This window comes from Citrus sinensis, chromosome 2 (genome assembly GCF_022201045.2).
Source record: "Citrus sinensis cultivar Valencia sweet orange chromosome 2, DVS_A1.0, whole genome shotgun sequence".
In the NCBI taxonomy this organism is placed as follows: domain Eukaryota; kingdom Viridiplantae; phylum Streptophyta; class Magnoliopsida; order Sapindales; family Rutaceae; genus Citrus; species Citrus sinensis.
Window position 1 is genome coordinate 20352490 of NC_068557.1, and position 545397 is coordinate 20897886.

Sequence of the window (545397 nt, forward strand, 5' to 3'; positions counted from 1 at the left end):
TTTTTCAAATCCAAACTCATTTAATTCTCATCGAATTGGATCGAATAAATAAATCATAACCCAGATTATCATCCCTATCTTCAAGTGATGGTGCGAGGAGAAAGCTTTTTTTTTCCTTCCCCATAGCCCCGCCCCAGCATCTAACACCACCGCTGCCCCGCCCCCGGTTACTCTCAGTTTCTCATCTACAGTTATCTCAAAATAAATCTTAATTCCAAATAAAAGAAATTCAATCCTACAAGATGAATGTCATAACATTTAGCCAAACGTATTCAACAAAAATTAAACCATAAAAAGTTTCATTGGAAAAAAAAAAGAGAGAAAGAAAACTAAGGAAAAAAATGTCTTAGAATAATAAATGTATTATTTCAACAGTTATGTTGATGTAGAACGTTTAAATCAGTTTAATGTAATATTGTAACGGTAGAGATTAAAATATCAAACTGTTAGGGTGTCGTTGATTTTAGGCTTAGGTGTTGTTTGTTTTTTGGTCTGAAATCTACGTTTAACTTTTTTTTTCAAACATTTGTTTATTTTACTTTTTTTTTTTAACTTATCACTTATTTTCAGAAAATTCTATCTAAATAGAAAAAGTAGAAAAAATCCACTTGTATATGAAATCTGAAGTCTAAATAGAAAATTTTAATTTCAAATCTCAAAATACCCTTAACAATTCATGTATTTCCAATATTATGTCAAACTACTAGCTTGTAAGTTTTTCTCTTCAGATTTTGAAAAAGAAAAAAAATATATCATTCAGACATTTTCATTCAAACCTATTCAGACTTCAGATAAATTCAAATATGTTTAGATTTCAGATAAAAGAACAAACGCAACCTTAATCTTAGAGATATCAATGCAAAAATTCCTTTAGATATTAATATAATAATATTTATTTTATTATTGAGCTGACCTTTTTACTAACCTTTTAGAAAGATATAATTTGTAGTTATTAGATGAGAATATAAAACTAATTAAATATTAACCGTATATTACTATATATTTACATGTTACAAAAGATTGTGAAGAATTGAATACAGGTCAGCTCAGCACTGAATTCAGATGCTTAATTAAAATCACAAAGCAAGAAACCGATTTCTTTAGGTAATTTTTTATAACTCATCACATGAATTTTAAACGAAGTCCAAGTACTTAACTAGTTATTATATTTTATTTAAATGAATAATACTTAAGGATATGTAATTTAGTAGTATAGCGTAAAGGTTACTGCATATAAATGAAATATTCGTATATAGTTCATATGATTTTATCACTGACAAAATTTGTTATTGAGGTCAACCGTTCAATTTCAAGAGAATACAATTAATTTAAGAAAAATTCTATAGTGGCGTGATTTTAGAATGATGATGGATATAATTTATCTAGATATTTCACGCTTTATTTTATATTTTTTAGTTTTTTTATTTTTTATTTTTAATTAATTAAAATTATTTTATTAAATAAGAAATTAATTAGAGATTATGAATAAAAAAATGAAAAAGCTCAATTTACAAAGCATTAAAAAATAATTGATATTGGGAGCAACTAAGCATACATGCATGCGAATTTAAGCTGAGGAAACCGAAGCCAATTAATTAATTCATCCATACACATGCAGATAAAGAGGATTAAATGATTTTAGTTTTATAAAGTGGCCAGCTCCTGAGGATGAGCAACTAATGGCTTAATTTGGCTTCGTAGACGTGGGCGGACACTTTGGCTATATATAACTAGAAAATATAACCGCATTTCACGCGGCTGTAAAAAAATAATTTAGTATTATCCTTTTTTCTTACTTTACACTTGATGAAACTGATAAAAAATATGAATTGATTTTTTTTAAGATGAGGTAGCCTTATAAAAAACAAAAAAAAAACTATTAGCCAGCAATACAAATAAAGAAGCAATGCAAGATAAAGAATAAAATGAGAGAATATATTATAAAGTGATTTTATTCATTCCAATTGTGTGTGTACAAAACAAAAAGATGAGCTCTCCTTTTATAGTTACATAATCACTCCATGAAATTAATGAAAAACTATGGATCATAATTTCTTGTGAGATAGTGAAAGTTATAGGGAAGTTAAAGGTTACTAATGAGAGATTGTGGGGAGACTAAAAGATATATGTTATGAACATCTACATTTATTTTAATAAATTCATAACACTCCCCCTTAGATATTCATTATAAAGAATATGTCTCATTAAAATCTTTACATAATTGTTATTGTATAATAACAATCAAATTAATTATGAGAAGATGAAAAATTAAACCTAAAAGAAAATTTCTCTATTTATTAGATAGTAGAGAATATATAAAGATGAGAAATGATGATGCCACATCACCTCCTCAAGTCCCAACTTTATATAAGATAAACATAATTGTTAATGTATACTAACAATCAAATTAATTATGAGAAGATGAAAAGCCAAATCTAAAAGAAAATTTCTCTATTTATTAGATAATAGAGAATATACAAATATGAGAAATGGTGATGCCACATCACCTCCTCAAGTCCCAACTTTATATAAGATAAAGAATAAAATGAGAGACTATATTATAGAGTGATTTTATTCATTCCAATTGTGTGTGTACAAAACAAAAAGATTAGCTCTCCTTTTATAGTTACATAATCACTCCATGAAATTAATAAAAAATTATGGATCATAATTCCTTGTGAGATAGTGGGAGTTATAGGGAAACTAAAGGTTACTAATGGGAGATAGTGGGGAGACTAAGAGATATATATTATGAACATCTACATTTATTTAATAAATTCATAACACCCCCCCTTGGATGTTCATTACAAAGAATATGCCTCATTAAAATATTTACATAATTGTTATTGTATAATAACAATCAAATTAATTATGAGAAGATGAAAAGCAAAATCTAAAAAAAAATTTCTTTATTTATTAGATAATAGAGAATATACAAATATGAGAAATGGTGATGCCACATCACCTCCTCAAGTCCCAACTTTATATAAGATAAAGAATAAAATGAGAAAATATATTATAGAGTGATTTTATTCATTCCAATTGTGTGTGTACAAAACAAAAAGATTAGCTCTCCTTTTATAGTTACATAATCACTCCATGAAATTAATGAAAACTTATGGATCATAATTTCTTGTGAGATAGTGGGAGTTATAGGGAAGTTAAAGGTTGCTAATGAGAGATTGTGGGGAGACTAAGAGATATATGTTATGAACATCTACATTTATTTTAATAAATTCATAACACTCCCCCTTAGATATTCATTATAAAGAATATGCCTCATTAAAATCTTTACATAATTGTTATTGTATAATAACAATCAAATTAATTATGAGAAGATGAAAAATCAAACCTAAAAGAAAATTTCTCTATTTATTAGATAGTAGAGAATATATAAAGATGAGAAATGATGATGCCACATCACCTCCTCAAGTCCCAACTTTATATAAGATAAACATAATTGTTAATGTATAATAACAATCAAATTAATTATGAGAAGATGAAAAGCCAAATCTAAAAGAAAATTTCTCTATTTATTAGATAATAGAGAATATACAAATATGAGAAATGGTGATGCCACATCACCTCCTCAAGTCCCAACTTTATATAAGATAAAGAATAAAATGAGAGACTATATTATAGAGTGATTTTATTCATTCCAATTGTGTGTGTACAAAACAAAAAGATTAGCTCTCCTTTTATAGTTACATAATCACTCCATGAAATTAATAAAAAATTATGGATTATAATTCCTTGTGAGATAGTGGGAGTTATAGGAAAACTAAAGGTTACTAATGGGAGATAGTGGGGAGACTAAGAGATATATATTATGAACATCTACATTTATTTAATAAATTCATAACACTCCCCCTTGGATGTTCATTACAAAGAATATGCCTCATTAAAATATTTACATAATTGTTATTGTATAATAACAATCAAATTAATTATGAGAAGATGAAAAGCCAAATCTAAAAGAAAATTTCTCTATTTATTAGATAATAGAGAATATACAAAGATGAGAAATGGTGATGCCACATCACCTCCTCAAGTCCCAACTTTATATAAGATAAAGAATAAAATGAGAGAATATATTATAGAGTAATTTTATTCATTCTAATTGTGTGTTTACAAAACAAAAAAGATGAGCTCTCCTTTTATAGTTACATAATCACTCCATTAAATTAATAAAAAATTATAGATCATAATTCCTTGTAAGATAGTGGGAGTTATAGGGAAGCTAAACGTTGCTAATAGGAGATAGTGGGTAGACTAAGAAATATATGTTATGAACATCTACATTTATTATAAATTCATAACACTCCCCCTTGGATGTTTATTACAAAGAATATGCCTCATTAAAATCTTTACATAATTGTTATTGTATAATAAAAATCAAATTAATTATGAGAAGATGAAAAGCCAAATCTAAAAGAAATTTTTTCTATTTATTAGATAATAAAGAATATACAAAGATGAGAAATAGTGATGCCACATCACCTCCTCAAGTCCCAACTTTATATAAGATAAAGAATAAAATAAGAGAATATATTATAGAGTGATTTTATTCATTCCAATTGTGTGTGTACAAAACAAAAAGATGAGCTCTCCTTTTATAGTTACATAATCACTCCATGAAATTAATAAAAAATTATAGATCATAATTCCTTGTGAGATATTGGGAGTTATAGGGAAGCTAAAGGTTGCTAATGGGAGATAGTGGGGAGACTAAGAGATATATGTTATGAACATCTATATTTATTTTAATAAATTCATAACACTTCCCCTTAGATGTTCATTACAAAGAATATGCCTCATTAAAATCTTTACATAATTATGAGAAGATGAAAAGCCAAATCTAAAAGAAAATTTTTCTATTTATTAGATAATAGAGAATATACAAAGATGAGAAATGGTGATGCCACATCACCTCCTCAAGTCTCAACTTTATATAAGATAAAGAATAAAATGAGAGAATATATTATAGAGTGATTTTATTCATTCCAATTGTGTGTGTACAAAACAAAAAGATGAGCTCTCCTTTTATAGTTACATAATCACTCCATGAAATTAATAAAAAATTATAGATCATAATTCCTTGTGAGATAGTGGGAGTTATAGGGAAGCTAAAGGTTGCTAATGGGAGATAGTGGGGAGACTAAGAGATATATGTTATGAACATCTATATTTATTTTAATAAATTCATAACACTTCCCCTTAGATGTTCATTACAAAGAATATGCCTCATTAAAATCTTTACATAATTGTTATTGTATAATAAAAATCAAATTAATTATGAGAAGATGAAAAGCCAAATCTAAAAGAAAATTTTTCTATTTATTAGATAATAGAGAATATACAAAGATGAGAAATGGTGATGCCACATCACCTCCTCAAGTCTCAACTTTATATAAGATAAAGAATAAAATGAGAGAATATATTATAGAGTGATTTTATTCATTCCAATTGTGTGTGTACAAAACAAAAAGATGAGCTCTCCTTTTATAGTTACATAATCACTCCATGAAATTAATAAAAAATTATAGATCATAATTCCTTGTGAGATAGTGGGAGTTATAGGGAAGCTAAAGGTTGCTAATGGGAGATAGTGGGGAGACAGTGGGGAGACTAAGAGATATATGTTATGAACATCTACATTTATTTTAATAAATTCATAACACTCCCCCTTGGATGTTCATTACAAAGAATATGCCTCATTAAAATCTTTACACAATTGTTATTGTATAATAACAATCAAATTAATTATGAGAAGATGAAAAGCCAAATCTAAAAGAAAATTTCTCTATTTATTAGATAAAAGAGAATATACAAAAATGAGAAATTGAGATGCCACATCACCTCCTCAAGTCCCAACTTTATATATATATATATAGATTGGCGGCCAAGCAACTTAATTCTAGAAGGATTCGGCCAAGCATTATGTAAAGGAAGCTTTTAGCTTTTGAAAGGGGAGAGTCGCCAGAAGGACAAGAGGGAGATGTACAGAAGACAGAGAGAAGAATTAAGAGTCCCAAGCTGCATGATGCGTTCTATTGGCTTTATCGTTCTCAATCTGCCTATGTCCATCTAAATCTTTTATACTAGGGTTAACTTCAAAATAAATAATTTTTTATTTAATTAATTTCTTTTATGCGTGCTTTAAAGTTTATGGTTCTTCTTTCACATATTTAGTTGAATATTATAAAATTTTTCCACTAATTTTGTCATGTATTATTAATTGTTAGGATAACATTTGACTAAACCTAAGTTTGGATTTATAAAGTTTAATTATATATGATTATCTTTGATTTTGTGTCTTTCATTATATTGTTTACACAAAATGCTTAGGAAAACTTTGACTCTTTATTATTCAATATTGTTTATATGGATGTTTAGATATCATACTATTAAGCAGAAAAAGAATATACACAAGATTAATTTTAATTGAGCTTAATTGTTATATTCATAAGTAGACATAAATTGATTTTGAGTTGTCGCTATAAAATTAGAAATTGATTGATAATTAGATAATTGTTAAGTTAAATTGTGGTAAATTCTAAAACCTTGGTAGCTTCAACCTCTTGAATTCTTGTGTTAAATTACTCGTTTTAATTTTAATTGCGTCTTTAATTTTAATTTCTTTAAACAAAATATTTACTTTTCTAACTAGTGTAGAGTTATAATTAGCTTAAATTAAATTTTACTTTTCTAAAAATTGATAGTCTCTATGGGTTTAACCTCATTATTCATATTCTGTGTTTCAATAGACTCGTGTGCTTACAAGTACATTAAAATTTGCACAACAAATGACCCACTTAGCTTAATTAGACTGACATGTATAGTATATATACACGCAAAACCCAAATCGCAACTAATCCATTATCGATTAATAGTTATTGGAAAATGCTATCCAAGATCTCTTGTGACTTACTAAAATATACTCAAAGGAAAAAATGAAAAATTAAGATGAACAATTGAAAAGTCAATTATAGAAGCAATTTGAAAACTAGAAAACTCTCAAACAACTTTGTATACTTGAGGGTATAGTTTGCGCATCCATTTTTGGCTAAACGTCTCTCTCCCTCCAGCTTATAAATTTTGAGAAGAAGACCCATATTATCTCACCCTTCAAAAATTAATTTACTTACTGATACAGTAAGTAGCTTTTCTACTTGGTTAACATCACGGGCTCAAAGTCTCTGCTCCTTTTAGTGACAGTGAACTAAAGATAAATTGAACTTTTATTTTTAAAGTAGACAAACAGTAGGTAAAAATAAGAGTAAAAGATAAGCTTTCTAGAGGATTATAACGGGATACAGAAAATTTATCATCCAATGTCTTGTAAGAGATAAAAGGTTCGATAACTCACCATTATAAAGAATCCACATAAAAGATGCAGAGTTGAATGAAAGATCTCTAGACAAGAGATCTCTTCTAAGTTACATATTCAAAATCACACATGCTCCCAACCTTGTTATAGATAATGTGGTACATATCTTAGCTATAAATAGTTGGAAGAAAATAAAGCAGGGCATGTTTTGAATTCTAAGTCAGGTTCAATAGTGAATTTGAGAAGTTAACATTCATTTAGTCACATCTTAATATAGAAAACTTCAAATAAAACATTGTAGAAGTTTTTAAAATTCATGACTCATAGAGTTTCTAGTGATGTGTAGCTTGTTAATTAAATCTTCGTGCATTGATTTCAATAAATTCAGACTTTTCAACCTTGTGCAGAATTTCTTACAGTTGTGATATTTGTTGACTAAAGTTTGAAAACGCTCCTTTGTCATTTCGTTCTTTTAGTAGCCGTAGTTGCTCTCATCTCTTCGGAAGTGCCGCCTAGAGAACTGGCTAAAGCTTCCTACTAGAAAGAAAAATTGTGAGAGTATTGAGTGATTACTTGCCCATTCTATAAAATTTAATACATACTCATGATTTCATAAATATAAGCATGTATTTTTAGGATTTTTTAAAGCTATTACATCAATATATCGATATGGAAATATTATTTCATAAGATCGATAAAATAATATATAGTAATTTGGTAGTTGATGAATGAATTAGTGTTCTAACTAAAAAGTTACCCTACTGCTGTAGACTTTTATAGGAATAAAATTAAATAACGAATATTATAGTTGAAAATCCATTTAAAATGTTCTAATACAAGTGTAGCTAAAGTGGCTATGATAGCAAATGGTGGATACTAATACACTCACAAAGATCAAATCGGTAAGGATGCATACCAAAGCTATTCTGAAAAGTATAAAGAAAATGAGAAAGTAAAAAAGGGCGAAGATGATGATGTTGAGAAAGGGAAGAAATATGAGAATGGCCAGGAAACACTACAAGAAAAAGTACCTATTATGACAGTCTTTTGTGTGACAATTTTTGGTCTGGAGGCCTACGACAATAAAATCGTGATAGATTTATTTTTGGTCATACACTTATGACATAGTTGTGATAGAAATATCGTTTATCAACAGATTATGATATATTGGTGATATAAATATCATATATCAAGAAACTATGATAGACTAGTGATAAATTATTTAGCTATCAAGAATGAAATACGGATTTTTTATGTTGACTTCAATTACGCGAGTTTGACTTAATTTTTAAAAATATTATATTACTAAAAAAAAGTGAAACAATTTCGTCTCTGTTAAAGTAACAAATTTAAATTAAAAAAAATTGTGTTTTACAAGTGTTTGAGAAAAACCAGAAATGTAAATAACAAAAAAAATTAATAAAACGTTGCATTTTGTAATGGGGGGAAACATTTTTGTGAGAAAAGAGGCAAATGTTTTTCTAAGTGTTCAGAAAATTTTCAAGTGTCATTGTGGAATCTCAAAATCGATTAGCACACTTGCAGCAAACCCTCAAAGGCCGGCCATAGCAAACTAACGACACTCAAACACCCATCATTTCAAAATCGTTCTGGTTGTTTCATTGAATCGTCTCTCTTTGCTGCGGTTGTCACTGAATCGTCTCTCTTTGCTAGGACAAAGTCAATGCTAATCGAAACCCAAATTGGAATGAGAACAACAACCAAAATACTTTTATTGACTGAAAGAAACCCAATCGCTTACCGTGAAAGAAGACCCAAATCATTATTTCCGAAGTTAAAACCCTAGCCTTGACGGTGAATTGAAGCTTCACACCCACTGGTGAGTCATTGATGTATTTGCATGCATTTAATTTTGACTATTCATTCAACTTTTGTGTAAAGTAGTAAATAATTTGTAAAAAATTTAAATGTATTTGCATGTATTGCATATACTTCGGTAATAAATTTACTAAATAATTTCCCAAGAAGATAGTCTTTAAAAATATTTTGTGTTCTATTTTGAGTTGTAATCGTGCATTGCATAATGTTGTTAATTTTGTTTTTATTCTAGGTAATTCTGATTAATATTCATGTGTCTGTGTGTGAATTTTTTTTTTTTCTAGCTAATTCTGATATTGAAGATTCGTAAAGTTAGATGAGTGTTAGTGTATGAAGATGGTGATAATCTAAAACTTATATATCTTTATGTTCTGATAGCTGATTCTTTAAATATTGGCCTAAAATGTCTATAACAAAGCATGAGGAGGGATTCTTAGTAGCTGATTCTTTTATGTAAAATTGAGGGATTCTCACCTCTCATTGTCATCTACCTATTCATTTGGTGTTGTAGCTATTTTGCATCTGCTGGTGTTATTGTTGTTACTGTTGTTTTCTTTAGTCATAACATTTGCGTGTCAAATATAAATAGTTGTGATTGCTGCATAAACGTGACAGTTCAATGTTCTTGATTTGTTAAAAGCATTATATTAAGGTACTTGAAGCTTTTCTTTGTGTTTGCTTTCATTTTCGTTCTACTGATGTATATTATTTGAAGTTGTAGTTTATTATTTCTTCTTAGGCTTACTCATATGATTAATGTAATTTCTTTGTACCTTTTTAGCCCTCTTGAATCCAAGTTTTGGAATTCTATCAACTGATCATTCAAAATATATTTCAGTAATAAATATTGTTGCTGGATTTATACCTGGAATTGGATATAGCAGCAAATTGTTGTGTTTAATCTAGTAAGTTTCATTTCTTATCCTCTATTATTTGACTTTTTGAAGTTGTTATACACTTGCTTAAAATTTACATATCTTTAAATTTCTAATTATGATACTATGTAACGTGTTTGTTGTGGAGTCTGTCTTATTCATTATATTGATAGTATAATAGGAGAGTGAACTTTTGAAAAGTATGAATTTCAATTTATCAGCTTTCTTGGTAGCTATATTTGTAATTTTTAAATTTGTTTCTGGACCATGAACATACTTTTCCGTAAAGTGGATTGTTTCTTTAATATAAAAAAGAAAACTATATGGGCCAAATTGTGTTTAATTTGAATGGCCTCACGTAGGTTTAACTTTGTTTATTTCACATGGTGCTGTAACATTAGACAAATATTCTAAGTATGTACATTCTTTTTTTGTTTTATGTATATGTCAGGAACATTAATTGTTAAGCCAGAAAAGGATAAATTTTGGATTCAATGTAATCAACTGTCGACAGAATATAAAGAGGGTGTCGAGAAATTTATAAATTTTGCTATAAAAAATGCTGGAGGCAGTAGTGTCATTAGGTGTCCATACCTTGATTGTGGGAATTTATCATTTGAAATACCTACAACTGTAAAAGATAATTTATATATGCATGGTTTTGATGTGAAATACGACAATTGATTTTAGCATAGGGAAGAGATTCGTAAGAGTCATTCTCCTCAAAGAGAAAACCATTTTCAACAACAAAATATAGAGTTTGACAATAGTAATGAGTTAGAAATGGTTAATGATGCTTATAAGGGTTGTTGTGAGGACCCTAAGGTATTTAAAGAGTTGCTAGAACAAGCTGAGAAACCCTTATACCTAGGATACACAAAATTTACTAAGTTATCATTTTAGTGAAATTGTTCAACGTGAAGGGTAGATTTGGGTGTCTAACAGTAGCTTTTCTGCATTATTGAGTGTTTTAGCAGATGTTTTCCCTGAAAATAATGAAATTCTAACCTCTATGTATGAGGCTAAAAAGACAATGTTAGCTTTGGGCTTAGAATATGTTAAAATTCATGCTTGCCCAAACGATTGCATACTCTCATAAAAGAGTATGAAAGTCTTTTTGAATGTCTTACTTGTGGGTTATGTAGATGGAAGAAAAATGATGGTATTGTAGACCAATATAGGAAAGGGGTTCTTATAAAAATTTTATGATATTTTCCTCCTATACTTAGGTTTAAGCGCATGTTTCAGTCATTAGAAACTGATAGGGACTTGACTTGGCATGCAAATGAGAGGATGGTTGATGGTAAACTCCGACATCCGGGTGACTCACCATCTTGGAAGTTAGTAGATGAGAAATGGCCAATCTTTGCTTTAAATCTTAGAAACCTTTGCCTATCTCTATCAGTTGATGGAATCAATCCACATAATTCTCTTAGTAGTACATATAACTGCTGGCCAATAATTCTTATTACTTATAATCTTCCACCATGGTTGTGCATGAAACGAAAATTCATGATGTTGTCCCTTTTGATTTCTGGTCCTCAACAATCGGGTAATGACATTGATATGTATTTACAACTTTTTATTGAGGATTTGAAAACTTTATGGGATGTTGGGGTGGAGGCATATGATGCCTATAAAAATGAGTACTTTAATTTGCGGGCTGTATTACTATGGACAATAAATGACTTCCCGGTATACGAAAATTTAGCGGGATGTAATGTTAAAAGATAATATGTCTACTGTTGTGCAAATTTTAATGTACTCGCAAGCGTACGAATCTATTGTAGTATAGACTAATGGTGACGAGTGTCGATCCCACAAGGAGGTGGATTTTAATTATATATAGAATTAATTTTGTAAATGGGTAGTTGGATTTATGGTGGAAATGATTTGGAATATGCTAATAATTAAATTAAAATGGCGAGAATAAATTCTAAAATTGGAATTGCAATTGAAATGGCGAGAATAAATTGAAGAGAATTCTATTGAAATGACGTACTTGGGTATCTGGATCCGTATCAACATGCATCATGGGCTAAATAATCCGTATTAATGCCAATTAAATCATGAAAGGGGAATCCACACCTCATGAACCACGCTCTAATCAATATGGTGCTAAGGGCTTACCGTGCCAAATAATAATAACCTTATACTAGAGAGCCGGTGTAACCAAGGCGGTACTAGACAAGATTAGTATTATTTGTCGACGAGAAGTCAAAACATCCACAAAAACTAGAGGGGAAGAGAAAATAAATTTACCAAATTAAGCCCATGACACATGTGGAGACTTCACCTTCAACCCAAGCTTGAAAGAAAATTAGCCACTCATAATTGAACTAGGGGCAAAATGGGAATTTATTAAAATACGAAGAAAATACAAGATGGAGAGGGAATTACAGAAAATGGATCCTAAAAATGGATTCAGAGATATCAAATTAGGGGGGGGAGGCCCCCTTTTTATAGATACATGGAGTAAATCATGGCCATCGGATTAAAAACAGTTTGGACGCTTAGGATTGCGCCACGTCATCAGTCAACAGTCCACGGTTTGACCACGCGGATGAACAGTAACACGGTTTGACCCGACTTTGAACAGTAACGCGGTTTGACCTGGATGAACAGTAACGCGGTTTGGTTGAAAATAATCTTGTGTGATGCATGCACCGTATGCGAGATTTTTCGTCCACTGATATGCTGCCACGTCACCATCAACAGTATATAAGAATTTTAGTCCAACAGGATCGTGACACCTCATCAGTCAATGCCACGTCATCGATCCGTCTATGTGAACAGTGTCGTGAACAGTAACGTATACAGTACCGTACACGTGAATAGTACCGTACAAGTGAACAGTGCCATTTTTCCTTTTATGCTCCTCCTAAGGTTTTCGACCGTCCTGAGTTCAAAAGTGATGTTCGTTTTGCCATCTGATTTCTCGTTTATTGTAAAATGACTATGATGCCCCTAAAATACATAAAATACTTAATTAAAATAAAACACATGTAATTAAATAACAAGAAGGTTAAATACATAAAAGTAAGGGTTGTTAGTAAGACTTGAAATGTAAAATGACGGTTTTCTCCTTTATAAATATGCATTTTCTAACACTCAACATCTACCCATATTGTAGTGTAGAAATACCAAAATGTAGACTTAAACACAATGGAAAAAATGTATACATTAGGCATCGACTTTAGCTTCCTTATGGTTATAAATTTTGGTTCCAAACAAAAGCCTTTGACAATAATGTGTGATGAAACCCCTCCAAAACTATTCACCGGGGAGGAAATTTTCTAGCTGGTCTACTCTATTGATAATAAATAGGGGAAAAGTAATAGTAAAAAGAGTAAAAGTAAGAACAATGATGATCTTGTGTGGTGGAAGAAGAAATCCATATTTTATAATTTAGAGTATTGGAAGCACTTGCTTGTGCGGTATCAATTAGATGTTATACACATTGAAAAGAATTAGTGTGAGAACATCTATGGTATACTGCTGCATATTCCTGGAAAGTCCAAAAATGGACTGAAATTGAGGATGGATCTCTTGAAAATGAAAATTAGGCCAAATTAACACCATAAGTTAAAGGAAACAACAATCGTGCATAGCTTCCTCATGCTTGTCACACCTTAACTAAGGAGGAAAAAGCAAGATTCTATGCAGCTTTGAAAAGGATCAAGGTTTCTACTAGATACTCTTCAAATATTAGGAATCTTGTGCCAAAAAAGAATTTTAAACTCCAGGGTCTTAAGTCCTATGACTGTCATGTTATTATGCAACAACTTTTGCCAATTGCCATAAAGTGTGTGCTGCCCAAACATGTTAAAGAAGCTATCATTAGGTTATGTTTCTTCTTTAATTCGTTGTGTGAGACTGTGATTGATGTGACAATGCTAGATGAATTGGAGAAAAACCTTGTAAAGACTTTGTGCTTGCTTGAAAAATATTTTCCCCCTTCTTTTTTTAACATAATGGTCCATCTTACTATTCACTTAGTGAGTGAAGTTAGACAATGTGGCCCCGTATATTTTCGATGGATGTATCCTTTTGAGCGATACATGAAAACTCTAAAAGGTTATATTCGAAATCGTAACTGTCCTGAGGGTTGCATAGCGGAGAGTTATATTGCCGAGGAAGCATTAGAATTTTGTGTAGAATACTTGGAAAACATGCCCACAATTGGGGTTCCATCTGGACATGTGCAGAATTTAGAAATTGATAAGCCCATGAGTTTGATCGAACTTCGTTAGATCAAGCACACTTGTATGTTTTGCATAACACTAAGAAAGTTCAGCCTTATATAAGGTGATGTTATCTAACTTGTGTTATTTTAGCTTTATGCTTGTCAAGTTTTGGTAGTTTAGGAACCTGAAAAGTTTGTCTTTGTAATTGATTTTTAAAGAGCATATGGATTGGTTACAACTTTGGCATCCACGAAAAAATGAGAAGTGGTTCAAGATGAACACAACCGAACATTTGCAGATTGGCTAACAGATAAAGTTTTGATAACATTAGTATAATTAATTCAATTTTTCCTTTCCGTTTCGGTTTGTGCTTGTTTAACATTATATTCATGTCGATTAATAATAGGTAAATATGTTGATAGAGAACGATCACGTTGTTACTCAAACAATCCGTTGGTTATCCCAAGGGCCTCGTCTTTATGTTTTCCAACATCCTGGTTATGACATAAATGATTTTCACTTTGTTACAAGAGATCGAGACTTAAATAGAGTTACTCAAAATAGTGGAGTGTCATTGGTTACACAAACAATTTCAGTTCCAAGTTTAAAAGATAAAAATCATGTCACTTCTAACATCACATACTATGGAGTGATTGGAGAGATTTGCGATCTAGATTATGTTATCTTTAGAATTCCAATAATGAAGTGTGACTAGGTACATACCAGAGGTGGTGTTATGAAGGATAGACTTAGATTTACTTTAGTAGACTTGCAACGAATGAGTCATAAATCTGATCCATTTATTTTAGCTTCTCAAGACAACTAAGTTTTTTATTTACCTGGTCAGCTTGATAAGAAGTGGTCAGTTGTATGCCAAATGCCTAGAAGAGGTAAACCCACACAAAGAAGTGAAGATGCAGTGGAATACCCTTCATTGACTACTGAATTTCCAAGTACTGATAACATAAACTCTATTGACGATGATGCTGCAATGTGCGCACGAGCCAGTAAGGAGGGAATTTGGATTGGACCTTGAATATCGTTTCTGTGTTTGTTTGCATGAGCTATTTGTTGAGTCCTTCTCAAAATGATATATGTTAAGGTTAATACAAGAAGTATTTTATGCTATTTGTTATTATTCTATTTTGTATTTTTTGGCAGTTTTTATGTGGTAATATATTATTATTATTATTTGATTTTGTTCTACAATTGTGATATTCATTATGGATAAAGGAAAAAATGTCCCTGAGATTTCTTCGCCTGAGCAATCTAATGCCCATTTCGATGAGTTTTTAGATTAACAAAATGATGGATCTGTTGGTGAGGAATCAGAGTACCATGAGGCACTTATCCGCGAAGGATATGATCCTGAAACCCCCCTGGCCGATCATGTCCTTAATCTTGATGAGTTTGGAAATGGTAACGAATTCATCATGGATAAGGGAAAAAATGTCCCTGAGATTTCTTCGTCTGAGCAATCTAATGCCCATTTCGATGAGTTTTTAGATGAATAAAATGACGGATCTGTTGATGAGGAATCAGAGTACCATGAGGCACTTATCCGCGAAGGATATGATCCTGGAACGCCCCTGGCCGATCATGTCCCTGATCTTGATGAGTTTGGAGATGGTAACGAGGATGAACCTGAGAGCAGTAAGCAAAGCAGAAGTGACACTGTTGGGTCAGAACAAAACAAGAAGAGGAAAAGAAGTGGAAAGTTTGTGGTTAAATACAACAGCCTTGGTGTTCCAGTTGGTGAAAAAGTCATTGAGCTAGCTACGTATATTGGTGTTTTGGCTCGTACATCAATTCCAATCCTCTACAACGATTAGCGTAGAGTTCCAGATGATACAAAGGAGCGTCTATGGGAGTCTGTTAAGGTATAAAATAAGAAATTAAGATGATTACTCTAGTTTTATTATTTCTGGAAAAATCTAAAATTAGAAATAAACTTTATTTCATGACTGTAAATATCCTCATTCTCACATTTTGAGAATGAAAATTGAAGGTGTACTTCGTTGTTCATCCTCCAAGTAGGAAGCAAGTACTACAAGCCATAAGAATAACTTTAATTATTTAATTAATTGACTAAACTTTTAATCATTATTAATTGAAAAATTAAATAAAAAAATTATTAGAAAAAGTAGGAGAATTCTCATAATAGGAGGTTTCACTCTTTGTTTTTTTACAAAATAACTATTATATAATCCAATAAATAAATGTAAAATCAGTTAGAATAAAAATATTAGGATCACGGCATTGTTGTTTACAAAATTGTAACAAAATTGTTTTCTAAATGATGCGTGGCAACCGATCCAATCAACTAAAACTAATTAACAACCACAAAAGGAAGCGTCACTACATCCCATTAATAGAGGAATTTCTACCTCCAAAGCATGTGTGAGGGAATTAAATCCTTTGATCTCATAATTCCATAAGAAGAGAAGAAAACCAGAAAGGTTATCTCCTAGGAAATGAAAGTATTTAACTTTAGAGTAACATCACATTATTAATAAATTTTTGTAGAAACTTAATTTCATCATGTTAATATATTAATAAAAAACAATTAATTATCTCACGTGCGATCCCGCCCCTAATCAACAAGAATACATTTGTTTTGATTTCTTTTTCTTATTGGATGTTGACTCCTTATGGCATCCAAATAAGTAGAATTCTACATGGGATCCAATTGACACAACCGGTAAACCTTTTGGAGTAGCAAGAGAGATAGAGATAAAACCGTATTCATACAGATGAAGAAAACAATGATGGAAACATTCCTGTTGTTTTAAGAAACATGTATTTTTCTTCATGTTTCAAATCCTTTGATATATGTGTATATAATATTAATTAACTAAAAATTTAGATCTTATTTGTACTTATCTTTTAATAATCTTACACCACGACTTGCATTTATAATAATGTCTTGATACTCTTGTCTGTGCCAGATGATAAGCTTCGGAGTTCATTTGCCAGTTGCCAACACTAAATTGTACAATTTAGTAGAAGCAGGGTAAGCTGTCACCTTCTCTTTTATACTCCTGAGCATCAAGAAGCGGTGCAAGGTACCATCAACACAACCTGCCATGCATGCATGCATGCTCACAAGTTGCAAGTTTCAGTATCCAAAATAGCACGTGTCATATATGTCTCAGCTCAAACAAATCCAAATGGCGTTCCTCAAATTTGATTTCTGTCATGGGGAAAGAGGTAAGTCTTTCCAAGTTCCTACACTACGACTAGGTGCCAAAATCTTCATCAGCCAGCTAAGATGTTGTACATGGAAGATTTTTAAGAGGGGGGAAAAAAACTGTATTACTCTCACTTTTCTTCTAACCGCTCACTTTCCTCTTAGTGACCAGTATGTGTTGCTGCTTCGGCACTATAAATAATGGCTAAAGCAGCCCGGGTGCTCATATCATTTTTAGAAGCTCTCTCTGTTAAGACTTAGCGGTTATCTTAATTTGCAAGCAAAATGAAGACCAAGGCTATTACTCTCTTAGCTCTTCTGTTTGCACTAGTTGTTCTCATCCCCCTGCTTAGTTGCAGAATGTTAGTATCTTTATGTATTAAGCGGATATATATATATATATATATATGATTTTATCTGTATTCATTTTTAACACTAGATGTATTTGACATTCTCGATCAAATAATAATTTTCTATTTTGCTTTAAGGTCAAAAGTTGACGTAATTATATATATAGAATAGTTACATTTTTTTAGCATTCCTTTAAACTCCCTTGTTCTGCCGAGGTATACATATTAAAAAAGAAACTACAAATTACATTTTTGTAAAGCCCTTCCCTTAAAGTACAAATTTTATTGCATGCAATATTCGATGCATCCAATTTAAAGTTTGAATGTCTGAGAACGCTTATACATTTTTTTTTTTTAAATTGAACTTCCGTGCAGTAGATACAGCAAAGGAGACGAAACAAGAAGATGAAGAAAAGGCCAATTACCCATAGATACCGAAACTACGACAGAAAATTGTTAGTGGTCATCACTCCATTTTCTTTTATTTTTAGTTTGTCCTGCTATGATTAATATAATTAAAATGGTTAGCAAAGGTCCGTTGATTCACTCGAAGAAAATTTACAAGCTCGTTTTCATTGTACAGCGGAGGCAGCCTATGAACAAGCAGATCAACAAGGAGGTTGACAAGGGGGAGGCCACGGCGGTGGCGGACAAGGAGGCGGGCAAGGAGGCCGCGGTGGTGGCGGACAGGGAGGAGGACAAGGAGGTCGTGGTGGAGGTGGACAAGGAGGAGGTAAAGGTGAAGGCCGTGGAGGAGGTCCAGGAGGCCACGGTGGAGGTGGCGGACAGGGAGGAGGTCGAGGAGGTCGAGGAAGAGGCGGTGGTGGCCAAGGTGGAGGAGGACAAGGAGGCCGCGGTGGAGGTGGCGGACAGGGAGGAGGTAAAGGAGGTCGAGGAGGTGGTGGTGGCGGTCAAGGCGGACGCCGCGGAGGAGGTGGAGGTCAAGGAGGCGGCGGTAGAGGCGGTGGTGGAGGTGGCGGCGGTATGTAAAGTTAGGCAAAGGGAAAGCCTCGCCATATGTCCTAGCCATAAATCTCGATCTAAAGTTGTAAACTACACAAAGCGTATTAAGTGTTAGTAGGATATATATATTTACGGTAATGCTAAGTACGTACTTTGACGATATTAAGAATAAAATTGCCAGCACAGGGACATGCCCCATCCAAGCATGACTTGGCTAGGGTTCTAACATGTGGTGTGGACAATATTCTATCTACATCGTATGTACTTATAACTGGTGTTCAAATTTCTGGTGTGTTTGTTCTATTATAGGATATATATTTATCGATGCCGAGTATCAACTTCTTCATATTTAATCGGGGGTTAAATTTTTCGTCCGATTTAACGAAGTACGAGAAACTCCTTGACCGGGACAAACTTGGGGTCCTGTTGGTTCCAAAGATTACGATGGTGTACTGTTTGAAAGTTGAATCGTGACGGTAAAAGTTGTTTGGGAGCTAAGAAAATGATAATAAGATTTTCTTGGAAACTATTGACTTTTATTGAATCTCACGTTATTGCTTACAAATACAATCACAACCATATTTATACTAACTCACATATCTCAACAGAATTAAATCTTTACTAACAACTGAAGAACAGAATGTAAAACATGATTAACAGATTTGCTGAGCTGACTTCTTTGCTCAACTAACTGCTAACTCATCATTGATACACACGTGCTCAATATACAACTCCCTTTTGTACATTGTGAGCTTCCTTAATAGTCCCCCTCAAACTTAAAGGGTATGGCTGCACATTAAGTTTTCTCCTGAGATAATTGAATTGAGTGAATGTGAGAGGCTTGGTCAGGATGTCTGCAATCTGTTCTTCACTCGGAATGTAATTGATTTCCAGCTCTCTTGCTAACACTTTGTCTCTTATAAAGTGCATGTCCAATTCAATGTGTTTGGTTCTCAAGTGGTAGACAGGATTTTTGGCCAGCTCAGTTGCACTTATATTATCACACCAGATTGTGGGCACTGAAATACATTCAATCTTGAGTTCTTTGAACAATGACTATAACCATGTAATTTCTGCACTTGCAGAAGCAAGAGCTCTGTACTCACTCTCTGCACTTGACCTTGTAACTATGGATTGCTTCTTGGATGACCAAGATATCAAGTTATTTCCCAAGTAAATACAGTATGCACTTGTTGATTTCCTATCATCAATATCACATGTCCAATCTGCACCTGGGAAACCTGTTAACTTTATTTCTCCATCAACTGCAAACTTTAATCCATAGTCTTCTGTTTCTTTCAAATATCTAAGCATTCTCTTACAGGCTAGGATATGTTGTAATGTAGGTGCAAAAACATATTGGCTTAACTTGTTCACTGCAAAAGCTATCTCTGGCCTGGTCAGAACGAAATACTGCAGCCCTCTAATTAAACTTCTATAACTTGTTGCATCTTCAACATGCTGACCCAAAGATCCCTTAGCTTCCTTTTGAAGTTTTGTCCCTGTAACCATTGGTGTATCACATCCTTTGCAGTGAAGCATATCAGCTTTGCTCAGCAGGTCTCTAACATATTTTCTTTGGGATAAGTAAATGTTGTTCTTAGCATAAAATACTTCTATACCCAGAAAATATGAGAGTCTTCCCAAATCTTTCAATGCAAACACTTTGCTGAAGTCTGAGATAAACTTTTCAAGTTCATCACTGTTAGGCCCTGTTATCAGTATGTCATCAACATAGATCAAGAATAATATCATTGAATCTTGTTTTCCTTTAAAGAACAGTGAAGTATCAGCTCTGGAATTTTGAAATCCCCAGTTTACAACCAAACAACCTTTTCGTTTATCAAACCAAGCTCTGGGAGCTTGTTTCAAACCATATAAAGCCTTCTTCAACTTACATACATAACATGATCTCTTCTCATCAACAAAACCCTCAGGCTGATACATGTAGACATCTTCCGTTAAGTCACTATTCAGAAAAGCATTATTGACATCTACATGTCTGATCATCCAACTATGCATTGTAGCCAAGCTTAATATAACCCTCACTGTGGAAGCCTTTATAACAGGGCAAAAAGTTTCGAAATAATCAATCCCTTCAGTTTGTTGGAAACCTTTAGCAACCAATCTAGCTTTGTACTTTGCTATACTGCCATCACTATTTTGTTTAACCGTGAACACCCATTTGTTTCCAACTATTTTGTATTCAGCTGGAGGTGGTACAAGAGACCAAGTCTCATTCCTGATCAAAGTTTTATATTCCTCTTTCATGGCCTTATACCAATTTTTATCATTCAGAGCTTCTTGAATTGTGTTAGGTTCTTTGTTGATCAAGGTGGCTGTATACAACTTAGGCTTCAATATTCCAGACTTTGATCTGGTAATCATTTTATGTGTAGGTTGTGAGATCTGAATTCTGTTTGGATTATATTCAGAGTGTTGTTGATTGCTTATTTGTGGTTCAAGTTGTGTTTGAGTAGATTCAGGGATTTGAGGGATAACTTGTGATATTGATAGTTCTGATAAAGAATAACTAGATGGTTCTTGTTGATTCAAATTATTTGTATGCTCAGGCAAAACAGGAGTCTGTTCATCACTTGGTACACCTGCTAAGTAAGTATCTTCAAAGCTGCTGTTGAATAAGGGTAGAGTTGAAAGATGATAGACTTGCTGTTTAGAGAAATTTAACACTGGTGTTTCTGAGTTGGCAACATTTTCAGATGATGAAGAAACAAAGATTATTGTATATTAAAATACACTTTCATCAAAAACAACATGTCTAAGGATATGAACTCGACCTGAACTTGTAAGACATTTATATCCCTTATGAGATGAGCTATAACCAATAAAGATGCATTTGCTGGTATGAAAGTCAAATTTATGTTTGTTAAAATCTCTCAAGTATGGATAACAAAGACAACCAAAACATTTAAGGAAGTTGTAATCTGGTTTATGCTTAAAAAGCTTCTCATATGGAGATAAGAGTTTCAATATAGGTGTTGGTAATCTGTTTATGTGTTACACTGCTATATGAACAGCTTCCCACCAGAATTTAAAAGGAAGATTAGCTTGAGCTAAGAAAGTCAAAGCTAACTCAATTATATGTCTATGTTTTCTTTCTACTAGACCATTTTGATGATGTTTGTAAGGGCATGAATGTCTGAAAATGATCTCATTCTGGTTTAAGAAGTCAGTAAAAACTCTATATTCTCCCTCCCAGTCAGATTGCAGCATCTTGACTTTGGTATTGAACCGATTCTCTACTTGAATTTTGAATAATTTGAAGACTTCAAAAGCTTTTGATTTGAGTTTGAGTGGGTAAATCCAGGTATACCTACTATAATCATCTACAAAGCTAATGTAGTATTTGAAACCATTTCTAGATGTAGTAGGTGAAGGCCCCCATAGATGAGTATGTATCAGTTCTAATACTTGAGTTGTTTTGGTTTCGGTTGTAGAAAAATATTGCTTGTGAGCTTTTCCTAATTGACATGCTTCACACATAGAATGCTCATGAGATAAAATTGATTTTTGAGAGACTTTAACTTGTTTACAAGTCTTAAGCAAATGCATCAATACTGTTGAGCTTGGATGACCAAACTTTATGTGTAACATAGTAAGTTCATCATGTTTCTAGTTACACTTATTTGAAACTGAGCTTAAACAAGTCTTATCAAAGGAATTACAATGATAAGAAATAGAAGACACATTTGAGCATGACAACATGGATATTGGTTTATGTGACTAAAGTTGAGAAAGATGAAAGGCAGGTGATGTGTGATAAGCAGAAGATGACATGGAAGAAGATTTCATCAACAGCTTGTAAAGACCTTTCTCAGCAAGGCCCTGCAGAAGAACTTGCCCCTTCATGTCCTTAACATAACAAACATTTTCACAAAATTCAACAAAGAGTGAATTATCAAATGTAAGTTTGGAGATGCTTAGTAAATTCTTAGTGATTGTAGAAATAAGCAACATATCTTTAAGTGCTATAGTGGAGGCATGTATGTAAGGATGTTTTGAAGCTATAAATGATAAAAATGCATGACCAATATGAGAAATTGACAGACCTTGACCATTTCCAATAATGAGTTGATCAGTACCTTTGTAGTCTTCCTTAAAATGCAAGTTCTTCATGTTGTTGGTCAAGTGATGAGTTGCCCCACTATCCAAATACCAGCCATCATCAGCAAAGCTTTCAAAATTAGCCACATAAGCTTTTGCAGGTTCATAGTTATCAATTCCAGAATAGCAGCTTGCCTCAGATGCAGGATGATTATCATAGTTATCATAACCTTGATATGGATATGTAAAGCCATCAAAATTAGCAATATATGCTGATCTTGGTCCTTTTCCTCTGCCTAGACTCCTTGAAGAAGGGACATAATCCTCCACAAATCGATGCCAGCAAATATCAACAGTGTGACCAGGCTTAAAGCAAATCTGGCAAACCAATTCTTCTGCATTGCTTGGAATTCCTTGAGGTCCATTCATATTAGTAACTCTAGTCTGAGTAAATTGTATTGGATTCCTAGGTGCATGAAAGGAGTTAACATTATTTGGGCCAAATGAGTGTCCTCTTACATATTCACCTCTGTGATTGCCATTAAACATCCTTGGAGACTGAAAAATATTTCCTCTTCCAGCAGTATGATTTCTACCAGTATTGCCAAACTGAGCACCAGCATATCCTCCTCTTCTAAAATTATTTCTTGATTGAGCATAGAATGCCCTTGGATAATAGGCATTTGTATAAGCATAATTTGCATTAAACATGCTTTTATCATTCTGCTCTAGTTCAAGCCTGGTTTCAAGAGCTAATATAATGCATAAGCATCATCATAGTCCATTTTTTAATCAATTATAAAGGTAGCAATATCACGATAGCCTGCTCCTAAGCTATTAAGAATTGTCAGCATGAGATCTTTCACTGTTATAGGACTTCCAGCACTAGCAAGTTTATCTGCTACAATTTTCATTTTGATGCAGTAATCTTCAATACTCATTGATTCCTTCCTAAGAGTATTTAACTCATATCTAAGTTGAAGAACCATGGCTTCAAATTGCACACCAAATTTCTTTTCTAAAGTTCTCCAAACATCAAAAATCCTCTCCGAGGCCTTAACTTGATCCACAGTCGATCGCCATTTCTTTTCTGTAGCTTGGCTAATGGCTAGCCCCCTCTCTCCACTCTTCTTCTTTTGGGTTCTATTCATCATTGCTTGAAAATCTCTACTGTAAATTAATTTGCTTGCTCTTCGCACTCTTCTTGTCTCTAGATTGATAAGTAGTGATCAGTGCATCAAAGGAATATGAAGATATGTACAGCTTCACAGCTTCAATTTTTAAAGGAAAGACATTGTATCAGTAGAGCTTTTTATAAGGCACATGAATAGAACTGTAAGAGGTCACAAGATGACCCAGAATTTTAAATGGCGTACAAGAAAGAATAAGATGTATAGTAGAGCATCAAAAGTTTTTCGGATAGCGACGGAGAAAAGCGTTGCAGTGATGCTCGATTGAGAGCTATTGAATTACAGTGACAATTAAGTACATGTTGAGGAAGCTCACAGTGTACAAAAGGGAGTTGCATATTGACCACGTGTGTGTCAATGATGAGTCAGCAGTTAGTTAAGCAAAGAAGCCAGCTCAGCAAATCTGTTAATCATGTTTTACGTTCTGTTATTCAATTGTTAGTAAAGATTTAATTCTGTTGAGATATGTAAGTTAGTATAAATATGGTTGTGATTGTATTTGTAAGTAATAATGTGAGATTCAATAAAAGTCAATAGTTTCCAAGCAAATCTTATTATTATTTTCTTAGCTCCCAAACAACTTTTACAGTCACGATTCAACTTTCAAACATAGTATCAGAGCCAGTAAGAGCAAGCTCTAGTACTCAGCAAACAAATCAACAAAGTCAAATAAATTTTTCTTTCAACACTCCAATTAAACTAGATCGATCGAACTATCTACTTTGGCGTTTTCAAGTTTTAGCTTCCATAAGAGACAATCGATTGGAAGGCTACATCACTGGAAAAAAACTAACACCTGAAGAACAGTTCACTCAAGTTGGAGCTGATGGATCTATTCAGAAAATTGATAATCCAGAATATCAAAATTGGAGATCACAAGATCAAACATTGCTTCGATGGATGCTATCATCAATAAGTGAGGGTACTCTAAATCTTGTCATAAATTGTGGTAAATGCTGCTTGGTTCCAAAACTGGGCGTTTGTAGAGTAAGGAATTGCAGAAAGACGGGGGCGTTCTGAAAGCCAATTATTGTTACGGAAGCACCGGTTAAGCAATTACCAAGGTCACTACAACTTTTGATGAAATATAAACGTGATAAATAAATGTAAAGAAAAATATGACACAATAATTTACGTGATTTGACATAAAGCCTACATCTAAAGGTAAAAATTGGAAGATAATTTTACTAATGAATGGGAATTTACAAAATTGGAAAAAACTCTCAAAATTCAATACCCAATACACCCAAATGGATCTCTTTAACACCCAATGAAATACTCTCTCTACACTCTTGAAGAGCTCACTTACCATACTCTTAGATCTCACAATTTTTTTTTGATGGTCTACTTCTCTATTTATAAATGAAGCTTACAATATGAATGCATTGAAAAATCTTACCCATTTTTCAATTTTAATGGCTTCAGTGTGACTTTGGTGAAGAGTAAGAAATTTAATGCTAGCACATGCAATTGCAGTCAAAAAGTTGCTAGCCATATGCATGTGGTCAACAAAAGTTGGATTTGGTGCTAAATTTTTACCAATTCTCAACCTCGGCGAAAATTTATGCAAATATGAGTTGAATACTAAACTCCCTATATATCAAATCATCCTCCAATCTCTACTTTTCTCACTATTTTAAACTTGCAGGATATTGATCAACTTTAGACAATGTTGAAATTTGATCGTTGTCACCACCTTGGTCAACATATTTGTGGGATTCTTTTCAGTCTTGATTTTTTGAAGAAGAATCTTTCACTCATCAACAATTTCTTGCACAAAGTGAAATCGTACATCGATATACTTCGTGCGTGCATGATAAACTTGGTTCTTTACTAAGTGAATAGCATTTTGACTGTCGTTGATTGTCGCAATATACATTAATGTGCTCCTGTACCAATCCCAAGTTTTCAAGAAAGTCTTGAAACCAAATAACCTCTTTAACAACCTCTGTAATATCCATGTACTTGGCCTCTGTGGTTGACGGTGCAACTGTAGATTGTAGTGTAGACTTCTAACTAATTGGCCCTCTAGCAAAAGTAAAAACATATACGGTTGTTGACCTTCGTTTTTCTAAATCACCAGCATAATCAGAGTTGACATACCTAATCACACCTTGACCAAGTGTATCATCTTGCTTAAATAGTAAACTAACATCCACGATCTTCTAAATGTACCGTAGAATCTATTTCACAGCTTGTCAATGTCCTTTACCAGGATTATGCATATATCTACTCACTATACCAACTGCATGTGAAATGTGAGGTCTTGTACACACCATTGCATACATCAAGCTACCCACTGCATTTGAATATGGAACTTGTAACATCTATTCTCATTATGCATTTGTCGAAGGAGATTGTTGTGCCGAAAGCTTAAAATAAGAAGCCAATGGGGTGTCACAGGTTTTATCTGCTCTGTCATGCTAAATTGTTGTAGTACCTTATTCAAATATTACTTCTGAGATAAGCTAACTTTGCCACGAGCTCCATCTCTGCATATCTCCATGCCAAGAATTTTCTTAACTTTACCCAGACCTTTCATCTCAAATTCTTAATTGAGTTGAGTCTTTAACTTCTCAATCTCATCTTTTCTCTTGGATGCTATTAGCATATCATATAAAATATTCTTCTTGTAACTTGTGAAAATACACACAATAGTCAAATTTATTTCTTGTGTACCTTTATCCTTTCATAAACTGATCAAATCGCTTGTATCATTGCTTCAGAGATTGTTTTAAGAATTGTTTCAACTCATAAAGTGACTTTATCAATTTGCAAACCCAATTTTCTTTTCTAGTAATATTGAATCCATTTGGTTGAGTCATATAGATTTTCTCTTCCAAATCACCATGTAAAAATACAATTTTTACATTAAGCAGAACTAGTTTAAGATTAAATTGCGCAACCATGGCTAGCAAAATTCAAATATATGAGTGTTTCACAACTGGAGAAAATACTTCATTTTAGTCTATTCCTTCTTTCTAAGCGTAACCCTTCGCTACCAATATAACCTTGTATCGAATTTCATTCTTATAAGGAAATTCTTCCTTCTTTAGATATACCCATTTGCACCCATTTTCACTCAATTGCCTTCTTTTCCTTGGGCAGTGTAACTAACCCCTAAGTTCTATTTTTATGAAGAGACTGCATTTCCTCATCCATTACTAGCTTCCACAATACACTTTCAAGGCTACTTATTGCTTCTCTGTAAGTGGAAGAAACATTACCATCTACAACTGAAATTGCATAGGTCACTGACACGTCTCAAAAGTGTTATTACTCTCAAGTATAAGAGTGTCTAGTTGTAATATAACATGGTGAGTCCGGGGTCGAACCATAAGAAATTTAAAATCTAGTTGTTAATTTAAAACAAAGAAAATTAATTGCGAGTAAAAAATAACTAGAAATCAATTTAAAAATATGTTAACGTTACGGGATCCACTCTCAGTTACTCAAACTATAATTTTAATACTCTCTCATTTTTACATTTTGCCTCACTTTTACCAGTTAATTATTATATCATTTAATTCTTAACTAGCTATGTGTGTGTATAAATATGAAATCAAGTACCTAATGTCCCACACTATATTAATGTGTCGGCATTATGTCAAAATACCATATAGATCTAAAGAAATTTATAAATTAACATGACATAAAAATAACCAAAAAAGAATAAAATAAACTTAAAACTCACTTGAGAAAGTAATTAATTTTATGATTTGAAACTTCGAGCTTCACCCTTCACTTCAGCTTAGTAAAATTAGTCACTTATATTGAAAGAAAATAAAAAAAAATTTTTATTTGACAAACTTTTGAAATATATTACAAAGAAGTTGATTGCACAACAAAAGAAAAAAAAGACACAATTCCTCAACTTCGCTCTCTTATCTCACGTCTCGACTCAGCTCTCTCCATTGGCTTTTTTTCCTCTTCGTTGGCTTTTATAGGCAACAATTGCCTCCACTTCATTCTTTTTATTCTTATTTAATTTTTTTATTCAATTATTTTATTTTTATAATATAAATGAATGTTGAGAAGTGTGATGGTCAGGAACACATGATTGCCCACTTATTTTTTAATTATTTTTTATTTTTATTTTAATATTTGTTAATTACATCTCCTCAATAATACATTTTAAGTGGCTCAAGTAATTCTTCTTTGTTTCTGCTTTTAGGTTCAACTCCATTTCTATTCTTGAAAAACATTTACAAGATAAAATTAACATATTGCGAATTAATTTAACACAAAAATTTATTTGGGGAGCATTCATATAATTTATAAGTTATGAGCGCATTAATCAACACTTTTAGTGAAAACTAATAATTTTATCCTTATTACACGTACACTTTTTAGTGTTAATCAACCACCATATCAACAAAGCGTGTAAGTTTGCGAATCTCTCTTCACGGCCTTCTATATGCAAATGAATCTTGTTGTTGTGAAGGTTCCTAAGTCAAAACCTCTTTATCATCTTCGGTCAATGGAGAATCACTATCTGTCTCCTCAACACCGACTGGATTATCTTTAACCTTCAAACTCCACTTGCGGCTCTTGTCATCCTCTTGAGAATCTTTTAATTTCAATATGGTTGATTCATCAAAAGTCACATCTCTACTAAAAATAATCATCTTCATAACAGGACTCCAGAGACGATATCTTTTTACTCCACCAGTTATACCTATGAACAATGATTTCTTTACTCTTGGGCCTAACTTAGATTCTTTTAAATAATAATAGGTAAAACATATAAAGAATCATAATCATTATCAAGTTTACCAGTCCACATCTCCATGGGTTTTTACCCTCAATTGCAGATAATGACAAACTATTGATCAGATGGCACACATATACAACTGCCTCAGCCCAAAACTCTTTGCCCAGTCCAGCATTGGACAATATACACCGAACTTTCTCTAGTATAGTTTGGTTCATGGGTTCTGCAACCCCATTTTACTGTGGTGTATCTCGAACAGTAAAGTGTCGCACAATGCCCTCATCTCGGCACATTGTATAAATGGATCATTCTTATACTTACCACCATTATCTGAGCGAAGTCTTTTGGCCTTTCAATCAATTTAAGTCTCGACTATTTTCTTCCATTTAGAAATGTGCCTAAGACTTCATTCTTGTTCTTAATCAAATACACCCATACTTTTCTTGAATAATCATCAACAAAAGTAACAAAATAGTGCATACCTCTCAAAGAAGCTGTTTTGGTAAGTCCTCACACATCACGGTGAACACAGTCAAGAATTCCTTGCGTATCGTGAATTGTTGAACTAAACTTTACCTTTGTCTGCTTGCTCAAAACACAATATTTAAAAATTTTCAATTTGGAAGAATTTGCACATTTCAATAAACCTTACTTTATCAAAGTCTGCAAAACTTTTTCACCAGCATGTCCCAGCATATACGCCACAACTTGGTTGCTTCTAAATCTGCATCTTTTCCAAAACTGTTGATGTTGATTCAATAATTGTACTTCCTTGGAAATACTACAAGTTATTTCTTCTTGTGTTTTTTATCACCGTCAGTGCACCAGCTATTACTTTTAAAAATCCATCTCTCAGAGTGATTGAAAGCCCTTTAGATTCTAGGATTCCTCATGAGATGAGATTTTTCTTCAAATTTGGTATGTAGCAAATATCTATCAAGACTTGGATTGAGCCGTCATGATTCTTCAATTGGATTGTACCTATTCCCATGATTTTACAGGCATTGTCATCACCCATAAAGACAACTCCACCATCCAGCTCTTTGAAGCTAAAAAACCAGCCCTTATTAGGACACATATGATAAGTATAACCCAAATCCAAAATCCATTCATCTGAGTGACATGTCAACGCCATGCCTACCAAACTAAAGTTTATGTTCCGCTACACATGTATCAGAAATAACCTTGCCTTTTTTTAACTTAAGATAATTATTTTTCCAATGTCGTTTCTCGCGATAAAAAAAAAATCATCTTTGGCAAATCTCCCTTTAGACTTGTGATAACTCTAGGAAATGAGAGTTATTACATCAATTCTAGACTTGAATCAAGGTCATTTAGAGAACAAATAAGGTGTTTTTGTTACATTTTGGGTACCTTTTGTATAAACATTCATTTTAGTTGAGTTTTAATAAGTTTTGATTAAATCATAGTAATTTGTGCTAAAAACAGGTTTTAAATTCATGAGAAGATGTTGAGGAATTAGAAGAGCAAGAGAAAGAAGGAAGATGGCCATAAAAGAAGTAAAGCACAATCGGGAATAAAACAGTGTTGTATCGGCTATTAGAGCAACCAGTGCTGTAGCAATTTGGGAGCAGTGCGGGAGAAAATTTAGGCGCGAGTCAGCCATAAAGTCGCGATCTGCATGTTTCCTAATTTAAACACATGCACGCTCATGGGCTTTGGTTTTAACCTAATTTGCATTATAAAAAGGAGGCGTGCACCACATAGAAGGGCGGCAAGGAATTATCATTAGAGTAATTAGAATTAACGAAGGAGAAGAAGATCATAATTGAAGAGTGTTGTTTCGGCAACATTGGACAATTGTGCAGAATTACTTGACTTTGATTTTCATTGTGCTCAACTTATATTTATCTTTTTCCTTTAATTGATTTGATGTATTCCGAGACCAATATATTTGTGTTTATTTTTCTCATCCAGATTATGAACTAAATTTACTTGTGGTTGAGTGACAAATAATCCAATGGGTTCTTGACTGTTCTTTTATGTTGTTATGGTATTGTTGTAGCATTATACTCTATTAGTTTTTATGAATACAATTGTTATTTCGGTTGACCACCCATTTAATAGTTTCAGTTAAGACAGAGCAGCAAAAGGGCATGTCTTAGCGGGCATTATTAGAGTATTACTTGTTCTTAAGTCGAGTTTCCTGAATTAGGTTATCTTGAATCCCATAAGGGCAATACTTGAAGTTAAGATTTGTGACACTCTAAACATAGATGTTCACCTTATAGGGTAGAGAGATTAAAGGTTATAATGTCATACTATAAATATATGAGCAACTGGTCATTGTTAGTAGATTTAAAGGTATGAAATTTCCAACATGCGATAGCTGCGGATGAAAATTTATTCTACCCATTACTGCAGCACTTATTGTAACAACTAGCATTAATTTGGTAAACAACAGTCATCCCATTAGGAGAGTTTGATCATTCAACTACTATATTCTCAATTGAATCTTAGACACATTCAACTCAGTTTATTTCATTACAGTATTGTTTTATTTTCATCTCTCACAATTATTAGTTACATAGAATTATTCGACAATTGTTTGTTTCGGTCCTTAATTGATTTGCATTATTGTGATTTGCTTTAGCATTTTGAGTAACATCAATCCCTGTGGAGACGATCTTAAATACTCATCACTTTATTACTTGTTGTGTATACTTGCACATTGGCATTGATAATAATTGCTTATAGAAATTAACCAACAACTTGCTCCTTTTTTCAAGTTTGTAGCTTTATGAATGACCCCTCGCTGTCAATGCTTCTGCAACTGTATCTCAGTAATCCTTTCTGTCTTTCTTTCTGATCTCAGTGTTGTAAAACGCACTACATACAGTATCGAATATGACATTGTCCTTCCTATGAAACAAAGTGGTGGTGAAATGCTCATATTCATCAGGAAGGGAATTCAACAACAATAATGTCTTATCTTCATCTTTAAATTTCTCATCCAAATTTAGCAAACCCGCTAATATCTTGTTGAATGAGTTCACATGGTCATTCATCGACACATTAGGTGCATATGTGAATTGATAGAGTTTTTTCTTCATATAAAGCTTATTTTCAAAGCTTTTCTTGATGTACCTTTCTTCAAGCGTCTCCTACAATTTTTTTGCTGATGTCTCCCTCGTGACATAGTACTTCTGATCTTTAGCCAGACATAAACAAATAGTACCACATGATTGTCTATTGATCTTTTTCCACTCCTTGTCATCCATCTTGTCAGGCTTTTCTTCAAAAGCGACGTCAAATTCTTGCTGACATAAGACATCCAATACCTCACATTGCCACATACCAAAATTACTGGTACAATTGAATGTTTCCACTTCAAACTTCGCATTAGTCACAGTAGTCTTCGCTGATGAGGACAACGACGATGCCTCTGCCATCCTTCTTAATCCAAATGACCAATGTCTTCAACAACTATTTACACTTAGAAAACAGCCTCCATTATATTAATTTCGTGTGAATAAATGCACCAGAAAAGTTCTCAGGAGAATAGAGGGGTCATAACGGTCCCACTTAAACCCATATTCTTTAGGCACTTATCGCCTTATTGATAGAACTTTCCTAGACATGCATAAATACACACTACTTACAATAAGTTGTCTCCCAAGTAAAAATTGCCATCTCCACTGTATGCACGAACAGTATCATATACGTCAACAGTATCGTATATATAAATAGTGTCGTATACCCAAGCACGAACCTCCAGCTCTAATACCAATTGTTGCGGAAGCACGGGTTAAGCAATTACCAATACTATAGTGATTGTTGACTTCTGGTGAAATATAAACATGACAAATAAATGCAAAGAAAAATAAGGCACAATAATTTACATGGTTCAGCATAAAGCCTACGTCTACGGGCGAAGACTGGAAGATAATTTTACTAATGGATGGGAATTTTAAAAAATTAGGAAAAACTCTCAAAACCCAATACACTCAAATGGATCCCCTTAGCACCCAAGGAAATACTCTATCTACACTCTTGAAGAGCTCATTTGTTATGCTCTTAGATCTCACAATTTTTTTTGGATGGTTTGCTTCTCTATTTATAAGTGAAGCTTACAATATGAATGCATGGAAAAATCTTATCCATTTTTCAATTTTAATGGCTTCAGTGTGAATTTGGTGAACAGTAAGAAATTTCATGCTAGCACATGCAATTGCAGTGAAAAATTTGCTAGCCATATGCATGTGCTCAATAAAAGTTAGATTCAGTGCTAACTTTTGAACAATTATATGATGCTTTAAAGCTTGATTTCAGCAATATTGTTGAACAAGAAAATAAAGCATCAAATGCTAAGTTAATGGAATTGAACTAAGCTTCCTCAGGAAAATAAAGACCTTAGACATAATGATATTGTGGCAGAGGGCCCTATTTCAGAACAGAGCAAAAACCAAGCTTCAAGTGAATGCAAATACTCAACTATGTTGATATTGCCCTTTTCTTTTTCTTCTCTTTTCACTGGCTCTTTTTTCTCTTCACACCCATCAATGAATTGGGTTCAATTTTCTGATTCGAGCAATATTATTGCTCTAATTGTCAAAGGAGAAAAGATAAAAGCATATGGAACCATATAATAGATTCTCAAAGTTTAACAAAACTAATTTCATAACTAAAAGACGAGAGAGAGAGAGAGAGAGAGAGAGAGAGAGAGAGAGAGAGAGAGAGAGAGAGAGAGAGAGAGAGAGAGAGAAAGAAGAAAAAGAAAAAGAAGATGGGAGTTGGGGAAAAGATATTCTGGTGAGAGAGAAAGAGGAAGAAAATGAGAGTTGGAGGTGGGATGTGGTGGGAGTGAAGAAGAAGATGATAGAAAAATATATTTTACTTAATATGCTTTCGAGAACACCTAGCATATTGTTTTATCATTTATTTTATAGTTGTTTTTATATATACTGACGTATTACAATTGGAGTTTTTTACTGGTATTTACAATCATATCTGAATGCATGGAGACAGATAGTCCCTACTAGCAAGAAGGTTCGAATCTTGTCATAGTTGGGATTCGAACCCATGCACATAGGTTGCCAATGAACTATGAGAAAATGTGTATAACTTATTTTAATTTTATTATTGTCAAAATTTGTGTATTTTATAATTTGTAGTCTACAGAAAACATGTATAACTTATTTTAGCTTTATTTTTATCAAAAACATTTTATTTTGTGCATTTTATAATTTGTTTTTAGGTTCAAAGTTCAAACCAACCGAATATGCATTACACCTGTAGTCCCAACATAAAATTGGAAACAAGGGCTGCAAAATGACATCTGTACTCACAAAATGAAAACATAGGCTACAAAATTAACCAAGATCGTTCATGACTAAATCAAATCTGACAGTGATAATTTCTGAAATTTGGAAAATTAGTAGACATTAAAACCATTAGAAGTTTTAAGGTAAAATTTGATGGAGAAAAATACTTACATCGATTGAGAATAATTATAGAGCTAATAATATAAATTTAATACAATTCTCAACTTTTAAGTTTGTATCTTAGTATAAGGCTTGACAAAGAATCAAACAATATTAATAAAAACTAAACAATAAATCAAATATGAGTGATTGCTACATCTAGGTTATTGATTAAGGAATATCACCTCTTTGGCTGTGGCAGCAGCTGATGCACGGATTCAAGTTACAAAGATCGTTTTCAGACTCTGTATCTATAGACTTATTCCAATAAAGGAAACAAATGCTATCTTAATATCATTTTCAAACAACACTATATATAGACGATGGTTGAAAAAAATCGTGTATTTAATTGTTACAAGATGGTGATAAAATAGTCTCCCAAAATTCACGAACTTTCAAAAAAGAAATATTTAGAGAATTAAAGTCTGATAAAATACTGACATAAACACATTCAAAATAATGTTGTTTTAGATTTAAATAATAAAAAAATAAACTCACCCAAAGCTACGTTGTTTTGAGTGTGTTTCTATTAATTTTTTGACAGACTTTATTTCAAATAGCAACATTTACTTATAAATTTATAACATTTGTTCACTTATTATAATTAAATATTAATCATTTGATTTATTAACCTGGCTCGTGCTCAATTGGGGTTGGCGAGAGATTTAATTTTCATTTATGTAACATATAAAAAAAATCAATAAATAACTCCAGAAATTATTTAATTATATATGAAAAAAAATTCTCACTCTCGGGAAAAGTTCATGGAGCCACCAAAATATTTTAAAATAGATTCAACTTACTCTTAAGTTGGATATTTAGACCAGACCATCATAGAGCTGATCATTTAGAAAGTTTCACTAGATTTTTAATTGTAAATGTATATTTGGGCTAAAGGCATCATTATAAATACGTAGTTTAATTGTATGTCAAGTAATGTGGCATGTGAGTTCATTAATAGATTTGAAGGGCTTCTACCCATAAAAAAAGATAGAATTTCCGAAGTTATTCAGCTATGTATGAAACTGGAGTGAACGCTGGTTGTTAAGCGTGGCAGAAAGTTGGGATCCGATATAACAGACGAGGGAAAAATACAATTACCTGCTGAATGGGTTCTCATCTATTTTTTTCGTTGAAATTTTCATGAAATGAAACAAAACAAAATTTTGGTGCGGCTGTAGCGTTATTAAGAGTCCAAGTGTATTCGACGCGTGGCTTCAGAGTAGCACCACTTTCTGTCACTCCTCAGCTCAAATACGTCCACGTACGTAGTAGCTTTGTTCATTTTTGACTTTTGTCAAAGAAAAGGAGATAGGCTTTGAAAGTCTACAGAAGGAGCTAATTCTTCAACAGACAACTAGTAAACGGCGCCGTATATGGCTAATGGTTTTTGTTTCGTTCCAGCTCTATAAATACTTGCTAAGGAAGCCCCCATATTCTCATCCTTCTTAAAATCTATTTCTAGTACTTAGTATTTGTCTTCGTAAGGCAAATGAATATGAGGAGTGTTAATTTGCTTTTGCTTGTTCTTCTTTTCGCCGTTGTCCTTCCCATCCCTTCCATCTTGGCTGCCGCGACATCCAAAGGTGAAAGCAAATAAAAGAAAAGAATTTTCTTTTCTTTTCTTTTCAATTATCTTTCTCATAAACTTTTAAACTAAATGTACTCTTTTGAAATAAAAATACAGAATGCGTTCAAGGTAATACCACTGACATGTCCACCAAAATCAAATTGAAAAGACTAGGAATATTTACCCATTTATTTTGGCGTTCAATTTTGAGATATGTTTTAATTATTTGATCCTCGTAAATTCCTAGTTTCAGAAGTAATATTTAATGACTTGCCAAAATGAGTTTCTTCAATCTGATTCCACGGCTTACTATCGTGTATACATTTGTGTAGAGCTACATGAAATAAATAGACACGTGTCATATTATGAAATAAGGAGACATGCATGCATGCATCCAATTTAAAAAGCTTTGATTAAGTTTTGAACTCATTTACGAAAACTTTTTAATTAATCCGTGCAGAAGTGGATGCAGCAAAGGAAACGAATCGCAACCCTTATGAGACTAACGCTAATGCCATGCCCGAAAATTGTTAGTAGACCCATCAATATTCGTTTTCTTTAATTCTTTCCAATTTCATTTTATATATCAAATATATGTGGATATATTATCCGCTCAATTACAGGGTTAACAAAAAATATGGTACGTAACTCAAGTTAATGCGTGTTGATTGTGCATGCGCAGTGGAGGCAGCAGATAAACAATCAAACTCACAAGTAGGTGATGAAAAGTATGGCGGTGGAGGACACTGGGGAGGAGGAGGAGGAGGCCATGGTGGTGGAGGACATTGGGGAGGAGGAGGAGGAGGCCACGGTGGTGGAGGACATTGGGGAGGAGGGGGAGGAGGCCACGGTGGTGGAGGACATTGGGGAGGAGGAGGAGGCCAAGGCCGTGGCGGCGGTGGCGGTGGCAAGTGAAGCCGACCAAGCCTCACAACACCTAAAAGCATAGACTAAGTGATACTATTAAGTAAGCTGAAAGTAATAAGAAGAATAAAACTGTGTGAATGGGTTACGTACGTGTACCCTATGCAAGCAAGAGAGAGCATCATCAAGGGTTACGCTCCATGAAGTTGAGCTGTTGAGGACAATAGTCCATGTAAATGTAACTCTTGTGTCCTTGTAAATCTTGTGCAGTTGTGCTTCATGCAATAAAGTATCAGTTTCTTATTTTTATAATGGAAAAATTGTCGACGGTATCATGACGTGATCAATAGGCCTTTCAAAAGTTCAGAAAGCCTCAAATTTTTTTTTTTGGTTTAAATCATCCGATTTCCGGCGACCGCATTGGGCCCTGACTAATTCGGATTCGGAGTGTAGTCACAGTTAAGGCTCTTTACCCCTCCCAAATGGTGTGTTTAGTGAGGATCGAATCCGAAAGCTCTTCCCACTTACCCAGGCTGCGCCGCCAACTGAGCCACAACCGTTTGGTAGAAAGCCTCACATTTAGTTATAAGCATTCTTGTATGTTAGGCATAAAATTCAGTAGTTTCCAAATTTATAACGCTAGCAATTTCCTCTAGTCTTGTTGGTTGTTGATACGCAAAACTTCTCCTTTCCCGGATCAAAAGGTTAAAATGGCAACAGTTAGAAACTTGAAAAAAAAAACGAGCACATGCAAACGCATAATGAAGGAATTGCATTCATATGAGAAAGAAGTTGAGAGAGAAGCTGCTAAAACTGCTGATATGAAGGAGAAAGGAGCTGACCCTTATGACCTCAAGCAACAGGAAAATGTGCTAGCCGAGTCAAGAATGATGATTCCTGATTGCCGGAAGCGCCTAGAGTCTGCATTAGCTGAGCTAAACGCAACTCTGACTGAGTTGGAGGAGGAAAACCAAGAAGGCCAGGAGATTGAGGATGCTCGAAGCACTATTGCAGACGTCGAAAAGTTGTTTCAAACAACTGAGGCTTAGTATCCTGGCTTTTATTAATGGTTGTAACGTAAAGTGCTTGAGAGATATGCTTATTTCTATTGCTTTATGAACCCTGTCACAATCTGAGGACATGAACTTGAATTATTTTCGGAGATATCATTTCTAGTTGGCTCCTTGACATTAAAAAAAAAAAAAAAAAAAAAAGTTCCTCTAGTCTTGTTCATATTCACATTTCTCATGTTCTTATTTGCTCGTAATCGACTAATCGTGTAGCTCTAACAGCTGTCAGTTCAAATTTGTATTGGAGAGTTATCAGTTATTCATGAACGCAACCCAAATCTAATTCTATAATATAGCTAGAAACCAGGGCCGGCTCCACCGTTAGGCCAAACAGGCACCCGCCTAAGAGCCCAAAAATAGGAAGGCCCAATTTTCACAATTAGTTAATATAATTATATTTCTAATAAAATTAAGAAGATTTAATTTTCACAATTAATTATTTAATACAATTATCTTTGACATCCCAAACGGTAACTAATTATTTAATACAAATGGTAATTAAATATTTCAATTATCTTTCCAATAAAACTTTCAATATTCCTTTTACAATTAAACACCTTAAAAGCAACACCCAAATCCTTTGCCTTTTCAATTCTCTCTTCCTCAGCAAGAAAGTCTAGAATATTCATTCTCAATTCCATAATTCAAGCTTCATCTAATCATCTCATCTCCTTTCAGTGATCAAATTCGAAATTATTGGATTCTAATTATTTGCTCCCATTGATTGAATTCGGCATCTCATCTGCTCCAATCACAAAATATGTGATTTTGTGACAGGGATGGAGTTTTCAGGATATTTCCCATTTTCCTGCTACAGTTTGAATTCCCAGGAGGCAATAGCATTCATATTGTCAGTTTTTAAAGCTGTTAATTTACATGCATTCTTTTGATTTGAGGGCTTGTTGTTGGTGTTGAAAGTGTTGATCAACTGGTGCTTGTATTATGAAACTTGTAAAACTAAATGTGATTTTATTTGTAATATAAATGAAATGTCTTTCTTATGTTTCATTAAAATAAAATAATGGGATTATTTTATGGTTTTAATAATTGTTGTTTTTAAATAGAGAAAGGCCCTATGCAAAAATTTCACCTAAGGCCACTAATGTGCTAGAGCCAGCCTTGCTAGAAACATTCAGTTTGTTATTTGAAAATAATCAATCTAAACTCCCATAAATTTGAAAGATCCTTTGTGAAAGAATATTGTAGTAACTATGTTTGGCAAGCAAGAAACTAAAGGAAAATGAAAGAAAATGTTTAGATTCTCAATTCATTAACTAGAAATGTCAATCAATTATGTGTATATATAGTACTGAATTCTATAAGATTTTAATTTTGTTGATGACACGTATGCTATGCTCAATACAACCTCGACCTAATAACTAATTTTTGCCACATCAACTTAGTAGCATAATTTGCTGCTGTCAGCTACATTGTAACCACAGGCTCTACACTCAAGTGATATTTGATTCACTAACAGTCTCCCTCAAGCTGAAATGTCCAAGATGAACATTTAGTTTGCTACACAAGTAATGAAATTATTTAAAGGTGAACACCTTGGTTAACGCATTAGTAGTTTGATCTGCACTTAGCATAAAGCAAACTTGTATATGTTTAGCTGCAACTTTGTCTCTAATAAAATGAATGTCAGGCTCAACATGTTTTGTCTTAGCATAATAGACAAGATTATATGCTAGTGCAATTGCTCATTGATTATCACAACACAACATAGTCATGGTGCTAAGTTGGATGTGCGATTCTCCAAACAAAGATTGTATCCATATCACCTCTGATGTAGCATGAATTAAAGCTTTGTACTCTACCTTAGTGCTTGATCCAAACACTAGTGATTGTTTCTTTGATGACCATGAAACCAAATTGGGACCTAAAAAAAGTGCAAAACCAGCAACTAACTTTCTATCATCCCTATCTGAAGACCAATCAGAATATGTAAAACAATTCAATTATATAGCTCTATAATACTAAAAATGTAATCCAAAATGCATAGTACCCTTCAAATATCTCAACAATCTTTTGCATGCTTCCCAATAATGATTCCTTAGACATGACAAAAATTAACTTAATTTGTTTACTGAGAAGGCTATTTCAAGTCTTGTAAGAGTGACTTGTAATAAAGCTCCAATAATGCTTCTGTATTGAGATGCATTACCAATTTCATCACTTGAGTCTTTGGAAAGATAGTGACCTGTTAACATAGGTATAAGAACAGGACTGAAGCTAGCGATGTCATGCCTTGTTAAAATATCTGTAATATATTTTGCTTGTGACAAATAAACTCCATTTTGAAGCTTTGTGACTTCAATACCCAAAAAATAGTGTAATTCACCTAAATCCTTCAAAGTAAAAGCGTGATTCACATCATTAATGACCTATTAAATCATAACAGAACTAGAACCAATTATGGTAATGTCATCAACATACACCAAAACCAGAAGTATATGACATCTATCCCACTTGAAAAATGGAGAATTATCAAACTTTAAGTTCTGAAAATGCCACTGAGATATCATAGTTGTCTTGAACCTATCAAACCAAGCTCTAAGAGCTTGTTTCAATCTATACAAGGTCTTTTTGAGCTTGCAAATATGTTGAGGTTTGCTTGGATCCACAAAACCATCAAGTTGAGCCATATATCCATCCTCAGTAATTATGCCATTTAGAAAGGCATTATTGACATCTACATGTCCCAATTCCTATTGATTAATTACTACCAAGCTCAAAATAACTCTGACTGTAAAAGCTTTGATTGCTAGACTAAAAGTCTCAGAATAGTCAACCCCATGTATTTGATGAGAACTCTTTGCAACAAGCCTTACTTTGTAACCCGAGATGGATCCATCTGAGTTATACTTAATCTTGAAAACTCATTTATTGCCTACTACTTTGAAAGAAACATTTGGCAAAACCAGATCCCAAGTTTTATTTATTTGAAGAGCTTGAAACTCATCTTACATTGTTTTAAACCACATAGGATCAGAAAGTGCTTGTGAAGCAGATGTAAGGTCTGTTTGTTGGGCAAGTAAGGCTAACAGATAAGATTTTAGCTTATAAATGCCTACTTTGGACCTGGTGGTCATGGGATGACCAACTAGTAGAGGTGGAGGCAAGATATAGGGGGGTGAGTTATGTGGAGAAGAATGATGAGAGGAGGAGTAAGTGGATTGTAAAGGAAATGATGAAGTTGTGTCAGAATAAACAGAAAAATTATGTGAGGAGGAGACAGAAACATCAAGGATAATTACTAAAGGTGCTGCTGAAGGAACTGGTATTTGAACAAGAGGAGACATAGAAGAAGAAACAAACTCAGACACAGATTCACTGGGTGAATAAGATGAACAACTATCTAAGACTGAAGAAAAGTCAACACCAGAAATATAAGGAAAATAAAACTCATCAAAAGTAATATGGTTTGAAATGCAAACATTTCTTGAAGAGTATAAATATTGATACCCTTTATGATGACTACTATAGCCAATGAAAAGACATCTGCCAATTCTAAAGTCAAACTTATGTTTGTTATATGGCTAAAGAATTGGATAACATGCACAACCAAGAGTTTTTAGTATTGAATGATTGAATGATCTAGTTTTTTATGAAGCAAATTTTGAAAAAGATAAATATTGTTCAAAACTAGCGTTGGAAGTCGATTGATGAGGAAAACAACAATATGAAATGCATTGCACCAAAACTTTAAAGGTAAATGGGCCTATGCTAGTAATGTCAAACCAATATCAACTATATGTCGATGTTTTCCTTTAATTTTCCCATTTTGATGATGTATATGAGGACAATGATGCCTAAAATGAATGCCTGAGACAGTAAGCAAGGAAGAAAAGTTTCTAAATTCCCATCCTCAATCTATTTGAACTATTTTGATAGTAAGTTGTAAATGTTTCTCAATATAGTGTTTAAAATTAATGAACACTTCAAGGGCGTCGGATATAGCACTCAATGGAAAAATCCAAGCGAAATTGTTGTAATCATCTAAGATGGATAGATGATTGGTGTAACCTTGAATAGAAGAAATGTGTGAAAGTCTCCAAAGATCAGCATAGATCAATTGTAAAGTTGTTGTTGTTTTGGTAGCAACTGAATCAAAATTTAACATATGATGTTTGCCAAATTAACATGCATTACAGAAGTGCAAAGTATCAGTTTTATTGAAATTATCAAAGTTGTTGCAAGCTTTAAGTATAGTTTTAAGAGTATAAATTGTTAGATGTCCTAGTCTTCTATGAAGAAGATTAACATCAACCGATTTTATTGTTGAGATAAACAAACATGACTTCTTATTTTGGTTGGAAAAACTTATAACAGCTGACTCTTGAGAAGAAAAAATAGAACAACAAGCAAAAAGTGACTTTGGACTATTTAGAGGAACAAAACTGAGAAAAGTTGAATTTGTTGCACCAAATTGAGATGAAAAACTTTTGACTCTATATAGTCCTCTTGTAGCAACTCCCTCAAGCAATGTAATCTCTATGCTCCTTGTCTTAATAAAGCACAAGTTTCCAACAAATTCAACAATACCGCTCAATCAACGACTTCTTCGGAATGCTAAAAAAAAGATTACTTTATTTCTTTTCATAACAGGATTGTTAGCTAGAAGTTTTAAAATGCTAAGCAAATTTTTAGTGATATATGGTACATGTGAGACATGATTAATGTGTAAAGGTTCAGAATTAGTGGTGGCAAGTAGAATTGATCCAATGTGTTTAATGAGCAATGCATTTCCGTTACCAACAAACAACCTTTCATCACTAGTATAAAGTTGAAAATTGAAGAGCTTACCTAAATCATTAGTGATATGATTGGTGGCTCCACTATAAATGTACTAAAAGGGATCTTTAATAAGTTCAGGAGTTGGAATTGAAGTTTCTGAAGTAGAGAATCAAAGGTATTGAAGCCATGAGATCCATCTCCAATAGCAAACACAGAAGAAGGTGAACTAGGAATAAAAAAATAGTATATAGAACTAGCACCAGATATGTTATCATAATACACCATATGTCCTTGAAAACCAGAATTTCTTGATGAATAGTTATTGACAAAGTTAAGTCTAAGACCTCCGAAATTGAGTCCAAAACCTCTGCCAGCACCATTGAATGATCTTCCTAGACAATTTTAACCTTGGCTTTGTCTAAAATCACCATTAAAATTTCCTCTGCCATAATTTCTTTGAGGCAAAAAGGATGAATTATATATGTTCTTGCATCTATTAGCACTATACCCTGGAATAAAGCATATCTAACAAATAATATCTATAGAGTTATCACCACCATTAAGACCTCCATTAAAACTTCCAAAACCTGAATTGTTTCCCCTTCCAAAGTTACCTCCAGCATTCTTTTGAAAAGCATCGTTATTTTTTCCAAAATATAAGTTTCTCTGAGCAACATTTGCAAATATATTATGCATAACATCACTAGCAATTCTTCCTCTCTTTTATTCAATTCTATTTTCATGACTCAAAGGCAAGGAATACAATTCATCTAAAGTAAGCTTTTCACCTCAAGCTAACACAACAGCTACTAAAGACTCATAATCAGAAGAGTCAAGTTCAGTCAACACATAAATGACAAAATCATTCAGCTCAACTGGCTTTCCCGCTAAAGCTAAGTTTTCTGTTATGCGCTTGATTTTAGCAAAATAATCAGTCATGTTCATAGATCCTTTTTTAATATTTTTAATCTGCACCCCAAGAGTTTAAATTCGGGCTTGAGATTGAGAGATAAACATACTGGTAAGTGATTCTTAAAGCTACCTTAAGGTTGACAGTCAATCATGGTTGAACTCTGGATTTATATATCTAGATTCAATCGAAGCTCCAGCTTTATTGTTATTTGAATCTTCAGCTCCATTACTGTTTTCAGAAGAGATAAATTGCTCTGGACATTCACGTTCTCCAATAATAAAGCTTTTTAGGTCATTGCCTTTGATTGATACCAAAACTTATGAACGCCATAAGATAAAATTGTTCTGATCAAGCTTAATAGGAGTAACAAAGCCATAAGAAGGACTATTTTGATTAATGCTTGCCGTTGCAAGCTCTGATACCATGACAGAATATTGAAGTAACTATGTTTGGCAAGCAAGAAACTAAAGGAAAATGAAAGAAAATGTTTAGAAGAAGCTTGTAGAAGATTCTCAATTCATTAACTAGAAATGTCAATCAATTACGTATATATATAGTATTGAATTCTATAAGATTCTAATTATGTTATTCACACGTGTGCCATGCTCAATACAAGTTGGACCTAGTAACTAATTTTTGGCACATTAGCTCAGGAGCATAATCTAATGTTGTTTGCTACACTGTAACCATAAGCTCTACACTCAAGTGATATTTGATTCACTAAAACTTTGACAAGTGGATATTTTATGACTCGTGCATGTTCAAATTTTATTTATTTTTTCTCTTTTTTGTTCTATTAGTTGTTAATAACTTTGATAAATATAGCTGGATGGTATAGATAACTCCCCTTCAAATCCTTCCATATATGTGTATACATTAGTAGGGTTTGATTTTCTTCCTAATGTTTTTAGATAGATTAAGCTTGGTTTGATCATCTCATATATTCATATTATGTCACCATATAGATGATTTATATATATATATAAGTCATTTTATAGTGACAACATATCGATTTTACTACAAAAAATTATATATTTCAATACATTAGAGAATATATTTTTTATTTGTTAGTGTATTAAAATTTATATTTTTTTATTATTATTTTATGACATCCTTACTTTATTAGAATAAGAATGTCGCTATTAGATCGAGAACAATTCATACATTCGTAATTTATATCTTAAGTCATGTTACATATCCTTTAAGATATATGTGTTAGTTTTTCAGTATGGTTAAAGCTTTAAAGAAACATCTTCGTCCCATAAAAGCATCTTCTATTTGAGATCAGAAAGCATATGTCAACTTACAATTAAATGTTCCATTAATCTTAATGTAGAGATATTTAAAGGGTCGGCCCATTCTTGATTGTGCAGTCCTCTCTATTGACAGAGGGAGCGACACAAAAGCATCGCCATGAGTGATTTGTCAAATAGTCTTTCGATAACGTTAGCAGAACATTGCTAGTGCCTAGTCTTATCTTAATTAGATGCCCTAGACAAGGACAAGATTCCATTCAACTACTCTCCCTTTTCTGAGGCACGATTTTTACTCACTCGATGCTCACTTAAATTTGTTTTTAATTTCAATTTCAATTTTTCAAACAAACATAAAAAGTCAAAGGAATTGGGTGACAATTTCACCACATTATATTAAGTTAGGTCAATTTACTAATAGATTAACTGATCCCATCCCTGAAGCTGAAACCCGCCTCTGCCGGTCAAAAATCTTTGTTCCTGTAATAGGTTACTGTTGCCTTATTTGGGGGGAAGGTGTTGTCGGGTTTCTTACCTCTTCACGACAAGTCTCCTTGTTAATCATGCAGAGTTTATGAACCTAATTCCTATACATGACACAATTGCTCCATCCATGCATCTAAATCTTTAGCTTATATTTGGTTACAAAAAATAGGATGATCGATTGTTAATTTCAATTTTAATGTTTAGTTTCACATAAAATTATTTTTTCTTCAACTTTTTTTTTTGTATTTTTTCTCATTTTCTTTCATTTTTTCAAATTAAATATGCCGATAAATTAATAAGCTAACTTCTCTCATGGTGAGGAAACAAAAAAAGGAAAACAGCTTAACTTCTCCTCTTTGAAAGATTTATATTCGCTTTGAAGATATCAATTTAACAACCTATCTATATTCATTATATTATTACTATTATTGCTCTAAATTCTTCCTTTGCACATTTGAGTCAAGTTCAAACTCCAAATTTCTTGTATCGTCATAAAAAATTTTACCCATTGAGCCAACCAACACCTACAACAACCAGGCTAATTTGCTTTTATTGTCCATGACTACATTGAGAGGCGGGGGGAAAAAAAAAAAAAGGTCATTGGTGGTCTCCTCCGAACTACACTTTTCCCAGTGTAAATACAACTTGTTAATTAATTAAAAAAAAAAATTGAATCAATAACAAGTTCAAACGTATGAGGGCAACAATAACAAAAAACGAAGATCTTAATTTGAAAAATTAATGAGGAGCATAACCTTATGCATAAATTATACATGTCTATAGTAATTAACTAATTGGTAGTAGCTCGCATATAGTAATAGAGAATCATGACGTACTTGAAAATTGTTTTAGGCAAAAGAAATGTTTATAGACTAAAGTAATATTTTCATTGTAAAAGCAAAATGTTGAAATATTTGAAGTCTATTGAGGATTGACTTTGTAGGAATATTTTTATTCATTCGACAACTTAATGAAATGGCATTTTTTGTTTTAACAAACATTAATGAAACTAAAAATTGTTAAAATAACGTCTTCTTTCCCGGAACACTTTTTGCAACAAGACATAACACTTGTATATTCTTAATTTTGAGCGAAAGATATTTCAGAAAATGTTGCGGGCCACAGCTCCAACCCCTTCAAAGACTTCAAGAAGTAACAACAAAAATCATTTATCGGCAGAAATTGACAAATTGATGGCTTGTTTGACCACCAATTTCCAGGGAAAAAGTTAAATTACTATTGATTTATTTTGAACAAGGATTTAGTTTTGATCTGATTTTTATGCTTACATTGAAAAAAAAAAAACTATAACCTAATTAATTGACGAGAGCATCACCATCGTCCAAACAGCTAGCATAAAATCAACCAAACTTTTTGATCTTGTCAATAAACCATTCCAAACGAGAAAACTGTTGAACATTGCCATAATTTCTGCTCTTAAATCGAAGAAAAAGATTAGATCAACATCAATTTATATCATCAAACCATCAGACAGGCGTCACATTAATTTCTTTAAAATAACAATAATAATTAATGAGAAAACAAAATACTCAAAGCTTCCTCGAATCATTAACTTGGAAATTTAAATTGATGTTTCCCGAAATCAAGGCCAGGTTTGTTGAAAAGAAATCGAAACACACAGAAAGTCATTTAATTTAATTAATGAATTAAAAAGTGGGAAGACAAAGAGAAGCAACCCAACGTGCGAAACAAAATGGCCTGTTCTTGGCCCACTTTTATAATTTGAAAACAAAACATTAGCAAGAGACTCGTCATCTTCTCTCTCTCACAACCCTTATTATAATGATCCTCATGACTTCATCTCTTAATTTTCCATTGAATCTTTGAACATTTCCAAAAGCGTTTTTTTTTCTTTTTCATTTTGCTTTCTTGGGTTTCATTTTTCTTTTGTTTTTAGGATGATAAAGAAGAAGAAAAAGAAGAAGAAGAAGAAGAAATATGATCTTGGGTGAGCTTTTTGAAGCACCATTACTATGTTTATTGTTATATGTATTTATGGAGTTGATGATATACGATTTGCAAAGAGAAGTCTTGTTTCAGGTGAAACAATATTCACCGGACGGCAACGGCGTACATGGGAAAGCCAGGCATTATTTGATCTTCTTATGTTCTTCTTCTTGTCTTTGTTTTTCTTTTTCTTTTTTTCCGGAGGGGGGAAGTAGAGGGAAATAGTTTACGAAAAGTGTATGTAGAATGTTTAAAGAATGTTAAGGAAAGAGATTAAATAGCAAAGAAATAAGATGATGGAGGTACTTTTAATTAGATCGCCAAATTAAATCATAGAATCACAAAGTTCATTCTATGTTTATTAATTTATTCATCCTTTTTTTTAATTGAAATTAAGCGCTTTCAAAGATAACTCAAATTTTGCATAATTGATCGTATAAGGCCTCTCTGCTATGATGAACACGTTCTAAGAAATTTAATAATAATAATAATAATAACAAAAAGCATCCTATTTTTTTCTTTTTTTTTTTTGTCTATTTTGGCAAATTGGCTCATGTTGTCAATACAAGGTGCGTGTATAATTTGGTTGGTACAGAGTTAAAATCAAATTCCAATTATAAAAACATTTGGTACATTTCATCAGCATCATACTTTTTGGTTGCATAATTAAAAGTCTAAACAGTAATTAGTCAAATTATAAAAATGACTGAAATGCAGAAAAACAACTCTTTTGTTTTTCTTATTTGTTCTTTTTCGGTTCTTTTCTCAATCAGATGTAGGTTCACAAAAATATTGATTATCAACCGATATATGCTTTAATTATATATGGTTTCTCTAAATTGTGTTGTGGTAATTCTCTTTTGATTTATGTATAAAAGAGTGAAGGGGAGCCTTCACCTAACCCTTGATATTGACATGCATCAAAATTGTTATTTTGACACATTATTTTGTCCTTAATCTAAATTTCGTTTTTTTTTCCTCTATTTGCCCAACATGTGTCTTTACCTGAAGGATATATACCGTATGTACATAATTTTATGTGTATAATACGGCACTGTGCAAAATAATTTCAAATAAATAATTTATAATTAGGTGTGTCTAATTAAAACTTTTTATTCTGAACCCAAATGACAATTATTTAATTACAAATATAAAATCAAAATGACCCAATTTTTTTAAAGAAAGTATTAAAAACAAAAAGAACCCAAATGAAATATGCAAACATCAATCATTCTCAAAGCACAACTAATTATTATTTTTTATATCATAAATTATCTACGTTCCCATACTGCGTATTTGATTACTTGTATATTAGTGAAAAAGCCTTAATGATGAATCTTGATGAAAAGTGATATTTTCACTCATACATTTATTTATTAATCGATATTTCTCCTTCATATTATATATATCTTTTGTGTGTGTGTGGAAGGAGGTTCATTTTTAAAATATCTATTGTGATAATAATAAATGCATCGTGATAATTAAGTATTGGGAATATATATATATACACACACGCTAGTAATTGTTTTCGGTAGGGCGTGTCGGAAGGAAGAAACTTTGAAAAGTATACGGCTAGCATTACGCCCGAGGGTAACTTGTTTGTTTGTTTGACTCTTCTTGCTAATTAGTAATTAATTTGTTTAAAGGCTTTGGGTTTACTTATGAGTTATGAATGACTTATAGTTACCTAAAATTCTAGGTGAGCTCGCTAGCTTCCTCCAATACATTTGATTATTATGGGGAAATGGAAGGGGACATCGAATTAATCTTCAACGACAAGTCTGCCTCGGAATTTAGTACTTCTAATAAATCTAAAGAATAATATTGCTTAATCAAATTAATTTCTTTATCCAACTTGTTCATATTTATATATATATGTATGACATTTACACATATAAAATATCCCCTTCACACGTGAATCAACATTTCTTCTCTGTGGAGGATGGTGGCCATTGGAAATGGATGCCTAAATATACCCATGAATTAGTTGAAGTATGAGTCCAGTTCATTCCACTTTGGCTTGTTCATTCATTTCAAGAGTGGGACTCATCAAATTGATCCTATTATTTGATTAAGACAAAATGATTAAAATAGGATTAAGAAAAAAAAACGCTCCTCCAAATATCTCTTAAAACTCATTTCCTTTATTAATCCTATTTTAATACGGTTATTTGAATTTATCAAATTATTTATTGTACTCACTTTAAAAATAATTTTTAAATCTTGACACTAAAATGTAGTTATACTAAAAAAAAAAAAGAATTTTTACTCTTTTAAAGACATGTTTACATTCAACTTTATGTTATTTTTCTTAAACCCTAAACTAATATTTTTTATTTAGTACCCTAGGCGCTAGCTTCTCATCAAAATTAAACCTCCCCGGAGAAAACAAAGGTGAAATGAAGGAACTACTGCAGACTTTTTCCCAAAATTAAGTAGTGGTACCATGACGAAGGGCTCTCACTTTTACCATTATTAGCTGCTCTAGCCGTTTTGGTTTGGCCTTTGCTCGCTACACTTAGAATTTTTGCGCCAAAATATATAGTTAAGAGTATTTTTAATTTATTTCTGTTTAGTTTTCAATCTAATAAAGCTAAGCATTTACTAAGGGTTTTTTAAATGAATTTAATTGGTTTAATCAGTAAAAATATATTATTATTATTATAATAGTTGGGTTCAGTAAGAGTTTATTAGATGTTTTGATGAGTTTGTTAAGTAGAATTTAAAATTTAAAAATTTAAAAATAAGTTTATTTAATAAATAAATTTAATGAGTAATTTAGTAATTTCAAATTATCAAGTAGCTCCATCTTCAAAAATAATATAAAATTGTTTTAACACATATGCTCAATTAAAACTTATTCGTATAACCCCACTCTGCAACTTGTATTTATTTATTTTTTATTATTGTTAATCCCCATTTCAACGGGATTTCTTTTGTTGACAGCCAATTTTATTTTTTTTTCCTGATTCTGAGTTTCAGCCATCGCGCTTTTAAATAGATTAATTAAGTGGGTGATCGGGGTGCGTTTAGAATAATATGAGGTACGATAATAAAATAAAACAACCCATTTGAAATTTTGAATACGGGTAAAAGCTTATTGGACTTATCAAAGCATGGGCGAGGCCTGAATGTGCAATTTGCCCACATCATTAGCAACGCCATTTGAGAAAAGTAACTCAAGCATTAGATTAGATTATATTAAGGTCAAAAGACGCAAAACTCAGAAGAACAAACATGCTCCAAGTCTCAAGTCTCCTTTGAATGATTTACTAATTCTACTATAGTAAATAATTAGACAAGTTAATTCATTATAAATTTTTATTACAAGTAAGGATTAAAATATGGGCAATAAAATATATGCACATGATATCAGAGAAGAGACTCGAGCTCCATTTTTTTTAATTTCATCACATAATTATTGAGAAGACAAGCAATGTACAATTGAATCTAGAGAACATGCGGCAAGCTACCACGACTCTTCCAATAACTGCTAACTTCTTTACACTAAAATAAATCTAAGCATGCGCCCATTACAAACTTTTGCTCACGACTCGACCACAATCAGTCAATCATTAAACGTTTCTAATGAAAATAACGGGATTGATTACATTAATCATCCATAATTTTAGGTCAGTAAATGTAAACATTTCTTATTTGAAGACAATGAAACTTTAATGGTTTTTGAGCGGTTGAACAACTTTGATTTGCTTTTGACCAACAAAATTTTAACAAGCATGCATGCATGTCTTTGCTATTAATTTAATTAATTCAAAAAGCATGCTTCCTACAACTCAAATGAGCTGTAGCTAGGGTCGCGGGGTCATGAGTTCACGTAGCCTACAGAAAAATAAATAAATCAACTATATGTGATTCATTAGCTATGTCAAAACCAATTTATTCAAACTTATGTGCCGCTGGCATACACTTGCTCACGTTAGGTTTATGACTTACGAATAAGATAACGAAATTTTCTAAGAGACGTTGCTGACAAATTAATTAATTTGGTCATAGCCATTGCACATCCGCTATTAGTCAAATTCGTTCAAAATTATGTTTAACATTTATGCATTCAAGAAATTTTCAATACTGAAATAAAAAATGGGGTCATTAGTAGCTCATTCAGTACCGAATTCTTATCTCTAAAAATATATATAATAAATACATATGTGGAAATATATGTATTTTATGTGTCATATATATAGTTTATAGGGCTAACTTCATGAACTCAATACAATAATGGGAATAATATTATTATTTCAATTTTGCTCTACGAATTTCCCAAGGGATGGTCAAGTCTTCATGCTAAAGATTTGTTGATGGCACCACCATGGGGGGGAAAAGTTATATTGTACTATTAAAGGGACAAGGATGAATTTCCATTGAGTTTGAAGGGGCCCTTCAATCAAAGGATCTTGGACCTTAAGTTACTAGTCTTCCTCTCATGTCATTGTGATTTTTTCTGTCACGAAAAAGTTTAGAATTGCTTCTAGCATGAACTTATCTCGAAACCTCTAAAACCAATTTATACCGGCAGAATTTAATTATTGAATTATACTTTGCGAATGACATACTATCGTAGATGTGTTTTTTTTTCATATTTTAAATATTTTTTAATAAAAAAATTTAAATGTATTTTAGGGGTTTATAAATTTTATTTTTCATTTTTATCTAATATCTAGAAGTAAAAGATTAAATAAAATAAAATAAGATAAGATAAATAAAAAATTCATTCTATGTTAAAGTATTCTAATGAACAAACAAGTAAATTTTGGATTACCTTAGACAATCTTTAAAATACTATTCAAATTTTTGTAAACATCAAAATTTTTTTTAGGAGAACTATTACTCATGATATTTACATCATACAAATTATTGAAACTAGTTTACATCAATTCTGAAATGGCACCGCTCAGATTTTTTAATCTTTTCAAATATTCGAGGGATGCCCAACTCCTATCCTGAGAGAAAAACTGCCTTCACTCAAGCTCTGAAACTCTAAGGAAAGAAATTTAAATTAAACATCTGCAATGCGTCTGCGGGGTTCCAACCACTTCTCTCACATTTGTAAACATCAATTTACTCATTAAAATTGGTGAAATTTTTTATTTTCTTAATTAATAAAAATGAGTGGTAAGTTGAGGTTTATAGTAATTTAGATTGTCATTTCTTAGAGGAGTAAACCAAAATTAACCCATAACAATATAAAGGTTCTCTCAAATTCATCTTAACAAGCCTTTAAGATTATAAAAACTCTTTGAACTCTTCAAGCACGTTTCTTTTGAAGCAAACCTTGTCCCAAGACTAGATTTGGTCGTAGGCTCATAGCTGCTCAGTTTGAACACTCGACATACGTTCCTTTCAAGCAACAAACTCCATTAGATGATTAAATAAATTAATTTATTAAAAATCATCAATGTGAAATGATAATTAATCTAAATCATGGGATCAAGTATCCCTAATTAATTAATATAAATCATTGCAATTACCTTTCCTTTTTTTTTTTTTTTTTTTGTTCATTTTCAATATATCGTTTTCTTAAGAAGACAGCATATACATGAAGTGTCATGCATGAGACCCACCAAGCTTATGAAGACAGTGGAACCTGCAACTAGCTACTTCAGTATTCCAGAGTGAGGGGACCTACTTAATCAATTTTTATCCAATGTTCTCAATACAATTATTTTTCGTATAAAATATCTAATATCTTCTCAAGACCCAAATGATGAAAATAGGTCCATATATATAAGAAGATGTATCAATTATATCTTTGAATAGCATTATCATTTGCACATACTTAACTAGCTAATACATTTGTCCACATCTATATAGTGATTAACTTATAGATTACTCAAAAGAAAGGAAGGGCGAAAATAAAAAATAATGGATGAAGTGATTACTTACAAAATTAATTTATTCTCGTATGGTGATTTATGTATGAAAAATTACACTTGCGTGATTATTACATCAATTAAAATACAAAATGTTATTATAATAATACTGATACTAGAGAGTAAGAATTTGAATAAAAGATTTATCAGTTACAAGTGAATTATATAAACTCAAATGTTTGCAATTTGATTAATAAAAGATGTAAAATCAATATTTAAGAAATAAAAAAAAATCCTCAATCTTAACTTATTCTTAAACAATTAATAAGATTACTGCTAACGTTTAGAGTAATTGACATGATACTTAGGTCGTTATTATATAAAAAATAAGGTTATTTTCACTTAAATAATTCCATTAATAATAAATATAGAAGTCAACAATCACTTCACACACGACAACTATAAAAAATGTGGCGTCATTTTGGTCCAACTTTTTTTTTTTTTTTTGGATTTAATTTTGGTACAACTTTATATGAGAAACATTATTATTTTTCATATAAAAAAATCTAGACTATTTTAAGTAAGTGATCTACAAATCCAGGAAAAGATTTTTTTATATAAACAAATTGGTTTCTCTCTATGGGGCCCACACTTTGACCGGCCCATTTTCTTGTTATGCAAGCCGGCCCATAATAAAAAAAACATTACACATATTTGTGTCACTTTGTGGCTTTGTGATTTGTGAATAAAATTACAAACGATTAAAATGAAGAATTGCGAGATGAACGACAATAGACGAACAGTGTTTCTTTGAAACGCTGCAGTAGCGGCACACGTGTGGAAACCTCTAACGCTTCTCTTGTCTTTGTTATGGGCAGTAAGAAGACAGACACCTGACACGTGGGATCTCAAGATGCTCCCACGTGATACCATTCGCGCGATCAGAGTGGGAGGCCCACTGGGACGAGGAGGCCCCACACGCGCCAGCTCGCTACAACTTAAGGCAATCATGCTGCGGGCCAGTCTGCTGTGCCATCCAATTTAGTTTACTGTTATTTTTTATGCCATTGCCGCTCTCTCTCTCTCTCTCTCTCTCTATAGAGCCAAAACGCGTCTGAATCTTTTAGAATGACGAAATTAGCCTCCAAAGTCAGAATTGCACTGATTCATTACTTTTGGAATATTAGTGCTAATCCACTTTAAGATCTTATACTTTATTAAAATTTAAAAAATTATTAAATTATATGACTTAATAGTATAATATTATTATATTAAATTATGTGATTTAAAAATTTTCATGGTCAATATATTATTAAATTATACGATTTAATGATTTCTCAAATATTAACAAAGTATAGTATTCTAAATTGAAATATTTCTATGTTATACATATATTTTATCATATAAAGTAACACTTTCTTAAAATATATCTATCATTATTTACTTACGTATATCTATTAATCCATCATGAAAAGAGTTTATAGTTATTTATTTTAACTCATAATGTGAAAAATTATTTTCTATGCTTACAAAGCAAGACCAAATATTTCAAGAGATAAGCAATATGATTATGACGTTAGAGGAAAGTGTTTATGATTAGATCATTTAATCAGATAATTTATATAAAAATTATTTTTATGAAATTATTTTTAAAGGAGCTCAGAAATGCTTTTAGTGTATTTGAATATAAATAGTATTTTTTACAATAGCATTCAAAAATCGCAGTTAAATTTTAAGTTGAAATGTAGGTACTACTAACTTCAGTTTGTAAGATATTTTAGGGATGGTTTGGTATAAAAATTTCAGGTTCAAAAATTGCATATATCAATATTACTAGGGTTGATTGGTTTAATTTTCATTTATGTAATATTAAAAAAAAAATGTGAAAGGCAAATATTGAAAGTCACAAAACGATCACATTTCCATTATAAGGGTAACTTAGTCATTCAAAAATATATTTTTACCAACAGCAACAGGTCCTAATCCTATGCCAACATCAACGTCTCTTTCTGAATGCTATTCCAAAATTTCTAAAATAAAACGTTCCAAATATATTCTTACTGCAAATACTTTGAGCTATTTTCAAATTAACCCCGAAAAAATCTAAGTTACTTTCAATCTAGTCCCCGATCAGGTTTATCAAATATTCCTCACAAGTCACAAGAGAGGAAGCTATCTCTAGCCATAGCCACCTATTTTTCCGCTGTGTCCTTGCTTGAATTCTCCCTCAAAATTCGGGCCTTTTTCAATACTTTGAACCTCTTATTTTACTCTTCCTTGCTTCTTCTATTTTATTTTCTGGATTAGCATAGCAGGAAGATTTTTTTCTGGGCTTTTGCTTTTGTTTTCTCTCCCCTCTTTTTTAATAAAAAATTTCCTTTTCTTTTCTGCGTTTCTGTTGTTTTCAATAAAAATCCATTTCATCCTCAAACAACCTTCTTGGAAATGAAAAGTTTTTAATTTAATTGAATAATTGTCTCTTTTTTATTTTTTAATATCAGTATAGTGAAAAATCCAACTTTTAATGGCACTTTGGTGTCCATATAAGAAATGCAAAGCTTTTTGAAATGTACCTTGTTTGTAACTCCTCTGCATCCAAATTTTGAAATACCCATTTGAAGTCTCTCTCTTTGTTTCACTTTTAAAATTAAGGGCTGCATGAATTGACCATTTCATGGTTTCAAGACTGTAAAGTTTCCTAATTTTGACTATACCTTCTTGATCTTTGCAATCAAGAACCAATCTCTTTCTCTTGATCCATCACAAAAAAGAGGAGAAATGTATGGTACACAAAGCAAAAGGGACTTGGCCTTAGAATTGCAAGCCCAAATTCCATTCTTGAGACCAAGCATTCATGCACGAAGAGCAAACATCACAGTCAAATTTCAAGACCTTTATGGGTTCACTGTTGAAGGCAATGTTGATGATGTTAATGTGCTAAATGAGGTGAGAGAGAAAGTGAGAGAACAAGGGCGTGTTTGGTGGGCTTTAGAGGCCAGCAAAGGTGCTAATTGGTATTTGCAGCCTCAGATTGCTTCAATATCTGAAGGGATTGCCCTCAAATCATCACTAAAGTTGTCATCTTTGGCTAATGCTATAACATTGAAGAAGCTTATAAGGAAGGGAATTCCTCCTGTGCTTAGGCCTAAGGTTTGGTTTTCGCTTTCGGGTGCAGCCAAAAAGAAGTCGACGGTGCCTGAGAGTTATTACAATGATTTGACAAAGGCTGTTGAAGGGAAGGTCACGCCTGCTACCAAGCAGATTGATCATGTGAGTGCCTTTCAATGATTTCCTTTGCAAATGATTCTGTATATGAACAATTCTGAGGTTCGCTTTATTTTGGAAGATATGTGGTTTGCATTATGAATTTGTTTTGGAAATGATTGGTTGTTTTTCTATGTTCTTTGGATAAGAGAGGTCCAAAGCATTATTTGCTATTGTAATTTTGAAGAATATGTTTCGTGGGATGAATTATAGGCACCAAATGGTTCAGGATTCGTGTTCTTGTTTAGTTGTTACAAATTCTATCATCTGGGCTTTTGAGGACATTAGATCACAAACATTGAATTATTGATACCAAAATGTGATGTTCATATTTTGGTTACAGCACCATGCTTTTTTAGGAAGTGAACGTAGACGTAGACCTTCACCTTGATCTCTCCTCTCTTATTTCAAGCATGACCATCGTTATCTATCCATATTCTTATTGTATAAATACAAAGTCACTAAATGACCTGTGTGTTAGGCGTGCCACTGCTCAGCTTTGATCTGAACTAGTTCAATTGGGAAGGGAGAAACTTTTAGTGTCTTAAGATTTGTAGATTTTTTAGCTTCAGAGAGTCGTGATTCTAAAACAGCTTGCAGAATTGTCATCTGTAGCATTATGATATATGAGCATCACAATTGAGAAAGTTATGTTATGGAGGACGATTTTTTAAGGGTGAGTGGGAGACTTAGTAGTCCTTGCTTTCTCTTTATTGTTGTGTCTTCTTTTAAAGTGGGTTAATTTCTGTTTTTTTTTCGTATTCTAAGTTTATTTTTTCTTTTTTTTTTCCCAAGAGATATTGGTTGTATCGCCATCATAATTGCTCCTTACTTTTGCTTTTCTTCTTTCTGTATGTGTGTAGGATCTACCGCGGACCTTCCCAGGTCACCCGTGGCTGGATACTCCTGATGGTCATGCCACTCTCAGGCGTGTTCTTGTTGGGTATTCTTTCCGTGATTCTGATGTTGGCTACTGTCAGGTGTGTTCATTTGCCCTCAGCTCTAGATTAAATGACACTCATAGATGAAAAATATCTCACCAGCTTATACATTTTTCTTTCTAACTTATCAATAACAGTCATAATTTTATTGCACTGCCTTACCTTATTAAGATACTCATTCATGTTTTGTGTCTGTAAGTTTGCAGCTTGAATTTGTAACTATAAATTCTAGCCCCCTGACTTTAGAATTAACATTTGGGGGCAGTGGCAGCATAAGTTCTGTTCCACGATTCTGCTAAATGGCTGTGATACTTGTTTACAAGTTTAACTTATCTGAAGTTGCAGTTTGTTCCATCTTATTGCCAGTCTTATTGCTGGTTGAACCATATTGTATCCACAGGACATCTTGCTCCTGTGATTGTTGGGTACCAGATATCATAGCTTTCGTAGAATATGATTGATATGGTAGACAGAGTCACTATGATCATGTGCCCTGAATTATAGCATGCTTTACTTGTTCCCCAGTGATAATTATTGTTTTGCCAAAGTTTTCCAACTGCATCATTAATTGCACCCCTTATGCTGAGTGATCAATTTCTAAAGCACATTATCTCACTTCGTGACTATTTTCTAAAGTACAAGTGATCTTTAACTCCTCATAAATAAGCCAATTTTCATAGCTCAGAGTTGAAATATTATTGTGCAGGGCTTGAATTATGTTGCAGCATTGTTGTTGCTTGTGATGAAAACAGAGGAAGATGCCTTTTGGATGCTTGCTGTCCTTCTAGAGAATGTCTTAGTTAATGACTGCTACACAAATAATTTATCAGGATGCCACGTTGAGCAAAGGGTTTTCAAAGATTTGCTTGTTAAACAGTGCCCTAGGTATGCACTCGTTTATGAAGAATTTCTTGATATTTATGTTTAATTTGTTGGTATCTATTAAAAAATCAGAAGAAAAACGCAGGATTGCCTCTCATTTGGAAGCATTGGACTTTGATGTATCCCTTGTTGCCACTGAGTGGTTCTTATGCCTCTTTTCTAAAAGTTTGCCTTCAGAGGTGAGACAAATTCTGATTACCTATCATTTGGTCTTTATCTCAATTGCTTGTACCAAATACACTGAATTAGCTGGAGGTTGTACTGTTACTGAGAAATCTGTCCTTTGCTTGCACCAATTTTCAGACAACTCTGCGAGTGTGGGATGTCCTATTCTACGAAGGAGCAAAGGTTCTATTTCATGTAGCGTTGGCTATCTTTAAGGTGCGGTTTCTTCTGACATTAAACTCTTGACTATACTTAAGTTTGCCTAAATCAAGTTTGTAAGCTTACTGAATGCCCCTTACTCAAAAATATCCATTATCTCAGACAATAATGTATTGAATTGAAGCTAATTATTGCAGATGAGGGAAGACGAGTTGCTTGTAACCCATCATGTTGGTGATGTAATTAACATTTTACAGAGAACCACCCATCACCTTTTTGATCCTGATGAATTATTGACGGTTAGGCAAAATCTTCCTCTCTTCTACTTTTCTGTCTTTTGAATCTATGAGTGCGAGATCATTCAGGGTAAATCAGAAGAGAAAAAGCATTATCAATCCCTCTTACTTCATTACAATATTTTGAGGGCTAGTAACCAGGATTAACAACAATTGTAGTAGTTCAGGTTGCTAACATTAACAGAATAAAACAAACTGAGGTTGCTAACATGAACAGAATAAAACAAGCTTATTTACACAAGTTAAAAGCTATGTAGATGAATTTTTTTTTTCATGTTCTGGCCGGCCATGCACCACAATAGCATGTTGACTATATCCTTTCCTCATCCTCGTTTAGTTACTTTTATTGTTTCTGGGGTGACCACAAAGTTTTCAATATGTATCATTGTTAATGAAAATTGGCAGGTTGCATTCGATAAAATTGGCTCAATGACAACCAACACAATATCAAAGCAAAGGAAAAAGCAAGAACCAGCAGTCATGGCAGAACTTGATCAGAGGTTGAGAAGACTGAACTCCCTTAAAATGGATGACAAATAGCATCTTTGGATCAAAACCTAGGAATGTGTCAGATATCCAAGTAGGGGCATGTTGCCCCTCTGGAGAATGGGATATTAAATGGACGTCTTCTTTTGTTTCCGTCTTAAATTTGTTCCTCTTTGCAAAATTTGGAAGACCCATAGTGAAGAGAAATGTCTGTTGATTTTCGGTATGGGGTAGCTAGTAAATGTAAATTATAAACCGATACAATCTATATGCAGTTGAATCAGGGCACTACCTGCATCATTGTATTGCCCTTTGAGGTTTTTAACCTTGGTTTCAGATATGAAATGACCCTTCACTTTGCTTCTTAGCATTTGATTGCCTCGAACTGTTGAATTATTTGCTCTTGCTTTAAGCTTTTTGCACCTCATAAATGACATCATCTACACCAACCTACATATATTGAGTAAGATGTCACTGCATTAATATAAACATGAATAAATAATTTATTTACAATTCAACGAGCGTACATTTTAATCAACTAAAAATGTATTATATTTTATTAATCTAGCCAATAAAATATGAATTATTGCGCATTAAATTTATCCAGAAAACAATTTAAAATTATTATAACTTGAGAATTCAATCCCACAACTTCGAAAAACCATTAGTGCCTGCCACTGATCCACCATTGTGTTCAACAAACCAGGTAAATGGGTTTCATTCTTGAAGACCCTTTAACCAAACCATTAAATCTATCAATACGAAACCAATCTGGCATAGGCTATAAGTAAAAAGTTATGAGTAATCGTACAGCCACAAACTCTTATATAAATTTATCTTGTATAAATTAATGTGGCATAATAAAATTGGTTAAATTAAATATCTCTTGTCTCACATGATTTATTTTTGTTATTTCGTATTTGAGTGATGATACAGCCACAAACTCTTATACAAACTGATGTGATATTAATTCATTGGTTGAATAAAAATATAAAATAATATAACTAAATCATGTGAGTCAAGAGATATTTAATTCAACTAATTTTATCATGGCACATCAATTTGTACAAAATAAATTTGTACAAGAGTTTGTGACTATATTATTACTCTTTGTATTTTCATTCAACCAATAAATTAATGCTACATCAGTTTGTAAAAGATAAATTTGTACAATAGTTTATGTAATTAAAGTGTCAATAGAAACAATGAGATATTTTTGTATCTTTAATGGGGTTTATTTAGAAGAGGGATTTCAGGAGGATAATAAAGGAGTGCTAATTAAAATAATTTGAGTTGTACTTTTGGCACTTTTAACATTTAAAAACTTGTTAGATATAAAATTTGAAAACTGTTTTCAAATTTTAAAAACTGTAAAATCCTGTTTGATATAATACCATAATATATAAAATAATAAAGAGAATTATTTGAATACCTTTGGTAATTAAGCTAATATATATATTTTAAAAAAACCTAAGATTAACCTAATATATAGAGCACGCTTAGTGGAATTTACAGGATCATATATCATCTAATGGTAATGTTTTATACATAAGTAACCATCCCTGTAAGTGAAGGTTAAGTAGATTTTTCTTCTGTAGTAATAATTTTGATGAGATCCATAGCTAAGGAACAGTGCACTTGAACGTGACTGAAAAAGAATCTGCACATTCAAAACTTAAAACTTCGGTAATTTGATTACGAACATTTGTGCTTAATAATGATGAGGCTCCAAAAAACGTACAAATTGACTACGATTTAGCCACATTGAAGACACAAAAGGATGTGAAGGGCAAACTCCATAATATTTTTTTTAAAGATAGAGCACCATAAGATGCACAACTACAGGCACCTGATCACTTCCTTACAAAAATAATTACATCTAAGTTTTAGAGATAAACTGTGGCACCAGAACATTTTGTACATTCTTTTTACTCTCAATGCCTCTATTCTTCCACAGTTATATGGCCACGCCCTAATGCTATTTTCTTGTGACTAGCTGTCCAATCTGCACGACTCCAAAGATAGAGTGGTGGTGGTTTGCAATTCCATTGCTCCAACTGATTGTCATGCACGTCCAGTGACCCCGGTAGGTAAAATGACTTAAAAAGTAAATAAAATATTACAAGTAAGTCACTCAACAGAATCATCGTCTTGATAATCTAATTAGATTCAAGAAGGTGGTGAATGATAAAATACCTTGCCAGAGAGAACTTCATTATCCTCCCAAATTAAATTATACGAAGCTTTTTGATCAAGTCTGGTAAAGAAGCAAACAAATGCAGAACCCGCAGTGAAAGAGAGCAAATATAAGTCTTATATTGGAGATAAGACAAGTAATTACCTTCTGGTTTCTTGTGGAACGATAAGAACGATAAGCTTAGGTTTAAACTTCAGAGCCTGGCTAATGAACTTGTTAGCAAGAGATGCTTTAACCCCAAAGGGGGGATTCAGCCCCATGATCTACATAGCCAAACAATTAAGAAAAAGAACATTAGAATATGCACTAGTTAAAATCTTTAAACATCTTGCCAAGTCTTTTTCTCATCTCTTACAAGTTGAGAACCATCAGGCAATTCTTCTGGTCTGACAGTCATCCAATCTCTCTTCTCGAAACTGAAATCATTCTGCATCAAAAGGATCAATAAGGCACCCAAAAAGAAGGAAATACGAAAATGACTACGGGAAACTTATGATATTTCAGAGGTTACAGGGGGTCATTATCATCATGATTACCTTGTTGAGCAGAAGTACATTTCAACTATAAGTCATAGCCGACCTTTTGGGTTTTATGCAGAAAAGAGGTAAATCAAGATGGTGATCAAGAATTAGATCAGCAATTGCACTTTGACAGAAATAACCTATCTCAACATGAAGCGAAGTAACAATCTCTTGCGAAAGGAGTTCAAATAATGAAATGATCTCAACCCTCAACAAAGGGACTCGTACCATTTGGGGAATATGAACAATTCTGTCTTCTATATTTTCCTATCTCAAACTAAACCTTTATACTGATTCAGGGAAAAAAATTAAATTAAATTTAACAAATTGAACAGAGTTTGCAGATCCAAAATCAACAACACAGGGTAACAACATATATCAAGCGAGTATCCAACTACCTTGGGTTGGATAAGATCATAATTTCTGAATGAGCATGACTTTCCCATTTGTTCAAGTTTTACTTTCATCATACAGCTGAAATCATTAGCACCACTGCAGAAGTCAACAATCTGTTCAAGAGGAAATCTAGTGTGAGTAAGAAGGCAACATTATCATTCGCAAAATAGGACGAGCAAAAAGCACTCCAAAGTCTCAACTACATGATCTTGTTGAACAATCCAAGGACTTGGGGATAGTCTTAACACAACGATTCCAATGTTCAGGAAATCTTATTTGCAACCTATTCAAAATTCTAATGGACCATTGTCTTAACAGCCAGAATCAAAAGGTGAATTGCTTTCTAACTCCAACTACCTGAACCCTATTTCAGAAATGCCTAATCACACTTTGATTTCAATCTTCCTTTTAGGATAAAAATGCATGAGGAAGTCATGAAGCGATTGTAGGCATATTAGCTTCTTACTGCTTCAATTGAGTATGCAAAACAAGATTTGAAATGATTAATGGCAGATGTAAGGGGCAATGAAGAAAGGGCCATGTCTTTTGAACTATTAAACTTCACACCTAAAGAGACCAATAACCAACCCAAAAAAAAAAAAATTAATAATAATAATAATAATAATAATAATAAAGGATTAAAAAAAAAAAAAACTATGACAGAATGTTTCACCGGATAATAATAAGACATCGATTGAGGAAATGACACAATTAGGTAACCAGAAACAACAGAACAATATAACAAATCTAAATATACAAATAGGGCATATAAATTCTTACTGTGTCTCCGCTTCGGACATACCAATGGAGCCTATCAACGATCTGTAGAATTAAACAAACAGCGTTATGCTACTGAAGCATGTAAAGAGTTGAACAACAACATAGTTATATCATATATCAATCATTAGTCATAGTGCTTTGAAGAAGCATCCAATTGCTCAAACTCTATTTTCTTTATGAGATGTTTTGACTATTTTGGATTCCCTCCCACAAGATTCTCAAGCAGAACCTCAATAGGATTCTCAAAAGACTACAAGAAATTAAGCTATCAAAACTTGGAACTATAAGAAATAATAAGATACAATTGTATGACATCTGATCTAATTTCCATGCAATGGTGTGCTCCAGTCAGGCCTCACACCTCTACCAGTGGCATATCATTTCCTGATTATAGTTATGACCCAAAGGTGACATTTCTAGCTTTTGAGCTGACTAACAGACAGCAGATGTGATCCTCATAGTGATGCTTGTCAAAAGGAAAAGCTTCAACCATGAAGAGATTCTATCAATGAAGACAATTCTCAATACAGGACAACTGAAAAATAAACAAATATCATTACCTCCTTAAGCTTCTCTACTTTGGTGAAATGGCGACCGAAAGAAGTATAGCGCATACCATGGAGGAAAGGTGCAAGATAAACATCAAGCTTCCTCTACAGAATGTGAGAAAGTAATCAGCTTTCATATTCAAGTACCCTAGTCATTGCTTTAAAATCTACTGTAAAATCTTTAGCCATAATAAACATGTTAAAATTGGTTTCTCAGTACATCAAATTTAAATTAGACCAAAAGAAAAACATAGCCTTGTCAACTTGCCAGTACAAAAGACAAAATGGGAAGCTATATTGTTATGCAATTGCGTACACTGAAATGCAGTTGAGATTCATCATTTTGTCTCACGAGAAACAATCTTGCTGCAACCTTCAAATAGTGTCTATTTTCTTTTCTTTTCATTTCAAAAAAAAAGAAAAAGAAAAAGAAAAACACCAAGATTGACCTAATATATAGAGCAAACTTGTTGGAATTTTGAAAGATTTCAGAAATATCATCTGATGCAAATGTTTCACACATATAAATAGCAGGTTGCCCTTTAGCTTCAATTACAAATTATTTAGGTAAATTCTCCTTAATATCTGCCTTCCCTGTAAGTTTAGGCTATGTAGATTTTTCTTTTTCAATAATAATTTTAATGAGATCCATAGGTATGGAACAATGTACTTGAACATGACTGAGAAGGAATCCACACATTCAAAACTTAAAATTTTTGTAATTTGATTATGAACACTTGTGCTTAATAATGATAAGGCTAAAAAAATGTAGAAACAAGATATTATGCAAGAGGTGCTAAAATTACGAGATTCAAACATGCCAATATATATTAGTTCACTTGAAGAGGGAAATCAATTATAATGCACAAACAATAAGAGTCACTTCTTACTAGCTTATACTTCTTTCCCACAGATACTTCATCACTGAAAACCAAGAAGTAGTCTTCCATAAGATCATATCAAAGCTAACATGACTGTATGGAAGATACCCACCGAAACTCAACCATTTAAAATTGCAAGTAAAATAATAGCTAAGAAGCAAAATACTACACAAAGTAAAAGTTCTACTATTAATATCTCTAAATTTGTGGGGGCAGGGGGGTGGTGGGGTTGTGGAGGATCAAACCTTCCACTGAAAAATTTGACACAGAATTTCTGGTGGACAAACCGCTTTAGCATCCTCAATATCACATCCTCCATCTAACATCTCCAAAGCTGCTCGAACGGCCTGCAAACATGTTGAAAGAAATAGCTAGTTATCAGGCAATAAGTATCAAAAGCAGCACATTTGATGTTTAATTATTTAAATTTACCTTCACAGAACCCTCCACTAATCCTAAGGTAATAGATTTCTCCAATAAATGTTTTGAGTGATGTGCATGTGTAATTGGAACTATATGGCTCTTCATGAACTCTTCCTCATTAAAAGATGAGGTGGAATCTTTAATTAAAGCCAAAAGTCTGTACATAGGGGGAAAAAAAGCCAAATATTACAAAATGACCATGAGAATTTTTGTTAACTCTAAAGGAAAAACGAAATAAATATTTGCATTTGTACCCTCCATAAGAAAAGAAACTTACTCCTTTTCCATTTCTGCATCGACTGAAGGTTGTGAAATGTTCACTTTTTTCATCCTACGCCTATCAGAAATGGAATTCTTCATTTTACTGCCATCAATATTCCTATGCCCAGGCTTAACTACAAATGATCTGGACTTCAACAATGTGCTATCCTTTCTTGGTGATGGCTTGCTTTTGTCAGCTATATCTTTCAAAGACTTTCTCCCTGTGTCAGTAATATTTGGTTTCTTGAGGGAATGCACGTCTTGTCTAGGCCATCTTTTCTTGATCTCTGAATTAGACATACCAACATCGGCTCCGCTATACACCTCTGCCAATTTCAGCTTCTTCACTACAGTTTTATCTGCAACAAAACTTTCAGAAACAATATTTCTCTTCGAAGCCACATCCTTCTCTTCAGTCAATAGCAGCCCCAAATCCTCTTTCTTTCTTTTTCCTTCAACACCAGGAAACTTTAAGTGGTCCCTAGCTGGGGTCTTAAGTTCACTAATGATCTTATGCTCCCTGGTTAATGTGTTTAGCAACCATTAGGTGTCTGATGGATAACATATGGGTAAAAGAACAGTTATTAGAATAAAAATAATACTTAAATGACCAATTACAAGCAATATATTAGAATCCGATTATTTGGCAGAAGATCCACCCAAGCCCTTTGAAAATTGTTTTCATCAGCATCACTAAATGTAATCTCCCTGAACAGAAAACCAAAGCAGCTTTCAGAACTTCTACTCATGAAATAAAATCAGATTCTTTGCAGATGGAACTTCGTGAAAAGCTGTATACACATATATGATGTGAAAACAAGGACATACCTGGGTAAGCATTTTCGGTGGTAAGCCTTAGGGCAACGTCTACAAATGGCCAACTGCAAGTCTTCAACATTCATATCTTCACTTTGCTGGCAAAAAAACATTTATGGACAGGACAGGTAAATGATTCTCCTGCAGCAATTCTTTCTCGAAGTTCTTCTGCTAGAGATTCATTATCAGGGTGAAGCAGCTTTGAGACACATTCTGGATGATAGAACTGGCCGCATGTAGCAGAAACACAGGGGAAGACCTTGAAGACATAAAGAACAAAAGTTGCAACATGGGTTTTATTTTAAGAAGACATCCAATATGTGATATCAAGAGGATGAGTTGAGATTACATGGGTTATAACTGAAATGGATATAGACATGCAAGTGAAATAACCAATAGAGACTACAAAATAAATGATGGACCATGAGCTAAGCAGGTGGTAAAGATAAAAATTGAGTGGCCAATATGATTGATGAGAAAACCATATTCTGTAACATCGTGGCAGCTCTTGCATTGTGGGTATAGCATCATTCGCTCTGCACTTTGCAATCATCCCAAGCTGATCATTCTTTCAACTTAACAAAAACTGCTATATCCTGATCAATATCAATCGACAAGGTACAAAGCAAGCACATATGTAAACCCCCCCCACCTAGCATGTAAAGACCTACAAGTTTCATATAGCATGGATCTTTTAGATGTCAAGGTTGTAGTCCCCAGCACACTCGAGATTCAAATATGAATAAAAAATTTAAATAATTTCAGGTTTTAGACAGATCATGTGAACTATCAGAAATTTTTCAGTAACAGAGTTGAACCCAAATTCTCAATGCATAACTTTGATATCAGTCCAACATAGGAAGTTTTTTTATGCTCTACAAAGAAAAGGAAAATACACAAATCACATGGTCAAGGCCTTAAAGTGTCAAAAAATTATACCTCTTGACTAGAAGATTTATCCGAAGAGCCTAACATGCCACAAGCAAAACACTGATGCTCCTGATATAGACAATTTTGACACAAAAAGTTTGGCACTGCCTGCATACATACCGAGCAACTGTTCAAGGCCAGAAAAGAACAAGAAAAGAACAAGAATGTTAAATATATGGAAACAAAGTGATCCATACATCAATTTGTGCTTGAGTATAACCAAGGGATTGACATAAAGCATTTTTCCCAGCAGTGATGGTTGCATGAAAAGACCTCAAGCACCTCCCATCACAACTGCATCATTTCAAGACAAATTAACCAAAACAAACAAAAAGATCAAGCAAAACTATCCAATTTGTTAATTCTTGGCTAAGCAAAGAGATACAAATAGTACCGACCTTCTAATTGTAGGATCGTAAACAAGACATAAAGATAAAAAGGGTAAAAGAAATGACCAGCTTAGCGAACTCAGTCAAGTCAACCAAGCTTCCAGCACAAGACAAACGGGTAGTTAGCAATATCTATATTGCACCACTCACTACACCAAAAACAATAGCATCTATTACATCTTGCAGAATAATGTCCTTTTCCACCTGATCTATCCACATTTCTTATCGTACTCTTGTTTCAAGCGCTCCTTGAGACCAGCACATTCTTAGATCCTCTCTGCACATTTCCCAAGCATTTAAATAAATTTTCTCCTATTTCGTCATCTGGTGGGGATTCTCTTTGAAGCAAAACCACTTCAACACCCAAGTTTATTTAAAATAGCATAGCTGGTCCTAGCATAACCTCTTCATGGATAAACAATGCAAGTGAAAAATATCACTTTTTAGGCATCGTTATTTCACCATTTGCAAAGTATTGGGAAAAAGATTAGAAATTAGAGACTTCTACATTGATTTAGCCACAATAACGGGAGTATGACGCAAAACAATAAATAAATAAGTAAATAAAAGCAATGAGAAGATATCCATGCCAAGATGGCAAACATAAACAAGAGAAACAAATAGAAATGTTAAACGAATATAAAACAAGACATACAACGTAACATCGCCACCATCATCGCAAATAGCACAAACAGCAAAGTAATTCTCATCTTTATCAACTTTTTCACTGTCCTCGTCTTCATTCCAATCAACGATGACCTTTGGTTTCTCTGTTGTTCGAACATCCTGTGTAATCAACCAGATTCAGATCTTTAATAGAAGAATGAGAAGAAAAACAAGTTGTAAAGAGAACTTAATGAAGGAAAGGAGATAATGTACAAGCAAGATTGAAATCAGTTTTGAGTACTCAAACCTCATGGAAAGTATTTGTCTCGGGGTGGTTTGCCATAAAAGATAGCAAGAACTGTTCAAAAAACTAATTGTCAAGACAATGTTCCATCTAAAGGATTAAATATACATTCATATCTATTTATGCATGGAACAGAAGTTGACAAATCTCCATTACAAAGAACAGTATATACCTACATGCTATAGGCAAATTGTAAACTTGATCAACTAAGATGATTCTGGTGTAACCACATAATCAGACACAGTACTGAACCCAGTCATTCCAACAGGAAACACATAGAGATAGTTAAAAACTATAGTAGCAATTAGATTTCCACAAATTAGTTGCACCAAACACTACCTGTTGTTTATTTTAAAATTTTATTCACAAAACAATTCCAATAAGCAGCAGAATTTCTCCTTTAAGTATGTGTCATTTGTTACAACTTTACAAAAACTTTTGGATGCTCAAACAAAACGGAAAATTCTAATGTTGAAATAATTAACATTAATCCAATGAAAAACTATCAATCTTTTATGAAGAAAATTCTAAAGAATACAACAAGATGATATTAAGCATGATTTATTTCACAGTCATACAAAAAAAGGTAAAAAAAGCATTCGAAGATTAAGCTTCTTTCCTAGGGTCATATATCTTTAGACACTAAGATACTGTCTTTAAGGGTGTGAAAACACCAGAAGCTGCACAAACCTTAGAATTTGCTAAATCTTTATCCTTTTCTGCAGCTTCTCTGATTATTGGCATGTGATCCAACAGGTCATTCTCAGAAGGTTCAACCTCATAGGAGCTGCAAAATAGATAGCCAATCATGCACAATTGATGTCGTAGAAACAGAAATCATCAAAGAAACATATACCAGAAGACTTTCAACATCTGCTCCCTTATGTATTTCCTAGATGCCTCAGGATTCTGTTTCACGCAATAAAGCCAATGAACCGTGATCAAAATCGTCCTGACGATGTTTTTAAAACTCTTCTTTGGACTTTGTAGCATTATCCAGTTGTTTTGTTTGGAGAGCACCCAAATTTCAGGCTGTGCATAGGAGAGTTCGAACTTCCATGCTATAACCTGCTCATTGAAATTCCAGGGCCCATCACCAATATTTCCGTGTAAGAACACTTGCATTTCCGAACTACCAACAATATCGCACCCATCCCATTGAAGAGGCAAAACAGAAAATGAAATTGACTCCTCATTTTGATCAAGAAACTCATAATCTGAGACATAGAGAGTTAAAGTATCATCATCCTCTTCCGAGTATCCCATGAGTTATCTGCACCATAATTGCATTAAAAGAAGTCATAAAAAATATCACAGGACGCTACTTCTATGTTGGAAACTACAAAAAACATCAAATAAATCTAACTTATTTCTATTTCACAAAAACAATACAACCAAATATCCTATTGCTGAAGAACAAAAATAGAAACCTATACAATTAACTGGAGAGCAACTCTGTGGCTGCTAAGTAACAAACAGCACATGTCAAGTTCCACATTGTTCAGCGACCAAACAAAACTATTTCACAAGATATTCATTTAAATAATAATCCTTGCTGGAAACAATTCGTTAAACTTGTTATTATACAACTGAATGTAGATAGCCACTGCAATTTTTCAACATTAATTCTTTTTTAAAAAAATTAAACCAAGCGAACAGGAAAATAAAAAGAGATTTAGAGACAAAACATACCAGATTTAAACGCTGGGGAACGAGTAGAGTAAATAGACGAATTGCTTTTGTTTTTTTTTTTTTTTTTTTTTTTTTGAAATAAAAGAAGTACACAAAATTAATGAGGGTAGATAGGGTAAGTCGAGGGTTTTAAAAGTAACGAAGATGATTTGAACTAGTTAACTCATGAGTGGTGCAACCAGAAATTTATTTTAAAACTAAATGAATGTTATGCATCGACATAGCCGATGGGCAGGATGGTACGTACGGCACGGATACGGTACGTGTTTGTATAATACGGCACACGATTACGTTTTAGCGGAGCAGCCAGCACAGTATGGCACGCACGTGGGTTAAGTTAAGCTTATAATTTTAGGCACGTGAGTCTTAAAAGTACAGTACAGTTAAAAATATGTTAAGAATGACATGATGAAAAAGCCTGTAATAAGTACGTTTCATTTTTTAATTAAAGTAAATTTAAAATTTTATAATTTTATAAATAACTTATAATTAAATTTTAAATTCATTTAATTCTTAGTTTCAAAAAAATGCTATAACTAATTTATATTTATAATTTATTAAATAAATATTTGATATCATGATTTTATAAATATGCATTAATATCATTGTGAACTATGATTTATGACTTTATGTAAGTCCAAGTTAACAATTAAGTTAACCCTTAAGAAAAATTTATTATTATTGTTGTTATCAAGTACTAAAAAAATTCTAATAATATAAAATCAAATTTAATAATTAATATTACGTTCACTTACTATTATTGTTTATTATTGTTGAATATGAATTTAAGTTTTAAATTTTACATTCTATTAAATTTGAATAAAAGTATAAACTTAAAAAAATTACATAAACTTGAAAAAAATACACCAACAACTTGGTATGCGTTCTTAAAAAATAAAAAAAAAATTAAACACGGCACGAAACACATAGTGGACAAAGCATGGCACAGGCATGAGTAGGCATGGGCCTTACTTTGATGCCGGCCCGACCCATTGGCCATATCTAGTTATGGATTTTTTTGTTTTAGTAAATTTAGGGATAGTAAAATTATTCGTAAATCCGCCTAAACCCATCCACAAAAGTCTGATTGCTGTGGTTAATTTTGTAGATTACGAACTGTTTTGGAATAAATTTAAACTTATGAATTATCAACCGACTTATATTTTTTAATTATTTATACTTTTAATTTTAATCATAAAATTAAATTAAAAAATTTAATCAAAAAATTACTTGTGACTTAATTTTCCTAATTCCTCTTTTTTTTTTCTTTCAGACATATTTTTAAGCCATGGGATTTAATGAATTCATATTTTAATATTGTTAAACAACAAGGTTTATAGTGTATCAAAAATTAACCGCATGGCTTAACAGTGTGTGCATATTAAAAAAAATGAGGGCTATCGCACCTGAAAATGAGGGCTATAGGCTATATATATATATATAAACTTAATTTGATTAATTTTGTTTGTCTTGCTTTAATGACTTTAACTACTAATTATTTTCTAAAGTTGAGTTTTTATTTGTTTAATTGATTGTTAATGATTGTTGACACGATTTAAAAGTGTTGATTACTCTTAAGTGTAAAAGTGTCTTATTATAATATAAACCCATGAGTCTGGAGTCAAATCACAAGAAATCTAAAATTTAGTAGTCAATTATTAATTAAAATTAATTGTAGAAAAAGAAATTATTCATTTAAAATAAAAGTGCTAAGGTTATGGGATCCACTCTTGGCATTCGAATTGCAGTCATATTATTCTCTCATAATTATATTTTAACAATTTTAATTATTATATGATTTAATTATTAATTAATCACTTATGGATAAATATGGAGATAAAGTACATAATGTGTCAAAGCTATGTTGGTGTATCATCATTATATCTAAATATCATATGGATTCAAAGTGGATCTAAATCTACAAATTAAAATGAAATGAAAATAATTAGTAAAAAATATAACTTGTAAATATATAATTGAGTAATAAACTATAAACTTACTTAAGAAAATAATTACTTCCATAATTTAAGTCATTAAGCTTCACATTTCACCTTAACTTAAAAAATTAGCTACTTATATTGACAAACAAAACACATTTTTTTAACAAAATTCTGAAATATATTACAAAAAAAGAGAAATAGTTATTTTCTAAGCTTTTTCCTTCCATTCCTCTCTCAATTCTCTTATTCTCCTCTTCTCTGCCTTTGAACTCTTCCCTTTTATAGGCACACCAGCAACTTCATCTTATTTTATCATTATCTATTTATTATTGTTTGTTTATTTACATAAAAAAAAAAAAGAAGCGATAGTCAAAAGTAGAGAGTACCACTTGACCATCACTTTATTATTTTTTAACAATACATTCTAAATGGCTCTACTTTTTTATTTAACAATACAAACCATCTTTTTGTCTCTCACTTTCGGTTTTGATTTTCTCTTTATTTCTAAAATATATCTATAATATAAAATTAAGATAAAATTAGTTTACTACAAGTTAATTTAACATAAAATTTTATTAGAGAAGCATTAAGATAATTTATAAGTTATGAGCACATTAATAAACATTGTAAGTGAAAAAATAATAATTCTAACCTTATTAAATATACATTTTCTAATACTAATCAGGAGTTGTTTAAAATTTACTTGTTAATATGGTTAACAATACTTGTATATTAATAAAAAAAAATGGAGCAAAGCATTAATCTTAGTGATTGTGATTTGACAACAACAGAAAGATTTTGTGATAGATTGATATATTTTATGTACTCGTTGTACTATTGAAATTTTAATTTCTCATTTACATTAAAAAAATATAGAATTGAATATTTTATGCAAAATTTTTACGCTACTATTATAATTTATAGTTTGAATAATATAAATTAAAATTTTGGTTATTATTTAATTTTTTTTATTTGTAATTTTAAATGTCAAAACCTACAAAAAATCTACTACAGATTGTGGGGTTTTAGTAATTGTTAAAACTCGCAGCATGTGATTCTTATTGTCATCTCTAAAAGAATTACATTAATCTTAAATGATACAACCAAGCAAAAGAGAGATAACTATTATCATGTGTATGATAGTCCAATGAGATTGAGGTATTAAGTCTGGCTCTTTGGGATGTGCGCTTGACCCATATTGGTTTTTCTCAATGTAAAAGCCAAAACTCCAGTGGCTCAACAATCTAAGTCCAAGTCGATATTGTTTGCTTTTATCGGTTTCACTAAGTTGATATTGTTTGCCTTTTTTTTTTTTTTGGTTTCACTATTGGTTTTTTAATCAATTATCCTTCAATATTTTTAAAATTATTTAAGTACCTTCCATTTATTGGTTTATATGAATACACTAAGAAAATGTGAGTAAAATCTAAAATACCCTTAGCAAAGATATCAAATGCACTACTTTTTCTCACTTTCTTATTACACTCAAATAATCCTTTAAAACCTCTCAACCAAAAAAACTACTTATTCGTATATTTAACACCTATAAGTTTTTAATAAAAAGAATGTGCATTACTCATTAAGTAACCAAAGAAGGTATGTTAATATTATTAGATCTATAAGTTTTACATTTTGCCTAGAAAAAATACATATATGATATTTTTCATATAACACAATGTTATGTTTTTTTATTTTTCTCCCCATATGTTGTCAAAATGAACACAATCTATTGTGTTTAATTACTTTTTTTTAGCAAGATGCAGATGCTAAATAAATGTTAAAGGTGAAAATATTATGAATTATACATAAAGTTATGTATTAATTTTGAAATAGTGTAATATATGGAATGTGGTACCATGATGATTACATGACTTAAATGACTAGTCTTGTAGGTTGCGCATGTCATGTAGTCATGTAGGTCATTTAAATTATGTAAGTCATGTTAGTTGTGTAGTTATTTATATATAAATTTGATATTATTGTTTTTGTATCGACATTTGTGGTTTTGGTACATATGACTATTCTCTTCAATGGTTAATGGATTAAAAAAGAAAATAAGTATAGGTTCAAAGGTTCTAAGGCTAGAGGACAATAATACCATGATCGACAAGGTATATCAATTTTGCAATGAATTCAAGCTTAAGATATTTAATCATATGCCACCTATTGCAATTAAAACCAATGAAGATGTGGATTTCAAGACTTTGTTTTTCATTATAAAGTCGTATATTACAAGAAGTCATGTATTACACAACTGAAAGTCGTGTATCTCATTCTTCATGGCCGAAAAATAGTATATATGTATCAAGAAATGAAAGATATATCAAATGATAATTGATAAATAATCAAACCATTGAGTTTTTACTGTTTCCATTAAAAAAATTGTTAAATACTTTGTATTTCATTGTACAATAACACCCCAGCCCAAACTTCGAGGGCAAATCTGACCACAACTCACATATGAATTTAAATAACTTTTTACGACCAATAACAATTCAATCCTTAAGTATATTTAAGAATTTGGTCAAACCATCTACCATCCTCAATTGAAGTCCTTCTTCTCACTCATTGCAAATTAATCCCGACTTCTGAAAAATAAATCACAATAAACTATAATGAATACAAAATTCAGAAAGTAAACTAGTTTTTCTTATACCAAAATACATACATACTTATACATAATGCAAATTGATGATAGCTATGATCTTTTCAAAATACAGTGAAACAAATTCATCAAAACCTTTTCTTTTTTTTTTGTGCTTTCAAACTTTCATATTTTCTTTCAATAAAATACATATCCTGCAATGTGACACTTTACGTTGTGCGTGACACTTTTCACCATGCATGACACTTCGCGGCACGTCGAGCCTCGGAGGTGGCCACCACATAGTCTCATGAAGTGGCCCCCACACAACTTTAAGAGGTGGCCCCCAATGCAAAATCTGATAAAGCAAAAATTCTATTTGTTAAAATCTATTTTCTCATTCATAGAAAACTTATTGTATTTTCGTGCTTATGCCAATGAAATTTCACACATACATTTGCCCATGTCCATAAATACACAACACATAACAACACATCATATCAACACATCATAAAAACACATGGACAGAACATATAATTCCATATTTGTATATATACCAAAATAGGTTTTTCAAACATGTCAAACATATACATATTGTTTATTATGATTCATTTAGAAATCTAGTTTACTTACTTCTTGACTCCTCATGTAACAAATGTGTATTGATATCATCGACCTAAAAATCATAATAACATTCTCATAAGGAAAATGATGTTTGTCCCGGGTCAAACCCCGAAAATAACTTAAACGGCGTCGTTTTGATTATCTTTTTTTTCTTTTGGAATTCTTCAAAATGACGACGTTTCTGATGATATTTTGAGAAGAATAAAATCTATCTTCCTCTTCGTTTTCGTTTCTTCGTTTCACTTGTGAAAGCAACAGAGCAACAGAGATCCCAACTTGGTCTTGTTCCGTTTGACTGTAAATCTCTTCATTTCTTCGTTTCTTCGTTTCTTCAAAAAATTCGTTACTTTCCTTCCTCTCCCGAGGTCCAGGCATTCGGGATCCACGACGACCGACTCACAGCCACGGTCATCGTCAACGTTGGTAACGATGGTAGTCGAAGATTGTTCGGGAAATTGAAATCACGAAGCGGCAAAGTTCACAGCCTGAGGTAATGCTTCGTTTTTTCCTCTTTAGGTTATGGCAAAATGGTTGATCTAGGTTAGGCTGCCCTATTGAATTTAATTTCATTGCTCAGCAAGTGCTAAATTTTGTTCCTCTTTGATTTAATTTCATTGCTCTGCAAGTGCTAAATTTTGTTCCTCTTTAATTTAATTTAATTTTTGAAGATCACACTTTTAGAATCTTCCTCATTTGGAGCTTTGTTGAGTTCTAGTTAGTTAACCGAGTGATGAGATTGTGTGCATTTTGGTATATAGATTGTGTGCATTTTGGCTTGGGTTCTTTGATAGCCTTTCTGGCATGTTGCTGGTTGCTGGCTGGTTGCTTGTAGGATTTATTGGTTACTTTGTTGAACTTTTTGAATTTGGGTCAGCTACGGGAGACATATGTAGCCTTTCTGGCATATTGGTTATCGCATTAGCTGTTGGGTGGTTGCTGGATAGTTGCTTGTAGAATTTAGTTGTAATTTCTTTTCAGGCAGTAATCATGCTGTTCATATGTTCCACGGTTCCAGTTTTCAGTTTTCATGTTCCAGTTGTCATGCAGTTCATATTCCAGTTTTCTTTTCTTTTAAGTCTAACTAACTGTAATTGTAATTAAAATTTGATTTGGGTAATTTCTTTGGCATTATTAACTGTAATTGTTTCCCTTTTTGGGCAGTTTATTCCCAAGGGACTATTAACCACAAACAATGTCATCCGAGCTAAGTGAGAATCGAAGCTCATTGCAAATGTGTAATAAATGCGGTAATCATATAGAGTTGTTAACGTCACACACAATAAAAAATCCAAATCGGAAATTTTGGATTTGTAGAGGATGTAAGAACTTTCAATGGGCAGAAGATCGTAAACCTATCGAAGAGAAAACAGATTTGTTAGTGGATGAAGTTAGGCTTAGAGATAGAGTGTTTGTCCGTTAAATTTTAATTATTGCATAAAGAACTTGAGCATATGCGAGAACGTGAAGTGCATAAGCGATTGTTGGACGACGAACCTCGAAAGAGAGAGGCACCACGATATGATTTTATTAAAATACTGATGATTGTTGTATTATGTTTTCTCTTAAAGTATTATTTTAAAGTTGTTTCAAGTTAAAGATTTGTAGACATATGTAATAGCATTTTCATGTTAAATATAAGTTTCCGAGTAGTTTGACTCTCTGGATTTAATTCACAGTATTATAAAATTATAATTTGGCCCGAATCATTCTAATATTTTCCAAATTAATCCAATTCTAGAATTTTGACTTTTACTTATTAATTCACAGTATTATGAAATTATAATTTGGCCCCAAAAATTATTCTTAAAATTATACTAAAGCCCAAATTATTCTAATATTTTCGAAACTAATCCAATTCTAAACTTTTGAAAATAAACTTATTAATTCACAGTATTATGAAATTATAATTTGGCCCCAAAAATTATTCTCAAAATTATACTATGGCCCAAATCATTCTAATATTTTCCAAATTAATCCATTTCTAGAATTTTGAAAATAGACTTATGAACTCCAAAATTTAAAAAATGTCGAAATACACATACACCAAATTACATTAGTTCATTAGTTGAATAATACATAAAACATAAGCATAAGCTAACTTCAATTACAAGCTTGGTTCATTAGTTGAAAACTCCCCTTGATTGACCTCCTCAAAATTTTGTTGCGGTGCATGTTGCAAGTGTACATGATGAGCTGGACCGTAATTCATCCAATACTGATAGTAAGGGGGGAAAAATGCATGTTGTGGGGGTGCTTGTTGTGGTTGTTGTTGTACCAAAAAAAAAAAAGTTAAACACAAATTATCAAACATATGACAATGAAAGGAAATAGCAAATAAAAAAATATTACCATAGCCATATTGCTCTCTTGTGTTGGGATTGTAGTAGCCACCTGAGAAGACAAATCATGTATCTCCGCGTCCTAGGAGTGCAGTCAACACACATTTAAAGTATATATTAAATTAATTTAAAATGAATGTATTAAAGTATTAAATTAATCTAAAGTATATACAATTACCTCTATAGTTGTGTTTATCGAAACGTTGTTCGATTTCTGTTTTGACCGCTTAAATTGCTTTTGCTTTCTTTGACTAGGTGGACGACCTTTACGCCGACTTACCACTGGATCTTGTATATTACTACTGGATCCACCATCAATGGTTGTATCGTCGCCGTCACATCGAACATTTAGAGAAACATCCTTCATAGCTTTCTCAATCCAACCCATAATGTTTTTATGGCTTTCTTCATTTTTAGAAGCTACCTCAGCAACATCATAAAAAGCCATGCACTCCTCTCTATGTCGCTGATGTTCAATGCTCGAACTCCGTGCATCATAACTGACTTTGACTTTACTAGAAAATCTCTGCACATCTTTCCTTCATCTTCATAGGATATACTTTTCAAGCAGTAATTGCACACAGTTACGTGATAACACTGCGATAGCGTGTTTGCAAAGAATGCCCTTGTATTCAAACATTGAGCACACACAACGAATTTCACCTTCATCTTTTTCAAAAATGACTCTAAAAATCTTTTCTCTACTCTTTTCATCATTTTCAATAACTTCATATTCTGACCCCCCACAACTGAAAACCTCATAATATATCTTATTCACCAGCTCTTGCTGAAATTCCTGAAACTTAGAAATAGTGTACACTTCTTCAACTTGCTTTTCCATGGCAAAACTGGTACGGCATGGATGCCTAGTGTACCTTCCCAACTTCTCAGGCACCTTTTTTCAATATATGCCACAAACACCATCGATGCCTAGTGTCTAGAAAAACAATCTGAATTGCCTTTTTCATCGTTTTATCTTGATCTGTAATGATTCCAAGGGGAGGACACCCACCCAGACATACATGATAGCCATGTGTCAAATAACCACGTAAATATTTTCGTGTCCTCATGTGAAATCAACCTACATCCTAACAAAATTGATTGACCATGATGATTAACTCCTACAAAAGGAGCAAATAGCATGTCATACTTGTTTGTTAGGTATGTGGTATCAAATGTGCCAACATCCCCAAAGTCCTTATAGGCTGCCCTGTTCCTTAGATCTGCCCAAAATACATTTTTTAACTGACCTTCCTTATCTAAGTCAATACTGAAGTAAAACCCATCATTTTCTGTTTGCATTTTCTGAAAATACCTCTGAATTGCAATAGCATCTCCTTCTCCGAGTCTTAATCGCCTCACATTGTTAACATGATTTCTAGCATCTCTTTCTAAAAATGACACACTTTTAAAGCCACCAGCCTCGACAACAATCGACTTAAAACTTTGAGCCATTTTAATTCCAGCTTTTTCATTTATTTCAAGCTGCTTTTTAACAAAAAGACTAATGGAACGGTTGCATCGATAATACCTACTCTTGCTCGGACTCACGGCATAGTTGTGTTCAAGGATCAAATTTCCAATTACCCATTTTCCACTAACAATATCCAAACATCCTCCAATTTTAGCATTGCATCCAATTTTTTAGTTTGGTTGAAGCCGCAAAACATTAGTGGCTTTGGCTTTTGACTTGCCGTTTCTCCCACAAGTAAATGTCACATATCTCAAACTCCCATCATCCACTTTCCTACAAGATCTCCGCATCACTGGAAACCCCTCTTATAGGCCATAAGTTTTATAATATTCAAACATTTCATCAGGACTATCAAAAAACATCCCAACCGTAGGCTCAACAACATTTTCCACCACCAATTCCTCATTGTTTTCTTCCAATCAGCCCCCTGTAAATCTTGCAATTCCCCAACTTCATCAACCTCCTCCACTTGTTCGAAATTATCCATTAACTACTGCAAATTAAAATAATTCAATATCTTATTAGTTATTTATCGCAAATTCATTAAATTTAAAAACAAAATTTAAAAAGCAAAATGAAACAACTCAGATGGTAATTACATCTTCTCACATTGCTTTTTCTGTAGCCCCTGTATTAATTGCAGAAGAAGAAACACAATAATATGATCAACTAGTCTTGAAATAAATTGAGCCATGTATGTAGAAACTCAAATCGATTGATACTGATCATAATTCCTTTCTTCAGAACAATAATATTAATTCTCTTACCTTTAACAAAACAATTCGATTATACCCAATTTAATTACATACATAATTATAAAAAAGCAGAGCCCATGTCATCACTCTACCTCTCTTCGTTCACAATTTTTTAAATTGATTTTGAATCCTACGAAGCTACAACCAGTTTAATAAACAACATCATTTCTACATTAAAAATAGATTAACATCACCATCAATTTAGCTTTAAACAACTTTGCTTTTTTTTCTTAGTGATGCTAACAGCTAATTTATGGAAATTGTTACAATGTTACTGAAGAAATAAATTCAAGAATATGAGAACTGAAGAAATAAATTCAATGTTACAATGTTACAATGTTGTAAAAACACAGGGAAAAATTTAAAATAAAATTTAAAAACAAAATGCTACAAAGAAGACAGTACCAAAAAAAAAAAAAATTCAAGCTTTCAGGCACAATGTTAATCTTGCTATGCCAAAACTTTGCAGCTGCTGTTGGTCTTGAGTAGCCGAAACTCAGCTTAGTAGCCGAAACTAATCTTGCTCGCAGCCGAAACTCAGCTGCTGTTGGTCTTGTTCTTCACTAAATGCAAGGGCTGTGGATCTCGTTCAGCTTAAGACGAAGAGAATGGAGCTTTCATTAGTAGATGCCAAAACTAATCATGCCGAAACTAATCTTGCTCGCAGCCGAAACTCAGCCGAAATTAGTAGATCCCGTTTTGCTGTCAACTCAAGGGTTGTGGATCTCGGTCGAGGATGGAAGAAACGAAAAAGAAATGAAGAAAGGATGGAAGAAACGAAAGAAATGAAGACAGGCTGGAAGAAACGAAAGAAATGAAGAAAGGCTGGAAGAAACGAAAAAGAAATGAAGAAACGAAAAAGAAAAAATAAAGAAAACGACGCAAATAACAAACCACGAAGCAAAAAAAAATTAAAAACAAAACGACGACGTTTTGTATTTTTCGGGGTTTGACCCGGGCAAACATCAACACTCTTCTCATAATATATAATCAAGTCTCAATCATAAACTCTAATGTCCTCAAATATCTCATTTTAAATAACTCCTGAACTTAACCTTAAACGCCCTCAGTATTTAGTCCTCAAAACAGAATAGTCCATATTCTCCGATTTTTAATAAATTATTGTTTTATTAGAAAATTCTCAAATTTTACAAAGCATATTGTCACTGGATGAGTGTTTTGCGCAACAAACCCGTACGACTTTTAGACAACTCTTGTCGAAAATTGTTCAGTAAACCTTTAAGCTTCTCGACTAATTAAGCCTGAAGGTTTTCGAAATAGTTAGAGAAAAGAGAGTAATTGAGCTGAAAGAGGAAAATTGTATTACTCGCAAAGCGTTTACAAGAGAACTTACAATAGTGTTTGAGTTGCTTGCTCAAAGCTTGATACTCAAATACTAAATGTCATACCCTATTTGTAGGGATGTTTGCCAAGCTCTAGAGTTCTAGAAAATTATACCAACTTGTCTAAATATCTAGATATTTACATGTGCTAGAGATGTGTAGAAAATTCTAAATATGTGAGAAGCTTGAGATGTGCTAAAGTTTACTAGAAAATTCTAGAATCGGGCCAAGCTAGCACTCTTGGCCTATATTTGGGTTCCTAGCCTGAATTCTTGGGCACTTGAGCTAGAAACTTGGGTGGTCCGTAACAATATGCTGACATATTAGGAATTCATTGGTAAAAATTTCATAGCTTAATTCCTTCAAAAGTTATTGAAAATAATTTACGTTTCAGGCATCATCAATTTTATCAAACAGTTTTCTATTCCGGACATGCTTACTATAAAAATACAAAACAATTTATTGTTTTAACATAAAATCATGAAAAATCACTGGTCCAAATTTATTATTGTTTCTAAAATCACAATAAACATATATAAAAATCATTGGTCCAAATTTCATAATTTTTGAAGAAGTCTAGCTATGGTAAAATAATTTCGTAATTTATGTTCCTCACTAAAATAAAAAATTTTCAAGTTTTCATACTTGACTTTGAAAAATTATAATTAATTAAAATCTCATCTGATCAGCTTGAAACAACTTTTAAAACATTCTAGAAAATGTCTAGTTTAACATATCCAAAGTTCATAATCAAAATCAATTTGTACAAATTACTATGATTTTCGAAATAACACACTGTTAGCATATTTTTTGCAAAATCTTAGGGCCTGTTTGGTATTGTTTCTGAATTTGTATTTTCTGAGAACAAAAATAAGAATGAAAATAGTGTTTTGCAGTTGTTGTATTTTCTGAGAAAATACTGTTAGCATATTTTCTTCAACTTTTACAATGAGAAGACATCAAATCCGATGAAAGGTATGATGGAACAACAAGTAATTTCATAAATCTTGCAATTGATTATCGAATTAATGAGAATTGGAATCAAAACATGGGAATATTACTTCATTAAAAAAAATTATAATCCATATAGATTTCATATGTATATATAACATGCTCAAAAACATGATTTCCTTCGTTTGAAAAAAAAAAAGTTTATTATGTATGATTTATATTTACTTGCATATATCAAAACAAAAATATACAAAATTTATGTTAAAAATCTTATTTTAAAAAACAGAGGGGTCATTTGTAATCTAAAAGTTACTTTAAATACTCTATTACTTCATACACTTATATACTCACTTTAATTAATTAACTTTATTCACTTAAAACACCAAAACTATTATATACACTGAATTTCAAGAGATTTAACAAATACTTACAATAATATAATTCAGGCAAGTTGTAAATAAATTATTTAACATAATCCTAGTTATTAAATTTTTATTTATTTATTTATTTTTAATATTAGATTTTACACTCAAAATAACTTACAATGGAATGTAATTAAAAAAATTCCATAAATACCTCAAAAAATGGAGAAGATGACAAAGAAGAAGAGCTCGAGAAAAAAAAAATAACAAAAAAAGATGTTTTACAATACTTTTGTATATCACATATTTGAAAAAGTAAAAAGCATTACACATATTTGTAGTCAATTTTTTTATATAAAAAAAATTCATTTCATGATTATTAATCTAAATATTGATTAGATTTAATATGTTAGAAATAAAAGTTTTATTGTTTTAGGAATTGAAAAATGAGAATTGTCCATTAAATAACGAATGTGTGTTATTAGTGTTCAGAAATATTATATTATCTTATAATAAATTATTCTCAATAATAATTCACATAATAAAATTTTTATTAAAATAAGAATATTTAAAATTATTTTTATATTACAAATAGCCCTATTCTTTAGAAAAACAAACGTAAATACAAAAATAAACTCACCATACGGTGAACACAGAACACCTAAAGATATAGTTAAATTATAAGATCCTTCAAACATCGATCATTAGAAAATTAAAAAAAAAAAATGAAATTAAAAAAACAAATGAAGAGAGTACGACCAATGTCGTCATTTGCGGGAAAATCCATTTCCCCATAAATACCCAGCTTACATAAACCGAAATCTCCCTCCACCACCTACAAATTATCACTCTCTGCCTCTCTCCTCTGTGTTCCTGATCTTCCTAATCCACACACAATTTTCACAAAACCCCGAAACACCAGGAATTGCAAATGCCCCTTCTCTTAAACCCTTATTTACTAAACCCCACCCAATCATGAACAAAACTAAACACCCGCTAAACTTCAAATTATTACCAAAATGCCGTCAAACCGTCAATCAACTATCGACGCGGAGCTTGACGAGATCGACCTCGACGCCTCCGACTTCAGCTCATCCGTACCGCTGAAGAAAGTCCCCAACGGCGACGTATTCGAGGCGTCACGTGCCGGTGACGTCGACCGGCTTAGGTACCTTCTTGAATCCGGAGTCAACGTCAACGCGCGTGACCAGTGGGACTCCGTGGCGCTCTACTACGCCTGCCTCGCCGGACACCTTGATGCCGCCAGGATGTTACTGGAGAGCGGCGCGATTTGTTCCGAGCACACTTTCGATGGCGACAGGTGTCACTACGCCGCGCTTAATTTGAAGGTGAGGAAGCTTTTGAAGGCGTATGAAGCTAGGCCGCCGCCGTTAGGACCGTTGCAGGCGGCGTTGAGAGACACCTTCTTAGGCTGTGGAGCTAATCGGCAGTTTCTTGAGGAGGCTGAGGTCGTTTTGGGGATTTCAGGTGATACATATTTTTCTTTTTGTTAGCAAGCTTTTTGGTTCGATCTTCAATTCTCATTTGGTAAATTGGTTTGCTTTGCTCGGTCACCATAGAAAAATATCTCTCTCTTTTTAAAAAATAAAAAAATAATAAAAGAAAGAAAAAGAAGGAAATTTTTTTATGTGTTCTGTTTTCACTTGTTTGCTTTTAGTGTTTAAAGTTTATGCTGAAATGTTTACCCGCACATGTTGTGAGCAAAGTCAAAAACAAGTGATTAAGTATTTGTATAAACCCTAAACCCAAAGAATAGGAAGTGATATGCCGACCAAAGTAATTCATAAAGAGTATGTTTGTAACTTATATGCTTTTTGCTTAAAATATTTGGTATGCTTGCTTTTACAGTTTAGTTAGCAACTAATGTTTACTAGCTACCCACTTACTTGATACTTGTTGCTAGTAGTTCCATCATCAGAAATTGGATGTGCTCTTGTTCATTTAATTGTTTTTTCTTGTTTTGGTAAAAATCTGACATCTGGTACTATGAGTAGGTGTCACATCCAATGGGGCATCGAATTCCGATTCATTCCCCCCTGATGTGGTATTTTATGTGCAAGGTAGACCCATTGAAGCTCACAGAGTCATTCTAAGTGCTCGGTCTGTATTTTTTAGAAGAAAGTTTGAAACTGATTGGAGATACCGTAATGAAATAAGATTTTCTGGAGAAAAGTTGTCTTATCCTGCCCTCTACGGCCTCATCCACTTCTTTTATTCTGATAGACTAGAGATTGCAGTGGATGACATGGAGGATCTTGTGAAAATTTGCAAGGTGTGCAAGTGTGAATCTTTGCAGAGGATTATTGAGAAAGAATTGATTCATCAAAAATATGCAGAGTATAAGGCACTGAGAGATGTAGACAACTCTCAAAAACGGTTCATCTTACAAGGCTCAGCACTACCTGAAGAGGACCGGCTTCCTGCTGCCTTGTCTCGGATCCTTCAAATTTCCTTAGCAAGGTCCAACATGGATCACAATATTGATAATGGCATTTGTAAATTATCATCTAGTGTTGAGGCAATGCATGTCAGTGACCATGTGGATGATCTTGCTGATGTTTGCGTAAGAGTTGATAAAAAGATTTTCCGTTGCCATCAAGTAGTTTTAGCATCAAGGTCGGAATACTTTAAAGCAAGATTGTCTCGTATGAAGGACTTTTATGAAGGGAAAGAAGGGTTACCTGGTGACATCCTTCCATGCATTGAAGAGCATGATTTGAGCAAGGAAACATTTGAGAAGATGATCGAGTATATGTAAGTGTTTTATTGGTTACGTTTGCAAAAGCTTGAGCTTAATGTAAACATTTGTCTATGGTCTTGATTTGACTTCTGGATTGCAACATTATGGATATCAGTTATCCCCAACTATGCTGCCTCTATTAGCATTTCACTCATACTCTGCATTGCATAATCAACTAATATGGCTTCTGGGACACTTTAAATCTGATATTCTTTTAATTAAACTATTCTGTTATGGTACTTATTCACTTTATTGATTGGTTCAGGTACACTGATGGTTTAAAGGATATAGACCCCGATCAGGTATGCTGTAATTCAGTCAACATGGCTTGTAGCTTTAGGATCAAATCTGCCTAACTTTGTTCCTTTTGATGAGCAGGCAGAGGAAATGTTTGATGCTGCTTCTAGATATTTACTCTTTCCTCTAAAGCGAGCTGTGGCTGATGTACTGTTGCAGCACCTGGAAATGGTCTCACCTGCAGAATTGTGCCATTGGCTTATTTTGTCAGACATGTATGCTGCCATTGTTTGTTCTTCTTTGTCAATTCTCTTGGTTTTTCTTTTTTCAATCTTTTATGGCGTTTTAAAACAAATTTGTCTGACCTTAGGAAAACTTTTAATAAACCTGTGGGTTGTGGACCACATATTTTTGCGATTACTGTCTCCCACATCCCAAAATCCTTCCTCCAAATTTAAGCATAGATATGCAATAGGTTTGTTAACGCTCAAATAAGACATTTTATCTTAGAACTTCGACTGTTGATTAACACTGATTATTATGTTACTTATATTTTATTTTTGAAATTGTAGGATTCTTTTCTTCTATCATTACCCAGAGTCCGTATGGGAATACCAAATATTAGTTGGCTGATTAGTTTCTCCTAGGGGAACCTATTTAAATTATTTTCCATGGTAGTCTTGATTTTGTTCATATTATCTTTCATATTCCGCCTTACTAGGCATAAGGATAAAGCTGGGGAAGCAGCTTTCGTTTTCCTTCACCTTTCAACGTGCATTCATGCATGTGACCACATACTTTTGTATCTCCTTGTATTTTAGATCATTTTTATCCAAATTGTTGCAGTATCCTTGTTCCCTGTAATTGATACATATGTAATTATGGACTCAGTTGTGACTACAGACCTTTTTAACATGGAAATTGCTTCTGTAGGTACGGGGTTTTTAAGGTAAGAGAGTACTGTTTGGAGGTGATAGCCTGTAATTTTGAGACATTTGCTGATTCACGTGAGTTCCGAGCAATGCTTTTGACGCTGCCTCCACCATCCGGAGATTCTTCATTTCGTACAACTGTTCCAAGTGCTCCTGGAGCTATAATCAATGTTGACCAAGGAAATCTTCTTGATGATTTGAGAGAAAAATGGCTTGAAGCTGAGGCTGCTGAGCTTGACAAGAGAGACGAGAGTGCATTGATGTTTGATAAACGCCTCGAGATGCTTATGCAAGTTGCAAAGGATGAAAAATCTGAACCGATCCCTGTTGATGGTGAAGACCACCAGACATGAATTTCACGAATCTCTATTTCCTCTTCTTACCTCCAAATGAACTAGAAAACACTCAAAATGTAAGTTATAGACATTCTTTTTCCAGATATATAAATAAGGGACTGTTTTGTAGTATGCCAAATTTATAACCGCACACAGAACTTAAAATGTGTAAGACTCGGAGTGCTTTAGTTGAGTTTTTGTAACTTGAGTTGCTCGATGCCAGGTTGATTTATTTTGAGGAAATTTTTTAGTTTAAATGACATGAGTTTTCCAGTTCTCATCAAGATGTTTTAGTTATTCATGCTGGATCTACTGTGTGTCCTTTTGTTAGAGACAAACGGCATTACAATTGTTGGACTAGTTAGCTTGTATCTGTACAATTTAAATGATGCAAATATCAAATGGCACCTGAAGAGAGCAGAGTTACAAGCTAAATTATCTGACTCAGAAAATAGTTAAAAGTATTCTCTACAAGTAGGATAGAGAAACGCCACTTTCAAAAGGACAGGGGCTCTATGTATTGCAAAAAATCTGATTCCATGTGAAGGATGAAGTATTAAAAACTTTCTCCATGCCCTTCACCCCATGTCATGCTATTCAGTGTAATCAATGTAAATTTTTTTCCCCTTGAAAGAATAAACCTAGGCATGGCAAATTCTAATTACAGAAGCAAAATTTACAGGACCTGTGTTGTTTACAAGCCTATAAGAATGAGCACTTTGCATGGGGAGCAGTGTGAGTATTTGCCAAATGAAATGAGATCTTCATTCCCTTTCTGTTGAAAATGGTATAATATGGGCAAAAATTAATAAGGTGAAATATGGGTTCATTCTTTATCGGGGTCATTCTTCAACCTCAGCCTGTGAAGAGACGCTAGGATTAGGATCTGAAGCGGTTTCATTGATAGCCAAATTGGAAATGTCACCAGACAGGGTTCTTTCAATCTCGCCATCCCCCGATGCTGCTGATGAGGCATCGATGCCACTGTCGTCGGACTCATCTGATTGCTGTTGAAGACTCCAATACATAATACTGGCAGTTAAAATAAGGATCATCTTCTGGTTTACCTGGCAATACAGTGCACATAATTCAGGTTAGAAGTCAATTCAAGTTTTGCATAAACTCATTTGAATTATAAGTTGCATTGATTAAATCCAGTTCAGCTAGTCATCAAGTAAATCAGCAAAAACTTGCATTGGGAAAAAGACATGGTGAGGATAAAATCTACAAGCACCTATAAAACTGAATTACTATATATTTGGAACTTTCTGACTGGCAGCTAATCAGTTCATAATATAAATGAGATTGTGGTTGTGGTTTTCATAACGTAGACATAAATAAACCTACCTCCATAATGTCCTCAGGTAACAGGAAAATGGAGCACCCAAGCTTTCGCGCAACACTTATTATATAGGTTGCATTCAACTTCTTGTCCTCCTCTGCAACATCAATCAAATCGAACATTAGATTTTTCCTCTGTGATGTAGGTATAGAGCGTATTCATGCATCTCTATTACAGTCTAATGCTTGCTAGAGTGCAAAAGGTGGGACAGGCCTGGCAGGTTTTCCATTTCACGCTCAAGGGTAGCACAGCTTCAACCTCGAGGTCTACAGTCAATATCAAAACTAACTCTGTACAAAAATTTTAAGATAATGGCATACCGGTTTCTCCTTTTGTTACAAGACTCCAGTTAACCACCCTCGGCTCCACCGCACTAAGAAGCTCAAGGAAGAAAATCCCATTTGACAGGTTCTTATCCTAAAATTAGAATGTCCATATCAAAAGGCAAACAACCAATCAATCAATCATGGAATAGAGGTAGAATCCAATCATAAATAAGGTCATTAGTCACTTGGTTACCTTGAAGCTCTCAATCTGAGAGGTTCTATTAGCCTTCTTCACCTTTCTGTTTGCCCAGTTTAGAATATCGGTGTCAGTAATCTCTTTGCCCTGGGAGTGAGTTCTCAGGTTTTTCAGGAGTTGGAGCATGGTAAACCTCATCAGTTGCCATAAAAATGCTGAGGAAGAAAAATGAAGATTCAAACATTTTTCGGTATTCATTTAACACAGTAGTCTCAGCAAATAATTTTGGAAGAAGAAGTAAACAGCCAATTATTTTTTTCATGGAGAGCGCCATTTTCCAATGGAACGTATAAGTGGAAGACTTACCTAGTATTAACTTCTTGTTTCCTTGCACTATATCATTCCCAGCAACATTCACAAGGGAGAAATTTAGCTCCTTCCCGATTTTCACGACTTGGTTACAATTCTCAACTTTTCTGAATGGCATCTTTATGGGAGGCTTAGTTGCCTGCTTCCAGCTAACTGATCCGGGTGAAACTTTGTCAAGAACCTCTAAAAGAACCCATCTGCATGCAGAAGTTGTAAACTTCAACAAATTTCAACAGAATATTAAACTATTGAGAAAGTAAAGAGAATCCTCACCCATTTCTCACATCCTCAAATACATTATTGACATATGTAGCAGTTCCAAGACTGTTAATCCACAGTCGGAAGCATCTCTCTTCCCGAGAAGTTTGAGCATCATCTGTCATCATCTCAGCAAAGGAAATCTTGTTGCTATCCATTGATAACCCATTCCTGCAAGGGTAACACATGCTTTTAACACAGACTGCAGAAACTATAATTAAACAGCAAGCCGCAGTTTGCATTTTCACACATGAAAGCAGCTTTTAGTATTATACCATGAGAAAACTACTGCAGCCAAATATCAGCTATCACTAGGAAGCTTGGGAAAATCAATGCAAATGAACAGTGGGAAGCTAACAAGAACCATATGATTGAACATTTTAACTCTTAATTACTCGTGCACAAAATTTGAAATCGAAACAAAGGTAAAGAACAAATGAACTGGAATGCCTTCAAGTATAAGCTACATGAAAACATTATTGCTCGCAGCTCACCTGTGCTGGAATATGTGGGCAACAAAAGCAAGATTAAGATTGGGTGAACCCTCAACAATATCCTTTGGAGTGAGATATCTCTTGCAGTCCATTTTTTCTGCCTGCTCAATGACCTTGCTTGCCCTTTCCGTAGGATCTTTTGTATCAAAGGTGGCAGGGCTACAATGTTCTGGTGCAAGGGCATTAAGCAGGTGAGCATAAGCCTCCCCATCCTGCAAAAGTTTAAGATTATGTCACAAGCAGAGCAAAAGAATGTTGCAATTCAAAAGCAATATCCCATGCATTTGACTTCTTGCTGAGTAATAAGGACTCCTATCTTTCATCCTTGACGCTACTATTGCTTAGAATATTGATGCCTCATAACAAAATACAAAACTACTTTTATAGGTTTTCTGTTCATATGTTAGGTATTTAGGGCACGGAACTAAAGGATGTTTCCGTCTATGATGATAATTTAATAAGTGAGATCATAATTTTATGGTTTTCTTGACAAAAAGAATACGTGAATCCTTGGTTCATCACCAAATCTAGCCCAGCAATGAAATTAATACCGCAATTAAGTATACTTTATAAGAGTGAATTTTCGTAAATAAATTACTTATTTACCTTCAAATCAGAAGAAAAATTTGTAACTTGCTTTTCATAACCAGCTTTCTTAAGATGAAAATTCATCCATTTCAGCAGAACTTTTTCAGGTGGCAAACCCAAAAGCTCCTCAACATCCTGCCAGGTTTATAAAGATCGTTGGCAAAAAAAAATATCACATCTTTGCTGAATCCAACAGCATAACTAGAAGCCACCCATAAGTTCAAATTATTGGAAGTAGAAAACCAAGGAAAATGTCATTACATTGTTGTCATCTACCAATTCCACTAGTTGAGGAGTTTTCTTCAGATTGAGATCGGCTAATAGTTGAATCTGATTTCGGCACCATATGAAAATGCAACACCATCAATAATTGCAGTCACTGATAACCTGACTTATACTCTCACAACTCAAAACAAGATTCTATCATAATTTTTAGTGTTCCATAGAATTAAATGGGCATATATAAAGGAAGAAGTTGAAGTCGAATACCTTAATTATTTGCGAAATCAATCCAAGTAATAGATGGGGCTACAAAATATAAAGAGATCAAAGTACAAAATCAAAATCTTGAGGAAAGTTCAAACCAAATGGAAAATATGATAACCAGATCCCTATAATAGCTGGAACAAGCTCAACTTACTCTTCCTTCAACTAGGTCCTGTGTGCCAATATTAACCACTGTGCAGCCAATAGCCTTTGCAGAATTGAGGCAAAGGGTATGGTTCTCATTCCTCTCCCATGGGTTAAGGACTCGTTTTGTGTTAATAGCTCGCTCATCAATGGTCCCAGGGACAGCTACATTGATAAGCTTACTGCATGCAATAATAAAAAATAATTAATAAGCATAAAAAATATATTACCACTCATAAGTAAAGAAATAATCTGGTGGGTTCAGTGCATCTACCAAAGCAGAACTCCATCTTTAGCAAGATCAAATAAAGCATTCGTGGAAGGATCAATGGGAAGATACTTCGACAAGAATGGATCTTCACCGAGGAAGCTATTAATGTGGGCAACATAGGAAGCCTTTTCAGACTCATTAATAGCATGGTGAACAGTAGTAGTTGCAGCCTTCAGAAATGAAGAAGAATTCTTTGAACCTCCTGATTTTGATGCTGCTCGGGCTTGCAAATTCAAATATGCCTGCCAATGAGCAAAATCCCACATATAGCTTACATCCTTTCATTTCATTATAACCAGAACCGCACCAGCCAACTATGAGAAACATCCAAAACGTAAATAAACCCGTGTAACATTGTGACACTCATATAAAATTCAAAAAGACTCTCTAACCAAAATGTATCTCACTAGAAACATCTTGATTTTCCAATCTTGCAAAGCTATAACTCATCAAACAAAAAAGAGAGAAAAATCTAAGTTATTACATAAATGTAAACCAAACTGCTCCCCAACTTGGTGATGTTTTACGAGTTGAATCAACCAGCATCCACATTCATTAAATTTTAGCACCGAGAAACTAGAATCCAAACACCATATAATCCAAAAGAAGACGCAAAATGTTAGTTAATTCCTCATTAGAATGAATAAAGACTCACCCGAAGGTAAGATTCAAAATCAACTTCATCCTCCATTTTGGTATGTGACTCTCCCATAATAGCCTTAATCTCGTCCTCCTTAAACATTTCGGAGAAAGCCTTTAACTTTGCAAAAAGAGGCGGCAAATCACCAACTGTGACACGACCCGACTGACTTCTGGTAGAAATAAACTACAAAAGCATTTGAAAAAAAAAAAACATTTTGTCAATAAACATTCACAAAAAATAAACAATTACAACCCTACAAAAAACGAAAAAAGTCACCTTGGATTTGAGAGTGCGTAGCTCCACTTGAGTGAACTGGCTCTGAAGCCATGGATCAGATACAAGTACGCCCACAAAACCGGCCATTTTGGCCTTGTTTTGTCTAAATTCCTATCGACCTATAAGAAAACTGAATGCTAGTATCAAAAAGAACATCAACATAGATACATAAGAAAGACCAAAAAATAAACTAATGCATGCAGAAACCAAAAAAATGATCACCATTTTGTTTCCTTATCATCTTTATATGGACAATTCAATAAAGAAACAAAAGCAAAAACAAAAATGTGAAAACAAACGATACCCATTTGAGCAAAACAATAACTCGATCAAGATTTGAAGGAAACATAACTAACCTCGGTGAAACAAACGTGCACGCACAAGAGCTAAGATGATCAAATGACGCTCTCATTCAATTCCATTCATTTTTTTTTTTAATTTGAGTGAAAGAAAGAGAAAGAGAGAAATATTTTTAGGGAGTTGAATGTTTAATGGAAATGAAAAATTGAGTGATTGAATGAAGGAGAGAAAAGCGTGTTGGTCCGAGGACCCGCGCGAAGACGCAGGAAGTGAAATAGAAAAAAATGCACGTACAAAGAAAGAAAGCCTCTCTGTTTTCTTGTTTTACATCGTCGAATGTCTCTCCTTACATGTTTAATGCAACTTCTTATTTTTATTATTATTGGTTATTTACTATTTTGAGGATCTATTTTAAAAGACAATTTTATTTGTAATTTTTCCAAAAAAATAAATCTTTAGGGTTATAAAAATTGGATGAAATCAAAAATTTTAACCAAATACACACGGTCTATTAAACATTTAAATGATTTAGCAAATTCGAGCATGTTGTTATTAGTTAAGGTGTTTTTTTCATGAATTTTCTCAAGTTTAATGCTCTTTTATCACATTATAAATCTTCGTATCCCAAAATTCATAACTTATATTATGGGCTTAAGTTTTTAGGTACAGAAAATTTTATAACATTATAAATAGATTAAAGTAATAATAAGCTACTCGGACATATTTTTAATGATAATATCAATTAAAAAAAAAAAGAAAGAAAGAAAAAAGACGGCTGAACTTTACAATTCCTTTTTTTTTTTTCTTTTAAAGAACATTTTTTTATGAATTTAGACAACTTTAGTGCATAAAATATGATTTGATTGATTAAAAATTTGATTAATGGTTTTGGTAGTAAAGAGAGCCGGCAGGAGTCGGCGGTGGGCGGTGTATGTCAATTGTCAAATTCATTTATGTGATTCATTAAGAAAAGAGCCATTTCTTTTATTGACCTTCATACTTCTCATACAAAGTTATAGTAGACATGGTTGACATTTTGCGACGAGTTCTTTAAATTAGGAAATAAATAGGAACTATTAATCATAATTACACACACGCTCCATTTAGGCGGTTAATAGATTCTTGAATAGCATGAAAACAAAGCAAAAATGGAGGCAAGAGAAGAGATTACAAAAAACTGGATTTACAAGATCAATTAAATATTAAGGCCGTTTACAGGCTCAATTGTGGGGTACAAAAATTGATTTTGGCCCATGCAGGTCTCGAACCTGCGACCTTCGCGTTATTAGCACGACGCTCTAACCAACTGAGCTAATAGGCCGGCTGCCAGTTTCTTGCAAATTTTCCTACTTAACAAATGGATTTAACGAAAGATTACAATTACCAGGCGGCCTCATCTAATCATTAAAAATTCGGATGGTGAACTATTGCCAAACTCCTGAAAACATTTGTTATGTGGGTGTGGCTAAGTGGCTCAGTGGCTCAGTAGATGGTCCATGTTATGAGTAGTTTTGATGATTACTGGAAGGTGACTCCCTAATGATGCCCTAATGCTTCAAACTTTTAATAGCATTTCCTTCATCTCATAGCATTTGTTTTCTTTCTGCATCATTCATAGCATTTCCTTCATCTCTCCGCATTCAAATTTTAAACTTCCCTCAAATGTTTTAGCTTGTTCACTAACTTGCCACATGAGTTTTGCTTGCCTCGGTGTTTAAAGCTGTTTCGTATGATTTGCACGTCCTTTTCCTGCCAAGTTTCTTGGGAAATTGCACTTAATTTTGTTTGTTAAATAGATGAATGGATTATGGAACACTCTTTTTGAGTCATTGCCAATTGCCAAGTGCTTTTCCCACTTTCATATGTTGGATTGTCCCTTTTAAAGGGATCATTTATCTTGAGTCTTTTGAAGCATAATCAATATTATCATTAAAAGCTTGTAAAAGCTCCACTAATCAAAACCCGCCAGGGCAGGAAAGATTAAACACCAAAAAAAAAAAGGTTGCGTACATAAGAGTTTGTTCCAAGTATAAATCAAAAGAGCTCATACAGATGACAATTAATTTGAATAATGAAGAAATAGTAACACAATAACTCACATTCTGATACATAGTTTCAATCACATTATGTAATAAAAAAATTGTTTAAAAATCAAAGCAAATGAACCACATCCAGATATATCCTTGTGACATAAGTTAGAGACTCCATAGAAATCCTCTTTTCTCTTACAAGAACAAGACCATCAAACCTGAGACCGCCAAAACCAGCTGACTGCAAATACCCCAGTTGATGTTCCTGTGAGAAGAATTTGTTCCTGGTGAAGATTTTGGAGAAGCAGAGCCACCGTCACTTACTTCAGATGGAGCGTCAGCAGGCGGTGCGACATCAGGAGCCGGTGCCGGTGCAGGCATTGGGGGAATGTCGGTACCAAAGATTGCTTCTGGGAGAAGGACTTTATCAACTTGGTACAAGGCAACAGGGTCAGTTGAATGCACGCTGCTGCTAACTTTAGTTCTAGACCATCCTGAATCGATATGGACAGCCCCCGAAACATCAGTGAAGTTCAATTTGTAATCTCCACCAGCATATGTGCGAACAGGGCTCATTTGGCTAAGGTTCTTGAAATCAGCAAATGAGTAGTAATGTGGCAAGGCATGGAATAGACAAAGCTGCTTAAGCTGATCCTGTGTGAGATTGGCTAAAGAAGGTTTCTTGAGAGACTTGAAGGCATCATCTTTTGGCACAAAGATGGTAATGCCTTCGTCAGTATTGTTGGCTTGGTTTTGGAAGGTCTCAAGCACTTTAGTGGACTCAAGGTAATTGAGGAACGTGTGGAATGGGCCAGCTACAGAGAGTAAATCAGTGAGGTTCACATGTTCAGGCGCCGGTGCTGGGGCCGGAGTTGGACTGAATGTGGGAGGGCTAGCAGCTTTCTGAGCATTAGCTGAAGAGAACAAAAGCAATAGTGCACTAATCATCAAAGCCATGGAAACTTCCATTTTTTCCATGAAGTTTTATGTTGCTTTCTAAGTTGACCAAACTCTCCAAATTCCTGCAAAAACCAGAATCAATCAACTGCTAGATCTTAGCCTATCAGCACAAGAGCCTGTGATCAAATCTTATTGAACCACAATGTAAGTGTGTGTCAAATTTTAACACCTAAAATCTAAAATCTAAAAGCCCCAATGTCTAGAAAGACAATAAAAATCTTACTGTTTTACAAAATCCACACACCGTAACCCACAAACAAGTTTCTGAAAAACCCAGCTCACCAAACGTCTACAAAGATATAACAGAAAGTTAGATCTTGAACAACTCATCCCACTGAAACAGACGCTGCAAGAAAGTGAAACTGACATGTGGAGACCACGCAAGCATTTGAAGCACATGCAAAAGCAGATATACGATTCCAAACAGAACAAATCACCAAAAGATCAAAACTTTACTCCAAAACTCAGATCAAAATCAAATTTCGAGCCACAAATTTTATCATGTCTTATCAAACCCAAGGGAAAAATCACACAATGTACATCAAGAATGGGGCACAAGAACAGATCTAGAATCCCAGATCAACCAAGCAAAACAAACCCAGAAAAGCTAAACAATTCTGAGCTGCATGAAGTGCAAAATCATAAATTGGAACCCAAAGTGAAGCAAAACAATTACAATGAGAGCAGACACTGACCTGACTAAGTGGAATTCAGAGACAGAGGCAGGGAGAGAGAGAGAGTGAGAAATGGTGATGTTAGTGCAGCTGCAAAAAAAATGAAATGTCTTGACACTATATAAAGATTTGATTTTTTACATTTACTAGTAAAATAATAATACTACATAGTCCTGAACTCCTGATTGGGGATGGCACCAGCTGGTGGTGGGGGAGCTGTGAGATGAAGGTTAAAAGGTAAGTAAGAGACAGTGAAAAGAGTAGGTGGTTTACAATTACTGTACAAAATTACACAGTCCTAACATAAAATTTAGTGGTAGCGTCTTAAATCTGTCACATGGAAGATGACAAAGAAAAGTTTCCAATCTTGGGAATTTACTTGCTTAGGGCAAACACATAAAACATTTTAAGGGTTTCTTTAGTGGAATTGCTTTGAAGAAAAGTGGTCCATGTGGGGTGGCCTTTCTTAATCACTCGTCAACAAATTAGTTTTTTAAAATCTCTGAGACACCAACCCATGCACAGTGGCAATCCATAACATCATTGTCGAATTTCTACTCAATTTATCATGATAAATTTGGCCATACCATGATAAGTGCTAACATGCCCGCGTGATACATTTACGGCTTGCTAAAACTACCTAATCATGGAAATGTCATTCTTTAAGATAAGAATAATCCCACTTCAATTTATCATAATAAATTTTGTCATACCGATAGGGTGTACGTTGCGCTCGTGCTAATGTGTGCCCATGGAATTTTACAGCTTACTAAATCGAACTGATCTTAGAAATTTTTTATTTTATAAAGTAAGGACATTTATTTATTAAAAAAAGTGAAAAAAAATAAAGTTATGATTACAAAATTTGAGATACAAAATTTATCTTCCCACTAATATGACAAGTAACGCTCGTATTATTAGTTATGTCTCTACCTCCTTTCCTTTTTTATAAAAAAGTAAATAAATAAATTCACTAAAGCCAAAATATAAATGTTAAAAACAAAATATTATGAAAATAATTAAATTCACTCGGAACATAATATTACAAAGGGTAAAGACAAAATATCATGAAAATATCGTAGGCCGATAATTTGAGTAGAAGTGGGCCAAAATGGGGCCGACCATGATGTTTGGGCCAACAAGCATTGCCTGTGACCTGTGTGTACCCCACAAAAAGCCGATGCCACCTGTTGTTCTCCAATGCTGCGGCGCCCAACGTGTGCACCCGCCACCTCAAAATCGCGTACTTTAGCAATCACGGTAAACGACATCGTTTCCTTGTGTGTTACTCCCGCCGACAGCCCGACACTAACTTTACCAAATCCCTTGGTTATGTTTATGGTTATGGATAATTCATGAATTATATTATTATAAGATGCGATTTAAGAATTTTGATAATTAAAACAATTCTTTTAAATTTATTTTTCTCTTTTTGGCTTGATAATAATCAAATCACCTTTATATCTTGATTTAATAGATTTTATACACTAAATCAAGTTTCATGTTGATTTGGTGGGAATCCTAACTCTTCATTCATTTAATTCAGTGCACATAGAATGTGAAAGTGACAAACAAAAATCATTTTAGTATAAATTCATCGATTCTAATCCCTTTGCTACGCTCGCAAACAATTTCTTTTTATGGAAATTAAGCTTAAACAATTAAGTAAGAGTCTAATAATACACTTAAAGATAACTTTTGACAAATTAAAGTTGGTTGTTGTGAGTGGTTAGGCACTCTTACGTCAGGGGTTCAAGTCCCGTTTTCGTATGGAGTCATCACTTTGGCCAGCACTTTACTCCTTACGGACCGATTCGGTGCGAGCGAGAATTAGTCTGAGTTGTAGTACGGACTTAAAAGTGCCTCACACAGTTAACAATATATATATATATATATATATATATATATATATATATATATATACCTTTTGACATGTTTCTCAGGTAAAACTTAGTTTAAGGAGACAAAATAAAATTAAAATCAATAAATTATTGAATCAAACATAACATGTGGACCAAATTTAATATAATTTGTGGAGATTGAACACAAAACTTAACTTTAATTCTATATTAAAAATATTCGTATCATTTATTTTAAAACTTAAACTATTACGTAAGAATCTAATGATAGTGTTAAAAGACAAACTTACTTCAAACTATCCAGCCACCTAGTTCGAAAGATGAAAAAAAAAATTTATATATATATATATCATGCATTAGGAATACATTATTCTCAATTTGGTAATATTTTAATAATATTTGGAGGCTTGGAGCCACTGAAGCTTTCCCCTTCACATAAATGCAGTGACCAAAAGCCAAATTTCATAAAAGCTGCACGTGAAGTTCAATGGAGTATGCGGTCAAATTAAGTTAAGATTACATTTATTAATTACATAACTTCACTAACATTGATTTGGGGAGGTGAGATTTGTCATTTAGGCATGGGAAGGTGCAATGGCAATATCATCAAATACGATGGATTTGGTGGTTAAGATTGGGCATTTTGTCATATGAACCTTGTTTAAATTAATCAACAAGAAGTCAATTTATTTTGCTAGGGATGATGTTTTCTTAATAAAACAGATTAATCACTTGTGTCGGGTGGGTTTGAGTGTCTCTTCACGTTAGTCAACGTCCACTTCGTTGTTATTAAAGGGCTAATCATGGTTAAAACAGTAAATTAAAGATTTAATCTAACATGGGTCAAGCCAAGTTTTACATATTGTTTATTTTCTGTTCTAAATATTTTGAAATTTCTCCATGAAACCAGTAACAAGGGCAATGCATCGTTAGTCATTTTATACTAATAAATATATATTATATATAAGTGTCACGTTATAGGTTACAGAAAACATTTTAGCTGCGTTATTAATGTAACGCCACAATGATATAAAGATAGAGGCTGAAGAGAAGGTTCTATGATGTGTTTCTCTGCACATATCAATATAAAGCAACAGGAAATAAAATGGGTTGAGTAAGATGAGAGATTACTGTTACTATCAAGCGAGGCTTGCAGCTGCCTTTGTCCTTCCAAGCTGATAATTTCATTACCTATTTAATTTGTTGGGTCTTATTATAGTCTCTTGACTCCTCAAACTTGTATGAGCTCATGTTGAAGACTGGGTTCTTTTCATCTCTTGGGCTATCCAAGGTTTTAATGGCAGCAATTTTGTGGTCATAGTCCAAGAATTTTAAAAGTTTGTTGCATTTGGGATTATTTGACGACCAAAACAAAAACAAAAGAAAAAAAGAAAAAAAAAACACCCGCAAGCAACAGGCCTTAGCAACATGGTATTTATTAATATCGACTTGTGCTCAACATAGCTCTGAAGAAACTTAAGCTCATAATTGAAAATGTTTGCAGAAAAGAAATTTAATAGAAAACTTTTAGCATAGCTGCTAAAACAATCGTAAAAAGCAGGTCCAATTACTTGAAACAAAAGAAAACTCATGAACTGAACTGCTTTCTAACTTCTTAATAAATCCTAGATTAAAAGCAATAGTTTACAGTCTTCTCAATGAATGAAGAAATGAAAGTTAGAAACAAGCATCCAACAGTGAGGCGAGGCATGCATCCCTGGAATCAAAGGCATATTTCCGTTGTCAAGGGAATTTGCCGCGAGTAGGGTGAAGTGATTAATTTAGCTGCAAAAGCATTAATTTAATAGGCTTGAATTGAAATATCTTGAGCTAATAATAATGGTATAAGAAAAAATAACTAGTGGATGATGAAGCCATGCGAAGCTCTCCCTTCAAACAGCAGCCCATTCTTTTCTGATGTCGAAGGAGTAGTTGATCTCCAAGTAGCACTTGTTATCATCATCAAGAAACTGCAAAAAATTGGGACCCAAAAAAAAAAAATTTACAGTAAGTATTGCACACTAGTTTGCATTGGGCATGCTATGTCAGCAGTTTGCTTGGAAACTAAACAAGTTAGTTGTACATTACAGAACAAAGACAAAAATCAGAAAACTAGCAAACTTGAGTCTTCATCAGGCAATAAAACATACAAGGCAAACAGCAAAATGGTCCCCAAGTCATGGCCAAACAACAATATGTGCAACGAATGAATTGGTGGGTCGCACTTCACATGTAACATACAAGATAACAGATAAGAGATGATAGAACTCGTCTCTCGTGTGATGCCAGGAGTCACAATCTCATAAATTGCGCCTCATTCACGTCTTCTGGGAAAGCTAATTCAATTTGATTAAGCAGCTTTAAAGCAAGAATAGATCACGGTAGATACTTTCAAAAGTGAAATTTCCGAATCATGTATCAATTAAGCAACTTCAGTTAATCTACATATGAATCCTAAAGTGAAACTTTCTAGGAAACTGCATGTGACTATTCTAACAACTTGTTACATAAAGAAAAATATCAAATGATCCATAAAGAATAGTACTTGCAGAAAACAAGAACTTGACCGTTTGATCTAACCTTTGTTCTTGCAGAATACGATCCTCTAGCAAACATGCCCGAAGGGGTTGTCTCCTCGGGCATCTCATGTATGTAAGGCTCTGGCTGAGGACTAAAGGTTCCAAGCATCTGTTTTGCGCTGTCCACTGAAATAAAACTTGTAGTGAGCAAAACATACGAGTGAATGACATTCAAAATGTTAGCATGAGTTCGAGCATAGGTGGTTTGCTTACCCTTGATACCGGCTTTCCAAACGGTGTTGGTGTACTTAAGGCCAGATACGATGTTATTGCTGACTTCGAATGTGAATTTCAAGCTGTATTTACTACCTTCTTTCAATGTAAACCAATTTCCTGCGGGTTTTCCATCCTCTGGAACAGCAAGGACAATGTCATTTCTCCCGGGCGCAACAATTGAGAGGCTAAGGATCCTCACTTCAGGTTCAAGAGTTTCTGCATCAAGTCAAGGGAAAACCAAAAGCACATTAAATGGGCTGATAGCAGTGAGGTTGGTTAAGCTTTAGTTTCTTAGAGAGAAAGCAATAGAACAAGTTAAGTTCAATGGATATAATTCATACAAATGAGATTGATTACAGAACAGAAAAAACGCAAGAGATGCACATATCCCCCCATCTAATGACATGTCTTCTAATGTGACCTAAAATGAAGCAATGAACTTATTGAACAAAGGTTAGGACAGTCCTCAATTGCTCAAAGGATTAAGATTTATTGTCAGCAAACAAACCAAAGAGATTAATATTATCTAGTATAAAGAAAGCCTTGAACTTTCACATCTTTTAGCACCCCTGGATAGATACCATTAGTGTTATAGACAGTCAACATGAAAATGAAAATATATATATATATATATCAAAAGAAATTAAAAAACAAAAACAAATTCTAACAAAAAAGGATACAAAACATAACCAAAAGAACATTAATACCTCCAATGTTGTCAAAATCAACGCTTCCGAGGAGCTGCTCCTTCCACTTCCTCAAGCTCTCATCATCCTATATACGAACTCATGAAGCTCATCAACAAAATTTGTACGTAGCAAAAAGATGTAAAATGTTAAGTAAAACAAACCTTATCCTTTTCAATCTGCTCTTTGAGAGTGTACTGAGGACCCAACTGGATGTCCTGCTCCCTGTCGTCGTCATCCTCTTCGTCAGTTTCACTCACAGTCACATATCTGCTGGTCCTCTGTTCTTCTTGAAGATTTGCTGGTTCTGCTGCTCCCACGGCAACATTACTATTCTCACCTTCCTCCCTCTTCTCATCAACCATGTTATTGGAACTTGACACAGCTCCAACAGCCAAAGACATCAACAATTCATCAACTCTTTGAACGCCCCCCCAAAACTCACCAAAATTTCTTTATTGAAAAAAGAAAATGAAAACACAAAAAACAAAACAGACCCAGCAAACGAAAAATGTTACCAATTTAGTGCCCCTTTATCCTTTATGTTAATGAATGAACAAAAAAGAAAGAAAAAAAAAATTTTTATATCTATGAAACGAATTGAGCACTGAGTGTCAAAAAAAGGCAAGAATTGTTCTTTTGTCCAAACAAAAGAGAGCAAAAAGACAGGAAAAAGAAAAAGAAAAAGAAAATTAAAAAAAAAAAGGAACAGGGTGTTTTGAATTTGAATTTTCGTTGGTAGCTTTTTTGTGGTGGGTCGTTGAAGTGTTGAATAGATCATAGAGTAGGGGCCGGGTTGGTTAGTTAATTGGTTAGTCAGTTATGCCGGGAGAATCTCTAATAGGCTAAAAGTGAGAAAATGAGTGTGTGGTGACGCGCAATATAAGAGAAGCGAATGGAATGGAGAAGAAAACGCGAAGGTCACCAATGGAATTTTTGGCGACAACCAAGCCTGAGATTGTGGGGGGAGGAATAGGAATTTTAGGAAGGTAGTTAGTTCTGTCTGTTTGTGCACGTTGCAGTGTTGTTGACGCACTCCTCGTAAAAGTTTTCGCTTAATGTTTACACGTAGACGGCGATCGGTTTGACATTTGCAAATTGGTCCTTTCATTAGTTTATGGATTTTGCTATGTTACATTGAATGTACCATACACAACTAATAAGAACCACATAATTATGTGGGTTCCATAATTTGTGTGGTTCTTGTGAGTTGTGTATGGTACATTTAATGTAACATAGGGGCTTTAGTTTATTTGCTTCTTCTTCTTCTTCTTATTATTTTTGAAGTTTATTGTGCATTATTGTGCATTGGATTATATGCTAATTTTGGACCGTGGAGGGTTCTTTTATGCGGAAGATTTGGTGGGTTGAAAATTAGGAATTATATTGTGTGTATTAATAATATCGCTTAGTTTAGTTGGTAAAGATATGGAGTTCAACCTCCTTCACATAAATAAAAATTGAATTTAATTATCACTTTGTGTTATGTTTTTTTTTAAAAAAAATTAAGGAATTTTGTCGCCTTTGTGTTCACACTATCACCACATTGTGTGGTTTATATATGTGCACTCTCACTCTCTTTTTTATCTTTCATTTGTTTTGCCATCATAAAATTCAACCGAACTTGTTAAATTTCAATGTCATTCAATAAAACGATCAATCTTCTACTCTAATCTAGAATTAGGATCGCTAAATGAGAAACTGTAGAAGCATTAAAAAGGAGAGTTAGAGTTTATTGGGATAATAATAGAGCGAATGACATGACTCAAAGGTGTTATTACTCCCAAATATAAGAGTGTCCAATTATAATATAACTCGGTGAGTTTGGAGTTGAACCAGAGGGAATTTAAAATCTAATAATCAATTTGTTAAACAAAGAAAATTAAATATGGGAAAAAAATTATTAGAAATCAATTTAAAAATACACTAGGGTTACGAGATCTACTCTCAATATTGAAATTATAGTTTAAATATTCTCTCATTTTTATATTTTTCCTCACTTTTATCAGTTAATTATTATGTCATTTAATTTTAACTAACTATGTGTTTCGATAAATATAAAATCAAGTCTATATTAATGTATCGACATTATGTCAAAATACCATACAAATCCAAGGAAATTTATAAATTAACATGACATAAAAATAATCTGAAAATAATAAAATAAACTTAAAACTCACTTGAGAGAGAAATTAATTTAATACTTTGAAATCTTAAGCTTTACCCTTCACCTTAGCTTAGTAAAATTAGTCACTCATATTAAAAGAAAACAAAACATTTTTTTTATTTGACAAACTTTTGAAATATATTACAAGGGAATTGATTACACCAGAAAACAAGAAAATAAATAAATAAATAAATAAAATTTTCAGCTTCAATCCGTACCCTCCTTTCTGGCTCCTCTCTACCTCCTCGCTTGCATCTCCTTACCTTTGGATGCATCGTTCCTTCTTTTAATTATTATTTTATATTATATTAAATATATATATTAATTGAAAGGTGTAACCACTTGACCATCACGAGCAACCAAAACATGGTTGCTCCTTTTTATTCTTTTTTTTTTGAAATATATTTTTATTAATTATATCTCTTCAATAATGCATTTCAAAAGGTTTTAGTAATTCTTCTTTGTTCTTGGATCTAGTTCCAACTCCTCTTTATTCTTAAAATATATCTACAATATAAAATTAAAATAAAATTAACATATCACAAAATTACAATTTAATTTAACATAAAAATATATTTGGAGAGTCTTGAGATAATTTAAGAATAATGAGCACATTAATTAACACTTTAAATAAAAAACTAATAAAATTATTCTTATTACATGTACACTTTTAAGTGTTAATTAGTGAAAATATTAGCATTCCACTAAACAGCTCGTAAAAACCCTTCTCTCAACTAATCCTAATAAAGTATTAAAACATATTATACAATGTTTATAACACCCCACTTATTTATTTTTTAAAAAATTTCATATCTATCGTTAAAACCCCAATAATTACGTCATGGTGATGAAATTGTTACTGCTCATTCTCTTTGTAGCCAAGCCATTTTTATAAAAAAAAATTTCAACCCAGCATAAACTAAAAGTCTTAGTATTTAGATTTTATTAGTATGTGGATGTTCGGTTTTCCCTATTTCTGTGATTTGAAAATCTCTCAAGTCCTATTAATTTCTTCCGTGCGTTAAATAGACTTTGATTTAAGTTTTGAAGACATACAAAGGTGTAAAGAGTTTTCATTATAAGTGAGTTTTTATTAATTATAATTGTCTTTTTAAGTAATATCAGTTACAGGTAAAAGTATAAATATATAGCAAGAGTTTGAATAGATTTTATCAGTACTTCAACTCATAATAATAAATGAGAAATAATATAACTATAAATTCTTATACAAACTTTTTTTTGTACAAATTGATATGACATGGTTAAGTTGGTTCACATGATTTATTTTTATTATTTTGTATTTTATTCAACTAACGAGTTAATATCAAATCAGTTTGTATAAAATAAGTTTGTACAAGAGTTTGTGACTATATCATCACTCATAATAAATTCAAGCATTAGAATCCATGATAAAATGGGCTAGATATTTGAAAAATTTACAAAAATAGCCAAAAAAATTTAGGGTCTTTTAGAATTAGTCAATTTAACTTTTTCTACCTTATATAGCCAATTTCAACATTTTTGGACAACAATACCCTTGTCATTCCAAAACCTAAAAAACTTAACATTTCTTCTCTCTCAAATCCACCAGCACAGTCTTAACTTTTCTGGCAATAATTGATGATAGTTGGATGGGCGTTTGACGGCAGTTTCATCTCCGACATCACCTGTCTGTATTTCCAACACTTAGACGGCAGTTGGATGGGCGATTGACAGCAGCTTCATCTCCTAAATCAAGTTTTTTTTTTTGTTTCACTAAGATTAGACCATCATTTGAATGTAATTGAGTGTATACTTTATGATAGATGAGTATTATGGTTAATTTACTATGAATTTTGAAAAGAATTAAACGAGATTATGATTTGAGAAAAATGGCATATGAGATGTTTGTTGAAGTGCCTATTAGACTTCATTATCTTATTTGTGATAGATTGTGTTGTGGGTTTATTGTGGCTTGCTATGAATTCGTGTTCAACAAAGCAGAGCAAGTGATTTTAGTGCAATGAGTGTTGCTTTGATTTAGTGTGACGGAAGCCTAGAGCACAGGCGACCTGCACCCTTCTCATGAAATCACAACAAGTATGTTAATGTAATTTTAAGTGACAAGCACTTGTTTTCAGGGCGATAACGCCCACCACTCAAAATCAAAGCAAGCGTATTGCTATGATTTTGAGCAACATGCACTATCTCCCAAGCCATAGGTGCCTATTGCACAAAATCACAACAAACATATTAATGTAATTTTGACTGACAGACACCTGTCTCCCAGGCGACAAGCACTTGTTGCTCAAAATCAAAGTAAGCATGTTGCTATGCTTTGCCAAGCACGGATTCGCCCACGACATAATCTATCAAAAATGAGATAACAAAGTTTAATAGGCATCTCAACAAACACCTCATATGCCATTTTTCTCAAACTATAATCTCATTAAATATTTTTCAAAATTCATAAAAAATTAACCTAATACTCATCTATCATGAAATATACACTTAATTACATTCAAATACAGTATAATCTTAATGAAACGAAAAAAAAACTTGCTTTTGGAGATGAAGCTTGCATCAACCTCCCATCCAGCTGTCGTCTAAGTGTCGGAAATACAACCACATAATGTCAGAGAAAAAGCTTCTGTCAAACGCCCATCAACTGTCGTTGATTGTTGTTGGAAAAGTCACGATCGTGCTACTGGATTTAGGAGTGACGAGAATGTTCTTTTTTTTTTTTTTTTTTTTGTGGAGTGACAATGGTATTTGTTGTCCAAAAATGTTGAAATTGGCTACATAGGGTAGAAAAAGTTTAATTGGCTAATTCTAAAAGACCCTAAAATTTTTGGGCTAATTTTGTAAATTTCCCTAGATATTTTGCTTCAAAACATACTCTGTTGTCTGTAACAAGCGAGGTATGAGTAAGAGCAATAATATTCAACACCACATATTACCTTAAAAGACCCTACTTTCTTTTATACCCCATTAATTTTCAAAATTATCCTCTTATCTCACCAGACCCTTTTTTTTTTTTTTTTGATTCATCATCTACTTCCAAATTTTCTTATGTTCTGTCATAACTATCATTTTTGTTTTTTAAATAATTGTATCAACACACTTAGATGCAAGTCTATCATCCATTATTTCATTTTTTGAAAAAAAAAATGATCATCTATTTTGTAAGTGTCTATTAGAGAATCTTTTAGACACATAAATTTCTAAAATTCAATATTTTAGAATGAAAAAGAAATAAAAAATAAAAAAGCTAACATTGTGTTATACTACTCATCAAATCACTATAGAATGAATGGAATATTTTGCTTCAAAAAATTAAAAAACATTTGACTGCTATGACATGCAAGTAAAAATATAGAAGAGAAGAGCTGCTGGGTTATTGAGTTTGATTGAAAAAGAAATAGAGCACAATTTCTTTCTGTCCTTTAGGATAATTTTTAATATTAGACGGGGTCACATGAGATGAAATGCGGGGCCGAATAATAACACTCCATGAGTAAATGAGCACGTATGCACGACCTCGTTTCTTTATCGGGCTTGTAATAATTTGGGCTAAACCCAGCTTTCCATAGCCACAAAATCCCATGAAGCTCAAAACAAATAAGGGTGGTTATGTTACAAGATGCCTGTTTGCTCATAAGAGTCGCTTGAAATTTAAATCCACACGAGGAGCTCTCCAAGCTACCCAAATATCATCAATAATCATTCAAATCATTGAAAAAATATGGAAAGTGCCAAGAGAGATCAGACGATAAGCCATTGACGTTACCACGAATCGTATAATCCCTCCACTCTGTCAAAACAGCAATCATGATGCGTCAAGTGAGCCCCCTTCCTCCTTTTTACATCCAATTAGCCAATCAAATCCAAAACTCAATTACGTGGTCGGTGATCTACTTGCCCACGTGACACTGCTTTAATGGTAAAAATTAATTATGGGTCCTACAATTGTAGGCCCCTCCACCGCCCGCCCTATTGTCTTTTGGCCTTTTCGGGATCTGCCTAAACATAGAAGCCAGGTTCGTGGCCTTTTTATTTTACCTCTGCCTCGTGTCCCAAAAATCAAAGATGAATTGAGAATTTGAATTTGAGTAGAACGACACGTCGGACGTCATCCGATATCTTAGACGCCGCAAATACCACAAACCTCGAGGCATTATCGAGTGTTTGCTACCGTACGAAGTCTTCAGTTTAGAGTTGTGCTTTACAGCCCTAGGGATTCATGATTGTTCAAAAGCGCAGTAACGTGACGGGTTGCATATTTGTTGGCAATGAATACTAATATATTTTTCTGTCTAATTTATGGTAACTTCAAGCTAAAAAAATCTGATTTTTTTTTTTAAGGAAAGATTCAACGCTAATATTGAAGAATTTTTCAATAATAACAACAACAACAACAATGTCTATAAAATTTTGATAACAAAGTGCGCACACGAAGGTCTAACATTTCTTGTTTTTACTGCAAAAAAACCAAACAAGCCAATTTATTATTTCATATTTGTTGAATTGGACATAATAAAAATATTTAAGATAAATTAGACAGGTTTAAATTATAATGATAGTTGGAATTGTATGTTGGAAAACAAGTCTTGTGTGTGAAGTCATGTTTCTCTCTCTCTCTCTCTCTCTCTCTTTCTTGGCCTAAAAAGATATATGCACAAACCTATTAATTTAAACTCCGCGTGTGTGTATGTATATATAATAATTATTAGGTATGAATGTTCGTATTTTTTTTAATGCGAACACATTATTAAATCATGTTGTTTAAAAGAAATTAATTTTTGAATAAACTATAAAATCATACGGTTTTAGAGAGTTAAAAATTAAGATTGCATTTGTTTTTTTATCTGAAATTTGAATAGGTCTGAATTTTACTGAAGTCTGAATAGGTATGAATGAAAATACCTGAATGATATGTTTGTTTTCTCTTTTTTTACGTCTGAAGAGAAAGATTTAAAAACTAGTAGTTTGACATAAATATCCTTTTATTGGTGCATATATTTGTTTTTCACAATTTATAATTTCCATATGTTGATTAGTTTAGTAGTATTAAATAAAAAATACTATCATTGTTGATCTTAATTTAATTTTGTAATAAAAGATGTAATTATAACATCAAATGTTATTATAAAGTCAACATTGTTGATTTTATTTTTGATTAATCACAATTGACATAATTTGATTTGTTCAATATTTCAGTTTAGTTAATGTTATCGTGTGAATAAAAATTTAAAGTAATTAAAAAAATCAAGAATAATACAAAAATATTAGGCTTATAGATAATATGGGAAATATATAATTGTTAAGGGTATTTTTGAGATTTGAAATTAAAATTTTCCATTTAGACTTCAGACTTCAGATAAAAGTATATTTTTTCTATTCAGATAAAATTATCTGATAATAAGTGATAAATTAAAAAAACAAACAACTTAAAATAAATAAATGTATAAAAAAAATTAAATTCAAACTTCAGACTAAAAAACAAACAACACCTAACTCTCTTAAATCCTACGATTTAAAAATATATCTACATAAAAAAAATAATAAAGACGCATGTTGCCTGCACTAGAAAATGACTAATATATATTTACAATTATTTATTTCATCAATTTTGTGTACGTGCATATACCCTTAAATAATTAACATGCCTAATGATTCATTGCATTTGCCTACACAGTAACATCAACGTTCGATGTCGATGATGATGAAACAGAGTGGGTCCTGAGTCAGCATGGTCAACATCTGTTCCCTTGGTGTACCCACTGGGTCCACATTCTTTCATACCTGATTCGCTGGAACAGGGGGCGAAGAAGTCATGGAGCATGCTTGCCACGTCAGAATTTTATTCGTTTCTTCCACGTAAATTAATCCTATTGGTCCCGTGGGGACCCACCGGCTGACGCCGCCCCATGCTCTTTACGGTTGAGGCCCGTTTGCTGATTTGGTTGGCTGATGTGGATAGCCTATTTTTCTTTTGGTCCCGCTTCCGAAATAAGAGTGTAACCAAAATGTGATAAATCAAATTATAAATTGATGGGTTGATAAGTTTTGGAAATTATTTAAAACGTCTGCTTTTCAATATGAAATTGCCATGGCTTCATTACGATATTACCTAGTTTAAATCCACATTTTCAATTGTGCAACTGTTATTTTTAGAGAATAGTTACCAGTATATTAATCAATGTAAATTCTTGAAAAAAGAACATTCCAAATTAGTTTAATATATATATTGCATACAGCACTGCTGGTCCGTGGCTTCATGTGACTGTCAGAAATATCATTCACAGTGAGATTAAATTATTGAGGGTTTGCCACAGTTAAAAGTAATAGATATTCGATCAAGAACGTGAGGTGAATGATTGTCAAGGACGCCTAAACAGCCGACTGTACAGAGCACACACTACAAAGGAAGATGATAGCTCAGCGGAAAATTTGCGACCATTGTTTGGCAATTGGCATTCCCCAATCAAACTCGAAAGGGTACAAACTATTATGTATTAAAAATAGCAAAACCCCATCTCAGAAACTTTCTTCTCGCATAATTACCAAACATGCTCGCTCATGCCCTTGGAAGTCAGTGTGGTGAGGTGTCAAATCCCAAGATTCTTCAATCAAGGACCCCACTCAGCCACCCCCCTCCTCCTTTTCTCTCATCAACTTGAGGCTCCTTTTCACTAGTCACTACTATATAAAGCAGCCTCATCACTCACACTCTGATCATCTCAAACACTCAAGCGCATTGTCAATTTCTTTGCTTTCTTATATTTATATACTTGTTTTCTTTGTAGTTTTCTAGCTGTTGAAATTGCAATATGGCCACAGTTGAGGTGAAACTCAACTTCTAGTAATCAAGTTCTTATGCATGCATATTGGCGTTATGGTAATAATAGGCGAATTAATTAATTTGATTGTTCGTATGCAGGTTGTGTCAGCAAAGACTGCTCTTTCCGAGGAGATCAAAGCTGAGGAGCCAGTCAAGGCTGAAGAAACTAAAACAGCTGAGGAGCCAGTCAAGGCTGAAGAAACTAAAACAGCTGATGAACCAGTCAAGACTGAAGAAACTAAAACAGAGGAGGTAGTTGCTTCAGCTTCTGCAGCACCTGTGGCACCAGAACCCGTTGCTGAAGAGCCACCAGCAGCAAAGGAAGCAGAAGCTGTTGCTGTAACTGAAGAAGCAGCGGTGGTTACTCCAGAAGCTGAAGCCCCAGCTGAAGTTGAGACAAAGGAGGTGGTAGCCGAAGATCAGCCAGCAGCAGCGGAGAAGACTACCGCAGAGAAAACTGAAGAAGTGGAAACTACTCCAACGGAGACACCAGAGCCAGCTGCTGAGAAAGAGGCCAAGGAAGAAGAGAAGAAGCCAGAGGCAGAAGTTGAAGCTGCAAAGGAGGAAGTGAAAGATGAAGAGAAACCTGCAGTTGAGAAGCCAGCTGAAGCTGAGAAGAAAGCTGACACTGATGAAGCCCCAGCTGAGAAGACTGAGTAATAATATTGTAAGAACTAATGATGGCCAATTTGCACGTCCAAGTTAATTTAGTTCAGTGGTTTCAAATATTTTAGTATTCGGTAACAATAAGGGATTTTGTTTGAGTCTTGGTATCTGCAAACGACCCCACTTTTGGATCTACCATTAATTGCAACTCCACATAGCTGATCATCATGACATCCATGATCAGTGAATTGATTCAAAGAAAAAGCATGGTCTGAGCTTAATGGTGAAATTTCGGTACGTGCTATGAGGAATTGGGTTGTTGGTGCCAAGTGGTGGGTTCTTGAAATTTGTGTATTATGTACTGTTTGCTTGTATGTTATAAATAGAAGCTCAAGTATGTTGTTGGCTACTTGGCTTGGTGAATCAGTAATAATAATATATATCAGTTGTTTTGCTTAATAATAAAATTATATATATGTAGTGTGTCATAACATATATTTTGTTCCAAAATGGTGTTATATGATCGTGATGATCGATGCCAATTAACAAAATATGGCTGTATAACCAAGGGTTGGTCTTTCAAGCTAATATTGGAAAATAGTTTAGTATTAATTAATTAGTTTGTCTTTTTTATCCGAGCAAAAAAACAATAAGGATGATGGGTCGTACTTATTGATCGATATTTGTGAAGAACATAAGCACTAATGGAAACACTTTTTTATATATATTTTCTATAATGTTTTTGCCCCTTCTGTTTTAAGAATTTCATTCTGTTAGTCTTTAAGCTATGATGAATGCAGTGAGACTGTTAGTGCGTTTGGACCAGCTGCGGTACCACCGCGCAGCTGCTCTCCGTACCATATTCTTAGGGAATATTTTCTAAAATATAGGGTGGAAACTCGCTGCGCTGCTATAGCGCAGTTGTCCCAAACACTCTCCTATGCCATCGAGAGTGCAAGTTGCAGTGACTCCAATATATATACACACACACACACTTATAGGTTAATAAATTAACACAAGAAATCCAATTTAACTCCACCAATCTGGTGATTCAACTCCAACAATCTCATTCTTATCTAATAGTTTACGTATATGATTAACTATGTATAATCAAAAACCAAGATGCCTGAAAAATGAACTCAAATAAGCGGTATCTTAAGAGATGATGAGGGTTAATATTGTAAAAGTTAAATGTCGTTTTATACAGCTGGATTTAAAGGATCAGGATTCTCTCCTGATCTAATCTTCTTTTGACTTTTTTATATATTTTGTGCAACTTGTATATTAGTGCTACTACTACTGTACTAGTGTATGATTAAAATTTAATTATTTTTATTTTTTCATTTATGAACCTTTGGTCAATTCATAAAATTTGCTCAGAAAAAAATCATATTAAGAGAGAGTTTTAGTTCGAATTTAAATTACATCACCCGATGTTGGTGAAATTGCACTTTTGATCTGAGTGAGAATGATGGTACAGTCTAATTTTTTTTTAATGCCTCGAATATTTTAACAAATATTATTTGAACAAAATAAAAAAATGGTGGAAAGGACAAGGACCTTATATATATATATATATAATCGATTTCTTTATACATTACACATGTTATTCACTTTATAATGGCCAGAGATTGAATCTCTCATCAGTTTTGTGCTTCACATGATACGAGAAATAGTGCTGAATTAAATTTCATAAAAAGCAATTTAAATTACTTGGTTAACTTTTAAAAAATTTTAATGGTTACACACAGTTCGATTGAACCAAGACGGCCTATTAGGCACATAAAACTTGATATTTATCATTATACATTCGCTGGTTTTAAAAAGGACGATAGCCGGAAAGCAGAGACGGTCTCTGCTTAGGTGCTTTTGGTTATTTACTTCTTGTGCCTGTGGAGGGTGAGAGTGAAGACGTTAACAGGGAGGGAAAGAGGCCTAGATACTACAATGCTGAGAAAATGTGGGGGATTTGCTATATATGTCATCGAATTTCATTATTGATTATTGATCCAATACACCATATTTTATATCAAAATACAAAGAGTGTAAATCAAAGCTTTAAATGCCACTACAATAGAATTCAAATCAAAGAGTATTACAAAGAATGTATATCAAAGTTTTAAATGCTACTGCAATAAGATTCAATCACGACTATTTTTAGAGATAGCGAAGGTCAAATTTATTTTTTTAAAATAAAATAAATTTTATATTACAATGGTATACTTTGATTAAATTACTATTAAATACATGAGATTTATTAATATTTATAATCTAAATAAAATTAGTCTCTCATTCAAATTGAAACTTTAGAATTTAAAGGCTAGTTCTTTTTGATAAATAGTTCTTTGGAATCTACCAAAATTAAAAAACTAAAGTATCAATTGATTTTTTTCCTGCAAAGGCCAAGTTTGTCAACAGTAGAAAATAGTTTATGGTTGGCAAGGAAGATGGAGAAAAAGGAGTCGGTTCTAGTTAATGTGGAAGAACATTACAAGCAAGTTTAAATTGAAAATTAGAGATTTATAATAAATTAAAGAATAATTTAGGAAACATCTGAGTAAAATGTGAAAATACTATTTTCGTATTGAATGTAAGGATTAAATAGATTTAATAAGTAATTTGATGAGTTCAAATAGTTTCACTCTTGAATTAATTTACATTTAGTATCCTCCAATATCTTAACATTATTGGCATAAAAAAATACGAACAACTTATTAGTGAAGGTAAAATAAAATAAAATAAAAATTGGCAAAGGAGGGTCGGAATACAAATATTTTTTTTATGTTTTCATCGATTTATTTCATACATTACACATGTTAGAGATATTTTACGATGGGCACATTGTGAGCGATTGAACTTCTCATTTTGTGCTTCATGAAAGAAATATTCATGACATGAGTAGTAAGTTAAATAAATTTCATAAAAAGAAATTTAAATTATTTGGGTTAATTTATAACAAATTTTAATGGGTTACACAGTTTAGTATGAGTGGACCAAGAGGGGCTATAAGGCCCATTCAAACGAATACTCGCTGCGCTGATCATAATTTTATCGCTACAGTATCCTTTCCGGTATTTAACTACTTTTTAACGGTTCTGTTTTGAACGAAAAGCACAAATGGCTTCTGTATTTGCAAATTCGGCAGCAGCAACAAGAGGCAGAGATGAAGTGTACGTGGCAGCAGTGCCATTAAGAGCCACAAAAGGACCTGCCCAGTTGCTTATGTCTTCAGCCTACACCCTCAATGTATGGGATTTGCAGCACTTCATGGTCGTCATCAAACCCTTTTCTCCTCCTACCCACTCCCAGGTCACTTCAATTTAATTATTTTATATATATTTTTTAAATTGATCGTTTTGTTAAATTAAGTAATTAACCATTTATTAATCACTGTAAATGTTAGCTTTTTGCAGGTCTTTGTTTGTGATTTTCAACCGAAAGATCCTGAAAATATTTATACGGCCCTTGAAGTTCTATCTGGTAGATCAGTACCCGGTAAGAACACAGAAGTTCCAACATATTAACCCTCAATTATGAATCATCTTTAGCTATCTTATGTAGAATGTCTTTTCGTGTGTGACTTTAAAGGAACGGAAACCGTATTGTTTGTCTGGGATTGGCTTTTTGAATTGGGCATCCGATGTTTCATTGATTGATATTATGGGTTATTTTCTCTTAATCGTTACACGTTAGGCACCTAAACCTTGGAACTTCTTTAGGTTCCGTGCTGGTGAGGAAATTGACAAAACTGCCAAGAAATAAATGTTGGTTCGTTGGATCTTCCAAATTGGACGCGGTTGATGTTGCAATCAACTTCAATAAGAGCTGGGAAACTCATTTGAGGATCGGCCAACATGATTGTCGGGACTACACTAATGGTAATAGGCTCTCTATGTTCCTTCAAATACACTCAACTTACACGTACATACATTCGCACATCCATCCACACACCGTTTTTAAACATTTGCAATAAATTTGAGAGTCGCTTGGGAGTGAATAATTCATCTATATTTTGTTCGGAAGGATTGGTTGAGCGTCTCACCGGAAGAAAGCTTGTGTTAGAGCACCTAAGAAGTGTTGCTGGCCAGAGTTAAAGCCATCTATTCAATGTTCTCATTGTGACCATAAGTATCTCTTTTGTTATTTTTATTAGCAAATATATGAATGAGCAACATTCTTTACATAAATCAGTAAAAGAATACTTTGTATCCGTATGTTGTACAAGCAATTTGACCTTACACGTCCAAGCTACCTGGCTTGTTAATTTTCAACGTATTGTTGTGTTCTTTAACGAGCATTATGCTCTATTTCCGTGCTCCAGAAAATCATATATCTTCATTCATACCATGTAACTTTGTTCTTTCACAATGAACAATTGAATCCTTAAAAGAGTAGGCGGTTTGTGTGATTTAATCACCCCCAAATAATAAGTATACGCAGAGCAAGAGCTCTTGAAGTCTACTCACAAAAAAACTATGGAGAAATTTGTATGAGCGTTGAAATAAAAGAAAATAGTGATGCCTGCTTGATCTGTGTTCTGGCTTAAGTGTTTTGCTTTCTTTGTGACAAGCCTTGTAAACCGAAACAGTACTTTAAGTCAAAACTCAAAAGTCTTGCTTTGATTCTTCACTCTTTGTTTACACACACACACGCAACCATACCATCCCATAAGCGAGATGCAAGGTATTGCACACAAGATTTTAGTCTTTAGACTTTGGAAAAAAGCATGGTAGGTTAAACATTCATGCTTGCAGAGAGATAAAGGGGGACTGGGATAAGTCATGATGAGATGCTGAATGAAAGATGTTCGATTGTTTCTTTTTTATCAGTCGATTTAATAAAGATGAAAGTTCTGCAACGTGTGAAGCTCTCTAGTTGAGAACTTTACTAGGGTTAGATTAGCAACAGGAAAATGGGGATAAAAGAGTGGGAAAGCATCTGTTCTTGACGAGCCGTTATTTCTTGAAGTAAGAAACATAGTGGCAGTAGGCAATCATCGTATACAGTGCAAGCTCAATATTAAAATGACGGTTTTTTTGTTCAGTTTGCAACTCTTTCAAGAGAACAAGATTAAATAAATCGGCCTCTAGGCATAGAGTCTCTTTTGGTGGCTGACTTTTAAGAAAACTTCCACAATCGTTTGGTGGGAAAGCATGATGAGCGGCTCTTTTGGACTTTGCCTTCAGTTTTATTTATGGAGCCGGCTAAGTTACGTTAAACGTAACTTACGCCAGGCACAGCAACAGTGACAAGTCCCATCACTAGCACTGTTGCTGTATCTGGCGTAAGTTACGTTTAACGTAACTTAGCCAAAGCCTTTATATAATATTAGTCCTTGCGGTGGCAGTTTTGCAGCCCAAGAGAGACCTCTAGAACTGGGGGCGGATAATCTTAGGTCCCTGTAGCTTCAGGATGAAAAGGTATCAGCAGTGGCACCTAGAAGCAAGTAATAGAAATAGAATTAGAAATTGTAGTACATGACTTCATAATTTCAGCTAGACATAGGCAATGAATCATTGGCGACTGGTAGAGATCTTCAAAAAACAATACTGATCAAGAAATCCATCAATCGAGTTAGTGACCAACTCATTTCATCTTCAAAAAGCAATTTATGAGGACACAGTGAGTCGTTTAGAAACTAGTTCAGAGTGCAGTAACCTGAAGAAGTCCATAATAGAATTAGGATGTGATCTCATGCCAAGGTATACTTTTGAAATGAAGATTACAAATTGCTTCACTAGGACAGTAAGTTTATACAGAAATTTTACACAGAAGTAAGGCATTATTTCATTTCCACTAATCTTTAATTTGTCTCTTTACATAGCCAGATACTTCAAAAAAAATTTGCAAACACTAACAGCATGTGTGTAACATTAACAATAAGGCTTCATAGCAAGTCATAACTTGTTATAAGACAATACAAAAGAAATTTTGTAACATAATTTTATTTCAGTAGGGTATAAACTCACAGGAAGAGAAGCAGCGCTTGTGAATACCTTTCTTCTGCAGTTTACAAATCATGTGGTGTATCAATCCAATTGAAACTTCCCTGATGTACAATCGTTTGAAACCAATTTGGTGTCCCCTTAAATACAAACTCGTTAAATGTTCTGCACTTCGGATCATAAGAAACCAGAACTCTGCTCTTGTACTCCAACAAGATCTCACCTTTCTCCAGAATGCATACAACTCGAACAACTCTTCCATTCAAAGAATTCTTCCAGATCTTCAAAGGTCTGTCCAGACTTTGTTTTAGTCCCTTAGGGATATAGGCTCCAATGTTTAATTCCTTAGCCCAAGATTCCTTCACATTATAATCTTTCATAACCCAAATCTCCAGTTTCCCATAATTGCCATAAACTGCTACAGAAAGACAACCACTTAGAACTGTCAGATGATAGTTACACCTATTCAGACCACCACAATCAGGTTTAGGGACCTCGCGGAATTGCTCATCTGCTATGTCAAACGACACGATTCCACGAACAGGACTATATCTCCGAGGTCTCGTCACCCAATGAAGCCTCCCCTTCACCAATGCCTCCGATGGCCTCCGGACAAACTGGTATGCTAATTTCCCCTTACTCCTCCAGGCAGGGCTTCCTACAGTATAGACTTGAACATCTGATCTGGGATAAATGACCCTACGGGTACGTTGGAAACTACTATTACTACAAGATTTCCTATAATAAACTATCTTAATCACCTTGTACTCTTTACTAACAGGATGGAATCCAAATCCAAATACAACTTCTTGATCAGGATACTGCATAGATTTGGGCAGCTCAATATAATCTCTAGTAAAAGGATTATATATGCAGATTGCATCATTAAATAATGAATCAGACAGGCAAAGCAAACCGTTACATGAACCTACAGCATCAAACTCGGGCATCTTAGCTTGGAAAGGCATGTTAAATTTCCTTACCTTGTCTTGGTTATCTGAAAAATCAATAAAGCAGAGCTGGTTTCTGATGGGAAAGTCACAGTGAAGGATGAGGCACGGATTCTTTTCAGCTTTGCTTGTACTTGTAGTATTATGCAGATTAGCAAGAAGAGGGTCTTGCGCCAAGGCTCTCCAAGCTCTGCACACAAACTTGAACTGTACCAAAGATGTGATCGGGAGCCTCAGCAATATATGGAGCACGATCTCTCGAGGTAGAGTTTCCATCCCGGTTGCTTGTTGATGATCATCTTCAAGCTTGCTTCTTTTGTTCACCTTTTGCTTAACATCCAACTCCATGGCTTGGGCCTGGTAGCTTTGGTAGCTCGTTAAATGAATAAATTGAGTTAAAAGCAAAGGGGTTAGGTGATGAAAAATTAAAAGGGGTTGAAGATAAACATGTAGACTTTGATGAGATCAAAATAAAATTATAATAATAATAAATAAAAAAAGAGGAGAGAGACGAAAAGAACAAGAAGAATCCACCTTTGAATAATTCTCTTGAAAATAAGAAAAAAAAAAAGATGTTTAGTTTTGGTTTCTTTCTTGATGGACCTAACAATCAGCACCGTTCATAATGTGAGTGCATAAACCGCAAAATTTTTATGAAATGAATCCAATTCCATGTTAAATGGATGGCTGTCCCTACTGATAGTGACTAGGCAGCATTGAAAGTATTTTTTAGCAACAAAAGATTGATCAATAATGCTGTAAATATATATAATGAAAATTTTCAAAAGGTTGAAGCTTTGTTATTATTATTATTATTATTTTCTCTCCTTTTCTTTTCTTTTCTTTTCTTTGAGTTGCGTCCACAGTGCACCCAGTGCAGCATTTTCCAAACTCCGTTAATAATCACGGGGTTGAAAGTTTCTGTACAAAAGGGGGGCCCATGACGTTATAAAAAAGTCTAAAAGCTAAACAAAATAAAAAAGTCTGGTAGCCCGGTGATACTTACAAAGAGAAGAAGAAACCAAACACTAAGCAAAATGACAGAGGGACTGATGCCTCCTTCTGGCTACCTGCCAATTGAAAATTGAAACTCAGCCCGAAAGTTCCTGATGATTTTCTGCGTTTGATGCATCACCTAGCGCCTTGCAAGTTGGCCAGATTAAAAATATTTTTATTTTTTTTTTGCTTAAAATAAGTGGTGGGTACGAGACAAATCTCACCGAGAGCAACGTATGATTTGTTTTGTTTTTTTTTTCTTTCTTTCTTTTTGAGAATCCTTTAATTTCAAATATCACAAACAGTTTTTTCAAAAAAAGCTCCGGATAGTTAAAAATGGAATTTCACTGTAGGCTAGCTCCACGTCCGCCGGCTGCTGGCCTACAGTCATCTACCAGGAAAACCCAGTAACAGCTCCGGTGTGTTAAATCATGTCAATGACTACCAATACGTGGAAGTGATAAAAGAAGAGAGGTAAAAATTTAACACTGTCAAAATATATGGGAAAAAATTTATTGACAGTTAAACCAATGGGAACTAAAAGATTGAAAAATAAAGATATTGGGTTCGAAGTCTTAAAAAAAGAAGAAGGGATATCACTGAGTAAAGTATCACAAACTAAAACTATCAGCAGCGTTTCATAAATATATCTATTTTATAAGTTTAAATTATAAATAAAAATAAAACTGTTTGTGGGTTGAGAGTCCGAACTGACCCAACTCGACGCTTATGTAATTCCATTCTAATGGTTCGCTTGCTTTCTAGATAAAAGAATCAGAATCTAGAATGAGAATAACCGAAGATGGTTACTTGTTAAAATAGTAATATGAATGAGAATAAAATATGTGGGACTTATATATTTTTGGAATTGAGAAATGAGAACTTAATTTCCATCCCCGTATGAATCAAATTCTCATTTCTTAAACTACTCATTTTATCCTATCTAAATTCCATAATTTCATTTTTGCCCTCAATTAAAATACTACTATGTCATTATTATTCTTATTATTCTTATTTTTTAATTGTTGTTAATAATAAGAATAATAATTATTATTAATTATTTTGAATAATAATAATAATTACTATTATTATAATAAATATTGCAATAATCAACTAAGATCATTTAGTAACTTATAACAATTCATTTCAATTTCAAAACAAAATAAACACATCAACAGTAAACTAATTCTAATTCTTACATTTGAGATAAACAATTTATTCTGATTCTCATTTCCCATTAAGATTCCAACTCATTCCAATTACAAATTAATAAATATACGATAAATGTTCGTGTCTTATTTGTATTTTTTAACACAAAAGAGCATTTGCACGGAAGAAATACCGTGTATTTTCAAATGATGTTATGCATAAATAAAGTTGAAACGTTAAATTTGTATCTTAATAATATAACATATTTATAATAAATAATCACGTATTCATTAATGATTTATCTTATCATTTTGCTGTCACACGATGATTTAATCGACGATTACGTATTTATTACATGAATTAGATTATTATAATGAGAGATTATTGTTTAAGTGCGGCAGTAATAATGTATTTTGCTGTTGTGATTAAAAAAAAAAAACCATCATCATGATGTCATCTCCTGCCGGTATATAATCACGATCTAACTAGCAGATGCACGTTTTTTAAATGATTTTTTTAGAGTGGGTGAGTCGCTAGTCTAAATTTTCAATGGTGCGAATAGTCCACGTGCTTGCAGATAACTCGCAGTAGCGGCTCTTCCGAATTAAAAAAAATTGACATAATTGTAAGCAAATTGTTAAATACGTTTTGGTAAATTGAAATAATAAATCAGTTTAATTTGTATTATTCGATTTTTTAAAAAAAAATTATTTCTGTCCTAATAAATTGACAATTCAATATAATAAATTAGAGACTTCCAGAGGAAACTCTTTTAGCCAAATAGTAAACGACTGATTTGACAAATCTAACTTGAAAATTTTGTGAAAATTTTGTTCTTTGGGTTTCAAATTAAGTCAAGCACAAAATAATGAGAACTTAATCCACATTAAGAAAAATTAACTTTTAGATATTTTGTTCAAATTCCAAACTAAACAGCATAGATTTCCTAAATAATTTCAATTTTTGTTAATTTTGTCACTTTTTTTTAATTGTTATGGTTACGTTTATTATAATACTAATATAGTTTGAAATCATACATTTATATGCTAAGAAATATTCTCACACTTATCTTATCTCACTAATATTCGAGAAAATATTAATCTCGATAGAGAACTTTTGTTGAATCCCTTAAGGTAGCGTTTACTTTTTGGATTGGATTGGGAATTCTGGGGAGTGGGAATCCTAGGATTGGGAGTGTGGAGTGGGAGTGTGAGTAGGTTGTTTACTTACACTGGAATGGAAGCATGGAATGGAGATCAGAATCCAATTTATGTGTTTACTTTGTCTTGGATTGAAAGTAAATAGTTTCAAATTACAATTTTATCCTTATTTAAAGAATTATAGTTTTTAATTACAAAACTAATAAAAAATATATTTAATGAATAATATTTATTTTATTATATTTGTAAATTTATTATAATTATTAATATTCTTAATTATGAACAATAAATTATTAATTGTAATTTTAATATAAACACATATGGTAAAAGATTATGAAAAGTTGAATATAAATAAACTCAAAACTGGATCTAAATCCAATAACAAGATTCAAACTAGTGCCCTCAATTTTGGAGTGAGCAATTGCCATTGGCCAATGCCGGCTTAGTGGAGTTAATTTGGTCATGTCTTACTGGTTTGATAAAGAAATGTATAAGTTATTCACTAATTTCATACATGACATCTTTTTGTTTTTTATCAATCATTCTACAAATGTCAGCAATTCAAGGAAAATCAAAATCACATACAAGAATGGTCGCAAATATTTAAGGTAAATGAAGGTCATGAGGGCCGATAAATTGAAGCTGAACAGCTAGTTCTCAGCCTATTTGATTCTTTATAATATTAAAAAAAATGAAAATTTACACTTGTCCACTTATTTATTTTGTCTTTTTCAAAAATACACAAACACTTTTTTTTTTTAGCGCGCCACCTGAAGTTTACTTTTTGTTGCATTCGTCCACTTCCGTCTAATTTCCGTTAGTGAATTTAACGGAATGTTAACGAAATGACCTTTTTACCCCTCAAAATTACAATTTAACCCAAAATAAATGGAAATTGGAGATAAATTGGATGGATTTAATTTTTTTTCAAAGGTGGATGCTAGAAATTGGACGAAAATAGTGTTTGTTGCTTGCTAAATTTAGAAAATTTGTATTTATTTTTTTGAAAGAGAAAAAATAAATACAAATTTTCTAAATCTAGCAAGCAACAAACACTATTTTCGTCCAAAAAAATAAATACAAATTTTCTAAATTTAGTAACAAACATTATTTTCCTCCAATTTCTAGCATCCACCTTTAAAAAAATTTAAATTCATCCAATTTATTTCCAATTTCTATTTATTTTGGGTTAAATTGTAATTTTGAGGGGTAAAAAGGTCATTCCGTTAAATTCGCTAGCGGAAATTAGACGGAAGTGGACGAATGCAACAAAAAGCAAACTTCAGGTGGCGCGCTGGAAAAAAAAAGTGTTTGTGTATTTTTAAAAAAGGCAAAACAAACAGGTGGACGGTTATAAATTTCCCTAAAAAAAAAGAATAAAAGTTGAGAAAAGAAGCATTAGGTATCGGTGAGATTTTTAATCCGACTAAGGGTTCCTTGGTGAACATACTCTTCAAACCGATTAGGTATTCGAAGGAACAAAAGATCCTTAAATGTTCCATTTCTTGGGTTATAAGACACCGGAGACTTGTATCCGTACTGCAACAGTATCTCCAGAAGGCACATGACTCGAAGCAATGTGCTATTCCACAACTTTTGAGTCCCTGAAAGATCCAATCACATCTCTTTTGAGTCATTGTGGTACTTGAATTTCAATGCTGTATTCCTTGATCCAAGACTCCTTCACCTTATAATCTTTCGTAACCCAAATATTGTATGTCCCATTATTGCAAGGGACACCTACATCAAAGCAACCCCTTAGATTCACCAAATCAAAATTGCACCTGAATAATCCTTTCCCTTCAAGTCTCGGGACCGCCCGGAGTTGTTCATCTTCGATGTCAAGGGGAGACAAGCAAGCGGCATGAACCACGTAGCCAAGTACACCAATGAAAGCAATGAAGTCTTCCGTTGACTAAAACTTGTGATGGCCCCTGGATCAAATAGTAATGTTCTCTCCCTAAACTTCTCCAGGCTTGGCTACTTATTGTGAGAAATTGAAACTCTGATTTCCAATAACCATAAGTGGCAATTTCATTTCTCCTCGGGTATTTTATAATAGGCGATCTTGACAACCTTGTACTCGTTTGATGTTGGATGGAGACCAAATCCGAACACCACATGTTGAATATTGAAATCTAAATCTGGGGTTTGGGCAGCTTTAAGTAGTCCATAGTAAATGGATTGTATATTGTTGGGAAAATATACTCTTTAAAAGTATATATGTTTAGTTAATAGTAATAAACAATTTTTCTGATTAATAAAATAAATGAGGTATTTTATTCAAGTATCTTAATTGCATTAATATTTTAAGTAAAGTCAATTTAGTCATATTATATGTATTTATGTGATCACTATGTCGATTCACAGAAAATATAAATAAAAGTTATCTTATAATTAAATAAATTAAGTTCGCAATTGATAAATAAAGTTGGGCACTTTATCAAGGTATAGACTGTAATAAATTCATTGAATGATTTGTCTTAATCATGTATGTTGATGTAGTACGACTATATTAAACATGATCACATATGAGATTTAATTAACTTTGTAATAATTATCAGATTTATTAAATCTCATAGGCATTGATTTTACTGTAATCTTAATATTGAGTTAGTTATGATTTCATGATTGTAATTGTTATTCCATTTGAGTAACTAATGGGCACGACACACACTTTTAGTCAAGATTACTCGGTATTTTGGTAGAAGCAATTATGAGTATTAGACTTATAGATTAATACTATAGAATTTGTACAACACATCTCTTGATGAGTTTTTGGTACTTGATCATAGAATTCTCTGGTCAGAGTGTGTCAACATACTAAACTCAACATATTTAGTATGTTGAAAATGATCATTAGAGAAAACCAATAAGTATCAAGAAACAAAATGTAATTAAATTGATTGGACAATTGAGATATCAATTTAATTAACGATGTGATACAAATGATTATACAGTAAAGAAATAAATGTGACATGGGTCGAATTATTATTCGAAAACACTATCCTAGATAGCATACAATTATGGAGGTCAATTCCAATCTTTTAGTGGAGTAGATTTGGAATTAAATAATTGAACTAGTTTAATTATAGGCCTAATTATTGTAGTCACTATTGTATGTACCCATATGATCTACGAGTTACCTCATTTAATTGATTGCGCTGCTACTGGATTAATAAGTAAGATAACTAGCTATTTGGGTTAAAAACCTAAATATATTATTTAGTGGGAGGCTCCATAAAATATACTTGTGTGTAGGGGTCTTATATTATTTTACAAGGTGGGCCTCTATAACAAAAAGAAATAACGTTACTTTTGGTTTTATAACTTTTAAATTTAAATCAAATGTGATTTAATAGCATTAAAAATTAATAAATATGGAGCCTATGGTTTCCACTAAATAAATATATAAAAGGCTAGTTTTCTCCCCTTACGGGCCGACCTGATGCGAGCGGGGATTAGTCTAGGTTTTGGTACGAGTTTAAAGGTCCCTCCCATAATTGGGGCCCACTCAGGACCACCTCGTGGTTCAGATAAAAAAAAAAGGTTTGTTTTCTCCCAAAAAGAAGTAGCAGCCACATTATACAGATCAAAGAAATAGATTTTCTCTCTCTAATTTTGAGAGGAATATTTTCTCTTACTAGTTGCTTTTAGTGGTGATAAAGGCGCCCACACGTCAAGTGCAGATTAAACTTGCGTCAAAACTTGGAAGATCATTGGTGACATATCGTGATCTAACAAGATTGGTGGTGATTGATCGCGATATAACAAGAGTGGTGGTGACAAATCGTGATTTGAGAGCCTAGATTAATTCAGCGAAAAAGCCAAATCAGATTGTCAATATATGATTTTCTAGATTATGAATTCCTATGTATTGTATGAGATCGGTCCTAAAAGTTTTTATAAAAATTTTAAAAATCGATTTTTCTCCAACATATACACACAGTTCATTTTTCATAGATGAATCACATAAACACAGAAAGCCCTTGCATGTTCCTAGCGCATCAAATTCAGGCAAAGTGAACCAACAGGCATGTAAATTAGCTGATATGTGGTTGTTTTATCTTTACTAAGATTATCAGTTCGAGACTTGGGAATGTAACTATATTAAATATTTGTTGGGAGAATTTTACCACCCTAATGGTCCTACCAGCTCGAAATTGAATTAGTCGGGGCCCAATATAATTTTCGAATACCAAATAATTTAATACACCGAAAATAAAAATTTTGTCAAAGTGGGAACACGAATTTTGTTCACCTTCTGATTTTCTTCCTCGCGAGATGATAGCTCCGAAGAATAAAGCTGTTGTCGGCTGGGATTTTCACAATTTAAAATGAGGCATGGGTCATCTTTGCCGGTGTTGGCAAAATGCATACTAGCAAGCAGAGGGTTTTGTGCTGTGTGGAGCCAGGCTTTGCATACTAGCTTGAATTGCAGTATTGGTATCACGGGGAGCCTTGATAGTATGTCTAGGACAATCTCTTGTGGAAGATAATTCATTATGCTTGTTGGTTTATGAATGTTTTTGCTCTTATTGGTTGCTATAATGCCGTGTTTTTGAAAATACATGAGATCTCAGTAATCATTGAATTATGAAGATATAAGAAAACAAAGTGGGAGTATGATTGATTGGGGGAAATTAATATAAAAGGTGACGGCACAAGCAAGGAAGATTGCTTTTCTGGATCGATCCATATGCTGATGCTCATGTAGATGGTCTTTGATAAGAACGAACGTTTGACTATTTGCTGCAAAAGGTTGAGACCGGTCAGTCACCCAAACTCTGTGTAAGTTTTTTTTTTTTTTTTTTTTTTTTTTTAAGTCTGTTATATACAGATATTACTGACATTACATCAGACATTACAATTAATATTTACAATCATACTATATAACTGGGACCACCATCATACATTGACACACTGAAGTATATGCCCAGATATTTTAAACCCTCTCTAATATTCGAGGGGTGCCTGCTCTACTCACATTTCGTAAGGGAGAGACTGTCTCCACTCAATTAATTGATAATTGAGGAAGAACTGAAACTAACCTCCATAATGCTCTTATGGAGGCTCGAACCCTTGCACTCAACATTGTAAGTGCAAGGCTTCTCCCATTGGACCAAAGGCCTATTGGTAAACTCTGTGTAAGTTGGACATGTGTCCACTGCTCTTTTTTTTTCTTTAAATCACATTAAACAGCTTTTGCCTCGTTGTCAATAAAATATTTAGTTATATTATTTACCCACTAGTTTCAGTGAAATTACATTCAAAATGGCACCGGCTTCATTTTTTTTTTTGTAACTTAATTACCCATTAAAGAGAAGCTTCTCTCTCTCTAAATAAAAGATTTTGAAAAATCATATATAGCAAATGAACACCTGCACTTCAACAAGTCAACAGAAACAATTTCAGTTTACTAACTTCATTGTATGTAAAAAAAACTCAATGTTTATAATATAAATAGAAAATAAATATAAAAATTTTTGCTACATTAAATGATCAATATTAATTAACAAAAACAAAAGACACCAAATTTGTATAGAAAAAAATGACAGCAGCATTTCTTATTTTAAATAATTATAGGGAATTATCAGTTATCTATCTTAAATTTGTCCCATTATTAAAAAAATACTGCAAAATTTTGAATCTGTTTTATTTTTCACTATAAATTTACAATTTATAAAACCATCCACAAAAAAAGATATAATTACTCTCATAAAATAATTACTACCACAATATGTATTTAATTTTATTTTGTCATTTGAATAAAAGTAATTATGTCCTTTTGGTAGATCAGGATGGGAAATTAAATAAATTCAAATTTTTATAATATTTTTTTATAACATGATAAACTTAAAGTGAATGAATAATAATTTTTCTAATAATAAAAAAAACCTAATGTAATTTAAATTACATTATAAAAAGATATTTTATAAAGGAAATGTAAAAGGGATTTACTAAAAAGACTTGTAACTTCTCCAAACAATTAATTCCTTGTTGGTGGCTGTTGAGATGATAATTTCAAAATAAAATTTTCATCTAAAAATGCCCTGCAACTTTTGTGCTTTTGAAGGTGGGAACCAGGTGGAATCCAGTATTTGGTATTTTTGGAAAAATTAAGGGCAATTAAATAACAAAATAAAGAAGTAACGTGGCATTTTGAATGCAATTTCATTGAAAAAGGTTGGTAAACAATTTAACTAAATATTTTATTGAGAACGAGATAAAAGTTACTTTATATGATTTAAAGAAAGAAAGAGAAATGGACACATGTCCAACATACAAATGGCTCGTGTGTCAGTTGCCCGTTTGGGCGACCGACCTTATCACTGCTCCAAGGTTAACGGGAGTGACAAATATGTCACTTTCCCTTTTTTCCTTTTCCCTTAATTTATTTCAAATTATAGGTACCAAACGTCTATTAAGGGAGCATCTTCAACCAGGTGTTGGATTTAAATATTAATTTAACAACAACAAATAAGAAAGATATTAACATGGAAATTATCAATAATGATAAGAAACGTTGTAACAGACAGTATTAATACAATTTAAAATAATATAATACAATTTATCAAACACAACTTGAGTTCCTAAATTGCAAATTTAATAGTGTTTCCTTGATCAAATCAGCTTTCTTGTTTCATAAAAAAAAATTTAACCAAATTTATTTAAATAATTCAATGTTCTGAAAATCTACACGACACGTCACAAAAACTCCATAAACCGTTAGAATCATACTCTTTTTTATTAATCCATAAAGAGCAAACTCACTGAGAATATAAGCATTAGCTTAGATTATATGCTTATAAATCATTATCACTGAAAGAGTCGATCCAACTGAGGCTGCCCTCATGAACACTAGCTTCGAACAAGTTTGGCATCCCATGTAGCAAAAGATCCTTAAACATTTCATTTCTTGGGTTGTAAGAAACCAAAGCTCTACATTTATACTCCAACAAGATTTCTCCATTTTTCAGAAGGCACAAGACTCGAACGAAGCTTCTGTTCCTAAAGAACTTTGAGTCCCTGAAAGATGGAATCAAATCTTGTTCCAATCCTCTTGGCACATGAATTCCAATGTTGTATTCCTTGATCCAAGACTCCTTCACATCATACTCTTTCATAACCCAAATCTCTTTCCCAGAACTGCAAGGGACGGCGGCAGAAAGGCAACCACCTAAATTCACCAAGTCATAGTGGATCCTGTGTAGCTCATCAGGTTTCTCGACTACCCGGAATTGTTCATCTGCAATGTCAAAGGAGATTAGCAAGCGACTTGGACCACGGTATCGTGGCCAGGTACACCAATGAAGTCTTCCATTGACCAAAACTTGTGATGGCGCCTCCAACATGTGGTAATTTACTTGCCCAAGACTTCTCCATTCTTGGCTGCCTAAAGTGAGAATCTGAACCTCTGATTTTCCATAACCGCGGTAATAGCGGTGGTTTCCGTGTGTTTTCCTACAGTAATCAATCTTGACAACCTTGTACTTGTTAGTTGTTGGATGGAAACCAAATCCAAACACCACACCTTGATTCTGGAACTCTGTTGATTTGGGCAGCTCTACATAGTTCCTAGTAAAAGGATTATACACGTACAGTCGATTTTTTGTTGATGAATCGCATAAGCACAGCAAGCCCTTGCATGATCCTACCACATCGAATTCAGGCAAGGCAGGTACCCGGATTTGGTGAACCGTTTGGTTATCTTCATCACGAGATGAGAGCTCAAAGGAGTAGAGCTGGTTTCGGATGGGGTAGTCACAGTGCAAGATAAGACATGGATCATTCTTGGCCATGCGGGAAAATTGCAAACTAGGAAGCAGAGGGTTTTGTGCAGTGTTGAGCCAGGCTTTGCATACAAGCTTGAAGTGCAGTAGTGACGTTACGGGCAGCCTTGATAATATGTCAAGGACAATCTCCTGCGGGAGATATTCCATTGTGCTTGCTTGGTTTATGAGTGCTTCTTAAGATTTGTTGTTTCCTCACTTGCTATGTCTCTGGCAATACATGAGTCCTGCCGGCCAGAGAATCAGGAGGACAGGTCTTAAAATGAAAATGAAGGGGAAAGTAAACGAAGTGGAACAATGATAACATCAAATTAATATAAAACGGAGACGGAGTCTACGACGAGGATCGTTTTTCTGGATTAATACATTTGATAATTATCATGAAGGTTGATGTTTGATACGGACCAAATTAAATTGGACTCTTTTGTAAATGATTGATACAAGAGGTATAATTTATTCAAAAAACAGCTGTACGTCGAATGTCTAATAGAGAGCTTGTTAAACCAGGGACAATCTCCTTATCTTTTTGTCATCTATGCTGAAGATGACAAAAAGATATCTCGATCATAAAAGAGCATTGCTGGTAACGCAGCTGGCCAAACACTTAAAAAAAAATCCCCGACTGTGGTAATGTGTTCTTAAGCTGTTGATACGGCAGCGGGGCCACAAGAAATTTGTTAATCTGTTATAATTTTGAGAGAATTCTAAATTTATTTCTTTGTGATATTGAGAGTCCATAAAGATTTTGATCAAATTAATTGATGCTTCTGTAGCTGCTTAAACATTATCTAGTAAATCGTCAATTTCAAACTCTGAAAGTAAGAAATGAATGCTGAAAAACGGGAACTAGGTATCAACATTGAACCAAACATTTTTATTTAATAAAGAGCAAACTCACTAAGGAAAGAAGCATTGGCTTACATTTTATATGCCATTATCAATTAAAACTGTCAATCCAACTCAGGCTCCCTCGTGAACACTAGCTTCAAACCAAATAGGCATTCCGGGGAGCAATAGATCCTTAGATATTCCATCTCTTGGTGCATTTATACCCCAGCAAGATATCTCCATTTTTAAGAAGGTAAGAGACATGAAACAAATGAGATATTCCTGTACAACTTTGAATCCCTGAAGGATTGACTCAAATCTTGTTCCAATCCGCTTGGCACGTGAATTCCAATGCTAAATTGCTTGATCCAAGACTCCTTCGCATCATAATCCTTCATAGCCCAGATCTCAAATATTCTAAATTTGCAATGTGCAACAGCAGACAAGTAACCCCTAAATTCACCAAGTCAAAATAACACCTCTCTAAGCCACCACAATCAGGTTTTGGGACAACTCGAAATCGCTCATCTGCTAGGTCAAGGGAGATGAGCAATCGACATGGACCATATTTTTGGGGCCAAGTACACCAATGAAGCATTCCGCTGACCAAAACCGGTGATGGGCTCTGAAGAAAATGGTAAGGTCCAAGCCTTCCCCACGCTGGGCTGCCCAAGGTGAAGACCTGAACCTCAGGTGTTGGTGGAATGATTCTGCTAAGATAGTGGTGATGTCTACGCGGATCCCTCTAATAAAGAACCTTGACAACCTTGTACTTAATTGATATTGTATCAAAACCAAATCCAAACACCACATATTGATAATTGAAATCTATGGATTTGGGAAGCTCTACGTAGTCCAGGTGAGGGATTATATTCATGTAGTGTAAACTTTTTGTTGTTTTGGCCTTTACATGATCCGACTATAGAAAACTCTGGCAACGTAGAAAATCTGATTTTATATACCTTTGATTGTCTTCATTGTAAGATGGGAGCTCCAAAGAATAAAGCTGGTTTCGAACTGTATAGTCACAGTGTAAGATGAGACATGGGTCATTTTCGCCCATGCGCGAAAATTGCATTGTAACAAGAAGAGTGTTGTGTGTTAACTTGTTCTAGGCTTTGCATACAAGCATGAATTGCAGTATAGATGTTACTGGCAGCCTTGATAATATGTCAAGGAAATCTCCGCCGGAAGATGCTCCATTGTGCTTATAGGTCTATGGAAGTTTTTTGAGCTGATACTGGATGAGTATTAGGAATCAAGATGCAATTAAAATGGAACTATGATCACATCATAGTTTTATGAAAACATTTGAACTCACGATGAAGCTTGTTTTCTCGGATTGATTCCTTCGATAATTCCTATGGAAAATGGTATTTTCGCTTTTCTGTTTGGTATGTACCAATTAACAAGGACAAATTTTGACAGTATTGATCCATTTTTCCCTGCCGAACGTTAACTAAAAGTTTGTTAAATCAGGTGTACCACACTCAAATTGATCTATTTCAAGCATTACTTCCATTTCTGAGTTTCATATCACCATAATTCTTCATAACCCAAAATCTCTAATTTCCCATATTTGCAAGGGATTGCAGCAGAAAGGCAGTCCACTAAATTCACCGGCTTGGACTATTTTTCTGGCTGAGTAAACCAATTTATTCCTCCAATTAACCAAAAACCTGTGATGGCTCCTGGAAAAATATCGGAAGGTGTTCGCCATAAACTTCTCCGGGCAGGGCTGCCGGCTGTGGAAACATGAACATCTGATCTTACAGGAATCATGTCATAAAAAATGCGATGGATTCTACTTGGTATCCTGTAATAGACAACCTTGAAAACCTGGTACTCCTTTGAATCCAAAACCAAACATCACATCTTGATTCTGGAATTGTACTGATCTGGGCAGTTCTATGTAGTCCCCGGAGAATGGATTATATATGTAGATAGTTTATTGTTAGTGAATCACACAATCATATCAAACTCCTGAAAGACGTGAGAAATGCGTGGAAACAAGAAGAGGGTCTTGTTCTAAGCAGAGCCAGGCTTAGCAAACAAGATTGATTATTTGATTGTAGTATAGATGTTATGGGCAGCCTTGATTGAATGTCAGGGATAATCTCCCAGGAAGAGGCTCCGTTGTGCTTATCGGTCCGTATTTTGTGAGCTAATTAATGAGCCGGCCGCTGCTTCTCCTACTCTGTTTCCCATAAAATAAGATATCAACTTGGCAGAGATTTGCGGCAACAAGTCTTAAATTAAAAACGCCGATGATTAAACAAGCAAAGTGGGATTTTGATGATACAAATTGATGTGAAAAGAGAGGGAGAGCATGATGAAATTTTCGGTTTTATGGATCCATCGTTCAAATATTCTTTCGGAATGCTAATTCCTTACAAATAAATAAATAAATTAATTAATAATGTTCTAAAAACAATAAACCTGTAATGACATTTGTAAGTAGAAAACCTTGATTAGGATCAGAGCATCTGTGAGCTTTCGTTCATTGCAGCTTTTTTGATTGAAACAAGACTAGGAATGTAAGGAATCGCTTGGTAGTTTGTCTGAACGCCGAAAACTTTTGGTCTTCTGATGCTTTTGCTTCTTACATTGTAAGCAAGCAGAGCTTCTGAACCAAATAACATTTGCAGTTCAGTTCCTTCGGTTGCTTCCTTGTTCATATTCTCTCTGTAATTCAGAATTTGCAACGATCCATATAACCTTTGCAACTTGGAGACTACTGAGTTGACTATAACAAACTCCTTAGTCCAAGATTCCTTCACCCCATACTTCTTCATTATCCAAATATCAAGATTAGGTTCCAAGAAACCATCACATAAATACAGAAACCCTCCTGAAACTCCCACAGAAATGCTGTTAATGGGCCTACATTTGTCATATTCTCGAGTTGGGGGACCTGGAAATTGTCGAAATTGCTCATCTCCAAGGTCAAAAGAACACATAAACGCCGTTCTCTTATCATGTGAATGAGCGTACCAATGAAGAGCACCGTTCAGAAAAACTCCATAATATGGTTGATTAAGTACATACGGAAGGTCTCCAATGTTTCTCCACGTATTCGTACCAATTGTATGTACTTCAACCTGAAGCTTACTGGAGGAAATCGCTGCTTGATCTTTGTAACTGAGAATTTGAATCACCTTGTATTGATTAGTACTCTGATTGTAGCCGAAGCCACGTATTCTTGTAGCAACACTTTTCCTTTTAGGTTGTGGAAGGACCAAGTGATCGCCAAGAATTGGATTCCACACAGAAATGACATCTTGCTTGTAAGAAAACTCATGCAAGCAAATCAAGCCATTGCATGAAGATAGCAAAGACAGCCTCTCCTTGTCACCTTGGTTCAATGTAAACAAGGGCACTAGGGAATTTGTGTAGATCCTCTTACAGAACTTCTCGAGAATCATTATTGAAAATGGTGCTCTTGCAAGATGTATTTTGGCGAAATAAGGATCCGAGCATAAGCTGTGCCAGGATTTACAAACACACTTGATTTGAAGAATGGTCTTGATTGGGAGCCTGGAGAAAATATCAACAAGAATTGGCAAAGGAAGATCTTCCATGGACACATTATAATTAGTTGCCAATACACCATCTTCTTCTTTAGCAGCTTCTTTGGCTTGGAATTTACTTCTTGTAATACAAGATTTCATTTTCAGAAAGCGAGAAATGGCCATGAACTAATCAGGAACCTTTATATATGGAGAATGTTCCAAGTTATGGCGTACAAGGCAAGTTATTGAAAAACAATAAGGTTGCTTTTGGATCAATTATTGGTTTTAGTTAAATACTGTAAATTCCATAAGCTGCATGAAAGTTCCATCATGTTGCCTCGTCTGCGATAGAGCCGCATGTGACCATTATTTATTTCGTGTCCTGGAGAAGTATGAGAGAATGAATATTCAATTCTATTGGTGGGGCTAACCAGTGACTTTGAATTTGCAATTGCTGGGGAATATTTAATCCGTAGCTAAAAATGAATCCAAGGTAAACGAAGGAATAGTTTCTATAAATGAATCCGCAGTAAATGGAGGAGTAGTTGATGGATTTCATAGCGGAGTATCACAAATTTTTATTTTTATTTTTTGAAGTTGATAAATTGTAACATCAACTCTCAAATAAAGGGATGTGTTTATTAAATTATTAACTTTCAGATTAAGTTAAGCTCAAGCACACTAGTTCCAAGCGTTTACACTTCAGGTTGAAACTTTCAAAGATTGGTGTATGCTTGGACACGTCAAGAGTAAACGGGGTAGAATTTCCGTGGAAGAAATGTCTTCTAGAAAAGAAGACGGGTCCAAATTTGTCAGAGAGGTTGCAATCTGGAAGAGTTTTTTAATCATTTTGTATTTATTTGCAAGTCCTCCGTCTGATAAATTGACAATTGATTACATAATAAAAGTCCAATTTTGCTTTGTTGTTGACTTCTTTCTTCTTTGACGTCTTTGAAAATTGGAACGCCATTTAAATCCGATGGACAGCACAGTCTTCACATCAGCCCAAGGCTCGGCCCAATGAATTTAATTTCTCACCAAAATTTTGTGGCCCGCTCATTGAAGTGAATCGGCCCGGTCCTTTATTTGCCATCTCATTGATGAATGATGATTGTACGAGCACAGTGCCACAGTTTGGTTTTTATTATTAATAAAATAATAAAATGCTGGGGCCCATCAACTAAGATTAATTTTAAAAGAAAAATGCTAAAGAAAGAAAAAGACCAGAGAAAGTGTATTGAAAATGAAGAGAGAGAAAGTGGGCTGGGTAGAGAGAGAGAGTAAAATTTTTTCATTTTCTCTCGTCTTTCTCTCATTTTTCTCATCTCTTTAGCATTGCTCATTTTAAAATGATGGATCTCGTTAATTTAGGTGCCAGCAGGTACGAAGTTCAAACTTTTTTCACAAAGGTACAATGAAAATTGGGTTACACCATTATGCTAACTTAAAAAGAAAAAAAAAGGAAAAAGAAAGAATAATAATATGCTCTACGAGATATGAATTTTTCTTAAAAAAATAAAAAATAAAAGAGGATGTTATATTTTATTATTGTTGTTGTTTGTCTTTGCCATATAGATATGGCTTATTATTTCCCTATAATCAGATGCACTCTTATTTTAATTAATAAAACTTCTCTTCTATTATCAAAGTTTATAACATACATACATACATATACATGTATATGTATAAAACCATTAATAATGTAATTATAACTCATCCTTTGATACCAATTATTATGATCTCACGGTTGACGCTTTCTGCTTTAGTATATGACTTGCTAATGAGATTGGTTTATCTCTGCTATTGGTAGAGTCAAATTCATTATGTGTGTTAATGACTTAATTTTGGGTGAAGTTTTCTATTTGTATTGAGTTGTTTTACATTCTTGTTGATATTCAACGTTTGTTTATGCTAAAATAAGATTCTTAAACTTATGAGGCGCAGAGAATATCAAAACAAGAAGAGGTAATTTAATAATTTAACAGTTGAAGGTAATCAACAGATGATATAAAGTGTTTTTGTTTTAACTTAATTTCATTAATCCTTAATTTGTTCAAGTTGAATGGCTTACATGGAAATTTGGTGAGCTGACACAGCTTGCTGCAAAAAGAAGAAAGAAGTGGCCGCGATCATTATAATATACGGACAAATAATTAGTTGGGAATAAGTGAAACATTTAATTAACATCGGCCTCGCTAACCCTTGGTTTAAATCAAAGCAATCGAATGCTGAGACGCGAAGCAACTTGTGCCAAATGTTAAAGTTAAGATGTATTTCGTAAATCAATTCATTTCACCAACAAATAGTGCAGAGGAAAACTTGGCACTTTTTAGCCAAAGATAAAAGGGCAATTCAACGATACAGGATGTGCCCTAATTCAATTATATGTAGATTGTATCAGTCTATACTTCACATTTACCAACTACCCCATCCGAGAGAAATCATGTCTGCCCACACGGTCTTCACATCAGGCCAAGGCCCGGCCCAATGGATTCAATTTCTCATGAAATTTGTGGTCCGCTCAGTGATGTGGATCGGCCCGCCCCTTTATTTGCCATTTCATTTATTTATGATGAATGGGCAATCGCAATTTGGTTTTTAGAAGAAAAATGATAAAGAAACAAAAAGATGACAAAATCACGACAAATAATTTATCTTCTAATAAATCTATGAATGTTTCTTTAATGATTTCACTTTTTTTTTTCTTTTTAAATATAATTCTCAAATACTATTAGTGAGATTAGTTTATTTTCATTAGTAGTAGAGTCGAATTCATTAAACGTTGTTAAATTAGTTACGGGTCAAACTTTTACTTGTACCTAATTATTTTATTTTATAGTTGACATTCAACACTTGCTAACTTCAAATTAAGGTTTTCAAATTTATCATGTCTCAATGATTTGCAATCAAGTAGTAAATTCTTTAACGAAATTTACTTTATAGTATTGAGATTCATTTGTATGGATAGAAGATTATCCATCTCATTTAATTATTGTAATCTTTGAGAGCTTATGATACAACGATGATAGTAGTTTCTTAATTCGAAAATAATGATTATGACCGCAGCTCATTGATAGAACATACCTTCAACAAAACCGGTGCTGACCAAGAACTCTCCTACATATTAATATTATATTTGTTCCGAACCAAAGTAGAATTTAGAGTCGTAATAGAGACGAACAGACAGCATCATGAGTTTCATTATGATGAAACCAAGAAACATATTTTTATTTGGATTTTGATTCTTAACTATCATATATACCAACCTAACTTCTTTACGTTCTTCTTCTATCACCAAAGAATGTTCTTGGGACCCCAAAAAAAAAAAAAAAAAAAAAAAAAAAAATCTCCCCAACAAATGAGGATCTATACATCTCAGATTGATTTTCTCTTTGCCTACTTAATCCATGGCACCATCACTAGCACCTAATTCATTGCATCCATATTCCTACAAATCTTTAACATTATCAGCTGGTAGGTCCAGAAGAATTAATGTTGGTATATATGGGTATAACCTTCCATTATCTCTTAAGTAAAAAAAATTAATTAATGGGCCGCTTTATTTTCTACGTAATTGACCATTGAATCTGAATCACAAACAAAGATTGGAACAATGTTATGTGACATCACAGAACCTAACCCTTGCAAGCGTGTCTCATCCAATAACACACCAATACTCGGAGAAAGATATTTATCCCTTTACAGATTACAGGAATACCCATATACATACATACATACATACATACATACATACATACTATATATATATGTATATATATATAGAGTATGTATATATATATAGAGTATGTATGTACATATGCAGTATGAATGAGTTCTTTCTCATTTGCAAATAGATTCAGTACTTCTCTTCTGCATACATTCACACGTTATATTAGGATTTTATAAAATCGTACTCAAGAATATTTTTACTTGAAGGATATAAAATTCATACTTATTTGATGATTTTTTAAAATTAATTATTAACCCTTTTCTTATAAGATACTTATTGACTTGGCTAGGAGACCGATGACTTTGACTTGTAATCGCTTGTCAACCAATAGCACCTAAGGCTATTGGAAGATTAATTTTATATATCCATTATAGCAATATGAATTAACAAAATGTATATGTTGATACTTGGTAGAATATATAATCGACTTTTTTCTTGTAGGGTTTGATGCTAATCATGTGGTCTCTGGAGGGTAAAGGTGGTGCACTAATGACTCTAGTGTTATAAAATTCATACTTATTTGATGATTTTTTAAAATTAATTATTAACCCTTTTCTTATAAGATACTTATTGACTTGGCTAGGAGACCGATGACTTTGACTTGTAATCGCTTGTCAACCAATAGCACCTAAGGCTATTGGAAGATTAATTTTATATATCCATTATAGCAATATGAATTAACAAAATGTATATGTTGATACTTGGTAGAATATATAATCGACTTTTTTCTTGTAGGGTTTGATGCTAATCATGTGGTCTCTGGAGGGTAAAGGTGGTGCACTAATGACTCTAGTGTGTTCCTATAAGCCACGAACATATTACATTATATAATTGATGAAGATAATGTAGACAAATGAATGCAGCATTATAAAAGAAAATTAATTAAAAGTCATTTTCCGTTTCAGTGAAGGTTTTAAAATAAATTTCCCGTCTTACATAAATGGAGGTTTCAAACAAACGAAAAAAAAAAGTGCATAATTTGTATCAAGTGTATTAGCATTATTGAATGAATCCATTTCAACATGTTTTATTTTTTTTTTTTATTATTTTAAATGTCCACCTTTTTGGACATCAATGGCTTTGTTGTATATTTATTCCAAAAATTATTTATATATCCATTTATATTGAACCTTAGTATATAGTGTTTCTTAATAATGGAATAACATGTGGGCTTAAAATAAAACCAGAGGCGACAATGAAAATGACAACTAAAATATGGTTCATGATCATCATCAGTCATATATCATCATTCTCATTCTTTTTTTTTTATTTTTTTCCATAAATGTAAATAAAATTATTCAATTACCTGTTTATTGGCATGCATATGCAACTTGCTTCAAGCACTATTAGTGGAGCAATACTTGTAATGATACCATAGACATACAGGTCTCTTTCACAATCATATTGCACGTATTATTCTCCCCTTGGAGACTAATAAAAGTAGGACCTTAGAAAGGGAGACTACAAAAATAATTTGTCCAGTTAAAATGAAATTGATATATATATTTAAAACATTTTAAGTATAGATTTCTGTATGCTTTAAAAAGTAATTTTGTGCTATACAATGATATTTTAACTATAATTTAATATTATAAAGTAAGATTGTTGTCTAACTCAAATTTCTATTTTAAAACGTACAAATGTTCATGTCGAACAATGTCAATTAAATAAATATTCTACATTTCATTACAGAATAGCTGGAAAAAATTTAACGCATGATAAGCAAAATTTAGCCAGCAATTGGTCATCTAAAATTGATATCCAAAGATTACTCAGGTGCACTTTTTGTCTTAAGCTTCATGAACTGTTAGGTCTCTCTTAAAAAATTTTTCTTTGCATTTGCCAAATGAAGTGATTTTAATTTTGAAAACTTCTTTTGAATAATTAGGCAACTTTGTCGGCAAATTGGGCAAGAACGACCCCACGATTTGATAGAAAGAATAAAAAAAATGATAATATGAGTGAAGGGGTCCTTTAAAAGAGACCCATAACATTTTGTGATTAACACAAGCACTATCAACAGCACTACCAACTAGCCATTATCATCAAAAGCCAAAAAGATCCCCTCCCTCTCTATATACAAATTAGGTGGTCCTCGCAACCATTTTCTCTTCACAATACAAGGAGCAGCAGCAACCAACAGACTCTAAAATTTTCCATAGAGAAAAAAAAAATGTGGCGCATGTTGAGGCCAAGAAAGAGCCCGCGGGTGGCGGATGAGACGATGCTGAATGGAGCTCATCCGCTGCCAATGTTTGTGCATGGAATGAACAGAAGATCAAGAAGGGACGCATTGAATCTTGCTTTCTCAATCATCTACACAGTCGTCCGGGTGCCGGTCGAGGTCTTCAGTTGCTTCTCACAGCCTCATGTTAATGGTGCTGCTGATGGCTCTTGGGTGTCCGGTGAGTTCACTCAAATATCAGAAATGAATCATTTGATGGTCAGTGACAGCTTGCGCTATGCAATCTTGATGTAAATTAGCTACATATACATATAGCAATAGTTATTACAACTATTGGGGGGTTGGTTAATTAATTAATTAGGGCAATTTAAGGATCAAGTACTGGGGGGGGGGGGGGGGGGAAATTTTATCTGGATTTTGGATCTTTATATAGAATTGGGGTACTTTTTATTTGCATGGATTTTACATAGAATGGTCTTTTTTAAGATTGTGTACCATGTAAATTTTTGTTTAATTTTCTGAATCAAATCACTTGTGTTAGCGAAGAAAGTACACAAATAAATCCATATATGATAAATGGAATTTTGCCAGCCATGAATAAAGCAGTTTCTTTTCTTTTCTGGTTCATTTTTTTTCTTTTTTCTGTTTCTCAATGTTATGTGGAAATTACATCTGCAGAATGATCATCGGAATAGATCTTTAATCAAGTTTTAAATTAAAACAACCATATGCATTATTCTAAGTGTAATTAATAATTAATTAAGGATAAAGTAATAGTACTATTGAAAAGAAAAAAAAAAGGAAAATTAAACTAGTGGTGGTTCTATTTTTTTCTTTTGTATGATGAAGCAGGCTGCTGGCTGCAGCGGAGGCCGGGGGAGGATATAAAAATTAGAAAATTATTTTAAAAAAAAAAAAGAAAGAAAGGTGGATACAACATATTATTAAATTATTAATACATAATCAATTAAAGTTTCAATATGTTTTTGATGAGTTGGAAGAAAGGCAGTCTTTGTGTAAAAATTAACTGAATTTAAATGACCACAGAGATGAATGCGCACTCTATTAACCCTGCTTCTGCCTTTAAGTTCTGTCATCAAAAAAAAGAAAATTAAAAAGCAAGATACTCAAGCAGTATAGCCTAATAACCTTAATTTTTCTTCAAAAAAAAGGAAGATAATCATAATCAAAGATATGGAATAAATTCTAACAGGTACTAATCTACAAGCCTATACTTTATCAGACACACCAGCTATCGCTTACTAACACATCATGGATTCCATTAGAACAAGCATATCAAATAATAGCTACTTTTATAATATGTTTGTAAAAGAGACTTTTTGGCTTGATAATAATCTAAATAAATTAACATATAAATTTATTTTATATATATTCTCTTAAATTTTTGCTATCAAAAGTCTCAATGATATATATGCATATAGCAAGCAGGAATATTATTCACAACAACTTGAAATCCAATTCAATTGGTATCAAATTTGAACTTTTTCAATTAGTAATCATCAGAAGGTTTATGGAATATTCTTGGTGTACGAATGAGAGCGAAGCGTGAGAAAAATGGCAATGATGTGGTTGGTTTTATGTCCATATTTAGTGCAAAAGGAAAAATGAGTAAATGAGTCAACTATTAATTCCAATTAATTAACTTTGTATTGCTTACCATCATTATATTTTTGTGAACTAGATCTAGTGGTATTGAGTGCCACACATACCATGAATTAATTTGACAGATTTCCCACTCAATTTTATTGATAACACTTTGGTCATTTAGTCTATTAGATAATTATTAAGGGGAAAAAAAAAATCGTTCATAACATTCTAGAACAATTAATCCATTATCTGCAAAGTCTGCAATGTGGATATCAAGCGTGAATATTACGATTACGTGCAAGACTCTTTCACCTAAAGTAATAATGCATTGCATTATTTAAAATTTGTATTTTAAAAAAAAAGTGAACATCCTTAGCTCTCTTATAATTTTATGATTAGTAATTTATATGTTTAATCGTATATATATAGTTATTCTCTAATGAGGACATCCTCACTTTATTAAAAGTTAGGATATCAGTAAAATATAAAAAAAAAATTATAAAATTCAATATATTAGAGACTGTGGTTGATGTTTATTAATAGCATCTTCATTTTGTTAAAATAAAGATAATTCACTAGAAAATTATTATTATTATTATTATTATTATATATTCACTTTTTTGACTTTGTTGATATTGCCTCTCCCTGTCTAGCCTGTATGCATGGCAAACTTTATATTTATATGCTCGAGCTAAAATTATTCTATTTTTTAATAAAATATTTCTTTTGTTTTTTTGACAAGAAGGTCGATATTATATTAAAAAAAATAACAATAAGAATCACACATTCGTTTTAGCCACCAAAACATTAAAAGGGAAGGCCAAATGGAAGTACTATATTGAAGAAACATTCGCAAATAATTAAACCCAAATAAGATAGGAATTTATGACACAATATATATTAGATGTGATATAACTACAACACAATGTTAAGTTATAACCAGATACGATTGTAGCCTCAAATTTTAATATTCAACTGTACAGATGTGGCACCAGAGAGCTACTGATAAATTTGAGTGGAAGAGAAAATTGACAAAACTTATAATGAATAAGGGAAAAATATACTGTTAGAAATTAAGAAAAAGTTTTGCAAGATTTTTTAAGCTTTAAATCCCAAGCTTTTCTTCGTTTTCTCTTCTAGGCAATCATAACTATAATGTAGCTAGTGGAATAAAAAAGTTGTAGTAACCAATAATAATTCTGAAAGTACCAATGAAAGAAAGATACCATATCAAACAAATCTCTAAAGAAAAAATAGAATGCATTAATAATAAAGTACCTTTCTGGAACTCCTTTCAACTTTCACTTAATATGTTGTTTTGCTTAACCAACAAGGCTTGGAATTTGCTAAGCTTTAATTCCCACAACACTTCTTTTTCGCACATTTTAGAATAAAGCTGAAAATGACAAGCAAATTAAAGTAAATTTTCATTGAGTATTGAAAATGACTGACCAATAACTCATCGAAGAGTACAATTATATGTAAATGTAATCATATAATAATTACATTTTCCAAATATTGGTGCTGATAATAGCTTTATTTTTTTAATGTGTTACGTTAGTCCACGCAGACATACAAGAAAGTCATTTAATCCAAGAACAAAATTAAAATCTATTCAATCATTATTACAAGCATATGCATACATATATATTTATATATAGAGAGAGAGAGAGAGAGAGAGCTGATCTGGTCAGGATTTTAAATTTTATTGAAGTTTCAAAAAATTATTAAACTATATAATTTAATAATATAATGTTATTACACTATTAAACTATATGGTTTAATAATTTTTTTGGACATTAATGAATCTAGGATTTTAGATTGGGATATATATATATATATATATATATATATATATATATATACCAGAAGGAAATAGGATTGAATGATGGATGTGTTTTCGTCAAAACTCTTTATTGTTTACTTTTAAAGAAATAATTGAATCGCGGTTGGTTTATTTTAAAGAAGCTTTACCAGGTTTGATTATGGAGTTCTTTGGATCATACAGTGATCAAACAAATTTGAACGCGGTTGGTCAAATTTTTAATAACTAATTGGTACGTGGCGTTGTTAAACCAGATCGATGCTACACAAAGTGAAGCCTTTGGACCCAGATCTGACTTAGAACAGATCAATAGTCCGCACGTTCGGGTTTCCAGCCGATATACCAAATCAGTTTTATTTTACCAAATAAAGTTAAGTTGCTTTAAACGTGGTTGATTCTTTTTATTGGGTTACTATCATATTTAGATTAGGTTCTTTTAGAGGTTTGGGTACATACACAGTACCAGATCCGGAATCCCGGAAATGGTGCTCTGAAGGAATGGAGGGAGAAGAGAAGATTTACAACTGAGGATCGAGATCCGGTCTCTTTGCCTCAGAGGAACGTAGAAATTTTATGGCAAATCTGATAAAAACCAGTCTGCAAGCATGCTTTGATTGTTGGGAACTTCCAAAAATTTCTAAGTAAGCGCCTTAAGTGGTATCAGAGCCAGCCAGGGTTCGAAACTCGGGGGGGAGGAATGGGCTTAATATATTATCCCAGTACTGGAACTGGGGCCCGCACCCTTGTGGTGACTCCTGTAAGGCCGATGTGGGGTCACGATGTCGTGGCATAATGTGGAGACGTTACCTGGTTTGGTCCGGGTGGCGCTTAAGTATAAAGTAGCGCCTTCTCCTAACAGCTTAAGCTTTTAGGACGAGTGGTAAGCGCCTTAAGTTTTATATATATATATATATATATATATATATATGTATGTATGTATGTATCAATCTGCTGACTCTCTCTCACGTAAAGTCAATAGCTCACCCATCTTGAATTTTTTCCCACTCTGTATATTGTGTGTTTTTTTTTTAAATTTAATTATGACATCTGATGTCAAAAAATTTAACCTGATAGAGAATTTTGTAACCAAATGATAATAACATCCACATGCATATCTATTTTCAAAATGTTCGGACTCTTATAGATGATGACCATTGCTTGCATACGCATTAAAAATGTACTAAAATTAACACAGACAACAAAATAACAACCACTGAAAGTTGATTTACCTCTACAAGAAGCAAATCCTCTCTGGAAGACAGAGATCTTCATGAGGTAGGAAGCAGCCCTTGAAGTACGACCAATGGCCGGTTTTATGAATCAATCTTAGTATTTCCTGTATATTCTAACGGAAAATTCTGTAATGCTTTGATTAAAATTATAGCATCAATGTTGTGATAAATATAAATTTTATAAATTATACATAAAATTAAAAAAAAAGGTAAAATAAGTAAAATAACATAAGAGTAGTAAAATAGTGTTTTAAAATTATAAATAAAAAAAAAACACTTACAAAAATAACATAAAACTTCTAAAGTAACATTAATCTTTAATTAAATAAAAAAATTTATTCATTTAATTTAATTATAAAAATTATTCATCAATTGCAAACAAAAAGGAATTATGTATGACAAAGAAAAAGACCAAATCTTTCCATAAATAGCTACTCACTAACAATAAAAGCTTCATAGTCAACCCATCGAAGTCAACAAAATCGATGGATACTAAGCATTGAAATGTTTACAAACGAAGACAGATGGAATCCTTTGGCCGACTCTTATGACTCTTAGTTGCATGCAACTTGAAGGTTCATAGTAATTAAGTTTTATCATTTTTTTTTTGTAAATAATGTGGCATTATTTGATTGGATTAAGTGATAATTAATAATTAAATTTTATTATTTTTTATTTAAATGATGAAATTTTATTATTAGCGACACATCAGTTGAGATCTAAAATAAGTATTTCAACTAAGGAGAAATTCTAAAATATATCCGAGATTCCATGTTATAATTTGATGTGGAACTACCAACAAATTATAAGACATGTGACGATATATGTTAAGAAAATTATAGAACAAAAGTTTTAAATTTTCCTCTTCTCATTATCCTTTAATATTTTAAAAGTTAAAAAAAAAGTAAGAGATAAAACATTAATGTTACTCTCTCTCTCTTACCTTATTCGCATTCGAAGTCTTTTCTCCCTGTTCAATTTTTATCTTTGTTTTGTGCCTGCCTTTTTTTAAACCTAGTAAAGAAGAATAATATTTTTGATGATCAAGATGATGTTGGCCCCCTTCACACATAAAGGCTAAAGCAAGAATGGTTTTGTGAAAGATGAAACATCTGTGGCTGCCATTGTTTATTTATTTATTTTTTATAGTGGCTGTCATAAGTTTTCTTTATTTTACTTTTTGGTTAGCCAATTATTTATTGACATTAAGAAATAATTTATTTTAATAAGCATCTATAAATTAATTTGAGGAGATTTCTCTTTCAATAATAGTGTGGCTTTTGAATTGGTACATATTTTTTTTAATGGTGAATTAGTACGATCTAAAGTACCTTTAACAATTCTACCAAGGTTTGGAACATATCGGTAAATCTTTATTCAATTTGTTCTATATCCTCGATACCATCAAGTCTTTATATTTTGTTAAGTAGCGATAAAATTCAATCACTCAAAAAGGATTTTCAAGAGTATACTATATACAAAGATGACACAACATAATCAATGCAAAATTGGCACTGAAAATAGATCCATTAATTTTAAATAGCATAATAAAAAATGTCCTCTTAGTAAAAATAAAACTAATGCCTTAATCACACAAAACTGATAGAAGGAGTATATTATACTAATGTAATCAATAAATCATATGTGAAATTTTAGAGAAAGGTTAAATCGACGGTAAACTGAACAAGCCTAATTAAACTGACCATTACATGATATAACATCTTTAACTCTAATGGAGAGAAAATATTGACAACAATCAAAAAAAAAAATTCATCTTTTTTCTTTGGTGGGCAAGTTCATGTCCCAGTAGATTTGGCTATTGATTCCCCTCTCTCATGGCCATACTTTAATCTATGATGACTTGAAATAGCATTTTACTGGGAGTTTAAATCTTTGATTCAAACACTGATGTTAAGTAAATAAAAGCACCAGGTCGGCCATGCTACTATTTCCGCCCCGGCATGGATCACCTCAGCCAAGTGGTATGAGCAGAACACGGGGATAAACATGAGCCAACTAGAGACGAGTACCGGCCAGGGTAATATACCGACCAGAGTCATATACTGAGCCGATACCAATTCCCCAAAAAGCGGGAACACGATCCCATAAAATCACGGTAGTTGCGCTTTTCTCAGAACCGTTGCGGGAGACGCGAGATCCCACGTTTGCCCACAATGTAGCAGTTAAAGTCCCATGATGGGCTGCCACTATCCGAAAAAGGGGGGATGAAGGGTAAATGGAAACGTGGGACAACGGCTATAAAAGAAGAAGAAATCGATGAAGAAGGAGACAGAAAAAACGGAGAGAAGGAAAATGATGCCAAATTGCAACCAGGTAATTTTCTTACAAACTTTGAATAAACTAGAAACCATTCTTAAAACCAAATTGTATTGTTTTCCTGTAAACACCTTGTGCTAACTTAGGCATCGGAGGGTTTACGCCGGCAAAACCACCGGTGTCTCTGATCCGTTTTTGGTGAACGCATGTCTAGTAAGAGAAAGGAGGGTGATTTCAACCCCAGTGGTTCGAGCAACAGTTGATAACATAAACGTTGGTGAAAGAATCTGGTCGGTCAAAGGGCGAGCAGATTTCAGCATCAACATTTTGGCGCCGTCTGTGGGGAGCTGGATAAAAAGCTACCACCGAATTAGTAGTTACCGGAGAAACAACGAACGATTAGACATGGATGTGCCAAGGAAGGACGCTTTGAGGGAGGATAACGAAGCTGGGGAGACAATCACTCTTCGGGAAATTACAAATGAAGCCCGGGAGAGGATGATGCAAGATCGATTGGAGCGGATGGAGAAACAAATGGAGACTCTCGCGACCATACTGTACGAGCTGAGGGATGAGCGGAGAAGGGATTGTGAAACCCTCGTGGGGAGAGATGATGTTGGAGCAGAACCCAGCCTCCGGAGGCATAGAGTCGAGGAAATCCCTCCGCCGGCAGACCAACCTAACGGGGTGCATCCCCACAGAAGCATTGGTCGGGTTCCAGGAGAACGAGTAGATGAATGGAGGGACCAACCTCTCCCCGGACGGGTACTGGAAGTCAATGGCCGAGGGGCCAGTGTTGATGAAGGAGAGCTCAGACAGCGGTTGCACAATGCCGAGCTGGAACGAGACCAGATAGCTGCACGTGATCCTGACCGTGCCGTAGAATTGGAAGGGGAGGTGCACAGATTGGCGCAGGTGATGGAGGAGATACAGAGCAAGAATGCTGGATGAAGAATCTTCGTTATCAACCGAGATCATGGGTACAGTAATCCCAAGAGATTTCCGCTTCCCCGACCTCAAATACTCCAGTTGAAGTGACCATCTGGTGTATATTGAGCGTTTCAACGACATGACCGGGGTGCAGGGGTTGACACCAGCTCAAAGGTGCAGGGTGTTCCCGTTGACACTCGAGGGGCGAGCCCGAGAATGGTACCGCAAGCTGCCCCGAGGAGGTATAAAATGGTACGAGCAGATGTGCCAAGAGTTGGCCGAACAGTTCCAATGGGCAGTAGCCCCAGAGGACGACATGATGGAACTGATGGGGATGAAACAAGAGGAGCATGAGTCCCTTCAGGATTTTGTAAAGCAATATCACCGGGCCGTGCTAGATTTGGGAGCTTTTAATCACCCACAGGCGTTAAGGGGATTAAAAGAAGGTGTAAAAATCGGTCGATTGTGGTATAACTTAAGAAGCCCCCTAGTGCAGAATTATTCAGCGGGGTATGAACAGGCGAGGCGAGATAGATTGAAATTGAAGAGGAGAAATCGGTAAGGATAAAGAGTGAACAGCTGGAAGAGCTGAGGCGAAAAGAACGGAGAGCCCCGAACAGGAGCAGATCGGGAAAGCGAGCTAGGGAATCCTCAGTTATGGGCTGAATATCAGCTCGGTCCTGCCCTTACCTCATAGCTCAGAGACCACAACAGTTCCAACATAGCCGGGCCCAACCTTCGCGCACCCTGTTCCCAGAGCGGTAACGAGAATTCAAGCAGATGGCTGCCCACCCTTATCACAACACTCCTAGAGCGTTACATGCAACTAGTTCCAGGGCTGGACGACCAGATCAGCTAGCGATTATACCAGCCCGAGATGACATTTATGATAGCCGAGCAGTTCAACTGGTAGACTAGAGCTTGGCATATAGACAGTACACTCCATTAAAGATCTCCATGGAGGAATTGTATGAGAGGATCGAGGGATAAGGCATGTTGTACCCTCCAGCCCCTATAACAAAACCGGCTCACCGACGGGATAAGAGCAGATTCTGTAAATTTCACGACACCCACGGTCACACTATCAGCCAATGTCGTGACCTGAAGATTCAGGTAGAGGATTTAGTGAGAAATCGATACTTGGATGAGTATGTAGATGGAGTGTCCCCTGTCATTGAATCACAGTACACGTGGGATGAAGGAGTTGAGAAGAGTCTGAAACGTGAAAAGCCGACCATCCGTGTGATAGCAGGAGGGTCAACATTGGCCGGGGATTCGAACAGAGCACGGAAGAACTATGGGAGATACGCCATGACTGGCAAAGAGGTGCTTCTCAATTTGCCAGCAGCCAAGAGAGTAAAAGTGTGGCAAGTTCCCATTATGTGGACGGAGGATAACGAAGAGGATATTTTGTATCCTCATGAGGATGCACTGGTAATTAAAGCATTGGTGGCTAGTACAGAATTGCGGCGAATACTGGTAGACACGGACAGCTCAGTCGATATTCTGTTTAAGTCGGCCCTAGATGATATGGGGATTTCAGATCTAAAGCTGGAGCGGACGAATACATCCTTGAAGGGATTTGGAGGAGGACGGTTAACTCCCATGGGGATCATTGAACTCCCGATTACTGTGGGGACAAAGTCGTTTGAAAGAACGATGATACTGGACTTTGTCGTGATAGAGGAAAGAAGCCCTTACCAAATGATATTAGGGAGACCGTTCATGAGGATAAGCCAATGCGTTATATCAACGCATTACTTGGCACTGGAATACAGAGTAAATGGAGTGGTTGGCGTAGTAAAATGCGACCAGAGGATGGCAAGGAGCTGTTATGCTACAGCAGCCAAGGAGACACTACAGGTTACTTCTCTAGATAATGCTGGAGATTCTAAAAAGGGTCGCCAAGAACCTATTGAGAAGCTAAAAGAGATTGTGGTAAGTAAAAGCAACCCGAGCAGAGTGATTAAGATCGGATCAGGATTGGTCGGGACAGTAAAAGGCGAGCTGGTAAAGTGCCTACAGTCCCATGCAGATATATTCGTCTGGTCTCACGAGGACATGCCAGGAATTGATAGCAGGGTAACTTGCCACAAGTTGGCAATCAAGAAGGGGGCGAGGCCGGTGATATAGAAAAGGAGATGCTTTAACCAGGAAAGGTGTGATGCCATAAACACCGAAGTGGAGAAGCTGTTGAAAGCAGGATTTATAAGGGAAAACAAGTATCCGGAATGGATTTCCAATGTAGTACTGGTAAAAAAAGCCAACGAGAAGTGGAGAATGTGTGTGGACTTCACAGACCTCAATAAGGCATGCCCGAAGGACAGCTTTCCCCTACCTAAAATAGATCAGCTGGTGGACTCAACAGCAGGTCACAGTCTGCTCAGTTTCATGGATGCCTTTTCTGGATACAACCAGATACCCATGGACGAGCAGGATGAGGAAAGCACCACTTTTATAACTAACATGGGTTTGTTTTGCTATATGGTAATGTCTTTCGACCTAAAAAATGCATGAGCCACCTATCAAAGGTTGGTAAACAGGATCTTCAAACCGTTGATTGGACACACTATGGAGGTGTATGTGGATGATATGATTACAAAGTCCAAAGAGCCAAGGGATCATGTGAAGCATCTAGAAGAGACCTTTGAATTGCTGAGGAAGTACGAAATGAAGCTGAACTCAGACAAATGTGCATTCGGGGTCAGCTCAGGCAAGTTCTTGGGATTCCTGGTAAGCCATTGAGGCCAACCCAGAAAAAATACGGGCGGTGACAGAAATGAGGTCCCCACGGACAGTTAAGGAGGTGCAGAGCCTTACATGGAAGTTGGCAGCATTCAACCGATTTATCTCGCGGGCCACAGATAAATGCCACTCTTTCTTCCAAACCATAAAGAAAGGGAGAAAGATGGAATGGACATCAGAGTGCGAGAAAGCATTTGAGCAGCTGAAGGAATATCTGACCCGCGCCCCGTTACTATCGACTCCGAGAGAGGGTGACCAGCTGTTTCTGTACTTGGCAATCTCTAAATGGGCTACCAGCTTGGTATTAGTCAGGGAAGAAGAAGGAAAGCAACACCCGGTATACTACACAAGTAAGGTCCTGGTAGACGCAGAAACTAGATATCCATTGATAGAGAGGTGGGCACTGGGTCTAATAACGGCAGCACGAAAACTCCGACCATATTTTCAGGCCCACCAGATTGTTGTGATGACTGACCAGCCCCTTTGGCAAACACTTCAAAAACCAGATGCATCTAGTCGGTTAGTAAAATGGTCCGTGCAGCTAAGTGAATTTGACCTCTCCTATAGGCCCCGAGGAGTAATCAAAGCCCAAGCTTTGGCAGAATTTATGGTTGACCGAGCTGAGCTAGGGGAAGAAATTCGGGAGGAGCAACCAATAGAGCAGGAGAAAACAGAGGGGGTGTAGTTGGTAATGGTTGACGGATCATGTAGTGAGCAAGGATCCAGAGCGGGAGTTGTAATACGGAGCCCAGAAGGAACCGAAATAACGTATACAGTGAAGTTCGAATTCCAGCTCACAAACAACCAAGCTGAATATGAAGCCTTTATCACCGGGCTCGGACTTGCACACGCTTTAAGAGTAGAGAAGGTAGAAATTCGATCAGATTCCCAATTGGTATGTAATCAGCTCAATGATCAGTTCCAAGCAAGGGGAGAGAGGATGGGTCTTTATTTGAAGAAGGCGAAGCATATGGTCGGGCTTTTCCAAGAGGTGGAGGTAAAGCAGATATCCCGAAATGAGAATTACTGAGCGGATATGTTGGCTAGGATGGCTGCAATTGCAGATCCGAAATTACCTAAGTCGGTTCCATTAGAGGTAAGGACCTCGCCAAGTATAAGGGAGGAAGTAGAGGTGATGAGAGTAAGCACTGGTGAATCCTGGATGGACCCGATTCGCGCATATGTGCGCGATGGAGTTTTACCAGAAGACAAAAGGCAAGCAAGAAAATTAAAATGCCGAGCAGCGAGGTACACGCTACTAGATGGAATGCTGTACCGCCGAGGGTTCACCTTGTCCCTTTTGAGATGTTTGGATGACGAGGAGACAGATTATGTACTAAGGGAGATCCATAAAGGAATATGCGACAATCACTCGGGAGCAAGAACTTTAGCCTTCAAGGCACTCCAGTAAGGATACTTCTGGCCGACCATGCACCAGGATGCGAAAAAGATGGCAAAGAACTGTAAAACCTCCCAAAGCTTCTCTGAGATTCCTGCACAACCCCCAGAAAAGCTGACCACTATGACATCCCCGTGGCCTTTCGCTCAATGGGGAATCGACTTGATTGGTTCGTTACCTAAGGGCCGAGGAGCGGCGACACATGCAATTGTGGCAATAGACTACTTCACCAAGTAGGTAGTAGTGGGAGTCCTCAGCCAAATCACGGAGAGAAAGACAACGGATTTTATTTGGAAGAATATCATCTGCAGATACGGGATCCCCTATGTCGTCATTACAAACAATGGGAGGCAATTTGACAACAGTAACTTCAGGGAATTTTACCGAAATTTGTGGGTGGACCTGAAGTTCTGCACCCCCGCACACCCCTAGGCAAATGGACAAGTGGAGGCAGCCAACAAAGTGATAAAAAAACTCTTGAAAATTAGATTGGGAGAGAAGAAGGGAGCTTGGGTTGACGAACTACCAGGAGTATTATGGGCCTACCGGATAACTCACAAAACCGCCACAGGGGAAACCCCCTTCGCTTTAACTTTTGGTCATGAGGCGGTAGTCCCAGCAAAAATTGGAGTGGGGACACATTGAACGGAATATTTCACTGAGGAGCAAAACGACGAGCAAATCTGCTTAAGCCTGGACCTGCTTGAGGAGAAAAGGGAAGGGGTCTCGAAGAAAGTGGCCCAGTGTCAGCAAAAGGTCATGCGTTATTACAACAAGAACGTACGCGTGAGGCAGTTCCGAGCAGGAGATTGGGTACTTAGGAAGGTGAACCAAAACACCAGGGATCCTAACCATGGCGCTCTTGGCCCGAAATGGGAATGCCCATACAGGGTGATACGAGCCACTGGACCAAGAGCTTATAAGTGAGCATACCAAGATGGACGAGACGTGAAGAGGTCGTGGAACGCCAAGCACTTAAAGAAGTATTTTCAGTAAGCAAAGTGCTCTACTAAATCCTCATTTTGATAGGTTATTTTTATTAACTGCATGATGGCTTGTTGCGCATGTATATATTATGTATTTTTGTAATACATTCAAATTTCAAATAAAGATGAATTCAGCATGAAATCCCCCTGCTAGCAAGCCCAATAAAAATTTTGCTAAGGTAAGTAAGTGCCTGCTTCTGCTCGGTCAACGAAAGACCAGCAGCTAATTTTACGAGAATTTTACTAAGGCAAGTAAGTGCATGTTTCTGCTCGGTCAACGAAAGACCAGCAGCTAATTTTACGAGAATTTTACTAAGGCAAGTAAGTGTCTGCTTCTGCTCGGTCAACGAAAGACCAGCAACTAATTTCACGAAATTTTTACTAAGGCAAATAAATGCCTGTTTCTGCTCGGTCAACGAAAGACCAGCAGCTAATTTTATGAGAATTTTACTAAGGCAAGCAAGTGCCTATTTTTGCTCGGTCAACGAAAGACCAGCAACTAAATTTACGAGAATTTTACTAAGGCAAGTAAGTGCAGTCTTCTACTCGGTCAACGAAAGATCAGCAACTAATTTCACGAAAATTTTACTAAGGCAAATAAGTGTCTGTTTCTGCTCGGTCAACGAAAGACCAGCAGCTAATTTTACGAGAATTTTACTAAGGCAAGCAAGTGCCTGTTTCTGCTCGGTCAATGAAAGACCAGCAGCTAAATTTACGAGAATTTTACTAAGGCAAGTAAGTGCATGTTTCTGCTCGGTCAACGAAAGACCAGCACCTAATTTTACGAGAATTTTACTAAGGCAAGTAAGTGTTTGTTTCTGCTCGGTCAACGAAAGACCAACAACTAATTTTACGAAAATTTTACTAAGGCAAGAAAGTGTATGCGTCTGCTCGGTCAACGAAAGACCAGCAGCTAATTCGACGAAAATTTTACTAAGGCAAGTAAATGCCTACTCCTGCTCGGTCCACTAAGGAACCAGCAGGCAAACCAGATAAGTTGTCCAATTATTTTGTAGAAACAATCTATGAGCAAAAAACCAGACAAGAAAGCCAATAGAGAGCATCTAAAAATTTATAAATGTTCAATTGTTTACAAAACAAATACGAGTTTATACAAAAAATAGACTTAAAGATTAAAAGAGTCAACGGCTCCAGCAGCTGAAGGATCAGCAATCTCGGGAGGTGAAGGATCAGCAGTCTCAGGAGGTGGGAGATCAGCAATACCAGAAGGAGGAGGCACGAACCCTTGACCCACTTCGAAAGCACGTCCCCCAGCTTCCCCCTCCTACACCCCATCCAAAGGAGCCTCCACCTGCTCCTGCTCACCCTGCTCCTTATCTCCCTGGCCGGCCTCAGCCATATATCTCTCCACTTCAGCCTCCTGCTTGCTCATGTCCAGCTCGGGGTATTCTTCCTTAAGCACAGACATGATGCACTTATAGCTGAAAGCAACCCCGGAGTTATACTCGGCATCCAGCAGATTTGCCTTTCTCCTCAGCCAGCTGTTCACTCAGGGATTTGATCTCTCCCTCAAGGGCGGTCCTCAGAGTATCTCTTTCACTTTGAGTAGCCTGAAGATTGGACTTCAGGTCACCCAACTCACCCTCAAATTTGGAAGAAGTGGACTCAGCAACCGCAACTTTCTCCTCTAGCTCCGTAATCTGCCTGTTCAGCTCGGCTAGCTTCTCTTTCGAGCGATCAGCAGACTCAACCCTCTTCTTCAAGTCCTGGTTCTCAGCTTGGAGCTTCCTCTCCTGGCGCGTGATCCTATTCTTGTAACAAGAGACTATGGTGGCCAACTTGAAGGAGACCCTTTGGACAGAACCAGCTAGTTTATTGATATTCATGCTCTCAATGTCCTGAACCATCTTCGGTCCCACTGACTTCCCATAGTCCCTCTGATACGGGGTCAGGTAATCACCCTGATCACGAGCTGGAAGATGGGAGGATCGGTCCCCAGAGCGTGTGCTGACCTCAGAACTCTTGTCAGTAGTTTTCTCCCTGACACTCTTATAAGGTGGAGGAGGGGGCAGAGCAGGAACAGAAGCCTTAGAAGGGCCAACACTGACTTTCTTCAGAGGCGGAGGAGGGTTGCTGGAGCTGCTCGGAGCCCGACCACGCTTTTTGGTCATCGCACTGAGGATCTTGTTATCCATTCCAGCTGTTATGTCCACTAAACCAGAACCGACCAGGCTTGTTGGTGACAGGAGGTCTTGACAGGTAGACGCGTTCACCAGAGCAGTCTCCACCTGAAGCAAAGGTCGGTTCTCAAGCCCCCCGATCAAACCCCACGACTCTGAAATAGCAAAAAAGGTTAAAGAACCCAATAAGTTGTAATTTGATTAAGAATTTAGGCAAAAAATGAACGAACTGGGGTGACAAAATGTGTTGGAAGGTAAATATCACCACCCAACGAATGAGGTGCAGGACACCAACTTCCCCTAGCGAAGAAGAATTTGTTCTTCTAATTTTAGCACGAAAAGGGGAAGCCGGTGATTGGTTTTCTCTTCGCAGAGCTCGACATGAAATAATACCAGCCTGCTTCTTTCGGGCTGCTCCTCAGCTGGTATAGATACTTCACTTCAACAAGGGAAGGCTCCTCTGATCTACACCTCTCCCACAGCACATACATAGCTGAGAGAACCCTCCATCCGTTGGGATGTTGCTGACCTGGGGTCAGGTGCATACCACCCAGTATCTTAGCAAAATAGCGTTGAAGGGGCAGCCGAGCTCCTAATCTGAAACTCTCCAGGTGCATCGTCACATACTCCCGCGGAGGCCGACTAGGAACATCACCTTTCCCAGGAACCACCAGGAGAACCTCCTCAGGAATGTTGTAAAGGTTCCTAAGCTTGAACAAATCAGTTTGGGTGGTGGCACAAGTTATGCAGTCAATAGGATAAGAATCTGCCTCTACCCTATGACAAAGGTTCCTTCTCCGAGGGGGTCCGCTCGGTCCGGAACTGCTCCCCTCACCATCACCAACTCCTTCAGGGACCCCAACCCCACCGAAGCTATGGTTCTCACCAGAGCCCGACGCAGGTCCACCTCTATTCCCTACAAGCTCTAGTTCGGGGGAGGGAGAAACAGCCAAGGGACATGGGTACTCAAGGGTATCCCTACCATGGGAGGGGCCTACACTACTAGAGGGGCGTAAAAAATCAGTGGGTATTGACAAGTTAAGGTTTGAATCCCCTACTTCTTCGTCACTCTCATCAGCAATTAACTTCCTCTTCCGATTTGACATACCGGAATCCCAAAAGAAAACAAAGAAAACAAAGAAAACTCGAGTATACGGATACAAAAGGGGGCAACACAGAACCCAATCAACAAGAACCAGAGAAGAAATTAAAAGCAATACCTGGATTGAACTGGTACTGATAGCGCGGCCGTGATAGAAGAAAAACCCAGCAAGTAGATACTTCGGACACGAGAAGTATAAGCAAAGTTCAAAGAGGGGGTTGGTTAACGACAGAGAGACGAATAACAAAACGATGAAGATTTAAGTCTAGGGATTTGAAACGAAAAGGGAAAAATGAAAGCATTTAAGTGATGGGGATGCTAGCTCACTCACCAAATATCGAGGTCAGATAGCCCGTCGTTTCAAATTTCAAATACGAAGAGTCTGGAGATGCCACGTCACTAACCGTTACAAGAGGCCAGGATAGATGTAAGCCCAGATATGCAATGGACATGCTCATTTAGGCCCATGCTCAGGTCGGAATCTCCCCAGAAGAAAAATGGTACCTCAGCCCGTCCCAGTAAACAGAAGATCAGATGAGAAGCTCCCCGGGTTGGTGAGATTTGACTATCAGTTTATACTATTAACTCATTTCACTCGCAAGACCAGAAACTGGGGGACTGGTGTTAAGTAAATAAAAGCACCAGGTCGGCCATGCTAATATTTCCGCCCCGGCATGGATCACCTCAGCCAAGTGGTATGAGCAGAACACAGGGATAAACATGAGCCAACCAGAGACGAGTACCGACCAGGATAATATACCGACTAGAGTCATATACCGAGCCGATACCAATTCCCCAAAAAGCGGGAACACGATCCCAAAGAATCACGGTAGTTGCGCTTTTCCCAGAACCGTTGCTGGAGACGCGAGATCCCACGTTTGCCCACAATGTAGCAGTTAAAGTCCCATGGGGGGCTGCCACTACCCGAAAAAGGGGGGATGAAGGGTAAATGGAAACGTGGGACAGCGGCTATAAAAGAAGAAGAAATCGATGAAGAATGAGACAAAAAAAACGGAGAGAGGGAAAACGCTGCCAAATTGCAACCAGGCTATTTTCTTACAAACTTCGAATAAACTAGAAATCATTCTTGAATCCAAATTGCACTGTTTTCCCGTAAACACCTTGTGCTAACTTAGGCATCGGAGGGTTTACGCCGGCAAAACCACCGGCGTCTCTGATCCGTTTTTTGTGAACGCAGGTCTAGTAAGAGAAAGGAGAGTGATTCCAACCCCAGCGGTTCGAGCAACAGTTGATAACATAAACGTTGGTAAAAGAATCTGGTCGGTCAAAGGGCGAGCAAATTTCAGCATCAACAACCGATATGGATTGTTATACCGCATTTAATATTGGCAACAAGGCAAAGCAATGGGTGCAGTATTCCCAATAAAGATGCAAATTGAAACAATGGAGCACATTTTATTGGTTTTATCGGGAGAAAAATCATCTTCATCATGAAAAAAAAAAATCTTATTCGTCTTCATTAGTTTTCAAAAATGGCAGTCACCAAAGCAAATATGAAGAGAGAGAGTAGCATTAATGTTGTATCTCTTACTTTATTGAAATTCCAAAATATTCAAAAATAATATATAGAGGCATAATGAAAAGAGGGAAATTTATAATTTTTGTTTTAAAATTTATTCAATATGTATCGCCATGTGTCCAACTATAATTAATTGGTGGTTTCATATCAAATTATGACATGGAGTCTTAGATGTATTATAGAATTTATCCCCAATTAATTATAACATTACTCTTCATTTAATATTGTTATTCTCCAAGAGATAACATACTTTTTTTTTCCCTTAATAGGAGAATAAACAAAGTCAAAATCAATTTTCTAATTTCCTACGTTCCTAAGACTCAAAATCGGATAATTAGCCAAATAATATTGTTCGAAAACCACCTGGTCGAGCACCCATGGGTCCCAACTTAGGATATCTGTTAAAATTAAGCTTTTGATCCCAAGTTTGCTCCAAAGTTGCTATTTGTCGTCCACATTGAGTTCAGTCTTCTCTGTCTTTGCTCAAGTTCAGCCATGCTGGTTCTTGCTTTTTCGTTTCCTTTGATATAGTGTTGGTCCTCATGGAGCCAATTTTATCGAATGTGACCGGCCGAATTTTAATAACAATGATTCATATAAAACTTGTGGTGGCCCCAGAAGCAGTAAAAGCGACTAAACAAGGATGAGAAAAGTAGGGGAGAACAACGGGAGATTGCCTTAACAGTCAATAATTCATCGGGATCAAAGAGGTGTGAGTGGTTCTTCCGTCTCTAGTAATTAGCTCCCAAATTAATACGTTATTGTCTGAGATGATGGGGATTTGAGTAACAGCATTCAGTGAAATTATAAACTTGCTTATAAACAATGTAATGAAGATTGTTGACTCATGCTTGATCAATTTCTGCCACTAGATCAAACTGGATTGATCCAATTGCCGACGATCAACATCCGCATAATTTTACAAGTGTGGAATTATGCGCAAGAGAAGCACTATGTGCACTCATACACACACATGCATATGAGTTAGGTTCCACTAAAGAATCTTGTACTTCAACTCAATTACAGAATCCAATGGTTTAATGGAACCTAACTCTGTAAATATATATACAATAAACCTTTAATGAATTAATAATATTGACACTATGAAAAGTTTATAAATTTAGTGAATATTAATATATCAATAAATTAATTATTCACTTGTGATAAAAAATTTTATTTCTAGAAAATATTATCACATTTATAATTTTTTTCTTTAATTTAGTATTTATTGTGTTTTATTTAATAGTAGTTAATTGTCTTACACCAGTAGTAATCAAATTATTGTAGAGCTAGAAATGATATTGACTTCTAAATTAATTTCAAGAAGCGACTAACAATACTGAGAACATATTTTACAAAAGTCACTTGACATATTATGTAAATTTAGTTTCAAAATTAGTAATTATTACCTTATATAGTAGGTAAGTCTTACAAGAAAATAGGATTTAAAAAAATCATTATTTTATAATTTATCAAATTATTAATTTATCACATTGACCTATCCCGAGTCACAAACAACAAAAATTATTATTTAATTGAAGTTGTCAATTTAGCAAGTGCTGCTATCATTGTTGTTGTTACGCTAAAAAAAAAAAGACTCAAAATGTAATTTTTGATTCATCAATTCCCAAAAACCTAACAGCTATACTCGTTGATTTATATTTAAAAACCTTGGACAAACTCTGGTTAAGATTTAAAAAAAAAATCCATTAATTGAGTGTTAAGCAAAACTTATCTCCACACTTAATACTAATCTGATAGATGCATATGCAGAAAAAGAGGGAGAGAAAAAAAAAAGGTGTGTAATATTGTGACTAGCCAACATTTTCTTTTTAAAAAACTAACTAATGTTTGTTCTTTACCAATTCATCTTGTGCAGGAAATATTTGCGGAAGATTAAAAAAAAAAAAGAATAAACACTAAAAATAGGAAATAAATTGAGCCACTGAGTTACGACAATAAGGAAAGGGGGCATAAAATTAGCTAAAGATTTGGTTGAAAATTTTTGTGGCATGAGCTTCCCTGAGTGCACTATAAAATGTTATCAGGAAGAAGCAAGATTTCATGCAATTCATCCAAAATCTCAAGTTAATTAAGAAATTAAATAAGTGCAGCTGAAACTAGAACATGGCGAAATCGAATATCCTGGCTTTGTTCCTATCATTACTGATGTTATCGGCTGCTGCAGCTTTGGACGTCGATGTGACAAAACACGGTGCAAAGCAAAATGCAGATATAAGCCAGGTAATAACTGAGCCTTAATTTGATGATTTGTGAGATTGAATATCCCCACTAGCTATGATTTTTTGATTTTTTTTTCTTTTTTAAAATTTAGCATTTATAAATAATGTTCTAGTCATCTTAATCAAATAATGTTTGTTGCTTCTTGTCTTAATTAGGCTTTAAGGGATGCTTGGAAAGAAGCCTGTGCAGCAACAACACCAAGCAAAGTGTTGATCCCGCAAGGGACGTATCAATTAAGTCCAGTGACCATGGAAGGCCCATGCAAGGCTGCTATTGAGCTTCAGGTTAAAGGCACCCTTAAAGCCCTAACAGATCCTGCAAATGTCAAGGACGCTGGCAGTTGGGTTTCATTCAATAAAATCGAACATCTGACGGTATCCGGCGGTGGAACTTTTGATGGCCAAGGAGCCGTCGCTCCTTCTGAATGTGAAAAGGATGATTATTGCAAGAAACGTCCCATTGTAAGTGTGTGTTTTCAATCCTGACAGGCTCAGCTTTATTTCTTTTACATTTATGTGCGTGTAGCATTTTAATTCACCATAGCTAGCTAACCAGAATGTACGTAATTAACTTTGTCAGAATTTGAGTTTCAACGCCATCACAAACTCGGTGGTACAAGACGTGACTTCACTGAACAGCAAACAGTTTCATATTAACGTAATTGGCGCCAAGAACTTCACCTTCCAGAGAGTTACCGTGACAGCACCTGAGGAGAGTCTGAACACGGATGGAATTCACGTCGGACGATCCAGTGGAGTGACGATTACGGATTCGAAAATCGGAACAGGGGACGATTGTATCTCGATTGGCGACGGCACCCAGCAAATGGAAATCAACAAGATTGATTGCGGACCCGGTCATGGAATCAGTGTAGGAAGTCTAGGAAAGTACCAAAATGAACAGCCTGTAGTTGGAATCAGGGTCAGGGAATGCAACATTAGCAACACCTCGAATGGCGTGAGAATCAAAACCTGGCCAGCTTCATATCCAGGCACTGCATCTGACTTGCATTTCGAAGACATTAAAATGAATAATGTCAGTAATCCTATCCTCTTGGATCAAGTGTACTGCCCCCACAATCAGTGCAATGCCAAGGTACATACGTAATACCTATTATGTACATGTTCTTTAATTAATCAGTTAATTAATTAAATTTAATGAGATTATTATTAATTATTTTCTTCAGGTCCCATCGCGTGTTAAGCTGGACAGGGTAAGCTTCAAGAACATACGAGGCACCTCAGCGACGGCGGTGGCTATAAAGCTGGCTTGTAGCGGTGGCGTGCCATGCGAGGGCGTGGAGCTTGCTGACATTAGTCTTACATATACAGGACCCGAAGGACCTATTAAATCCGAATGCACAAATATTCAACCCAAGACTTCTGGCAAAATGAACCCGCCTCCCTGCATCGCCAGCGCCACTCCCTCTGGCTCCGCCATCCCTGGTCGCCGCCGTCTTTCTTTTAATTTCTGATGCTGCAAGAAGGAGCAATATTCTTCTACGACCCCTTCATGTCTGGGTGCATGATGAGTGGTGGTGCGTGAAGTTTTTAATTTGCACTAGATCTAGTTTAACTGTTTAAGTTGATGACGGTTTCTCGCAATTTTATTTCAGAATAAGCTTGAATTAATTTTTCCAAGGGAATAGACATATTGTTTTATTTATTTCCTTTTATTCTTTAAAATTTTTCAATTTATTTATTTCTCGAACATTTTATATATCCGTTAAGACTTTTGCATTTTTACAATTCAACATATTATTAGGGTCTTTAGTGATAAAAATGAATTTTGAAAGAAATGAAAGTACCATTTACCCGATATTAATTCTCAATCCTACTTCAAAATCATTTAAATTTTTTTTACAAAAATTATTTTTCTAATATTGATTAGGATAGCTGAGTATTTGTTGAGAATACACCTAATATATTTTAGTATCTTCACACTTCTCATTGCACATGATTTCATCACTCATCCTCAGAGCAGAGTACATATATATATATATGATAAATATTTGTATGAATGTGGTTCATGTAAAGGAGTAAATATATAATAATTATCTAGAGAGGGCATCCTCATTTTAACAAAGTGAAAATGTCACTCATAAATTTAAAAAAAAAAAAACCCAGATTTTAATACACTAACAAGAACTCAAGTAGGGACTCAAATTTAAGGATCTCTAGCATTATTGCTATAGGTTAAGTAAAAGACTTCCTTATTATAAAATTACTCCTAACGACAATAATTTCAATTTATTTAATAAATATATAATTGAAATATTTTATAAAATGATTCTCCAACTCTAACTAAAAACAAAAAACAAATTGAATTGGGGACATAGGTGAAAATTTAAAAAATATATTCTTTTATGAAAAATTAAGGGGTATAAGCTAAATTTTCTTAAGGCGTTTGCAACCAAATTATTAAATATCTCACCCTTGAAGAAGTAATAGGTTAAAAAAATTAAATTCTTGGAATTAAATACAATTATTATTGTTAATTTACACAATTATAATTTAGGGTAACAAAATCCAAGTTATTGAATTTGAAGAAAGATTAAGAAAAAGAAGAAAAAAGATTACTTCAGCAATAATTTGTTCTCTAATTTGCATTAAGTTTGAAAACAGAAAAAATAAATAAATAAAGGGTCCAGTTATGTTGCAATTGGTCTAAGGTAGAACATGTCTTCAAAACTACACGATCAAAGTTATAACGTATTTTTTATTATTTATCACTTTGCGTGTGTGACCGTGATTTTTGTTCTACCTTAGAGCAGCTTCGAGATAGTCATTGCCCATAATTAAATCTTTGGCCAATATTGTGTAACATATCATTAATAGTTTCTGACATAAATTACATGTCGTACATGTTTATGATATATGTATGAATAATTGTTATATATTTAGATAAAATGTGACATGTCATACAAATTTAATTCCAAAGTAAAATTTATATGTCGTGTCTTTTTTCCCCCTCTCTCTTTCATAAGGTCTGTCATGTCATTTTAAGATAATTATATAGATGAAATCGCGTACAGTTACAGAAGTGGTATGACATAAACTTTACTCCCTCCAGATAAAATTTGTATGTGTTGTTTATAAATTCATTATAGAGATGACAAATTGAAATTTTTTTATGGATATTGTATGACTAGTCGTTTAATTTAATTAATTATTAAAATCAATTTTCATTTAATTAAATACTAATTTAAGTTTAATTATTATTTACTTATAAAAAATTTATTTGTATGGTATTATTTAATATTCAGATTATTAGCTAGATAATAAAGTAATCAAATATCTAAATTTTAATTTAAAATAATGAAATCATAAGTATATGTGTTCGGGGGGAAAATAGATGAAAATGTATGGATGCAACCTATCATTACGAACAAGGAGCGGTTGAGTATTAGGGGGAGCTCGGTTACCCCAATTATGCCAAGGATAAGTGAAATATTATAAGAAATACAGAACAGTAATATAAAGTCTTGGTTATAAAACCATGACCAGAGGAGCAGTCAAAACATCACTTTAGATATTATGACCAGAGCTGAAAATGCCCATAAAACCATGATGGCCTTGATCAAGCCTGGAGCTTCAAAGATGGTTAAATACTTTGGGTGGAAACCTCCTCCTGAAAATGTCTTCAAATTGAATACTGATGGGGCCTGCAAGAAGATGAACATGGCAGCTGCAGGGGGCTTGATAAGAAATGCAAATGGGAACTGGATTGCTGGATTCTGTGCGAACATTGGAATTAGTTCGGTTACAAATGCTGAGCTTTGGGGTCTATTCTATGGTCTTGACCTGGCTTGGAAGATGGGAATTCGGTCTTTGTTGGTTGAAGTTGACAGCAAGTGCATCACTGAGCTTCTTGCAGACACGAACAATAACCCAAGCAAATTTTCTTCTGTGATTCAAAGTATCCGAAGGCTCATAAATAGAGAATGGCATGTGTGCATTAGCCACATTTACCGCGAAGCAAACTTTGCAGCGGATTTTCTTGCAAATTTCGCAATGAGGCAACCTCTTGGTTTTCATGTCCTCCACAACCCTCCTAATGGTATTGTTAATTGTTTAACTTATGACATGTACGGGAATGCTTTCCCACGTTTTGTTTCGGTTTAGCCTTGTTTGGCTCCCTTTTATATATAAAAAAAAGTCTTGGTTATAAGTGCAATGTAAAAAGAAAATTAGATTATTCAGGATCACGTGAGAGGTTGTTATCACCTAAAGAGAATATTGTCTCTCTAGCTAAAAATGGGGAACTAATGAGTAAACAGACTGCCAAAAGGTTTGGAGGCAATAAAGGTCTACCATGTCAACAACTATAGGGCTGCTCTCACAGAGCTGCCGGGTTCTCTTACAAATTACATTAATAATGAGCAAAATTATTCTTCAAGTATGCTCCCTCCCAGGGTTTAAATGTTTGTAAGTATAAAAGGACAAGAACATCCTTGGCTAGAGAGGAAAAGTGCCATAAAAAACAACATTAGGTGGCATGGTGATCATAGGAATACCCCAAGCGCACTGCGTATATAGAAAATCATGTTTTCTCTCTAACTAAGCAACAATCATACACTAGAAAAGGTGGGGGCTAAGGCTCGTCTTCAACCTTGAGCTCACTTCATTATTGATGGTTGGCTAATTAACACGAAGGCGTAGTTAACAGAAATGGCGTCGCACTAGCCAAGAATGTGGTATTAACAAAATGGACTAGACTAGTTACAGCTTCAATGAAGTGCCGTAGCAGAGACATTGATATCACATTCTAGATATTTTCAAATAAAGAACTATGTCTCTGTTGTTTCTTGTTTCTGTAACAATACATTGACTCTGCATAAAAAAAAATACAGAATCAAATACACAATTCACCAATCACCATCACTCATTATGCAAGTATGCACGAAGGGACGCTTGGACAGTTTTTTTCTAGCATGAATATGAATAATATCTTGGACTACTACTTGGTCAGCATCTGAGGAAGCTCATGTATTCTTGAAGCAAGCACGCGGAACCACTCTGCCGGAAACTACAGGCCTGACGTTGGTACATTCTGAGAAGGCAGTGCCTTGTGGGGTATATGTCAAGTGAATGTTACCAATATGTACGTTCCTGCATTGTATGCCTGCACTACAAGCAAGCTTCACCTGCTAGATGAGTCACCGATGTTCCACTAATGTTGTTGAAGTTCACGTTGCTGATCCTAACACGAGAGGGTGCCTAGATACAGGATAGAATTTATCAATTCAATAACTTAATATGATTTTTCTCTTAATGCAATTTTAATCAAGGAGTTATTTAAGTATCTTAGCTTTGCATTCACCATAAGGGCAGTATTTTTGGTCTATTAGAATAGGATTGCTAACATTGTCCATGATGATGTCCTCAAAAGTCATTTCTGACGCAACACCACTAGGCGAATCTGGCCAAGTCTTGACTCTAACACCATTCATTGTGTTTTTGAGAGTGCAATTTCTCACTGTAACTCCATTAACGGGTTGCTCATCATGGTATCTCCCAAGGGTATCAACACTGATGCCATGGCCAGGGCCACAGGTCACTTTTTCAATGCTTATTTGTTGGCTTCCATCGCCAAGTGAAACACAATCATCCCCAGTTTTAATGTCTGCATCAGTGATGTGGACCCCGTTTGATCGACCAATGTGGATCCCAGCAGTGTTTAGGCTGTTTGCTGGTGCATTGATGCTAATATGCTGAAGGCTCAAGTTCTTGCAATTCAAAATGTTAATGTGAAACAGCTTGCTGTTAAGTGAAGTTACGTCTTGCATCTTCGAATTGGTGACTGAAGAAAATCTCAAGTTCTGTTTTCAAATAAAAAAACCATAGTCATAACTCATTGCATTAGCATTAACATGAGTTAAAAAAAAAAAAAATCCGGAAGCAATGTGTGTGATAGTGGCAAATACTTACTATTGGTAAAGAACTGCATTTTCCAGTTTTCCGGCAATCATTTTTAGCCCAAGCAGCTGATCCTTGACCGTCAAATGTTCCTCCTCCAGAGACTTGTAACCCATCAATGTCCTGGAAAACGATCCATCCGTCCTGTGAACTGAGCCTTTCTAATTCTACTGGGGCCTTCAGTTTTCCTTCAATATGAAGAGTTATAGGAGATTTGCAGGGTCCTTTGAACGTTACTGAACCAACCATGTAGTTTCCTTTCGAAATTACAACAGTGCTCAGATTTTCAGATGTGCATGCCTCTTTCCAGGCACTTGCAATAGCCTAAAGAAAGAAAAACAATCGGACAAACCAAGAAAACTTATTTGAAATTACTCAGAATTATAGAAATGTTTACACCTTACTATCATCTGAGTTGCCATCGGCCTTTGCTCCATACTTAAAACATAAAAAACTGCACCTTGTGATCGCGCGGCATCTGGTTCAGGTTGTCTGACAACAGTTAAAACCTTTTGAGGCCTCTGCTTCTGAGGCCTGTGCTTCAGGTTTTTGGAAATCCAAATTTGCTCCTTGTGACTCTATGACTAATGTCAGCCAGCACAAAAGCAATGCACCCACTACTTTCATCTTGGAAACTCTTTTTAATCCGTTCGTTTTTTTTTTTTTTTTTTTCAAATAAGGCCTTTTGAGCTTGGATTATCTTTTTTATTAAGACGAGATAATCTCTCAAAAAATGTTCATTTATAGTGAGATTAAGGGAACTTTACACTACAAACCTCCACCTAATTTTAGGTGGCTCAGGGTCAAATATTTGAAGAACCAAAAATGTTGACGGGAGATTCAGCTTTCCTGGAGGACATTAAACTCTAATTAGGGTAAATAATAATAAATACTAAACGTATTTGCTCACTGAGCAATTTTAGCTCGAACGCTCCATTCATTCACCTGGACGTGCAAGCTATTTAAAAGTAAACATTTCAGTCGTTCAGTGAAAGCTTTTTAGACGACTCCACAAAATATGAAAAATTCGAATTAATGCTGGTTTCAAATCAATGCTATATCAGAAAATATCATGTGAACAAAAGGACCCAAACCATGTGAACAAAAGAATCCAAATTTCAGACCGTGTGAACCTACAAAAGAAATGCTTCAACAATCACAGAAAAGGAAAAATGAAAAGGGATATCTTGTTGTTCCGAAATATAAATAAATTTAAATTATGCCGCAATCAAACTTTGACTTGATATAAGCAATTTCTGTTACAACCTCGACAGACATTTTCTTTGATAAACAGATATTTATTTGCTTATTAGGAAAAATAGAAACTAAAATTATTGTACACAGGCTACAACCATAAATTAGAAATATTTAGTTTCTCAAGTAGATAAATTTACGAGTAAAAAAATGTCGCTATCTAATGAAAATCGTATGTATTCAAATCCCTGTAAAAATATCATGTCTAAGAATTTCAAAGAACTTTACATTGTAGTTCTGTTTTCAGTGGCAGACTTGATTCTGCTGATAAAATCATCAACTTTCATGGTCCCAAGCTCTCCACCAAACCTAGATCTGACTGTAACAGTTTGTGCATCAACTTCCTTAGCTCCAACGACTGCCATTAATGGAATTTTCTGTTTCTCTGCATTTCTAATGAGCTTAGGCAGGCGCTCACCATGGCAAATTTCAGCTCGTATACCATTAGTTTTCAGTTTTTTTATCACCTCATTACAGTACTCAAGCTGGATAAATGCATCCAATTAGTTATTTTATAGCAAAGATTATATAAATCTTAAGTCACTTGCAAAACCGTAAATAGATTCATAACAATGGAAATCTGAGGTTCATAACAGAAGTAGCCATGTATACCTGTGTGTCTGTAACTGGTAAAACACGAGCTTGGATTGGAGAAAGCCACAAAGGAAAATCCCCAGCATAATGCTCTATTAGAACTCCAAAGAAACGTTCCAAGGATCCAAGCACTGCTCTGTGGATCATGATGGGACGCTTCTTTTCTGAGTTTGAGTCAACATACACAATGTCAAATCGCTGTGGTAAATTGAAATCAACCTGCTTACATTGAGAAATAAAATGTCACTCAATCAAACAGTTTTGCCATGGAAATAAATGAATGAAATCAATATGCCTTGATATGAATGAATGAAATCGATATGAATTGATATGAAGTTTTTTCAGAATCACTACAGCATAGAGAGAGAGAGAGAGAGAGAGAGACGAGGGCTTGTTACGAATGTAAGGAAACAGGACATGAGCTATAATGCAAATATTATAGCAGACATATTCTTACTTACCCAGTGAGAATCCATGTCAAAATTAGATATGGTATTTAAAGATATTAGGACTTGCCTGTATGGTTGAGCACTGCCACTTCCTTCCAAGAGCATCCTCAATCTTAAGATCAATCTTTGGACCATAAAACGCACCACCACCTTCATCAATTTGGTAATCCCATCCCTTATCATCCAAAGCGTCTCTAAGGGCAGATGTTGCCTTCTCCCATATATCATTACCTCCAACAGCTTTCTCTGGTTTAGTTGAGAGGTTCACTTCATATTTGTTGAAACCAAATTGTAGTAATATCTCTTCTGTAAGATCTAAAACAGCCCTAATTTCATCTTTTATTTGATCCTCTAAACAAAATATGTGAGCATCATCCTGCAAGAGCAAAAAGGGTGAATTTCATTCTGCTTACCTTGATTCAAGAACTATAAATATAGTGAACAATATACTAAAACATGTAGAATCATATACACACAAAGCTACCCTTAGTGTCAGACAAATGATGCAAAATTATAAGGCAAACCATTTCTACCTTGTCTCATAGCTAAGAATGTGTATAAACTTACCTGGGTGAAACCTCTTACACGGAAAAGGCCATGTAAGCTTCCAGACAACTCGTATCTATATACTGTTCCCAGCTCAGCAACCCGGATTGGAAAATCACGATATGACTGAAGCTTCCTCTGGTAAACCAAAATATGGTAAGGGCAATTCATGGGACGGAGCTGATAAAGTTCGTCTTCAATGTTCATCTGATCATACATATTCTCTCTGTAGAAGTCCAGATGACCACTAATCTTCCAGAGGTCCGCCTTGGCCACATGGGGAGTATATAGCAAATCATAACCATGTTCTATATGTGATTTCTTCCAAAAATCCTCAATGATGTGCCGAACAATTGAACCCTTTGGATGCCAAAATACTAAACCTCCACCAGCTTCATCCTTCACAAAATCATATCCGTTATATACAGTTATAGTATGCAATATAGCAATTATCAGTTTTGAAAGAAAGCAACCTGTATTGAAAATAAATCAAGATCTTGGCCAAGGCGCCTGTGATCCCTGCGTTTGGCCTCTTCTTTAAAGTGAAGGTAAGCTTTTAACTGTTCTTCATTCTCCCATGCTGTTCCGTAGATCCTCTGCAGCATTGGTTTTTTCTCATCTCCTCTCCAGTATGCCCCCGCAACAGACTCAAGTTCAACAGCTTTCTTGTTTATTTTACCAGTAGTTTCGACATGAGGTCCAGCACAAAGGTCCCACCATTCCTCACCTTAGGAGAACAAACAAAATTAAAATTTTTGTAAATTTGAATTCCCCTCAAAATCATTCCACTTTATTACCCTGGTCACCTAGGATGGAACACTATATAAACAATAAAAGAGAATCAGCCTGTAGCAGCATTGTTAGAACGACTTTAAACTAGCACAAATATTAACGACTAAGCAAATATGAAACCATAAATCAATATCTATAATCACAACCTAGACTTTACAATGTAGTTCGCATAGAAAAAATTCCAAAATGCAGAACCAAATCACAGAAGAATCTAACAGCTATATTAATGATGGTAATAACAAAATAGAGTAATAAATCTAATAATAGAGCTAGAAAATACCAATATGATAGATAGTGATAGGATCCTCTATGATACTTTCCAAAATCTCCATTTTGTAAGGTTCTTTAATAGCCATTATCCTGCTTTTAGCTTCATCTCTGGAGACTTCTTCTCTCACAAGTGGTAAATTTCGACCAATGATGCGATCCTACAGATGATGTAAGAAATAAATTCTGTACCCTGAAATCATAGGCCAATAAGCATTTTCCCAATCTCATGACCTTCCCCTACACTCGAAATCTACAACAACATTACTACTGAAGGACCAAGTGTACTCACCATCTCTTTCTTGATCCTCTTCAGATCCTTATCAGTCAAAGGCTCCATATCAAAATCATAGTAGAACCCATTTTCTATCCAAGGCCCTATTGTCACTTTTGCATCTGGGTATAGCTTTTGAACAGCCATGGCCATCACATGAGCACACTAGACCAGAAACAACATCACTTAGCCAGAAAAAAAGCAAAATTGAGTACATAAAAATTTTTCAGTTCATACACCAAAAGAAGCTCCTCAAAGTAATTTAAAGAATTCAATGAAATGATAAAAAATTAAATTGCAAGACTAATAAGAGCATTTATGTAGCTTCCCTGCGGCTTAATTTTGAAACACAGCAGATAAAGTAATACCTGAACACTCATTTTACTTGATAGCTAATGCTTATTAAACAGAAACAGCTAAACCCAACAGCTAATGATTTCATTTTACACCAGCTATGGATTAAAAGTAACAACAATTCAACCCCAACAACCAAGCTACAGGATCATATACGATATTAAAATTTCAAATTAAATCTCCTTTTTCTTCACAAATACCAAAACTCACCGTGTGGCGAATTCTCAAGAGCTGCTCATTGGACTCATTAGTGGGAAGCACGACTTTTTCAGTCTCAGAAGTCATCTGGGCCTGCTCCACCTTGCCGTTTTGAGTCACGGATGGTGTCTCAGCTGGCTCAGTGGCCACTGAAGTAGCAGAGACCACCGCCCCATATCTTTGCCTGAACTGGGCTGAGCTCGAAACGAATTGCTTTACAGGCAAGTGAAAAAAGAGTGAGGATGGTGACGGAGGCTTGGAGATGAAGAAAGAAGATGACAAGAGAGAAGCTGTGGCCATTCTCTGGACAATGAACCACATGGTTGCCGGCGCCTCACGGCCTCTTAACCAAACAACAGATGTTGTCTTGCTTTGTTATGTGGATGAGGTCGTTTGTTCTTAATTCGGGTGGGTTTTTTCTACCCGAATTTCATTGAGTTTGGATTCGGCCCATTTTGGGAAATACATTCCCGATCCAATACAGTTGAAATCTTTTTTACAGCCCATAACATTGTATCCGCATTGAAATTTGAAATCTTTCGTGAAGCATATCGCGTAGCTTTATTCGAGTTACAAATAGGGTTGGTAATTGAAGGGCTTGTGCCTGAGCTAAAGTGTAAGGACAAGGGTTTGGGTCAGGTTAACTGCATGCTTGGATTGAACTTGTTTTACTTATTTTTTTAAATTTTTTTTTAAATTGTTGTAAACTTTAAATGAGTTAATAATAATCAAGTTTAGGGATGGCAATAGATTGGATTTGATCTAATATCCACGTGATCCAAATCCAATCAGATCGAATTTATGTCAGTTTAAAATGAATTTGGATCGAATTTGGATATTGATGTGCGGATATAAGACGGATCTTGAGTAAGTCTGGATATATCTTAATATCTAAATCCATATCCATATCCACCCATATGTTTATTGTATTTTATTTATTTTAAAAGTTTCTTAACAATTGTGGAATTATAATGATAATAAATTTTATTCATAGCATATTAGTGGTATTTATCATTCATTTAAATTCTTAAAACTTAAAGGTTAGTTTTGTAAATTTAAAGGTCAGTCAGCCCCAAAGCATGTACATGCAATATTCAAATTGCGAGCCAAGTAATACAGCCTAGCAATTTATTTTATTATATTGACCAAATAATTTTTAAGGAATATAATTATTCATATATTTAGTCAAATATGGTCATAATAAAAATAATAAAGCATTGAATATAAATTATATTTAATTTATATGTCATTATCTAATGTTGTAGGAATGAGACTGGGTGTGCTGTGGATATTATAATGATAAAGAAGACAATAAAATATTAGATTGATCTTACTCCTGCAATTACTTTTGAATGATATTTTATTATTTTTCTTATTTGTTGTTTTGGTATAAAAGTATAAACTACAATATTTATTATATTTTTGAGAAAAATTATATAATTTATTTGTTATCAATACATTTTAACCTTCATTTTTTATTCTAAAAAATTATTACTTTTTATTGCTGAGTTTTAGAATTAATGATGGATCTAGAACATATTTGAATTTTAATTTCTTTTTGGATTTGGAGCATATATAGATATATATATTTTTTAGATTTGGATATGGAACGAAAAATATAGATTCATGACAGATCTGGAGCGGATACGGATTTTGATTTTTATTGTGGATCTGGATCTGGAGTAGGGTAGATCCAACCCATATATGCCCCATTGCTATCCCTAATCAAGTTGTTATAATTAACAATGAATTAAAGAAAATAAATATTTCAAAAATAAAATAATAAATAAATAAAATGAAATAAATAAAAGTTTAGAAATTTATTTTCTTTTTACTGAATTCTCTAATTCATGAATTCTCTAATTCACGAACTCTCTTAATTAATTAATATTTAAAAAAAAGTTTTGTATTACAATTTTAAGTATTTTGATTCATTATTGATATATAAATTAGGAATTAAAGCTTTCTTTTATATTTTTCCAGTATTTTTCATATTTGAATTTATTATTCTAATTTATAAATTTATTTTTTTTTTAATTAGAGGGCTTGGGGGCTCGGGTTTTTTTTTTCCTAAACTATTGTCCAGGCCCTCATGCGAAAGGCCCGAGCCAAAGCCCGTAGGAATGAATAAGACCAGCCCAGTCTTTTTTGCTATTCCTAATTACAAACATAACTTTTCATTACCAAAAAAAAAAAAATGGTCGTTGTTAAGGAAAGAAATAAAATAAAACAAAAATATTTTAAATAATAATCTTCTAAATAAACTCATGGTAGTTATTTATAAATAACAATAATTAAGAATATTAAAATAAAATTTTAGTTATCATTGATTGAACAAACTTGATTTGTGTAATTTGTTTAGCCGTATCAGGATTTATTTCATCAATCAAATAAAAATTGATTCAAATGTGGAACTAAATATGGCATCAAATAAAAATATTCAATAAAATTATACAGCAGTTAAAGAAGTATTAGGATTTAAGAAGAAAGATTTCTCTCTCCAATTTTTCTCTCTGAAAAAATTTCTCAGCAGACTCTCTCTTAAAACATTCATTTCTACTAACTCTCTCTTAAAACATTCATTTCTACTAACTTAAATTATAATATAAAATAGAAAGCCAAAAAAAAAAAAAAGAGAAAAGGCATTATATATAGATTGCATGTGATAAGAAATTATAGAGTAATTGATGTATCGTGGCAGTTTATATCAATTAAGTGTAGGTGTAGCCTCCATTCCGATTGGCTTTTGATATTTTTTTTTTTAAGAGGGATTTTGGATTAAAAAAGAAATATTTTAAAAAAAATCTAATTCCCATGGAGTAAAAGAAAAATTGTTGATAATTGAAGTTGTGCATTTATAAGAAAAACTAAACAAGGAAAATATTTGAATCCAAAAATAAATAAATAAAAAAGCAAAAAGCAAAACTTTCAAATGGTTTACAATATAAAAAGAGAGAGATTATTTAATTTGGTTAAAAAAGATTTTTTTAAAAAGGACGTAAACATAATTTATCTTAATATTTATAAACAAATTATAAATTAGAAATAGTACAAGGTTCCAAATGACATTTACCAATAGAAAACAAATTTTGGTGGACGGTACCCAGGTGGACCCTCTCATCCAGTATGGGTAACCTTCAGGATTTCAGGCATTCATAAAAGAAGAATAAAAAATAAAAAGCAAATATTTTTATTTTTTCAGCTGCAAAAAAAATAAAAAAATTCAGGTATTTTGACTCAATTTTCTACCATTAAATGAGGAAATTCGCCATTGCAAAAAAATATAACAATCAATTTAAAGATATCAAGATCCCGAATTCCAGATTTTAACGATAAGAATTTGAATAGAATTTTCAAAGTTCTGAAAATCTGGTATTTAGGGAAAAAGAACCAAAAAGTGGAATTTTCTTTTATTTTATTCTAAAGAGAAATTTTACCTAAAATAAAATCTTATAATAACACGTGTCAACCAGCCGATTGAGTTAAAATAAATAGTTATTGTCCTCGTTTGTTTATTGACTGTAAACCAACCACAAATACGAACTCATTTGAGGTTAAAACTCAAATTTTGACCGCTGTGTTACGCGCTCTCAAATCAGAAGAAACCGCCTCTGAAATCACGCTGACGTGTCTCCATTCAACAGAGAGTATACTACACGCGCAGAAGGATGAGAGTGGTAAAATAATCCTCTCTATTTATAACCAATCATCATGCTGTATGGGAGCAGCGAGCTTCTGTTGTTGTTTCATGGTTTTTGCATGAAACTGCAATTCTTCTTCTCCATGATCCCATTTTGCGGATTGGGTTCTGAAGTTTCTCCTCTTCTAAAACCCTAATACATAATCCAATCCTGAAGAAGAAATAGAAATAGTTAAAAAAAAAAAAAAAGAATTTATTAATTAAAGAGATGAAGAAAAGAAAATAAATTTTAAAAAATTATTGTTTTGGAGGTCTGCATTTTGGAAGAAGAAAATGAAAGGCCTGTTCAAGCCCAAGCCAAAGACGCCCGTCGAGCTCGTCAAACTCACTCGCGAGCTTCTTCTTTACGCCAACCGTACCACCGAGACCCGCGAGAAGAAGCGCGAAGAAAAGGTTCATTTTTATCATTATTTTTAAAAAAATATTTTTTCTTTTTGAAAAAAATTAATGGCTTATGTTTGTAATATTGATATGGTGATCATAAGGAGGGACATGCTTGGAAATTTTTTTTTGTTGGTATTTTCAATTTGTTGTTTTTATTTGGTTTAAAATAAATTGATTTTTCCCCCCTCTTGTTGGTGCAACAAACCTTACGCATGCAATGTAAATGACTGCAAATTTTAGAACTTGCTATAAGTTATTTCTATTGATAAATATTAAAATTTTAAATAAAATACAATGGATTTTTTTTTTTTTGGGCTCCTTTTTCCCTAGAGCTGCTATGGATACTAATGCGAGAAAGTTTTAATTTTGTATTTATTGTTTAACTTATATAGAAAATATGTATTTAGTTTGGAATTTGTGGTACAGATGTCTGAGCTAAGTAAACTATTATTGGAGATGAGGACAGTTCTTTTTGGCTCTGATCAGTCGGAGCCAAATGCAGATGCTTGTGAACAATTGACCCGTGAATTCTTCAAAGAAGATACTCTCCGTCTTCTCATAGCTTCTCTTCCAAAATTAGCAATGGGGGTAAGCTCTAAATGAACTAATCGGGATGGTTTTATATCTAATCTCCTATTAACAATTCACTGATTGATGTCTAAAGTCAATCTATTTCTCTAATTAGTATCATGTGGGTTTTTTGTGGTTTGATGTCATGATCATGAGCATTTTTCGCTTGCAGCCTCGACGAGATGCGACTCATGTGGTTGCAAATTTGCAGAGGCAAAGGGTTGACACAAAGTTGATTGCCTGTACGTATTTAGAAGCAAACTTCGATATTATGGATACTTTGATTCTTGAGTAAGTTTTCTTCCTTTAAGTATGTTCAATGAATAGTGTTATATTGCTCATGAGACATAGGATTTTGGATGAGTAATTTACAGTTTTTCTTCATCAGTTATGAAGATGGGGATGTTGCTTTGACTTACGGTGCTATTGCAAGGGAGTGCATTCGTCATCAAAGTGTTGCAAGGTAAGCAACTTAGTTCAGTTTGAGTTGTTAAATGTTATCTTAACCAGTATTGAAAATCTTTCTTGAATGAATATTTCACAAACCATAAGTTAATCAACAGGAATTCGATTCTTTTATGATTGTTGGAAAATGATTCTTGGTCTAGTGTACACTATTCACGCTCTTGTCTACGAATGTTAATGCTCATTTGATGAGCTACTGAAGGTTAAGGACTTGCTAGACACGGACTTATTCCTTGTCACTTGTCGACATTTTGTTGTTAATTAAATTTGTTTGATTTGACAGATATGTGCTGGAATCTGAGCATATGAAGAAGTTCTTCAGCTTCCTACAGATTCCAAATTTTGACATAGCCTCAGATGCCCAAGCAACTTTTAAAGTTAGTAGCACTGACTTAAAACAACTTTATTCTTAGTATTCTTTTTCAAACTCAATTCTTTAAGACAGATATAATTTTTTTTAATTTTCTTTTGTACTTTATATGAAAGTATAGGAGAGAACAATGTACTTTCCTGAACCTTTATGAACTGTTCATATCATGCTTATGCTATGCTTTTTTTTTTTTTTACCCTCCTATTTTGATACAACTACTACAAGCATGAATTCTGATAGCACGAAGATTTACACAGGAGCTTTTGACAAGGCATAAATCAACTGTTGCTGAATTTTTGTCTAAGAATTATGACTGGGTAAGCATTGGAGTAATTGTCTATTTCTGTTGTGTTATGCTGATGTTCATCTTTGGTGATAACTAATTCTGGTAATAAATGCATATTGGGCTGATGATTGTACAATTTTTTTATTTTTTAATAAATGATTATTACATTCCATTTTAGCATGTTGATTCAAAATTCAACAATTCCTGAGGCCATGGTTGAGTGACAGATATCTTCATGCTATTCATATCTGGAAATTGATCTCGTAAATATCATTCATGATTGATTGATCCATGGGAACTTTATGCTAAAGTTTGCATTTCTTTAGGACTTGTTGCTGGCACAGCAATGGCCCCTACTCGCTTTCAAGTTTCTTGCTAGAGAAAGAACTTAGATTTTTAGATGACTCAAAAGTCTCGAACACTGCCCCTTTTGGTACTTGTTAGAGATTCCTGATCTTTATCTGAAGCCTTTTAATTTGTTTTTTGGTTCCAGTTTTTTCAAGAATACAATTCACAATTGCTGGAATCTTCTAGTTATATCACCAAGCGGCACGCTGTCAAGGTATAGAACAACAATGCTCTGTCTTTGATAAAAGGAACTACTTACCTCTAAAAGTTTCCATTGACAACATCACATTTAGTTGTTCAATCATTTTAGGTGTTCTAATCAGCATGCATTTGTTTTCTTTGTAGCAGAAGAATCCCATCATGAACTCTGCAGTTTTGCATTTTGTTTCGAATGTCAATATGGAATGTTTCACCTCACTGATTCATTTCTCTTTTTTATCAAAAAAAAATGAAAAAGAAAACATTTCTCTTTAAATTTTAACCACCTCAATCTATCAGCCCAAACCAAAAGGAATCAATTAATTTATAAAAAGAAAACATTTGTAGTACTAATTTTGCTGACATTCTACTATACGTCTTAGCTGCTGGGAGATATTTTGCTAGATCGTTCAAATTCTGCTGTTATGGTTAAGTATGTGAGCTCATTGGATAACATGAGGATCCTTATGAATCTTCTGAGGGTATTATCTCTCTCTCCCTGTTTGTTTTGGGATGATTTTTGTGCAATTTTTTCATTATAAGTCATCCAGTTCACCAATTTGCAGGACTCGAACAAAAATATACAGTTTGAAAGCTTTCATGTCTTCAAGGTATAGTACATAACCGTGACCTATCTGGATATTGCAAAATGCAAAATATTGCCTTTGATCTAATGTGGAGAAACTTTCATTCTCTCCTTTTTATTATTGATAGCTGTTCGTTGCAAATCAAAATAAACCTCCCGAGATCATCAGTGTCCTGATTGCAAATAGGAGCAAGTTACTCCGTTTCTTTAGTGACTTCAATATTGATAAAGGTAGATGACATTTGTTTACGAATATGAAATTCTTAGAACTTTTTCCTTTGAATTGTGATTGTGTTACTAAATTATGTTTTGCTACAGTGAACGAACAATTCGAAGCAGACAAATCACTGGTTATCAGAGAGATTGCTACTTTGGATCTAAATGAGACCCCATCCACCTATGGGGATGACGATGATGGCGAGACTAGTCCAAGTTAATTCTTATATGCTTATTTATTTTGTCCATTATTGTATAATACCTAAATGCTTTTTTTTTTCAGTGTATGTTTAGGAAAGTGTAAAAGAATACGGGCATAATTTTTCTGTGTAAATAAAGTTCATAGACCGCATTGGATTTGATATGGATTGCCAGAGCTTTTCCAAACAACTGCTTCAGGATATGCTGTTGTTATTTGTCAATGTTTATAAAAAACTAGACATTTTCTTAACATTCACATCAAGTTTTACTGGGATATAATAATAGTCAAGAAGAAACAAGAAGAAAGTAAATTTAAACGCTGTCCATAAGTGTGTATACATAAAAAAAAATTACAACCTAGCTATGCCAAAATATAGCAGTCTCCTCACAAATATCTAAGTATGAGTAACAACACAACAAAAAATAAAATACTCTCGCCGATGACATATAGGACTGAAAAGAATAAATGGTATAACACAATAGCAGAAATCCTAGAAAGTATAGTATACACAAACTAAGCCCCCTGCTGTGTTCTGGCACCATAGCCATTGGCTCCGTTAGCTCCATTAATGCTGTGATGGTGTTTCACAGAATTGCCATTTTTCCTCTTTAAAACAATAACCCAAGTTATGGCTTCCAACAGAGCAGCAACAGCGCCCAGGAATATGAGAATGCCAATGTATGCCCTCTTCCATTTCTTTTCAGGATCCAAGATATCGAAGCCTTCAAAGATGTTGATAATGCTCAGGACTATGACACTGTAACCCAGGCTCCAGTGATAGATGTTCCAATATAGTCTGTATTTGTGATCAGGTTTTGGCCTCAAAAGCATTGCAAACATCTGCATATCAAGCAGGCAAAATTGTCACAAAACTATATTGACAGAAGCCTTGAGGCAGAGGTAACTTGACATTCCTAGCAAGTATTAGGCTATTTGGGCAAATGGGTAAATTACTCTGCCCAAAACAGAGTTGGTGAAGAAAAGTTGATGATTCTAGAATGTGCACATAGATCTTGACTTTGGCACAATAATTGTTGAATGTTTTTTTTATGCTTCGCCTCATAAATATTAAAGTTGACCAGCACAAATAATTGACCGAGATTCACGTTGTCCAATTGTCAAGTTTCAACAACATATAAATAATTCAACAACGATAATGAGAAGACAAGTTAGGTAATGATTACGAGAGCGGGGAAAAAGAAAGAAAGAATAGTTACCTGAAGTGTTCCAATGGCAAAGAGGGCAATGCCAATGTTCCTGTGTTTATTATACTTAATTCCAGGACTATCATTTCCAAGCTTGATACCAGTTCCCCATCCTGCAACGCCAACAATATAGCCAGAAGCTTGGCAAGCAACATGGAGATAAAACCATGCTGGATTTGCAGTCTTGAACACCTTAAGGTACCTAGCTATCATGGCTCCCATTGGCATGAGAACTCCCCAACTCACTGCGTTTAGTACTCCATGAGTCTGCAAAATCAATGCAATCACATTTAAAACCCAATCTAGGAATAGATATGTAGCCAATACGGTTATCAAGATTGAGCTTGCTTAATAGAAAGATGCCGATCTACTTGCTTCGCTGTGTGTGTATACATAGATAGATGGAAAGATAGATAGATATATACATATTTTTTTTTCAACCATGGGATAGATTTCCCATTTCTAGAAAAGCACAAATACATCAAAACTACTAGTCAAGATATTAGAATGAAAAACCGTATTTGTCTCAAGCCAGCTGCCTGCATGAAGTTTTCAAACCTAATTGAAATTTCAAAATTATGCAGCACATGCCAATCATAAAAATCCGACCAACCCTATAAGTTGAGATGAAGATGATATTGATGGTGATGAACATATGTAAATGAATATGTATAAGAATTAAGGGCTCTGTACATGTAACCAGTGAATTGATCAATTGAAATATGTTTGAATCCAGCACTTACATTCCTCCTCCTTCTCCTGGAGTCGGAGCTTCCACCACCTGCTGTGGTCTGTCCGGTTCTAAAATCAATGGTACCAACTGATCTTGCATTATCACCGCTCATGGCATGGGCGCCAGGAGTATCACCGTTCATTGGACCTTCTTGCCAAACTTGGTTAGTTGACAACAAATTGTTAGTAAGCTGCAAAGTTGCAAAAATAGTCCATTGATTTCCCTCAAGAGTGGCTGAAATATTTGGCACTTGGAAGCTCAAACTACCCGGTTGCAGCGTCGGCGAGCCAGAACCAATAGGAGTAGTATAAGCCACGGGACGCCCAGTTGAGTTTTGAAAGGCCACAAGACACTGTGAGCCTGCCATTCTTTGGCCTGATGGGTTCAGTGCCCATGCCACCCATCGGGATGAGCTCGTGGTCGTGTGCCGGAAGGCGAGATCGACGGTGTTTGTTGACTGATCATAATTCCAGTGGAGAAATGAATTCAGCACGGGAAGATCTGTGCATGTACTGTATACTTTGTTGTTGTTGAAAGCCTGGCGTCCGCAAGTTTGTTGTGCATATGATGAAGCAAAAAGAGCAGCAACGAAACTAAAGAACAAAGCACATGCTATAGCTTTGTTCACCATGTTGATCTAGAGGAAGCAGATCAAATCCTTGAAATGAAAACAAGTTCCCGAAAGCACTGGAAGTGTTTTCCCAAGGCAAAATGTTTCCAAATGAAGAGTCTGCGGTTTGTGTAACACAGATGTTAGAATTTATAGAAGTTATATTTCTTTTTTCTTTTTTCTTTTATGGGTTCAAAAGGCTTTGTCATTGTTGACTTATTCCTCTAACAACTCTGTAATGGAAGCATGCAAGAAAGTCCAGATGATGGGTGAATCTTTTTCCAAGTCTTTGTTTAGTTATTTTTCTTAACTTTTGAAAGATCAAGCTGAGTCTCCATTTTCCAACTCTTCTCTTTGTTCACACTTGCTTTTTTTTATTTATAATTTTTTCTTTTTCTTGGTCATCAATCAAATTTCCAAAAAAAAATTGGTCTGTATTCCCATGACCACCTGCACACACGTCATGATAAGAAGAAGGTTGGCATAATTGGTGAACGCATGTACGAAATTTTCAACTAACAATACACCTAATTTAATTCTGAAATTTGGAAATTTATTTGGTACAACTAAAGAATAAGATATTGCCCTGATTAAAAATATTGTTACGTGAATTGCTAGCATATGATTTTTAAAATTCAATAGTGTGACATGTCACGTAAGTAAATATGTTTTGTATTTTTCTTCAGTCATAGTTACCTTTTGACCAGAACTCTAGACAGAATTATTGTATAGTTTCTTAAATTCATCTTGATGCATAATCGTGCTGCCTAAATTCTTCATTGACCGAAGCTTTGGTCTCACTATTTTTTGACCAAGCTATAAAATAGTATTCACTAGTTATCAAATGAAGGATGAAATTAAAAAGAAAAAAGAAATGGTATAAATTTAAAAAATGTGAGAACGTGTCTTCCTCAGGCCCTCAGCCGGGTCAATATTGCTCACTCGAGGAGTTAGTTTTTTTTAAGAAAAGAATTTTGAAAAAGAATTTATTTTTAAGTTATTTCTTCTTGTCTTCTCTTTTTTGGTTTAAGGTATGGAAAATTTTTTGGGGAAAATTTTGAGAAATAATCGGACCCAGTAATTTTTTTTACCTTTTCTTAATTTTTTTATGCCTCTTGAGGAATATAAGATAAATTGAATTTGCATTTTCTCTTTATGTGAGATTATCAAATCTATATTTAGCGTGAAAGAAAAGTAAATAATTAAAGAATATGGGAGAGCCCTTCCAATAACTGTGCATTTTTTTTCTTTTTTACATTGAGATTACAATAAGATTATAATTCATATTTCATGAGATTTATACTGATATTTATTATTAGACTATTACTGAGATTAGTTTTCATTATTACTATTGATATTTACAATCAAACTATTATTGGTACTAATTTACATTAAATCTGTCCAAATTTTTTACCTTACTAATATTCGAGAGACATCTATTTCATTCACATTTTATAAAGAGGAAACTACCTCTATTTAAGTATACAAAATAATTAAGAAAAGAATTAACCTTCACAACGCATTTGTAGGCGCTCTAACTACAGACCCCACATTGTGGGGGTAGAAGCTCTGAGCAAGATCAAGTGACTGACAATAATTCTGCGATAAAATTGATGATACCAAAGTGGCTTTTCAATACACTTTCTCTCGTCTTTGATGATGATACCAAAGTGGCTGTAATTTGATGATGATTACAAATTTTTTACTTTCATTAATATTCGAAGACATCTACTTTATTTATATTTCGTAAGGGAGGAAATTACATCTATTTAACTCTGTAATATAATTAAGGAAAGAATTATCCTCCACAATGTATTTGTGAGGGGTTTAACTGAGTCCCCCGCATTATGCGGGTAGCAGCTCTGACCAAGGGCAAGTGACTTTCAATAACTCTGCATTAAAATTAATAGTTGGAAACTAGAATACCGTAGAGATAATTTTCCATTTGTATAAAATATTCCATAGTTTATGTTCAAATGACTAATTTACCCAAGTAATCTTGTGTTTTAACCATCACAATTTCAAGAAGGGAATATTTTAGTATAGGGTCACTGGGTCGGGGACGCAGTTGATATAAATCGACATAGTATATCCTAATTTGGTAATTTCATTTAAAAAAGCACCACATATGCTGCAATACAAAACTTGTAGATGTGAAAGCATTTTCACTTTTCACTAAGAATTTAAGAAGCCAAGCGAAACTCAAACTAAAATTCAGGCTTAAAGGAGTTACCATCACCAAAACTTAATCCAAGCTCTAAATTAAAGAATGAGGAGGAAGAAATTTACTGAAAAGAATGAAATACAAATACACTTTGACAACGGTGTCTTGCATCTTTATTTGCAGTGAAGAATTTCAATCTCCAGCAACACTCCTCTCCTCACAAACTGAAACTTCTATTACAATTTACACATTAAACTACACCTCTGGCTCTAGCCGTACTGTCCTGGCAGCATGACCATTTGCTTCATTTACTCCATTGGTTCTCTGATTTTGCTTCTCTTCATTTGCCTTCTTCCTCTTTACAACAATTGTCCATGTAATTGCTTCCAAAGCAGCTGAGATGATGCCCGATGATATGGCAGTGACAATGTATGCATGCCACCATTGAATCTCAGGATCCAAAAGGCTTAAACCCTTCAACACATTAAACACACTCGTAACAATTATAGCATAGCCAAACAGCCCAATGGTAGACATTCCAATACAGTCTGTACTTGTGATCTGGCTTTGGCCTCAAAAGCAATGCAAACACCTGCAAATAATATAAGAAGCTTAGCAAACAAGTAAATAACTGAATATGCTAAACGAAAAGTGAGTTATTAGTATCCACCTGAACTGTCGCAAGGAAGAATAGGGCAATGCCAATGTTTCTATGTATATAATCGCGATTCAGTGAACTAATTCCGCTGCTAAGATCGATGCCAGTTGCCCATCCTGCAACACCAATGATGTAGGCCGAAACTTGGCAAGCAACATGAAGGTAAAACCATGCTGGGTTTCCAAACCTGAACACTTTAAGGTATCTGGCCATCATAGCCCCCATTGGCATTAGAATGCTTCAACTCAACGCATTTAGAACCCCATGAACCTTAAAAATTGGTGAAACTTGCAGCTTAAGCAAGGCATGCGAAATGTAATCATCATCAAATAAAAATTCAAAAACTCTGTCAATCAAGCACTCACATTTCTTTTCCTTTGTCTGGAGTCGAAATCTCCGGCATTTGATGCAATCTGTCCTGTCCGAAAATCAATGGTTCCAACTGATCTCGCGCTGTCTCCAGTAATAGGATGCCTGCTGCCAGGAATGTTTCCATTCATTGGACCTTCCTGTCAAACTTGGTTGGTTGATAACAAATCACTATAGAGATGCAAACTGGCAAAAATAGTCCACTCATTTCCCACCAAAGTGGCTGTAATGTTTGTAACTCTAAAGCTCAAAGAACCCTCTTGCAGCGTGGGTGTCCCAGAACCAATGGGAGAGGTATAAGCACGAATGGCTTCGGTTGAATTCCGAAATGCCACGTGACACTTTGAGCCAGCCATTCTTTGGCCGGAAGGGTTCAGGGCCCATGCTACCCATTGAGATGATGGGGTGCTGCGGCGGAAAGCAAGATCAACAACGTTTGTTGATGGATCATAAGTCCAGTGGAGAAATGAACTCAATAATACAGGTTTGTTGTGCAAGTGACGATGATGCAACAAAAAGGGTAGCTAAAACCCAAGCGGTAAAAACTGATATAAAATATTTATCCATAGTGGTCATCAATTTCTTGATATTTTAATTGTGAACTGGTGCTTGTGTTTTGGACTTTAAAAAAAAAAAAAAAATTATGTTTGTTTTATATGAGGAATTCTAGAACATATCAAAGAATACATCAGAGCTACAGCAAAGTTGAGAAAGTAAAATGGGAGTGGTCAAGAAGAGTGGTTTGAAGAGTTTGAGGAGTTGACTGTATAGACAAATTATAAAGTGAGGTGCTTTGTAAATAATTAAATTCAGCAAAATGATCAAATTTTTTTTTTTTTTTTAATAATTCAGACTTTAGCATGTGTTGATGCTCCGTGTCCACTACGAAATTGATTATTCTGCAGCTTGGAAGGAAACTGCTTCTATACATTTGTTTAATAAAATAAACGAAACTGATTTACATTCTGTGAGTCTACACATTTGTTTAATAAAATTACAGGTTCGGTTTCAAACTAATTTCAATTTTTTTTCTTGCAAAGTGTTATTATAATTAATATTATGGACAAAACTATCTTGCCCTGATTGTGCCTTACCCCAGTTATATTCTGAAAATAATAATGATTATGGGTTTCCGAAGTTCAACATATAAACCCTAATTTAAAATTTATTTTCTGTCTCTTCTTGTCCACTCCCCTCCTGCTCTCCAAATTTTTTTTTTTTTGGCTCTTTTTCAATCTCGTTTCTTATTTCTTCTCATTCTCCATCTTTTTCTAAAAGGAAGAGTGGGAGAAAAATTGTACCATAGATGTAGTGATAAATTCATAATTACTTTATATAAAATAAATTGATGTGGTATAAAAAGATTAGTTATATAAAATCATGATAGCCCATAATTTATGGGTTTATATAATTAAAAAAATAATTATTAGTATTTTTCATGTCATTCTAATCAACATGCAAATTTTATACAAAAATGATTCTAACTCTATCTCCATTGCAAATGCAATGGTGGGAATAGAATCTTCCTTTGACCGAAACCTTTTACGTATGAAAACGACGTTGCATCGGATCCAGTGGGGTCCATCTCTTGCCGTGTCTGCTCTGCCATCTTAAACTCAACCACACGCATAAGTCATAAAAAAAAAAACAAGAAGCAAACTCAAACCACACGTCCTCCTCCCACAACAAAAGGTCCACCCATGTTTCTTCTCGAAAAATCTCTTTTATCTTTCTCAAATATGGCCAAAAAAAAAAAAAAAAAAAGTTTCAATATTTACTGATTTAATAGAAGGCAATTATGCCCATCACTACAAATCTACCGTATTCATTCAATAATATTATTGGGAGGGAATATACATTCCTTCCAGGAATATTCAAAGCTGGAAAAAGTCAATTATGAGGCCTGATTTCATGGGGATCCGGCATATATTAAAGAATTATAAATTGGTATAAAATACCTACCCCTATAAAAAGATTTTTCTTTTCTTTTCTTTTTTTCTACTATGCATGCAACAAGCCAACCATCCGTCTTGTTTACTGGGAAAATATGTAACATCGTCGTACTTACCGGTTTAGTTAAAAGTCAAGACGACCAATGGCAATGAACGATCCCTTCTTTCACAAACAACACGGTTTCATCTTCATGCTAGCAGGGCTTGACCTTCATCACCCCATTTTCCTTCCTTAAAAGCACTGATCAGATGGGCAATCGATTATTAAATTTGATTGCATGCAATGATGAAGCAAAGAAAACTGACGGTGCTGATTGAAAGTATGTTGACAGACTGACCCCTTCTTCAAAAAGGGTTTTTAAAAGTAATCATTTAGCAGTATCAAGATTTGAGACGGCATCAGGCCACAAATTAATTAATTTCACTTCTCAAAAGATCCCCCCCCACTCGGCCAATCTATATTAGGACCAAATGGCAGGTTGCCAAACTCTAATTATGTTAATTTCGCTTGTGGTGGCGGCTTTAATTATGTTATAGCCCGGATTAAGTTTAAATGTAGTTGTGATTTGGCTACTTAACAACAAACCTGAATTCTCTCTCATTCGCCACTTTAGACACTTTTGTTGTAGAAACCATTTTTTGTTTAAATTAATTCCACTTAATATTATTTATCTTAAAAGCACACACACACACCGAGAACAAAAATAAGATCCGTCCGTCAACTTTCCCCGAATTTAGACAATAAAATTTTACTGTCAAGAGCTTTTCTACATTTCTCTTACTCTCCATTAAATCTTCAGAACCTACTACAAAGCCAAAACACCAAGTGACCAAGTCCAAAATTTTAAGTTTGTGCATCTGTTTAGGGCACGAGCAGTCTTCGTAGACCTTTCATTGTCTAAACCAACCATTATAAAAAGTACAATGCTTTCTCTGCAATACATGGAGTACAGAATAGTCTTCAAAACTTATTAGAAAGATTCAAACATACCCACCAAATTTCTCTGAACCTATAACTATAAGCCACCTAAACTGAAGGACAGAAACATTTGACTTAATACTTTCCATATGATACAAGAAAGATAATCAATCACTTAGATAATACACGTTAATCCTATTATGTCGTTTAATCACGCTAAAAGAAAACGTGTTCCAGAGGGAATCAATAAATTCCTTGTCAAATAAGAAAAGTTTCTGTTTCTTTTATTGGGTAAAATATCTCTCTTTTCTTTTTTCTTTTTTCTTTTTTTCTGGGGAAAACTAATGGCTTTACTGACGATATTCTGGGATGGTTCAAACCAAGAGACAACACATGCTTCAGCAGCTTTTAAACCTCCATAATTTCTTCTTCAACTAGTGTTTATTAGTTGGTTCATCTGCTGATGACTACTTCCTAAACTCTAACCAGTCACTTATATAAAGTTAGAATAGAAGTTGTTAGTCAGTAGGAGAAAAACAGAACCAAACAAATCATCATGAACCAAAAAAATTGGGGAAAACTTTCATGACTAATCTATCATGAACCAGGAAATAAAAAATGGAGAAACTTTTGTGACTAATCTATCACGATCCATTCAGCCAATAATACGATTGCAGTAATCTGGAGTGGCAGCCATCACTTCTCTATAAAAAGCCCCATTATTACTCTCTAATTTACAGACGATTGAATTCACACTCCTAAAAATCATCCCTTCAAAATTAAGCCTGAATCAAAAAAAGATAGAATCCACTTAGAAATACTCTACCGCTCTCCATTGTCACCCTCTGCTCAACTACTCATTTTCTAACTTTTTAAATCTAACAGTTTCATTTATATAGGCCCAAAAGCCCAAGCTTCGAGTGCAACCAGGCTCAGTTTGCAGATTCTGGGAACATTGTGAAAATTCAGGTTCTCGACAAGGAACTCTTAACGCTTCTGCTCTGTTTCATTCTGTAAACATCAGTTTTGACCTTTCATTGCCCCACAAAATCTTCAAATCGTTCAAATATCTCCATACATAGGCATCAGTAACCCTTCATATATCCAGTATTAAATGGAAGTAACCTCAGAAACTATCTTCACAATCAGCATTATTCTATCTTTATTCCTCGTTTCCTCAGCTCAAAGCTGCAAAAACTATACCTTTGCAAGTAAACAAGTCTTCACTTCTTGCAGTGAACTTCCTGTGCTACAGGCCAATCTCCACTGGAACTACATTCCAGAAACAAAAAGTGTTCATATAGCATACAGAGCCAACCAAACACCTACAGAATGGGTAGCATGGGCAATCAACCCAACTGGAACAGGCATGGTTGGGTCACAAGCTATAGTTGCTTTCAGATATTCTAATGGGACAGTGGCTGTTTATACCACACCAATAGACAGCTACAACCCTTTAATGCAACCTGGAAATTTAAGCTTTCCGGTTTCCAATGTATCTGCCACATATACCAACAACGAGATGACGATATTCGCTGTTGTAGGTCCGTTAGTTAATGGAACTACTTTCAATCATGCCTGGCAAGCAGGTCCAGTTTCAAATGAAAATCCTCAGATTCATTCAACCTCAGGGCCGAATGTCGAATCAACGGGCACATTGGATTTGTTGTCATAGGAACAAACCTGTGAGAAAAATGTTTAGAATGTGTCCAAACTTGCCTCCCTATGTCCCAAATCCTTTACATTCACGCATGAGTTCAGTTATTACTCTTGTAATTGTTGTGTCATCATTGTAATCATTATGCATCATCATTGCCACTCACCAGAATGATTAAGTGGTTGTTTAAGTAAGCCTTGCAGATACCAGAACAGCTACAGCAATATTTTGTTCACTGTATTCTCCAAATGGCGGAGAGATAAATTGCAGACATGTTTGGCCTTAAAATACAAAAGAATATCAAGATAATAATAAAATAGCAACAGTAATGTGTCTCCATGGGTTATGAGTTCTGGTAGTACATTGTATCCCTTAAGACGAAAGGCTGAATTACCAGCAGTTCTGTGGTGTACAAATAACATATGGGATACAACAAGATGAATAAGGTCAACAAATAACACAGCCCACACAACCTCAGCTTCTCATCATAAACACAGAACAACCATGGGGGAGTTTCTTTTAGGGCAATAAATAAAAACAAGTAGCTTTGTTAGGATTATGGATGTCGAACCACGTTAGCAGTTAAAACAAGCAGCTCCTCTCGCTTGGCATTTTCCACTGGCAATTCCAAAGTCACCTGAGAATACATCCCATTAAAATCGAATAAAATTGAAAAAATAAAATAAAATATGAGACAAGCTACCTGACACTGACGTAAACGAGCTCTTCCAATATGAAAGTTTACTAAGTGTTATTCAACTAATTTGAACTTCCCTTGCTCTAGGACATAATTTACAAGCTGTCCACTGCCTGTACTAATTATACCCCACTGAGTTTTATCAGTTAATTGAATCAGACAGTAATTAAGCAGTCACAAACGCTTATAGTTAAAATTTCATAATGGACTCCAAGGTAAAGATATTGGGAGGAGGAATTAACCAACAGAAGCATGTGCACTAATACTCTTGATGAATGTAACTACATCTTCTGATGGTTAAAGACGTAGTTTGCTCACCTCTTTGAAGATTTCACTATAGGAAATATCTTCGAAGCCCTACACCAACCATAAATATTAGTCAATACAATCTTGATATACACACACAGCCACATAAATATAGAGAGATTGAGAGAGACCAATTTTTGAAATAAGCGAAGAGATGCTCCATTTGATTCTCCAATCTTAGCACGGAAGACGTGGATACCAAAATTCTCAACTGCATAGGCCATCATCATCAAGACAGCATCCTTTGCAAGTCCTTTACCACGGCTAAGCTAGCAAGAACAAAACAACAAATCAGACTGAAAAGCAAACCAATATCTCTCATAAATTCAGGCATTTCTCAACTTGTCTATGAAAACTGATCAAAGGAGTCTGTTCAGCATCTGTCCTATACTAATCCAACATATCTCTGAGCACAATGCTAATACAATATGGACAGTAACAACAATAACAGAATATCCCGCGCCAACAGAAGAATCTTAATGACAAATAATAAGAAATAGCCTCTACAATCAGTAGATGCTGCTTTTCATGAACTGATAGTAAATAAATAAGCCTTTTTTTCATCAGAATTCCCTGTTTCAAAAAGCAAATCCAAAACTTATTCAAAGAAGCACAGGGCTTTTTATAAACACGCACAAGCACAACAAATACAAGAAGTAACTTCTCCAGCTAACGTGTTCGTTATTAGAGAAGAAGAAACGAAGGTACCTTTTGGGTTCAGCAATCATTATCTCAACCTCCGCTAACTCCAAATTATCCAAGTCATTCATGTAAATATTCACATCACCAACCATGGCTGCAAAAGAACTCACCATTACTTTTTCATGAATGATAAATAATACAACACAACACATTAAGCGAAACCTCATACGACTGAAATTACAAGTATCCCAAACTACTATCTCTCCAGCAGTTTCAACAGCTGAAGTGTGCAGATAAAAAAGGGGCAAAATGCAAAAATTTGAACTGACCTTCCACGTGGGGATCTCCATGAACAAACGTTCCCTCTACCAAATCCTTGTCCAAAACAATGAAAGTTTTCTCTGAAAAAAAAATACAAAAAATAAAATTGATTAATAAAAAATAATACGAGTTAAAAATTAAGCACAAGCAAAACCCAGTTGAGAGAGGGAGGGTCGGAAGAGCGAGAGAGAACTGAGGGGGTCTTGGCACCAGGAGAGATGCATTTGGTACTCTTGCTCGAGGGTGAGAGGCTCGGACGCCGTCGTTTCAAGGAGAAAAGGGTCTTGCATCCACTGGTGGTACTTTGGCACGTGTTCTTTCATGTAAGGTACAAGTATCACCTTCTCTCCCTCCAAGCTCACTCCCACCATTCTTCACACTGCTTCTTTAATATGTATTTTCGACTGGGAGACGAAAAGAACACAGAGCTTCCGTTCGATGGCTGACAGAAGCAAAGAACAGGCGTCCGTCTGGTTAAAATGAATAAATAAATAACTCAAAATTAAATAAGAGAATCAATTATAGTGGTCCTTTATGTAATTTTCTTTAAGGTTAAAATAGTCAATACAACAGTGGGGTTTCGAGAGAGTTATTGAGGGGTGCCGATAGCTCAACTCAAAGGTAAATAACTAAATAAATAACAAATTAAAAAAAAAATTGAAAAGCTTGACATAAACGCAATTATTTATATTTGAATGTGGCGTCCGTTTATTACACCCAAAGAAACAAATGTGGCGGCAAAAAATTTTCCCGGTAAGAACTGGGAACTCTGACTTTAAATATTTTTCTTATTTTCTTCTTTGGAATTTCTTTGTTTTTTTTTTTTTTTTTGTAGATGATAATTCGTTTTATTTTTTTCTTTTCATTTTGCCGGGATCTTATGCGCTTTCAGGGAGATGAAGATTCTGATCAAAGCATTTCTGGTAATTTGATTGACATTTCATACAGGGTTGCCGTTATTTTTGAAATACTCTTATGTTATGTATACACTAAACACTGTACGCGTTTTAAGCATGTCTCTGTTTTTAAAATTTTTTGATTCGCAGATGAGGAAGATTTTAACGTCGATTTACGAGATAATTGTGTTTCGTTGGGTGGGCCATCGGAGAAAGCGGTCAGTTTTTAATTTACCAGTTTAATTGTCATTCGATTTAATTGTTCAATAAATTTTTATTAAAATTTACTCAAATGTTTATCCATCACGTAATTGATGTGATGACGTTGATTTTGTAAATTTAGAGGCAATTGTTTTACTTATTCATGCTATGATTTTTGTAAATTGATAGGAAGTGGTACAACTTCAATCGCGGCTAGACATACTGAAAGGTGCACTCTGAAACCGTAGTATTATTTTGTAATAAAATGTTTTTTCACGTTAATGTGGTTGTTTATGGTGTTCATCGAATATTCATGTTTAGTTTCCAAAGCACAGATTTGGTTTCTGACATACAGGTACTGATGGAGAAACTTGTGGAAGGATTGCTGGCAGTTTATCACCAAAGGCAAGTGATTGAATTTGAATAGAATTTTCAATTTCCGACCAGTTTTCTTAGGAGAAACTGACATTTGCGTATGTCGCTGTAACAGAAGCAAGTAAGTGTCTTTGTGGAAGATGAGGTTGAAATGCCTGAATTTCCTGATGAGGTTGGTTTTATCTTCTCGCCAAGGAAGGCATCAACATGTACCTCAGATGAAGAAGCAATCTCTGCTAATGAGGTATTATATCCAATAAGGTTTAGGATTAGCTATTATGTGTTGACTGCGTCTCTGTAGCTATCTGCGTCTATCTTTTCATGGATGCGCTGCTTCCAAGTAAATTTTTGTCCTTGTTACTTGACACAAGAATTATTTACGAGTTTCTTTTTATTTAGAAGGCCAATGCACTCCCAGAATTTTCACGCACTCCATTCCACAAAGATGGATTTCATGATTTTGGAAGTGCAAGGCTAGATGGGGAGAACACGTGGTCTGTAGTAAGTAAAGAAGCTAAGGCACTTGTCCACTTAAATGAAAATGCTTTATGCTCATCATCATCACAGCCCACCTGCAAAGCAAACAAATCTGGTAAAGGTACTCTATGATTCTTTAATGGTGTCTTGATAATGTTTTTCCTTTATAGTTTCTGTACATTTCTATCTAAAAAATTGTCGTGCCACTTGTTAAACCAATAAACCTATTTAAATATAGTAGTTTGCTGACATTTGAATTGTCTCTAAATATATGTAATGTTTTAGTTCTTTAATGTTTGTATGTAAATTGTATATCTCAATGCAATCCATGCCAGATGCTCAAAAAAGCCGCAGTCCCAAACTAATTGCCGTCAGCTGCAAGAATGTCTACATATGGAAGTTGGATTTCACCTTCTGAGTTGGAGCTTATTCTCAAAAAATTGCTAAAATAAAAGCTAAAGTGAAAAATGAATAAGACACAGAACAGTTAATGTGCTTTGAGCTATGTGATGCTCTGTTGTTCACACATATGTGCTCCACCATTTGTGAAATACTAATGTAATTGTTCTTTATTGGATGAATAATGTCCAGATGTTAATCCAAAGAGATATCTTATGCATGAAATCACTCGGGTATTTAATTTGTATTGCTGGAGTTCATTCATGTGGCTGTGGAAAGGACAATCAATTATTTCTTGCCTGGTTCTTTATGCTCTGCACTCTGCAGGTATCCAAAGCAAATCCAAGCCAAAATTTTCATTCCGCTTTCAGCCACGCAGGGAAGGACTCTTTTCTCCTGTTTCTAAGAATGATAATAGTATTCCATGCAAAGTTGATGAATTATCTGAAAGGATGGAAACTGTTGATTGCGAAAAACATTCAATTACTGGGCTTCTCGGCGGCTTCCCTGGAAAGAAGGCAACGCAATCAGAAATGGTGCCTGATGAAGTAGAAGATCCTCACTGGTGTGATGATCATTCAGTGGCGGAGCATTTGGATAGCCTTCGGGATAGCTCTAGCTTGCTGAGAAGAAACTCGAAGATGGTAGCTTTCTTCTTTGATCAATGCCTCTTTCCCTGTACTGCTCTCTATACCCAGTCTAATCAAATGTCTAGTGCAGAATAGCAGAACAAGAGGGAAAAGGATGCAAGTTTTTTCAAGGAGAAGTATTTCACAACTGGGAGACAGAACTGTTGACTGTGAAGACCTTGAACCTGTGGGGAGTGGATCATCAAGTGATAATGAGGTACTACCTGATTTCAATAGCTTTATTATGGTGTATCTTGCTGAATTCCTTAATTTTGTGTAATCTTATCTGCATGAGCACTTAGGCCAATTATCAAAACCCAAAACCTGCTATCCCAGAAGTGAAGAGGCAAACAATTGTGGATAGGTTTCAGGAAGCCTTGGGTACTACCTCAAGAGATGAAGCCGCCTTTGTTGCTGTACCTAGATCATTTGGGTAAATGACAAGACTAGATTCTTCCTTCAACCCATGCCTTAGATGATTGTTAAAGTAAATCTTTAACGAGTAACTATATACCAAATGTGCTTTCTCAAACCACAGTGTTGGGTTATTTGGGAAGTTGCAGCAGGTTATGCAGAGTGAAAAAGAGACAGATTTGGAATTTTTGAAGTTACAGACCAAGGCCAGCCCAAATAGTAAGACCCTGCAGTTGTTAATATTTCTTTTTCTCTTTTGTAGAAAACATGCCTGCTCATGGAAATGGAATTGCGGTGACTCACAGACTATTTTGTTGTGCAAGACAAAAAAGTTTGTGCTTGTTTACCATTGCTTATTCCTAGTGTTTTCTTCATATGTTTCCTCAGATGAACCAACCTGCCTCAATGTAAAAATCCTTTCAAGATACTTGGATGCAAAGTTGATAGTTTGTCACGTTTCTCCTAGCAAGGACACTGAGGTCAAGTTTGAACCCATATCAAGTTGCACTTGCACTAACAGTTTGGAAATTTTTCTGTGATATTTTTCACATACACACACTCTTTCTGTTTGTAAGTGGATGTTTTGGAGAGAAGATTCCAATCAGGATCTAACAGCATCTGTTTATTAACTGCAAAAGCACTTCTGTTCATGTACCAACTAAAGGAAAAATGAAGGTGCATTCTGCTTCTACAGGAGCCCCAGTGGCCTCAAAGTAACCAAAAAAGGGGGAATGGAGGAAGAGAGAGGACAATTATTTTCAATCCAAGAGTTTGCTGTGATGTTGACCTTGAAGTTGGAAGTTCAATTCGTATTCACCCCCCCTGGTACGCACATCAAAGTTGAAATCTTGTTTTAGTAATTCGTCTAAATATAACAAGTATACTCGTGCTTGAATAAGTGATCTTAAAGAACCATCTGGTGAATTAGTTAGAAAATCACTAGTTGTCTTCTGGGCTATTTAATGGAAGTAATCTAGTTCAATAATATGTTCTTTCCGGTAAACTTTTCTGGGCAGGAAAGAGGTTCAGGTGGGGGGGAATGGTGAGAGCATTATTTTATCTACGTATTTCTCCCAAATTTCAACATGATCAGTTGGGTTTCTTTCTGGAGCAGAGGAGCAATTACTCAATTCCCTGAACAAGTGTTACTTGGTGAATTGGGATTGCACCACTTGATCAATAATTGTTTATATAATATATATAGTCGGGAGGTTGTGAATACTTATGATGATTGTATCTTCCAAAATTACGAGATTAGGACACGACACAGACTGATACCTAGTGGATGTTTCAATGAGAGTTTGTTTGATTCTTGTCACTAAGTTATGTTTACAGTAAAATTTAAGAAATGGATTTTTGGTCATGTGATGATTTACATTCGTTTGCTTCTTGTTACTAATTTCTGTTTATAGTAAAATTTAAGAAATGGATTTTGGTCATGTAATGATTCACAATTGAGCACACCTTCCATTGTTTACACCCCCAAGATTTCACTGTTGCAACTTAGCTTAAAAGCCAAGCCCCACTTCAGCTTCCCCACTCAAACACTCTTCCATTTTCCAATAGGAAAAGGCCAACACAGATAAGAAAATTGTTTAATTAAAGCAAATGGTCCATACATATCTCCTACGAGATCATGCGCCCACTGTTTAAAAACAATTACAGGTTTAATTCACTTATTCACATCTACCAAACAAAGACATCATGTTATCTTGCCTTCAAAGCCAAGCACAAGCACAATTTTCTTACAAATGCACAATGGCAATCATTACCCATCATTTTCTTTTGCATAAAAAAGAAACATTATTATCAAACACATAAATGTTAACAAAAGCATGCCACTTCTTTGAACCCTAACCAATTCCTCTCCTTTCTTCTTTCACCCCCAATATGTCTCTCCTATTCTTCTTCTTTCTCTACACTTCCCATCTACGCGTTGTACTTTCATCACATTGCTCTACCATTACTGCCACAAAAACTTTTCAAAAATGCATGACACTTCCCACGCAACAAGCCTCACTAGCTTGGACCTTCCATGCCCACAATGCCACCTTAGACCTTTGCTTCTTTGGCACTTTCATTTCACCCTCCGGTTGGGTCGGTTGGGGCATAAACCCCAGCTCCCCCGAAATGACCGGGACACGAGCCCTAGTCGCCTTCCCAGATCCAAACTCCGGCCAATTGGTCCTTCTTCCTTATATTTTAGACCCAACTGTTAAGCTCCAAAAGTCTCCTCTTCTCTCAAGACCTCTCGACATCAACCTCATTTCGTCCTCAGCTACCCTTTATGGGGGTAAAATGGCAACTATACACAATGGTGCCTCAGTCCAAATATTTGCCACGTTAAAACTTTCACCCAACAAAACCAAAATCCACCATGTATGGAACCGTGGCCTATATGTCCAAGGCTACTCCCCAACTATTCATCCCACGACATCTAACGATCTTTCATCAATTGCCACCATTGATGTCATGTCTGGCTCAACTGCAGCGCAACACAGCAACATCAAAACATTAAGAATGGTTCATGGAATCATAAACGCCGTTGCATGGGGAGTTTTGCTTCCCATTGGAGCTGTCACCGCACGTTACTTGCGGCACATTCAAGCACTAGGGCCATCATGGTTTTATGCTCACTCGGGGATCCAACTCCCGGCATTTTTTCTGGGAACAGTTGGTTTTGGCATTGGAATTAGGCTAGGGGACCTGTCACCAGGGGTTGTTTACGGACTGCACCGTAAGCTCGGGTTCACGGCATTTTGCTTGGGGGCACTGCAGACACTGGCATTGCTGTTTAGGCCGAAGACTACGAACAAGTTCAGGAAGTATTGGAAATCATATCACCATTTTGTCGGGTATGCTTGTGTGGTGCTCGGAGTCGTGAATGTGTTTCAAGGATTTGAGGTGATGGGAGAAGGCAGGTCTTATGCTAAGTTGGCTTACTGTTTGTGTTTGTCAACATTGATTGGTGTTTGTATAGCTTTGGAGGTGAATTCTTGGGTGATTTTTTGTAGAAAATCTAAGGAAGAGAAGCTTAGAAGAGAAGGATTGATTGGCGGGTCTGATAAAGGAAGTGGAAACCACAGTTTTGTAAGTTATAACTAAAAAGTCTGAATTGCTTCTGTAATAGGTAATCAAGGAATGAACATTTTGTGTCAAATGTATCAAGTGCTTTATTTTTATCTGCTTTTTATCGCTGATTACTGGAAAGCCAGCAAATTCTTTTGTTGAAATGGGATATGGTTTTTTCTGTAATCCAATCATTTCTTTGTTTTTGTCCAATATGAAAGCATTATTTAGAAATTAGAAAAATAAAATCAGGTTATGTCAAGAATGGGATTCGAACCCATGCCCTTTCGGACCAGTACCTGAAACTGGCGCCTTAGACCAACTCGGCCATCTTGACTTTGTTGTCGATGTGCTGCAGAGAATTATTTTGAAGAAAAAAAGCACAACGGCTTTAACGTACGACCTTAACGTACGTGCATGCAGCCATGAATATACAATTTCCAATTTACGCGAAATCTCTTAACTGGCATAGGCATGGTGTGAGTGTCAGCCCTTTCTCCTACGACGGACATGTCAGTGCTCTTGCTCAGGAAAAACAAGAAGCTAGCGGTAATCCTCGTACTTCTATATAGTATGTAAGTGTGTGGACATATATGTTGTTCGTTGCCGACATCCGATAATGGCTTGAAGCACTGCCGCCTTGAAGGGTTTCGCAGACACTCCAACTCCGCAAGATTTGACATAACCTAGGCTTGTCTGTTGTCACGTGAATAAAAAAGTATGTCTATTTAGTAAAATATAATTTCGGAATGAAAATAAAATATGTGGATTCCACATAATTTAAAAATAAAAAATAGAAATCACATTCTCACAGGGGGTTGGGAATGAGGATTCTCATTCCCTGTACTGACTTTTGTATCTTTATAATTTTTTCATATTTCCTGAATTAACATCGTTTAAATCACAATTAATTTTATTATTTTAAATATCATTATTATTACTATTAAATTTTATTAACTTTATTATTTTAATTATTATTAATTATTTTTATTAATATTATCACTATTAACATTTATTATTATTATTAATTTTATTTTTTATTTAATATCATTTTTATAATAATATTTATACATGTATTTAGTTAATGAAAATTATATTATTTATACTATGGATATTTTGGTAAATTGATTCTTATTCTCATTTCTCATTCCCATTTATTTTACCAAGTAAATACATCAATGGCATTGCAGCACATTTTCATTTCATTTATTTTTGCCAAATAAACATTGAAATCTCATTCTCATTCCAGCATATTCTCATTCTCAGCCCATTCTCATTCCACCTTATTTCCATTTTATGAAGTAAACGCACCATAAAGTGTTGGGTAAACGTTAACTGCTCTAGTTTGAAAGCTATATTAATATAATTTTTCACCTATATAATATAAAAATTGTTATTTCTTTAATAATTTTGTCAAAATTATTATTTAAAATTTATATTTACTACATATTATTAATTTTGATTTCATAGTTACAATTTTTTTTTCACAACAGATGTATCTTAAAAAGTATAACACCTCAATACCAAATAGGACCTTAATTTGACAACTGGCGAAAACATTCTGAAATTCACTCTATATTTTCCAATTTTTTTAAATTTGAAGAATCGTTGTGGCACTTTGTGTCGTGGTTGCGCATGATCGTTCTTCTAGGTCAAAATTCAAGCAACTAATTGTTGATTGATAAATGGAATATAAAGATAACTAAATCTTAACCATAAACTATAATTAAAAGACACATGACATAAAATAATGGGAAATTTACACCAATAACCATAAAACTTTTGGTTTTTTCCATCTTAACCCCCCTAAACAAACTTCTATCAACATTAGCCATAAAAAAAATCTTTGAGACCAAAATACCCCTCTCTCTCATCTCTCCCCCAACAATCTCTCTTTCACCCATCTCTCCCAAACCGAAGAAACTCCCATCGTCGACGGCAACATCAGCCTTCGTCGGCGGCGGTTCCATCCCTCATCGGCGTCCGATCTACCATCTACAACCTTCAACAAAACCTAGGTTAGCCATTTTATTTATTTTCATTTATTTAAAATGAAATTTTAGAATAATAGTGGTCGTAGTTTGAGAATAATGGTGGTGGTGGTGGTGGTGTTTGTGGTGGTTGTTGTTATTTTAGGAGTGTGTTGTTTTGGGAATGTAGAACCGCTGCCCAGCAAAGGGCGTTAGAGCGCGCGCACCGCTCGCCCAATCAACGGGCACTAGCTCGCACCCGTCGCTGTGCTGTCGTACCAATTTTTAGAGCGACAGCCAATTGGTGCGACAGGCTGCCTGTCGCACCTAATTACAATGGGTTTAATATTTTTTTTCTATCAAGTCAATTTATTTTATTTTTGTTGTAAATGGAATGTAATAATGTTATAAATATTACAGATACATGGCGAAATCAGAATTATCGGATATCGAAGTAGGCATGATGTATTTTCGTTATGCCAATCACTTTCCGGGTCGAATTTCGAGCATGTGTAATTTATCTTCGGTCGTAAAAGCCATCGAGGAAAAATTAACAAAGCGGGAGTTGAATTTGTTCAAAAAGGATATATTTGGGCATTTCTTGGAGTGCCGAAGCTTTCCATTTAGTGGGGTAATTTTGCACAATCTTTTACTGAGACAAGTGGCCCATGAAGAAGATAACTGTGAGGATCAGTTATGGTTTTAAATTGGTGAGCATTTGATTCGTTTGTCAATTGTAGAATGGTGTCTGGTTACTGGACTTTCATATGGTGTTGATACCGAACTAAGAAATAACCAAACGATGCATAGGCTACGGAATACGTATTTTGATGGTGTGCATCACAAGATCAATCTTAAGGAATTCGATGCATTATTTAAGAAGTTGAAATTCGAGGCAATGGACGATATAGACGCATTAAAGATTGCGCTCTTTTATTTTGCGGACAGAGTACTAAATGTAAGAAAAAATCATTGTCAAATCAATTTCGATTGGCTTAACGAAGTTGATGATATACAGTACTTCCGAAACCGTCCATGGGGTCTTTTGTCGTGGAAAATGATATACGAGAGTCTTGACGATGCATTGTTCGAGAAATACCATAAATTTAAGACGACTTGGTTGAAAAACCCAGATCATAACATTGAAAAGTACAATCTTTACGGCTTTACGTCCGAGGTTCAGGTGCGTTGTTTTTTTGTTTATTAATAAGTTTTATAGTATTAAATATTTGATAGTTGTTTTAATAGGTTTTTCACTTTGGTTGTTGCAGGCTTGGATTTACGAATCGATCGGAGGTTTGCCGTCAACATGGGTCGTGAAAACGAAGAAGAAGATTCTCCGCATCGTTCAATGGAAGCCCATGGCGTCTTCGAGCATCAACTTTGTTGAGGTTTATTTGTTCTTCAACGACGAATCTCATCTTGTAAGTAATATTTATTAGTTATTTTTTTAACTTTACTTAATTTAAGTTATGTATACTAACTTAAAATTTTGGATTGAATTTATGGCAGGGAGACATTTTACAAACCCTTTAGCCGAATTCAAAGAAGAGTAGCAGAAAATATTGGCTCACTGTGAATGATTACATGCCAAGCATTCCAGACTGGATTCATAAGGTCGGTATCCTTTAAGTACTATAAATTTTTTAATCGAAATTTTTGACTTTTCATTTACTAATTTTAAATGATACTTTATACAGCATCAACCCTTAATCAACGCGATGTTGTCTGTTACAAGGCAATCAGACGAGCATGACGACATACCAAACCCAACACCAGAGCAGCGTTATGACACTTCTGAGGATGAGGTGGCTGTTGATGACCAGCAGGAGCAGACAAACAACTCTGATGACTCACATGATTATGAGATTATAAATAATATACGATATTCTTCATTTATAAATCATTATTGTTTTACTATTATTCTAAAGTTTTACTTATTTTCTTTTGTAATAGTCGAGGACAAAGCAGTTTAATGATTACATGCGATGACGGCTAGATAAGATTGATCGTAACGTTTATGAATTGAAGTCAGAATTAAAAGATTTTAAAGAAATCGCGGTTGGATTTATCGACACATTTTCTAAACGTCCAAATAAGGATTCTCCCACTGGACGCTCGTATGCGGTGAGCAAATTTAAATTTAATAATTATGTTCGTTTAATTTTTAATTTGATAGTTGTTTAATATGTTTATCTTAGCGAATGGACAGGCTCCGAATGACTATGTAGTGTATACTGACGTGAGAAATCAAAATTTTTCTATGCCCATGTCATTGTATAGTTTCTACGGGGATGTTAGTGGGGAGAGCGTGCAGGCATTCACTGAGGTGCCTCCGGGCGTTAATAAGTTTGGCCACGCATACATACCATCGTATGTTTATAACAGTCCTTACATGATTCCTCCACTCAGGCGAGGAAAGAACGTTCGGCCTTTAGCTCGACCCCAAATCATGGACCATGAGATTGACATGAATACGAGTATAGATATAAATCTACTAAGAGGATTGGAGGATTCTAGTCTGTTTGCTGAGTTTGATCGATGGTTTGCTGGTGATATGACAGTGGATCGGAGAGTCCAGCACCTGTGGTCATTCTTTCAAATAATTTTGGGTTTAGCTTCGATGGGATGGCTAGACGATGAGGTAATTATATTTTCGAAGTTCTTTGAGTGTTGTGGATTTGTGTATAAATTTTTTCTTTTAAATCGTAATGTTTCTGCTCCTCCATAGCATATTCACGAGTATTTTCGCTTGATTAGTGAGAAACAACGGCAGTATCCGAATGCCTTAGTTCAACGTGTCACACATAATGACACATTTTTTTGGGTAACGTGCTAACAAAACTTATAAATACATTTTATGTTTTTTTTATTATCGCCTTTAAGTTTTGTTAATTTATGCATTTATTGGTTATCTATGTACTAGGTGTTCTTAAATCAGTTATGGAACAATGGGGATTATGCGGTCAATTCATTAGTATTCGACGACTGCTTGAATTGCTATCTTTGTGGGCGACAACACACAATGTCCAAATCAATGACGGATGTCGATATGGTATGTATTTTATTGCATTTCACATACTCCATAATGAAAATATACAAGTTGTCGCTTTTTCTTGGTTGTTTTTCAATTTCATATATAACGAACATGTTTTTCAATTTTTACATACAGTTACTCATCCATGTTAACTTGGACGGGGCGCATTAAGTACTAGCACAGGTAGACTTTCGTAAAAAAAAAAGTCTTAATTTATGATTCATTACTCACATTTCGCGACGACAAAAGATACAAGTTGAAATTCAAACCACTTGAAGTTATCTTCCCCCGATGGTTGGAATATGTTGGCTTCTACAACATCCGACCTGAGTTGCGGAGTGCTGACTCCTGAAAAGTTATCGCAGTTAAGAGCGCGCCGCAACAAGAACCCGGAACTGGCCATTATAATGACGTATTTAATGTTCGGGCTTAGATTAGAATTTAACGCTAGTCATGTCAAGTACTTTAGAAAGAAGATTACAATTGACATATTTAATGACGATATTGTATTGTAAACCGTTGTAGTAATTCGAATGTTAAAACTTGAATTTTTATTCTAATTTGCGCACTTAAGTTTATATAATTTTTTTGCTCACATTTTAATATTAAAAATAAAATAAAATAAAATTTCATGACATATAAGTGTACAATACACAAAAAACAATAACAGTTTTAACCAACGAATCATTGAAACAATATAACTAACTTTGAGTCGACGCAATGAGATTCTTACATCGCTTACGATTAGGCCCAGTTCATGACATCGCCCGCATTTTACAGTCCACCGGTTAACGTCCTCGCCAGCCGATGGTATTCTGAGCTCTTTACGACGGCCAGGTGGTGGTGTCTTAACTAGTGGGTATACTTGCATCTATTGAATTTCATCTGGAACTTCCCAATTAGCCACGTCGCCAACTGGCTCCACTGGTTGTGCATAAGTCATCGCCAACGATTCTGTAGTGTAAAAGTCCGACCAAAGGTTAATAAAATCCACCTGGCGTGTTAGACACGCCGCAATTGCATGAGAACATATAAGCTGATCAAGTTGAAACACTCTGCAGAAGTAAGTTTTCTTTTTCAAGTCAACCAAACATTCCTTAAGCCCACCACCTATAACTTGAAATCGATGCGGAGATACCGGCCGAACTATCATTCTTTCAGCTATAGTTCTCCTCTCAGTGACTATTTCATCCGCCCATGTTATTAGTCGAGTACTCATTGATTCAACCACAATTTTTCTATCATAAAACCATTGCTGTAATGTTTTCCTAAAGTGATCAACAAGATGAGTAACAGAAAATTTCCGCGGTTCCCTCATGAAAGAATTAACACTCTCTGCGATATTGGTGGTAAGTATGTTGTACCTCCTACCTTCAAACTGAGACCTTGCCCAATTACACGTACCGACATTATTTTCTAAGTAATCAGCCGCACCCAAGTGGATCATCCACAACCCTTCAAGTTGTCTTTTAAATTTCTTGTGGCCATATGCTTTTGCTGCATTAATAAAGGCAGGCTCAAATTCATCTCAAAGAGCTTTGGACATTCTAAACTGACTTAATGTTACCTTTCAAATGGTAAAAACAAACGCCATGAGTTGCATTGTGAAATACTTTAAGAACGGCTCTCCTTATGGCAGTGCATCGATCAGAGATAATTACCAACTCAGGTCTATCGCCAATCACTTTGTGTAACTTCATCATAAACAATTCTCAAGCATCATTATTTTCTAAATCCATGACCCCAATGGCTAACGAATACAATTGATTGTTACCATCAAGACATGTTGTCACGAACATGCTTCCGCGATATAGCCCCTTGAGATGAGTACCATCTACAGCAATGACAGGCCGAATGTACTGCATAAAATCCTTGATGGAAGATCCGAGTGCTACAAAATAGTACAAGAAATTATCATCTCCATCCTACTCGAGGTGAGTGACTGTACCCTCATTCGTTGTAGTTAGTACGTGAGAGTATTTAGAGAGCAAGTTGTATAACTTTGCAGGGTTGCCTCAAACTATTTCAAGACCAATTTCTCTCTCCCGATATGCCTGCTGGTATGTTAACTGAACACCGTATTCATGTTGCATATCTGCTCTTATGTCATTCAGAGTATAAATCCTCTTGTCTTGAATATATTTTTCTACGATAATATAATTGACAACCCAACTCCTTACTTGATGACATCCATAAACCAATACATCATTATGATAAGTGTGTACATTGTCAATTCTCCGCACCACCTAAGGAACATTTTGCTCGTTCAAACTTCTAGTTGCTCGAATACGTCATTTACATGATTCCGAACAACAGTGAGCCTCGAAACGTGTCGTTGTAGACCGTGCAATCTTGAAATCAAACTTATCCCTAAAGGCAACCTTGCGTAGTTGTAATATAAACTCATTCTTCTCAGCAAATAGCTTACCCACACTGATATCATTTGAGTCACAACTGCTAACAAAGCTTGGAGCAACTATGTTCGAAGGTAAAATTAGAGCAAGACTTGTGAGGGGGTCAATTCTCCTTCTCGATCGAACCATAGGAGGAATATATCCATTGCCTCTGTTATTCACAGGAGTATTATTTTCACACTCATTCTCATGCTAAAACGACGGAATATTCGAAGGACCGACTCCTCCATCATCACCATCATTATTGAAATGAGTGCCCCCCCATACTATTAGAAGGTTCTGCACAAACATTATCCCCCTCTGTCTCATCATGAAGATCATCATTGTCCCGAAAATCATTGTTGTGATACGGAGAATATCGTTGCTCCAACGACGTCATTATTGGAAATACCGTTGCTCCAACATCCTGTAATGTAATGCCGTTATCATCAATGTTGTCATAATTGTTGTGGATTAGCGAGTAATATTGCTGCAACGATATTGTCCTTGGCAATACCTCTTCTTCATTATCGGGGCCAGATATATTTGCTCTAAACGAAGTTTCTGTATCGACATGTGGCTCAATACCTTCGCTCGGAACTCGAGGTGATGTAGTCACGAATATAGGAATGCATCTAAAATTAGCTACATCAGATGCCACATGCAACACAACCCTCACCATTTCATTATCAAATAAATCCATGGGCAGTGCACATATACGATATAATGTGTTACTAGACCTTAAAGTTGTTTTCATTGTGATACTATATTCATTAGGGTTTATTTGTAACACCTCGTATACTCTTGCCAATAATTGATCAAACAGACAATTTTTCCCAACCAAAAAATCTCTATTTTTACCATTCACATACTCCATACGACCATCCTCTAATGTCTCCCACCAACCATCGTAACACAATTCAAGTACAACTGAATCCATTAAGCCTGAAATTATAAAAAAAATAAATTATTTGAGCCCTATCAAATTAATAGTCAGTTGCAATGAATCTGCCTCTTCGTGCGACAGGCAACATGTCGCTAGATTTACCCACGACTCGTAGTTCACTGAAACTCTCGAGCAAGTTCAGAAAATAACTCATACCACTATGTGATGCCGATTAGTGTTGGATCCGAATAGATTATGATCGGCTTTCACTTTTATCGTTACCTTTTGCTGTCGCCGTTGGTTGATAATTCAAGAGTGGAAAGCTGCCTTTGTTTTGACGAAAGGAGAGAAAGAAAGTTACTTTTAGTTTGTAAAGAAGGGTAATTTGGAGAGAAAAATATGTGTTTGACTAATGTTGATAGAAAAAAATTGAGAGAGTTAATTGTAAAAATAACAAAAGTTTTATGATTATTTTTGTAAATTTCCCTAAAATAATATGCTCTGTTAGAGCTCAAGAGATCTCGAATAAATATATTTGGCCCGTGCCACAACTGAACTGATACGAAAATAGGTTCCAAATCTGCACCCAGAAGTTTTAGAGAGTAGGAAAAGTGTTGTGTCGCCCCTTGCAACGTTCGCATTAATCATGTGTTTCTCACGGTCAACACAAACAGCCTGTAAAGGTTGAAACTTGAATGTAAGTTGATACATCTCATCAACCACACAGAGAATCAGAAAGCAAACAAAATGGAGCACGTTCCACACCACCCCCCTTTATCTACTGCTTTATTTTCTTAGTTGTTGTGCTTCGATAGTCTACTAGTCTCTCCTCTTCCAATCCCCATCCGAAAACAAAGCTAATGAATACAGCAGACAAATTGGTCTCACTTTAAGCTGTCTCTATATACACATCATGAGCCTTTTTCATTACAATTATCTATATAGGGAAGGGAGCTAACCTCCTTGCTGTACTGAACTTTCACTCTCTCTTTTTTTCCCTGTTCATGACTTCAATAATCGTCGACGTGTACAGAGTCTTTTAACACCTTAAATTTGTAGCAAAATTATTTGTAACTGATGAAATAGAAAAGAGATTAAATACCAACATAAATGCTTCATCCAAAATTTATAGGGTCCTTACCCGTAAGAGTTATCTATCAATCGACTGCTGAGAGAAAAACAGTCCAACACAAGTAATTGTAATATAACAAAAGAAATTTGCCTGAAGAATAGCTAGCTCAGGCTCTTAAAGGGGAAAAAAAAAACATGATTTCAAGTTTTAAATCATTGTGACAATAGCGTTGTGGCAGCACATTGAAAAGAAAGAAGAAGCATTAAATCAAAATTGAAAAGAAAGGAAAAAGCATTAAATGGAAAATGGAAAATCCATTCAAGTAGAGTCTATTTCACAAACAAATGAAGTTTCTACTTGTTGCATAAAATATTCCAAGGGAAAAAAGAATCAGAATATGGGGAACTTATTGAGAGGGACCCTAGATGGGTATCCCCTTTAATGTTTCACACTAGTAATTCAATAAGAACCTCAGGTACAATCTGCTGAAAAACAAACCCAGATATTGGGATGATGAAAAAACAAAGCATACCTGACAAGAACCCACAATATTTTGCCAGAGCCGTTACAGGACATAAAAATCTAAAAAAGAAAAAGGAAAAAAGGAAAAATAATAATAGTCTATATCGTTACGTATTGCTGCCTCACCGGAGATGCATAATACATTTTTTGACTATATGCCGCAATCTGATTTTACATCTCACTCAAATACCAAAAACTAAAAACCTAAAATTGTAACTCAATACTCAAGCCTCAACAGAAAATCCCTTTCAACTTCTATCAACTCAAAACTCAAGCCTTACACAAAATCCCTTGTAACATCTATCCCTAAGTTTAATTCTTCAAAAGAGGCACCCCAGTTAGCTCTAGATGAACAATTTTCTTCTAACTGAAACATATTTATGAAGTGGATGTGGGAAATTCACAGTTCACCTGCTTCACATGATTATCTTCACCTATAGTGTTGTGATGACGTAATCAATCCTCCTAGGTAGCAATTCCTGAAAAGGGAGACAAATATAAGTATCAAAATTAGATCCATAGTTACAGAATTTTTCATGACATTTCAAATATAAAATATGTCAGTGATGTGCAACAGCCAAAAAATACAAGGAATTAAGGTGGGACAAACAACTTCAAGCCAAATCAGTAATAGTAGTAACAGCATCACACCTAAGATTCCGCTTACAATTAAGCACATAAAGTCATTTACCTTCTGCTGATACTAAATATACAGGGCAATCATAGAGAATTAACACATGCTTTTACATGCCAAAAACAAGGATACTGAACAAAAGGTAATTTAATTAGCCAACACATTGGTATTCTAGCAAAACTTAAGAAAAATCTGAACAGACTGCAAAAGAAGCCATTAAGATGAATCCTACATGAATCAGCAACATAACAAGATTTAAAAAATGTGATTGCATAAAATACTAATAGGCAGAAAGACAGGTTTATCCCTTTATCCAAAACCAGGCACCTCCAATATCTTCATTTTTTATTCATAAAGAACTAACATATAACAATTGTTTAATGAGGCAAGCCCTTTTATTCCTGGTCTTAGAGAAAAACATTAGAATTGCAGCAAGATGGGTAAAAGACCAGACCCATGAATTATGGATTTGATAGGAGGAACAAGTGTCTGTGAGTTTTACTCAAATACAAAATTCTCAGTCTCACTACTCATTTAGTATTCTCCCATAATCTTAGTTGCAGGATCCTGACCAAATATCTATGAGATTGAGCTTTTCCAGCATGGGCCAGTGCCCACATAATTAGATGTTTTCTTGCCAATACCTCGAGCATGGTAAGTGAAATAAATAATAACAACAAATCTTAAATTTTTATGACCTCAGAGCCAGCCAACCCCATGACACACTGTAACAACCTGCGCAAAAGCCAGGAAGCAACATGTGAAAACAAATCCCTAGGGTAAATCTAAAGTTAAGAATGATCCTCCATTCATACTTCTTCAAATTTAATGAACCCAACATCTTCCCTTCTCTATGCATTTTGTTTCTTATATTTTCAGGGAAGCATCCATGCCCAAAATAAGCAGACACATTTTTAGAGTAGAACTAAATCCTACTTAATGCAATCACTTACACGACCACAGAAATAGGAATTTGGAGACGAGACAGTGCTTTGTAGTTATGACTTAATGATACTGAGATTGCATTGAGTCCTTCATCATGGCACCCAAAACAGATGAAAGACACTAAGTCTAAGAAGAAGAAGAAGAATTCTATCTTTCGTTATGATAATTATTTTCTTCACTTTATTGCTGAAACATTCTCCAGAGCAACGGCTGTAATTTTAATCTTGAAATTTTATATGATCACAATCAGTTCAATAAAATTTGACCACTGAACCAATAATGAATCGAAGGGTTATTTTAAAATTCAATCAAACTAGAAATATTTCATATAAATAATCGTCTTTCAGTAAACATATCTGTTCTATTATCATGGCAAGTAGAAATTCTCAGTTTAACGGAGCATCATTAAAAGAAGACAGAGATAAAGGATAATGCACTATCAGAGATACAAATCTAAATAAGACAATGTTAAGCAATAGGAAATAACTGCCAACTCGGAGATAGAGGTTCAAAGAGGCAGAGCTTCACGAATACTTAAAAAGTCCACAAGGCAGGACCAAGAAACACATTAAGGAATTCGTTGCATCAGAATCATGTCTCGCCTAATGCAGAAGAGGTTCTCAGCTGCAACTATGAGCTACACAAGTAGGATAATATTATCATTAAATTATATTTAACAGGACCAATCATCAACTGACCTAGACACTTGACAACAACTCTTGGTAGGATGATAAAATAAAAACTTAAAAGAATTCTTGGAATCAAGATCACGATTTATCTTCATATAAGTCATCAATCCACTCAAATTTTTCATAGAGAGACAGTCATCTCAAACTAGTGAGCAAAAATGGAAAGTGCAAACTGAAAACAATATAATGAAACATAATAATAAGAAAAATTGCCAAGTTTTTTAATGTTCTCCGACAAAAGCATAATTTTCTCAAAGATTCATAATGTTCTAAAAACTACACTATCTCAACTAAAGTTTCCTACATTGATAAAGTTCTGGGAGGCACTAAAAGGAAAAGGAACAAGCAAATGCAGGAAGATGATAAACAGAAACCCTTACCTCTATTTGACTGTCTCTTATTAACACTATAACCACCAACAAAACCAGGAGAATTTTTAGCTGAAACATCGGCAGTGCCACTACTGAGTCCATAACCAAAAGAACCTGAACCATCTCGTTCAGATGATGATGATCTCCATGTTGGATCCCCATAAACAGAACCGCTACCGCCGCCAGTGCCATATAGGTCTGCAAAGACTCCATCATAACCACCATTTGAAGCTGCAAATGATGATGATTGAGCCAAAGTAGTTCCAGGATTTCTTCCATATCCTCCGGCCCCCAAGCCAAAACTGTTATCTCCACTTCCATACCCAAAATTAGCATTACTGTTAGAAACATTATTACCTCCACCTTGAGCAGAAATTGCTGAAGAACCCCAATTGACTCCAGTATTGCCAAAGGTGTTTCCTCCAATGGTCCCACTTCCCGATCCCATATATGCATTGGAACTAGCACTGTTCGAGTTATAGTTAAGGCCCCCATTTCCCCACAAATTTCTGGTGACTGAGCTGAAAAAGGAAGTGTTTCCTCCATTACCTCCATCATAACCAAGAGGACTACCATACCTATTCGGATTCCCAATATAATAAGGACTCAAACCCCTTCCATAGCTGAGATTGCTGTTAAAATTTGCATTAGCTCCAAAACTTGGGTTCAATCCTGGCTCAATCATACCCATTCCATAACCGGAACCAAACGGAGGAAACCCACTTCGTCCACCAGCAACTGGACTGAATCTACCATCCATTCTAAGTCCATAGCCCCCAACTGTGCTAGGAGTATATCCCTGAGTGTAACCATTAAGGAAACTATTGACCCTACTTAGACCATAGTGATATCCTCCAAGCGGGCTGCGAGTGGGACCGGGTGATAGCTCTTTGGGAACTGCTCTCTTAACCTCAACCATTTTTCCATTCAATTCATGAAAAGTCTTAAGCAATACCTTGTCCACTGCCTCCTCTGAATCATAAGTAATGAAACCAAAGCCTCTTGGCCTCTGGGTGTTGTGGTCGTACATCACCACAACATCTGTGATAGTCCCAAACTGATCAAAGTACTTCTTAAAGTCACTTTCCGTGACGGTGGATGCTAAACCTCCTACAAAAATCTTTCGTGTGCGGCCTGGACCAGGAGAACCATGAATGCTGCCACTGCTTCTATTGAGCACAATCTGGTCATCCCTAGGAACAGCCTTTTTTGCCTCAACCTGGTGGCAAAGAATTCACATGAAAACCAAGCTCAAATAACAAGAGATCATCAAACTCTCGGAATCAACCTAAATGAATAAATTAAAAAATCCATCAATTAAGAACATAATTGATGTCATTTTAAAAATAAATGAATAAATGCATAAGAGGAGAAGGCATGACTTTTACTCTTGGCTGAATTTGAAATTTAGTTGAACACAGAACCAGAATTAAACGAATGCCTGCAATTACAATATCGGATTCATAACTCCTATAGGAAATGAATTCCATCCTACATGAGATAATGATCAAAGATGATGACATAGTAAAAAATTTAAAGGTCTGCTCAGAAATTAATAACTTACCATTCTCCCATCAATGTTGTGCTTTTCCTGAATGACAATCTCAGCAACAGCAGGATCAGCAAAGACAACAAAGCCAAATCCACGGGCACGCCCTGTGTTCCGATCCTTCATGATCACCGCCTCCACCACCTCACCATAAGTACTAAAGTACTCCTTGAGACGCTCCTCATTGGTGTCCCAAGATATTCCACCAATAAATAACTTTCCATTATCAGATTGCATTTTGTTTCTGCACTCAAAATGATTAAAAACACTCCATCAATACAAAATCTAGCAAGTGCAAATCATAGTAATACTGAATTCATTATAAAAACAGACTTTTTGATACAATCAATCTCCTGCTTCATATTTTACACTGGATCCAATCAGAAACTCACAATTCTATCACAATTTGATCAAACAATGGAAATGATAAATCAGAAGTAGAGAAAAGGAGGTGTAATGCTAATGTGCAATCAATCAAGTAAATAAAAACAATACCTTATTGAATGAACAACCTGAAACACACAATTTATATTGAGTTACAATACAGATATCTTCTGATTCAATTTACAGTGAACAGATCCTTCATCGATCAATCAACAGACTCAGAATTAAGCACCAGCCTGGAATTACATCAATCAAAAGAAAATTAAAAGCAAATAAGAACAAAAGCCCGGAAACAAATTCATTTGCAGCATTAAAAAAAAATGACAATTAATCAAAGATCGAAACTTGAACCGAGATTCACAATAACCCACCAATCAAAGCAAACCCAGATGCCCAAATCTTGCAAAAAACTAAGATCTGATAAGAGGAGGCATGTTCATCCTCCTCTGAGAAGCCACCCAAACAATCTCAAAGTTCAATTGTGTTTGATTTTTATTTTTAAAAAAAATTTTGGATTCAAAACAGATGCAAATTCATTCACCAAACAATTTGCAATCCAAATATAAGTATCTAAATTGATGATGTATTGGTTTTTAGAGAGAGAAAGAGAGAGACATGTGACAGATAGAGAGAGAAGGTTAGACAAGCTTTGGTGTTGAGAATATATAGAGAGACTCATTTATTTTATTTATTTTAATTTTTTTGTACAATGTGTTTTTTTTTTATTATAGAGTTTTATGGAAATTCATAATTTTGAAGCGAAATGCTTTTAAAAAGTTAAAAATGGAAATTGATTTTCTTTTTTTCTTTTTTTTTTTCTTTTGGATGTGGTTGATAAATTGGAAAGTAGTTGTTTAGCTTTGTTCTCTCATTTTGTTACTTTTTTATACTTCATTGGGATAAAAATAAATACGACGCAATGCATGCATGCATAGAGCTTCAGGTTGCATGCAACTAAGAATTAGCCATTGGATTCCATCTATCTTTGATTGTAAACTTTTCAATGCTTGTTGTCCATTGATTTTGTTGACTTTGAGGGGTTGACTATGAGCCTTTTGTCGTTGGTGAGTAGCTATTTATGAAAAGATTTGGTCTTTTTCTTTGTTATAATTCCTTTATGAAAATTTCATTTGAAACAAATAACAGCAGATTTGAGCCTTGCTCATTTGGTAGGGTTAAAAAGGGTTTAAGGTTAAAAGGGGCTAAACGGCTAAACCCCACATTTATTAATTGTTAATTTTCCACTGTTTTCTTTTTCCCCCTTTTATTTAAAAAAAAAAAAGTTTTGGCAAAATGATTCTCACTTGATGCCATAAAAGGTTTCAATAGTTCAAATATGGTCAAATTTCAAATTTTCTTAAAGATTACGGATTTGGTTTTACAATAATACCTTGTCTAAATTTTATGATGTATATCTAGTGGTAACATTATAAATTATTATTTGTCAAGCAATGTGTGAATATTTGTTACATTATTTTAGGTACACATAATAATATATATGAGAGTCACGTGTATATCACATCAGTTGAAATTTGAAGATTAAATTTTCACTTGGTAAATGTATTATTATCCAATGCTCAACTCTTCAATGTATGCTTAAGCATTTATACAAGATTATTATTGCAAGCTACCCTTAAAGCCTAAACACTTTGGATTTGTTTTTGATCTATCATGGGCCATGGCACATTTTATATTATCACCGAGCCATGTGTTTCATTGTAGAGGTCTACATGATAGTCATAGATTATTTTAAAACAAATGTTGTTTTTGTTTTATATTATGTTGCCCTTTTCCCAATTTACTTACCTATCTGCACCATATATATATATATATATATATATATATATATATATATATATATATATATGAGCAAAGATACACCATTTGAAGTCACACAATCGAGATTATTTTTTTAAATTGATAAATTCCTAGCAATGAATGTAGAGCTAAAAGTTCAATTAATTAGATTATAACTCAGTTAATATTTTTTATTTAAAAAAAAAAACTTGTATGCTTTTAAAATTTACAATTTTTATCAATCTATTTTTTCATGCTACTTATTTAGTATCATCATGTTTTTCATGTAAATTTCGGTTATACTGAAAAAGGTAACAAATGAAATGTAGGAAGTTTAATAGTATGTCAAATAATATTTTTCACATATCCACAATGGGGACCACAATCTTTGAGTGAGCATCATTTACAATAATATTGATTACTAATAGGTGTCAAAATGCAAAAATAATTATAATTTTAAGATCAAATTGTAAAATAATAATTTGTCATTTTTTATATTAATATCTTTTTTTAAGAGCAATGTTGATCATATTACAGTAATATGTGAAGTTGTAATAATTAGTTTACAGGATCATAAATAATTGTCACAAGATTTTGTGCAAGGCCGACTTTAGAGTATTTGGGGCCTTAGGCGCGCTTTTTATTTTATTTTATAAAACCTCTTTTTATTCTGCAATTTCAATATTAAAAGAAAGATAAAGGGCTCAAAAGTAACTTCATCTTTAATTCTTAAATTTCAACAATAATAAAAAATCCTAAAAGTTTCAAAAATAAAATTTCAAAAAATAGTCAAGAAATGAAGAGGAAAAGGAAATCCTACGGGTTGGATTGCTCGTGTGTCCACGGGACAAAATCCTATTTGAAATGGATGGTGTGAGTTTGTCAAATGCTCGACAAGCCGCTACATTAGCGGCGCATAAACCATGTTCGTGAACAGGAAAAGGAAATCCTACGGGTTGGATTGCTCGTGTGTCCACGGGACAAAATCCTATTTGAAATGGATGGTGTGAGTTTGTCAAATGCTCGACAAGCCGCTACATTAGCGGCGCATAAACCATGTTCGTGAACTAAGTTTGTTCAGTGGTTGTAACATAAATGGGATTGAGATACTCCCAAGCTCCACCAGCAAGCAGCACCGGAGTGAATCGTAACCTTTCGATCTGTTTATAAGGGGTCAGTACTCGTCAAGAGACGAGACGTGTATATATATATATATAACAAACAAGTAAACAAGAAAAATATTATTTTTAAATAAAATATTTAGATTGGTAGTATAGAGAAAGTTGAGATAATAAATTGATGATAAGATAATAGAAATGAACTTGTATTTTAAGAAATTAATTTTTTTTAAATGAACCAATAAATGTAATAACTTTTCTTTGTACGGAAGTGAGTAAGAAATTTTTTCATCCACTAATTTTTGAGATTATAAGGTTTTAAATAGAAATTGAAAGGAATACTAAAAGTCAAAGATTCTAACGTTAAATAATTAAGTTTTCTTATAAAACTGAAAAGGTAAAGAATTTAATTTTTTTTCTTAGAAAGATCAATAATGAATAAATCTATGGTTGTTTATTAATTATAGAATTATTAATCATTCTTAAAATTTGAAACTTTAAGCCACTGAGTTGTTTACTTATATTTAAAGCCACCTTTGATTATGTGAAGTTGAAATTGAGTTTGAGATAGATTACAAAAATAAAATTTAAGCTCAAAAACAAAAATTCATAATAATAAAAAATAGATGCTATCAAACACATGAGAATATTATTGCAGCAATGCAAGCTAATGGGGATCGTGCAATCCACGAAAGGCACTTTGGTCTTTCCACTAGATAGCTGTCTTAAGATCCTCCAGCTATATCCTTTCATTTTCCCATTTTCTAAATTTACATTATCCAAAAAACCCTTATACAAATCATGATCACACGACTAACCCAAGGTTAATTTTGTCATTTCGAATTGATAGCTACAAATGCTTAGGTTATTTTGGACATTTTATTTATTATCATCCTCTGGCTTAGGTTAGTGGGTTGGCCTCCAGCCTACCATTAGTCGTGATCGGCCATCGAAGAATTGGGCTCTTATCACATGCAAATGCGACACACGTTCATTAAATTAAAATGCGAAGGGAAATGCTTTTGTGTCCCCTTGATTCTCATCGTGCAATTATATGATTGCTTTAAGTTTACTTTTGGTATCTGATCGGATGGCACACGTACTTTGATGAATGTCTATGCTTTCTAATTTCAACTTGTGATTGCTAGAAACAGGAAGTCATCTTGTGGTTTTGTACTACGTGTGTTGGGTATTTTTGTCATCCTAGTTATACACTCTCTGTCTTTAATATTAAAAAGTGATTTTTATATTATTAAATAATATTTTATTTATTTATTATATTATTATAGAGAAAATTTTTGACTACATTATTGAAAAAAATGAAGGTAATTAAATTTGGTAAAAAAATTTAATTAAAATAATATAAGCTTATTTTTATTTGAAAAATATTTTAGGAAACAACTTATTTTTTCACTCTTCCTTTTGTGATATAGGTAACTAAGTAAATAAGTATTTAGATAGTAAAATTAGATGAGTTTTTTGATGATGCATTAATTATATAATATTTACTAGCAAATTTCACATAACACAACAAACCCGTTAACCCAAAAACCAAATTGTTGACTTTTACAAATATGTTTACATTTTTTTTAATAAGAATAGTTGTTATTCAAATAAATTTAAATTAATTTAGAGAAATCTAATTAGGTATATATTGTCATTGAACATTATTGTCTGCAATAGACCACGTGTTATGAATTTATTGGCTACATCCTAAAGCGCAAATAATGAAATCTTGACATGTGCGGAATGACATGCACCTAATCACAATTTCATATATGTATAAAATATAAATTATGTATAAAAAGACTTATTTATTTAATTTGGCTCCCAATAAATTATTGGCCATCTCCAAGGTTTCTAAACATGCGAAGAGTGAATGATGAACTCATCATATTTGGCAAATGACAAGACATGGCACTTGAGAGAAGTGACAAAATATTGTTCAATAATTAAAAAAAAAATCATAACAATGGCTTCATTCATCGATAAATGTAAATAAAGTGCCTTTTTATGCATATAAATGCATCTAATTGAGCACGTAGGTTATTGCTAATAAAATGAACTAACATATATATAATATTACACGCAATTTCCAAAAAGGGAAAAATCTTTAATTTAAAAGCATGCGTGGGCTTATCGACTTCTGATCCTTGAAGCCCATGCATTTAAAATACGTGTCTCAAAACGACGTCGCAGTTTATGTGCCGTCTCTTACGCTCCCTCCAATTAAAACAAAATTTATGTTCCCTCCAAAGTTTAAAACCAATCAAATTCAAACGCCCCGCTCGCTCTGAATACAAGAACAAAGCTTACGCGACACTCTTTTAGAATCTCCTATTTAAATCAAACTTCAACGACTCCTTCAAAATCAACCATCTCCACTTCTCTTCGCTATTCAATTCTCTCCCTTCTCGTGACCCCGACACGACAGCGTCGTTCGCATCAGCATGGCGGCCTCCAACCTCAAGCCCGCAGCAGTTACCACGAATCAGGTCAATAGTGGCCGCGACCGTGTGGGACTGCCCCACCGTAATTCCGGGGAGATCCACGTCATCATGGGTCCCATGTTTGCCGGAAAAACCACGGCGCTCCTCCGTCGTATCAGATCCGAAAGCGACAATGGCAGGTTCGCCATTTTAAATTGTTAATTATATATTTTCTTTGTGAGTTCTGAGTTGATTTTCTTTTTTCTTTTATTTTCTTTTCAATAAATCGGTTGTGTGCAGAAATATTGCGATGATAAAATCGAGCAAGGACACGAGATACGCGATTGACTCGGTGGTGACTCATGATGGGGCTAAGCTTCCGTGTTGGGCTCTACCGGAACTGACGTCGTTCCGACAGAAACTCGGAGATGATGCTTACGCGAAGGTCATTTTAAAGATTTTATATTAAAAAATTTATTCACTACTTTTTTTTAATTGTATTGCTGGATCTGATTAATTTTATGATTATTTGAGTATTAAAAAAAAATTAACAAGAGTGTTTTTGCCACTCACTTGGTTATGTTATTGTGTTTGATTTCCCTTTAAAATTGTCTATGGAATTTTCGAATAAAATAGTTTTAGTTTGAGTTTAGTGATGTTCAATTCTCCGCTTATTTTATAATGCTGGTGATTTTTTAAAACCGAATCTGAATTGGATTGTTGGTACTGGGTTATAAATGCCCTGTTTTTTATAATCTTCTGGGCAATTCATTATTCATTAGATAGCGGTTTAAAAATCTGGATTCTCTCCGGAATTTGACATAAAATGGATGTTTCTCTTGTTTTGGATGTGGACAGCTTGATGTGATTGGCATTGACGAAGCTCAATTTTTCGAAGACCTATATGAATTCTGCTGTAATGCCGCAGATCATGATGGGAAAACTGTAGTAGTTGCTGGCCTTGATGGTGATTATTTGAGGTGCAGTTTAATATTGATGATAAAGTTTCCAATTTCAGTTCTTAGCAGCCTTTTGGTTCGTTTGTTAACGGAAACCCACACTTGCATTTTGCAGAAGGAGCTTTGGTTCAGTTCTTGATATAATACCCCTTGCTGATACCGTAACCAAGTTGACCGCTCGCTGTGAACTCTGCGGCAAACGGGCATTCTTTACTTTGCGAAAGACAGAGGAAACAGAGACTGAAATTATTGGTGGAGCTGATGTCTACATGCCTGTTTGCCGCCAGCACTACGTCAATGGCCAAGTGGTCATTGGAGCTGCTAGGAATGTCCTGGAATTTCATAAGGTTCAGAGCAAATCCTGTGTTGAGGCAGCAGCTGCAGCTATCTAACGAGATCAGTTGTAGCTTATTTACAGCTTTACTATATGAAGTTTGGACTTGCTTGTAGTGTCAGTAGTATCCGCAGTAATTATTACTTTTCCAACATGCTTAATTTGAATATTTCATGTTATGGTTTTTTTTTTTTTAATTTAATTTGTAGTTTCTTTTCAGTGTAATACTTCTCATATATGTATATAGCATGAATGAAGCTTGTTTCAAAAGATTGGCTTAGTCAAAGGAAGGAGTACATTTAGATGTAAGGGTATAATTGTAATCGCGGTACTTATTTAAGTTTTTTTGCAGTTATAATCCACTTTTTTTCAAAAAAAAATTCATAATTCACAATTTTAAAGTCCGGCGTAGGAAGGATATAAAATAGAATAAATCATGAATTCTTATTTTATTAAGTTTATTTAACATTTGCTTCCGTGTTACATGAAGTGTGTTAGAGCTTTTCCTTGTACCAAGTAGTAGAGCTTTCTTAACACCAACCAACCATCCTCCATACACAAAATCCTTCCTCCACCCTCCATTAAATCCACCAAGCGAAAAAAAAAAAAAAAGGTAAAAGCTCGTTTAGTCTCTATATTTTAAAGTTAGTGTCCGTTTAGTCCCTATATTTTTAAAAATACTTCAAACTATTCCTATCATTAAATTATTGACAGTTTTGTCATTATCTTTTGTTCCTTTTAACTTATTTTTATAATATTGCCCTATTATAATAATTTTTTAGACATTATTAAAAAGAAAAAATAACCCTATTATAATAATTTTTTTAGACATTATTAAAAAGAAAAAAATAAATTACCAGTTTAACACCAAAAAATAAAATAAAATAAAATATATATATTAATTTTTGTGGAACACACTCTTGAGTTAAAATATTAATTTTTCTAAAAAAATTGATAATGTAATTTTTTACGATATTAATTTTTTAGACATACGTGAGCTTCTACAAAAATTAATATATACTTTTTTTGTTTTTATTTTATTTTTGAGTTTAATTTGATAATTTAGTTTTTTATTAATATCCAAAAAAAAATATTATTGTAAAAATATAATATTGTAAAAATAAGTTAAAAATAATAAAAAATAATGGCATAAGTGTCAATATTTAGTAGCAGGGATATTTTAAGGTGTTTTTAAAAATACAGAAATTAAATAGACACTAACCTCATAATATGGAGACTAAATAAATTTTTACCCAAAAAAAAACAAAAACTCGTTGACTGCTGCCACAAACAGCTGTCACTGCCACTATTCTTCTTTTACCGTAGCAGCCTAAACACTACCCAAATAGCCGTTAAACCACCACCAGGAACACTGCTCAATTTGCTACCCTCTGCCATGATTCATTAATGTTCGCCACCACCAAATTACTTCCCATCATTAGACTTTTCTTTCCAACTAAGATCCGCTCTGCTTCACTGTTGTTGGAAACGAAACCAAGACCAACCACAATTTTTTATTCAATTTTTCGATCAATTCATAAGTCAAGCCATCACCACCACCATCACACTTTAGCACCATCAAATCTTCCAGATCTACCCTCGCCCCTTTTTCCAACCACCGTCATCGGCAACACCATCTTTTACTTAATTATAATTTTACCCAATACTTTCTTTAGTTTCATTATTGCCCTCTAAGTTTTCTTTTCTTATAAAAACCCCTAAAAAACCAAAACAAAAAAGAAATAGAGAGAAAATTAAAATTAAAAAAAAAGTGGTACAATGAGATATAGAGAAGATGATGATGATCTTTTCTATTACGATGGATTTATTAATGCTGAGGATATTTTTTATTGGATCTTCAAAATTGAAGATATTCTTGAAATGTTTGTCCACAGGGTAAACATGTCAAATATGTGCCCTTTAAATTAATGGGTCATCCATCATAATGGTGGGCAAACTTACAAGCAACACGAATTTGACATAAAGAGACAAGATTCGAACTTGGTATGGTATGAAAAGCAAGATAAATGCTTATTTTATTCTTCCTTAACATTTTCAGACAATCCATTGTAAGTTTGAAAAGTGTGAACAAGGTACAAATTCTGTTCAATTCTATGAATCTTAACTTCAAAATTATCGTTGTTGTGTGCATATTTCTGAAGATGATGAAGATACAATTTCAAAATTTGTGAAAGGATTAAGTGCTGATATTAAGAAACAAGTTTTATTACAAATTGTTGCCACTCATGAATATTAGAATGTGATTAAAGTTGCTTTAAAAGTTAAAATGCAAATGAAGAGACACAAAGAGAGAAAACAAGCACTAAAGAGATTTGAACGAGTGTAAGAGCATCATAAAAGTCAAAGAAGAAAAGATCGGTAGTCTAATAGATTCATTCTACCAAAATTATAGCATGAGAGTTCAAAATCAAAGCAAGATCCCATCAAGGACTTCTCCTTGCAGAATAATTTTAATATCTAAAAGCGACCGTTTGATGCCAATAAAGATCATAACTCACCATTTGGAAGAAGATACTATACTGGATTCTAAAGTTATCGAAGATGTTTTGATTGTTTATGATTCAACCGTTACACTCCCCAGTGACAAATAATTTATCCAAGATTCTGAAGTTCAAGATTTTAGCATGGAAAAACAATTTTTACTAGTTTCATCATGAGAAGAAAAGAATGTCATGAAAGCCTCTTTTGAAGAGATTTCAAATGAGCCTAATATTTCCAATAAATAAGTGCAATATATTCTTGACTTGAGTTTTATATCTAACAAGATAGTTAAAATTGTCAAGAAGATCGAGGTGAAAAGGCACTAATTGTTTTTAAAGATGGTAAAGTTGATATGATTTTACCAATTATTCATGAAACTGAGCAAATCATTCTTACAGATCTTTAGATAGTTGATATGATTATGCCTATCTATATGAAAGATAAACAAGTTGTACTTGAAGAACACCTAGCTCAAAAGGAGAAATTGAATGTAAAATACATAAAGTAAGATGAGGAAAAAGTTAAAAGAGAACTTCTAATAATTTGTTTGTACAAATCTACAATTTTTTTAGAAGAGTCATACTTAAAAGTTAAAAGCAAAAAGAAATTAAAGTTTTAGTACTTTCGAATTTCAAAAAACGTTAATACAAAGTGCTACATGTTCGCATTTCAAGATCAATTAATCATTCACTATAAGTTTCATCCTCGAATTATCTATTGTTTTTAGCAAAACTCAAGTATATTTTTTTTTAAAGAGGAAGAGATTGATGTAGGAAGCATGTAAAGTAGAATAAATTAAGAACTCTAGATTTTGAGTTAATTTGGTATTTAATATTTTATTAGAATTTATCTTATTTTATTAAACTTACTTGAATCATATTTGTGATTTTAGTTTAATTAGGATTTTAGATTATTATCTTATTTGAGAAGGATTATGATTAAGCAGCTATTAGTATATATAGATTTGTTATTCATAGTTTATGGTAATATGTTTAAGATTTTCATTAATAATATTTTGGATTATTCTCATTTGGGTTTATCTTCGTCGTTAATTCGACGTTTTCTCTCTTTGAAAGTTATTTTTTCTTGAGTTTTCAAATCATACACTAGACGACATCTAATATCATTTTTACGCTGCATTAAAGTTAACTTTGCTTTTGTTTTAAAATAAATTATTGTATGTACCATAACTTAGAGGCACAAAACTACGCCAAGTGTAAAAAAAAAAGAAAGAACTTGTTAGCCTATATGGCTATAGATATTGATTTAGATGATAACAAACCACATGTATTGATTAAACAAAGATTTATGAATTGTGCTTTTTAAGAAAACGATGTTATGGAATGAAAGTATTTTGGACTAACATGAAAGTATTTTAAAACCTTTGATCTTGTTTTAAAATTACGGAATTGGACCTATTTGAAACTATTTAAATATTTTGGGTCATTTTATAATTTCACATAATTTGGGTGAAATCATAATTTCAAAAAGTTTTGGGATTGACAAAAATTTATTTAGAAATTCTGAAATTGGGTTTATTTGAAAGTTTTCATAACGTTTTGGGCCATACTATAGTTTTATAAAGTTTTGAGCTCAAACTATAAATTTAAAAAATATTTCACTGCAGCAGTCACTCTAGCAAGCGGCTTACCGGATATGGTAAACGGCAAACTGGATTTTGGGCAGTAAGCTTCTAGAGCATAAACGGCTTACCAGATTTCGCAAGCGGCAATCCAGATTTCAAAAGCGGCTTGCCGGATATGAAAAGCGGCATGCCGAATATTCTGAAATTCAAATTTTTGCCTTAACGGTAACATAAAAGCGGCTTACAGGATTCCTAAACGGCAAGCCGGTTACGACCAAAATGTGCATAACGGCTAGTTTTTGAGCTCGTACTATAAAAACTCAAATCCAATTCATTTTCAAGCTCTCCAACAAGCAAAAACAAAAAGCACACGGGATATCTTGAGCTTTCAATTTGTAAATCACAAAACATTGAATCATTTCTTGTTCTTCATTTTTGAATATCTACTCTTTGAGTGAGTTTTATTATAATTCATTTTTTCATCTTAATTATAAGAGTTTGAGTGTGTGACACTTGAGTGAAGAGATTGGGAGATAATCTCTTTGTTGTAAAGGTTCATTAACACTTTGAAGTCAATTGTAAACGGTTGAAGCCTTGGAAAGGCTTGGATAGTGAAATCATCAAGCTTGGATTGCTTGGAGGCAGGGATTGCCGAACCACGTAAAATTTTGTGTGTTTGTTTCTCTTCTTCCTTATTCATTAGTTATTGTGCTTTTATTGAACTTATTGCTTTCAATTTTTATTAAGACATTAGATTGCTTGTTGTGTGGATTTGCTAGGATAATTTTTAAAATTCCAATTCACCTCCCCTCTTGGGTTGCACACTTATATTTTAAAATTATCCCAAAAAATCAAATAAGTAAATAAATTATATTCAATCTATTTCGGAGAAAGTAACAATGGAACAAAATTCCCCTGAGACTTACGATAATAACTAAGAGTAAAAAATGATTCTAATTCGGGGATTCCGGAGCCTGAGGGAACCACACCCAAGATCATAGGAGTAGGGAAGCACATAGGCACAGAATAAATGACGTAGGTCCAGAATAAATATATTTATTTCCCTATGAATAAGTTCACGTCCACGTGTGCAATAATAGTTGGTGGCACGTGTCATCAAGGAGAGAGACCAAGGCAAAGCCCTAGACATGTCATTCATCAACTATAAATAGAGACCATCTCACCAAAAAAAGGGGGATCTCTCCTAAGCCAAAAAAAAAACTCTAATCTTGTTTATTGTTCTTACTTCCATTAGACTTTAAAATCAAACACTGACTTGGGCGTCAAAGTGCCTTTTTCAGGTACCCACCACGCCGGATTCAAGTTCAACACGTGTTACAAGTTCTCCACAAATCAAAAATACGTGTGAATGTAAATTTGTGCTCCTTCAATTACGATATTGATGGCTATGTGAAAATTTAAAATAGAGTAAAATTTCAATAAAAATAATGTTGTAATAGTCCGAATAATATTATTTTAACAAGGTTATCTATTTATTAATGAATTAATAATTTATTAATTTATCAATAAATGTATTTTTATTAATTTAAGATGAGTTTTATATTTTAATTACTCGTATCACCTTAGTACATATGCTATTTCTTTTACTAATATTTAAGAATTTCAAAAGTTATCATATATATATATATATATATATATATATATATATATTATGAACGCATATGTAGAAATCTAAAAATGAATGTAAGTATAATGCACAAACACCGCGTTTGTGATTGATATTGAAACTCAATAAGTTAGTTATTTCATAATTTTCTTCATTTTAACAGTTGTCATCAGCATTTAAAAGCATGTAGGGGTTGCTTTTCATAAATAGTTTATTGAATAAGTTACCACACCTTTTTAAATTTCTTATTATAAACTTAATATTTGAAAAAATAATTATGTGTTATTTTTCCATACACCCTAATATATAAACCATTAGATATTATATTACCACCACAATCAAATTACCAACACAACTACTATATATTCTCTCCAGTATCAAAGTATTAATCTAATAAATATTTTTTATATTTTACTTTACTTTAGTATTATAAGATTAAAAAAGATTGACATATAGTTATGTGCTTTTTTTTTTAATTACGAATAATTTCACATGAAAATTAACCATAACTTTTATAACCGATTTCATAACCCTGGCTTTTAATGTTTGATCTATTTATATTTTTTCTATTGTCATGATGTTTACTGTAACAAGTTTAATGTGAATTTAATATATATTACTTTTTTATTTTATTTACATTATGTATTAGGATGAATTTTTTTCATATTTTATATAACAAATTATGAAGTTCATTAGATTTTATTTAGTTGAGTTTTTTTGTCAATTTATGTAATTTTATGTGATTTAAAAAAAAGGACATGTCTGAGCATTATTAAATATACTAAAAAAACAATTTAAACTTATATCTATTTTGGTCATTATATAATAAAACAAAAATTTTGTAATCAAATTAACCAAACACATATACATTAATTTTCAAACTCACAGCAACTGCAACAATATAGTCTACCAAACATCCATCTATTTTTCTAATCAACAATTTATTGCATCCACACAGCAGAAGCAACTTATAATTGTAATCCCAAACTGGCCCATAGATATAAAATTGATGTACATGCTTTTTAGACTTAATGCCATATAAGATAAAGTGTTTCAAATGCTTAAGTATACAAAATAAAAACTCTACAAATACATTGGTCATTAATTTTATTTTTAGTCTCAAATCATTAGATGCATACTTTAAAAAGTGTTAAATTTAGAAAATTGAAATCATTAAGAAAAACTCCTTAATATTATAAATTTTATGAATTATTTGTTATTAGTACTTTTTGTACTTGATTAATTATTAATTTTGTATTTTCTTTGTTGCCAAAGGAAAAAAAAATTATTATCTTATGCATTTAGCAAGATTATTAATTCATTACATTGGCTTAAGTTGGAACCGAAAATTTTCTTATTTCATCAAGGTTATTCATTTACCAAACATTCATTTATGAAGTGTTTATGGTAGTTGTTAGTTAAATATTTTTAATATGTTTACATTAAATAATTATGTGCTTTGGAAATGCATATTTAAGACTTGTTTGAGGTTGTTTTCAAGAGACTCAGACATAATTTTGAAAAGTTAAAAGTTAATTTTATTGTTTTAATAATTTTTTAAAAAACTGACTTTCGGCAAAATTAACTCATCCTCCAACAAATTTTAGAAAGTAAGAAAATAATATCTTTTCAAAATTTAATTTTGGGATCAAGTTTGTACTTAATACAATCTATAGATATCCTTATATGTATTATGAAAATCTAAAGCTATCCTCATACAATTACAAAATCAAATCAATAAATGGAAAGAGATTAGTCTCATTATTAATTATATTAGGATAGGTGAAAAAGCGTAGATCGACATGCCCCACACCCACAAGCTTTGATCTGACCTTCCATATGAGGGTTTGAAAAAGAGCTTAAGAGGGAAAAAAAAACGAGGCCAGGCGTGACCTTTTTATTTGGAAATTTTTTTTTTACAAATTAGAATTTGAATAAAAACTTAATTCCTAATTTATAAATCAAGAATGATTCAAAGTATCTAAAACTACTGTGCTAAACTCTTACTTAAACACTAATTAATAAAGAGGCTGCCAGAATAGAGAATCCAATATTAGAAAATTAGATCTCTAAATTTTTATTTCCTTCATTTTCTTTATTTATTATTTTATTTTGAAATATTCATCTTCTTTAATTTATTGTTGATTATAACAACTTTTTGATTATTAACTCATTGTAAGTTTACAATTAAAAATATGGTAAATGCTTGTTTAATCTTTATACTTTGAGTTAAACATATGTTTAGTCCTTATATTTTGAAAAATATCTCAAGATACCTTACTATTAAATATGTTATACTCTTATCCTTATTTTTTTTCTTTCTTTTTACAATAATACTCTTACAACAATATTCTTAGGGATATTAGTGAAAAGAAAAAAAATGATAATTTTTCAATATTAATTTTAAAAATAACATAAAAACTTTCACAAACTTTTATATGATTATTTTACTTTGAGGATTGATTTGGTAAAGTAATTTTTTATAAAATAATTATAAGTAAAATTGTTGTAAGGATATTAAACGTTACTTTAAATTGGCTAATATTAATTTGTTTATAATTTTTTTTAAATGATTGTTGGCTAGGTATAAAAAATATTAGTTATTTTGAACTGTTATTTATTGGTTAATTTGGTAATTTATTTTTTACACATAAGTCCATTAATGTCAAAAATATTGTTGGAAGGGTATTATTGTAAAAGGAAGGAAAAAATAAGAGTAACAATGTAATATATTTAATTACAAGAATGTTTTGAACTATTTTTTAAAATATAAATATTAAACGGACACTTTTAAGAAATATAAAGACTTAAGGAGCATTTACTCCTTAAAAATATAAGTGAAAGCCTAGGTCTGCATTGGGCCTGACCCTTACTTCTCCCAAAATGAGCTTGGATTTTGTCTTGAAAAAACCCAACCCAACTCACATTTTGTCATCCTTAAATTATATTGAGATAACAAAATTTAAAAAATAAAATTAATAAAATAAAATAATTTATTTTGGTTATTAGTTTTTATAAATACATAATAAAAAATATTTATATAAATATTTTTTAATTTTATATAACATCATTTCCATTTTACTTATTTATGATTTTACAGTAATTTAATAATAAGATTTACTGAACACATAACTGCTTTTAAAATTCACAAAACTTTTAAAAATAAATTTTACTAAATATGTAACCGATTCTTTTTTGCAACTAATTATTTTTACAGCTCTTTTAATAGTAATTATTTTTGTATTTTAAAAACTACACCACTACGAAACTGACCATAGCATCCTTTTTGTTTAATGGGGGAAGAATATTATAATATATAAATCTTAGTGGGTATTTAAGTGCAGTAATGTTATAATCTCCGTTTAATATTCACTAACAAAAGAGTTTGGAATGTTCATTTTTTTCAAAACAATAGGAATCTCCTGGATGTCCATCGAAGCAAAATCTTGAGAATCTCTGATTCGTACCTTTGGCGAAAGGAAGGGGTCTAAAAGGCCCATTCCTAACTTTGAATTGAAAGAAAGCCCATTAATAATTTTATCTAATTGGGCCGATACAAAGGTCTTAGCCCAATCTCTTAGATAACGCCACGTACGCCGGGTAGTTTTACAAAATGGGGATTAGGTTTTCCCCATCTACGCTTCCTATTGACCCCAAAACTCATCGTTTATCATTATCTCTAACGACGCATTCTTCGTCGTTTTGAGGGTTTTCAGATTCAAGCTAATTTTCTCACACTTCACCGCAAGGACGCGCAATTTCAGTGCTCTCCGTCGTCGTTTTGATTAAAATCCTCTTATTCAGGTTAGTTAATTTTATTCCTCTCATTCGTTCTCCCCTCCTTCTCCGTCGTCGTTTCATCTTAAATTAACTCTGATCTTCGAACTCCCTCGCAAAATAAAGCACACAACATTATTAAAACTTAAAACCGAAAATTTTCCTTCCGTTTCCTTCATTTTCCTCGGCTTTCTTGGCAACCAAACAGAGAGATTACTAAAAGTTTTACTGGACTTGAGCTTCTTTGTCCGAGTAAACTCGCTCTAACTAACTTGCATTGGTTTTGGATCAGCGGTGATAATCAGTCCCCATTAATGGATACTTCAACGACCAATCCTGGACCACTTGATCCTTCTGTGCTTTATGATCAAGAGAAGCATGTTTCCTCTGCTGTTTGGGAGGGCCAGGTTCATTTGATGTAAATTTTTGAATTGAATTATTAATAATGCTACATTTTATGATATGATTTAAATTTTGAATAGTTTTATTAATTTGTCTAGGAGCGGGGCGCCCTTAGATGTCATGAACACACTTCAAAGTTAGGAGAATGGAAGTTGACACCGAAACAAATTGAGTTAGTTGAAAGAGCTGGATTTGGTTATTTAAGAAAGATTCCGGCAATAAGTTTAGACAATCCGCTGATATCAGCATTGGTTGAGCGATGGAGGAGAGAGACGAATACATTTCATTTCACGGTGGGTGAAATGACTGTGACTTTACAAGACGTGGCGTTATTGTTAGGATTGGCAATTGATGGCAAGCCTGTGATTGGAACGACACACACTACTTGTCATTCTGTTTGTCTTAAGTATTTAGGGAGTTCGCCGGAGGCAAAGTATGCGAGTGGCGGGATGGTGAAATTGAGTTGGTTGAAGGAATTTTTTTCAAATTGTCCCCTGGATGCTTCAGTTGAAGTGATTGAGAGATACACTAGAGCTTACTTGTTGTATCTTGTCGGAAGTACGATATTTTCTACTACTACGGGGAATAAGGTGCCTGTCATGTATCTTCCGTTGTTTGAGGATTTTGATGAAGCTGGGAGGTATGCTTGGGGTGCTGCTGCTTTGGCCTTTTTATATAGGGCACTCGGGAATGCCTCTGTGAAATCGCAAAGTACAATATGTGGTTGTTTGACATTACTACAGGTTATTCACGTTTCCCCTTGTTTATTTTATTCTGTTTTGTTCTTTCCTACCAGGAAGGTAATATTAATTTGTGAAGCTTTTGTTAGAATACTGGAATGATAAGTCGTATATTTTGTTGTAGTGTTGGAGCTATTATCATCTCGATGTAGGCAAGCCCAAGCTTAATAAGGATCCAATGCATTGCCATTTTCCATTTGTACTGTCATGGAAGGGAAAACAAAGTGGCCCAACAACTAACCGGGATGTAGTTTTTTACCGTAAGGCGTTGGACTCCCTGAAACCATCTGATGTAAGCTTTAGTATGTGTCTTCATTTTCTATTCCTTTTAATTTTCTAGAAAACTACAATATGGTTTATATTGCTTGACATATAGGTTCAGTGGGTTCCTTACACAATTAAGGACGAAACAGAAATACCATTGAATATCAGAAATACTCTGATTCTGGGAAGATCAAGAACAATGTTGATATGCTTTGACAAGGCAGAAAGACACCTTCCCGATCGCTGCCTAAGGCAATACAAAATGCTTCAAGGAATTCCAGAAGATGTACCACGATGGGTGAGAAAGAGTCGTGGAGTTGATGGTGGGGTGGATTTGGCAACAAAAATGGAGTCAGAGCTTAATGAATGGGCAGACCGTAGACTTCAGATTGTCGAAGAAGATGATGATGCAGATGAAAGTGAATACATGCATTGGTACCTAAGAATTACCCGTAGAGTTGTTGGAAGACCTATATCCCTCTCATCTGAGTTTCAGAGAACGGTGGGACTAAATTTAACATGTTATTTGACATTTCTTAGCCATGGCATTTTACAAATAAATTTAACATATTTATCATTTCTTACCGTTACAGATTTCAGGTTTAAGGGATATTGCATACTTAGCAGATACATTCTCAGACAAAGGTTTGGATGCTCAACAATTTGAGTCAATTTCTAGGATAAGGTGCATTGCTCAGGAATGTTTGAGAGACCAAGTTGAAAGTCCAGTTATGGTATCGGTGACCCCACAAACTGAACTTGGGAAACGGGCCAGGGGGAAGGAAAGAATAAGAAGAAAGGGTTCTGGAAAAAGGAAGCGGGACAATGATTTTGTGGAAGGTCCGGTAGCCAGTGAGGATGAATCTCAATTTGGTGGAGCAGTTGTTGAGGTTCATCAGATGTTACGTCAAGCTGATGGGGAGGCAGAACATTTACAGTTAATTCATGCAGTTGGTAGTAGTGATGATGCACGCCTGGGTCTTGCTGATGCTATTGACAAGGTTGATGACACAGAGTTCTGCGATGCAACTAATGAGGTTGATGAATCTCAGCTCTATACTTCTGAGGTCAATGGATCTCATCTCTGTGATGCACCTTATGAGGCCCATGACTCCCAGCTCTCTCATGTTGCTGCAAAGAGTGACCTCCAGTCAGTCAAAGGTTCAGTGGAGGTTGTCACACAGGCATCTCAGCTACATGATGCTACTAATGAAGCCAATGCTTCAAAAGTTCGCCATGCAACTGATGAGATCAAGGTCTCGCAAATGTCTGATGCAGCTGATGAGGTCAAGTATGCTCAGATTCCTGATGCAACTGATGTGGTCAATGACGCACAAACTTGTGATCAACCTGCACATGTCAATGACACGGAAATGTATGATACAACCGTCGAAGTCAGTTACCCACAGCCTGAACATGTTGCTGGTGAGAATGATGCTCTTACTGCCAAAGAGGAGGAAGAGGTTATTCCACAGTCATCTCTAGAAACTGTTGAGGATATAGGAAAGCAGGGTGATAACAGCATTGTAGCTTAGAATTAACGCATCGTTGTCCATTCTTACAAAGGTAATATTTTTATAGTTATAATTTGTACAATGGATTCAATTTCTTCGAGATGCTAGCCTTGCGTTTCCTTATTGTGCTTAAATTCAGTTTCCCATTTTGTCATGACAGGCAGCAGAAGACTAACTTAATGAGTCTTTATATGTGGCGGAGGCAATCAAGCTGCCTGAAAAAATTTTTTGTATAATGTTTTGAGGATCCAAGCCTGGTCGTTTTCGTGAGATCCTCTTTGGTTTATGGATGTGGCGTTTTGCGATGTAGAGACAATTGAAAGTTTCCTTGTAAAGATATTGAAATTGACATGTTAGCCACTTAGTAACTGCTGTTGCTGCCATGTTGATATTAATCTTACAGAATGTACCAGTGTATACATGTAGGAAGTATATAAATATCTGCATATTTAATTTTTTGCTTCCTTTGTCATAGACTATGATATCTCTCCCACGCCCCCGTGGCATCAGATTAGCAAAAGATTCGTTAGTCTTGTACGCAAGTTTCTGAATTTGATTTCTATTTAGAGGAGAAAAAGAAATGATTCCTGATATGAGCTCATTTAAGTTTTTGACTCCCATGTGATTGTGTTAGAAGTGTGACTTCAGACGGCAAACCCACCTAATAAAATGTGCAGTGAAGTAATTGTAGCACCTTTACGGTGGTTGAATATTAGGATAAATTAGTTAAAACGTGTTTATTATGAACGAAATGAACCAAGTTAACCCTCTGTTATGGAAATTATTTTGGAGAAAAATTGGTGGTTAACTGAAGTGACAAGATGCTCTCCTTGAATACTTGAAGCTTATCTCATGTATGACTAAATATTTTGCCTCTGTATCAGTCAGCAACCCTTTGTCAGAACTCTGCACTTGTGAACCAAAAATTTAGGACCTCCCAATACATCATTCTTATTTTGTTCAGTTTTTGGTAAATATTTTTCTGTTTCCTTCACTTTAATACACACTGCTTGGAAAATATTTGGATTTTCGTTTACAATGCATAAGATTTTGCACATCTTTGAAGGGATTCTGCGTGATCTGCAAATTTTTGGGGCCTATACTTATTCTTCTAGATTGATTTGGCCCATTCACCAGACGCACCTGACTTTCTCTTTGATTTTCTGCTTCCAAAAATGGAAATCCGACGAAAGACCTTCAATAGCTTCCTAGCGTATTTTCTCTGCGAAGCAAAATTCACAGAGCCAATGCAGCCAGTCACTTGTCCAAGTGGGTTTCTCTTCTTGCTCAATGATCGACTTTCGCGACCATAGAATTTCATATTCTGTTGTTTGGTTGAAACCGATTCTGTTTTCTTTGAAATGTTCTGTACAACACTTCTCTTCAGGGACATGAGCTCTTGTTCCAGATTCTGAATCCTGAAGCTGGTGGACTCATAATCCGTTCTTGAAAGCTCACAACTTTTCATTGCTAGGTCTTTCGTTGGTAAGAAGCTAAAAGGTCTGCTGCCAGGTTCTGCTTCATCTGTAAATGAGCTTTCACTCTGATTCAGGCTTTTGGAGTTTGGACACCTTCTGCTTGGTAAGCTGCCAGAGAACTCTCCACGATGCATGTACCTAAATGACTCAGAGCAATCTTTGAAAGCCTGATGTGTGTTCAGCTGCTGAACAAACAGAGCCTGGACAATTAAGCGTAGTGGCATCAACTCATTTTGAACTGCTTCAATGCATGCCTCTTGTGACAGTTTTTGGCAGTCAAGGTATTTACATACTGACCCTTTCTCTTCTTGGGATAGATGCCTGTGTGCCTGGGGAATATCAATAGAACAAAAACCTTAAGCTTAATGTGTAATTGGCCTAAGTTTTAGTGGTCCAAACTAGTCTTTAATCAATTGGAATCGAGTCCTAAAAACAAGCAAAATTAACTTTCACTGAACTTCAGGGTTTTCTTTTTTCATTTAATTGATAAGCTTTATTTTCTTGGATTGACTAACTGAAAGCTGAGAAAGATGAGATAAAGCTTGGTTGGTGAGATAACCAAGAAAAATTTATCTATGATTAAAGGGGTTAATTTTTGTTTCCTAACTCTGTTTATTTTATTCTGTTATTTAACTGGATGGCTAAAGCTTGAACTGAGTTCCTAGAATAAGGTTTGGACTGCTAGGTTACAAGGGAAATGAATTGGTTTGATGCTTAAGTTGACCTTTATATATTTTGCATATTTGAGTTATGATGAAGTTAATGAAGCTTACCTTGAGGAAGATAATCATTGCTCTATAGAGTTGATCATGGCTCTGTCTCCAAGAAACTGGAACAGTTTCAACAAGTTCCATGAATCTTTTGGGCTCCATTTTCGGGTCAGAAGTTATATGGCAGAGAAATGTGTCCCATAACTCTGCAACAATTGAGTTGCTTGCTGAAGGAGTATGGTTGGTGTCCATATTAAAGGAAACATATTTTGAAAATATGCTCTCCATTATAATCAACTCTAAGCTGGAAGAAATTGATTGTGTCCCAGTTGCTGGAAAAAGAAAATCCTCCACTTGAGCAAAGTGCAAAAGAGACGCAATTTGTTCTTGCAACTTTGCCCTACTGTCACTTCTCAAACCAACCTCTAGGGATCTAGAAAGCAATGCAAAGTAGAATCCAACAGGAATCACTCTGCTTGCCTTCTCTTGCAAAGGAAGTAAATCAAGAATTCCTTGCAAAATCTCTGAACACTTGCTATTTGTGTCCTTGTCACCACTTTTGTCATCAGAGTTTTCCCAGAATTGGCGTGTCTTCTTGTATAATAGCCATTTGTTTGCATAGAAAACGATGATGGGATTTACATACTTTTCTTTCATTCCTTGCCTTCTCAAGGATCCTATTATCCTTCTGAAGAATCCAAATGGTAGAGCTAAGAGATCTTTGATCCACAGCTCCTGGCTCACTATCCCCTTCACTCTTTCACAGCACCAGGCTTGGCTAGTCAATGCCTCCAATGTGACAACTGGTTTCTCCCGTCTCCTTTCCGGATCAAGAATCTCCATACAAGCCATGAAAGCAAGGGATTCAATGCAGCGGCTGACAATTAACAGCTCTTCAGTCGAGGGCAGCAAGGTTTGGCATCTTTGTAGAACAATCAGAGTATCATCCCAACTTTGGAACACTACTTGGTTTAAATATAGATCAAAGCGCTCACAGAGATTGCCAGAGCAGTATTCTTCTGTCATTTCAAGAAATTCTGCTGCACATCGAAGGGCTGTTACATTAAAAGGGTCAATCAATGTGGAGGAGCCATAGATGAACAACACAATCATCTCAAAGGTTTCTGGCCCTCCCGGAAAATGTTGTGGTAGCTCATATTCATTTGATTCATTCAATCTCTTCTTGAAGTATCCACTCTTTGAAAACAGTGGGAACTGCAAAACAGCAAAGAAACTCAGTTACAGTGGGCTTACTGATAAAAACAGTTTCATCTTCTCTGAAGAGTAATTTTTCTATCTTGTTTGCAGATTGCAGGCACGTATTCTGTTGTGGAAATTCTACTTTCTGCAACAAGTTGGTCTGGAAGATCTCGTAAGTCATTCATCTCATTCATACCTTGTGCAAGTTGAAAGTTATGTTGCCAACTCGAACACGAATGGAAACAGGCAAACCAGTCTCTTGGCTCCTGAGACAATGATCTCAGTTAACATCAATTGAAATAATTGCGAGATAAGATATGAAACAAAAATAAAAACCTTAACCAATCATCTTACCATGAAACAATCTTAATCTTCAGCAGCGCACTTATGTTAGGTGAAGAGAAAGGACTGGAAGCCACTGAACTATCTTTTGAGCTGACAACATCCATGATCAAAGCTCATGAAAAATGGCTTCAAGAAAGAAGCAAATAACGCAAGTGAAACTCGAGAAAGCAATCAAAGATAAGTAAGTGAAGTTGATTCTGTTGCAAGAATAGAAATTGCTTCTCATTTCATTGCCCGACTTTAAATGATTATAAATGCTTTGGAGCTCGTCCCAAGATTGCAGTAAAAGGTCAGTATTAGTTATTAGAGCATCTAGAATCTTGAAAACCAGCGGGAATGAAACCGATTGAAAGAGATAAAAAAGAGGTAGTTTAATCAGTTTGTCCAGATTATACTCGTGCATAGAAGTTTATTAGTCAAAGTCAAATGCACACGAGTGCTTAACTGAAAATCCAACTTTTAAGGCTTCAAAAACGTTCCTCGAGTCTAGCGAAGTTGAATTCTTGTGCTACTACTTGCCTTCCCACTGGCAAGTTGAGTTTATTTCTTCCTAATCCTTATCCATTATGGCAGAATAAGTAGCACAAGCACACTACTAATGATCGCTCCTCCTGATCTCACCGTCATGAATTGAACATCAATTGATATTTTTGTTATTTTGATTGGTTAATTTTGTCCATCTATAACTTCATTTATAGAAAATAAGGTCTTGGTAGATGTGGGTCTCGGTGGTCAAATGCGTTAGAAGTATATTGCTTCTCGTAGAAGGTATATAATTATATAGGAGATGTTATGGAGAAACGAGAAATGGGTGTGTTTGAGAAATTTAGAAAATAATTGAAAAGCAAATATAATATGATAAAGTTAGAGATGAAGTGCGGATGAAGTTTTCTGTGCTTTGTGGCTAATAGTAATACCAACACCCAAAACGGCACGGCTTCTGAAATTTCGGGTTGCTTTGAATGAAGAGGCTTTTGCTCGCTTTCTACCAGCACACTTCAATCCCCAGGATCACATCCTGATTATTTTCAATTAATGAATTTGCACAGATAAATATGCCAAGAAAAAACAAATACAAATACATAAATCACTTTCTGGTGTGTCCAATTACTAAAGGGCGCATAAGAAAAATTCTCTAAACTATGAGCTGTGTACATTTAGTGTGCAGGTACCATACAGAGTACAGCTTATATCCTTACAACTCAAGCAATACATTCCCTTTAAGCTGTAGAGACTTGTATTTTATTTTCACACATCAAGAGAAGTAATGCTTTGATTCTAAGTAAAAGTTTCATTTGCTCCAACGATTCACTAGATCTGCAGTGATTAGTGAATACAAAGAAAATTCTCTCTTTCAAATTTAAATAAATAAATAAGATCCCCACCATTCATTTTATAAATCAACAAACTATACTGGGATTCTAAATAGTTTCTCAAAGAAAACAGCCTCTAGGAGTAAACTCGTATAACCCACAGATTCTTTGTACAGAAATTTCCTCATGGTTGCCACACAAATTTTGTCTTGCAATCTGCATTAAAAATGTGTAATTTATTTTTTGATCCTTCAACACTACCAGCAATTGTCTCCCAAAGATTTTAAAGGTCCTCAAGAACAATTGAAAGAAGGACAAAATATCATGTAGGAAACAAATGACTTACATTTGAATCCAATCAACCATAATGGCAGATCAACTGCAGTAAACAGATGATACTAACAATGTGCTATTTATTTACACTATAAATGTTGGTACGAAATATCAAGTAGTGCGAAAGAGTTAAAGAGGCATACTGCTACGTGGAAATTGCCTATAAGTCTTATAGTTTCAGGAAAGAGAGTTACTGGGCTAGCTTTAGGAAAATGCTTCACTTGAAAATTCATCAAGGAGAAGGTTCACTGTCATCATCATTGAGTTCAGAGAAGAATGGGTCCTTGAGAAGTTCGGAAGCTGAAGGTCTGGCCCTCGGCTGTGCTATGCACTTCTCTATGAATGCCTTCACTTCCGGATCTTTCACTTTGTTCAAGGCTTGGGGTTTAACTCCACCTGTGACCTTCTTGTATATCTTGGCAACACTGTCACATTCGCTGTAAGGTATCTCCATAGTCACCATCTCAAGCAAGCACAATCCAAAAGAGTATATGTCCACCATCTCAGTGTAATCCTCTTCGTACAGCTCTGGTGCCATATACTCTGGTGTGCCAATGATTGAATGGGCTGCATGACTCCTACCCACTATTGCTGCAAAGCCTAGATCCCCTATCTTCACCTTCACAGGTGTTATAATGTCAATGTCATCACCAGGTCTTAGAACTTTCAGTTAAGAAAATATCAGCCAATTCGGAATTCTCAATCTTATGAATTAAATAATGCAGTATTCGTGGGTTATATGAATTCGGATAGTAAATTTTTCTGCTAGATTTTCAATTCTTATACTTAAAAATGCCGGGTCAGGTTATAAGCTAGGAACAGAATGGATCCAGGAACAGGTACTACATAACAAGCAATGGTAATCAGTAGTGTAACACAGAGTAGTAATGTTTCTTTGCTACTGAATTCTTCTGAGATTAGATTGCAGACTCTTCAAGAAATAAATGAGGCACATCATTTCCAGCTTTGTCTTTACATTTTGTGATAATTCTTCAACCAAATCCCAATTGCAGTACCTCATATTTTGCCGTGAGTACATTATATATCTAGATTAATTTTTACTAATCAATACTATATAAAAGCACCCCGATTTTTCTTCTATAAACTAAATGAAGCTTAAATCATAACTACAGCAACAATTACACATCTGCTTAATTATCTTATGACTCCCCAAAGTCGACTAGCAATTATGTTATTGAAATACTCCAACAGAAAATTAGGAATATTAATTACCTGACCAATGTTTCCATTGATAAAGATATTACTGCAATTGAGATCTCGGTGAATAATGCAAGGTTCATGCGTGTGTAGATACTCCAATCCCTCAAGCACCTGCTTTGACCACTTCTTTAAGGCCTTAATAGACACATGTCGATGCTTCTTCCTGTAAGTTCTCAGGTTTCCTGACGTGCACACCTCAGTGATAAAGTTCAGTGTGTTATGCTGGTCATCCAACCATACACTATAACACACAATGATATACTTGTTCTTCAACGTTCTCAGCAACTGAACTTCTGAATGAAGCCTATTCACGAGCACAGGATCTTCACTGAAATGACTCAATCTCACCTGATTCCATGCCACCTCTATACCTTCCTCCTGATCAAATGCCCTATAAACTTTCTTCACGGCACCAGAACCGAGCAGATCACTGTATCGCCCAAACCGACCAGAAGGATCAACCTCGACAAAGGGTTCTCCATCTCTATCAGACATATTGGAATTTGCAGCTGGCATCTTCAAGATTAAAACAATTAGATATTAGGTACTAATACAACATAGCGATCACCAAACACAAATCCGAATGTGAAACAACAATTTCATACATGTTTGATATTAGACATAAAATCTGAATTTTGATCCAATTAATTAACACGTTTCATTTTAAAAGAACAAATCATCAATATCTGATTGAAAGAACAAAAATCAAACAGAAATGATATAGATAAAACTAAAAATTCTCTTTAATGAAATTACAGACTCTTATAGATAAAATAAAAGCTACACATAGACTTAAACGAAATAAACAAACGATCAATAAAACTAACTCTAATCGACTCAAATCACGATAAGGCTTCTAATTATGCGTCTTCTTTCATTCAATTCACAAACAGAATGCTCGATTAAGCCAAAATTTAAAATCCGAAGTACCTAAAACATGAGAAGTTGAGAAGTCACTATCATTACTCGGATTCTATGATTCAAAAATCAAATTCCTCTAACAAAGAATTACCAAAGAGGATGCAGTTCCAAGCTCGTTCATAAACAAGGCTAAACGACGCAGTTTCACGTTAAAATTTCCTACGTTATTAACAGAGAGAGAAAGAGCAACAGAGAGTACCTTCAAATTATGAAACGACGATTGCAAGAACACGGAACGGAGCGTTTTACTCCGTACTCTTTTCTTCTTCGAGAAGTTTCCTAGTTGAATTGAATTCTGATGAAGCTGGGAAGAAACAAGAGTTTTGATTTGAGAAACGAAAATAAGAAGGCGAGCGACGAGTCGGATGTTATTTATGCGTGCCGCGAAACGGGAGTTTGTTCATTAAACGTCGCCGTTTGGGACTTTGAATTTTTAAGCCCATGCACCACGTCACGGGTGATATGTACAGGTTGTTACTTTGCCGCGGAAAATCCTCTACAATTGAGGAAGAGTGTGCGCATGTGGTATGTACGCGGACACCTTTCTGTTGCATTTTGTTTTTACTTAAAAGCAACTATTCCCTTTCAAGAAGGCAAAGGTTAAAAAAAAAAAAGAAAAAAAAGGGGCTTAAAAGCCATTATTCTTACTTTTTGTAAAAAGAAAATGTTAGTAAATTAAATTTTAATCGTATGTAAATAAATAGTTAAAAATTAAAAATCATACAATCCACTCAGAATTAGTTTTGGGAAGGTCAGGACGAGTATCTGGGGGGGCTAATGCGAAGATTTCTAATGAATGTGAAACCCGTGGGGTTGTTAAATAAAAAGGCATCAGATTCAGCTGAGCTGCCTGAATTTAATGCTTAATTTCAACTTCACATCCGTGATAAAGGGAGAGTCTTCGTACATCGGTGTTAAAAATCTTCTCAGGTACACTACCAGACATTCATGGGAAACCCGTGCCTGAATCAGATTTGGGATCACTGAATCTCAATCTGCCGCCATCATCATACCAGAAATGGAATGCCCTAAGATCTAAGATTGTCAAGTTGTCACGAACGATGCTTAGTGTCAATTGAATGCTGGCAAGATACATTACCTCCAGCCTGCCCCTTCAAAAAGGTCAGATAAAATAGATGTCTAGGGCAAATAGATGTCTGTAGCGTTTATAATGTTTATGTATGTATTGTATCATCCTTAATGAGAACAGTTCACATGATCTTAGTCTGATCTAGAAATGAGAGACAATTGAACTTATGAATTGATGAAGATCAAAATAAAAGTTCTCATGAACTTTGCTTTCCAGCTATATACATAGTTTTTACAGGTACACACAAACACAATCATCTGTCATCCCTTTGTTAATGTTCCATTCGCTCAATGCAAATGGAGAAAATATACACAGTTGTAAGAAAACAAAAAAAGAAAAAGAATTTGATCAAACATTTACAGCATGAAAAACTACACCTAGCAGCTACTTCTTCAGATCACATATAACCTTCCATTTCATATTTCCATATGACAGTAGAAACACACACTGTTTTGCATGCAAACTTGGGTGTTGTTATATCAGTCTCAAAAAGTCCAGCTACAGGAAACATGATAAAAATAAGTGAATGTCATGTAAGGAATACATCCACTCTTGACAGCCCAGAACAGTGTGCCCTCAACAAACAAACAAAAGGATCATTTGATCATGTAAGGAATACATTGGTACAAACATTCCAAAAGTTTAAATGGAAAACATCCATTACTGACTTCTCAAGCATATTTAATTAGTTTCCTAAGCAAGGAAACACAGTTATTCTCACAAGCCTAAAACATAAAAGGCAGTGCAAAATGTAAAAGAACAACCTCTAGCCAACAATATATTAAAATCACCTTACCTACTTCTCCAAAGAAGATGGGGAAAATAAGAGGGCATTCAATCAAAAGTATTAAGCAAAAACATAACATCACCAGAGAATTAGAAATTATGCATCTCAAAAAGGCATTGGGAATGATTTATATTTTGTGCTATTCATTAGCCTGAACTTATGAACACAGCAGATACATTTGTCTGCATATTTTGGTACAAGCAAGACTAGGTACAATAAACACAACCTTCAAGTTGTAAACTTAATAATAACATCACCAGAAATAAAAAACAAAGCAGATTACCAAGGGGGATTGGAACCCTCCCTAACAGATGGTGACCTGGAACTCAAGCTCACATCTCTTCCAAGCCTCGACACACTCCTTCCACCTTTTGGAGTGCCAGTCACAGGGCTTGAACCTCGGTAACTGGCACGAAGGGCATCATCAACAGAAGATGAAGACTTGGCCATTGCATTCCTCATAAACTTCTGTGCAGCAGGAGAAAGCAACTTTCCGCTTGGACTAGCACTTCCTGCTCTATATGGTGATGGCAGTGGCGGCTTCTGAAACATCTTTGACCTCTCCTTCAACTTCCTTGAGGCCTCCCTTGACAGCTCATGAGCCATCACATCTCTCGTGGGTGCACTAGGAATCTTAAAATGAGGACCATCACCACTGCCACCAATATCAATTGGCGTATCCTCAGTTTCCAACCTCAATGGCGTCCCTTCAATCTCACCCCATGTAATAAATGGGGATTCATCAGCTCCAGGGGCAGGCGACGGAGTCTTCACAAAACTATACCCATTCTCAGCTTTCTTCCCTGACTCCACATAAAACCTATTCGGGGTTTTCCTCATATCCTCCAAATCGTACTTCTTCATCTTATCCCCATCTCTATCAAACACTGGCCCTGGAGTGGTCCCAGCAACAGGGGTATAAAGCACTTCAACAGTGCCATCATCATTTGGCCTAGAGTCCATAATTTTACCATGAAAACGAGTATTTGTTTTATTAATTTCCTTAGTTAAACCTTTCAGTCTCACAGCCTGTTCCTCCTCTGTCAATGGAGCCTCACCACAATCAGCCGGATGATACATCAATAAATTCTTAGCAGTGTATTTCCACCCTTCTAAAGTACTGGGTGGCTGGTACGAGGTACCATAACCATCTGTAATTCTATCCTTTTTAACATCCTCAATCAAATTATTATTATCCCTCTTTTCGCCTTCTAATAAAAACTGATACCTCTCTTTTCTCTTCCTATTAACTTTCTCTAAAATCTTCGAAAAACTATCATTATCTTCACTCGTATGTTTTCTCAAAAACTCATCTAAACGCATCGACACATCAACCTCATCAGTACCATCTCTACAGACACCCTCACCAGATAATTCCACCCCCACTTTCGGAGTTGTAATATTAACATCAAATTCATCGAAAGGAGTAAAATTTCTTGCAAAAGTAGAACCAGGGGTTTCAGTTTGGGTCCGAATTTTTCCATCAGAGTTGAGACTGATTACCTTTTTGCCACGACGTTCCATGATCTTCAACTGGGCATCTCGAATCTGAACCGGGTCACCAGTTCGGGTCGCCTGGAGCCATTCATACCGATCACGGAGCTTGGATAAATCAGGGAAGTAATCGCGTTCGATGATGCTCTCGATCGCGGATACATACGTGTCCTCATCGAGTACTTTGGCTCGTTTCTTTGGCGGAACTTTTTGTGTGGCTGAAGCGGAATTATTGACATTTGTAAGGTAGCTTTCGGGGAACGAAGATTGCGATGGTGACGGTGATGGAGAAGCAAGGTGGCGAGGAGAATTGCCCGGAGAGAGAAGCATTGCTGCGTTTGTTTGATGAAATTAGGGTTTCGGATTAGGGTTTGATCGGCGGAGAAATTGATTGGGCGCAACTTCCAGCGAACAGTGAAAAGGAAAGTTGTTTAAACCTTCGTCAATTTAGGTAGCAATCTTACGACGTCGGTTTACCTTTATCATGACATTTGTGCGAGTCCCGAATCGGTATGTGCTTAGGAATCCTAAAGTTCCAAGAAGTTGCAGCGGTGCCCCTGGGGAGTAGGGTATAGTTTTATTTCCTCTTTTACCCTTTTAGTGTTTAGGAACTTTTTCAATGAACATAGTTGACCCAACAGCCCAATAATTCGGGATTTTTAATGATCTCATACCAGGCCCAAGCTCGAGCTCGGATCGACGTCACGTTTTTATTACCGTCATATATTTTATCTAACGGCTGCAAAAGAGAATAAATCACACGGGAAAGATCCAATCACACGCCCACACAACAAGAGAACACAGATGCTTCCCTGCTCCCCCTCACAACAAATCATTTCATCCCCAGCCTCTCTTCTTCTTCAAGTCCGTTTATGGATTAGACTTTCTATCTTGTAACATCAAAGCTCACCCCGCTCTCTCTCCCCTCCTCTGTTCTCTTCTCCTCTCTCACACACTCTAAAATTAACTAATCAACCTCTGTAGGGTTGACTCAACGCTCGAGTCTCGAGCCGCCGAGATCCGCTGCTGTGATCGAATCAAAAGTCAACGGTTGTACGTGAAATTGTAGCACGTGATTATGACCGTGTTGCTAGGGCTTGCTTGTCTGGTGCCTTGAACTCGACAACGAAGCTGGTACTTTTAATAGATACTATTCTTTATTCTTATTATTATTTTGTAAATTGCTTTCATTAATTAGTTATTTGAATTATGTAGTTACGCATCTTAATTGACGTAAATTTACTGTTTACTGATGAAATTGTGTTTAAAATAAAAATTGGGAGCTTCGCTAGGCCCTGTTTGATTGCTGGGAAAAGTGTCGGAAAATCATGCAATTTGCAAGTTTAGAGCTGTGTTTCTCGGAACTTTCATTTTCACGGGGAAATTTTGTTATTATATTATACAGAAACAATTTTTATTTTTTTTGGGGGGTGGGGTGGGGGGGGGGGGGGTGAATAAGTTCATTTTTTAAAGTAATTTATTTAATTGGTAGATGTTTGAAAAAATTTGATGCACAAGTCAATTGCCTGCTGAGAGCAGGTTGAATCTTTGACAAAAATTATTAGCCTTCATAGTTAACACTTTTCATCTATTACTCTGCAGCTGCTGTATGCATACTCTTTGATTTTTTGGTGAATTTATTATTAAATTTATATATCCTGAGCAGATTGAACATGTACGTGTACTGTAAGGAAGGAATTCAAATGTAATGCTTCATTGGAAGTGTGGAGATTTTATTGAGCTGCTATTGGCTCAACTGCTCTAGTTCAATTACCTTGACCTATTAAGAATGAGTAATGAAGCTTTGCCCTATAGAATAACGTTTTCTTATTCGTGTTGCTTTTTTCAGGTTTGGGTCACCAGCACTTCACCTTTATTTTCAGCCAAGGCGAATTCAGTGATGACTAACTTGAGCTTGAGTTGATCTGAACTGTTCTCTTATTGACAAAAAAATCTCCAAGTCGATATGGTTTCTTCTGGGGAAGATGGATTGGATGAAGTTGCTTCCGATAAATTGCAGCATGAACCAGGCCCTGTTAGTGAAACTCATGCATTGCAATCTGATCAAGGGTTCAGCACTCCAATACTATCAAGGAAAAGTCTAATGCTACCTGATACTGGTCACTTGCTGCCATCGGATCAAGAAAGAAGCATTTCTTCTATAACATCCGAGAAAGCATCACAGACTACTGACATCATCCCTGCATTACAAACTGGTCAGGAAGTGAGCACTCCTACAATACGTGAGAAAGTATCAGAGGATGGATATAACTGGCGAAAGTATGGGCAAAAACTTGTTAGAGGGAATGAATTTGTACGAAGCTATTACAAATGTACGCATCCAAGATGCCTAGCTAAAAAGCAACTGGATTGTACCCATGAAGGGCAGATTGTAGATACTATTTACTCTGGCGATCATTGTCATCCGAAGGTTCCAAATGTCCCACTAGCTGTTGGAATTGTTGTGTCTGTTGTTGAAGAGAAACCAGAAGTCTCTTCTATAAGTAGTGCCAAAGGTAAGAAAGACAGATAATTATTATTACATGGTTTAGCCATTTATTAATGACTTGATCTATTTCTTGTCTTCTCATGTTTGAAGACAAATCGTCCGACACACATGGGCAGACACCTCGTCAGACTGAACCAAATGACAACTCTCGACTTTCAGTTGCTGCAGCGAGTGATGGTATGAAAGATCCTTTGATATCAAATAGGATGAAAGATGAGGTTGATAATGATGATAGACCGGGATCAAAACGCCGGTATGTTAGTTCACTAGCTGTTTGAATTTCCGGTGTATTTATAGATGCTTGAGCTGATTTTTCATCAATTATCAATAATTTATGAACAGGAAAAAGGACCATTTTAATGCTAATGCATCTCCGGTGGAAAAACTGACCGGTGAACATCGTGTTGTTCAGACTTTGAGTGAGGTTGATTTTGTGAATGATGGGTACCGCTGGCGTAAATATGGGCAGAAATTAGTGAAAGGCAATCCCAATCCGAGGTTTGCATCAATTTGATATTCTATGCATGGCTAATGGCAGTTCTCTGTGAATTTTTGTGTTATATTGCTTCCCTAAATATTGGTTATGGATATCTGTATGCTGTTGAAAGTTGTAAGAAGAGATATATCCTTAACTCTTTTATGGAGACTGCAATTGTTGCATATGTATCCATATCTGATAGCCGGGTACTCTAGCTCATATTATTTTGTTGTCGAGTTTATGCTAAGTCGCTAACTGTATATATGTTCTCAAATTATGTAGGAATTACTATAGGTGCTCTAATTCTGGATGCCCAGCCAAGAAACATGTTGAAAGGGCATCTCATGACCCAAAATTGGTTATTACAACTTATGAGGGACGACATGACCATGATATGCCACCATCACGAACTGTTACTCCGAATGTAGCAGGCACAAAAAATTCTAAAACAGCTCATAATGGTGAGTCTGCAAAATTAGAAGAAATTGATGCTGTCTGCTCTGATACCGATGTCCATCGCAGTTCAGATACCCTGAGTAAGTCAACTGAGGGGAAAAATGGTGAGCCAAAAACTAAATCTGAAGCAACCGCAACTGCTAGTGTTGGCCTGGTCAAGTCTGAGCAATCTGCCGTACATCCTGAAAGCAAGTCAAGTGAGCCACAAAATGGCAATTCGAGGACCATTGAAGGAAGTGATGTTGCCCATGGTCGCTCGTGTCACAAGGGTATTTCAAATGACCAATCGAATTGCGAGTCAGAGACTAAATCAGAACAGAATGGTACTGCTTGCCGTGATAAAGTTATTCAGGCTACTTCATTGCCTGACGCTAATTATGGCGAGCAAGAACAAACACCAAAAGCCGAAGCTGTTCGAAGCTGAACTCATGTAGGTGGTTTGAATAATATAGTCAGTTATGTACCCGAAAGATGATTCCTATTAATGTAAGTACATTGTATGAGATAAGGATGCTCGGGGTACTTCAGTGTGTAAAACTATTGAAGCGTGTCGGATGGCTCAAAAATTTAAAGATGTAGAGTGTTCGAATTTCTTAGTAGAAGTATTTAATATACCACAGCTATTTACGGTAATTTTCCTTTTTCTCAGATGCTTCATGCTTTGATTCCTTTTAAGGGTCGAATTGACAGATTGATGAACATTGGAGAGAGTTGCAACAAAAGCAACACACGATGCATGACTTCTTTTTTTTTCCCAAGCTCAGTTGCTATTCGAAGGATTTGATCTGCTTGGAGGGGTGCATAAAATTTGATCAAGTCAATTTTATATCCGTTTTTAACTTCAGAGCGTTTTTTCAGTAATCATAATGGCCAGAGTATTGTTCTTCCAAACTTGCATTTAACTTTCTATTTTTGCGCCAAACTACTTGATTAGCACAACTTTCCAAGGATAAAGCACGCAATCACAGTCAAGAATTTGGCTCCTGTTGTGAACGTGACAGAAACAAAGATGTCAAAACATTGAAATGTTCTTGAAGAAACAGCCTAACTTTGATAATATAAGTACACAATTGATGGCAATTTCATAAGAAAGCCATTAGCAGCAAAAACGGAAGCATAGAAGAATCTGAGCTGCGCCTCAGCCGCTCCCAGGTCCCCAAATGATTCCGGTTATCATCTCCAAGCACAGGATGCAACCAAATCTCTATTCATCCAGCCAAGAAACAAAGCCCCATCTCTCTCTTGAAGTCTATATCTATTACAGTAGTTCTCTAGCAGTGTTTTGATTGTGGCATTAACTACGGAACTCAAAGGATATGGCCTAAACCCTGCCATTGTGAATCGGGACCTCCATTTGCCAAGAAGCTCATGACGTTCTATCCTCTCAGGTCCTTCACAAGCTATTATGTTAACAACATCCCTCGCTAGGCAATGCTGCTCAATGTTGATCCGCTCCTTATGATCCCTAGCAAGGTTCACATCAATTGATTCAAACATTGCCGTATAATAATTCAGTGCCTCGAGGAATCGTGGGTAGAATGCAGCAGTATTTGTGTTAGATTCCTGCTCAACAAGGGTCACCACTTTTGGTGACAACCTCTTAACTAGCATCAATAGTCGGTCACGATAGTTTTCAGTGCTGACACTCTCATCAGGCACATGATGCAGCATAAATGCGAAGTTCACAGCCACAGCCTCCCCTGGTTGCACCCCGAGATTCTCCAGCTGGACATCATAACCAGACATGTTCGCAGCATGGAAGTCAAATGGCACCCTAAATTGCTCTGCAAGCTTAGACAGCCGCTTCCCCACTATACCAAGTCCTCCTCCACGGGCATAAGCCGACATAGAATCATCGATACCTGTAATCCGTATGTGGGGTGGGCCACCAGGTCTAGCTGCAAATGCCTGGATAAGAGTGATCCATTGACTTCCCTGACCTATTTGGAAATCAATTATGTGAACTCTGTCTTCATCCTTCATAGCCTCTGCAATGGCTCCATTTGCAGACATGTACCCGAATTTGAAGTAGGGGCAAACCTCGTATAGAATGTGCATGTACGAAAGGAGATCAGAACTTGCTGGTTCTTTGCATCTCAAACTTTTGCAGATTGAGCTCCCAGAGGAATTTAGCCGGGCGACAAGCCCTTCCAACATGTATGCTCCCAGCCTCTGAATCGGCTCACCAGAAACTGACACCATTTGACGTAATTCATACATCAACCAATTTGCCAGCAACAACTCATTCTCTGATACTGCTTTTGCACAGGCAATGAGCACATGTTTCAAATCTCCTTTGGCAATAGCCCCAATAATTTGTCTCCCGCTGTCCATCTCTGGTGAGCCTTTGTTGGTCCCACTCTGATAGGTACTATCAATTCCATCGATAATATCAGAATCTGGTCCCAACATTACAGATTCCAGTTCTCTCAGCTTGTGCTTCAGGTCACTTGCATCATTGGTTATGCAGGAGGCGCTCATAGGAGAGCCATAGGCATTGTCAGGGGAATGGTGCAGATCAGGAGGGTATGACTGAGACTCCTGCTGTGACATTGGGCTTCCATTGGGAGAGAAAGTGACAGTTGACGGAGAATTATATATGGTGTAGCTACCATTTGCTGAAGACGATTCCAGAGTACAGTACTGTTCATAAGAATTCTGAAGAGAGAGATGGGCTCCTTTGCCACCGTCATTGTACTGCAGATGATGATCCACAGTTTGGAACTGTGGCAAGCAGTATGGCTCGATTTCTTGTATTGGTTGATAGTACAATCTGCCTGACATGCTCGAATTTATATGTTGCTATGATTCTTGCATTACACAGAAGTCATGATCTCTACTATCCTCTGCAGGAAACTTCTGGAGGATTTCCACAGCACAACGATAACCAACAATCTGGAATGAAGAGCCACTAGATCAGTGAAAGTGAAATCCTAGTAACAAGCATACAATAAAGGAATAATTTTCAAAATACAGAGGAAATTTCATATAAAAATCATAAAATTATAAATCAGTGGACACAACGGAGGACTTCTTGTCCATTTAGAATAGAAACAACATCAACCATAAGCCAAATTCCAGTCAATATTAATGATAACTCTTGCCTACAAAGATTCAACAAATGACATAGCATTCACAATCGTAATGAACAATGGTGGAGTAGTTTTCATAGCTATCCAACATATAAAAGTTTTTTTTGGAAAAATAACAATAAAAATAGGGCTCATTTCGGTGATCAGATCATCAGCGCCAGTATTCTTACAAAAAACAAAGGGCCTGTTGCTACATGGAAAAAGGAACGGGCTAATTTATTAATGAACTATCACAATACTAGAATGTAAATTATTTGCATAACCAGTCATAATCTCCAAAGGGAGAAAAACCCCAGCTCGCAAATACAAAGATTCAACAGCTGGAAAGCAAAACATCTGTAATTTTAACTGATCTCCAGAAATGGGAATCAAACATCAACCAGAAGCAAAGCAAAGCAAAGGAACATTGACATTCCTTCCACAAGAAAGCCATTAGCCACTACCCATTTGGAACCAAAATTCAATATTTCTAAACTTCGCATCACATGCAAGAATTATTCAAGGAACCAACAGAAACAAAAAACAAAAGGGAATCTCAAATCAAACAACTTTCACTGATTCATCATGAACACGTTTTCAATAAAATTAAGTCATGCATGATGAGCACAGAAGCAGGACCTCGTTCGTATTAGTTAAAAATAATAACATCTCTATCAACATCAAAGTCATTAGTTCTTTTACTTACCAAGACTTGTTTAAGGAATCTCAATTTTCGTTAAGTTCACTCCAAAAGACCAAAGCAAAAGCCTTTGTAAGTTGAAATAGGAAGAGAGAGAGAGAGTGGGGAAGAGAGCGAAGCATAGATAGATAGATAGATAGGAATCAGGAACTGGGAAGCAGAGCTCGTCTGAAGAAACTCTCAAAGTGTAACGTGGGTTATAATAATGTACTTGACTTGCAAAAGCCCTGTAATTACTCTGAAACTACACATCTGCCACTACTTTTAAATTTTCATTTTATACTAATTATTAATGTTGGCATCTTAATTTTTCGGTTGGATGGATTTAGTTTATTGACACGTGGTCGAATGGATCCACAATGAACGACTAATACTCGTACAATGGCACAGCACATTTATTGTTTTTGCGACAAAAAATAACACATACATTCTTTTGTGGGGTTAAACAAAAAATTTGATCGTAAATTAAATGAAGTAATTGGTTGGTTTGATGAGTACGAGCATTTTAATTCTCTCGGCATATGCATATTTGTTAAGAGTCTCATCAATTATATTTTCATTTTAGTTAATCAATTATAAGGTTATAATGCTTGTTAGGATGATCAGATGTCTGGAAAAAAAAAACTTGTAAAATATATAATATGGTAATTTTTCCTTTTGTTTTAATACTGATATTATCATGTAAAATCATAATGGCAAACATGTAAAACAATCGAAATTGAAGTGCAAATGTGAAGAACAGAGCCGATGGGGGATGGGGGGATCCACACGGATGATGCAGAGCCGTAGAAACACCAATGTTAAAAAGGTTAATTAATGACGTGGGAAGTAGTGCCTTCCACTTCAGCTAACATGGCATTTACATTTTTTAATCTCTTTTTTTTTTTTCCTTTTTCCTTTTTCCTTTTTTTTTAAATTTCAATTTTGCCTTAATATTCTCTCCCTAAAGTGCCCCCCTTTTATGATCTAATCAAAGCTTCTATTCCCATCACGCTCGCAATATAACATGTAATCATGTGTTATCTAGGTGAATTATCTTTATGTTAATCCCCTTGTTTCTCTTTTGGCACTTACGGCCCCCCTCCCCTCATTTTGATGATATCTTCTTTGTAAAATTGTTGATATTTTATTAGCTTTTCCTTGTCTTGTATTGAGTTCATTGAACCTTCTTTAATTATGTATCACTCCATATCTAATGAATGCTATAATTAATTGTTTTTAGTAAGTAAATCGGTGGTGAATGATGATTTAAATATTTTTAGTGGTAAATCCATGATGTAATGATAATATTTAGTTTAATCTTGTGAGTGTTGATTAATTTAATCAGTCAAATTTTTGAGGTAATACTAAAATTTTATATATATATATTACTTATGTTGATTGAGAAGAAGATAGTGTAACGATAAAAGACAGATGAATAATATGAATAATAATAAACTTAAATTCTTTAATTTTAAATATATAAAAATAAATAAATAAGGAAAGTAAATGATATATTCAAAAAAAAAATCTTTCTTGATCTTATCAAAGAAATGATGAGAGATTATAGGGTACAAAAAGTATTTTTAACAAACCAAAATTTAGGATGGGGTTAGTGAAATGAAAGGGGATTAAGACAGCCTCTAGATTATGCAAAATCCTAGTGATTCTCACTAACATGCTTTAGAATCAAATTGCCTAAATACATTTCTAAAAAAAGGGTATCTTGTTTTTCTCTGTCTCCTTCAAAGTGTGTGTACATGATGGCCCCACATTCTTATCTTCAGTTAACCTTTATTGATGCCTCTGTTTGGCATTTTGTGCTTGATATTTGGACCTTTTTCGAGTTGATGTAGCTTTAAGCCTAAGTTAATAGGCAATTAAATTGGTGACATGGTTTTTGTAAAAATCTAAGGGAAATCACCATCATCACCTCTTTTACTTTTCTATGGCTTATATCATCAATTGTGACATCTTGAAAGCAACAATCACTACAAGTAGAACCCCAAAATTTGATCACCAATTAACAGAAAGAGAACTCACAACCCCACAATTCATCATCCTGATCCTGAAGAAGAGAATATGAAGTTGGAGTTGGAGCGCAAGAAAGAACATTAATTTATTCTCTCTCGTGCTTGGCATCAATTCTTGATATGATTCTATGATAATATAATATCATACTTCGTCTACAAACATTGTTTTGGTATCCCATGCAAACTTTTACACGCAAAATTTAACTCATTGGAACATAATAAACAGTGATTGCCAAGACAAAGTCATTTTTGTTGATATAACTGTCTATTTTTTAATATGATTTTGTCTATTTTTCAGTCTTTCAGATATCGCTCATATTCAATATTAATCAAGAAATGATCTAAATCAATCTTACTATAGCCCCTATCCCAAATATCAACAAGAGCACGGTCTAAAATAATCTCTACATAGATTAATTGGGACATAACCTATATCTGTCTTATTATTGTGTTACACTAAAAAGTTTAAGTGAAATAGATAACCATATGAACTAAAATCTCAAGTCTTATAGAAACAAACCATGAATCTAACATTCTAACCAGGACCGTTCAGAATCTGATCCCCGATATGCTTCGATTTTTTAGTTAATGGATTTGATTGAATTGAAAATTTAAAAATTCATAGTCGATGGATTAGATATGGATTTACTTTTATAAATCCAAAAAAATCTACAAATCCAAAAGAAACTTATTTAATTAAAAAAAATGAAACTTATGAATTAAGTCAAATCTACATCCAATCTGTTGACATATGAATTAGATTTGGATTGAATTTTATAAATTTATAGATTGTATTGGATTAAAAATTTTATAATTCGTAAAATTGTAAATCGAACATGAATTGACGTCTAATCCATAAGATCTGATCCACCGAATCGAACCATAATTATGGACAATATATAATATTTTAATGAGGTAAAAATGTTGTTAAATTTACAAATTTGAAACACACACAGCACAAGAAAGAAAGTAGTCAAGGCCCCAGGTGTGTCCCCTAACCCCCACAACCCAAAAAGTGACTGACTGCTTCAGTTCTTCAGTTGGACGCATAAAAATATAAAAATATCAATTAACGCATGGCATTAGGCATTAGCATATCGGGACTAAGGTGCCACAATTTCAAAGCATTACAAACATCAATGGAGCCAAAAATAGACAGAACAAAAGCCATTATGATACCTGTTGACTTTTCCATCCACACTTCATCGTCCTCCAGCCGACCATGTCTCGGCTTTTGGTGTGCAGATTTTGTCTTAACCTCCCTCGCTCGAAGTTAAAGGCCTTGTCCCTAAATTTGAACCCCCCACTTTGGTCCCTAGGCACCCATTTTGGTCTTCATTTTGGGTCTCGTTGGGTCCCCTCTGTACGAAACATGCATGATGAATAATAAATTAAAAGAATGTTCATGGGGTTTAGCTAGTGATTTAAAAAAAAAAAAAAAAAGTTTGGTGTTTTTGTTTTTGTTTTGGGTGTCTTCGGCAGCAAAGACCAAAGACAAATTGCTTTATAGCCTCAAAGTATTTACGAGAGAAAGAACAAATTCATTACTCCTTCAATCACGTTTGTGCGACAAAATCGTCGTTTTCTTATTTATTTATAAGTTATAACAAGTTGTCGTTTCTAGAAGACTGGAACATCATTGTCATTTGTTTATTTGTCAAACATGGCACATTTTTTTAATCTGGGATTTGATTAAAGTCTTTGTTAGATAGATTAGAGATCTTTGTTTGCTAATAGAATATATATATTGTTTTTTTTCGCACGTTGATACCGATGCTAGCTAAGCTAAGCTGGTTAGCATGCTCTGCTTTGAACTCGGCTTGCTTTGTCTCTCTCTCTCTCTCTCTCTCTCTCTGCGTGTGACTTCCACCCAAAAACAAAAAAAAATATATATTAATTATAATAATCAAATTATCAAAGTAAACGATTCAAGTTTCTAAGGATTTAACAATTCGGCGAAATGTTTCACAAGACTATATATTATTTATTAACACTGCACAAATTTTGACTTTTGTGTGATTCCCTGGCACTGGCCATTTGAAGAAATTAAAGTGCCATTCAAATTGGAAGAAAAGTTGACTGCTTGTATTAAACTGCACGTTAATCCTTTGATCAACTCGTAATAGACATTCTTCGGAGTCAGTCAGTCATGGAGAAAGCTAAATACCAAGAATTGACAAAGTGGAATGCAATTTGGAAGAAGAAAAATGGTGCAAATTTGGTTGTGTGCTGTGGAGGAAGTACAAAATTTGGGCTAATAATAGAACTACCCAATGCGAGAAACAGGCCCATATATAATAAATCTTTACTATTGGGCTACGATCCATCACTCGGCCCATATACAAATTTTAACTATTTTGGTGGGGTGCGTGGCCAACTCTTAAACGACGACGTGTAGCACTTTTGTAATGCGTCGTCATTCAACGATGAGTGAAGAAAGGCTGATACGGAGAGAACCAAAAGAGAGAAGAAGAATTATTATGATGGATCCTGTGATCTGGCATAAAATTGCTGCTGTATCTGGTGTGTATTACTCATTAACACAGCGAAAATTTCAATGGATTTTTTCAATCTTTGACACGCGTATTGTGATTTTACTTGAAACAGGAGTAGCTGCACTTGGTTTAGGCACCTATGGCGCCCATGGCTTCAAGCCCCAAAACCCCTCTTTCAAAGAGGTCACTCTTTCCCCATTTAATTTCATTTCCAGCTTCTTCTTTTTTTTCAATTCGATTTCTTTTATGGGCTTTTGCTAAAGTTATAATTTTTTAAACTTGTTAGTGACAAGTATTTGTTTTTTTTTTTTTTTAATTTCCTGATGGTGAAGGTATGGCAAACGGCTTCTCTTTACCATTTGGTTCACACAGCTGCTTTGGTTGCTGCCCCTATCACTAAAAATCCCAACATTGTGAGTGTCGTTGCTGGCATTTCTGAAGTACTGCTTTTGTTTATTGATAGTACCTACATTAGTCAAAATAGCGTGTTGTGTTGGCTCATACATTCTGATGAAATTATTTCTTTTATGTGTGAATATGTGTTGGATAAATAACAAAATTTGGTCAAGATATGTCAATAGTTATTATCTTGTTGACGGGTACTAGATTATCAGTTACATTAAGTTATGATGTTCTATATATATTTTGGTGTTTATGTATTGATGTAGGTGTTAAAAGTTAATCTTGATCCGAGGGATGAATGAGAAGAATATATGATAAGACCATGATTGAGAGTAATAAATTATAAAATAAATGACTAGCTTGTTGTTTCCAATGGATTATGTGATAGGGTGTCTCTACTATGCTAGTTTAACTTTTTTATGGATGCTATAGCTGAGGCATTATCCGTCCTCTGATGATTTTTATCCTTGAACTTATGTGATATTGATATGGTTTTGTTCTATATTCTGCTCATGTATTTGTGAAGTCTGTTTATATGTTTGATAATTCATGTGAAATGGAGAAATTATTTCTCTTCAGTGATAATTTCAACCATATGCTATGTGACCTTTGGCTCTTGTCTTTTGTCTCAGTTTGGAGGCCTTTTGACTGCCGGAATTCTAGCTTTCTCTGGGACGTAAGTGATCATTTCTGTTCTTTGATATTCATGTATGTAAACAGATTGTATGTGATGAAGTTTCTACTTCATTGATGCTTCTTTTGGGCATAAATGTGTTTTGAAGTGAGGTTTAGTTAGTGCTTTGAATTTATGTTTGCAAGGGTTTTGCACGTGGGCTAATTTACTCTCGCTCTTGGTTTAGCATGCAAAAACTATATTGTGTTGTGGATATAGCAGGCCTTTTCATTTTTTTTTAATCAATAGAGAAAATGATGTGTATATTTGGGGTTTGTAGGTGCTATACTGTGGCATTCCTTGAGGACAGGAAGTACTCTACTCTAGCGCCCTTTGGTGGCTTTGCCTTCATTGGAGCTTGGGCGAGCTTGCTATTCTAAGGATTTGGTCTTTAGCTACGTCCTGTTGCTGCTTTGGTATCAAACAGATGCTGAAGGAATTTATTGGCATCGGTCTCTTATCACTGTTGCTTCTGGTCTATGATGTGTATTATTTAACTATATTTTAGTATGCTCGAATGCCTCTTGTGTAACTTAATGGCCCTGTTAATGTCATATTTATTCCCAATAAAGTCTGTTCGTGAAGATGAACACAACTTATTGTAATTTGTAAAGCAATACTCGTTGTGTGACAGTGTGAGCACTGAAAAAACAATACATACTCAAGAATTTATATAACTTGTTGAACTGGGGAAAGAAGAAATTCACAACTTAATTCTCCCTCTTGACTCATGTTTTTCTTCGAAAAACCGAGTCAAAAATCATCTCAACCTGACTTTTGTATTCGTCATTTTCTTCTGAATAAAACTTATTAAAATGCAAAACCGGAGCAAACTTAAATGAGAAATGAGAATTTTCATCTTCCGAGTTCGTCGATGCAAATCTTGATGGTTGCTGATGAGTTAAGGTATGAACTCATATCGGCAAGAGTTGTGACCTGCATGCAGAAATTGGAACAAAGTTCATTACAAAGATAATTAGATAGAAACACAATCAAGTGAGGGAGGAAATAAGAATTGAGGTCATTGTTATGTTTGATTATTCACTAAGCTGCAATGGAGCTCATTTAAAAGTAGAATTTAGCAGACATGGTGAGTAGATCACACATGGGGTCAATGTCCTCGATCTATTTTTTCTCTTATCCAATCTCACATGGCCTATTTGATTTACATGCACATGGGACTGCTTATTATTCTTTTATATTGCATGAAAGGGATAAGATTTTAATTGCTTACAACAAGCTTTCCTCAGAGAATCTCTAGTTATACTAAAAAGTATTTTTTTTCAAGTGCTTACTGGGATCAAGTTCAGTAATCACGGCAGCTCCTTTAAAGTAGCAAGATCCGCCTTTGTTCTTGAACTTCTGAAAATAGCTGTTGAAAGCATATGAAGCATGGTCTCTTGTCGTGTTGGGATAATAGCAAGGCTGGTTCATTTGAATCTTGCTACAATCTGCACCATTCCCACAAGCCCAATCCATTGCAGCTTGCAACTCATCATCTGGCGTCTGCTCATCAGCTATGCACCACTGCTCATTCTCCCCATCTGATAAATGTAGGAGCGAATGTGTGTGTGCATATATATAATAACACACGAACAGAAAAATGCATATTTCAAGCCTTAGTTTTCTCACATTAAGATTCAGCAGCAAATGTAAAGAACATGGAAAGAACTTGGAAGTTTAAATTCTAAATCTGCTATTAAACAACACAAAGGGAAATATTGGTTAGAAGGCTTACTTGATTTTGGAGTAATTATAGATGTGGCAAGCAGAGCAAGCATTATCCTTAGCAAAACAATTGACATCTTCTTTCCCATTGAAGAGGGGAGAAGGACTGGAGGAGGGAGGGAGGGAGAAGATGCACAATAGCTGAATCAGCCTATCTACACAAGAAGTCTTGCAGCCACAACCAGTAAGAAGCTTCATATATAGTGTGAAAAATGCTTTAAAAATTGGCTGGTTTTTCTAAAGTGCTTTTAATTATTCAAAAGTAGTAAGTTCCATGTGGTATCAACCAAGATTTGGGCCTCCTTTAGGCTGTTTCTTCATACCTTTAACCTAGCTGCATGGCACTTCTGATTTTTTTATGGTATCTGAAGCTACATTATTTGCGTGGTGAAAATTTGAAGGCAGAGGCCAAATCAACTTTTGTTATGATCTACTTTTCACTCGAGCATCTTCTTGTTGGATGCCATTTTATGGTCTACTCTTTCCTTTTATTTTATTTTATTTTATTTTATTTATTTTTTATTAGTCTATATTATTATTATTATTTTGCAATATTATCAATTAATCAAATTATGCAACGGGAAGCATCAACTACATTTTTATTCTGATGGCTGATCATCAAAAAATAAATTGTTACGATGCTCATATCAGCATTTCTTAGCGGAGCCAAAAAGCTCCATATTGGTCAAGTATAGTTCATGAAAACAAACCAAACCACCAGAAAAGAACATGCCCGTGCTGATGGCTTATAACCATCACACACTACACATTATGTATATTATGTATGTGATTCAAAGTAGTTCATTACACATTGACTCTATGAAGGAAAAAAACAATATACATACAGCTAGGACACAAAGCCTAGCCATAAGATTCAACAAATATATAGAAAGGATACATAGGTTACAAGTTTCAACATACACAATATTCATCACTTATAACCAAACAGCATTATAGTAACCATCATCTTCATCTTCAAAACACATAACGCAATCCGGATGAAAACAAGATCTTTCGGCTAAGCCACAGGAGCACATTGTTCCATCTTCCAGGGTTTTCCTGTAAATGCTCTTGAGCTTTGCTGCTGCATTTAGCCCTCAAAATTAAGCAGACTTGAAAGAAAAATGGTATACAATGCCAAAATAGCCACATCATACTCTACTATGATGAATAATTCAAACAGTTACTCTCTCTTGGCATTATAGCATTTGATTCTTCACTGTCTTGAAGGAAGATTGAACAAATGTTGTAAAACAGGAAAGGCAATAGAGGGTGGTTGGTTTGGCAAATACAGAGGATATATACAAAACGGACACCAATCTATAAGAGATTGCGTTAAGTGAGCATAAAAGGCTTTGTGGATGTGTCAAATGGGCAAGCATATGATCACTCTGCCCCAGAACTTACACTTACTTGAATGCATCACATATGGTTACAAGCTCAGCTTCCTGCAATCAGAGAACCATTCAGTAAAGATTCATGATTGACTTGGGTGCAGAATACGACAAACAAATTCACATTAAATGATTCAGGCATGAAACAGTGGATAGCTGATGCCTACATCCATCTCCATCCAACCCAACTAGTGTAATACTCACCATATATTGAATGGCATTAGGGCTAATGTAGGGACTGGTCAATATAACCCAACAGAGCGATGATGCTTGCCATTAGTTCCTGTCAATCCAAATATAATGAAGACCAACCAGAGTGGGAACCATCAGCCTATAATCACAGCCATGTAAAGACCATATCAACCAGACATAAAGAATCGTGCCACTGCTGTATAAAGTTGCTCATCTTCAAAAGGCTTTGACACATAATCATCCATCCCACATTTCATGCACTGTTCATTTGAGGCCTGAATGACATCAGCTGTCATAGCTAATATTGGTACATGCCACAGACCCACATTTCCAAACATCTCAGCCGATGATTCACCAGATGCAATTTGCTCATTAATCTCATTCTCGAGGTGGCGGATTTGCCAAGTTGCTTGAAACCTGCATAACTTCACAGTGTCAAGAATTTGGCATGCTTAAGGGGTACCATTGAACGGGAAAACTGTGCCAGAAAATGCTTGATAGTTAAGAGCATTGATAGAACTAATAGTTTTCTTTTTTATTTAAGATTATCTGCCACATATTAAGATCAAAATGGAAGAAGTAAATAATACAAGTACGGTTCCCTAACAATTTCGATGAACTAAGAAATATAACAAATAGAGTAGAGTGAGACATTCAGACACTGGATGATATTTACCATTCTCAACATGTTTTGGACATATTAGATACAAATAAACATGCCTACAGAACCATGTAAATGCCCGATCAACTTCTAAATTTATTGCTTATGCATTAAAGTGGTTAAACGAGTTTCCATTGGATTGAATAAAATTACTCCAGTGGCCACATTAAAATCATGTGCAGATAGAAGTGTCTTTTCCTAGCGGACTAGTAGTATCACTGTAGGTTGAAGCCAAAGGGTTTGATTCTAGTCAAGCAACCAAAATTCAAATGGAACCAGCAAAAAAATTTTGGGATGATTTTTCTAGCTTAGCGGCTGACTAAATCTTTTATAAATTTCAACTGGATCTGCAGCACGCACTTCCTAAGTTCTTATCATGAAACATTGTTAGCACACCACTCCTACTTCCTTAGTTCAGAAAGAATAGTGAGTCAGTGACTAAATAGAACAGAACTATATATTATAACAGCAGGGTAGTTACCCATCCATTTCTGGCATTTGCAGATCCATGAAGCAGGCATCAAAGTTATGGGGTGGTGTAAGCTTATCTACAGCAGCCCTGCCGCAGTCCACACAAGTAACGATTGCTCCATGTTTCTTTAAAGCACCTTCTGCCACTCTTCTATTGACCATATTGTCATCCACCACCAAAATTTGTTTTCCTTTTAATAGGTGCCCCAGTGATGGCTTCTTTCTTTTTTGTTGCAACTTCTTAGAGCTTTCAGGGTCTTCTTGGAAGCAGCCAATCAAGACACTCAACCTAAGAGGTTTTGTCAACAATGTTACAATACCATCAGATTTGAGCTCATTGCGATCAGTTTCGCTAATGGAGGTAGCTAAGAGAAAAATCTTTGGGAGGTTTCTTGAGATTTCCAGGCCGCCTTTTCTCCTTTGCTGTTTCAGCATATAATGCAACACAAGACCAATTTCCTTATCCCAAACATCTTTGTCAATGAGAACCAATGCTAACTGTGGCAACACACTGGACAAAGCAACCAACCATGCATTAGGAAAATGTAAACAAGATTACAGCAGTCAATTTCTTCTATAATTTAAATTTTAGACAATAATTTCATTTTACTTAGATAAGACACTGCCATTTATGTCTTTGACAGTCATAAAATGGGATTGCAGAAAAGAGGCATCTTGTAGTAACAAGTAAGCCCATTAATTAGCTTGTTTGAGAAAAAGAGAACTTGAGATAAGTCAAGTTCATTAACAGAGACAGAGACAGAGACAGAGACAGAGACAGAGACAGACAGAGACAGAGACAGAGACAGAGACAGACAGAGACAGAGACAGAGAGAGAACTGATGAGTACAGAAACGTACAAACTGCTATCTGAAAAGCCATCGAAAGCTTCAGATCTCTCCCAGGTTAATGTTGATCATTTGTAAGCTTAACAAGGTGTGGATGTATTCCATGAGGCAGGTAATAGAAATACCAATAATTTAGTTTTATTGATTCTAAGAATTGAAAACAGGTACTTCTCAGTCAACCTTTAAATTTGTTAGTTTTAGTGTATAAATTGTAAAACATTGGAACTTTTTACCATAATTCATCTTCACAACTATTCTATCAAAGCAAATTATACCTGGTGCTGCATGTGTCAGATAAATAAGAGCATGCCAATTGCATACTGTTGGCTACATGCACAGCCATTTCCAATCTCTGAAGATGATATCTTGTGACCTCAGCTCGGATGCTTTTGTCATCAATTACCAATGCCCGTAATCCTCGGAACTCTGAAACATCTGGAACATACTGCTGCCACTTTGGATCCAGTGAATTTCTTTCTCCTTCTGTAAAAGTCACGGTGAATGAAAAAGTACTGCCAGTGCCAGGTTCACTCACAAACCCAATCTCGCCACCCATGAGTTCCACCAGACAACGGCTGATACTCAGTCCTATTCCAGTACCACCATATGTTCGTGAAGTGGAACTGTCAGCCTGCATAAAAGGAGTGAAAATTCGCACTTGTGCCTCTCGAGGAATTCCAACACCTGTATCTTCAACAGTCACTAGTAACTTAATCCTACCAAGTTGCTCCATTGTATTTGTGTTATCTAACATTTTAAAGTTTTCCCAGCTTTTCCATCTGTCAACTACAGGAAACCCACTCAATGTGTTATATACTTTGTCTGATTTGTGTTGAACTGAATTTAAACTTTTTTCCAGCACTTTATCCTTAACATCAACTTTGCTCCTTACGTCATCTGCCAAATGCACTGAGACAAATATATGCCCCTTGTCTTGTGTGAACTGCAATGCGTGAGGAAAAATTAGCAAAACAAACTTATTAAACAATGACATGATCATTCACGAGAGAGAAATGGCAAAGATACACTGTCATAATACTTGACCATCATTTCACGGATGTTTTTGGTCCAGAACTAGCATATCATGATAATTTAAAAGATTGGGAGGACCGAGAGCGGCATCCTCACACAAATACTAAGGGAAATGTCTAATTATTTGAAACAAATATACGCAATCCATCAAATAACAAACAATTGCCTGTGGTAATGGCTTCCTTCTTAAGTTAACAGGGCTTTTGTAACCAGTTCGTCTAAATATGAGACAAAAGTGAAGAAATGCAGGAGCAAGAAAATAACTAACCTTGATTGAATTTCCAACAAGATTTGTTATTATTTGCCGAAATCGTCCAGGATCACCAATGACAACTTCAGGAACCCTGTCGGAGACATATATGGCCAACTTCCCTCACACAGAAGAACACCTTATGTAAGAATAATATTGTAAATACCAACTGAATGGACATAGGAAAACAAAAAATGAGAAAAGAAAATAATTAGGTAATACCTCAATTCCTTTCTGATTAGCTTTGCTCGAGAAAAGGGATAGAACATTATCAAGAACATCGTGCAGATGAAAAGGTACAAATTCTGGTTCAAGCCTTCCAGATTCTATCTTAGCCTGATCAAGAACGTCATTTATTAATGAGATAAGATCCTTCCCACTATTATGAGCAGTCTGGGCATAGTCCAACTGGGCTGCATCAAGTTCTGTATCCATCAGCATTTGCAGCATACCTGGAAAATGATCATAAGCAGCAATCTATCAGTTAATCTTGACATATTTGGAGAAGCCTACAATAATTGAAAGACTCTTAACTTACCTAAGACACCGTTCATTGGAGTCCTGATCTCATGGGAAACAGTTGCAAGAAACTGCAAGAAAAAGAGAAACCTTGAGTGACGAAAGAATTGACTTATTATATATATAAATAAAAAAGAAGGTGAAATAAAATAATGCTAAAGATAAATTTCTTCACAGAAAACTCAACAAAGGAAGCCATGCTTCAACACTGAAAGTTTCAGTCAGGATGCCTCTATTTGTTAAGGACAGCAAAGAGTGACTCATCAATAGGACAAGGGGAGGGCACCTGAGATTTTGCCACATCTGCAGCTTCAGCACGAGCTTTGAGCTCCATCATCTCATGATAGTCATTTTCCACTTGTGCAATTCGATTTATGGCCGCATGGAAGATATGGCCAACAAGCAAAGTAATAACTACGACTCCTATTGATGCATTGATTGCCGTCCAAGGTACAGGAGGTTTTTGTTTAAACCTGTAATTAGAACAAAAAATAAATAAATAAATAAAAGAGAACTTTTGTCTGAATAAATATGTGATTACATTACCTTCTGCTGATTTGTACACTGAAGTTTGTGAGAGAACTAACCTGCAATGCATCTCATGCTTCCGTGATGGATCACCAAAATCAAGGTTGCTGACACGCAGCAGACCTGTGTCGGTGACATCAGGACCATACATGTTGATTGGAGCAGATGCATTTGTTGTGTCATAGACATTCACAACAATTGTCTGCTTACTGGCAAGTTGGTGCAGAAGCTTCTCCACTAGGGATGGGACATCATATGATGCGCCAAGATACCTTATGAAGTAATGATCTCAGTGAAAAAATCAACTTAATCTTTTTGAAGTGAAACATAGAATACTTCAAAAAGATAAAACATATATGAGAAATCAAGAATATTCAGGAGGAGATATAGTTACCCCAAAGTAGCTTCTATACGCTGTTCTGGTGTAGCATCTTGGGGTAGGTCAGTGTTGTAGACAGCAAATGTGAGTACAACACCAAGGTGGTTAGACTTTAACAGCTTAAACGGTGGTGTCAATACTCCCTTCCCAGATGCCCTTGCTCGCAAAATGTTTTCACGGTCTTCCTGCAGGAGATGCAATGGCATGATAAGCTTGATAGAACAAATTAAGTAATAAATATATTTTGAGGTAACTTGTGTCTTGGTACTAACATTTCAGCAGAAATATACTAAACAAATTTAGTGGATATTTTAAGAACAATTGAGCATATATAAGCAAGCACCAAAGCCTAAATAAACCCACCTTTCCAGACATCATGTCAATAGAGACAATGTGGGACACAGTTTCTTGAGAAAATATAACTGGTGCATATTCATCTTGAACAGGAGCAGGATCCAAATTTTCTGGTGTACAATCTTGCACAAGAGTCTGGTCCTCAGTTTCCATTTTCTTTATTTTCCATCCATGCTGCTTCTCAAATTGCTCTCTCTCTGAGTGAAGAACTTTCAAAGCATAAGCTACACCACTAGTAAGTGGTCTCTCGAAAGCTGTTCTCTCAGTATATTCACCAAATGTTTTCTGCATGACAAAAGAGGAAGAATAAATATCAACTGAAAACATAGCAGTAATGAATAAGAGTCCATAAGCTTAGACCTATGGTTTCATAAAATTATAATCTTGAGGTATAACAGAGTAGAAAGAGCTGAAAAGAAGACTACCTGATCGACTGCAGATGGATGTTTCCTATGGTGAAAGGTGGACACCAGAATAGCCAAGGCATGAACATGATTCATGCTCACATTAAACTGATCCTGGAGCATCCTCGCTCGCTCGTCACACATACTGGCAAGTGTCTCTTTCCTTCTCAAATGCATCTTTTCTTTCAAGTGCCAAAACAACCAGACGGAAATTGCAATACCAAGCAGAACAAAGACCACTAGGATCTTCATCCTCCACTTTCCAGCACTTCTAGGAGGGTGAGGAGTTTGCTGTTGCTGTTTCTGCTGCAGTATCATTTGACGCTGTTGGGGCACAGGCTGCAACTGATCATGCTTATGCTTGTGGTTCCTCCTTGATTTAAAAAGTAAACTGACAACAATGCAGATTACCACCATTCCACAAATGAACCACCAACACCCTTTAAACAAACAAAAGGATAAAATCTTGAAATGATCTCTCGTGCAGTTGCTCCATGTCCTTGCTTGGGAGATGTTCTAAACAGAGTCAAATCAACCACTAAGTTAACTAATCCATAACTTGTAGAAATTTTTGACAAAGACAACAAAATACCGTTCATAGAAATAATTAAGCCATACTTTATTTATGTAAAAAGACTTTCCAGGGCATAGAAACAAACTCTTTTAGGCAGTAAAAAGAAAAGGCTCTTGCCAGACCCATTAAGCACCGAGGAATAAAACCATAAATCACCATTACCTTTAACACTGAATGGTCAAGTTTCCAGGAGACATTCACATCTTCAACTGGGCATTGGTCCATTTGCTTTACATCTTCTGCAAGCCATATACTCTGCTTCTGAAACTCTTGCTTCTTGGAATATGGTACCTTCATAGCACAAGTGATGCCATTATGTAATAGCATTCCTGATCCTGGTTCTCTGGTACATTTGAGGGATGCAATCTGTAATACACACAAGAGAATGCAAGTATTTTAAGATTATATTCTGCCCTTCTATATTTTAAATAAACTTCTAGCATGTTTGGTTTTCTCAACATTAGCCATCAGTAAACAACCATATGACTTCCAATGCTTCCGAAACAGAGAACAGTATTTGAAGTACACTTATTTCCAAACTAAGCAGATATTAATAGTTTCGACACACTGGAGATTATACAGCACTATGGGTAATAAGCATATGAGTTGAATTATCTATTATATCAAAACCCATTTTCAGCTTCATCAATGCCCCAAGTTGCTGTCTAATTCTAAAGTCCAGGTAAAAACATATGTGACTCAGAACTCAAATGGAAGTAAATGAAATAATGAATTAAGCAAAACAGAAGTACATATTAAAGGAATTACATGAACCTCTGCAAGTTTACCCAACAACTTAACAACCCCCCCACACCCCAAAACAAACCCAAAAAAATGCAGAACCAATTATCAATATTGGCCACTACTTCAATCTACAAACGATTTAACCAAACCAAAAAGAAAAACAAGGACATTCCATAGCTTGTATTGTAAAAATGTGAAGTTCAAAAGATTTAGGCAGTACCTGATCTGACTCAGAGAACAAAGTAGCCAAAGCATGGAGCTGGTTGTGGCTAACGTTGGAATGCTGCAAGAAGATTTGAGCCTTTTTTTCACAAGACATTCGGCCTTCCTCCTCCTCATTTCCCACAAAAGCGCCACCATCACAACTTAAGAGAAAACAAATGCTCCCTACAATAACAAAACCCAAAAGCCAGAGAAATGCAAGCGTGCTCCTTCTATTGACGCGGTCCGGCCCTTGCAAAGGCTCGCTTGCCTTCTTCAGCTTTGAACTTGCTGATAATCTACTACTACTAGAGCCACAGAGCTTGCAAGTCATAGCCATAGTCATCTAAACAAGCACCCACTTGTCTTTACTAAGAGTCTTCGGAGCCGGCCAAAGGAAAGATGTAAATTTGCTTGAAAGCCAGCAAATTTTTCACCAAGTTTGGATCTGAACACATCAACATCATTGCTTTATGTGAAAACTGCATGAACCCCAGTTCATTTTCTAAACAGACGAAGCTCTAATTATACACCATGCAAGCAAATAATGTGGTCCAACCTCTTCGCTCTCTCCACTTAATGGCTCAAATACTAAGTTTCATTCACCTTAGTACGTGGACCAATAGATCCCATCTAAAATTCAAAACCACAGGCACAGCTCTTTTGAAGCAAACAAAAATGACCAATCAACATATCAAACCAGAAGCAGCTGAATCAAAAACAAAATCCCACTTGTAATTTGGCAACCTGTGAGAGAATTATTAGCAAGGTAAGAAAAAAATTGGCTTTTTTTTTCCCTCTATATCTAGTACCCCTCTCAGCATTAATCAGCTCTGCAAAGCCAAGTGAAGCATCAAGACAGAAACTTTATCAAAGCAACTCATCAAAACTAAAATTTGAAACAGACCAACTTCATTTCTCGGATAACACAACTGGAATCAATGATCAGAGTCCGATAAAAAAGACACTCCAATAATTTCTCTTTTTCACTGCCCACTTTTCTCTTTCTCTCTGTTGAGTCTGAATTTAGCATTTGAAATTAGAGTTTTTTGGTACATTAAATATTATTGCCTCATCATCTAAGTGGGGATGGTTTAAGCTAAAAGCAAATAAGCCCAAGATGAAGAAGAAGGTGACATTAAAAAACCATTATTATAATATGTAGTGGTGTAGTTAAAAGCTCTTCTAGCATTTTGTCTATTTGACATTTTCAGCATGATTATTTATCTTTAATTTATTTATTATTTTATTAATTTTAGTTGTTTTTGTTTTTTTTTTTTTGCTCTGAGCCGCTTTTGCTTTTGAAAGTGACTGCACCTTCCATTCAGCGATTAAAGATTGTGCAGTTATACGGACACAATCAGAGAAAAATTAGACAGAGAAACTGCTACCTAGTGGGAGGGTAAAATGGGCATTTAAAAAAAGACAGAAAAGGCTTGCGGTTTTGAGTCAAGAGTTCAATTATGAAAATATAAACAAAAGTAAAAGAGGAATCTATTCTATTTCTATTTACCCCAAAAAAAAGGAGAATTATCATCAAGGTCCCTATACTTTACAAATTCTCAAAAAGACATAGTTTGTTGAAATAATTTATCTCAGCTAGGTTTTTATTTTTTAAATGAAATGATCATATTACCCTTAGAGTGTTGGATTTTAACGGCAACATGTCAGTATCAATGCAAGTAGCTTGATACAAAAAATTATAATATTGAGGTCATTTTGATGGAGGTCGATAGAAATTGTAATTTTTTCTGATGGGATGGGATCCTGGATCCCTCTAGATCCCATCCTACTTAAGACGGGATTGAAACATATTTTTGTCTCATAAAAAAATTTAAGAGAATGAGGTATTTTTTTATCTCACTTACATATACGGGACAGGAGTAGGAATGATAAATTTCGTTCCATCATATCTCATTATCGACTAATAATGAAAATTTTTCCAATTAACATGAGATCCCACAAAATCTCATCTCTTTTGGGACGGGATCAGGACATATTGTTATTCCAAAAAAAAATATAAGGACAAGAGTGAAATATTTTTTTATCCCACTTGCATATACAGGACGGCACTGAGATTGGTAAATCTCATCTCATTCTGTCCCATTACCAACCTTAGAGGTCGAGGACATATTTATACGAACGGACAAAATATGTCCTTATTTAAGAGAAAGTAAGAAATTAAAGGATCCAAAGGACAAAATCTCATAAATAAGAAAGAAATATCGGGAATTAATCGGAGATTTTGTGATGGCAAACGTGAACTGGGCGATGAAGAATCTTTAATCGTTTGGAGAATTAGTGGTGAAGTGGCCATCAATGAAAATGTATGTCGGCTACATACCCTTACCCACCATTTCATTTAAAATTTGAAGAAAATGGGCATGGTGAGAGTTGAGAAGATATGGGACTTCCTAAAGCAAGGATTAAACTAACCACTTTAATCTAAATCATGATTAGTTTGACCATAATAATCACTATGATTTTTTTTTTCACCCTTTCGATTCGAGTATTAGAAACTTGGTATATTGTTTTTGTTGTCGTTACTGTAGATTGAAAATTTCTCGAGACTATTTAATTTAAGAAATTTTAGAGCAATTATAGATTAAGGTTAAGTGATTGTAATTTTAGTTATGTACTATAAACTAATATCAAAATTTAAATTAGATGAATTCTTCAATTATCATTAGTAGACATAATGTTGATGTAGGATGGTTGTGTAGGATGAGCATGCATCTTCCAGAGGTCATAATTTGGACTGCAGGTATCTGTTTTTTAGTGTATAATATGTTGTTTTGAAACTTGCGATGAGATAAATCAAAGCTTGGACTACTAATATTGTTATGTCCCATGATCGAGCTAAAAATTTTATTTCTTCCTAGTCGTTTTGCAGTTTTTATTTATTTTCTTATTATTTTCAGGATTTTTTATCTTAATTTTTTATATATCAGATTTGAAAGTTGCTTGTATTGTTCTTCTTATTTGGATTAGTAGAATTTTATTATAAAATAATATTTTAATTTTATTCATTTTTAGTAAATTCACGATATTTAGGGTTAATAAAAAAAAACTTCAAAACGTTAGTTTTATTCATTAAGGTTTCCTAGTAAAATTTTCGTTATTCAGCAACTAAGTTTTTCTTAATTATCAATCTTTTACATTTCTGCACCACCAATGGCTAAATGATGTGTATGACATTCATCTTATTTTTAGACTTAATATTTTGAAATTTTGCTGGCATTTGATTTGTACATGCGCCTAGTGGGACTTGCGTGACTAGCGAGTGGATGGATTAATTTTAGATCACTAATGGATTCTCAAATCTCAAGCAATTATCAAATAAATAGTACACAGACCATCATTAAGAGATGCTCACGCCCTGAGCTTGTCAATTCCTATTTCTTTTTATGTTGAGGGCCAAGGAATCTACCATTTTCAAAGTTATGTTGTTTTGAAAAATAAAAACGACTGCCCAATAAATGCTGGTGGGTGAATTTGGATTTTTCTCCCAGCAACATGTTTTCACTTTCTCGTCCTTGCTAGTCTCTCTATCACGTGTCCCCCTACCCATTGCCAAATTTATTAAGCACCATTATGACTCGAGAGTTAAGAGAGCACTTGCATTTGTTGAGCCAAAAAACAAGCTTAGTGTGTTAAAATATATATAAATATAACCACCATTTTGAATCTTTTCTCCTCACTAAAAATAATAATGTTTGTAGAATATGACCAATTAAGGAAGGCTCATTGGACTTGCAATTAATTTTGTTTTTTGTCACAAGCAAAAAAATGATGTTAATTTTATTGATCATGACCAATTTTTCTCATTTAATGGAGACCTGTAGCAAAGAGCATATTTGAATGTATCACTTCTACCTAAAATTCTTTGCAATCTTGAATTTGACCATTAAATTTATAAGAGTCGAGTGGAGGAGAGCCGTTGATGAAGTTTGTTTACTTTTTGTCTTGGATACCTTAATTAAGATTATTATAAATTTTAGGCCCATGACTTTCATCTTAAGCCACTTTATTATCATCATCTGTCAATTTGATTCCAGCATTTCATTTCATTTCACTTATAGTCGTGGGAAATAACAAGTACATGCGATAATTGCCTAATTGCATGGGCCATATTATGCAATAATATTTAGGGGTTCAATAATTACAAAATCCAGTTGGATAAAGACCCACCACCACTATCATAGATTATTCTTTCCCCCCCCCCCCCCCCCTCGTATGCAAGTTCATTCTTTTAACATCTCAATTTTAGAAATCTGTTACTTTATTTCATAAATAATTCAATTCTTAAAAAGAAATGAGGCCAATCATAATATTTGCAACTTGTTGTGAAAGAAATGCTGCAATTGATTGTATGCAGCAAAAGCATGATTTGATGAGAAGCACTAAATGTGATTCAAAGGAATATGCTATTTTTATCATGTTTGCTTGCTTGCGTTTCCTTTGCTTCATGAAATTGACATATTAATCTCTCAATAATCAAACCCATTCCTCATAAGTCAAATTCCAAAGTAATGATGCAAAATAAGCACTTCTATTGATGTAATTCCCATATATATATATATATATATATAAAAGAGTCCAATAAAAAAGGCTGCAAACCCATCTTTAAATGAGCTTCAAAAACATACATAAAAATAGAAAAAAATTTGTGGTGCAACTGTTATACCGTATTACAGTTGTATCCAGCCGTTAAATATAAGTAAACCTTCATAATTAGAAAGCGCCCTCAGAGGATTGTACTAATTGCTAAATATCAGTACAACTATACAGTTAACCTAATCCTAAAAATGATAACACTATCTGTTTTGACCAATTGCAACTTTTTCTATTTTGCAAAAATCCTTTTTACCATTTTCTCGCAAAACAAACGCGCCATCAGGGGGTCCCACCACGAGTTAAAAAAAATCAAAATCGCCGAGTCCTGGAATTGCTCGAGAATCGTGACAGCTAAAACAGAAAAGAATGGGACCCGCAGACAGCTTGGATCTGACAATTCGCAGTTCCCCAATTTTCTTCTTTTTCCTCTCTTCAGCCGGGGCGATCAGCGATGGCAGAGGAGAAAAGGCGCGAACGCATCGGAGTGAGACACGTCATCGACGTCACTTGGGTCCCACGGAGCTTCATGATCGGCCGTAACCAGACGGAGCCAAAGCCAATGCAGTTGCTGACAGAGGGACCATGTGCAAGTAACTGTACACATGCTCAAGGACATGTAGGTTATATGAACTTCCATTAAAGTCCTCAAACTTTTGGCTTTGTTGCAAAGAGGTCCACGTATCCAATAAAAGTTGATGCGTGTATCCCATCACATACGCAACAAAACAAAAACGACAATTAGATTGAGTGATTGACTCTGACGTGAACCACAAGGGTTCTCATGTTGTCGTTTTGCTCCAGGACCCTAACTAAAAATACGAATTTTATACAAAAGTTCAAACTATTGTTTATTTAATAAATTTAATCTAGTTAATTAGATTAGAAGATTGAACAATTAGCAATTAGAAAGCGTCTAATCTAATTCAGATTACATTAAATTAATTTGAATTAAACTTTATTAGTTGTGTTTTTTTTTTCATTTAGAATTATTAGAAATCCTAATATTCTATATCGGAGAGTTCTTTCTAAAATAACATGATATTTATTAAGTGACATAATAAATAGTGAGGAGATGTGATTAATTGATTTAGAGTTCGTGAAAAAGTATCGATCGTTTTATGAGTGACGTATCATTTAGGATAATTTTTTAAAATATCTATATTTTTTTAATTTTCTTTCAAAATCATAGGATTAAATTTTAGTGAATATCATGAGGAACATTTACTTTTTATCTACAAAACCCACTATTGGGTACTTTGTAGCAAAGCCAGCGGTTGAGGGGAAGTCCCCATTTGTGCAGAGAATATCTCCACTTCTCCTCCATTAAGAGGTCTCAAAAAAAAAAAATAATAATAATAATAATGCATGATCATATCTGCATAGTGCATGAGGATCAAATTGGCAAATTGTGTTTAACTGTTTATAATAAGTAAATCTTATTCTACTTACTTTCTTTTATTTCCAAAGATTCATTCATTGCACTTTTTTTTTGCCCTCCCTAAAGACTTGCACAATTGCACTTAAAAGGACAAAACGAAAACACAAAAGAGAAAGTGGCAGAGCCCAGAAGCGTTAAAAAATGAATCAGATCATAGGGACTTTTGAAGTCCATGTGATATGGTTGAAAAAAGGAGAGAGGAGAGAGAGGGAGAAAAGGGGTGAGATTCTTTTAATTTTTAAAACAAAAAATATTTAGTTAATGATTGTGGAATAGACTTTCAACAATAACTAATTTATTTAAGGCAGGTGGTAAGTTGTATAATTACGTTACGTAACATATAAAAACTCAATAATTACTATGGTAACACTATTAAACACCATAAAAACTATACGTGTGTTACTAGTAATAATTATTAGATTGATGTATGTTGCGTAATTATATAACCAAACAAGCTTCTTTATTTAAATTAATATGTGTGAGTAAAAAAATCACTGCAAAATGAATTTTTTCATTACCATTTTATCTTTGACATCACCGTAGAATTTGAGTTATGATTTATTTATTTTATTTGATTCAAGTCGAGTCGAACTAAACAAATTTAAATTTGAAAAAAATTGATTCGTTTAATAATTGGGTGAATTCAATTTGATTAGCTAAATAAACATATCGAATCCAGGTTTGATGTCATTAATTTGTTTATCCGGTTAAAGTTCGTTTAATAAAAGGGTCATAAATGGATCGAATATTTGATTTATTCGTTTAAGATTCATTTTATTATCCATTTGATTAAATTACTTATTTCCCATTAAATTTTATGCACAAATTTAAATATATGGAGAATAGTTTTGTAATTATAAACTATAATGATAATTGTGTTTGTAAACAAATAAAGATTCAATTCAATTCTATTCTATTTGTTCTTAATTTTACATAAACGAATTGTAAATGAATTCAAATTCAAATCAATTCATTCAACTAAACAAATTAAATGAATATTCATTTAATAAACTCAATTCATTTTAGCTTATTCATTCATTTTGTCGCCTCTAGCATTATCACATGCGGTTTCATAATGGGTAAGAAGCATTTTTTGTCCAAACTTCTCGAAGCTATCCCATCTCCAAGCGATTTTGTCTCACCCTTTGATGAGATAAAATTAAAGGAAAAAAAAAAAAAAAAGAGGCAAATTTTAGAAAGTTGCTTGAGTGTATAAAATATGATAAATATCTAGGTAATGTCTGCGTAATAATAAAGACAAAATGTTAGGTGGGTAGAATGTTTTAATACTTGGGTATTGTTAAAGTAGGGGAAATTTAAAAGTACAAAATGCACATTCCTTGGTGATTAAAGTGCAACATTTTTCACGAACAGAACTAGTTGCAATCTCCAATTATATGCCTTTTTTTTTTTTTTAATTTAGGTTCTGACCCAACCTAATCATATGTATAAAAATATTTTTAGTTTGACCAATAAAAAAAAAAAAAAAAGTGTGCGAATTTGTCTCAAGCTCTAGAACAACTCGGTTGGAACAACCAACTAGCTACTTATTTATTTAAGAATGCTTGAGTTGAACAAGAAAGATGACAATTAATTTTTAATATGTTGTGGTTAGAACCTAGAAGTTTATTTTAAAGTTAATCATGTATTTTAATTTATACGTGTTTGTTGACGTAATTGAATCTTTAAAAGCGCTTAAAATATCAAAGTATTTTTCACTTGATTCATAATGTTTTAATTGCTTCTTGAAAAAGAATTTCCTTACAGAGAAATGCCCATCATATATACTCATTCGAAAGTGTTGCGTGAAAGTACAATAATGCTTTTTGAGAACATTTTCAAACAAGCCCTCGTTATTTTGTTTATGATTAAATTATCCCACTTAATAAACATGGTCCTCCAAGGCTCGAATTATGAAGAATCATTAGTTAAGGGCTGTTTGCTTTTGATTTAATGACTTAATTTCAATCAGTTAACTCGTTAAGTCTGTTTACTTTTTCAATTTAATAAAAAAATTTCAGTCATTAAGTCATTGAGTAACCAAGCCAATAAGTCCTTGATTAACCAAGCCAATCTTCTTAGCTTTTTACTTCATTTTTAAATGTTTGAATGATATCATTAAAATTTTTATCTGAAATATCCCTATCTAATTAATTAATTTTCATTCTCACATAAATAAAATTTCATAATTAACATTATTATCCATTTCTATAACTTGTGATAATATAGTGATAAACTATTATTACTTTTATCTTTTTATTTTCTTCAAATTAGTATTATTTATCTTCATAATTTTTATGAATATTTTTCAAATAAAAACATTATAAACTACAATAAAATTGATTAACATATACCAATTTAAAATATAAAATGGATTTAATTGAACATGATTTATATTATAATAATATATTATCTTATTTAAGTTATTTCAGATGTTTATTATTTATTTAATATTTAGAATTTGTTAGTATACAAATGTAAAAATATTAGTTTTTAGTTTTTTTTTTTTTTAAAGTTAAAAGACAAACAACTAAATATTTGTTTTTACCAATTTAGGAAAAACAAACAAACATATCATTCAGATTTAGATATTTAATTCTATTCAAAATTTATTTTATTTAAAATTTAGACTAATTTAAGTCTATTTAAATTTCTGGTAAAGAAAAAAAAAACACACCAATCTTAGTGTCAACTAAGGACGAGCTTAAGTGACAAAGATAAGAGATGGAAACACATGGGGACAAGGCAATTCACCCAACTAATTTCCAACAACTATTTTGAACTTTCTCATTCATGATCACAAGAATTGATACCAACATGAGTTTGTTGTCCATTACATTTTCATTTTAATGTCTTTTGTTTGTATACTTCCATGTAAAATCTTTGATTGTTAATTAAAACGTTTCATGGCTCAAATGAACTTGGCTGGCATTATTGTGACTAGATATTAAATGTGGGGCATGAAATGGTAACCAGTCCTATTCCGTATAGTGCAATTTGTTTCATTCAACCTCGCGAAGCCTTAAAATAAATGTGAAAAATGGTCCAATACATTAAGAAAATGCCCATATAATCTCTTTGAGGATCATAATATCCAATTCTGCCGCTATGTATGCATGTGGTCTTTTCTATTGGTCTTTGGTCTGTATTCAAAATTTGTGTTCTCAAATTGGATTTGGTTTGTATTTTCTTTTTCTTGTTTTTTTTTTGTCCTTCCGAAGCATGAAGTTGTGATCAAACTATTGAAAAAGATCAGCTTTCGAACTTCAGATGGACCCAATTCAATTTTGGATTATGTATAAGAAAATCCAGAACTTTGGATCATGTTATTAATGTTTGCTAATCGTAACTCACAAGCACAAAAATAACTCAAAAGCATAGGCTGCCAGCAATATTTCTAATCATCAGCTGCTAACCCAACGCTTAGGCATAAAAAAACAGCCTTTTACAGGACCAAATTGGGCACAAGTATTACAGTTTCCTCATGCATGAACTACTTGTCGCCTAAACATGTTGCAACAAAATGCACGCAGCACCTCAACTGCATAAGAACAAACCACCAAGCATCAACGCAAGTTTCTATTAAGGTTGTAAATTCCACTGCAAAAGTCGCCTCCGGCAAATATCAGTTTAAGAAAAACAACAATGGCACTTTGGTTTGGCATCCTTCTTCCACATTTTGTTGTTGTGGGAAAAGCTCAATTCATACATCAAATAAACCAGACTGATTTGGAGACGGCCGTGGCTGAAACGAGAGCAAAATCTTACCATGAGTTTGTAGTTCTTCTCAAGATGATTATCGCAAGCTCGAATCCACTGCAGAGTACAGCTGTAACTTTCTTGATGCCGAACGATGAGAAGCTATCTGAAGTCGTAGCGACTCCAGAGCATCTCCATGATTTCATTCTGAGTCATTCAATTCCCACAGTATTGCTGAACAACAACTTGCTGCATTTCCCCAATGGAACTTTGGTTCCTTCGTCTCAGCCGGGCAGGATGCTCAGCATGACCAACAGTGGAAAATTAGGCACGTATGTGAATAATGCCAGACTTGTTAACTTTAACGTGTGGATGAATTCTCAGCTCAAGAGCCACGGAATTAGCTCTTCGATTACTTGCAACAGCCCTATTTCTTCTTCTCAGTCCATGGCTTCTCTCAACAGGCATGGCCGAGTCTACCAACTTGAAATCCTGTACTACCTATAACTTGAAGATTCAGAGTTCATTTAGGCAACCGCTTTAATGAAGTGAAATAGAAGCGCTTTTATCATCGCAATATCTAACTGTGTGTACATGAAACAAATGGGAACAGATGCATCTATTAAGGACAATGCTTTCTGCAGATCTACGTACAAAAGCAACAGATAAAGAATCAGTTTCCAAATTCCACAAACTTTCACCGATTCTCCACCTTCACTTGTTAAGACACTACAAGGTTAAGGTCAAATGAAGCAAAATAGCATCTCATGCGCATTTCACACTAGTTCACATCGAAGTAACATCTCTAAAGTCATCAAGTTACTCAATGGTACAACATATTATAATCCAATGGTGAATATTCTTCTAACAGTTTGGGTGGCTTAGGGGTGACCATGTCTTAAATCATAAATTAAACTGCATCAACATCTGTGAAGGTTCATTCCACCACCGCTCTGTGATGCACGCGAGCTTTCCTGTAGCTTAATCTTCTCAAACAGATACTGCTTCTCAGCTTCAGCCTCACTCAAGCGAAGTTTCAGATAGCTGCTAGCATATTCTTCTTCTGACTTATCTGTTTTGGCAAGAGCAATCCTCTGCAGTCTCTCGGCCTCTCGCTTAGCTTCGTTGGCTTTAAGTTGGAACATATCAGCCTCAGCTTGTTTAAGCCTCACAATTTTTTCCAGCTCTTCTATCTGTTGCTTCTTTTTTGTTCTCTCCATCTGTAATTCTGTCACTTCACGGGCCTTGTCTTCAAGCTCACGGTCACAAGCATCAAGAGATAAACGAGCTTTCTTAAACATCCTCATCTTCTCATCAGCCACCATTTCCATCTTTCTTATAGCCTCCTGTACAACCTCTGCAATTCGGTTGCATGCCTCGTGTGGAGCAATCAGCCTACCAGCTTCTCCGTTTTCCAGGCTCTTTGGAGAGTCAACCTCAAGCTCTTTATAATAATACCAAGAGACAAAGGAAAGAATAACATACATTAATAATGAACCATATTCTCAAAGCATAGAAAGAGATTTAACATATTAAGAATCTGCTCCAAGTATAGAAGCATCCAAATAAAATCTAAGCCAGATGTCAAATACATTAAAAACTGTATACCACTCCTAAAGAGGCAATGACAAATGATGGAGCCAAAAATAACTTGCATCTAGAAGAAAAACATCTGATACCTCAGATTCAGATTCTGTAAAGTGGATAATGGGACATGCATAAAATTTTGTTGAGTGGTAAGGAAAAGTGCAGTCTATATACATATCAGGATGTCAAAAACAGAAGAGAATATGCCACCATGTCAACTGTTTAACTTGAGATGACAGGAGGTATGCATTTAACTTGAGAAGAGTGGATGTCTGAGTTCTCTTCCTAGCCACCCAGCAAGTTTCTTTTCAGCATGTTGTCATAAAGAATGAAGCATATCAGTATCAACTCATGAAGAAGACATAAAAAGGCGAAACTTGCCCTCCCTCCTTCCATTCCCATTGAAACCACGCAATTCAAGATTCAGATAAAGGAGAAAAGTAAGCTACTACACGTTCACATACAAATAGACGAGTACGTACAGCATGTGCACAGTCAAAAATCCCAAGTCCCAACTCCCAACAGAATAAACACGTCAACTCCAGTGAAAAATGCAGGGGACTATTTTGCCATATCTATTCAATTTCACACCATCTATTTTGCAAGCCAGCACTATTAGAATTTGTACTCACAAAGCAAAATATCAATAATTCATAAATATAAAATATACTCAGCTAACAGGAAAAAAGGAACTAAATCCTTAGTACGGTACATACCTTGGAAAAACAGCAATATTCCTCTGCAGGCCATTGACTCTGGAAGCCCACCCTTCATTTTTTCTAGAAGCTCCTCACACTTCCAATAGAGTTTCCTCCCCCTAGGATCTTCACTTCCACGAAAGATCCTACTAACAAAATCAAGTTCCCTCATAAGAGCTTCGCGGTCCCAGGCTGGAGCACAATGTTGAAATACATCTTTCACCCAGCCCAGCAGCTCAGACGTCCGGTTGCAAGCCCGGCACCTGAAAAGCATCTCAGAGGGACATGCTCCACTTTTGGCAGAAGGGCCCATGCAAATTTGTCCATCACGAATTGCACAGTCTGTGTGAGTCCAATGAGAACACAAATCGCATCCAATCCAACGGCAGGTGTTCACTTCAAAATCAAACTTGTTACAGATTACACACATGCAAAGATTGCAGAAACCATTCCTGTGGGTGCATATTTCACAGGTACAATCATCAGCTGGAAGCTGGGTTTGACATGCTATATTTCTGCACCTCTTGTATACAAAGACCTCAATGAGGGAAGTTTGAGATAGACTAATATTTGGATGCAAAAATGCCTGGATTCCAGAATTTATTGCAACAAGGATTTCCAGCTGTACCCGGTGGGCCCTTATCAATGTCTTTGCTGTTAAATCTGATCTACCCTGAACAAACCTTTGTAGAGTCAAAAACTCTTCCCTCTGATGTGAACCACCATTACATTCAAGAATAGCCCGAAGGCCATTCTTTAGTTCTTCCAGAAACTCTTCAGGAAGACGATGCATCTTTTCCGAGACTACATCAACTCGCTCTCTTGCTATCTCCCGGAGAGATATCTTATCTGCACTTGAAACACGACGAATTACCGATTGTTCAGGGCAGTCAATCTCACTCTTGCCATTCTCCATCTTCTTTCCATTGACAGTGTCAGCAGTAGGCCAAGTTTCCCGTGAGCTGGCACTCTCAGTTGGGGACTCACGAATATTGTCTGAGTTGGATCTGGGTTCCTGTCCATCAGGGGACAGCATGGGGTCGGAAGTCACAAGGGATAGCGAAGTTTGAAGTCCTCCAGATCGTGGCTGCTGACGTGGAGGTAGCATCTTTGATGAAGGTTGGTTGTGTATGTTTGACCCAGACGATGTACCCATCAACTATTCTCTCCTACACTCTGCATATCCCAAATGAAAAAATTCTACTCATTATAAATAACATACAACTTGCAAGAAATCAAGCAAGTTTTTGGAAACAAAATATATACCCAATGGTTAACGGACAGCAACAGCTCTTAGCATGATATCTAAATTGTAACCAACGTTTAAACACACTATAACGTAGGCAGGCATTCCTAATTTTAAATTAGGCAGTGCGTGGTTATAATAGATAAACTATCTGGGCAGTAGCAATCATATGCCCAAATAACAAAATCAATATATATCTATAATTTTATTCAAAAGATGAATCTATAACCTCTCAAACCACAGATTTTTATTTCTTAATTAATTAATTATTATTTTTTTTCAAATGCAACTTTTTTAATTTTAAAAGTAAGTTTTCTACCCATGCAAATATTTCATAAATCAGTATCAGAACAAGCAGTAAAACCAGATCAAGCTAAACGCAGCAAAATAAAAATGAAGAATAAAAGAGCAAACACAAATGAAAATAGATTATTTAATTAATCAATGAACTGAAAACACAGGAGCATCGCCGGATCAAAAAGGAAAATACAAAACACAACGAAACTAACTAAACAAATCTCTAATCGCCTGTTTGGGTTCTGAGAAAACGCAGGAAAACATAAGTTGAAGCTTCTGAATCTAAAATCAGACCGAACAAGCTGCAATGAAATTAACACGGTCAGCTGGGAAAGAAAAGCCAAAATTTCCCTTCACTTTCCTGCGTTTTCCCAGCAACCAAACAGAAAAACTAACAAATCCAGCGGGGAGAAAAAGAGAGCACTCACCAGAGAGGAGAAAACTGAGCTGAAACAACCGATCGTTAGAGAGAACAGATGACAAGAAAGTGATAAAGAATAAGGAGGGCGAATTTTGACCATTTTACCCTCTGAAGCTGGGAGAATTAGGTCCGCTTAACCGACGAAATCCCTGGACAAAAAAGTCAACACGAGTAGACAAATGAAATGTAAGAAGACGGCTGGGCTGCGTGTATTGGTTTTATTTATATATAATTTTTTTTTAATTTTTTAATCAACGATGAGATGACCAGCTAAGCCGGTAGCATTTGGGAGAGTTGACTGGTTTAGCACGTCTCTATTATTTGCGTGGTGACCTGTCATATGACTTTTGTCGGGGTCAGTCAAACGGGCAAATAAATGCCAGGTATCTCCCAAAACGCGTTAAATAAATAAATTAAGTAATAACGGTTATCTGCTCTCCCATTCTTTTTTTTTTTTTTTTAATAATAATAATAATTTGAAGAGCACTACTGCAACTGCAACATTTATTAATTAATGAAGTGTCTGAAGATGATTAATTAATCTGGGAGTATACTAATAATTACCCCCAATATCTCATTTACAAAAGTTAACAGCGGTTTTCTTTTTTCCTTTAGACAGAAGTCCAATTTTGCCCTACCCTATAGATAGAATCTTTACATCTCCATACATGAATCTTCCCTTTTCTTTTTCCCCCTTGAAAGCGTTTACTAAGCAATATTTTCATCAATTTAAAATCAATTTTTTTTTTTTTAATTTTGACTTTAAACAGTGCAATTTTATGATGCTTCAAAGGGTCATGTATGCTATGAAAAATATCATGTATGATATGATCTTGATTCTTGAATGTTTTGTTAAGAAATAATTTTATTGGACTGGTCAAAAAAATTAAAAACAACACAAAAGTTAAAAAAGAAGCCTGCAACCACGTTCTCTTAGATATGACAGAAATCCCGCTGAGATGGATTTTGGAGGATTTTTTCTATTCGGAGAGGTTATATGAACGATTTTATATTTAATTTTTTTTTTTTTGGGAAGGGATGAGAATAGCTTTTTATGCAATTTATTATTCGAAGAAAGGACAAGTATGAGGAAGAATCTCCATCATCTTCACATTTCTCCATTTTAATTTTTAATTTTATTTTTCTAGAATTATTAGTGAACAAATAATAAAATTTAAGTGGTAAATATTAAATATTGGTGTAAATAACAAATATCAAAATATTTATACAAATATTTTAAATATTAGTTAATATAAAAATTTAATGTAATTTAAATTTAACCACAGCCTAAAGCCACCATCCCATAAGTCCACAATCCACAAATCAAACTCTTAAGACAATCTCTCACAGTCGCACTTATCCTTTTAAGTTATTCATGCCATAGTCAGCACCTAGCCTCAGCTCATCCTCATCTCATTATAAGCCAGTAGCACGTTATGATGTCAGAAGTCGAGCAACCTAACTCATCGCTGCATTAGCCAGCAGCCCTGCTTGCGATGTTCGTGGTGCTATAGTCCATGGCCAAGAGGTATCATTGCTTATGGATAGCACTCACATCAATATTGTATAAAAATCACATTATTTAGATTTTGTTTTGAAAATCATTATTTGAATATTATACACGCCAAAAGTTTAATGGAGTAGAATGGAATAAGACTTATTTATGACCATTCTCATTTTATTTTATATATTTTTAAGTTAATATGATTAAATCAAGTATGGAAGTTAAAAAAATATCGGTTGTTTGGGAATCAGAGACCCTTGGAGATCCACTATTATTATTAGGAAAAGAGAGGAGAAACCTCTCGAACAATTTTGATGGGGACGGAGAGGGGATAAAGACATATGCAAAATATCGAGAATGGATACGAAGCTCATTGCCATTCTTGGTTCTCTTCTTCTATCTCACTTCTAAAAAAAAAACAAAAAATCTTTGATTCCTTCACTTGCAGATAATTCCATCACTTAATCTTATTAGAATGCTTTTTGTCATTTATTTTCGCAAGGAATGTGTGAAAAAATATTTTCACAAGCTGTCGAAATTTTTAGAACTTATAATTACGTAAATCTAGAAATAAATATAAAAAGAAGATTAGATTTGTACATAAATATATTTTTAAATAGAAGTTAAGAATATCCGTTTTTTCTTTCAAAGATGCTCTTAAACACAACACAATAACAAAGCAATTTACATGTTTTCACTTAAATTATTTATTTTTAATAAAAATTAATATTAGTCCAGAACACCTTATGCACCAAACACAGAACAACTGATAAATAATGTTACATAGTTTATACTGTAATACTAAAATCCACATTAATACATACCATCTTAATATAATATAGTTTAATAAAATACAATACAATACACGAAACACACTCATAAGAACCTAGATTAGCTATATTATACTAAAAAAAAAAACCTACGACTATTATAATGTCGTCTGTATAACAAAATGCAATGAAAATAGCAAAAAAGAAAAATCTCTAAAATACTGTGTTTGATTACGAAACATTTTTATTTCTGTTTACTTTAAATTCTTCGTATCCCACTCATGGCCCATGTACGTATGATGTATGCAGAAAAAGTTTTGGTGAAAGGCTCACCGCAAACATAACATAATTTTAACAAAAAAGCAATCGCGTCAAAACAAAGTCTTTTTATGGATTCGTAAAATCGTAGTGACGCCTCAATTAGTGATTCGAGAAAAAAAAAATAATAATAATGAAATAAAATTAATATCGAAATTAGGAATTGTTGCTTGGTTTAAAGCTTTTTAAAACTAATATCTGGTTGAATTTGAAATCTTTGTATTTAAAAATTGTGTGAATAGCGGTGAGACGATTGTAACCAAATGGATCATCTTTTTCTTTTGTTTATCAATGAATAGCTCTTTGCTTTGCTGATTTAAATGCCCTCATATTTCTTGAAAAAATAATTCAGTTAATAGTATTTGATATTATACTTATGAGATCAGTGATATCAACGAGATTGATATTCAAATCTTTCATCCTAGAATGTATTGATTTAATCCATCTGCGGGACCATCAGCCCATAGCATGTTGCCGCCAAAAGTAGAAACCCGCATTTCTTCTAGAGAATAGCAGCTAGAAAGATATTCTTTATCCAGAAAAAAATTTCAGTTCAAATGTGGAATGCTTATCTAGAAGTTTTTGCAACTCAATCATGTACGGTGGAATCATCAAAGATTTGACCATAGTTGAGCAGCAAATAAGAAAGACAAAATGGCAAATCTCCTAATGTGGTGGATTATTTATCAATGAACTACGAAAATACAGCCCAAAAGAACCGGACATTATGAGATTGCCAAAGCAAAAGAAATTAAAGTTAGCCTACAAAACCATCCGATAAACAATTACATTCATTACCAATAGCTAACTCCTATTGCCCTTTACTGAAATAATTTATAGAATGCTAAATAAAGGACAGAAAAAGGGAAAAATGTTGAGCTCCTCATTTCTGACCACCGGCTTCTGCTGGCTCGACCACCTCAGCTTCGTAAGTTTGGGAGGTCTGTGATTGGGTTGCTGTTGGATGCTGAACCTCAGCAGCATCTGGAACTGACCATTTACCTTGTAAATTCATGCCTAACATTTCATATATCTTGCTGCCAAGCTCTGCCGGATTCTCAGGCTGCACAAATATAAGATTAGGTTGTAGATCATAGATGACCTTACAAAAAGCATATAATTTGCAAGTTTGGTACATCACTAGTTTAATAGGATGAGGATAAAACAAAGACCAGAGACCAGAGCTGCAAATAATAAGAGAGAGAAAACATATAGCCAAGGTACTCACAGTAAATCCACTAGAGACCAGAGCTGCATCATACAATAAATCTACAACTCGAAGGGCATCATTGTCATCCGGGCAATTTTTGCTTGCAGCCTGCAGTTGAGGGTTAAAAGCAATTAATGCAATCACACTAACCATTGTCAGACTTTTAAAAAGAAGGAAAAAGAAGTGCTGGCAAGTAGATAATTTTTCTTGTTCTTAAACGTACATTCAGGTTTTGAATGATGGGGTGTTCAGGATTAATCTCAAACACTCTTCTTCCTCTCATGAACTCCATACTTGAGGTATCACCAACTGTTTGAGCCTTCATTAACCTACAGGAAAATGAATTCATATTAAGCATGTCCAACAGAAGAATGACTAATCATGCTACCAAAATGGGAAACTAACTTCACCTCTCCATGTTGGCTGACCAACCAAACTTAGCAGAAACCAGAACACAGGGTGATGAGCTCAGACGATTTGAGATTTGAACACTAGCTACTTTGTCACCCAATCGCTTCTTAATCCAATCACAAGTTTGGCCAAACTCTTCCTTCATCACCTTCTCTTTTTCCTCATTCTTTTCACCTGCAATCATTAAATCATAGACATCACAGGACTGCCTCCTGCCAATTAACAAACATGAACAGGTAAAAGAAATATCCTTCCTTATTCCATCAGACATATCACAATGCAATTACATCTACTAAGGCCGACAAATTGAAGTTTGTCTCATAACTAACAGTTCTACATTATCCTAACAATCGCCCACCATGCAAGGTGACTGAACTGGTAAACGATAAGCTCAATATTTTTTCTCCATTAAATAACAAATCCAGAATGCTGGTCTTTTCTTAACCGTCCTCTATACCAGAATCCCGGAGGGGGAAAAAAAGAGTTTCAAGATGCCAACCTAAATCCAAGTCTTCCTTGCTAATGTCGACAAAATTCTTCTCCTTATACGATTTCAGGTTCTGGACCGCAATCTCATCGATGGGATCAACCAAATACAACACCTAAGGCAGTAGACACCAGAAAAAATATTGTTTAGAACATAGCACCAAAGAAAAACAGAACTTCCAAGATCACAACTTCTCAAAGAAATTGCATGCCTCAAGATCCTTCTCCAAAAGTTTCTCAAGGAAAGGTGTGTTCCGAGCACTGGCGACACTGTCGGCAGCAATGAAATAGATGTCTTTCTGTTCAGGTTTCATGTTCTCAACATACTCATCCAAGCTTATCATCTCATCTTCACTCTGGGAAGAGAAAAATCGAAGCAATGGCGCAAGCCGCTTGTGATTTTCACGATCATCTATGCATCCCATTTTCAAGTATTTGCCAAAGTTCTCCCAGAACTTCTCATAATCCTGCAACAGAATGTAATATTGAGATTACAAATTAAAAAAGAAAAAGAATACCATCCTACATTTTAACTGAATTTTATGAATCATTAAAGATGTAGGTAACAATCTAGTGATATTAGATACATACAGCTCTGTTCTCGCTCATGGATATTCCCAGAATCATGTCAAAGGCCTTTCGAACCAAGCGTTTCCTCATAATACGTACCTTTAGGGGACAACATCAAAGAAAAGTTAGAGACACGGGTAATAACAAATTCATCCTCTCCTAAGATCTACAAGAGGGAAAAAAACTGGTAGTACGTACGATGCGACTTTCTTGAAGAATCTCACGTGATACATTGAGAGGAAGATCATTTGAATCCACCACACCCTTCACGAAGCTAAGATATCGAGGGAACTATTCAACCAACAATGAAACAAGTCAGTTACACCTCATGCTTACCCCACTGCAATATGTATATTTTAAAAGAAAATCCGCTTACCAATTCTCCATCAAAATCATCTGAAATAAACACCCGTTTCACATAGAGTCTAATGTTTTTAGTCTTGGGATTGATCAAGTCATCCTTCCCCATAGGAGCAACAGCTGGTACATAAAGAATGGACCTGAACTCCACCTCACCCTGCATAATCAACAGTAATCAACTGGGGGAACAGCAATTTTGTAAAATGACTGTATAATTCTCATCAGAGTGAATTCAACAAGATAATTATCGAAGAAGACATAGATTTTTCCTTTCCTTTCCTTTCAAATTAGGACAACTGTTGAGTTTTATCCTTGAGATGTAGTAGTGATTCAAAGGTAATAATGTAGTTGCAAGTAAATTTTAGAAGCAGACATGAAGAAAATAAAGTGGTTAATTAATGGCAGGAATTACAACATGCATAGTAATCTTCCAGATTCTATCATACATGTCTAACCTTTATTATAACCACTGCCATGAAGTGTGATAATGGGAACAGACCCAAGTAACACGTGGAAAGTCCAGCAAGATAGGCGAAGATTGCAAAATGAATCTAATCAAATGTGCATAAGCATTATGATTACCTCTGTTGTAAAGTGTGACGATGCCAATGGATCCAAGTATTCGTTAAAGGTTTTCTTATAAAATTCATTGTATTCTTCGGTAGTAACTTCCTTGGGGTTGCGAAGCTGCACAAATTTTTAGCGAAGTTAAAGATAATGTGTGCATCACAAAATCATTATGGACATCAAACTATGACTATCTTAAAACTCACCCAGATTGGCTGAGTCTCATTAGTGAGCTCCCAGTCCCAGTACCTCTCAACAACAGTCTTGGTTTTCTTTTTCTTCTGTTACGGTCATGAACCAATTACGCATAAGTTGCTCCTGAAAGTTCTAGAGTTCCGGACATATAGAAAAAGAATAAACAATTAAACAAATTATATGATGCTAACCTCAGCAGTCTCGTCTTGCTTATCCTTATTGGTTTCAGCTGGATCCTCATCAACCTCAACCTATATGGAAGGTTAAAGGTCTCATCAGTAACAATCCCACAGATAGATTACTTCACGCAAAAGGAAATTAGTTGTTATCATACCTCTTTAGTGTATCCCTTTTCCTGCCAAGTGTATATTGGGAATGAAACGAACTGTGAATAGTTTTTCACTAGCTTTTGAATCCGTTCCGGGTGTGCAAAACCCTTGTCATCATGCTGAGAGTTGGCAGAAAATGAAAAACAAATATGGTAAGCTTTCAAATAAAAGAATCAAAATAAAAGGGGAAACAGACCACTTAAGAAAAACTATTTAAGTGACCTTAAGATATAATGTGAGACGTGTTCCTCTAGGAAGGAGCTTTTCTGGGTTTGTCTCCTCACGAATTGTGTAGGAGCTAGCGTTGGCCTCACCTTCCCAAACATATTGTTTATCAGATTTTGGACTTTTTGTCTCGACAACGACCTTTCAATATCAAAAGGTACATAAGTAAAAGGCAGTGCAAGAACTAGATTTACTAGCTGAAAAATATGGAAGATTTAAGCATACCCGATCAGAAACCAAGAAAGCAGAGTAAAAGCCTACACCAAATTGACCAATTAAATTGCTATCCCCACCAGCATCTTTGCTATCCTGTTAAATAAAATAATTTCTCAAAATCCATCAATAAACGCAATACAAGTACTTAATTTGTTCAGTATATACTCGGTTCAATTGTTAGACCTTCATTGCTTTGAGGAACTTTGCTGTTCCACTTTGTGCAATAGTTCCAAGACAGTCAACAAGATCTTGCTGAGTCATACCAATGCCAGAATCACTGCATCAAATGCATAGTAACGGATGACATTATCAATATAGGGAAAAAAATGTCATAAACCAAACCACACTAGGCATACGTGATAGTGATAATGCCATTATCTTTATCTGTTTGGATGCGGATATCAAGATCAACTGCATCCTTCAACAGCTCAGGCTCAGTAACACCAAGATACCGCAACTTGTCCAAGGCATCACTTGCATTGCTGTAAACACCAATCACAAGATTTACAAATCAGATGCTGGGGACAGCAGTATCGTGCAATTGAAACCAAAAAGTAAGTTTATCGATTTGGAATGCTCAAAGCAAGATGATGTAGTGCTATAATATCACCCTTTTAAACCAAAGGTACTATAATTACTACAAAAACAATTACATAACTTTACCACTGCAGTTAGATAGCAGAAATGATAAAAGAAACCATAATATTAGCTTTCATTAACCAGACCCCAAAACTCGAGAAAACAAAAGCAGGAAAAAACTGTTTGTAGAAGCGGGCATTACTTATACAAAATTATAAATATACAAAATCAGAATATACCTAATAAGCTCCCGCAGGAACACTTCTTTGTTGCTGTACAGGCTGTTGACAATAAGGTCCATCAGACGACTAACCTGCCACCAGGCATAATAAATTAAAAAAACACCAAGAGTCATCAACCATTTAAATGAAAACCCCAAGTGCAAATAGCATACCTCTGCTTGATACTCGTATTTCTCGAGTGGAGGCGGCGGTGGGGAAGATGCATCAGATGCTGCAGTTGACTCATAACGATTGCCCAAAAAGAAGCCATTTTTATTCAAGTTCAATGCTGCTGAAGACTGGGAAGTATTACACCTCCCAGAGGCCAGCACCGAGTACCATCTAGTTTTGGCATCAGTTTCCACCACCTGCAAACGGTCAAAGGAACATATCAAATGTTTCTGATACCGAGATAATCCATAAGCTCTTATAGTAAAAATTTGTTTACAATATAGTCCCCAAAATATATCCCTTTAAATAAAAATGCAAACCCACAAGCCATTGTATCATACAAAATACTTGGCTTTCAAGTTAGTGGCACTACAAGCCAACGAGTAACATAAAAAGCAGAGCCAAGTAAAATCATCCAGATGAATCATTGTACGGATTTTTCTTTTCTTTATATAGAAAAGAGTCTTTCAAATAACTGAAATCAATAGTCCTTATAATACTTTGGAAGAGATTTCTATATATTATGTAACGTCTGAATATAATAGATTATTAATAGACAAAGACTGATTTTTTAAAATGCTGCATAGACGTTTATCCATAAAGCACCTACTGGTTACAGTAGGAGTAGTAGTTCAAGTTCTTTTTAGAGAAGCACTTGATCAATCCTTTTTCAAAAAGCGCTTCTGTACTCTTAATCAAAACTAGAATTTCTGTCTTCAACGAACATAAAATAATTCGAAATACAGCAAAAACACGTTACCGAATCGCCGGAGCAAGTGGCGGAGAAAATCGGCGTCGCGATGGCATGTATGTTGTAACGAGCGCCGTCATGGCGCAAGAGAGCGGAAGCCGAGCGCCTGCCGAGCCTGTACATGATCGAAAAGGTTCGACGGAGAGTTTAATTCGTGCGTCTTGTAAGCGTGCTCAGTAAAAACGACGAACGATGACTCAGTTTATAAAAGCTAGTGGTGGTGTTCTAAAGTTTAAGTAGGGTTTTTGATAAGGGGTTTACGGAAGCTTCTGGAGATGGCGCTGGTTTTCGTATTCCCCGAAATTAACGATAAGCTGTTTGGGTATTTTGGTCTTTTCTAAATTATTTGTTTGGGTTATTATCAAAACTATCCCTGTGCTTGTGAAAATAACTAGTGTAGAAATTTATTTACTAGTAATGTCATATGATCCCTACAAATTGTTTCTTCTTGTGTGTGTTACCCAAAAATGAGAGTTATAAAGGTAAATCATCAATTTATATTTACCATGGAGGAATCAAATACGTTTTTCATACTATAACTATTTTGTTATTATAAAAAAAATAAATAAAAATTTTCTCTCTTTTTATTTAAAACATAAGATCTAATTAGGTGCATGCAGCCGCACACGTTATTATATGCGATGAACCACGTATCACTTGATTATTGATTAGACTATTAAATAGTAATCAATAATCAAGCCAATCAATAATCAGGTGATAAGTGACCTATCGCGCACTTGATCATTCTTCTTTAAAATATTATATCAACATAACTTAAATCTCCTTCCATTTATATGAGTGTAATTAAAATCATATGCCTTTTGTCTAGTGCAAGAGATTTTATTAATTGAATAACTAATCTATATGAATCTAATATTCTATCTTCATTCTTCATGTTTTGTCTAGTGTATTAAACGATAAGTTCTAATTTGACATGATTGAATACTGATTCAATTTTAGAGTAATTTGTTATTTCAAAATTTATAATGTCAATTTGATAATAACCTTCTCTTGAAGGATTTAGATCTCCAGTGGAGTTGAAGCCCAATTTCAATAAATTTACTTTTTGACTTTTAACCCCCGCGTGCAGTTCACTGGAAGTCAAATCGCGTAAACCTTGAAAAACAACTATCTTTTTTTTTTTTTCTTTTCTTCAAAGGGGGAAAAAAGACAAAAAAAGAAAAAGAAAGAACAACCATCTAGTTTGTTTAACGTTAACGTGTCTTGCACTTCGTTGGTTTTACATAATTGGTATACGTTGACGATTTCTGACCCTTGAATCTTCTAGTCTCCAAACTACTCTCTTTCTTCTTCTTTTTTTTCCCCACTCCTGAAAGGGATAGGACTCGGGACGTCGTCCTTGTAATCCCTATTTCTCCCTAACTCTCTCTCTCTCTATATATATAAAATATTAGGAAGAATGTCAGTAAAAAAAAAAAAAAAATTACACACACATATATCATTCTGAGGAAATTTTTATTTTGTTAAAGTAAGGATGTTAATAAAAAAATAAAAAAACACATATTTTATTATACTAACAGACAAAAGAATACAATTTTTAATGTATTAAAATATATATTTTTTGTATTTTATTGATATTCTCACTTTAATAAAGTAAAGATGTCCCCATATGCGAACTTTTTTTTTTCTTTAATATAGAGACATCGTCACAATTCATTATAAAGTTATATGGTTTAATAGCATATTTGCACTAATTTTAATAGCACATCTGCATGAAAAAAATGAGGACACTCAAACCTAAGAAAGACTCTCTCCCTCTCTCTCTCTCTTTATATTTAATACAAAAATTTATTAATGCTTATATTAGATATTTACTGGACCACCTGAATTAAGTTTATTTTAACGCAGTCCAGATTTCTATCATAAGAAAATATTGTAATGAAATCTACTCTACTTATAAACCAGTTTACAGAAATGTTTATATTTAATTTTTGACGAGAGAAGAACGTGAGGACATGGTCTATTCTATAAAATTTAAAGACATTTACAATTTGGTTGTTCCACTTTTAAATTAATCTCACTTGTTTTCATAATTAAATAATAAAAACATAATTAAAAGACCAAATACAATTTTAGAAACCCTAACCACCCCCCACCACCATTATCACCACATTAAACCATTGCACCCCTAACCTTTAGCCGCTGATTAACCCTACCAACAAATTTCCCAATGGCCACTGGATTATTTATTTGAATTGATTTTAACGGGATTGATATTTAGTATGAAAATCCAAAAAAAAAAAAAAAATCAAATGAAAATAAATAAAGAATAATTTCCGTATAGGAATCAAGAAATTATAAATTAACAAGAATAAATGATAAATAATGAAATTGGGCTAACAATGAAATGAAATGAAAGATAAAGAATGTTAGCTTGAGGTGGCGATAATAGTGGTGGAAGGTGGTTAGAGTTTTTGGAATTATTTTTATTTTTAATTATATTTTTATCTTTAAAAAAAAAAGATAATTTCAGAATTAAGTGAGATTATTATATGATGGGAGCTAGCGAGTGAGTTTGAGGGGACCCCTCAAATACACAACATAGAATTTTTAATTTTCGTTTATAAGTTTTAATTAATGAAAATCATCGAGCTTTGTTAAAATTTCGACCAAATATAATGTTTTATTTGATTTGTAAAATTTTTAATCTGTTTGGTCGGACTTTTGTCATTAACCCAAAAGAACAAAAGAGAAAAGACCTAACTTCCTATCATTTAAATCTTTACAAAAGAGAAAAAAGATTCACAAACAGACTTAACACTGAATCATGGATGGGACACACAAGCAATGAGGAATCCAGAGCCTCCGTATAATTATCCACCCAATAATGAAATGTTTTACATACATCACCAAAAATTAAAAAGGTTGCATCATAAATAAAAAAACACAAGCAAGAAGCCAAAGCAAAAGCAACGTTGTAGTTGCAGAATGTAGACCACAAGCACCTGAGAACCAACCGCACCACGAAAGAAACAACACAACGCAAGCTTACAAATCAAAACCAACCCACACGGCATGGTTCCTAAGCAACAATCAAGTCTGAACAATTTATAGAAACGAGATTCCATGAACAGGAAATCTCTTCCATTATGTCCTTTTATTCTTGTACAGAAGCAGCATTGGCAAATCAGAATCTCACATCACACCAAACAAGCATATGGTTCAAAGATAATAACAATTCTTTCAATATCTCCTGGCTGTAAAGTGAATAACGTTTACGTGCAATTTGATCATGTGACTGAAGCAATCTCATTTACATTATGTGAAGATTGATGACAACTTTTATAGGTGTTGGAAGAAAAAACACACAGAAGGCCATTTTGAATTTTGGGTTACCATGAACGTGTAATTACAGCAGGATACGAACACAAGGAAATATAATATGTTTATAAACATTAGTTATATTACTCATTCATTTCTTACAGCCAACACAGAGGAAGAAGATGATGATACGGAGAACCTAATACAAAGATAGGTAAGTTGTTCATTTTTCTACAGATGAAGAGAAGTATCAACATCAGAATGATCAAAATTTCTCGATGTGCTTGGAGTGGCAGCACCATTAGGCCATAAGCTTGCCGAGGCTGGACTGGTCGTGGCTTGGAAATCGGCATGCTTTCCCTGAGAGCTAAGTCCTAGGGAGAGTGAGTGATCCTCAAGAGCTGGCCTATGACTATGAGGCAGAATCGTCTCTTGCGGGAAAGATGGTTTGTTACGGTCAAAACGCATAGCCAAAGCTGCCTGATCGGAATCCGAAAACAGTTTTAACAGATCTTTCTCCTCTCTCTTTTCTCTCTCTCTCTCAAGCTGTCTAAACCTCTCTTGCAAAAGGGCAATAGAGGAGCTGACCGCGGTGGAATCACCACTCTGCCTACCCATTAGAGGAGAGCCTAACTGCTGGAGATTACCTGATAGGTGAGAGCTATTCTTGGTTTCTCGAGGGCTACATTTGCTTATATATACATATATGTATATATAGTAAGCAGTCGTGTCCTGTTCATCACCAATTTATGCTTTTTTTCTGTTTTCTTATTGATTATAGCTGATGTAATATAATTGGGAATCGGCTACTATTCAAGATTATCCAAGAAGAAGAGTTTGAAAAGCTAGTCTAGAGAGGGCTGGGTTGGTGGATGTGTAGGCAAAAGGACTTTTTGAAAGAAGATGAGTGCGAAAGCTAAACTCCAAAACAAAATGGAGTGTAGCACTTGGAAGTTGCTTTGAGGAGAATAAACGATTAGGTAATGCAGTGTCGGCTTCAAAGAATATGGTGCATTTATATGATGTGTTTTGAGAAGATATCATATTATTATTATTATCATTATTCTTTCCCTGTTTTCAACTCAGTTTGTTCCTATTCTTTTGCCTTTGAGTAGTGAAGTTTTTGGTAGGTGGGTATGGGGAAATTGACAAGAATAAGAAAGAACATTTTGGAGTTTTATGTTTTTAAATGGACTTTCATATGGTGGAAAGAGAAAGAAAACCCACCAACATCACCACTTTCTCTCTGTATCTTTCAGGCCTAGATAGTATGTTCCATCAATTTCTCCCATTAAAAGTTCTATACTTAATTAACGGAATCAATATAGTTTAACATTACCAGCCAACTCAATTTCACATGTTCTTATTCTAACATTTGATGGAGAACTTGCCTAATCATGATAATAATTATGTAGATAAGCTATTAAATAGTACATTCTATTCTATTTTATTTACAAAAAAATATATATATATTGAATAGAGCAAGTGTATAGTTTTTATGCTCGGTATTCATATCAGTGAACATGTGTGAAGCCACTAACCATTTTTATTTTCTTGTGCAACAAACAATCGTAAGCATACACCTGGTAGCAACATGTCCTCTACGAAATAATCCAAGAAAATCCTCAAATTCAGCTTCTAATGAATATTAAAACCAGAACAAGTCAAGGCAAGCTCTTGCCGTGCTGTGATAACTTGTACTTTTCTGGATGTTGTGATTCATCTTCAACAGCTTGCACCCAACAACATTACCAATTTTAGTCAACCCCGGCGTGAACTATTGCCTTTGACCCTTTGGGGCAATTTATAGCCATTGCCAAATAACTGTTTTTTCCCGTGAGCATTGGCATTTACAAGAAAATAACCTTGTATATTTAACAAGGGTTTCATTTCTTTAGATTTTTCATAGCAGGGCAAACATCGGATCAATTTAAAGACATGCGCACAAACAAGCTAATTTATCTAGCCGACGTTGCATATAATTCAACCCTCAGTTCTGCCTGACTCATATATGCATGGAAGTTTAACAATGTCACATGGCTGTTAAATGATAATTTTGTTGGCTTACATTGCATTTATTGTGATTCACAGATTTACAAAGAACTGTGTTTGACAGGAAAAAACGACATATAAACTCTAGCAGCCATTAGATGATTATCTTCCTCAACATTGTGTTAAAAAGGACCTGGGAACTTTGGTCACATTCAAAGACAAGTAAACAGAACCCACAGGGTAAATTGCAGAATTGTGTTTTCTGTAACTCATTGGATTTGGATGAAGGATGATCCAAAAATTAACCAAAGAGCATTATGGGAAAGATAAAGCAGCTAGGATTTGGTTGGTGGCTGATCCAAAAATTATAAAGTAACAGGAAGGCAGCTTATTTGTTACTCATGTACAAGATCAAATTCCACAAGCAATTACATGGTAAAAATTTTGTATATTTTATTGAAAAGTATTGGTAATTGGAAAAATAAAGAATGACCGTTTCATGCCGTATATAACCGCAGTATGATCTTTTTGGCGTTATATATTGTGCACCTTAAGGATTGGTACCAGGAACAGCTGAGAGGGGAACAATTAAAGCTGCACAGTCAAAACCTGAGGAGAAAAAAAAAAAAAACAAGCATGGTCAAATTCCCACGTCTATATGATTTACAGATACTATCTCTAATTCTATAGCATACAAATTTGGGTGTAAATCAGTCAAAAGCATTTCCACATAGCTATTGCATGATGCACATACAGGGTATATGATTATAGAAATCAAATCACTCTGTTGTAGTAACAGTGGGTCCCACTGAAGACCAAATTACAAAATTCAAACTCAGTAAGTTTTGCAACTTAACATGTCAAACAACCAGTAATTCATAAAAAATGATCAGAAGAAGTTGAAGAGAAGTTTGATCCATGGCCAAAGTAAAAAGAGCAAAGCAACAAATAATTAACTAATAGCATATGTTTTCACAACAAGGGTTCAGCTATATGCAAGTATATTTCTATATTTACCCAATAAGGCAATAACCAAGCATTTTCTCTTTTACCTGAATATTACTGGCTTCAGATAGTATGCCAAAAACTTCTCTATACTGTCATTTCTATGCAACCCAGCTTCAGGCTTGGGAAAGTCAAGGATAACTTTTTCTGGTGCAATATGAAACAAAAATAGTCATCAGAAATTAAGCTGACAAGATACCAGATATGGAAATGCAGCAGTATTTTAATCAGTAACAAAAGTTAATAACATCATCTGCTCACCATTTATCAGATAACATCACAAGGTAATGACAGCTCCAAAATCTATATACACCTTGCCCCCAGAAAATTTTACATCCAGGTCAGAGTATCAGCAAGGTTTATTTTACAGGTATACCCTTACTCTTTAGGAAACAATGCATTTTGTCTGTCCTGATGATATTGAAGGAAAGCTCTCGTTAACTCGCTTAACAAGATGATCAGTGTCAATTGATTTGTCAACTTTGGAAAGTTCATTGGCCAAGATAACGTATGTCTGTAGATTGATACAGCAATTTCTAGATTCCATTATGTGCAAAAACTTCAAGCAAAGATCTGGCAGCCCTTTCGTCACTAACCCATCAACCAAAACTGTCCACACAATCTCATCAGTATTCCATTGCTTATCAAGCATGCTCTCAAAAAAATGCTGAGCTTCTTGCGTGCGAGATGCTCTGCAGAGAGCAGAGATAAGTGCTGCATAAATTGACAAGTGAGGCTCTAGACCACTGATTCCCATCAAGTTAAAAATTTCCAGAGCAGAGTCTACCTCTAAATTTCTACAATGAGCAACTAAAAGAGAGTAATAGATCGCTCTGTCAGGACAGAAGCCTTTTTCTTTCATAATTTCTACCAATTGATCTGCCTCGTAAGATCTGCCTTCCCTACAGAGGCCACAAATTAAAGTACTATATGTATCAACTGTAGGTTCACATCCATACTCTGGCAATCTAGATAAAAGATTACACATCAATTCAAGATTACCAACTTTCCCGTATGAGCTGCAACCATAAACAACATCATTCTGGGCCACAACTTTTTCAGTGAGAATTTGGGATTCTTTTTGCAACCCCTTCAACAACACACCATATGTTCTGTAGTTGGGTTTGCACCCCATGCCAACCATCTCCTGAAGAAGCAAGAATGCATGATCCAGCCTACCAAGCGTAACAAAACCATCCATTAGTGAGGTAAATGTAACCTGATCAGGGGCCAATCCTTTTTTCTCCATTTCTTCAAGTAATTTCTTTGCATCATAAGCCTTGCCCTCTTGACATAAGCCATGAATAAGAGAACTATAGGTGTGTAGATTTGGCAAGCAATTCTTTCTCTCCATTTCATGGAAAATCTTAAATGCAAGATTGGTACCACCATTCTTACAAAGCCCATCAATCAAAGACGTATAGGTAATGACATTTGGCAGTAATCCTTGTTCTGCCATCTTCCCACATAATTTCTCAGCTTCCAGTAGCCGGTTATCTTTGGACAAACCATTTATTATGGCATTGTAAGTTTCAATTTTGGGCCGGCAATTGTTCTGCTCCATCTTTTCAAATAAGGACAAGGCAACATCAATCTTCCCCTCCTTAAAATAACCATCAATCATAGCAGTATAGTTTACTTGATTTGGACTTAAACCCCGTTCCACCATCTCACTGAAGAGTCTCGAGGCTGAATCCAGCTTATCACCCTTGCAAAACCCTGAAATCAGTTCAGAATAAGTCCACTCATCTGGTGCACATCCACTCTCCTTCATTATATCCAATAATCTCTTAGCATTGTTTAGATTCCCCATTTTGAGGTATCCACCAATGAGAGTATTATATGTAATCACAGTAGGAGGGGGCCCAGCTTTAGTCATTTTATTGAAAAGGACCATAGCCTTGTCCATGTCACCTACCGAGCAGAGTCCCTTCAAAATTTCATTATATGTTTTCACATTTGGCTTACCATGCACCTCAATCCAAGAAAAGATCTTCAAAGCATTGTCAAATCTTCGACCCGTGCACAAAGCATTTATCAAAGCATTGTACGTAACTGTATTAGGGATTAAACCAACCTTCAGCATTTTGTGGTACAACCCAACTGCAACTTCAAGTTTCCCTGCTTTAGCCAATCCAGTAATCAATGCAGTGTATGTTTGCACATTTGGATTACAACATCTTTTTTTCATACTCCCGAAAAGCTCAATTGCCTCATTCACACGCCCAACCTCACACAGTGAAGAAATCGGAACAGTATAAGTAAAAACTGTTGGTTCAATCTCCATCTCAATCATTTCTTCAAACATGTCAAGCCCCTCATCAATTCTCCCCTCATTACATAACCCATTAATCAAATTGGAATATGTACCTGCATTAGGACTACAACCCTCCTTTACCATTCTATCTAAAACCTCAAATGCTCTATCCAAATTATGGTTCCTACAATGGCCTAAAATCAATGAAGTATACGTAAACGTGTCCGGGCACATATCATACTGATATATCTTACTGAAAATCAGCTCAGCCTCATTAATCTTCCCTTTATTACACAACATATTAATCATAGCATTAAATGTCAATAAACTAGGTCTAACCTCATCATACAACATCTGGCTATATACAATTTTAGCTAAATCAATCATATCAAACTTGCTCAATTGAATCAAAAGAGTGTTGAAACTATACAAAGTAAACCGAAAGCCAGCATTCCCATTCAATTCAATCAAAAACTCAAATACCCTCTTCAATTCCTCCTCATTTCTACAAGCTTTAATCATCAAAATCCTCACGTGATCAGCAGGATCAAAGTTTCGATCATGAACAAGCCTATTCAACATCGAAACAAAACAGCCCATATCGTGTTTGTAAAAACGCCGCTTGGAAATCCAGTAAAAGAACTGCAAAACAACATCCGTATTTTGATGGGTATTGATGATATTCGAGACATGGTGAGGTCTGAGCTTGGCGCTCAAGTGATTCAGTTCAGGGTTCTTCTTCCATTGAAGATTAGACAAAATTTCACAAACTCTAGTGACCAAGTTTGGGAACTGACTTCTGGGTAAATAGTGATTGGGTCCCGAAGAAAATGTGAGAAAATTAAATGGGGGCAATGATAAATGGAGTTGTTTGAGGCGAAATGGAGGTGTGTTTCTAAGTAGGGGCTTTAGCAACATTGCTTGTACTGATGTGCGTTCATGTGTTGCTGGTGCTGGTGCCGCCGCTGGTGCTTTAAAAATCTAGAGATTGGGGAAGTTTGGGTGATGGGGGTGAGTGGACTCGGTGAGTTGGTGAACGTGGTCATTGATCAACCATAGCCGTGGGGAAAACAAATAGTAATGCCCGTAATAGCCAAGCTGATTCGGTCATTATGTCATTGAATTGGTGACTTTTTACTTGAAACTCATTTAGGGTTACCCAGTATTTTTTAGTATAATTTGTTTGTTGTCTATTTAATCTTATTTTTGGATAATACTTTTTCAAAAAAATTATTTTGAAATAATACTTTTCAACGTTTTGATTAGAATCCTCAGTATTAATTAGTTGTCGTGTAGGGTTTCTCTCAGCTATAATTATTTTAACTTACAATTAAGTAAAATAATGTATAGATGAATAATAGGATAGTAAAAAAGGAGACTCAGTTATACAACTTTGGTGATGAATAATTATCAATTAAAAGCCTAGGGCACTTACAATGAATGACCGCGTAATTATAATCTTCAAGAAAAAAAAAAAGTAGAATAAATTTAAAAAAAAATTGAAGAAATGTGAAGAAAATAAAAATCCCTAAAATATCCATTGATACTTTTTTTTTTAAGTCTGTTATACATAAATATTACTGACATTACATCAGACATTACAATTAATATTTACAATCATACTATATAATCGGGACCACCATCATACATTGACACACTGAAGTATATGCCCAAATATTTTAAACCCTCTCTAATATTCGAGGGGTGCCTGCTCCACTCACATTCATAAGGGAGAGACTGTCTCTACTCAATTAATTGATAATTGAAGAAGAACTGAAATTAACCTCCATAATGCTTTTATAGAAGCTCGAACCCCTGCTCTCAACATTGTAAGTGTAAGGCTTCTCCCATTATACCAAAGGCCCATTGGTTAAAATGTCCATTGATACTTTTTTTTTTTTTTAGACTGATTAATCATCAGATTACTGCATTACACAGATATTTACAACAACTGTTTATTGTAGCAGAGGTATTACACTGATATTTACAATCAGATATACATGATTGGGACTTACATTATTACAATGAATTCTATGAAGTACATGCCCAATACAAATAACCCCTCACAGGAGAAGATGTCCATACTCCACTTGCATTTCGCAAGGAAGAAGGATATAAAGAACATTTAGCCCCCACAATACTTTTGTGGGGGCTAAAACCGCTGCCCTCACAATGCTTGTGAGGGCAGCAGCCCACCACTTCGGCCAAGGCCGAAGTGGCAAATGTCCATTGATACTAAATGCACGTAATTGGCACCAAGCGTAGCTGGTGATGTATCCTTGCTTACAAGCTACTAATAATAGATAGCCTTAGATCTCATAACACAAAAATTGGATAAGTTGGGCCATGATGAATGATATCGGTAGAGCACATCATTTTTTTTTTAAATAGGAAATTTACCTATTTAGTCAGTTTAATAAATTATTATCAAAATTAATTATAAAATAATTTTTTTTACTATAATAGCCACTTCCACCCATTTTTGACTAAATTATTATTACACCCGTTTTTTTTTTTTTAATTAAATTATCATTAAACAAACTTGATTGGTTGCAGGCGATGGAAGTCATCGACCGTGTTGGTTAATTACGGACGATGGCTTGTGAGTGATTGGAGCTATCGTCCGCGTTGGCTGCAAAATGATAATATTTCATTAGAATTCAAATAACAATAGTACGTACATGCGCGGAGATAGATTTGCGCACTTGAGGTATCAAAAGAAGGTGCCTTGATTTGTAGTTATACAAAATTAACAAATTTGAGCTTCATTTATAGTTATACAAAATTAACCGTAGTTAGTCTTTCTAACTGATCGTACTGGAACAAATCTACCGCAATGCCTAATCTATAGTGTCTAATTTTCCAGATTTGGAACACACAAACTATAATTCTAGAATTAGGACACTTAATTCACTAAAAAGCTCAACGAAAGCACATAACAACTATCACAGGCCATGGATGGGCACAAAATAGCCATCCTCACACCTAATGAGAGGAGGAAGAAGCTGAAACCAAACACTCACCCTCACACCTAAAAGAAAGAAGAAACGTGATCGTCGAGACAGGGAGAAGAGATCTCCTTCTTCAGGAGCTGGAGACTAGAGAGCAGAGGATTACTGTTTCACATTTTAGGCTTTTGGAGGATATTTCTTTTCTTAAATTTAATTAATTCGCCAATCGAACCTGGCACTCAATGGCTTCGATCGGCCAAGTAATCATCTAACCAAAAATACAACAGTAGCATTATGGGTTTCAACTCAAGCCACTGGACTTGAAAATACTTCAATAAAGTTAATATCGAAGCTTTACCATTATTACATTCAAATCATACAGTATTTTCAAAGCCTGAAAAACACTGAAACACTGGTCTAAAGCAAGCAAGCGATCAAAGAAGTTGCACACTTGCACTTAATTCCAGGTGACCAATCTAAGCTAGCTAATTGCAATAATATATAATTAAAAAAAAAAAAAGCAAGAAAAAAAAATCATAGAGGATACGCAGCATTGGCTGCAATATTGCAAAGACCTGATTGATCCACCAACACCTCTGAAGATCCTCATAGAACCTCCCTCACCCCAATTCGTTCCCCACCGATTCTTAACCAACCAATATGGGTGCTGCCCTTCAGCTTCCGTAGTTGTCCCATATCCAACGATCGTGACACCATGATTAGGAGTATTCCCACAAGGTCCCGTGAAAACACCCCCATGGTAGAAGTTAAACCAGGTGGCATCAATGGCGACCGACACCGGTTGCCTTGACACAGCTTCTTGCAGGCCCTCCTCGGTGGCCGGCTGCACGTATTGGTACCCCCTTATCGCGCCATATTTCCAGCTGGCACTGCTCCTCCACCCGTCACAGTAATAGTCTTGCCTTCCCTGATAGGGATACACACATTCGCTCGCAAGCCCCTAGTATTGCCTTATGTACTCGAAGGCATTTTCCATAAAATTTCTGGCGCACCCGTTTAGGGTGGAGCAGTCCACTAGTTGCTGCTCCGAAAGTGACACTAATTGCCCCGGTTCTGATCTTGTTCAGTCCTTCTACTGCCGCCACTGCTGTAAATGTCCAACAACAATCTGTGTACGAACAATATTTAGTCATGTTAATCAGACAAAATGCTCACAGAAACAATGATAAATGATACAAACACTAAAGTTTATAAGGAGAAATTAAATGAAATAAAAAAAATTAGATGACAAATGAGGTTAATTCGAGAAAACCTAAACCTCCAAATAAGTATCGGTTATTCGAAAAACCAATAAAACTCTCAATGACAGCTTTTATGTTGCCAAAATAATAAACTTATGATACTTTTTATTGAATAATATCAAGCTTTATATAATAAAGCTTATTTAGGATTACAACCTAAAAATTAGTAACACTAAGTATGTTCTCACATAATGCTCCACTAATTACATGTAGTTTCACAAAATAAGTGCAGCTACTTTTGACTAGTTCAAAATTAGCTAATACCATAAAATTAAAAAATTAAAATAGATAATTTTAATAGTTTGTATCATAAACCCTAACCCCGTCTAGTGTAGGCATTAACGAGGTACGTATGTATGTTTATTGAATTAATTCACTCACTACATGAGCCTTGATCTTTGACAGGAGTGACAGCGCCTCTTTCATTCCAATCAATGCTATCATAAAAAGACATTTTACTCGAGTTTAAGTTCTTGAACCAATTACTTCTGTTGCTGTGGGGATGATCAGCTGGAGGCGGCTTGTATGATGTATCCGGTGTAAGAGGCAAGAAATTCTTCACGAGTTAAGTCCGCAAATTTATTGAGTCTTAACTTGTACGTATGGTTATTATTAATGCCCTGCTCGCGGTTGAATTTCTCAACGAATTCGTGATTTTTCTTGAATATCTTAAACCGCATTTCCTTCTCCGCTTGGTCCTTGTAAGTGCGTGCAGATTCAACCATCCATTGCTCATGTTTTGCAGCAATATTGCCAGTTTTATGCGACGTGCGAGACATGACTTGATGAGATGCCCAAGTCACTATAATCATAGTCACAATCATCAGCGTGCTGAATGTTCTCTCAAACCTTGAAGACATACTTAATTTACTAATAAAAAAGGAAAATGAGTGTGACTGAATGTTGTTAAAATTTGTTAATTGCAAGTCATATTAACCGGTTATTTATTGAAAAACAGTGTGTTATCAAAAGGGTAAAAGCTCGTTTCATCTCTATATTTTAATAGTAGTATCCATTTAGTCTCTATTTTTTTTAAAATACCTCAAAACATACCTACCTTTAAATTATTGATATCCCTACTGTTACTTTTTGTTTCTTTTGACTTGTTTTTACAATATTACCCTCTTACAGTAATGTTTCTTTTTATAAAATTAATAAAAAGAAAAAAAATTAAATTATCAATTTAACCCCAAAAATAAAATAAAAACAAAAAGAATATATAATAATTTTTGTGAAAGCTTACATGTGTCCGAAAAAAATTTATTGTAAAAATAATTAAATTACCTTTTTTTTGGATATTAGTAATAAAAAATTAATATATTAATTCCGTAACAGTGTGTTACAAAAAAGTAACATATATTAATTTTGTTTCTATTTTATTTTTTGAGATTAAATTGATAATTTTTTTTTACTAATGTCCAAAAAAAATATTGTAAGAGGGTAATATTGTAAAAATAAAGTTAAAAGCAACAAAAAGTAAGAGGAAATGTGCTAATAATTTAATGTCGGAGATATTTTTAGATATTTTTAAAAATATAAAGACCGAACATGTACTAACTTTAAAATATAAGGACTAAATGAGATTTTATCCTTATCAAAATGTTAAACATTCAAATCAATGGAGTCTTTTGAGGATGAGATACAGACACCTGTGCTTAAAATTTAAATCCATTATCTTTCTCGATATCTTGTTGAATTGTCGTAGAATTTCAAATGTTTAAACTCATAGTTCACTCACAATTATCTAAACAAAGATTCGTCTTTTCTCTTAAAATTAAGTCTCTGATCTTTTTGATCACTCTCACATAAATCTTTGGAAAATCTCCACTAGAATAACACGTACATTAATCAAGTAAAGCTAAAACAACCCAAATACATAATACAAAAATGTGCATTAAAAGAAATAATCCAAAGACGTACAGACGACACAATTGAAAAAGCTAGAAATTATAAAATCATAGACACAAGTCCAATCCCATGCATTCCCTTAAACTACAATTACGGTGTCTTACTTCTGAGATTGGGAAATTGAAATCCAAAATCGAAATCATTCACAACATTTGCTACACAAAATGAGGGCGGGAATTGAGATCATAATTATGGGGCCCACCTTAATTTGAAAATGAGAAATGGGATCATGATTCTTAGTGCGGCTGGGAATCAATCTTCCATCTTCAAGCATGACAATTTTGCCCCGGGCGAAGTTATTTAAACTTTAAAAAATATTCTGAACACTCTTGCTTTAATAAAATAATTTATTTCAAAATTACCCATCATAAAAATTACCATTAAGGACAATTTGTTTATAAGCTAATATAACTTAATTACTTTAAACACTCATACAATACCCTCATTATTCAACATATATTCTTTCTTTTGTAACATCTTAAAAAATCTTCATTTGAACATGCAGCAAATCAATATTTTAAATTATTTTGAAGACAAAATATTTGTAAGCTATACATTTTTCAAGAAATAAAATAAACTGAAATTATTGTAAACGTGCTCATATTTGTTTTTTGTCTTTGATTTAAAAATAAATAAAATTGAAAGCCCTCTAAACCCACCTAGTCAGCATCTTCTTCTTCCTCCTTTTTGTGTCAGATGGTAATTTGTTTTTCAATTGTTATTAGGGTAGTTAAAGTCCATATCTCTTGATTTTAAAGAATTTGTAGATGCAAAAATTGATATGGAATACATTCTTTAATTAACAATAGCTAATAAGTAAAATTATTCTAAAAAGTTTGTTTAAAACTTGACTTAATTCTATTGTTGCAAGTTATGCTATAGTTCTTAAAAATTTTCGTTGAGTGTGTTGAATAATTTTATTGGTGTTTTGAGTAAATTAATTTAAATGATTTAAATAGAATTTTTTTTTTGGGAGAGTGCATAGAGTAAAAGTTAAATTCTCAAATTTAGTATAATAGAGTGTTTAGAGTAATTATAAGAGGACAAATTGTCCTACCCTTTTTGTTAGCCTATATGACTATAGATATTGATTTTGATGATAACAAACCACATGTGTTAATTAAGCAAAGATTTATGAATTGTGCTTTTACAATAAGAAAATAATGTTATGGACTTAAAGTATTTTGGACTAAAATGAAAGTATTTTAAAACCTTTGATATTGTTTTAAAATTTCGGATTTGGACCTATTTGAAACTATTTAAATATTTTAGGTCATTCTATAATTTCACGTAGTTTGGGTGAAATCATAATTTCAGAAAGTTTTGGGATTGACAAAGCATTACTTAAAAAATTCTGAAATTGGACCTATTTGAAAGTTTTCATAACGTTTTAGGCCATAATATAGTTTTATAAAGTTTTGAGATCAAACTGTAAATTTAAAAAATATTTCATTGTAGCAGTTACTGTAGCAGGCGGCTAACCGGATCCTGACAAACAGTAGACCGGATTCGGGCAGAATGTTTCTGGAACTTAAACGGCTAACTGGATTTCACAAGCGGCATACCGGATATTCAGAAATTCAAAATTGTGGCTATAACGGTAACATTAAGCGGCTAACCGGATGTCTATAAATGGTAAGCCGGTTATGACCAAAATGTGCATAACGGCTAGTTTTTGAGCTCAAACTATATAAACTCAAATCCAATTCATTTTCAAGCTCTCCAACAAGCAAAAACAAAAAGCACACAAGATATCTTGAGCTCTCAATTCGCAAATTACAAAAACATTGAATCATCTCTTGTTCTTCATTTTTGAATATCTACTCTTTGAGTGAGTTTTATTGTAACTTTCATTTCTTCATCTTAATTATAAGAGTTTGAGTGTGTGAGACACTTGAGTATGTGAGACACTTGAGTGAAGAGATTGGGAGATAATCTCTTTATTGTAAAGGTTATGTTAATAAAATATGTGGGTCCCACATAATTTGGAAATAAGGAATGAAAATTTCATTCCCATGGGGGGGTTGTGAATGAAAATGAGGGAATGAGAATTGAATATCTATTTACTTTTGTATCCCTCTAATTTTTTCATATTTTCCAAATTACCCTCATTTAAATCAAAATTAATTTTAGTATTTTAAATGCCATTAATAATAATAATAATAATAATTATTATTATTATTAAATTTTATTATTTTAGTTATTATTAATTATTTTTATTAATATTATCATTATTAACAATAAAAATAATGATAAAATAATAATTAATAAAAATAATTAATTTATCATTATTAACAATATTATCATTATTGTTATTGTTATTATTATTTTTATTAATAATAATTAATTATTATTAATAAAAATAATAACAACAATAATTAATAATAACTAAAATAACAAAGTTAATAAAATTTAATAATAATAAATGTTAATAATGATAATATTAATAAAATTAATATTAACAATAATTAATAATAACTAAAATAATAAAGTTAATAAAATTTAATAATAATAAAATTTAATAATAATAGTAATAATAAAAACAATAATAATAATAATATTAATAATAATAAATTAATTATTTTTATTAATTATTAATACTATGGGTATTTGGATAAATTGATTCTCATTCACATTCTTCGTTCCCATTTATTTTGCCAAGTAAACATATCAATGGCATTCAAGCACATTTCCATTTCTATTTATGTTTGTCAATTAAACATTAAAATCTCATTCTTATTTTCATTCCTCATTCCCATTTCAGTCAATTTCTATTCCACGCAATTCTCATTCTACGAAGTAAACACACCGCAAGTGTTAAACAAAGACCATCCGAAATCAAATCGGCATACTAAAATTAATTTACAGACTGCAGATATTGTGAATCTTGAGCTATATGAGTTGATTCAAATAGTCACCAACAACGCACTGGCCAGCGCTAATAATATTAATTAACAAATTCTCTTCCCACAACTGCGCAGATTTTCGAATTCTCAACCTTTTATTATTCCATTTCAATTCCTTTATCATACCCTCCAAAGAAAATTCCGAATTAGATTAAGTTAGTGTGAGCTTATCCATTTGGTTTATGCACTCTTGGAATGGAAATCTATTTTCCGAAAGATCTTGCTTGGCTTTCATGCTTTGGTGGGTCTTCGAGATCCTTTCGAGGATCTATATTGTGTTGAAGACATCTATTTTTTGTAACTAATTTTTTAAAAAGGCAGAGCTGGATAAAATTTAAATTTCTAATTCTCACCAAGATTAGAACTCATTGCCAATCAAACATAACTGTTAGAAAACTACTCCATTGGACCCTATAAACTGTATAAATGTGAATCTCTAAACTACTGTTAGTATCTGTGTTCTGAGACTCTGATAGATCTCATTGTACTTGCTCCGCAGCTCCTACGCTGCGCAAAGAGCGCGCGCCCATGCAAACGCAAACGCTGCAACACTCATCGCCAATTCATGCTCTCCAGAAGCATTTACCCTCTCGTCTTCACTGGAATATTCTCAAATTCTCAAGCACTCACAAAGAAACCCAACAACTCCACGCCCTTTCCGTCAAGACCAACCTCATTTATCACTCCGGAATCTCTTCTCGCCTTCTCTCTCTTTACGTCGACCCTCATATCAATAACCTTCACTATGCTCGATCCATTTTTGATCGAGTTCTTCAACATCCCTCGTTGGTTCTCTACAACCTTCTCATCAAGTGCTACGTCTTTAACCAACGATCCCACGAAGCTTTAACTCTGTTTTGTGATTTGCTTCATCGGTTTTTGTTGCCTGATAATTTCACTTTGCCTTGTGTGATCAAGGGTGCTGCTAGATTAGGTGCTATTAAAGAAGGGAAGCAAATTCATGGGTTAGTTTTCAAACTTGGGTTTGGGTTTGATAAGTTTGTGTTGAGTAGTTTGGTTAGTATGTATGCTAAATTTGGTGAGATTGACCTGGGGAGGAGAGTTTTTGACGTGTTGGATGATAAGGATTTGGTGTCCTGGAATTGTTTGATCGACGGGTATGTAAAAAAGGGTGAGGTCGAGGTTGCGATGAAGCTGTTTGATGAAATGCCTGAGAGGGATTTGTTTTCTTGGACTTGTTTGGTTGATGGGTTTTCTAAATGTGGGAAAGTTGAGATTGCTAGAGAGATTTTTTATAGGATGCCAAATAGGAACTTGGTTTCATGGAATGCGATGATTAATGGGTATATGAAGGCAGGGGATGTTGATTCAGCATGTGAATTGTTTAATGACATGGAAATTAGGGATTTAATCACTTGGAATTCGATGATAGCTGGTTATGAGTTGAATGGAAGGTTTATGGAGGCTTTGGAATTCTTTGAGACCATGTTAAGAGGTGATGTTTTGCCTAATGATGCTACGTTAGTTAGTGCTCTCTCGGCCGTTGCTGGATTAGCTGTTCTTAATAAAGGAAGATGGATGCATTCTTACATTGTTAAAAATGGATTTGTTGTAGACGGTGTGCTTGGTACATTGTTGATACAAATGTATTCCAAGTGCGGGAGCATAGAAAGTGCTCTCACAGTTTTTCGAGCTATTTCCAAGAAGAAGGTAGGACATTGGACTGCGATGATTGTAGGCTTGGGAATGCATGGGATGGCTACACAAGCTCTTTACCTATTTAATAAAATGTGTAGAATGGGAATGAAGCCTATTGCTATAACCTTTATTGGGGTTTTGAATGCTTGTAGTCATGCAGGTTTGGTCAATGATGGTCACCGGTATTTTAATATGATGATCAATGATTATGGAATTGAGCCAACAATTGAACACTATGGTTGCTTGGTGGACATTTTATGTCGAACTGGATATCTTGAAGAGGCAAAAAGTACCATTGGGAGTATGCCTATGAGACCAAACTTTGTCATTTGGATGAGTTTACTTAGTGGAGCAAGGAACCATGGAAATAAGGATATTGGTGAATATGCGGCTAACAATTTGATTAAGGTAGCTCCAGACACTATTGGATGCTATGTTGTCCTTTCTAATATATATGCTGCAGCTGGTCAGTGGGACAAAGTTTCAGAGGTCAGAGAAATGATGAAGAAGAGAGGATTCAGAAAAGACCCTGGTTCCAGTTCCATTGAGCATAGAGGTGTGCTTCATGAGTTTGTTGTGGGTGATAAGTCTCATCCCCAAACAGATGAGATACATTCCAAGTTGAGTGAAATGAGAAACAAATTGAAAGCTGCAGGGCATGTTCCAGACACGACTCAAGTTCTATTGTGTATTGAAGATCAAAAGGAGAAGGAAGCAGAATTGGAAAACCATAGTGAGAGGTTGGCTATTGCATTTGGTCTTATTAATGTCAAATCCAGAAGTCCTATTCGCATAGTGAAGAACCTTCGTGTTTGCAATGATTGTCATTCTGTAACAAAACTCCTTTCTGGTATTTATAATCGTGAAATTATTGTAAGAGATAATAGCCGTTTCCATCATTTCAAAAATGGATCTTGCTCCTGCAAGGACTTTTGGTGAGTCTCTGGTGTCTTCTCAAGTATGAAGACTCTGATTAATTTGTTTTAGCATGCATTTAGTCTAAAGATGTTTCAGTTTCCAGTTGTCTCCGAAGTATCAATCAACACTTTAAATTCTAAATCAACTTCTGAAATTCTGATGGAAATAAAAGATCAGGAGCATAGCATTTCTAATGGTAACATTACAGAGCTACTAGTAAGTCCATGACAGAGTTTTCCACAAAAGCACATACGATAGATAGAATAATGTTACAGATGAAACAGACACCATCAAGTCATGAGTTTCTTCACTTTCCGGGAACAAAGTTAGTGGCATAAGCCCAGGCATTGTTGGCCACAGGATCAGCAATGTGGTCGTAGAGGTTCTCAATTGGACCCTTCCCAGTGACAATAGCCTGAACAAAGAATCCAAACATGGAGAACATAGCCAGACGGCCATTCTTGAGCTCCTTGACCTTCAACTCAGCAAATTGATCGGGGTCATCAGCCAAACCAAGTGGGTCAAAAGCACCACCAGGGTAAAGTGGGTCAAGTCCTTCACCAAGAGGACCGCCACCAATTCTGTATCCTTCAACAAAACCCATGAGCACAACCTGGCAGGCCCAGATAGCCAAAATGCTCTGAGCATGAATGAGGTTGGGGTTGCCAAGATAGTCAAGGCCACCTTCAGAGAAGATTTGAGCGCCAGCCTTGAACCAAACTGCTTCGCCGAACTTCACTCCATTCTTGGAGAGGATTTCAGGGAAGACGCAGCCAAGAGCTCCAAGCATTGCCCATCTGCTGTGGATCACCTCTAGCTCACGGTTCTTAGCAAATGTCTCGGGGTCTGCTGATAAACCAGCGGTATCCCAGCCATAGTCACCAGGGAACTCACCAGTCAAGTATGATGGTGTTTGCTCAGAGAATGGTCCCAAGTACTTTGGGCGGTCTGGGCCGTACCTGTTTGTCGATTACAGGTTTCTTTGATCAGATACTTGAGACTGCTTACGCTAGAATTACAATTTTTCTTGCGCCTAGAGCTTTTTGTTTTAAATTGAAGTTATGTCTGATCTCTTTATTTATTTTTACATAAGCTGAAAACTAATGGCATATCGGTAACCAAAATCAAACATGCATGCCACGCTTGATAAAGAAGCAATAACACAAGCAAGCTTAGCAACTAAGAATGTGTAAAATGTAGTTACCAGATGCTCTGGGGAGTGGATTTGACAGTCCTCCTCATGGTGATACGGCCACCGTCAGCAACTCCAACCTTGCGGACAAACTCATTGGATTGCCTCAAGGCGGTCTGGCCAGCAAATGCTGATTGTTGGATAGCAGAGGTTGCCATATGTTCTTATGCGAAAGCTTTTCCTTTTGTTGCTGAAGCTTCTTTTCGCACTCTGAATATGTTTAGGAGCTTAGTGTGAGATGGGTTATATCGGAAATGGGGAGATGTTGTGGATTAGGAAATCTACACGTCAGCAGCATCTAATTGGTTGTGGTAATGGATGTGGATTTCCATGTAGATTTTTTCTGATTATAAAGAGGTTGGATTTATGCCACGTGGGATTTGAAAGATCTTGTGGGCGCCATGTCTTCAACAGAGAATAGTGGCCACAAGATAATCGTATGTAAAATTGGCTGGTAGCTCAATGCCAGAAAATTGATCCATTGAAAAATCTGGTGTGTCCTTTAACTTATCACATAATTTTTCAACATATCTAGGTTTTTTAAATATTAGCTCATAAATTCAAAGGATGAGATAATTATTGAGTACTTTCAAAGCCATTCAATAGTACATCTCTTTGCATATCTTACGTTTCCCATATGTTACTGAAGTCCAAATGGGAATTGCTTAATATGGAAAGAGCCAGTAGCATCATTGGAATAAACAAAAAATTTATTACTGTTTATTTATTTACAACGTCGAGAAAGCCCAACTAGCTAGGAAAGGCAGGCTTCTCCGATACATGATCAATGAAGTGGGACTATTAACATAGCAGCATCAAACAAGACGATGATTCTGGTTTACTTTCAAGGCTATGTGGCCTCTTCTACTCTGTTCTGCTATAACCTAGCGAAAAGTGAAGGAATTATCTGGGTTGTAATAGTGAGATATAGAGATGTAAAGGAACATTGAAAAGGGGATACTCAGAAACGAAACATATGGCCGATGCTGCTGCCTCCTTGAGAACTCTAGCCTTAAAATACCAGACAAGGACCGGTCTAAGAATGAATCTGCAATGAAGTTTACAGCACGATGAATACCCCATGGCAGTACAGCTAAAATGAAACAGATGCCCCACTGCATCCCATTCAACCTCTGGTAACCAGCTAGGCTTGTTGCAAACTCAACCACCAGTACTTGCGCAGCTATAACAATCAGGAAAACCATGAGAACGTTAAATTTTTTTAGGACAACTGGTAGCACCGCCTTCTTTAGTAGGCGCATGGCATCGAACTGATTGAAAACCTGGCAGAGTGTGAAGCTATTGAAGGTCATTGCTTTTCGAATGTCTCTGTTCATGCCAGGGATGACCTGCCCTGCAAACTGAAAGATCAGGAAGACACCAACCTGGCATAGAACTTGAACTGCTGTGTGTTTCCACATCACTTTGTCAAGAAGTGACTTGGTCCTCCTAGCCGGTGGATTGGTGACGGGTTCCTGGTCTTTGAACTCCATTCTCATAATGAGGCCACCCAGCATATACATAATGCTGTATACCCAAATCAACTGAATTGATGTTATAGGGGATTCCTCCAAAATCAATGTTGTGACCAAGGTTATAAGCAAGCCAGAGGCACATCCAGTCAGCTGAAGTTTAGTGAACTTCTGAATGTTGCAGTAAGCACACCTGCCTAGCTTCAAAATTGGAAGCAATGAACCAACAGCTGATATTACAATGTCAGAGCACTCTCTGGCCATTTCAGTGCACTTATTCTCCTCAGTGATCCCTACATCGGCTTCTTTTAAAGCTGGAGTATCTCTGGTTGATGACCCTCCAAAGAAGGCAACAACATGACCTTTTTCTTTCACGCTCTGAACAAGAAGAAGCTTGTCATCAGCTAGGCAACTGCCCATTAAAGTCATTGAATCCAATTTGGCCATCCTTTCAGTGGAATTCAGTTCTCGGAATTGTTCACCTTCAAGTGCTATATCATTAGACTCCGGCCTAAAATTTCCAAGTTCGCATGCTACTTCTGTGACTGCTAAAAGTTCATCCTCTGACACCAATATTATTCGTACACCAGCATTTCTGAGAGCTTCAACTGTTGATTTGATCTCTTCTCTCAGACCCGCCAATGCCAGCAAGTGTAACCCATTTTCTTTAATTTCCGAAACCTCTGTTTGACCACAAGCAAATGCTATGGGTCTGAGACCACTGTCCTCCATATCTTTGATCAATTTCTGAAATCTTCTTTTCTCACCTTTGATTTCAAAACTTTTCCCCTCGCTATCATAGTAGTATGAACACATGTTCAGTATTGTTGATGCAGTTCCACTCCAGTGCATATGCATAATTTTATCTTCATCACCACCATTAATCTTCACCAGAACCCCACAAACTTTGTTATTAGAGCTCAATTTTCTATGCTCTAGGACGGAAAGATTCTGATCCACAAACTCCACATTCAAACTCCTTGATTTTGCCCAAGAAACCAGCCAATCGGTCGTTGGCCAGAGAGAAATCTCAGGCACAAGTACCGATGCTCCAATTCCTCGCTCAAGAGCTTGAAGAACTGCTTGGTTGATTTCAGAGGCCACATCATTGTTCACATCCTTTTCACCAATACAAAATTTGCTAACATCTACACGGTTACACACGAGACCACCAGTCACATCAATGCAGATAACTGAAGCAATACCCATCGTGGCACCGGCTGATAAATTCTGAGGTTTTGCATGATGATTTATCAACAGTTTGTCATTCCAGAAAAAGAGGGAAACTGTAATCACAAACGGCATGCCATGCTGTACTGCTATCGCTACCACAGTAAGGGCGCTTACCAAAATGCTAATTTTTCCTTGAGGTTTTAACAAAAACCTCTCAAAGATCTTCATCACCGTCCCCACCGAAACATTTCCCTTCAGTTCAGGCAATTCATGATCATCGCCACTGTGTTTCCTCCACAATAAGCGTATAAGTGCCACAAGAGCAATTAGCACAGTGACAGCAAGAGAAAGATTCTCCATATAAGCGTTGGGTTTTTCCGTCTGAGCTTCTAGCAGCGTCTTCTCGTTAGGATCCTGGCTCACTGATCTCAGCACCTGGCCAGATGCTATGTTCCCCCCAACTGATATCAGGAGCATAGTACCATGCCCCTCCATCACCTTTGAACCAGAGAACAGGAAGGGGTTTCGATCAGGATCAATTTCGGAGTTTAGCACATCATCCAACATTAAACCATCGCTGTTCACAACCAAGCCATCACCAGGAACTCGATCCCCCTTCGCCAACCGCACTACATCGCCCTTTAGCAGATTGGATACGGCAATGAGTTGTTCTCTCCCGCTTCTTACAACTTTCACTTCCAATTTGTTTTTCTCCTCCCATTGCTTCTTCTCCAGCTTTCTTGCTCGGCGAAAATTGGTTACTGCCGGAAAAGTAAGAAGCACAAAAACTGCAATCAGTATAGCAGCCCCATCATGCCACCCGTCTTTAGGCCCCTGCTCTATGGTTCCGGTGACAAATGACAGGGCAGCCGCAACTAACAGGAGGAGAATGTTGAAATTGTTGCTAGCCTTGAGTAAGAACAAGAAAAACTCTCTTGCATGATTTGGTTTGATTGTGTTCCAAATCTGCGGCTGTGGCAATTGGTCACCCTGGATTCCATGCTCCAAGTGGGAACCAAAGGCTGACGCAACTTTTTCAGGACCACCAATTTCCTTAAGCAAATTCAGGTTCCTCGCTTTCACAATCCGGTCAAGAAGGTCAGGAAGTATCCGGTCTTCACTCTTTTCTTCCTCCACAATCTCGGACGGAATGTCAATGGCATGTCGAGATTGAGTGGACAGGTTTCTACAGAGTCCCTGTTCAACAGATGATGTTGGCACAGGAGCATAACTTGTAGTCGAACTTGAAGCTCCTTGATCCTTGAAAGATCTTCTGGAAAAACTGTTGCAGGCTTTTGAGACAACGTTGATGAAGCCATTTTCGGGAACGGCACTGTCAGTGTTTGAGGGTTCCTGCTGCAGAGAATCTGAGTCGTTTTCTTGATTTACAAGTAGGGGTGATGAAGACGTTGGTGATGGCAGTAAATCTTGTCCGGGGAAACAAGTTGTTTTCTTCAGAGAAACAATAATGCCCACAGTTATGCTCCGGCGCCAGAGACGGGCATACTTGTGAGACGGGGAGGTAGAACTGGTGGTGGTTGCGGTAGTGGTGGCGGAGGCAGTGACGAGCAAGCCAGCGCCGAGAGCATTGCCATTGCTGTCACAACTTTGATTGTTGGTGTTTGTGCGAAACATGTTTTTTAATCCAAGCAGCTGCGGAGGGAGTAAAAGAGACAAAACGAGAACCAGAAACAGAAACTACCAAGAGTCCAATTCAAGTTTCAGCCAATGATGGTTGAGTCGAGTGATTTGACAGCTTCACGAATTTTTCTTTTCACTTATGGAGAAAGGCTGGAAAAGTCTGATGATTGGCAAGAAAAAAAAAAGGTTTCCTTTTTTAGTGAAGCGAGCAGCGACGAGGAGAAGCACCTGCATTATGCTAATTATTGAAAGAAGCTAGGTTCTTTCTAGAACTGAAAGCAGAAGATACATTGAAAGGCAGTTGAAGTTACCAAGTAACAACTGATGTGTTAAAAGCACTTGCCCGCAAATGCTTTTTCAATCAAAATATAAGGCACGGAATTGTTGGGCGTTAATAGATGTTATCTATATAGCCGGCCTCCCTTCCGCGTACGTCGCACATGCCGCGTTTTTTGATAAGAGCAGAACGTAAGAATTTAATCTTAATGCAATGACGTCTGATTTTTTTGGATTAAGATTGATTAGAAAAAAAAAAAAAAAAATTCATATTGTAATGAGGCTTAACATTAGGCTTACGTTAAATTTTATAGGGTATTTTAGTTTTAGGCACCAAAAGTCTAGCAAGTTGCAAGAGAGAAGAGATGACCCGCCTCGGCTCTTAAAACGCTTTTGCGTCAACAGCTACACTTTTTCCACAACGTGGGCGCGTATACGCTTAGCAAGTAATAATAGCCAGGTAATTCTTGAGGGGGAAAAATGGTACAAAAAGGGACTTTGAAAACCAAAAAAAAAAGTCGTATTCATGCGTACAAAACTACAAATGAACCCCTTTAGCCTCGTACGGTGCGGTGAAATCAATACACAATACTCATGCCACTAACAACTTTTCCTTTCCCATGTCCTATTTAGATTAATTAATGGAAAGTGTTCTAGAAAAGAAAAATGCTCAAGGTCAAAAGACACACCTAGCTACCAAATGCGGCCTTTCGCAAGCTTGAAAATACAAATTCAAGGTTAAACCGACGCGGTTTAGTCATAGCTAGTGAATACTGGTTTGGTTTTTATTTTGGCTTAAGAATTTACTTAGTGCTTATATTTTAAAGAATAACTCAAAACATTCCTATAATTAAATATATCATATTCTTACCCTTATTTTTTTTCTTTTATAATAATACATTTCCAATAATATTATTGATATTAATTAATTTATCTATAAAAAAATTAATTAACAAATTAACTAATAATTATTTATTAACAAATTAACCAATAAACATCAATGTGAAAGAACTAATGTTTTTTTAAACATGTGCAATAATCTTACTAGTAATTATTTTATAAAAAATTCATTTACAAAATTAATTCTAAAAATAAATTAATAATATAAAAAAATTATACAATTTTTTATGTTACTTTTAAAGTTAATTTGATAAATTATCATTTTTTTCTTTTTATCAACAACCCAAAAATATTTTTGCAACAACATTACTATAAAAGAAAATAAAAATAAAGGATAAAGGTGTAGTACATTAACAACAAGAATGTCATAAGCTATTTTTTTTCAAATCTAAAAATTAAACGAACACTTAACTCAAAATATAAGAACTAAACAAGCATTCACCCGTTATAGTTTAGCACTATTGCATCTAGGGCCTAAACAACGCTCTGCATCTCGGTCTCAATTTAGATAGTATATCAATCCGGACACAATTTTGATTTCTTGATTTCTTTTTGTACATCATATCCATATTTTTGATACGTAGGAATGCGCACACTGGATAAAGACTCCATAGGTAAACTACACAATTAAAAATGAAGCGCACCTGCTGTGACGAGACAGTCTTTAAATCTGTCATGGTCAAATTTGAAGTCCTGCTGTAAAGTTATCATCATCTGTGAGAGGATCAGTTGGGTTAATTCACCATTATAGAAAATATTTACAAGTCTCTAAGACGGCAAAACATGCTGAGCTACTAAATCTCAGCACAATTTTACAAGTTTTAACAAGAGTAATATAGGAAAACTGGTGAGTGTGTACCATTCAAAATCAATGTTATTCCATTGGGGAAGGACTGTCATCAACTTTGACATCATCCTGTACACTGCCTAGCATGACAGCGGTCAGCATTAGCTTGCCAGCAAATGGAAAATCCTTATGCTGCTTCAATATCGCTTCTACAGAAGAACTTGAATCATTCAAAATCTGATCCTCTGAGTCTCCTTCTCGCAGTGGCAACACTTCTTCAAATCCTTCGTCAATAGTTTCTGCATTGGGTCCATAACACCTATTTGATGCTTGGAACAGCAATGTGTCTCTCAGTTGTTGCAATGTTTCCTCATCACTCCATCCTTCGTCTATTGATGCTTGGTAAAGTTGGCCCCAGTCATCCTGATTTGCAGCATTCTTCCAGCAATCCTCCAGAAGGTGTCTATGGCTCTTTCGAAATGATGAGCTTGTCCATGCAAACACATCAAAAGCCAGCAGCGAAAGCTCAGGGTTTTCACTTTTAAGGCAGAGCTCGACTAATTCCTCTGGGCGAAGGAGTGGTCCTCCAACATATTGCTTCACTTCATCAGCAGCCACAACTTTCATGATTTCTTCCTGCAAGAGATAAAGAAGTTGGGACTTACGGCGAACAAACATGCTGATAAAATAAATAGGGAAGCAAAAACTTTTAACAGATGCGTGTCAGGAAAAACTAGCAGAGGATTGAAATGGATTTCAGTGTTTCTCCATGAACAGTAGTTGTAGAAAAGAACTACGGACAAAACAGTGATTTTGAAAATAAACCATGAAAAGTGAATTGTATTCAACAACATGCCAATATTCATTAAATGTCCTTAGATCAAAAGTTTGCATCAGACCTGCAATTTTAAAATTTTCAAATCAGCTTCGATGCGGTTTACTTTTGCTCCAGAATCAGCATCCTTACCCGCTGGCATTTACAAAAGGATTAGTAAGATAAACACAAAATTGGTAACAAATTGCCGATGTAGACACAAAAGAAAAGAAAGTTATCTTACAAGCAAAAACAGCATATGAAAATGGATGGAATAATAATATTAATTGCTGAAATCTTTCAACCATCTCCCTGGCCTAGAAGTAGATTGTCAATTTGTAATAAAGAGGATTGTTTTATCCTGCAGGTCCAATTCTCAATAGATGCAATAGCAGTTATTTGTAGAGTTGGTGGTCAAAAATCAGATTGTTTATGATATTTACAGCCCAATAGTACATATAGAGCTACCATACCTGGTGCTACAGGCAGTTTAAAAAAAGTAAGCATAGAGGTTAAGTCTTTGTGTGGTCACTAGAGTAGTGCCACTGATTTCAGCCTATTATTCAGTTAAAACTTACACCCGTTCATGTTTGAGACAGAGATGGACCTTGGTTTCTTGAACAGTTACATACTGATGCAATCGAGCCTTTCCTCCCGCACTCACATCAAACTTGCTTAACGATATGTACAAAATGGCCTCACATTTAAGAAATTTAAAACTTGATCAATTTAACCAAAATAGAACAAGATGAGGCCAACATATACATACAGAGAATTAAAGAGTAGTCTTACCAGCGATGACAGCTATCTTTGCAAGGTTCAACAGGCGCTTTCTGTCCGCCAATGTTGGTTCATGAATCACATGGTCAGCGGCTTCCCCATCTTCAGCTGATGAAATAGAGCTCTCATTTTCAGAGAGAGCTAAAACATGAAGAGTTTCTGATGCTGAGGAAAACTGATGAAGAAACATTTCATGAAGCCAAAGAAGATGACGGTGATACTTCAGAAAAACAGATAGCTCTTCTTGGAACTCCTCACCAAGCCTTAAAATCTTGGAAAATTGCCTCTTCTCATATAGTTCTTTAAATACAAACTGACAGAAGCCTCCCTTAGGCCCCATGCTCTCATGCTGTGTAATAAATCATTTACGTTATAACCACATAAGCCTCGATTAAGATAAGGAAACACCAAAGTTAAAACTTGCATCAATGATATCTACAAAGTAAAGAAAAGGAAATATAAACTGACACAGTTGTGTAAGGTTTGCTGATATGACAACCAAAACAATAAGAAAAGACAATATTTACAAAGTACGTAGTTCTGCACATGTATCAATGCATGAAAACCTATAAGAATGAGAAAATATCCATCCGCCATATGATACCATCCAAACTCCAACACATGATACCAAGTTCACTTACATATTATTAATTATTTTTAAGAAGTAGAGGGCAACTTCTTAACAGATAATCATGCCATAAATCATGGACAAATGATAGATGAGAAAATTTCTCTTTCTCACACAAGAACGATCACTGCAGATGCTCTAGAAAATGGACTAAAAGAAATAGAAAGCATGCAAGAGTGAACAAACACATCATACCATAAGATTTCTCAGCATTTCTGAATCATTAAGGTCACAACATATTTTCCACATAGTTTTGTAGCCTTCATGCCGTTTTGCAATAGACAGCAAACTTGAAGAAAGCTTTCTGAGCATTTCTACATCTTTATCTTCAACAATTTCATCCAAATCCTGGAAAAACAATCAGTTTAAGAATGCATAAATATCCACCAGCAGGTTTAAAACAAGGAAAAAAATGACCTGAAAATGTGTTGACCTGGTAACGAAATCCCAAAGAGCCTCTGACTTGTTGATAAAGGGAGTCAAGAAGTGAATCCCGTCTATTCCAATACTCATTCAACAGACCTTTGTGCTCTTCTCCACGCTCAACTGTTGCTGTGATAGCCCCACTATATGCTTCCAGTAAAACTTCACAGAGTGCTTCTAGATGAGCACACACATCTGATTTTGCAGACATATCAAGTCCAGGACTTTCGTTTAGCAGCTGGAGAATGAAAGCAGCAATGCTCCACAGCCCATTACGTACAACATATTGAGAAGACCAAGGTGTTAAACCTTCAGGTGGTGGATACCACATGCGATGCTCATTTCTATAGTGCATGGCCGTGCGAACTATAGTAACACATACATTTGAGAGTTCACATGTTCTCTGGATCTGAACCCCATGTGGCTGTTCTACACTAATTACATACTGCAGTTGTTTGTCTAAGCAATAAAATACCTCTTCAAGATCAGAAACCTTACTGTAGAAGACTTCAGCATTGTCTCTGTCCATCAGAAGCACAGTATTACGGCGAGCTCTTTCACCAACTACTTGAATAAGATCCCACAGGGCACCTGAAATTTGAATCTCTGTACGGTTCTGGCTAATCATACTTTGCAGTTCCCTGAGTTGAATCATTCCAGCAAGCTTTTCACCATGCTCCAAGATGATTTGCAAAGAATGTCCTGTTAGCACGAAAAACAAATTTACTCATCTTGAAACACCTTAAGTTTTTTTTCCCCTAAAAAAAAGTGTAATCATGCAATGTCATGAATTGTTACATGTTCTGCAAGAAATTTAAGGGGACGCAGATGGAAGATCTCTTCCATTTTCACAAAATAACAGTAACAAGATTTCATGCTCTGACACACTTCATGTAAGGTGGGAAAAAAAATTCCAAATCTGAATAAGCACTGCAAGTCAAATGGCAGTAGATCGTACTCTGTCTAGCACATAACTCCTCATGACACTTGGACAAAGCTAGAAACTGCAGAAACTTTTCATGCTTCTGCTGCTTATCCTTGAGCTGACTGGATACCATTGACAAAATCTCAGCACCTCTAGTTGTTGTCCAGTGTTTAGCCAAGGTGGCCACAATGGCTTTGCTAGTCCGGACAAAAACACTTGTTTCTCCATCTCTTTCAAATGCCCCAGAGTTTTGAAGCTTTTCAAATGAACCATCAACCTGCCCAGATAACAGAAAATCATGAAAAAGATGACCAAGTAAGGCCTCTGATTCTTCATCTTGGGCTGATCGACGTGCAACCCCAGTTGAAACAGCCTTTTGTCTATCTCTAGCATCCCAAGCATCAGAGCTAACTCTTCTAGGACCTGCCAACATAAAGTTTCTTCTCTCTTCAGGTACTGATCCTTCATTGGAGCTTCCTTTCCGTGACAAGCTTCGCTCAGGTGGTTCAACTCCACCAATTACAACAGCCTTTTCTGGTATTGCCCATATTCCCGCTTTCTCGGTTAGCACAACCCATGCACCATCTTCACCATCATCTGATGAAGGAAGAACTGAAGCATCAAGAACTTTTCCGGCATCATAAGGCAGGTCAAACTGATATAGTCGAGTAGAGTTCCTATAATAATGCGAGACTGTTGCTGTTCCGTCACCAGAAAGTATGATTGCTGATCCTGGAGGCTTTCCCCCGACCCTAAGCCTCATTGAGAATAAGAAGTCCTCCTCTTCTACTCTTGCCTTTGGAATTATCACTTGGATAGGAGCTTTTTTCTCTAAGACTCTTTCATGAATATCAGAGTAGATGTTTACCCCAGATTTATATTGCATGGCCAGCAGAGAATACTGTGTGTAACTTGAACTGCTGACACGATCCTTACAGAAAGTGGCAACAAGAATCGTAATCACTTTACCGTGATTGTCTACTTGCACATCCAGAGGCCAGATTCTCTTCTGACCAGCCAAATCCTTTTTTATACCCAAATCACCATCGGTGCCAACGATTTCATGAGACCAGAGCTTTGACACATTCAAGTCAGGGAAAAGTTTAATATTGAAGCACTGTATCTCATGATCAGTCAGCAACAAGAACTGCCAGTTGGGTTCCTTAGAAGAAGACAGAGAGTAACCCCAGGTTAGTGACCTTGGATAACCCTTGCTCCCTGCAAGTTGCCCACCATCACTGCTCTGAGATGATGCACCAGCCAACTCATGATATACTTTGCTACGGTGGATACCAGCAGGGCTGCAGTAAAACAGCCAAAGCTCACCACTTGAACTACTTGTTAGGGCAACACAAGACTGTTGAGTACCAGGAACCGCAGAAGCAATCATGGAGTTAAAAGTACCTGATACAATCAAACTACTCCTGACCCTGTTCCCATGCCACTGACCATTAGGGGTAGTCTTCCCATCAACAGGCGAAGAAGTAACCTCTGATTCATCAGATGATACAAGACTGATAACCGGATTATTTACACTTTCACGAATATTAGGCCAGAATACAAGAGCTCCGGTTTTTTGGTTACACAATACAATTCCAGCAGAGTTCCAATGTCGTGCAACTTTATTTGTTGGCACTGAGGTGCTATCCCAATTAACAACACTAAGCAACCAATGACTACCATGATAAGAATTTCTACCAGTATGTCCCTGATCCAAAACATTCGAAGGGATCTCCAGAGCAACGCAATTGTTTAACGCTGCAGACGACAAGTAATTCCAAATAAAGAGTCTGCTTCCACAGATAATCCAGGAAAGACACATTTCCCTATCTATTCCACCAGATATACAAGCATCACCTGCCAAAAAAGAAATTAAAAGAGTTTGTAATAATCTTCTCCAAATAAATAGTAGCAAAGAGAGACTTGTCACTGGAGCCAATTGAACTGACCAGGAATGTGCTTGCGAAGAATGCTGGTCTGTTCATCACGAACGACTTGGGGAAACTCTCCAATAAATACAGGCTTAATAGGATCTACCACATCGCCTTTCTCACTTTTGCCTGCAGGTGGAATTCTAGGGACCAAAAAAGAAAATGAAAAAAAAAAAAAAACATCACAAAGTATTAAAAACTAGCCCCAAAACATATGTTACACCAGAGATATGTTAGGAACTGAGGTTTTGTCACTTTTAATCCACAACTCCTGTAGAACGAAATCACTAACTATCAAATATAAGTAGGTGCTTGCCAACTAAAAACATATAAATGTTTACCAAACACTTTCAACTGATAGAAGCTAAGTAGAAATACAACAGTTACAAACATAACATTTAACTGTCCTAAGCTTAGGCTTAAAGTTGTGACAGTATTTAGCAAAATGTTTATTGGTTGGCTATCCCCGCTTATACTTGACGGTTAGTGATTTCATTCCACAACAACTTCATTAAAAGTTGCATCACCTCAGACAATCGTATAAACAATAAATGGTACGAACATTAACTAACATTACTCGGAAATTTAGCATAAAAAATAACGAAACGGAAAATTAAAATTGAAACAAAAATGGGAGCAATTTACATTTCTAGTGGTGAAATGCAATGACGATACCTGGCGAGAACAGATAAGCGTGGAGCCCAAGGAGCAGGAGTGCCGGTGCTGGGCCGGTTGGCGATCGAAGTGATGTCGTGTTGAGATTTACGATTCTCGGCGAGTGGAGTTACCGGTGAATGTGAATCCACTTGATTTCGCTCTTTTCGCCGGCTCAAATTTGCTCTCTTTGTTCCTGGAGAGAACATTTTATTATTTTATTATTGTTATTATTATTATTTTTTGGCTTCTTGAGGTTTAGGGTTTATGTGTTGTTTTGCCAGTGAGTAGTAAGCACGACAGCACGAGCCAGCCACTGACTCTGAATGCGAATAGCGAAGTGGGAGGAAATTTGAATTGCATTTGATTGTGAGAGAGAGAGAGAGAGAGAGTAGAGATCCACTGAGATCGAGCTCAGGCGATGAGTGGTGGATTGCACTTTTAAGCCCAAGCCTTAGCCGCTCGATTAAATGTGGATCTTATGTAATTAGCTTTAAACGCCTCTTTTTTTTTTCTTTTTCTTTTTTCTCTCTTCCTTTTTAAAGCTTTCTTGTACGTTGTAGGACTTAAAAAATAATCGAATTTTGCTCATCACAGTTAATGAATGAATAATGATCATTTACTTTCTGGGAATCAAATATATATTTTTAATTTTATAAATACAAATATACAATTGTTATTTTAGGGGGTGAAAAAAAAGGGCTTTGGAAATTTATTTCAAGCCTACTAAAAACGATAGAAACAGCGTACACTTTTTTGCGGTCAAATTTCTGGAGATAAGAAAAAGCATCAAATTGATTTCCTGAAACATGTTGTGGCCAGCGGCATCATAAACATTCCCTTTACAGCAACATGAAATATATGACGCTACTTCAAAGATAGAGTAGAAGTACTTGTTATTATTTTGAATCCGGAAAATACTACATATCATGAGCCCTAAACAAATGACAAAATTAATCTCAGTCAAGCAGCTGATAAAAATATTTCATGAGAGGAAAGTACAAGCTATAACCGTTCTGCATGTGAATTTCTTCACGAGTGATCCAAACTATTAGCATTTCTTTATATGACATTGATTGTATTTTGCTCACAGATATGAGACAATTGATACAACCACCAAATCAACGAGACCAGAACATATAAAAGGGCTTTTGTATTCGTGCTTTAAGTAAGAGAGTTCTCCAAAGAAGAACTATAGACAACACCTTGCCAGATTTAAGACAAACATTGAGTTTTTGTTTCCTACTCTGTTTCCTAAACAAAAACAAAACTAGATATACATACACATAAGGCAGATTTTGTATCATGGTTCCAGCTTCAAGGAAACAACTCGCGACTGTCTGTTTCGCTTTGCCACCTTCACAAATACTACAGAGAGGCAAGACGGAGCCCACCAAGGCCGGCGAACTTTTTGCTCCCCTTTTAGACAAGCCACTAAAAATGTATTTGGGTGTCAACAATGATAATGTAAAATGCCCAAAATACAATAACAAATGAGAGAAAAGCTATCTAGTTAACAAGTACACAAGATGATAGTCTTCTGCGCAAACAAACATGATCAAAACATTAAAATTTATAGAAGAAAGTATGGCACTACTCTCTCCAATATCGCATAAATCCAACTTCATTTCATTCAAGAAAGGCAATCTTTTTCTCAACTATTCTCTATCATTTGTTCAAACAGCTTGAATTGATATGAACATATTTTATAAATTACTTGTTACCAATGTAATGACCATAAGACTCATCACTAGCCAAAAATAGCCCCTATTTCAAATAATCTAATATGCAAGTTGATTAAACATTCTCTCAAACATAATGTTAACTTCATATGCATAATTGGCCAGAACTTTTTCCACAGGAAGAAAGACAGAGAGAGAGAGAGAGAGGGCAACCTTTTATTCGTCTGAGTTCCTTACACAATGTAATGAAGTCGCCCCACTTCATATGGCACCGTCTTATAAACCGAAGAATCTGTTCAGTCGTGAACATTGACATGCCCTCCAAGTATTCACCATTGACACCATTCTCTTTGAAGATCTGACGATAGCCACCCAGATTTATCTCTTCCAACCATAAACCAACATCCTGAAAAGACAGCAAGGTCAATGCATGAGGCATGTCATTAAACCAAATATTCACACTTTTTTGTTTTCTTCCATAAACCAAAAAGGTCAATGCATCAAAAAGTCTTTTCATCAGCACAAAGTAAATGTATTCGAGTAATTTCAATAAGTTAGGTTTCCAAGTCCATTCCCACTATTAATGCTCGTCAAATTATTTCATGTAATTCTTTCTTCAAAAGACAGGCTGCTAAGTAATGATAATTGTTATTTCCATGTTTAATCACACCATGTCCTTAGCACCCGGAGAACTTATGAACAAGGCAAATCACAATTTTGTCCATCATTAATAAAATCCATGCTATGAGCACATAAATACGACCAATCAAGCAGATAACATTAGCCTTCTCTGTTCTCCTTTAAGAATTGTCCTGTCCACAAGTAATAAATTCCATATATCCTACAATTGACCAGTAATGGGTGACATAATATCTTAAGACTGGTTTTATGATCGTATCTAGCTAAACAAGAGCCCTAAAGCATCTTAAAAGTACCATCAAGAACTGTTTCTTACCTTAATACTCAAATACATCGCCAGAAGATTCAAGACTACCTTATAAACATAACCGTATACTGGTACTCGTAACAGAATCTCTTTGCAGTAGCTGTTATAGTGCGACCAAAACTTCCCTCCCAGGCATGCAGTACTCTCTCACAAACAAAAGATTGCTAAGATGAATATATTCTGTGACCAAACTTCACAACTTGTGTTGCATATTTCGTAACAAAGGATAATTGAAACTGAACTCAGACCCAGATGATATCTGAGCAGGAAAGAAATGATTTGACACAACTACCCACCCTTTCTTCTCGAATTGCATAGCCTCACACACACACAAACCTTCTACACTTATCGCATTTCTTGATCATCCTCATCATTAGCATTCAACAATTTAAACCACAAGCAAAAAGCCATTGTTACCAAGAGAGACTCAAATCATCAACCAATACACAGGCGATCATTTCTACCCAAACCAGCAAAAATCGTCCTTCACTAGACAGTCAATTTAGGATAAGAAAACCCAATATCTTCCGTCAAAAGCCCGCTGCTAAAATTTTTTTTTTCCCCAATTAATTTTTTTACTCAACCAATAATCAACTCACCAATTCATTTAAAACTGACAGCCCAGTCAATATCGCACTTCCTATTTCACAAATTCAATAATTACCAAATGAAAAAAAAAAAAAAACAACTGGACAAACAGATAAATGGCATCAGACGAGATCCAATTCAACAAAAGGAGATCCAAAATAATTAAGCAAACGATTTCGAATTAAAAAGAACAAAAATCAAAAGAGAGAATGAAGTTTACCTCAACAGTCCAGATAAAGAAATCAAGGGGCTCAGGTGGCTTCTCTTTGCTCATAATTCTTTAAAAACAATCCCTCTAGACAAAATTTTTACCTATCATTTACAGAACAGAATATCAAAAGCAAAAATTTCGGATTCGCAAAAGGAGATTTATTAGGGCCACAGTTACAGATCCCAAAATAAATAAATACTATACCCTTTTTAGTTTTTTTAATTCATTATTACAATAAATAAATAAATATATATATATATATATAAATTAAAAAGAGAGAGAAAATCACGGAACCCACCGTATACGAAGGTTTAGAAATTTAGCGGTTGTGTTGGAATTTCTTCATTTGAAATTGAATTGAAAATTTGCCAATTTTTTTTAAAAACAAAAAAAAAGAAGCAAGCAAAGCAAATGCGGGTGAAAATGCTCTCTCTCTCTCACACACACACACACACACACACAGACAGAAGCTTGGCTTTTAGTTTTACTTCTGCCCACACACACTTTGTGTTTTATTATTATTATTATTATTAGTTGAAAGAAAATTATTTTAATGTAAATGGGACCCTTTATTTTTGGCTTTTTTTGGTTGTATTGTTTGTTTATATTATTAGTGTGCGAATTAGGTTTTGCTTTTATTTATTTATTTATTTATTTATGGCCGTCGTTATTTTAAAAGTACTAATTACAATCGAAATTCATCATCACATTGTGAAACCGATAATAGTTTGTTATAATTTTATTTTGGATGGGAATTTGACCAAAAGTCGTCACGCATGGATTTGAATAATGCGATGGCCTCAACGAAGCTCTTTGTCAAATTTGTATGCATCCGACTAATTTGCCCGCCACTGACACTTTAGGTCTAATGGTGACTCTACCACTCACATTGGTAAAAAAAATTTCCGAAAAATATAATTTTATAAAAAAAATAATTAATAATAAAACTCTCGATACATATAGTCTTATCATTTATGACAATATAACCAATAAATCAATTTCTATTAACAATGCTGCAAAGAAATCTATTGATGTTCTATATATGTATTTTTTTTTAAATTGAGAAGTGAAAAGAGTTTTCACGGGGTTTCAAAATCGATGTAATCAATATTGTTGAGAGCGTCAATCCAACCATTATATATAAACCTTAAAGTACTCTTCTTTAACAATTCATATTTTAGATTGTTATTCTTTCAAACCTATTTTCAAGAGTGAGTTATATCACTTGCATAATTTTTATTTTTGACACTTAAATAATCGTTAAAACCATAAATTATTGATATAGATTATCATAAATCTATTGAAACTAATAAAAATCCGTTATATGATAACTCAACCCATATCATCTATATTTATTAATATTTGAGGACATATCTATCTATACTCATAATTGTGAGAAAGAAATTCTACCTCTATCCAATTATGGGAGGAGAATGGAAGTCTTTGCAGTTCAATAATAATTTTTTTTTATCAATTTCAATTTTTTAATAAAACATAATATTTTAAAACTATGAACATTCTAATCTAATTTCTTAAAAGTGTATTAGTCAATATTTATATCATAAGACCACTATTTATTTAAAAAAAAAATTGATCAGAAAACAACAATCAATTGATGCATTCATTTAGCTCTTAAGGACGTAACGAATAATTTTCAAATAATTTTATTTAGTTATTCATTCGGATTAAAATCTTAAAAAAAAAAAAGTGAGTGACAAGAAAAAGAATTTGGGCTTTGACTAGCCCTTATCTTTAAAACCTAAAATAAAATTGATGCATTCGTTTAACACAAAAATAGTTGGGTAACGGAGTAAATATAAACAATAATAATAATATCGAGATTAAACAACGATTACTGTACAGAAAACTATGCGCAATCATCACCAAAATTATTCACATGGACACGTGCCCCCGTCCTATAACATTTATGGGCCAATGCAGTCCAGAAAGTGGGGGATTGTGATCGGCTGGTGGGGCCCACCAGATCAACCCCCCAAAATCAGGCGATCAACGGCCTTGATGTGGGGAAAATAAAAACTCTTTGAAAGAGCATTTAGTTAATGCCGACCATGCTAGTGTGCATGTGCGGCACGTGTGCGTTAGCGACTCTTGCGTTCGGAACCATTATCACCATGATTGAATACGTCCTGGACCACATATGCCAGTGTTTTGTCTTCAATTCAATTACGCAACCAAAGCAACGCAAACACTTTAATATTTTGCTTGCTATTAAAAATACTAATAATTAATAATACCACCGTAACTCTTTTAACTTCTTTCGGATATAAATTAATGGCGAATACAATCGTAGTGTAAAATTAAAGTGAAAAATAATTTAGAAAAATACATTTGTAACAGCGAGTTTCTACTTAAAAGTTTAAAGCACAAATAAATAAAATATTGGACAATAATAAAGTTCTTAAGTTTGACATCTAACACTTTCAGAAACGTTGATCACGAAATTCTTTCCATAAAAATTATTCATTTACATTTTAAGAGGGCAAACATCCACACCTTAAATTTTTCAGTATTTAGTAAACACAAAAACTGTTACTTCATTGCTAATGTCTACCAAGCACGACCAATTATATGCATATGCAGATTTAATCGAGTCCTAACTCGACTAATTAGACATCAATGTGACTCATTTGACATACTTGGGATTAATGGAATCCTACTTCGCAATTTGCATAACCTGTACTATATTAGGAAAATGATTGTACGCTATTAAATTAAAAGAGGGGGAAGAAAATAAAAAAAAAGATAGAGCTTGACTTAATTAGGAGATTAGAGACAAATGCTCGAGGATTTTTGCAGTTCCTGGCTGAACAACCAAGTTGTACATATAATTGGATTAATAATAGTCTTCATTGTTCCACCCGATATTAAATTACTGTAAATCCATAGACAGCCCACATGGAAGACAAAGGCAACATGATTTGATTTGGTGCCTCCTTTGTTAAAAAGTGCAATGACCTAATTCATATAACAAGATCTTTTTTAGTATCTGCTAGGCTAATAAGAATACTTACCTAATAACAAAATGGAAATGTTTATTAGGTACGCACAAGTATAAGGGAATAAAAATTAAAAAAAAAAGTTTGAACTTATGATGGAGATCTCACATTCAAGGGTCCGACTATAGTACCCCAAACGTATTGTGCTCCACTGGACACCAACAGATTGTCAAAATCAACAAAATCTGCCCATCTGTTAGTTCCCAGACTGTTGCGAGAGTACCCATAGACTGCCCAAATTCAATTCATCTTGTTTATCTTTGAATAAACCCTGCAAGGCCAAAACATACTTGTACAGTTTGTACAAGCACTTGCAGACATTTGCTGCATATCATACCTTAAGATTCTCAAAATATACATATACGGACTTGGCAGTAGGTAAACGGGCATTTTTGGTAGGCCCGGAGAGAATATCATTCCGAACAGTTTCATTAAACAATAAATATCATTACATTTCTCAGTTAACTGATGCTTCCGTCCGAATTATTGGTAGAACTACTATATTTGTCTAATTTCATTGGCAGTACGGATGTTATCCACCCAAAATTTGTCTGTTAACTAGCACCAACCAAATCATTGCAGGGGACGGGTCATGGTTTTCACTTTTCACTAAGATTTATTTGAAGTAGCATAGGCTAGATGTCCTACCAATCTCTGAGCCACATCCGACCTTGAGATAAGATAACCACGCACAACATGTTCTCTAAAAAAACTTGGAAGTTGGGACATCAGAAAGTAATTGACGAAAAACCACATGCAAGGCAATATATTCATGCTCTAAGAACCCAAAAACACTGCATAATCTTATGGCACTTTTACATCAGTTAGCAAGAAACCTGACGGTAATCAAATTGCTAAGTTAGTAGATAATTACAAAGCAATACTAGCTATCACATTTAACAGGATTGCATTTCTGTCACAAGCCATGCCAAAAAAAGGGGTTTCTTTCTCCAACTTTTGAGTAACTTCACACACACAAAAAAAAATAATAATAATAATAAATAAGGAATGGCACCCTGAAGGATCTAACCTGTTATTTTGAACAGAATGATATACACCCCAAATCAAGAGGTAATAGCAGCTGGACTGAAATCTGAAACAGCTCACATGTAAAACCTCCAAGACCCTTCTTCTAATAGGTTGTCTTTTCAGTTGGAGGAATTCCATACTCCTTGAATATAGCCAACCTAACAGATGAATCACAGCTTCATCTGACTGGTGACTTATCTACGTCCAGGCCATTGACCTAAGCAACAACCTCAAATTCACTAGATTCCAACTCAAATCACTGTGGTTCCCAGATAAAATTCAGATTGTGAGGCAATGAATATAAGGCATAGATTCTTGCACAAGGAGCACCTGAAACAATCAAACCTCAGAAACCACTGCTAGACGACGCAGTGCCATTGATAGTTTTGCTAATGACCCCCTTTCCAAAATATTCAGCAATTACAGAAAAACCATCCTTTGAGCTCTTCACTTGCTGGAAAAACCGATCTTGATCTTTGGAATTTTGCTCCAAGCCTCTCTTCATTTCCATAACAGCCCTGTAATCAGGAGTACACTCTGGGCATTCTTTTTCGTTGTCACCAAGGCAGCGTTGATGGAAAGAGTGCATACACATAAAGTGTACAGCGGGGAGATCAAGGGTGAAGGTGCAAGCAGTGCACTTGCTGAGCTGAAAGATTCTGGCATTTGTCCTAAGATCATGAATTTCTTTCCTCATAGCCAACGTATCTTCCTGCACAATATCCACTCCAACTTCAATAAAGAATATTCTAAAGATAGTAGTTAGATATAAATGATTACATAGAGCAATTTTCTACAACAAAAATGTTCAAGAAAAAACACTTAGAATATTGAATGATGATTCCTATTCACATCAGGAGAACAAACATTGTCCAGTGTCAGAATTATAGAAGTAAGATACAATATATTACACATCCTCTCGTTGGCAATTTGGTTATCATCAAGTCTTTATAAAATGATACATTCGTCTTTCTTGATAATTCGGCCATGGTCTTAGCACTTATCACAAAAATGCGAAACAATCAGTTTGTCTCGAAAGCAGTCCATTTCGAAGCGACATTAATACTGCCCAAGACCAAGAATTTCCATGCTTGGCCATTTGGAATGGTGAATTGTCACATTATTTCAGGTTTTCTTAATTTTGTGTGTCTTTTCTTTCTTTTTCTTTTCTTTTTCCTGCACAGATAAATTTATGTTTGAAAGGTTGTTTTAGGTCAACAAAGGAATTATTGCGACCAAACTGTCCAGCATACCCCTCTTGAGGAAAAGGTATCATTTCAGTTGACAACTTTGCAGGAGGAGTATTTAATTTGAGGATTAGGGTATAGAAAATAAACTAGAGATATAAAGCAACACGAAGCAAGCACCAACCTGATAATTCTCTATTGCTCGCCGGTCCCCTTCAATTAGCTTTGATTCCTGTTCGAGCTTCCGAGCAATATAATCTTTTATGACAGAGAGTGTGAGACAAGGATTCCTGGACAGAGTTTGAAGAACAACAATAGGTGGCAAGATGTCATCCCTTTCAATATAAGTCAAAACTTCCTTCACTTCTTTGGAGCAATCTTCTCCAAGTTCACCAAAATATTTCAGCAGATCTACCCAAAGAGAAGGATCCCCTCCTTTACCTGAATCCCCCAGCCTTTTGCAGCAAGCAATTAGTCCCTCATGGTCATGGGCCTGCGTGTAGCAAGCAATCACCTCTTTATAGAGTTTCAACTTCTCATACAAATACAGTAGCCCTTCCTTAAATGCATTCATTTCACAAAGAATTATAGCAAGATCAACATCATAAAGTGGATGTTCCAGTTCAGAAGGCCATGCAGTCTTCAGCAAACGTAAACCCTTCTCACGCCTTTCCAAAACATCCTTCCCCTTATATGTATCTTTACCATCAGCAGTTACTTCTCCATTGTATTCTGCTTTCGGCAGCCCTGATCCTGATCTAAGTCTAAGATCTACCCCATCATTCAGTTGTGAGATTGATGGAAAGTTCAAGTCATAGGACAAGTAGAGTTCCAAGAGAGTGTTATGAATTTCTACTTGAGCAGGTGAGTCTTTCACCTTGTTAGTATATTTTTCAAGAAAATCCATAAGAGACTCAGGATGATGGACAAAAATGTTGAGAAAATCAACAGGAGATGGCAACATGGACATGTACGTACTGCTTGAAGCTCCTCTTTTGGTCGATTCCCCGTCTTCAGTACAAAGCCTCAGAAGTATGTCAATTGTCTCCATGGGCTTGTGCTCTATGAGAATCTTACCATACTCTTTGACAGTCACCCCAGCTTGACTTGGGTCTAGGCTTGAAATATATTGCAAGGCTTCATCATACCTGCCAAGGTCTTCAAGTAAAATCTTCAAATACAATTCATGCTTCCCTGCCTTCTTAGCAACATACATGGCATGCTCATGGTAATTGGCAGCGCGGCAGACCCTTATAGCAGTCTCCACATCAAATTTATGTTCCCCTACACCATCTTCACCTTTTATGAACATATTCAATTTTTCAACATCTTTCAATTTGGTGTAGCAATTTAACAAAAGAGTAGTATGATCTTTAGAAGCAAACCCCTTTTCATGTAACTTCTCCAAGTAATTTGTAAGGTTGTAGATCCTTTGTGCATCAAGAAACTTTTGTATTACATATGAAGGTTCAAGGTGACCAATGGTAAGAATGTACTGCGACATTGCTTCGTCGTAGTCTTGTTTGCTATATAGATGATCCCCATACTTCCTCAGCACTTCAGCAGTTGCAGCCGCATCAGCTTGCTGACTCTGTACAAGATTTATAGCTACTGTATAAAGGTTTTTCTTAAAGAGCATATCTAACTTGCTCTCCATGTCCTTCTCCCCAATGCACAAAACTGACTTGTCAGTCATTACAAGTATTATATTACCCCATTCACAGAGCATGTGAGAAACTTCCTTAACCACTAGACTGTGGGCTATTAAACGATTCTTCAGGTCATAGACATTGAAAATATTCTTGCTATTTCTTTGATCTGCAATGACACATAAAAGGTATCCACGGAACCACCCAAGGAGTTTCTTCTCCCCTTCAAAAGCCCAACAAGGGCCTCGTCCGTCAACTTCGTAAAAGTACACAGCCTCAGGTCTGCCAATAATCAACTCCTGTTCAGAAGACAGCACAAAAAAGACTGTCAGCTGATTAAAACAGTATGAATACACAACTTTTTGGATAGTGAAAAAAGTGAAGGACATCCGGAACTGCATACCAAGCGATCGCTCATAGCTACACTGTTGGTACTGCATCCAATGTTATCTAGAAACTGCCGCTTAGGTGGTTGGTTCTGCAAACTGAATAAGATGACTGAATTTGGGGTCACAGCAAATAACTGAAGAGCTTGACCATCCACTCTGAATCCTAAACCCATAACAGAGCACTGATTATCCACCTGAAGCTTGAAACGCGTGATACGCTCCCGTGCAATATCCCCTTTAATACAATAAATACAACCATTGTCTAACCCAATAGCTATAAGTAGTATTGGCGGAGCTTCCTCTAGTACTAGAAATGACGTTATCTGTATCATATCACAATTTCCAAAATCACAACAAGGCAAGTAAAACGACAATGTAAAAGTACCAACCACCTTTGTTCATTTAAACAAATTCGAGGTATTTTCAGGATAAAGGAGTTGGTGTAACTTAAGCTGTAAAGCTTTCAAAAATAAGCAGAAGAATATATGACATTACAGTAAATGTCAATAAGCAAGTGAAAAATATGCTACCTTGGCTTCAGGAAACTGACTGGTAAATACTCGCAAAATTCCAATACAATCAGGACTCGTGGAGCTGGTTCCCTCCGGTTCCATTTTATCAAGGTCGAAAACTTTAAGACACACAGCTGATTGCTGTGCCGATACTTGCTCATCTTCACCAACCGTCACCAGAAAGTTTCGTTGCTGTTTCACCAATTTAAATGAATAATTCACATCAATTCCCAATTACGTCAAACAACATCACTATCACACTGCAAATTCAACTTCCTTTACCTTCCTATGTTCTCTTTAATTTTCACGGTAACCAAGCAGAACCAGGAAAATTTAAAAAGAAAGTGCGAAATTCAAAATTGAGGGGATAAGGCGGACCTTGAGCTGCTGGAGGAAGAGGACGGAGGAGGAGTGAGCTTGGAAGCCGAAATTGAACTTGAGGCCGCGATCAAGGAGGCTTACGGCCCCGTCGTCGCAGCCGATCACTACCTTTCCTCTGCCACTTGAGCAGTACGTGATGTTTCCACTAACTTCCTCCGGGATCGTGCTCTTTCCTCCGTATTTCTCCTCGAAGAAATCGAATTTCCTCCACTGGTACATTTTCTCTTTGAACGATCAAACGGCTCTCGTTTCGATCCGACGGCCGGCTGAGATAGATCGACAAGTGCAATTGCGCAATTGCTTTGCTGGAGATGTCGTTTTTTCGGTTCTTTTTCTCCGTGCTCGTTTCTGTGGTGCGTGCTATTTTTTTACATGCGACGATGTCGTTTAGTCAGGTGGAAGGAGGCCCTCTGTTCGACCTGGATTCCTTTTTATTATGAGTAGGACTGCTGGCATCCTCTGGAACCGCTTTTCAATTGAAATTATTTAAATAATAAAAATACAATATTTTCTTTTATTTTTAGATGAAAAATTTATTTAACATTTAAATAAATTATTTTTTAATAATTTCTTACATCAATCTTATTTTATAATTTATATTTATATTTTAAATTTTAATACATATTTAATTTTTTTTAAAGAATTACTGGAGATAATAAAAATATTTTTAAATTTTAGAATCTGTATGTATTTATAAATAAATACTTAACAGAAATACTCTTTATTAGGAAAAATTAAATGACAAGATAATTGATTTTTAATTTATAAGTTAATATTCAATAAATTAAGCTAGGAATATTTTATGGAATAAAATTCAAATGGGTGCTATAAGGAACTTTTAGGGGTGATAAAGAATCTCCGGTCTTTTAATATTGGGGCACTTGCATACTCAAACGATATCGTATCAGTCTTTAATGTTTCTGCCAGATTGGGCCTGTGGGAAATGAATTTTTACGAAACCCAATTTAAGTGATTGAGTTGAGACACTTCGTGCCCGGCGCCCCAGCGACACAGAGGATCTAGGAAAAAATAAATAAAAGTGATATTTAACCCCCCTCAATTTTTTTTCATCAGCCACTATTTTTTTGATTAATCTCATTTATTTTGACAATTATTCTTGTTAATAATAAAAATAATTAAAAATAAATGCAATTCTAGAAATCCTACCCACCTTCCACCACTACCGTCACCATCTTAAGTCATTGCACTACTAGCCCTTAGTTGTCGAATGACTCTACTAGCAAGTTTCCAAATAGCCACAAACCAAAACCCCTAATTTATTTGAATTGATCTTAATGAGATTGATATGATGGCATCAAAATCAAAATAATATCAAATGAAAAGAGGGAAAAATAATTTCAGTATATAATCAAGAAATTATAAATGAACCGAAATGAATGATAAATAATTAAAATCAGTCAGCAATAAAGTGGCTGAGATTGAAATGAATGATTAAAAACTGTGACTTGAGGTTGTCAAAAGTAATTATGGTTTTTAGAATAGTTTTTATTTTTTAATTAAATTTTTATACATTAATAAGGATAATTCTAAATGGTTTTTAGAATAGTCTTGAAGAGTAATGATACAGCCACAAACTCTTGTACAAACTTATTTTGTACAAACTGATGTGACATGATAAGATTGGTTGAATTAAATATCACTTGGCCCACATGATTTATTTTTATTAATTTATATTTTCATTCAATCAATGAATTAATACCACGTCAGTTTGTACAAAATAAGTTTGTACAAGAGTTTGTGGCTGTATCATTACTCTTAATTGAATAGTAGGTGAGAGAAATTGAAGGATTAGATATTATCAATGAATAAATAAATAATTAAAACACATTATGTCAGAAATTATGTTCGTAAACAAGACTGAATTGAGGATAAACGTTATTTTTATCAACATTTTTACTTTTTTTTTTTTTTTACAAAATCTAAATGTCAATGCTAAAAAAGAAAGTCAAATAAAATGGGGGCATAGGGCAGATAAGGCAAAATCAAGCATTCATGTTGTTCACATGATAAGGGCAATCAAGTGTTAAAGACTGTTATAGTTATCACAATTTGTGGCCTCGGTTTCATTCACATGAAGATCAGAAGAAGTCAGTCCAATCAAAACGCAGTACATTGTCCAATTTCATGGACTCGTTATAACATCGACGGCACTACTTTTGCATGCAGTCATCCGAATTTTCTTGTTTTGTCAAGCAACACACAAGAAGTGATCAACATTTTTTTATTTTTCATTTTTCACTTTAATTTTTTTTTAAAAAAAATTTGTCGTCCTTGTCCCGAATTAAAATGTTCTTTTAAACTTTGACCCATAAAACTTTACCTCTGTGACATTTTAACCCTCCCACAATTTCGAGTCCGGATTTCTGGCTTCGCCTGTTGATTATAGTAACTGCTAACTAGGAAGCTTGTCTGATGTCTCTCAGCCAGTAACACTCCGATAAGGTCCCCCCCCAGCTTACTGGCAGATTCGCCACTTCAGCTTTTTTGAAAAGGAAAAAAAAATGTTAAGGAACTATATTTTGCGTGGCCATAAAAAGCCAGGCAGGCAGGTTAATTAAAAAGCGTCAAATATCAGCATCAACTAAGATATGCAAAATAGAATCAGCGGCTAAGGTTGATTTGAAGATGGATAAGATTGGTGTGAAGATAAGCAAGCTAATAAAAGATCCTCTCCTCCTTTTGCTTTCGTTTCCTTTCAATAGCTTTTACTAAACCCTAATTTGTTCTCTTTTGCCTGCACCACAAATGCTGCACGTCAACACAATATAAAGAAACGAGTTGAATGCATCTGAGTGCAAGCTAATAGAAGCCACATTTTCATCATTATTCTGTTATCTAACCATAATATATATTATTTAACTATATATACTTTGCAATCCAAACTCAAATTAAAATGTTTAACTATATATTAATATTTGTATTTTGCAATATTGAAAGTTGTTGCTGGGACAATTAAGTACTAATACATAGGTAGTTGAGCAATCACTTTGATGATGTTGTGATTAATTCTTTTTATTAACACCCAATAACATGCTGAACACATCACCAACATGACAGTCACCATTGGCTTATCTAATATGTTCTTTCCTTCGAATGGGATTAGATCAAAATCATTCAAAACAAAGCCTTGCAATGTCAGCATCGTATAGTTAAAGTAACTGGTTGATTAAGACAATGCTGTCCAAATCACATGTCTACTTAACCTCCATGACATTCAGTATTCGTTATTACCATGTTATATACAGCGAGTAATGATGTAAGTAAAGCAACTCTACAAACACAATGTACGTAAACTTTTAAGTGTGGATGTCCGTACGTAGTAAAATTTGAAATAAAATTATCAAATATATATATATACACACACATATATGAGATGACACCTGATGTGTTGCTCTAATTTAATATATTATTGTGATGAAATAAAATATAACCTAATTTGAACTTCGTATTATAAAAATAAACGGACGTCAGCATCGGGGAAGTATTTTAGAATAGACAATTATGAACTCCCAAAGGTAAGCGTCGAGTTTTGCATCTTAATTAATTTGGGAAAGACGTGACCCTTAATAAAATACTGACTCCCTGACTAATTAAAAACCGTATAATTATTCTTATCAACATCGAGTCCGGCCTCCGATTTTCTTTATAAGCAACGTTTCGAACACGAAATATATCCCCCCGTTTCGGATTTGTCAACAAATTCTGTTAACGAGGCATAACAATAACAATAATTATACAATTAATCTTGCGTGTAATGCCTGAAGCTTCCATTTTATCATTAATTAACTTCTAATCCCATGTCGCGACGTGCGACGTGCATTAATCTACTCTCAGCACAACAATAATAGGCATTGAAATTTGCGCTGGGTTTATGGTTTGGTAAAAAAAAAAACCACGAGAAGTTGCTTAATACTTGAATACCAAAAATATTTTTAATTATCGTTAAGAGCACAATTATAATTATAATCATAAATTATACTCAGTGGCATCCACAATTTGATCAAAGGCTGTTGAGCACTTATTCGATTAATCTCCCATAATGCAAATATAAATCAATACTACCGTAATTTATTGATATCCTTGAATCATTATAAGAGTCAATTTGATAATTCTATAGTTTTTGATGACATAAAGCATAAAAATTCTCGATACTATTTTTATATTTAAAAAAATTTATTATTATCAGGAGTGATTATTGGGTTGCATATAACTTAGCTACACCCTTATTATTATCATTAGTTTGGCTTTGAGAGAATTATTATTATTATTATTTGAATTCTTTTTAATTTTATTTTTTACTGACAAGAATAAAATGAAAATGATATCGTACAATAAGAAGCACATGCGATTGATTACCACTTCACCTATTTTGTCTTTTTCATCAAATCATAATGATAATTAGTAACCAATAACAAGTGAAGTACAACACTGTAGTAAATTTGTATTGTGTGATGGCTGCAAAGAACGAGAGAGAAGTTACGTGGCACAACAAGAGGCCCCTACTCTAACGGGGATCTGAAACGGCCCCATCCATTTCTCCTCGTTGTAAATCTAAAATGGATTCTTCAAATCCAGAACCGGTTACCCCCCACTTTTTCTGCCGGTTGAACCGGTCACCACCGCTCGATCTGCAAAAAGCAAAATCATCATTTTACCTTTTCCTCGTTTTATATTTCCAAATTTTTTAAATTATTTATTTATTTTTTAATCACTCTCTCTCTCTCTCTTTCATGTTATTCAGCAAATCTTGACGCACCAATCACGGAGAAGTGAACTGGATACTCTTAAAGGAGGGACCCACAGTCTGCCAGCTAGGATATCAGTGGCACACGGGTGATGTGGGTCCTACTTGTGTTTCTGTCATTCAGTATCTCTCCTGATATTGCAAAGCTTTCAAAAATCGAAGCTGTAATTTGCTGCGGTCACGACACGTGGCGAACATGCAGATTCTCAGATGTACTATTAGTTGCAGTAAGTCTATAACCGCCGAGTTGTTACCCCTAAGAAACCATCACCACCGCTCATCTGGTAACGTGGGTCCAAGCTTCATTGCATGTGCGACATGTTGACCCTAGATTCGGTTCACCATGGGACCACCAGTGCTCAGACTGTCAGACCATACTATGTTTGATCGTTGATACTACAAAATTTTTTGATCCAACGGTGTTTGTGATTGGCGTAATAACATCTGCACCCTTAGTTTTAATAAAATTCCAGTTAAGGGCATGCTTTGCAATTATTTTTACATTAACCCCAATTCCCAAATTTCATTGGATGCCATCGTGATTAGCAAAATTTGAGCTACGAGGTCTTAAAATTGTTAGCAAAACCATTGATAGCCGTGGGGACTGGAACAAAAAATATTACAGCTTATGTCATACATGTGGATAATACAAAATGTTGGAGAGCCAGATGTTATTTTACATTTGCAATTGCAAGAAGTTTTGTTTTTTCAGTGATGTAGTGAGGGCAGTGTTGCCAATTACGTAAAACAGGCTGTTTCGGAAATTTAGGCGCATAAACAATAAATTTCCGAAATTTTATGTAACGACAAATACAAGCTGTAAATTATATGAATTATTCAATTATTTATTTATTTATTTATTTCAGAACAACAAAAACATTTGAAAATTAAAGAAAAAGTAATAAAAAACATAAATAAATATAAGAGTGAGAGACATCAGACGACAAAGAGAGGGAGAGAGTAGTGACTTTATATAATTAATTTAATTCAATATTAATAATTTACAACTAAAAGTCCAAAATCATTCAAGAGAAAAAAAATAAATAAATAGGAATAAATTAAATAATTTTGCTTCATGTGAGATTTCAAAGAGAGAGGGGAAGAGAGAGAGAAATGTGCAAATGGCAGAAGACAACTATATATTTGAGTGTGTGTTTGATTTGAACTAAAGACAAGGCACCCTTTAAAGCTATCCTTTCTGTCATTTTGCTTTTTTTAAGATTAGTGTTGTTTTTGTTGAGAGTTGAGAATTTCAGAATAGAAGAAGAAGAAGGAGGAGGAGGAGGAGGTAAAGAGAGCAGAGAAAAAATATATATGGATATAAAAGAAAAACACAACACTCAGAAAGAGAGAGAGAGAGAGTAGAGAAACAGAGACAAAGTGATTGATCAATCATTCATGGCCATGCAAGAGTTTAAGGCCTCGGATTGGTTTGTTTAACTTTGTTTCGTCTTGTTCATCTTCATATGTACTAATACAGCCAACGGTTTTTTTCATTTTGTGGGTACGTTGGATCCATCTTTTGCATGAAAAATGGCTACATAGTGTTTGTTTCTCTGTATTCTTGCTTCCTTGGTGTGGAAGATACGTTTTTTTTTTTTTTATATGGGGTTTTTGAGACTTTTGTTTTAACTCTCTTTCTGCTGCAACTTCTTTTTGTTTCATGTTGTTTTGCTTCTGTTAACTGGTTGGTTTTGAGAAATGTTTTTTAGACTGTGATTTAAGTGTTTGAAAATGGATTCTGACCTTAACTGTTTGTATTTATTTATTTCTGTTGCTCATGCTATTCTTTATGGCCAATTCTTCTGTAAAAATCTGATTTTGGATAAGGGCTTGTCTCCTAAAGGTTTCACAACAGTGATTTGAGTGTTAAAGAATTTTTTTTTTTCCATTTTTTTTCCCAAGAGAAGTGTTGAATTTGTGTAATGCTGCGGATTTGACTTTGTGGTTTGATAATAATTATATCAGGATACAAGCCCATGAAGGCAGATAAATTTTTAAGGTCATGTGCACTATTTCAGGTTTTATTTTCTCAATTTTAATTTAGGAAGCTACAGACATGTTATGACTGATATCTGCAGTCAGCAAAGAAATTGGTTTGTTTCTTTTAACAGTTGAGATGATATTGTTTCTGCTATAAAAAAAAAAAAATCAATTTATTTATACTTATTTTGTGCTAAATTGAGAAATTATTTACGTATATCCTGCTGTTGTTGCTGTTCTTGAACTGGTAAATTATTTTTCCAGCTTTTCTATTTGTTATATTTAGCTATTGTTTTGCTGTCAACTTTTCCTTTTTAAATCATGTTGTCTGGATCTTTCTTTTCTTTTTGTGGCTATAAAGCTGCAGTTTATAGTCTTATCCATTGTAATGCTAAATATGGTCAGGTGAATTTAATGAAATTTATGGAATATGCTAGTTTCAATGTTAACCATTTTATCATTATGAATCTTTTCTCTTTTTGGAACAAATTTGTACGTGTCTTTTAGATCTGCTTACTCTAGGTTCTAAAAGAATTTAATTTCTACGTAGGCAATTTTTTTTTTTTGGGTGTGTGTTTTGTAAAGTCTTGATTTGATTTGAATTTCACTTTGTAATTGTAGGATTGAGGCTTAGACATGGATTTTACAGAGTCTACAAAGGCTGTGTACAATAGAATTCAGAAACTAGAGCCTGAAAATGTCTCTAAGATTATTGGGTATCTTCTTTTACAAGACCATGGTGAGCGTGATATGATTCGATTGGCATTTAGTCCCGATCACTTGATCTACTCTTTGATCAATGAAGCCAAAATGAAACTTGGCTTAGGCAAACCTACAGTTTCTCCTCCAATATCTCCAGCATCTGTTGCTGATCTTCCTTTACAGTTTGCGCCCTTTTCACCAGCTTCAACGCGTCCAGTTTCTTCTCCAGCAAGTATGAGAGCTGCTGCCAGTCCTTTCTGGGACCCACAAATGGCTGCTGATCAGCAACAACAGGTTAACAGTATAGAGTTTGTCCAACCAGGGTACTCAGATACTGCTGCTGAGGATTTCTGCCTCCAAAATCAGATGCAGTTCTTGACTTTGGAAGATCAGTTCGATTCTGTGAATTCGGTTAACTCAGATTTTTCAAGCAGTTACTTCTACCCGGAGCCTGCATTGGGTCATGTAAGAACGAGTCGAAGGTCTCCAAGCTTGCCTGAGTTTCCTGTTAAGGTTTGCCATTACTTCAATAAGGGCTTTTGTAAGCATGGAAACAACTGTAGGTACTTCCATGGCCACCCGATGCCAGAGAGCTTTTCTCAGATTTTCAGCCCTAATGCAAATGACATTCGAAATGAAGATCATGTTTTCTCACCTGGGTCTCTGGAGAGGCTCGAAGCGGAGATTACCGAGCTCTTGAAACAAAGAAGGGGGTTCCCCATATCAATTGCCTCTTTACCAATGATGTATTATGAGAAGTATGGGAAGACCCTTCAGGCTGAGGGTTACCTCACAGAGAGCCAGAGGCACGGCAAGGCTGGTTATAGTCTGACCAAGCTTCTTGCTCGACTGAAGAACAGCATTCGCCTCATTGACCGGTGCAATTTGTAATTTTTTTTTGTGTCTTCTTGAATCTTAAGTTTACAGTTTGAGAAGTTGAATTCTCAATCAGTATTGTTTTTGTTACAGGCCTCATGGGCAGCACTCAGTCATTTTGGCAGAGGATGTGCCAAATTACTTGGAGTATTCTGGTGAAAAAAGTGATCCTGGTGGAATTGTTGCTGGTTCCCGGCAAATATATCTTACATTTCCGGCAGAAAGTACTTTTACAGAACAAGATGTTTCAAATTACTTCAGGCAATGATGTTTGGCCCTACTTTTTGGACTTAAATTTTTCTGAACTTGGTTTTTTTGGTTCTAAATTTCCATATTGTGTTGTTGCTTCGTTTTGCAGCAAATTTGGGCCTGTTCAAGATGTTAGGATTCCATGCCAACAGAAGAGAATGTTTGGTTTTGTCACTTTTGTTTTTGCTGAGACAGTCAAGCAAATTTTGGCCAAGGGCAATCCTCATTTCGTGTGTGGGGCTCGAGTTCTGGTGAAACCGTACCGGGAAAAGTCGAGGCTTGTTGACAGGTAAAATATTTTCTCTTTGATCATAGACAAATTAGTCTAATTTTATTTCCCTGTGATGTGATTAGACTCTATGGAATTTTATTTTTCCTTTATCTCATATATTTGATGTTATTATTTATAAATGAATAATTATTGCTTGATATTCCTAAGGACCCAGCTTTGATAAATCATTTCTGTGAATACAAGCATCTCTTTGTAATGATTATAGGCATGTTGTTTCAGTCCCGATCTTCGACTTTAACTACTTTAAAGCATGCCACTCCTTTTCTTTTGATTGGTGTGATTGGTTTCCTTTGAAATTGTTTTACTCGATGGATTCCTTACTGCAGCTGTGTGTTTGTTTATAGTTTTATTATATTCAGCTTTCTTTTTTAATTGTCTCTTTCACAACAGCATCTTCATAGTTGGTGATAATGCATGTGAGGTAGGGCCATTACTTTTGAAATTCTACACCCACCCCACCCATGGCAAATGCAAATGACAGTACTTATCTTTTTAGAAATCAAACCCAGAGCAATTGAAGTTATTTACTAGGAGTGGGAATGATACCCATTGCTCTAATTAGGACTAAAACATGACTGATTTCATCAACACCAGCAGTGGACTTGTGCTAATATTTAAATTGAAAATTTCAATGTCATTGGATTCATATCATTATGATATTGCCCCTTATACAATATCAAAACAAAGAGTATTTTCCCGTATCATTTATTTCGTAATCTTCTTTAGTTTGCTTATTTTCTACCTGTCATCTCTGTGATTAGTTTTGAATGTGGTTTTTATAATTGAAAGAAATTATTTGTGCAGGAAGTATGTAGAAAAAATGCAGCACCCTTTGTTTTGCAGTCTGCACTTCACAGATGGAGATACAGAGCTTCACACAAGTGAGTATAACATTCATGCCCTGCCATTGCATCTTTCTTTTTGTTTCTAATATTTTAGATGATCGTTTCATGTCCTTGCTGCTGATGTCCTTCAATTGTGTATTCTTTTAACAGTGCCAAGAGTGTGCAATAATTCAAGACTACTCCGAAAGCAGCTCATGGAGGAACATGAGCAAGCAATTGAACTTGAGAGAAGGCGTCTTTCTGAGATGCAATTAGCATGTAAACCAATGAACCATCACTCATATTTTGGCTACTCAATGGATGAGTTGCAGGTCTCGGAAGGTACGTTGATCTGACCTCTGAAATATGTTTAACTCCTTATTTCCTCTTCCACTTTTCCTTGACCTCTTATTGTAGACTGATTTATTTGTCCATTGTACCTGTCTCTCTAGCCCCTGCAGAACAAGGTGATTTCCCGTCTGCTGAGCGTTTCAATTATTTGTTGGATGTTCTCAATAATGGTTCCACCAGTGAGGACCAAGTCAGCCATATAAGTACCCATTACAATGACCAGGATAGGTGTGTTTTCATATGCTTTTAAGCCTATTTTTAGAATCAGTTTCAATTATATAAAATATATATATAAAGCTATGCTACCTTTTTGGCTAGTGCTCCTCCCACTTTTGGGGAATCGAATGGAGGATAACTTTTATCCTCTAGTGGATATTCAAAAGCAAATTAGATTTTGGTCCTCATTCTAGATGTAGCAACAGTTTTATGTTTTGCAAGACAGCATCTTCCACCTTTTAACATTGATTTTTTTTCCCCCCTGTTTTGTTTCTTGAACCATTTGCAGCAGCCAAGGACTTAACCTTCCTGAGAGCCCGTTTGCATCTCCCATAGGAAGCGGCATTTCTACAGTTATATAGAGATTCAGAAACAGAATGATTATAGAGGTAGAAGACTCAGTATGAAGAGTACTTTAATGGGTATAATACACCATCAGAACTTATATTTTTCTTTCCCTTTACAATACCAAACGTTGATCAAGTCAGCTCCTTAGAGTGCATCCCGAATGAAGGAGAGAAAGTAGTAGTAAGTTCTTCTCCATACTTCATGGTGGAGGATATTGCGAGGAGAAAATTGATACAGAAAGCTAATATGTTACAGGTCTTTTCTTTTTATGATCCTTATTAAATTTCCTAATTAATTAATGTAATCACAGAAAGAAAGCCGGCGAGCTTGCAGGTTTTTAGAAGAGAATGTAATATATAGTCTGCTCTAGTAGGAAAATATATACATATGAAGGGTGCAGAGAAAAAGAAGAGAAAGTGTAGAGATCTCTGCAACACTGAGATACAAATGCTAATAATCTAATTTTATACAAAGGCTGCAGCTTTTAACTTAGTATTTGAATCCATGCAACGCGTGCATATTTTGTGGCTTTATTTCAAACGTCTTTATATTTTTATTACATATTGAAAATGATTAATGCAAAACAACTCGGAATAATCTGTAAACAGGCCCTTAAATTGCGGAGGAAAAAAAAATTGTGCATAATCATTGTTCTGCGTTGTGGTTGCTGCATCATTGTGCCTATTTTTTTTTTTTTTATAAATTTCAATCTTCTTCTTGTATTATTATTATGTCTTTGTTTTTTTTGCAAAAGAGACCTTTATTTGTCCATCTCAGTCTAGTTGTTATATAATAACAAATTAGTGTATAATCAAAATTGATTGTCATCCAATAAGATGATTGACTTTTGAGAGTGAGGTCAGAATTGCATGTTATGAAAGTGGGTTTGATGTGGAGTGATTGATGATGAGAAGGGAGGGAGTGGACCGAATTGTGATTTTGTTCAAGATTTGTGGACTCCAGATGGCCATTCTGTTCCATTGACATTTAAAATAGATGTGTATGGAATTAGCTTTGTACAGCTAGGATCGATAAGTATCATGGGGTATTCTTGTTACCCCATACAGATTTAATAGATAATTAAATAAGTGACACAGAGAGAGAGAGAGAGAGAGAGGGGGGGGGGGGGGGGGAAACAAAAAAAAAGCATCATTTTAGAAAGAATGACCTCTTGATACTTAAGATTTAGCCTGTGAACTGAAATGGACGGGTCCTCTTCGGCCTATCACCAGTTTACTACGCATTGCTTGCATGTGATGGAAACTAAAAGAACCCCATTTTGCTTTGAACCCAAATTGTTCTCGCATTGCTTAGTTTAGGCTTGTGTACTACACAGTGTTAGGCTCCCAAATATCTACATTGCCCACAAGCCCAAACAGGAACAGAAGCACATGCGTCCCCCTTCATTATCAAGTGCTTTTGAAGTTTGATTTCATGATTCAAAGTCATAGTGCCAGACAATAACCTACATTATGAGATGAGCGAGGTAAATGACGAACGGAAATGAAGGGAGGACCATAAACAGAAGGGGCTACACCAAAACTGGAATGCAGGCAAAATCCGATATCCTCCGACTGATTAAAGGCATTTGAACATAATTCATCTAATGCTCTAGTGATTGTAAAACAAATTAGTTCTAATCATACAAATATCACATCAGTTCATCAGTAAAACAAAAATTATAACGGTATCACAATTTCTTAGTATAGAATCCCGGTGCAGAACATAGAGATTACATTGACAGGTTCTCAATCTGAGCTGATCACCAGGTCCATGTTATAGTTCTCCTGGATGAACCAAAAGGTATTTCAGTAAACAAGAAGTTAATAATTCAGAAAGCTAGACAGAAGGTTCTTTGGTGAACATTGCACCTCTACAATCATCTGGAGTTAATGTTTGCATTGGCCTATAAACCAAGTGTGAAATATTTTCGCATTCTACCTATATTTTCTTTTATAAGAATGATGAAAAGGGAGTTCAAAACCTAATCTAGCTTTTCTGCCAGACTAGATTTTTGTCAAGCCTTTGCCTCTGGTGCGGCATGAAGCAGCTCGTCTGGAGTTGCGGCTGGGTCCAAATCCCAGCACTTCTCTGGCAAGTTACTTGCTTCTCCTTTAAGTAGGCGAGATGGCACCTGGTGTGAAAACCGTAACATTTCTCTTCTGGGAATCCATCTAATAGCACTCTTATCAGTGTCTGCTTGATATACCGTCTTGAAGCCAGCCAGCTTGATAAGCGGAGTAACGCAAACTCCAAGATCCTCAGAGTAATCATCAAGAACCTCCACCATTTCATACCGGTGCCTTACATCATCTGGGGTCAATCTATTCCAATCCGTTGACCAGTTGCGGTAAACAGCCCATATCTCTCCACTTTTGGGAAATATTCGAACACAACCTCCCCTGCCAGCCTTTTCTCCTCTTAGAAGATGAGAGAAAATGTTGACTTGATCAACAACATCAGAATTATAAGCCCTGAAGTGTCCACAAGATTTGGTGAACCCTGAATCCACCCAATTGACAGAACCAAATTCGCTATCAGTTTTGGAGCTCAAGTAGGTTATGAGAATCTTAAAAGGTTTGATTGAGATGATCTGGCGGATTAGACAGTACAAGCGAGGCATACCATCATCTTCATCATATATAGCCCATATTTGCTTTGGCTTGAAACATTCTTCTGATCTATCTTTGTCAAAATCATGGAAGTCAGGGTCAGGTACTGTTATTGGTCCTGTTTTTGGCTTGGGTTTATTACCATTAACAACCAAATCTGCTCTCTTAGATGCCTCCCCAGATTGCCCAGAATCAGTCTCTAACTTTACATTTTCCACAACAGCTTCTGCAGCCAGCCTTATCTCTTCCAATTTCTTCCGAATTTCTGTCCTTGCCTTCTCAATCAACAACTTCCTCGCATCAAATGTTGGTGCAACTGAGCATCGTCTATTCGGGAGTTCAATTGGGCGGGAAAGCTTGGGATCATGCTCATTATTTGTGCTAGCATTAGCAAAATTGACTTCAGTACCAGATTTCACTCCCCTTTCTTCAGACCCGTTTCTAAAATTGGCTTCCACAACCACCTTCCTTCTCTTATCAGGTCTACCAGATTTGGTTAATATAGGTTCACTGCATCCAGAACTGGAATGTTTTCCTTTGGAGCCTGATTTAACCTTGGGCCCGCCACCATTGATGTTTCCATTAATATGATAAATTGCATCAGCAGTTGTAGTAGATGATCCATTAGGACTGACAATGCCAGTTGAAGTTCCAGAAAGTGAACTATACTGAAATGAAACATTAGACACATACTCATAACCATGGCCAGAATGAAATCCTGCAATTCCATTTCCAGTAATAATAGCAGGATTGGTTGTAACATAAGTTACTCCATCATATCCATGACTTCCATATCCATTGGTAGACATGTATGACCAAGGACTGTAAGGAAAAGAACCATTGACTGGGGCTGCCCCAGTTTCTACAGCAATGAATGTGCCTCGGCAGTTCTTACATGAAAGCCTCTTATTCACATACTTCCGGAGATACTCATATTGAACTTTACAAGAGGTGCATACTGTCCAGAAAGTATCAAGTCTAGTATGTGGAATCGGAGAATTGGGGCAATTGCCAAATCCTGCAACCCCAGAAGCATATACTGAGGACAAATTTGTCTGAACAACCCCGGGTGCCACCTGTTTACTTCTCTTAAGATCATAAGAGCTTCTTTTCCCACTATCTGACAATAGTGTCCAAGCCTCAGAAACAAGCTTGAAGGCTCCATCAGCTCCCACACATTTGTTCTTGTCAGGGTGGAGCAATACAGCCATCTTCCTGTACTGTTTCTTCACCGCCTCTTTGTTCGCAGAAGGCTTCAACCCAAGAACTGAATAATAATCGATTTCCCCATTACATTTAATCTCAGAGGCAAAATAAACCTCAAATGTGGCAACCATCTGAGCTATACCCTCCAGCCCCGGACACAACATTTTAGCCTTCAAAGCATAGTTCTTCGCACCAGCAAAATCCTTCTCCACAAATCGCTTCTCTGCGATTTCTTTCGCTCTAAGGGCCTCCTCTATGTTAGCTTCCATGTAGAAATTCAAACGGCTTCAAAACCAAAATTTTCAAACAAAAGCTATGACCAACCAGGCATTAGGAACCTCGTAACAAATCCAATTCTCATGTCTAACTCCGTTCTTTCATCTGCAAATATTCAGTGAGATAACGTTAAGTACAATTCTTTCTTAATATCAAGCTTCAACATTTTCCTCATAAAGACTGTAATTTGACCAGGTCAAAGCCCTTTCAACAAGCAGTACTAACATGACTGACACTAATTCTTTGGTTTTTAATTTGAGATCTGTTCGATTAAAAGCTTAAATATATCAATCAATCAGCTAATGAATAGTTAAAATGAATTCATCAACTGAAGTCGCCATAATAAAATCATTTGCTACAGTTGACTTATTTTCAACTCAACATAAACGATAAGCATCCAAATTTCATTTTCCCCTATTTTCTCAGCTACCAAACACTCACCAGCACAAAAATCAAAAGCCCCATTTCATAATTACCACCCAAGATCACAAATTTTAAACTAAAATATCCCAAATCAAATCCAAATCTCACTAAGCTCAGTACTAAAATAAATGCACATGGATCCAAGTTTCAAAATCATAGAAACCCTAGGAATCGATAAAACAAATCTTAACTTTCCACTACAAATATAAAAATTAAAAAAACATGCTGTAACATTAATTAAAAAAAAAATTACTTACTGAGATTTGAGCTGAAATGGAAGTGAAGCTAGACCCAGATCGCCACGTGTCCCATTGAGCTCGAGCAAATCAAGATTAGTGAACTAATTGTGAAACTCAGTGAAGTACTAAAAATAAGATTCACAAAACACTATGAACTTTTGTTCGTTTTTTTTTTTAATAATGAATATACAGCGAAGTGGAGTGTCAAAATGGTAAATTTTTGAAAATTTTAGGGGGTTTGTCGAAGAAAAGAGTTCGATTCCGTGAAGAAGGTGAATCGGCGGCGATAACTGGAGATTCCGTCGATGGCCGTCCGCCGATTAGAAAAAATGAGAGGAAAAATTAATAATAAAAATGATAATTTTATTTTTCGGGGGAAGTAAACAGAGTTAATAGTATTTAAGGTGGGGGCTACTATTGTGCGCCGCAGTGCGTATTGTGCATACTCAATTTATTTATTTTTTAGGATAAAAAAATGAAGAAAAACTATTAATTATTACAACTACATGATTTCTTAGGGATGTGTTTGGTGGTGGGTAGAAGTGGAAATGGGTAAAGGATAATGTTTTTTTTTTTTCTTTTAAATAATTAATTTATTATTCTTTGCTTGCATTTAGTAAGATATAATTTATCTAAAACAAAAATTGAGAAAAAGTTTTACTTTTTTATTTACTTTTGTTTTCTGGTTCGTAGAGGAAAAGCAAAGTAAAGATTCTCCAAATGGATATTTATTTTTTTATTTTTTATTTTTTTTCGTGTGAAAAAAAAAAAACTCATTTGTATTGATAATGAAAATTACCAATTATTCATTTTATTCTGGTAACACTAATAGAAATCTAAAATCATGAATACCACGATACCTTTGCATTTGGCTCATTTCTATAAATTCAATTATTTCTCTAAAATACATTTTCTGTTTGTAGCTTTTTATATTATTTAATACCATCATTTTTTAACGCCAAATGAAGATCACATAAGAATTCAATTTATGATGAGAGATGAGGGATATTTCATGCTAAAAGAAAACATGTATATAATATGAAAAATAAACTTGTTCAATAGCAAATAAAAACTCTAAATATAAGACTCAAAAAAAAAAAAAAAAAACCAGGAGGCATATCAAACTTAAAAAAAAAAAAAAAAGAGAGACAGAGAGAAAAAGTTATGATTCTTCTTTTTTAAGAGTTATATCAGTAACAATAATTTTTAATCTAAATTTAACAACAACAAAAACAAAAAGTTGGCTTTAGAAGCTCACTAATGACTTATTATTGGACAGTGTTGGAAAAGATTGTTGGTGTCTGATATTTTTCTCAAAGGAGTCAGCGGAGGCAAGAAGCTGGATGTACTGAATACTGATGTCAAATCTGCACTTTTTCTGGTAGCCGCTGTCCCGATTTCCCAGTTGTACGAATTGCACATTTTGCAATTTTCTTAAGGAATTTTGCAAAGAACAATATTCTTATACTTCTAATCCCCTATAATTTCGCTGGGAAAATTGCTAAAGAAAAGTTTTTGTCGGTATAATAATTCGATCAAGGCTGTAGCTTTTACAATAATTACTATTAGTTATATTGTAGAAACAATCTATTGTAAAGATAATCGATTAAATATTTGATAAAATTTATTTTTAAAAAGTGCTGTGAGTTTAGAAAATAGTTGTATATTTTTAGTAAATTTCACTGTTAAACTACTACAAGAATATGAACGACATAATTAAACATACTGTTAAATAAATATTTTTCTACGTATTTATAAACACGTGTCTAAATTTTTTTTTTATTGTGCATGCATAATAACTGACAACTAAAATGAATATTTTATATTACTAATTTTATTTTTTATTTTGTTATCACAATATAATTAGTAATAATAATTTTTTAAAATTTAATGATTTTATTTCCTAATTAATAAGGATAATTTGTGATTTTATAATATATATATATGAGAATATATATGAAATTATATTAAGTATAAAACTGATTTTTGAAATCTGATTTTAAGAAGCTACTTCTTATCCTGCTTTTCAAAATATGATGTAAGATAAAGTGATTTTACCAAAATAATTTTTAGAAAAATTTACGAAACATCAAAATTAGATTTGAACTTTGAAAATTACTTTTGAACCTCCCGAAAGTATTTCTAAATAAACTCTGAGCGTTAGGATTATCCATCTCCTTCTTTTTTAGGTTTTAATATGTTATCTTTTTTTTTTTTTAAGTCTTATATTCAATGAAGTTCTAATATCACTTAAACAATTATTTTAGCCCTTAGATTGAACCCAATAAATGACTAGTTTTCAATGTCTAGATTTAAGGCAAAAGCTTTAACTTAAGTAAAAAATTTAAGTAATTTAGTAAATCATACAATCCTTTAATCAAGAATGAGAAGGATGGAACTAATGGGGGAAAAAGAGATGTTTAACTAAGTAAAAAGATCTTAAAAGTAGGGGTCCTCCTTGATTTGTACCATCCAAAGATTGAAAAGACTTCAGAAGGAATCAGTTTATCAAAGTGAGATCGGAACTCAAATCATAAATTAACAAAAGTAACTCCGAAGCCATATATTTAATGAAATAATTCTATTTAAATTCATTATAAATTTCATGATAATCGGCTCATGTATCTAATGAACCATTGTAGCTAGAGCTTCCAATATATTATAAGACAAGTAAATCAACAACTTTATGCTATCAAAACAATTATTTATTCCAGTTATGTCAATAATATGGTAAAATTGATTAGAAAATACATAAGAATAAATTGACTTGTCATTTATGCTTAATAACAATAAGAACAATCGAGAAGAAAATGATATATATATATATATAAAGTTCATCGTAAATATAGATGTGAGTGCTTTAAGATGTTGATATATATTATTTAAATCAATTGACTAAAAATGTCTTTACCTAATATTTTATTAAACATTCAGGTTGGTTGGAAAATTATTGCCATTATTGGACCACCCATTTGAACATGAGGCCCATGTCTCTGTTGACGTGAAAACAAAAACCTTAAAGAGATTTTATTTGATGTCTCCAAATTACAAGAAAATGGAAAAATTTACCTAACTTTTTTTGGGTTTATTTATTTTTCCTTGCCCTCAATCAATATTGTTTTATATTAGTTTTTAGCATCAAATTTAGTGTTTCTTTAATTTACCATTAAATTTTGACACCATTAATTGGATTATAGAGTCCCAAATAATTTTAGTTGGGGAGAAAAAAATAGACGCGATCGTAATGAACCTATGAGTATTGGCGGCCCAAAGAAGTGCCCAAAGGCTCAAGTGGGTCGTGCAATTGTCCTTTTCCTTTTAACATTCGAAATTTTGCATTTAATTTTGTCTTACGTTGTTTTCATTCCAACTATTTGCTTTTGGGTGGGGATACCTATCAATTTATTATCTACACCATCTTTTTAATAAAGAATTATATTATATCGAAAAATTATTTAATTAAACTTTTCTTGTCTTTGTATTCTCAATTTCATAAATTCTCATCAATTTATTCAGAATTATTCTTTTAACTACAAAATAATTAACATCACTAATTAAGAGGACCAAAACGCACCATTTACAAATGAACATCAATAAATTTTTATCAGTCATAAAAATTAATGAATATAAAAAAATTAATTTTTACTAAATAATAGAAAAGCTAATGAAAATAAAGAAAAAAACTATTATATATATAAAAAAATGAAATAGAGATCATGATACACTAAAAAAGACCAAAAAATGAATTCAAAAGAAAGTTAAACTAAGTGTTTATTTTACAGAATGTGAGACTAGAGAGAATACACGATTGTGAGGTAGAGAGAGAAAGAAATTATTGAACGGTAATTTTGAGATTTTGAGATTTTTAATTTTTAATTTTTAATAATGAATTTATTTTTTTACAACGGGTGTAGAGAAGGACTTGGTGGTTCAAATAGCCCCACCCAAAAGAAATATATTTACTTGTAAACTTGTTTTTCGTTTTGTCCTCACTTTGAAATTGAAATTGAGTGAGAGAGAGCCATAAAAGCAAGTAGCTATAGATTTTTATAAATCTAACTATTAAATTGATGTGATAAAGAGAAATAATGTTGTGATAATACTGTCAATATATCTCTGCGAAGTTGTATGTTATGTCATCTTATGAAACCAATTACACACACACACACATATAGAAATTATTTTTTTTGGGACAAAAAAATGACTTCTAATATTGTTGTTATGAAAAATAGTATAAAATAAATAAATAATATTTTTTCCTGATTCTTAACAACATGACAATGCTTCGAATAATAATAATAATAATAAAACAAATAGACATCTATTTTGAGTAGTTAATAAAAGAAGAACAATCCTCTTAACAATAGATACTTGCAATTTGGTTGTTGGCTCACATTTATGTTGAAGACATGAAGAAACTAGATTATGGGTGCATTTGGAATTTATGTTGGATAACTGTAACTTAAAAACTACAGTATTAAAATGTTAGGTAAACACTAGCTACTATAGTTTGTAAGATATGTTGATACGATTTTTCACTTGTATAATAAAAAATCTATTATATCTTTAATAATTTATTCAAAATTATTATTTAAAATTTATATTTACTATATATTATTAACTTTTATTTAATAATTACAATTTTTTTTTTCTACAACAAGCTGCATCACATCAATCTCAAATGGGACCTATGAATTATCATTGAAAGAATTATAAAACAATTAATAATATATATTATATCTAACGGCTACCCATAGATGTTCGCGAGACGTGTAAATCATTTACCCGGGGGGGGGGGGGGGGGGGGAGAACGTTGAAAGAAAATTAATTATTGCATTTGTACATGCAAGTAAGGGACAAAATATATTCCTGCCCCTATATATAAAAACAAAATTAAAGAAGACAAGAGGAAAGCAAGTTATGAATTTTGGAAGCACTTTTGAACCTTCACTTTCAAAACCATATTAGCCAGCTATCATTTACTTCTAATATTACTCACTCAATTTGAATTCACCTAGAGCTACAATCCAGATGCCATCCTTTCCATTTTCTCTCTAAATTATTATCTATCTTTTACCTTAACAAGTGGGATTTAGGCTCCATATCATCTAAAACCATGAGACGATGAAATGAGCGAGATTCAAACTCCAACAGAAAAAAAAAAAAAAAAAAACGAATGCAATACTCATTAATCACTAATATTTAAAAAAAAAATCAAGAAATGTGATTTTATTTTATTTTTCATAACAAATGTAGAGTTCTTATAATATATTGATGTGTACTAACTACTAATATTGCTAGAACAAAATAGGTTTCCCGTTTCCTAATTTTTTCGGCATGCTGCTAAATAATCAATCACTTGCTTCTTCTCGATGAGTCGAACTGAGGGAAAAATAAATAAACAAATAAATAGAAGAACAAAAAGTCAACAAATCAGACGTTCACGGGCTTGCAGAGGAACATTAGAGATGACGTGGAAGCATCACATTCGCCGAGTGATCTATCAGTATCACCGGCGGCGGCAGCAGCGCCAAGCCTCTCGTAATAATCGACGCAAAACAAAGAGAGGGAGAGCTGCAGTTCGTCGCGAGTCCACGTTCTTTTGACACGGTGACTGTTCAACTCGGCCAGGCCCAGGCGACTCAGCACGGGCTGCAAGCAGACCATGTAGAGCCTCTTGTATCCACCGAGGGCCAGAACGACGGGGCGGACGCTGGAGGGAGGAGGGGACGACACGTGGCGGAAGCAGAGCTCTTCCCAGAGAGAGTCGTTGCGGGCCAGCGTGCGCCAGAGGCGGCAGACGCAGGCGGCGACGCAGAGGGAGCGACCGTCGAGTCGTTTGAGGATTTCAATGAGAATGTCAATGTCGTCGTTGATGAAGAACTTGAGTTTCTTTTCTTTTTGTTGTTGTTGCATGGGAATTATTATCTGGTGGCTTTGCACCATTATGTGTTAATGCTGGGCTTTTGAGTGTGACTGAGAGAGAGAGAGAGAGAGAGAGAGAGAGAGAGAGAGAGAGAGAGAGAGAGAGAGAGAGAGAGATTGTGAATGTCTATGCGTATGTGTTGGGAGGTTAAAGAAATGAAGTGGGTACTTGTATATTTGTAGGGGAATGTGAAAGTTATAAGGGTGTTGACTTGTGTGGGAGAGGGAGTTATTTTAGGGTATTTTTGTAATTGTACTAGTTAAAGTATTAGGGAAACACTCATTTTTATTTTACATTTGAATTTTGATACTATGTGAGTGTTTTTCTTTAGTTGTGTTAGGAAATATGTCTTATTTTTTTAATAAAGATTTCTTAAAATATTTTTTTTCTTTAATTGAATTCCTATTTAAATAATAAGTAATTTTTTCTTTTTGGAACTTAATTTATTCAAGGATGAATATAATTGTTATAAGAAAATAGATAATCCTACTAACAAGCGCGTAGATCAATTGACATATAGTTGTTCTAACTTAACAAAAGTCTTTGGTTTTATTCTTGAGAATGCAGATGCATTAAATATTTATTGGGAGAGCTTTGCCACCCTAGTGGTTCTATCCGGCTTGAATTTGGATTAGTCGGGACCCAATATAATTTTCGGATAGCAGATAGTTTAATATACAAAAAAAGGAATAATCCTCCAACAAGAAATAATCATTAATCATTATATATAGGGAGGTTGAGTTCACTTGTTTGTATACACAACAATTAGTTCTCTGTAAGTAGATAGTTTCTAATGCAAGAGAAAATACTAGAGTAATTGTAATGATTTTTCACATAGTCAATTTTTCTCTCATCGTCCCTAGCGGCCAAGGTTTTTTTCCATTATAGAAGTTTTCCGCATAAATTCTTGTTGTGTGATTGATTTTACTCTCCATCTATTTTCTATTTATTATTTGTTTGATGTTTTTACTTATGGGATCTTGAGTGGGACTCCAAATTCCTAACAAGTTGGTATGCTATGAAATTCCAATTTGAGCTGTACAATGGAGTATATTGCAAACATGGGTCCAGCTATGGTGTCATAGTTGTATGGTACCACAGCTGGATCCAGCCATTGAATTCAGTTTTGGTGACAACTGTGGGCTAGATTCAATGGTTGGATTCAGCTGTGGTACCATACAACTGTGGTACCATAGGTTTGCCCTGCAAACATACAAAGGTTCAGTCTAAGTTTCATAACTTTTATGAATGTTTTTATTGTGACTAATTATGATTCTTTCGTGATTTGGATTCACATTAGCTTTTATTAATCTTGCGCTACATGTCCATTATTGATATTGATAGTGTAAGGCAGATTAAATTCAACAATTTAAACTTCTAATCCACCTGACACCAACCGCCTAAATTTTGGTTAAGGAAAAGTTGAGGTCAAGAAGTAATTAATCCTGATGTACTAAACAGTACTGGAGAATATTGATCACACACTAATTTATATTTTACTGCTAATGATTCATTCTATTAAAATCACAAAAGTTACGGATTAAAAAAAAAATTACAATATCTCAATTCCAAATGTACCCCGAGACAAAAGATTGTATTATAACTGTTCATGCACGTTGCGAGAGAAATGACTTTCGTTTTCAGATCGTTAATAAATGAATATTAATAGTAGGCTTAATCAAGAGATTTGAGAAGTATAATGTTTTTCGCATTGATGAGAAAGAGATTGTTTAATTAATTAATTGCTTTAAGTATTTATAATTTGTGGGTGATAGGGAGAGAGAGAGAGAGTCAAGGATTTCACGTTAACGAGAGACGGAGAGAGGGAGAGGGGAAAGAAATGTGTGTGGCCGTGTCCGTGTGGGTATCGAGGGGAGAGAAGAAGGGGCCAAAGGAAAAGATCCAAAGCCAATAACTGGAACCAATGCTATATTGCTTTTAAATATTTGTTTTCGGGTTAAGCAGAGATTTGTTGTTTGTTTTTTTTGTTGTTTTTGTTTTTGTTGTTGTTGTTGTTTCCACTTTTCAAGACTTCGGTCTTTGGTTTCTAATTTAGTTCCGTTGTGATTACTCATCATTTCACTAACTTCTCAGAACTAGCGTTGAAATTTTTGCCATGCATAGCCATACACAGTCTGCACCTCTATTCTGTGTTTACACATCTAGCCGGTGGTCCACTTCTTAAAGGCTGCATATAGCCGGGGTTAATTATTAAATATTTTCTACAATTCTACCCTCGTGCTTTCTTCGTGAGAAATTTTAGAATACATAAAAAATATCATATTAGTCATACAACAAATAAATAATGTTATGACATATGTGTATTTATTTTAAAAAAAGTATCATGTAAGCAGTGGTGATTTTAAATTTAATTATACATATCATATATATACTGATTGGTTGTATTATCTCTAATATATTTTAGAATTATACCTTCTACACGTTCTAAAATATAAACTTAAGTCTAAACTAAAGCTATATAACTACAGTATAATAGTTCATTGATTATATTTAAATCTCAATACTGTAACAAAACGTACGGATATGTGCACTTAAGATATATTTTCACTGAAGCATAGTGTGAAAATAAATAGATTTTTTTAATCAAAATTTATGTATAAAAAAAAGTCATATCAAGGAATCTTATGCTTTTCCTCTTTAAATAGTAATGTAAATTGGGTACCAACCAAACAGAAGAAAGAGCTTGAAGATTGTGATCAGGGAGTGGGTATTTATTTGGTTGTCTCGTGGATGTTGGATTTTGGCACAGAAAGGAAGACCCCAAGACCTCTGAGACAGAAAGCACATAATATAATATCATTTATAAACGTTTGAAATTGACATTAGATTTGTAAGTTCTTTTTGGGATGACTCTACCCCACCAATACATATTAATTGTGTTGGAGACTTGTTTCTTGGATTTATACAATGAAAGTATAGCAAGCACTATTCCCTATTCTTTGGTGATGGGAATTTGATAACTGCAAGATTACAAGAAGAAGCTATGTAAAATGTTGGCAAAAAATTTCACATTTTCACTCACTCCCCCATCGACTATCATTTGTACCTTGTTCTTGTAAAGTATGCGCCACATGCTAAGAGGTCAACTTGCACAGAAGATGAGAGAAAAAGTTTTTACCCTTTTCATCAATTTGAACAAACAGGTACATACACAAATCAAAATTCATAAGAAGTTGGGGAAAAAAATTGTGAGTAAACAAACAAACAAGAGATAAAAGGTGAACAGAAAGGAACCCAGAAAAGCAAACAATGAAATTATAGCCACTAGGGTTCTCTTCTCCCTAACTGCTCTCTTAGCTTGAAGTGAATTGTATCATGGAATCAGGTGTTGTTATTTTTTAAGAAAACATTTTGGTTGAAATGGTTGTATGTTTTCTTTGTGGCTTTGTGTTATTGTTTCAAGGGAAATTAGGGGTTTGATTGGAAATTCATTGATTTTTGGGATACTTTTAGAAGGAAACTTCTAAATGAACTTAAAAAGCGTAGAAAATTATTGTTGCATATAATGTCAGGATTTGCAGTTTTTTTGAGATACGATTATATTATTCATAGGAACATACTTTAAGATAAAATCTATACAAAAGATGCTCACTCAAGTTATTTTTAGTACTTGATTGTTTAAATCTATACCCGCAGTTTATTCAATAAATTAATTGAAGGAAAATTATCAACTATATACATTTAAATGACACCCGTATCAAATGTGTGTGAACACTTTTTAAGTGTATCACTCGTATACTCTAAGTTGACAAAACACTTCTGCCGTCCACCAATCCGTTAACTTCTATTAGAAAGTTAACAGAATTGTGGTAAATTGACTATTTCACCCTTGAAACTCAAAATGCGGTAAAAAAATAAATTTATCCCAAAAATTAACGTAAATTTTTAATACACAATTTTTTTTGTTATTAACAATAATTTTTTTGATTAAAAAAATGAATTATTAATGGTACACATTATTAAAAATTATCCATAAAAAATATCCATATTATACCATAAAAAATTATTAATGACGTATTATTTACAATTATACATATTATACCATAAAAAATTTCAGTTGGAACTTGGAGGAGTAGATCTTCAAAAATTTAGGTTAAATTTTAGAGGAGTAGATTTGGTTGTAAAGTAGATTTTTTTTAGCAATTATTAACAATTATCCGATAAATGGGATGACATGTCATTTTTATCAATATATATCATATGACATGTCATTTTTTACTAGGTAAATGAGATGACATGTTGTTTTTTTAATCAAAGTTTCGTCTATCTTAAAAGACTAGATTACCCTTATGATGTTAGCACTTGCAAACGGAAGTTAACGGATTGGTGTTTTGTCAACTTAGGGTATATGAGTGATACACTTGAAAAGTGTTCACTCACATTTAAAACGGGTGTTATTTAAGGGTATATAGCTGATAATTTTCGTTGATTGAATAATGATATTTACTTATAAATTGTTTATAAATAATAACATTTATGTAAATTTTTTTTTTATAAATTGTTTATAAATCTAATGATACATTTAAGACTTGTTACCAGCAATTTAATGCAAAAGTTTTCATGTAAATTGCCACGTAATATTTACGCATGTAGAATCATACCTTGCAAACATGCAAGCTAGGTAAAATGTTTTCTTATGTTATAGAGAACATGCAAAACATATGTACAGAATCCTTAATTTTTGCACTGCTAAACATGCAAAAATTAAAATATTATGCTTCACGTTATTAATTTAATATGCAAAAGCATATCTCATGTCATATGCTTTATATTATGTCACTTGTCATGCGATAAATGTATTTCTCATGTAGTACAAGTGAACGTAAGCCACTCCTTTGGCTCACCCTAAGGGTCTGGTGTAAAAGGTAAAAGGAGCAATCCATGCTAATTATCTAGTAAATTTATTAAGATCCACATCCACTTGGAGGATGAATAGGTTCGTGCAGAATTTATTGGATAATATAACTAGTAAAGGGCTTAGGTTTTAATATTTAACATAATTGAGCTTTATTTGATAAATTCCAAGATTATCAGTATGCATGATTATTATTGTAACGTTATTTATTATTCAGATAATAAACCTTAGATAAAACTAGATTAAAACCACAATTTGCCCTCATCATCTTCACGCCATTCACTAAAGATGAATAACATTAGAATTAGAGGAATGACATATTTGTTAATTAGATAATTATCTATTTTGCGTATTATTAAACTCAATCGCACATTAAAAGATAATGACTATCACTTGAGTTGTGATGCTTCAGCTTGTCATGCAACATCGATAACACGTGATAAGCCTATCAATTGACGAGTAGTTCGTCTTAATAGAAAGTGCAAGAGTGAACAAATTCTATATTTTTTGGCTATAAAAGCAGACCGAACATTACTCTAAAGGGGATCGAGGTAGAGAGAGTGACATTCTATTTAAGCATAAACAATATAGAGAGAGTAGTAACAATTAAGACGTGGTAGCACTTTTGTATGGAGAGTCCCTAGGCTCCCACACTTTACTCTTTGGATATGGAACTTTTCTAATTTCTTTCCCTAATATATTTTTCTTTAGTGTTCTTTATTGAGTCTTTTTGTAGATATTCTTCCGTAAAACCATAAGAAGTTGCAATACGACCTTTTTCTAGCCTCTTAACACTTCAAGAAAGACGTGGGCTTAATTTCTCAAATCCATTTGAGGGGACACGTAGTAATCACAAAAATGCCTCCATACACTTTTATCATGGGCATAGTTTTAATTACGAGTATCACATATAGAGTCAATTAAGTAGTTATTATTGGTGTAATACCAAGCATAAATTAATTAAAGAGGCTGTTAATTAATTGAATCTTTATTTAATTACATGAGTAATTAAATTGTAACTTTGAATTTTCTAATGTTATATTACGAGATGACTGACTCTTTAATTATTAAGTTGGAGCTAAGAAGCCCTTGGATTTGCAGTTCCATACTAGCTCAATTTTTAGTCAAAATAAGTGTCTATATGAAGGAGAGAAATTATAACATATGCATGGATTTAGCTCAATTTTTAGTCAAATTAAATACCTATATGAAGGAGAAAAATTATAACACATGCATAGATTTTTCTTTAAAAAAAGATGCAGTTCTAAAATTTCCAACATGGTAATTAGGGTTATCTACGTGCCACACAACCTTGTTTTTAGTTGCTTCTCTAAATAACACTTCCTTTTTCCTTTCATATTCATGGTTTTTCAAGCGAATTTAACGACAAATACATCTCAAGTCCAAAATTTAGTATTAATTACATATAAAACAAATCGTTTGGATTTTAAGCTTTTAAGCCACCCACATGAGATGGATCGAACAGTTACGTCATTTCTAATGTGTAGACATAAATGTCATAATATTGGGCGAAAGAGAGCAACAAGATTGACAACTGTTCATTGCCCATGCGCGTTAGCTAACATGACGTTGACATTAACATTACATCCAGCTTTACTAAAATCATTTCATGTGCATGGATGGTTATTTTAGTATGATTTAACATTATTGGTCACATTGATTTGGAGTTTTTTCCTTGAAGAAGCTTAAACAAAATAAACTTCTAATTAGAACGAATAAAGACCTGAGAAAAAAACAAGAAATGGAAAATGAAAGAATAAAGATTTGCATCCCTTGATAAGTGTGAACCCCTTTAATTAATAATTTAATTTCTAACTCCCCTTCTCCACTTCATTCTCTTTACAAACCATTCATGCTTTCTTGAACTGAAAGCATGCTCAAGAATCACCCCAATTATTAACCCCCTAGCATATCCTATCAAATGCAAATTAAGAATGAGAATCTTGATGTTCTGCCTCTGGTGGCTTAGGATTATCACATTTTTTCGATCAAAGCTTCTCCACACAAGCTTGGATTCCCACCATATGAACTATTCTCAATCGTATTTTTCCCGTGAGATAGTTGTGTGACTACACATCAAAGAACTCATGAAATGTTCATTCTACTAATTGATGTGGAATTTAACCCGAAAGCATGTTGTTAGAGAGATCCAAAGATTCTAGCATAATGAGGCTGCCCAAAGCTGATGGAATGTGGCCTCAAAGATTATTTCTAGAAAGATCGAGACAATGAAGCCCTTCTAAATTGGCAATGGAATCTCTCCTACGAACATATTGTCCGAGAGAATGATGCCTCCGAGGATATTGTCCCGTATTAGGGAGAAACTGCAAGAATTTCACGTGTCAATAGGCCAGGTTGCATATAAGCTAGCTGACTTTCATCAAACTTTCATATCATTCCAACAATCGAAGTGCTTTGATGGGAGCTAACTTGTAAATCTGTTATGAGAGTGATTGATGACGTGCAGCTTGAGAAACTCAAAATCTTTTCCGGTTCTTTTATTACGCTGTAGAATTTGTTGGATTGCAAGATCAGAACCTTTACCTCTTGCAGAGTTCCCAACCAGAGGGTGAGAAAATACCAGCGATTTGGTTGTCTCCAAGATCAAGAAATTCTAGCATTGTACAATTGGTCAATCATCTCGGAACTCTCCCTTGGAATAGATTGTGGAGATTGTGGCTCAAATCAATCATTCTCGGCTCTGTTCCATCTATGAGAGTTTGAGGAATGCTTCTGTGAAATTTGCTTCCTTGTTTTAATACTGATAAGTGACTACTGAAATTGCCCAAGCTGAAAATTATTGTGAGACAAATCGCGGATATAAAGACTATTCAAATTGCATATGATTGATGGACACCTGTGAGCTTTTTGTTTGAAAGCAGATAGTGTTTGATGAAAACTGGAGGAATCCGAAGTGCTTCTTGAAGCTTATTGGATCTAAGTCTAAAGTGACAAGAGTCAAGACAAGTTCACGGACTAATAACAGGATGTTGATCAAACCCAGTTAGTAGGTTGTGCGAAAGGTTCAAAGGATTCAAAGTACCAGCACTTATATTTAAAAACCATTCAGGTACTTTTGCCAGCTATCTTGTTAGAGGAAAGGTCAAGCGCATTCAATTGGTCTTGGTTCTGCAAGAAATTTTGGAAATTTCTAGGATTGGTAAGAGTATTGGCTTTGGGAATGATAAATTGTTAGAACTTAGAAGCCAGAAGCAGCACTTCTAAACTTTCGAGTTTATGCAGAAGCATATGTAGATGTGCCGTGCCACTGAAATTATTTGAAAGATCAAGTCACTGTAGACTCTTGAGTTCAGAGATACTGGTTATGAATTGAGCCATTTAGTTGATTGTAGGAAAAAGCTGAAGAAACTATAATTGAGTCAGGTTGCTAGTTGTTGTGCAAAATTTTAATATACTCGTAAGCACACGAATTTGGAAATAAAATAGTGGTAATGAAGTTGAACCAACTATAAATTGAAAAGTTTGATTTAAATCTAAAATTAATATCGATCCTAATCTAGTTGAGCAAATTGAGTTTTAAGATAAATTACTCTAATTAAGCTAAGAAAACAGTTAAAGTAAAGGAAAAATCAATTAAAAAAAAGGTTACCAAGGTTTTAGAATCCACAACTATTCAACTAGTAATTATCTAATTATCAATTAATTATCAATTTTAGAGTGACAACTCGAAATCAATTTATGTCATCTCATGGATATAATAAATAACCTCGATTAAAATTAATCTTGTGTGGGCTCTTTTTCACTTCAAAGCAGGATTTCTAAGCATTATATGTATCCTATTGAAAAACAAAGGATCAAAGTTTCCTAAGCATTCTATGTATCCAATTTATTAAAAAACAAATAATCAAACATTAATCATTATTTCACCAAGCCTTGATTTAATCAAATAATCTCTTAACTATTAAGAATACATGATATTAAAGATGAAAAGATAATTATTCAATCAATCATGTGAAACAAGAATCATAATCATCAAAGAACATATGTAGAGAATTAATTAAATAAAACGATAATTATTTTATTAAATATGGTTTCATCCTTAACCTCAGTATAAGAAGATTAGTTAAACATACTTGAATTGAAAACAACAAATAAAATAAAATCAGCCATGGGAAAACTGAACTGCTTCTGCTACTCCTTTCTGTGCTAAATGCAGCCTCTCTACCCTCAATTGTCTAATGTATTAGCCTTATATAATAATGCCCCATGACCAAAAGATATAACCGAATCCCGTACGCTTTAAGGGTAAAACATGTATGTATTATATGCTGATCACTAGTTTGAGATAGTCCTGATAGCTGCTTCAGGTTCACAAGCCAGGAAGAGAGTGAACCGGTCGGTCAGGTAATTGCAACCCAAGCTTAAAACGGAGAGCCGGGTTAGGTTCATGAGCCAAGAGGGAAACTCGCCAAAAAGATTGGTACTGAAAAGACCTCAATGGGTGATTCTGTTCGTATTAGCAATCCAGAGCAATGAACGAGAATTTAGGCCCGAAAGATTGTTTAAAAGAGGGTCCAGCAAAACAGAGTTGGGTAAGTAACTAAGAGAAGCTGGAAGTTGGCCTGAAAAACTGCAGGCTGATAAGTCCATTTCTTTCAAAGAATGAAGATTTCCAATGGAAGTAGGCAATTGACCCAAAAAATTATTAAAGGCTAAGTGTAGGAAACTGAGCTTGATGAAGAGTCCTTAGTGAAGATGGAATTGTTCCTGAAAAAGAGCAGTCACCGATATCCAAGCTAGACAAATATTTTGAATTTGGTACCTTACCAGAGAATCCTGAGGCAGCGAGTCTCAATTCTTCCAGGGGACTTTTCTCGTCAAATTCTGGTAAAGTATCCCGTGAGTTTTAAATTGAACCTCACATTGAGAAAGTAAACATTGGGTATCTGGAAGATGGTTACTGGGACTTCTCCCAGCGATCTACAGGCTTCAAGAGAGAAATAAGTTAATGAAGATAGATTTGCCGAGCTATGGGGAATGCAAGAAGAAATGTTCACCTCGTTTAGGTTGAACAATTCCAGGTTTGTTAAATCCTCTGCTAGATTTTGTAGACTCGTCTTTTGGAGCTTCAGAAAAAGATTTCCTGACAAATCAAGGGACACAAACTTGGAGAGCTCTACGATTTCTGATGAAATTTGACCAGAAAAGGAAGATGAAGAGGGGTTTAGATGTGATAATTGTGAAAGATTCAGGATTCCAGAAGGGATTTTAGAAAGATAGAAGTCGTTATCAGAGAGGCTAAGCCACTCAAGATGGACATGATTGAAGAGGCTGCTGCCGGCGTTGATAGAACCACAGAGGCAACTACTGGGAACCCAGTTATATTCGCTTGGAATCCACATCATAAATATCAACGGCGAATAGTTATACTTTACATTACCACTACGACAACGTTTGGTTCGCACTCTTTGATGCGTTTGGTTAAGATTTTTTAAAATAAGAAAAAGCTAACAATAACTAAAACCATCAATCAATAAGTGTGGAAAAATTTGTCGCCGTATGAACAGATCAAATGAAACTATAATATCTAGTTTATTTATTTATCTTAATTATACGCCTCGATGATACAAGAATATTTATTGAAGAGAAACTGAAAAAGAAAAAATAATCACTCAATTATAACAGACATATTGAGCACTACCCGTTTGAACATGCGGCTAATTTGACTCAGTTTCTTCTGCCTCTCTTTCTCCTCCTTCCTTGTACTCGCATCCCAAGAGTCTTTGCAAACCATGCATTTATTCTGGTGGTGAAGGTTTGTCCAATAACGACTCCAACTATAAGCCCACTTGCATACCCTGTCAAAACAATTTTCCATCCAAATTCAAATGGAGTCTCAGAGTCTTGATCTTCTTTCTGAGAGGACTCAGAAATTTCACAATTTCTTGACAAAGGTTTTCCACATAATCCCGGGTTCCCTTCAAACGAGCTATTCTCAAATGTGTTAAATTGTTTCCCTTGCGGAATCTGTCCTGTGAGATTGTTGTCCGAAACATCAAACACTGCAAGGGATGTGAGCTCTGCTAGTTGTCGGGGAATCTCTCCTGAAAGATTGTTATTAGAGAGGTCCAATGATTCTAGCACCGTCAGGTTGCCCAAAGATGATGGGATGTGACCAAGGAGATTATTGCCCGAGAGGTTAAGACAGTTAAGCCCCTTTAATTCAGAAATTGATGTTGGAATTTTTCCTATCAATTTATTGTTGGAAAGAATAATGCCTGTGAGAAAATTTGATACCTTCCCATAATTCATCTCTATACCCTTGTTAACCATTGTTATGGAGTAGGCATAAATATATTGTAATGAGTAATCAAAAATATATGCACTGCTACTGGGTAATATGTAATTCAAACTCTGCCCCGGTTGATCTTGCATGTATTTTAGCTGACTTTTATTTGCAACTTTAATGGCATTCCAGCACTGGAAGTATTTCGATGGTAGCTTACCTGAAAATCTATTGTGAGAGAGGTCAATGATGCGTAACTTGGGAAACACAAAACCTGTATCAGGTTCGCCTATTTCACCATGGAATCTGTTGAATTGCAGCATGAGAACCTTTAATTCCGGAAGTGTTCCCAGCCAAGAAGGGAAAATATCAGCTATTTGGTTATTTCCAAGATCAAGAAACTCCAGCATTGTACAATTGGCCAACGATCTTGGAATTCTACCTTGTAATAAATTGTGGCTCAAATCAATCATCTTCAGGTTTGTCGCATTCTTGAAGATTTCTGGAATGCTTCCCTGAAATGTGTTACTTTGCAGATTTAATATTGATAGGAGATAACTGGAATTGCTCAAACATTGTGGAAGAACACCACTTAAGAAATTGTGGGACAAATCAAGAACGCGAAGACTATTCAAATTGCATAACCATGGTGCAAGCTTCCCAGTCAGCAAATTGTTCGAAACAAGATAATGAATGGTGGATTCTGGGGGAATTGGAAGTGGCCCTTGCAACTTGTTAGACCTAAGGTCTAAAGTAACAAGATCAGTCCACAGAAGTACAACACTACCTCGATCGAACCCTGTTATAAGATTGTAAGAAAGGTTCACGAATTGTAAATTTCCTGTAGTGACATTTAACAACCATCCCGGTATTTTGCCAGGAATTTTGTTGGCAGAAAGATCAAGTAGCTCCAACTGATCCTGGTCGTTAAGAAAATCCAGAAACTCCTTCAGGTTGCATGAAGCGAGCCCTAGAAACACAAATTTATTCTGAAGACGGATGTTGACAGTGTTTCTGGTGATCAATGACAAATTGTTTGCCGAAAGAAATAACACTATTAAGCTTTTGAGTTTAGGAAGGAGCTCTTCAATGTACACATTTCCACTCAAGTTATTTGAATGAAGATCAAGATATTCAAGTCGCTTGAGTTCAGAGATAGAGCTAGGAACTGGGCCTTGGAATTGATTGCACGAAAGATCAAGAGCCGTCAATTGGGTTAAGCTCCCGATTTGAGATGGCAAATAACCTCTCAGTTGATTAGACTTGAGTGACAGAATTGTCAACCGGTTGAGGTTCGCGAGCCAATTTGGGATCGGACCTGTTAATTGGTTGAGATCAAAGTTTATGTAAGTAAGTTGTGTTAAGTTCATGAGCCAGGAGGGAAATTCGCCAATTAAGTTGATATTTGCGTGGGCTAACCAAGAAAGTTCGGTCTGCTTGGCGATCCAAGAGAATGAAGCTGAATGTGGGCTTGAAAAATTGTTCTGAGAAAGTTCCAAACATTTGAGCTTGGTAAGATTACCAAGTGATGGAACTTGCCCTTAGAAACTGCAGCCATCGGCATCAAGCAGGTTTAAAGAAGCAAGACCTTCAATGGTAGCTGGCAACTCTCCAGAAAGCCGATGGTTAAAAGAAAGGTATAGATTGACGAGTTTTGTGAGGTTACCAAGTGAAGATGAAACTTTTCCTGACAGATAATTATATGATAGAATAAGGTCCTTCAACATGGAGAGCTGATAGATCTCTGTGAGAAAATGTAAAAGAATGTGTTTGTTAAGTAAGAAAATAACAAGAAAACGAGAGGAAAGTTTGAAGAAGAATCTGGATCTTTTATTATTGTTACACACACGAAATGAATGTTTACTATAGTTTATATAGCAGCTGGAATAACTAATTGAAGCTACTAGAATTCTGCCAGCTCAGCATGAAGAAGTATCTGCTGTGTGTGCATCTAGTTGCTTCCAGTAAGCCCACGCTATAGCTCTATTTCAGCACATATGCTGACATCCCCCCTCAAGCTGAATGGTCTAGGAAGAACATTTAGCTTGGATCTAAGATACGGAAATTGGCCATATGTCAGAGCTTTAGTAAGAACATCAGCTGTTTGATCCTCACTGGGAACAAAGCTGATTGAAATTTGTTTTGCCGCAATTTTCTCCCTAATAAAATGAATATCAAGCTCAATGTGTTTGGTCTTTGCATGGTAAACTGGATTAGTAGCTAAGGATATAGCACTCTGATTGTCACACCACATAACTGGAGTTGTTTCCGTTTTAAACTTTAATTCAGTAAGTAAGGCTTGAATCCACAAAACCTCAGTTGTACCAAGTGCCAGAGCTCTGTACTCTGATTCTGTGCTAGATCTAGATACTACATGCTGTTTCTTCGAAGACCATGACACCAAATTTGAGCCAAGATACACTGCATAACCTGCTACAGACCTTCTGTCATCTCTGTCACACGCCCAATCAGAGTCACTGAAGCAAGTTATTTGTAAATTGCCACTGTAGTATAGCTGGAGACCAAAGTGGATTGTACCTTTAAGATACCTCAGTAGCCTCTTGCATGCTTGCCAATGTTCTGTTGTAGGAGCTGCCAGAAATTGGCTTAGTTTGTTCACTGTAAAGGCTATGTCTGGCCTTGTCAATGTCACATACGGCAGTGCCCCAACAACACTTCTATACTGATAGGAATTGTCAATTTCAGTGCCCGAGTGTTTTGTGAGCTGATGAGAAGTAGCCATTGGTGTAGGTACTGGACTGCAGCTATCCATACCTTGTTTTGCCAGCAAATCAGCAATATATTTGCTTTGTGAAAGATGAATACCTTCTTTGGTTTTTGTTACTTCAACACCAAGAAAGTAACTAAGCTCTCCTAAATCTTTAAGAGTAAAGGTGGCCTGCATATCAGAAATTACTTGCAGCACACTAAGTGAATTAGAACCTGTGATGATTATGTCATCTACATACACCAGAACCAGCAAAATGTGACCTTTATCCCACTTGTAAAATAAAGATGAATCTGATTTACAATTAACAAAGTTCCACTGTGTAATCATGGCAGATTTGAATCTATCAAACCAAGCCCTTGGAGCTTGTTTTAATCCATAGAGAGCCTTTTTAAGTTTGCAAATGTGATGAGGCTTAGAAGGGTCAACAAATCCTTCTGGTTGTTCCATATATACATCTTCAGCAAGGATGCCATTTAAGAAGGCATTATTGACATCAACCTGTCTTATTAACCATCCATTCATCACTGCCAGACTAAGCACAATTCTTATTGTAGATGACTTAACAACTAGGCTGAAAGTTTCACTATAGTCAACACCATATGTCTGATGAAACTCCTTAGCAACAAGTCTTGTTTTGTATTTAGATACTGATCCATCTGAGTTATACTTGATTCTAAATACCCACTTATTACCAACTACTTTGACAGGTATTGTAGGTTTAACAAGAATCCAGGTTTGAGTTGCTTGAAGAGCATTAAATTCTTCTTTCATGGCTTCAAACCATTTAGGATCTGTTAAAGCTTGTGCTACAGAGGTTGGTTCAGAGGGTTTTGATAGAAGAGTAGTAAGATATGTTTTTGGTTTGAAAATACCAGCTTCAGACCTAGTGATCATAGGATGACTAGAGGGCTGTGATGCTGGTAATTGATGAGGAGGTTGAGATGAAGAGGATGTATTAGGTTCTGTTATGACAGGGACTTGATTACTTAAAGAAGATATAAGTGAAACATTAATGGATGAAGGAGATGAAATCTGATGAGAACCTTGAGGTAAAGGTTCTTGGAATTCAGTTGCTGAAAAAGGTACTTGAAAGACTTGTATTGAGGAAGATGAGGATGTTGCATCAGAATTTGACAGACTTGAATTTGTGACTAAAGAAAAATCAACACCTGACTGATATGGAAATGATTTTTCATCAAAAATTACATGGTTTGAAACATACACTCTCCCAGATGAATGAAGACACTGATAGCCTTTATGATGTGGGCTGTAACCTATGAATATGCATCTGCTAGACCTGAACTCAAGTTTATGTCTATTATAGGGTCTAAGATAGGGATAACATGCACATCCAAAAACTCTTAAAATTGAGTAATTTGGATGCTGCTGAAAAAGTTTAAAGAAATGTGATACATTGTTTAGAACAGGTGTAGGTAATCTGTTTATAAGAAACACAGCTGTGTGGAATGCATTCTACCAAAAATGCAAGGGTAATTTGGATTGAGCTAGCAAAGTCAAACCAACATCTACAATGTGTCTATGTTTCCTCTCTATCCTTCCATTTTGATGATGGATATGAGGACAAGGGTGCCTAAACTGAATCCCAGAAGTAGCTAATAAGGAAGAAAAAGATCTAAATTTGCCCCCCAATCAGTTTGAACAATTTTGATTTTCCTGTCAAGGTGTTGTTCAATAAAAGTTTTGAACATTGTAAAAACTTGTAATGCATCAGACTTGGCTTTTAAGGGAAATAACCAAGTAAATCTGCTGAAGTCATCTAGTATGGATAAGTAATAATTGTAACCTTTAGTAGATGTGATATGAGAGGGTCCCCAGAGGTCTGCATATATGAGTTGCAATGGTGCTATGGTTTTGGTTTTTACAGAACCAAAATGTTGAAGATGGTTTTTACCAAGTTGACAAGCAGTACAAAAAAGCAAATTTGAAGTTTTATTAAGATTAGCAAATGTATTACAATGCTTCATTACAGTTTTGAGAATATGTATGGCTGGATGTCTTAGTATTTGATGAAGCAAATTTACATCTGCTGAATGATTAGACACTGACATAGCAGTAGGCTTCCAGACTACATTACTTGAAGAAGCTAAAATTTTTGATTGACTCGAACTGAAACTTGACTCATTAGAAGTAGAAAGAGTAGCAAACATAGACAAATGCTTATGAGTAGGAATTTGAGAGTAGTAAGCTGAGAGAGTTGACTTAGAGACTTCAAAGTTTGAGGAGATAACATCTTGAATCTGATACAAGCCTTCCTTAGCAATACCTCTAAGCAAAAGAATTCCTGAGTTCCTGGCCTTAATGAGGCAGAGATTATCAACAAATTCAACAAGAACATTGTTATCAGTCAAGAGCTGAGACACACTTAGCAGATTTTTAGTTATGTGAGGCACATGTAAAACATGGTTAAGAAACAAGGGTTCATGTGAGTATGTAGCAAGCAATACAGATCCTATATGTTTGATTTTCAAGCCATTTCCATTTCCTACAAGTAATTCTTCTGATCTAAAATAAGGCTGCAAGTCAAGAAGTTTACCTGAATCATTTGTGATGTGGCTAGATGCTCCACTATCTATGTACCACGAGGGATCTTCAATTACTTCAGGTGAAGAGATGAATGGAGCAACAGAGTTTTGGTTCTGATTAAATTTCTAATCATTATTCACTCCATTATAGCAGTTGAAAGCAGCAGGATTGCTAGGACCTGAGTGAAATGAACCAAAAGGTATTCCAGCAACATGATCTGATTGTGTTGGCTCTGGATAAGCAGTATGACCTTGATAACCTTGATACCCAAATCCTTTCGAGAAGGCACAATTACCAGAGAAAGCACCATTACCACCTCTTCCAAAATTATTGAAATGTCTTTGACCAGCATTATTTTGATTAAATCCTCTGCCATATTGATTAAACACATGTCTAAAATTTCCTCTTCCAGGACCTCTTTGAGGAACAAAAGTAGAATTATACCTGTTTTTGCACTTGGTTGCACCATGACCTGGAATAAAGCAGATCTGACAAACTATATTTGGCTTAAACGGCATATTATTTCCTCCATTACTTCCATTTCCAAAATTATTTTGTGTATTGCCACCAAAACCTCCTATGCCTCTCTGATAACCAAAATTACCTTTATAAAATCCCTGATTCTTTTGTGCAACATTAGCAGTAAGATTATGCATAACATCATCACTTAATTTTCCTTTCTTCTGATCAAGCCTCATTTCATGACTTAACAATACAACATATAATTCATCCAGACTCATATTTTCTCCTTTTGCAAGCAATGTAGTAACTAGTGATTCATAATCTTGTGAATCCAAACCAGTCAAAATATAGGTTATCAGATCATTATGTTCAACAGGCTTTCCAACAATAGCAAGACTATCAGCTAAACGTTTCATTTTAGAAAAATATGCAGTCATCGGCATAGAACCTTTTTTAGCAGTCTGAAGTTGCATTTTGAGTGGCATTATTCTTGCCTGAGTCTGAGAAACAAACATTCGAGTAAGTGAATCCCACAGTTCTTTAGAGGAAACACAGTGGATAACAGATGTCAGCAAATTCTCCTGAATTGATGAAAATATACAGCTGAGGAGCAATTGATCTGTTCTGATCCAGGTGGCAAATGCAAGATTCTCAGTTCTGGAATTGGATCCAGCATTTGCAGAGCTTGATGCTTCATTGATTTGATTGCAATACTGATCCGGACATTGATTTGCTCCAATTATAAAGCCTTCCAGCCCATTCCCTTTGATTGAAGCTAAAACTTGATTTCTCCAAACTAGAAAGTTGTTTTGATCAAGTTTGATAGGTGTAATGAAGTTATAGGATTGTGTGTTTTGATTTGTGTTAGCCATTGGCTCTGATACCATGTGAGAAAATGTAAAAGAATGTGTTTGTTAAGTAAGAAAATAACAAGAAAACGAGAGGAAAGTTTGAAGAAGAATCTGGATCTTTTATTATTGTTACACACACGAAATGAATGTTTACTACAGTTTATATAGCAGCTGGAATAACTAATTGAAGCTACTAGAATTCTGCCAGCTCAGCATGAAGAAGTATCTGCTGTGTGTGCATCTAGTTGCTTCCAGTAAGCCCACGCTATAGCTCTGTTTCATCACATATGCTGACACTGAAGGTATTTGACCAGAAATGAATGAATTATAAAGATTTAGATGAGATAACCTCGAAAGGTTCATGATTTCAGAAGGAATTTTTGAATAATTGAAGTTATTATCCGCAAGGCTAAGCCATTCAAGATGGCGAAGATGGAAGAGGCTGCTGCTAGAATTGATGGAACCATAGATGCAACTGCTAGTGAGGTTCAGCTTTATCACATGGCCAGTGTCCTCATTGCACTTGACACCGTCCCATGAGCAGCAGTCGCGATCTTCTTCTTCCAGGTTCCATGATGCAAACTTGGCATGAGCAGAACGATGAGCAGAAGCTTCTTTATTAATGGTCAAGCTTTCCTTGAACTGCAGCAAGGCGGACCGCTCACCAGCATGGCAAAGTTGATGCAGAGGAGAAGCAAGGTGAGCATTTGTGATATGAAATAACAAAAGCGAAAAAGCTGTTAAGAAACAAAAAGATAACCCCATAATGTCTTTAACACAATTTATTTAGCTGATAGGATTAAAGGATTTTGTTTAGCTTAGCAAGTATGGTAGGACAATTGTGATGCATTTATAGGCAGCTAGGGAATCATTATAGATGTCATCATGACGTGCAAGGGACGCACGTGACGTTTACACTTTCCAGTAACACCCACATGGAATGAATTTATTGAACGATCCCATTGAACCCAAGATTTTCCTGATGTGCAAGTGTGTGAATCTCTTAAACACAAACGTATTGTTCAGTATGCCTAGTCAACGACGAGACCTGTGGAAAATGCAGTTTCTAAGATGGAAAATTTGTCTCACAATTCAATAAGTTTAGCCTTTTCATGGGACAACAAGCTGCCTCTCCTTTCTCCCTTTTCTATGACAGAAAGATTTTTACCTCAAGGGGAAGGCATTTATAATTGGTGCAAAATATTTTGACAAGCTACGGCAAAGTTTCAAATGCTGAGAGTTTTGAGATCTTTTTTTTTTTTTGAGTTATGTTCAGTCTATTCTTATTTTACATCAGGAATTTGGGCCAACATAGATAATTTCTATTGCCATGTAACCTAAAGTTTTATATTATTGGGATTAAAATAAGTCTTTTCTATTGCGACGTAACGTAACTTTTCAATTTTTATTCTTGTATTAGGACATATATATCTTCTGAAATATTATGTAAAAAGATATGTATACCTCAGCCACATTCGTTGAAGAGGTAATTGTCTGACTCTATGAGGAATCCTTGCAATTGCAGCGTACATAAGCAGAAATTCCCTTTATATATGTGATGTGAAATCAGGAATTTTGATCAAAACTATGGATTCCCATATTGCCGTCTAGTTTCATTGATATTGGCATAAAACTTGGGATATTTCTTGGAAAGTGTCGGAATCAAGAGTCAATTAATTTGTAACATTTGTATGTGGATACCCTACCAGATACGCTCAAAATGTTGACCTTGACCATTAATGCTCAAAATGTTGACCTTGATCATTAATCTTGTACAGTGAATGTTCTTTAGTCCACTTTAATAAAAATCTTAATTTGTTTGTTTTTATATCAGTAGATTTATTTATAATTGAATTTGTTAAATTACTTGGGAAAAATGAAATCCACAAGCAGTAAAACTGTTAATTTCTTGAAAAACTGTTACATTTTTCATTATATTTATTTATTTTCCCTTCTTCTAACAGCCACTCCAAATATTTCAGTCATAACAAGATCTTCAGGTTTGATCCCACTTGGAAGCTTCCAATCAAAGTAGTATAGCAATTGAGCCAGTGCAAGTTCAGTAATTGAAATAGCAAATGATATGCCCGGACAAATCCGCCTTCCTGAACCAAATGGAAGGATTTCAAAGTTGGTTCCCTCTAAAGTCAATTGAAGGCCCTTCAAATCTCTCTGTTTAAAGCTTTCAGAATAAGCCTAAATTGTTGCATCTCTCCCCGTTGCATGTTCATCAATGATGATTTTGGTTATTGCCGGTACAGTAAATCTCACATCTTTTAGTTGCCACTCTTATGTTTAAAGGCGCTGGACGGGGCATGTAATCTGAAAGTTTCTTCGATAAGTGCTTCGGGTAATCAAGCTTTTGAATTTCTGATTCTTCGATTTTGTATGTACCTCATTTTCCAGTGATGTTGCTGAAGTCTCACTTGCTGCAAAAGAAATGTCCTGAAAATATATCAAAAAGTCTCAGTGAATTATTACCTGAATGATAGCTAGAGCTTTGACTCGATTAATTGTCACTTAAATTTAAGGGTGCAAATCAATGATGACAAATCCTGGAGTAAGAGGCAATATATGTCCTCAACAAGTGATGTAAAACTTTAGATCATTGCACATGTATTGCCAGCGTGGCAATGGGTTATAACCATGTAACAAAACTCTCCCGCCCACATGCTTTGTGTGAGCAGGAAGTTAGCTGAACTTTCTCATCTCAATTTTTACATTTTCTTATACTTTATCGGCTGCCAAATAGTCTCATCTTTATTGTTAAGGAAGCTCTTCTTGCTTGCTGTACAATAAGCAAAACAGAAGATAAAACAGAGGATTGCAGCAGCTACAGCACACGGTTAAAGGTTGATGATTTGGCTGTCCAGGTGGCACCTGGTGGTTATGTAATTCAGCGCTGCTATATGCCCCGAACTTAACTCCGAATTTACACCCCGAATTTTTCCAAAACGCTGCGTTTTAAAACGGTCGTTTTTCCTTTTTTAATTGCAGTTGTGCAGTACGTGTTTGTCCTTCTATTTGCTTTCGTTTCAACCCAACACTCTGTGCAGCTCGCTTCAATTCATTGCAAACTGCAAAACCCAAACAGCAAAGATTCATAATTAACCTCACTAAAAACTCAAACGTAATAAATACGAGTTAGCAGTGCTAGAGAACTTGGCCTGTAACCCACAAGCATTCATAAGCAACCATTCAAAAAAAGATTTTTAGTACTTCAAACTAAATTCCTAAGCTAGTCAGTCCAGAATGTACAAAAATTAGTGATAAGCACAATTATACATCTTTTCTCTTCAAGGAACAACATCAGAGACTATTTTATCCTCGTGGGCTCATTTTCCAACTTCCTGGCTGTTAATTCAAAACAAAAGGAGACTAGCAATTTAAAGGGTGTTCTTAGATATAACTTCTCCAAACCTAACAAACCACCGAGCATCAGACGAATTGTCGTCGTGCTCAACATGCTGCTACCGTTCTCTGTCGAACACAAATTTGGTGTAATAGTCTATTGGTTTTGGAGCGGCTAGAGAAAGTTTTGCGGGTGGAGCTGGAAGAAGGGAAACCAGAACTCTAGCTACTTCCTGCATGGTTGGTCTTTCTCGTGATGGCAACAGAGACATCGACCGAGTGATGGTGGTGATCCGTCGTCTGTGCCGGCTGTCCCGTCGGTGATTGTAGATTTTTGCGGGTGTGAGAGACCAAGAGTAAAGAGAGACTGAGAGAGAGAGACTGAGAGTAAAGAGAGACTTACAGAGATTTTGCTGCGTTTTCTATTTAAGTAAAACGGTGCGTTTTCTATTTAAGTAAAACAGTGCGTTTCAATTCGGGGTGGGGTTAAAAATCGGGGCAAATAGTTTTTTCCTATGTAACAATTATCAGCACACGTGAAGATTCGTTTTGATTAATTATAGTTAGCAATACATTTGAGCTGTCATCTTCAGCTTAGTATATAAACAACAATGTAATCGCTTTATAAATTCATTCAGAATAAATCAAATTATATTCTAGAATCCTCTTAACTTCAGTTTTATTCTCTCAACTTTCTTTCATTTTCTTGTTAACCAAACAGTCATTAAAACAATTTTAACTTTTATCAAATTTGGATTTCTAACATATCTTATCATCCCTGAACTGAAGTACAAGCAGAATAAAAAATCATACACAACAAAATGATTCCAGCGTCTACAAAGAAAACTAAGGATTTTTCAATAAACCAGATGCTCCAATTTCAATCCTTTCGAATCCTCTTAGCTTCTCTTCTCTTCTTCTTGATGCTTATTAAATATTGGAAGCAATCCAGAAGCTAAAGAAAAAGCAAAAGCAAGCAGCCTCCAGGGCCAAAATCACTTCCTAGTATAGGCAACTTCCATCAATGGGCAGGTGCTTTACCACATCAAGCTCTTACAAGACTATCCAAGCAACATGGTCCTGTAATGAAACTGCAACTTGGTGAGCTACTTGCTTTGGTCATTTCATCACCTGGAGCAACCCAAGAGGTCTTAAAAACAAACGAGATTAGCTTCGCGCAGAGGCATGAAACTTTTGCCGGTAAAAATAATGACGTATTATCTTTCAACTTCAAGTATGTCCTTCTCTCCTTGTAACGATTACTGGCGAAACCTGAGGAAGATTACGGTATTCGATCTCTCAAGTAGAAATCGCGCGCAATCATTCAGATTAATAAGAGTAGAAGAGGCATTAAATCTTGTTGAATTCATTTCTTCCTCTGAGGGATGTGACTAGTGATATTATTTCTAGGGCAGCATTTGGTAACAAGTGCAAAGATCAAGATGATTTTAGTTCCACTTGTTGAGGAAATATTGCCGCTTGCTGCAGGATTTGTCATTACTGATTTGTACCCTTCTCTTAAATTTCTTTGTTCTGTAAGCGGGATGAAGTCTAAAGTGTAGAAAATTCATAAGAACATGGACAAGATTCTTGAAGATATTATTGCTCAACATAAGATGAAAAGATAAATTTCTATTAATTACAAAAATGTTGAGACTGGTGACAAATATTTGTTTCAGACACTGTTGAATTGTGCTCCTGATAACCATGATTTCATCTCACAATTATTAAAGTCACAGCTACCACTCAGGTAAGACTTGTAAACCCTTGCTAAATTTTCTTATTATTAATGTTAACAACATTGCATTTGTTCGAACAGTAATATATACGACACGAGCTACAAATCTGTATTCTAAAACTCAGGAATGTTCACTCCGGAGAAAAAGTCTTTTTTATATATATGAGGTTCCGATTCAAGCATTTTGAAAAAAAAAAAAGACATCCGCATTAAGAAAATTTCTGACTGCTAACCTACGAGGGATTTTCAGATAACACAAGCATGCAAAGAAAAGAGAAAAATTGAAGAATCAGACATTCAAAAGCTTGATTACTTGAAAACAATTATCAGGAAAAGTTTCAGATTACATCTTCCAGTTTCTTTTTAAACATAAGAGTGGCAACAGAAAGATGTGAGAATAGTGGATACAGAATACCAGCCAAGGCCAAAATTCTCTCTATCTTATTTCAACATTAATTGAAACTCAAATAATATGTGTATTTTGGTCCCCAAAAACAGAATTCATGTCCTCAGTAGTTACTCTCACTAATAGGGATGGCAATGGGGAGGGGAGGGGAGGGGACCAATCTCCCCATACCCATTCCCGATATTTTGCGTATGTCCCCGTCCCCTCCCCGTCCCCGTCAGAATTACTTGAGAGAATCCCCATCCCCTCCCCGAATAATAACAGGGGATCCCCGAGGGTCCCTGGTCCCCGAATAACTAATAGTCTAATACATTGTTTTTATTTTTTATTTTAAATTAATCATATTAAAATAAAAAATTCAGATAAAAATAAAGTTCAAAATATATCTTACATTAATATTGATCCATTACAAAGTCACATTCAAAATATAAATTATTAAAATAATTATAAAACAATGAAAATAATATAAGTAAAGTAATTTATAAGTGCAAATATTAATAACTGTATAATATAATCACAATGTAAAATAAACTCATACTGTTATTGTAAGCTCGCAACCAACTTTGACAGCACATTAAGGCCTCCAATGTGCTTGGATGAAGTTTGTTACGGTGTGAGCTCACAACTCTACCACCGGTGCTAAAAGCTGATTCAGAAGCAACTGTTGTAATTGGAATTGCCACAATATCTCTAGCAATTCGAGTTAATGTATGATACCTATTAGCATTTAATAATATAAATATTTTGATATTTATTATTTTTAACAATATTTATAATTTTGTTATTTATTTATTAGTAATTTTAAAAATAAAAATAAAATTAAAAATTAAAATGGGGAAATGGGTAGGGGATGGGGATTCCACCTCATCCCCGTCCCCTCCCAGAATAAAAAATTGTTTCCGTCCCCTCCCCGAATAAAAAATTAGGTATAAAATTATCCCCGTATCCTCCCCGAATGGAAAAAATCCCCGAAAGTACTCGTTCCCGTGGGGATTTTTGCCATCCCTACTCACTAAAGAGTATTTTACTAATTGAAACTCAAATAAATAAAAATATTTCCTTTTACTTAATAAATAGGGTAACTCTAAACCAAAACCTTCAAAGCCCACGAAGTTTAAGCCCACACGCCTATTACCCACTTGAAAAGAAGAAGAGGAAAAAAAAAAAAAAAAAAAGGAAGCGCTTTTAAAACTTAAAAGAGCAAAAGCACTTTTGAGTTCACCAACTCAACGTGGTGACAGAACGGTGAACGGGATGAAGCTGCTGCCAAAATCGCTACTTACAACAGTTTGTTCAACAAAGGTTGGAGCTTTCAATTCACTTTCAACCATTAATGTTTTCCCATTTCGTCGATTATCAACAATGGTCACCACTCTTGATAAAAATCCCACCTTTATAAACCCTTCAGTTTCTGAAAATTCAATGAAAATGAATCGGAATCCCATTCCAATTCCTCACAGAACACTCCCTGAGCCAAAAGGCCAAGACTTTGATTTTGTAAACATTACTTATAGCCATTTGATTCACTCTGATTGGAAGAAGCTCACTGCTTTATCAACCCATTTGACCCCATTTAGAGTTAAGCATGTTTTATTAAAAGTACAAAAAGACTATGTTCTTTCACTTGAGTTTTTCACTTGGGTCCAAACTCACAAACCCAGTTCACTTACCCTAGAAACTCATTCAATTGTCCTCCATATTTTGACCAAAAATAGGAAATTTAAGTCTTCTGAATCGATTTTAAGAGGCATTCTTGATTCGGATTCGTTTGATTTGCCTAGTAAGTTGTTTGATTCTATTTTGTATTCTTATCGGATGTGTGATTCTTCGCCGCTAGTGTTTGATTTATTGTTTAAGACTTATGCTCATAGAAAGAAGTTTAGGAATGCTACCGACACTTTTTGTCAAATGAGGGATTATGGTTTTTTGCCTATAATTGAGTCCTGCAATAAGTTTCTGAGCTCATTACTTGATTCAGAAAGGGTTGATATTGCTTTGGGGTTTTATAAAGAAATGCGGCGAAATAGGATTTCACCCAATGTTTATACTCTAAATATGGTTATGCATGCTTTCTGTAAATTGGGAATCATTGAAAGGGCGGTTGAAGTGTTTAAGAATATGGAGAGTATGGGTTTCATTCCTTCTGTTACAACTTATAATACATTGATTTCCGGGCATTGTAACAAGGGTCTTTTGAGTTTGGCTATGAAGTTTAAAAACTTGATGGAGAAGAATGGCATTCAGCCAAATGTGATTACTTTTAATACTCTAATTTTTGGTTTTTGCAAGAAAGGAAAGTTACATGAAGCGAACAGGATATTTAGTGAGATGAAAGCCACGAATGTGTCTCCCAATGTTGTGACTTATAACACGTTGATTAATGGGTATGGTCAAGTGGGCAATAGTGAGATGGGTGCCAGCCTTTATGAGGAGATGTTGAGAAATGGCATTAAGGTTGATATACTGACTTATAATGCCTTGATACTGGGTTTATGCAAGGAGGGTAAGACAAAGAAAGCTGCTTACTTGGTTAAAGATCTTGATAAAAATAGCTTGGTCCCAAATGCCTCAACCTATTCAGCTCTTATCACTGGGCAATGTGTGAGGAAGAACTCTGAACGTGCCTTTCAGCTCTATAAAAGCATGATAAGGAGTGGTTGTCGTCCCAATAAACATATTTTTGAAATGTTGATGTCTACTTTTTGCCAGAATGAGGATTTTGACAGAGCAGCTGAAGTCTTGCTGGAAATGCTTGAAAAATGTATGGCTCCGGATTCAATTATCCTATCTGAGCTTTACTGTGGACTTCACCATTGTGGAAAGGATGAACTTGCAATGAAGCTTTTTCGCAAGATGGAAATTAGAGGTTTGCTTCCAAAGGGATTTGACAAATTGAGAACTATCAACTGTGCACCAGAGAATGGGGAGAAAGAGAGCGGAGGTCTCTCTTAAAGTTATTAATTTGATTCTCTTTCAAATTTAAGCTTTTTGAACGGACCTTGTTATAATGCAAGTTTCGGTAATACAAGTGAGAAAGGTACTTTATATTCACTGTTAATGAACCCGTGCCTTGCTGATGTCCTTTTTATTTTTTTCTGAATTAAAAATTTGTTAAGCCTATATGCTGTATTTTAATTACCTATTCTTGTCTTTTGCTCCTTGATCATATGGTGTTTTGGAGTACTATCTTTTCCAGTTGTACGATTGGAGATATTGATATTTCATTATTTATATTCATTTGTGTACACATATACACTGGGAGGAATTTTACAAATACTATATTGTAAGTGGTCTGTTTGACATGTAATGTATGTCTGTTTCTGCATTCACGTTTATGGACACATGATCATCTTAATCTTATCTACTAAATCTTCTCACATTCCTGTTTGTTTCTATCTATTTCATCTAAAATTGTCTGTGTTCATCTGCATGTAATTCTGTTTTCTTCTACTGTAGGCTTTCCCTCCTTGAGTCATGTGAAAAAAATAAATAAATTACGTATTAAATTATTTACTACACATTTTACTCACAGAGTATTCTTTTTTTTGGGATAAGAGACAAATTATTTTTCTGCTTTCATCTTTTAAATTTTGACCTATTATGTAAATTATGCTCATCCGTGTAGCATTGTTTCCTTATGCTACTTCTTTCATAGAACCTTATTTTGCAAATCAAAAAGGGAACCCTCTTCTTAGCATTATATATCCCGATTCTGAACAGTTTGTGGCTATGACATCAGGTAACTGCAGAAATTTGGCTCATCTTCTATGAATATGCTTGTGCAAGTCCTTGTATATTATTGTTTGTTTATCCAAATTGGTAGCTGTTGTCGTTGTTGTTTTCTTTTTCTAAAGTTTTTACTGGATTCTTGATATCATCGGGACATCTGTTAATCTCATGCGTTGGCTGTATTCAGGCTTCAATTTGCTAATGGATGCAAGAGTATGATTAGAGAGCATACAGATTGGGCTCCGCTGACCATTATAGCTTCCTTTAGGACAATAGTAACTGCACCTTGATCTGTTCATTATTTACCAAATGCATACTAAAGGCTGTTTTTTAGCTGAAAAGGTACTTTTGCTGAGATTGATAGAGGCTCTGGGATGAGGAATGGATTCAATAGGATTATACCTGCCTTTGTTGAAATGGATGATTAGACATGCTTGGCACTGGGGAGTTTGAGGCCACATATCTTTAAGTTCCTCCACAGCAATCACAATGAGAGAAGGTAAAGGTTTGATGTATTAGAGGATAATATCTCAATGGCAAGTTTAGGATGCCTTTATGTTAAAATAAGAGCATACACCTTCAATAACTTTGCAAAGAGTTCTTGTAAGTTCATCTCTTGTTTGATCCCATCTAGTTTCTCCATTCAAACTGATGTAATCGCTGAGCTAGTCAAGTTTCAATGTTTGCAAAACATAATGGCATGATCAAACTAATGCCCCTATTTGGAACAAAAAGGAATTTTTTAATTTGTTTTTTATTTGTGTATATTGAAATAGAACTTGATCAGTTGCATTTTACAGTATTTATTGTAGCATTCTTTGCACCGGAACTGATACAATGTAATAAAACTGGACAGGTACGAAAGTTCTATGCAATTCCCAGCACTTATTACTGCCCTCCCGCTATGTCACTTCTCAAAAGGAATACGAGTGGTGGCGATCACCTGCAGATTCTCCTTTCTTCTAGCTGTCATTCCAAAATTCTCAGACATATCAAGGTCTTCTAGTCTTTCTCCATTTGCAAGTTTCCAGTCAAAATGGTACATTAGTTGAGCAAGTCCAAGTTCAATATTAGCAGTAGCAAATGATATGCCTGGGCAAATCCTCCTTCCTCCACCAAATGGGATCAACTCAAAGTGATTTCCTTTAAAGTCAGTAGAAGAACCTTCAAATCTCTCTGGTTGAAAGCATTCAGGATCTTTCCAGACTGTTGGATCTCTTCCTATTGCATGAAGATTAATGAGGATTTTGGCTTTGGCTGGTATTGTATATCCTCTAATCTCACATTTTTCCCTTGCTTCTCTTGGGGTAAAGGGACCTGGAGCATGTAATCTAAATGTTTCCTTGATAACTAATTTCAAGTAATCTAGCTTTTGAATGTCTGCCTCTTGAATTTTGCTCTTTCCTTTGCATGCTTGCCTTACCTCTTCTTGTGCCTTCTTCATTACTCTTGGGTTCTTTAGTAGCTCTGACATAGCCCATTCCATTGATGTTGCCGAAGTCTCACTACCTGCTGAAAAAATGTCCTGGAAACATATTGAAGTCTCATCAAGTTAATCATCTTCAATAATAGGTCTTATTAATACATATTTGATAGGAAACTTCAATAATAGAAACTGAATTTTGGCATGGTGTATAGCTCTTACCAAAGTGACAGCTTTAACCTGATCGATTGTGAGATGAAACTCATTCTTATTAGTAGCCTCCGCATAATTCAGAAGTGTGTCAACTAGATCTTCCTCTTCGAGTTTAACATTGTTGTTTGCAGCAGCTTTTCTTTTCAACTTGTGTTCAGCTACAATATCTTCAAGAATCTTGTCCATCTTTTTCTGAATTCTCATCAGAGCAGGCTTCACTCCAGTCAAGGGACGAAGAAACGTAAGGGAAGGGTACAAATCAGCAATGGCAAAGCCTGCACCAATTTTCATGATCTCCTCTAGCAATACAGTGAAGTTATGCTGGTCGCTGTTCTTCCTACCAAAGGCTGCTCGAGCAATAATATCATTTGTCATGGTGAAGATCTTTTCGCTAAGATTGATGGGACGACCCTGGTTTGAGGAAATGAATTCAACAAGACCCCATACCTCATCTTCTCTTATCGATCTGAATGACTGGACACGCTTGTTACTCAAAAGCTCCAAGACCGATATCTTCCTCATTTCTCTCCAGTAATCACCATAGGGAGCAAACACGATACTTGAATGATCATATGACATGATTTCGACAGCATAAACTTCAGGCCTCTGTGCAAACTTGATCTCATTTGTTTTCAGCACCTCTTTGGCAGCTTCAGGTGATGAAATGATCACAGCATCAAGCTGGCCAAGTTTTAGTTTCATGACAGGACCATATTTCCTGCATAGTTTTGTCATAACATGGTGTGGCTGACCATCAGCCAACTGATGCAAGTTCCCCAGAATCGGCAGCGGTTTTGGCCCGGGAGGCTGCTTGCCTTGTCCATTGGAATTCTTCCAATATCTAATAAGCATCAACAAGAAGAGGAGAAAAGATAAGAGAACAGGAAGAGATGGCAAATGAAGCATTTGGGTTGCTGTAGTAGTAATGTCCATTGATGATTGTGCTTTCAGAAATTCTTTTAGATTCTGTATGTGCTTTTGGCCACTGCAAGGACAAACATAAAACTGAAGTTGTGAATTTATTGTAAAAACTAGAAAGTTAAGATCATTAGCGTTATGGGGACACTGTATACCCCAATTAGATCAATAAATAATTTAATATTGTATGCCAATTGTGACTTCGACATTAAACGAATAAACTAAGAATAACAAGAGAATTTTTAGTGATGGTCAGTCAAAATTGGCCATCTATTTTCTATTAATTTTCTCATGAACTCATTATATTATTGTTTGATGTGCTAAAATTTATTCACAAAAAATTGAAAAAGGAAAAAAAAAATGCCTGGTACCCTTGCAAATGAAGCTCAGACACATGATAAAAAGGACATTAGGGAAATGTTCCTCTAGTCTCTATGATTTAAACAAATTACTTAAGTCTTTTTATTTTAAAACATTATTCTAAACGTATATATTATTATTTTTTTCATTAAACCGTACTTAGTTATTTTCTACTTTTTTAATTTTACATGCTTCAATATATTTGATATAAATGTTTTTTTTTTTTGAGGAAAACTATTGCTCATGATATTTACATCATACAAATTATTGAGACCCATTTACATCAGTTATGATATGGTATCGCTTAGATTTTTTAACCCTCTCTAATATTCGAGGGACGCCCAACTCTCATCTTGACCTATTTACATCAGTTCTGATATGATACCGCTCAAATTTTTTAATTATCTTTAATATTCGAGGGACGCTCAACTCCTATATTGGGAGAAAGACTATTTTCACTCAAGCTCTGAAGCTCCAAAAAAAAAATTTAAATTAAATCCTTACAATACGTTTGTGAGGGCTTCAACCACTTCCCTCACATTTGTGAGGGAGTGGCTCTAGCCAACCCAACTGGTTGATATAAATGTATTTTGGCTTTACTGAAACACTGAGTCTCGATATATGCATATGCTGCACTTTGATTTCTCCACTGGTATATTGTTTAATAAATAGAATGTGGGATGTGATTTGTATTATGGGCATTCTTGATCTAAAGTAATATTTCTGAATCGACCATTAGAATGAAAAAATAGATTCTTATTATTCCATGATACAAATCAAGGATATCAAGCTCGGTGTTGGGGAAAATCCTCTTCATATATAAAGCATTGGATATATAGTTAGGTGCAAATTTATCCAAAGCACAGCAGTTAAGGTGGCAAAACGAATAAATAAATCATATTTTAAATAAATTTGTTCAAAATTCTGCCAATTCAAATTTAATTTATTTATTAAACAAATTAAAATCTTAAAATTCAGATTCGATTCGTTTAGTAAACAAAAATTTGGTTCAAAAATTAATAAATAAATCGAATCTGAATTGTTTACCATTCGTTTGTCCCAAAATAAACTAATCCATAACTAATCAAATTGAATATGAATTGGTATACAAAATATAATTAATAAATAAAAACTAAGTAAAATAAAATTAAAAAACCCACATATTTAACATCCTATAAAATACAAATAATGCAAATCATATTTTAAAATTAAAATATGCAGTTATTCAAACACCAATTAGAAATTCTTACTGCGGAAAAAGAAAAAGAAAAAGATCTCAAAACATCACCGACTTGAACTCTCCACCATTTTCACTCTTGCTTGATTGTGTCTTCTTTATAAACGCTATTACCCCAATACCCATGGTAAAAAAATGGCTTGTAATTTAAACGGAGCTTACTTTCTTCCTTGAATCTCGTTCATTTTCATAAATTTTTTTATAGGCAGTGCCATTTTTACATACCCATTTGCCCAACAAAAACTGGACATAGTTGGGAAGCTACCTAGGCAAAATTAAAAATAAACTCGTAGCACAAAAATTAAAACGTAAAAAAGAATAAGAGCTTACCATTAGGTGAAGTAGTGATAGCTTCTCTAAACAAAAAAACAAAAAGAATTGCTGGCACAACAAAAAGAAATTGCCATGGAAGATAAGACCAAGAGAAGAGAAAGAAAGAGTACAAATGATGAGGTAAAAAAATTAGGGTTGGCACTGCTCTAATTTATGTTTTCACTTATATATTTGTCTTATTATCATTTATAATTATTAAATTAACCTTTAAATTTAAAAATTTTTTAACACAAATTTAAAGATAAATAAGTAAGTTAATTAAACAAATTTTAAACGAATGGATTGTATTCTATCCATTTATCATCTATTTATTGAATCAATTCTAAACGAATAAATGAATAAATATTCTTAAACTTGGATTCAATTAGTTTTATTAGAGAATTGATTTGAATTCAGCAATTTATTAAACAAATTAATTTTTTTCAAATTCAAATCCATTTAATTTTCACTGAATCAAAATCGAATAAGCAAATCTTGATCCAAATTGCCACCCCTAACAACTTTATTAAAATCTCCAGATATGTGACCAATCTTAAAATCCTACTTTGGTAATAATAGATGTTGCAACTCAATAATTATCCATAAAAAATTGGCACGAATATTATGCTATCTAGATAAAAATTAAAAAACCCACGGGCAGACTTATTAAAAAAAAAAGAATGGTAATGTGCTTTGATAAAATCTCTCAACCGCTGCTGGTAGGGGACCGTTCCACAAAGAAGGCAGAGTTTAGGGCTTAAGGGGTGGATGGAGATAATCCTTCTCCTCTGTCTTTCCGAGATATGCTAATGGACATACACCAGCAGGCGGGTATTGTGAGTTCCGGTCAGAAGGATAACTGGGAGTTGGAGGACGAGGATGTGACATTCCGGGAGGAAGAAGCAATGCCGTATATAGCCTTCTCCAGTAGAGTTCATGATCGCTTAGCGGAACCATGGGTAAATTCAGTGGTGGTCAAAATTTTAGGGCACAATTTAGGATACCGAGTGCTCTGTTCCCGTTTAAACAAAATCTGGAGTTCTACCTCAGGGTTTGATATCATTGATTTGGCTAATGATTATTTCCTGATCCGTTTTAGTAACGCACAAGATGTGGAGTATGCCCTTACTGAGGGCCCTTGGACGGTGCTAGGTCATTATTTATCGGTGCAGCAATGGACTCCGAAATTTGATGTGGTCAATAATAAAATCGATCGTATTGTGGCTTGGATCCGTCTTTCTGAGATGAATATCCACTTTTATCACAAAAATATCATTCGACGGCTAGGGCAAATCATTGGTCCAGTCATTAAAATTGATTCCAATACAGTCGCGGCACAGAGGGGCAAATTTGCACGTCTTGCGGTTGAGCTGGATCTTCAGAAGCCTCTAGTGTCACAATTTAATCTCGAAGGTAGAATCCAAAAAGTGGAATACGAAAATTTGCCAATGATTTGTTTTGGTTGTGGAAAATTTGGTCATTACAAGGATGCATGCCCTGATAGAATAGACATTGATCCCATGGCTAAGGACAATCCAGATCCTTTAACGGAGGCTGAGAAACAGGACATTGTGGTGGCCAGAGAAGAGCCTAAGTTTGGGTCGTGGATGGTGGTGGCCCGTAAGCCGCGCCCTCGTAAAGTCACCGAAAAGGATAATCCGAATAATCCTGAGAAGAATCGGCATATACCGAGAATTATGCAGTCCCGTTTTGGTGTTTTAGAAGCTTTGGTTAATGAGGAAACAATCTCTCAAAATCAGGAGACAGAATCTGCTCCTCATCCGGAAACCATAGTGCCTATCCTAGAAAGCACACAAAACCTAGCCCTAAAATCTAAAAGCATGAAAAAGAAACCCGCCATTCAACAATCCAAAAAATACCATTCCCATAAAGCCACTGCTCTGAATTTATCCACCCACTCCATGACTGAGAATATTGATCCTAACATCCAAATTCTTAACAGTTATCCCCACCCACATAAGCAACCCTCAGCCATGCATGGCATGCACGCTATTCCTCAACTTTCCTCAACGCATGTATCGTATTCCACATCTACTGCCGCTTCCACTTCCATGCAAGGCATGTATGCCTACCAACGATCTACTCCCAACTAGCCAGGGGCAATTCCCGTTCCCATAACCCTTAACCCTCTTCACCACAGTTTCGTTTCATTTCCTAAAGCTATCTTAGCCCCGCAAGCCAATGATCACCTCCCCTCATAAAATTTTTGTGACCCTTCCCTCGATGGTGAACCACCTGATAAGGTCTCTCCTCGGGACTCCAGCATTATGGAGGCAAATGTTAAGCTTGAAGACTCTCCCGTCGCAAACATGACTGGAGAAATTTCGTTTGCTAATAATAGCTTGGTTGTTGCCGAACTTGGAATGGAGGTTGAGGCCGAGATTTTAGAGTCCCCTCAGTAGCTTCCCTTGTTTCTTTTGGCCATTGTCCTTACGTTTATTACGACCATGTTCTGGAATACTCAAGGTGCAGCGTCACCATCTTTTCAACGTTGTTTTTTTACGTTGGTTCAAAATTATAAGCCTTCACTGGTTGTGTTATTGGAGCCCCGTATCAGTGGTTACAAGGCTGACAATTTTATTAAGAGAAGTGGTTTTGACAACTCTTATAGGGTAGAAGCAGAGGGTTTTGCTGGTGGTATATGGGTCATCTGGAAAGATTTTCTTCATATCAAGATAGATGCTAGTCACTCTCAGTATGTTCATCTTCAAATTTCTAATAATCGCAGCTTTCTCTTTTGGTTGACAACCATTTATGCTAGCCCTCACTCGAATATTAGAAACCATCTTTGGGGTGAGCTAGATAAATTAGCTCAAACAGTGCATGGTCCTTGGATTATGGGTGGGGACTTTAACACTATCCTGTATGATTCTGAAAAAAAAAGAAGCTCCCCTACAGGCATGGGAGCTTGCAATTTTTTCCACTCTTGGTTCCATCTTCATTGCATGCATGATCTTCAATTCCACGGCCTCATTTTACTTGGTCCCGCGGAAGCCCTTTCAAACGCCTTGACCGCGTCATCTGCAATAGTGAATGGGCTCGTATCTTTTCTGACTCCACTGTGCTTCATCTTCCAAAATTGAGCTCTGATCATAGGCCCCTCCTTGTGATAAGGCATGTTTCGTTCTCAAGGGTTTCAAACTCTCGTCCGTTTTGGTTTCAAGCGGCTTGGCTCACTAATGAGGGGTTTAAGGATTTTGTGGCTGAATCCTGGAATCAAAACCTCCAGTATGTAGATGTAGTTAATCAATTTCGTCTCAAAGTTATTGAATGGAACAAACAGTGTTTTGGGAATATTTTTTGGCGGAAGAAACGTTTATTGGCCCGTTTAGGAGGGATTCAGAGGGCTTTGGAGAGCTATTATTCTCGGGGGCTTGTGGATCTGGAGAAAAATTTAAAAGCTGACCTTGAAGAGGTGCTTACCCAAGAAGAAATCATCTGGCATTAGAAGGCTCGTCGTGACTGGCTTCTTCTCGGGGACCGTAATACTTCTTATTATCATCATAAAACCCTTTCTAGAAGGAGACGAAATAATATAGCTGCTATTCAAAATAACGCGGGGGTCTGGCTTTATGACAAGGATGAGATAAAAGCCCATTCTATTCAGTTTATTCAATCTTGTACTCCTGTGAGTCTTCTGACTTTCGTCAATACCCCCATCCTAATTGCTTTCCACTAATTGAGGACGACTTGCTTCAATCTTTAATTATGGACGTAGAAAATGAGGAGGTTCAGAAGACCATTTTCGGAATGCACCCCATGAAAGCCCCGGGTCCAGATGGCCTCCATGCCATTTTTTATCAGACACAATGAAATATTGTTGATCCATCTCTTTGTCGATTTGTGAAAGATGTTTTTCAGAATAAAATTCTCTCTGAAGGGCTTAACTCTACGCTGCTTGCTCTTATTCCCAAGACAGAAAACCCTTCCTCTTTGAAGATGTATCGTCCTATCTCCCTTTGCAATGTCGCTTACAAGACTATCACCAAGATGATTGCAAACCAGCTTCACTCTATTTTACCTCATTTGGTTGGCCCTCACCAAACCAGTTTCATTCTTGGCCGCCATATCACAGAAAATATTGTAATTGCTCAAGAAGTTATGCACTCTATGCGTAAGAAGACAGGCGCTACAGGTTTCATGGTTATTAAGGTTGATTTAGAGAAGGCCTATGATCGTCTCAGTTGGGAATTCATTAGTGATACTTTGCGAGAAGCTCGGATTCCTCCCGATCTTATCCAAGTTATCATGACATGCATTACTTCGGCTACTATGAGGATTTTGTGGAATGGGGAAGCTACTAATGAATTTATTCCTTCTAGAGGAATTCGTCAGGGTTGCCCTCTATCTCCTTACCTCTTTGTTCTTTGCATCGAACGTCTTAGTCATGGGATTCACAATGCCGTTAATGTTGGGAAGTGGCGTCCAATCATGTTATCTCATACTGGTACTCCTTTATCCTATCTCTTTTTCCCTGATGACCTTCTTTTGCTTGCAGAGGCTACTGTTGAGCAAGCTAAAGTTATTTCGGCAGTGTTAGTAGATTTTTGTTTTTGCTCTAATGCTAAAGTGAATACAAGCAAAACCTTACTTTATTTTTCCAAAAACATAGGTGCTAAAGATATATCCTCCATTTTGAATCTTCTTGTCTTCTCGGTTACATCCGATCTCGGTAAATACCTTGGGGTCCCTCTGCATCATTTTAGAGTCTCTACTAACATGTTCCAAGAGATTATCGATAAGGTGGAAAAGCGGCTATCGGGCTGGAATGCTTCACACTTGTCTTTGGCTGGTCGTATCACTCTAGCTCAGTCAGTCCTCCAGGCAATCCCAATTTATATTATGCAAACTATTTCACTTCCTAGTGTTGTTCGTGGGCGTATCGATAGGGCTTGCAGGAAGTTTATTTGGAGCGATGTTTCTTCTCAGCAGAAGCTCAGCATGGTTAGTTGGCATAATGTGTGTAAACCTAAAGCTATTGGCGGCCTTGGCTTTAAGTCTTTGACAATGATGAATCGAGCTTTACACATGAAGCTCGCATGGTGTATAATTTCTTCTCCAACTAGTTTATGGGTCAGGGTCCTCACTACCAAATACAGAATTGACCCTCTCAATTTGCCTCATGAGCTTCCTACCCGTTATGGCTCTCACTTGTGGAAATCTCTTGGGCATGTTTAGAGCGAAGTCCTTGCGAGCAGGCGTTGGTGTTTGGGAGATGGTCTATATGTTCGCTTTTGGTGGGATCTTTGGGTTATTGATAATGTTCCCTTAATAGCCTACGCAACTGATTCTATCCCTGTGGAAATTCTGGAATGCAAGGTGGCTGATTTCGTTGATGTAAATGGGAGTTGGTGCTGGTCCAGTTTTGAGCAGTATCTTCCCAACAATATTATCCTTCAAATAGCGGCTCTCCATCCCCCTTCTCATGCGAAGGGCATGGATACCATTTTTTGGACTCATTCGAAACATGGTGAGTTTACTACAAGCTTTGCTTATTTGGCTCTCTCTGGTTACAACTCAGCTGCTGAAGATCGAATTTGGAGGTTGATCTGGACGTGGAAAGGCCCTCAGAGCGTGCGAGTCTTCTTGTGGCAGGCCTTTCATGCGAGGTTGAAGACTAAGGCTGAGTTGGCTAGACGGCATCTTCTCACCTCGACTTGTTGCGACCGATGTGGGGCTTTGTGTGAGGATGCCATGCATGCTCTACGTGACTGTCCTTTGGTTAAGCAGTTTTGGTTCAACATCATCCCCATAAGTCAACGACAAGGCTTTTTTAACGCTCGGTTCCACCATTGGCTGCACTCGAATTTGGTTGATGATAGTAGAATGGGAGATGTTTCAAATTGGGTTGTTTTCTTTGGTTTAGCATTATGGAGGATTTGGTATTGGAGGAACTAGTTTCTTTTTAACCAAACAAAGATAGACTGTGCGGCTTTGTTAGTGGATGTCCATTCAAGAGCCGAGGAGACGCATAAGCTTCATAACAGCTCGTTGGTCACAAGGAGAATTAGAATGAATAAGTGGATTTCTTGGCATCCTCCTGAGTGGCCATGGTGTACTTTGAATACGGATGGTGCTCACAAGTCTGATGGGATTTCTACTGCAGGCGGTCTGATTTGGGATCACTTAGGGCGTTGGATATCTGGCTTTGAGATGATGATTGGCTCTTGCTCTATTACGGTGGCGGAACTTTAGGGCTTGTATAAAGGGTTTCAGCTTGCTTGGGACTCAGGCATCCGTAGATTGAAAGTTGAAACAGATAACCTATGCGTTACTCAGTTGGTGGCTAGATCATCGGTGATGACTAATGAGTATGCTCCCTTGGTCCAGGCTATTAAGGACTATCTCAAATTGGATTGGCATGTCTCCATCACCCATATTTACAGAGAAGCCAATTTCGCTGCAGATTATATGGCGAACCTCGCTTTTTCTCTTCCTCTTGGCTTTCTTGTGTACCCTACCCCCCCTTTGGGTGTTCGGTCTCTTTTATTTCATGACTTTTACGGGGTTTCTTACCCCCGTTCTGTTTCTCTTTAACTCTTTTTAGAGCCCCAGTTAAATAAAAAAAAAAAATTTTAAACCCCACGAAACGTCCAACTCAATGATCAATGGAGATAAACCAATCTCACTAATAAGTCAGATACCAAAGTGTATGGGTTCCGCCTCAACTATAACAACATCATCTAAGTAAAGACCATAATCAATCCGAGATGCCATAACCAAACCATCGTGATTACGCACAGCAGCTGTATAACCAACCTTCCCAAGCTTAACATCAACAGCCGTATCCGTATTAAGCTTAAAACGCCCATGAACAGGTGGCTGCCAATCACAAATCATTGAAATATAAGCAATCAGATCAGCCCTCACATATCACTTACTACCTTGACTAAAACTAGCCCACACTCCCGCTGCCCGAGCCACAAATCAGGTAGACTTCACAGGCAAACCTTCATATATCACTCCGTTTCTTGGACCCCAAACTCCCCTCATAATTAAAACCAACGAATGAATCTCAAGCATTAGACAAAACAGAGATGAAAAACCCAAAAGCATCCCAAACAGAGCCAAAAGAAACAGCCATCACAATTTCTACAAACTGAGTTACAATAAAATGAAGCATGCATAGTAGTTTCACATCTCACAGGACTTAACTGACAACTAGGATCAGCTATCACCATTTTAAATATCAGATTCATCATAGAAGGGAGACAGTCAGAGAGAGCACGCCATAAAAAAGATTTTACCTGAGAAGGAACCGATGGCTCCGAAACAGATGCCCACCCCCGAGAAACCCAATTAGACGATGTGCACAAGTGAGATCCCCAGAATACAAAGCATGTTGGTAACCTGATTTAATCGAGTACTCGCCATGTCTATCAAGTGCCACAAGATCCCATCGCTAAATTATTGAGAAGGCAGCTTGAGCTTGATAATCCATGGAAGATCCTCTACTAAATGTTGATGCAGCAACAACTAATTCCAAGCATTCCCATCCAGCAACAAATCAGCAACCAAAATATCATCTTCTATTTCCTCAGCGATATTAGTCGAAAAGTAATTAATAAATCCGAATTTGCAGACCCCCACCCCACACTCCAACGAATCCCTCCCTGTAACAATGCACGACCCCAAATAGTACTTCGCCATACATAAGAATGAATACTACTCATCCCAGCTTTTAGAAAGGAACACCTTCGAAAAATAAGGAGCCTTTAACACTGTAGTCACAAAAGTAGTATCATACACTAATAGCCGCCTACCCTGTTTAGCCAACTTCGCTTGGTCAAAGCACCCTAAATCTCGAAAACGAAGGCCCTATCCCGTTTAGGTCGACTCAAATTACCAGTAGCTTACCAGTAATTGGAAAACACTCATAGACGAGAAACAGATAAATAAGTCGGAATGGCCTGAGCAACTGCTTTTATTATAACTTCCTTCGCTCCACATGAAAAAGAACTTCTATTACAACTTTCACCTGTTCAGTTTTTTCTGTGCCTGAAATTTCAGCACGTGAAAAGACTCTCATCTCCGCTGCCCCACCATCGATGGTAAACCTAAATAGGTTAGAGTTGATAGCCGTACAAGGACTGACCAAAACAGAAGATTTGTCAAAATTAAAAACCTATCAAATAACAGCGCTTATCCTTGGAAGCTTGGCAAAAGATTAAACTATCATCAGCAAAAAGTAGATGAGAAACAGAGAAATCAGTAGCAGATTGCATCCTGTGAATATGCTTAGCATCCTCAACCTCATGAATCATGGCTGAAAAGGCCTTAGAATAAAGAATAAAGAGACAAGGAGATAACGGACAGCCTTTTGGCAAAATCCCACACAGGCTTTAACTCATCCCCAGACAATCAAAAAAAGGGAACAAGGGCGTAGTAGATTTAACCACCGATCAGAAAAGCCCAAACGCCTCACCAACATGCTGCAAAAAGCTCCTCTCCACCCTTTCATAAGCTTTACTGACATCAAGCTTTAGCGCCACCAAACCCTACTTGTTAGATTTACACGATCGGAGTTTATGCAAACACTTGTTTCCAACACTGACATTATCAGTTATCAGTCGTTCCGGAACAAAAGCACTTTGATTAATAGATATTACAGATTCTAACACCCCTTCATTCGATTTGCCAAAACTTAAGATACATGGCATTACTCAAACTGATGGCGCGAAATTGAGTTATCTTTGTTGAATTTTTCACTTTTAGGTAAGTGTTAGACTAAATTATGAAAAGCTCAAACCCCAAAAAAATGTAGGCCTAACAAAAATATTTTACATGAAAATATTTTACATGAAATAGCTTAAGCCTATTTTTTATAAGAATGGCTAAGTACTTAAAGTATTTAAATGTAAGATGGTCAATTTTACAAAGAAAGACTTCGGTTCATTCTATACAAAGAATATTATAGGTCTATTTTTTTATAAAAATAACTTACTTAGGTCCATTCTATACCAAAAATTACCTAGGTAAAAAATATTTATAAGTTAATCGCCCAAAGAGCGAGTCTTCAATAAAGCGCCAAAGGTGTGATTCTACAAAAATAGGACCTAGGACCACTTTTTATAACTAACGACCTAGGTCCATTATTTAAAAGAATGACCAAGGTACTTAGAAAAAATTTCAAAGTAGAATGCCCAAATAGTCTTCGACGAAGCGCCAAAGGTGTGATTTTACAAAGAAAGCTTTAAGTCCATTATTTACAAAGAATGACCTAGGTTCACTTTTTACAAATAATGACTTACGTCTATTCTTTATAAAAAAAAAAAAATAGCCTAGATACTTAGAAAATGTTTCTAAGTAGAATGCCCAAAGGAAGAGTCTTTGACAAAGAATCGATCTGGATGTAGGGTGGCAAATTCATAATGGAAAATGAACAAAGAATCGATATGGATGTCTATGGAAAAAAGAGATAAAAGTGTATGTGTGGGGGTCAGGATAAAAGCAAAAAATAATGATGATACAACTATTGAATTAGAACCAGAGTCAATGGCAATAGTTCGAGGGAGTGGGCGCGGCTGTGGCCGTGGCCGTAGATGTAATACTACTCATTTCACTTCAAAAAAATGAGGTGATGGTGGCTGCAAAGAGAGCATTTCGAGCGGCGTAGTCTCTGATGCTTGGAATCATTTTAAAAAGTTAAGTTGAGTGAGGAAGTTCAGGCAGTTTGTAATTACTGTGGGTTAATTATGCAAGGACATTATTCTAAAGGTACTAATCACTTGACGAATTATGGTAAACGTTGTCCTAGAAGATCATTCAAGAATTTGTAGCAAAAGCGTCTATCTTTTTCTTCTAAAGCTAATGGAACCACTGCACTTAGTAAATGTAGTTCTAAATCAAAGTGGGATATGGCAACAATAAAGTTTTTTGTGGCTAAAATGATTATACTACATGAGATTCCCTTAGCATTTTTGAATATGTTGGGTTTTACAACCTATTAAAACTACTCTAACCTTCTATAGTATACCATCGAAGTTAAAATTTTGAAGTTTTATGATGTTGAAAAAGAAGACAATGAGTATTTTGGAAGCTTATAAGAGTAGAATTGTAGTAACTACAGATATATGGACTGCCAGTAGTTGTGAGATAGAGTACATAAATTAATGTATTATTTAATAATTTAACTATTTTTTCACATTGTTAGATTTATATATGTGCCAACTCCTTATAGTGGTGAGGTAATGTGCAATGAGTTGTATAATTATTTGATAGATTAGAATGTAGATAGAAAGATGTCCACTGTAACTGTTGATAATTGTATTGCAAATGATTCCATGGTTGACTTGTTGTCGGGGAAATTGTCTACTAGTTCAATGATTATGGATGGCAAATTCTTTCATATGCGTTGTTGTACTCATATATCGAACTTGATATTTAGGGATGGTTTATCTATGATACAAAAGGGAGTTGAAAAAATTAGAGATATTATTCCTTATTGGACAACAATACCTGCTAGAGTTAAAACTTTTGAGATTGTAAAAAAACAATTAGGTATTAAAGAAACCAAGAACTTGACACTTGATTGTAAAACTAGATGAAACTCCATTTATTTAATGCTTATTACTGCTTTGTTATATAAAGATGCATTTGATCGTTTGAAGGAATGAGAAAGAAATTACACATCATTGCCTAGTGAGTCAGAGTGGAATTTGTCAGAACTTATGTGAGAGTATCTAAAGAGTTTTATAAGTTGGTAGAACTTTTTTTAGGGACATGATGTCTGATATCTAATTTATTTTTGCAAAGATTTGTGAAATTAGATTATCAAAGAATGTATGGTTGCAATCACCAATTAAGGGGCTAAAAAATATGGCCAAAAAGATGATTGCAAAGTATGACGAGTATTGGGATGTTATTCATGGAGTTTTTATAGTGGAGACTATATTAGATCCTAGGCATAAGATGCTACTGATTAATTTTTTATTTCCTAAAATATATGGAGAAAAAGCTGAATCTGAAATTGAAATGGTGCATAAGTTATTTGTTGATATAATGCATGAGTATGAAGTAAAACATTCATCAAATTCGGGGGGGGGTGTTAATGGTTATGCCAATTCTCAAGCTACTACAACAGGGGATTCTATTGTATTGGACTTGAACTTGGATGAAATATCTAATAAGTGGGCATCATTCAGAAATGAAAGCACCACCCAAAATAATCATTTAAAAACAGAATTAGAGTTTTATCTTGAGGTAAATACTTTGCCTTCAACTAGTTAATTTGATATTTTGTCACGGTGGAAGAATAATCAAGGCAAATATCTCATACTTGCAAAGATTGTAAGAGACATTTTGGCTATTCATGTATCAATAATTGCTTCTGAATTCACTTTAGTGTTGGAAGTAGACATTTGATCCCTCATCGCAGTAGATTTCATTCATCTATAGTGGAGGCATTGGTGTGTACTCAAACTTAATTTTTTTCTTGAACAAAACCTAAAAGGTATGGAAAACTTATTTATTGGAATCAAATGAATTTTCTATATTATTGCTATTATCAATTTATCACGAACTAGTTGTCTTGTTCATTATGTTAATGATTTATGCATTTTTTTTAGATGGAATTCCAGAAGAAGCAATAATTTATGCGGAGCATTTGATTGATGAAAGTTTGATTAGTGAGGAATAGTTAAATGAAGTAGATGATTAAGAGTGTAGTCTTTAGACTAGTGGTTTGAAATTTGAATTGTAGATTTATATTATGAATTTGTATTTGTGGATGTTTATTGCTGTGAAACTTTGAATTTTAGATTATATATTTGTATTGTATTTTTGAAGAACTTGATGTGTCATATGATTTGTATTTGATTTTTTTTAGAACAAGTTTATGATTTGCTTGAACTGCAAACAAATTTTTAACTTCATTCCAGTCTTCAGAATTTAGAAACGTTATAAGTAATTCGGATTCAAAACTCGCAATCTGGGAACCTGAGTTTTCTCAGATTCAATGTGGTACAAACCCATATCATAAAAAACTGGGTATAAATCTAGGTCTGGTATAGAAAATTAGTGCTTTAGTCTTGATTCGAATAGGCCGAACCTAAACCCGGACCTAGAAATTGCCACCTTTACTACAGAATATACCTACAGGCAAATATACATTTTATAGAACGAGCCTACATGCAAATAAGCATTTTATAAAATTGGCCTACAAGCAAATCAAATATACATTATATGGAATGCATTTATAGACAAAATATTACAAAATCAATCCTCTTTATAAGAAACTAACAGAAATGTCAAATTCAACCTCAAGCCCATTGAAGGCCTAGGGCCCAAAATCATCACAAGTGTCCAAAGAATACTTGTCACGAACAAGTATTGACACATATAAATATGTGTTTCCATGCATGGACTTTGACTGATACTTGTCATAAGAAAAGTGTCACATAACCTCTTCTATTGACTCAAGATGTCTATATAGAGGCCAAGACTACCCTTTTGAAGGTAAGATGATAGGCATAAAATAAGTAAAAAAACTCTGCCTATGCCACTATAGATTTTTTCTCTCTAGCATTGAGTAAAAAAAGCTGATTTTAGCATTGGAGAGTTATCGTTAGTACGCAAGCCCCCCTTTTGATAATTGCTTTTTTTTTTTTTGGACAGAACAATTGATCATAAATAGATAAGTGATTTGAGACACTCAACTTAAGGAAAAAATATGCCACAAAGCTTGATTTAGAACAAAGTTCGGAACACAAATCATTAGTAGTACATTAAGCAAAATTTTGCATCAACAGCAACAATACCACAACAGTCTCATCCATTCAAAAAGGTTAAGGAAGTAGAGGCCACTTGATGACTAGCAACTCCCTAGTGATCTTTAAGAAATGCATGTCACAATTTATTTGGACCCATGCTTACTTTTGTTTATATTTATTATATATTAAATAAATCATATAAATTAAAATTAAAATTAAAAAATAAGTATTAAAAATAAGAAAAATATATATTTTGATGCGAGTAAAAACTTAATAATAATATATTATTATATTTTTTTGTTATTTTAAAATATTTTTCTTGTAATAAATATATATTTTATATTTTCAAAATAAATTATTAAACATATGACTCATTTCACCCCTATTTTACTTTAAATTTTTTGATGCCAAGAGAATTTCAGGATATTATAAAAAAATAAAATTAGTTATATATATATTGATTTTAGTAGGAGAAAATTAGAAATCTAACGGCAGATCCTATTTTGTCACTTATGAAGCCCATAGTCAAGTCAATTCCTCATTCATATCTTTCTGAAACTCTTGTATTCAGATTCTCCAACACTGGATCCCACAGAGCTGACCTCGGCTTTGAAGAAGAAAAAAGTCTATGAAAATAATCTCCCAATAACAGATTGAAGGCTCTCCTCAGATTGTACCCACTCCCCCTCATCGGTTAACAAGCCTCTAATCACATTCTTTCTTCGACGTGCAGACGCATAATTATATCTCCATCTTGCAACTACGATATACGAGACCTCTGCTTCCATTACAACCCTGATTAAGTGAGAAACTGTATAATACAGATCCAATGCTTCCCACCTCTGTTTAAGTGATGTTGGTTTTTTTTTTCATTTCTTTTAACAAGAAAGAATTAAAGGATCGTGTTGGTGACAGATTTATTTCGCATGGTTTTCATTTTTTTACCACCTTACAACTGTTTATTTGATTGTGACTTTTGTTTTTTAATTATTAATTGAACAACGTTAAAAAAAAGAAAGAAAGGATATGATACTAAAAAAACAACTAAATTTTGTATATACCTAAATTTTAACATAAATTAATAGCACAAAGAATAAATATGTGAACTGTTTCGTAGTGACATAGAAATTAAACATGATTTGCATCTTTTTTTAAACTTTATTGGTGTCTCTGTAACCCTCTCAACTCAAACGGACATATTAATGAAATAAAAGGTTGGACAGGCACTAAAATTTGTTGGCATATCCAATACCTACACTTGTTACAAAAACACATAATTAAGCAACACATTGTTGTATTACTTAAAATTTTTATTTTTCAAAATGGAGATTTTTGGAAAGAGCCTCATTTTCGGAAAGGAATATGAGTGGTTGCAATCACAAGCAAATTCTCCTTCTTTCTAGCAGTCATCCCAAAATTCTCGCCCATGTCAAGGTCTTCAAGTTTGATCCCATTTCCAGGTTTCCAATTAAAATGGTAGAGCAACTGAGCAAGTCCAAGTTCAATATTTGCAGTAGCAAATGAAATGCCCGGACAAATCCTCCTTCCTCCACCAAATGGAAGCAATTCAAAGTGGTTCCCTTTGAAGTCGATGAAAGAACCTTCAAACCTCTCTGGATAAAAGCTTTCAGGATCGCTCCAAATTGTTGGATCTCTCCCCATTGCATAAACATTAATCAGGATTTTGGCCTTAGCTGGTACTCTGTATCCTCTAATCTCGCAAGTTTCTCTTGCTTCTCTTGGAATCAAGGGACCTGGAGGGTGTAATCTGAATGTTTCTTTGATAATTGCTTTCAGGTAATCAAGCTTTTGAATGTCTGCTTCTTCAATTCTGCTCTTTCCTTTGCATGCTTCTCTTATCTCTTCTTGTGCCTTCTTCATCACTCTCGGGTTTTTAAGCAGTTCTGACATTGCCCATTCCATTGATGTTGCTGAAGTCTCGCTCCCTGCTGAGAAAATATCCTGAAAATATTTTGAACGCAGCATGAGTGTCCACTGATTTTTCTAATTCTAACTACACATTTGATATGAGAGTTGGATTGACTATGTTAAAAGGAATTTGTGCAACCTGAAATAAAATACTTAACAAATTTTTTTTTTTTTTTTACTTTAGCCTAGCATATGGTAACTAAAACATTTTTTCACTCATCGTAGCAGAATTTGAATGCTAAATCTCTTGTTTCAACTCAAGAGATTTTACCAACCGAATTAAATGTCGCTCACAAAAAATCTGACAACCTTATACTAGTTTAGAGAATTCTTGATTGCTTATGTACAGTTTTACAGCAAAACAGAGTAATACGTGAGGGGCATTTATTGGTCCAAATTTTAGGGAAATATGTAATTAAATATAGATCTTACCATAGTGACAGCTTTGACTTGATCAATTGTAAGGCGAAAATCAATGTCATGGTCATTCGCCTCAGCATAATTCAAGAGCGTATCAACTAGATCATCCCCGTCAGGTTTTTCAGCATTAATGCCGCTAGCAGCATCTTTTCTTTTCATTTGATGTTCAACCACAATGTCTTCAAGAATCCTATCAATCTTTTTCTGAATTTTCAGCAGCGCAGGCTTCATCCCAGTCAAAGAACGAAGAAACGTAAGCGATGGAAACAAATCGGCAACATCAAACCCTCCGGCAAGTTGCATAATTTCCTGAAGCAACCTTGTAAAATCATGCTGATCTTTGCATTTCTTCCCAAAAGCTGCTCGCGACACCACGTTATTCGTCATAGCGAAGATATGCTTGCTTAGATTGATGCACTGCCTCTCGGACGAGGCAATAAATTCAACAAGATCCCACACTTCATCTTCCCTAATTGATTTAAATGACTGGACTCGCTTCGCGCTCAAGAGCTCCAGGACGGAAATTTTCCTGAGCTGCCTCCAGTAGTCATTGTAGGGCGAAAACACAATGCTGGAGTGATCGTATGACATTACTTCAACAGCATACACTTCAGGCCTTTGCGCGAAGCTGCTCTCGTTTGTTTTCAACACTTCTTTGGCTGCTTCGGGTGATGAAATGATCACGGCGACGAGTTGGCCTAGCTGTAGTTTCATCACGGGGCCATACTTGTTGCAGAATTTTGTCACAGCATGATGTGGTAGGCCAAGGCCATGGGATGATAATTGATGCAGGTTGCCTATAATGGGCAGCTGCTTTGGACCTGGAGGCAGCTTGCCTTTGCCGCCTTCGGATTGCTTCCAATATTTAACTAGCATTAAGAAGAAGAGAAGAGAAGTTAAGAGGAGTGGGAAGGATGGTAATTGAGGTATTTGGGTTGTTGAAGAATCCATTGATCGATCTTGTGCTTGATGTGCTAATTATGGCTCTATGTTCATTTGCATGTGTGTGTGTATATATTAGTTTTGGTCTTTTGAGATGGTAAGAAAACACAATATGTGTATACACAATAGTGTTCTTATCTAATTATTATTTTTGACTTGATACATAACCGCACTAGTCAATTCATTTGTTAGTGCAACCAAACTGTAGACCTAGATGTTTAATGTTTGGCCTAGATATTTAAAGGGATAAGGATTCAGTGTTGAGCTGAGTTTTTGTTGAGTACTGAATCAATAATTGTTAGGTAAGAGAAATAAATAAAAAATAAAAAACTCAAAATAAATATTGATAATTGATTCAGCGTTCAACCAACCAAAAAAAAAAAAAAAAGCTCAGCATTAAATCCTAATCTTATTTAAAGTATCCTTCACATAAAATTTCACGCGTATTTAATGAAAACCGGTGAAATTGGAACAAATGTGAATTCAAAAGACAGTAAAAGTAAAAACAATTTGTACATTGTGTTACAAGCTGCTCAACCTAAAACTTGAGATGTCACCTACAAGTTCAACAATTAATATTATTAACCACAAGTCTTGACATGCATTGACTCCAAAATATTAACTTGTTAAAACAAATGAAATTAACGTAACAAGATCTAACAAGTCCGTTCAATTGGGGGATTGCGTATATCCTATCACCCAACAAGTGACAAAATCTCAAACTTTTTGACTAATATAAAACAGCACAACATGTGGATTGAATTTATTGGAAGTCAACTCGTGATAAAATTTAATCGATTACCAGGTACGAGGATTCAAAGTTGGCGGCTAGGCGCTGATAAATCAGATCAAAAGCACTAGGTACCGTAATCAAGAGCTGTAGTCAGTTGCTTCCAATAGCCAGTACAGTTAGTTAACGAACCTAACATTATCATGAAGAATTTCACGTGCCCCGCCAAATGGTGACTTCAGCTCTACGAAGAAACATTGCGAGTCAGTCAATTCTTTTAAAATTGGTTGGGGTAATTGCATTTCTGACTTTAATTTCATCAACCCACGTTAAAGAATTTCTTGCTTGCTTTCATACTTTATAATCGTTTTAGTTTTACTGTTTACAAACACGAAAAGCGTTAATTGACATCTTTTTCGTTCATGATTAATGAGAAAGAAAATTCGTGATTAATTACCAAGTCAAAAAAATTTTTCCTTTCTTTTTTCCCCCTTTTTTTAGCAAACTAGAGGAAGGTTTGGTGTTCAATCACATACACATATTGGCAGTGGCGAAGTACCAAAGATAATGTATTCTGACCTTCTGTGAGAAAGAATGAGAATTTTGTTTTGGTCTTTAGAAAGACTCATGAAACGTCGGTATGAAAATCTCGTGATTAATCAATTATTTTAGGCACCGGCACTGACCTAAATCCCGCGTCAACCGAAGTAAGCAATAAGAATTGTCTTTTAAGTGGGAAAAGTAGTCTCGTATTAGTTAGGATCCTTCCTAGCTATTCAGTTTCTAGATTAGGATATTCATCAATTAAATGATAGAAACAAAAGAATGTAGGATTTTAGTTTATTGTAGAAACAAAATAATGAAAAAAAACACTATAATAGGAGAGAGAGAATCGGAGACGTGTAGTGTTCTTAAAGAGAAATTCTACAATACATATGATGTTCCATGTCATCCGATAATGTGGAGCCGTTGACTAATAATTTGTTTACATGTGTCAATCAATTTTCAAACTTTAAAAAGTCAAACAATTCCCTCCTTTTCTTTGTCTTTGCTCTAGTTTCAAAAATTCTTCTTCCCTCTTTCAAATTTCAAGAAACATTAATTTATTTAGAAATTATAAAAATAATAAATTGAACAAAGTGCCTACAGAGGGCCTAATTTCATCCTCCTCCTCCTTTCCATTTACAACTTCATTGCCCTGCAAAAACATGCCTTTGGTAATCTTGCTTTGATGCTCCTCCTGATTCCCATTCGCATCTCCATTCTTCTGCAAAACATTGCCACTAGCTTAATTAGAAATGTCACAACATCCGATTTGAAAGACTTCTCAACTTCCCTGCAAATAATCCTTGCTATTGGTACAAGAATCTTAGTTCACTTGAGAATAGTGTACTGTTTATTGTTAGATACTTTTTTTTTTTTTAGCTTCTCAAATTTATTCAAAAAATATTGTTGTTTAAATTCTATTTAACTCATAAACTTGTGAGTTTTCAATTTATAGTTTATTTTTAGCACTAGTGTTGTCATTTTGTTATTTAATGAAAAAAAGAAGAAGATATTTTGATACATGCGGAACAATATTGAGCAACAGTGAAAAACTATTTTATGGCCTTTTAAATTATTGAACATTTGGTTTTTTTTTTTACTGAAATTGATTATAAATGATTCTCTTTCAAGTGGTTTCCCTACAATTTTATTGAAAATTCAAAACAGAATTCCATTCATGAGGGCATGTTTACCAAAGGAAACATACATATTTTACTTGCAATAATTTCGGAATCTACAAGTAATCTATATAATCCTGACACATGTTTGTCCATCAAGAAACAATGAATCATACAATTACAAATATATATATATATATATATCTAGTATCAATATCTTAACTGGTTTCACAATACATTAAACAAACAGGTGGTGGGCAAAAGAAAAAATTAGTGAATGGTACTTAGCTGCTTCTGCAAATGTTTGAAGTATGATAACACCCAACCTTAATTAACTTTGCAAATTTAAAAATAATCTTGTTTTGATGCTCCTTTTGCTTCCCATTCACAAATCCATTTCCCTAGAAAATCATGTCACTTGCTTAATTAGAAAATTTGTTGCATTTTTTTTGCAGGGGAATGGAGTTGTAAATGGGAAGAAAATTTGTTGCATTTTTTTGCAGGGGAAATGGAGTTGTCAAGGGGAAGAAAGAGGATGAAATCAGGCTCTTTGTAGGCACTTTATTCAATTTATTATTTTTATAATTTCTAATAAATTAAATTTTCTTGGAATTTGGAAGAGGGAAGAAGAATTTTTGAAACTAGTGTAAAGAGTGAGAAAGGGAGGAAATTGTTTGACTTTTAATTATTAAAAATTAATTGAACGCATGTAAAAAAATTATTGGTTAGTAGTTCCACATTATCAGATGACATGAAACATCATATGTATTGTAGAATTTCTAATTTTTTAAAACATATTTGACTCTTTCTGATTGGTGCGAAAAAATTAATAAAGTTTGTCTGCTGGAATACAAAGAGAACAAATAACATAAACGCAAAACTAATTTATTTTCAACAAACTTTTGTCGTGCCTGAGCTCAAGTACACTAAAACACATGTAAAAAAAATGAATTCTCGAATTAAAAACATAATTAATTCCAAATTTAAGTAGCTGTGAAAGTTTTTATAGCTTGTACTTTATTTAGTGTGGTCAACGAGTATACTTTGAACATTAATTTCTCGTTCACTCAAATCTTTTTGAGTATATCAATATATCGTTTCAAAGTAATCACAGAGAAGAGTTTGAATCACTAATGATCTTTCATTTTTTTCAAAATATGTTCTGTTCAAAATTATGCTTAAAAATATCAACTCACCATGCTATTGTCCAACATTTATGAGATAAATTTTTATGTATCAAGTTTAGGCAAAATATCACAACCGATTTCTAAAGTAAAGACTTAAAAAATTAAATAGGATTTCTGCTTTATATCCTAAGGTCATGTTTGGTTTGAAGAAAATGGAGGAGAGGAAAAGAGTGGAATGGAGAGGAAATGAGAAGAAAGGAATGGAGAAGAGTAGTGAAATTAAATTTTGTTGTTTGGTTTGATATAAAATTTGATAAGAAAATGAATTATAATTTTATTTTTTAGACAAATTTATCATTTACCTTAAATATTAATCTATTTATATTAGTAATAAAAAAAAATATATATATAAAATAAAACGGCGGTCCGGTGACTAGCGGCGGAAGTCCGATGGAGGTTTGACGGTGGTCCGGCGACATTCTGGCAATGTCTGACGGTGATCCGGTGACATTCCGGCAGGTTTGACAGTGTTTCGACGGAGGCCCGACGATTTTTCCGACGAGAGCCGACGGTGGTCCGACAACATTCCGACGAAGTCCAACGATGGTCCGGCAGTGGTCCGGCGGTGGTCCATTTATAATATTAAATTAATAAAATAAAATCATAAATAATATTTATTAATGGCATTAAATAAGTTAAAAAGATGCAGGGTAATTTTGAAAATTTTAGTTTCTAATATAAGAGGAATTTAAATTCTTCACTACTTAGTGTGGAATTTAAATTTTACATTATGATGGATATTAAATTCTAATGGAAATTAAATTCTTATACATTTTGTCAAACCAAACAATAAAAATAAAAAAGAAATTTAAATTACTTTCATCTCCTACATTTTCTCCTCCCAACCAAACACTACCTAAGTGCCGAGACAATTAAAAACTTAGCCCTTAGTATTTTCAAAGATTGTTATGTAATAAATGATATAACTTTATTAATTAGGGTACAATATACTTGATAATTTTTTTAGGTACTAGGACCAATGCTCTTGGCAGGGCTCTTTTGTCGAAAATTTAAGGATATCTTTTTTGTAGGAGGGTTAGATGCTCAATCAAATGCACATACCGGCAGTGGCGAAGTACCAAAGATAATTTATTTGACTTCTATGAAAAAATGAGAATTTTTTTGGCCTGGAGAAAGAATTATGAAGGGGCGGCATGAAATTCAGAGAAAAAAAAATGATCCGCCAAAGGCTTTGTTGTCTCAATACAAATCATGACAATAAAACTTTAAATTAAAAAGCTTACACGTTATCATCTCATAAACTTCAAAAAGCATGCTCTCACAAATGTGGTTAAAATATGTCAGTTAAGTTTCTGTTCCGATGAATTTCAAACTAGTATGCAAACAAAATTATAAGAGAAGAGGTCATGTTTACACCAACCAGTTTGGACATATCAGACTACATCATGATTCTTCTTCATCAGCTTCAGCAGCAGCAATCTCAGAGTCCAATTTGTCCATTAACTGCCTGCTTACGAAATTAGCAACGGATATCATGTCAAGAATGACACTTGGATCTAGGCCAACACCTCCACGTTTGATCATGCCACAAATGTGCCCTTGTCTATTGATGGAAATAGAAACTGCTGAGCTCATTTGGGATTCCTCTTCCAAGGTAGCATCTACAATATAGTGCTTTCCTACCTACAAAAGAGAAGGGCAAATATTATTGAAGGTTAAAATAGATTTACAAATTATGAACTATTAGAGGAAATGGTACCTTTGTTAATGTAGTAATGACAGGAACTCCAGATGTGTCGAACTGCAGAAATTCTTCATCACTTATATCCACCTCTGGTTGCTCATCACTTGCAGCCTCGGCTGCAACATGGACACTTGGGATGCCTGTATTGCTCAAAGCAGCCTTTGGAAAGAAATAGAGAATTGATAAATTAATATCATGTTTTCACACCAGGGAAATAACCACATCGTTGCTATAAGAAAGGTATCTCTACATGATTCGTTAAGAACATTGGTGATCAAACAACTTCTGTCGTTGTGGCAAAGAACATTTGAGCATACATGCATGAAATTGTTAAAAGCCTGTAGTTAACATAAAAGTGATAACCACTTAGGCTTCGGCACAAACTCAGCAGGCTTAGTCAACTAAGTGGAAGGATTCTAAATTTCAAGGAGAAAAGAGAGCGAGAGAGAAAGAAAGAGAGAGAAAGAGAAGAAGCAGCCCAAAAAACGGAGCAACTCAATGTCTGACCAATCAGAGGCTTAAAATGTTTAGAAGCAAGCAATCGGACATAGAGCATCAATAGCCAGGGCATTCCATTTTGGATATTTGCTTATATGAGATGACAAAGCTACTTGGTGTGACAACAAAAGTACCTTAATGGCAGCACCTAAAGCATCCAGAAGATTTCCATCAGAACTAATAACTAGGCCATCGATATAAAGATCCCAACAAACTTTTCCTTCCACAACTACTAGGGACGAGAGATCAATTCCAGCTCCTGAAAAAATTTAGGACAAAACCATAATAAATTGAAATAGCAAGACCAAAAATAACAGTACAACATTCAATACCAAGAAGTGTAGCTATCGAAAGGCTAAAAAATGAGGTTTAGATTTTCAATGAAAAGAAAGCATTCACGAGTCAAACCTGCTCCGCTTTTACCACCCAAAAGGCAACGCTGAAGAGCACTTGAGAGCTCTGCAGACAGTTCTTCACCCCCTCTACCCTGTGTACAATGTACATAGAATTAACTAGCAGAAATAACAAGACAAGATAAAGGTATTGAGAAGATATAAAAACAAATCATAGCATCTAAAAAAGTTGTTAATCACTGTACAGATTAAAGTCGCATATGTGTGAGGAAAATCAACTTAGGGCTTAGACTTGCATCATAGAGCTATAAACACCATACTAAATGTCAAACTAAATAGACACAAGGAGTGCCAAGAATATAATCAACGTAAAGATTATATATCAAGAATGACGCCCTACACATTAGCATGGTCACAGAGAAAACTAATGGGCAATAACTCTTATCTCCAATGTTATTAATCATTCAACTTAATTATATCTCCAAACTGTTGCACAAAATAACCTGAGCTAGAGAATATCACCAACATTTACAACCTTGCAAATGACCATTATCAACAAAGTAGTATGATACTCAAAGAGGAGTAGAATCAAAGAGCACAACCTCAAATGTCGGCTCTGCAGTCGGGCTGCAATCAACAAATATAGCAACCTTTCCTTTGTCGGGTTGCATGGCACTTGGCCTTCCAAGTTCAGCCTGCATACAAACTCAATCAAACAAAACAATAACATACATATCACAAGAAGATTTCAACTCTAGACCATCACATACCTTCACACTAGCAATAACATCTGTTGACCCCATCCTGACTCTAGCTGAACCATTCGCCTGCCATGGAAACAAAATTAAATGTAAACTTTACATAATTAAAAAAAATGAGCAGAAGTAAAACAAGACTAATTTGCATTAACAAACTCTAACCTGAGGAATGACTCCGGTTTCAACATAAATGGGTCTGTAAGTATATCTTTTGCGACCATCAGAACGAAGGTCCTGAGCAATGCCACCTTTAATGAATTCTTTTTCTCCCTCAGAAAGTCCCACCATTGCTTCACCTGCATCAAGGTTGAATACAAATGCATAGATGATTAGCCCGAAACATTGATACCCGTGAATTAGAAATAGAAAAATAATTGGCAGCAAAGGTTAATTTCACTTGGGCAATTTCACAAACATATGGCCGGCATTAAGCGCAACAAACGAAATTGAGCAGAAAATAATCAAATTTTGAAGAAGGCCACGGCCATATACATTCACTTGTGAGATAAATTTGTTATGTACTCGTGCTTCTTCACTGAATCAGTGGTTATTGAAGGATATTCAAGCAATAGGTAAGCAGAAAAACGCTTTTTGAAAACCTAAGTTGTTTCAATTCGCGCTTTTTGCAAAAAAAGGAACACGTGTCCGACCACGGGTTTCAATTCGCGCTTTTTAATTTTGTAATAAAAAGAACACGTGTCCAACCGCGGGGAAATGAATAAAATTATTTTATTAGTCCCTACATTTGCTCAATACCACAAATAGATGTACCATTTTACAACAATGTTTTTACAAGTCCACGCCGTCATATCCCATTTCGAATTCGTTTATTTTTAATTACAGATACACCCTGGCATCGTGGACTCGTTTTGTTCGTGTGTTTGTTAGGAATATAGGGGTATTCCAGTCCAATCACTAATTTTTAACTAATTTTTCACTGGGTCTAACTCAATTACTCAAGGGACCACGTTTAGTGAAAAATATAATCTGTGATCTCACTTGTAATTTCTCTGAACTTCCGGCATCATTTGTTTACCCCACTTACTGTGCCTCAAGAGCCAAAACGCTTTCGCACAATTTTTTTTGGGTTTTTTTTTAACCTAAAATTTCGACGCCTAGCTGAGCTCGTTAGAGTTCAGGTTGGTGTAAGAATTTTTTTTTTTTGGTTTTAATGGAGCGTTAATCTATGTAAAAATTTTCATTTCTTCTTCATTTAATAAGCATTTGGCTGCGTTCTTGTTTCTGAGATCAGGTGATTTGGATCAATGGGTCGGTATCGGGCTGTTTCCCATGTTGCTGATGAGGATCACAGCCAAAAGTACGCAATACTCTTTTCATATGTCAATTTATTAAATTTTTTTGAAGTAATTTGCTGAGATTTCGAGCTAATTGATATCTGAGAATCCCCCCCCCCCCCCCAAAAAAAAAAAGCGATTTTGGGTTTTTTTTCTTTGGTTTAGTGCATTCTTTAAATCGATTTTGTAGATACAGTTTTGAAGATTTTATATGAGGTCTTAATTCCTTTTAATATTTTTTAACAATTTGATAAGTTTAGAGTGTATGTGATATGCTTGAGGAACAAATAGCTTTATAAACATGAATTTTCTCTACAAAGATGGGTGAGAGTAGTAGATTTAACATTCTAGATGTCCTATTTCTGTCATATTGTGGACGACCAATTTGTTGACATATATGTAGATTTGATATTGGTTAAGCTCATGAATACCCTTTTGTAGGATGTAGATATTGTTATCCTTGAGTGCGCAGAAAAGATGACAAGTTTCGGCTTCTGAGAATATCTGTAGCTATTTGATTCACAACTTCACATTCTTTTTGTGTGGTACAGAAGTTGAGAAATGCTTTGGTGCTGTGGTTTTCAATCACAAATGAAAGATATAAAAAGTTGTGCAATGGTGTATTAAAGTACTAAATTGGGAGTAGATTAATTCATTGTTTTACTTGTGATGTTTATCTTTGTGGCAGTCTTACAAATTCTATTTCTATTTTCAGTAGGTCCAAAAGGAAAAGGACCATATCCAGCTTAGAGAATGTAGAGACTGCATCAACAGGTACTCTGTCATCAGCATATAAATCATATGTTGGAATTATGCTTTCAGAATTCGATGTGGTCCAATTTCTCCCGTTTTACTAATTTGTAGTCTATTATTGTTCTAATATACCATATTATATGATCTGCAGTTGTAGCTCAATTAGAATGAAAGGTTCAAAGTTAATAATATCCTCCATATAATAATGATTGTCTTCTTGAAGTTTTCAAATCATACTATATCCCGTAGCTGAAAGAATCAACTTAGCTTTGAATCTATATTTTTTTCCTGTTTTATTTTTCTCCACTAACTCTTTCACTGACAATGTGTCATAGGTCAACCATTGAGCGAAGGAAAAGGGGCATTATACCATTGTAATTATTGCAACAAAGATCTTTCTGGAATGGTTCGAATTAAGTGTGCTATGTGTTCGGATTTTGACCTATGCGTCGAGTGCTTTTCTGTTGGAGCTCAAATCTATCCGCATGAAAGCAATCATCCATATAGGGTTATGGTTAGTTGCATTAATTTTGTTATTCCTTCTATTGTAAGCCCATTATAATGATCTGATCTCATCAGTGGTTATTGACTCCTATATTATAGTTTCTTGTTTGAAGTTTCTGTACAATTTCCATTCTCCATGATTGTCGATATGTATTTTGGTTATATAAGATATCAGCAAAAATGGGAAATATTAAGTACTTCAAAGTAATTGCTTGTTTGATATGTTTACATAATTGCTTTCCAACAGGATAATTTGTCTTTTCCACTTATTTGTCCAGACTGGAATGCAGATGAAGAGATTTTACTTCTAGAGGTATTTCTATTTGTTTATAAATGAGTTAAACTTTTCTGTTATTCACTTAATATTTGGAGTAAATCCGCTGATAGTCCTTGTGAATTTGCATGTCATCTCATTTGATGGCTAGGGGTGATTGTGTCTTGTTTTTAGGGCATTGAGATGTATGGATTCGGAAATTGGGGTGAAGTTTCAGAACATGTCGGGACCAAGAGCAAGTCACAGTGTATTGACCATTATAATGCTATATACATGAATTCCCCATGCTTTCCTCTGCCGGTATGCAAGTATTACACTATAAATTTTGTCACACACACCTACATACCATAACAGTATTGTACTAATAATATTCCTGATGAATTGTTGGCGTAGGACTTGTCTCATGTAATGGGAAAGAACAGGGAAGAGCTCCTTGCTATGGCCAAGGAGCATCAACAAGTCAAGAAAGGTTAGTTCTCTATTGATTCCGTTCTTACCTTGAGGATAGAAGCTGAATGTTGTAGATTATATTAAAATGAGAATGTACATGGAGGTTAAATACCCAATATTTTGACAGCACCACTCTTGGGTAATTTTCTAGGTGGTTAATTTGCGTTTTTGTGGATTTTATTACTCTTGGCAGTTTCAGTTCAAGAATAGCCTCACATTCGCTTCTTGTGAATTGATCCTAATGCATAACTGTTTAAGTCTGTCAGTAGATTCTTTCCCGTTTCTATGAATATGGTTTACTTGCTTTTAATTACATTTGTTGGCATGAATGCTCTGCATGGAGCCATAAGATGCATATTATATATGTTTATGCGTGTGTGTGTGTATAGAGCCAGGATGCTGTATTTGACTTTTCTTTTGCCACAGAACTTCCCACCGTTGCTGAGCTGGCACTGAAAGAAGATGCTCCCTTCTCTACAAGAATGAAGTAAAAATACCTTCTCTGTTTTACAATTGATATGTATCCACATCCACTTTCTGTTTCTGTTTTCTTATTTTTTTTGTATGTGCTTGATCAGGCCCGAGACAAGAAAAGAAGATACAACTCGTCAATCCTCATCTGGCTTAACTACTGGTATTACCATTATTGCTTATTAGAAAAATTTATCTATTGAACTTCTCTATTCATTTTTTATGGGTCCAAATATGCAATTGATAAATTATATTCAGTGACATATTTTCAACTTTTCAGTTGAGGTAAACTCCATTGATCCAAGCAATGGCAATGCATTCTCTTTTAAGAAGGCCTCAAACATGACACAAGTAAAGGAGAGTGTTAAAGTGGAAGGTATGCTCACATAATTTATATCTGTGTTGACAGTGTGACACTTCGTTGGGTACCTTTCAGTTCACTGTAATCATCTTAAATCTTATGTGCGACTGGCTTCAGTTATGGGAAGCATTGCTTACCTAGTTAGGCCAAACTAGGCTGAATTTATAATTTGCCTTGCCACAAAATCCGTTTTCAAGGCACGTTAACATGCGCAGAATTCACGATGACAATGCTTTTTATATTTTACTTAACATGGGATTCTGTTGGAAGCAAGGCCGTAAGGACTGAATAGATAATGTGTTTAGTCATCATACTGAATCGGTGAAGAAGTCATTTATATTTCGTATTCAGGGTAAGTGCCTGATGGTTTTCTATTGTGTAGTGCTTGCAGAACCTCAGTCAGACAGGAGCATTGGGGAGAAAAAACTTAGGACATCTGGGGATGAGAGGCCGTCTATGAAGGAGTTGAGTGGCTATAACTTCAAGAGACAAGAATTTGAGATTGAATACGATAATGATGCAGAGCATTTATTGGCAGATATGGAATTTAATAAAAATGATACTGATGCTGAGCGTGAATTGAAGCTGAGAGTACTGCGTATTTACGGAAAAAGGTACCTATGTACTCGCATGAATTTGCATGTTTTAGGAATAAGATACTGTGTCCAAGGCTTATGGACAGGTTTGTTACTCTTATCTTGAATTTCAGAAATAGAACAGTTGAGGAAAAGTGAAAATTTGTCATTTAGGTTCATTGGAAATGTATACGTCCTGGAATACAATGATGCGTTGAGTTGTGGATGGAAATCCATGCAGACGTTTGACACTCTAGTTGTATTTAGATGAAAATCAAAATTAATAGTGGAATCGAGTCACTAACTATTCATTTAAAAAGCATTATTTTATCCGTCATGGATTAAATTTCTGAGACCTACTTAGCTATATGAGGAAATTTCATTTATGTGAACTCAGTAATCCTAGTTTAAGTAAAGGTAGATACTTCTTCTTCCCCCCCCCAAAAAAAAGAAAAAAAGAAAAAAAGAACAGCATCAGATACACTTGAAGAGTAAGGCATCAATGCAAGGGTGTGCTCATATTTTCTCAGCCACATGTATATCTATGCTTTGTTATTATATTTTAAGTTACATGCCTGTACTCTCTTAAACTGTTAGTCCCTAAGAGGTGCTTACCACAGAATAGTTTTTAAGAATGCTTTTCTGTTCATTTATGGTAGCTTGACAAGTATGCAATAACATAACAGAGCTACTTTTACCTTTTTCTCTATGTTAATATGATATTCAATACTGTTCTCTTTGTCGATAACTATAATGCATTTGGACTTCTGACATGACAGGCTTGATGAGAGGAAACGCAGGAAGGACTTCATACTTGAAAGAAACTTGCTATTCCCTGATCCATTTGAGAGGAATCTCTCACCCGAAGAGAGGGAAATATATCAGCAATACAAGGTCTTCATGCGGTTCCACTCAAAAGAAGATCATGAGGAGTTGCTCAAGAGTGTTATTGAAGAACATCGGATTGTCAAAAGAATACAAGAACTTCAGGTTTGTTTGTACTTCACATTTACCGTGTAAGGGTGATGATAGGCATAGAAAAACCTCTTCATGCCAGTATAGCTGATTGTCTGTACAGAATTAACGTCAGTTGGTATAGCTCAGTAGAAGGATCTAAAGTTGAATAGAAAATGATACTTATTAATATTTACTATTGAGGTCTCTTTATTTGATATCAAGTTGGACACAGGTTGATATGTCTATATCTTGATTATAGCCAATTGTTCTATTGGTTTTAATGGAAAAGCAATTTGCAACCCTAGTTCTTATGTTTGACATTAAGCCTTTCATTTTAATGCTTTAAATTATTCCCTGATTTTCATTTCACTAAAATGCACATCTACCGGCCTATGCATGTAGAATAATTATCCACTGAGTGAGCTGAGGTCTGTAATATTCGCAATAATATAATATGCAGGAAGCACAAGCTGCTGGTTGTCGTACATCCTCTGAGGCACATAGATTTCTAGAACAGAAGAGGAAAAAGGAAGCTGAGGAAAATGGCCAGAGAGTGAAGGAAAGTGGCCAGGCTGGTCCAAGTGGTAAAGTGTTGCAGAGGCCAAATAGTCTCAAAGAAGTTGAGGTCAGCCCTCGTGGAGTTGTGAGGGGTTCCACCAGTTTACAGCCATTTGGCAATGATTCATACTCAACTATTGCTAGCTCCCTGGAAGACTGGGACATCTCTGGGTTTGTGGGTGCCGATCTACTTTCTGAAACTGTGAGGACTCTGTTCCTTATGTCCTATGTCTTCATGGTCAAATAGTCAGTGAGTCAGTGAAATGCCCAGAAACATGCGGGACATCACACATTGTTTCTTAAAATATAGTCGTTGTATGAATGGATCAACTTCTGTGGAATCAGGTTTGTTCTGTGTTTTACAAAGCTTAAAATTTTGACTGAAGGATCTATTGATGTTCTATGCAGGAGAAACGACTCTGTGGTGAGATTAAGATACTACCGGCACACTATCTCAAAATGTTGGAGATCTTATCGGTAGAGATATACAAGGGCAACGTTAGCAAGAAATCGGATGCTCATAACCTGTTCAAGGTTGAACCAAATAAAGTTGATAGGGTATATGATATGCTTGTGAGAAAGGGAATTGCTCAAGCATGATCACACACATCCTAATTCCATCTCCCTTTCATTTTTCAAAATGCATGTACACCAAAGTTGTACAGTAAAATTTTTTTTATTTTTTTTTATTTGGGTTCCTGAAGACTCAGATAAAATCTAGTCATAGTCATAGATTCGAAGTAGGTAGCGATAATTTATTAGTCACTTCAGCAACCTGTATTCAAAGAATCAAAATTAAGATTCTCTTTCTCAGCAATTCTTGCAGGTGCTGCATGCTTGTGGCTTTGGAGCTCAAGTTTCCCTTTACAGCTAAAACGTATTTAATTACACAGAGACAAGTACAGCGTGCGTAAGATACCAACAAAAACTTTTTATCAGGGCATGACGTAGTAAATAGTTACCGAGCTACTTCGGTCTCTTGATATTCTAACCACTTGCTAAAGGATCAGATCATTGCCAACAAAGCAATTTTTTTTGGTTTTTTAACGAACAAACTCATGCTTTTATTAATTGAAATATAATACGGTTTTTTAAGGTCCAATTTTTTGAGAAATGCATTTATTTTTTTATTAATTAAAAAAAAATACACATACATGCAATTTAAGTGAAAAATACTACGGTACCCACCATAGAACTGACCAACCACAAAACGGTTAGGCATTTGCGTACATTAAAAAAAAAAAAAAAAAAAAAAAAAAAAAAAGCGCAGCTCGAAGATAGAGAATCGATCTACGGAAGCTTTGGTCAAACGAGAAGAGGGCATAGGCGAGTGGGGAAGTAGTGTACAAAACAAAAACAAAAACAAAAATAGGGGAAGACGACTACTGTCAACGTGGGCCATTGAGTTCAGTTGAGTTCAGATGTTGGTTCCAATTCAATGTTAAAGTCAAATTAACCTTTTCAATAGCAACAAGTTTCAGTCCCCTAGAGAGTCAAAGTCAAAGTTACTTCACATTCACAATTGACAATTCCAAACCTAAGAAATCCCAAAAACAGCGTGTCTCTACTCTACCGCACACGCCCAGGCCCCCAAAACCTCCCATAATCTGATTCATTTTCAAGTACACACTTGACACATCCCTTTCTCTTGTCTCCGTTTGGCCGTTTCGCACTGAGATCTATTATGCCCCAAAATCCCACAAATGTATATTCGTCCCGCATGATGCTGCCACGTGCCTGTCATCACCCACAAACGCAATCACTTCCTCTCCTATTCTTTCCCTAAAACTATACATATACTCCCCTCCCTCCACTTCCCATACCCTTATGACTCCCTCAACGCACATCAGCGCGTACCCTTGATTCATGCAACCCATTACGTTCACATTCCTGTCAGCTCTCAAACTAAACCTACACACCTCCTCAAACGTGTCAACCCGGCGCACAATAGCCAGTCTGCGGTTTTGATTTTCCAACTCCCTATTCTCTACTACAATGTACGCCTCGGCGTTAACGTCAACCGAGGTCACATATAACCCTCTCCCGTACCCCCGCTCACCCAATACCATCCCTTGGTTTCTTAAATCGAATGTTATGACACGTGAGCTCGTGCACGCCACGGCAGACTCATGACTCGTCACCCTTACTCGCCCCACGAACTCGGTGAACTCGGTCAGCATTCGCCATCCCATCACAGTGTTATGGTCTGTCAAGTCCCCCCCAACGAACACTTCTTCCGCTTGACGGTCCCAGATGTGGAAGGCCCGCCCCGCTAGCCCCGCGTAGAGGCCTACCCAGTACCGTGAGCAGCCAGTAAAGTCGATCAAAACGCCGTCGTCCATCACGCTACCAAAGTGGGCCGTACGAGTTTCATTCGCCACGTCATCAATGACGGCCACGTGGATGTCCCCATCCAACGTGGCGAAAATGAGTTGGGAGGCCGTTAATATTATGCCCGATACTGCACGTGAGAACTGGCCGAGGCGATCGCTGTGTTGGGGCCGGAAGGTCCTGATGTGGAGGCGGGTGGTGAGGTCGAAGAGGCGGACGGCGCCGTCGGCGAAGCCGCAGGCGAGGTAGAGGTCGGACAGAGTGAGGCAGCGACACGTTAGACCGTCGGGGTTGTCCACGTCAGAGGGGTCGAAATAGAGATTGAAGTGGGTGTATCTACGCGTTCGGAAATTCTGGGCCGTTCGGTGGCGATAGATGTACTCGTCTCGCCACGTGGCGTGCAGGAGGTTAGTCCGGCCCCAAATTCGTCGAGTGAGACGGTGCCAGAGAAGATCAGAGCGTGAGACTGCTCGCCACGTGGAACAAACCTGCATGCAAACAAAACGCCACATACACACCCATGAGATTGTTCATGCATGCACGTAACTGTGGAATTCGATAAGTAAAAATGTTATTTTTTTTCGTGTGAAGACTTCGGAGTCCCTATTATTATACAATTTCTCATATAAGGCCATAGTTAATCCATATAATCAGATAGGTCCCTAAACTTGGTCTTCGATCTTGAAATCATGGGGTTGGTAAAAAGAAAAGATATGCAAATATTATATGGGTACCGACTGTACAGTAAGCATCTATTTGGCACAATCTCTTCGTTTTATTGTTAATAATTTCTCAAATGCGCATTTCCATTTTTTTTTTTTTGGTTAGACCCATTTCCATTTGCTTCCTAGCTAGCTAGCAATTAAATATTTGCAAATGGTAAAACTAAAAACTAAATATAGTGAACAATGTTTTGTCACTGCAATATTACAGTTACTAAATGGAGTCCGACATGAGAGTATTAAGGGAAGAAAGCAGATGTATGCCGCAGCCCATGAATCTAAAGATCTATGAGAATAGTCCACGTGACTATGTGAGTAAAGGCTTGTAAAATAAAATAAAATTAAATGTTTGAAAAATTCAAAACTTGAAGGTAGAGCCTGGAGCCATTGCCAGGGAGGCAGGAGAGACTAGGGACTAGAGAGCAGAGTAGAGGTAGTAGGCGTGTAAGACAAAGACAGTACTGAGAAAAGAGAAAGATGTGTATGCTTTTGGATGTCGTCAGAGGAAAGAGCTCAGTTGAGTCAGTCAGTCAGAAAGGAAATAAAGAAGAAGAGAGATGATGATGATATTGATACATCGAAGTAGATGGAATTGATGCAGACTTGTCTCTGTCTTGTAGCAGCACCTATAGACTTGTTGTACTAGTACAAGCAGCAGTGACTTGGTTGGTACAAATTAATAATCACACCCCCACCCCACCCCACCCCACCCCACCCTCTCGTCATTGACTCGATTCATAAATCCTACCATCAGGGAGAAAGCTTATATATAGCTTGGGACTGTGACAGCTCCTTCATTTGTTTTTGTTCATCAATTCATGTTATTAAAAGGGATTCATATAAAAGGTACACATTCAAGTACAAAGAAAATGTGTTGTGATGAAACTTGAAAGTGGAGAGGAGATTTGTTTCATCTTGTTCGATGAGAGGAATCTAGAAAAGAGGACAAAAAGATTATATAGCTTATTATCTGTGGTCCATGCTCTCTAGAGTTGTTATCATGGAAAGCTAAAGCTTATTATATATATAGAACATAGGATACATAAAACATACAAGCGTGTTTTTTTTTTTTTTTAAATCTCTCTTTCATTTCCAAGAAAGGCTTGGCAAAGGTCTGTCTCGTTAAAAGCAAAGAATCTATCACCCAACTTGCCTTTTTTCTGCCTTTCTTTGACTCTCATTTCTTATGGCTTCCACTTCCAACATCCCTCATTCCCTCTGGCTTTGCTTTTGCTCTGTATTTGCTTCCCCATAACCCCCCACGCCCTTACGCCCTTGCTATGTTGGTTTTTGTTTTTCTAAAATATTTTATTACAAGTGTATGCAACGAACAAACTAAAAGAGAACAAAACAGAAGTCACCAAGGGGTGCTGGTTCTGGCCCCTGGCTTTAATTATGCGATCAGAATGAGAAGATTAGATGACATTATCTCTGAGGTGACATGGGAGACAGGAGCTTACTGTGCCAGCATTGGGCTCCATGTGCTTTTTGGTTATGCACATGCTGGCTTTTGACTCAAGATGCATGAAGAGAAGAATTGGGACCTAAAGAAAGCTAGGTGGGCTTTTAACGAGTTAAAAATGCAAGGTTGCAAAAGTAGTACTGTGTTCTATGCCTTATGCCCAGCAGTTAACCAGAAACATAAATACTAAAAATTTCATTCGAAGAAGAATTCTAAAATTAAAGGCATCATTTATTGCATGACAAAGAAGCATGAAGCAATGCAGGCTTGTACTTTTAAAGAGCACCCTGAGCTAATCTACAGAACAGATGATATAAGGCAAAAGTTCCTACATCTATTTATTGTTAACATATATAGAAAAGTTATAGGCTAACAAGAACTGAGTCTGAATATTTCCTTCAATTATGCTGTATCCTACATGCTTGCTTGCCAAAAGAGCTCAAATAAAGTAGGTTTCAAGGTCTCACTATCTGCATTTTAGTGTAAGAAAAGCATTCAAATGGATTATATCTAGCTAGATTGCTAGGAAAGTTCAGTCAAAAAGTTATGGGATTTCTATTTTTTAAAGCTTGAAAAAGATCATGCCAAGAAAGGGAAAAAATTCAAAAATAATAGTAAAAAGAAATTTAAATACAAAAAAGAGCCCCTTTCTTCAAGATTTCAAAAGGGGTCCAAAAATAGACATTTCTAAAGTAATAAAAAGGAGACTCAAGGAACTAACATTGCCCAAATGAAAACTACTCAAACCTGAAAGGGACATAAATTTTGTTAGAAACGGACCCATTTATCAAAAAGCGGTGAAGCCTTTGCAAGGAACAAAATTTTCTCCTTGGATGCTTATGTAAATCGAAAATATTATACACGTACAAGAAACCAGCATCCGTTCAACTCGTTTCCAGTGATTTGAATTTTGTCAAATAGAGGAAAAAACAAAAAATAAAATAAAATCAATATTTAAATTTTGGAATTTATTATGTTTGAGTACACTGCAAAGTCCAAAACAACTTGTTGACTAAAGCAGGATTTAATTTGTCCATTTCTTTGAATAATATCTTTCTAATTTCATTAACAAAATCATCGCTAATATAACCTTATTTCAAGGCAACAAACAAATTAAAGTTTTAACCATCAAAAAATTTTACTAGGGCAAGAACATATAACATAACATACCTGAAACACATTGGCCAGGGCAGCGGCGGCAGCAAGGCGGCCGACAGAGCGAGAAGCCTCAATGGCGACTTGGGCAGCAAGGGCCTCAACGAAAGGTTCAGGCCACACTTCATTAACGGCACGTCGCCTTTGCCTTGAAGATGATGGCCCCTCAAAATCACCTCCTCTTCTTGCACCATAATGACCACCAACACCACCACTGCCATTGCCATTGCCATTGCCATCTTCTGAAGATGATGAAGAAGATGAAGAAGATGAAGAAGATGACATGAGTTATAAAAAGAAGAAGAGAAATGGGGGGCTACGAAGAAACAACGACAAAAAGTTGTAGATAAAGACACCAAGCGAGGGACCCAAAAGATGTGTCTCTCTGGGTTTCTTGGAGATATATATCGACAATGAAAAACTTTAATTAATGTGTTATGACAATTATATTATTCATTTATTTTTCGTTATAGAGTTTTTCTTCTTTTCTTTTCTTTTCTTTTCTTTTTTTCTCTCTCTCTCTTCAAGGGAGGGTTCTGTTTTTCTTCATTTTTATTTTTTCCCGCCCTGCAAAGACGGCGGGGAGAGTTAGTTTCAGGTTCCATGTGGAGAACCGCTGAGTTTTTCGTTTGTGCATAGTGTTCTTTCAGGTTCTTTTGAACGAGTTTCTCTCTCTGGTCCAACTTTCAGTCTCCTAATATCGTCTTGATTATATTTTAAAAGAAATATTGAAGACAAGATTCAAGAATAGCGCTTAAAGAAAAAGGCATTAAAAGTTGTTTATCACTTTTGTGGGTTATCATTATTATATTGTGAATACAATATACAATTTTAAACATTCAATGAGATGGTGGCTGGCTCGGTTGAAACGGTAACAAATGTGTCAGGATTTGATTGACCGGATTGTGAGACGCCAGCTAATGAAATTGTGACGCTTGGCACAATTGTATGAAGGATAAAAAAATCAATGCATTGACATATAGGGACGTGATGCCACCTCACCAAACATACATGCAAATCGAGCTCTAACAAGAGTACTCCTCGGCTCTTTTATAACATCCTTCACCTTCGTTTTGGCTCTCTCAACTTGTACAGTGACAGATGCTTTTAGTTATTGGGTATGTTTAAATTGGTTAAAATGAGAAACCAAACTTCTCATAATATGCATATACATATATTAAGCATATAAAGGTAATCCTATAGTGATACAAGATAATTTTCTAATACGAATGCACCAAACTTTAATGCACAAATTTTGGCATCAATTCATGAAGAAAGTTTTAGGCGTACGACAACATTATGGTAGTATGTAATATGATGATGATAGTATAATGATGTGATGGTGTTGGAATTCTCCGGTTCATGTAGTTCTTCTATCTCTCACATAAACAAGTTTTAATACCCATAATTTGCAAAAGCCAATGATATGATGCTACTTTTTTATTTGCTCTAAATTCGGTATCTTAATGTTGCAGGAAAATATTGGCAGTTTGAGATTTTGTTCTCATGGTAATGGACCAGAAGATGTTGAATAAAACAAGCGTGAATGTGGTGTCCCTCATGTTTTGTGCGCAAAAGAGAGTGCATATGATTTGTGATGATTGTCAACAATGGTCAATTTATTTTGTTGTTTCAAATCTAAATATAGAAAAAAAAAAAAGTAATGCCGGTTTTGAATTTGATCAATAATACTTAAAAAATACCAACAAAGCCCAATCCTGCGGAGGAAATCAAGTGAACTTCTAATGATTTGCCACTTTCATGACCAAAGCTAAAAGGAGCCATACATTAGCTTCTCAGCTAAGATAAAAATTTCAGTATACATGCAATTGGATAATCGTCGTTTACAATTAATTTAACTTATTTGGTCGGTGACCTACTTGGGAAAGGGGCTCAGTCAAAGAAAGTTCCATAATCTTTTTGCCTTTTTAGATAAATAACTCATAATTTTCTTTGAACATTCAAATTCAATTGACCTCCCAACCTCCATAATCATTTTATATTACTAAAATTATTTTTGTATAAGATTTTTTTATTAATTTATGTACTCAAAACAGTTTAATCTATTTTAGATATTTTTTTTCCCCTCAAATAAGAGTTGGGTCTGTTAAATTTATTGTATTGATCAGGATATGTGTACTTTTATTTATTTATTTATTTATTTATTTAATAAAAAAAACATGTGAATGTATTTCAAAGCAGGTAAAAAAGATGACTCTGAATCTGACTGGTATAGCATGCTCTTGTCTAATCAGCTATTCTCAAAAATATATATAATAATAGGAGTGGAATAAATATTGGTTGGATTTGTTTTGTTTGTAGTGGGTGTGAAATGTGAAATATGTTAACAAGAAAGGGGTGCAAATCTTCACTTTTGAAAGTACAAGTACAACTTCCCCCAGTTCCATCCAAACACTGTACAGTCTGCTACAACCATGACAATTTTTACAGCTTTTTTTGGGTCCTACCACCACCTAAAGCTTGAAAGCTGCAACCAGTCATAAATAAAATTCAACTAGATAAGTCTTCTTTTCATACCTCTGCAATTAAATTAAGAGCAAATTTTAATTTATCTCCATATTTTTAATTTATCTTCTAAAATTTTAAAAATATTAATTTATTTTTATTTAAAAAAGTAAAAAGAGGTTTTTTTTTTAGGAGATAAAAAGAGGTATTAATGATTCTTTTATCTTCTTAACGATTATTAAAAATAAATTAATGCTTTTAAAATCTTTCGTATTAAATTAAAAATTACCATTCTGGATGGAGGTGAATCAAAATTTATCTTTAAATTAATTTGCCCCATTTCTCTGTTGAGATTTGAGCAATTGCAACCTGTCAACTTTTGATATTATATATTAGTAATTTAATTTCACATTCTATATTACTAGTATCTTTGTGATCAATGCGTGCATTTATTTGGATATAAATAAATAGTAACTTTTATTACACAGGTTTCTGCTATTATTATTATTGTTACTATTCTATTCCATGTATTGTTAGGTTTGCGTTTTGGTTTGTTTATTTTTTATAAGGGTATAAGATTCATTACGTTCCCTAACTTAGTGTCATTTTCTTTTTTTCTTTAATAAAATCCTTTTGCATACCATTGAGGTTTACCTAAAATAAAAATAAATTAATAATCACTTTTTAGTGTAAAAGTTCATAAATTATAGAATTCAAATGTTATGCTATACAGTAGTATTTAGTTGCCGAAATAGCAACATATATAGTGGTTGAATCGGGCCTTGAGTCGAAGAGGACTATAATAGAGAAACTATAAATTTGAATATGCGGTAGCATAAATTCTCTAAAATTGACAAGGACAGCAGTGGAGAAGGCCATAATGAAGAAATCATAAACTTTAGTTGGTATGTGTGTGTGTGTGTATGTGGTTAGTGTACGAGAGAGGGACAGAGTAATTTTACAATAAATCTCTTACTTGACAAACTAAAATAAAACACAATTTTCAATACACTGCATAACAACATACACTGCACTATAGTATATGTGTGTGTACTTCTTTTTTTAACCCTATTCTTAAAAGGGATAAGCAAGAGATGAAAAATCAATCACTATCTTGTAAACGTATCATTACTTTAATACAGTAAAGGACAAGTTAAAAGATAGAAAAAAATAAATTATAGTGAATTATAGTATAAAATACATTGTATTAGAGTGTATTTTTCTTATTTTTAACTTATCTTTTACTAAATAATGGCCCTAGAATTAAGATCTCATAAGGGATTTCACAATTTAATTAAAGTGCGGGATCCTAATTTTGGCCATTGGATTTGAATCTAATGATCTTTTTTTTTTCTTTTCTTAAATCTGCCTGTGGTAAGGTCCGCCACGTGCAGATTTTATGATCCAAATCTAATGGCTCCAATTGGTATTCCAAAATTTAAATAAAGTGCAATATCCCTTATTAGAACCTATATGTGTGTGTGTGTAAAGTAAGGATGCCACTAAATTACTAAAAAAATATATTTAATATATTAGAGATTGTATTTATTTATTTGTTAGTGTATTAAAATCAATATTTTTTTAATCTATTAGTGGCATCCTTAATTTGTTAAAATGAGGACATCCTCATTCGAAAAAAATATATATATATATTAGTTTTTTATCTAGTGAGAATATTTTTACTTTGTTAAAGTTAGGATGCCACTAAAATATAAAAAACATGTTTTTCAATATATTAGATGCTCTTTTTTTTTTTTTTGGTCTGTTAGTGGTATTTCTCACTCTATTAAAATGAAGATATTATCACTAGAGAAAAGCTATATATGTATGTATGTATGTATTTTGATTATTACTAAAATAAAAGACAAGTTAAAAGAAAAAATAAATAAAAACTTTAATGCAATATATTTTATTCTATTCATATATTAAAATATATTTTTAACTTATTTTTTATTTTAATATAGTTAGGGATCTCTAATTAAAAGTTTATATTTGCAAAGTAATGTTTCAACAAGGAATCTCATATTTTATTAAAGTAAAATTTTTTCTAAAAGAAAATAAAAATACATACTCTAAAAAATATTACATTGAAATAAGTATTTTTATTGTCTTATAGTTTATTCCTTATTTTAACAAAAAAGGAGATTGCTTATTAGATGATAACTCTATATTATATACAGAGCTTCTTATGTGTGGGTGTTAAAATTTAGATTTTCATGTGGATCTCAATGAACTACTTTTTAACTTTTAGTGTCCGAAAATTTGTATTGTCTTCTATCTTTTTAACTGCGTCCGCACTTTAGAAGCTCTGAGATCCCTGTTGGAACATTATTCACCTCCCCCATTCGAACATTACTTTCCTCTAGTACCATCACCTGCACCAGTAATCCATTCCATCGTCTCCTATTGTACCGTACCATGCCAAATACATACATACATACATATAGGGTGAAACATAAAATCTATATAAAAATGGTAAAATACATAAATAAATAAAAATCTCATAACAAAGAAACTCAGGCCTATAAATAGTTCCACCTATGCATGTGCGGTGTGAAATATGAGTTCAAGAGATGCCAACTTATGGTACCTAAAATTCAACCGCGTAGAATCATGCAACAGTAACCTTGCACGAAACTTCAACAAAAAGAGAAAAAAAATTGTGCAAAAAATTAAAATAAATTGCATAATATGACTTGTATCAGATACAAAATGAATAGCCTTTTCTTTATATGATTCTCTTAAGCAGCATCCCAGGCGATTGTGCTCTCTTCTGTTTCTTGTGGACCATTCTTTTGGATCCCCAAGTTTTGGGCCAGCATGTTGTATTTTGCAGGCTTTTGATGGATGAGTCTCGGCTCATTTCATTGCCAACGCAATCTCTGTCTGTTTGACGATTGTGCAATTTTGTTAATTCACGAGATTCTTAAAGTTCAAGCCTGCTTTCCATGCTTAACTGAAAAGTTTGAGCTTGATTGCAAGAGTTCAATCAATTATTTTTAAGCCTTAACAAGCTGTGATAAAAATGTGTGTAAATTAAAAATGGTTCAAAATTTGCTTAACATGAGATTCCTTTCCATTGAATAAAGGTTACCGTGCATACTTCTCTTTGGATAGTTATGCTTCCGTTGTCATTTTCTCATTGCTTAGGACTAAAGCATTGCAATTAAACCTTTCTGAATTCTGAAGCATATTTTAAAGTAATATATTGAAATTGATGTAGATGTGAGACAGGGATAGATTATATTTATAGTTTAAAATAGAATGAGATATAAATTGAACAATACCTGTTTGCAATTTATTATTCGAAAAATATTCTATCTTAAAAGCCTTTTTTGTTTAAAGTTATTTGAAGTTGTAGGGAGTAGTTAGACAAAATAAATTAAATTTTCAATTCCTAAAGTTTCTTTAGGGTTTGAACTCGGTTGATCAGTTAAATAAATTTATTAAAAAATTATTTGATTGGACCTCTGGAATAAACAAATATATGGCTATCTATAAGAAACTTCAATAATAAATTTACTATTCTCTTAATTAGATGCATAAATATATAAAATGGTGGTCTATGTATGATTAACATTTATGTTATTATTATTATTAACTACGACAAAAAAATGAACTTCAACTCCGATTACGAGAAAATACTTATTTCGTGAGAAATCAATGACATCCACCAATTAACATCCCCAAAAGTCAACAAAATTTAACGAATAACCAAACCTAATTTCAACAGTTATAAATGAAGATAGTTCGACATGCAACTGCAAGCCAAACTAATAATTAAATTTCTCGGTTGAAAATCATACAACAAGATTACACATTCCATGAACAGACAGATAGCTTGTATCACGCACATCGCACCTAACAAGATAGTCAAATTGAAGTTATGAGCTCTTGGAATGTGTTCATGGCACTGACAGGCAACCCCAAAACCAAAACGATACCGTTCTTGTCTTTCCCTTCCGGAATAAACAAACCCACTTCTTTAGGAATCCGAGTACTCCCGAACTGCGTCGGCTCTCCCCATCCAAAATCCGCAGCATTGAAAGCAATTCTCGTCCACGACGTGATCACCAGTGTTGCAGTCCAAGAAGGTGGCCTTGCGTTCACATCAAAGCTCTCTATAAACCCTTTAATATAATCCTCATTGACCATTTGAATCGCATTTTGCACCATTTTCACCGCAAATGAAAATGGCTTCTGTACCAACTCTTCCGCAGTACAAAGACATTGAGTTACTAAAACCCCGTTGCCGAAAAACCCTTTTGGCAGAGGATTAGTTTTAAGTTTTGATCTTATGTCTACTGTAAAAACAAGCTTGGTTTGTTGCTGGGGTTTCATTTTTAAAGCCTGGCTTCGGGCTCGCCATAAAAAAGCTGCCAGCACTGTGAAGCTTGAGCAATAAGTTAGCTCTCCATTCTCCATTGCTTTCTTCTTTAAGCCTGCCAACCTGTTTTGATCAAATTTGAACGATTTGCAAATCATTTTTTGTTCTTGGTACAAAGTTTCTATTTTTGATACGTCACTTATCTCAACTTCGGTTAATGTTTCTGAGTCATTTTTGTCAACCGAGGGCTTTTTAGGCATCAAAATAGATCTATCAAGAACTGGGGGCATGGTTAGGGTTATGCCCCTGGCTGTTTCAGCCCATGAATTCACGAACTGCATTGCTGATATCCCATCAACCATGCAGTGATTTATTGCCATACCAAAGACTAAACCTCCGCATTTGAATCTCGTTACCTACAATTAAATTCAGAGGGAAAAAAAAAAGAAGCTTTTGTATCAGTATATTTTAGACGAAATGAATTTAGTTAGAATTCCTGAAGAATCTTAAAAGCAACTGACCTTTTGAAAAAACAACTAGAAATTACAAAAAAACATTTTGTACCTGTGCAGTCATAAGAGGCATTTCTAGTATATTTTCAACTCCTGGAACATCATAAACGAGATTCTCTAACATTACAGTGTCAGGAACGGTGATGTCACCAAGCTTTTCGATCTCAGAATCTGCAACTGCCTCAACAAACGGCACCCCCTTGATGCTATTATTGCACTCAACAAAAAGATTTCCACTAGAGCTTCTTCTTAATCTCCCCGCAAGGGGATAATAATGAACTAAAACTTTAGCCAGGGCTTGTTTTATCAAATCGCGAGCTTCTACGCCGCTTTTCTTGCCATCTAGCTTGTAAATGTAAACTGTTTTCATCATGTCGATGACGGCGTGATCCAAGCTTGACAAGAAATAAGGCTCCTTACAAGTTTCCGTTTCAGGTTGAATAAAAACTGGTTCAGTCATTCGTACCGAAATAGGAGTACAACCATTTTCCTGGGACTCTTCCATTGGAAACATTTATTGGTACCTGCAAATATTAAGCTCAAATTAATGTCTCGTCACATGAATTGATACATGTGTATGTAAGTGTAAGATTGCAATTATCATGAGTAGGTATGATTTATGTGACTGTGAAGACTTACCTTCAAATCTTTTGAGTAAAGAAATTGGAACTCGGCGTAATTTGAATATATATGCATTAAGGAGGTGCGAGTCATATCGTTATTAATTATTTCTGGCATCAGCACTGACCTAAAGCCCACGTCGATTATCAAAGGACTAAATATGTATAAGATTAGTCTTTAAGTTGGAAAAATAGTGTCTTATTACTTACAAATTACAATTAGAGACACCCATTATGATCCACTCCTCATTTTCGGAATCATTATGTAAGGAATTATAAAAGCCATTTTTTTTACCAAAGATGTGAATTGGAGAAGATTGATAGATGAAACATGAACCAGAGACTGAATCTTAATAAAATCACTTAAAACTTTTTACAATATTGTTATGTAATGTTATAATTAAGAGATAAGTAAAACCTCCTGGTCCTGGATATTCAATTTATAATGTATGGCGCCCATCAAATTTGGAGTCAATTTTGATGCTCTTATACCTAAATGGGGGGAAAAAATAATTGACCTTATAGAAATTAACAGGTGAGTTTGGTGGTGGACCAGTGGCAACACTTTGGACTTGGGTTATAAGTTTCAGCTTTTGAGTACGCGAATTATCCAACCCATATTAGTATTACTTGCACTTAACAGGCTTTCCTGAGTGTAGAAGTGTGTGAGCAATTTGAAGATAAATTAATCTTAATCTAGCAAGTTTACGGTAAAATATCATAAAATTAAGAGGCTTAAAAAATTAATAATACAATCCAATATATGAATAAGCTAGGATTCAAATTAAAACTCAATTGCAGGATCCATAATATTATTAAAAATGATGGAATTTCTGCATTATATCTTAAGTGATTAGACAATTATACACTTAATCCTTTGGATTTCCGAGGATTGTTATGTAATAAATGACATAAGTATTTTTTTTTAAAGGAAAATGGGGTCCAGCTATGTTGCAACTGTGGTACGATACCACAATTACTTTCAACCATTGGATCTAACTAATGTAACTATACAACTGTAGATCTAATAGCTGTCATACCACAGTTGCAACATAATTTTGCCCAGGAAAATGACATAAATTTATTATTTATAATTTTATATATATGCTAATTATTTTACGCACTGGGAACACTGCTGTTGGCAGGGCTCATTTTGTCCAAAATTCAAGGATTTCATATTTTTAAATTACCATTTTATACTAGCCACTGTTATAGAATTTGACATAATTTGACATATTTATAAAGTTAATTGATTTTTTTTTGGTCTATATACAAATTTCCTTTAGTTATATCTGCATGTGCTCGAGATGGAATCCCAAACCTTTTACAACATCATAAGAAATTTAATCGAGTGAACAACCGAGATCCACTGCAATATTGATTGAGATATCAACTTATTCACTTAGTTAATATTAATAAACAATCTTTTTATAATGGTGAATGCTTGAGATTAATCACTTAATCTTATCCAAATCGTCCCTGAATGACCATAGTCCATTTGTACCACCAAAAATTATTAAAAAAAAAAAAAAGATGGAGTCATGAATTAATTATCTTTTTCTTGGATAAGAGGAAATGATTGTCTTTTTCTCAGCTAGTGGCCATTACACGCTACTCAAGTACATACTTAGGAGTAGGCAGTGGACACCAATGACACTAAAGAAATTAGAAATTGTTGAGAGTGGTAACGTGTTTCTCTCGAGCTTCTTGATGAATTTGGCAGCAATCATTCATTTATCTTTAAGTTATGACCGCGGTGAGCTTCATAGTGGATACTTGTCCCTTCTTCACTCTCATAAGTCAAATCCATTATGTGCTTCTTGAACCTTGAGAGCAAATACGATGTTTGTGGATGTGATTAACATAACCATCATCCGCAATAACAGGCACTCAAACAAAAAGAAGATTATAAGTTACGATAAAAGTAATCTAAAAAAACTCAAAAGAAAATCTCTATTTCCTTTGAGCCTTTCACCTGCCAAAGTCCAAGTCAAACCTACTTTGCTTGCATTGTAATAAACCAGAAGCATAATTTATTTGCATTTCGGATACCCGGAATTTGGATAATACGAAAGTACTCGATATTTTGGGGCCGCTTTTTGGGCCCATTAAATTACCCCTTGTAGCCGAAGAAGGCCTAGACCCAAAACTACTGTAATTTTTGGAGTCGCTCAGGGTCTTATGTTTACTGGCATATAAAACTGTAATGAATAACTTATCACAAGTTTGTATCAATTAGCTTTTAGAGTATTCAAATTTTTTACCCCTCAACTTATCTCTTTATCTCCTTTTTTTTTTTTTTCATTTTAACTTGAAATATCTAAAATACCCATTAAAATTACTTAAATTCTAAATTTTACCTTTTTTTTCTCTCTCTCTCTTCTCTTGTTCTTCCTTACTTTCCTTAATTTTCTCCATTGCCGAACACTCATCACAAGTTCACAACAATAGATGTTTTAGATTATACATTGGTACACTTTCCTTTGTTTTCTTCCGTGCCAGCGACACCAACAAGAATTGGCGACTCAACAATCTTTCTTCAAAGTTTTTATTATTATTATTTTTTAGTTTGTATTGATTTCATTTATTTATTTTAATGAGTCAATGCTTTTAAATATTTTATGGAAATGAACAATTCCAACCAAAGAAAATAGGCTTTAGCATTCAAGTGAGTTGTAGTTACAAATATTTGAGGATTATCTGAATAAATTTTCAGAAGAATTCATAGGCATAATCACATAAGAAGATGAGACAAAACATGAATTGTTGTGTTAAAAAAAGAAAAAAAAATAAGGGAACTTTTAAAAATAAATAGAGATAATTGAAAAGTGGGGGCTGTTAAAACAAATTAAAGGAGTTCAAACATCATTTCTCTAACTTTTATCAAATTTAAAAAAAGAGTCGCAAAATATGATTCACTCTTTTGATCTCTTGGACTGAGAAATTCATGAATCAAATTTGTAATATATATATATATATGTATATACAAGTGGTGCAATGGCAGTGAAATACAACGGGACAAGGGGCATTTTAGTCCCCTCTAGTAAAATAAGAATGGTCCACCTAAAAGCTTAGCTATCTATTCATCCAAGTTCACAGTTACCCGAATATAGAAAGTTGCAACCACAGATAAATGGTTACGCAATGACAGTCGTCATGAGCGACTAATTATTCAACACCTTATTTGGTGTAGCTTGTTACATAGGTCGTGAATGGGAACTTATTTTTCATCTGGCTATGTCCATTCGGTAAGGTCGGGTGCAGGAATTAATACCAGCACTACACCCTCACCTATTGAAAAAAAATAAATAAATAAGAGTAACGATGTTTGACCCAATCAAATTATGTCGTGTGCCTAATTTTTTAATTAACTTATTAGTTTTCATAATTATACTATTTTTATTTTACTTTATTCTCTTTCTCCTTAACCATTCTCTCCAGAATAACCATCACCTCTACCATCAATCTTTATCAAAATAAGTTAGGGTTGACAAAAAAGTCTGAGCCGAGCGGGCTTTAGGCCCAGACTGCATCGTCAAGTCATGGATATGGCCCCCAAAATTTAAAGTCATTCATAGTAGGCCCGGTTAAGAGCTTTTACAAAAAGCCCAAGCTCTTTAATTTATAAATTAAAAAATAAAATAAAATTTAAAAAAATCATTTTTTATTGAAAGAGTTAAATCTATCGTTCCATTCTTGATTAACATCTTTTTTAATAAACATGAGTCTTGAGTTTCTGCATAAATTACAATGCATAAACATAATTAACATCTAAAAAACAAATAGTTTAATTTAGAATATGTATACGGAATTCACATATATTTTACTTTCTTGTAAGAAGAAGAAGAACCAACAACCAATCGAGTCAAATTTTCTCTCCTTTCTCTGCCAATTCGCTTCTCTACAATTCTCAACAATTTTTTTTTTTTTGTATAATAATAATAATTGCTTAGAAGTCTGGTTGGTTAAAGAGAGCAATTGAGGTGACCGGCCCAGGCCCATTCAAGGGAGCAATTAATATTTTTTTTGGTTTAGTAATAATAATCATCTTAATTTAAGTATTTTTTTTCTTATGCTTAACTAAAAATTTATTTAACAAAATTTTTGGTAGCGCAAGCTAGGCCGGAGCCTTGCCCAGGCCCATTCAGGCCCAGCGCCTAGCCCGTTCAAATTGGACCGGCTTTTCACTTTCACATACGAGATTTTCAGGTAAGATTCCAGATTCAATAGAAAATCTTGAATTCTTATATTCCTTGGGTATTAGAGGTTGCTCATTTTCAGGAAAACTTCCTCCCTCAGTTGGTAATCTTACTAAGCTCAACTATATATACCTTTCTGGTAATGATTTTTCGGGTGAGCTGCCTGCTTTCCTACGAAAACTCGCTTCTTTGAAAACACTAGAAATCATTTTATGCAACTTCTCAGGCGAAGTTCCGAATTCACTTGGTAACCTTACGCAGCTGAATTCTTTAACAATTTCTCAAACAAAATTTTCTGAACAAAACTCTTATTCGTTGTCTTGGATCCCTAAACTTAACCAACTCACCTATTTGGACCTTTCAGTGGGCAACTTAACTGGTGAGATCTTATGTCTGCTCTCGAATCTAACACAACTTACTCAATTAAATTTGACTCTTAACCAGCTAACTGGTCCAATCCCATTTTGCTTGATGAACCTGAACAAATTATCAACTCTGTACTTACAACATAATCAACTGACAGGGCATATTCCAGTTGAAATTAGAAAGCTAACTCAATTGCAGATTGTGCGTTTGGCGGAGAATCAATTGGAAGGTTCTGTTCCTAGCTCTATTTTTGAACTAAGGAATCTTCAAGCGCTTGACCTTTCCAACAACAATTTGAGTGGCACAGTGGATCTGAACATGCTCCTTCTTAACTTGAAATCTTTAACAGCATTAGTTCTCTCGTCAAACAAGTTGTCATTGCTCACTAGAGCCACTCTCAATACCAATTTGCCAAATTTCACTGTGATAGGATTCAATTCATGCAACCTTAGTGAGTTCCCATATTTTTTGCACAACCAAGATGAATTAGTTTCTCTGGATCTTTCCTCTAACAAGATAGCTGGCCAAGTACCCCAATGGTTTTTAAATGTAAGCACAAAGAGTTTGGAATATTTGAACTTTTCTGACAACCTATTGTCGGGATTCGGGCAGGATCTCCTTGTTCTTCCATGGTCTAAAATGAATACTTTAGACCTTGGGTTTAATAAGCTCCAGGGACCGCTCCCCGTTCCGTCGTCAGTGTCAATCTATTCCTATCTAGTTTCAAACAATCAGTTGACAGGGGAAATTTCAATCCAAATATGGCAGTTTGAATGGTCTTCAAGCTCTTGATTTGTCTTACAACAACTTAAGTGGCATGCTCCCAGAATGTTTGGGTAATTTCAGTGTTGAGTTGTCAGCACTAAAACTGCAAGCTAACAACTTTTATAGAATCGTCCCTCAAACCTTTATGAACGGAACAAATCTGATGATGATTGATTTTAGCAACAATTCATTGCAAGGAAGAGTACCTAAATCTCTACCCAATTGTGTGAAGCTAAAATTTCTTAATCTCGGGGATAACTAAATCACTGATGTCTTCCCTTCTTGGTTGGGAACTCTTCCTGAACTAGAGGCTCTCATTTTGAAATTCAACAACTTTCATGGAGAAATAGAGGAACCTCAAACAGGTTTTGAGTTTCCCAAGCTGCGCATCATTGATCTCTCTCACAACAGGTTTACAGGTAATCTTCCGTCAAAGCACTTCCACTGTTGGAATGCCATGAAAGATATCAACGCAAGTAAGCTAACATATTTGCAGGTTAAACTCCTGCCGTATGATGTACTTGGGTTTACCTACTATGGTTATGCTGATTACTCACTAACAATGAGTAACAAAGGCACAGAGATAGAATATCTCAAGCTGTCAAATTTGATCGCAGCAATTATTATCTCGGACAAAAATTTTGTTGGAGAGATTCCAACATCAATCTCCAGTCTAAAGGGGCTTCGGACTCTTAGCCTTTCCAACAACAATCTCCGAGGGTACATTCCATCAACTTTCAATAACCTAACGGTCATAGAGTCATGAGACCTCTCTAGTAACAAGCTCACAGGACAAAAGCTCACATCCCTTGCATTCTTTGATGTGTCACACAACCATCTTAGGGGAGCAATACCACAAGGGACGCAGTTCAGCACATTCACAAATGATTGGTTTGCTGGAAATCCAGGATTGTGTGGAGAACCTTTGTCTAGAAAATGTGGAAACTCTGAGGCCTCACCAGTAGAAGATGATCCACCCTCAGAATCTGTACTCGCATTTGGCTGGAAGATAGTTCTAGCAGGGTATGCAAGTGGGACAATAATAGGAGTAGTACTTGGGCACATCTTCTGCACAAGAAAGTATGAATGGCTTATAAAGACTTTTCGATTGCACCCGGAAAGTAGTGGAAGGAGGAGGAGACATACGCACATAATGTAATTAATTAGATTTTATTTATTTATTTTATGAATTACTCTGTAAAGACTTTAAAAATCATGTAGAAATTTTTTTTTTCTTCCAATTTCAATAAATCTCTTTATATTACCGTACTATTATTATGATTTCACACTTAGAGCCCATTTGAAATTATTTTTGAGAGATTTAAAGGTGATTTAAAAAAATTAAAAGTTAATTTTGGCGTTTGATAAATTTGTTTAAAAATCATTTTCAACAAAATCACCTTATCCTGTGACAGAGAGTAGCTTTTCAAAATCTGATTTTAAAAATCAGTTTTATACTTAAACAATTTCATATATATCCTAATATATGTTATAAAAATTCAAAATTATCTTTTATTCAATTAGGAAATAAAATCATTACATTTAAAGAAATTGTTATCATTTTGAATTATATTGAGATAACAAAATAAATACGGTTAATTTGTTTTAGCTACGAATTATTCTATATGCACATAAAATATTACTATATACACATGTTATTATAAAATAAATGCAAGGGTAAATAAATTTTATAACTTTATGTCTAATTAAATCATTTGTATTCATACAATAATTTACCAAATATAATTTACTACTTAACTATTATTATTATTAAATTTTATTAACTTTATTATTTCAGTTACTATTAATTATTGTTATTATTATTTTTATTAATATTATCATTATTAACATTTATTATTATTAATATTATTATTATATTTTATTAACTTTATTATTTTAGTTATTATTAATTACTATTAATATTATCATTATTAACATTTATTATTAAATTTTATTAACTTTATTATTTTAATTACTATTAATTATTGTTATTATTATTTTTATTATTAACAATAAAAATAATGATAAAAATAATAATTAATAAAAATAATTAATTTATCATTATTAACAATATTATCATTATTGTTGTTGTTATTATATAAAAGTGACGTTGAGATATTGAAGGAAATTAAATATGGTAATATTCAATTTTTGCTCCCAGAATTGTAGCAGTGGCTTCTCTTTTTCTTTTTCTTTTATTCTTCTTGCTCTTGATTTTCTCTGCAATTTGTGCGACTGCCTTCTTTTCTCTCTTTTTTTTTTTTTTCTTCTTGGCTCCAATTCCCTCCGGCTGCCCTATTCACTTTTCTTTTTATATTGTAGCGCCCTAAATCCTCACATGGAAAGGAAAGAAAAACAAAAGCCCGGCCGCCACTTTAGTTCATGCATGCTTAACTTGAACAATTAATTGGCCAATTTGCAAAGCCAAAGCCCATCAGGTGAATCATTCAAATTGCCAATTAATTCTTTAATGCTCCCCCACGTGCTTGCCATATTTGTCAACTAAATATTCAAAGCTTCTTGCACGTGTTGCATGCATGATGATTAAATTCAATCCTCCTTGATTTGGTTTTTTCTTTTTTTTTCTTTTTTTTCCACATTATTTCTATTATACTCCAATTTGTTTCCTCTTTTCATTTCTTTTCACTTAAATATTTCCAATATTCCTACAATGACAAAATATATAAAAAAATAAGATAAAAATTAATATAATAAAATATAATTTAATATAAAATTAAGTTATGAAAATATTAAAATAATAAATAAATTATGAGCACATCAAAAGCCAAGACTAACAATGAGAGAAGGGAACACGTGCTTCACGAATGGCAAGTGAATGGATACGAAAAACATATATCGAATTATGTTTTTTTCCAATTCGAAAAACACGTGGTCTGCGGCTCGTTTGGGTGGAAGAGAGTTGTGATTGAAAAACACGTGGTCTGCGGCTCCCACGAGGGAAACAATTCAACACATTTGAGACTTTTTCGTTTGATGGAAATCCAGGATTGTGCGGAGAACCTTTGCCAAAACAATGTGAAAGGCCTGAGGCTCCATCAGATAAAGACTCACATTCAGAATATGTTGTATTCGCATTTAGGTAGAAGACAGTTGTGATTGGATATGTAAGTGGGCCAAAAGTCGGAATGGTTCTTGGCCACATCTTCAGCAGAAGAAAGTATGAATGGCTCAAAAACACTTTTCGACCGCAACAGAAAACTAATGGGAGGAAGAGGAGATGCAGGCAATGAATGTAATTAGCGTTACTTGGTGTAGAATCCAGACTCGATCACGAGCTTCAATAAATCTCTTACTATGCTATCCTATTATTTGATACTCAATATAAATACTGATAATAAAAAATTTATACGTATTCAATTTTGTTGTAAACCAAGTGAGCATTCAAAAAAATTACGCAATGCATCGTAGCCACAAGATAAAACAAACTTCTCAGTTTCCACACAAAATCATTTGAAGGGAAGCACTACCCTGACAAATGCTTTCCGTTGAATAATACCATACGGAACAGGCGCAGATCATCGAGATGAGAATTGAGCATGGGTTAAGGTCCATTTTTACTTTGTAGCCTTGTAGGTCACCTACATATATTTACCGTAGAATATTTAATAACCAAAACAACAAATAACTTTAATTTTTAAAGCCTGTTAATTCTTATTTTAATTTAAAATATCTAAAATAACTTTAATTTTTGAATTTTACCATTTCTTTTCTCTCTCCTCTCTCTCATTCTCCACCACTTTCTTTCCTCTTCATTTTCATTAAATATTAAAGATTAATACACTTTCTTTCATTGTCTTTTTTTTTTTTTTGTGTATGGATGAGAGCAATAATTTTGCATCATCAAACAGTTCATTTCTACCCAAATCGTAATTATCAACAAAAGTGACAAGAGCAGAAACATGATTTAGAATCTTGATCATATCCTCATTCTCTTGATCATATCCTCATTCTCTTGATCATAATGTTGCGGATCGCCCAATTCGCTAGCCCAATTGCCCCAATTTCGGGCTAGAGAGCCAACACAAGGCCAAGAGTGCTAGCTTGGCCCAATTCCGGAAGGTTCTAGGCAACTCTAGCACATGTGAACATGTAAATATTCTAGAATACTTTATACAATTCCAGCACATGCAAATAGCTAGGAAATTGTAAAATACTCTAGAGTTTGACCAAGTTTGGCAAAGTTAGGTAAAGTTAGGCAAAATTAGGCAAAGTTAGGCAAAGCCTCCCCTATAAATATGGGATGGCATTAAGCATTTGTATCCAACAAGCATTGTAATCTCTCTTTGTGCAATACAAGTTTCTTTGGCTCAATTGCTCTCTTCTCTTGTTCGAGAATCTCTAGGCTTACTTAGTAACATTCGGCAAAGTTGTTTAAATGCCGCACGGGTTAACTGCGCAAAACACTCATCCCGTGACAATAAGCTCACAAGCATAAGATTTCTTAATTTCCACAAACGACTTTGACTTGGAGCGCTTTTCCTGATACCACATACTCATACATCCTACTGGATAAAACTTCTCAATTTCCACAAATCAATTGACTCGGAGAAATTAAAAATCCCAAGAATTATTTTACAAAACCTGCAGGTTGCCTATATAAAGGCAACGCTGTTTTACTACCATGCACGCATGCAATAAAAGCAAAATCACTTAAAGCCATTTTAGAATTCCTGTTGAGACGTAATGGGGTTATCTTTAACTTTCTTCACATTTAGACATTTAGTTTGTTTTTCCTTCTTAATATTTCATCTTGCAATTGCTCACTTCATTTCTTCTATTCAGCCACTCTGCCATGACCATGAGCGTTCTGCCTTGTTGAATTTCAAGGAAAGTCTTGTCATTAATCAGACTGCTTCTTCTTATCCTTCTGCTTATCCCAAGGTTGCATCATGGAAGCTGGATGAAAAAGATAGAGACTGCTGCTCATGGGACGGTGTCAAATGCGATGAAGACACTGGCCATGTTGTGGAGCTCGATCTTGCTAGCAGTTGCCTCTATGGTTCTATCAACTCTACCAGCAGTCTCTTTCAGCTTGTCCATCTGCAACGGCTTAGTCTCTTCGATAACAACTTCAATTTCTCTGAAATCCCTTCTGAAATCTTAAACTTTTCAAGGCTGACCCATTTAAATCTCTCTGAGTCTTATTTTTCTGGTCAAATACCGGCAGAGTTGCTAGAGCTTTCCAATTTAGAGGTCCTTGATCTATCATTTAATAATTTTGATAATTTTTTTCTTAAGCTCCAAAAGCCAGGTCTAGCAACTCTAGCCGAAAATTTAACCAACCTGGTACTTAATCTTATCAATGTCAACATTTCTTCAACAGTTCCTCATACTTTGGCAAATTTATCTTCTTTGTGTATCTTGTCTATCAGTGGATGCGGTTTGCAAGGTGAATTTCCCCAAGAGATTTTCCAGTTACCCAACCTTCAATTCCTTGGTGTGATGAAGAACCCAAATCTCACTGGATATTTGCCACAATTTCAGAAAAGCAGTCTCCTTGAAGATTTGAGACTTTCATACACGAGATTTTCAGGTAAGATTCCAGATTCAATAGAAAATCTTGAATCTTTATCTTACCTAGGTATTAGTGACTGCTCCTTTATAGGAAAAATTCCATCTTCACTTTTTAACCTTACCAAGCTCGAACATCTATACCTTTCTGGTAATAGATTCTTGGATGAGTTGCCTACCTCCATTGGAAATCTTGCTTCTTTGAAAGCTCTAGAAATTAGCTCATTCAATTTCTCTAGTACACTTCAGGCTTCACTTGGTAATCTTACCCAACTTGATTCATTAACAATTTCAAATAGCAATTTTTCTCGTCTAATGTCTAGTTCGTTGTCTTGGCTCACTAATCTTAACCAACTCACTTCTTTGAACTTTCCCTACTGCAACTTAAATAATGAGATCCCGTTTGGGATCTCCAACCTAACACAGCTTACTGCTTTAGATTTGAGTTACAACCAATTAACTGGTCCAATCCCATATTCGTTGATGAAGCTTAAAAAAGTGTCCTCTCTTTTGTTGGGATTTAATCAACTGAGTGGTCGTATTCCAGTTGAAATTAGTAACCTAACTCAACTGCAGTCTCTGCAATTATCATCGAATCAATTGGAAGGCTCTGTTCCAAGCTCTATCTTTGAGCTTAGGAATCTTTAAACGCTTGACCTTTCCTTCAACAGTCTCAATGGCACAGTGGATCTAAACATGCTCTTTCTTAGCTTCAAACGTTTAAAAGCATTAGTTCTCTCGTCAAATAAAATGTCACTGCTCACTAGTAGTAGTACCACTTCTAGTACCAATATGCAGAAATTGAAGGTACTAGGATTGAGATCATGCAACCTTAGCGAGTTCCCATCTTTTTGGCACAACCAAGACCAATTGATATAACTGGATCTTTCCTTTAACAAGATAGCTAGAAAAATACCTGAATGGTTGTTCAGTGCAGGTACAAATAGTTTGGAATATTTGAACCTTTCTTACAATCTATTGATGGACTTCGAGCACAATCTCCGTGTTCTTCCATGGAATTCTCTTGGAGAGTTAGACCTTAGGTTTAATAAGCTGCAAGGACCACTCCCAGTTCCATCAGTGTCCATCTATTCCTATCTAGTTTCCAACAATCAGCTGACGGGGGAAATTCCACCGTGGATATGCAGTTTGAATGGTCTTTACGTTCTTGATTTGTCTAACAATAGCTTAACGGGCATGCTACCAGAATGTTTGGGCAATTTCAGTGCTGAGTTTTCAGTATTAAAATTGCAAGGTAACAACTTTCATGGAAGCATTCCTCAGACCTTCATGAACGGAACAAATCTGGCGATGATTGATTTAAGCAACAATTCATTGCAAGGACGAGTGCCTAGTTCTCTGGCCAATTGTGTGAAGCTAAGATATCTTAATCTTGGGGAGAATCAGATCACTGATATATTCCCTTTGATGTTGGGAATTCTTCCAGAGTTAGAGGTTCTCGTCTTGAAATATAATCACTTTCACGGAGTCATAGAGGAGCCCAAAACATGCTTTGAGTTTGTCAAGTTGCGCATCATTGATCTCTCTCATAATAGATTTGCAGGCAATCTTCCGTCAAAGTACTTCGAATGTTGGAGTGCCATGAAAGATGTCAATGCAAGCAAGCTCACATATATGCATGAAACATCAACCCCGGAATCTACCGGATTTAACTATTATACTGTCGGTAGGCCGACAAATGTAATTTTTGATTACTCACTAACATTGAGTAATAAAGGCACAGAGATGGTATTCGAGAAGCTCTCAAATTTCATCACAGCAGTTATTCTCTCCAACAACAATTTTGTGGGAGAGATTCCATCATCAATAGCCAATTTAAAGGGGCTTCGGACTCTCAACCTTTCCAGCAACAATCTCGAAGGTCACATTCCATCATCTTTGAGTAACCTAACAGTGCTAGAGTCACTTGACCTTTCTAATAACAAGCTCTCAGGACAAATTCCTCATCAACTTGGAGAGCTGACGACACTGGAAGTCTTTAGCGTGTTGCATAACCATCTCACAGGACCAATACCCCACGAAAAACAATTCCTCACATTTGACAATGGTTCGTTCAATGGAAATCCCGGATTGTGTGGACAACCTTTGTCAAAAAATTGTGAAGAAAACTCTGAGGCTTTACCATCAAAAGGAGCTCCGCACTCAGAATTTCTATTTGCATTTGGCTGGAAGACAGTTCTCATTGGATATGCAAGTGGAACAATAATAGGAGTGGTAGTGGGCCACATCTTCAGCACAAGAAAGTATGAATGGCTTGCCAAGACTTTTCGCCTGCCATCGAAAAGTAATGGAAGGAGGAGGAGGAGGAGGAGGATGGGGAGACTTAGGCAATGAATGTAGTTAGTGTTTATTTTCTCCTTTTTCAAAAGGAGCTACATACTGTAGCCACTGAATGATGTGCTTTAATTTTCTTTTTCCTTATCTCCTAAGTTTAATAATAAATCTCTTATTAATATGCATGTTTTTAATGCAAGTTGCTAATAATTTGTTCTTGGCAACTTTACCTTCAGGACAGTGCACAGGCAAATATGAATTGATTGGCTGCTTCCTCATCGTCTTTTTTATTTTTCTCTTCACTACCTTAATACTATCTTGATTTGATTGGATGATCATGTCTTTAAATTAACACAATTTACACTAAAAGGATTAGTGTAGCACTAACTTGAAACGATACATGACCTTGAAAAATTTCAGATGAGGTCTTTGCAATTGGCATCAGCTCATAGGTCTGGGAACTTTTTGCTTTTTTCTTTTCATAATTTCCTTTCTCTTGTTTTCTGGGGAATTAACCTCGAATTTAGTCAAAGAATCGCTCAAAATTACAAATCAATTTCCTCAAGGAGAGTTCTCTAGCGATTCAAATAGAATAAAGTTTTTGAGTTTTGAAGCATCAAGCGAAATCAAGATCTAGCTTGTACGTTGATTTACCAATTATCATATGGGCTAGGGGTGCCAAAAAACTACAATAAAATAAGATAAAACCAAAGATAGTTGCCGCACTAGCACAGAAACAGAATCATTAAGATAAAAAATGATTTTTTATTTTACTTTGTTTTTTCTGAGAGGTAGCGGAATAGGTGCGTAATTCGGTTGTTTGTTGTGGTTGAGAGAGTGCACTTCTGGAGGATCTGCCCGTGGTTCAAATATGTTTGAAGTTGAATTTTAGTTATTTGGTCATTAATTTCCAATAATTATGTAAAATTCAAAGAGAATATCTTTTGCTGAGCGAAGTCAGGGGCTCGTTTGATATAGGATTTAGATACTGTTAAATACAAAACTAGGAATTCAAGAATTATAAAAAAAAACGCGTTTGACTTAACTGTATCCAGAAACCGTTTTTGAATAAAATTCTAATTGTTAGTTCAAAATTAAAAATAAATAAATAAATAAAAAGTAATTTTTTAAGTATTTCACTTACTAGTATCCAAATTAAATTCTAACACATAATTTTTGTTATATTCAACACATTTTTAAACCATGTGATTCTAACATAGATTTCTTTCTATATTCAACGCACCATGTGATTCTAACGTAGATTTCTTTCTATATTCAACGCACTTCTAAGCCATATGAACATTCAAAAAATTTATACATATTTAATTTTTTGTAAATTATGTGAGTATTCAAAAATTTTTGGTAAATATATTGATAGTTTTTCTTTATATTTTGCGTGAATAATTTGACATACACGATCTAAATATACAATTGGCTGAATTTATATTATCTTTATTTGTTTATCAATTATTATAGCTCAAAGAAATCAACATTAACAATAAATTTACAATTGTCTTAAGGATATTGCGTTTGAAAAAATTATACTTAAATTAAGCTAAATAGATATCGTTATGTTTCGATATTATATATATTAAATTGAGTGGAAACCAATTGACGGGCCCAATTCCATACTGGTTGGAGAACCTTGAGAACATATCAACTCTATGGTTAGAGAAAAATCAACTGACTGGCTGTATCCCATTCGAAATCGGGAACCTCAAGAATCTATCGACTCTATGCTTAGAGCATAAGCAACTGACTGGCCGTATCCCATCCGAAATCGGGAAACTTAAACCAATTGCAGCCTCTGTATTTTGGCTCAAATCGATTGAAAGGCTCAATTCCTGGCTGTATCTTTGAGCTGAAGAACCTTCAATAGCTTGACCTTTCCTTCAACGACTTGAGTGACATAGTTGATCAACATGCTCTTAAACATGAAAAGTCTAGGAGTATTAGTTCTCTCGCTAAACAAGTTGTCATTGCTAACCAAAACCTCCATCAATACCAATTTTCAGAAATTCGATACTATAGGATTCAGGCCATGCCATCTTAGTGAGTTCCTCCAACAAGATAGCTGGCAAAGCACCTCGATGGTTTTTAAATGTGAGTCGAAATAGTTTGTATTATTTGAACCTTTCTTACAATCTATTGAACGGCTTCGAGCAGGATCTGCCTCTTCTTCCATGGTCTATAATGGATACTTTAATAAGCTGCATGGACCACTGCCAGTTCCATCATCAGTGTCCATCTATTCCTCTCTAGTTACGAACAAACAGCTGAAAGGGGAAATTCCACCACGGATATGCAGTTTGAAAGCTCTTTACCCCTTGATTTGTCTTACAATAACTTAAGCGGCATGTTTCCAGAATGTTTGGGCAGTTTCAGTGTTAAGTTGTCGGTATTGAAACTGCAGAGTAACAACTTTCGTGGGAGTATCCCTCAAACATGTAAGAATGAGGCCAATCTGGCGATGATTGAATTAAGCAGTAATTTGTTGGAAGGGAGAGTTCCTAAATCACTAGCCAGCTGTACCGAGCTAAAATTTCTTAATCTTGGTAACAATTAAATCACTGATAACTTTCCTTCTTGGTTGGGAAGTCTTCCAGGTTTAGAGGTTCTCATCGTGAAGTTCAATAGATTTTATGGTGTAATGAAGGAACCTAAAAGGGGTTTTGAGTTTCCCAAACTGCGCATCATTGATCTCTCTGATAATAGCTTTACGGGTAATCTTCTATCAAAGTACTTCCAATATTGGAATGCCACACGAAAATATCAGTGCATGTAAGCAAACATATTTGGAAGACTACTTCCTCGCGCTTTTGATAAGTACACCGACTATGGTTATTCTGATTCCTCACTGACAATGAGTAACAAAGGCACAGAGATGGTGTATGAGAAGCTTTTAATTTTGATCACGGCAATTATTCTCTCCAACAGCAGTTTTGTAGGAGAGATTCCAACATCAACTGCTAATTTAAAGGGGCTTCGGACTCTAAACCTTTCCAACAACAGTCTCCGAGGGAATATTTTCATCAACTTTGGGTAACCTAATTGTGCTCGAGTCATTGGACCTCTCCAATAACAAGCTCTCTGGACAAATCCCACAACAATTTGGAGAGCTGACGTCACTTGAATTCTTTGATGTGTCGGATAACCTGGTCATTGGACCGATACCACAAGGGAAACAATTCAACACATTTGAGACTAGTTCGTTCGATGGAAATCCAGGATTGTGCGGAGAACCTTTGCCAAAAAAAATGTGAAAGGCCTGTGGGCTCCACCAGATAAAGACCCACATTCAGAATCTGTTGTATTCGCATTTGGGTGGAAGACTGTGATTGGATATGCAAGTGGGCCAAAGTCGGATTGGTTCTTGGCCACATCTCCAGCAGAAGAAAGTACGAATGGCTCAAAAAGACTTTTCGACCGCAACAGAAAACTAATGGGAGGAAGAGCAGATGCAGGCAATGAATGTAATTAGCGTTACTTGGTGTAGAATCCAGACTCGATCATGAGCTTCAATAAATCTCTTACTACGCTATCCTATTATTTTTATGAGTTTTTAAATTTTATCTAATTAAGATCTTCGCTTTGTAATTGTAATTTTATATCTGAGAGGTGGTGGAATAGGTGCATAATTGTTGTGACTGAGAGAGTGCACCTCTGGAGGATCTGCTACCGGTTCAAAGATGTTAAATTTTAGTTATTTAGTTATCAATTGTTCCAATAATTATGTGCAATTTGAAGAGAAATTTTTTTCGCTGAGAGTACTTGTTAGTGCAAGGAATCATTAAAAAAAGGCGTTTGAATTAAATTTATCCAAAAACTGTTTTTTTAATAAAATTCTAATTGTTAGTTCAAAATTAAGATAAAATAAATAACTAAATAAAAGTTTTTTTTTTTAAAGTTCTGTTAGCTTACTAGTATCCAAGTGAGCATTCAAAAAAAATTTCGGAAATATATATATATATTGATAGTTTTCTTTATAATTTCGTGTGAATCATTTGATACTCGATATAAATACACAATTAGCGGACTTTGTATTATCTTTATTTGTTTATCAATTATTATCTTTCAAACGTAGTTAAGAGAAATCAACATTAACCAAATAAATTTACAATTGTGTAAGGATATTACGTAGCAAAAAATCATCCTGGACAGTAATTTAAGCTAAACAAATATCCTTACTTTTAGATGCTATATATATATTAGACGTATTTAAGATTTTTTAAATTAAAAATAGTTTTCAAGTATTATATATCAAGCGTACATTGAAATACTAGAAATACCAAAAATACAATTCTATTTTAAAATATATTTCAATTTTTAAAAACTGTTTTCAAATCCTAACCAATTTTAAAAACGAATTACTTATCACACAGGTCTTCTGCCCGTTTGTTCCCGTAAGTCCTGTTGATCTCAAAAAGCCAATCATATTTTCGGGGACGGCCCCACCGTGGAACTTGACTTGCACTAGCATGTCATTAAGCCCACAAACGACTTTGACTTTGAGTGCTTGCTTCTCCGGATACCACCACACCACATACGCATGCATCGTAGCCACAAGATAAAACAAACTTCCCCAATTTCCACACAGAATGATTTGGAGGTGAGCGTTACCCAGAAAACCGCTTTCCGTTGAATAATACCATACGGAACAGGCGGAGATCGTCAAGATGAGAATTGGGCCTGAGTTAAGGCCCATTTTTACTTTGTAGCCTTGTAGGTCACCTACATATATTTTCTGTAGAATATTTAATAACCAAAACAACAAATAACTTTAATTTTTAAAGCCTGTTAATTCTTATTTTAATTTAAAATATCTAAAATAACTTTAATTTTTAAATTTTACCATTTCTTTTCTCTCTCCTCTCTCTCATTCTCCACCACTTTCTTTCCTCTTCATTTTCATTAAATATTAAAGATTAATACACTTTCTTTCTTTCTTTTTTTTTTTGTGTATGGATGAGAGCAATAATTATGCATCAGCAAACAGTTCTTTTCTAACCAAATCGTAATTATAAACAAAAGTGACAAGAGCAGAAACATGATTTAGAATCTTGGTCATATCCTCATTCTCTTGATCATAAGCAGCTCACAAGGATAAGATTTCTTAATTTCCACAAACGACTTTGACTTGGAGCGCTTTTCCTGATACCACATACTCATACATCCTACTGGATAAAACTTCTCAATTTCCACAAATCAATTGACTAGGAGAAATTAAAAAACCCAAGAATTATTTTTACAAAACCTGCAGGTTGCCTATATAAAGGCAACGCTGTTTTACTACCATGCACGCATGCAATAAAAGCAAAATCACTTAAAGCCATTTTAGAATTCCTGTTGAGACGTAATGGGGTTATCTTTAACTTTCTTCACATTTAGACATTTAGTTTGTTTTTCCTTCTTAATATTTCATCTTGCAATTGGTCACTTCATTTCTTCTACTCAGCCACTCTGCCATGATCATGAGCGTTCTGCCTTGTTGAATTTCAAGGAAAGTCTTGTCATTAATCAGGTTGCTTCCTCTTATCCTTCTGCTTATCCCAAGGTTGCATCATGGAAGCTGGATGAAAAAAATAAGGACTGTTGCTCATGGGACGGTGTCAAATGCAATGAAGACACCGGTCATGTTGTGGAGCTCGATCTTGCTAGCAGTTGCCTCTATGGTTCTATCAACTCTACCAGCAGTCTCTTTCAGCTTGTCCATCTGCAACGGCTTAGTCTCTTCGATAACAACTTCAATTTCTCTGAAATCCCTTCTGAAATCTTAAACTTTTCAAGGCTGACCCATCTAAATCTCTCTCGGTCTTATTTTTCTGGTCAAATACCCGTAGAGTTGCTGGAGCTTACCAATTTGGAGGTCCTTGATCTATCATATTGTGATTTTGATAATTTTTATCTGAAGCTCCAAAAGCCAGGTCTTGCAAATCTAGCTGAGAATTTAACCAACCTGAAAGCACTTGATCTTATCAATGTCTTCATTTCTTCAACAGTTCCTCATACTTTGGCAAATTTATCTTCTTTGCGTTTCTTGTCTCTCAGTGGATGCCATTTGCAGGGTGAATTTCCCCAAGAGATTTTCCAGTTACCCAACCTTCAATTCCTTGGTGTGATGATCAACCCAAATCTCACTGGATATTTGCCACAATTCCAGAAAAGCAGTCCCCTTAAAGATTTGAGACTTTCAACCACGAGATTTTCAGGTAAGATTCCAGATTCAATAGAAAATCTTGAATCTTTATCTCACCTGGATATTAGTGACTGCTCCTTTATAGGAAAAATTCCATCTTCACTTGGTAACCTTACCAAGCTCGAATATCTATCCCTTTCTGGTGTTAATGGATTTTCGAATGAGTTGCCTACCTCCATTGGAATTCTTGCTTCTTTGAAAACTCTAGAAATTAGCTCATTTAATTTCTCTGGTACACTTCAGGCTTCACTTGGTAATCTTACCCAACTTGATTCATTGACAATTTCAGATAGCAATTTTTCTGGTCCAATGTCTAGTTCGTTGTCTGGGCTCGCTAATCTTAACCAACTCACTTCTTTGAAGTTTCCCTACTGCAACTTAAATAATGAGATCCTGTTTGCGATCTCCAACCTAACACAACTTACTGCTTTAGATTTGAATTACAACCAATTAACTGGTCCAATCCCATTTGGGATCTCCAACCTAACACAACTTACTGCTTTATATTTGAGAAACAACCAATTAACTGGTCCAATCCCATATTCGTTGATGAAGCTTAAAAAATTGTCCTTTCTTTTCTTGGGATTTAATCATCTGAGTGGTCGTATTCCAGTTGAAATTAGTAACCTAACTCAACTGCAGCATCTGCAATTATCATCGAATCAATTGGAAGGCTCTGTTCCAAGCTCTATCTTTGAGCTTAGGAATCTAGAAGGGCTTGACCTTTCCTTCAATAATCTCAGTGGCACAGTGGATCTAAACATGTTCCTTCTTAGCTTCAAACGTTTACAAATATTAAATCTCTCGTCAAATAAAATGTCAATGCTCACTAGAACCACTTCTAGTACCAATATGCAGAAATTTGAGATAATAGGATTGAGATCATGCAACCTTAGCGAGTTCCCATCTTTTTTGCACAACCAAGACAAATTGATGTCACTGGATCTTTCCTCTAACAAGATAGATGGAAAAATACCTGAATGGTTGTTCAGTGCAGGTACAAATAGTTTGGAATATTTGAACCTTTCTTACAATCTATTGATGGATTTCGAGCACAATCTCCGTATTCTTCCATGGAATAATCTTGGAGCCTTAGACCTTAGGTTTAATAAGTTGCAAGGGCCACTCCCAATTCCATCAGCGTCAATCTTTTCATATCTTATTTCAAACAATCAGCTGACCGGGGAAATTCCACCATCAATATGCAGTTTGAATGGTCTTCATGCTCTTGATTTGTCTTACAACAACTTAAGCGGCATGCTTCCTGAATGTTTGGGCAATTTCAGTGTTGCGTTGTCAGTATTAAAATTGCAAAGTAACAACTTTCAGGGAAGCATTCCTCAGACCTTCATGAAAGGAACAAATCTGGCTATGATTGATTTAAGCAACAATTCATTGCGTGGGAGAATCCCGAAATCACTGGCAAATTGTGTGAAGCTCAAATTTGTCCATCTTGGGAATAACCGAATCACTGATGTCTTCCCTTCCTGGCTGGGAACTCTTCCAGAGTTAGAGGTTCTTATCTTGAAATCCAATAAATTTCACGGAGAAATAAAGGAACCTCGAACAGCTTTCGATTTTTCGAAGCTCCGCATCATTGATCTCTCTCACAACAGATTTGGGGGCAATCTTCCGTCGAAGCACTTCGATTGTTGGAATTCCATGAAATATGTCAATGCAAGTAACCTAACATATATGCTTGATACACTAAGGCCAAACAGTTATCCTGTATCTACCTATTTTGGCTTTTTTGATTACTCACTGACAATGAGTAACAAAGGCACAGAATTGGAATATGAGAAGCTCTCAAATCGGATCACAGTAATTATTCTCTCCAACAACAGTTTTGTAGGAGAGATTCCAACATCAATTGCTAATTTAAAGGGGCTTCGAAATCTCGACCTTTCCAACAACAATCTCCAAGGGCGCATTCCATCATCTTTGAGTAACCTAACGGCGATAGAGTCAATGGACCTTTCCAGTAACATGCTCTCAGGAAATATTCCTCAACAACTCTAAGAGCTGACGTCACTTGAATTCTTTGATGTGTCGGATAACCTGCTCACAGGGCCAATACCACGAGGGAAACAGTTAGACACATTTGGGAAGAGTTCATTTGATGGAAATCCAGGGTTGTGTGGAGGACCTTTGTCAAAAAAATGTGACAACTCCGAGGCTTCACCACCAGAAGAAGATCCGCACTCAGAATCTGTATTTGCATTTGGTTGGAAGATAGTTGTGATTGGATATGCAAGTGGGAAAATAATAGGAGTCATTCTTGGGCACATCTTCAGTACAAGAAAGTATGAATGGCTCGCCAAGACTTTTCACCTGCTACCGAAAGCTAATGGGAGGACGAGGAGAGTCAGGGGACATAGGCAACGGATGTAATTAACCTTTTTTCTTTTTTCTTTTTTTTTGTATGAAGGGGCTTCTTTATTGTGCATTAAATTTCTTTTTCCTTCTTTCCTTAGAAGTTCAATAAACGTTTTATCATTGTATATGTACTATATTGTTAGTGCAAGTAGGCTAATAATTTGATGGTTCTTGGCAACTTTTCCTTCAGCATGGCATTCATATCGGCTGCTGCTTCTTTCTTATTTTTTATTCAGTACCTTATTTGATTGAAGGATCATGTATTTAATTAACACAATTTAAGATAATAGTTGTACAAGATTAATGCAGCATTCTCTTTTTCCATATATTCTCTTTTTTTTGGGGGGGGGGGGGTGGGGAACCCCGAACTTAGTTGAAGAATCGCTTAAAATTACAAATTAATCTCTCAAAGAGTTCTCTAACAATAATCAACTTTTTGAAGCATTACATGGGGTGCCATATAACTACTGTAAAAAAAATCATTAGTCATCAAATAAGTGCCAACAATATAATTGGTAAATATTAACTATCATCAAAACTCAATCACAATGCTAGAAGTGGCATAAAAGTAATTTGAAATAGAAATACCTTTAATCAAGTTGTTGAAACATAAAAATATATTGAACATGTGTGTTTACATGTAGAATTTGCTTGGGATTTTAGCTGCATTTTGTAAAACTTTTCAAATAGAAATTATTTAATTAAAGCTTTTACATTACCCAAAAAAAATAATTACCAAAAATATTTGAGTTGTTTGATTGTCAACTAGAGTTTTTTTTAAAATTTGTATAATTATTTTAATAAATAATTTTTTATAGTTATGTTATAAAAGAATGAAATACAATTATCAAATATAATTAAAAGTACTTTAGACGGTTTAACACTTTTAAAAAAACTCACAATGAAAGTACTGGTTAAGACTATGTAAAAATGAAATAACCACAACAAGATTGTGTGATCAACATAGACAAAAGCATGGTTAATAGCCGGCAAGGAAGAAAGGCTGGGATTGGTTTTCTTTTTCTTTTTCTTTTTTTTAATGTAATCTTTCAATTTTGTCCTCCATAACTTTTTTCTTAATTTATATAATGTTTTGTACAAAGCGCTTGTTTTCATGTGTTTGTACAAATCGATTTTGCCAAATTCACAGAACTATACTAAAAAAAAGAAAGGACCGCTTACGTGATTAGCTTTCTTTTGAACCCAAGACAATGCTCTCTATTCCAACACATTTTTTATTTTTATTTTTCCTAGTTCTCTAGATACAACACATAGAAAGAATGTAAAACTTACTTAAAAGAACGCCATGTAGGTGATGGATGCCATAATTTTGCTCCAATCAAGTTTAGGGTTCAATACTCAAAAGCCATTTGGGTTGATGCTATCTCCTCTTAATAGCATAGACAAAAGAAGATCTGATTGTGAGTTACTCCCAGTAACATCACATTTCGCACGCCCTTTAAAAACATCTCGATTCTATGCATGACCCTCAGAACAAAATCCTCCAGTCTTCCTATCATAGAGAGTTTTAAAAGGAATTATGTTTAATAAGAAATTATGCGGTTATTCTTATTTTTAATGCACAACTTGTTCTGCTCTCAATGTTTCAGCTTACCCTTGCGTTCTGTCTTGTTGCAATTCAAGCAAAGCCTTACCGTTGTTCAGTGTTCTTTTGATGATTATCCTTCAGCTTATTCCAATGTGGCATCATGGAACCAGGAAGAAGAAAATAGCGACTGCTGCTTATGGGACGGCATCAAATGCAATGAAGACACTGGTCATGTGATCAGGCTTGATCTCACAAGCAGTTGCCCCTATGGTTCTATCAATTCTAGCAGCAGCCTCTTTCAACTTGTCCGTCTAGAATGGTTTGTTCTCTCCAATAACCACTTCAACTTTTCTGAAATCCCTTCAGAAATCAAGAATCTGTCAAGATTAACAGCTCTATCTCTCTCTAATTCTTCGTTTTCTGGTCAAATACCAGCAGAGTTGCTGGAGCTCTCCAAGTTGAAGAGTCTTGATCTATCATTTAATAATTTTCATTTGAAGCTCCAAAACCCGAGTCTAGCAAATCTAGCAGAGAAGTTAGCCAACCTGAAAGTACTTCACCTTGGACAAGTCAATATTGCTTCTACAGTTCCTCATGCATTGGCAAATTTATCATCTTTGTTTTTCTTATCTCTCACTGATTGCCTATTGCAAGGTGAATTCCCCGCAGAGATTTTCTAGTTACCCAAACTTGCATTTCTCACTCTGACGTATAATCACTATCTCACCGGGTATTTGCCAGAATTTCAGAATAGCAGTGTCCTCATAGATTTGAGGCTTTCACATACGAGATTTTAGGTAAGATTCCAGATTCAATAGAAAATCTTGAATCCTTAAATTCCTTGGGTATTAGAGGTTGCTCATTTTTAGGAAAACTTCCTCCTTCAGTTGGTAATCTTACTAAGCTCAACCATATATACCTTTCTGGTAATGATTTTTCGAGTGAGTTGCCTGCTTCCTTGGGAAAACTTTCTTCTTTGAAAACGCTAGAGATCATTTTATGCAACTTCTCTGGCAAAGTTCCGGATTCACTTGGTAACCTTACACAGCTGAATTCTTTAACAATTTCTGTGACAAATTTTTCTGAACAAAACTCTTATTCGTTGTCTTGGATCCCTAAACTTAACCAACTCACTTATTTGGACCTTTCAGGGAGCAAAGTAACTGGTGAGATCTTATGTCTGCTTTCAAATCTAACAGAACTTGCTCAAATAAGTTTGGCTCATAACCAATTAACTGGTCCAATCCCCTTTTGCTTTATGAACCTGAACAAGTTATCAACTCTGCACTTACATAATAATCAACTGACTGGCCATATTCCAGTTGAAGTTAGAAAGCTAACCCAATTGCAGATTTTGCGTTTGGCGGAGAATCATTGACCTTTCCTACAACAATTTGAGTGGCACAGTGGATCTAAACATGTTCCTTCTTAACTTGAAATCTTTAACATCATTAGTTTTCTCGTCAAACAAGTTTTCATTGCTCACTGGAACCAATGTCAGTACTAATTTGCCAAATTTCACTGTAATAGGATTCAGGTCATGCAACATTAGCGAGTTCCCATATTTTTTGCACAACCAAGATGAATTAGTTTCTCTGGATCTTTCCGCCAACAAGATAGCTGGCCAAGTACCCCAATGGTTGTTAAATGTAAGCACAAAGAGTTTGGAATATTTGAACTTTTCTGACAACCTATTGTCGGGATTCGGGCAGGATCTCTTTGTTCTTCCATGGTCTAAAATGAATACTTTAGACCTTGGGTTTAATAAGCTCCAAGGACCGCTCCCAGTTCCGTCATTAGTGTCAATCTATTCCTATCTAGTTTCAAACAATCAGTTGACAGGGGAAATTCCAATCCAAATATGCAGTTTGAATGGTCTTCACGCTCTTGATTTGTCTCACAACAACTTAAGTGGCATGCTCCCAGAATGTTTGGGTAATTTCAGTGTTGAGTTGTCAGCACTAAAACTGCAAGCTAACAACTTTTATGGAATCATCCCTCAAACCTTCATGAACGGAACAAATCTGATGATGATTGATTTTAGCAATAATTCATTGCAAGGAAGAGTACCTAAATCTCTAGCCAATTGTGTGAAGCTAAAATTTCTTAATCTTGGGGATAACCAAATCACCGATGTCTTCCCTTCTTGGTTGGGAACTCTTCCAGAGCTAGAGGTTCTCATTTTGAAATTCAACAACTTTAATGGAGAAATAGAGGAACCTAAAACAGGTTTTGAGTTTCCCAAGCCGCGCATCATTGATCTCTCTCACAACAGGTTTACAGGTAATCTTCCGTCAAAGCACTTCCACTGTTGGAATGCCATGAAAGATATCAAAGCAAGTATGCTAACATATTTGCAGGTTAAACTCATGCCGTATGATTTACTTGGGTTTACCTACTATGGTTATGCTGATTACTCACTAATAATGAGTAACAAAGGCATAGAGATAGAATATCCCAAGCTGTCAAATTTGATCACAGCAATTATTCTCTCCGACAACAATTTTGTTGGAGAGATTCCAGCATCAATCGCCAGTTTAAAGGGGCTTCGGACTCTTAACCTTTCCAACAACAATCTCCGAGGGTACATTCCATTAACTTTGAGTAACCTAACGGTCACGGAGTCATTAGACCTCTCTAGTAACAAGCTCACAGGGCAAATTCCTCAGCAACTAGTAGAGCTCACATCCCTTGCATTCTTTGATGTGTCACACAACCATCTTAAGGGAGCAATACCACAAGGGACGCAGTTCAGCACATTCACGAATGATTGGTTTGCTGGAAATCCAGGATTGTGTGGAGAACCTTTGTCTAGAAAATGCGGAAACTCTGAGGCCTCACCAGCAGAAGATGCTCCACCCTCAGAATCTGTACTCACATTTGGCTGGAAGATATTTCTGGCAGGGTATGCAAGTGGGACAATAATATGAGTAGTACCTGGGCACATCTTCTGCACAAGAAAGTATGAATGGCTTACAAAGACTTTTCGATTGCAACCGGAAAGTAATGGAAGGAGGAGAATACATAGGCAAAGAATGTAATTAATTGGCTTTTATTTATTTATTTATTTTATGAATCATGTAGAAATTTTTCTTTTTCTTCCAATTTCATTAAATCTCTTTATATTATCGTACTATTATTATGATTTCATAATTAGAGCCCATTTGAAATTATTTTTGAGAGATTTAAAGGTGATTTTAAAAAGTTAAAAGTTAATTTTAGTGTTTGATAAATTTTTTTAAAAATCATTTTCGACAAAATCACCTTGTCCTGTGATCAAAGAGTAACTTTTCAAAATATGATTTTAAAAATTAGTTTTATACTTAAACAATTTCATATATATCCTAATATATGTTATAAAAATCCAAAATTATCTTTTATTCAATTAGGAAATAAAATCATTACATTTAAAGAAATTATTATTATATTGAGATAACAAAATCAATATGGTTAATTTGTTTTAGTTACGAATTATTCTATATGCACATAAAATATTACTATATACACGTTATTATAAAATAAATGCATGGGTAAATAAATTTTATAACTTTATGTCTAATTAAGTCATTTCTATTCATACAGTAATTTAAAAATGAGACTTACCAAATATAAATTACTACTTAACTAATTTACAAAACGCCTTTAAAAATAAAATTTACCAAGCTTTGACTAATTTTTTTTGCAATTTTTTAACAACTAATTATTTCTATATCACAACTAATAACAATTATTTTAAAAACTATAACATTACCATTCTAGTCATTAATCTAAAAAACGTTTGTATGTAATTGTTTACCAAACCTATTAGTTAATCACCATGTGGCTGATCAAACATCAATTAATACATAAATCATTGAGATGACAGGCACATCAAACATATACTAAAATCACTCAAATTTGGTTATGATATGCTCATAAGAGTACTAAATAAAATAACAAAGGAGGATGAAAAGACAGAGTGGCACCGGCTCTGTATGCTTACAGCTTTGCTAAAAGTGCATTTTGGCAATGGCGTAAAGCAACCCGTTTTATTTAGGGCCCGTTTGGGAGTGAGGTGCTGTAACTTTTAAGCTGCAGTTGTTGTGGAGTAAAAGCTATAGACGTGGAGTGGAAGTTGATGGTGTTTGGTAAAAGTGTTGTAGCTTTTAAGCTGCAGCTGCTGATGGTGTTTGGTAAAAGTGTAGTAGCTTTTAAGCTGCAACTACTGATGGTGTTTGGGAAATTTTAATAGCTGTAGAGTAGATGAATATTTGTAATAATTAATTTTAAATAACATTATTTTTAATTGTTAACAAATCAATTATTTTTCATTCTTCAAATTATTATATTGACATACAATTACGATTTATTACTTTACAAATTAAATTAATATTTAATAAATCAAATTTATTTTTTTGTACAAGTTGTAATAAATAATTTATAAAACACATCATGGGGCCAATTATAAATAATTTTAAATAACTATTATTGACAATGCCAACCGGGTAGTGTACATGATATGCTTCTCCAAATTGCTTCGGTTTGTACCTGATATGATTAATCGAGTATTATTTACAATACCAAATATATCTAATAAAAATCATACAACATAACAAAATAAAATTAAAATGTAATTAATTACAAAATTTGTATAAATATTTCTATTGTTGTGCCTCCATTAAACTTGCAGCAATGCCATCTTTCAAGATTATTATATCTTGAGTTGTGCTATCAATTGTTTCATAACTTTCTTCATGAGATGTAATATGTTCGCTAATACTATGACTTGGTTCATCTGTCATTTCATCAAAATGATCATTATTTTGTGAATATCTTCTGATATAATTATGCAAGGCCATGGTAGCAATAACTATTTTCACCTGCTTCTTGAATGGATAGCTTGGCATACTTCGTAAAATCTTCCATGTATTCTTCCAAACCTCAAAAGTACGCTCAATAACACTTCTCAAGGAAGAGTGCTTGTAGTTGAACAATTCTTTATAACCCATTGGTTGGCTACCTCTACGAATTTCAGGAAGGTGATATCTTTCACCCTTATATGGTCCTAAGTACTCACATAACTCCGGATATCCTACATCTACTAAATAATATTTTCCTAAAAATAAAAAGAAAAATACAAAATAAATAACACAATCTAATCAATTGAATAGGTATATATAAAAAAAAATTAGAAACACAAACCTGGAGGAGGGTTTGGAAAATTGAATGCAGGATTCGTAATAGTTGTTTGAAATACCCTTGCATCATGGGCACTGCCTTCCCAACCAGCCACTGCAAATATGAATTGCATATCAAAGCTACATACAGCCATTACATTTTGAGTTGGTGTCCCTTTTCTACCAATAAATGGAATTTGATCCTCCGGAGATATTGAGGCAGGTATATGAACACCATCAATAGCACCAATACAATCCTTAAAGTAAGACATATATCTTGAATCTTCAGATATCTCTTTGGGAGTGGTAATAAAGTCAGGATCCAACGGTTTTATCAAATCTACGGACATACGACACACACTATCTAATACCTTGTCAAAATATCTACTCACAGTCTCACCAGAATGTTGGAACCGCTCCATTGTTGACCGATTTCCTACACTTTGTCCTAGTATATACAAAAACATTCCTAACATCTCAGCGCCACATGTTCTCCTTGAACTCTTTAACCCATAATTATCTTCTAAGTCTGTGCATAATCTTAAAAATGCATCACTATTCATTCGAAACATGTTAAAGCACCTGCTTACATTTCCACCAAGTATTTCTATCAACCATTTATGCCCTGTTTGAGTAGAATTCATACAAGGCTCCTTATGGATAAATGTCAAATAATAATGATGCATCAAAACAACTATTACACAAACAAGCTGGTCAAACTCCTCTTCATCATTATCCATATTTTTATATCAAACTATCAACTGGCTGAATTCAGGATAAATTGCTTCAACAGGATAAATTAATTATGTATGCTTGGGCATGTGGATTTTGTGAAGGAAATTATACGCCAAGAGCCAGAGCTTGCTGAAAAGTTAAGACATAATTATGGAAGATATATTAATAATAATTTCAATGCTATTATTTTTCCTCAAGCAAATAGTCCAGAAAAATTTAAGACATAAAACGATGACTTCACAATAACAGTGGACAAAGACTAGCTAAAGAAGCTCATATTATAGGGACAAGTGCAGATTTAATGAAGAATCCAAGAATAGAAGTCCAGCAGGACAATGCAAGGCTAAGAAAAGTAAAGGCAAGGCAAGAACAAGCATTTACTCACTACATAAGCGCAATCTCGAAGCAAACAAATATGTGTGCTGCACTTTCGGCAGAGTAGTATTTTTAACACCAAAAACACATATGCTATTATTTTTCCTCAAGCAAATAGTCCAGAAAAATTTCCATAAATAAGCCTCATGGTAAGAACAATGGATATATTTTACAAAATTTCCATAAATAAGCCTCAAGCAACTAAATCAATAGCAACAATTCATATACATTGTAAATGTAATATAAAGTGTAATCAGTGACAAAATAAAAAGTATTCATTCATAAACATAATTTACAAAATATTGTTTAGGGTTTGTTTAAAAAAATTGATTTGAAATAGAACTCCCACTGACATTACTGTTTGATAAAATGAAAATGGAATAATATATAAGGTTAATTTAGTAATTAAACTTGCAGCTGGGAAAAAAAATCTGTCAAGTTGTCAAAACACAACTATAAGTATTACCAAATACTTTGATGGCTGGGCTTTAGCAGCCCAGCCACCTCACCACACTCCCAAACGGGCCCTTAGTCGAAAAGCTCTTTTGGCGTAGCTAGCTACTACCACATCATCCAAGAATTTATGCTAAAACTATTATAGTACCCCAAAATATAGTGCATTCAATCACCAACTTTTGGCGTAGCTAGCTACTATATTTTATCTCCGAATATAGAAATTCACATGTCTCAAGAAGTCGATTATATTTTCATAAATCTCTCATGGCTCGCTCAGTTCCAGAATCTGCAAATATATCAACTTATTATTTAAATCCAGACAGTTTGCAAAGATCCAAAGTTCATTTATTCACAAATCTTAAATTTCCTTTTATATGCCTATTATTATTCACCTGTTTATACTGATCACCAACTTACAATCAAAATCAAATCATTCAACCTTCCAAATGATACATCATCCATAAGAATTCAAGCCTCGGTACCATGTAGGTCAAGGAATATTGCGCCATAGCACAAATTATCAGGCACCGGAATGAGTAACTGCTGTGCTGTTCATATAACCAGCCCTGTCATGGGTTTATGGTGAATAAGTATGTAAAACAACCCAAGTTTTTGGCCATTCATGAATCCTCTCCACTAAGATCTCCCCATCGAACATTGTACTTGGCAGCAAGATAATGTGCTCCAACTGGTCCTCGGCTACCATAAGGATAAAGCTCTGGAACAATCTTCTTCTCTTCAAGTTCCTTCAGTAATGGTGTAAACAACGCCCAGGCAGCATCAAGCTCATCACTCCGAATAAACAACCTCCATTCACCTTCTATTGCATCTAAGACCAGCCTCTCATATGCATCTGGTATTTCTGTTGGATACCTTCACATCAAAACTAAAGAATTAAAGTAGTGCTCTCCAAAACCAGAAGAAGAACAAAAGCTAATACAGATGCACAATTGCTCCATCAATTTGGCCAGGTCTGCAAATGGTCAGGACATGAGATTAATACAGTCCCCTTACTTTTAATATTAATTAGGATTTTATACAAATTCTTTTAAAATAAAACATTAAAGAATTCAATCCTTACATGTGCTATATGTTGAAATGTTAAAAACAGAGTAGATAGATTTGTTTGGCTCTCGAGAAAATGAAAGAAAATGAATATTCCAGATCTTTATTACTTTTACTTGTTATTTCATTAGTTACAAATCTCGGCTGTTATGATTATATATATACATGCTTCTAATCACAGAGCTGAACTTAAAACGATACTAACAGAATACAGAGATTTCATAACAGACTTTGCTGAGCTGTCATTCTAACTCCTAACTGCTAAGCTGACTGGATATCAGATCACATGTGCCAAGTGTGTGCATTCTTTGGATGATTGATGAGCTTCCTTAACAGCCCCCCTCAAACTCAAGGGACATGGATGCACCTTGAGTTTGGCTCTAAAGTAGTTGAAATGAGTGAATGTGAGAGGCTTTGTCAAGATGTCTGCAATCTGCTCTTCACTTGGAATATAGCAGATTTCTAGCTCTCTTGCCAGCACCTTATCTCTAACAAAATGCATGTCTAACTCAATGTGCTTTGTTCTTGAGTGATAGACAGGATTCTTAGCTAACTCTGTTGCACTTACATTGTCACACCAAATTGTTGGTAACAATGTGCACTCAATCTTAAGCTCTTTAAGTAGTGATTGTATCCAGGTAATTTCTATACTCACTCTCTGCACTTGACCTTGTGACTACAGTTTGCTTCTTTGATGACCAAGACACCAGGTTGTTTCCAAAATAAATGCAGTAGGCTCCTATCGATTTTCTATCATCAACATCACATGCCCAATCTGCATCAGTGTATCCTGTAATTTTCATTTCCCCTCCAGCTGAAAATTTTAATCCATAATCTTCTGTTGCTTTCAAATATCTGAGGACTCTTTTGCAAGCTAATATGTGTTGAAGGGTTGGTGCTGCTACATATTGGCTTAGTTTATGAACCGCAAAAGCAATTTCTGGTCTAGTTAAAACCAGATACTGCAGGCTTCCAACTAAGCTTCTGTAGATTGTTGCATCTTCAATATACTGTCTTAGATGCCCTTTAACTTCCTTCTGAAGTTTGTAACCAGTAACCATTGGAGTGTCACAGCTCTTGCAATCCAATATGTCAGCTCTATTTAGTAGATCTCTAATGTATTTCTTCTGTGACAAATACATACTATCTTGAGCATAAACAACTTCTATTCCAAGGAAGTATGATAGTGTTCCCAGATCTTTTAAAGCAAACATCTTACTAAACTCAGAGATAAACCTTTCCAATTCCTTACTATTTCCACCAGTGATTAAAATATCATCGATATATATCAGAATCAATATTATTGACCCATGTATCTCCTTAAAGAAAAGAGATGTATCAGCCTTAGAGTTCTGAAAATTCCAGATTGTGATTAAGGAGTTCTTCAGCTTGTCATACCAGGCCCTAGGAGCCTGTTTCAGACCATACAAAGCTTTCTTCAACTTGCACACATAACCAGGTTTTTGCATATCAACAAATCCCTCTGGCTGACACATGTATACATCCTCATTCAGCTCTCCATTTAGAAAAGCATTGTTCACATCAACTTGTCTAACCACCCACTTGTTCATCATAGCTAAGCTCAATACAATCCTCACAGTACATGGTTTCACAACAGGACTGAAAGTCTCGAAATAGTCAACTCCTTCAGTTTGCTGAAAACCTTTGGCAACTAGCCTAGCTTTGTACTTAGCTATGCTACCATCAGTGTTCTACTTAATCCTAAACACCCATTTATTGCCAACAATTTTGTGCTCAGCTGAATGTGGAACTAAAGACCAAGTGTTATTCCTGATCAGTGCTTCATACTCATCTCTCATGGCTTGGTACCAGTTTTGATCACAAAGAGCTTCTTGAATTGTATCAGGTTCCTTATTGGCTAAAGTTGCAGTGTATAGCTTAGGTTTGAAGATTCCAGATTTTGATCTGGTAATCATTCTATGAGAAGGTTGTGGAGCAAGAATTCTGTTTGTGATATGTGCTGTGTTTTGTTGGATGTCTATTTGGTTTTCAGGTTGTGTTTGAAGTGGTTCTGGATTTTATGAAGACTCTGGATTTTGTGAAGACTCTGGATTTTGTGAAGGTAAAGAAAATGATGATGATTCTGATAAAGTATAGTTACCTTGTTCTTGTTGACATGGAATGTCTATATGTACAGGCATAGAAGGTGTTTGTTGATGTCCTGCTGAGCTTGCTGAGAAAGCATCTTCAAAGCTGCTGTGAGGTAAGGAAAGTGTGGATAACTGATAGACTTGCTGTGGAGAAAAATTAGACACTGATACTGGTGTTTCAGAGTTTTTGTTTTGTTGAGACAAATTGAAAGCATTATCAGTTGAGTAAGGAAACATTGTTTTATCAAATATCACATGTCTCAGTATGTGAACTTTACCAGAACTGGTGAGACACTTATAGCCTTTATGAGAAGGACTATAGCCAATAAAAATGCATTTGCTGGTATGGAAATCAAACTTGTGTTTATTGAAATCTCTCAAATATGGATAACATAGACACCCAAAACACTTTAAGAAGTTATAGTCTGGTTGATGAGCAAATAACTTTTCATAGGGAGAGATTAAATTCAGTAAAGGTGTTGGAAGTCTGTTTATATGATATACAGCTGTATGGACAGCATCCCACCAAAATTTAAAAGGGAGATTTGCCTGAGCTAAAAGAGTTAATCCTAGCTCAACTATATGCCTATGTTTCCTCTCAACCAAGCCATTTTGATGATGAGTGTATGGACATGAATGTATAAAGAGAATCCCATTTTGGTTAAGAAAGTCATTAAACACTCTATATTCTCCCCCCCAGTCAGATTGCAACATCTTGACTTGAGTATTGAACCGATTTTCAACTTGGATTTTAAAGAGCTTGAAAACCTCAAAGGCTTCTGATTTGAGTTTAAGTGGGTAAATCCAAGTATATCTGCTATAGTCATCTATGAAACTGATATAATACCTATAACCATTCCTTGACACAGTAGGTGATGGCCCCCATAGATCAGTATGAATTAGTTCTAACACCTTTTTGGTTTTTGTTTCAGTAGCTGGAAAATGCTGTTTGTGGACTTTACCTAGCTGACAAGCTTCACACAAAAAATGTGCAGAAGATAGAACAGATTTTTGAGAGACTTTAAGCTTAGACCAAGAGTTAAGCAAATGCATCAAAATGATAGAACTTGGATGTCCAAATCGTCTATGTAATATTGTCATATCATCAGGTTTCTGGTTACAATTATTTTGAACAGTATGATAACAAGCTTTATTAAGAGCTGTACAATTGTGAGAAGTTGAAGGAACATTCAAAAAGGACAACATAGACAATGGTTTATTCAATTGAAAGTGAGACATATGAGATGCAGGTGAGGAGTTTTTGGTTTTTAGCAGCAGCTTGTATAGACCTTTCTCAGCAAAGCCCTGCAGAAGCACTTGTCCCTTCATGTCCTTTACAAAACAAACATTACCACAAAATTCAACAGATAAAGGGTTGTCAGATGTTAATCTTGAAATGCTCAACAAATTTTTGGTAATTGATGGAACAAGTAACATGTCTTTAAGTGCTATAGCAGTGTGTGTAGGCTTTAGATTTGAGTGTGATGAAGCTTTATATGACTGAAAAGAATTTCCAATATGAGAGATGTGCAAACCTTGGCCATTTCCAATAATAAGCTGATCCATACCTTTATATTCCTCCCTGAGATGTAGATTATCTATGTTATTAGTTAAATGATGAGTAGCTCCATTATCCAAGTACTAGCCATCATCAGCAGGTCCTTCACAATTGGCTACAAATGCTGCTGCAGGAATATAAGAATCACTTCCAGAGTAATTGTTAGCAGTGGAGGAAGAATAAGCATTTGGTGACATGTAATTGAGATTATCATAATCTTCATATCCTTGATAAGGAGTAAAGCCCTCAAAATTACTGAAATAAGCTGCTCTTGGTCCTTTACCCTTTCCAAAACCCCTTGGTGTAGGCATGTAATCTTCAACAAACCTATGCCAGCAAACATCAGCAGTATGACCAGTCTTAAAACATATCTGACATGTTATCTCTTCTGAATTTCCAGAACTTCCTTGCATTCCATTTGAGCCAGTGAATCCACCTCTAGTAACTTGTGATGGATTTCTAGGTACTTGAAAGGAATTAAAAGTATTAGTTTGTCCAGGAGAGTATCCTCTACCATATCCTCCTCTGAAACCTCCAGAATGAAACCTCTGAGGATGAACATTACCTCTTCCCATAATATGATTTCTACCTCCAAAATTTCCAAAACCACCACCAGTATATCCTCCTCTTCTAAAATTACCTCTGGATTGAGCATAAAACATCTTGGGATAGTATGCATAATTTGCATTAAACATGCCTTTATCTTCCTGTTCTTGCTCTAGTCTAGTTTCATGTGTAAGTAACAATGCATAAGCATCATCATACTCCATTTTAGATCCAGTTATGAAAGTGGCAATATCACGAAAACCAGATCCTAGTCCATTCAGTATGGTTAACATAAGATCCTTTTCTGTTATAGGACTTCCAGCACTAGCAAGTTTGTCAGCTATAGATTTCATTTTGATGCAATAATCTTCAACATTTAAAGACTCCTTTTTGAGAGTATTCAATTCATATCTAAGCTGGAGAACCCTAGCTTCAGACTGAACACCAAATTTCTTTTCTAGAGTTTTCCAAACATCAAACGAACTTGCACAATTGATAACAAGGCTTAGATTACCTTCATTTATTGATGACAACAACCATCCGAGTAAGGTTTGATCCAGTGATCTCCAATTCTGATACTCTGGATTATCAACCTTCTGAGTAGATCCATTAGCTCCAGCAAGAATAAGATATTTCTCAGGTGCTAGTTTGTCTCATGTGATGAAGTCCTCCAGTCGATTTCCTCTAATTGAAGCTAGAACTTGTGAACGCCATAGTAGGTAATTTGAGCGATCTAATTTGATTGGATTCGTGAAGGAGAAATTGATTTGAGTGTATTGATTTGTATTAGTTGTTTGCTGATTACTAGAGCTTGCTCTCTGTGGCTCTGATACCATGTTGAAATGTTAAAAACAGAGTAGATAGATTTGTTTGGCTCTCGAGAAAATGAAAGAAAATGAATATTCCAGATCTTTATTACTTTTACTTGTTATTTCATTAGTTACAAATCTCGGCTGTTATGATTATATATATACATGCTTCTAATCACAGAGCTGAACTTAAAACGATACTAATAGAATACATAGATTTCATAACAGACTTTGCTGAGCTGTCATTCTAACTCCTAACTGCTAAGCTGACTGGATATCAGATCACACGTGCCAAGTGTGTGCATTCTTTGGATGATTGATGAGCTTCCTTAACACTATAAAATAATTACGAAACATGAATAAAGACATCCTAAGGCTTATCACTTGAGAAGATTTTATGAAATTGATGCTCACAGTCCCACTCCATAATTGAGTATTCTAGGTCATATATTACATAGTTAAGATTGCAAGTATCATTTGTAGGTAACTGTCTAAATAGTCTCTTACCTTGATCGATAAAGCAAATTAAGGTCGCTGCGATCCAATCTCATTCCAAGACCAGGAAGTTTGTTGTTGATCTTCAGGTATATAGCTTCATCAGGCTGGAGTCGGAGCACAAGCTCATTTGTAGCCTTGTCTAAGTCAGTTCCAAAATTCTGCTTGTACAGGTTTCCAGGGACATGTCTGAACTGAACTCTGATCTCTGCACTGAAGTTTCATTGACACAACATTCTCAAGTCAACCAGTTAAGCATATTCTACAATATATAGTGAAAGAATAGATGCTCATGAAAAGGGAAGAAATACTGCCTACCGTTTGGTATGGAGCGCTTTGCTTGCTTTCCTCAAGAAAGGAACCCCATCCCATCTTGCATTGTTGATAAAAAGAGCAGCCGCAGCAAATGTTGGCGTGAGACTACCCTTTGGCATAGTTGGGTCATCAGTATATGCAGGATATGATTTATTACCCTTGTTGTGGCCCTTGTATTGACCAACAATTACATTTTCAAGCAGAAGCGGTTGCATTGATCTAAGAACCTTCACATGAATGAAGCTACACACAACAAAGTTAATGATTAACTTAAAACAAAAGCAAGGAGTGTAGCATTTCCATAACCCACCATGGGATTTGATTCTTCTTTGGTGGTGATGGTGGTGTGTGGGTATACCTTAAAATAGGATCTCAAGCAATCATAGAAACGGTACACAAAGAAGAACAGGAGACCACAATTCCAATTTGTAAAATTTGTAGAAGAAAGGAAGACCGAATTACCTTTTCATTTCTAATGTCTTCCGCATCTAAGCTGACGGGAGTCTCCATTGCAAATAATGCCAGTATTTGCAAGAGATGATTTTGCATTATATCTCGTATGATTCCATAGTTATCAAAATAACTTGAAAAAATTACCAATAAAATCAGCTGATCTGGGTGTCTGAAACAACTTCTAATATAATAACAATATCTTCAGGCAACATATGCAACTCACCCCCCTCTTCCCTCTGTACCAAAATCTTCACAAAATATAAATTGTACATTGCGGATGTAATTCCTGGACCATAGAGGCTCAAAAACAAGATTGGAGAATCAAAGCACTGATAGATTTTCAACCAACTCCTTACCCAAGTAATGGTCAATCCTAAAAAGATATCAATAGAGTCAAACATCATCACACGTCTTTCTTTAAGGAAGCAAACGAGAGACAAACCTAAATATTTGATCCTCTCTTAGATACTGCTTCAAACTTCTAGTTAACTCGCCAGAAGACTCAGAGTCCCGACCACATGGTTTTTCAACAATGACTCTTGTCCAACCAGTTTCTGATGAAGCTCTAAGGCTAGCACATTTCGCCACATCCACAAAAATGTTTGGAGGTATTGATAAGTAAAACAACCTGTTCGATAGCTTTCCAGCCTAAAATTCCATTTTCTTACATTGGGTTAAAAAATAAAACTAAAATAAACAAACATCAAATTTGACACAGGGAGCTGGTAACTAGCTTCCTAAACATGAATCTATTTTACAATTGGTGGAACAATAAGAAATATGTCAGTTACTTGGTCCATTGCAGAGCAGAACTCCTCATGAACCTAGTAATAGTTTTTATTTGGATTCAATACATTTACCAGAGACTTACATTTACTAACAGGATTTTACCTACACCTTCTCCCTATTACCCTCCTCCTAGAATTAGGGAGTATGGAAAACTTCACTGCAATTAAATAACCATTTAATAACCCATGATATCAAAGGGGCACGGAAACAAAATCCCACCAATAGATGGTTAATGAAATGTTCTGTTAGTTCAAGGATTCAATGGCTCCACTCCTACCAAAAATTGCAAGCGAAGTAATTCATAAAGGGAAACCTCTAAATAAAGGGACTTTTAATGAAGCAAAAGAGGATTTATTCAACTACACCATTAATCTGTGAGTTGAATTAAGAGCATTTTATTATACTTTATTGTTAGAAATTAATATTAAAGCCCTTTAATCTGATTCACGCGTCAGAGGTTTCTTGCTGGCAATAATGCCGGCCCCCGACAGTTTCTCCATTACAAAACAAGATCAGAGTCATCAATGGATCGACGGCAATCAACATTGATTAGCAGAGTACCAGTTTCCCACAAATATAAATCTGCTTGTTGAAGCCAAAATTTGACATCAACATCTCTTGCCTTCCCTGTAATATTTTATTGTATCTCAAGGCTTAAGTTTCCGTTCACAAGGCTAATTTGTCATGTAATAAAGATGATAAAATCAATCCTCAACTTACTAGTTGGACATGCATTAGTAGAATCAATGAATCCAGAGTTCCTATAAAACTACTAATTTCCTATAAAACTACTATAAATCAATGAATCACAATCATTTTGTTAATCACGTTCCTCAGCTCCTCATCAGTCAATTTAGTTCGAGCATAACCAAAAACTGTAAAGTCCTGTATGAGGATGATAAATGGAAAACAAAACGAACACTTATCAGTTATTGAACATTCATCAAGGCATGTTGAAAAAGTGAAATTAGTGAAGCAACAAAGCACAGAACCTCAGGTGGACAGTCTTCATAGTATAGTGCGAAAAGTGCGGGAAAAATCTTCTTCTTTGCAAGGTCCCCTGAGGCTCCAACAATTGTTATGCTGAGTGTAGAACCCAATTTTTCAGATGATGCAGGAACGGAGGCCTCTATCTCTTGAGGCTTGGAATGATCGTTGGCCAGAGGTTTTCCAGCTAAACCTAAAATCAAAATTGCAGCTAGAAATCAGCAATGAGAAACAAACTGATATACTGAAGACAAAATCTAATCATTGCATATGATTGTGATTATATCGATGAGCCTACAATTTGATAAGCTCTCTTTCCAAAAAGAAATTTTCTTCATATACAAATTCATTTGGTAATTATCCAAAAAAGGAAAAATCTTTTTTTTATTTATAAGAAATTCATTTTGGACACAGTTTATGAATAAGCAATTGAATGAGAATTAAAACCCATCAGATACTGATTCGGCGTAAACAACAAAAGAATTTGGTGAGCTACACATTGCATACACCATAACTGACGATAAGCCCCATAAAAAAGAAAAGAACCTGAAAGCAAAAAATAATAACAATGTCCATTTTTATTTACAAAATTCAAAGGACTACAGTAGAGGAACCAGTAACTCACTATCTTGCAAAGAAACAACATTAAGAGGATGCCCATTAGAGGATTTGAGCTGAAAAATTTATTTATTTAATTTTTTGTGTAAAATTATTATCATCATATCAAAGATTAAATTGCTTCTTTTGCACATTCTTTTTTTTTCCCTTTCATAAATTGATTTTTAGTAGTAGAATAAATTGTCTTTAGCTCGTCAATTTAATAAATAAATTTGTCTTTTAAAAATTAAATAAATTAAATCAATTTTTGAAGTACCTAGCACCACACGGTCAATTTTATAAAATTCATAAAGGGTAATTTTTGCCCTTTAAGAAGGAAGAACAACAAATGATGATTTAATTACAAAATTCATAAAAGGTTAATTACATGGTCTTTTACGCTCCAGGGGTAAAATTGACCTTTTATGAATTTTCTGTTACATATTAACTGAGTTTTAACGGAATGGTGGGAAAATGCTAACAGTTTAAAAGCTTGGTGGTAAAATGATGGTTTTACCAAACCGTGGTATTGACATGATGTGTCAGAATACATTTGGTGGGAAAATGATAATATCCCTATATTTTTTATCATACAAGTGTTAGAATAAATCAACATAATTTTCAAACTATAGTAATAAATATTTCCCCAAGACTTTAGTGTTATAACTAAAAAGTTACAACTATCCAACCGGACTATTAAATACTAAATAAAATCTAAGATTGAGTCAAAACATAATGAATCAAAACCTATTCACCAAGAAAAAAGAAACTCCACTTGTGTCCATATACAAATTTATAGATAATTATATGTAATTTTTTTAGAATACTATTTACACAATAAATATATATAAGGTGGGCTACCTCCTTTGCAACGTGATTTTTTTTTTATTAGGGGGGGCTCGTCAAAACGAGCTAAACAAGAACAAAGCGGAGTTGAGTAACCCCAAACATGTCTTGCGAAATGATAGAATAAATACCCACAGGAGGGTTAGAAAACACATGCAATCCAAGAGGAAGTGAATGAGCCATATTAGCCATGAAGACCGCAGCTAAGTTTGCTTCACGATAGATGTGAGTGATAACAATATGCCAATTTCTACTTAATAATTCCTGAACAGCAACAACTAAAGCATAGAACATGTTAAGAACGACCACCTGCTTAGAGATCATTTGGGTAACACAAAGACTATCCACTTCCACCAACACCTATTTTATGCCTGCATCCCAAGCAAGAATTAAGCCTTGATACAAGCCCCAAAGCTCAGCCATAAGCACTGAACTCTCCCCAATTCTCATACCAAATCCGGAAATCCAATGGCCGACAGAATCTCTAATAACACCACCCGCTCCTGCCTCCCATGCATTTTTACAAGAACCATCTATATTTAATTTGCACCATGGCCAAGGTGGCGGCAACCAGCAAATAAGAATCTCCTTTTTCCTCGGTTGCTGGCTTATGGAAGAGTTATTAACTCTATGAATTTCATTAGCTCTGGCCATAATATCCAGATAGACTGTTAAGCTGTCCACCAACTTTCCAGCAACGGAGAATTAGTTCCTCCAGAACCACAACCTCCAAACTGCCACGCCAAAGATACAATCCCAAGGGAGGGGAGATGCAATCTTCCACTTATTCTGTAGGTGTCCACAGCCCAGTCACGTAAATTCGAGTTAAAGAAAGTGCTATGATTGTCCATTGGAACAAGCCTACTCCAAGCCTGCTTAATACAGCTGCAATCTCTCAATGCATGGAGGATATCTTCAACCGTACCCCCACACCTATCACAGCCCACATGAACGGGAATATGACGCCTAGCAAGCTCATCGTGAGCCTTAATTTTCCCATGCAAAAGCTGCCAAAGAGGTGGATGGATTGAGGCCCCTTCCAAGTCCATGGTAAGTTCCAAGTTCTGTCATGTTCAGCAAAATGATGATAGCAAAGAGATTCATAAGCTGACCGAACCGTAAACAAGCCTCTAGGATCAAAACCCCAGAAAATTGAAATTGAGGAAACGTGTTAGGTCGTTTGGGTTTTCTTGTCGCTGACTTTTTAATTATTGAATTATCTCTGGGACTTTCGGCCAGCCGTTTTAAAGTGAATTAACTTTGTCGGGTTTTGACAGATGAGTGGATTTCTATTTAGAGTTGGCCTTTTGACATCCCCGTAAATTTCTCGTAGAACTCTTCTTTAAATGGAATTTCCGAAATAACTAAAAATAAATTAATTTTTTTTAATTTTGAATGAAAACCCAATTAAAACTCATAAATAAATTATTATTTTTAATAAATTTTTCACACCCATTTCCTTTCATTATTTATATTTTAAATTTTAATTGAATTTTTTGAGAAACTTTTAAGAATTTAAAATTTGTGAAGCAGAATTTATGTAACAAGATAAGAATAATTTAAGATTTTAGAACTTTTATGCTTTTACATATAAGAAATTAAAAAAAATAATAGTTTTAGGATGAAATTTATTAACAAAATGATTGATTTTAATTTATAATTTAGTATTTTATAAATTAAGTTGGAGTATTTTTGGGGAATAAAATTTAGAAAGGGGTGTCATAAAGATTTTGGGGGTGTTAGAAGCTCCACTCGCATGGTTATTAGTCTAAATCAGGTTTTGGGCTGCTTTGTGTGGCCCGGCCTACTTGGACAGTCAAATACAAAGATTGGATTTGTATTTTGTGAGAGTTGCATTTGCATGAATTTCAATTTTAGTTGCCATTTTTCTTAGTTTCTGTAACAACTAATAAAATAAAAAGAGAAACTTGTGGTCAGATGAAGAATTGCTCTGTCAATTTGTCCTTTCCAAATAAATAAAATGAAAATGATTACATATTAACATGTGACAAATGTTAAGCTTAGTTGAAGAAGAATCAGTTGGTGGGTTGCTTTCTATATTGATTGATAATTGCCCTCATATTTTAATCAGTTGCTGGTGGAACTTCGTTGTCCATTCTTATTAAAAGCTTTTAAAAACTCAGTCCAATTTTCTAACTATTGCTTTCCCAACGAAATGTCCAGATCCTAGACCCAATTTCACATGACTCAAAGCTATTTTCTTTTGCCTTTCTAAATCAAGTTTTAGTTAAGGGCAAGGTAGTATCTCAGTTTAATTTTTTTTTTCTCAAATTTATGCATAAATTAGGTGGAATAATTTTATATTCTATTATTAACGCATTTAATGGATGGTTGTTAAACAAGTCGTTATAGTATTAATTGGGTTCGATATAGTGAATCCATTGAGGCCTTAGTGCCCAATTTTGACACAGCAGAATTTGTTCAACAACGACTACTGCAATACAGCAGAATTTGTTTTGAAGGAAAGCTGAAGCTGTTATAGAAGCTTATCAAAGAGTAAGGCTCACAGGACAAACACACATTGACAAAAAGGCTACTGGAGTTAAGGAGAAATGGCATCCTCCGCCAAGTAACGTTAGCAAACAGGGCTGGGAGTAGTCATTTGAGATTCCAACGGCAAGATAAAGGCAGCAGCGGTGAAAACATCAAAACAGTGGAGATGGATTGCCAAGAAGTTGCTGATTTAGTTAACAAGAAGAAAGGGAGTAAAACTGAGACATTTTGGGTAATTTCTGAAATCCAAAAATAGAGCAAGTGGTTCCAAGAAGTCAAAGTTCAACACGTTCCAAGGGCATGTAATGTCCAAGCTCACAATTTAACTAGATATGCTGTAATGAACAATGTAACTGACCTATGGCTGGAACCCATACCAGCGGCAAACATAGCTATGTTTTGTCTTGTCGGCTGAATGAAAAGAATCCTTCATCAAAAAGCCAAGATTAACAATGAGAAAAGGGAACATGTGCTTCACGAATGGCAAGTGAATGGACATGAAAAACATATCTCGAATTATGTTTTTTTTCCAATTTCGAAAAACACGTGGTCTGCGGCTCGTTTGGGCGGAGGAGAGTTGTGATTGGATATGCAAGTGGGCCACATCTTCAGCAGAAGAAAGTATGAATCCAGACTCGATCATACTTTGAAATTAGACTTTGAAAATTTTTTGAATGCTCACATGGTTTAAAATTGACTGTAAAAATAAGTCTGTATTAGAATCACATGCTTTATATATATATATTCGTGTTAGAATTTAATTTGGATACTAGTAAGCTAACAAAAATTAAAAAAAAAAAATTATTTAGTTATTTATTTAATCTTAATTTTGAACTAACAATTAGAATTTTATTAAAAAAACTATTTTTGGATAAATTTAAGTCAAACACCTTTTTTTAATGATACCACATACTCGTACATCCTACTGGATAAAACTATTCAATTTCCACAAATCAATTGACTCTGAGAAATTAAAAATACCAAGAATTATTTTACAGAAATTGCAGGTTGCCTATATAAAGGCAACGCTGTTGAGACGTAAAGGGGTTATCTTTAACTTTCTTCACATTTAGACATTCAGTTTTATTTTCCTTCTTAATATTTCATCTTGCAATTGGTCACTTCATTTCTTCTATTCAGCCACTCTGCCATGATCATGAGCGTTCTGCCTTGTTGAATTTCAAGGAAAGTCTTGTCATTAATCAGACTGCTTCCTCTTATTCTTCTACTTATCCCAAGGTTGCGACATGGAAGCCGGATGAAAAAAATAGGGACTGCTGCTCATGGGACGGTGTCAAATGCAATGAAGACACCGGTCATGTTGTGGAGCTCGATCTTGCTAGCAGTTGCCTCTATGGTTCTATCAACTCTACCAGCAGTCTCGTTCAGCTTGTCCATCTGCAACGGCTTAGTCTCTTCGATAACAACTTCAATTTCTCTAAAATCCCTTCTGAAATCTTAAACTTGTCAAGGCTGACCCATCTAAATCTCTCTCGGTCTTATTTTTCTGGTCAAATACCCGTAGAGTTGCTGGAGCTCTCCAATTTGGAGGTCCTTGATCTATCATTTAGTGATTTTGAAAATTTTTGTCTGGAGCTCCAAAAGCCAGGTCTAGTGAATCTAGCTGAGAATTTAACCAACCTGAAAGCACTAAATCTAATCAATGTCGACATTTCTTCAACAGTTCCTCATACTTTGGTGACTTTATCTTCTTTGCGTCGTTTGTCTCTCGATGCGGTTTGCAAGGTAAATTTCCCCCAGAGATTTTCCATTTACCCAACCTTCAATTCCTTGATGTGACGATTAACCTTAATCTCACTGGATATTTGTCGCAATTCCAGAAAAGCAGTTCCCTTGAAGATTTGAGACTTTCATACACGAGATTTTCGGGTAAGATACCAGATTCAATGGAAAATCTTCAATCTTTATCTTACTTAGATATTAGTGATTGCTCCTTTATAGGAAAAATTCCATCTTCACTTGGTAATCTTACCAAGCTCGAGAATTTATACCTTTCTGGTAATGTATTTCCGGATGATTTGCCTACCTCCATTGGAAATCTTGCTTCTTTGAAAACTCTAGGAATTAGCTCATTCAATTTCTCTGGTACACTTCAGGCTTCACTGGGTAATCTTACCCAACTTGATTCATTGAGAATTTCATATAGCAATTTTTCTGGTCTAATGTCTAGTTCGTTGTCTTGGCTCACTAATCTTAACCAACTCACTTCTTTGAACTTTCCCTACTGCAACTTAAATAATGAGATCCCGTTTGGAATCTCCAACTTAACACAACTTATTGCTTTAGATTTGAGTCACAACCAATTAACTGGTCCAATCCCATTTGGGATCTCCAACCTAACACAACTTACTGCTTTAGATTTGAGTCACAACCAATTAACTGGTCCAATCCCATATTGGTTGATGAACCTAAAAAAAGTGACTTTTCTTTTCTTGAGATTTAATCAACTGACTGGTCGTATTCCAGTTGAAATTAGTGACCTAACTCAACTGCAGGATCTGCAATTATCATCGAATCAATTGGAAGGCTCTGTTCCAAGCTCTATATTTGAGCTTAGGAATCTTGAAGCGCTTCACCTTTCCTTCAACAATCTCAGTGGCACGGTGGATTTAAACATGTTCCTTCTTAGCTTCAAACGCTTAGAAGCATTAGTTCTCTCGTCAAATAAAATGTCGCTGCTCACTAGAACCACTTCTAGTACCAACATGCAGAAATTTAAGATAATATGATTGAGATCATGCAACCTTAGCGAGTTCCCATATTTTTTGCACAACCAAGACCAATTGATGTCACTGGATCTTTCCTCTAACAAGATAGCTGGAAAAATACCTGAATGGTTGTTCAGTGCAGGTACAAATAGTTTGGAATATTTGAACCTTTCTTACAATCTATTGATGGACTTCGAGCACAATCTCCGTGTTCTTCCATGGAATTCTCTTGGATCCTTAGACCTTAGGTTTAATAAGCTGCAAGGACCATTCCCAATTCCATCAGCGTCAATCTTTTCATATCTCATTTCAAACAATCATCTGACCGGGGAAATTCCTCCATCAATATGCAGTTTGAATGGTCTTCATGCTCTTGATTTGTCTTACAACAACTTAAGCGGCATGCTTCCAGAATGTTTGGGCAATTTCAGTGTTGCTTTGTCAGTATGAAAATTGCAAAGTAACAACTTTCAGGGAAGCATTCCTCAGACCTTCATGAAAGGAACAAATCCGGCTATGATTGATTTAAGCAACAATTCATTGCGTGGGAGAATCCCGTAATCACTGGAAAATTGTGTGAAGCTCAAATTTGTCCATCTTGGGAATAACCGAATCACTGATGTCTTCCCTTCCTGGCTGGGAACTCTTCCAGAGTTAGGGGTTCTTGTCTTGAAATCCAATAACTTTCACGGAGAAATAAAGGAACCTCGAACAGCTTTCGATTTTTCGAAGCTCCGCATCATTGATCTCTCTCACAACAGATTTGGGGGCAATCTTCCGTCGAAGCACTTCGATTGTTGGAATTCCATGAAATATGTCAATGCAAGTAACCTAACATATATGCATGATACACTAACGCCAAGCGGTTATCCTGCATCTACCTATTTTGGCTTTTTTGATTACTCACTGACAATGAGTAACAAAGGCACAGAATTGGAATATGAGAAGCTCTAAAATCTGATCACAGCAATTATTCTCTCCAACAACAGTTTTGTAGGAGAGATTCCAACATCAATTGCTAATTTAAAGGGGCTTCGAAATCTCGACTTTTCCAACAACAATCTCCAAAGGCGCATTCCATCATCTTTGAGTAACCTAACTGCGATAGAGTCAATGGACCTCTCCAGTAACATGCTCTCAGGAAATATTCCTCAACAACTCTCAGAGCTGACGTCACTTGAATTCTTTGATGTGTCGGATAACCTGCTCACAGGGCCAATACCACGAGGGAAACAGTTCGACACAGAGTTCATTTGATGGAAATCCAGGGTTGTGTGAAGGACCTTTGTCAAAAAAATGTAACAACTCCGAGGCTTCACCACCAGAAGAAGATCCACACTCAGAATCTGTATTTGCATTTGGTTGGAAGACAGTTGTGATTGGATATGCAAGTGGGACAATAATAGGAGTGATACTTGGGCACATCTTCAGTACAAGAAAGTATGAATGGCTCGCCAAGACTTTTCGACTGCAACCAAAGGCTAATGGGAGGACGAGGAGAGTCAGGAGACATAGGCAATGGATGTAATTAACCTTTTTTCTTTTTCTTGTATGAAGGGGCTTTTTTATTGTGCATTAAATTTCTTTTTCCTTCTTTCCTTAGAAGTTCAATAAACGTTTTATCATTGTATATGTACTATATTGTTAGTGCAAGTAGGCTAATAATTTGATAGTTCTTGGCAACTTTTCCTTCAGCATGGCATTCATATCGGCTGCTGCTTCTTTCTTATTTTTTATTCAGTACCTTATTACTGTCATGATTTGATCGAACGATCATGTCTTTAATTAACACAATTTAAGATAACAATTGTAAAAGATTAATGCAGCATTCTCTTTTTTCAAACTTGAAAGGATATGATTTGGAAAAAAATATCATATAATTGACGATCAGGTATTAGTGATTTTGGCATCAGTACAAATGTCCGGGAACTTTTTGTATTTTACTTTTCAAAATTTCCATTTATTGTCTTTTTTTTTTTTTTGGGCAACAACCCCGAACTTAGTTGAAGAATCGTTTAAAATTATAAATTAATCTCTCAAAGAGTTCTCTAACGATAATCAACTTTTTGAAGCATCAAGCTATTACTATTACATGGGGTGCCATATAACTGCTGTAAAAAAATATCATTAGTCATCAAATTTGTGCCAACAATATAATTGGTAAATATTAACTATCATCAAAACTCAATCACAATGCTAGAAGTGGCATAAAAGTAATTTGAAATAGAAATACCTTTAATGTAGTTGTTGAAACATAAAAATATATTAAACATGTGTGTTTACATGTAGAATTTGCTTGGGATTTTAGCTGCATTTTGTAAAACTTTTCTAATAGAAATTATTTAATTAGAGCTTTTACATTGCCCAAAAAAAGTAATTACCAAAACTATTTGAGTTGTTTGATTTTCAACCAAAGTTTTTTAAAAATTTTGTATAATTATTTTAATAGATAATTTTTTATATTTATGTTATAAAAGAATGAAATACAACTATCAAATATAATTAAAAATACTTTAGACGGTTTAACAATTTAAAAAAAAATCACAATGAAAGTACTGGTTAAGACTATGGAAAAATGAAAGTACCACAACAAGATTGTGTGATCAACATAGACAAAAGCATGGTTAATAGCCGGTAAGGAAGAAAGGGCTAGGATTGGTTTTCTTTTTCTTTTTTCTTTTTTTTAATGTAATCTTTCAATTTTATCCTCCTTAATAAAATATTTGAATAACTTTTTTCTTAATTTATATGATGTTTTGTACAAAGCGCTTGTTTTCATGTTTTTGTACAAATCGATTTTGCCAAATTCACAGAACTATACTAAAAAAAAAAAAAAAAAAAAGACCGCTTACGTGATTAGCTTTCTTTTGAACCCAAGACAATGCTCTCTATTCCAACACCGTTTTTTTTTCCCCTAGTTCTCTGGATACAACGCATAGAAAGAACTGAAAACTTACTTAAAAGAACGCCATGTGGTTGATGGATGCCATAATTTTGCTCCAATCAAGTTTAGGGGTCAATACTCAAAAGCCATTTGGGTTGATGCTATCTCCTCTCAATAGTATAGACAAAAGAAGATCTGATTGTGAGTTAATCCCAGTAACATCACATTTCGCACGCCCTTTAAAAACATCTCGATTCTATGCATGACCCTCAAAACAAAATCCTCTAGTCTTCCTATCATAGAGAGTTTTAAAAGGAATTATGTTAATAAGAAATTATGCGGTTATTCTTATTTTTAATGCACAACTTGTTCTGCTCTCAATGTTTCAGCTTACCCTTGCGTTCTGTCTTGTTGCAATTTCAAGCAAAGCCTTACCGTTGTTCAGTGTTCTTTTGATGATTATGTTGGGATTATGTGCTCTTTTAAAGCATGTTAATTTATTTTCTGATTAATAAAATATTTGAGATATTTTTCAATTGCGTAAATATATTGAATAAGGCTTATTTAATCATATTTGATGTATTTATGTGATCATTATATAGATTCACAGAAGACATAAATATAAGTTATCTTATCATTAAATAAATTAAGTTCGAATTTGATAAATAGAGTTGGGCACTCTATTTATGTTTTGATTGTAGGAAATTTATTGAATGATTTGTCTTAATCATGTATGAATTTACTGATGTAGTTTGACTACATTGAGCTGGATCACATATGAGATTTAATTAATCTTGAAATGACTGTCAGACTTATTAAATCTCATAGGCATTGATTTTACTGTAATCTTAATCTTGAGTTAGTTATAATTTCATGATTGTAATTGTTATTTCATTTGAGTTACCAATGGGCACGACACACACTTGTAGTCAAGATTACCCAGTATCTTGGTGGGAGCAATTATGAATATTGGAGTTATAGATTAACAATATAGAATTTGTACAACACATCTCTTGATGGGTTTTCGGCACTTGATCATAGAATTTTCTAGCCAGATTGTGTCAAAATATTTATTATGTTGAAAATGATCATTAGAGAAAACCAGTAAGTATCAAGGAATAAGATGTAATTAAATCGATTGGACAGTTGAGATATCGATTTCATTAATGATGTGGTACAAAGGATTATGCAGAAAAGAAATCAATGTGGCTTGGGACGAATTATTATTTGAGCATACAATTATGGAGGTCAGTTCCAATCTTTTAGTGGAGTAGCTTTGGAATTAAATAATTAGGCTAGTTTAATTACAAGCCTAATTATTGTAGCCACTATTGTATGTTCCCAAATGATCCCTGGGTTAGCTCATTTAATTGACTGCACCACTACTGGATTAATAAGCAAGATAACTAGCTATTTAAGATAAAAGCCTAAATATATTATTTAATGGGAGGCTCCATTAATATGCTTGAGTGTAAGGGGCTTTGTGTTATTTTACAAGGTGAGCCCCTATAACACATGAACAAGTAACCTTGACTTTTGTTTTAATTATTTTTTAATTTAAATCAAATGGGATTTAATAGAATTAAAAAATAATTAAATATGGAGCCTAGGGTTTCTACTAAATAGAGATATAAAACAACTTATTTTCTCTAAAAAAAATAGACAGATGCCACATTATACAGATCAGAGAAAAATATTTTTCTCTCTAATTTTGAAAGAAAAATTTTCTCGTGCTAGTTGCTTTAGTGGTGATAAAGGCGCTTACACGTCAAGTGCAGATCAAACCTAAGTCATAGCCTGAAAGATTATTTGGTGGCGGATCGTGATCTACCAAGAGTTGTGGTGATGGATTGTGATCTGGGAGTTTAAATCACTTCAGAGGAAAAAGCAAAGACTGTTCATCTTCTCATATTTTCAAGGTACAATTTTTAGATTACGAATTCTTATATATTGTATGAGATCGATCTTAAAAGTATTTTTTTTAAAAAAACTGATTTTTCTCCAACAAATTATCCTTCAGCTTATTCCAATGTGGCATCATGGAACCAGGAAGAAGAAAATAGCAACTGCTGCTTATGGGATGGCATCAAATGCAATGAAGACACTGGTCATGTGATCAGGCTTAATCTCACAAGCAGTTGCCCCTATGGTTCTATCAATTCTAGCAGCAGCCTCTTTCAACTTATCCGTCTAGAATGGTTTGTTCTCTCCAATAACCACTTCAACTTTTCTGAAATCCCTTCAGAAATCAAGAACCTGTCAAGACTAACAACTCTCTCTCTCTCTCTCTAATTCTTCGTTTCCTGGTCAAATACCAACCGAGTTCCTGGAGCTCTCCAAGTTGGAGAGTCTTGATCTATCATTTACTAATTTTCATTTGAAGCTCCAAAGCCCTAGTCTAGCAAATCTAGCTGAGAAGTTAGCCAACCTGAAAGTACTTCACCTTGGACAAGTCAATACTGCTTCTACAGTTCCTTATGCATCGGCAAATTTATCATCTTTGTTTTCTCTTCTCTCACTGATTGCCTATTGCAAGGTGAATTCCCTGCAGAGATTTTCCAGTTACCCAAGCTTGCATTTCTCGCTCTGACGTATGATCACTATCTCACCGGATATTTGCCAGAATTTCAAAATAGCAGTGTCCTTGTAGATTTGAGAATTTCACATACGAGATTTTCAGGTAAGATTCCAGATTCAATAGAAAATCTCGAATCCCTATATTCCTTGGGTATTATGGGTTGCTCATTTTCAGGAAAACTTCCTCCCTTCACTTGGTAATCTTACTAAACTCAACGATCTGTACCTTTTTGGTAATGATTTTTCGGGTGAGTTGCCTGTTTTCCGGAGAAAACTTTCTGTCTTTGAAAACGCTAGAAATCATTTCATGCAACTTCTCAGGCAAAGTTCCGGATTCACTTGGTGACCTTTTGCAACTGAATTATTTAACTGGTGAGATCTTAGGTCTGCTCTCGAATCTAACATAACTTACTCAATTAAATTTGGCTCTTAACCAGTTATCTGGTCCAATCCCGTTTTGCTTGTTGAACCTTAGCAAATTATCAACTCTGTACTTATAACATAATAAACTGACGGCATATTCCAGTTGAAATTAGAAAGCTAACCCAATTGCACATTCTTCGCTTAGCGGAGAATCAATTGGAAGGCTCTGTTCCTAGCTCTATCTTTGAGCTAAGGAATCTTCGAGCACTTGAACTTTCCGACAACAATTTGAGTGGCACAGGGGATCTAAACATGGTCCTTCTGAACTTGGAATCTTTAACAGCATTAGTTCTCTCGTCAAACAAGTTGTCATTGCTCGCCGGAACCACTGTCAATACCAATTTGCCAAATTTTACTATAATAGGGTCAGTTCATGAAACCTTAGCGAGTTCCCATATTTTTTGCACAACTAAGATCAATTGATATCTCTGGATCTTTCCTCCAACAAGATAGCTGGCCAGGTACCTCAATGGTTGTTAAATGCAAGGATAAATAGTTTGGAATATTTGAACTTTTCTCACAATCTGTTGACAGGCTTCGAGCAGGATCTCTTTGTTCTTCCATGGTCTAAATTGCATACTTTAGACCTTAGTTTTAATAAGCTGTAAGGACCACTCCCATTTCCATCATCAGTGTTTATCCATTCCTATCTAGTTTCTAACAATCAGTTGACAGGGGAAATTCCACTCCAAATATGTCGTTTGAGTGGTCTTTACGCTCTTGATTTCTCTTACAACAACTTCGTTGAATCTTGATTGGAATCAGTCAACCAAAAATCCCTAAGACGTTTTTAAACTCTCTGATAATTGATATAAAAACAACAACTAATCACGCAAAACCAAAAACAACTCAAAAACCAGCAAGCTAAGAACAACAATTTATAGTGGTTCGGCCTGGAGATGGCCTACATCCACTGAAGAACAGAGCAACAACTTTTACTCAATCACTGAGAACAAGATACAAGCTTAAAGATGAAGTTACAAGCATTTCACACTATGATTTCACTTCTCTTAAGGCTATATATACACGCTTAAGAGCCTCCAGAAAGATCCTTTGCCAGCCAGCTATATTCTGGGTTTGTTGCAAGCAAAACCCAGAATTTTCCCGCTTTCATAACCGAAAATAACAACCTTCTAGACACGTGTTTGCTTCACGTTAAACATAAGCCCAAAACGACAGTAAATAATGCCGTATAGGATAAGTGATTGCACATGACAAGCACATGCTCAACTTATTCAAATGTTACTGACAAAATAATAGTGTCATACAGGCTTATAAGTTTTCAAGTCGACATGTCGTATTGCACCAGAGCTTTAAACAGACATAACATCTAATCTTCTGGTAACTAGTTTCAAAGCTCACACCTCAACAAACTTCAGTAGCATGGTTCCCAAACCAGTGTTAAAACTGCAAGCTAACAACTTTCATGGAATCATTCCTGAAACCTTCGTGAACGGAACAAATCTGAGAATGATTGATTTTGACAACAATTCATTGCAAGGAACAGCACCTAAATCCCTCGCCAATTGTGTGAAGCTAAAATTTCTTAATCATGAGGAACTCTACCAGAGGTAGAGGTTCTCATTTTGAAATTCAACAATTTTCATGGAGAAATAGAGGAACCTCAAACGACTTTTGAGTTTCCCAAGCATCGCATCATTGATCTCTCTCTGTCTCTCATAATAGGTTTACAAGTAATCTTCCATCAAAGCACTTCTACCGCTGAAATGCCATGAAAGATCTCAAAGCGAGTAAGCTAACATATTTGTGAGTTAAACTGGTGCCGCGTGATTTACCTGAGTTTACCAACTATGGTTCCACTGATTACTCACTAACAGGGCCAGCTCATCCATATTTGGGCCTTAGGCAAATGATTTTAATTAATTCTTCTTAAAATTTAAGACAAATATATATTAGTTATATATTATTTATTGAAATCAATTCTTTAAACACTCTAAAATATAAAAATTATTAAATAAAATTCTATTATATTGTTGCTAATCCATGAAATTTTAATTCAATTATAACATTTTCACTTATTGGTTTTTTAACTCAAATTACGTCTTTTTTACTACTTCTTTCTAGATTAAACTAATTTTTTTGTTCTTCTATTTTCTAAAGTTTTTCGATATAGTTTTATTTTAAAATAGATAAAACAAGCACACCAAAAAAAAAATAGTAGATGAATAAAAGAATATATTAAAAAGAAATAAGAACAAATAAATAACCCAACTAATTAAGAGAATAATAAAAAGATAAAATATGGAATTTGAGATGAAATTATAAACTAACTTTATCTTTATATTAATTGTTTGAGAATTTGAGTGATGACCAATAGCCATAGAGAATAGAGAAAACGATTAGATTTTTTCTTTTTCTTCTTGTGTGGAAAGTACAGGAAGCAAGATTTTTTTCCCTCCCTCTCTTTCTTTCTTTCTCTCAAACACTAAGAACATATCGTGTCTTGATTGTTGGAGGAAAAATTTAATGGATAAGTAATAAAATGTGGGGCTTTTATAGAGGCTTAAAATGAATATAAAACTTTTTAATTATAACAGATTAATTCCAACAATGAAATAGAATTTGTAAGATTGAAACTATTAATTTATCGGTTTTGTAAGAATTTAAACTACTAAGTACTACATTAAATAAACTTTATAGGAATTTGATAGTTTATTTACGATAAGATAATTACAAAATAATAATAAATTAAATGAATAATAATGACTTTTAAATTCACTTTCCTGTTTTATATACAAAATAATCATCTTATGGGGCCTTTATGTAAAGCGAGGCTCTAGGCAACTGCTTAAGTTGCCTAGAGGTTGAGCCGCTACTGCTCACTAATAATGAGAAACAAAGGCAGAGATAAAATATCCCAAGCTGTCAAATTTGATCACAGCAATTATTCTCTCCGACAACAATTTTGTTAGAGAGATTCCAACATCAATCGCCAGTTTAAAGGGGCTTCGGAATCTCAACCTTTCCAACAACAATCTCCAAGGGTACATTCCATCAACTTTGAGTAACCTAACGGTGATAGAGTAATTAGACCTCTCTAGTAACAAGCTCAAAGGACAAATTCCTCAGCAAGTAGTAGAGCTCACATCCCTTTCATTCTTTAATGTCTCACACAACTATCTGATGGGAGAAATACCACAAGCGACACAGTTCAGCACATTCACGAATGATTCGTTTGTTGGAAATCCAGGATTGTGTGGAGAGCCTTTGCCTAGAAAATGTGAAAACTCTGATGCTTCACCAGAAGAAGATGATCTAGACTCAGAATCTGTATTCGCATTTAGGTTGGAGACGGTGCTAGCCGGGTGTGCAAGTGGGACAATAATAGGAGTGGCACTTGGGTACATCTTCTCCACAAGAAAGTATGAATAGCTTACAAAGACTTTTCTACTGCAACCGGAAAGTAATGGAAGGACGAGGAGACATAGGCAAAGAATATAATTAATAAGCTTTAATTAATTTATTTATTTTATGAATTACTCAGCAAAGCCTTGAAGAATTGTGTACTTTAAATTTTTCTTTCTCTTCCAATTTCAATAAATCTATTTATACTATCGTGCTATTGCTATGATTCATATTTCGGAGCTGTTTGAAATTATTTTTGAAAAACTTAAAAGTGATTTTAAAAAATTTAAAAGTTGATTTTAGTCTTTGATAAACTTTCAACAAGATCACTTTATCCTATAGAAAATTTTAAAAAACGAAAGAGTAGTTTTTCGAAATTTTGATTTTGACAATTTATTTCATAATATATATTATAAAAATCTAAAATTATCTTTTATTCAATTAGGAAACAAAATCACTACATTTAAAGAAATTATTATTATTTCTGTTTATATTGAGGTAATAAAATAAATACGATTAACTTGTTTTAATTATCAATTATTCTTTATGCACATAAAATATTATTAAATACACATATTATTATAAAATAAGTACATGTATAAATAAATTTTTTAATTTATGTCTATTTAAGTCATTTTAATTCTTATAGCATTTTAAAAATGAAATTTATCAAACACTTTTAAAAATAAAATTTTATATACGTTTAACTAATTTTTTTTACAACTGTTATTTTTATAACACAACTAATAGAAATTATTCTAAAAATTATAATATTACCAAACTAGCCGTTAATCTAAAAAGGCTTTGCATATAATTGTTTGTCAAAGCCATTAGTCAATCATATACTACTACTTAAAGTCATTCAACTTTGGTTCTTATATCCTCGTAACACTACTATAGAAAATAACTAAGGAGGATGAAAAGACAGAGTGGCACCACCTCTCTATGCTCACAGTTTTGCTAAAAGTGCACTTTGGCAATGGCATAAAGTCACCAGTTTTATCAAGTCGAAAAGACAATTTTCTTTTAGCGTAGCTAGTTACTACCACATCATCCAATAATTTATACAAGCCGAGCCTAAAATTTGTGGCGTTTGTGGTTCAAAACTATCAAAAATTTCTTCTCAAGAGTTTCCAATTTTATGATTTACTTTCAAAGTATCACACTATGAATACATGTCGAATACAGAAATTCACTAGTCTTAATAAATCGATTATATTTTCAGAAATCCCTTACGGCTCACTCAGCTCCAGAATCGGCAAATATATCAACATACTATTTAAATCCAGACAGTTTGCAAAGATCCAAAGTTCATTTATTCACAAATCTTAAATTTCCTTTTATACGCCTATTATTATTCATCCTGTTTACACTGATCATCAACTTACAATCAAATTCAAATCATTCAATCTTACAAAATTTTCTGTAGGAGTGATTTAATCTTTGTACTCTCTAGATTCCATCTGTAATCAATTTGTTCAATAAAGCGTCAAGCCTGTTGTGCGCGGAATGCGAAATCAAGCGCACCAAATAATTATAGAAAATTAAAGGACACAAGAATTTAACGTGGTTCGGTAATTAAACCTACATCCACGGAGGCAAGAAAGAATAATTGTTTATTTAACAATTAATAGAGTACAAATATTTGAGTAACGAATCTCACTTTCTAGAAACCCAAATACACCGAGTACTCTCACACACACTCTCCAATTGCTCACACTCTCAGAACTCTCAAAAGTTTAGAAACTTATAAGCTTAACAAATGTTTTGGGATACTTTACAAATGAAGAATGCATTTCTATTTATAGCAAAAAACGTTGCACTATTGCACCATCCGCTTTACAATTTGTCAATTTGACAAATTTTGCTAACCTTTTTCATTTTTCTTCATTTGGTGCAGGATTGTCAAAAGTCATATATTCTACAGCTCGTACTTTGGTGCCGACTTTGAAAAACCAAAAGCAATGCATGTGGCTCACTTTTCTTTTTCAACCAATTTGAAAAAACTCACCAAAAAGCTTTGACTTTCCAACAATTCTCCACCTCGGCGAAAATTTGTTCAAATCTGAGCAGACTACCAACCAATCATCATCCTCAAAGTGGCTGCATCTCTATGACTGCCTATGTACCCAAAATTTGGGATCAAGCCAACCGTAGTTCAAATTTCTCGAAGGACATAACTTAACACAATCGAAGGATTTGAATTAGTTTCAAATAATGTTGAAACTTAACTCCAGAAACTACATTCGTCAACATATCTGATGGATTATCTTTGGTATCGATCTTTCTCAACAACACAACACCGCTCTCAATAATCTCTCTCACATAATGATATTTCACATCTATATGCTTCGTCCGAGCGTGATATGTTTGATTCTTTGCAAGGAATATCGCACTTTGATTATCACAGAAGACCACAATGTTCTCCTGGATTACTCCCAAATCACCTAACAAGCCTTTCAACCAGATAGCTTCTTTTACAGCTTCAGTTGCTGCCATATACTCTGCTTCCGTAGTGGACAGAGCAATTGTCGATTATAGAATCGACCTCCAGCTAACCGGACCTCCACCCAATGTGAATACGTAGCCCATTGTTGATCTTCGCTTGTCAAGGTCTCCAGCGAAATCAGAATCAAAATACCCAACACATTGTTGACCACAATCCTTCTTGAACAATAACCAAACATCAACTGTCCCATACAGATATCGGAGAATCCACTTTACCGCAAGCCATTGATTTTTACCCAGATTGTGTATGTATATACTAACCATGCTCACTGCTTGAGATATATCAGACCTTTTGCATACCATAGCATACATAAGACTACCCACAGCACTAGCATATGGAACACAAGCCATGTAATCACGCTCCTCTTGAGATCTAGGACATGAAGAAAAGCTTAATTTGAAATGAGGAGTTAGAGGTGTACATACCGGTTTAGTTTTGTCATCCATACCAAATCTTTCTAACACTTTTTTCAAATAAGACTTTTGAGTCAACCATACGCTCCTATTCTTCTTGTTTCTACGAATCTCCATCCCAAGTATTCTCTGTACATCACCCAAGTCTTTCATCTCGAACTCAGAAGCCAGCTGCTTCTTTAATCTTTCGATCTGATCTATATTCTTCGAAGCTATAAGCATATCGTCGACATAGAGTAACAAATAGATGAAAGCTCCATCTAGTAGTCTTCTAAAGTAAACACAATGATCGTGTTCACTTTTGGTGAATTTCTACCCTTGTATAAATTGATCAAATTTTTTGTACCACTGCCTTGGTAATTGCTTCAGTCCGTACAAAGATTTAATCAACCTACACACATGATTCTCCTTTCCAGCAACTCTGAAACCACAAGGCTGAATCATATAGATTTCCTCCTCCAAATCTCCATGTAAGAACGCGTTTTAACATCCAATTGAGCCAACTCTAACTCATATTCTGCAACTAAGGCAAGTAGGATACGAATGAAAGTATGTTTTACAACTGGAGAGAAAACTTCATTGTAGTCAATACCTTCCTTTTGAGCAAAACCTTTTGCCACGAGCTTTGCCTTGTATCGAGGAGTTGATTGATTCGGAGATCCTTGCTTCTTTGTGTAGACCCATTTATTGCCAATAGCCTTTTTCCCTTTTAGTAACTTTACAAGTTCCCAAGTCTGGTTTTGATAGAGAGATTTCATCTCTTCTTCCATGGCTAACTTCCATTGATCACTTTCACTACTGTGTAATGCTTCACCGAAAGTGTTGGGGATGTCACCATCAATAACTGGAAGTGCATAGGCTACCACCATGTCTTTAGTAAGTCATCCGGGTTTCTTTATCTCTCTACTTGGCTTCCTTGTTGCTATAAAATCATCATTATCTACATCATCAATTGTTTCTTCATTTTGTGGGATATTAGAAGAAACAACCTCTTCTTCAACTCTAGGTGTCACCTCCATAGTTAAACCATTCTCTGATATAGAACTAACTAGTACATATGGAGTTGCATTAAACTCCACCCGCTGCAATACCTTTGTGGTCTTGTTCTCTGCCTGTTGAGAACTTGAAGCTTTCATCATTGAAGCTTCATCAAACGTGACATCTCTACTATACACAAACTTTTTGTCTTCGAGATCCCAAAGCTTGAAGCCCTTTACTTCACCTTTGAATCCCACAAAGATAGCTTTTCTAGCACGAGGATCCAGTTTACCATCTTTGACATGATAATAAGCTAGACACCCAAATATACGAAGGGAATCATAGTCTTGTGCATGCTTTCCAGACCACATTTCCATAGGAGTTTTACCTCTAATTGTAGCAGAAGGCAATCGGTTTATTAAGTGACTTGCGTAACTCACAGCTTCAGCCCGAAATTTTTTATCTAAACCAGCATTAGATAACATACATCGTACCTTCTCCAGCAAAGTACGATTCATACGCTCAGCCACACCGTTCTGTTGTGGAGTATGTCTCACCGTGAAATATTTTTTAATACCCTCGTTCTGGCATACTTGCAAGAATGGATCATAAGTATATTCACCCTCATTATCAGATCGTAATACTTTGATCTTTCTGCCAGTTTGAGTCTCCACCAATTTCTTTCGTTTCACGAAAATCTCTAGAACCTCATCCTTTGCTCGCATGGTGTACACCCACACATGTCTAGAGAAATCATTAACAAATGTAACAAAATAATGGCTTCCACCAATTGATGTAGCCTTGGTTGGTCCCCATATATCACTGTGGACATATTCAAGGATCTCACGAGTATCGTGATTAGTTGTACCAAACTTGACTTTTATTTTCTTGCCTACTACACAATGCTCACAGAAATTTAATTTACAAGTTTTGGTACCTTTTAAGAGTCTGTGCCTTATCAGAGTTTGCAAAGACTTCTTTCTAGCATGTCCCAATCGTACATGCCATAGCTTGGTGGTGTCACTGTGCGCCTCAACAACATTTGCTTCATCAATTGTACCTCCCTTCAAATAGTACATATTGTGACGTCGAACCCCTTGCAGAATCACTATAGCCCCATGTGTAAACTTCATTATACCATCTTCAATGGTAACCTTGTAGCCTTTAGCTTCCAAAACACCCACAGAAATTAGATTTTTCTTTAAAGTTGGAACAAATGTAACCTCTTTGAGTTCTTTGACCATTCCATCAAACATTTTGAGCCGAATTGTTCCTATCCCCATTGTACGACAAGGTTAATCATTCCCCATCACAACTGCACCGGATTCCAGATTACGAAAATCCGTAAACCATTCTTTAATAGGACACAAATGATAGGTTGCTCCAGTATCAAGTATCTACTCGCTCGAACTAGCCACGTATGCTGTAGGAGTAATATTTAGTGAATAATCAGAGTCTTCATCTTTCCGTGCCATGTTTGCTGCTACTGGTTTCTCCCATCTCTCTTTTGAGCCTTTGGACAATCTTTCTTCCAATGGCCTTTTTCATGACAAAAGGCACACTCATCTCGAGCTATATTTCTGCTTTTCGATTTGGATCGAGAATTCTTTCCACCACGCTTTTTCTTTTTCTCCATCGCCCAATCTCTACTCACCAAAGCTTCAGACAATGCTCGTTCAGAATTTTTATCATTATTCCGAATCTCCAAGTTAGTCAATGATGTGCAAACATCTTTGAAGAAGATCACTGATAACTCTATGAAATGAGAGTTATCATGGCACTTTTAGACTTAAATCAATATTACTTAGAGAGTAAATAATGTGTTTTCATTGCATTTTTATTACATTTTCCATAAATATTCATTTTAGTTTAGTCTTAATAAGTTTTGCTTAATTTAAAGTAATTTGTGTGCATAATTGTAGGTTTCCAGAAACTTATAATTCATGGAAAGAATGCTATACAATAGGCTTGCAAAAATAAGGAAAGAAGATAGCTACAAAAGAGTTGAAACAAATCTGGAACAATGCAGTTGCTGTAGATATTGCTGTAGCAACCATTGCGGTAGTCATTGCTGTAGCAATCCTGGAACAACGACAGAGAAAATTCTGTGCGTGATAATTGCATAATTGAGATCTGCAGTTTCCTAATCTGACTTATGCGCGCTCTAGGCTTCCGTTTACCCTAATTTTCAGTTATAAAAGGAGTACATTTCATAAGGAATAAGGAGAGCCGTCACCCAAGGAGAAAAACACAAAGAAACAAAAGAAAAACAAGATTCAAGAGAGAGATTAAGGGCTGCACAAGAGGAGAATTTGCAGAAATCAATTGGGAGCTCAATCTTTCTTATTCTTCTCTTGTTTTCTCATTTTCTATTTATTTATGAGGATGTGTTTCATGGTTGAAACTTTGTTCTTTATTTTTCTTTTGCAAACCATGAACTAAATTTATTTATGGTTGAGTGATAAACAATCTTGATGGTTTATTGACTGAATATATGTGTTGCTGCATGTTTGCTGTAGCAGTTTGTTTTGATAGTATTTATTTTTATTCATTATTTCGATTGATCACCCATTTAATGATACAAGTTAGGAGAGAGCCGTAAAAGGGCCTATCTTAGTGGAACATATCAGAGCAATACTTGGTTTTAGATTGAGTTTCCTGGATTGAGTTTAACTTATTCCAAAAGGGCCATGCTTAATCTAAAATTAGTGATGAACTAGACATAGGGATTCACCTTGTAGGGTAAATAGAACCTAAGCGTGTAATGCTATATCTTATGTTGGCATAACAATTGATCACTGTTAGGTTACATATAGATATAAGATATCCAACATGCGACGGCTGAGGATACATAAGGATTCTGCCCAGTGCTGTAGCAGATACCGCAGTAACCGAGCCAACCATTAGAAAATAGTCAAGACCATTAAGAGAGTTTATTCACTCAACTACTATATATTCTCATTAGTTTTATCCTTGAGCTTGACGTGATAGTTTATTTTGTTGCATTTTATTTTAATTAGTACATTAGTTTCATTAATTGTTTATTTTAATTTAGAACAAAATCTGCACTGTTAAGATTGTTGTAGCAAATCTGATAATATCAATCCCTGTGGAGACGATTTTGAATACTCATCACTTTATTACTTGTTGTGTACACTTACACATTGACACCAATAGCATTAGTATTTATACACCAACAATCACACTCTTCCCATATATCAAGGTAGTCACAAAATGGTTATATTCCTCTGGTAGTGAGTGTAACATAATCATAGCCTTGACTTCATCCTTAATATCTTCATCAAGATTCTTCAAATCAGCAAGTAACTTTTCAAATCTTGAGACATGCATGATCATGCATTGACACCCCAGGCTTCATTCGAAAGCCATATACTTGGCTCATTGCATGAAGGCGATTTTCAGGACTTTTCAGTAAGTATTTCTCCTCCAATGTATGCCACAAAGTCATCGCACACTCCTTATCTTTCACCAAGTATTTCACCTCCTTGGTCAAACAAGATCTAATCTGACCACAAGCTTTCTCGTTTATATGATCCCAAATTTCTTCATCATACAAGTGTCTTTTATTTTTCAGAACAACATCGAGATCAATTTGAATAAGGGCATCCATAACTTCACGCCTCCACATACCGAAGTTGATTTTCCCATCAAACTTTTCAACATCGATATTCTGGCCTCCTATAATAGGTGCTGAATAGCGATTTGACAAATCTCGCCTCCCACCTGAAGTGTCTCCTGAAATAGTCTCGGTAGATCTCTCCCTAATTCTGAAAGTTTCACCTTCTACCATTTTCTTAACGAACTATTTCCACTTGAAAAACAGCCTCTATGATGTTAATTTTGCGTGAATAAATGCACCAGGAAATTTCTCATGAGATTGGACGGGAACTCGGTCCCAATTAAAGACCAGAATCATTAGACTCTTATCGCCTTGTTGACAGAACTTTTCTAGACATGCAAAAGTACACACTACTTACAATAGACTGTCTCCCAAGTACAAATGGTTGTCTCCACCGTACTCGTGAATAGTACCGTATGTGAACAGTATCGTATACGGGAATAATACCGTATACGTGAACAATACCGTATCCCCCCAAGTACGAACCGTCGGCTCTGATACCACTTGTTGTGCGCGGAATGCGGAATCAAGCGCACCAAATAATTATAGAAAATTAAAGGACACAATAATTTAACGTGGTTCGGTAATTAAACCTACATCCACAGAGGCAAGAAAGAATAATTGTTTATTTAACAATTAATAGAGTACAAATATTTGAGTAACGAATCTCACTTTCCAGAAACCTAAATACACCGAGTACTCTCACACACACTCTCCAATTGCTCACACTCTTAGAACTCTCAAAAATTTAGAAACTTATAAGCTTAACAAATGTTTTGGGATACTTTACAAATGAAGAATGCATCTCTATTTATAGCAAAAAACGTTGCACTATTACACCATCCGCTTTGCAATTTGTCAATTCTCCTATCTGTCAATTTGACAAATTTTGCTAACCTTTTTCATCTTTCTTCATTTAGTGCAGGATTTTCAAAAGTCATATATTCTACGGCTTGCAATTTGGTGCCGACTTTGAAAAACCAAAAACAATGCATGTGGCTCACTTTTCTTTTTCAACCAATTTGAAAAAACTCACCAAAAAGCTTTGACTTTTCAACAAAGCCCTTCTTGGGTTTTAGTCGTGGATATAGGTACCTTGGTACCGAACCTCGTTACTTTGCTGTGTGTTGGTTCATTGATTTCTTCCTCTTTGTTCTTGGTTCTTTTCACCAGAGTTATTTGATTCTTTAATTGTTCTTGGTTGTTTGAGTTTGGTAACTGCTCTGATTTCATAACAATATTATCTTTATTTGTTTACGAATTATTATCTTTAAAGCGTAGCTCAAAAAAATCAACATCAACAATAAATTTACAATTGCCTAAGGGTATTACGTTTGAAAATATTATACTCGATAATGGATAAAGCTAAATAAATATCCCTGTTTTTAGATATTACATAAATTGAAAGTATTTAAGATTTTTAAATTAAAAATAGTTTTTAAGCATTATATATATAACATGTACACTGAAATACCAGAAATATTAAAAACACAATTCAATTTTAAATTATATTTCAATTTTTATAAACTCTTTTTAAATCGTGACTAATTTCTCATGCCAACTGTTCTAGCTTTGTTGTCTAAGACCTGTATGAGAATGAAGAGACTTTTAAGGTTTTGAACTAATTCTGTAGACCTTCAAGTAAAATGGAAATTTTTTTGCTTCCGTTTTATGTTTCTTGTGGCCTGGTTCATTGTAGATGGGATACAAATAATCGTTAAGCCACAGAAATTAAAATTGATCGATCTACATGTTGAAGTGTAACAATCGATTCTTTATTACACGTCTTCTGCCCTTGTCTTCACGTACGTCTTGCCGATCTAACAAAGCCAATTATTCGGTGACGGCCACACTAGGGAACTTGACTAATTGACTTGCACTAACAAGTCATTAATAAGTCCATTAACGACTTCGTCTTCGAGTGCTTGCTTTTCCGGATACCACCACATACTCATACATCCTAGCTTCAAGATAAAACAAACTTCTCCATTTCCACACAAAATGATTCCACACTTGGATAAATCAGAACATAGCAATAATTCATTTGCAATAATTGAAAGTTGCCTATATAAAGCATCGCAGCTTTACTACCATTATGCGCGCCATAAAAGCAAAATACCATAAAGACACATTTTAGATCAATTCCTGGGGAGACAAATTATGGGGTTATCTTTACGTTTCTTCACCTTTATGCACTTAGTTTCTTCCTTGTTAATATTTCACCTTGCAATTGCTCACTTCACTTCTTCCATGCAGCCACACACACTCTGCCATGATCAAGATCGTTCTGCCCTGTTGAAATTCATCGAAAGCCTTACCATTAATAGGAATGCTTCAAGAAATCCTTTGTCTTATCCCAAGGTTGCATCCTGGAATCAGGATGAGCAAAATAGTGACTGCTGCTCTTGGGATGGCATAAAATGCGATGGGGACACTGGTCATGTGATCGGCCTTAACCTCAGTAGCAGTTGGCTCTATGGCTCCATCAACTCTAGCAGCAGTCTCTTTCAGCTTGTTCATCTTGAATGGCTTGCTCTCGCAGATAACCATTTTAATTTCTCCGTAATCCCCTCTGAAATCGTCAACCTTTCGAGGCTGACACGTCTGTCTCTCTCTGGTTCTTTTTTTTCTGGTCAAATACCTGCAGAATTGCTAGAACTCTCGAGGTTGGAGGTTCTTGATCTATCATCAAATTACTATCACCTGAAACTCCAAAGGCCTGGTCTAGCAAATCTAGCTGAAAAGTTAACCAACCTCCAACAACTTGACCTTACCGATGTCAATATTTCCTCTGCAGTTCCTCCTACATTGGCAAATTTGTCTTCTTTAATTTCCTTATCTCTAAGTGAATCCTTTTTGCACGGTGAATTCCCTACAGAGATTTTTCAATTGCCCAATCTTCGATTACTTGAGGTCGCATACAATTCAAATCTCACTGGACATCTGCCAGAATTTCAGAAAAGCAATTCCCTTGAGTATTTGGGTGTTGCATTCTCAGGATTTTCTGGTAAGATTCCAAATTCAATAGAAAATCTTAAATCATTATCTCAATTGTATTTGCAAGGCTGCTACTTTTCTGGAAAAACCCCCCCTTCACTTGGTAATCTTACCGAGCTCGCTCATTTGTTCCTTTCTGGTAATAGATTTTCGGGGGAGTTGCCTACTTCCATTGGAAATCTTGCTTCTTTGGAAATTCTAGCCATCAATTCATGCAATTTCTCAGGGCAATTTCCAGCTTCGTCACTTCGTAATCTAACCCAGCTTACTGCTTTAGTAATTAGTGAGAATAATTTTTCATCCCTAAGTTCTCGTTCATTGTCTTGGATCGCTGATCTAAAGAAACTCACTATTTTAGACCTTGCCTTCAGCAAAATAGTTGGTGAGGTCCCTCCTGCGCTCATGAACCTAACACAACTTACTCAGTTATTTCTAGCTTTTAATCACCAATTAACTGGTCCGATTCCATATTGGCTGATGAACCTGAACAAACTATCCCTTCTCAGCTTCAGAGGTAGCAAATTGAGTGGCCATATCCCCATTGAAATTTCGAACCTAACCCAATTGCAGAAACTGTATTTTGCAGCGAATCAATTGGAAGGTTCTATTCCTAGCTCGTTCTTTGAGCTCAAGAATCTTGTGGAGCTTGAACTCGCCGGCAACAAATTGAGTGGCACATTGGATATAAACAAGTTCCTACTTAACATGAAAAGTTTAGAAGTGTTAGTTCTCTCGTCAAACAAATTGTCACTGCTCACCGAAGCCACTGTGAATACCTATTCCAAGAACATAAATGTTATAGGATTACGTTCATGCAACCTTACTGAGTTTCCACATTTTCTGTACAACCAAAAGTTCCTGGATTCGGTGGATCTTTCGTCCAACAGGATAGCTGGTCAAGTGCCTGGATGGTTTTTAAACAACGGACTCGTACACGGTTTTGATTACTTCAACCTTTCTCACAATCTATTGACAGGCTTCGGGCAGGATCTCTCTGTTCTTTCATGGGCTGTGACTACTTTAGACCTCAGTTTTAACAAGCTGCGAGGACCACTCCCAATTCCAGTACCAGCGTTCACCTCATCCTATCTAGTTTCAAACAATCAGCTGACAGGGGAAATTCCACCATCAATTTGCAGTTTGAATGGTCTTTATGCACTTGATCTGTCTTACAATAACTTAAGTGGCATGCTTCCAGGATGTTTGGGAAATTTCAGTGTTCAGCTTTGGGTATTAAAACTGCAAGGTAACAAGTTCCACGGATTCATTCCTGAAACCTTCAGCAAAGGAACAAATCTGAGGATGATTGATTTCAGCAGCAACTTACTGCAAGGGAGAGTACCCAAATCGCTAGCCAATTGCGTAAAGCTCAAATTTCTTAATCTTGGGGATAATCAAATCACGGACTTCTTTCCTTCTTGGTTAGGAACTCTTCCAGAGTTAGAGGTGCTCATCTTGGAATCCAACAACTTTCATGGAGTAATAGAGGAGCCCAAAGCATGTTTTGAGTTTGTTAAGTTGCGTATCATTGATCTCTCCCATAACAGATTTGAAGGTAATCTCCCTTCAAAGCACTTCGAGTGTTGGATTGCCATGAAAGATGTCAATGCAAATAACCTAACATATTTGCAAGATCCTCTGCTGGGACCCGTCAGGTATCCTGCGCTTACTTATTATGGGTTTTCTTATTACTCGCTAACATTGAGTAACAAAGGCACAGAGTTGGAATATGAGAAGCTCTCAAATCTGATCACAGCAATTATTCTCTCCAACAACAGTTTTGTAGGAGAGATTCCAACATCAATTGCTAATTTGAAGGGGCTTCGGACTCTCAACCTTTCCACCAACAGTCTCCAAGGTCATATTCCACCAACTTTGGGTAACCTAATTGTGCTCGAGTCATTGGACCTCTCCAATAACAAGCTTTCTGGACAAATTCCTCAACAACTTGGAGAGTTGACGACACTTGAAGTCTTTGATGTATCCGATAACCTGCTCACAGGGCCAATACCACGAGGGAAACAATTCAACACATTTGGGAAGGGTTCATTTGATGGAAATCCAGGATTGTGTGGACAACCTTTGTCAAAACAATGTGACAACTCTGCGACTTCACCACCAGAAGAAGACCCACATTCAGAATCTTTATTTGCATTTGGCTGGAAGACAGTTCTGATTGGATATGCAAGTGGGACCGTAATAGGAGTGGTACTTGGGCACATCTTCAGCACAAGAAAGTATGAATGGCTTGCCAAGACTTTTCGACTGCAACCGAAATCTAATGGGAGGAGGAGAGTCGGGAGACACAGGCAACGGATGTGATTAACCTTTTTTTCTTTTTCTTTTGCGAAGGGGCTGCTTTATTGTGCTTTAAATTTCTTTTTTCTTCTTTTCTCCAAAGTTTAATAAACCTTTTATTATTGTACATATATTATGTTGTTAGTGCAAGTGGGCTAATAATTTGGTGGTTCTTGGCCACTTTACCTTCAGCATGGTGCACGGGCAAATATGAATTGATCGTCTGCTTCATCTTTTTTATTTTTAATTCAGTACCTTGTTATTATCTTGATTTGATTGAATGATCATGTCTTTAATTAACACAATTTGCACTAATAGTTGTAAAAGATCAGTGCAGCATTCTGTTTTTCCAAACTTGAAAGAATATGATTTCGAAAAAAATCATATAACTGATGATCAGGTCTTACTGATTTTGGCACACAGGTCGGGGAATTTTTTGTGTTTTACTTTTCTTAATTTCCATTATATATATTCTCTAGTTTTATGGGGTAATAACACCGAAATCAGTTAAAGAATCGCTTAAAATTACGAATTAATGCAAATAGAATTAAGTTTTCTCTATCAATGCAAATAGAATTAAGTTTTTGAAGCATCAAAAACTTACTTCGGGTGCCTGCTGTAAAATAAAATCATTAGTCATCAAATATGTGCCCGTAAACATTAACTATTATCAAAATTCAATCACAAAGTTAGAAGTGGCGCAAAAGTAATTTGAAATAGAAATACCTTTAACAAGTTCAAACGTAAAAATATAGTAAACTTGAGTGATGCTTATTTTAGTCTCTGTTTGATAAAATTTCTCAAATTGAAATTATTTAATTAGAGTTTTTACATTACCAAAAGAAAAGAGTACTTACCAAAAATATTTGAGTTCAATCAGAGATTTTATAAAAAATTGTACAATTACTTTAATAGGTTAATTTTTTTAAATTATGTTATGAAATGATGAAATAAGATTATTAAATAAATTAAGGATACTTTTAGATGGTTTAGCTCTTTAAAAAAAAATTACAACCTCTACTTCTAAAATCATAAAATTTAAACTTTTATTAATGAAGGCAAAATAGATTATCTCCAAAATCTCTACTCAAAATAAAACTAAACAATACTAAATTAAAAAAATTATAGAATTAAAGATATACTTTTGACTATTGGATAAGTCAGATGAAATGAAATGAAATTGAAGACTACTAACTGTACCTTTATCTGTCAGACACTCCCAACCGCAGGGATGATAAAACTTTCTTAATTTTCACAGAAATATTTCTGCTTTTTCAGAGCAGCGCCAGCTTTCAAAGGCAAATGGGTAAAGTTTTAGGTTTTAACCCCAATCATTAAGTTGATGTAATCAATATAAATGTTTGACTCTCCATTACCGAAGGCACATTTTATCAATGCATGCAATAGTAGTGCATCCAGATGTCTGTTAATTGAGAAATTAAAATTATCATTGCACCACTTTTATTTTACTTTGTCTTCATTTAATTATTACAAAATTATAATATATTATATGCACCATCTTTTTTTTAAAATTTGTATTAATTAACCACTTTTGTACTAACATCATTAAATAATTTAAACAAAACGATAATTTTATCCCTAAATAAATTAAAAAACCATTTTATCTTATAAAAACTTTAAAAAAAATTATAATTATAAAAATACCACAAAATTTGTCACACTTGACACTCCAACTGCAGAGATGATAAAACTTTCTTAATTTTCACAAAAATATTTACTGCTCATTTGAGCAGCGCCAGCTTTCAAAGCTTTGGCAAATGGGTGAAGTTTTAACCCCAATCATTAAGTTGATGTAATTAAGATCAATGTTTTGACTCTCCATTACCAAAAGCACATTTTATCAATGCATGCAATAGTGGTGCATCCAGTTGTCTTTGTTAATTTGAAAAGCCATTTTCTCTTGGCTTGCTTGTTATTGTAATTATTAACATTTTCTAAGAAACTAAGCAACCTTAATTTAAACTAAAACTGTCGTGATTTAGGATAATTTCTGGTTATCATTATGGACGGGAAGTACCACAATAAGAGTGTGTGATCAACTTCATAAATTGTCTACAGCTCTTACTTATTACTTAAATCTTGTGCACACCATTGACAATTAAAATTAAAGAATCCATGTGGTTAGGGGTCATGGATAATCATAATTCAGTGTAGACAAAAAGCATGGTTAATAGCCGGCAAGGAAGAAAGGTTGGATTGGTTTCCTTTTTCTTTTTTCTTTTTCTTTTTCTTTTTTTTTAATGTAATCTTTCAATTTTATCCTCCACAATAATATATTTATATAACTTTTTGGGAAATTATCTCTACACCACTTTTGTTTTGTCATATGTACATCCCATCACCTCAAAATTTTGACATGTTCTTTACATCACTTTTATTTTTAAGTTTGTATCAAGAAACCACTTTGACACTATAAAATGATTATTTTACCCTTAAATGAATTAAACAACTATTTTATTATACAATATTTTAAAAAATAAAAAATTATAATTACAAGAAAACCTCTGAATTTAATAAAATAAATAAATCTCAAATCCAATATGTTAATTTTTTATAATTATAATCTCATTTAAAAATTATCATGTTAATTTTTGTAATTATTGTTTCATTCAATTTCTATTGAGAAGTTTCTTAATATTAATTATAGGGAAGTTTACAATAATTATAGGGAGCTTTTCTCTTCATGTTAATTTTTGTAAACTTCCCTATACTTAATTTAATCACAAAAATAAATAAAATTATAATTAAAAAAATTATAATTACAAGGTGTTAATATTTTTATAATTATAATTTCATTTAAAAATTATCATCTAAGATTTTGAGATTTATTTATTTTATTGGATTTAGAGGTTTTTCCTGTAGATATAATTTTTTTATTTTTCAAAATTTTCTAGAATAAAATAATCTTTTAATTCATTTAGGAGTAAAATGATTATTTTTAGTGTTAAAGTGGTCGATTGATACAAGTTTAGAAATAAAGGTAATGAAAAGAACATGTCAAAATTTTGTGATGGTTAAATATATATACAACAAAATAAAGGTGGTGTCGAGATAATTTTCCTAACTTTTTTTCTTAATTTATATGATGTTTTGGACCAAGCGCTTGTTTTCATGTGTTTGTATAAATCGATTTTCCCAAATTCACAGAATTATACTAACAAAAAAGGACCATTTTCGTGCCTAGCTTTATTTTGAACCCATGGCAATGGCTCTCTAAACTTCCGCATCCACAAACCAACGTTTTTTTTTTTTCCTTCCAATTCTCTAGATACAGCTCATAGAAAGAACCTAAAATTTACTTAAAAGAACGCCATGTGGTTGATAGATGCCCAGCACAATCCCATATTTATTTATTTTAAGCAACCTTTGTACGTATAATAATTTTGTTCCAACCAAGTTAGGGGGGGTCAATTCTCAAAAGCCATTTGGGTTGATGCTAGCTCCTTTTGACAGTATAGACAAAAGCATGGTCAATGGCCGAATAGGAAGAATACGACACTCAGAAAGAACCTAAAATTTTTTAATCCTAAAAGAAGAATTGATTGTGAATTAATCCCAGCAACATCACATTTGGCGCCGCCTATAAAAACATCTCAATTCTATGCCTGACCCTCCAAACAAAATCCTCCAGCCTTCCTATCATAGAAAGTTTTAAAAGGAATTGTGTTTAATAAGAAATTATGGGGTTATTCTCATTTTCCTTCACTTTAATGCACATACTTCTTCTGCTCTCAGTGTTTCAGCACACGCTTGCTGGCTTGCAGCCACTCTCCCAGGATGACGAGCGTTCTGCCTTGCTGCAATTCAGGCAAAGCCTTACCGTCGTTCAGTGTTCTTTTGAAGATTATCCTTCAGCTTATCCCAAGGTTGCATCATGGAGCCAGGAAGAAGAAAATAGCGAGCTGCTTATGGGACGGCATCAAATGCAACGAAGACACTGGTCATGTGATCAGGCTTGATCTCACAAGCAGTTGCCTCCACGGTTCTATCAACTCTAGCAGCAGCCTCTTTCAACTTGTCCATCTGGAATGGCTTGTTCTCTCGAATAACCACTTCAATTTTTCTGAAATCCCTTCAGAAATCAAGAATCTGTCTAGACTAACAGCTCTATCTCTCTCTAATTCTTCGTTTTCTGGTCAAATACCAGCAGAGTTGCTGGAGCTCTCCAAGTTGGAGAGTCTTGATCTATCATTTAATAATTTTCATTTGAAGCTCCAAAGTCTAAAATGAATACTTTAGACCTCGGGTTTAATAAGCTCCAAGGACCGCTCCCAGTTCCATCATCAGTGTCAATCTATTCCTATCTAGTTTCAAACAATCAGTTGACAGGGGAAATTCCAATCCAAATATGCAGTTTGAATGGTCTTCACGCTCTTGATTTGTCTTACAACAACTTAAGTGGCATGCTTCCAGAATGTTTGGGTAATTTCAGTGTTGAGTTGTCAGCACTAAAACTGCAAGCTAACAACTTTTATGGAATCATCCCTCAAACCTTCATGAACGGAACAAATCTGATGATGACCAGTTGATATTACACATTTGAACTTGTTTGTCTGCCATTATTATAGATGACCAGTTCAAGCAAATTCACTAAAGCATAATGGCGCTCTTCATTGTCTCTTGAGACTTGCACATAAACAATATTATATTACAACTTACAAGCTTTCCTTTTCTGTTTTAACCTCTAAAGCCCCTGCTTTTTATTATTTTAATGTATAGGCCGAGTAATTGTGTTCGCTGTTGCATCGACAAATCTAAGTTACTGTTACGCTGGGTGGGAAAATCTAATTTAGCTTTAACTCCCTGTTTGGCTGGCTCCAGATACAGAGATTCAATCTGCTTCAACTTTAAATTAATTATATATTTGTAATTTTTGTTTCAGCGCGAATGCAATGTACTCTCGTTTAATTCTTTATTATTTAATATTTATGATCGATAAACTGTAAACAGAAATTACTGCAGGTGTGTTTATGTATAATTAAAGCTGGCAACAGGAACACCAAAACGCGGCCTCAGTTGATTTCCAACGTACAAAAAAGCTACGTGGGCCCAGGAACCACCTAGAAGATTTGTGTCCTAACGGTTTAATGATTGTTTAAAGCAGCTGTTTTGCTTTTTTTACTTTTCTGTCCTTTCGAAAATTCTTTTGATGTGTCTTTAAAACCCTGCTTCTTTAGTTTTTTTTTTTTTTTAATTTAATTTTTATTATATATTTATATATATGCTTTACCTAATCATAATAGTGCACATATCATACAAATGAGTAATGAATGAATAAACAACAATATATCAAAAACACCAAGAAATTTCCCCCCGTTATGTAGTCTCTGGTCTAAAATGAATACTTTAGACCTCGGGTTTAATAAGCTCCAAGGACCGCTCCCAGTTCCATCATCAGTGTCAATCTATTCCTATCTAGTTTCAAACAATCAGTTGACAGGGGAAATTCCAATCCAAACATGCAGTTTGAATGGTCTTCACGCTCTTGATTTGTCTTACAACAACTTAAGTGGCATGCTTCCAGAATGTTTGGGTAATTTCAGTGTTGAGTTGTCATCACTAAAACTGCAAGCTAACAACTTTTATGGAATCATCCCTCAAACCTTCATGAACGGAACAAATCTGATGATGATTGATTTTAGCGACAATTCATTGCAAGGAAGAGTACCTAAATCTCTAGCCAATTGTGTGGAGCTAAAATTTCTTAATCTTGGGGATAACCAAATCACCGATGTCTTCCCTTCTTGGTTGGGAACTCTTCCAGAGCTAGAGGTTTTCATTTTGAAATTCAACAACTTTCATGGAGAAATAGAGGAACCTCAAACAGGTTTTGAGTTTCCCAAGCTGCGCATCATCGATCTCTCTCACAACAGGTTTACAGGTAATCTTCCGTCAAAGCACTTCCACTGTTGGAATGCCATGAAAGATATCAAAGCAAGTAAGCTAACATATTTGCAGGTTGAACTCATGCCGTATGATGTACTTGGGTTTACCTACTATGGTTATGCTGATTACTCACTAACAATGAGTAACAAAGGCATAGAGATAGAATATCCCAAGCTGTCAAATTTGATCGCAGCAATTATTCTCTTGGACAACAATTTTGTTGGAGAGATTCCAACATCAATCGCCAGTCTAAAGGGGCTTCAGACTCTTAACCTTTCCAACAACAATCTCCGAGGGTACATTCCATTAACTTTGAGTAACCTAACGGTCATAGAGTCATTAGACCTCTCTAGTAATAAGCTCACAGGACAAATTCCTCAGCAACTAGCAGAGCTCACATCCCTTGCATTCTTTGATGTGTCACACAACCATCTTAGGGGAGCAATACCACAAGGGACGCAGTTCAGCACATTCACAAATGATTGGTTTGCTGGAAATCCAGGATTGTGTGGAGAACCTTTGTCTGGAAAATGTGGAAACTCTGAGGCCTCACCAGCAGAAGATGATCCACCCTCAGAATTTGTACTCCCATTTGGCTGGAAGATAGTTCTGGCAGGGTATGCAAGTGGGACAATAATAGGAGTAGTACTTGGGTACATCTTCTGCACAAGAAAGTATGAATGGCTTATAAAGACTTTTCGACTGCAACCGGAAAGTAATGGAAGGAGGAGAAGACATAGGCACATAATGTAATTAATTAGCTTTTATTTATTTATTTATTTATTTTGTGAATTACTCTGTAAAGACTTTAAAAATCATGTAGAATTTTTTCTTTTTCTTCCGATTTCAATAAATCTCTTTATATTATCGTACTATTATTATGATTTCACACTTAGAGCCCATTTGAAATTATTTTTGAGAGATTTAAAGGTGATTTTAAAAAATTAAAAGTTAATTTTAGCGTTTGATAAATTTGTTTAAAAATCATTTTCAACAAAATCACCTTATCATGTGACAGAGAGTAGCTTTTCAAAATCTGATTTTAAAAATCAGTTTTATACTTAAACAATTTCATATATATCCTAATATATGTTATAAAAATTCAAACTTATCTTTTATTCAATTAAGAAATAAAATCATTACATTTAAATAAATTATTATCATTTTGAATTATATTGAGATAACAAAATAAATACGGTTAATTTGTTTTAGCTACGAATTATTCTATATGCACATAAAATATTACTATATACACATGTTATTATAAAATAAATGCACGGATAAATAAATTTTATAACTTTATGTCTAATTAAATTATTTGTATTCATACAACAATTTACCAAATATAATTTACTACTTAACCATTATTATTAAATTTTATTAACTTTATTATTTTAGTTACTAGTAATTATTGTTATTATTATTTTTATTAATGTTATCATTATTAACATTTATTATTATTAATAATATTATTATATTTTATTAACTTTATTATTTTAGTTATTATTAATTACTATTAATATTATCATTATTAACATTTATTATTATTATTATTAAATTTTATTAACTTTATTATTTTAGTTACTATTAATTATTGTTATTATTATTTTAATTAATATTATTTTTATAATAATATTTATACATGTATCTAGATAATGAAAATTACATTATTATTATTATTAAATTTTATTAACTTTATTATTTTAGTTATTATTTTTATTTTTATTAATATTATCATTATTAACAAAAAAATAATGATAAAATAATAATTAATAAAAATAATTAATTTATCATTATTAACAATATTATCATTATTGTTGTTGTTATTAGATAAAAGTGACGTTGAGATATTGAAGGAAATTAAATATAGTAATATTCAATTTTTGCTCCCAGAATTGTAGCAGTGGCTTCTCTTTTTCTTTTTCTTTTATTCTTCTTGCTCTTGATTTTCTCTGCAATTTTTCAATTTGTGCGACTGCCTTCTTTTCTCTTTTTTTTTTTTTCTTCTTCTTGGCTCCAATTCCCTCCGGCTGCCCTATTCACTTTTCTTTTTATATTGTAGCGCCCTAAATCCTCACATGGAAAGGAAAGAAAAACAAAAGCCCGGCCGCCACTTTAGTTCATGCATGCTTAACTTGAACAATTAATTGGCCAATTTGCAAAGCCAAAGCCCATCAGGTGAATCATTCAAATTGCCAATTAATTCTTTAATGCTCCCCCACGTGCTTGCCATATTTGTCAACCAAATATTCAAAGCTTCTTGCACGTGTTGCATGCATGATGATTAAATTCAATCATCCTTGATTTGGCTTTTTATTTTTTTTCCACATTATTTCTATTATACTCCAATTTGTTTTCTCTTTTCATTTCTTTTTACTTAAATATTTCCAATATTCCTACAATGACAAAATATATAAAAAAAATAAGATAAAAATTAATATAATAAAATATAATTTAACATAAAATTAAGTTATAAAAATATTAAAATAATAAATAAATTATGAGCACATCAAAAGCCATGACTAACAATGAGAGAAGGGAACACGTGCTTCACGAATGGCAAGTGAATGGATACGAAAAACATATATCGAATTATGTTTTTTTCCAATTCGAAAAACACGTGGTCTGCGGCTCGTTTGGGTGGAAGAGAGTTGTGATTGAAAAACACGTGGTCTGCGGCTCCCACGAGGGAAACAATTCAACACATTTGAGACTTTTTCGTTCGATGGAAATCCAGGATTGTGCGGAGAACCTTTGCCAAAACAATGTGAAAGGCCTGAGGCTCCACCAGATAAAGACTCACATTCAGAATCTGTTGTATTCGCATTTAGGTGGAAGACAGTTGTGATTGGATATGCAAGTGGGCCAAAAGTCGGATTGGTTCTTGGCCACATCTTCAGCAGAAGAAAGTATGAATGGCTCAAAAAGACTTTTCGACCGCAACGGAAAACTAATGGGAGGAAGAGCAGATGCAGGCAATGAATGTAATTAGAGTTTTTTCTTTTTCTTTTTTTTTTTTCCCAAAAGAGTTAAGTTACTTGGTGTAGAATCCAGACTCGATCATGTGCTTCAATAAATCTCTTACTACGCTATCCTATTATTTTTATGAGTTTTTAAATTTTGTCTAATTAAGATCTTCTCTTTGTAATTGTAATTTTATATCTGAGAGGTGGTGGAATAGGTGCATAATTGTTGTGACTGAGAGAGTGCACCTCTGGAGGATCTGCCACTGGTTCAAAGATATTAGATGTTGAATTTTAGTTATTTAGTTATCAATTGTTCCAATAATTATGTGCAATTTGAAGAGAAATTTTTTTCGCTGAGAGTATTTGTTAGTGCAAGGAATCATTAAAAAAAGGCGTTTGACTTAAATTTATCCAAAAACTGTTTTTTTAATAAAATTCTAATTGTTAATTCAAAATTAAGATTAAATAAATAACTAAATAAAAAGTTTTTTTTTTTTTAGTTCTTTTAGCTTACTAGTATCCAAATTAAATTCTAACACGTATATATATACACACTCAAAACATTTTTAAAGCATGTGATTCTAATACAGACTTATTTTTACATTCAATGCATTTTAAACCATGTGAACCTTGAAAAAAAATTATACGTTTTCAATTTTGTTGTAAACCAAGTGAGCATTCAAAAACTTTTCAGAAATATATGTATTGATAGTTTTCTTTATAATTTTGTGTGAATCATTTGATACTCGATATAAATACACAATTAGCGGACTTTATATTATCTTTATTTGTTTATCAATTATTATCTTTCAAACGTAGTTCAGAGAAATCAACATTAACCATATAAATTTACAATTGTGTTAGGATATTACGTAGCAAAAAATTATACTGGACAGTAATTTAAGCTAAACAAATATCCTTACTTTTAGATGTTATATATATTAGACGTATTTATGATTTTTTAAATTAAAAATAGTTTTCAGGTATTATATATCAAACGTACATTGAAATACTAGAAATACCAAAAATACAATTCAATTTTAAAATATATTTCAATTTTTAAAAACCGTTTTCAAATCCTGACTAATTTTAAAAACGAATTACTTGTTACACAGGTCTTCTGCCCGTTTGTTCCCATAAGTCCTGTTGATCGCAAAAAGTCAATTATATTTTCGGGACGGCCCCACGGTGGAACTTGACTTGCACTAGCAAGTCATTAAGTCCACAAACGACTTTGACTTTGAGCGCTTGCTTCTCCGGATACCACCACACCGCATACTCATGCATCGCAGCTACAAGATAAAACAAACTTCCCAGTTTCCACACAAAATCATTTGAAGGGAAGCACTACCCTGAAAAATGCTTTCCGTTGAATAATACCATACGGAAGAGGCGCAGATCGTCGAGATGAGAATTGAGCATGGGTTAAGGCCTATTATACTTTGTAAACAAAAGTGACAAGAGCAGAAACTTGTAGAATCTTGATCATATCCTCAGTCTCTTGATCATAAGCTCACAAGGATAAGATTTCTTAATTTCCACAAATGACTTTGACTTGGAGCACTTTTCCTGACACCACATACTCATACATCTTACTGGATAAAACTTCTCAATTTCCACAAATCAATTGACTAGGAGAAATTAAAAATACCAAGAATTATTTTACAGAAACTGCAGGTTGCCTATATAAAGGCAACGCTGTTTTAATACCATGCACGCATGTCATAAAAGCAAAATCACTTAAAGCCATTTTAGAATTCCTGTTGAGAAGTAATGGGGTTATCTTTAACTTTCTTCACATTTAAACATTCAGTTTTATTTTCCTTCTTAATATTTCATCTTGCAATTGGTCACTTCATTTCTTCTTTTCAGCCACTCTGCCATGATCATGAGCGTTCTGCCTTGTTGAATTTCAAGGAAAGTCTTGTCATTAATCGGACTGCTTCCGGTTATCCTTCTGCTTATCCCAAGGTTGCATCATGGAAGCTGGATGAAAAAAATAGCGACTGCTGCTTATGGGACGGTGTCAAATGCAATGAAGACACTGGCCATGTTGTGGAGCTCGATCTTGCTAGCAGTTGCCTCTACGGTTCTGTCAACTCTACCAGCAGTCTCTTTCAGCTTGTCCATCTGCAACGGCTTAGTCTCTTCGATAACAACTTCAATTTCTCTGAAATCCCTTCTGAAATCTTAAACTTTTCAAGGCTGACCCATCTAAATCTCTCTCGGTCTTATTTTTCTGGTCAAATACCGGCAGAGTTGCTGGAGCTCTCCAATTTGGAGGTCCTTGATCTATCATTTAATACTTTTGATAATTTTTTTCTTAAGCTCCAAAAGCCAGGTCTTGCAAATCTAGCTGAGAATTTAACCAACCTGAAAGCACTTGATCTTATCAATGTCCACATTTCTTCAACAGTTCCTCATACTTTGGCAAATTTATCTTCTTTGCATTTCTTGTCTCTCAGTGGATGCCGTTTGCAAGGTGAATTTCCCCAAGAGATTTTCCAGTTACCCAACCTTCAATTCCTTGGTGTGATGAAGAACCCAAATCTCACTGGATATTTGCCACAATTCCAGAAAAGCAGTCCCCTTGAAGATTTGAGACTTTCATACACGAGATTTTCAGGTAAGATTCCAGATTCAATAGAAAATCTTGAATCTTTATCTTACCTGGGTATTAGTCACTGCTCCTTTGTAGGAAAAATTCCATCTTCACTTGGTAACCTTACCAAGCTCGAAGATCTATACCTTTCGGGTGGTAATGGATTTTCGAATGAGTTGCCTCCCTCCATTGGAAATCTTGCTTCTTTGAAAACTCTAGAAATTAGCTCATTCAATTTCTCTGGTACACTTCAGGCTTCACTTGGTAATCTTACCCAACTTGATTCACTGACAATTTCAGATAGCAATTTTTCTGGTCCAATGTCTAGTTCATTGTCTTGGCTCACTAATCTTAACCAACTCACTTCTTTGAACTTTCCCAACTGCAACTTAAATGGTGAGATCCCAAGCGGGATCTCTAACCTAACACAACTTACTGCTTTAGATTTGAGTGACAACCAATTAACTGGTCCAATCCCATATTGGTTGATGAACCTAAAAAAAGTGTCCCTTCTTTACTTGGGATCTAATCAACTGAGTGGTCGTATTCTAGTTGAAATTAGTAACCTAACTCAACTGCAGGAACTGCAATTATCATGGAATCAATTGGAAGGCTCAGTTCCAAGCTCTATTTTTGAGCTTAGGAATCTTGAAGAGCTTGACCTGTACTTCAACAATCTCAGTGGCACAGTGGATCTAAACATGTTCCTCCTTAGCTTCAAACGTTTAAAAGTAGTAGTTCTCTCGTGAAATAAAATGTCACTGCTCACTAGAACCACTTCTGGTACCAAATACACAGAAATTTGAGATAATAGGATTGAGATCATGCAACCTTAGCGAGTTCCCATCATTTTTGCACAACCAAGACCAATTGATATCACTGGATCTTTCCTCTAACATGATAGCTGGAAAAATACCTGAATGGTTGTTCAGTGCAGGTACAAATAGTTTGCAATATTTGAACCTTTCTTACAATCTATTAATGCACTTCGAGCACAATCTCCCTGTTCTTCCATGGAATAATCTTGGAGCTTTAGACCTTAGGTTTAATAAGCTGCAAGGACCACTCCCAATTCCAATATCAGTGTTAACCTCATCCTATCTAGTTTCAAACAATCAGCTAACTGGGGAAATTCCACCATCAATTTGCAGTTTGAATGGTCTTTACGCACTTGATCTGTCTTACAATAACCTAAGTGGCATGCTTCCAGCATGTTTGGGAAATTTCAGTGTTCAGCTTTGGGTATTAAAACTGCAAGGTAACAAGTTCCATGGATTCATTCCTGAAACCTTCAACAAAGGAACAAATCTGAGGATGATTGATTTCAGCAACAATTTACTGTAAGGGAGAGTGCCCAAATCGCTAGCAAATTGCGTAAAGCTCAAATTTCTTGATCTTGGGGATAATCAAATCACAGACTTCTTTCCTTCTTGGTTAGGAACTCTTCCAGAGTTAGAGGTGCTCATCTTGAAATCCAACAACTTCCATGGAGTAATAGAGGAGCCTAATGCATGTTTTGAGTTCGTCAAGTTGCGTATCATTGATCTCTCGCATAATAGATTTGCAGGTAATCTTCCTTCAAAGCACTTCGAGTGTTGGAATGCCATGAAAGATGTCAATGCAAATAACCTAACATATTTGCAAGATAGTCTGCTGGGACCCGTCAGTTATCCTGCGTATACTCATTATGGGTTTTCTGATTACTCACTAACATTGAGTAACAAAGGCACAGAGATGGAATATGAGAAGCTCTCAAATCTGATCACGGCAACTATTCTTTCCAACAACAGTTTTGTAGGAGAGATTCCAACATCAATTTCTAATTTGAAGGGGCTTCGGACTCTCAACCTTTCCAACAACAATCTCCAAGGTCATATTCCACCAACTTTGGGTAACCTAATTGTTGATGCTTAAATCTGCTCGCCTTTTGACCGACCAGATTCTTTCACCAACATTTGTGTTGTCAACTGTTGCTCGAACCACTGGGGTTGGAATCACTCTCCTTTCCCTTACTAGACCTGCGTTCACCAAAAACGGATCAGAGACGCTGGTGGTTTTGCCGGCGTAAACCCTCCAATGCCTAAGTTAGCACAAGGTGTTTACGGGAAAACAGTTAAATTTAGATTCAAGAATGGTTTCTGATTTGCTCGAAGTTTGTAGGAAAATAGCCTGGTTTCAATTTGGCAGCGTTTTCCCTCTCTCAGTTTTTCTGTCCCCTTTCTTCATCGATTTCTTCTTCTTTTATAGCCGCTGTCCCCACGTTCTCGTTTGCCCTTCATCCCACCTTTTTCGGGTAGTGGCAGCCCCTCATGGGACTCTAACTGTTGCATTATGGGCAAGCGTGGGATCTCGCGTCTCCCGCAACGGTTCTGGGGAAAGCGTAACTATCGTGATTCTGTGAGATCGTGTTTCCGCTTTTTGGGGGACGGGTATCGGCTCGGTATATACCTCTGGTCAGTATTCATTTCTGATCGGCTCATGTTGCCCCCTGTTCTGCTCGTACCATTTGGCTGAGGTGATTCATGCCGGGGTGGAAATAGTAGCATGGCCGACCTGGTGCTTTTATTTGCTTAACACCAGTCCCCCAGTTTCTGGTCTTGTGAGTAAAATGAGTCAAGAGTAGAAACTGATAGTCAAATCTTACCAATCCGGGGGCTTCTCCTCTGGTCTTCTGTCTACCGGGACGGACCTGAGGTATCATTTTTCTTCAGGGGAGATTTTGACCTGAGCATGGGCCTAAATGAGCATGTCCATTGTGTATCTGGGCTTGTATCTAGCCTGGCCTCTTGTAACGGTTGGTGACGTGGCATCTCCAGACTCTTCGTATTTGAAATTTGAAACGACGGGCTATCTGTCCTCGATGTACGGTAGTGAGCTGGGGTCTCCATCACTTAAATGCTTTCATTTCCCCCTTTTCGTTTCAAATCCCTAGACTTATATCGTCATCGTTTCGTTACTCGTCTCTCCGTCATTAACCTACCCCTTTTCTGAACTTTACTCACACTTCCTGCGTCCGGAGTTTCTACTTGCTGGTTTTTTCTCTGTCACGGCAGCGCTATCAGGGCCAGTTCATTTCAGGTACTGCTTTTAATCTCTTCTCTGGTTGTTGTTGATTGGGTTCCGTGTTGCCCCCTTTTGTATCTGTATATTCGAGTTTTCTTTGTTTTCTTTTGGGATTCCAATATGTCAAATCGGAAAAAAAAGTTAATTGTTGATGAGGGTGATGAAAAGTCAGGGGATTCAGGCCTCAACGTGTCAATACCCACCGATTTCTTAGGTCCCTCCAGTAGTGTAGGTCCTTCCCATGGCAGGGATACCCTTGAATACCCACGCACCTTGGTTGTCTCTCCCTCCCCCGAACTAGAGCTTGTAGGGAATAGAGGTGGACCTGCGTCGGGCTCTGGTGAGAACCACAGTTCTGGTGGGGTTGGGGTCCCTGAAGAAGTGGGTGATGGTGAGGGAAGCAGCTCCGAGCCGAGCCGACCACCTAAGAAAAGAAACCTTGGGCATAGGGTGGAGGCAGATTCTTACCCTGTCGACTACATAGCCTGGGCCACCACCCAAACTGACCTATTCAAGCTTAGGAACCTCTACGACATTCCTGAGGAGGTTCTCCTTGTAGTTCCTGGGAAGGGTGACGTTCCTAGTCGGCCTCCACGGGGGTATGTGATGATGCACCTAGAGAGTTTCAAACTAGGAGCTCGGATGCCCCTTCAGCGTTACTTTGCCAAGATATTGGGAGGTATGCACCTGGCCCCAGGTCAGTTACACCCGAACGGGTGGAGGGTTCTATCGGCTATGTTTGTGTTGTGGGAGAGGTGCGGGTCGGAGGAGCCTTCCCTTGTTAAAGTAAAGCATTTGTATCAGCTGCGGAGCAGCCCAAGGGAGGCGGGCTGGTACTACTTCATGTCTAGTTCTGCGAAGAGAAAGCCAATCACCGGTTTCCCCTCCTCGTGCAAAAATTGGAAGAACAAATTCTTCTTTGCTGGGGGAAAGTGGTGTTCAGCACTCCGTTCGTTGGGTGGTGATCTTTACCTTCTAACGTAGTTTGTCACCCCAGGTCGTTCATTTTTTACCTATATTCTTTCTCAAATTGCCACTCATTGGGTTCTTTAACCTTGTTTGTTTTTTCAGAATCGTGGGGTTTGGTGAAGGACCTTGAAAACCGACCTTTGCTTCAGGTGGAAACTGCTCTATTGAACGCGTCTACTTGCCAAGACCTCCTGTCACCAACAAACTTGGTCGGTTCTGGCTTAGTAGATATTGCCGCCGGAATGGATAACAAGATCCTCAGCGCGATGAGTAGAAAGCGTGGTCGGGCTCCGAGTAGCTCCAGCAACCCTCCTCCTCCTCCAAAGAAACCCAGCGTCGGTCCTTTCAAGGCGCCTGTTCCTGCTCTGCCCCCTCCTTCACCTCGTAAGAGTGGTGGGGAGAAAACCTCCGACAAGAGTCCTGAGGTCAGCTTGCAGTCTGGGGACCGATCTTCTCCTCTTCCATCTCGGGATCAAGGTGACTACCTGAGCCCATATTAGAAGGATTATAGAAAATCGGTTGGGCCCAAGATGGTGAAGGACATCGAGAGCATGAACCTCTCCGAGTTAGCTGCTTCTGTTCAAAGAGTCTCCTTCAGGCTGGCCACAATGGTCTCGTGCTACAAGACCGGGTCTGCGCGTCATGAGAGGAAGCTTCAAGCTGATAATTAGGAGTTGAAAAAGAAAGTTGAATCTGCTGATCGCTCCAAGGAGAAACTGGCCGAGCTGAACAAGCAGCTTACGGAGCTTGAGGAGAAAGTTGCGGTTGCTGAGTCCACTTCCTCCAAGCTTGAGGGTGAGTTGGGTGATCTGAAGTCCGATCTTCAGGCTACTCAAAGTGAAATGGATACTCTGAGGACCGCCCTTGAGGGAGAGATCAAATCCCTGAGTGACCAGCTGGCTGAGGAGAAAAGCAAATCCGCTGATGTGGATGATCGGCTGGATGCCAAGTATGACTTCGGGGTTGCTTTCAGCTATAAGTGCATCATGTCTGTGCTTAAGGAAGAATACCCCGAGCTCGACATGAGCAAGCTGGAATCTGGGGTGGAGAGGTATATTGCTGGGGCCGGCCAGGGAGATAAGGAGCAGGATGAGCAGGAGCAGGTGGAGGTTCCTTTGGATGAGGTGCAGGAGGGAGAAGCTGGGCAGCGTGTTTTTGAAGTGGGACAGGGGTCCGCGCCTCCTCCTCCCGGTATTGCTGATCTTCCACCTCCCGAGATAGCTAACCCTTCACCTGCTGAGGCCGTTGACCCTCCTAATCCTTAGGTCTATTTTTGTAAAGACTCTAGATTGTCATTTGCTTTGTAAACATTTGAACGTTTATAAATTTTTAAATGCTCTCTATTGGCTTTCTTGTCTGGTTTTGCTCACGGGTTGCTTCTGCAAAATAACTTGACAATTTATTTGATTTTGCCTGTTGGTTCTTTAGTGCATCGAGCAGGAATAGGCATCCGTTTGCCTAGCAAAATTTTCGCAAAATTGTCTGCTGGTCTTCGGTGACCGAGCAAGAGCAGACACTTATTTGCCTTAGTAAAATTTTCGTAAATTTAGCTGCTGGTCTTTCGTTGACCGAGCAAAAGTAGGCACTTATTTGCCTTAGAAGAATTTTCATAAATTTAGCTGCTGGTCTTTCGTTGACCGAGCAGAAGCAGGCACTTACTTGCCTTAGTAGAATTTTCGTAGATTAGCTGCTGGTCTTTCGTTGACCGAGCAGAAGCAGGCACTTTCTTGCCTTAGTAGAATTTTCGTAGATTAGCTGCTGGTCTTTCGTTGACCGAGCAGAAGCAGGCACTTTCTTGCCTTAATAGAATTTTCGTAGGATTAGCTGCTGGTCTTTTGTTGACCGAGCAGAAGCAGGCACTTTCTTGTCTTAGTAGAATTTTCGTAGATTAGCTGCTGGTCTTTCGTTGATCGAGCAGAAGCATGCACTTTCTTGCCTTAGTAGAATTTTCGTAGGATTAGCTACTGGTCTTTTGTTGACCGAGCAGAAGCAGGCACTTTCTTGCCTTAGTAGAATTTTCGTAGATTAGCTGCTGGTCTTTCGTTGACCGAGCAGAAGCAGACACTTTCTTGCCTTAGTAAACATTTAATGGGCTTGCTAGCAGAAGGGTTCCATACTGAATTCATCTTTATTGAATTTCGAATGCGTTATAGAAATGTGGAATATATGTGTGTGTCACCAATCACCGTGCTCATAACAGAAATGACTTATCAAAATGAAAACTAGTAGAGCACTTTGCTTACTGAAAGTATTTTTTCAAGTGCTCGGCGTTCCACGACCTCTTCACCTCTCGTCCGTCTGGGCACGCCAGCTTGTAGGATCCTAGTCCAGTTGCTCGTATCACCCTGTACGGGCCTTCCCATTTCGGACCAAGAGCTCTATGGTTGGGATCCCTGGTGTTTTGGTTCACCTTCCTGAGCACCCAATCTTTTGTTTGGAACTGCCTCACGCGTACGTTCTTGTTGTAATAACGCGTGACCCTTTGCTGGCACTAGGCCACTTTCTGCGAAGCCCCTTCCCTTTTCTCCTCCAGCAGGTCCAGGCTCAAGCAGATCTGCTCGCCATTTTGCTCCTCATTGAAGTATTCCGTCCGATGTGTTCCTACTCCAATTTCTGCTGGGACTACTGCCTCATGACCAAAAGCTAAGGCAAATGGGGTTTCCCCTGTAGCGGTTTTGTGAGTTGTCCGGTAAGCCCACAGTACCCCTGGTAGCTCGTCAACCCAAGCTCCTTTCTTCTCTCCCAGTCTAGTCTTCAGGAGTTTCTTTACCACTTTGTTGGCTGCTTCCACTTGTCTGTTTGCCTGGGGGTGTGCGGGGGTGCAGAACTTCAGGTCTACCCCTAGGTTCCGGTAAAACTCTCTGAAGTTGTTGTTGTCAAATTGCCTCTCATTATCGGTGATGATGGTATAAGGGATTCCGTATCTGCAGATGATATTCTTCCAGATAAAATCCGTTGTCTTTCTCTCCGTGATTTGGCTAAGGACCCCCACCTCTATCCACTTGGTGAAGTAGTCTACAGCTACAATTGCATGGGTTGCCCATTGAGCAAAAGGCCATGGGGATGTCATAGTGGTTAGCATTTATGGGGGTTGTGTGGGAACCTCAGAGAAGCTTTGGCATGTTTTACAGTTTTTTGCCATCTTTTTTGCATCCTGGTGCATGGTTGGCCAGAAGTATCCTTGCCGGAGTGCCTTGAAGGCTAAAGTTCTTGCTCCCGAGTGATTGCCGCAAATTCCTTCATGAATCTCCCTTAGTACATAATCTGCCTCCTCGTCATCCACACATCGCAAAAGGGGCAAAGTGAATCCTTGGCGGTAGAGTACCCCATCGAGTAGTGTGTACCTCGCTGCTCGGCACTTTAGCTTTCTTGCTTGCCTTTTGTCCTCTGGTAAAACGCCATTGCGGATGTATGCAAGAATCGGGTCCATCCAGGATTCTTCAGTGCTTACTCTCATTACCTCTACTTCCTCTCCTATACTCGGCGAGGTTCTCACCTCTAGTGGAACTGATTTAGGTAATTTGGGATCTACAATTGCGGCCATCCTAGCCAACATGTCAGCTCGGTAATTTTCATTTCGGGATATCTACTTCACCTCTACCTCATTGAAGAGTTCAACCATCTGCTTCGCCTTCTTTAAATAAAGTCTCAATTTCTCTTCCCTTAGTTGGAATTGATCGCTGAGTTGGTTACATACTAGCTGGGAATCTGCTCGGATTTCTACCTTTTCTGCTCGTAATGCATGTGCAAGACCGAGCCCAGTAATGAAGGCCTCATATTCAGCTTGGTTGTTCATAAACTGGAATTCGAACTTTACAGCGTAGGATACCTCAACACCTTCTGGGCTTCGTATTATAACTCCTGCCCCGGATCCCTGTTCACTACGTGACCCATTAACCATTACCAGTCATATCCCCTTTGAATCCTCCTGTTCTGCTGGTTGTCCCTCCTGGACCTCTTCCCATTGTTCAACACGGTCAACCATAAAATCTACCAGGGTTTGGGCCTTGATTGCTCCTCGGGGCCTATAGGACAGGTCAAATTCGCTCAACTCCACGGACCATTTTACTAACCGACTAGACGCATCCGGTTTTTGAAGCACTTGCCGAAGGGGCTGGTCAGTCATCACAACGATCTAGTGGGCTTGGAAATATGGTCGGAGTTTGCGTGCTGCCGTTATCAGAGCCAGCGCCCACTTCTCCATTAGTGGATATATGGTTTCTGCGTCCACCAGGGCCTTGCTTGTGTAGTATACCGGGTGTTGCTTCCCTTCTTCTTCTCGGACTAAGACCGAGCTGGTAGCCCACTTAGAGATTGCCAAGTCAAAAGCAGCTGGTCACCCTCTCTCGGAGTTGATAGTAACGGGGCGCGGGCTAGGTATTCCTTCAGCTGTCCAAATGCCTCATCGCATTCCGGTGTCTATTCTATCTTTCTCCCTTTCTTTATGATTTGGAAGAAAGGGTGACACTTATCAGTGGCTCGCGAAATGAATCGGTTCAATGCTGCCAATTTCCCCGTAAGGCTCTGCACCTCCTTAACTGTTCGTGGGGACCTCATTTCTATCACCGCCCGTATCTTTTCCAGGTTGGCCTCAATCCCTCGATGGCTCACCAGGTATCCCAAAAATTTGCCCGACCTGACCCCAAATGCGCATTTCTCCGGGTTCAGCTTCATTTCGTACCTCCTCAGTAATTCGAAGGTCTCTTCCAAGTGCTTCACATGATCTCTCGGTTCTCTTGACTTGGTGATCATATCGTCCACATATACTTTCATAGTGTGACCGATTAATGGTTTGAAGACCTTGTTCACTAACCTTTGATAGGTAGCTCCTGCATTTTTCAGGCCAAAGGGCATCACCCTGTAACAAAACAAACTCATGTTAGTTATAAAGGTAGTGCTTTCCTCATCCTGCTCGTTCATGGGTATCTGGTTGTATCCGGAAAAGGCATCCATGAAACTGAGCAGACTATGACCCGCGGTTGAGTCCCCCAACTGATCTATTTTTGGTAGGGGAAAACTGTCCTTCGGGCATGCCTTATTGAGGTCCGTGAAGTCTACACACATTCTCAACTTCCCATTGGCCTTCTTTACCAGTACTACATTGAAAATCCACTCCGGGTACTTGGCTTCCCTTATAAATCCTGCTTTCAGCAGCTTTCCTACCTCGGCATTTATGGCTTCGTACCTTTCATGGTTAAAGCACTTCCTTTTCTGCCTCACCGGCCTTGCCCCTTTCTTGACTGCCAGCTTGTGACAAGCTACCCCGCGATCAATACCTGGCATATCCTCATGAGACCAGGCAAATATGTCTGCATGAGACTGTAGACACTTCACCAGCTCGCCTTTTATTGCTTCGCCCAATTCTGATCCGACCTTAACCACTCTGCTAGGGTCACACCTGCTTACAACAACTTCCTCCAGCTTCTCAACAGGTTCCTGGCGACCATTTTTTGAATCCCCTCGGTTATCTAGAGAGGTAACCTGCAGTGTTTCCTTGGCCGTTGTAGCATAGCAGCTCCTGGCCATTCTCTGGTCGCCCTTTACTACGCCCACAACTCCATTTATTCTGTACTTCAGCGCCAGATAATGTGTGGACATTACACATTGGCTTATCCTCATGAACGGTCTCCCCAATATCATCTGGTAAGGACTTCTTTCCTCTACCACGACAAAGTCCAGCATCATCGTTCTTTCAAATGGCTTTGTCCCCACAGTAATCGGGAGTTCAATGACCCCCATGGGAGTTAATCGTCCCACTCCAAATCCCTTCAAGGATGTATTCGTCCGCTCCAGCTTTAAGTCTGAAATCCCCATATCATCTAGGGCCGACTTAAACAGAATATCGACTGAGCTACCCGTGTCCACCAGTATTCGCCTCAATTCCGTACTAGCTACTAATGCTTTAATCACCAGTGCATCCTCATGAGGATACAAAATGCCCTCTTCGTCATCCTCCGTCCACATAATGGGAACTTGCCGCACTCTTGCCTTCTTGGCTGCTGGCAAATTTAGAAGCACCTCCTTGCCAGTCATGGCGTATCTCCCATAGTTCTTCCATGCTCTGTTCGAATCCCCGGCCAATGTTGGCCCTCCTGCTATCACACGGATGGTCGGCTGTTCACGTTCCAGATCCCTCTCAACTCATTCACCCCGCGTGTACTGTGATTCCACGACATGAGACATTCCATCTACATACTCGTCCAAGTATCGGTTCCTCACTAAATCCTCCACCTGAATCTTCAGGTCACGACATTGGCTGATAGTGTGACCGTGAGTGTCGTGGAACTTGCAGAATCTGCTCTTATCCCGTCGGTGAGTCAGTTTTGTTATTGGAGCTGGAGGATACAGCAGGCCTCGTCCCTCGATCCTCTCATACAATTCCTCCATGGAGATCTTTAATGGAGTGTACTGTCTATATGCCAAGCTCTGGTCTACCAACTGAACTGCTCGGCTATCATGAATGTCACCTCGGGCTGGCGTAGTCACTAACTGATCTGGTCGTCTAGCCCTGGAATTGGTTGCATGTAATGCTTTGGGAGCGTTGTGATAGGGGTGGGCAGCCATCTGCCGGAATTCTCGCTGCCGCTCTGGGATCGGGGGGCGCGGAGGTTGAGCCCGGCTGTGTTGGAACTGTTGTGCTCTCGGAGCTATGGGTAAGGGCGGGACCGAGCTGATATTCTGCCCATCACTGAAGATTCTCCAGTTCGCTTTTCCGACCCGCTCCCTTTCGGGGCTCTCCGTTCCTTTCGCCTCAGCTCTTCCAGCTGTTCACTTTTAATTCATGCCGATTTCTCCTCTTCGATTTCTATATCTCACCTCGCCTGCTCATACCCCGACGAGTAATTCTGTACGAGGGGGCTTCTTAAGTTATACCACAATCGGCCGATTCTTACACCTTCTTTTAATCCCCTCAACGCCTGCGGGTGATTAAAAGCTCCCAGATCCAGCACGGCTCGGTGATATCGTTTTACAAAATCTCGAAAGGATTCATGCTCCTCTTGCTTCATCCCCATCAGTTCCATCATGTCGTCCTTTGGGGCCACTGCCCCTCGGAACTGCTCGGCCAACTCCTGGCACATCTGCTCATATCCCTTTATACTTCTTCGGGGCAGCTTGCGGTACCATTCTCGGGCTCGTCCTTCTAGTGTCAACGGGAACACCCTGCACCTCTGAGCTGGTGTCAGCCCCTGCACACCCGTCATGTCGTTGAAACGCTCAATGTGCACCAACGGGTCACTTCGCCCGGAGTATTTGAGGTCGGGGAAGCGGAAATCTCTTGGGATTATGGTACTCATGATCTCAGTTCATAACGGAGATTCTTCATCTAGCATTATCCTCCAGCTCGGGGGCTTTCTCTTGCCTTGTATCTCCTCTATCACCTGCGCCAATCTGCGCACCTCCCCCTCCAATTCTATAGCACGATCAGGATCACGTGCAGCTATCTGGTCTCGCTCCTGCTCGGCGTTCTGCAACCGCTGTCTGAGCTCTCCTTCATCAACACTGGCCCCTCGGCCATTAATTTCCAGTATCCGTCCGGGGCGAGGTTGGTCTCTCCCTTCATCCACGTGTTCCCCTGGGACCCGACCAGTACTTCTGTGGGGATGCACCCCATTAGGTTGGTCTGCAGACGGAGGGATTTGCTCGACTCTACGCCCCCGAAGGCTGGGTTCTACTCCAACTTCATCTCTTCCCATGGGGGTTTCACAATCCCTTCTCCGCTTGTCCCTCAGCTCAAACAATATGGCCGCGAGAGTCTCCATTTGTTTCTCCATCCGCTCCAGTCTATCTTGCATCATCCTCTCTCGGGCTTCATTTGCAATTTCTCGGAGAGTGATTGTCTCCACCGTTTCATTGTCCTCCCTTAAAGTATCCTTTCTTGAAGCTTTCATATCCAATCGTTCACTGCTTCTCCGGTAATCACTAATTTGGTGGTAGCTTTTTATTCAGCTCCCCACAGACGGCGCCAAAATGTTGATGCTTAAATCTGCTTGCCTTTTGACCGACCAAATTCTTTCACCAACGTTTGTGTTGTCAACTGTTGCTCGAACCACTGGGGTTGGAATTACTCTCCTTTCCCTTACTAGACCTACGTTCACCAAAAACGGATCAGAGACGCCAGTGGTTTTGCCGGCGTAAACCCTCCGATGCCTAAGTTAGCACAAGGTGTTTACGGGAAAATAGTTAAATTTATATTCAAGAATGGTTTCTGATTTGCTCGAAGTTTGTAGGAAAATAGCCTGGTTTCAATTTGGCAGCGTTTTCCCCCTCTCAGTTTTTCTGTCCCCTTTCTTCATCGATTTCTTCTTCTTTTATAGCCGTTGTCCCCACGTTCCCGTTTGCCCTTCATCCCACCTTTTTCGGGTAGTGGCAGCCCCTCATGGGACTCTAACTGCTGCATTATGGGCAAACGTGGGATCTCGCGTCTCCCGCAACGGTTCTGGAGAAAGCGCAACTACCGTGATTCTGTGAGATCGTGTTTCCACTTTTTGGGGGACGGGTATCGGCTCGGTATATACCTCTGGTCAGTATTCGTTTCTGATCGGCTCATGATGCCCCCTGTTCTGCTCGTTCCATTTGGCTAAGGTGATTTATGCCGGGGTGGAAATAGTAGCATGGCCGACCTGGTACTTTTATTTGCTTAACACATTGTGCTCGAGTCATTGGACCTCTCCAATAACAAGCTCTCTGGACAAATTCCTCAACAACTTGGAGAGTTGACGACACTTGAAGTCTTTGATGTATCCGATAACCTGCTCACAGGGCCAATACCACAAGGGAAACAATTCAACACATTTGGGAAGGGTTCATTTGATGGAAATCCAGGATTGTGTGGACAACCTTTGTCAAAAAAATGTGACAACTCTGCGACTTCACCACCAGAAGAAGACCCACGCTCAGAATCTCTATTTGCATTTGGTTGGAAGACAGTTCTGATCGGATATGCAAGTGGGACAGTAATAGGAGTGGTACTCGGGCACATCTTCAGCACAAGAAAGTATGAATGGCTTGCCAAGACCTTTCGACTGCAACCGAAAACCAATGGGAGGAGGAGGAGAGTCGGCAGACATAGGCAACGGATGTAATTAACCTTTTTTTCTTTTTCTTTTACGAAAGGCCTGCTTTGTTGTGCTTTAAATTTCTTTTTCCTTCTTTTCTCCGAAGTTTAATAAACCTTTTATTATTGTACATATACTATGTTGTTAATGCAAGTGGGCTAATAATTTGGTGGTTCTTGGCCACTTTACCTTCAGCATAGTGCACTGGCAAATATGAATTGGTCGTCTGCTTCTTTTTTAGTTTTAATTCAGTACCTTGTTATGATCCTGATTTGATTGAATGATCATGTCTTTAATTAACACAATTTACACTAATAGTTGTAAACGATCAGTGCAGCATTCTCTTTTTCCGAATTTGAAAGGATATGATTTCGAAAAAAAATCATATAACTGATGATCAGGTCCTACTGATTTTGGCATCGGCACAAAGGTGGGGGAATTTTTTGTGTTTTACTTTTCATAATTTCCATTATATATATTCTCTAGTTTTATGGGGCAATAACACCGAAATCAGTTAAAGAATCGCTTAAAATTACGAATTAATTTCTCAAAGAGTTTTCTGTCAATGCAGATAGAATTAAGTTTTTGAAGCATCAAAAACTTACTTCGGGTGCCTGCTGTAAAATAAAATCATTAGACATCAAATATGTGCCAATAAGATAATTGGGAAACATTAACTATCATCAAAATTCAATCACAAAGTTAGAAGTGGCGCAAAAGTAATTTGAAATAGAAATACCTTTAGCAAGTTGTTGAAACGTAAAAATATAGTAAACGTGAGTGTTGCTTATTTTAGTCTCTGTTTGATAAAATTTCTTAAATAGAAATTATTTAATTAGAGCTTTTACATTACCAAAAGAAAAGAGTACTTACCAAAAATATTTGAATTGTTTGGTTGTTAATGAGAGTTTTTATTAAAAAATTATAAAATTACTTTAATTGATAATTTTTTTAAAATTATGATGAAAGGATAAAATAAGATTACTAAATAAATTAATGATACTTTAGATGGTTCAACTCTTTAAAAAAAAAATTTACAACCTCTATTTCCAAAATCATAAAATTTAAACTTTTATTAACGGAGGTAAAATAACTTATCCCCAAAAACTCTACTCAAAATATAATCAAACAATACTAAATTAAAAAAATTATGAAATTAAATAAATATTTTTAACTATTTTTAACTATTAGATAAGTCAAATGAAATGAAATTAGAGACTATTTACTATACCTTTGTCTTGTTTGTCATACTCTACACTCCCAACCGCAAGATGATAAAACTTTCTTAATTTTCACAAAAATAGTTACTGCTTTTTCAGAGCAGCGCCAGCTTTCAAAGCTTAGGCAAATGGATGAAGTTTTAAGTTTTAACCCCAATCATTAAGCTGATGTAATTCAGATCAATGTTTGACTCTCCATTACCAAAAGCACATTTTATTAATTTGAAAAGCCATTTTCTCTCGGCTTGCTTGTTATTGTAATTATTAACATTTTCTAAGAAACTAAGCAACCTTAATTTAAACTAAAACTGTCGTGATTTAGGATAATTTCTGGTTATCATTATGGACGAGTGGAAGTACCACAATAAGAGTGTGTGATCAACTTCATAAATTGTCTACAGCTCTTACTTATTACTTAATTCTTGTGCACACCATTGACAATTAAAATTAAAGAATCCATGTGGTTAGGGGTCATGGATAATCATAATTCAGTGTAGACAAAAAGCATGGTTAATAGCCGGCAAGGAAGAAAGGCTGGATTGGTTTCCTTTTTCTTTTTTTTTTCTTTTTTTTTTTAATGTAATCTTTCAATTTTATCCTCCACAATAATATATCTATATAACTTTTGAAAAATTATCTCTACGCCATTTTTGTTTTGTCATATGTACATCCAATCACCTCAAAATTTTGACATGTTCTTTGCACCACCTTTATTTTTAAGTTTGTATCAATAAATCATTTTGACACTATAAAATAATCATTTTACCCTTAAATGAATTAAAAAACTATTTTATTATACAAAATTTAAAAAAAAAATCATAATTACAAGAATACCCCTGAATTTAATAAAATAAATAAATCTCAAATCCAATATGTTCATTTTTTATAATTACAATCTCATTTAAAAATTATCATGTTAATTTTTTGTAATTATAATTTCATTCAGTTTCTAAAGAGAAGTTTTTTAATATTAATTATAGGGAAGTTTACAATAATTATAGGGAGCTTTTCTCTTCATGTTAATTTTTGTAAACTTCCCTATACTTAATTTAATCACAAAAATAAATAAAATTATAATTACAAGGTGTTAATATTTTTATAATTATAATTTCATTTAAAAATTATCATCTAAGATTTTGAAATTTATTTGTTTTATTGAATTTAGAGGTTTTTCTTGTAGATATAATTTTTTTATTTTTCAAAATTTTCTAGAATAAAATAATCTTTTAATTCATTTAGGAGTAAAATGATTATTTTTAGTGTTAAAGTGGTCGATTGATACAAGTTTAGAAATAAAGGTAATGAAAAGAACATGTCAAAATTTTGTGGTGGTTAAATATATATACAACAAAATAAAGGTGGTGTCAAGATAATTTCCCTAACTTTTTTTCTTAATTTACATTATGTTTTGGACCAAGCGCTTGTTTTTCATGTGTTTGTATAAATCGATTTTGCCAAATTCACAGAATTATACTAACAAAAAGGACCATTTTCGTGCCTAGCTTTATTTTGAACCCATGGCAATGGCTCTCTAAACTTCCGCATCCACAAACCAACGTTTTTTTTTTCCTTCCAATTCTCTAGATACAGCTCATAGAAAGAACCTAAAATTTACTTAAAAGAACGCCATGTGGTTGATAGATGCCCAGCACAATCCCATATTTAATTATTTTAAGCATAGGTCACTTGTTCCAACCAAGTTAGGGTGTCAATTCTCAAAAGCCATTTGGGTTGATGCTAGCTCCTTTTGATAGTATAGACAAAAGCATGGTCAATGGCCGAATAGGAAGAATACGACACTCAGAAAGAACCTAAAATTTTTTTATCCTAAAAGAAGAATTGATTGTGAATTAATCCCAGCAACATCACATTTGGCGCCGCCTATAAAAACATCTCAATTCTATGCCTGACCCTCCAAACAAAATCCTCCAGCCTTCCTATCATAGAAAGTTTTAAAAGGAATTGCGTTTAATAAGAAATTATGGGGTTATTCTCATTTTCCTTCACTTTAATGCACATACTTCTTCTGCTCTCAATGTTTCAGCACACGCTTGCTGGCTTGCAGCCACTCTGCCAGGATGACGAGCGTTCTGCCTTGCTGCAATTCAGGCAAAGCCTTACTGTCGTTCAGTGTTCTTTTGATGATTATCCTTCAGCTTATCCCAAGGTTGCATCATGGAGCCAGGAAGAAGAAAATAGCGACTGCTGCTTATGGGACGGCATCAAATGCAACGAAGACACTGGTCATGTGATCAGGCTTGATCTCACAAGCAGTTGCCTCTATGGTTCTATCAACTCTAGCAGCAGCCTCTTTCAACTTGTCCATCTGGAATGGCTTGTTCTGTCCAATAACCACTTCAATTTTTCTGAAATTCCTTCAGAAATCAAGAATCTGTCAAGACTAACAGCTCTATCTCTCTCTAATTCTTCATTTTCTGGTCAAATACCAGCAGAGTTGCTGGAGCTCTCCAAGTTGGAGAGTCTTGATCTATCATTTAATAATTTTCATTTGAAGCTCCAAAACCCGAGTCTAGCAAATCTAGCTGACAAGTTAGCCAACCTGAAAGTACTTCACCTTGGACAAGTCAATATTGCTTCTACAGTTCCTCATGCATTGGCAAATCTATCATCTTTGTTTTTCTTATCTCTCACTGATTGCCTATTGCAAGGTGAATTCCCTGCAGAGATTTTCCAGTTACTCGAACTTGCATTTCTCACTCTGACGTACAATCACCATCTCACCGGGTATTTGCCAGAATTTCATAATAGCAGTGTCCTTGTAGATTTGAGACTTTCACATACAAGATTTTCAGGTAAGATTCCAAATTCAATAGAAAATCTTGAATCCCTATATTCCTTGGGTATTAGAGGTTGCTCATTTTCAGGGAAACTTCCTCTTTCACTTGGTAATCTTACTAAACTCAACCATCTATACCTTTCTGGTAATGATTTTTCGGGTGAGTTGCCTGCTTCCTTGGGAAAACTTTCTTCTTTGAAAACACTAGAGATCATTTTATGCAACTTCTCTGGCAAAGTTCCGGATTCACTTGGTAACCTTACACAGCTGAATTCTTTAACAATTTCTGTGACAAATTTTTCTGAACAAAACTCTTATTCGTTGTCTTGGATCCCTAAACTTAACCAACTCACTTATTTGGACCTTTCAGGGAGCAAAATAACTGGTGAGATGTTATGTCTGCTCTCGAATCTAACAGAACTTACTCAAATAAGTTTGGCTCATAACCAATTAACTGGTCCAATCCCCTTTTGCTTTATGAACCTGAACAAATTATCAACTCTGTACTTACATAATAATCAACTGACTGGCCATATTCCAGTTGAAGTTAGAAAGCTAACCCAATTGCAGATTCTGCGTTTGGCGGAGAATCAATTGGAAGGCTCTGTTCCTAACTCTATCTTTGAGCTAAGGAATCTTCAAGCGCTTGACCTTTCCTACAACAATTTGAGTGGCACAGTGGATCTAAACATGCTCCTTCTTAACTTGAAATCTTTAACATCATTAATTCTCTCGTCAAACAAGTTTTCATTGCTCACTGGAACCAATGTCAGTACTAATTTGCCAAATTTCACTGTAATAGGATTCAGGTCATGCAACATTAGCGAGTTCCCATATTTTTTGCACAACCAAGATCAATTAGTTTCTCTGGATCTTTCCTCCAACAAGATAGCTGGCCAAGTACCCCAATGGTTGTTAAATGTAAGCACAAAGAGTTTGGAATATTTGAACTTTTCTGACAACCTATTGTCGGGATTCGGGCAGGATCTCTTTGTTCTTCCATGGTCTAAAATGAATACTTTAGACCTCGGGTTTAATAAGCTCCAAGGACCGCTCCCAGTTCCATCATCAGTGTCATTCTATTCCTATCTAGTTTCAAACAATCAGTTGACAGGGGAAATTCCAATCCAAATATGCAGTTTGAATGGTCTTCACGCTCTTGATTTGTCTTACAACAACTTAAGTGGCATGCTTCCAGACTGTTTGGGTAATTTCAGTGTTGAGTTGTCAGCACTAAAACTGCAAGCTAACAACTTTTATGGAATCATCCCTCAAACCTTCATGAACGGAACAAATCTGATGATGATTGATTTTAGCAACAATTCATTGCAAGGAAGAGTACCTAAATCTCTAGCCAATTGTGTGAAGCTAAAATTTCTTCATCTTGGGGATAACCAAATCACCGATGTCTTCCCTTCTTGGTTGGGAACTCTTCCAGAGTTAGAGGTTCTCATTTTGAAATTCAACAACTTTCATGGAGAAATAGAGGAACCTCAAACAGGTTTTGAGTTTCCCAAGCTGCGCATCATTGATCTCTCTCACAACAGGTTTACAGGTAATCTTCCGTCAAAGCACTTCCACTGTTGGAATGGAATGAAAGATATCAAAGCAAGTAACCTAACATATTTGCAGGTTAAACTCATGCCGTATGATGTACTTGGGTTTACCTACTATGGTTATGCTGATTACTCACTAACAATGAGTAACAAAGGCACAGAGATAGAATATCCCAAGCTGTCAAATTTGATCGCAGCAATTATTCTCTCGGACAACAATTTTGTTGGAGAGATTCCAACATCAATCTCTAGTCTAAAGGGGCTTCGGACTCTTAACCTTTCCAACAACAATCTCCGAGGGTACATTCCATCAACTTTCAATAACCTAACGGTCATAGAGTCATTAGACCTCTCTAGTAACAAGCTCACAGGACAAATTCCTCAGCAACTAGCAGAGCTCACATCCCTTGCATTCTTTGATGTGTCACACAACCATCTTAGGGGAGCTATACCACAAGGGACGCAATTCAGCACATTCGCGAATGATTGGTTTGCTGGAAATCCAGGATTGTGTGGAGAACCTTTGTCTAGAAAATGTGGAAACTCTGAGGCCTCACCAGCAGAAGATGATCCTGTTATAAGTGAATATGAAATAGTTCACTCAAAGCAAGGATAAATGGATGAAAGTACTACACATTTTATTCACAATGAGGTTGCCTTTTATAGGCGTTACATGAACAAACTTAACGAAATAATAGCGGCCATTATTCAGTAAATATTGCAGCCACTTTCCAGTAACTCTAGCCTAAAGACTAGGTAAACTCAATCTTGCAAATAACATTACCAACAAACTTCCTAAAGACTAGGACCATAAAAGCAACTTATTGACACAAGGAAATTCCAACAATCCCTCCCTTAAACTAAATGTTATTAACATTCAGTTTAAACATTCTGCAGAATCTTCCTCAAATTGTAATTTACAAACTCCAAGTGACTTTCTCAGCTTAAAAAATCTAGCCAATTTGAGGGGTTTAGTAAAGATGTCAGCAACTTGGTCTTCACTCCTGCAATAAACAAGATCAATGACTTCATTTTTTGTCAAGTCTCGCAAGAAATGGTATCTCACATCTATGTGCTTGCATCTTCCATGTAGAACCGGATTCTTTGAAAGTTTAATTGTTGAACTATTATCACAGAAGATTTGTGTTGACTCTGGTTGCTTAAACTGAAGTTCATGAAGAATATTTCTCAGCCAAAGTGCTTGACATGCACAAGAAGCTGCTGCAACAAACTCAGCCTCAGTTGTTGACAAAGTAACTATCGGTTGCTTCTTAGATGACCATGAAATAGCTGCTGAACCAAACATAAATACATATCCAGATGTGCTTCTTCTGTCATCCAAATCTCCAGCATAATCACTGTCTGTAAAGCCATACAAATCTGATTTTTTACCCTTTTTGTAGAACAACCCAAATTCAGCAGTACCACGCAAGTATCGAAGAATTCTCTTTGCAGCTAAAAGATGATCCTCTCTTGGACGCTCCATATATCTGCTGATGGAACTAACTGCATGCATTATATCAGGTCGAGTTGCCGTTAAGTACATCAAGCTTCCAACAATCTGTTTGTAAAGGGTACTATCAACTATTCTTCCTGCAGGATCCTTAACAAGCTTCAATCCTTTTTCAATTGGAGTAGTGACAGAGTTGCAGTTCTTCATTTGAAATCTTTCCAAGATCTCTTCCACATATTTCTTTTGACAAATAAAATTTCCAGCATCAGATTGTATGACTTCTAAGCCAAGAAAATAATGCAGCAAACCAAGATCAGTCATATCAAATTCAAGCATAATGGATTCCTTGAATTTCTCAAACATTACTCTGTCATTTCCCGTGTAAATCAAATCATCTACATATAAGCATACCATAAGCATTTTCCCATCATCTCCAATTTTTGTGTACAAAGTATGCTCATATGGGCATTTTCGAAAACCTTCCTTCAAGAAATAAGCATCTATATGACTATACCAAGCTCGGGGTGCTTGTTTTAGTCCATATAGAGCTTTTTTCAATTTATAGACTTTATGCTCACTGCCTAATTTCACATATCCAGGAGGTTGTTCGATAAATACCTCTTCTTGTAGCTCCCCATGCAAGAATGCTGATTTCACGTCCAGTTGAAAAACAGGCCATGAATTTTGTGCTGCAAGAGCAATAATCAATCTGATCGTTTCAAGTCTTGCAACGGGAGCAAATACTTCTTTATAATCCACGCCGAACTCTTGCTTGTAGCCTTTGGCGACTAGGCGTGCCTTGTATTTATCAATTTCACCATTTTCCTTCAATTTTGTCTTGTAAACCCACTTGACTCCTATTGTCCTCTGCCCCATTGGAAGTTCAGTCAACTCCCAAGTATTATTTTTTTCAATGGATGCAATTTCTTCGTCCATGGCTTTTAGCCATTTTTTTTCTTTGACAGCTTCTTTAAAAGTTGTAGGATCACATTCTGAAAACAAGGCAAAGTGTATGAGTGGATTCTCAAGAGTGTTAAATCCTGTTACCTCATAATCTGACATCCATGCAGGCCTTCTTCTATCACGTTGAGAACGTGAATCTGTAGCTTCAACTTGTTCATCAAGTTCATTTGTTGCTGGTGGAGTTTCTGCTGAGACTCTATTTTGCGGCAGGTCAGGAGCAGAGACTGTTGAAGGCTGAAGTTGCTGTGAATTTTCTTCAATTTCACCATCGAAATCTACTGGAATTTGTTGCCCAACAGAACTGCATCTCCACATCCATGTCTTCTCTTCATCAAAAATGACATCACGACTAATGACAATTTTCTTGATGATGGGATCATATAATTTGTAGGCCTTTGAATGATCACTAACACCAAGAAAAATGCACTTTACACCTTTGTCATCTAATTTTCTTCTTTTCTCATCTGGTACGTGGACATATGCTATACATCCAAATACCCGAAAGTGATCTACTGCCGGCTTACATCCACTCCATGCTTCTTCAGGAGTTATATTTTGAACAGCTATTGTGGGGCTTCTGTTCAAAATATAAACACTCCAAACAACTGCTTCAGGCCAAAAACTTTTGGAAAGACCACTCCTCTGCAGAAGGCTTCGTACCATATTAAGAATTGTACAATTTTTCCTCTCGCATACACCATTTTGCTGAGGTGTGTAGGCTGCTGTCAATTGTCTTCTAATTCCATGATTTTCACAGAAGCTTCCAAATTCTTGAGAGTTGAACTCTCCACCACGATCAGTACGCAATATTTTAATTTGGCTGTCAGCTTCTCTTTCAACTAGTGCTTTAAACATTTGAAAGGCTGTGAAAGCTTCCGATTTTTCTTGCAAGAAATAAACCCAGGTTTTTCGACTAAAATCATCAATAAATGAGATAAAATATCATTTACCTCCATTTGATGTTGGCTTGATTGGTCCACATAAGTCAGAATGCACTAGCTCCAGCACTTTCTTTGCCCTCCGAGATTTTCCTTTTGGGAAATTATCTCGATGTTGCTTACTGACAATACACTCTTCGCAAAGCTGTGAAGGTTGCTCAAATTGTGGAAGGCCTACCACCATATTTTTCTGCTGCAAGGTCTTCAATCCACCAAAACTAAGATGCCCGTAACGAAAGTGCCATAACCATGCTGTATCTTTGAAATTTGCAGCAAAACATGAGTGTGCAGTATGGTGAAGATACAATGGGAACATTCTGTTTGCCGTCATTTTCACTTGAGCAATTAAGCCCAATTTTTCATCGTGGATTCGGCAAACTCCTTCCTTGATAGAGATCTCATACCCCTTTTCTTGTAACTGGCCAACACTGAGAAGGTTAGTTTTCAGTTCAGGAATGAATAGAACATTTGAGATAGAATGAGAACTTTCCTTGGTTTGGATTGCAACCCTTCCTTTCCCCATGACAGAAACTGTGGAGTCATCACCAAATTTTACAGTATTCCGAAAAGTCTCATCCAAGTCAGAAAAAGCAGATTTATCCCCACACATATGATTGCTGCAACCGGTATCTAAGTACCATAGATTTTGGTGACTTTCCTCCTTTGTATGACATGCCATAAGAAGGGAAATTTCTTCTTCCTTCTTTTCTGCAAAGTTAGATTTCTCACCACGATTCTTATTTAAATTAGTACGGCACTCGGAGCGGTAATGACCGTACTTCTGACAACGGAAGCATTTAACATTCGATTTGTCTTTAGACTTTGGTTTATGTCATGTCGAATTCTGACCATCATAATCCTTTCCTTTTCCTTGACAATCATCAACCTTTTCTTCTGATCTGTTCTGCCCATTCTTGCCTTTCCAACCTCCTTTACCCCCTCCAGTTGGTTTGAGATTTGCTGCTGCCTGTAATGCCTGTTCTTCCTTATCCTGTCGGATTACTTTCTGCTCATGGACTAGCAAAGTGCTTTCCAATTCATCAATCGAAAGTGTGTCAATATCCCTTGATTCCTCAATCGCACAAACAACATAGTTAAATTTTGCCCTTAAAGATCTAAGAATCTTCTCAATTATGATAACATCCTCGAGCTGCTCGCCATGAATTCGTCTCTTATTTGCAATTGCCATTGTCCTTGCAAAGTATGCTGAGACCGACTCTCCCATCTTCATTCGTAGAGATTCAAATTCAGCTCGAAGTGTCTGGAGGTGTACCCGCTTCGCCCTTGCTGTCCCTTGATACTTCTTTTTCAAGGAATCCCAAATTTGTTTGGAGGAGTCTTTGTTAAGAATTGTTTCCAAGATTGAGCGATCAATAGCTTGGAACAAGTAATTCTTTGCCTTGAGATCCTTTAATCGTTGCCCTTCAAGCTCTATTTTCTGAGCATCCGTCAAAACAACACCGGCTGGTGGTTCAGTTATTCCAGTTGAAACAACTTGCCAATACTCCTTGGACCTTAAGAAATTCTCCATCAACATGCTCCAATGGTCATAGTGACCATCAAAGCGGGGAATTGCAGGTTGAACAAAATTCTCAGAAGCCATGAATTTCTGCTGCTGCAACACGAGTGAAAACAAGCCAAGTAAGCTGCTGTTACTAACTCTGTCAATCCCACTCTTCTAATTCAAGTTCTGATACCACTGTTATAAGTGAATATGAAATAGTTCACTCAAAGCAAGGATAAATGGATGAAAGTACTACACATTTTATTCACAATGAGGTTGCCTTTTATAGGCGTTACATGAACAAACTTAACGAAATAATAGCAGCCATTATTCAGTAAATATTGCAGCCACTTTCCAGTAACTCTAGCCTAAAGACTAGGTAAACTCAATCTTGCAAATAACATTACCAACAAACTTCCTAAAGACTAGGACCATAAAAGCAACTTATTGACATAAGGAAATTCCAACAGATCCACCCTCAGAATCTGTACTCGCATTTGACTGGAAGATAGTTCTAGCAGGGTATGCAAGTGGGACAATAATAGGAGTAGTACTTGGGCACATCTTCTGCACAAGAAAGTATGAATGGCTTATAAAGACTTTTCGACTGCCACCGGAAAGTAATGGAAGGAGGAGAAGACATAGGCACAGAATTTAATTAATTAGCTTTTCTTTTTCTTCCGATTTCAATAAATCTCTTTATATTATCGTACTATTATTATGATTTCCCAGTTAGAGCCCATTTGAAATTATTTTTGAGAGATTTAAAGGTGATTTTCAAAAATTAAAAGTTAATTTTAGCGTTTGATAAATTTGTTTAAAAATCATTTTCCACAAAATCACCTTATCATGTGACAGAGAGTAGTTTTTCAAAATCTGATTTTAAAAATCAGTTTTATACTTAAACAATTTCATATATATCCTAATATATGTTATAAAAATCCAAAATTATCTTTTATTCAATTAGGAAATAAAATCATTACATTTAAAGAAATTATTATTATTTTGAACTATATTGAGATAACAAAATAAATACGGTTAATTTGTTTTAGTTACAAATTATTCTATATGCACATAAAATATTACTATATACACATGTTATTATAAAATAAATGCACGGGTAAATAAATTTTATAACTTTATGTCTAATTAAATCATTTGTATTCATACATCAATTTAAAAATGAGATTTGCCAAATATAATTTATTACTTAACTAATTTACAAAACGCCTTTAAAAATAAAATTTACCAAGCGTTTGACTAATATTTTTACAATTTTTTCACAACTAATTATTTCTATATCACAACTAATAACAATTATTTTAAAAACTATAAAATTACCATTCTAGTCATTAATTTAAAAAACGTTTGTATGTAATTGTTTGCCAAACCTATTAGTTAATCACCATGTGACTGATCGAATATCAATTAATACATAAATCATTGAGATGACAGGCATATCCAACATATACTAAAATCACACAAATTTGGTCAGGACATGAGATTAATACAGTCCACTTACTTTTAATATTAATTAGGATTTTATACAAATTCTTTAAAAATAAAAAATTAAAGAATTTAATCGTTACATGAGCCATAAATAATTACGAAACATGAATAAAGACGAAGGCTCATCACTTGAGAAGATTTTATGAAATTGATGCTCACAGTCCCACTCCATAATTGAGTATTCTAGGTCATATATTATAGAATGAAGATTACAAGTATTATTTGTAGGTAACTGTCTAAATGGTCTCTTACCTTGATCGATAAAGCAAATTAAGGTCGCTGCGATCCAATCTCATTCCAAGACCAGGAACTTTGTTGTTGATCTTCAGATATATAGCTTCATCAGGCTGGAGTCGGAGCACAAGCTCATTTGTAGCCTTGTCTAAGTCAGTTCCAAAATTCCGCTTGTACAAGTTTCCAGGGACATGTCTGAACTGAACTCTGATCTCTGCACTGAAGTTTCATTGACACAACATTCTCAAGTCAACCAGTTGAGCATATTCTACAATATAAGAGAACATGGTGAAAGAATAGATCCACATGAAAAGGGAAGAAATACTGCCTACCGTTTGGTATGGAGCGCTTTGCCTGCTTTCATCAGGAAAGGAACCCCATCCCATCTTGCATTGTTGATAAAAAGAGCAGCCGCTGCAAATGTTGGCGTGAGACTGTCCTTTGGCACAGTTGGGTCATCAATATAAGCAGGATATGATTTACTACCCTTGTTGTGGCCCTTGTATTGACCAACAATTACATCTTCAAGCAGAAGCTGTTGCATTGGTCGAAGAACCTTCACCTTAATGAAGCCACGCACAACAAAGTCAATGATTAACTTAAAACAATTGCTAGGAGTGTAGCATTTCCATAACCCACCATGGGATTTGATTCTTCTTTGATGGTGATGGTGGTGCGTAGGTATACCTTAAAATAGGATCTCTAGCAATCATAGAAATGGTACACAAAGGGGACCAGGAGACCACAATTCTAGTTTGTAAAATTTGTCGAAGAAAAGAAAACCAAATTACCTTTTCATTTCTAATGTCTTCTGCATCTAAGCTGACGGGAGTCTCCATTGCAAATAATGCCAGTATTTGCAAGAGATGATTTTGCATTGTATCTCGTATGATTCCATAGTTATCAAAATAACTGGAAAGTTTTACCAAAAAATCAGCTGATCTGGGTGTCTGAAACAACTTCTAGTATAATAACAATATCTTCAGGCAACATATACAACTCACCCCCCCCCCCCCCCCGGTCTCCCTGTTCCAAAATCTTCAGAAAATATAAATTGTGCATTGCGGATGCAATTCCTGGACCATAGAGGCTCAAAAACAAGATTGGAGAATCGAAGCACTGATAGATTCTCAACCAGCTCCTTACCCAAGTAATGGTCAACCTGAAAGGATATCAATACAGTCAAACATTATCCCACATGTCTTTCTTTAAGGAAGCAAATGAGTGACAAACCTGAATATTTGATCCTCTCTTAGATACTGCTTCAAACTTCTAGTTAACTCGCCAGAAGACTTAGAGTCCCGACCAATCGGTTTTTCAACAATGACTCTTGTCCAACCAGTAGCTGATGAAGCTCTAAGGCTAGCACATTTCGCCACCTCCACAAAAATGTTTGGAGGTATTGATAAGTAAAACAACCTGTTCGATAGCTTTCCAACCTAAAATACCATTTTCTTACACTGGGTTAAAAAAATAAAACTAAAATAAACAAACATCAAATTTGACACAGGGAGCTAGTAACTATCTTCCTAAACATGAATTTATTTTACAATTGGTGGAACAATATGAAATATGTCAGTAACTTGGTCCATTACAGAGCAGAACTAATGAATCTAGTAATAGTTCTTATTTGGATTCAATACATTTGCTAGAGACTAACATTTACTAACGGGATTTTACCCGCACCCCCTCCCTATTGCTCCCACCTTCTAGGGGGTATGGAAAACTTCGCTGCAATCAAATAACCATTTAATATCCCATGATATCAAAGGGATATGGAAACAAAATTCCACCAAAAGATAGTTAATGAAATGTTCTGTTAGTTCAAGTATTCAATGGCTCCAATACTACCTAAAATTGAGGGCGAAGTAATTCATAAAGGGAAAGACTCCAAACAGAGATGGACAGTTAATGAAGCAAACGAGGATTTATTCAACTGCACCATTAATCTGTGAGTGGAATTAAGAACATCTTATTATACTTTATTGTTTGAAATTAATATTAAAGCCCTTTAATCCGATACAAGCGTCAGAGGTTTTCTGATTGCAATAATGTTGGGGCCCCGACAGTTTCTGCAGTAGCAAAACGAGATCAGAGTCATCAATTAGCAGAGTACCAGTTTCCGAAAAATATAAATCTGCTTGTTGAAGCCAAAATTTGGCATCAACATCTCTTGCCTTCCCTGTAATATTTTATCGTATCTCAAGGCTTAAGTATCCATTCGCAAGGCTAATTTGTCATGTAGTAAAGACGATAAAATCAACCCTTACTACTTACTTGTTGGACATGCATTAGTAGAATCTGACTCCAGAGTTCCCATAAAGCTACAAATTTCATAAATGTAAAGAAGCAATTAATTACCTCTTTCTCTTTCAGTTTGCTGTCTAGTTCTGCAAAATGCTCCTCAGAGTTGTACAAACCCGAATGGTAAAAGCATCTCTTCAAGAACTGATCCAATTTTGTCTTCACAATTTACCCTGTAAGTTCCCTCAACTATTACTAAATACAAAATGCATAGTCTGCTAAAAAGTACAGTTGAGGGTTTCACAAAATTACATACTTCTTATCAATTCCACAAGTTAAAGTTTTTCTAATCACGTTCCTCAGCTCCTCATCAGTCAATTTAGTCCGAGCATAACCAAAAACTGTAAAATCCTGCATAAGGATGATAAATGGAGGACAAAATGAAAACTTATCAGCTATTGAACATTCATCACGGCACGGTGAAAAAGTGAAATTATTGAAGCAACAAAGCATAGAACCTCAGGCAGACAATCTTCATAGTATAGTGCGAAAAGTGCGGGAAAAATCTTCTTCTTTGCGAGGTCCCCTGAGGCTCCAACAAATGTTATACTGAGTGTAGAACCCGCTTTTTCAGATGATGCCGGAACGGAGGCCTCTATCTCTTGAGGCTCGGAATGGTTGTTGGCCACAGGTTTTCCAGCTAAACCTAAACTCAAAGTAGAGGTGTTCAGAATCCAATCTGATCTACTCAAGATCCGTAAAAATTCGATCTGTAAAAGTCTGATACGTGGATTAGTGGATTGGATTTGATTGAAAATTTGATAATACACAATCGGTGGATTGGATATGGATCTACTTCTGTAAATACGCAAAATCCACAAATCCACAAAAAAATAAAAAGTTTTTATTTAATTAAAAATAAAACTTATAAATATGGTATTAGTACTCACTAATAAATAAATAAGTTAAAATATAATTACATTAACACTATAGTATATCTTATCCGATAATAATAATAAAAAAATTAAATAAACAAATATATTCCTAAATAGTTAATTTCCATGTACTGATCTAAACGAATGAATTTTTTTTTCATTTTGGTGTGTTATATTTTGAAACTTTAAATGTTTTTTCTAACTTTATTTAAACAATTAATTTATTTAAATCTTATTTAATTTTAAATTTGATCGGTAGTAAAATTATTTTTATATTAAATTTTTTTATTTAGCTAGTTCGTGGATTGGATAGAATTAAAAAATTTTGTTCCCAAACCAATTCACAAAATGGTGGATTGATTATGAATTGGGTCAAATCTGCATCCGATCTACAGATGTATGGATTGGATTTGAATTGAATTTCACCAATCCTTAGATTAGATTGAAAATTTATAATCCGTAAAATCGTGGATCGGATATGAATTGATATCCAATCTGTAAAATTCGATCCGCGAACACCTCTAACTCGAAATTGTAGCTAGAAATCAGCAATGAGAAACAAAACTGATTTACTGAAGACAAAATCTAATCATTGCAAATGATTTTGATTATATCAATGAGCCGACAATTTGATAAACTCTCTTTCCAAAAAGAAATTTTCTTCATATACAAATTCATTTGGCAATTGTCCAAAACAGGAAAATTCTTTCTTTCTTTTTTTAAATAAGAAATTCATTTTGGACACAATTTATGAATAAGCAATTGAACGAGAATTAAAACCCATCTGATACTGATTCGGCGTAAAAGACTACAGTAGAGGAACCAGTGTCTCACTATCTTGCAAAGAAACACCATTGAGAGGATGCCCATCAGAGGATTTGAGCTGAAAATGCTTTCTAGCTTGGATTCTTGACTGAACTTGAGATACGCAAGCGGAGAAACAAAATTTTCTTGGGACAACAATGAAGTCACTGAAGAGTTGTGCCTTGTAATGCTTCAATGAATAAGAACAAGGACTCAAATGTGCAGCAGCCATGCAGTTAGGGATCAAGAGGAGTGAAGAAGTTAGGATTGAACAAGCGTGTGCATATGGATTACGTTTATGGTTTGTGTTACAGATATTTATAAATATTGTATCGATAAAATAAACTTACAAATGCAAGTGCCCTTTTCCATTGATGAAGGGGCCAGTGTCCCTGAAGTTACTTTTCACATACTAAACAAGTCTGTTATATGAGGGGACCTGTCTATGGTGCAGACTCTGTAACTAACATCTCCCACTATCCCGAGGTCAAGAATTTTTCGTTTTTCTTTATTCTTTTCTAATTTATAAATTTTAAGTTTACAAGTCAACCGAGCAGAGCACAATGTTTATGAAACATGCATAGACAATACAAACTTAAATTAAGACTTAAAATACTTCCCTAAAAGTTCTACAAATACAACTAACTTGTACTAGATATTGAATGGTTCTTATCTAAATTGAAGAAAGTTTTAACTTACGAATGTGTTTATTTGGTGAGGGTTCCCATACTTTAATAAAGTATGAAAAAATTCTTATGCTATATTGCAATGGTATATTATATGACATAATAGTTTCTTATACACTTTAATAAAGTGCCAGAATTTTCATTGTAAAATTTAGAGTAACTTCCTCTAATTTATAACGCTATATAAATAAATATCGCTTGTTATTATAAACTTTTCAATTATTTTTAACTTCCCTCTTGTATCAATAAATAGCTTGTTTGGTATTAAGAGAAAAGGTTGTGACTACAAAGTAAAAATTATTAGTGTGTTGAAAATATAATTTTTGAATAAAATTTTTTATAAAAATAATAAAGATATTATATTTTTTTATCATATAAATGTTAGAATAAATCAATACAATTTTCAAACTACTGTAATTAATATTTTCCCAAGACCTTAGTGCTATAATTAATAAGTTACAACTATCCAACTGTACTATTAAATACTAACTAAGATCTAAGATTGAGTCAAAATAGAATTAATCAAAACTTATTCTCCAAGAAAAAAGAAACTCCACTTGTGTCCATATACAAATTTATGGATAATTATATGTAATTTTCTTAGAATAATATTTTTGTACAATAAATATATATAAGGTGGGCTACCCTCTCCCCCGAGCCCCCGAGCCCCCTTTTAAGGTGAAGGCCTTACTCAATTCCTATCGGAATTGAGTACCTTCCTCGGAGAAGAAAAAGAGATATATTTATAAACCTACCAGGGGGCACTTCCCCCGGACTAGGGATGGCAATTTCCGGGTCCGGGTCCGGGTACGGGTTCGGCTGTTCCGGATCCGGACCCGGACACAAAATTCTCATACCGGACCCGCATTAAACCCGGTTATTTTTAATCCGGGTCCGGTCCGGGCTCAACCCGGAAAATTCCAGGTTTCCGGATTCCGGGTTTTGAACCCGGATTGTTTTACTTAAGCTGCTGGAAAAAAAACGCAAAAAAAACATAACACAAACAAGATTTCCAGAACCAGATTGCTTACTTTATCCTCCTTTCCAACAAACAAACAAACAAGCAGACCTTTTCATCCAAATTGCACATACAACAATTGGAAACTAAAATCTACGAAAGTAAAAGCGCTACAAACTTAAAAAGATTAGAATGCTAAAGCACCATCATTATCAACAAGAGGGCAGTACAGTTCTCATTAAATTAGCACTAAATTTACAGTAACCAACAACTAAAGCAAAGCCGAGACTCACAAATTGTAAAGAAAAAAGCCGAGACTCACAAATATTCACAGTTACAGCTTAAGGATATGTTGATGAACACAGAACACAGCCGCGACTGAGGTGGATTTCAACCACTTTTGCTGGCCGCGACAGAGTGAGAGATGAGACGAGTGATGCTGATGAGTGATGACAGCCGTGAAGGTGATGACAAACCACGCCGTGAAGGTGATGACAGTCGCACCGTGAAGGTGATGACAGGCCACGCCGCGAAGGATCTGATCTGATCTGAAGAAGAGAAATTACGGAGAGTTGAAGAGAGAGTGAGAGAGATTAAGTGAGGAACGGGTGAGAGAGATTGAGAGAGGAACGGGTGAGAGAGATTGAGAGAGGATTAGAGGAACATATGAGAGATTGAGAGAAGAGAAATTGCAGTTGAAGAGAGTGAGAGATCGAGAGAGGAACCGAACGAGAGAGATTGAGAGATCTAGGGTTCCATTTTGTTTTTTTTTTTAATTTTTCTATTTATATTTAATAAATAATATCTGGATCCAGGTTTCGAATTTGCGGGTTCACCTGAAACCGGACCCGGACCCGGAAGTATGCGGGTTCTCAAAAACTTATCCGGATTCCGCATAAAAATGATTGCGGTGTGGGTTGAACCCGGACCGGATTTTCCGAGTTCAGTCCGGGTTTGGTTGCCATCCCTGCCCCGGACCCCCTTCTCGAATCAGGTTCCCCTCCGTGGTCCCCTTTCGGGTCCCACTCCGGCCCCGCTTTGCTCCTTTTTATCCAATCCAACAATCATATTCTGCTACTTAACACACCAATTATGATTTTTCCTCCATACCGGGGGGATTCTCAGAAAGCTTCTTCCCCCCCTCCTTTGCAACGTGATTTTTCATTTTAATGAATGGGTAATTTTTTCATAGTTGATTGAAATTGAGGAAACGTGTTAGATCGTTTGGGTGTTTTTGTCGCTGACATTTTAATTATTGAATTATCTCTGCGACTTTGGGCCATTCGTTTTAAAGTGAATTAACCTTGCCGGCCTTTGACAGATGATTGGATTTCTATTTCGAGTTGGCCTTTCGACACCCCCGGTAAATTTCTTATAAAACCATTCTTTAAATGGAATTTCCGAAATAACTAAAAATAAATTAATTCTTTTTTATTTTGAATAAAAATCCAATAAAACTCATAAATAAATTATTATTTTTAATAATTTTTTTCACACCCATTTCATTTCATTATTATATTTTAAATTTTAATTGAATTTTTTGAGAAACTTTTAAGAATTTAAAATTTGTGAAGTAGAATTTATGTAACAAGATAAGAATAATTTAAGATTTTAGAACTTTTATGCATTTGCATATAAGAAATTAATAAAAATATTAGTTTTAGGATGAAATTTATTAACAAAATGATTGATTTTAATTTATAATTTAGTATTTTATAAATCAAGTTGGAGTATTTTTGGGGAATAAAATTTAGAAAGGGGTGTCATAAAGATTTTGGGAGCGTTAGAAGCTCCACTCGCATGGTTATTAGTCTAAATCAGGTTTTGGGCTGCTTTGTGCCCCGGCCTACTTGGACAGTCCAATACAAAGATTGGATTTGTATTTTGTAAGAGTTGCATTTGCATGAATTTCAATTTTGGTTGCCGTTTTTCTTAGTTTCTGTAACAGCTAATAAAATAAAAAGAGAAAATTGTGGTCAGATGAAGAATTGCTCACTCAGTCAAATTGTCATTTCCAAATAAATAAAATGAAAATGATTCACATATTAACATGTGACAAATGTTAAGCTTAGTTGAAGAAGAATCAGTTGGTGGGTTGCTTTCTATATTGATTGATAATTGCCTTTAAATTTTAATCAGTTGCTGGTGAAACTTCGTTGTCCATTCTTATTAAAAGCCTTTAAAAACTCAGTTCAATTTTCTAACTATTGCTTTCCCAACAAAATGTCCATATTCTAGATCCAATTTCAAATGACTCGAAGCTATTATTGTCTATGCCTTTCTAAATCAAGTTTTAGTTAAGGGCAAGGTAGTATCTCAGTTTAATTTTTTTTTTTCCCCCTCAAATTTACGCACAAATTAGGTGGAATAATATTATATTCTATTATTAACTCATTTAATGGATGGTTGTTAAACAAGTCGTTATAGTATTAATTGGGTTCAATATAGTGGATCCATTGAGGCCTTAGTGCCCAATTTTGACACAGCAGAATTTGTTCAACAACAACTACTGCAATACAGCAGAATTTGTTTTGAAGGAAAGGAACTAGATTCTCTGATCTCTTTTGCAAAAGCTGAAGCTGTTATAGAAGCTTATCAAAGAGTAAGGCTCACAGGAGAAACACGCATTGACAAAAGGGCTACTGGGGTTAAGGAGAAATGGCATCCTCCGCCAAGTAACGTTGGTAAGATAAATGTGGATGCAGCAATTGACAAGCAAAATCAGCAAACAGGGCTGGGAGTAGTCATTTGAGATTCCAACGGCAAGATAATGGCAGCAGCGGTCAAAATATCAAAACAGTGGAAGGATGTGGCTTATACTGAGGCTGAATCTATGGAAATAGGGGCTTGCGGTAGCAAAGGAAGCTGCTATGTCTTACCTGATAATGGAGATGGATTGCCAACAAGTTGCTGATTTAGTTAACAAGAAGAAAGGGAGTAAAACTGAGATATTTTGGGTAATTTCTGAAATCCAAAAATAGAGCAAGTGGTTCCAAGAAGTCAAAGTTCAACACGTGCCAAGGGCATGTAATGTCCAAGCTCACAAGTTAACTGGATATGCTGTAATGAACAATGTAACTGACCTATGGCTGGAACCCATACCAGCAGCAAACATAGCTATGTTTTGTCTTGTCGGCTGAATGAAAAGAATCCTTCATCAAAAAGCCAAGATTAACAATGAGAAAAGGGAACATGTGCTTCACGAATGGCAAGTGAATGGACATGAAAAACATATCTCGAATGGAAAATGATAAACGTACCGAGGTTTCTAAAACCCGAGAAGACAGAAACGACAACATTCGAAATTTTAATGAGTCTCACGTGTTTTTCACGTGATACACAGTAAAAACAAAATTAAAAAATGGAAAAATTCAGCCCCAAAATCCCCAACTCCATTATCTTCCAAATAGGTTCCGCAGCCCCCAAATCCTCAAATCCCTTAAACCCAGATCACTCTAAAACGAAACCCAGCAACACCATTCTAGCTTCTTCACTTGTCTTCACCATCTTCTTCTAAGTATGGTTTATTTTTCATTTTATTTTTTTCTGTTTTGGTATTTGATTTGCATGGTGATGGGTTTTGTTTTATATAATGATGGGTTTTGTTTGATGGAATTTGGGTCTTGATTTTCCATGAAAATTTTTATTTGATGATATGTTCTATTTTGTATGAGTGCATGGACTGTTAAAAAAAATAAACTATATACTTAGATAATTGAGATGCAGATTAGTATGAAGGTTTCATTTTCTATGATGATGGTTTTCGTTTTTTGGCATTTGGACTTGATCTTTCATGGAAATCTTTATTTGATGATGGGTTTCGTTTTGTATAAGTGTGTGGAGTGTTGGAAAATGAACATTGTATATTTTAGATAGCTGAGTTTCATAGTAGTAAAAAGCTTCGGTTTTGTTTTGTTTGTATTGAAATGTATTCTGACGGGTATATGATTATCTAATTGGTGATAGTTTTATGTTTGTCAATTCCAGTAGTCTCTTAATCGCAATGTCAGCTGGCAAAAGTGAACTTTGAAACTCACTGTGAACATGTGAAGAATGCGGTGATCATAAGGAGTTGTTAACTGTAAGAGCTTTGAAAGTGCAGAAGATCGAAAGTATAACAAAGAGAAAATTGACTTCTTAGAAGGCTAGCAGTGCAAATTGAATGTTTATCCGTTTCATAAAGAACTTGAATGGATGCAACAATGTAAGGTGTAAAGGTGATTGTTCGAAGATGAACTACGGACGAGATAGACAACAACATGAAATGATTTCATTAAAATAATTGTAGTGGCTATTCTACTATGTTTTCTGCTCAAGTGTTATTTTGAGTTGTTTAAATTTGAACTTATGTACTAGACAAAAATCTGTTCAGATCAAACTAGCAATAGTACCTAACTGTAATTCTAAGTGAATGTAGTTGATCTTCATGTGGTTTCTTTCTGTTCTTGATCCTGCTCTATTAAAAGAGCATGTGAAATTTGTCTCAGTTGTTTGTCTAAGCTTGACATGGAAACTGATATATCATAGGCACTTCACCAACATTTTTTTCCATTATCTTTCATTTTCTTAATCGCTCTGAAAAAAAATTTTTTGGAAAGACAACAGCAAGTTCTTTGGGAAATTTCAGGCCATACATATTTTAAACACTATTTTTGCAGTCGGCACTATACCTCCACATAGACGCTACTTTTGCACAACAATATACATGCACATAAACACCATTTTTACAGCAACAATACCCAACAAAATCCAGATACAATTTAACATCATCAAGCATCATACCCATTATAATTGTTTCATTATCAATTAACAAAAAAGCTACAGTATTTTAAATGTCATCGAAAGCACATTACATCACTTTTAAAGCAACTAGCAACTGTATTAAAAAAAATCTAAAATATATCCGCACACATATACACCAGTTTTGCATCAATAGTATGCAACAATATCCAGATTACAAACCAAAAAACTCCACATAAACACCACACAGAGAATCTTCTATTCATTACTTGGAAGTTTACTTTCACAACTATCTTCCTTAAATTGCTGAATTAATAGTTGTTGAAAATTCATCTATTGAATTCCTCCAGAAGTCCGCGAAGAATTTGAACAAGGCATCATGGTGGCATGTGGCGGAAGTGGCTGTGTTTTTATATTGTAATGTGAATAGCCAAATTATTTTTATTAAAATTTATAATAAGTAAACATAAAGCCGCAAAAAACCAAACTCCACTTACAATGTGCTTATCGTATGTAAATAGCGGATGGAAAGCATTCTCAGGTACCTACAGAAAAAATTAAATTACAAAGAGAATGTATAGCTATTGTTGAGTAGTGAAAAGTACCAGTCAAATGCCTCCTTATCCCTTACCCGAGGGAGAATCTCCCTAGCTGAATGTAACGAGCAGATTCTTGGTTGTGTACCTTTGGTGAGGTACGAGAAGACCCGAAGTTCACACCGACCAGGTACTTGTCACTTAGAAGAAAGGACACGATCTCACAAACACCCGATAATCCCACCATGACTCAAACCGCTGGAAAAACACGACGCCCCACGTTTACCTACACTCGTTCAATTGAAGACCCATTAAGGTCCATGACCACCCGAAAATGAGGGGCATGAAACATACTCAGAGAACGTGGGATGATTGCCTATAAAATGCTGAGAAATCAATGGAAAAAGGGACAAAAAAATTGAGAGAGAAGGGGAAACTCTGCCAAAATATTATTAGGCATTAATACATAATAATCATTGATACATTTTATCTTAGGAACATTGTGGCTAATCTGCATAATTTTGAGCCCTATAGTTTTCCCGTAAACACCTTGTACTGACTTAAGTATCGGAGAGTTTACGCCGGGAAAACCACCGGCGTCTCTGATTTGTTTCTGTGAATGCAGGCTTGAAAAGAAGAGGAAGAGAGGTTTGGGTCCCAAGAACTCGAGCAATTGCTAAAGCTGGTAAAGTGCAACCTTTTTGCCAGTGTCAACGCACTCGTTGGCGAATCGATCTGGTCGGGCAAAGGGTGACCAGATTTCAACATCAATAGCTATAATACAAATTAACTTACCAATAGCAAAAGATTGGGCGAAAATTGAATACCATAACATAAAAAAATAAAATAAATTGAAACTACAGGGGCTAATTAAGAGCAAAAAGATGCTTGACTTACCAAGAGCAAGAAGCAAGCAAAGGGTGTTACATTTGACTTTTCGACTGCAACAGAAAACTATGGGAGGAAGAGGAGATGCAGGCAATGAATGTAATTAGCGGTTTTTTTTTTTTCAAAAGAGTTACTTGGTGTAGAATCCAGACTCAATCATGTGCTTCAATAAATCTCTTACTACACATCCTATTATTTTAATGAGTTTTTAAATTTTGTCTAATTAAGATCTTCTATTTGTAATTGTAATTTTATATCAGAGAGGTGGTGGAATCGGTGCATAATTGTTGAGACTTGTGACTGGGAGAGTGCACCTCTGGAGGATCTGCCACTGGTTCAAAGATATTAGATGTTGAATTTTAGTTATTTGGTTATCAATTGTTCCAATAATTATGTGCAATTTTAAGAGAAAAGTTTTTCGCTGAGAGTACTTGTTAGTGCAAGGAATCATTAAAAAAAGGTGTTTCACTTAAATTTATCCAAAAACAGTTTTTTAATAAAATTCTAATTGTTAGTTCAAAATTAAGATTAAATAAATAACAATATATATATATATATATATTAAAGCATGTGATTGTAATACAGACTTATTTTTATAGTCAATGCATTTTAAACCATGTGAGCATTCAAAAAATTTTCGGAAATATATATATTGATAGTTTTCTTTATAATTTTGTGTGAATCATTTGATACTCCATATAAATACACAATTCGCTGACTTTATATTATCTTTATTTATTTATCAATTATTATCTTTAAAACGTAGTTCAAAGAAATCAACACAAATAAATTTACAATTGTGTAAGGATATTACACAGTAAAAAATTATACCAGACAATAATTTAAGCTAAACATATATCCTTATTTTTAAATGTTCTATCTATTAAACGTATTTAAGAATTTTTTAGCTAAAAATAGTTTTCAAGTATTATACATCACATGAATATTGAAATACTAGAAATACCAAAAATACAATTCTATTTCAAAATTATTTCAATTTTTAAAAACTATTTTCAAATCCTGACTAATTTTAAAAACGAATTACTTGTTACACAAGTCTTCTGCCCGTTTGTTCACGTACATCTTATTGATCTCAAAAAGCCAATTATATCGTAATAAAAAAAAAAGCCAATGATATTTTCGGGGACGGCCACACTGTGGAACTTGACTTGCACGGGCAAGTCATTAAGTCCACAAACGACTTTGACTTTGAGTGCTTGTTTCTCCGGAAACCACCACACCACATACTCATGCATCGCAGCTACAAGATAAAACGGACTTCTCAATTTCCACACAAAATGATTTGGAGGTAAGCGTTAAAGCTGTCAAAATTTGACACGATCCGATTACCCGACACGAACACGACATAAATAAATGGGTATGGGTCGTCAAATTTAACACGATTATTAAATGGGTTGGGTCCGGGTCAACACGATTTTTTTCCGTGTCGGGTTAGGGTTAAAATTCTTAACCCATTTACCTGATCAATGACCCGATTATATTTTCTATTTAAAATAATTTACATATTTTTATAATTAAAACTCAAATATTAGAGATGATTTTCTTTTTTTTTAAATGGTGAATATAAACACGGTGTTTTATTTATAAAATTTTACATACATTTAGAGCTTCAATAGTATAAATGTGTAAAAATTGTTAGACATGTATATTTTATAATATTGATATATAATATTATATATATATATATATATATATATATATATATATATATATATAATTAAAACCTCAATAATGTAAATATGTAATATATTGGTAGATATGTATATTTTATAATATCGATAAATTATGTATGTATGTATGTATGTACATACGTATGTATGATAGCGTGTAAATATTTGATGTAACTTTTGTTTAATATATACATATTAAACGGGTTATTGGGTAACCCGATTATTTTTCTGTGTCGGGTTTGGGTCTCAATATTTTGACACGATTATTAAATGGGTCGGGTTTGGGTCGACTTAAATTTGACACGACACGAAACTGACACGACACGAACACGACCCGATGATCCATTTTGCCAGCTCTAGTAAGCGTTACCCTGAAAACTGCTTTCCGTTGAATAATACCATACCGAACAGGCACAGATCGTCGAGATGAGAATTGGGCCTGGGTTAAGGCCCATTTTTACTTTGTAGCCTTGTAGGTCACCTACACATATTTACCGTAGAATATTTAATGACCAAAACAGTTAATTCTTATTTTAATTTAAAATATCTAAAATAACTTTTAAATTTTACCATTTCTTTTCTCTCTCCTCTC

At 35.2% G+C, this 545397-nt stretch overlaps 60 protein-coding genes, 3 long non-coding RNA genes, 2 other non-coding genes and 3 pseudogenes across 118 annotated transcripts; 26 read left to right on the forward strand and 42 right to left on the reverse strand.

The window, feature by feature from the left end:
- Window positions 1–17220: 17220 nt before the first annotated feature.
- LOC127900393 (uncharacterized) lies at window positions 17221–19059 on the forward strand. Of its 3 annotated transcripts, none has more exons than XM_052435342.1 (3): window positions 17221–17592; window positions 18147–18226; window positions 18355–19059. In XM_052435342.1, exon 3 carries the CDS (start codon window positions 18367–18369, stop codon window positions 18847–18849), a length of 483 nt encoding a protein of 160 aa, XP_052291302.1. In that variant the 5' UTR covers window positions 17221–17592; window positions 18147–18226; window positions 18355–18366; the 3' UTR covers window positions 18850–19059. The 3 variants fall into 3 exon arrangements, with proteins under 3 accessions (XP_052291302.1, XP_052291301.1, XP_052291300.1); XM_052435341.1 differs by having other exon boundaries at window positions 17221–17543; XM_052435340.1 differs by lacking the exon at window positions 17221–17592 and adding an exon at window positions 17601–17783.
- Window positions 19060–35565: 16506 nt separating this feature from the next.
- On the forward strand, window positions 35566–36893 carry LOC112497133 (glycine-rich cell wall structural protein-like). 2 transcript variants are annotated; one of them, XM_025094597.2, is made up of 3 exons: window positions 35566–35733; window positions 36178–36246; window positions 36400–36893. In XM_025094597.2, the coding sequence occupies exons 1-3, from the start codon at window positions 35640–35642 to the stop codon at window positions 36630–36632; spliced, it is 396 nt and encodes a 131-aa protein (XP_024950365.1). In that variant the 5' UTR covers window positions 35566–35639; the 3' UTR covers window positions 36633–36893. The 2 variants fall into 2 exon arrangements, with proteins under 2 accessions (XP_024950365.1, XP_024950367.1); XM_025094599.2 differs by lacking the exon at window positions 36178–36246 and having other exon boundaries at window positions 35567–35733.
- Window positions 36894–37150: 257 nt separating this feature from the next.
- LOC102623119 (tubulin-folding cofactor A-like) lies at window positions 37151–37750 on the forward strand. Its single transcript, XM_006469493.4, has one exon. The coding sequence runs from the start codon at window positions 37292–37294 to the stop codon at window positions 37628–37630; it is 339 nt and encodes a 112-aa protein (XP_006469556.1). The 5' UTR covers window positions 37151–37291; the 3' UTR covers window positions 37631–37750.
- A 17220-nt stretch (window positions 37751–54970) lies between these two features.
- LOC102622813 (uncharacterized) lies at window positions 54971–59402 on the forward strand. Of its 2 annotated transcripts, XM_006469492.4 has the most exons (7): window positions 54983–56112; window positions 56970–57086; window positions 57754–57932; window positions 58015–58108; window positions 58233–58310; window positions 58451–58552; window positions 58955–59402. In XM_006469492.4, the coding sequence occupies exons 1-7, from the start codon at window positions 55621–55623 to the stop codon at window positions 59087–59089; spliced, it is 1197 nt and encodes a 398-aa protein (XP_006469555.1). In that variant the 5' UTR covers window positions 54983–55620; the 3' UTR covers window positions 59090–59402. The 2 variants fall into 2 exon arrangements, with proteins under 2 accessions (XP_024951236.1, XP_006469555.1); XM_025095468.2 differs by lacking the exon at window positions 58451–58552 and having other exon boundaries at window positions 54971–56112.
- A 1300-nt stretch (window positions 59403–60702) lies between these two features.
- Window positions 60703–69743, reverse strand: LOC102622508 (protein ENHANCED DOWNY MILDEW 2-like). The gene is given in 20 exon segments (XM_015527544.3): window positions 60703–61134; window positions 61232–61292; window positions 61377–61495; window positions 61588–61659; window positions 62152–62262; window positions 62930–62971; window positions 63490–63582; window positions 64604–64705; window positions 64791–64938; window positions 65059–65562; window positions 65661–65750; window positions 65871–65967; window positions 65970–66117; window positions 66798–66896; window positions 66986–67082; window positions 67833–67963; window positions 68091–68141; window positions 68778–68874; window positions 68944–69360; window positions 69518–69743. Coding segments are annotated over 19 exon segments (2628 nt in total). The 5' UTR covers window positions 69354–69360; window positions 69518–69743; the 3' UTR covers window positions 60703–60978.
- A 13116-nt stretch (window positions 69744–82859) lies between these two features.
- Window positions 82860–86700, forward strand: LOC102622217 (BTB/POZ domain-containing protein At2g04740). The gene is made up of 5 exons (XM_006469491.4): window positions 82860–83639; window positions 84167–84926; window positions 85178–85214; window positions 85291–85424; window positions 86083–86700. The coding sequence occupies exons 1-5, from the start codon at window positions 83171–83173 to the stop codon at window positions 86432–86434; spliced, it is 1752 nt and encodes a 583-aa protein (XP_006469554.1). The 5' UTR covers window positions 82860–83170; the 3' UTR covers window positions 86435–86700.
- Window positions 86701–86896: 196 nt separating this feature from the next.
- On the reverse strand, window positions 86897–92388 carry LOC102621924 (fimbrin-5). 3 transcript variants are annotated; one of them, XM_025095082.2, is made up of 15 exons: window positions 92106–92388; window positions 91750–91868; window positions 91486–91656; window positions 90834–91072; window positions 90570–90741; window positions 90419–90457; window positions 90191–90259; window positions 89948–90064; window positions 89342–89553; window positions 88863–89018; window positions 88587–88786; window positions 88278–88435; window positions 88079–88175; window positions 87764–87855; window positions 86897–87483 (listed from the first exon to the last, which is right to left on the reverse strand). In XM_025095082.2, exons 2-15 carry the CDS (start codon window positions 91834–91836, stop codon window positions 87259–87261), a joined length of 2034 nt encoding a protein of 677 aa, XP_024950850.1. In that variant the 5' UTR covers window positions 91837–91868; window positions 92106–92388; the 3' UTR covers window positions 86897–87258. The 3 variants fall into 3 exon arrangements, with proteins under 3 accessions (XP_024950850.1, XP_024950851.1, XP_015383012.1); XM_025095083.2 differs by having other exon boundaries at window positions 91750–91879; XM_015527526.3 differs by having other exon boundaries at window positions 91750–91886.
- A 908-nt stretch (window positions 92389–93296) lies between these two features.
- TRNAI-AAU (transfer RNA isoleucine (anticodon AAU)) lies at window positions 93297–93370 on the reverse strand. The gene has a single exon. It is a non-coding gene; the product is annotated as a tRNA-Ile (tRNA).
- Window positions 93371–94079: 709 nt separating this feature from the next.
- On the reverse strand, window positions 94080–95891 carry LOC102621249 (fasciclin-like arabinogalactan protein 7). 3 transcript variants are annotated; one of them, XM_006469489.4, is made up of 3 exons: window positions 95735–95858; window positions 95263–95328; window positions 94080–95124 (listed from the first exon to the last, which is right to left on the reverse strand). In XM_006469489.4, exon 3 carries the CDS (start codon window positions 95055–95057, stop codon window positions 94275–94277), a length of 783 nt encoding a protein of 260 aa, XP_006469552.1. In that variant the 5' UTR covers window positions 95058–95124; window positions 95263–95328; window positions 95735–95858; the 3' UTR covers window positions 94080–94274. The 3 variants fall into 3 exon arrangements, with proteins under 3 accessions (XP_006469552.1, XP_006469551.1, XP_006469550.1); XM_006469488.4 differs by having other exon boundaries at window positions 94080–95101; window positions 95735–95857; XM_006469487.4 differs by lacking the exon at window positions 95263–95328 and having other exon boundaries at window positions 94080–95101; window positions 95735–95891.
- Window positions 95892–98992: 3101 nt separating this feature from the next.
- LOC102620968 (rho GDP-dissociation inhibitor 1) lies at window positions 98993–102042 on the reverse strand. The gene is made up of 5 exons (XM_052434825.1): window positions 101218–102042; window positions 101075–101141; window positions 100365–100583; window positions 100153–100277; window positions 98993–99542 (listed from the first exon to the last, which is right to left on the reverse strand). The coding sequence occupies exons 1-5, from the start codon at window positions 101455–101457 to the stop codon at window positions 99465–99467; spliced, it is 729 nt and encodes a 242-aa protein (XP_052290785.1). The 5' UTR covers window positions 101458–102042; the 3' UTR covers window positions 98993–99464.
- Window positions 102043–109882: 7840 nt separating this feature from the next.
- On the forward strand, window positions 109883–111058 carry LOC102620682 (uncharacterized). Its single transcript, XM_006469485.4, has 2 exons — window positions 109883–110047; window positions 110143–111058. The coding sequence occupies exons 1-2, from the start codon at window positions 110033–110035 to the stop codon at window positions 110701–110703; spliced, it is 576 nt and encodes a 191-aa protein (XP_006469548.2). The 5' UTR covers window positions 109883–110032; the 3' UTR covers window positions 110704–111058.
- A 2656-nt stretch (window positions 111059–113714) lies between these two features.
- On the forward strand, window positions 113715–114920 carry LOC102620229 (uncharacterized). 2 transcript variants are annotated; one of them, XM_006469484.4, is made up of 4 exons: window positions 113724–113958; window positions 114063–114144; window positions 114369–114527; window positions 114673–114920. In XM_006469484.4, exons 1-4 carry the CDS (start codon window positions 113767–113769, stop codon window positions 114741–114743), a joined length of 504 nt encoding a protein of 167 aa, XP_006469547.1. In that variant the 5' UTR covers window positions 113724–113766; the 3' UTR covers window positions 114744–114920. The 2 variants fall into 2 exon arrangements, with proteins under 2 accessions (XP_006469546.1, XP_006469547.1); XM_006469483.4 differs by having other exon boundaries at window positions 113715–113958; window positions 114369–114920.
- A 656-nt stretch (window positions 114921–115576) lies between these two features.
- On the reverse strand, window positions 115577–118246 carry LOC102619767 (F-box protein At3g07870-like). Of its 4 annotated transcripts, none has more exons than XM_015527512.3 (2): window positions 116646–118245; window positions 115577–116085 (listed from the first exon to the last, which is right to left on the reverse strand). In XM_015527512.3, exon 1 carries the CDS (start codon window positions 117890–117892, stop codon window positions 116660–116662), a length of 1233 nt encoding a protein of 410 aa, XP_015382998.1. In that variant the 5' UTR covers window positions 117893–118245; the 3' UTR covers window positions 115577–116085; window positions 116646–116659. The 4 variants fall into 4 exon arrangements, with proteins under 4 accessions (XP_015382998.1, XP_015382996.1, XP_015382997.1 ...); XM_015527510.3 differs by having other exon boundaries at window positions 116619–118244; XM_015527511.3 differs by lacking the exon at window positions 115577–116085 and adding an exon at window positions 116095–116307 and having other exon boundaries at window positions 116646–118246.
- A 9409-nt stretch (window positions 118247–127655) lies between these two features.
- Window positions 127656–129282, reverse strand: LOC102631113 (F-box protein At3g07870-like). The gene has a single exon (XM_025094802.2). It carries the CDS (start codon window positions 128790–128792, stop codon window positions 127656–127658), a length of 1137 nt encoding a protein of 378 aa, XP_024950570.1. The 5' UTR covers window positions 128793–129282.
- A 2518-nt stretch (window positions 129283–131800) lies between these two features.
- LOC102619455 (F-box protein At3g07870-like) lies at window positions 131801–133323 on the reverse strand. Its single transcript, XM_006469480.4, has one exon. It carries the CDS (start codon window positions 133163–133165, stop codon window positions 131948–131950), a length of 1218 nt encoding a protein of 405 aa, XP_006469543.1. The 5' UTR covers window positions 133166–133323; the 3' UTR covers window positions 131801–131947.
- A 5396-nt stretch (window positions 133324–138719) lies between these two features.
- Window positions 138720–139524, forward strand: LOC102619171 (hypothetical protein). Its single transcript, XM_052434826.1, has one exon. It carries the CDS (start codon window positions 138886–138888, stop codon window positions 139189–139191), a length of 306 nt encoding a protein of 101 aa, XP_052290786.1. The 5' UTR covers window positions 138720–138885; the 3' UTR covers window positions 139192–139524.
- Window positions 139525–146908: 7384 nt separating this feature from the next.
- On the forward strand, window positions 146909–147331 carry LOC107175734 (uncharacterized). Its single transcript, XM_015527466.1, has one exon. It carries the CDS (start codon window positions 146909–146911, stop codon window positions 147329–147331), a length of 423 nt encoding a protein of 140 aa, XP_015382952.1.
- Window positions 147332–147762: 431 nt separating this feature from the next.
- On the forward strand, window positions 147763–148902 carry LOC107175733 (uncharacterized). The gene has a single exon (XM_015527465.1). The coding sequence runs from the start codon at window positions 147763–147765 to the stop codon at window positions 148900–148902; it is 1140 nt and encodes a 379-aa protein (XP_015382951.1).
- A 4282-nt stretch (window positions 148903–153184) lies between these two features.
- LOC107175732 (uncharacterized) lies at window positions 153185–155146 on the reverse strand. Its single transcript, XM_015527464.2, has 3 exons — window positions 154438–155146; window positions 153366–154195; window positions 153185–153313 (listed from the first exon to the last, which is right to left on the reverse strand). The coding sequence occupies exons 1-3, from the start codon at window positions 155144–155146 to the stop codon at window positions 153185–153187; spliced, it is 1668 nt and encodes a 555-aa protein (XP_015382950.2).
- Window positions 155147–158809: 3663 nt separating this feature from the next.
- On the forward strand, window positions 158810–160521 carry LOC102630814 (exopolygalacturonase-like). Its single transcript, XM_006469686.3, has 4 exons — window positions 158810–158926; window positions 159082–159387; window positions 159506–160021; window positions 160113–160521. Exons 1-4 carry the CDS (start codon window positions 158810–158812, stop codon window positions 160398–160400), a joined length of 1227 nt encoding a protein of 408 aa, XP_006469749.1. The 3' UTR covers window positions 160401–160521.
- A 3396-nt stretch (window positions 160522–163917) lies between these two features.
- LOC102630501 (exopolygalacturonase clone GBGA483-like) lies at window positions 163918–165894 on the reverse strand. The gene is made up of 2 exons (XM_052434824.1): window positions 164857–165894; window positions 163918–164747 (listed from the first exon to the last, which is right to left on the reverse strand). The coding sequence occupies exons 1-2, from the start codon at window positions 165091–165093 to the stop codon at window positions 164220–164222; spliced, it is 765 nt and encodes a 254-aa protein (XP_052290784.1). The 5' UTR covers window positions 165094–165894; the 3' UTR covers window positions 163918–164219.
- A 365-nt stretch (window positions 165895–166259) lies between these two features.
- Window positions 166260–169931, reverse strand: LOC102618874 (threonine--tRNA ligase, chloroplastic/mitochondrial 2). Its single transcript, XM_006469478.4, has 8 exons — window positions 169585–169931; window positions 169039–169185; window positions 168760–168907; window positions 168161–168414; window positions 167709–168086; window positions 167209–167517; window positions 166711–166911; window positions 166260–166583 (listed from the first exon to the last, which is right to left on the reverse strand). The coding sequence occupies exons 1-8, from the start codon at window positions 169891–169893 to the stop codon at window positions 166323–166325; spliced, it is 2007 nt and encodes a 668-aa protein (XP_006469541.1). The 5' UTR covers window positions 169894–169931; the 3' UTR covers window positions 166260–166322.
- Window positions 169932–173115: 3184 nt separating this feature from the next.
- Window positions 173116–177057, forward strand: LOC102618581 (putative MO25-like protein At5g47540). Its single transcript, XM_006469477.4, has 11 exons — window positions 173116–173665; window positions 174083–174244; window positions 174399–174517; window positions 174615–174689; window positions 174975–175068; window positions 175319–175378; window positions 175841–175909; window positions 176277–176375; window positions 176460–176504; window positions 176608–176710; window positions 176798–177057. The coding sequence occupies exons 1-11, from the start codon at window positions 173546–173548 to the stop codon at window positions 176914–176916; spliced, it is 1065 nt and encodes a 354-aa protein (XP_006469540.1). The 5' UTR covers window positions 173116–173545; the 3' UTR covers window positions 176917–177057.
- A 146-nt stretch (window positions 177058–177203) lies between these two features.
- LOC102618290 (cytochrome b561 and DOMON domain-containing protein At5g35735-like) lies at window positions 177204–179724 on the reverse strand. The gene is made up of 3 exons (XM_006469476.3): window positions 178846–179724; window positions 178115–178369; window positions 177204–177737 (listed from the first exon to the last, which is right to left on the reverse strand). Exons 1-3 carry the CDS (start codon window positions 179464–179466, stop codon window positions 177411–177413), a joined length of 1203 nt encoding a protein of 400 aa, XP_006469539.1. The 5' UTR covers window positions 179467–179724; the 3' UTR covers window positions 177204–177410.
- Window positions 179725–181658: 1934 nt separating this feature from the next.
- Window positions 181659–184245, reverse strand: LOC102630202 (cytochrome b561 and DOMON domain-containing protein At5g35735-like; annotated as a pseudogene).
- An 833-nt stretch (window positions 184246–185078) lies between these two features.
- LOC102617038 (cytochrome b561 and DOMON domain-containing protein At5g47530-like) lies at window positions 185079–187318 on the forward strand. The gene has a single exon (XM_006469471.4). The coding sequence runs from the start codon at window positions 186622–186624 to the stop codon at window positions 187180–187182; it is 561 nt and encodes a 186-aa protein (XP_006469534.1). The 5' UTR covers window positions 185079–186621; the 3' UTR covers window positions 187183–187318.
- A 121-nt stretch (window positions 187319–187439) lies between these two features.
- Window positions 187440–189620, reverse strand: LOC102617341 (uncharacterized). Of its 4 annotated transcripts, XR_003063926.2 has the most exons (7): window positions 189324–189619; window positions 189139–189210; window positions 188876–188963; window positions 188299–188431; window positions 188180–188218; window positions 187868–187974; window positions 187440–187801 (listed from the first exon to the last, which is right to left on the reverse strand). XR_003063926.2 is itself a non-coding variant. In XM_006469474.4 (6 exons), the coding sequence occupies exons 1-6, from the start codon at window positions 189499–189501 to the stop codon at window positions 187721–187723; spliced, it is 591 nt and encodes a 196-aa protein (XP_006469537.1). In that variant the 5' UTR covers window positions 189502–189618; the 3' UTR covers window positions 187440–187720. The 4 variants fall into 4 exon arrangements, 2 of the variants coding, with proteins under 2 accessions (XP_006469537.1, XP_006469535.1); XR_369616.4 differs by having other exon boundaries at window positions 188180–188431; window positions 189324–189620; XM_006469474.4 differs by lacking the exon at window positions 187868–187974 and having other exon boundaries at window positions 189324–189618.
- Window positions 189621–189763: 143 nt separating this feature from the next.
- On the forward strand, window positions 189764–193900 carry LOC102615565 (uncharacterized). 10 transcript variants are annotated; one of them, XM_025095165.2, is made up of 14 exons: window positions 189764–189883; window positions 190023–190053; window positions 190177–190244; window positions 190417–190456; window positions 190583–190632; window positions 190718–190846; window positions 191002–191200; window positions 191806–192122; window positions 192199–192324; window positions 192410–192540; window positions 192646–192740; window positions 192909–193000; window positions 193216–193346; window positions 193538–193900. In XM_025095165.2, the coding sequence occupies exons 1-14, from the start codon at window positions 189860–189862 to the stop codon at window positions 193608–193610; spliced, it is 1506 nt and encodes a 501-aa protein (XP_024950933.2). In that variant the 5' UTR covers window positions 189764–189859; the 3' UTR covers window positions 193611–193900. The 10 variants fall into 10 exon arrangements, 7 of the variants coding, with proteins under 7 accessions (XP_024950933.2, XP_052291045.1, XP_052291044.1 ...); XM_052435085.1 differs by having other exon boundaries at window positions 193543–193900; XM_052435084.1 differs by having other exon boundaries at window positions 191002–191194.
- Window positions 193901–194051: 151 nt separating this feature from the next.
- LOC102615284 (cytochrome b561 and DOMON domain-containing protein At2g04850) lies at window positions 194052–196290 on the forward strand. The gene has a single exon (XM_006469463.4). It carries the CDS (start codon window positions 194412–194414, stop codon window positions 195624–195626), a length of 1215 nt encoding a protein of 404 aa, XP_006469526.1. The 5' UTR covers window positions 194052–194411; the 3' UTR covers window positions 195627–196290.
- TRNAL-CAG (transfer RNA leucine (anticodon CAG)) lies at window positions 195847–195927 on the reverse strand. Its single transcript has one exon. It is a non-coding gene; the product is annotated as a tRNA-Leu (tRNA).
- Window positions 196291–205261: 8971 nt separating the features above from the next.
- On the reverse strand, window positions 205262–210693 carry LOC102614891 (heterogeneous nuclear ribonucleoprotein 1). Of its 2 annotated transcripts, XR_003063881.2 has the most exons (6): window positions 210414–210693; window positions 210154–210278; window positions 209674–209902; window positions 208119–209328; window positions 207537–207686; window positions 205262–205949 (listed from the first exon to the last, which is right to left on the reverse strand). XR_003063881.2 is itself a non-coding variant. In XM_006469462.4 (5 exons), the coding sequence occupies exons 3-5, from the start codon at window positions 209893–209895 to the stop codon at window positions 205936–205938; spliced, it is 1446 nt and encodes a 481-aa protein (XP_006469525.1). In that variant the 5' UTR covers window positions 209896–209902; window positions 210154–210278; window positions 210414–210692; the 3' UTR covers window positions 205262–205935. The 2 variants fall into 2 exon arrangements, 1 of the variants encoding a protein (XP_006469525.1); XM_006469462.4 differs by lacking the exon at window positions 207537–207686 and having other exon boundaries at window positions 210414–210692.
- A 4617-nt stretch (window positions 210694–215310) lies between these two features.
- On the forward strand, window positions 215311–216965 carry LOC102614598 (thymidine kinase a). The gene is made up of 4 exons (XM_006469461.4): window positions 215311–215586; window positions 215687–215831; window positions 216245–216366; window positions 216461–216965. Exons 1-4 carry the CDS (start codon window positions 215408–215410, stop codon window positions 216735–216737), a joined length of 723 nt encoding a protein of 240 aa, XP_006469524.1. The 5' UTR covers window positions 215311–215407; the 3' UTR covers window positions 216738–216965.
- Window positions 216966–226025: 9060 nt separating this feature from the next.
- Window positions 226026–229550, forward strand: LOC102614314 (protein MAIN-LIKE 2). Of its 2 annotated transcripts, XM_006469460.4 has the most exons (7): window positions 226026–226197; window positions 226463–226577; window positions 226671–227315; window positions 227437–227604; window positions 227689–228078; window positions 228170–229142; window positions 229251–229550. In XM_006469460.4, exons 2-6 carry the CDS (start codon window positions 226485–226487, stop codon window positions 229109–229111), a joined length of 2238 nt encoding a protein of 745 aa, XP_006469523.1. In that variant the 5' UTR covers window positions 226026–226197; window positions 226463–226484; the 3' UTR covers window positions 229112–229142; window positions 229251–229550. The 2 variants fall into 2 exon arrangements, with proteins under 2 accessions (XP_006469523.1, XP_024950545.1); XM_025094777.2 differs by lacking the exon at window positions 226026–226197 and having other exon boundaries at window positions 226463–226588.
- A 192-nt stretch (window positions 229551–229742) lies between these two features.
- On the reverse strand, window positions 229743–234203 carry LOC102629911 (BTB/POZ domain-containing protein At5g48130). Its single transcript, XM_006469685.4, has 4 exons — window positions 232833–234203; window positions 232675–232744; window positions 231342–232493; window positions 229743–230897 (listed from the first exon to the last, which is right to left on the reverse strand). The coding sequence occupies exons 1-4, from the start codon at window positions 232925–232927 to the stop codon at window positions 230202–230204; spliced, it is 2013 nt and encodes a 670-aa protein (XP_006469748.1). The 5' UTR covers window positions 232928–234203; the 3' UTR covers window positions 229743–230201.
- A 258-nt stretch (window positions 234204–234461) lies between these two features.
- On the reverse strand, window positions 234462–236976 carry LOC102613812 (probable serine/threonine-protein kinase WNK11). 4 transcript variants are annotated; one of them, XM_006469458.4, is made up of 3 exons: window positions 236811–236976; window positions 235703–236206; window positions 234462–235088 (listed from the first exon to the last, which is right to left on the reverse strand). In XM_006469458.4, exons 2-3 carry the CDS (start codon window positions 236204–236206, stop codon window positions 234702–234704), a joined length of 891 nt encoding a protein of 296 aa, XP_006469521.1. In that variant the 5' UTR covers window positions 236811–236976; the 3' UTR covers window positions 234462–234701. The 4 variants fall into 4 exon arrangements, with proteins under 4 accessions (XP_006469521.1, XP_006469522.1, XP_024950548.1 ...); XM_006469459.4 differs by having other exon boundaries at window positions 235703–236199; window positions 236811–236955; XM_025094780.2 differs by having other exon boundaries at window positions 236703–236948.
- A 1635-nt stretch (window positions 236977–238611) lies between these two features.
- On the reverse strand, window positions 238612–240597 carry LOC102613520 (uncharacterized). The gene has a single exon (XM_006469457.3). It carries the CDS (start codon window positions 240310–240312, stop codon window positions 238768–238770), a length of 1545 nt encoding a protein of 514 aa, XP_006469520.1. The 5' UTR covers window positions 240313–240597; the 3' UTR covers window positions 238612–238767.
- Window positions 240598–240770: 173 nt separating this feature from the next.
- On the forward strand, window positions 240771–244058 carry LOC102613235 (WRKY transcription factor 1). Its single transcript, XM_006469456.3, has 5 exons — window positions 240771–241116; window positions 241832–242498; window positions 242582–242744; window positions 242834–242989; window positions 243252–244058. Exons 2-5 carry the CDS (start codon window positions 241949–241951, stop codon window positions 243847–243849), a joined length of 1467 nt encoding a protein of 488 aa, XP_006469519.1. The 5' UTR covers window positions 240771–241116; window positions 241832–241948; the 3' UTR covers window positions 243850–244058.
- A 329-nt stretch (window positions 244059–244387) lies between these two features.
- Window positions 244388–247372, reverse strand: LOC102612934 (scarecrow-like protein 21). Its single transcript, XM_006469455.4, has 2 exons — window positions 247203–247372; window positions 244388–246320 (listed from the first exon to the last, which is right to left on the reverse strand). The coding sequence occupies exon 2, from the start codon at window positions 246207–246209 to the stop codon at window positions 244599–244601; it is 1611 nt and encodes a 536-aa protein (XP_006469518.1). The 5' UTR covers window positions 246210–246320; window positions 247203–247372; the 3' UTR covers window positions 244388–244598.
- Window positions 247373–251562: 4190 nt separating this feature from the next.
- Window positions 251563–253455, forward strand: LOC102612325 (uncharacterized). Its single transcript, XM_006469453.4, has 5 exons — window positions 251563–251731; window positions 251816–251886; window positions 252036–252116; window positions 252738–252781; window positions 253059–253455. The coding sequence occupies exons 1-5, from the start codon at window positions 251617–251619 to the stop codon at window positions 253156–253158; spliced, it is 411 nt and encodes a 136-aa protein (XP_006469516.1). The 5' UTR covers window positions 251563–251616; the 3' UTR covers window positions 253159–253455.
- On the reverse strand, window positions 253422–254916 carry LOC102612625 (PLASMODESMATA CALLOSE-BINDING PROTEIN 1). Its single transcript, XM_006469454.4, has 3 exons — window positions 254517–254916; window positions 254074–254322; window positions 253422–253714 (listed from the first exon to the last, which is right to left on the reverse strand). The coding sequence occupies exons 1-3, from the start codon at window positions 254593–254595 to the stop codon at window positions 253680–253682; spliced, it is 363 nt and encodes a 120-aa protein (XP_006469517.1). The 5' UTR covers window positions 254596–254916; the 3' UTR covers window positions 253422–253679.
- A 310-nt stretch (window positions 254917–255226) lies between these two features.
- Window positions 255227–264246, reverse strand: LOC102612025 (histidine kinase 2). Its single transcript, XM_006469452.4, has 14 exons — window positions 263077–264246; window positions 262275–262478; window positions 261560–262054; window positions 261144–261419; window positions 260796–260965; window positions 260461–260673; window positions 260160–260346; window positions 259893–259944; window positions 259577–259806; window positions 259373–259471; window positions 258348–259015; window positions 257235–257735; window positions 256105–256509; window positions 255227–255954 (listed from the first exon to the last, which is right to left on the reverse strand). The coding sequence occupies exons 1-13, from the start codon at window positions 263401–263403 to the stop codon at window positions 256260–256262; spliced, it is 3672 nt and encodes a 1223-aa protein (XP_006469515.1). The 5' UTR covers window positions 263404–264246; the 3' UTR covers window positions 255227–255954; window positions 256105–256259.
- Window positions 264247–272255: 8009 nt separating this feature from the next.
- On the forward strand, window positions 272256–273318 carry LOC102611737 (uncharacterized). Its single transcript, XM_006469451.4, has one exon. The coding sequence runs from the start codon at window positions 272758–272760 to the stop codon at window positions 273316–273318; it is 561 nt and encodes a 186-aa protein (XP_006469514.1). The 5' UTR covers window positions 272256–272757.
- Window positions 273319–273413: 95 nt separating this feature from the next.
- LOC102611436 (OBERON-like protein) lies at window positions 273414–277244 on the reverse strand. The gene is given in 4 exon segments (XM_006469450.4): window positions 273414–273752; window positions 273755–274255; window positions 275115–276272; window positions 277068–277244. Coding segments are annotated over 3 exon segments (1677 nt in total). The 5' UTR covers window positions 276253–276272; window positions 277068–277244; the 3' UTR covers window positions 273414–273714.
- A 3063-nt stretch (window positions 277245–280307) lies between these two features.
- Window positions 280308–286214, reverse strand: LOC102611150 (heat shock protein 90-6, mitochondrial). The gene is made up of 20 exons (XM_006469449.4): window positions 285953–286214; window positions 285195–285389; window positions 285040–285113; window positions 284578–284703; window positions 284405–284498; window positions 284231–284314; window positions 284003–284146; window positions 283786–283899; window positions 283643–283702; window positions 283463–283537; window positions 283272–283376; window positions 282706–282846; window positions 282528–282620; window positions 282351–282428; window positions 281972–282226; window positions 281773–281875; window positions 281273–281447; window positions 281086–281191; window positions 280881–280970; window positions 280308–280715 (listed from the first exon to the last, which is right to left on the reverse strand). The coding sequence occupies exons 1-20, from the start codon at window positions 286064–286066 to the stop codon at window positions 280536–280538; spliced, it is 2406 nt and encodes an 801-aa protein (XP_006469512.1). The 5' UTR covers window positions 286067–286214; the 3' UTR covers window positions 280308–280535.
- A 5376-nt stretch (window positions 286215–291590) lies between these two features.
- Window positions 291591–295653, reverse strand: LOC102610844 (pentatricopeptide repeat-containing protein At5g65560-like). Its single transcript, XM_006469448.4, has 3 exons — window positions 292484–295653; window positions 292270–292369; window positions 291591–291826 (listed from the first exon to the last, which is right to left on the reverse strand). Exon 1 carries the CDS (start codon window positions 295395–295397, stop codon window positions 292608–292610), a length of 2790 nt encoding a protein of 929 aa, XP_006469511.1. The 5' UTR covers window positions 295398–295653; the 3' UTR covers window positions 291591–291826; window positions 292270–292369; window positions 292484–292607.
- A 2123-nt stretch (window positions 295654–297776) lies between these two features.
- On the reverse strand, window positions 297777–299552 carry LOC102629632 (zingipain-2-like; annotated as a pseudogene).
- A 3972-nt stretch (window positions 299553–303524) lies between these two features.
- Window positions 303525–306599, forward strand: LOC102610229 (pentatricopeptide repeat-containing protein At1g08070, chloroplastic-like). The gene has a single exon (XM_025095298.2). It carries the CDS (start codon window positions 304035–304037, stop codon window positions 306102–306104), a length of 2070 nt encoding a protein of 689 aa, XP_024951066.1. The 5' UTR covers window positions 303525–304034; the 3' UTR covers window positions 306105–306599.
- LOC102610533 (chlorophyll a-b binding protein 151, chloroplastic) lies at window positions 306244–307503 on the reverse strand. Its single transcript, XM_006469447.3, has 2 exons — window positions 307288–307503; window positions 306244–307042 (listed from the first exon to the last, which is right to left on the reverse strand). The coding sequence occupies exons 1-2, from the start codon at window positions 307431–307433 to the stop codon at window positions 306391–306393; spliced, it is 798 nt and encodes a 265-aa protein (XP_006469510.1). The 5' UTR covers window positions 307434–307503; the 3' UTR covers window positions 306244–306390.
- Window positions 307504–308159: 656 nt separating this feature from the next.
- On the reverse strand, window positions 308160–311555 carry LOC107175731 (calcium-transporting ATPase 12, plasma membrane-type-like). The gene has a single exon (XM_015527462.1). The coding sequence runs from the start codon at window positions 311553–311555 to the stop codon at window positions 308160–308162; it is 3396 nt and encodes a 1131-aa protein (XP_015382948.1).
- A 1510-nt stretch (window positions 311556–313065) lies between these two features.
- On the reverse strand, window positions 313066–320029 carry LOC102609623 (nuclear pore complex protein NUP133). Of its 7 annotated transcripts, none has more exons than XM_006469444.4 (9): window positions 319701–320024; window positions 319044–319168; window positions 317128–318951; window positions 316180–316871; window positions 315942–316094; window positions 315131–315467; window positions 314424–314494; window positions 313597–314160; window positions 313066–313451 (listed from the first exon to the last, which is right to left on the reverse strand). In XM_006469444.4, exons 1-8 carry the CDS (start codon window positions 319886–319888, stop codon window positions 313612–313614), a joined length of 3939 nt encoding a protein of 1312 aa, XP_006469507.1. In that variant the 5' UTR covers window positions 319889–320024; the 3' UTR covers window positions 313066–313451; window positions 313597–313611. The 7 variants fall into 7 exon arrangements, 2 of the variants coding, with proteins under 2 accessions (XP_006469507.1, XP_052287834.1); XR_008050901.1 differs by lacking the exon at window positions 313066–313451 and adding an exon at window positions 314946–315035 and having other exon boundaries at window positions 314083–314160; window positions 319701–320029; XR_008050904.1 differs by lacking the exons at window positions 313066–313451; window positions 313597–314160 and adding exons at window positions 314583–314655; window positions 314946–315035 and having other exon boundaries at window positions 314423–314494; window positions 319701–320029.
- Window positions 320030–320718: 689 nt separating this feature from the next.
- Window positions 320719–323590, reverse strand: LOC102609355 (uncharacterized). 2 transcript variants are annotated; one of them, XM_006469443.4, is made up of 4 exons: window positions 323405–323590; window positions 323116–323207; window positions 321575–321767; window positions 320719–321113 (listed from the first exon to the last, which is right to left on the reverse strand). In XM_006469443.4, the coding sequence occupies exons 2-4, from the start codon at window positions 323167–323169 to the stop codon at window positions 320983–320985; spliced, it is 378 nt and encodes a 125-aa protein (XP_006469506.1). In that variant the 5' UTR covers window positions 323170–323207; window positions 323405–323590; the 3' UTR covers window positions 320719–320982. The 2 variants fall into 2 exon arrangements, with proteins under 2 accessions (XP_006469506.1, XP_015383022.1); XM_015527536.3 differs by lacking the exon at window positions 323405–323590 and having other exon boundaries at window positions 323116–323305.
- Window positions 323591–325854: 2264 nt separating this feature from the next.
- On the reverse strand, window positions 325855–331687 carry LOC102608971 (vacuolar protein-sorting-associated protein 11 homolog). 5 transcript variants are annotated; one of them, XR_001507248.3, is made up of 7 exons: window positions 331268–331687; window positions 330908–331081; window positions 330392–330700; window positions 328524–330287; window positions 327154–327864; window positions 326232–326353; window positions 325855–326082 (listed from the first exon to the last, which is right to left on the reverse strand). XR_001507248.3 is itself a non-coding variant. In XM_006469442.4 (5 exons), exons 1-5 carry the CDS (start codon window positions 331487–331489, stop codon window positions 327499–327501), a joined length of 2835 nt encoding a protein of 944 aa, XP_006469505.1. In that variant the 5' UTR covers window positions 331490–331687; the 3' UTR covers window positions 326863–327498. The 5 variants fall into 5 exon arrangements, 1 of the variants encoding a protein (XP_006469505.1); XR_369613.4 differs by having other exon boundaries at window positions 326232–326394; XR_003063838.2 differs by having other exon boundaries at window positions 326232–326447.
- A 5422-nt stretch (window positions 331688–337109) lies between these two features.
- Window positions 337110–342371, forward strand: LOC102608090 (zinc finger CCCH domain-containing protein 18). Of its 5 annotated transcripts, none has more exons than XM_025094785.2 (8): window positions 337110–337465; window positions 338640–339607; window positions 339690–339857; window positions 339955–340134; window positions 340942–341018; window positions 341133–341303; window positions 341414–341540; window positions 341818–342371. In XM_025094785.2, the coding sequence occupies exons 2-8, from the start codon at window positions 338655–338657 to the stop codon at window positions 341888–341890; spliced, it is 1749 nt and encodes a 582-aa protein (XP_024950553.1). In that variant the 5' UTR covers window positions 337110–337465; window positions 338640–338654; the 3' UTR covers window positions 341891–342371. The 5 variants fall into 5 exon arrangements, with proteins under 5 accessions (XP_024950553.1, XP_006469501.1, XP_006469502.1 ...); XM_006469438.4 differs by having other exon boundaries at window positions 337111–337539; XM_006469439.4 differs by having other exon boundaries at window positions 337111–337539; window positions 341821–342371.
- Window positions 342372–343544: 1173 nt separating this feature from the next.
- Window positions 343545–346993, reverse strand: LOC102607795 (uncharacterized). Its single transcript, XM_006469437.4, has 2 exons — window positions 346651–346993; window positions 343545–346075 (listed from the first exon to the last, which is right to left on the reverse strand). Exon 2 carries the CDS (start codon window positions 345961–345963, stop codon window positions 343894–343896), a length of 2070 nt encoding a protein of 689 aa, XP_006469500.1. The 5' UTR covers window positions 345964–346075; window positions 346651–346993; the 3' UTR covers window positions 343545–343893.
- Window positions 346994–351814: 4821 nt separating this feature from the next.
- Window positions 351815–352713, reverse strand: LOC102607503 (F-box protein SNE). Its single transcript, XM_006469436.4, has one exon. It carries the CDS (start codon window positions 352576–352578, stop codon window positions 352066–352068), a length of 513 nt encoding a protein of 170 aa, XP_006469499.1. The 5' UTR covers window positions 352579–352713; the 3' UTR covers window positions 351815–352065.
- Window positions 352714–361473: 8760 nt separating this feature from the next.
- LOC112497170 (uncharacterized) lies at window positions 361474–362862 on the reverse strand. The gene is made up of 2 exons (XR_003063762.2): window positions 362474–362862; window positions 361474–362403 (listed from the first exon to the last, which is right to left on the reverse strand). It is a non-coding gene; the product is annotated as an uncharacterized LOC112497170 (long non-coding RNA).
- A 14103-nt stretch (window positions 362863–376965) lies between these two features.
- Window positions 376966–380895, forward strand: LOC102630405 (pentatricopeptide repeat-containing protein At4g26680, mitochondrial). 4 transcript variants are annotated; one of them, XM_052435030.1, is made up of 3 exons: window positions 376966–379524; window positions 379702–380013; window positions 380371–380895. In XM_052435030.1, exon 1 carries the CDS (start codon window positions 377040–377042, stop codon window positions 378735–378737), a length of 1698 nt encoding a protein of 565 aa, XP_052290990.1. In that variant the 5' UTR covers window positions 376966–377039; the 3' UTR covers window positions 378738–379524; window positions 379702–380013; window positions 380371–380895. The 4 variants fall into 4 exon arrangements, with proteins under 4 accessions (XP_052290990.1, XP_006469493.1, XP_006469494.1 ...); XM_006469430.4 differs by having other exon boundaries at window positions 376966–378822; XM_006469431.4 differs by having other exon boundaries at window positions 376966–378822; window positions 379849–380013.
- LOC102631112 (premnaspirodiene oxygenase-like) lies at window positions 380236–382256 on the reverse strand. The gene is made up of 2 exons (XM_006469432.4): window positions 381160–382256; window positions 380236–381039 (listed from the first exon to the last, which is right to left on the reverse strand). Exons 1-2 carry the CDS (start codon window positions 382081–382083, stop codon window positions 380422–380424), a joined length of 1542 nt encoding a protein of 513 aa, XP_006469495.1. The 5' UTR covers window positions 382084–382256; the 3' UTR covers window positions 380236–380421.
- Window positions 382257–386265: 4009 nt separating this feature from the next.
- Window positions 386266–389896, forward strand: LOC112498105 (uncharacterized). The gene is made up of 5 exons (XM_052434952.1): window positions 386266–386396; window positions 386556–386693; window positions 387131–387413; window positions 387860–388942; window positions 389177–389896. Exons 1-5 carry the CDS (start codon window positions 386266–386268, stop codon window positions 389894–389896), a joined length of 2355 nt encoding a protein of 784 aa, XP_052290912.1.
- A 7924-nt stretch (window positions 389897–397820) lies between these two features.
- On the reverse strand, window positions 397821–400031 carry LOC107175730 (premnaspirodiene oxygenase-like). Its single transcript, XM_015527461.3, has 2 exons — window positions 399070–400031; window positions 397821–398670 (listed from the first exon to the last, which is right to left on the reverse strand). The coding sequence occupies exons 1-2, from the start codon at window positions 400006–400008 to the stop codon at window positions 398053–398055; spliced, it is 1557 nt and encodes a 518-aa protein (XP_015382947.1). The 5' UTR covers window positions 400009–400031; the 3' UTR covers window positions 397821–398052.
- A 4762-nt stretch (window positions 400032–404793) lies between these two features.
- LOC102629532 (uncharacterized) lies at window positions 404794–407554 on the reverse strand. 2 transcript variants are annotated; one of them, XM_006469426.4, is made up of 8 exons: window positions 407387–407554; window positions 407057–407190; window positions 406907–406963; window positions 406739–406831; window positions 406192–406270; window positions 405918–406042; window positions 405301–405444; window positions 404794–405224 (listed from the first exon to the last, which is right to left on the reverse strand). In XM_006469426.4, the coding sequence occupies exons 2-8, from the start codon at window positions 407180–407182 to the stop codon at window positions 404985–404987; spliced, it is 864 nt and encodes a 287-aa protein (XP_006469489.1). In that variant the 5' UTR covers window positions 407183–407190; window positions 407387–407554; the 3' UTR covers window positions 404794–404984. The 2 variants fall into 2 exon arrangements, with proteins under 2 accessions (XP_006469489.1, XP_006469490.1); XM_006469427.4 differs by having other exon boundaries at window positions 407292–407548.
- A 379-nt stretch (window positions 407555–407933) lies between these two features.
- Window positions 407934–413905, forward strand: LOC102628689 (transcriptional adapter ADA2a). 5 transcript variants are annotated; one of them, XM_006469421.4, is made up of 14 exons: window positions 407934–408033; window positions 408147–408212; window positions 408905–408963; window positions 409278–409456; window positions 409694–409759; window positions 409895–410020; window positions 410114–410189; window positions 410597–410657; window positions 410749–410804; window positions 410922–411017; window positions 411385–411616; window positions 412357–412567; window positions 412995–413294; window positions 413501–413905. In XM_006469421.4, the coding sequence occupies exons 2-14, from the start codon at window positions 408160–408162 to the stop codon at window positions 413690–413692; spliced, it is 1707 nt and encodes a 568-aa protein (XP_006469484.1). In that variant the 5' UTR covers window positions 407934–408033; window positions 408147–408159; the 3' UTR covers window positions 413693–413905. The 5 variants fall into 5 exon arrangements, with proteins under 5 accessions (XP_006469484.1, XP_006469486.1, XP_006469487.1 ...); XM_006469423.4 differs by having other exon boundaries at window positions 411394–411616; XM_006469424.4 differs by having other exon boundaries at window positions 408908–408963; window positions 411394–411616.
- Window positions 413906–414038: 133 nt separating this feature from the next.
- On the reverse strand, window positions 414039–419452 carry LOC102628387 (transcriptional regulator STERILE APETALA). Its single transcript, XM_006469420.4, has 2 exons — window positions 418778–419452; window positions 414039–415911 (listed from the first exon to the last, which is right to left on the reverse strand). The coding sequence occupies exons 1-2, from the start codon at window positions 419045–419047 to the stop codon at window positions 414775–414777; spliced, it is 1407 nt and encodes a 468-aa protein (XP_006469483.2). The 5' UTR covers window positions 419048–419452; the 3' UTR covers window positions 414039–414774.
- Window positions 419453–424860: 5408 nt separating this feature from the next.
- On the reverse strand, window positions 424861–426716 carry LOC102627902 (omega-hydroxypalmitate O-feruloyl transferase-like). Its single transcript, XM_006469418.4, has 2 exons — window positions 426120–426716; window positions 424861–425971 (listed from the first exon to the last, which is right to left on the reverse strand). The coding sequence occupies exons 1-2, from the start codon at window positions 426579–426581 to the stop codon at window positions 425102–425104; spliced, it is 1332 nt and encodes a 443-aa protein (XP_006469481.1). The 5' UTR covers window positions 426582–426716; the 3' UTR covers window positions 424861–425101.
- A 27889-nt stretch (window positions 426717–454605) lies between these two features.
- Window positions 454606–455861, reverse strand: LOC127900320 (protein ALP1-like). Its single transcript, XM_052434953.1, has 2 exons — window positions 455147–455861; window positions 454606–455060 (listed from the first exon to the last, which is right to left on the reverse strand). The coding sequence occupies exons 1-2, from the start codon at window positions 455859–455861 to the stop codon at window positions 454606–454608; spliced, it is 1170 nt and encodes a 389-aa protein (XP_052290913.1).
- Window positions 455862–457018: 1157 nt separating this feature from the next.
- LOC102619194 (glucose-6-phosphate 1-dehydrogenase, chloroplastic-like) lies at window positions 457019–534361 on the reverse strand (annotated as a pseudogene).
- Window positions 534362–539174: 4813 nt separating this feature from the next.
- Window positions 539175–541390, forward strand: LOC102618318 (uncharacterized). Of its 2 annotated transcripts, none has more exons than XR_372884.4 (2): window positions 539175–540467; window positions 540938–541390. It is a non-coding gene; the product is annotated as an uncharacterized LOC102618318 (long non-coding RNA). The 2 variants fall into 2 exon arrangements; XR_003063392.2 differs by having other exon boundaries at window positions 540941–541390.
- Window positions 541391–541746: 356 nt separating this feature from the next.
- Window positions 541747–542650, reverse strand: LOC127900238 (uncharacterized). Its single transcript, XR_008052292.1, has 3 exons — window positions 542322–542650; window positions 542188–542235; window positions 541747–542092 (listed from the first exon to the last, which is right to left on the reverse strand). It is a non-coding gene; the product is annotated as an uncharacterized LOC127900238 (long non-coding RNA).
- Window positions 542651–545397: the final 2747 nt, after the last annotated feature.

Coding starts and splice junctions, on each gene's coding strand:
- LOC102628387 (XM_006469420.4), bottom strand. CDS start 419,047: ATGTCATCTTCTTCATCTTCTTCATCTTCTTCATCATCTTCAGAAGAT. Junction 415,912..418,777: donor CCCTGGCCAATGTGTTTCAG/GTATGTTATGTT, acceptor GTTTGCATGCAG/GTTTGTTCCACGTGGCGAGC.
- LOC102607795 (XM_006469437.4), bottom strand. CDS start 345,963: ATGGAAGCTAACATAGAGGAGGCCCTTAGAGCGAAAGAAATCGCAGAG.
- LOC112497133 (XM_025094597.2), top strand. CDS start 35,640: ATGAATATGAGGAGTGTTAATTTGCTTTTGCTTGTTCTTCTTTTCGCC. Junction 35,734..36,177: donor GGCTGCCGCGACATCCAAAG/GTGAAAGCAAAT, acceptor TAATCCGTGCAG/AAGTGGATGCAGCAAAGGAA. Junction 36,247..36,399: donor TAATGCCATGCCCGAAAATT/GTTAGTAGACCC, acceptor GTGCATGCGCAG/TGGAGGCAGCAGATAAACAA.
- LOC102619455 (XM_006469480.4), bottom strand. CDS start 133,165: ATGGCCATTTCTCGCTTTCTGAAAATGAAATCTTGTATTACAAGAAGT.
- LOC102618874 (XM_006469478.4), bottom strand. CDS start 169,893: ATGTGGTTCATTGTCCAGAGAATGGCCACAGCTTCTCTCTTGTCATCT. Junction 169,186..169,584: donor TCTTGAGAATTCGCCACACG/GTGAGTTTTGGT, acceptor TTTCTGGTCTAG/TGTGCTCATGTGATGGCCAT. Junction 168,908..169,038: donor AGAGGATCAAGAAAGAGATG/GTGAGTACACTT, acceptor CATCATCTGTAG/GATCGCATCATTGGTCGAAA.
- LOC102620968 (XM_052434825.1), bottom strand. CDS start 101,457: ATGTCTTTGGCTGTTGGAGCTGTGTCAAGTTCCAATAACATGGTTGAT. Junction 101,142..101,217: donor AGCAGATTGAAAAGGATAAG/GTTTGTTTTACT, acceptor GTTCGTATATAG/GATGATGAGAGCTTGAGGAA. Junction 99,543..100,152: donor CGTATTCTGCAAGAACAAAG/GTTAGATCAAAC, acceptor AATTTTTTGCAG/TTTCTTGATGATGATAACAA.
- LOC102629532 (XM_006469426.4), bottom strand. CDS start 407,182: ATGGTGGGACTTTCTGAGGGAGAAAAAGAATTCATTAAAGGTGGCATT. Junction 406,964..407,056: donor AAACCGGAGTCATTCCTCAG/GTTAGAGTTTGT, acceptor TTTCCATGGCAG/GCGAATGGTTCAGCTAGAGT. Junction 405,445..405,917: donor CTTTAGGTGCTGCCATTAAG/GTACTTTTGTTG, acceptor TTCTTTCCAAAG/GCTGCTTTGAGCAATACAGG.
- LOC102612025 (XM_006469452.4), bottom strand. CDS start 263,403: ATGACTATGGCTATGACTTGCAAGCTCTGTGGCTCTAGTAGTAGTAGA. Junction 259,945..260,159: donor CAGATGTGGCAAAATCTCAG/GTGCCCTCCCCT, acceptor TTTTTCTTGCAG/TTTCTTGCAACTGTTTCCCA. Junction 259,016..259,372: donor TTGTTGGAAATTCAATCAAG/GTTAGTTATTTT, acceptor CACGCATTGCAG/TTCACACAAGACAAGGGGCA.
- LOC102630405 (XM_052435030.1), top strand. CDS start 377,040: ATGAAGCTGCTGCCAAAATCGCTACTTACAACAGTTTGTTCAACAAAG.
- LOC102609623 (XM_052431874.1), bottom strand. CDS start 319,888: ATGTTCTCTCCAGGAACAAAGAGAGCAAATTTGAGCCGGCGAAAAGAG. Junction 319,169..319,700: donor CGCTTATCTGTTCTCGCCAG/GTATCGTCATTG, acceptor TTTGGTCCCTAG/AATTCCACCTGCAGGCAAAA. Junction 318,952..319,043: donor TCTTCGCAAGCACATTCCTG/GTCAGTTCAATT, acceptor CTTTTTTGGCAG/GTGATGCTTGTATATCTGGT.
- LOC102614891 (XM_006469462.4), bottom strand. CDS start 209,895: ATGCAATCTGATAATGGAAAGTTATTTATTGGTGGAATATCTTGGGAC. Junction 209,329..209,673: donor ACAACATTGATGGGAGAATG/GTAAGTTATTAA, acceptor CTTTGCCACCAG/GTTGAGGCAAAAAAGGCTGT.
- LOC112498105 (XM_052434952.1), top strand. CDS start 386,266: ATGGAGGCAAATGTTAAGCTTGAAGACTCTCCCGTCGCAAACATGACT. Junction 386,694..387,130: donor ATAGATGCTAGTCACTCTCA/GTATGTTCATCT, acceptor TTCGTTCTCAAG/GGTTTCAAACTCTCGTCCGT. Junction 387,414..387,859: donor TAAAAGCTGACCTTGAAGAG/GTGCTTACCCAA, acceptor GATGTTTTTCAG/AATAAAATTCTCTCTGAAGG.
- LOC107175731 (XM_015527462.1), bottom strand. CDS start 311,555: ATGTTTCGCACAAACACCAACAATCAAAGTTGTGACAGCAATGGCAAT.
- LOC102618581 (XM_006469477.4), top strand. CDS start 173,546: ATGAAAGGCCTGTTCAAGCCCAAGCCAAAGACGCCCGTCGAGCTCGTC. Junction 173,666..174,082: donor AGAAGAAGCGCGAAGAAAAG/GTTCATTTTTAT, acceptor TTTGTGGTACAG/ATGTCTGAGCTAAGTAAACT. Junction 176,376..176,459: donor TCCTTATGAATCTTCTGAGG/GTATTATCTCTC, acceptor ACCAATTTGCAG/GACTCGAACAAAAATATACA.
- LOC102614598 (XM_006469461.4), top strand. CDS start 215,408: ATGGCGGCCTCCAACCTCAAGCCCGCAGCAGTTACCACGAATCAGGTC. Junction 215,832..216,244: donor GAGATGATGCTTACGCGAAG/GTCATTTTAAAG, acceptor GGATGTGGACAG/CTTGATGTGATTGGCATTGA. Junction 216,367..216,460: donor CTTGATGGTGATTATTTGAG/GTGCAGTTTAAT, acceptor TGCATTTTGCAG/AAGGAGCTTTGGTTCAGTTC.
- LOC102610844 (XM_006469448.4), bottom strand. CDS start 295,397: ATGTTGCTAAAGCCCCTACTTAGAAACACACCTCCATTTCGCCTCAAA.
- LOC102614314 (XM_006469460.4), top strand. CDS start 226,485: ATGGATACTTCAACGACCAATCCTGGACCACTTGATCCTTCTGTGCTT. Junction 227,316..227,436: donor GTTGTTTGACATTACTACAG/GTTATTCACGTT, acceptor ATTTTGTTGTAG/TGTTGGAGCTATTATCATCT. Junction 227,605..227,688: donor ACTCCCTGAAACCATCTGAT/GTAAGCTTTAGT, acceptor CTTGACATATAG/GTTCAGTGGGTTCCTTACAC.
- LOC102622813 (XM_006469492.4), top strand. CDS start 55,621: ATGTATGGTACACAAAGCAAAAGGGACTTGGCCTTAGAATTGCAAGCC. Junction 57,087..57,753: donor CTGATGTTGGCTACTGTCAG/GTGTGTTCATTT, acceptor ATTATTGTGCAG/GGCTTGAATTATGTTGCAGC. Junction 58,553..58,954: donor ATCCTGATGAATTATTGACG/GTTAGGCAAAAT, acceptor GAAAATTGGCAG/GTTGCATTCGATAAAATTGG.
- LOC102617038 (XM_006469471.4), top strand. CDS start 186,622: ATGGAAGTAACCTCAGAAACTATCTTCACAATCAGCATTATTCTATCT.
- LOC107175733 (XM_015527465.1), top strand. CDS start 147,763: ATGTTGTACCCTCCAGCCCCTATAACAAAACCGGCTCACCGACGGGAT.
- LOC102628689 (XM_006469421.4), top strand. CDS start 408,160: ATGGGTCGGTATCGGGCTGTTTCCCATGTTGCTGATGAGGATCACAGC. Junction 408,213..408,904: donor GATGAGGATCACAGCCAAAA/GTACGCAATACT, acceptor TTCTATTTTCAG/TAGGTCCAAAAGGAAAAGGA. Junction 411,617..412,356: donor CTGCGTATTTACGGAAAAAG/GTACCTATGTAC, acceptor CTGACATGACAG/GCTTGATGAGAGGAAACGCA.
- LOC102630501 (XM_052434824.1), bottom strand. CDS start 165,093: ATGGTTGGTTCAGTAACGTTCAAAGGACCCTGCAAATCTCCTATAACT. Junction 164,748..164,856: donor AATGCAGTTCTTTACCAATA/GTAAGTATTTGC, acceptor ATTTGAAAACAG/AACTTGAGATTTTCTTCAGT.
- LOC102615565 (XM_025095165.2), top strand. CDS start 189,860: ATGTGGCGGCAAAAAATTTTCCCG. Junction 190,245..190,416: donor GTGGGCCATCGGAGAAAGCG/GTCAGTTTTTAA, acceptor GTAAATTGATAG/GAAGTGGTACAACTTCAATC. Junction 193,347..193,537: donor ATTCGTATTCACCCCCCCTG/GTACGCACATCA, acceptor TTTTCTGGGCAG/GAAAGAGGTTCAGGTGGGGG.
- LOC102629911 (XM_006469685.4), bottom strand. CDS start 232,927: ATGGATGTTGTCAGCTCAAAAGATAGTTCAGTGGCTTCCAGTCCTTTC. Junction 232,494..232,674: donor TAACTTTCAACTTGCACAAG/GTATGAATGAGA, acceptor GCTGTTTTGCAG/TTCCCACTGTTTTCAAAGAG. Junction 230,898..231,341: donor CAATGATTATCTTCCTCAAG/GTAAGCTTCATT, acceptor GATATTCCCCAG/GCACACAGGCATCTATCCCA.
- LOC102622217 (XM_006469491.4), top strand. CDS start 83,171: ATGCCGTCAAACCGTCAATCAACTATCGACGCGGAGCTTGACGAGATC. Junction 83,640..84,166: donor GGTCGTTTTGGGGATTTCAG/GTGATACATATT, acceptor TACTATGAGTAG/GTGTCACATCCAATGGGGCA. Junction 85,425..86,082: donor TGGCTTATTTTGTCAGACAT/GTATGCTGCCAT, acceptor TTGCTTCTGTAG/GTACGGGGTTTTTAAGGTAA.
- LOC102610229 (XM_025095298.2), top strand. CDS start 304,035: ATGCAAACGCAAACGCTGCAACACTCATCGCCAATTCATGCTCTCCAG.
- LOC102611737 (XM_006469451.4), top strand. CDS start 272,758: ATGGCACTTTGGTTTGGCATCCTTCTTCCACATTTTGTTGTTGTGGGA.
- LOC102609355 (XM_006469443.4), bottom strand. CDS start 323,169: ATGAGCAAAGAGAAGCCACCTGAGCCCCTTGATTTCTTTATCTGGACT. Junction 321,768..323,115: donor TCTTTATCTGGACTGTTGAG/GTAAACTTCATT, acceptor CTGTCTTTTCAG/GATGTTGGTTTATGGTTGGA. Junction 321,114..321,574: donor GGAACTCAGACGAATAAAAG/GTTGCCCTCTCT, acceptor ATACATTTTTAG/TGGCTTGTCTAAAAGGGGAG.
- LOC102607503 (XM_006469436.4), bottom strand. CDS start 352,578: ATGGTGCAAAGCCACCAGATAATAATTCCCATGCAACAACAACAAAAA.
- LOC102608971 (XM_006469442.4), bottom strand. CDS start 331,489: ATGTACCAGTGGAGGAAATTCGATTTCTTCGAGGAGAAATACGGAGGA. Junction 331,082..331,267: donor TCTTCCTCCAGCAGCTCAAG/GTCCGCCTTATC, acceptor TTGGTGAAACAG/CAACGAAACTTTCTGGTGAC. Junction 330,288..330,391: donor TAGCTATGAGCGATCGCTTG/GTATGCAGTTCC, acceptor TCTTCTGAACAG/GAGTTGATTATTGGCAGACC.
- LOC102631112 (XM_006469432.4), bottom strand. CDS start 382,083: ATGGACATTACTACTACAGCAACCCAAATGCTTCATTTGCCATCTCTT. Junction 381,040..381,159: donor AGGTTAAAGCTGTCACTTTG/GTAAGAGCTATA, acceptor ATATGTTTCCAG/GACATTTTTTCAGCAGGTAG.
- LOC107175730 (XM_015527461.3), bottom strand. CDS start 400,008: ATGGATTCTTCAACAACCCAAATACCTCAATTACCATCCTTCCCACTC. Junction 398,671..399,069: donor AAGTCAAAGCTGTCACTATG/GTAAGATCTATA, acceptor AAATATTTTCAG/GATATTTTCTCAGCAGGGAG.
- LOC102621249 (XM_006469487.4), bottom strand. CDS start 95,057: ATGGAAAAAATGGAAGTTTCCATGGCTTTGATGATTAGTGCACTATTG.
- LOC102619767 (XM_015527512.3), bottom strand. CDS start 117,892: ATGGAGTTGGATGTTAAGCAAAAGGTGAACAAAAGAAGCAAGCTTGAA.
- LOC102623119 (XM_006469493.4), top strand. CDS start 37,292: ATGGCAACAGTTAGAAACTTGAAAAAAAAAACGAGCACATGCAAACGC.
- LOC102620229 (XM_006469483.4), top strand. CDS start 113,767: ATGGCTTCTGTATTTGCAAATTCGGCAGCAGCAACAAGAGGCAGAGAT. Junction 113,959..114,062: donor CTCCTCCTACCCACTCCCAG/GTCACTTCAATT, acceptor AGCTTTTTGCAG/GTCTTTGTTTGTGATTTTCA. Junction 114,145..114,368: donor ATCTGGTAGATCAGTACCCG/GTAAGAACACAG, acceptor GAACTTCTTTAG/GTTCCGTGCTGGTGAGGAAA.
- LOC102612934 (XM_006469455.4), bottom strand. CDS start 246,209: ATGTCAGGCAGATTGTACTATCAACCAATACAAGAAATCGAGCCATAC.
- LOC127900393 (XM_052435342.1), top strand. CDS start 18,367: ATGAACAAGCAGATCAACAAGGAGGTTGACAAGGGGGAGGCCACGGCG.
- LOC102615284 (XM_006469463.4), top strand. CDS start 194,412: ATGTCTCTCCTATTCTTCTTCTTTCTCTACACTTCCCATCTACGCGTT.
- LOC107175732 (XM_015527464.2), bottom strand. CDS start 155,146: ATGTCAAATCGGAAGAGGAAGTTAATTGCTGATGAGAGTGACGAAGAA. Junction 154,196..154,437: donor GAGCAGCCCGAAAGAAGCAG/GCTGGTATTATT, acceptor TTGCTATTTCAG/AGTCGTGGGGTTTGATCGGG. Junction 153,314..153,365: donor GCAAATCTGCTGGATGCCGA/GTATAACTCCGG, acceptor TCTGTGCTTAAG/GAAGAATACCCCGAGCTGGA.
- LOC102617341 (XM_006469472.4), bottom strand. CDS start 189,501: ATGGTGGGAGTGAGCTTGGAGGGAGAGAAGGTGATACTTGTACCTTAC. Junction 188,964..189,138: donor TGGAGATCCCCACGTGGAAG/GTCAGTTCAAAT, acceptor GTTCTTTTGCAG/CCATGGTTGGTGATGTGAAT. Junction 188,432..188,875: donor ATGATTGCTGAACCCAAAAG/GTACCTTCGTTT, acceptor TTGCTAGCTTAG/CCGTGGTAAAGGACTTGCAA.
- LOC102612325 (XM_006469453.4), top strand. CDS start 251,617: ATGCGTCGTCATTCAACGATGAGTGAAGAAAGGCTGATACGGAGAGAA. Junction 251,887..252,035: donor AAAACCCCTCTTTCAAAGAG/GTCACTCTTTCC, acceptor CTGATGGTGAAG/GTATGGCAAACGGCTTCTCT. Junction 252,117..252,737: donor TCACTAAAAATCCCAACATT/GTGAGTGTCGTT, acceptor CTTTTGTCTCAG/TTTGGAGGCCTTTTGACTGC.
- LOC102611150 (XM_006469449.4), bottom strand. CDS start 286,066: ATGTACAGGCTCGGCAGGCGCTCGGCTTCCGCTCTCTTGCGCCATGAC. Junction 284,499..284,577: donor AATGGCATTATCACTATCAC/GTATGCCTAGTG, acceptor CATTTGATGCAG/TGATTCTGGCATTGGTATGA. Junction 280,971..281,085: donor CCATCATTCAAAACCTGAAT/GTACGTTTAAGA, acceptor CCTCAACTGCAG/GCTGCAAGCAAAAATTGCCC.
- LOC102627902 (XM_006469418.4), bottom strand. CDS start 426,581: ATGTTTCCAATGGAAGAGTCCCAGGAAAATGGTTGTACTCCTATTTCG. Junction 425,972..426,119: donor TGCCTCTTATGACTGCACAG/GTACAAAATGTT, acceptor ATTTAATTGTAG/GTAACGAGATTCAAATGCGG.
- LOC102619171 (XM_052434826.1), top strand. CDS start 138,886: ATGTGGCGCATGTTGAGGCCAAGAAAGAGCCCGCGGGTGGCGGATGAG.
- LOC102618290 (XM_006469476.3), bottom strand. CDS start 179,466: ATGGTGAACAAAGCTATAGCATGTGCTTTGTTCTTTAGTTTCGTTGCT. Junction 178,370..178,845: donor CCAGGAGAAGGAGGAGGAAT/GTAAGTGCTGGA, acceptor TTGATTTTGCAG/ACTCATGGAGTACTAAACGC. Junction 177,738..178,114: donor TTGCCATTGGAACACTTCAG/GTAACTATTCTT, acceptor CTTGATATGCAG/ATGTTTGCAATGCTTTTGAG.
- LOC102630814 (XM_006469686.3), top strand. CDS start 158,810: ATGGCGAAATCGAATATCCTGGCTTTGTTCCTATCATTACTGATGTTA. Junction 159,388..159,505: donor ATTGCAAGAAACGTCCCATT/GTAAGTGTGTGT, acceptor TAACTTTGTCAG/AATTTGAGTTTCAACGCCAT. Junction 160,022..160,112: donor ACAATCAGTGCAATGCCAAG/GTACATACGTAA, acceptor TATTTTCTTCAG/GTCCCATCGCGTGTTAAGCT.
- LOC102621924 (XM_025095082.2), bottom strand. CDS start 91,836: ATGGCCGGTTTTGTGGGCGTACTTGTATCTGATCCATGGCTTCAGAGC. Junction 90,458..90,569: donor AGGACCTAGTTGAAGGAAGA/GTAAGTTGAGCT, acceptor TATATTTTGTAG/CCCCATCTATTACTTGGATT. Junction 89,019..89,341: donor GCCCACATATTCCAGCACAG/GTGAGCTGCGAG, acceptor TTACCCTTGCAG/GAATGGGTTATCAATGGATA.
- LOC102610533 (XM_006469447.3), bottom strand. CDS start 307,433: ATGGCAACCTCTGCTATCCAACAATCAGCATTTGCTGGCCAGACCGCC. Junction 307,043..307,287: donor TCCACTCCCCAGAGCATCTG/GTAACTACATTT, acceptor ATCGACAAACAG/GTACGGCCCAGACCGCCCAA.
- LOC102613235 (XM_006469456.3), top strand. CDS start 241,949: ATGGTTTCTTCTGGGGAAGATGGATTGGATGAAGTTGCTTCCGATAAA. Junction 242,745..242,833: donor AGACCGGGATCAAAACGCCG/GTATGTTAGTTC, acceptor ATTTATGAACAG/GAAAAAGGACCATTTTAATG. Junction 242,990..243,251: donor AAAGGCAATCCCAATCCGAG/GTTTGCATCAAT, acceptor CAAATTATGTAG/GAATTACTATAGGTGCTCTA.
- LOC102613812 (XM_025094780.2), bottom strand. CDS start 236,732: ATGAACGAGCTTGGAACTGCATCCTCTTTG. Junction 236,207..236,702: donor TTGGAACTGCATCCTCTTTG/GTAATTCTTTGT, acceptor TTAATCTTGAAG/ATGCCAGCTGCAAATTCCAA. Junction 235,089..235,702: donor TCAATGGAAACATTGGTCAG/GTAATTAATATT, acceptor ACACCTGTGAAG/GTGAAGATAGGGGATCTAGG.
- LOC102631113 (XM_025094802.2), bottom strand. CDS start 128,792: ATGGAATATCTCCCGCAGGAGATTGTCCTTGACATATTATCAAGGCTG.
- LOC102613520 (XM_006469457.3), bottom strand. CDS start 240,312: ATGCTTCTCTCTCCGGGCAATTCTCCTCGCCACCTTGCTTCTCCATCA.
- LOC127900320 (XM_052434953.1), bottom strand. CDS start 455,861: ATGGATAATGATGAAGAGGAGTTTGACCAGCTTGTTTGTGTAATAGTT. Junction 455,061..455,146: donor TTTTCCAAACCCTCCTCCAG/GTTTGTGTTTCT, acceptor TTTTATTTTTAG/GAAAATATTATTTAGTAGAT.
- LOC107175734 (XM_015527466.1), top strand. CDS start 146,909: ATGACCGGGGTGCAGGGGTTGACACCAGCTCAAAGGTGCAGGGTGTTC.
- LOC102608090 (XM_025094785.2), top strand. CDS start 338,655: ATGGATTTTACAGAGTCTACAAAGGCTGTGTACAATAGAATTCAGAAA. Junction 340,135..340,941: donor AAGTCGAGGCTTGTTGACAG/GTAAAATATTTT, acceptor TTATTTGTGCAG/GAAGTATGTAGAAAAAATGC. Junction 341,541..341,817: donor CATTACAATGACCAGGATAG/GTGTGTTTTCAT, acceptor AACCATTTGCAG/CAGCCAAGGACTTAACCTTC.
- LOC102612625 (XM_006469454.4), bottom strand. CDS start 254,595: ATGGGAAAGAAGATGTCAATTGTTTTGCTAAGGATAATGCTTGCTCTG. Junction 254,323..254,516: donor TATAATTACTCCAAAATCAA/GTAAGCCTTCTA, acceptor TACATTTATCAG/ATGGGGAGAATGAGCAGTGG. Junction 253,715..254,073: donor GATTACTGAACTTGATCCCA/GTAAGCACTTGA, acceptor TTCTGCATGCAG/GTCACAACTCTTGCCGATAT.